The 431034-nt window shown below is 42.5% G+C and overlaps 4 protein-coding genes, 2 long non-coding RNA genes and 1 pseudogene across 23 annotated transcripts; 4 read left to right on the top strand and 3 right to left on the bottom strand.

The window, feature by feature from the left end:
• Positions 1-21142: 21142 nt before the first annotated feature.
• Positions 21143-62861, bottom strand: RRAGD (Ras related GTP binding D). The gene is made up of 7 exons (XM_044757274.2): positions 62453-62861; positions 41445-41740; positions 34786-34985; positions 33587-33701; positions 31968-32110; positions 27214-27362; positions 21143-21635 (listed from the first exon to the last, which is right to left on the bottom strand). The coding sequence occupies exons 1-7, from the start codon at positions 62589-62591 to the stop codon at positions 21484-21486; spliced, it is 1194 nt and encodes a 397-aa protein (XP_044613209.1). The 5' UTR covers positions 62592-62861; the 3' UTR covers positions 21143-21483.
• An 11845-nt stretch (positions 62862-74706) lies between these two features.
• On the top strand, positions 74707-75174 carry LOC106825630 (large ribosomal subunit protein eL21-like; annotated as a pseudogene).
• Positions 75175-81491: 6317 nt separating this feature from the next.
• Positions 81492-255053, top strand: ANKRD6 (ankyrin repeat domain 6). 17 transcript variants are annotated; one of them, XM_070496789.1, is made up of 17 exons: positions 81566-81704; positions 84716-84804; positions 190637-190901; positions 221792-221890; positions 228369-228467; positions 230132-230230; positions 234029-234127; positions 235488-235586; positions 237573-237671; positions 238936-239013; positions 243141-243245; positions 244556-244690; positions 245017-245202; positions 245686-245838; positions 249767-249880; positions 250564-250690; positions 251842-255053. In XM_070496789.1, exons 3-17 carry the CDS (start codon positions 190782-190784, stop codon positions 252408-252410), a joined length of 2181 nt encoding a protein of 726 aa, XP_070352890.1. In that variant the 5' UTR covers positions 81566-81704; positions 84716-84804; positions 190637-190781; the 3' UTR covers positions 252411-255053. The 17 variants fall into 17 exon arrangements, with proteins under 17 accessions (XP_014688004.2, XP_070352893.1, XP_014688002.2 ...); XM_014832518.3 differs by lacking the exon at positions 84716-84804 and having other exon boundaries at positions 81492-81704; XM_014832516.3 differs by lacking the exon at positions 84716-84804 and having other exon boundaries at positions 81533-81704; positions 251839-255053.
• Positions 255054-257520: 2467 nt separating this feature from the next.
• Positions 257521-262267, bottom strand: LYRM2 (LYR motif containing 2). Its single transcript, XM_014866693.3, has 3 exons — positions 262083-262267; positions 261278-261418; positions 257521-260126 (listed from the first exon to the last, which is right to left on the bottom strand). The coding sequence occupies exons 1-3, from the start codon at positions 262125-262127 to the stop codon at positions 260046-260048; spliced, it is 267 nt and encodes an 88-aa protein (XP_014722179.1). The 5' UTR covers positions 262128-262267; the 3' UTR covers positions 257521-260045.
• On the top strand, positions 261909-275419 carry LOC106847417 (uncharacterized). Of its 2 annotated transcripts, XR_011497896.1 has the most exons (4): positions 261909-262108; positions 265083-265143; positions 275003-275066; positions 275287-275419. It is a non-coding gene; the product is annotated as an uncharacterized lncRNA (long non-coding RNA). The 2 variants fall into 2 exon arrangements; XR_011497895.1 differs by lacking the exons at positions 275003-275066; positions 275287-275419 and adding an exon at positions 265233-265371.
• On the bottom strand, positions 265439-427471 carry MDN1 (midasin AAA ATPase 1). The gene is made up of 102 exons (XM_014866691.3): positions 427127-427471; positions 412381-412607; positions 402612-402836; positions 402116-402223; positions 401843-402035; positions 399108-399350; positions 398736-398867; positions 394923-395026; positions 392582-392696; positions 383354-383547; positions 382340-382421; positions 378691-378786; positions 377234-377346; positions 375849-375997; positions 375112-375172; positions 368808-369019; positions 368111-368214; positions 366618-366762; positions 366036-366132; positions 364692-364805; positions 362399-362546; positions 362024-362134; positions 360302-360453; positions 359600-359778; positions 358547-358755; positions 358216-358362; positions 356849-356990; positions 355391-355525; positions 355170-355308; positions 354167-354305; positions 353722-353852; positions 352251-352395; positions 350303-350432; positions 346180-346398; positions 345291-345488; positions 343638-343846; positions 342841-342963; positions 340632-340829; positions 339202-339309; positions 338643-338831; positions 336232-336321; positions 335869-336132; positions 335457-335718; positions 332521-332680; positions 331342-331458; positions 330192-330400; positions 328812-328960; positions 328237-328448; positions 327711-327931; positions 326664-326777; positions 324527-324659; positions 323389-323504; positions 322696-322829; positions 319500-319657; positions 319156-319276; positions 318309-318519; positions 317765-317996; positions 317296-317422; positions 316628-316798; positions 313798-314012; positions 313036-313423; positions 312174-312283; positions 310519-311224; positions 308709-308870; positions 308211-308481; positions 307291-307526; positions 306592-306687; positions 305843-305937; positions 305394-305515; positions 304554-304700; positions 303574-303683; positions 302867-302940; positions 301936-302134; positions 300440-300599; positions 298455-298601; positions 297784-297910; positions 296642-296747; positions 295974-296089; positions 294585-295070; positions 294101-294327; positions 293359-293514; positions 293007-293176; positions 291781-291942; positions 289165-289302; positions 286324-286465; positions 284384-284559; positions 283666-283818; positions 283004-283151; positions 280475-280797; positions 280032-280199; positions 278839-278940; positions 277598-277799; positions 276260-276430; positions 274559-274722; positions 273776-273865; positions 272673-272788; positions 271828-272002; positions 270458-270531; positions 270240-270354; positions 269306-269369; positions 268007-268149; positions 265439-266956 (listed from the first exon to the last, which is right to left on the bottom strand). Exons 1-102 carry the CDS (start codon positions 427226-427228, stop codon positions 266768-266770), a joined length of 16809 nt encoding a protein of 5602 aa, XP_014722177.3. The 5' UTR covers positions 427229-427471; the 3' UTR covers positions 265439-266767.
• Positions 302303-304703, top strand: LOC139041859 (uncharacterized). Its single transcript, XR_011497897.1, has 2 exons — positions 302303-302542; positions 303005-304703. It is a non-coding gene; the product is annotated as an uncharacterized lncRNA (long non-coding RNA).
• Positions 427472-431034: the final 3563 nt, after the last annotated feature.

Here is a 431034-nt window from a genome sequence, read left to right on the forward strand (position 1 = left end):
ATACCATAAAAAAAGTCCACTGGGTCATATAGTTTGGCGTGTAGGCCAGGTCACCTTGGGCTTCTCTAGCTGGGGCAGCCTTAATCCACATCAAAATTAGCTTTATTCAATGATTCACGGGCTGCATCTCATCTAGCAAATAGGAGCTACAGACAGCCATACAAAAAGGGAGAATTTTATAGGCAGAAGGTGGCAAGGACAAGGAAAGAGTGGATGACTTCATCTTTCTTTGGGGGATGGAGGGGATCTAACAGATGGATTACCTCACTAGCACAGACTGGGAAATTCCAGAATGACTGGTTTAAGATTCCGTTTCACAGAGAGGTTAAAACTGCAATAGGGTTATGTATTAGGTCTTGGTTTGCTGATGTGGGCTTAGCACAAGTGACTCTATTTTGGGCCTGTTGTCTCTTTTTTAATGATGGTATCTTTAGACCATTCCATGATGTTGTTTTCTGAAAAGCAAACTGATAATCTGATTGGCTGAGATATGCAAACAAACCCAAACCCCAATGTGCTGCTTCATTCCTTCTTTGTGTTGCATCTCCAAATTGTCTAACAGTTGACACCCTCTCCATGCCACAGCTCTGCAGAAGCCTTGTGGTTTGTACAGAGAGGCTTGTGAAGCAGGTAGTCGTTCCCTTCTGATAGCTGAAGAAACAGAGTTCCAGAAGCACTAGGAACCCTTTGGTTATTCTGCCTCCAAGTCAGTCAAACTCTGGGTTCTGTAGTCCTCTTGGGCTCGGCTCTCCTCTCCTTTTCTTCCTCCGCACAGAGAACAGGACATTTTGCTTTTCTTTCTTTTTAGAAGCCACCACCACGTAGTCTCCTCCCTGGGGCTCTTCTCCCCACAAGACTGGCTCAGTAGGAATTATAACCTCTACTTCCTTGGTTAAAAAAAAAAATCTATTCTGACAATTTAGTTATGGGCACTTAAAGTTTATTACAATCTTGCTGCAAGAGCAAAGACTTCTAGCCAGCCAATTCAAAGATTTCTCTTGGCAGAGACATTTACAGAGAAAAGAGTATTCAGATGCAAAAAGAAGAGTAATTCTATTTAAAGGTTACTAGATTCTTGACTGACAGCTTGGTGGGAAGGGAGCTAGTTTCTCCAAAACATTAAGTTTATCCAAAAATTGCTTATATTTTATCAGGAACACTTACATTAGGCAAAAAAGTTCTATCCCAGATCGAATTCAGGATAATTTTTCTTTAACATTTGGTAGTCCTAAAGAAAACTGCTTTTCATTTTAAGAGTTTTTTTCCCTTAAAGCAGACTCAAGAGATAACAAAGTCACAAAAGATGAAGTTTAAAATGTTTTAGAATCTTCAATAAATGTCTTAGAACCACAAATCCTTGACCTATATAGTCCTCTTTTCCTTAGATAGTAACCAAAAGCCCTTTGAAGTCCAGGTCCCTCTCCTGTCACCATTTGCATCCTGGAGCAAGGCCTGGACTATAGTTTTTGAGGATCTGTTGTGTATCGGGCCCTGTATTGGGCACTTGACATACATCAACTCATTTATTCTTCACAATCACCCTGGCAGCAACACAGGTTATTTATACCCATTTTACTGATGAAGACAATTGAGGTCTCAGTGAAAGCAAGTGATTTACTTAAATTCTCAGTTTTTTCAACTACAAGTTCTTATCCTTCTGGCATATTCTTTTTTTATCATATTGATGAAAGGAAATTTTTCTAGATTTTCATTTCTTTCTTGATTTGACTTGAATACTTTGAAATCCATTTTACAGAGGTTCTCAAAGTTTCCTTGACCTTTTCAAGGCTACTTATCTAGAAAGTGGAGGAACGCTGATTCGAGTCCAGCTCTTCCAACTCTGAAGCCTGGATCATTTTTGCTCCACTAAGAGGGATCAGGCTCCCGTGTCACGCAGGGCCTTTTTCCCACCATTTGAAAACAGGAATATGCTTCTGAGAGCTCCAGTGCTATTCGTAGGCCACACATTTTAAGATATTTATTCTTCAGCACTCAAAACTTTTCTTATTTTTTAAAATGCTTTTTTTTCTTAATCACAAAAGTAATACATGATTGCTCAATATTTGGAATATGAACAAGATGCAAATCTCCCATAAAGCTCCTGCTCAGAAATGGCCATGATTAACATTGTAGTGTATTTACTGATGCGGGGTGGCTGAGCCGAGGAGTCAAAAGAAAGATTTCTTAGACTCTCAAGATCTGGCAGTCGTGCTCTTTTATTTAGAGAATAGTGTGGAATAGCATGGGGACAGGACCCATGGGCAGTCAGAGCTTCTGCTGCCGCCGCTTCTGCTGCCCCCGCTGGCATGGGGACAGGGCCCATGGGCAGGCAGAGCTGGTGCGTGGGGACAGGACCCACGGGCAGTCAGAGCTCCTGCTGCTGCCCTGAGTTGAGGGTTAGGGCTAATTTTATAAGGCATGGGTACATGACTTATTTTTACTGGAAAAAAAGAAAAGATGATGCAAAAAGTCATTAAATGATTTCAGTGCAGATGGGGTCTGGTTATTGTGCGGTCATATAACTTTAGATACGAATCTGGCCATATAGATCGGCATGTAGGTGAGGATGCCCTGGGCTTCTCTCCCTGGAGCAGTCCTAATTCATACCATAAAAAAAAAGTCCACTGGATCACATAGTTTGGCATGTAGGCCAGGTCACCGTGGGCTTCTCTGGCTGGGGCAGCCTTAATCCACATCATAAACGCCCCCTGAACCCATTTGGCCCCGAAATCTTTTGGGGATATGGACGACGGTCAGTCTTCTGTAACTGCTTCCGGCTGTACAAGGTCGTAGAGCTGTCCCTAAATGGGGCCATAGGTATAGGTAGGAGGTTCAGCGGACCGGAAGACTGCACCCGTGGAGTCCAAGGCTGACAAGGCATCCAGAGCCTCTGGGGACGAGAGAATCAGTTGACGAGAGGTGGTCCAGGAGGTGAAACTTTGTTGACATGCGGAAGACAAACAACGAAACAGACAACAAATTATAATAAGAGATATAAGCAGTATGATTAACCCAATGAATAAGGTTTTGATAGCAGTCCAGAAACCTGGTCCTGACCAGGAGTTCAACCAGTCATTTAGAGATAGGGGAGGGTCAGACATGGACTTAATTTGGTGGCTCATATCAGATAGGAAGCTGGAGATATTTTGATGGTAGTCAGGAATATAGACACAACATTCAGTTTTTATAATGGCACATGTGCCCCCCTGTGCTGCTGTCAAGACAACCAGTGCCATTCGGTTTTGGAGGACTGCCTTACGCATTTGGGACACTTCTAAATCAAGCAGCGAAAGGCTATGTTGTGTATCATTTAATGCCTTCATAGTAAATTTGTTTAGGACTTCCATGTGCAAGATGACACTTTCGATTCCTAATTGGGGAAGGAAAATTGAGGAAAGATGGTCATACCAGTGGAAGACAGAGCGGGTCCAGCACTGTTGCAGGTTGGGTAGGTTAGCAGGAGGAGATATAGTAAATGTAGTTCTACCTTGCATCCACATGAAGCCTAGAGTGCATCGTCCAATCCATCCAGGTGGCAGCCAAGGCCATAAGTTGGAGCCACTGAGTGCCATTAGGGGCTAACCAATATACTCTGGGCCGTCTATCCCAGTCAGTCCCAAAACAATGTGTTTTTTAAGCTTATGATATGAGAACACATATGACTGGGAATTTGTCCCATAGGTCGGGTGCTATTAGGCCACATATCACAGGTGTGATTGGTTTGTTCCCAACATATAGTGGCCTTTTGACTGAGTTGACCACTAGTAGGAGTGAGCCAAATATATTCATCCCAAATTTGATATAGTCCATCCTGTGTGTATCGATAAGTTGGGGACTTTACCTTTGGAACTTGTCGTTTATGATCCACCTGTGACAAGGCAAATCTAGTTAGTGTTTGGGCAGTAGTATTGAAGGAAAAGGTTTGATTGTGGCCAGGGAACTCCCAGGTATCAGAGATGGATGGCCACAAGGAGACATTATGATTAGTAATAGATGAATCTTGTGGAAGAAAAGAGCTAGACTCTAATATCCATGAATGCGTACTATAGCTTCTACTGAAACATAATTTTTCTCTCTAAAATCACCCTCATTTTTACAAAAGATAGCCAAATTAAGATTAACTGGTTTGCCAATTATTTACATAAGTGCAGCAAGAATACCAATTGATTATACAGGCTTTTTTAAATCTGCTTTGCTGGAATTATTTTTTATGAGGAATCTCAGATTGAACTGTAAAGGCCTCTCGAGGCCAGAAAAGCCAAGCCAAGGACTTGCCATCAGATTTCGCCTGCAGTACCTACAGGTTTGGGTGGACTCCTCTCTTCTCGAGGTCCTCCAAGATATTCTGAGGTTCCTTGCACCTGCCAGATAAGCAAGCTTCCTTACTTACCGGGTAAGATTGCCAGAATCTCTGTAAACAAGGTACCAGGCCCATATTTCCAAGTGGCTGTATTCCAGAATGTCCAATCTTTGTTCCTGAAAAGCTGTGTTGTCATATCTGAGCCTGTACGTTTCTCTCAAATATGACATTCCAGTCAAAGCCTTGGTAAGATAACCAGTGTGTCCTGTTATAAGGAGAATAGGTTCTTATTGAACTTATGCAAATAACTATATTGCCACGAAATAACCATGCTCACTCACAAAGAGTTTCTAAATTCTGGAGGGATCAGGTAGGGAGAAAAAGATAAATGTTTCAGTTTTGCTCATAAATGTATAATTTCACCAAATTGCTGTAAGTCATAGTTAGCGTAACAGAAAAGAGAGAAAGATTTCCTTAAATATGAGAAAACAAAACAAAACATCAAAACTCAGCAATATTTCAAACAGAAGTCATAAAAAATTATAATCATCCTCATCAGTTCACACAGTCCTGTATAATCAGTTCTTGAGCTTAATCTTCTGTTAGCAGATCTATGAGCTTAATTTCTGTTAGAATTCTGTAATTTCTTACCCAGTTCAGTTTTACAATCTGAAAGTTTATCAGAAACCTGTAGTTTAGAACCCTTGTGTCAGAATCCTTTCCAGGAATTTCTCTGGAGACGAAACATATTTGCAAAAGCAAAAAGCATCACAGTAAAACAGCAACTATCTGCAAATGGACAAAAGACTCAAAAGGGCAATTGACAAAGAAACTTGGCTATTTCTGTGACATATAACACTTTAAGATAATAACTGGAATTATGACTGATAACCAGAACAGATTAGAATTTTAGGAATGCTATATAATGTTAAGACACGTATATTAATAACATTCACCCACGTAATACCACATAAGAAAGTTTATCATCGCTTATTTGACAATGCTTCCCATGTAATTTAGTATTTTCCTCCTTATAGGAAGAGAGCAAATTTCTTTGAGAAGTCTCAGGGGCCCTCTGAAAATCCTCAGAGAAATTCTTCTTCCATCTACCAGGTCAAAAGAAAGCCTTCATTCAGGATTTGAATATTTTTGAGGGAGAAGCTTGTCAAAAATATCAAAAGTTTTTAAAATGCTTGTTCAAATAGGAAACAACACTCACTGTTAAACAATGCTCAGGCATCCATTCAAAGTGACAACAGAGACAGTCAAGAGCAAACAACACCGTCAAAAAATTTTAGAAGAGACCTCTTTCTTTCTGAATATAGGAAATTATTTTAACAAAACATAGATTTTCTGTCTTTTAGGTAGAGTTAGAGCAGGCCAAAAGTTCAAGAAAATTATGCTTTGAGAGAAAACCAAATTTTAATTTCTGTACCAGCTTATTTTTAACATTAAAACTCATTCACTTAATTGGATTTACTCTAATCTTAGTCTACTTGACCAGGTATAAAACTCCTTTCAGAATTTCTCCTTCACAAACCTTCTACAACTTTCTTTTTGCCTTCAGAATTTGTCCCAAAGTCTGTCTTTTTTCCTTTCTAGTACTTTAGGACAAACTTATCTTTCTTAACCCATCAAACAAAAATACTTCCATTCTTTATACCCTCTTTACTGAAAACATACATTTTAACTTTCCTTGAATACAGAGCTATTTTCCTTATTAATTCCCAGTAGCTTTAATTATATATGTTAATTAGAACTTTTAACCATTAACAGACCCTGGTAAACACTAAAAGGTAAGCAATCACAAATTGTCTTTTATATCAGCATTCTAAATACTTCATAATTTCTAGAAACACGCCGCTTTACAATAACAGACCCAAAGACTTTTAGCCTCTCTGCAATAAGAAGCCAAAAGTAGATAACTTAGATAAGTTTAGCTGTAATGCTTATGTGCTATCCAATCCAAAAATGACCCAGATGCTCAGATTTTTATCATTTAACTTAACTTGGCAAAACTCAAGATTGTTATCAAAACAATTTGGAAGCTGGTTTTTTTTTCCCCCAAGTATACAGACCATAAAACAGTTATTGTACCCACAAAAACTTCACGAGACATTAGACAAAACTGGTCATCATTTAAAGCTATTATTTTGCTGACGAATTTAACAGACAACGTGAACTTATTTGACTAGTAAACCCAGGCTGCATGCCTGCATCATATGCAAATACTGACAACTCTGACAACAAAACTATTTTCAATCAAACCAACAAACTTAAACAAGCTTTCATTTACCAAAGGTTAATTCACATCAAGTTAACTTGAAAGACATTGGATTAATTTCTACTACATTTAGAATTTATGTAAGCGCTTACCAATTAAACCGAGCTCTTAATTTGGCCATACCATCGGAGGTAAAAATGTCACACATATAACATACATAAGACATATGTACACAGACACTGCACAGCTATTTTTTTTTTTAACCAATATTTGTGGAGGAGACACTCAAGATGCTAGATTTTTGGCAAGGGCACGCTTATGGCTGTTTTTCCTCTCCCCTCCTCTTTCTTTCTTTCTTTTTTTTTTTTTTTTCTTCAGTCTTAGGAATTAGTGATGGGCTTAGATAGTAGTTCCTGGAGAGGGGAGATGATAATCCTTTTCGTGATAAAGGAACTAGGTGGAATCTGAACTGCCTCTAGAGCTGTATTTCCAGTCTTGCAAGGATTTTCTAAGGACAGTTGCTCTTGATTTCCCAGAAACTGGATTGTAACTCAAATTACATTCCAGGTTGATCTACCTGTCCAACTGCATCACAAAGGCACAGAGAAACCCCTCAAATTTTCTCCCAGATGGAGTTAGAACGCATCCACAGGGTGGGTCTCTGGGGATGCTTAGGAGCCTTCCCCGTGGCGGTAAAGCCAGTGTCTGACTGACAGCAGCTGGAGAAAGGGTGCAGAGGCCGATTGCGGGTGTGCAGAGGCCGATTGCGGGTGTTGACATAGTTATAAGATTTAGTCAAGTCCTGCTCAGCCTGGGCACTTTGTCTCTGAGCCAGCAAAGTTGAGGTAGGGAAGCAGGAGGCAAAGGCCTGGAACTGGCTGGAGGCTGGGGCTCCCAGAGCCAGGTTTGAGAGTTAAATCCCTGGCAAAAGGCTTATTTTTCCAATTTTACAGAAGGTCAAGGTTCTGCTCAGGTCTAGCCTGAACTTAACCTTGACTTGGTGACAACAGAAGAGATGATGAGCAAAACAGACAAAGAAAGGAAAAGAAGAGATCAGACCTCACCCTCATGGCCTCTTCCAGAGGGTTATCAAGATAAGAGTCACACAACAGTTCCCGTGCTGGGGCACACTACGCTAGCACGACAGTTCACAAAATAAATCACAGGTGTCCTACCCTCATAACCGACTCAGTAGGTGACTAAAATACTCAATGAGTCAATTGTCAAGAGAGGGCACCCCCACTTAGGGTTGCTGGGGTAATCAGGCCGAATTGACGAGTAGGATCTTAACAGCGACTCAACCAAAGCTTAACCAAGGACAAAGAGGCGTCCCCAAAAGAGATGCAGAAAATTCACTCCCAACAATAGCCTAAGAAAGTTAAGGCAAGAGACGACAAAGGCCCCTTATGAAAGCAGTTGGGACCTCTTATGACAAACTTCCCCGAGAGCTTACACAGCCGGACAAAGAGTGTCAAGTTTCCCAGAGCCCCAGTCTATGTGACTGGCCGCCAAGATGCATGCCGGTACATGCATCCTCCGATGGCGGAGACCAGAAAGGTCACAAAGCCAAGCTCTCAAGACACAGAACAAGACAAAAGGCCCAGACAACAGGCTTATAGAGATGCCTGTGTCTTATGACAAACAAAAAGACAGAGATAAGGAAAAGTCTATCTCTGGGAGGAAAAGGATCTACGACCAGTGAGTACTCAAATCCTAGAGTTACTGAATCCAAGAAGCTAGCCTCACCAACATTTTCTCCTGCTAATCTAAATTTAGAAGAGCAAAAAACTCACCACTCTTGCTTCCATTGGACTCTGCCGGCAGAGATCCGGGAGACTGACGTGGTAAGAACTCTTACCTCTTGCCGGCTCTCGTCAGGGGTCCGGGATCTCTCGGCCGCAGCAGTCCAGGAGCAAGCAGTGTCCAGCCAGTGAAATTTCATCCTGCTGACTACGCCAAAACTGTAGGGGAGGAGGACATTTCCTCTCCCCATATGGGGGTTCGTCTGGCTGGAGAACGAATTAAATTCACATGAGACAGAATAGCAAGAGAAAATTAAACAAAGCTTTATGAGGAACCATGGCCCGGGGCTTTTCTTCCCGAAGGAAGAAAGGGCACCCCCACTTAGGGTTGCTGGGGTGATCAGGCCCAGAAACCCAAAGTTGGGGCTCCCAGGGGTGGAGCCTTTTACTCTTTAAAGATTTCTTTGTTTCCCGGTTGCAAAACTCAAACAGAGACGAAAATGGCCATTGTAACTCCAAGAGAGACAAAAGAAACGGGTCCATTACCGTGAAAAATCCCCCCTGAACCTAGGGCAGCGTCCTACCCATTGTTCCTACTGTGGGGTTCCTATAGCAAGAGGTGATGGGGGCGTCCCCCGGCATTGCATCCCTTGTATACCTTCCCTGTTATGCCTGGCAGTAACAGGTGCCTGGTGCCTATTCTGCCTGACAGCATAGGCCTGGTGAATGGTCCCCGAGAGAAAAGGAGAAAGAAAAGGAGCCATTACCTTGAAAATTCCCCCACTGGGGTTCCTGTAGCAAGGGATGATGGGGGCATCCCTTGAACATCTTCCCTATTCTGCCTGGCAGGAATAGGTGCCTGGTGAATGGTCCCAGAGAGAAAAGGGAGCCATTACCTTGAAAATCCCCCCAATGGAGTTCCTGTAGCAAGGGATGATGGGGGCATCCCTTGAACATCTTCCCTATTCTGCCTGACAGTAATAGGTGCCTGGCGAATGGTCCCCAGGATAAAAGGGCAAAGACAGTGAGAAAGAGAAAGACAGTGAGGAATTTTCCGCCAGTCTGGGGGACATTCTACCCAATTGCATCCTGGAGCCATTCTCCCAAGAAGGGGTTCCCATACTCCACCAAAGGTTAGAGTTTGGTACTTTCCTTGAACTGGAGTCCCGAGTGGGACTTCCCTCGCAGTTCAGAGAGTGGTCAGGTGCCAGAGGGAGGGATCCCAATCCAGCCTTAGGAAAAGAAACCTTCCACGGGAGTCTTGGAGATTGGCGGCCGTCCTAATGACTTAAGTGGCCGACCCGCGCCCACGTAAAATTTGTCTATTAGAGATAGAGTCAGGAAGGAATGGATTAATTCATTCTCCATCACCCTGAGGCTTAAGGTACTGATTCTCTTCAAGCTGAATGCCACAATTTGCCCCAAAGAGTAGCCATGGTCAGCAAACGTGGATTCATACAGCTGTCCGAGAAAGTTCCCGATGGAGCCGTGAATCTAGATCCATCCTTGAAAAAGAGCAGGAAGGAATGGATTAATTCATTTTCCATCACCCTCAGGCTTAAGGTACTGATTCTCTTCAGGCTGAATGCCACAATTTGCCCCATAGAGTAGCCATGGGCAGCAAACGTGGATTCATACAGCCATCCAAGAAAGTTCCCGATGGAGAAGTGAATTTAGATCCATCCTTGAAAAAGAGAAAGGCACAAGGAAGAAAAGGGCACTTACCAGAACTCGAGCTCACAAGCCGATGAAGCAATTCCCCGTACGGGCCACCAGAAATGATGCGGTGTCGGTGAGCCGAGGAGTCAAAAGAAAGATTTCTTAGACTCTCAAGATCTGGCAGTAGTGCTCTTTTATTTAGAGAATAGTGTGGAACAGCATGGGGACAGGACCCATGGGCAGTCAGAGCTTCTGCTGCCGCTGCTTCTGCTGCCCCCGCTGGCATGGGGACAGGACCCATGGGCAGGCAGAGCTGGTGCGTGGGGACAGGACCCACGGGCGGTCAGAGCTCCTGCTGCTGCCTCTGCATGGGGACAGGACCCATGGGCAGTCAGAGCTCCTGCTGCTGCCCCTGCTGGCATGGGGACAGGTCCCATGGGCAGGCAGAGCTGGTGCGTGGGGACAGGACCCACGGGCAGTCAGAGCTCCTGCTGCTGCCCTGAGTTGAGGGTTAGGGCTAATTTTATAAGGCATGGGTACATGACTTATTTTTACTGGAAAAAAAGAAAAGATGATGCAAAAAGTCATTAAATGATTTCAGTGCAGATGGGGTCTGGTTATTGTGCGGTCATATAACTTTAGATACGAATCTGGCCATATAGATCGGCATGCAGGTGAGGATGCCCCGGGCTTCTCTCCCTGGGGCAGTCCTAATTCATACCATAAAAAAAAAGTCCACTGGGTCACATAGTTTGGCATGTAGGCCAGGTCACCTTGGGCTTCTCTGGCTGGGGAAGCCTTAATCCACATCATTTACCTTGAGCCTTTGTTTATAAAGCATAGCTATTTTAACAGAGTTGAAATTCCATTGTATATACCTTTTTATACTAAAAATATGTCATCAGCTAACTGGATTACTTGTTTTGCAAGTAGCAGTGCTCTTACCACTTAGACTGATAGTATGAATTGACTAATTTTACCTTAATGTGTTCCTAGAGGAGAATTAAAAATGAAAAATACTTCAGAAAGCCATATATGGACTTTATGGTAAACATTTTATTAATTACTTTAAGTATTTTATAATAGAGCTTTTTTATTTAAAAAAATTCACCTGCAATAGTTTTCCCTATTGTTTTTCTCCCACAGTTTCCCCTTTGGAATAGTCAATAAGAAAAACGGGACTAAGTTTCCCCTGGGGATATAGCTCGTATTACTGTAAGGAGGTGATGGCCATTATCAGGGACACAAAATTAAACTCTGGTCACCTGAACAAAAATCTCAGCCAGGAAGGAGTTTGGTTTTCACACGCCCAACCTTACTGCACAGCAGCTCTCATGGCTCTGCTTTGGCCTACAATCTGGTGGCCGGCTGAGAGATCCGGGAGAGAAACTGCCTCTTCATATTTCCTTCTCAGTTTCTGCTATGTTCAAGATATGTCTTACCTGATCATTCTATTTTCGTGCTTTGTAATACTGTACACCAGAAAAAAGGATCATGGAGAGATATCAAGTGCGTATGTTCGAAACCCAGGGGAGTGCTCACAATACTAGTTTAGTAGGTTCCTTCTACCAGATGACTTGTACTGCATCAGCACAAGTACCTCATTTAAAAGGTTTTTCCCCAGGCCAGCCCCGTGGCCGAGTGGTTGTGTTCGTATGCTCTGCTTCAGCGGCCGGTAGTTTTGCCGGTTCGAATCCTGGGTGTGGACATGGCACTGCTCATCAGGCAGTGCTGAGGTGGCGTCCCACATGCCACAACTGGAGGGACCCACAACTGAAAATACACAACTATGTACCGGGGGGCTTTGGGGAGAAAAAGGAAAAATAAAATCTTTTAAAAAAACAGTTTTTTTCCCATTAGTAAGCAGAGAAGCATTTTCTAAATACAGTAGCAAATAGTTGTTATAAAAATCATTTTACTGTGGCTTTCTTAAAAATTATGTCTTTTCTTGGAGACACAGTTTGCTACTATAGCTTTGAATTATCTGGCGTCTCCCCCAAAATTGCAGCTCTTGGTGTTAGGGATGAGGAAAAAGAAACCTTTTTGCTTTGTTTGTATGGATTTCATGTCTTCATTTTTTTCATAATAAAGGTGCTCTTAAAATTAGCAACAGAAATTACAATACTCCTATTCCTTACTCCTTAGTTCTGACGAACTGATGAGTTTGACAAGAGATCTTTCATTTGCTAAGTTTAGCTCTAGAGGAAACACCTGCAACTAAGATAAAACTACTGGCCCCGGGTGAAAGAGCAGGTACGTCATGGTGTGCCAGCAGATCGCTCTGGCACAGGTGTGTCTTCTGCCTCCCTCCTGAGTCCTCTCCTAATAGCTCTTCCAAGCACTGTCCCTCTGCCACTCTCTCTATACCTTTTCTTTTGTGTCCCCATATCCTGTTACCCCAATTTGTCATTCTCTGGACCCCTTTAGCCACTTGCTGATCGATGAAACTTGGTCACCTACAAACTAGCCTGAGGAGCTTAGAATTCTGCTCCCCACCTTCAGAACAGTTTCATGGGAAAATGCAAAATGACAAAAAATTACTATGAGTTCAATACTTTTAAACAAATTTGTATTTTATTCACCACTATAGCATCCACAAACTTCCAGAAAAAATAACAGTTATTGATATGTAAAACATTCTTCAGTCTACAGACAATGCTCAGTGCACACGTGAATTATGGAACTTCTTAGAGTAACTCTGCAGCCACAGGGCATTTCAGCAATATTATTTAAGTCTTTAGAACAAACAGCCCTACACCGCTTCCTGTTAAAATCCACTTTACAATGATAGACGAACTGAATAATAACCAAGTCATCAACTTCTAAAAACAGTCTTGGACTTCCCTACAATGTATTCTTTTAGCACAAAATAACCAAAAGGTGCAGGTATGCCACACTCCATCTGCCTTCTAGCATCTTGTGAGAAAATAGCTGGGCCAGTCTGACTTTCCCAGAAGTTGAAGTTGGGTTTAGGTGCAGATATTCTTAAATATATATATATATATATATATATCATATATGCCAGAATTCAGGAAGACAATATGTCTTGAAAGGACTCAAGCAATGGCAGTTTTCTATCTTATAAGAGTCACCTAACAAAATCAGGGGGAAAAGGTGAAGACATATTTATTAATTATTCCTGAGGATATGACCTTGGAGAACAAGCATTGGAGATCATTAGTAGTAGGCTTTTTTAAAAGTCATTGAAAAGAAGAATACAAGAAGTAACTATTTGTGAAGACTGCGAATTTGCAAGGGGAAAAACCCCTAACCTAATGTTTAACAAATGGTTCTCGAGACTCAGTAAAATCTCCACTGACGGCATCCTACTCAATTTTTTTTCCTGTCCTTTTCATTTGGAATCATTGAGAACTAACCTACTCAGTTTAAAACATGTTCTATCTTAAATAACTACAAGGGAACTGTGAGATGACTAAAGATGTTGTTCCAATGATGATAAAGACCGTGCCGTAGAAGACGCCTGTGAAGAATTTGAATAAAATGATTTGATTGAGCAAAAAGCAATTTTTCTAAATTAATATGATTTTGTATAATTTGTGGCATTAAATGTAAATAAGTATTTAAATATCTAAATTAATAAATGGTTTTGAGTTTTTAATTTACATCCATAAAAATTTAGACTGAAACTGTAATTAAGTAATGTAGATTTTAAAGCTACATAATCAAGTTGGAAAAAGACACTAACACTTGTGGCATGTGTGTTTGTGTGTGTGTTTACGGAGTGGAGGAGTGACAAGAGCTTCCCCAGGCGATTCCAATCCTGGCCTTCCACCATGCCCCTTCCCCATCCCTTTTAATAACTACAGCCCAAACAATGTCTCCCAAATTATAAGAATTGTCTAGAGTGCGTATTTAAATACAGATTCCCAGAACTCTGCCAAGAGATTCTGATTCAAGAAGACTTGGGCAGAGAGGGAATTTGCATTTTTAAGCATGCTAGATGACTCTTAAGATCAGGTAACTTTGGGAAACACTGGCCTAGAGCATTAAATGAAACAGTATGACAGGAATTGGTGGCACCGTTTCTTGCCCATTATAAACCTGAGTTCCTTCATCTCCTACTGAGATGGAAAGACATACAGGACTGGTCTCTCCCACTCCGCCCCCTTTACTGGCTGCTTCCCATAGAGGGGAAGTGAGAGCCTCGTTACCAAGACCACCTTACAGAGGGCTGGAAGTCTGGAGTTCGTTGCCGGTAACTGACTGTCCAGGTGATGAAAGCAGGGCACCACAGGGGTGAGCTCCCCGCAAGGCCAGAGGCAGGGAGAATTGGGTAGCAGCCAGAGGGACTTGGGCAATCATGGAAGCCAGAAGCAAACACAAACAGTTCGTAGTAATGGAATTCTCCAGTGCTGGTGAGGGTTAGTATGGAAGAAACAGAGATGTTAATTGCTCTGCTGTAGTTGGCCATTCAAGGAAAGGGCCTTAGGTTTTTGACTCTCAGTTCTGGGGGACTAGAAAGATCCCCTTGTCCCAGCAGCTTCTTAGTACAGTTTGAGGAAGCAGGCGGTCAAGGCCTCGGGCAGCTGGACGCTAGTGCACGTCCTCCTCCATCTCTCCCTCCACCCTGGGAGGCAGATCAGATCCCTTTCCTGGGGAAGGGCCTTGTCCACCTGGTTCTTGGGAGTGTCAAAATAGCGCAAAAGGGCAAAACTCACACAGATTTTTGATACCAGATAAGACCAACGTCATCTGATTTAACAAAGGACCCCACAGAAGTTAGATATGAACTCATGAGTCACCAAACTCCAAGTCAAGTTAATTCCTTACTATATTCAAAGACAGGGTCTATAGTAAAACAGGATCTCTCAGGACTCCAGCCCCTGGGACCCCCACTGCTAGTACAACCCAGCAGACAAAAACATCCGAGGGAGGGCAAAGGCAAGGAAAATGGCTCTGGTAAACACAGCAGAAAGCCCTGATCCAAAGAAAGAAAAACTCAAGAACTTCCTCAGAATTTCCCCTATGTTTGTTAAGATCTTAAAATTCACAGAGAGAAGGAAAATATTTTAGGCTAGAAAGAAAATCCTCAGATTTCTTTGATCTGGCTAATGGGTTCCCTAGCAATGCTTTACAAATTGTAGGTCAAGACCCATTAGGGGATTGTGAGATCTTTTTAAAAAAGGAAATGAAAGAGAAAAATACTAGAATGCATTGCATGTAGAAAGAATAGTACTTCACAGGATTTTTTAAAAGTAATATTTCTAAGTATGAGTGTGTGATAGGCTGAAACGTGAATTGTATTTATTGTGGCTCGAAACAATAAAAAGTTTCAAATGGATTTCATAAAGGGTTAAGTCCTATAGTTCTGTTTCAGGGCAGTTTTAAGCATACCATTCAAACATTGCTTTGGGCCTGAGTTCACATGATGGTTCTTTTTTTTTTTTCCTCTGAGGAAGATTTGCCCTGAGCGAACATCTGTGCCAATCTTCCTCTGTTTTGTGTATGTGGGCCGCCAGCACAGCACGGCCACTGACAGGGCAGTGTGGGTCCGTGCCTGGGAACTGAAGCCCAGCTACCAAAGCGGAACACACTGCACTTAACCATGAGGCCTCCAGGGCTGCCCGGTTCTGCTTTTTAAGATAGTTTATTTTTTCAAGATTGAATACTGAGGACCGGACTCCATCTCAGCTTTAACTGCTAAATCATTTACTGAAACTAAAAATGCAAAATTCTACAAGGAAAAACTATTGACTGGTGTTTACTGGACTAGTCTTAAAGATCTCATTTTGGATTTTGTTTCTAATTTGTTTGTTTTTATTTATTTACTTATTTTTAATAACATGTTTTATACAGAAAATAAATTTAAATTTATTTGTTTGTTTTGGTGGAACTGAATTGTTCCTTGGAATAACATGATACAATTTGAAGTATCTTTAAAATTATAATAAGGACTATTAAAGCCTGTTTTTTCACTTTACCATGACTATTAGAAAAATCTGCAAAGATACTAATGGTACAACCAAAACAGGATCACTGCCTGAACTTAAGTTGAATTTATGATAAAAGTAGATGCTTGAGGACCTGCTGGGCCAAATTTGGCACATTTTAAAGTATCATCCAACCTTTCAAAATTCTAGATGATCTAAAAAAGCTCTACGTTAGCCTATATTCTACCATCAGATTCTTCTCACATCTTCTACTGTCCTCATGTCCACATAAGAGAACATAAACATCGACCTTAGGCAGCCCTCATAGGTCCCTGGGAGAAACAGATTGAAAAGAGGAGTAACAGTAAAATAAACTTTTTATTAAGCCTAATTCTGGAAATGATATTGATTTCATATATATATTAAGTTAGAAAAGTACGAACATTAAAATAACTAACATTTAAAACTGACTTGTAAGATAATTCACCTCTTTTCTTAATTATAAGGAAAGGCACTACTTCAATAAACATTTCCACTTTCACAGCCTACTTCTTATAGTATATTTAGTCTTATAGTAAATTAACATTAAATGTAGCTTTTGATCTGCTATTGGCTGAACAACTTAACCTCTCAGATGGTAGTTATGGCTATCCATGGTCTTTGCTGGAGTGGTGAAGTCCTATATAACTGTCGTTGTAAAAACTGACACCTATAAGGGCCTATCTAAAATTAAAGTAGTTTATCTTCTTTTATTTTTAGATATTAAAATCCTTCCATCTCCAGTGGCTGTCTTTTAGCGATTTTACACAATATCTGGCATATAATAGGTGTCCTATTAATCATCATTGAATGAACGAATATTATAATGTCCCTCAGAAAATGACTGACAAATGAGTCAAAACTCACATTCCTCTTATTTACCACACACTGTACAGGCACGCTGGTTCAGCTCTGCTGAGGGAGGATGAGCTACAGCTGGAGAGGGAGGTCGGGAGGCAGGTTCTTGCAGACTTTATTAAGGAGTTTGATATCCAGAATGGAGAGTTATGAAGGGTGTTAAGCAAGGGAGTGATGTGGTCAGAACGGTTCTTTACAAAGGTCACACTGGGTCTTGTGCGGAGAATGGAGTGGATGGATGGATGAGGCAGAGATATGGTTAAGAGGCAATTGAGATCCAAACGAGGAGATGGCAGTCCAAACCAGGACGGTGGCAGAAGAGACAGAGAGAATAGATTCAACAGATGTTTGTAAGGCTGAGCTGAAAGAACTGGGTGATTAATGGAGGAGGTGTGCAGGAAAGAAAAGTCAAGATGAGGCCCACATTTCTGGAAAGGATGCCAGCGAGGACAGTCATGCCATCACAGAAGGAAGAAGAGAAGACTTAGCAAGAAGGAAGCCAGTTCAATTTTAGACACGTTAGATTTGAGGGCCCTCTTACAGAAGATTCCAGTAAAGACATGCTACTGGCAATTTTAAATATAGGTCTAAAGCTCAAGAAAAGATTAAGATTGAAATGTATCTTTTTGAATTTCAATCCAGATCAGTATTTTGTTTTCTATAAGTTATGATTATATATATTAAAAATTCAAGGTAAAAGGCTGAATATAGCTAAGATCGAAGGCTTATTCTCTCTCGATTTTCTGTTTGGTATACTATGGCTTCTTAAAAAACCAAATGGCTGTAAAAGGTATTTAAATTTTCTTCTGATATTTAAACACTCTCTGTTAATATTATTTTTGGCACTAGAGTTACTTAATGGATTAGGAAAAAAAAACATAATCTTTGTTGACTTTCTTCGCTGAGTAAAGAACATTTATAAGACTGCTCCTATTGATTGTTGCATCAGAAAAGGCATTTTAAATAGCCCAGCATTTCAGCCTTCATAAGCCCATGCAGGAGTGAATCCCAAACTTCAAGTCACTCTCTTCAGGTTTGTGAAAAGAGGGCATTTAAGGGGATGTTGGGTGAGGCTGCTTAGGGTTGAGAGGGTGGACTTGAGTCAGACTCCAGGCCTTGTGTCTTACTAGTAATACGATCTTGACCAAGTTATTTCATCTCTTTGGCCTCGGTTGCCTCATCTGTAAAAGAGGAGTGATAACAGTACCTACCTCCTGGGTTTATGACGATAAGTCATGTAAAAGCGTTTAAGAGTGGTGTGGCATATTGTGTGCACTCAATCGATATTTATTATTCTTAAACGATTCTGTTAAAAATAACATTTTCTTTCTCCTAAACTCAACATCACCACTGATTAAGAATCTTGGAAATAATTATTTCAGATGAGGTTTTCCGATCAGAAACAGGATTTCATGTATCTAATGCTAGCCTTCTCTGAGCACTCTTAGGGGATCTGTAAAAGTCATTATGGAGTGCAGTCTTACTAAGCGAGTAAGGAACAGTAAGGTGAACTCTTGGAGAAGAATTTCCAGATGGCTAGGGATTAGGGCCAGAGCAGCAAGAATTAATATCTAAAGTTTACTGAACTAACAGATGTCTAGTTCTACAGTTCTATAATCAAAAGAGGCATGTCCCCATCAAAAATATGGAGAGATAAGAGGATTTAAAAAAAAGTAAAAGTGTGAATCCAATTTAAATAGAGCAATTTATCCTCATTTCCATAAGATCAGGATAAACACATTTTACTAAAGGGACCCAACAGGGCCAACGAAGCAGTGACATGCGTGTATGATAAACAACCTCATAAATATGAGGACCTTACTTCCTTTTCACCAAAGAGACCGTTCTGCTCCCAGAAAGATTAGTTATGAATATGCCTGAAATAAAATGAGAGCCTTATCAACTCCTGAGTGCATGACGCACGCTTTTAAATTGGCAGTTAACATTCTCGAAAGCAATGGTTTAACAACGGTCACACATGACATACAGCTTAAAGTAAAACACAATACCATACCTGATTACAAATCACATACAGCCCGTGTACGTTGACTACAAACTGTATATTAATAATCAAAACAGTTCAGCTGTTTTTCTGGAGTATGTTTCAAACAGAGTTAGCATATAACCCGTATATGACAATATTGCTGTGTTTTTAGTCATTTTATATCTAAGGGTCAAAATATATTATGTTCACAAAATAACACTGTGTGTGAATATCAACCAGTTTTTTACTTATATTCCTTCAAATACACCCTTACCCTGGTCATACACACTGATCTACATCACTGAAAATAAGCAAAGAAGATAATTTACAGTCTCCCCTCCACAGAGAAGTTCTAATTGCTCTAGAAACCTGTAAGTGAAGTTCTCAACCTTTGAAAAGGAGCAAAAATGTTCCAGAGCAGTCACAGTAGCCATGTATGTGGACTTTGTATTCATAGCACTAGATTTGAGATCTAAACATGGCCATACACGTCACAGTAAGCTAAGTCCCATATCAAAAATAAAATGCAAAAGGAATTGAAGAGATTTTGTAATTCCAATAGCACAGACTTCAAAACTGAACGCTTACACGTAACTCCTACATCTGTCTTTAACTAAGAGGTCATTGTCATGCTTACAGGTTTGAGGCAGTAATCCATATATTAGTGTGTGATTAATCAGAGTGCACTTACTACCATGAACTTGGGTCCTATGCCATAGCATTAATTTTGCCTTTCCCCCAAAGAATCATTTGCTCTTGAAGTAATAGGCTTTTAAGGCACATTTTAACAAAAACCCATCATACACCCAAGCTTATAAATGGAAGCTCCTCCTGGTTACAATAATATACATACCTAAGTAATGTGTGATTTACCAGACAGGCGAGTGTCGCTATCTGGAGGATAAAGTCGCATTAGAAAAGCGATCCTTTACTTGCTTATTCAAAAAGAAACATCGTGTAAAAAATATTAGAGAATTAGATTTATAAGAATAACCCACATGTACCAGGCCTACTGGCAAAGGTCCAACATGGTGTAGGTCTGGAAATTAGGGAAAAGGCTTCCCTGGAGCCCTGGGGTCCACCCAGGTTTCTGCGTAAGAATCACAAGGAAGGGAGTTAGGGCACCTTCACGATTTTTAAGAAATTTCCCTCCAAAATGCACAGACCCTTGGGAGGGCTCAAACTTCAAACCCCAATCAGCTACCTTCTTAAACTGCAGTTACCAGCCTCAGAGGACTAGGACTCGGGGAGAAGGAGAAAGGATGGAAAGAAGCCACAGAAAGAAGTGGGATAGTTTCAAGGACAAGTTGCTTTAGAAACTTGATACATTTTGCTAGGAACAGCTGTGATATCCCTATGAGGCTCTGCTAAAAAAATAGAAAATAAAAATCTAATACCTACAAGCATGCCTCAGGGCAGTGACCCTGAGGATGGACCTAGAATTATCTACCGGGAATGGTTTGGGATGGGGGTCGATTTAGGAGTGTCCTAACTTGCTGTTAGTCTACGGTAAACATGAGTGGAAGAACTTCACAGAAACAAATACATAACTAACCATGCTGAATGTAGTGGCCACTCTCTGTCCGCTGACCTTCAGGGGTTTTCAGGATGGCTTTTCAGCCGAGCAGAGCAAGCTGCTGGCAAGCTGAGCTCTAGTTCAACCACATGGTGGCAACAGGCAGAGTCCACAAGGCCCACTGTCACAGATGAGGAGACTCAGAGGTGACAAATGTGCCCACCAGGATTAGGCCCTGTGGCAGAGATCTGAGACATTCCTTGTGGTCATGGAGCAATAAAAAACCGGTCCTAAATAAGTACTTCAAATGTTGCACAATAACAGGCCCACTTCACAGGGGCCAAACACATGGAACTGTATATATATATATTTTTAAATCTGCAGTTGTCAATCACCTACATTTGGGAAACCATGTGGCCTCTGATGTGACTTTAGCTTGGGTGGCAGGTACAGACAAGCCATCAGAAACCCTGCAATTCAGCAACATTCTTATTTCTTTCCAGTGATCGGCACCGTTTTGGAAATGTGGTCCCAAAGGTTATATAGAACAGTAACGCAGCAAAAAGAAATAAGCTCTCTGTAGAAAGTGATTATAGAGATGTGTGTTGAGGTAAAGAGCTCGGTAATAACTGCTGAGTAGGGAAGCACGGCCAAGGCTATAGAAATTTCTAGATAAATTTGGTGCTATTATTCTACAAAACTCCTGTTTATGCCAGCTATGAGCAGGGGCCAGTTCTTATTGCTCCTGGAGCTTGCTGCCCCAACCTGTTCCAGCTCCACTGAAAAAGGATTTTGCTCAACAATTGGTAGCAAAGATCCCCAAATTTATAAAAAGTCATTGCCAATGCATCGCTTTTTGATGTTCTGATTGCCATATAGAGACAGTACACATGTCCTTGACACCAAGTACAGAAAAAAGCTTAGAAAAGTTGTTTTATCAAAGTTTAGTCCAATGAGAAAAAAACATGAAAAAGTGCAAAATATATACAGTTCCTGGCAGGTCTCACACAGGATTTTTCCTACTACAGACCATAAAAGTTTACATTTAGGTAATGAAATTACAGTGGATTTCACTTCATTGTTAATATACAAGTTTTTGCTTCAAAGTGCTTACTTTATTTAAAAAAGAGAAGATCAAGAGGGTTGCAGGAATTTTTTTTTATACAACAAATATATGTCATGTGTCCCAATCTCCTTCTTCCTCTAGTGCAACACAGTGCAGCAGCCTCACTGAAAAGTCTGATTTCAAAAGATGCTCCTGAGACCTCACCTACAGCAGCACCCTAGGGGTCCCGTTGGGAGTGGCTCCTTTTTTCTTCTGCAGCCGATTCTGAACCTTTCGCGATTTCACCACTTTCATCCTCACCTCAAAAACTTCATGGATGGCCTTCCGGAAGCAATGAAAATTATAGTCAATAAGCCCTGGAGAAGAAAACAAAAACATTTAGAATTGTCCAATAGAAATAATCTCCCTCTTTCCATGTCCGCCATGGCGAAAACAAGCCAGTAGGGGGCAGTAGAGGAGCGGCCTTAGCATGAGGTCCATAGATTTCCCCGGGAGGTCTGCAGCTGGGAGGCAGTCTCCTGAATGTGTATTTTTCAGTAAAGAAAGGTTCCCGAGTATATACCACATTTTCAAGGTGTCTATGACCCAAAAGATGTGAAGAACCATCTGAACTGCACTTTTTTTTTTAACCTTTCAGAATTAAAGATATCTTACAATTAGGATATATCTTCAATGAAATATTTATTATTATTTTTCCCCAAAAGGCATTATTAAAGTGACTGAGTGGAGGCAGACCCTGACTTGGAGTGTGGCTGAGACCTCAAAGCCATAGTATCAACCAAGTAATCGATCAATCAATATTTACTGAATATCACTTTCTTTAAGCCATTGTTGTAAAGCCCCCGGGAAAGCAGAGCCCTTGATTTCAGAGTGGTAACAGCCACCTCAGGTCAACTCGGAGCTCAGGAATCCAACAACCAATGACACACTCGGTTTTTCCATATTAAGTAAATTTTAAACGGAGAAATACTAGGAGAGAATCTTCTTGTGTTTTCAGGAATTAATTAGCAGTACAAAAATAGAATAAAAGATAATCCAAAGTCTTGAGTGTATTTTTCATCATCACCACTAATTCATAAAAGTGTCATGCATACTTTATTAGGATAAGTCAGTTGGTTCTATTTACTATCTTTAAACTTATTAAAATAACTAGCCCAACAATTGTTTCCATCCACTCAGGTGATGCTTCCAAAGCCCCAACCAAAGAAAGAATCGAGATTCCAGCCAAGGAGTGAAATTCTTCAAAGGAGTCACAACTAACTGCAGGTGAAGTGCGGAAAGGAAACACAGCCTCCGCTTCCAGGAGCAGGAAACCCTCTGAGCGGCGCCCTCTGCTGCTTTTGCATCGCTAGTGACCACAGGTGCCCTAAGACTAGGAAATCATTTCCTCCAGAAAAGACCAATGGACAGTAAGGGGGAACGTAACCAGAAATAAACAAGGAACAAAGAAATGACCTTATTTAGTGGGAATTTGGATATGAGATGTGAGAACAACCTCACAATTCTCTACCTATCCTATTTGCCTTAGGAAGAAAGCTTAGCTTGACTTTGGGTCCATGAAGAGGGTGCAATCAAATACTCAACTAGGGAAATTTCAGACATATCCTACTGATACTTCCTGACAAATCTTAACTTATTCATCTTTGCATATTTTTAAATGTAACAGCAATCTTGCTGCATTTTGAGCTTTAAAAGTGAAAATTCACAACTGAGGTTTTTAAAGGAAGTAAGCATTCATATAAAGACTTCGCTGTTTATTTTCAACCCTTTTATTAAAGGCAGTTGAAAATACAGGAACAGAGACATGAACAGAATAAGCACTGTCTTCACTCCCATACACGTCCCACAACATCCTTCTCTAGTTCAGTGGTTCTCAACCCTAGCTGCACATAAAAAACACCCAAGGAACTTTAAAAAATTAACTAACCCTGGGCGCCTCTCCCAGGAATTCTAATTATTTGGAGGAGGACCCAAATTTCCATTATTTTTTTAACCGCCTCCTTTCCCAAGGTGCCTGTAATGTGCAGCCAAGGCTAAGAACCACATACCTGCTTTCAGCCCTCTGCATTCTGCCAAAGCAGTGACGGAGATCATTAACCAAAACTCAGAAGGAAACCAACAGGAGGAAACGCTAATCAACAAGTGATTATCAGCACCAACAGGACTCAACTACACTTGAGATTAAAGCAACAAAAACAAATTAAGCTACTCCACACATTTCTAAGCATTAAGTTCTTTTTTAAAGATAACTTCCTGATAGCTGGGGTGACCCACTCATCCCATTTGCCTGGGACTTCCCCAGTTTCAGCACTGAGGGTCTCCTGCCCCAGGACCCCCTCTGTCCCAGGCAAATGGAGATGGGTGGTCACCCTAAAAAGCAAACAAGTTTAACACGATGGGGTTAAACATTAAGTCTGCCTATTTATTTACATTTCTTAATTATAACATAACATTAAAACTAATACCTAGGTTTCTAGTTAGTTTAATAAATTCTACAAAATCTGCCTATCCTCAGAGGTGATCCCACCTAGGTAGTTTAGCAATAACTTACCCAAGATCCACATGATAAATTCCTGCTTACATTTACATCCACAACCATAGATGGATGTTAAAATGAGTGGGCAAAAGAGTGAGGAGAAACAAGATTTGCACAGTTTGAAAGTATTAACTACAAAAGGAAAGACAGGAACTTTCCAGTGGAAAAACCTGGCAGATGCTACGTTAACTAAATCAAAGTCAGCATCACCAGTAATAAGACGTCAACCTCATGAACCACTTGAGACAACACTCTGAGAGGGACATGACGCCATTTCTGGGTGGTATTGTTGCCAAAGTACATAATCTCATTCTAACTGTGTGAAAACATCAGACAAACCAATTTGAGGGATATTCTGCAAAATAATTGATCAGCACTCTTCAAAAGGGTCAAGGTCATGAAAGACAAGGAACTATCCCGGATTGGAGGAGACTAGGAGAAATGACAATTAAATCAATTTGGGATCCTGGAACAGAAAAAGGACGTTTTTTGAAAAACTGGTGAAATTTGAATAAGGTCTGTAGTTATGTTGATAGCATTGTAGCAACGTTCATTCCCTAGTTTTGATAACTGTACTGCAGTATATGTTAACATTTGGGGAAGCTAGATGAGGAACATTTGTAAACTATGTACTAGTTTTGCAACTTTTCTGTTAAGTCTAAAATCAGTTCAAATTACAAGCTCTCTAGGTTGATTCTAATGTATCCTAAATTTTAGGACCTGCTGCCACCCTAGATGGTACTGGGACTGTAGTTGTACTATTTGCATTAATTTTATTTTCCTTTTTTTTTTTTTTGAGGAAGATTAGCCCTGAGCTAACTACTGCCAGTCCTCCTCTTTTTTGCTGAGGAAGGCTGACCCTGAGCTAACATCGTGCCTATCTTCCTCTATTTTATATGTGGGACGCCTACCACAGCATGGTGTGCCAAGCAGTGCCATGTCCGCACCCGGGATCCAAACTGGCCAACCCTGGGCCTCCAAGAAGCGGAACGTGCGCACTTAACCGCTGCGCCACCGAGCCGGCCCCATAATTTTATTTTCCCAAGTTTCCAAAATCAACATGAAATATTAAACCAATACCAAATATAAATTCTGGAAATATTTTTCACCAAGGAAATACATGTATAATGGTTTAAAACACATTACACACAACTTATTCTATATGGGGAGAGACCTCAGAATCTTTAGCCCTGACTGCCCTACACTGGTGGTGTGACCTTGGGAGAAAGTCACTTACATTTCCCGTCCCTGGGTAAAATCATCTGTAATTGAGGGTGAAAAAAGGTATCGTCCTGTCTATCTCCAAAATTCCATGAATCTATTACATAATCTGTTCTTACTTTCAACAAGATGAAAATAAGGAATAAAAGATATTAACACTATTTAACTAAAAGTTTTGAGGGCCAAGGACACATAAGGCAATTTGGTTGGTAACAGTAAATACAGGAAAAATACACAACTTCATTAAGAAGCAAGGAAATGTAAATTTACATGATATACCAGTTTTCAATGATCAATTTTTAATGTTAATACCCAATATTCATAAGAATACAGCAAAATGGACACACTCATTCTCTTAGTAGCATAAACCCATAACATCTTTCTGAAGGACATTTTGGTAAAATGCATTAGAAGCCACCAAAATGTGCCTACCCTTTGATGTAAGGAATTCCATTTGTTGAGGTTTTTCCTGAGGAAATAACTAAAAATGTCCACAAATATTTAGAGCAAAGAATGTCATCATAGATTATTCAATAAACATCAAAATCTAGAAACAAAGTAAATTCCTAGAAATAGAAGAATTGAACACAATCATTAAAATGATGTAGTAAAAAACGATTTAGTGAAGTGGAAAGATGTTTGCAATAATTTAAGGGAAGGTTATAAAGTAGTATTTATCATACAATCTCATAGTTTATATGTGTATATATATATATATTTTTTATATATATAAAAGAAAGGCTGGAAAGTTATGCAGAAAATGTTAAGAGTGATTATCTGAGTGGAAAGCTTACCAATAACTATTTCTTTCTTTTTTTTTTTTGAGGAAGATCAGGCCTAAGCTAACACCTGCTGCCAATCCTCCTCTTTTTGCTGAGGAAGACTGGCCCTGAGCTAACATCAGCGCCCATCTTCCTCCACTTTATATGTGGGATGCCTGCCACAGCATGGCTTGCCACGTGGTGCCATGTGTGCACCCGGGATCGGAACCGGTGGACCCCTGGGTCGCCAAAGTGGAACGTGTGAACTTAACCCCTGAGCCACCGGGCCAGCCCCTTAATAACTATTTCTTTTCTGCTTATATATTGCTAAATCTTCTAAATGCATCTATTACTTTTGTGATAAAAACAATAAAATTCTAAAAATCTAAATTATGTTTTCATGGTCAATGAATCAGGAAAATTTTCATGATATAAATAAGTGAAAACATCAAGATTTAAAACTATAGAGACAATATGACCCCACTTTTGTTGGAAGGGAGAAAGAGCAGATGGGAGGGAGGAAGGGAGGAAAGGAGGAAGAAAGAAAAGCCCAGAAATTTAACATGGGGTTTAGCTCTAGATGGTGAAATGGAGTGGTTTTATTTTGTTCTTTATACTTTCCTAAATTTTCAAAGTATTTTTATAACGAACACGTATTGCTTATAAGGAAAAAAAGACTTTTTCAGTAAATGTTACTATTGCCACTTTCTTGGGAATTTTTTTACCCAAAAAATTGGCAAATCATACCCTAGTTACTAGAAAAAATCCCTAGTCTTGTCAGTAAACTGGTATTTCCTAGTTTACATAGTAGGGGAAAAACGAGTGTCTTTATGAGGTTAATTGCTTTTGTTTTAAAATAAAACCAAATTTGGTCCTAAAAGGATATGTGGTGACCTGGTTAAGTATATTCATGTCTTCCCTCTTTGGAATCATGATGCCATCCTGTGTTTTGAGGACTTAATGTATGAAAGCTGAACAGAAGTTAATATTGTCCAGCTTTAATGTTGTATGAGTCCTGTCATCCCCTCCTTTAGTTGGGGGGAAGTAACAGGTCACCCAGTCCCTAAGACCTTCTAGAGGTGTGGACCAAGAGGGAGGTCCTCGGCCCTCACTATCGGCTGGGGGGCCCTCCCCTTGGTAGGAGACTTTACAGCCTGGCAATAAGGCCCCAGCCAGCTCCACGCCCAGAAAAGCTCAAGCCCCTGCTTCTGTGGCCACCTCAAGGCTGCATCACTAGGGGGCAGGCTGCTTCACGGATCCCAAAAGCTTGACTGATGTGGGCAGCAGCCAAGGGGGCCTGTGACCGAAGTCTGGAAACCGCAGGAGGATACTGCTGTCCCCACCACCTTCAACAAGCAGGAAAGGCAGTATTTGTCTGAATTGAAACGCTTCATTTAAATCACACAAAAAAATTACCTTTTCTTTCAAAGCTTTCCTCTCTGACAAAGCAAACAAGAGCCAGGAACTTTGTCACCTCTTTTAAATAAAGAACTGTTGTATTATTCAGCTTTATAATGGCTGTTGATTCCTTGTCATAGGGGGTTCCTGCTCCATCTTCTTTGAGACTAAATGGGGACAGAAACCAAAACATATTTGACCATCGAGAAAGAACGATGTAACCCAGCGACAGAGAGCAGCTTTAACACACAGGATGACAATCATAACGATAAGTAGTTTACACTTACAGTACCTTCAGCAAAAGACGTCAGAAACACACAATCACAAGAATACACACAGTGTATGGCAGTCACTTTCCCACTGACACAACGAGTGGCTGTTGCGGCAGCTAGGCAACCCTCCGGCGCCAGAGGAAAACAGGTGAGGGATGGAGTCTGCTCTCTCCCCTCCGCAGCCCACAAGGGCTTCTTGTGTTCTCACGACAGAATAGCCAGGCTGTCAAAAGCACGCTCTGATGAAAGCCCCAGATGGGCTGAAGAACTGTTCCAAACGAAAGAAGCCTCAAGAAACCTGACAGCCAAAGGCTGGACTAGACTCCAGATCAGGGGATAGAACCGCTATAAAAGACAGAACTGGGACCATCGGTAAAATTTCAGTATGGACTATATTTGAGAAAACAGAGTAGCCAAGTTAAACATGCGTAATCTGATCATTAAACCATGGTCCTGTAAGACAATGTCCTTGTTCTTAATAAATAGATGCTCAAGCAGCTAGGATCAAAGAATCATGATGTCTGCAACTGACTCCCAAATGGTTCAGCAAAAACAAGTACACACATGTATTAGAAAAAGAGGGGCTGGCCCCGTGGCTGAGTGGTTAAGTTCGTGCGCTCCGCTGTAGGCGGCCCAGTGTTTCGTTGGTTCGAATCCTGGGCGCGGACATGGCACTGCTCATCAAACCACGCTGAGGCAGCGTCCCACATGCCACGACGAAGAATATACAACTATGTACCTGGGGGGCTTTGGGGAGAAAAAGAAAAAAAAAAAAAAAGAAAAAGGGAAGAAGGACAAATATGACAAATTGATAAAAATTGATGAATCCCAGTGAAAAGTATATAGGAATTCATTGTACTATGCTTGCACATTTTCTATAGGTTTGAAATGTTTTCAAAATAAAAAGATAAATAGACATATTGGTCTATTTAAGCAAAGGTGTGAGACACCAATGACTCACGTTTGAATCCCAGCTCTCACTTACTGTGGGAGCTTGGGTGAGTTGAGTAAATTCTTTGAGCCTCAATTTCCTCCTCTGTATACACGAACAGTAATTAGTTCAAAGTTTCCTAATGCAATGACATAATCCATATATAGCACTGAGCAGAGTACTGAGAACACATAAAATGCACAATGAATGTTAACCATTATTATTATTATTACAATTATGACCAAAACTGAACCCTCTGAAGACACTGATGTAATCAAAGAGTTATGTATCCTTTCCTCACAGGCAAAGAGCACGTCCCTGTACCTTTTTCCCTTATCTGAAACTGTTTATACATTTGATTTATTTTTCCTTCCCAAATTTATGAATAATTGATCAGAAATTTGACTTAACTGGAATTGTGCTAAATTGTATTAATACAGCATAATAATTCAGCAGGTATTAAATCTTATAACTTTTATATAATAAGAGCCAGCATTTACTAAACATTTACCATGTGACGGGCACCATTCTTAGTTCTTAGCATGCGTTAGCCATTGTCTGGCACAAGATTCCTCCAAGCTAGTATTGAGGAACTATGGCTGGGAGAAAATAACATAACTTGGTTAAAGAAGATAAGGGGGTAGAGCCAGGACCTCACACTAGTGTTAATGCTTTTTTTTTTTTTTTAAGATTTTTTTTTTTTAATTTTCCTTTTTCTCCCCAAAGCCCCCCAGTACATAGTTGTATATTCTTCATTGTGGGTCCTTCTAGTTGTGGCATGTGGGACGCCACCTCAGTGTGGCCCGATGAGCAGTGCCATGTCCGCGCCCAGGATTCGAACCAACGAAACACTGGGCCACCTGCAGCAGAGCACGCGAACTCAACCACTCGGCCACGAGGCCAGCCCCAGTGTTAATGCTTTTAATCTTGTAAATATCACAAGGATAGGGTGACAAACCAGATTAAATGAAAAGTCTGAATTGCAGAGTATATTTAAGGAAATGTAGGTTTTTAGTTTTGAGAATATTTTAAACTGGCACATACATGGCTACTTAAAAGTAAATTGTGGAAGTTAGTTTTTTAAAAAAAGGATTCAACTCACTATAATCAGTGAAAACATTAAAGAAAAACTCTATATGAAGTGTTGGATCTCAGATGTTAAAGATGCTTTAGCAAAATTCTTAGCTTTCTTTGCAGTATTTTTAGCTACTGTTTTTTAGACTGAATTTCTCTTGCTTATAAGTAACGTTCTGAGAACAATAAACTGAAACATTTTAAATTTTTTACCCAATGAAGAAAGTTGCATTTAAAATTTCCAAGTAAATATAATACTATATATAGATACTAAATGTTGTTTATTAACAGCATTTAATAACAAAGGAAAAATCTTAGGTGATAATCTTAAATGAAAAAAGCAGGATATAAAATTATATATACAAAGTGATCACATGATCCTAAAAATTACACACAGAAATAAGAATAAAATACATAAAAATGTTAATAGTGACTGTCTCTAGGTGATGAGATTATGGCCTATTTTAATTTTATTCTTTACACTTTTATGTATTTTCGGCAATGAGCACGTATTACTTTCATAATCAGAAAAAAAGTAAACAATAAACAGAGTAGAAACACAAACAAGAACAAAAAAATGATAGAAAGTGGTTGGGTTTTACAACTGCAACAACTATGTTCTACTCGTCCAGTTTTCACCTACAAAGCAATGAAACACAAGAAGATGAAATGTATTTTAAAGCGTGCATGTGCTTCTATGCGTAGAGCGGACCGGCCGTCGCAGGACTCCAGCTGAGATTGCCGAGCAGACCGACTGAGACCCAGGTCACCGCCTCTAGGGCTGCCGGTCTCCACCGGGCAGCTGAGACTGGCAGCGAGACCTCCAATCACAGGGCCGCCTGCATCCCGGGCGCTGCGCGCTTCCCCGGCCGCCCCCTGCCGGTAACTGGGCTGGCACACTGCCGCTCCAGCAAACAGGCTGATGAAACCCAGGAACCGTGCCCCACTTGTGACCCAGACTGGTTCTTACTGAACCGGGTGGGTTCCCGGGAACACTGCACTCCGCCACAAAAAAACAACCAGACGGCAAGGCCCAGCTCCCTCCTCCTCCTCCCAGCCCCTCCCTCCCCGTGTTTGTTTTAGCTGGGTAAAAGTAACTCTGATTAACATAATTCACATGAACAACTTACCACTTATGTCTAATTACCATATGGCAAAATAATGATTACGCATATCATGAAATATATGCCAGATTAATTGTGCTGTTCATTGATTGCGAGAGCAATCTAAACTGTAATCAGGGTACATTCAGCTGCCATGACTCTTTCAAGGTCATCCACTCACAGTTTAAAAACAAGAGAATACTGCAGGGCAGTAATCTTGGGAAATAAGCTCTAGTTCTAAAGCCAGATAGCAGTGTTTATAATAATAAGAATAAGAATGGCAGCTACATTTATCCAGGGTCTACCAGGGCAAGCCTAGTGATATTTCATCCTCATTACATTCCTGTGAGTAAGTATCACTTTTCCTATTTCATAATGGAAGGGACCGTGTGCATACCTGTGTGTATAACAGTTAACAGAGAGAATCTGACCCAGTGGGCAAAGGATTCTCAGCCAGTGGAAGAGAGAAATGGCAAGACTGAGACTCTCACAGAAGCTGAAGGGAGGCTGTGTAAGGCAGGTCAGGGAGTAAAGAGGAAGATGAACAAAAACTTTACCTCATCAATGATTGGATGAGGAAGTAAGATCCCATACAGACAGACAGCAACAACCTGAGGTCTGAAGAAGACAGACAAACTAGTTCACACCCATTCACTCTGTACAGCACCCATTCAGCAAATTTATAATTATGTGGGGTTGTTTCTAAGTCTGATGACAATCGATTTTCCCCACTCCTTGTTTACTTTATATTATTTTAAGGGTACAGGAAGTTCTGTTTTCTAAGAATGTAAGACCAAAGTAATAAATAGGTAACGTTTGCTTAGTTTTTTAATTCTCTGCTGGCCACAACAGAAGACAATCAGAAGTATATTAAAAAAAAAAAACCCAACAACCTAGCAGTTATTTCCTGTAATGAAGAAGATAATAGAACTGTTGTTAACATGAGATATTTATGTAGAATTCAAGGATCCTGTTAGTCTCTCCCAAGTGTCTATGATGTTATGATGACAGATTTTTCAGTAGAGGAACCAGGAACCAGTTAGACTTGAGTTCAAATTCTAGTTCCATGTTTTATTGACAGTCTGAGCCGGGTTTCAAGCTTAACCAGTCAACCTCAGCTTCCCCATCTGTAAAATGGGATTGGTAATTCCCACCTCAATAAATAGTGCGGAGAATTAAATGATATAATGTATGCAATGAAATTATTAGCATAATGCCAGGCATTTACTCAATATTTTTTGTTATCATTATTGCATGCTAAATGGTATATTTATCTATAGATCTCAGTCATTTAAAACAAAAGTATTAAAATCAATAAGTAAACGCAAAATGTCTTAAAGGTTATGAAAGAGAAGTATGGCTCAATTGTAGCCTTTCAAAAGTTTCACTTACCCATAGATGCAAGAGATGTCGATGACCACATCGATCATATCACAGCAGAGTTCATAGGTCTGCATATCCACTGGGGTACTATCAGTCGCAATGTAAATTTTACTGACCACATCAAATAGAAACGCCTTTTCAATTCCAGAATTCTGAAACAAAAAGATGCTGCCTTAAAGTGACAGCTGATTTCAGACCATGTCATGCTTACATAAAATTATACACTATCATCAATGGAAAATATGAACAAGCAAGAATTAAGTTAATAAAAATTTAGGATGTTCCATTTTATTACGATTTAAGCCTCATTGTCAGAAACTTCTTTATAACGGACTTGCATGAGAAATGAAAAGTAGAATCAATTATCATAAATTATTTACTTTAGGTAAACAAATTGGGCAGTGTTTCCTGACTCTTCGAAATATTAGGAAAAAGGTCAAGTAAAAACACTAATTTCACTGATTTTAAATTAAAACTAAATTTTAAAAATCTAAACAAACTCAAAATTGTTCAGTGAGGATAAATGTGAATAAAACCGTCAAGGTCTGCCCCAATTCTACTTTGTGGAGCCTGCCTAGAGCTGGCGCGTTTTAGGAGTCATTCTGTCAGAACATCATTCATAGGGATAAACACATAAAAAAATATTCAACAGTATATATCTCATAGCTAAAACCAACTTTTATGCTCCCTACCTCTGGTAGGACTCTATTAACATTGAATGATTGTGATGGGGAGGAAGACATTTCCTCTATCCAAAGTGGGTTCGTCTGGCCAGAGAACTAATTAAATTCACATGAGACAGAATAGCAAGAGAAAATTAAACAAAGCTTTATGAGGACCATGGCCCGGGGCCTTTCTTTCCAAAGGAAGAAAGGACACTGAAGAAGTGGGGTGCACAGAGTGGTTATATACCCCCAAACAGGATATTTCACATATGATTGAAATGTCCCTCCCACAATAGTCACAAGATTGCCCTGTGGGCATGGCGCTTGATGGACACAGCAGATAGTGGTCTGCTATCTTGGAGGGCAGAGGGCGTAGCAGGAGGCAAGTCTATTGTCTTGAGCTGGGTGGTCACAGGTGAGTGCAGCAATTAGTTCCTAGCATAAGGAAAGATGCTTAATCCCTACAGAAATGCCAAGGTTGGGAGGGGGAGGGAAATCAGTTACAGGAGGTTACCAGACAAGCACAATAAACAAATGCAGATTTAAGTCCTTGCCTTCCCCATTGATTAAGAGTTTCTAGAGACAAGGTCATCTCCTTTCTTCTTCCTGGTACGGAGAGGGGGATATCTTTACAGATAGAGATTTAGTTCTACTTTTTAGTTGCTTTCCTGTCTGCAAAGAAACCAGCCTCAAATAGTCCTCATGCCAAAGAGACATATCTTGGGGTGGCCAAATCCAGGTCCCCACAATTGCCTACAACTTGAATAAACCCTCCAATTATACCAGTGAAATACAGAAATCCATTAAGGAGTTAAATTTTAAAGGACCTAAAACAATACGTAGGAGCAATCTTCAAAAGTAATACTTCAGTGACCTTGAAATGCTGTAAGAGCAAGCAGAAACAAGATCAACGTCATTCTTAAAGTCTGCAGTGACTCTAACAGGACGGTGTTATTTACTTACTGAGATAAAGATGTTTAGCAAATTCTCCAGAGTGGGGAGTTGCGGAATCAGTTTCTGAACCACTTTACTAAAAGCTTCAAATATTGAATGATCATATATGCTTGTCAGATAAAAGCTGAAAGAGGAAACAATATGTCAGCATGTTTTCCCTTTAACTGAGGAAGAGGTCGCTTAGGCTACATCCTAACACCAGTACCCTGCCTTCTGCAGCTACGCCAGTTCTCACACACACATTCTAGCCTCCTTCAGAATTCAAAACCACCTCGGTACAAAATGAGCATGTCTTAACAAGCCATTCCTGCCCAACTTCCAAAAAGCAAGAACTGTGCCCATTCTTTGCTGACTAGCTGGACTGGAAAATTTAAAAACGCAGCCAAAGGGGGGCCTGTCGGGTGGTGCAGCGGTTAAGTGCGCATGTTCTGCTTCAGCAGCCGGGGGTTCGCCGGTTCGGATCCTGGGTGCGCATATGGCACTGCTTGGCAAGCCATGCTGTGGCAGGCATCCCACATATAAAGTAGAGGAAGATGGGCAGGGATGTTAGCTCAGGGCCAGTTTTCCTCAGCAAAAAGAGGAGGACTAGCAGCAGATGTTAGCTCAGGGCTGATCTTCCTCAAAAAAAAAAAAATGCAGCAAAATGTGCCCATATCAGCTGCCTTACATTCTGCAAAAGAGTCCACACCAGATCATCTTTACACGTGCCTTCAGAGTGACAGACATATTACTGATACGGAAGCGTCTAATTTTTTTATTTTCTAATTTGCAAAATGAATGATGCATATACCCCACAAAAAACTTACAGAGCAGTGGACTTCTCCTGTATTTATTTCTATTTGGATTATTTCCAGAGTACTCCTTTACTTACGATTATAGATACTATCATATTTAACAAGAACTATAAACTGCAGCATTGACTAACTTCCTGGATTAGGTTCATGGGTTTTATGTTACGGTTTTTCATATGGGGGAAGAACCTTAGCTTTGACCATTTGTTAAAAAAAATTCTTTTTAAACCCCACTGCCTTTCCCAAATGTTAGAATTACAACACGCAAAGCTTGCTCTTTCCAAATACTATCCATTGTCTACAGCACAAAACAAAGGTAAATTACAGCCCATGCCAAACCACTCATGGTGACTTTGGACCCCGAACCTCCTTTTTTCCCCTCTAGTACTGTAACCCCTGAAGGGTTTCTGTTCTCACCTGAGGTGAATTTTTTCTAATCCAGCATCTGCAAGGTCATCATTTGCCCTCTGGTGAATATCTCTTTGGGTTTCAATTTTGTGGTCATCTGACAGACCGTCCACTTTATGAATAAACACCTCGAAGTTGATGTCAGTGTTCACCTTGTAGGCCCGGGTCACTGTGAGGTGGAGCCTGGCCAAGGCCTCCATGTAATCGTCCTAGGAACAAAGGCACGCTCCTGTCAGCAGAGGCTGCTTTGTTTCCTGAACCCTTCCATGCTGCCTTCCACACACATGCTTCTTGTTTCCAAGCTTTACTGAGGTATGACTGACAAAAAACACTGCAGATATTTAAGGTGTACAAGGTAATGTTTTCATCCACGTACACGTTGTGAAATGATCCCCCAATCAAGCTAACGAACCGAAACATCACCTCACCTCACAGTTATCATTTTCTTCCTTCCACATACACTCAATATGAAAACCGTGTGGGGGCAACCTCCAAAAATATTTTGCAAAAGCCCAAATAAAAGCCAGTTTCATAGAATTCAAGATTAAAAACTTAAGTTTTGTTAACAAAGAGAGAAAAAGAAAGGTCAGGAAAATGCAGCTGTAGGCAGTTCTGATTTAGCTTGAAGACCGTCTAAAGATCAGAGCTGCAGTTTTACGGATTGAAAATGACCCCCTGCCACTTAGGACCTTCCCTGGGATACTAGTCCTCCCAGATTTCGAGTCTCTTGGTGAACTGTGATGAACAATTAGAGATGAAAACATGACCTGGGTCACTGGGAAGATGGGGAAGGAGCCAGGAGGAAAAATTTTAAGAACCACTGGTCTAGAGCAGAGGTCAACAAACCCTGGCCCTTGGGCCAAATTGAGCCCACTCCCTGTTGTTTGTAAGTAAAGTTTTAAGGAAACGCAGCCACACTCATTGGTTTGCACACTGTCTATGGCTGCTTATGTGGTACCGTGGCAGAGCTGAGCGGTTTTCCTCTGGGGAAACTCCTCAGAGACAGTACAGCCTGCAAAGTCTAAAATATTTACCATCTGGCCCTTACAGAAAAGGTTTCCTGACCCCTGGTCTAGAGTAATTGCCCCAAATAACATAATGCTATTTTTTTCTCCTTCCTACAGATGATATTCATATAACAACATAATGAACACCCGTGTGCACTCTTTCTGTTTAAGGAATCAAACATTAGACACTGTTTCTCCCCATCCTCCCAGCCCACCCCTGTCTCTACCCCCACCCTCCAGAGGCAACCAGTATCCCAAGTTTAGTGTTTATTCTCACTCATTTCCTTACACATTACTCCATACATATGTCTCCCTAAACAACATACAGAATTCATTTACATTGGTTTGGAATTTACAGAAATATCCAGGCACATGTATATTACAGTTTGCCTTTTTCAGTCAACATTATGTTAGTGAGATTCACCTACACTGAGGTACATAACTCCTCTCAATGGCTCTATAAAATTTCATTGTATGGATGGTCTATAATTTACCATGCATTTGCCTGCTGATGGACATTCAGAATGTTTCCAGTCATGTGCTAGTTCAGACACTAACTATCTGATAAGGTGGACAGCCTCGTGTACACATCTTTTGTCTGTTTGCGAGTTTTTAGGGCTTACCCAGAAGGTGGACTTGTCAGGTCACAGGAACAAGCACCTTGAACTTGACTGCATGTGTGAGAGCATCCGATGCTGCAGACCCTCACCAACACTCAGTGTTGTCGGGTCTCTTAATTATTGCCAATTTACAAGATGTGAACGGGTCTTGTTTTTATAGGAAAAACGGGGAAGAGATCTGCAGGACAGAATTTAAAGGACATTTCACCCCCATTCTGACTCCAAACCTGGATAAATACAGAAAGCCAATAAAACAGGGGATGTTTTCGGCATTCGTCTATTCCCCAAACTAAATTAACAAAAATGTATCCCTGGTCTTTAGATAAATCAAAATATTCAAGAAACTAATAGGAGGGGCTGGCCCTGTGGCCCAGTGGTTAAGTTTGCATGCTCTGCTGCGGTGGCCCAGGGTTTCACCGTTTTGGATCCTGGGCACGGACCTAACGCCACTCATCAAGCCATGCTGAGGTGGCGTCCCACGTGCCACAACTAGAAGGACCCACAACTAAAAATATATACAACTATGTACTGGGGGGCTTTGGTGAGAACAAGGAAAAATAAAAATCTTTAAAAAAAAGAAACTATGAAGAGAGAAAAATGGCAAATGGAATCTTTCTCATCCTTCACACTCTAAAGACTTTAACATGAAAGACAAATATTGGACACTGGGCTAGCATTCTGGAAAAATTCCAGATTAATGATTTGCAGCACTTTTCTAATACCTTAAAATGTATCACATAAAAACTAAAGTTATTACTGTACAGTTCCACATATATGAAATTCTAGAAAAGGCCAACTCATCTGCAGCGACAGAAAGCACATCAGCAGTTGTCTGGGGCTGGAGTGTGGGGCCATCTGAGAAAGGACAGAGGAACCCTCTAGGGGGGTGGAAATAGTCTCTACCTTGATTGTGAGGTGGTTACAAGGTGTGCACATTTGTCAAACTCACTGAATTGTGCACTTAGAATGAGTGCATTTTACTGTATGTAAGTTACACCTTAAAAAAAAGTGTTATTGCTTATGTCTTTAACTGAAGAGGAGAGTTAAGGGGACATGTCTGTGAGCAAAACCAGCCAACATCAAGAGCCTCACAATTTCCAAAGACTAGAAATTGCTACTCTGACCACCCTGCCAGGCATATCAAATGGTCTGATACCAACAAACTGATGAAGTGGTATATAGCTACAAGGACCAATAATGACATCAAAAAGAAGAAAATACTTGGTTTATTAGAGCAGAGGGGTTGTGAATGATTTTTTTCTACTGTGTTTGCTATTATCTTCTACAACAAATAAAAATAAAGGAAAAATACGCTGCCTAGTTCCTATTCCAAAATTAGATCCAGGAATTACAGGCAGGTCACAATCACCAATGTGGGTCAAGCCGACAGACACTCTATTTTGGATCCCCAGGCACATGTGAAATGGCTTCGGGGGCTGAGGGCAGCCCTGGGGATATGGTCCATTCTGTGGGCTCTGCGGGGGGTGGGCAGGTGGTAGCCCTCGTTTAGCTCACGGGAAATCACTCTTCATGCTTTCATTCTATTCTATTTTACAACATTCTGTGAGGACACATTTTCTCCTTGGTGATATATTTATCTGGCAATCCTGTGATTGTAAGGAATTCACAAGCAAAAAATAAAAATATTAGGTGTCAGACCAGCAGAGCACTGCTTAGAAATAAAGGCAATGACACCGCTGAAACACTTCTCTAAAGTTTGTTTTTCAGTTTTTTTGGTTTTTTTGGTGAGGAAGACTGGCCCTGAGCTAACATTTGTTGCCAATCTTCCTCTCTCTTTTTTTTTCTTGAGAAAGATGGTCCCTGAGCTACTATCTGTGCCAATCCTCTATTTTGTATGTGGGACACCGCCACAGCATGGCTTGATGAGCAGTGTGCAGGTCTGCACCCTGAATCTGAACCTGCAAAGCCCGGGCTGCTGAACTGGAGCACATCAACTTAACTCCTACGCCACCGGGCTGGCCCCTAAAGTTTGGTTTTCGCTTCAGAGCTTGTAATCACATCATGTAAAGATTCCCACAAAGATGATTTTTACAGTCTGCTTCCAACAGAAAAGCATATCAGACAGACTCTGAAACTGTATTTAATCACTCCTCATTTTTAGTAAATGACAGCTCTCAACAATGTTTTTCCTACCTTTGTAAAAGATTTAACTTGAAATGTGGACAAAGAGAACAGATTAGTGGCTACCAGGGGAAAGGTGCCGTCGGGGGTGGGCACAAAGGGTGAAGTGGCGCACCCACAACACGAATGACAAACATTAATGTACAACTGAAATTTCACAAGATTGTAACCTATCATTAACTCAATTAAAAAAAAAACACACACACACACAAAAAAAAGATTTAACTTGAAAAGACGAATTTCTCTAATATTCTGATACCTTTCTCTGCCCCATAGTTAAAAGCAACTCAATGAACAAAGAAACAAAATAAAACAAAAAGCACATTTATCAATCCAAATTGAAGGTTCACTTTTTATGTTCAGGTAAAATTAAAACCAAATTACAGGGGCCGGCCCTGTGGCAGAGTGGTTAAGTTTGCGAGCTCTGCTTCAGCTGCCCAGGGTTTCGCCGGCCCAAGGTTTCGCTGGTTTGGATCCTGGGCATGGACCTAGCACCACTCATCAAGCCATGCTAAGGGGGCATCCCACATGCCACAACTAGAAGGACCCACAACTAAAAATACACAACTATGTACTGGGGGGCTCTGGCAAAAGAAGGAAAAATAAAATCTTTAAGAAAAAAAAAGACCAAATTACGATCACAATGTAAAAAGAGGCAAGTGTGCTTATTTTAGACACTTTATAACAATCTTACAAACACCTGAGGTGGAGGTGCACTGGGAATTTGAATTCCATAAATGCAAACTGCCATGTAGCACAACATGGTCTTGAAGGAAGGACCTTCTAAGTCAGGGTCTTGAAGTGATGAGTCATCCGGTTGGAAGCCACTTACCCATGGGTCGGGCTACGACTGCTGTACCCACTTCAACTACAGAAACAGTAGCCGTGGGACTTAGGGAGAAAGTGGAGCTCGGAAGACACAGACAAGCATGACATCCCTGGAGGCTCGCCTCCCCTGCAGCAGCGTGCACACAGCCCAACTGCTCCTCCTGGGCTCCAAGCTCCCTAATTTATGGTGCTGGCAGATCTGAGGCAGGAAGGCAGGGGGTACTGCCAAGGCCACAGATGGGCCAGAAAACAGGTCAGTACAAGTGGGACAGCCAGGAGAGCAGCGACTGACAGCAGGCCCTGAACCTGATACAGATGTCAATAAGCACGCATTTCTGGAAGGGCCCATGTGAGGAGAGATGCTGCTGTCTGTGGACCAGGCACTGGAATTTCAAGTCTTCCCCTCCACACTCCACCAAAAAAGAAAGAGGAAAGCCTCCTAACCACATGGCCACACTCCCACAGCTACACCAGAAGTACCCGGTGCAGTCGTTTGGAACTAAAAGGCTTAGTTGAAAATTTCATTATTGTATCAAACAGGCACCTAGCTCTGTGAATGAATTTATGATGTTCTCAGGCATGAGCAGTCTTCTCAGAGAATGATTTTCCAAGCGTGGGCTCAGAACCATTATTTTAACAGTCTTCATAGCCCTTCCTCCCTAACATCACTGGGGCTCCTGGAAGGGCCAGGAGAGCCCAGTCACCGGATTATAGGGCCACAGTTTCAGGGAAACATTGAGACCTGGACAGGGGAGCAGAAAGCATCAGTGGCCCAGTCCTACTGCCTGAACTCTGTCCTAACACTGACCTGTCTGAGATGCACCTGTGGCCCACTGCTTCCCTCCCCCGCTCCTCTAACCACCAGTTCTGCTCCCCCTTCACAGGAGAAAGGCCCTGGGCACACAAAACCAGGTGCCAAAGAGACAGTTCAGATGACTGGTTCTGAATCCTGATAAAGTGAATGACTCTAATGCCTGGGTAGTAATCACCGGTCAAGGGGTCCCCAGTTCTCTGCTTTCAGCAAGAAGAGGACATAATCCGGATGTCTATTGATAAAGGAATAAAAGTAATTTTTTGTGATAGAAAATTGAGTACTTTAGGAACTATAACTTAGGACAAGTTTAAATAATTGAGTGAACGCTATAAAAAAACTAACCCCATATCTACCTACTTTTTATGTGAACAAGGTTTCTCAGTGCTTACACCTCTATAAACAAAAGACAAAAATAGAACTGATGTCAAATCCTGTCTTATTCAAGCACAGATCCATGAATTAAGCAGAAAATATCCATCTTCTTAAGAGATATATTTATCTCAAATTTTATTTTTTATGTTTAATTACCTATAACATATATTATAGTTATGCTGCCAATCAACTACGTACTAGTAATAATTACAATTATTTGGTTCATAAGAAAAATGTTCACACTTAGAACTTTATCTTCATAGGAAATAGTAAACATTTTAAAGTGTAGGGGCCGGCCCTGTGGCCGCGTGGTTGGGATATTACGCTCCGCTTCAGAGTTTCACCAGTTCAGATCCTGGATGCTGACCTGGCACGGCTCATGGAGCCACGCTGAGGCAGCATCCCACACGCCACAACTAGAAGGACCCACAGCTAAAATATACAACTATGTACTGGGGGCCTTTGGGGCAAAGAAGGAAAAATAAACAAATAAATAAATAAATAAAATGTAAATTTATATACATCTTTTTGCTGCAGAGAACCTGTGATCCTTTACAGATGTCTGCCAGGAGTACCAGAAGGCGGACACATATTGCTGTCCTTGGCCTGTCTGGTGGTTCCCGCCAAGTGTGAGGTTTCCTAGGCCTACCGTTTGCTGAGACGCACACAGCTCCCTAATGTCGCTGTTGTCAAGGCTGCCGGGAGCCTTCTCTCCATCGCAAGGCCTGGAGCCCCAACTGAGAAACGCTTGTTTGGTAGAAAGGCCTATTCTCGCTTCTAAAAACCGAACCAAAAGCATCACAAAGGAACTTGCTTGAACACGGGGGAGGAGGGGCTGCCGACACGGGCACCACAGGTCCGTCGCACCCCGAGACTGTGCTTTACCTGGGAGTCAATGACAAATATCAGTGCTCCTGTTCCCCGGAAGATCATCTCATAGTCAAACGTGGGGTCAAAAAAGTCAATCTGTCCTGGGAAGTCCCAAATCTGAAAATTAACAAAGGAGCTGTTGGAGACGTCTTCCCGGCAGATTTTGTTCGTGCTCTCCAGGAACAGGGTTTCGTTGGGGGACATCTTGTGAAAGACGACTTTCTGAATGGACGACTTGCCGCTTCTCCTCAGGCCCATGAGCAGGATCCTGGGCTTCACCTCGGTGCTGAAGGGATCGCTGAAGTCCAGCACTGGAGAAACCACAAAACGAGAATGAGGGTGAGATGCCGTCACGGCGGTTAATCAGAGGAGTTTCACTTCCACCTCAGACGAGATTTATGATTCACAGCCTGTGCTACTTTTCCAAATACGGACAGTGCTAACGACATCACCCCACTCACCGAGGGGCTGGCTTATAGTAAGTGCAAAACACTGAACAATGCTGTCTCACCACCTCTCACACCATCCCCGGGGGCCAGAAAACCTGTCGGAGCCCACCTCGCGAGCAGGGGCATCTGGAGGGTGAAGAGCACAGACTTCCTGGAGCAGAGTCGGGGGAAAGACTCCAGTCTTAGCGTTCCAGAGCAACATCTTTCTTTGCCTAGATCCTCAGTGTCTCCATGCCCTAAAGAGAGGCGTGTTTACTTGAGTTACCTCTCCTGGCTGGTGCCTCACATGCACAAAGGCCTGGAAAATGGGCAGACACTAGATCCCTCAGACCAGAGTGGCCAGAAAGCAGGTGTACACCTTGTGAGAGGCGCACCTCCCCAAGGCCCGCCCTGGCTCCAGGCCTGCACTGTCCAGTAAGGTAGCCACTAGCCTCATGTGACTGTCTAAATTAAACTTTATTAAAATTAAAAATTCATTTCACCTTATATCAGGTTCCTAGAGGAGTCAAATTTACAGACACAGAGGGTGGGACGGTGGTTTTCAGGGGCTGAGGAGGACGGGGAGTTAGTGAGGTTCCTAGAGTAGTCCAATTCATAGACACGGAGAGTAGAATAGTGGTTTCCAGGGGCCGCGGGAATGGGAAGTTAGTGTTTAATGGGTATGGGATTTCAGCTGGGGAAGGTAAAGTTCTAGAAGTGGATGGTGGTGATGGTTGTACAATATGAATGTGAATGCACTTAATGTCACTGAACTGTACACGTAAAAATGGTTATAATGATAAATTGCATGTTATGTATGTTTTACCACAATAAAAAAAAACTCAGTTCCTTAGTTGCATTAGCCACACTGCATGGGTTTAAGAGCCCCATCTGGCAAGTGGCTAATGCACTGGACAGTGCAGACACAGAATACTGTCATCATCATAGAGTTCTAAAGGCCAGCATTACTCTAGTCCCTGGTAACAAAAATTCGATCCTAAAATCCTTTGCCAAGGGTCCTAAAGGGATTGGGCATTACTTGATATAAGTGGGAATTGGTGTAAAAGCTTAAAACTCTGTAGGGCTGGCTCTCTCTTGTCTTTGTTCTTGAAGTATAGAGCGTTAGTTCCAAAATGTTCTTCAGTCCTAGACAACCACTTAATTTCCAAGCAGTGTTCCTCCGTGACCAAGAGCGTGTACATTTCACAGAAGCAAAGGAAGTGTCACCTAGTGCTTAAGTGTCAGGGCTCTGAAGTCAACAAGATCCAAGGTTTGAGCTCTGAGACCTTGGACAGGATACTTAGCTTTTGAGACTGTTTCAAAATCCATAAAATGAAGTTTGATAGTGACAATAAAAATCTCATAGGGCTGTTATGATAGTTAAATGGGATTACGGACCTAAGATGACTATTACATATAGGACTCATTCAGCAAATGATGCTGGGACAAACTGGATATCCACAAGCGAAAGAATGCAGTTGGACCCTTATCGTACAGCAAATACAAAAATTAACTCAAAATGGATGAAACATCTAAATTTAAGAGCTAAAACTCTTAGAAGGAAACATAGGCGTAAATCTTGATGGTCTCAGATTAGACGATGGTTTCTTAGCTATGACGCCAAAAGCACAAGGAACCACAGAAAAAAATAAACTGAACCTCATCAAAATGAAAAATTTTAGTGTTTCAAAGGACACTATCAAGAAAGTGAAAACAAGTCACAGAATGGGAAAAAAACATTTGCAAATCATATATGTGATAAAGGTCTAATAACCAGAATATATAAACAATGTTTACAATTCAACAGTAAAAAGAAAAACCAATTTAAAAAATGGGCAAAGGATCACACATTTCTCCAAAGAAGATACACAAACGGCAAATAAGCACATGGAAAGATGCTCCACATCATTACCTATCAGAGAGGTACTAAACAAAACCACAACGAGATGTCACTTCCACCCACTACTAGGATGGCTATAATTAAAAAGACAATAATAAATGTTGGTGAGGATGTGGAGAAATTGGAACCCTTATACACTGCTAGAATGTAAAAGGGTGTGCTTTGAAAAAAAGTTTGGCAGTTCCTCAAAAGGTTAAACATTGAGTCACCATGTGACCCAGCAATTCCGCTCCTAGGAATATATTCAAAGAAAGGAAAACATATGTCCAAGCAAACTTGTACACGAATGTTCACAGGAGCATTATTCATAATAGCCAAAAAGTAGAAAAAATCAACTGATGAACAGATTAACAAAATGTGATATACCCATACAATGGAATATTACTCAGCTTTAAAAAAAAGAATGAAGTATTGATTCACACCACAGCATGGATGAACACTGGAAGTGAAAGAAGCCAGACTCAAAAGGTCAGATATTGTTTGATTCCATTTATATGAAATGTCCAGAATAGACAAATCCATAGAGACAAAAGGTACTTTGTGGTTGCCAGGGGCTAGAGGGAAGGGAAAATGGGGAGTGACTGTTAATGGGCACATGGCTTCTTTGGAGTGGTGAAAATGTTCGGGAATTAAACAGTGGTGATGATTACACATCCTTGTGAATATACTAAAACCACCGATTTGTATACTTAAAAGGGAAAATATCATGGTATGTGAAATATACCTCAATTTTTAAAAATAAAAAGCTTAATGACTGACCAAATAAATAAATAAAAATAAAAGACCCAGTATGAAACTTAGAGAAAGATCAAGAAAAGAAACCAACATTTTAAGAAAAAAGGCAGGCCGGCCCCGTGGCCGAGTGGTTAAGTTTGCATGCTCCACTTCAGTGGCCCAGGGTTTCACCAGTTTGAATCCCGGGCACAGACATGGCACCACTCATCAGGCCATGCTGAGGTGGCATCCCACATGCCACAACTAGAAGGACCCACAACTAAAAATGCACAACAATGTACCGGGAGACTTTGGGGAAAAAAAGGAAAAATAAAATCTTTAAAAGAAAAAAAAGAAAAAAGGCAGACTATAGGCAAATATAGAGATATATGTACGCTAACTTATTTTTCTATATTTCTTTACTTTTTGCTGAGGAAGATTCACCCTGAACTAAGACCTGTGCCAATCTTCCTCTATTTTCTATGTGGGTTGCTGCCACAGCACGGCTACTGACAAGTGGTATGGGTCCACACCTGGGATCCAAACCTGGGCTGCCAAAGCGGAGCACGTGAACTTAACCATTAGGACACAGGGTCAGCCCCTCTAAATTTCTTTTTTGCTTCCTTCTGAACTACACTTCTATGTTCTTCTCAGTCCCTGATGCCAGTCTAAGTCTAATCTAATACAGGCTGTAAAGTAACTCTTTATTTCCCTATTGTAACTAACAACTTTTTCCAAAACACAGTAATACCTGATAATATTTCAGTACATTTCATTTATTATATATAATATTTTGATGTTTGAATCTGCAATAAGTGTAGATAAACACACAAATTTCAGGTAGAATAATAATTGAATTTAAAAAAAAGTAAGCAGGTCCTTTTGTGCACAGACACTACTATAAGCAACATCTCACCCCATACTATCCACACACACTTTTCCAGTTCAACTTAACCCAATTCAACAAATTGCTGATGACATACTCTAGAAGCAGTGATGTGGAAGTAAACTGTCCAAAAGGTCACCAGCTTTCTTTTTCTTCATCAGTGATTATATGCTATTCACTTGCAGTATTGCCATCAAAAGGCAATCTTAGCAAAAGCAGGGCATGAACTGAAAAAGATAACAGGACTTTCAGCTTCAAAAATATAGGACTGGGCTGCCCCAGTGGCATAGTGGTTAAGTTCACATGCTCCGCTTCGGCGGCCCCAGGTTCACAGGTTCAAATCCTGGGTGCAGACCTACACAGCACTCATCAAGCCATGCTGCAGAGGTGTCCCACATACAAAATAGGGGAAGAGTCACACGGATGTTAGCAACAACTTTCCTCAGCAACAGATGTTAGCTCAGGGCCAATCTTCCTTACCAAAAAAAATTATATATATATATATATATATATATATCAGACTGATAACATGTCAGAGTCTTGAGGTCGGCCCCACAGCCGAGTGGTTAAGTTCATGCTCTCCGCTTTGGCAGCCCAGAGTTTCACCAGTTTGGAGCCTGGGCATTGACCTAGCACTGCTCATCAAGCCAGGCTGAGGCACATCCCACATACTAGAACTAGAAGGACCTTCAACTAGAACATACAACTATGTACTGGGCGGCTTTGGAGAGAAGAAGGAAAAAAAAAAAAAGTTGGCAACAGATGTTAGCTCAGGTGCCAATCTTTAAATAAGCAGATGAACAAATAAACATGAATAGCCAAGCCTGAAACAAAAAAGAGAACTCAAAGTTGACACGTTGCTCAGAAATCCCTAAGAAACATGAAGATCAGATTGAAGAGGGACCCTGTAGCCCTTGCCTATCTGCCTATAAACAGCAGAGTTCGGCTGCAGAGGGTAAAACTGGTGGAAGCCCAAACAGGAAGGGGCATGAAGACAACCAACAGGGTTGTTATTTGGAGAATCAAATGAGAAGAGCCAAGCAGATAAGCCCTGTGTACCACTGCCCACCTACCCAACCCCACCTATACATACCCTAGATCATCTTCCAGGTGGGAGCAGTGACTGTTGGAGCCTGAGAGTGAGAGGGAAGGCAGCACCCCAGGGGTCAGTGATGCCCAGAAGGAACAGGGAGCACCCACACTACCACCCTCCAAGTACTGTGACTTTCCCTAACTCTCACTACAGCGTGTGGAGTTCAAGGGGCGGAAGCAGCACCATCTTCCCTCCAGACATTTCCTCAAATAGAAGAGAATTACAGACTCAACAAATGGAAGAACGTACACATGAAGAAGGAGAGTTCATCAAGGAGTCAGAGTAAACTTCCAAGTTAAGTACAACGAAACTACTCAGAGATAAGAGAAAATATGGCATTCATGAAACAAGAACAGACAGTTTCAGAATCAGCACAGACATGAAAAAGGGCCTTAGAGATATCAGAAATAAAAATATAATGGGAGGGGGCCTATGAATTGAAAAGCAGAATCAATACAGATGAAAAGGGCAATAGTGACCTGGAAAGTCAAATTCCCTCAGAATGCAGTATAAAAGAATAGAGCACTGGAAAATATGAAATAAAGGTTAAAGTGACATCAGGAATAAGATTCAGAAGTCCTATTATCCTTCAAAGAAGTTCCAAAAGGAGAAAATAGAGATTATAAGGGAAAAGAATATTTAACTAATAGTAGATAAGCCTTTCCCAAACCAAGAAATGATAAAACTCAAAATGAACAGGCCCACAAAGTAAAAAGGAGAAATTCAAACAAAAACAAGCCCACACCTAGAATAATCACAGTCAAACTTCAAAATATCAAGGATAATAACAAACTCCTTAAAACTATCAGAAAAGGAAAACAGTTACCTACAAAGAAATCAGAAAGAGAGCCAGCCTTAATTGCCTAGTGGTTAGAGTTCACCTCACTCTGCTTTGGTGGCCCGGGTTCAGGTCCCAGGCGCAGAACCACACCACTTGTCTGTCAGTAGCCATGCTGTGGTGGCAGCTCACATAGAAGAACCAGAACTTACAACTATACACAACTATGTACTGGGGCTTTAGGGAGGAAAAAGAAGAGAAAGATATGAGACTTCTTAACAACTCAGGATGCAAGAAGAAAATAGAACAGTATCTTCAAAGGACTCAAGGAAATATCTTTGAAATCAGATTTATATACCCAGTCATACTACTTTTCAAATGTAGGAGCAAAATAAAGATGTTTTCAGACATTTAAGGACTCAGAAAGTTTACTGTCCACTTAATCTCTTTGAAAGAATTACTCAAGGATGTACTCCTGAAAGAAAAATACACCCAAAATGTAGAGCAATGCAATAAGCAACAGAAAACAAAGACATGTTCCTGAAACCTATTCATTTTAAATAAGTATTGGTTTTAAATTTTTGAATAAAAATCAGAAACTAAAATTCCAGACAACATAGACATGGAAAACTGGTAAGGGAGAGGTAGGCAAAAGGTAAGTAAAAGGATGCTATGGTTCTTGTTAGAAAAGCATAATTACATATCAATTTTTTTAAATTTAAGAATAATCATCTCAAACTAGTAGAAAATATGAATATATGCAAAAATGCATTAGAAAAGTGTCCAGAAGGATGCATAGCAAACGGCAAAGCATGGGGGCAGGAAGGATTTAGGGGAATCATTAAAGGGATTTGGGGTTTAATTTTAAAAAGGAAACACACGCACATACATATATATAAAATTAGTTTTAAAAAAGAATGAAAAAAATGTTTAATGTATGGGAGTCAAGGACACGGAAATGGGAGAATTAAGAGACAACAACTGACATACTGTTTTATGTTTTAATTTACAAAGCTCAGACTTTTAAGTTAAATTTCAAAGATAAACAAGCTCACTGAAAACCTTTGATTTTTTTTTTACTTTATATGCCAACACAAACATTTCAAAATATTAAGTACTCCTTAAATTGTGATTTCAACTCCACATTTTCTCTTTAAATAGTGTCTTAAGAATTTTGCTTTTTCAGAGGCCGGCCTTGTGGCCGAGTGGTTAAGTTCGTGCGCTACGCTGCGGCGGCCCGGGGTTTCACCAGTTCGAATCCTGGGCGCGGACATGGCACCACTCATCAGGCCATGCTGAGGCGGCGTCCCACATGCCACAACTAGAAGGACCCACAACTAAAAATATATACAACTATGTACCAGGGGGATTTGGAGAGAAGAAGGAAAAATAAAATCTTAAAAAAAAAAGAAAAGAATTTTGCTTTTTCAATACAATAAATATATTGGTTAATGTACTCAAAGTAGTTGATCGGTAAACGTGGATTGGACAAAAGATATGTAAAACATGGTTCCTATCTTGAAGAAACTTAAAATCTACTCTAGAGGGGCCAGCCAAGTGGCGCAGCGGTTAAGTGCGCATGTTCTGCTTCAGCAGCCTGGGGTTTGCCCGTTCGGATCCCGAGTGCGGACATGGCAAGGCTTGGCACGCCATGCTGTGGTAGGCGTCCCACATATAAAAAAGTAGAGGAAGATGGGCACGGATGTTGGCTCAGGGCCAGTCTTCCTCAGCAAGAAGAAGAGGATTGGCAGCAGTTAGCTCAGGGCTAATCTTCCTTAAAAAAAAAAAAAAAACTAGTCTAGAGGGTATGGTATTGGCATAAAGATAGACAAATAGGTTATTGGAACAGAACAGGGAGTCCAGAAATAAACCTACAACTGATTTTTGACAAAGATGCAAAAGTAACTCACTAAGGAAAGGATAGTCATTTTCACCAAACAGTGCTAGAACTCCTGGACATTCATATGCCAAAAAGTTAATTTCAATCTACATCTCACACCATATACAAAAATTAACTCAAAACAGATCATAGGCCTAATTGTAAAGCCTAAAACTGTGTAATTTCTAGGAGAAAATATTTGTGATCTTGGGGTAGGCAAAGATTTCTCAGATATGACACCTTCCCCCAAAACTGATAAATTGGTCTTTATTAAAACAAATCTTCTTGGGGCCGGCCCCGTGGCATAGTAGTTAAGTTCGCGCACTCCGCTTCAGCAGCCCAGGGTTTCGCTGGTTTGGATCCTGGGTGCGGACATGGTACCACTCATCAGGCCACTCAGAGGCAGCGTCCCACATAGCAGAGCCAGAAGGACCCACAACTAAAATATACAACTATGTACTGGGGGGATTTGTACAGGAAGAACAAACAAAACAAAAAAACTTCTGCTCTTCAAATGACATTGTTAAAATAATAAAAAAAACAAGCCAAAGATTGGGAGAAAGTATTTGCAAATCATATATCTGATAAAGGATTTGTATCCAGAATATGTAAAGAACTCTAAAAACTCATTAATAAGAAAATAAAACCCAATTTAACAAAGGGAAGGTGGCAGGAGATTTGAACAGATAATTCTTCAGATAAGATTTTTATGGAAGGTAAATAAGCACATGAAAAGATGCTCAACATGTCACTAATCGTTAGGAAAATGTAACTCAAAACCACAATGAGATGCTATTGCATACACACTAAGATGGCTAACACTGAGGAAGACAGACAGTAACACACGTTGAGGAGGATGTGGAGGTACCAAAAGTCTCATACACTGCTGATGGCAATGTAAAATGGTACTACCATTCTGGAAAACAGTTTGATAGTTTCTTAAGAAGTTAAACATACATCTATTATATTATCTATATGTTACATCCCAACCATTCCACTGCTAGGTATTTACCCAAAAGAAATGAAAGCATATGTCCATGCAAAAACTTGTACGCAAAGGCTCATAACAATTTTATTCGTAATAGTCAAAAACTGGGGAAAAACCAAATGTCCATCAACAGATGAATGGACAAATTGTGGTGCATCTCAGCAATACAAAGAAATAAACCATTAATACCCACAACACGGATGAATCTCAAAAGGATGATGCTGAGTGAAAGAAGCCAGTTGAAAAAGGACATAATCTATGATTCACTTACATAAAGTTCTAAAAACTGTAAACAAATCTCTAGTGATAAACAGCAGATCAGTGGTTGCCTGAGAAATGGAAGAGGTAGTAAGGAGGGGTCGGAGGGAGGGACCACTAAGGGGCACAAAGGAACTTTGAGAGGTGATGGGTACGTTCATCTTGATTGTAGTGATGGTTTCACAGATGCACACACATGTCAAAACTTATCAAATTGGTGCACTTTATGTCAATTATACCTCAATACAGCTGTTTGAAAAAAAATGTACTCTCAAAGACAAGAATGGAAACCTAAAGAGCTGTAGTTGATCCATTATCACCTCCCAAACAGCAAGGTTAGATCAATGCAAAGTAGGGGAGAAATGCCCTGGGGCTGTGGGGAGGAACCCAGTGGATTACAAAGGCTATGAAAGCAGATGTAGAGCAGTGCAGGATTTGGATGACGTTGAGGGGAGCCCAAATGTAAGCAAGGGCACAACATCTTGCACGGAACAGGAAAATACGCATGCAATGAAAACACAGCAACCAAGTGGGAAGGTGCCTTCCACACACCAAGTACTGCCCTAGGCACGGTATACACTTTATCCCTTTCACACTCCTTCAGGAATAGATATTATTACCTCCCTTTCACAGGTGGAGAAATTCAGGCTCTGGAAGATCAAGTAACATTCAAACTGAGGACTGGCTCATCCAAAGTCTACGCACTCTCTTTCTGCTGTGCAACACTGCCTCCAGTCAACGAAAGCAAAATTCCACATTAAATTATGTACAAGTACAAAAATACTTAAGTGCTTATAAAAGTCTTTCTTTCTTCCCAATTTATACTGCTGGATGTCGGTGTAGATTTTAAACCTATCTTCAGCAGGGTCTGCAAGTCTCTGTGTGGCACGGTCATCCATGCTGGTGCCCTGGGGTCGGACCTCCTCCCAGGAGAGTGAGGAGGTAATGCAGACCCCTGTGAGGAGCGGAGGGAGTGTATATGCATGTTTACATACATAGAGTGGCTGGGAAGCAAAATACACATACAGCTGGAAGTATTTCCTTGTCCTGCCAAATTCAAGCGTGGGCCGCAAACTGTAAACAGCTGGGAAATGATGAGCCAGAACAGCAAGAGTCCCATCGACTCTGTGGAGAACCCTTAGACCCACGCAGATGCATCATATCAGATTTAGCCTGTCTGTATGGAAATAAACTGTGTGACATTTCTGCCCAATGAGGAGATACGAGTCTGCTTTCCACCTGAGGAATCTGGAGGAAAGAACCTGCCCCAGGTCACAGGGCTGGTATGTGGTGGCGTTCTCATCCAGGGCCTTGGCCACCAATCAGAGGGCATTAAACAAAAACTGCAACAAAGAGAAGAGACTAGAAAACGTCAGAGTACATCATGCAGAATAAGAGTAAATACTGCTGGTGAAACTCTTCTAGGTTTACCTGTCCATATATGAGTGCTGATTCACAATATGAATGTATTTTTTATTGTGGACCATAGTCAAAGAAATGTTGTAGGTCACTGCTGTTGATCAGGAAAGGTTTCTTACATAGAGGTGACTGCTGACAAAACCTCCCCTCCCACCCTTCCCCCAAGCATCTCTGCTTCTGAAACCGGACGGGGTTTCTCAGAGGGTCTCAGTCCACTCTGGGAGTGGTCAGGAAATGCTCACGCAAGTTTGGTAAGAACAACTTGAGAAAGCTTAAAGTGTGAAAGAGAACGAAGGATGTTAGTTGCTTTGAAAGGGGCAATAAAAGGGCTAGTACTTTAAAAAAAAAAAAAAAAGAAAAACGAAGAAGGAAATCAGAAAGGAACTACAGGAGGATTGGGGACTAGAGATGGAACCCAGAAAGGGCTCTTTAAAAGTGTCGGGGGGGGCTGGCCCCATGGCTGAGTGGTTATGTTCACGCGCTCCGCTGCAGGCGGCCCAGTGTTTCATTCGTTCGAATCCTGGGCGCGGACATGGCACTGCTCATCAAACCATGCTGAGGCAGCGTCCCACATGCCACAACTAGAAGGACCCACAATGAAGAATATACAACTATGTACCGGGGGGCTTTGGGGAGAAAAAGGAAAAAAATAAAATCTTTAAAAAAAAAATAAATAAATAAAAAAGTGTCAGCGGGGTTTGGAGGAAGTTGTTGGCGTGAGGTGAAACTTACAAGAGGGCAGTTTGTTCTCCTTTCATAAAAGTTCCCTGACCATCTGCCAAGTCTAGACAGGGCTGAGCCAGGGGCTGCCATCACAAAGACAAGATTGATCCCTTAACGATTAGAGGGGGAAATCGACAAGAGAGACTGACAATTACGATGCACTGCTACCTAGGTGCCACCGGCTCAGAGAGGGCTCCCGGCACAAATAACATCCGAGTCTTAAAGAAGAGGAGGCACGAAAGAGATGAATGAGAGAACGGTCGTGCCAGCAAGAGATTTTGACCTTCCCAGAGTTTAGGGACTGTAGTTTAAAAGGCAAGAAAAGGCTTCACACTGCCCAGTAGGTTCCCACAGCATTTAGAATAAAACCGAAACGCCTTCTTCCCGCAAAAGGCCCTGTGTGGGCTACCCTCTCATCCCGTGCCTAATCCATCCTCCCCACCGGCTCCTATCCTGCGGCCACACTGGCCTCCGCTTCCTCACCTCAGGGTCTGGACCTGTCCCTGCCTCCACCTGCTAAGCTCTCCCCAGGATTCACCTCGCCTTCTTCCCACTCGGCCCAGAGGGAATTTTACGTCCTCTCATCTCAGCTGGGCCCCATCACTTCCTAACAACCCTGTGTCTTCTTAATAGTACTTATCACTATACAAAATTATCTCTTTAGTTTATAAGTTTGTCTTCTTGTCTGTTTACTTGTTTAATATCTGCCCCTCTCACATATACACAGGCAGAATACAATGTAGCATGTGACGTGAATCCAATAAATATCCTGGAATAAATGAGTTGAGAGAGAGGGAACAGGCTAGCTCACAAACAAGATGCTGGGAAGTTTGGATTTCACCCAGAAAAACATGAGGAAATCACAAGGATTTTTTTTCCCCAAAGATTGGCCTAAGCTAACAACTGTTGCCAATCTTTTTTTCTTTTTTTTTTAATTTCTGCTTTTTCTCCCCAAACCCCCCAGTACATAGTTGTATATTGTAGTTGTGGGTCCTTCTAGTTGTGGCGCATGGAACGCCGCCTCAACGTGGCCTGATGAGCGGTGCCATGTCCGCGCCCAGGATCCGAACCAGCGAAACCCTGGGCCGCCGTAGCGGAGCAGGCAAACTTAACTACTCGGCCATGGGGCCGGCCCCCACAAGGATTTTAAGGGGAGACTAACATGATCAGATTTACACTTTAGGAAGTTCACTCTAGAAATAGACTCCCTAAGGGCGGGGGGTCAGTGTGGAGACAATGAAGGGCCTAGAATAAGCCTCTGTGGGGTAGAAATTATTTTCAGCTAAAGGCATTTGAGTTCCTGAAATCCCTATTTTCCTAAAGCAGAGCCTCCCAAAAGGAGCAACTATGATCTTCTATTGTTGGAGACAGACTGAAATGAGAAGAGAAGTTGGCACCACACCCAAACAGACGCTGTCCCGAAACTATCCCATCTCCCACCTTTTCTCCCAGGGGCCCATTTCTCTTTCCAAAAAGTCATTTGTTTTTCCATAAGTGCCCCTTCCCCAACCCCCTTCTAAGAAGTCATTTGTTCTCCAGAAGTGCCCCTCTGCCCCTCCCCATCCTCTAAGATGGTATATAAGCCCCAAATCCTAAACACCTCCTTGAATTGCATTTTTGATGAACTCTCATGCATTAGTATGTAATTAAATCTGTTTTTCTCTTCTTGATCTGTCTTTTGTCAGTTTAATTTGCAGGCTCCCATTCAGAAGCTAAGAGACTAGAGGAAAAGTTCCCCCCCCACCCCCCCCTCGTTGACAGCAGTTAGGAGGTTGTTCTAGAAAAATAAGAAATGGAAGAACTAAGCCACAGGCTGTGGAAATGGTCAAAAGGAACAGATTTGTGAGAAGTTCAAATCGACTGAATGGTACTTGGTGACCCACTGGACACAGAGGATAAGGGAGAAAGAAGCCCCAGGTCCCTGACCTGGAAGACCAAGTGAGCAAGGGCCAGTTCAGCAAGATGGTGAAGCGGAAGACGCTGAACGGATACCTGAAGTTGTTGACTCTGGGGTGCCTGTCGGCCTGCAGCTCAGTGAGGAAAGCATTTGGGGCCTCATAAGGGTGTTGCAGACAGGTTTGAAGCGGAAATGCAGATTGCTGAGGGTGTCCATGCCTTGATGGTCCTTTTTTTCCCTGATCTTGTTGGCTGAAGACGAGGGCACATTTCAGAGGTTTTAGCCTTGGCCACCACGGAACAGCTCAAATCAACCTGCTCCAACCTCTTATCACTCAGCAGTTACCATTTACTGACCACCTGTGTCCCATGTAATCCTCAAGTGACAGCGTTTATCCTTTACAGATGTAAAACCTGAGGCCTCTGTGCTTACCACAATAAACACTCAATAGATGTTTGTTGGTTAGGATGATTGAATGAACGTGACCGAGTTGAATCTGAAGCTAAACTGACTGAAGCTTTAAAATGAAACTTCGTATGACTTTTGCCCAGACCAGGACTCGGTATTAAGAGGATGAACTCGATGCTGGGTAAAGTTTATCTACTGTGGTCAGAGTACTAAACACACCTTACCTATCTTGCAGTGGGTCCTGCAGTACCATTTCCCAAACAGCCCAGCTTTGCAAATAGTCGGCAGGAGATCCCACGGAAACTCAGTGACCCAAGGAATAGCATCATGGGGAGTGGTCATCTAACTGGGCCATTTTCAGGCTTTAACACCTGCAGGCTAATGACTTAATCAGTAACTGGCAGAGCCCTGTCAAAAAGCAATAGGCCTTGTAAATATAGAAGGAAGGGAGAGAAAGACGGCTGGCACCTTGAGCACAAGGCGGCCGGCATGCCTGGCTGATCTGTGGGTTGGGAATGTCCACAACAAAGAAAGAACCCGAAATCAGGAAAATGGGAATTGAAGGGCAATGTGCACCTCCTTCCACAGTTCTAACGGGTTGGCCCTGCCTTCCTGAGCTCAAGGGGTCTCTCTGGGGAGAACGAGACCTCGTATGAAATGCACTTCATAAATTCTGATGTATTTTACAATTGAGAGCTATTATAATTAAGGACAGTTCTCCAAGAGGTGACACCTTTGAACAGGTCCAAAACGGGAAAATAAAACAAAGATTTAATGAAAGAATTAGAATAGCATGGTGCCAAAGTGATGGCAAGGGGAACAGTTTAAAAAGTACTCGTTAGTGGGGCTGGCCCCGTGGCTGAGTGGTTAAGTTCGCGCGCTCCGCTGCAGGCGGCCCAGTGTTTCGTTGGTTCGAATCCTGGGCGTGGACATGGCACTGCTCGTCGGGCCACGCTGAGGCAGCATCGCACGTATCACAACTAGAAGAACCCACAACGAAGAATATACAACTATGTACTGGGGGCTTTGGGGAGAAAAAGGAAAAAATAAAATCTTAAAAAAAAAAAAAGTACTCGTTAGTGCCAGGCTGGGGTTCAAGTCCCAGCTACGCCGTTTACCAGCTGTGTGACCCCATACATGTCCTCTATGTCTCCAGCCCTCCATCAGTATTTATTTCCTCCTCTATCAGTCTCTATCAAGGACACACACATACACATGCAGCTTCTTTTTTTCTCTTTTTTTCCCAGCCCAAGCCTGGGTAACGAGAGGGTCTTTTGTGGAATGTGACTACAGTGAGAGGCTCACTCAGTCCTAAGGGAAAGTTAGAATTTCTTTGCTTATTAGTATTCTGTAGAGTCAACAAAGTCTTAAGGTTCTATAAACTTATGGTTTTAGGAAGAGGCCTCTGGTTTGTTTTTATTTGCAACATTATCTGTGATCCTTTATATTTCTGACCAATGAACTACTTATACACTCAAGACCCCAGGGTTCAATATGAAATTTCAACACAAGTGGGAGTTATTATATGAATAATAACAGTACCCTTAATCAGAGATTTTGTGAGAACATACAACGGAGAAAGGAAAGTCTCTTCAATAATGATGTTGGGAAAACTGGACAGCCACATGCAAAGGAATGAAAATAGACCCCTGTCTTTTACACCATGCACAAAAATTTACTCAAAATGGATTAAAGACTTGAATGTAAGAGCTGAAACCATAAAACTCCTAAAAGAAAACATAGGCAGGGGCCAGCCCCTTGGCCGAGTGGTTAAGTTCGTGTGCTCTGCTTCGGCGGCCCAGGGTGTCGCTGGTTCAAATCCTGGGTGCGGACATGACACCACTCATCAAGTCATGCTGAGGCGGCATCCCACATGCCACAACTAGAAGGACCCACAACTAAGAATACACAACTATGTATCAGCTTTGGGGAGAAAAAGGAAAAAAATAAAATCTTTTAAAAAAAGAAAAGAAAACATAGGCAGTATGCTCTCTGACATTGGTCTGAGCAATATCTTTTTAAATCTATCTCCTCAAGCAAGGGAAACAAAAGAGAAAAGAAACATATGGGACTACATCAAACTAAAAAGCATCTGCACAGCAAAGGAAACCATCATCAAAATGAAAAGATAACTGACCAATTGGGAGAACATATTTGCAAATCATATATCCAATAAAGGTTAATATCTAAAATATATAAAGAACTCATTCAACTCAACAACAACAACGAAAAAAGCCTGATTAAAAAATGGCCAGAGGATCTGAATAGACATTTTTCCAAAAAAGATATACAGACGGCCAACAAACACATGAAAAGAGGTTCAACATCACTATTAGGGAAATGCAAATCGAAACCACAATGAGATTATCACCTCATGCCCATCAGAATGGCTATCAAAAAGATAAGAAATAACAACTGTTGGAGAGGATGTGGGGAAAAGGGAACCCTAGTACACTGCTGATGGGAATGTAAATTGGTACAGCCACTATGGAAAACAAGCCGGAAATTTCTCAAAAAATTTAAAAAAGAACTATCACATGATCCAGCAATTTCACTTATAGGTATTTATCCAAAGAACGTGAAAACACGAATTCAAAAAGATATACGCACTCTTATGTTCACTGCAGCATTATTCACAATAGCCAAGACCTGGAGACAACCTAAGTGCCCATCAACAGATGAATGGATAAATAAGATGTGGTGTATATATATATACAGTGAAATACTACTCAGCCATAAAAAAGATGAAATCTTGCCATATGCAACAATATGGATGGACCTTGAGGGTATTATGCTAAGCAAATAAGTCAGATGGAGAAAGACAACTACTGTATGATTTCACTTATATGTGGGAGATAAACAAACACATAGATAAGGAGAACAGATTAGTGGTTACCAGAAGGGAAAGAAGGTGTAAGGAGGGCAAAAGGGGTAAAGGGGCACATGTGTAGGGGATGGATGGCAACTAGGCTTTTGGTGCTGAACATGATGCAGTCTATACAGACGTCGAAATATAATGATGTACACCTCAAATTTATTTAATAATATAAACCAATGCTACCACAATAAAAAACAAGAAAATAAGAGAACATGCAAAAATCATGAAGATTCACTGTCCATTTGATTAACTACTTAGTATGGAGAATTAAATGCAAACAGAACGTATATTTTCAAAGGCATAAAGATTTTTGAAGGTGATTTTATTTATACGTGAAGACCAAATCTTTCTCTATGAAATCCTCCCACTTCACGCTGGCAGGTAACTAAAAAACGTGATTTTATAGACGAATATTTCCTTAACATATGTATTCAGTAACGTTTCTAATGGGTTTTGATTACCAATCAGAATTTTACTTGCTCCCCCAAGAAGGGAAAAGCGTTCTTCTGAACCCTTGTTTTAACGATCACTTCGAGAGTGATCGAGGTTGGTTTTACGTAGTCCTCCATTTTACACACCAAGAAACTGGGCTGGAGTCTTCCCCAGAGGGCCTCAAGAGGAGAAGGTCGACCAGCTCCCAGGACACAGCGGAACCAGGAAAAGCCACTGTCACAAGAGCGCTTTGAGGCTTTACCAGAAGAGGGAGAATAAAAAAAGTTTTACAAAAAAGGTACGGAAGAATAGAGGAGGTAGAGAAGAAAGACACAAAAATGAGCAGGAAGAAGTGGCTGTGGTAGGAAGTGCAATCCTGTCATCAACAATACCCACGGGGTGGGGGAGCTGAACAAAGGAGAATGAACTCAGACAGAGACTCTCAGGCAGCTGGGGACTGAAAAAGATGATCTCTCAAACTCAGAGCCACACCCTTATAATATAAGGAACTCCAGACCTTGCTATTTCTGCCTCATTTTTCCAAAAGACCACCTTATGTCTGTTCTAATATTAAAATGGGAGAGATTTCTGACAAAAGTAGAGAATCAAGATTCTACGATACCCTCAATCACTGAAACATGTTTACAAAACATCTGATGAGCACTGTGCCTAAGGTGTGACCTTGGTCACATCATTTTTAACTCTTCGGTATTTCCAGCTATTCAACTCTTTTCTATCTCTGTACTTCCAGGGCCAGAAGAAAACTCAAGAGATTAGCTATAGCCAGGACTGTAGTCAACCCAACTCTTTTGGGACAAGGCAGGATGACAAAGAAAGGGACTTACATTTCCACAAACTTGACCGTCTCCTAAACCTTGCTCAGTTTTAGCTCATGTTGTGGCTGCAGAAAAGTCCCCTGGCATCTCCGAGCCACAGTTTCAGTATCAGGAGAACAATCATCTCTACTTACTCTCAAGGAACAGTGAGAAAATGAATTCACTAATAATTCTAAAATTATTTTATGAAAACAAAAAACTGACAATAACGATGAACAAATACAAACTGCTGGATTCACTGAATTTACACCCACCAGGGAAGTATCACCTGCTGACCCTGGATTTTTCATGCCTCCACTCACCACCTAGACTGTCACTTCCTCAGACCCTAAGAGAAGGCACGGCTGCTATGGAAACAAGACCGCACTTAGCTGGACTGTGGGGGAGCAGCTCAGCCAAGTTTCCCCTAAAAACTGGGAGGGACTTTGAAGAAAAACAATTTCACTTTCTGATTAAATATGATCTTTTAACTGCTTTTCTTGTTATTACAGTTTTTCAAGCACAGTAATTTACTAAAGATTTAAAGTCCATGTGTCTAAAAACAATCATTATTTTTGGTGCAATTGTTTCTAATGGCTTAATTATTTATTGCCTCCTCTCTCTGGAGTTTTATCTGGAGCGTGGAGGCTGAGGGTGAGATGCACCTGCTCTCCGATTAACTGCCCTGAAAGGGGTGTTGAGACGTGCCCAAATCTGTCCTTCACAGACCTCAAGAGCCCAAAGACACTCCTGCTATTCATGAATAAAATTGGGAGTGCAAGCCAGAGAAGAGCAACTGAAGTCTCACCTTAGCGGCACTATGCTTTCAAACTTAGCACAGTGTAGTAAAACTTACGAGTCACCCAGTGTACAAATAAGGTCAGAGGTTCCTTATAAGACCAAGGGAAATGAAAGCCATACTATCCACCTTCAGTCCACATTCTTTTGCAGAGCTCCTGATAAATTACTTTGCAGCTGACCTGGTAATGCTAGGTAGTCCTGCATCCCACCCACCAGGGTAGACTTCTGAACCTCATGGAAAAAGCCCCAGGTCTCCACTAAGCACAGGCACCAAACCAAGTTCCTTAGGAAGGTGAAGGGGGAGGAGGGTTTATTAGAAAAATGCTTTGTTCATGGTTCAAAGTGCACCACATCCATCTTTTCTCACAGTAGATAAGTCCTTTTCTCCCCACATTCCACTTCTTAAGTTTGGGAATAGGCAAATGTAAACTGAACCAAAAATAATACAGGATTATAATGCAACCCATGCCCAGGGCCTATCAGAAATTAGGATGGCCCTTTGGTGGCACCTCGAAGTCACAACTCCCAACCTCCACCCTCATCCCAGCTCTTGGGACGGTATCAGGGGTCATGACAGTTGTCAGGGTCAGTCCTTGCTAGAACTGCTGACTGAGGAGCCTATCTGCTACTCTAGAAAGCGAATGTCCTGAGAGGGGTTCTGTGTTCAGGCCTAAACCCCAAAACCAAAGCCCGGGACACATGGAAAGAACAGGAGCAGAGACAACGGAGGAAGTCTTCTGGGGACAGACCACCTATCCACAGCGAGCCCAGGTGGAAAGGCCCGGCTTCAGTAATGTTTGCAGGAGCAAATATTCATTTGATACTCCTCATACCACATAAATATACTCAAGGCTTTTATAGCAAGATTCCAGGTTAATCCCAAGAACTCACGAGGGAGGGTTTTATTACTGAAGTAATCAAAAGCATGGTTACAGACGGGTTTGCCTTGAGGTTAGGAGCGGGAGCAGCATCTACGAGCAGGCTCCGGGGAAGCCCTCCCCACAGGAAATCCCACCCCTCAGGCAAAGCTTCACTTTCGCTTCAATTTCAAGTCCCCAAATCAAATTTTAATAGCGCCCCCTTAAAGAACCGCAGAATAAACAAACAGGTCCTGTGCTTTTCCTGGAACCTCTGGCTCCCAGGACAATATCAAATTACAGGGCTTTTCTTCCCGGATATAGACTCTTTTCTTTCTTTTCCTTTTTTAAAGATTATCACCCGTGCACCCTATTGTGTGTCTTCCATTTCAAACACTTTGCAAATACATCCCCATTCTCCATCTCTGGAGTCTCCTAAGAATCTAGGAGGAGCCAACGAACGCAATTTGAATAATAATGAAATGAGTGAACAATTTAATTACCAAAGGTAGCCCTAGAGGCTCCAACAGAAGGGTTGAAAGCCTTTTTCTACAAAAATGTGGCCGCGTGCTCAACTGTGGGACCAATTATGGGGCGTGCAGAAGAGACAAGAGCACAGGTGCACACACCAGTTTAAGCAAATGGGGAATTAGCACAAATCCTCGCTGGAGACAGGACACTATGAAAAAGGATGACTTGGAAAGCTTCTTTCTCAGCTCTCAGGCTCAAGGTTTAGTTAACTCCCTTCCTTTTCTGAGTATTTGAAAGCAGCACCCACCATATGTAAAATAATGAAAAGTGTCCTCTGGAGAAAGGCTTTGAATAGAGAATTTAAAATAAGTTCAATGAATTTTCCAACACAAGTTCTTCAAATCAATAGTCACAAAGTTTTATCCCTCATACAATTTCCTCAAAGTGAAAATTTTAAAAGTTAGTTCCTTCTCTAGGATGCATACGGCTTCACCTGGACGTTAGGTTTAACTGCCTCATTCTACTGACCTTTTCAAGTGACCTTTCAATAAAGCACTTTTTCCCCTTGCTTTGGAGGGGGAAAAAAATGAACCTTTTTGGAATCCTAAAAAGCTCTCAACTTCCTTAGGCCTTAAGAGTGTAGGAAGCCCCCACAGGCTAAACAATTGCTAAATGCCGCTTCTTGAACAGGAAACAGAGTTTGCTTCGGAGCGGCAACGCATTCCCCCGCCCCGCGCTCACTCCAGGGCAGGCGCTGCCATGCCCAGGTGGTGACACTGAGCACAGATAAGGTGTCCTAACAACCATATTTGCCTGGATCCCGGGAAACCCGCGGCCACTCCGGGACTCCCATCCTGGGCGCATCCCCCGGCCGCTCCACCGGTGCCCCCACGCCGCAGACCTGGGCGGCCCCAGGACCCCTCCCCCGGCGACACAGGGCGAGACTGACACCCGCAGCTGCCGACGACCCTGCCAGTCACGCTGCCGCCGGCTGCCTTTTTTAGCCTCGACATCTGACCCCGGCTTCGACAGCAGCATTCAGGGAGAGGTCCCAGGGCGCGCCGGGCGGTCCCCTCCTCTTCCCAACCCCCAGACCCCGCGGAGAGCTCGGGGTGGGGCGGGGGGGGGAGGTACTGGCCCTGGAAGGGACCAGAGAGTGCCTGTCCCTCCTGCTCAGACGCTTCCTCTCTGCCCTCTCACTGACCCGGGTCCCCCTTCCGCCGCCTGCACCCGGCGCCCCCATTTCGCGGCTCGCGGTTGCGCCTAGAGCCCCTCCCCACCCCCACCCCGCAACTCTGCTCTCCCGGATCCCCTCCAGGTCCGCGGCCCGCGCGCCCGCCCCGGCTGCAAGCTGAGGACGCGCGGGGCTGGGGGCCGGGCAGGGGACTCCGCGCTCACCTCCCTCCTCCGCCCCGCTGTCCGGGTCGGCGTCCGAGGAGTCGGGCCCGTCCCCGTAGTCCGCTAGCCCCACCAGCTCATCCTCCTCCTCGTCGTCGTCCTCGTCCTCCGGCTGCAGCTTCCCCAGCACCTGGCTCATCGCGCCCACGGCCGGCCGTCCCGGGGGCGGCGGGGGTTCCTGGTGGGGGCCAAACCTCCTCGCCTGCCGCTCGCCAACGATTTCTGAATTGGGGTTTTGTCTGGAGGTTCGTGGGAGCCGGCGGAGGCGGGGGCCGCGCGTCCCCCGCGGCAGGCGGCGTCCAGGTCTGGGGCCCGCGATTCCCGGCGCGCCCGGAGCCCCCTGCCCCGCCCCGCCCGCCCGCGGAGGAGTCAGCCGGAGCGCGGCAGTTCCTCCCCGAGGAGGGAGAGAGAGACTGCGTGACCCAAGTCACCTGACACACACTGTCACACACTCACACACACACACACCCCGCACGGGCGCGCGCGCGCTGTCCCGGGCGCAGGCACCGCTCGGCGGGCGCTGGGTCGAGGCCGCGCACACACACTCGAGGGCGCAGCGGGGCGCGGAGCCCCCCACCGTCTCAGAGGGGCACACAGACACGCGCCCCGGACCTGGGGCCCCCGGATGCGGCGCAGTCACCCACCGCGGCTGCGCGCCAGGGGCCCCCACGCGCCCCTATTGCACGTGGTCCCCACACAAGCGGGTGAGCTAGGGGCCTGCACACCCTGAGAACCTCCCCGACACACACACCCTACCTCGGGCGACCTTTTGCAGATTTCAGTCCCGGGCGAGGGTTCCAGTCCTAAGTAGGTTGCAGCCCCCCCAGCCCCCCCCGGCCCCCCCGCAACACTGCTGCGCCCAGGCTTCTCCCCAGATCAGCGTGCCTAGAACCCCCTGTGGGTGCTGAAGCGCCCCATGAAGAAAACTCAGGGAAATGCACGGCGGAGGCGCAGTCTCCATAGCAACTGCCTTTTAGTGTGCCTTTATGGTTCAAAGTGCTTCTCAGCAAGAATATTCAAAAATCAGGCCTACCCAGATGTAAATGTTTCTGTAACATGCCTCGTGGCTGCCTAGACTGAATAAAATGCCTCTGCAGCGTTGTGGGAAAGGTCTCAGGTGTATAACACACTCAGAGGCTATTCATGGCCACCTCCTCCTGTCTCCTTGTTGCGTAGGCTGTAATCCTACATCTCAAAATAAAATGTTTCGAGGCTTTTGGGGGGGGGGCGAGAGGGGGGACAATTCTCACATAGGAATAGCAGCAATGTGGGGGTGAGACTAAAACCTGCATTCCTCCACAAGCTTTTCACCACAGGACATACTGTACTCACCCTTTCTGGATACTGCAAAAGTCACGTGGATGAACTTCCTTCTGTCAAGCGCAACAAGAAATAAACCAGGTGGCCAGCATGGTGAGCCAGTTCCTACAGGTGCCAGCAGCTCAGCAGTTGGTGTGGGGGAGGAAAAGAAGAAGGGAGCTGAAGCTGGAGGCTCTTGGGGCCCAAGGGTGCTGCCTCTGTAGGGAACATTTATTGAGCACCTACTGTATGCCAGGGGCTGGACTAAGTGGGGGAAAGGGAGAATCCACATACGCTTAGAACAGTGTTCCTGTCCTGAGGAGCTCTCAGTATAGCAAATCGCAATTCTTGTCCTGGTTTTTGTAGTAAGTGTGGATGTTGAAGGTGGATGCAGATACCTTTTGGGAGGTGGCTGCTGCTTTTTTTTTTTTTTAAAGATTTTTTTTTTTATTTTTCCTTTTTCTCCCCAAAGCCCCCCGTACATAGTTGTGTATTTTTAGTTGTGAGTCCTTCTAGTTGTGGCATGTGGGATGCAGCCTCAGCATGGCTTGATGAGCGGTGCCATGTCCATACTCAGGATTCGAACTGGTGAAACCCTGGGCCGCTGAAGCAGAACGCACAAACTTAACCACTCTGCCAGCGGCCAGCCGGGGAGGTGGCTGCTTCTAATTGGAAAAGTCTTCAGATTTTCCAGGCGGAGACAGTATAACTTGGTGTGACTATATCAATCAAGGTCCTTCTCAGGTGGAAAACAGATGGCACATGCAAAGATTTTAACTTCAAAGCCTTTAAGTGAAGGGACAATTTACAGGGGTGTGGGCAGAGGTTAGGGAATCAACACAGGGATTAGCAACAGTGGGAAGAGATTATCACCCCAAAACTGGTAGGAGTAAAGGAAGGGAGCTAGAGTCCTGGAGACGGGACACAAAACAGCAGCTATAGCTGGTGAGGACACAGCCTCTGCCAGAAGCACCTCATGTGGAGACAGCAGTGGGAAGAGATACTCAGACCTCTCTCTCCTCCCACCTTCCATTCTCCTGGAAGTGCCTCCCATTGGCCAAACCCAACTGGAAGCCAGAGGGCAAGGGAGCCTGGAACCTAGTCCAGGACACAGAGGGTAGGGAGGGAGGGCAGGGTAGGTCCCAGGGTGAGGTGGGGTGGGGGACAAACAGCATAACCAGCACAAGCAGGCTCTACCTGCTCTTAGAAGAGGAAGTTACACTAGGGGTAGTTTTCCTAGTCCATTTTCATCCACTCGAGAAAGTCCCCAGGAGGAAGGTCTCTCCTAGAGGAGGTATAAAGACTTTCAGCTATCCCAGAGCAAACCCATCAGCCTGGCAAGGCCGTTGAGGTGGCCTGATTCAAACTGCAGAGGGCTACTTACGGGGCCCTAGAAGCCAGTCTAAGGTCAGCCCAGACGGTCAGGGCATCCCTGGGCTGCTGGCTGAGTGTGTGTGTCCCAGGGAGCCAGGGATTCAGGACAGGAGAACTCCTAAGCTAAAAGCCCCACTATGCCTGAGACCCAGAGAGGCTGGAGCTATCTGATGATCCTCTGCCTGTCCCAGAAAGCAAGATGTTAGGGGGAACACCAGCAGTGGATTGGAGCACACCCTAAGATATTTGAGAATTGGACAAATCCACAAAAAATCAGTAAAAACCAAACCCTCAAGTATGCTCCACCCCAAAGTAGATAAAAGAGTCATATATAGGTTTAAGAGATTCCAATTAACTGTTATTTCAGAAATGTACGGTATTGATAAAGTGTGAACAAACAAAACAGGAAAAATTGTATTGCTTTTCACTTTTTGCTGTTATCATTTCGATACTGTCAGCTTTCAAATAAAGGATATGTTGAAAAATATCTTAGAAATAGAACTTCATAAATGTAAAAAGTCATGTGTGTGGATTCTTTCAGAATTTGAATAAAAATTTAAAAAATTGAAAGTTTTTGAGAAATTTGGTGTGGGATCTGCTTAGTGACTTGGTGACCCCCTGGGCCACTCGGGCCTGGAGCTCAGGCTGTCTGTGACGTCTCCCTGGGAAAGCATTCTCAAGATTGTGAGCATTTGTCTCTGGGCTACCCATGATTTTTGCTGCTGTATGTAACCATGGCAGGTTGCCATATACATAGTAGGTGCTTCATAAATGCTTAAGGAGACACTGAAAGAAAAGAAGGGAACTAGATAGTACGTGGCCAGGTCTCTACACAGACCTGGCATATTTTTGAGAGGAACTTCTCGAAGAGAGAGAAGCCAAGTTTTCTGCTTCCTTTAAACCCTGGGACATGCCACAGTGAGATAAGTATGAACCATGAGCTACAAGAGCACAACCAGGAATGAGCTGACATGGGAGAGACAATGACTTTTGAGCCATCATCCATTCAGGACGACCTGAAGATTTGAAGGAATTACAATCTAATGACTCTTAAATGCTTATTTTATTTTTATTAACCTTTCCTTCTAAAAAAACTTAAATTTTAGAGATATTTTGTAGCATCATGAAAGATGAGCATTGTCTATTGCCCATTAAAATTTAACCAACTAATATTTACTGAAATTTTCCGTGAATGAGGCACTGTTCCAAGGTAACATGACTTTCAAAATATTCCCATGAAGTCAGTCATAGTATTGTCCTTACTCTACAGATAAGAAAACTGAGGTTAAACAATCCACCCAAGGTACCACATGGAGGGGATGGTGGGAACTACTTTGGTGCTCAGCCAAACATTAGACTTTGTTCCTATTTAATGGCCTGAGGCTAAAGTCAATTTATAGTCCTAAACTGAAAGGGGGGAGGGGAAGTGAAGAGCTGGCTCCTAAGCTCATAGGTAAAGAAGCAAAACACACAAAGACACTCGGGGCTGGCCAGGTGGCGCAGCAGTTAAGTGTGCACATTCCACTTCAGCTGCCTGGGGTTCGCTGGTTTGGATCCTGGGTGCGGACATGGCACCGCTTGGCACGCCATGCTGTGGCAGGCATCCCACGTATAAAGTAGAGGAAGATGGGAACAGATGTTAGCTCAGGACCAGTCTTTCTCAGCAAAAAGAGGAGGATTGGCAGCAGTTAGCTCAGGGCTAATCTTCCTCAAAAAAAAAAAAAGACACTCAAAAATGGTTGGGGCCAGTCCTGTGGCCAAGCGATTAAGTTCACGTGCTCTGCTTCAGCAGCCCAGGGTTTCTCCAGTTCCCATCCCAGGCGCAGACCTAGCACCACTCATCAGGCCACGCTGAGGCAGTGTCCCACATGCCACAACTAGAAGGACCCACAACTAAAATATACAACCATGTACTGGGGGGCTTTGGGAAGAAGAAGGAAAAATAAAAAATAAAAATAATAATAAAATCTTAAAAAAAAAATATGCACCTGGTGTCTCAGGCCATTTAGCTTAAAGGATTCACTAAAAGGAAGAAAAAAAAACCTGAACAACTTCCTAACCAACAAATGTCAGAAAACTACTTATAATAAGATTGTTGATCATATCACTCCTTTTATTAGGAGCACAAATATCAAGTGATTAGTGCCCTTTCTGGTTTATATGGCTATATTGTACTATATGCTAAGCTAAAGTATAATATCTGTATTTTTGTTTAAATTTTGAATTTTAAAGGCCAGAAGTTTTGTGCCCTTATTATGGTGAATTACTTTGCTGTTACCAATTAGATGTCTTGTAACAAAGAACTCGAGAGCTATTTAAAAGAGACCTGTGCAGTTTAGGCAGAATAACTGCAGTCCTGAATAGGGCAAGCCATTAAATACAGCCAACATCCTGCATCTTAGGGTATTTTGAGGTATCTGATGGCATTGTGCCTGGTTCCTGGGATTCACATGTTGAAAGCCTTTCAGGCTTTCTTTTTAAATATGTATTTAAAGCCATTAATTCTCTCTTGAAGCAAACAAAGGAAAGAGCCTTCTACAGAATCTTGCTGGACTCCTGCTAAACCAGGGAAGCCAATCAAATTTTTCAAGACAGCAGCTCACAGTCTCCAGTTCTCCTAAGACAGTTGATAACCTGATGAAATCATTAAATTGTTTCCACAGAGGCAATCCATCATTAAAGAGATTTTATTAAAATAATGTTTTGACATTTTAAAAACATGCATATGGTAAAATAGTCAAACAGCATAAAAGAACATCCAATGAAATGTTAGTTTCTCCCACTCCTGACCTACAGTCTATTTGCTCCCCTCAACAGAAGGAAACAGTCTGTGCTGCTTTTTTTTTTTTTTTTTTTTTTGGTGAGGAAGATTGGCCCTGAGCTACCATCTGTTGCCAATCTTCCTCTTTTTGCTTGAGGAAGATTGTTGCTGAGCTAACATCTGTGTCAATCTTCCTTGGATGAAATAGAGGAACCACAAAGTGGCTTGACAAGTGGTGCTAGGTTCACACCTGGGATCCGAACTTATGAACCCCATGCCACCAAAGTGGAGCACACGAACTTAACCACTCTGCCACCAGGCCAGCCCTAGAAACAGTCTGCTTTTAAATGTGCAAAAAATATTTGCAGCCATTATAGAGATTTATATTTGATAACTTCATCTCTTAAATAGTCAACAATTTTTTTTTTCAAATGAACATGAAGACAACTAGATTTTTAGGGCTGTGTTTTGCAGGAAATACATAGAGGGAGATGAAAGAGTACTGGGAGCCTGATTCAGATGGGGTAACCAGAGAAGACCTCTCTAAAAAGGTGACATTTGAGTTGACCATGAGAAGGAGATAGCAAAGTGAAAGTCAGATGGAGCGTGTTCCCCTGGAGCTGTCTCAGCAGTTGGAAAAGCGAAGGAGAAGGGAACGGGCTTGGTGTTGGAGGAACGAAATGTCCGAAATGTCGGTGTGATGAGAGAGGGGCAGGGCGGTAGGCATGAGGGACAAGTAGTCTTTTCAGCCAGGATAAGCAGTTTGGGTTTTATTCTAAGCGTCACTGGAAGCATTGAAGAGTTTTAAGCAGAGAGGTGAAATGTGTGCTTTACTTTTCTAAAAGCACATGCTGGTAGATTGTTTCCAAAGCCAGCCACAACCATCCATGCCACCCACATGCCCTTTTGCAAATAAGACTTTGCCACTCCTCCTACCTATTTTTCCCTCCTCTTGCATGTGGGCAGGCTCTGTGACTTGCTTTAACCAACAGAGTGTGGTGGAAGTGACAGTGATACTGTGCAACTTCCTAGATTGGGCCCTACAAGCCCTTGCTGCTTCCTTTTTTCACTTTCTGGGAGGCCTTGAGCCACCATGAGAAGAAGTCTGGGCTAGCTGGCTGGAGAGGCCCCACAGACAGCGAGGCCCTGAGGATGCCAGAGCACAAGAGGAGAGAGCCCCTGGCATTCTTGCTGTCCCAGCTGAGGGGCCAGATGTGAGTGACATCATCTTGGATTCTCCAGCCCAAGTTGCAGCCACATGAGCAAGTCCAGCCCACGCCACATGGAACACAGACTTGCTGTTTTGCTGGTTTCCAGCAAGCCCACAGAATCATGAACAAATTAAAATGGCTGTTTTTTAAAGCCATTAAGATTTGGGGTGTTTTGTTACACAGCAGTAGATAACTGATGCACATATTCTGGCTAATGTGGGGAAAATGGATCATAGATTTAAGAGTGGAAGCAGAAGTAACAGTTAGGAGGTCACTGTAGTAGTCCATAAGAGAAAGGAGTGGAGACAGCAGAAATAGAGAGCAGTGGATAGACTTGACATAAATTTCAGAGGTAGAATAGATAAGACTTATTGATAGCTTATTTAATGTGGGTGGTCAGAACAAGGACTCCTCCCAGGCATTTGGTTTGAGCAACTAGATGTATGGTAATTGCATTTATTTATTTATTTTTTTAATTTAATTAAGGTCATATTGGTTTATTACATTGTGTAATTTCAGGAGTACATTATTATATTTCATTTTCTGTATAAACTGCATAGTGCTGACCTCCAGTAGTCCAGTTTTTACCTGCCACCATACATATGTGCCCCTTTACCCCTTTTGTCCACCTCCCCCTTTCCCTCTAGTAGCCACTAATCTTTTCTCTTTATTCATGTGTTTATTTATCTTCCACATATGAGTGAAATCATATGGTATGTATCTTTCTCGGTCTGGCTTATTTTGCTTAACATAAGACCCTCAAGGTCCACCCATCTTGTTGCAAATGGCAAGATTTCATCTTTTTTATGGCTGAGTAGTATTCCACTATATATATATATATATACCACATCTTCTTTATCCATTCATCAGTTGATGGGCACGAGGGTTGCTTCCAACTCTTGGTTATTGTGAATAATGCTGCAATGAACATAGGGGTGCATAGGTCTCTTTATATATATATATATTTTTAAGATTTTATCTTTTTTCCTTTTTCTCCCCAAAGCCCCCCGGTACATAGTTGTATATTCTTCGTTGTGGGTCCTTCTAGTTGTGGCATGTGGGATGCTGCCTCAGCGTGGTTTGACGAGCAGTACCATGTCCGCACCCAGGATTCTAACCAATGAAACACTGGGCCGTCTTCAGTGGAGCACGGGAACTTAACCACTCGGCCACGGGGCCAGCCCCTGTATTGTTGATTTCAAGTTCTTTGGATACATATCAAGTAGCTAGATTGTATGGTATTTCTATTTTTAATTTTTTGAGAAATCTCAATACTGTTTTCCACAGTGGTTGCACCAGTGTGCATTCCCACCAGCAGTATATGAGGGTTCCCTTTTCTCTACATCCTCTCCAACACCGATTATTTCTCATCTTCTTAATTATAGCCAGTCTGATGGGTATGAGGTGTTGTCTTATTGTAGTTTTGATTTGCATTTCCCTAATGATCAGTGATGTTGAACATCCCTTCATGTGCCTATTGGCCATCTGTATATCTTCTTTGGAAAAACGTCTGTTCACATCCTCTGCCCATTTTTTGATTGGATTGTTTATCTTTTTGTTGTTGAGTTGAATAAGTTCTTCATATATTTTGGAAATTAACTCCTTGTCAGATATCTAATTTCTAAATATTTCCTCCCAGTTGGTGAATTGGGCATTTATTAAAATAAGTAAAACTGAGATAGGAACAGGAATGGGGAGCAGGAGGTGAACCAAGGTCCTCGATTTTTTAGCATTCCAGTTACTGTATATTGCCACAAGGCAATCTCCCTTAATCCTGTAATTTTGGCCATTTCTTAGATGTCTATCATGTTGTCTTTTGAATAAATAATAAATTTTTCCAACTACAAGTCATGGATGAACTAAAGACATTTGTAATTATCCAAGAAAAGTCCCAAACTAGTGAGATGGAATTCCTACAATATGGACTTCTATAAAAAATTAACTTTTTATTCATACAGTTTTTTTTTTTTGGTGAGGAAGATTGGCCCTAAGCTAACATCTGTGCCAGTCTTCATCTACTTTGTACTTGGGACACCGCCACAGCATGGCTTGATGAGTGGTGTGTAGGGTCTGTGCCCAGTATCTGAACCCATGAACCCCAGGCTGCCAAGGCAGAGTGTGCAAACTTAACCACTACAGCACTGTGTTGGCCCCTATTCATATGGAGTTTTAACAAGCTTCTGACATGAATGGTGCCATAACACAAGAGTAGAAAGCTCTTGACAATAGAACCAGCCCAACAGAGTTATTAACAGCTCCACATGTCTGTAGATCAGTTTGGACTTGGTAACCCCTGCTTTGGCTGGGAGAGTTACTCAAATTTGTACATCCAACGATACAAGAAAGCAGATTCATGGGGCCGGCCTGGTGGCGCAGCAAAGTGTGCACGTTCCACTTCCATTGCCCGGGGTTCACCGATTTGGATCCCAGGTGTGGACATGGTACTGCTTGGCACACCATGCTGTGGTAGGAGTCCCACATATAAAGTAGAGGAAGATGGGCACGGATGTTAGCTCAGGGCCAGTCTTCTTCCGCAAAAAGAGGAGGATTGGCAGCAGTTAGCTCAGGGCTAATCTTTGTCAAAAAAAAAAAGAAAGCAGATTCTCCAAGGCAAACAACCTTATTAAAAATCCACTAGCATGAAATCCAGGAACTATCACTTACACACATCACTTAATGTTACCTACGAAAGTGGCAGACACTGTGGGTCAGCTACTTACCAGCCACTCCCAGCCCCTTCTCCCTTGCCTGCTTCCCAGACCAGAGACGGAAGAAGTCAGAGCCTCAAACTCAGAGACTCCTTCATATCTGGTCAGTAAGGTGGAATCCTGCTGGGGAACTTCTAGGAAAGAGTTTGCTTCCTAATAAAAGAGGCAATGAACCAGAAGAGCCCCTGACACCACCCCTTCCTGCTTAGAACACAGCTGTGGAAGAACACTGTACTTGGAGGGAGGGAAGCCATCTGCAACCGCAGGGTAACGTGGTGAAGACCAAAAGCCTGTCGTGGGAATGGCAGAATATAAAGAGAGAAAGAGCCTAGATGATTTTGCTGAACTGCTGTACTCAAATCTGGAAACGCCTGCCCCCAAACTTCATATTTCATGAGAAAATTAGCAATCCATTCCTTAAGCCAGTGCTTCCCCATCTTGCCAATTCGTGGCACACATAGAAATTGGTACTATTTGTATGGCACGTTGACCTAAATGGATAGGCTGCTTGCAGCCAGAGGTGACTGCCCCAGAGACTTTGGCCACCTCAGGCCCTGCCCAGCTGCCCCAAAGGCTGAGGGATCAATAAGTTGGCCATATCTGTAACCCACTTATGGCACACAGGTGGTAGCGGCAAACCAGTTGGGAAGTCCTGCTTAAGCCACTGAAGGTAAGGTGCTCTGAACTTTGCAGTAGAGCTGATCCTAACTGACACAGTACATGCCCTTTATGAGTGGAGGGATGGACGGATGGATGAAAACTGATCATATACCTGGTGGTGAAGTTCAGAAGTTATGTCACATTCAGAGAATGCTGGTAAAGGTGGCTCAGGATATTACAGGAGATAATTGAGGCTTCATTAGAAAGGGAACTTGTTTTTGCTTTTCTCTATACTTCTCACTTCATTCTCCTCTCTCTGCATGAATACCGGCTTTCTGTGCTTTTCCCACCAGATGGCAGGAGACGGCTGCCCCACCCTCCAGTCCCAGTGATAGCGGGCCCAGGTTCTGGAACCAGGCTACCTGGGCTCAAATCCTAGCTCCACCATTACCTAGGTGTGTGACCTGCACCAAGTTACTTAACCTCTCTGTGGCTCAATTTCCTCATCTCTAAACTAGTGATGATGTTATATACCTCAATAGGGTCATGGGAAGAATTAAATCCATTAAACTATGTAAAATCATTTGAAAAGGTGAGCACTGTATGAGTGTTAGCTTTTATTATCTTTGATTCCCAGGCAAGGAAATTTGATTGGTTGAGTTTGGCCCAGTGGTCTGCTCCTGGCCTAGTCCCCCGGTCATACTTTACATAGCACCGTGTACTCCTTCAGAGCATTTCTCTCAGCAATGATTCAATATTTGGTTGCAGTCTCTATTCACCAATAGACTCCAGGACCATCTGCCTTTGTTCCCCATTCTGTCCTCAGGGCCCAGCACAGTGGTCAGAATCTCCAGGAAGTACAATTCTAGGGCACACCATTTACACTGTATTCTATGTACAACATGGTAATTTGATGGTGATCAAGTCCCAATAAATATGCTGAATTAATGGTCCAATCCACTGTGGCTGGGGGTGCAATTGTGGGGGTGCAGAGGTCTACTCTCATGAGTGGGGAGACAGCTCTTAACAAAGGGGGATAAGCTGAAAAGAAACCTCCAAATGTATCCACCATGTGCCTCACATGGCCAGGCACAGGAAACACAGAGTCAAACAAATGTCAGGTAGACTTTGTTGGTGGCATAACCCACACCCCGACTCTGCTAAATGTCTTGGGTATCAACACACTCAGGGAAGGAACCCCAGACGCAGAGGTCGAATCATGAATGGTCTATGCTAGGTATGGTAACCAGCCCCTCACCTTTGTGACACAGTTGTGATCAATGACGTGTAAGGAGAAAGATATTCAAGGGGTAGCTGAGCAGAATTTGTTCCCAAATCAAAATAAATACAGTGAGAAACCCTGCCCCTTTCTCCTGCCTCAAAATCAAGAGAAAGACAAAAGCCAGTACTGCTGGTGGGACAGTAGAACGACGAAAAGAGCCTCGCCCGGCTATTTTTATTATGTAAGCTATTATGTGTTTTTATTATTTAACCTACTCTAGTCAGGCATGCTCTCTCTTGCAGTCAAATCATTCTAACTGACAAACATGGTCTCTTTTTCTTGAAAACTGGAAGTCAGTGAGAGAGACCGATAATCAGTAGCTTAAAATCAGGGAGAGGGGGGCCAGCCAAGTGGTGCAGCGGTTAAGTGTGCATGTTGCACCTCGGTGTCCCAGGGTTCGCCACTTCAGCTCCTGGGTGCGGACATGGTACTGCTTGGCAACCCATGCTGTGGTAGGCGTCCCACATATAAAGTAGAGGAAGATGGGCATGGATGTTGGCTCAGGGCCAGTCTTCCTCAGCAAAAAGAGTAGGATTGGCAGCAGATGTTAGCTCAGGGCTAATCTTCCTCAAAAAAAAAAAAAAAAATCAGGAACAGAGAAGGATGTCCACTAACTCCACTCTGTTCCACAGTGTACTGTAAATGCTTGATTGCATCATAAGATAGGAACAAGAAACAAAAGGCTTGTGACACTGAAGGCATGTACTACTTAGAAAAAAATCAATAAGTTGAACTTCACCAAAATTAAAAACTCTTTCATTGCAAAGACCGTGTTAAGAGAATGAAAAGGCAAGCTACAGACTGGAGTAAAATATTCATTAACTGTATGTCTGACACAGGACTCATATCTAGAATCTATAAAGAGTTTTCAAAACTCAACAGTAAAAAAAAAAATCCAATTAGAAAATAGGCAAAAGACATGAAGAGACATTTTACTGAAGAGGCTATAGGGATGTTAAATAAGCACATGAAAAGATGTTCATCCTTCCAGGCAGAACCAGCATCTTCCAGTATTCGCCAAAATGACCCACCCAAAGGGAAAAAGCTGAAGCACCAGCTGTATGTTCTCTAGGTCTTTCAGAAAACATGGAGTTGTTCCTTTGGCCACATGCATGTGCATCTACAAGAAAGGTAACATTGTAGACATTAGGGGAATGGGCACTGTTTAAAAAGGAATGCCCCACAAACGTTACCCTGCAAAACTGGAGGAGTGGACAGTGTCACCCAGCATGCTGTTGGCATTGTTGCAAACAAACAAGGTAAGGGCCAGATTCTTGCATATTGAGCATATTAATCACTCTAAGAGCTGAGATAGCTTCCTGAAATATGTGAAGGAAAATGATCAGAAAAAGAAGGAAGCCAAAGACAAAGGTATTTGGATTCAACTGAAGTTCCAGCCTGCTCCACACAGAGAAGCACGCCTTGTGAGAACCAGTGGAAAGGAGCCTGCGCTGCTGGAACGCATTCTCTATAAATTCATGGCATAATAGGTTTTTTAAAAAAATAAAAGACCTCTGGACTGTAAAAAAAAGAAAAGAAAAGAAAAATGTTTGTCATCACTAGCCATTAAAAAATGCAAATACTAAGACTTCAGGACTACAACGAGATACCACTACGTGGCTATCAAAATGGCTAAAATAAAAAATAGTGACAATACTGGATGCTGGCAAGGATGGAGAGAAAGTGGATCTCTCATGTATCAGTGATGGGAATGTAAAGTGATATAGCCATTCTGGAAAATGCTTTGGTAGTTTCTTTTTTGTTCCTTTGAGGAAGATTAGCCCTGAACTAACATCTGCTGCCAATCCTCCTCTTTTTGCTGAAGAAGACTGGCCCTGAGCTAACATCCGTGCCCATCTTCCTCTACTTTATATGTGGGACGCCTACCACAGCATGGCTTGACATGTGGTGTGTAGTTCCACATCCAGGACTGGAACTGGTGAACCCTGGGCCGCCAAAGTAGAACATGCAAACTTAACCACTGTGCCACCGGGCCAGCCCCTGGCAGGTTCTTATAAAATTAAACATGCAACTATTGTTCAATCCAGCAATTGCCCTTATGGACACATCTTGGAGAAATTAAAACTTATGTTCATATAAAAACCTGTACAGAATTGTTCCTAGCAGCTTTATTCATAACAACCAAAAACTGTAATTGACCCAGATGCCTTTCAACAGATGAATGGCTAAACAAACTGTGGTACATCCATACCATGGGATACTACTCAGCAATAAAAACAGTGAACTAATGATACGTGTAACAACTTGGATGGATCTCAAGGGCATTTATGCTGAGTGAAAAAAAGCCAGTCTCAAAAGTTCACATTATGTATGATTCCATTTATATAACATTCTTTTTTTTTTTTATAAATTGGCACCTGAGCTAACATCTGTTGCCAATCTTCTTGTTTTTCTTCTCTCCAAAGCCCCCCAATACATAGTTGTATATTCTAGTTGCAGGTCCTTCTGGCTCTGCTATGTGGGATGCCACCTCAGCGTGGCCTGACGAGTGGTGTCATGCCGGCGCCCAGGATCCAAACCAGCAAAACCCTGGGCCGCGAAGTAGAGCGCGCAAACTTAACCCCTCGGCCACAGGGCCGGCCCCCTATATAACATTCTAGAAATGACAAAATTACAGAGATGGAAACAGATGAGTGGTTGTTGGGGGTTAGGGATGCTGTAGGGGAGGGTGTTGGGTGTGGCCGTAATGCAGTAGCATGAGGAAGCTTCTTTGTGGTGATGGCATAGTTCTGTATCTTAATCGTGGTGGTGGTTACGTAAAGCTACACACGTGATAAAATTGCATAGAGCTATATACACACATTGTACTGATGTCAATGTCCTGGTTTTGATATTATCAAATAGTTACATAAGATATAACTATTGGGGGGAAACTGGGTGAAGAGTACAAAGGACCTCCTATACTATTTTTGCAATTTCTTTTTTTTTTTTTTTGCAGGCAAGTATTTCCCTGAGCTGATATCTGTTGCCAATCTTCCTTTTTTTTTTTGGCTTGAGGAAGATTAGCCCTGAGCTAACATCTGTGCCAGTCTTCTTCCACGTTATATGTGGGTCACCACAACAGCATGGCTGATGAGTGGTGAAGGTCGGCACCTGGGCTCTAAACCCGTGAACCCAGGCCACCAAAGTGGAGCATGCTGAACCTAACCACTACGCCACAGGGCCAGCCCCATCTTCTAGTTCTTCCAGATAAGCTGCCACCACAGCATGGCAATTGATAGACGGGTGGTGTGGTTTCACGACCCAGAAGTGAACCTGGGCAGCTGAAGCAGTGAGAGTGCTGAACCTTAACTGCTAGACCATCAGGGCTGGCTCTGCAATTTCTTGTGAATCTGTAATTATCTCAAAATAAATTTTTTAAAAAGATATAAGGATTGGAAAGGAAGAAATAAAATATCATTGCTTGCAGGTACATAGAAAACTAAAGAGGGGCCGGCCCAGTGGTGGAGCAGTTAAGTTCACTTGTTCTGCTTTGGTGGCCCAGAGTATGCCGGTTCAGATCCCAGGTGAAGACCTATGTACTGCTTGTCAAGCCATGCTGTGGCAGGCGTCCCACATATAACAAGTAGAGGAAGATGGGCACGGATGTTAGCTCAGGGCCAGGCTTCCTCAGCAAAAAAGAGGAGGATTGGCAGCAACTGTTAGCTCAGGGCTGATCTTCCTCAAAAAGAAAACTGAAGAATCTAAAAATTAATAAAAGAATTTAGCAATGTTGCCAGATATAAGCTCAATAAACAAAGACATTTGCATTTTTCTTATTGACAACAAAATGGGATAGAAAACACATTTTTAGAGAAGATATCATTTGCAATAGTAACAAAAAAGATAATTAAGAATAAATGTCAGAAAATAAAAAGTTGTAAAACTTTTGAAGTCACTAAAGTTCTAAATAAATGGGCAGATGTGTCAAACATGTTCATAGATAAGAAGACTCAACGGTATAAAGATGTCAGTTCTCTCCAAACTGCAGTAGCAGCAAACCATTTATTTCTTGCCCCCATCACATGTGGGCTGCAGACTGCGTGTAGCCATACTGGGCTCTGCATGATTCCATGTGTCTTCTCATCCTGGGATCCCAGCTGAAGCAGCAGCCACTCTCTGGGGCATGATAGTCTCATGGAGAAGAGTAAAAGCTCAAGCAGTGAGCACTAAAGCACGCAACACATTTAAAGCTTCTGCTCCAACATGCCTTGGTCAAGGCAAGTCACACAAACCCCAAACCAGCGGGGCAGAGGAGTCTACAACCACTATAGGAAAGCATGGCAAAGGTGGGACGGGAACAAATAATTGTGAATGAATAATACAATCTGCCACAATTCCAAATCAAAACCCCAAATTTTTCATGAAGCCTGTCAAGCTGCAACTTGACATCCTTATGAAGAAGAAAAAGAAGTAAGTCAGGGTAGGACTTCGCGTGATCAGAAGCCAAGATTTAATATAAACCCACAAATTTCCAGGCTGTATGGTACTAGCACAGGGATAGGCAAATGGAACAAAATGGAGAACCTATAACAGACCCATACATACATGGAAACCATTATAAGATAGCTCTGGTATTGTAAATGACAGAAGTGAATTTCAGATGGAATGTGGACTTAAATGTGAAAGGCAAAACTTTAAAACTTTTAGAAGAAAATATGGGAGAATATTTTTATATCCTCAGGGTCAGGAAGGATTTCTCAAAACACATGAAACAGGGCAAAAGATATGACCAATTAAGAAAAGAGAAAACGGGGCTGGCCCCATGACCGAGTGGTTAAGTTCGCACGCTCCGCTGCAGGCGGCCCAGTGTTTCGTTGGTTCGAATCCTGGGCGCGGATGTGGCACTGCTCATCAAGCCACGCTGAGGCAGCGTCCCACATGCCACAACTAGAAAGACCCACAATGAAGAATATACAGCTATGTGCCAGGGGGGCTTTGGGGGGAAAAAGGAAAAAAACAAAATCTTTAATAAAAAGGAAAAGAAAAGAGAAAACAAGAATAGTTACTAAACATAAAAGATGCTCAGTTGTACTGGTAATTGGGGAACTACAGATCACGATCATAAGAAAATTCACACCTACAAAAAAAACAAGTAGTGGCAAGATGTGGGCCAAGGGGACTTTCATACACTGCTGATGAGAATAAAAATTGGTATGACTGGTTTAGAAAACAATTTGGCATTACATAGTAAATTCGAACAGACTCATACTTCAGACCCAACAAGTCCACTTCCAAGTCTACTAGGTATTCTAAAAATTCTTGCACACATGCATTAGGAGAAATACTTAAGAATGTTCATAGCAACATTGTTTGCAATAGCAAAAACTGGAGCCAGCTCAATGTCCTAAAGTAAACCAGGTAAATAAATCGTGGTATCTTTTTACAATGAAATACTACGTAACAGAGAAATTGACTAGCTGATTCAGAAACAGAATGCTGAGCGAAAAAAGCAAGTGGCATAGGAATCACGCAGAATGATTCCATTTACAAAAAGTTCAAAAACACGCAAAACTGAACAATGTAGTATTTCGAGAGACGTATATATATTTGTGATAAGAAAATTACTAACAGAAAATTCAGGATGGTGGCTTCCTCTGGAGGAGGAGGATATGATCATGGAGGGACACATGGAAGATTTCTTGAATAGAGGTCTTAGCAAGGGCAGTTTCAGGGAGTGGCAGGGCTAGAAGCCAGAGTGGTGGGCTGAAGGATGAATCGAAGTTAAGGACATGAAAGATAGCTAGTGCAGTCAACTCATTAAAGAAATGTTGCTGCAAATAGAAGAGGATTATATTCTCACAAAGCAATGAAAATTATTGGCAGAGCAGACTTCTTTCTCATGAGACAGAAGGAGCAGGTAGTGGGGTAGATAGATGAAGCTGGCTGCGATGGAGCCGAGCAGAGGGGCAAGAACAGAACTGCAGGCTGGGGGGCCGGCCCAGTGGTGCAGTGGTTAAGTTCGCACATTCTGCTTCATCGGCGGAGGCTTCGCCGGTTCAGATCCTGGGTGTGGACATGGCACTGCTTCGCAAGCCATGCTGTGGTCGGCGTCCCACATATAAAGTAGAGGAAGATGGGCACGGATGTTAGCTCAGGGCCAACCTTCCTCAGCAAAAAGAGGACTGCCAGCAGATGTTAGCTCAGGGCTAATCTTCCTCAAAAGAAAAAAAAAGAACTGCAGGCTGGGAGCCGTCCTCATACAGAGGGAGGTTTAGAAATCTCCTTTCATTAGTTGCCCAAAGACTGTGTGCTCACTTGGAGATGAGCAAGCAAGATCTCCAGGCGGATCACCCACTGCCTGCTTTGGCTCTCATGAGGCCCCCTGCCAGGAATTCCCATTAATCAAGGTCTGGGAACAACTGCAGACCAGGCAGCTCCCAGGAGCAGTCACATGTCTTACTGGCTGGCTTGGGCTTTCTGTTCCTTTCAGCAGACTTAATGGGATGACTCTGACTGCCCACAAATGTAACCTAAAACTCCATCTCATTATGACTTTATGGTGATGTTACAAAAGCTTCCCAAAGGAATGGAGTACTCTGTATTTTTGTAGACAGTTTGTCCAAGGGACTAGCTAGGAAAACTCCCTAATCCGGAAAAGAAAAAGAAAGAAATGACCAGGTTGAAAGGTCACGTGTACATACCTTGACTTCAGGGGTTCCGCTAGAACTCAATGGTGACCTGCCTGGAGAGAAATTCAGAGCTACTGATGGGCAGGGAAAGGAAATGTGCTCTCCTAACAGCTCTAGTTGGGGAGTGACAGGGACAGAGAACACATCTAAAGAAGGTCCAAGGACACTCAGAAGAGAGGTTTCACACGCTGCCAAGTAAAGCTGCTGCTATGACTACGGGGTTGGAGGAAGTTCCGAAGTAGTAGAGGAAAATACTTACCCCTCCCTGGTGGGTAGGAGTTGTGTGGATTTCTCCTGCCTCACGCTCCCTGAAGGACAGAGGGAGACAAATATCTTAAGAAAATGGAGGAAATCATCATGTTTCTTTTCCCCCGGAAAGCAGGCCTATTTCAGAGGGGATAAGAAGAATCAGGTTCAAAATAGGCTTGTCCCATACCTCAGACAAGACTGTAATTCCATTCTAGGGTTCTGCCTCCCTCTCCAGTTCCCCGTGTTTGGAAAGCAAATACCTGTCATGCTTCTTCAAAAGGTTGAAGGGGTCCCATTCATTCATACATTCATTCAACCACAATTTATTCAGGGTTTGCTACGTTTAGGCAGCTCTTCTAGATACTGAAAAAGTAACTGTGAAAAACAGACAAAAACAGACTGAGGTAATGGTAGGTAAAGTGTGATTTGAATATAGGAGTTAAGAAAGCTCAATGCTTTTTTTGCCTGTTTCATATGAGATAGTTCCGACATGCTAACAGACAAGGTGTTCAGAATAAAGGCTTCCTTGCCCTTCTCCAGCTCTTAATGAATCCGGATCATTCATCATTGTTGTTCAGCTTCCACTGAGCCAACAGTTAAGTGAACTACGAATATATTGAAATATCCACTTGGCCACAGGTTGAGGGATGGTTTCTTCTCCTAATTCCCCTCTCCTTTCAATAAACCTCGTGGCAACTCCCGTGCGGAAAACCTCACCCCACTGCACCCGCTTTCCTCCCACTGTTCAGAAGGAGGCCTCTCCGGTGGCCGCAGAACCGGCAGCGGCCCCAGCTGGGCGACTAAGGACCGCCCCCGGGCCTCGGGGGCCGCGTCTCCCCCGACCCCCGCCGTACCCCGGCCGGCCGCTGCGGGGCGCTGCGGCCCCAGGTTCGGAGGCGCGGGCGGGGCGGGGCGGAGGCCCTGCGGGCGGCGGGCGCGGCGGCGCGGCCACAGGTAACCTGCGGGAGCGGGGCGCGCAGCCTGCGAGGGGCGGCTGGAGGCGGCGGCGCTGCGCGGCGCCGAGGCCCTGGGGCCGCCGGAGCCAGCGGGAGCGCGTGCCCATCGTCTCCCCTCGCCCCCCACCCTGTCGCCGGCATCGGTCCCTGCGGCGCGGACGTCCGGCGCGGGAGAGAAAGGTACCGTGCGCCCTCGCCGGGTCCCTTCGCGACCCCTCTTCATCCGAGGGCGGGCGCCCCCCACTCCCAGGGCGGGAGGCACTGATCCGGGGAGCACGATGTCGGGGGTGGGGCGCTGCGCCCTGGCGCCCCCAGATCGCTGTCTGCGGGGGGAGGAGTCCCACACCGAGCGCGTTGCCCCCTTTCCTGCGGCCTCCGGGAGAGCCGGGGCGGGAGGGGCGAATTCCTGGGGCAGCTCCCTTAGCGCTTTGCCTCTGTTGCCTCCTAGGATATAGCACTTTGGGCGGGGGGGCAGAGAACTTTCTCATCTTTGCTTGCCCTCTTCCTCTTTCTCCAGTGAGCTCAAAGAGTTTGAGGAAAGTGGTGTTTGGGGGGCGGGGGTCCGCCGGTATTTCTCCGGGACGCAGTGGCTGTTGGTCTTCGGGCGTAAAGGAGGGTCCCCTCTGGTCGCCCAGCGCTGCCCGCCGTCCCCGGGCCTGCAGGCCGGCCTCAGAGTGACCGGGCTGGGCTCAGGCGCGCCAGCAGTCCGCCCCCCTCCCCTCGACCCCGCGAGCACTGCAGGGGTGCAGGCGCGGGGGGCGGGGGCCGTGCTCATGTTCCTGCCCCGGGGAGATCGCTCAGGCTGGAATTAAGCTCGGGAAAGAGTCAGCCAGTGGCATCTCCCGGGCCCGAGGAAGCGAGCACGTTGTTGGGTTTGAGTTCAGGCATCGTCTTACCGACACTTGTCTTGGGAATTTCAGTGTGGTGCTTCCGGTAGAATTGAGGGGCGGGAGGGGAAGTGGACTATTACTTGTGACCCGAGAGGGGCTTCAGTTTCCTAAAGCTGGTCATTTTGTTTTCCCTGAAGCGTAGTGAGATGGTTCAAGTGGTGGTTAAAGACCCGTTTGGGGTCATGGCATCCGTTTGATGCCACCACTTGTTAGGTGTGTGACTTCGGAAAACCTTCTCTAACTTTAGTTTTTAGAACTGTAAACTTGGTGTATTATACATAACCTGGTGGCATTGTTGTGGAAATGATGCAAGTAAAGTGCTTGGCACAGTGCTCTTGAACGTTAGGCATCCTCTCTGTGAACCTGTTGGATGATTGTATTCATTCATGTTTAGGTAATGTCTGTCAGGCCAGCGTAAGTGGGAAGAACTTGGGCAACAAAGACACACACATCTGGTCCACGATGATCCAACGTTGTACTGATTGTCTCTGAGAGGGTTTCCCGTCCTTAAAATAGCGATAGCAACCTGTTGTTCTTGCACATAATAGGTGTGACTACATGTTTACCTTACTTCTAACAGCTCAAGCAGGTGCTTAGCATATGGTAAACGAATGATTTTTTAAGAATTAGGGATACAAATTAAAATTGGAAGAGTTTTCTGCTCTCTAGGTCATAAGTGGGGAGGAGAGAAGGGAGAAGAGGAATAAAAGAGACCAGAAAACAGATAGTAGTTGCACATTGTTGGGAGGTATAAACCAAGTGTGATAAAGAAATGCTAATTTGTTAACTCCTTGGTTGTCAGTGGTAGTACTAAAAATTAACCTTATCTTCCCACTTAAACCCATCAGCCTCTCCAGAGCCCCTCCAGCTAAGCACATAAAAGCTGCCAGATTGTGATCCAACTCAGCTTAGAGACAAGGCACACTTCCAACTCCCAAGGCCCTCCCTTGTAGAAATTCTGGTGCTGCTGCTGTGAAATACACGTTCAGAAAGTAAAAACCTTAGAGGCACCGTTGAAAGAATAAGAAAGAACCCAAACCCAAGTCCATCCCTCCGCTGAAGAGCTAGAACGTCCCCAGGACCTTGGAGCCTCCAGTACTCCTCCCTTTGGCATTCCACTCACTTCTCCTTCTTCCTCCAAGCAATCAATAGTCTGGATTTTGTGTTAGTTTTCCCCTCGCTTTTCACACTTAATATCTTAGATGAAAAACTCTGTGGAAGGGAAGTTTCCAAACAAGCATTTCCACAATAACCTGGAGCGTTCTTATTCAACTTAAAAGCAGGGTATTGGGAGTAAGATGCAAACCACAAAAAAGCCAAAAAAATCAAAGTGCTGGGATGGGGGAGTCTCTCTCTCAAGGTCCCCCCCCGACCCCCCTGGCCCTGTTTCCTTTGGCACCAGCTCGGTGGGTGTGTTCTGTCTGTGTAGGGGAGGCCCAGTCTCTTCCAATGTAGCTTGGAGGCTATAATTTTAAAAGCTTTGCTTGAGTCCCTAAGAACTGGGAAAACAGTAATTAGCCTGCATGTATTTTAGAAGTTTTTTTTTTTTTTTAATACAAATTACCCTGGGGACATTGTATGGGGTTTGAAGGATTAAGCCAACTGAGAGTGACCCTTAAAAACAGTTTTAACCCAAATTCTTCTTTTCCTGGTTATGGTGTTTGTGTTATGAACGTGATGTTATGATGTTTTAAGTTATTTCTTCAGGGTCACACAGCTCTCCTCAGTAAACGTTGCACAATGTTATCACTCCTTGGTTATGGCAAAGATTCCTGAACATGGTTCATGGCACCCTTAGTGTCTTCAGTAATTTTTTCACAGTGCCCTTAGGTTTAAGGAGTTAGTAGTAGTTAGGTTAAAACAAGGTAATTAGAATTTACGTCCTAACAACATAAAAGGTGTTTGAAAAAATTAGTACACATAAACTGAGAGAAAATGTATTTTTGTATCATTCTTAAATAATCACAGTTACAAACGGGATGTGTGTGCCTTTACCACTTCTCACATCTTGGGATCGGATTGGATATACCACTCTCATTTCCTGTTCTGTGGTAATTTTCTGTAGCACTTGCTTTTTATCACAGCAACCGCTGAAAACCTATGTGTTTTCAAAGATATGATGTCATTGGTAGGAATGTCGTGGGATCTAATGTTGAAGCTGTGGACTACCCCACTTTGTAGGTTCAGCAGTGTCCAGCTGCTGAATGATTTATCATTTTTCAAATAGCAAACTCTAGTGTACTATTGTGGCACTTTTTGGTTTTTTAGACCATTTTTGGAATGCATCTTTTCATTTGACAGCGTGAGTCCTGGTTTGCGGAGGAGGTCATTACTGATGGGAGGGAGAAGCCCTGAGTCTGGACCAGTGGACTTTTGATTTCAGGAGGAAGGTACTTTGTCTTTTGTCTTGGGAAGTTTGGGCATGGGTTACAGGCCTGAAAATGTTTCAAATAGGATGTAATTTATGCATATACTTGCAGCCCAGAGGCAGGTAATCTTCCCAGATGAAACAGTCTTATTAAACTGCAGAGGGTCAGATGATTACTCCTATCAATAAATGGTACTTGTTAACCCTCCAGTGAAAGGCTGACTTGAGTAATGACGTCACATGTGGCGATTGTGGTGCCTCCCTTTCTCCCCTTGTCCTGTTCATTGTCCAGACCCCAAGCCTAAGCTACGACCTGGTGATATTTTAACAGTTTCTCAGAATACACTCAATAGTGATATTTCCCTGATGTAGTGGTTGATTTTTATTGCTCCTTTCTTCAGTCACTTATCGTTGGGAAGTCTATACAGAACCGTAGGTGATGCTTCCAAGTTCACATAAATAACGATGGATACAATTTTTATCTTATTTGGTTCCTTATATTGAGGGGTTTTTTCCCTCCATAAAATTAGAACATTTGTGTGAATGGGAGAAACTATTTGATTCTTCTTAACTAATTGTTCCCTTTTTTCCCTTTGATGCCCGTCTGTAAATTATCAGCATTATTTTTATTTAACTTATTGCTCCTTTTTAAAAAAATAAGAATTTCAAATATTTCCCTGGGTTAGACTGAGTATATTTAATACTCAACATTTCTTGGTTTTAGGGTATGGCCTGATGAGCGGTGCCGTGTCGCACACAGCATCCAAACCAGCAAAACCCTGGGCCACCGAAGCAGAGTGTTCAAACTTAACTGCTTGGCCACGGGGCTGGCCCCAGGATTAAAACATGTAATTTAAATTTGAGAGTTTATTGGTAGCGGAATGAACTTAATTTCTACATCACTCATTTGTCCTTAGTTCAAGAATGGAGATTATGGGAAATATTTCTGTCCATGATAGTAAAAAACATTCTTAAAAGAAAAATAGTAAATTTAATGGAGATATCAGCAAATAGTAACCACGGATGGAGAAGTAGCCCAAAGTAGACTAATCTTAATAGTTAAACAGGAACAGCAAGGCTATTTTTTGTTTGTGTAAGGGACATATGCTTTGAGAATTGTTTCTAAAATGAATAGATACAAAAGAAATAAGGTTGATTTGCTTTACTGATATTAAGTAGATAAAAGGTGAATATAGAACTTAGTTCTCTTGAGGTTGTGACCTTTCGCACATGAGCGTTAGGAACCCTGCTGTCCATCATCTTGTCGGATTGGATGACGAGCGGGAGATGGAGGAGCACCTCCGGGGGCCCTGGGGAGGGTGGGAGGACGCCAGATGGACAACACGAAACTTGGGGTAGTCCTGGCCACCAATTCGCTTTGGAGCTTTAGACAATTTCTCAGAGCTTCAGTTTTCTCTTTACCGAATAAGGGGACCAGACCAAAATATTTCTTTTCAAAATATGTAGTTCTGGGGGCTGGCCCCGTGGCGGAGTGGTTAAGTTCGCGCGCTCCGCTGCAGGCGGCCCAGTGTTTCGTTGGTTCGAATCCTGGGCGCGGACATGGCACTGCTCATCAAACCACGCTGAGGCAGCGTCCCACATGCCACAACTAGAAGGACTCACAATGCAGAATATACAACTATGCTCTGGGGGGCTTTGGGGAGAAAAAGGAAAAAATAAAATTAAAAAAAATGTAGTTCTGTAAAATTATACATATTCACAGTGTAAAAACACTCTTGTTCTTCCACACTTTTGGAGATAGGTGCTCTTGAATCAACCTGATGGTCTGTGGACCAAAGAGAACTAATGAGATTGTTAACCTGATGTAACTGATGATTTCCTTTTATTATGAACAGCAGTAGCCTACTGCGTGGTGTTAAGACTCTGTATGCGTGTATTCACATTCTAGAGTATAAACCAAAAGTACCGTTTTATTCTAGAACTGGATTCCAAGGTCAGAAAATTTGTATTCTTATTTCAGAATTAGCGTTTTCAGTTTTTTTAAAATGTCTGCATTTTACTCTGACTCTAGCAAAGTCCCCTGGGAATCTGATATAGAAGGAAATTGCCTCTCGGTGGTGAGTTTTAGGAGTATTGGGGGTTTTTCCCCTCTGCATCTTTATGGGAATTTTAAAGACTTCTTGCAGTGAACGTAAATTAAGTTTGTAATCAGAAAAATAAATCAGGTAAAAACTTTGTGAATTATACAAGAAAATTCAATATTGGTCAAATATATTTAAAAAAAAAATACTTTGTTCCCATAGTGGAACTATTTAGATGTTCTAGTTACTAAAATATCTGCTTAATGAGAGGTAAAAATGTAATGATATGAAATGGACCTGTTTTATCATACTTATATGATAGTGGTTTGAATTTATTCTCAGGGGTAAAAAATAAACCAAATCATGAACAATCAACTTGGAAAATTACAGTTCAGATTTTTCACAAAACTGAAAGTTGCTTCTCTCTTTTTTGGCAGGGATAACGTGTCTCATGCCAGTTTTTAAGCTTATTTTTTAGCTAGAAAATGCCAAGTGGACTACAAGCCCCAGCATGAAATTCTGCAGTTGATCCAGTTTAGTTAGAATGCTGAGGTGCCCTGTAGACTATGTTATATTGTGCCAAATGTAGTGTACAGTATCCAAGTACCGGAGAGTACACTTCTTGAGTGTGTGTGTATGGATGCGTTTGGGTGTCCCAGGCATGCCCTGTGAGTACTGGGTTTGGTTAAGAGGTGTGGGCTTCTGGGGCTGGCCTGGTGGCGCAGCGGTTAAGTTTGCATGTTCTGCTTTGGTGGCCCGGGGTTCGCCACTTGGGATCCCGGGTGTGGATATGGCACCGCTTGGCAAACCATGCTGTGGCAGGCGTCCCACATGTAAAGTAGAGGAAGGTGGGCACAGATGTTAGCTCAGGGCCAGCCTTCCTCAGCAAAAAAGAGGAGGATTGGCAGCAGATTTAGCTCAGGGCTAATCTTCCTCAAAAAAAAAAAAAAAAAGATGTGGGCTTCAAAGCTGGTCTGACTGGGTTTGACCCCTGGCTCTGCCACCTATTGATTGTAAAAGTTTTGTCTATTTACTTAACCTCTTTATGCCTCAGTTTCCTAATCTGTAAAACGGGGATTTGAAACAGTGCTGTACCCTGATTGTGGTGGTGGTTACACAAATCAATCTATGTGATAAAATTCATAGAACTACAAACATACACACACACACATGCACGCGCACACAGTGAGCACATGGAAAAAGTGAAATCCAAATAAAGTCTATGGCTTAGTTAATAGTATCATACCAGTCCCAATTTCCTTGTTTTGATCATTGTACTGTGGTTATGTAAGATATTATCATTGGGAGATAGGTTACACGGGAGCTCTCTGTACTGCTTTTTTATTGTGATAAAATATACATAACCTAAAATTTACCACTTTAATAATTTTTAAGTATGCAGTTCAGTGGCATTATTACGCTCACATTGTTGTGCAGTTGTCACCACCATTCATCTCCAGAACTCTTCATTACCCTGAACTGAAGCTCTGAACCCGCTAAAGAGTAACTCCCCAATCCCCTCCCCCAGCCCCTGCTAACACTGTTCTGCTTTCTTAGTCTATCAGTTTGACTGCTCTAGATGACTCCCATAAGGAGAATCACACTATATTTGTTATTTTGTGACTGGCTTATTTCACTTAGCATGATATCTTTGAGGCTGGTGTACTATTTTTGCAGCTTCTATGTGAGACTCATATTTCAAAATAAGTTTTAGAAAAGTAAAAAAAACCCAAATCCATTGATAGTGCCCCACTGCTGGACTGCACCGAGGCACAGAGGTTAGGGACAGTGTGGGGTGGCCAGAAAAGCTGAGGAGTGACATTACCTCTCTTTTCCTCTCCCTCATCCCCAGTCATAGGAGAGGAGATGCAAGAAATAACTGTGTTCTCTCTTGCATGGGGAAGTGACTGCATTACTTACTAGAAGGTTCCTATACCAACCTGAGGAGCAGCTATTAAATCTCCCGCTAAAATAGAAAGTCTTCACCTGGGGTTCACTGGTTGGCTACAGATGCTCTAAGAGCTCCCAGAATTTAGGTATAAGTTTTTAAGTGGATGCTCATATGTATATTTGAGAGGGAAGACATTTCATAGCTTTCATCAGATTCTCGAGTGGTTCACTAACCCAAACGTGGTTGGTAAGCACTACAAGAAAATGTTGTTTGCAGAGCTCTACCCACCCCACAACGAGCTCCTTCACTCGGGTGTCTTAGCCCTTTTCAGTTCTCTGCTCTATCTTTCTCCTCACCAGCCTCCAGAGGCTTGCTTTCTGCTCAAACCTGGGATAAGCCTGAGCAGTTCTCTTCCCTCAGAGCCTCCAGCCATCCTCCTGCATCCCACAGACTCTGGAACCCATTCCTCAAGGGCCAGAGGAGCCCCGGAGAGAACCGCCTTGGAGTCCTCAGTGGTGCAGATGTGGAAGCAAAGTCTCTACCTGGACTCAGCCCCACGACGGCCACGTCTCCCCCTGCCCTTTTTAGGCTCCAGGAAAAGGGGAAGGAAATAATACTTGAGGCACACAGCTGTGGAACAGACTCATGAAGTGGTACCGAATGACCAGAGTTCAATAAATTCTGCCTTGGGGAATGCAGATTTAATTTTAAGATCTTCTGGTTTATACTTTATGTTTTAAATGTATTGTAAATATATGGTGCAATATGTTTTACCTCGTGTAGTATCCAGTGATTTAGGTGAGTTATTGCATTGACATTGTTATAAAAGGATGTTAAGGATCAGAATTTATTTAAGAAATAGAGCTCTCCAGTCGTTCAGACTTTTTTTTTCCCCTGAGAAGATTGGCCCTGACAAGCGGTGCCATGTCCACACCCAGGATCCGAACTGGCGAACCTCGGGCCCCGAAGCGGAACGTGCGCACTTAACCACTGCGCCACGGGCCGGCCCCAGCTGTCTCTTTAACATCAAGGTAAAACTTACTAGCAGAAGGAGTTAGCATGAGGGGAAGACCCTAAGTCCTGGTGTTTGATAGGCGCTTTCGGAACGGATGCTTACTTAATTGTTTATAATTTCCTAAATCTCCAGAATGTATTATCCTGGGTTACGTGGTACCTAATGAAAGGCTTGCTCACTGAAGCCTTTGTTTTTCTCCTTTTGCTCTTCAGAAACTTAGTAAGGAACTGCAAAACCAGTAATAAATAACAGCAGAATCCCCTGGCACCTGGGTTTTTATATGGATGGTTTTTATACATGTGGAAAAAAGTAAGACCTGCTCCCAAAAAACCTCAAAACCAAAAAACAGAAAAATCAAAATTTGAAGAAAGCATCAAAGAAGCTCACACCTTCCGTACTTAATGAGAGTGGAGCTGTGTTGCTGCCGTTCAGAGCACTGCTTGAAAACTGAGAATCAGGTGCCTTTAGACATTTCCCACCTTCGCTGCCCTGCTGAGTTGAAGTCTGGATGTGTGATGGGCTGTAAGCCAGGGTATTCTGTACTTTGAAATATAAGGAGACACTTTATCATTCAGTGCAGGACTTACAGCTAATTAATATCTTCCTGTTGGGAGACATTTAGGGAAATTGATTTCAAAAACATGTGCTAATAGGGATTCAGAAAATCCTATATAAGATTACCAAAGGATTTCTTTAAATAGTGAGTTCCCTTAGACCCAGGATATTTAATATATGATAAAATTACTAAAATTCAAAGTATACCGTCTTTTCAGGAGCCCCTCATTGCCAGGAAGTCAGGAATACCATTGTGGAACACATTCTCAAAAGGTTGCAAAATAAACAGCTATATATTCTATTGTTACTGGATGTAGATCATTCCTCCCCCCCCAAAATATGTAACAGGTCTAGTTTATCTCTGGATACTAGAATTTCTTTTCTTTCTCTTCCTAACTGGTCGAGAAAAGGACATTTTGGAGAAAATAAAACTTATATCTAAAACTGATTGTTATTTACTTTTTTTGAGGAAGATCAGCCCTGAGCTAACATCTGCTGCCAATCCTCCTCTTTTTGCTGAGGAAGACTGGCCCTGAGCTAACATCCGTACCCATCTTGCTCTACTTTATATGTGGGATGACTGCCACAGCATGGCTTGCCAAGTGGTATGTAGATCCACATCCAGGATCCAAACCAGGCAACCCAAGGCCGCAGAAGCGGAATATGGGAACTTAACTGCTGCGCCACTGGGCTGGCCCCTGATTGTTAATTTGATACAGAACCAAAAACTAGTTGACTCGATGCTCAGTGCATCTCTGTCCTTTTAAATCCTAACTTCACTAATCTGTAGTCTTCCTTTGTTATTAAAAAACTCAAAAGCTTTAAGACTGGGCTTATAATTGACTGGTTGTGTTAAAATGACTATGTTTCTGTGCGTCTAAAAATAAAACATAAAATGTTGTATGAGACCTTGCCCCAGGACTTCCGTGCAGTTTCTTATAACATCCCTGTCTCCTCAGCCTTTGAAATTCCCTTAATGTCAGGGATGTTAACTTTGAGAGTAAGAATAAATCTTAAGAGACTTTTAGTATTTGCTCTGAATTTACCAGCTAAGTAAATTGGATGGAACTTAATATCCCAGTTATAAGCTGTGTATAAAGTGGAGGGAAAAACATATTCCCCAAATCAGTAAGCAAATAGAAGCTATGTCATACTTGATGGACTTTGTATGGGAAAAGCAACATCAGAGGCTATTAGGGTATTTAAATGAGAGGAAAAATGTTATATTGGTGTACTCAATCTAGAAGGAAAGACTGAATATTGATTATAACCTAACCACATATCATAAATCCACAGCACTGCCTCGGCCCCACAGAATAAGCGGCTTTCAGTAAGTTTGTATTGTATTTTTAAGTTTGTAATAAGCTTTAGGTTTATAATAAGATTGTACTGTTTGTGTTGTATTTTTGCCCCAGGATCAGGTAGGCAGACTGTTTGACTGTTTTTTGCAAAGCCTAATCCTTTCACTTGAAAAATAATTTAAGGAAAAAAATTTAAGATCGCTGAGTCTCTTCTGGCCTTCCTATTTATTTTTTTCTTTCTGATTAGCATTAAGTAACAGATCTTAAACCCCAGGCCTCCCATTCAAACCTGGCTGAGTCACCTCCCTTGGAAGTGGACAATAAAGATGCCCTTGAGGGGAAGTCTGTTTCACGGGAGACTGGCAGGCTTTCGAGAGGAGTGCAGACCCGGCTGCCAGCAAGGCCTGGTTCTGATTTCATGTCTGACAGCCGCCTTTGTGCCCTCTGCCAAGTCCCTTACCTACTTCTGTGGCTTTTCCTTTCTTTTCTCTTAGAAAGGTGACCACTGGCTCAGTGTTTCAGACGGGTCCTCATTGACTAGTCCCCTGCTCCCATGGATTTCAGTCACAGAAGCATTTTTTCAGTTTAAGAAATTGTTGTAAGGCAAATACCCTTATAACCACCATGCTGGTCAGGAAATAGAACTTTGCCAGTCACCCCAGAAGCCCCTCCTTGTGTTGCATCTCATTCATAACTCCTTCCCTCCCTCTGGGGTAACTACAGGCAGAACTCACTTTGCATGGTGCTGTGGTACCAAGAAGATAGCAGTGCATGCTGAGATCCTGATAAGCTGTCTTAATAATCAATCAGGGAGATTGCGAGTGTTCCGGGACCTTTAAACATTTGGCCAAGACATTAAAAACTCTCTTACTGTCTGTTACAATTGTATAGTGAAATGAAAAAAGAGTGAAGTTTAGTGCACTGTAATTTCAAACGTTAGAAAAATTGATAATTAAACTTTTATTTCTTTCTAAAAACTTCCCAAGAGTAGTTTGGCCCGTGTTTGCTACCTTCTCCCCATCCTATACCTTATGACACAGAACAAACACCTCTTCTGTCTGGAGGAATTTTCATTCTCCTTTTGGAGTTTGGATCAGTTTCCAGCATTTCATCCTTCATGCCTTCAATGCTGTGAAGTGTCTCTAGGAATTCCTTCAGTGTGAAGTTCTTGCTGGTGTCACTTCTTCATCCTTCTCATCTCAACCACATTCCTCCTTTATGTTGATAAGTTTCCTCCGTTAGGTTCCTCCAGCGGCACGTCTTGAGTCTTTAAGTGGTAGCAGTGTCAACATTCCCATGGTCAGCTATTTCTCTGTAACTCCATTCCATTCCGTTCCGTTCAGATTTCACTTCCAATGTTATCACTTTTCGTTTCTTTGCTGCACGTTCTTTCTTGGCCAGTTTCTTCTGTCACTTGTTCATTTTGGTAAAATGCTATGTGGGTTTATCACTGGGAGATAAGGAGACAACACCAGTCCGTGGTGTACTGTGTGTGTGTGAACCGAATAACAAGTGCAGAGTGACCGATCACTGACAGACTTTGAAAGAAGTGATGTGATCCGTCACTGATCGTGATGCATGTCTATTAATTACGTAATAATTTGTAGGGGCCGGGCCGGTGGTGCAGTGCTTACGTGCGCATGTTCCGCTTTGGCGGCCTGGGGTTTGCAGGTTTGGATCCCCGGTGCGTACATGGCACGGCTTGGCAAGCCATGCTGTGGTAGGCGTCCCACATATAAAGTAGAGGAAGACGGGCATGGATGTTAGCTCAGGGCCAGTCTTGCTCAGCAAAAAGAGGAGGATTGGCGGCAGATGTTAGCTCAGGGTTAATCTTCCTCAAAAAAAAAAATAATAATTTGTAGACTGAAGAGCTATTATTGAAGTTTGTACTTTACTCAGTTTCTCAAAGTTAATACACCATGGTAAGTGAAATGTGAACTGTATTTTTGGAGGATTGGTGTAATTTAACTAAACTGAGAACTGAAATTGTGCGTATTAGAATCATGTAAAGTGAAGGCTGCCTGTATTATTCTAATGTTTATAGCAATCACTTCCTTGTATTTTTTTTTATAGTTCTATTTCTTAAGTGTGCATCTTTAGACACTGTGGTTTAGTGTTGTTCCTTAAAATGTTTTTGTTGTCTTCTAAGTCTTTTTCTTTTTTTTTTTAATCTATGGGTTTCCCTTCTGTATGTCAGCCAGGGCTGCCATAACAAAGTACCATGGACTGGGTGGCTTAAACAACAAATTTATTTTCTCATATTTCTGGAGGCTGGAAGTCCAAGATCAGGATATTTGCAGGTTTCGTTTCTCCTGAGGCCTCTCTCTTTGGCTTGCAGATGGCCGCCTTCTTGCTGTGTCTTCACGTGCTGTGTCCTCTGTGTGTGTGCTCTCCTGGTGTCTCTTTCTGTTTGTATAAGGATACTTGTCCTGTTGGATTAGGGCCCATCTTAATGGCCTAATTTTAACTTAATTACTTCTTTACAGGCTTTGTCTCTGAATGCTGTCACATTCCTAGGTACTGGGAGTTAGCGTTTCAGCATATAAATTTGGTGGGGGGGCACAATTCAGCCCATAAAACCGTCTGTCCCTTTCTTTTCTTTACCACTTATCTGTCAGAACAGTTGGGCTGTTTGACCACTAGTCACATAAAACAAACAACAGTCACATACGTGTTTCATTCAAGAGTCAGGATCATTCATGAAGGACATCATTAAAAATTAGGCCCAGGGGCCGGCCCCGTGGCCGAGTGGTTAAGTTCTCGCGCTCCACTTTGGCAGCCCAGGGTTTCGCTGGTTTGAATCCTGGGCAAGGACATGGCACCGCTCATCAGGCCATGCTGAAGCGGCATCCCACATGCCACAACTAGAAGGACCCACAACTTAAAAATACGTAACTATGTACTGGGGGGCTTTGGGGAGAAAAACGAAAAATAAAATCTTTAAAAAAAAAGAAAAAATTAGGCCCAGATTATGTCAGGTAAAATTATGTCCCAGTTTCTATGGCTGTGTAACAAATCACACCAATGCTTGACAGCTTAAAACAGCAATAACTGTTTATTATTTCCCACAGTCTGTCAGTCAGGAATTAGAGTGACCCAGCTAAGAGGTTCTGACTCTGGCCTCTCAATAAGATTGCCTTCAGATGCTGGCTGGGGCTACTGTCATCTGAAAGCTTGGCTGGGGTGGGGCAGGAGGATCCACTTCTAAGATGGCTCACTCACATGGCTGGCATGTTGGTGATGGCTGCTGGTGAGAGGCCTCAGTTCCTTTGTCTGTGGCTGCTTGAATGTCTTCTTTGCATGACAGCTGATTTCCCCTGAGTGAGCAATCCAAGCGGCCAAGACAGAAACTGTAATGCATTGTCATTTTCACTGTGTTCTATTGGTTGCACGGATCCAGTCTTGATTCACTGTAGAAGAGAACTCCACAAGGACATGTATACTAGGAGGGATGGATTATTGGGAGCCATCTTGGAGACTAGCTGCCATAAATTGGATGGGTAAAAAGTGTCTTACTTTTGGGAACCTGTTTGCAAGTCTCCACCTTCAAATGCTTGCTTACCTTACAAGCGTGTCGTCAAAATTAAACATTACTAAATGCTAATTTCCTACTTCATTCTTAGTGAATTAATATTTTTAAGAGTTTTCAAGATAACATTTTATGCTCAGTCTCTATGTTTGACTAAAAGCATTATACTGATCCAAATACATAGATTTATCTATTAATAGATTTCTCTTCAGCTTTCTCATTTATCTGAGATATTGGTCTTAAATGGTGCATCCTGGACTCTAAAATGTGCCAGTAGGAATTTTGGCTTATGTTAACTAGGAAACAGTGACTCACAGGCTAAAGTTGTAACTCTAAAGTTTTCTGAGTGAACCCTAATAAATTATTTGAACTTTTCTTTATCAGTTTTTTAGTCTGTTTGAAAAGATGATTTCTAACTAATCTATTTTAATGGTGAAATTAATAAATGAAACTAATAATATGAGGAAAAACTGGTGATGATTTTGAGCTATAACTTTATGGAGGAGTAGAATGTGGTTGAAATTCCAATGAGAGATCGTTTTGCCTGGTTCTTGGCCTGTGGTGTGCCCTGGGGTTCAGCACCACGGGCAGCTACTCCTGCTGCCCACCTTGCATCCACCATTTGACTTGCAAAGATGATGGCAGAGCAACCTAGGGCAATCTGGGAGGATGCGCATTCCTGTGGATGTAGGTGCCTGCTGTCCTGTTGGTTCACAGATTTCATCCTCATTTGTCTTTTCTTTTTCTGATAGTCTCTGTTCTTCCAAATTACCATCACCTCAATTTCCATAAATCCAGCAATAACTCAGATGAGTCTCAAGTTAATTAAAAGCTTCTGTGCCAGGGACTGACCCCATGGCCGAGTGGTTAAGTCCACGTGCTCGGCTTCGGCAGCCCAGGGTTCGGATCCTGGGCGCAGACATGGCATTAGGCTATGTTGAGGCGGCGTCCCACATGCCACAACTAGAAAGACCTACAACTACAATATACAACTATGTACTTGGGGGGTTTGGGGAGAAAAAAGCTTCTGTTCCAGAAATTTGGACTCTGCAATTTCCATTCCTGGTCCAGTCCTCCGTCCTCTGTTTCCACTGCTGTCTAAGGATCGTTTATCTATCTGAACAGCCTTGTAAGAGTTAGGGTTGTTTTTATTTAAACATGATGACAATTATAAGCAGATGTATCAGGCCCCATCTTTACTTCTTTCCATAAATATTTGTCTGCTTAATTATTATGGACAAGCAAAGCAGAGAATATATAAGTATTTCTAATGTTTCCAGAACTAGGCTGCTACTGTATAAAATTGGTTAAATATTATCCTTGGCCCTAGAGAGCATACATTGTAGGAAATAAAGCATTTTACTCGTTTTTCTTTGGAGGAAGATTAGCCCTGAGCTAACATCTGCTGCCAATCCTCCTCTTTTTGCTGAGGAAGACTGGCCCTGAGCTAACATCCATGCCCGTCTTCCTCTACTTTATATGTGGGATGCCTACCACAGTATGGGTTGCCAAGCGGTGCCCTGTTCGCACCCGGGATTGGAACCCGTGAACCCCGGGCCGCCAAAGCAGAACTTGCAAACTTAACCACTGCACCACCAGGCCGGCCCCAGCATTTTACTTTTGATTCAGATAATTCACTTTGTTTTGTGGCGGTCTTTTGAAAATTGTCTTATTGGGGCTCTTCCTCATGTTTTCAAATTGACGCTCCAGATGGCCTTTTCCTAGAGCACACCAATATGGGAATAATGGGACCTGAAAGATCCTGATCACAGAGACAGGAAACTTGCCTAAATAGGTCCATTTGGATAATAATGTGGTTATCATCAATGAATAACAAATTATTTTTTCCTTTTTTTTTTTTAGAGGGAGAGAATATGGGCAATATTTATAAGCCAAACCAATGTAGATAAACAACTACAGTTGTGTAATGATGTTTCCGTCAATGGCGGACTGTGTATACAGTGGTGGTCTCATAAGATTAGTACCTTATAGCCTAGGTGTGTAGTTTGGGTATACCATCCAGATTTGTGTAACTATACTCTGTGATGTTTGCACACTGATGAAATCACCTCACAACACATTTCTCAGAACATATCCTGGTTGTAAGGTGACGTATGATTGTATTAAAATCAGAGAAGCTTCAAAAATGCCTTATAGGGAGCTGGCCCTGGGGGGGTACCAGTTAAGTTCACGCACTCTCTTTCAGGGACCTGGGGTTTGCCGGTTCGGATCCCAGGTGCAGACCTGTGCACTGCTTATCAAGCCATGCTGTGGCAGGCATCCCACATATAAAATAGAGGAAGATGGGCCTGAATGTTAGCTCAGGGTCCAATCTTCCTCAGCAAAAAGAGGAGCGCTGGTGGTGAATGTTACCTCAGAGCTAATCTTCCTCAAAAAAAAAAAGCCTTATAGATTAACAAGATTTAGGAAGTATAGATTTTTAAAAATTATTTTTCTCTTGAGTTTTCTGTTACATTTTTTTTGTAGGATCATTTCAGAAAGAGAGACCGTGGAGGAGCAGAGAAAAAAATGAATTAATTATCTCAGAGTCAAACTACCCACCCTTGCTGGATTGTACTAATGCCATATCAGTGTTCTGGAATTTGTAAAGTGCAGTGTTAGTTCCAGAAGATTTGTATATACCTTGGAAGTTACTGAGTTTCTTGAAATTGGGATCAACAGTGTCAGATATCACATATGCGTTTGTGTGAAGTAGGAGACTTCACTAGAAATGACAGAAGAGCATGTGCTAAAGAGCAGTAGGAACAGATAAAGGAGGGGAAGCAAGTGGAACAGAGGTGAAGGTGAGTAGTAGGGAGAGTATATTAGTTGATGGGAGAGAACAGAATTGGTGTGAGATGAGATTTCTTGTGATGGACTATAAACTTGTGCTGCAGAATTACGTGCTGTTTCTAGGAAGATATATAGTCACCCAAGTGATATAGCTGTGAAGAAGTATGAGGTTCATGGCTTTATGTTAAATCAGCTTATGTCCATTGCAAAGCTAATGCTGATATGTTAGGATTTGAATTTTTTTTAGCCGTCCACATTCACTCATAACAGCTCAGTATCATCCGTTAAATAAAGATGATTTGGGTTCATTCATAAAGGAAAATTAGGAGCATAATTAAAATACAGTGAGAGTATTATATGAGCCCCCCAATGTGTTGTAGTTTGATTGGATTTCACATGGCTGCAGCAATGAATACAATGTTCAGTCCAAACTCTTGTGAATAGAATATTAGAAATGATGTTATTGATGGGGCTGGCCCAGTGGTGCAGTGGTTAAGTTTATACGTTCTGCTTCTCGGCGGCCAGGGGTTCACTGGTTTGGATTCCGGGTGCAGACATGGCACCGCTTGGCATGCCATGCTGTGGTAGGCGTCCCATGTATAAAGTAGAGGAAGATGGGCACAGATGTTAGCTCAGGGCCAGGCTTCCTCAGCAAAAATAGGAGGACTGGCAGTAGTTAGCTCAGGGCTAATCTTCCTCAAAAAAAAAAAAGAAAAAAAGAAATGATGTTATTGAATCTTTACATCCTTGGAAGTTTGTCCAATAAATTGAGTAGTTGTCATGCTGAGTTTCATACAATTTGTATCATAAAAATATAACTAAGAATTAATATATTTATAGTCTTCCTCACTCCATAGGCTCCTTAGAGGTGACTGGTTGCCAGTTTCAAAAACGTAGTGAGGGAAATTTTGCAGGTTGTTTTTCAGTCAAGGTTATTGAAATTTATTTATGTGAGAGATGGGTGAATAATAAACATTTCATTCCAAACACATAATACAAGCTCCCTGTTGGCTTCTATCTTTCTGCGTTAGGAACAAAGATGTGTCTGTGCTGCAGGGTGGAGACCTGGGGTGAAGTGACTGCCTGTGAAGACTAAAGAGCATGCATAGGGCATAGAATCACAGGGACTTAGGGTGATGACTAGATTACTTATGAAATACCAATACTCTCAAGTCCTGATTGGAGTGGACTTCACGAGTCTTTGTTCTGTCTTTCATATTTCATATATAGCATTTTGTTTTAGAGACAGAATCAGGTCTGTTGGGTAAGATGACAAAAGATTGTCTTTGATCATGCCAATAACAGACTTTCCATTTTAACAGATCTCTTGTTATTTGAGTCCTTTTATTTATTTTTAGAGACATTTTTAACTGCAGAAAAGTACAGAGGTATCCTTATATATTGACTACCATGATGAGTTTTTAGTTTTTAACATCTTCATGATGGGAACTTGATTTCCTGCTTCACAAAGTATTATGCTCAGCATAAGGTCTTCCAACTTGTGGGAAGTGGGACAAGAAAAGTAGAGAACATCGATCCCTTCCAAGGCTAGCTTTTATTTATAGCCATAGCCTCTAACTTTATTATAGTGTTTTGTAAAGTCACTAGATCTCACTACTTAACATTAGCAATAAACTGTTGACTTGTTTACTTCTGGGATGATCTGGGGCTGCTGGTGTAATTGTTTGGATGCCCTCCTTTGCACATCTTCAAATGGTAATAAGTTATGTACTGTCAAACTCTTCCAGAGCACTGAGGAAGAAGGGAAAAAAGAAATGGATCCTTGTACTCTTTTTAAGAATGATCTTGTCTTCTCTATCTAGAGAGTTTGGATAATTCTATAATGTCAACCACTTGATGTGGTTGGTTTTTTTCATTCATTGTGCTGGGGGCTTGGCCCATGGAGACTCATGCCCTTCACTTCTGGGAAAGTTTCTTCTATCATTTCTTTGGTAATTCTCCAGTCCTCTTTCTCTATTTTCTCTTTAAAATTTCTGATATGCAGATATTGGACCTATTGGATGGAGCCTGTTTTTTGCGTAACTTTTCTGTCTCTATCTTTTGGTTCTACCACCTGGGAGATTTTTTTAAACTTACTTCCAAAACTTCTGTTGAATTTTTTAAAATGTTGTCAATCACGTTTTTATTTCCAAGAGCTCTTTTTTGTTCTCTCATCATTCCTTTTTCATTATAGCTTGTTCTGTAATGCTTTCTTTAACCTCTCTGGGGATACTATGTCAGAGTTTTTTTAAAGTTCCTGTCAGTTCCCAGTGTTAAGTCACTTTGCTCCAGGATTGTTTCTTTTTGTTCACTCTGGTCTCTCCTTTTCATTTTGGAATCTTTCCTTGAATGTCTGGTGATCCTTGGTTTTGTGTTCCTATCTATGATTAAAAGGCAATTGGAGCTCTATGTGCAAAATTGTAGTGTATGTGAAGGTCTTGTCTTAGGAACTGTTCAAATTCTCTAGAGAGGAAACTTATAATGTTGTGCAAAAGAAAAAAGCAAGCCACAGATAAATTAATACAATATGATATCAATTTTGCAAATTGAAAAAGAAAACTCAATGATATATGGCTTGTGGATATATACATATATGACAAAAACATCATAAAATCAAAAGAAACTAAACACGAAATTCAAATCCTACTTACACTTTGGGGATATGACTGGGGTGGAGCATTAAGAGTTTCACTGTTATCGGTTACATTCTATTTTTTAAATTAGGAAGTGAGTTTTTATTATCATCTTCATTCTTTGCAGATATGTAATATATTACATAGTCTTTTATATGTGTCAGATATTTTGTAATAAAAATGAGAAATTTTGAACAAAACTCCTTGCATCCCGTCTTGTGAGAGTAGATGTTTGACTAAGAGTGTTCTGTGCCTGGAGTTGGGGGAGTGGGTTTGACTGTTCACAATCAAGACCTGCCCTTTCAGCTCAGTATGCAATTTGAGAAATGATGGGGCTCAATGGAGCAGCATAAACAGGCTGGGTTACGCATAATTCCTTTGGAGATGTTCTTGGCATTTTGTTCCTGGAGTCCTGGTGTACTCTGGCCATAGATTTTTCCAGATGCCATTTGGTCTTCCCAGTGGTGTGTGAGAGAGACTTCCAGCCATCTCTGATTACCTATTACCTGCTGATCTTTAAGTTTCATCCTTTGCCTTCTGCAAGGGGCCTCAAGCACTTTATACCACTTTTGCCGCTATCACTGACATATCTCTGTAAGTCATTATGGGTCAAAACTGTTCAGCTGCAAGGGGTGGCTCCAGGGCCAAGTGGTTAAATTCGCATACTCTGCTTTGCGGCCCAGCGTTTCGCCGGTTCGAATCCTGGGCGCGGACATGGCACTGCTTGTCGGGCCACGCTGGGGCTGTCCCCCACAAGCCACAACTAGTAGGACCCACAACTAAAATATGCAACTATGTACTGGGGGAATTTGGGGAGAAAAAGCAGAAAAAAAAACCCCAGAAGTTTAGAAAAAAACTTCAGCAGCATATGAAATAAAGGCAGAAAGAGAAACCTCAGTGGAGTAAAGAGGCAACTTGGCAAGAAAGCATGGTATTGCAGTTAGTGCTCATTGGCTGAGAGCTCTCGGGAGGGGTTTGGCCAGGAGACGTGCATCTTCCCTCCACTCGATCTTCAGTACTGGAATGATTCATATGTGTGCACGTGCGGGTGTGTGTACATCGTTTTTAACATTAAAATGTTTAAGACAGAGCATCATGATGAATCAATGTGCCTGGGACACTGATAACCAAGTACAACCATAGACTTTCAGTTTTTCCTCAGTTTATGTCTGTGTCCACCCCAGCACCAAGTGGTTCTAAGTCGCAAACCTCAGCAGAGTTTTGTAGGGCAAAACTACCCCTTTCTGCAAGTGTCTCCCTCTGTAAACACCAAGCTGGGGCTTCTTCTACTCCTGATACAGCAGTTACCACTCCTCCACTGGCTTTCCATCCTCCATAACTGGTGAAATCTTTCCATCCTCCATAACTGGTGAAATCTTTCCTCCGCTTTTGGCCACTCCCGTGTTCTATTCCTTATGTGGCTTATCTTAGTTCTTTTTCTCTTCCAACAGAGGAATCTTCGGTGGGAGAGGAGAAAGGGGAGGTGTTTAATAAGCTTTCTTTAATCAGAGACCATTGTTAACACTATGAGACATTCTGTCGTTTCTTCTCTCATCTTTTTCCCCCCAGCTTAATTGACAAATAAAATTGTAAGATTTTGTTTTTGGTAAGATATTTAAAGTGTACAACATGATTTGATATATGTATACGTTGTGAAAGAATTCCACCCATCGAGTTAATGAACACACCCATCACTTCACATATTTACCCCCACTTTCTTTTAAAGGACATTTAAGTTCTACTCTCTTAGTAAATTTCCATTTTTTTAATATAGTGTTATCAGCTATAGTCACCATGGTGTACAGTAGATCCTCAGAGCTTATTCATCTTATTATTGAAACTTTGTACCCTTTTACCAACCGCTCCCTGTTTTCCCCACCCCCACAGCAACTGGTAAACAGTTTTCTACTCTGTTTCCATCAGTTTGGGTTTTGTTTCTTTTTTTAAAGATTCCATATATGAGTGAGATCATGTAGCATTTGTCTTTCTCTATCTGGCTTGAAATAAGTGAAATACTTATCTTAATGCCCTCCAGGTTCATTCACGTTGTTGCAAATGACGGGATTTCCTGCTTTTTTAAGGCTGAAATATTTCTACTATATATATATATATATATATATATACACACCACATTTTCTTTATCCATTCATCCATCAGTGGACACTTAGATTGTTTCCACACCTTGGCATTTGTGAATAAATCTGCTATGAACATAGGAGTGCAGATGTCTCTCAAGACACTGATTTCGTTTCCTTTGGATATAAAGTTGTGAGCTGCGTAATGACATTTTGGTCAACGAAAGACCGCATATGTGATGGTAGTCCCATAAGATTATAGTGGAGCTGAAAAATTCATATTGCCTAGTGACATTGTAGCCATCTTAACATCATAACTTCGTAGGTTTTCTTTAATAGAGAGGAATGTTCATGGTGCATTATCTACTTACAAGCAAATCTATGATGAAAAAAATAAACAAACTAAACAAACCACCATGGAACTGTTTCTGGAAAGAGCAACACCTCCTCAAGAAGAGCCTCAGGTAGGTGATTCAGAAGAAGGCGTTGTTATCATAGGAAATGACAGCTCCATGCGTGTTATTGTCCCTGAAGACCTTCCAGTGGGACAAAATGTGGATGTGGAAGACTGTGATGTTGATGATCCTGACTCTGTGCAGGCCTAGGCTAATGTGTGTGTCTCTGTTTTAGTTTTTAACAAAAAAGTTCAAAAAGTAAGCAAAAATTTTAAAATTCTAAAAATAGGAAAAAGCTTATAGAATAAGGATAGAAAGAAAATATTTTTGTACAGCTCTACCAGGTATTTCTGTTCTAAGCTAAGTGTTACTACAAAAGAGTCAAAAAGTTAAAAATTAGAAAGTTTGTAAAGTAAACTATTACAATAAGCTAAGGTTAATTTATTATTGAGGAAAGAAAAATATTCTTTTATAAATTTAGTGTAGCCTAAGCGTGCAGTGTTTCTCAAGTCTACAGTAGTGCACGGTGATGTCCGAGGCCTTCACATTCTCTCACCACTCACTCGCTGACTCACCCAGAGCAACTGCCAGTCCTGCAAGCTCCATTCATGGCAAGTGCCCTATACAGGTGGGTCATTTTTTATCTTTTATACCACATTTTTACTGCATGTTTTCTACGGTTAGATGCACAAATCCCGTTGTGTTACCGTTGCTTACAATTCAGTAACATGCTGCACAGGTTTGTAGCCTAGGAGCAACAGGCTATGTACCATCTAGGTTTATGTAAGTCCGCTCTGATGTCCACCCCACCATGAAATTGCCTAATGACGCATTTCTCAGAGTGTTTTCCCGTCATTAAGTGATGCATGACTGTGTACCCAGAAGTGGGATTGCTGGATCCAATGGTAGTTCTATTTTTAATTTTTTGAGGAACCTCCCTACTGTTTTCGCTAATGGCTGTACCAATTTATATTCCTGCCAAGAGAGCACAAATGTTCTGTTTTCTCCACATCCTCGCCAACACTTGTTATTTCTTGTCTTTTTGATAATAGCCGTTCTAACTGGTGTGAGGTGATAGCTCATTGTGGTTTTGATTTGCATTCCCCTGATGATTAGTGATGCTGAGCACCTTTTTCTGTATCTCTTGTCCCTTTGTATGTCTTCTTTTGAGAAAAGTCTGTTCAGTCCTTTGCCGTTTTTAAATTGGGTTATTTGTTTTCTTGCGATTGAGTTGTTTGAGTACCTTATCTATTTTGGATGATTTGCAAATATTTTCTCCCATTCCATATGTTTTCTCTTCCCTCTGTTGATTGTTTCCTTTACTGTGTAGAAGCTTTTTAGTTTGATGCAGTCCCATTTATCTGTTTTTGTTTCTGTTGTCTGTGCTTTTGGGATCATATCCAAAAAATCATTGCCCAAACCAACGTCAAGAAGCTTTTCCTCCATGTTTTCGTCTAGTAGTTTTACAGTTTCAGTTCTTACATTTAGGTCTTTAATCCATTTTGAGTTAATTTTTGCATATGGGGTGAGATAAGTGTCTGGTTTTATTCTTTTGCATGTGAATAATCAGTTTTCCCAACGCCATTTATTGAAGAGACTGTCCTTCCCCATTGTGTGTTCTTGGCACCTTTGTCAAAGATCAATTGACTGTAAACGTGTGGATTTCTTCTTGGGCTCTCTGTTCTGTTCCATTGCTCCACGTGTCTGTTTTTATGCCAGTACCATGGTGTTTTAATTACTGTGGCTTTGTAGTACATTTTGAAATTGCATAGTATGATGCTTTCAGCTTTGTTATTTTTGCCCACGATTGCTTTGGCTGTTTGAGGTCTTTTGGGGTTTCATTTGAATTTTAAGATTGTTTTTCAATAAATCTTAATCACCAAAGGAGCTCATACTAACTAGTCTCATTCCTTGGTAAGGCAATATTTTATTAGGTTCACTTTTGCAAAACAAAGGTATGATAATGTATATCTGTTTACTGGAGATCTGGGGAAATCTAATGTATCAGTTGTGTGTAAAACCACAGCCATTCAGTAATAGCAGCTTGTCTCTAGTAAGCTCTGGGATAACAGAATAAAATACTCCTTTATGAACTGTAACTGAGGAGAACTGTTGTCATTGGTCCCTGAAGTTAAAAAGCTGTCATTGTTCTTTAATAAGATAATTTCATCACTGTGGTGATATTTTATCTAGTAGTCTAAATTCCTACTTCCACTGGCAGGAACTTCTCTTCTTTTTAACCTGATCAAGGGTCTGATTTTAGAATAACAGATGGCTGGAGCTTACTTTATACTGATTAGAAATATTTTCTCCTCTAAGATACAGAAAACATTTCTTTAGTCCCTTGCAACCTGATCGTCTGTGCCCCCTTACAGAGATCTCAGTACATCTAGGCGGTCAGGGTGTGCCCTACAAGCACTGACATCTGTCGGGCCTTTGTTAGGAGGCTGGAGCGGGAATGTCACATGATACACAGGAAAACATCCCGTGATCTTGCAGATTCATATGTGACACACCATGGTTTGTCAAGAGTCGTTTGTATTTTAGTAATACCTTTCCAAGAACTTACACCGCTTCCATCCAAACTATTTTGTAAATTCCTTATGTGAAAAATAGTATACATTTCTGTTTGTAAGAGAAATGGAAAATATTTTATACTGGATTGTGAGTTAAAATTTTTTTTTTTTTTGGCAGAGAAAGATTCGCCCTGAGCTAAACTCTGTTTCCAATCTTTCTCTTTTTTTGTTTCCTCCCCAAAGCCCCAGTACATGATTGTATGTCCTAATTGTAAGTCCTTCTAGTTCTTCTGTGTGAGCCGCCACCACAACGTGGTGTAGGGGAGGAAGAAAATTCCTCTGCCCACTCTAAGGCCTTCTGGCTGGGCTATAAATTAAATTGAGATGAGACAGAATAACAGGAGAAAATCAAAGAAAGCTTTATAACATGTGTACATGGGAGAAACCCAGAAAAACTGAGTAACTCTCCAGAATGGCTGAAGCCACCACCTTAAATACCATCTTCAGCTAAAGCAAAGGAGGATGTTGAGGGTAGTGGTTTGGGACTTCAAAGGGGAGGAAGGCAATTTACATGGAGATAGAACAGCAAATGTTTGATAAACAAGGGTTTGCTGGGCCATCTATGGACAATGTGACCAGAGAGACAGAACTTTGATAAAAATGGGCTTGCTGGTGCCTTCCTGCCTACCACACCTATTTTACATTATACTGTAATTATTTTGGGGTATTAGCACCTTCCTGGACCAGGTCTTCTATCTTTTAGATTTTTTTATTTTTATTTTTTAGGAAGATTAGCCCTGAGATAACTGCTGCCAGTCCTAATCTTTTTTCTGAGGAAGACTGGCCCTGAGCTAACATCTGTGCCCATCTTCCTCTACTCTATATGTGGGACGCCTACCACCGAATGGCTTGCCAAGCAGTGCCATGTCCTCACCTGGGATCCGAACTGGCACACCCCGGGCTGCTGAAGCGGAACATGCGAACTTAACCGCTGCGCCATCCAGCTGGCCCCAAGGGCTTCTATCTTAAATTCTTTTAGGCAGTTGGGGGAAGGTCAAGGTTTCTTTCAGAGTCTTTTGCCTTTGAAAATAATCAAGCCAAAGAGACACATTTTGGGGTGGCCAATTCTGATCCCCCACATGGGTAAAGTACTTAGCCAGAAAAATTAATACATATTCACTGAAGTGAAGTAGATAATATAGAAATTAGCAGAAAAGAAGATAAACATCTCCAATCCTTCCACCTATAGGTAACCATTCTTATTATACGGGTATATATCCTTATATATTTTTTTGTATATAACACTGAGCTCATACTCTTCATGCTATTTTGTAACTTTTTCTCCTTAATAATATATCACAAGCATTTTCCCATATTACTCAATTTCAACATCATTATTTCTTTTTTTTTTTTTTTGAGGAAGATTAGCCCTGAGCTAACTACTGCCAGTCCTCCTCTTTTTTTGCTGAGGAAGACTGGCCCTGAGCTAACATCCGTGCCCATCTTCCTCTACTTTATACATGGGACGCCTACCACAGCATGGCTTGCCAAGCCATGTGCCATGTCCGCACCTGGGATCCGAACCAGCGAACCCCAGGCCACCAAGAAGTGGAATGTGCGAACTTAACCACTGCGCCACTGGGCCAGCCCCTCAACATCATTATTTCTAAAAGACAGAACTACTACATTGAGTGGATGGATATATTTCAGTTAATTAAACTGTTCCTATATTGTTGAAACTTCAGGTGGCTTCCAGTTTTTCACTTTTACATGTAATGCTTCAGTAAATATTTTTCTATGTTAATCTCACTCTTGAAATTACTTTCCTTGAAGGAAAATGGAACTGCAGAATCAAAAGGTATTTATTTATATTTTTAGGGGTTTTGACACATATTGCCAAATTACCCCCCCAGAAATTTTTGCTAGCATTAGAGTTTGTTTTCTTGCTCTCTTGTCAGTATTGATTATTCTAACTTTTTTACATTCAATTTTTTAGGTAGAAAATTGTATCTTCATTGTTTTTATCATTTGATTATGAAGAAGGCTGAACATTTGTATATATTTTTAGCTCTTGTATTTTTTCTTCTCCCTGTGTGTGAAATACCTGTGAATTTCTTGTCCTTTTCTTTTTTTTTTGAAGTATTCACCTTCTTGTAAACTATCAATTTACACAGAGATCTTTATATAGAAAAGCTGCTGAATGGCTTCATTAATATTATTTTCCTCAGAAAGTAAGGTTTCAATGACTTAGTTAATGAATCTAATACTCTGAGGCTGGTCAATTAAGCTTCATCCATGAGGTCGTGAAGAGAAAAACTACAAATCAGTCGATATTTGTAATATTATAGTATACAAGGTGTATGATTTATAGACATAAGAGGGAAGGCTTTTTTCTCCTTCTGAGTGTACCAGGTACTTGGCGAGTCGATTTCTGGTCTGGAGTTTGCTTTGTGAGTGGAATGTACTTCATTCATGCTGATTTGATATCATGAATCCTATTTCGTGCTGTATACTATGATAGCTTGATGGATTCCTCAACTATTTGCTGGACGCTGTCTTAGTATGTAAACTCTTACGTCAGCCACAGTGTTCATGCCCTGTATTTATCAAGGACTCTCTGTGTAGATAGATCAGAAGTCAAGAGGGAGCCCACAGATTTTTCTGACTCTACAGCTGAGTTCATAATACGTAGTATCCAAATGACTTGAAAGGATAATTAGAGAGACTGGAACCGCATAATACTTAGTATCCAAATGACCTGAAAGGTTGGATAATTAGAGAGACTGGAACTGCGTCACTGGTGGTCTTTGAAGAGCTCACAAGAGCTCACCCTGGGTGGAGCAGATGGTTGCTGCTCAGGCGTCCTACACCTTTCACTCCTGAAAGCATCTGATGTTGGGGGCCTTGCTTGTCTGTGTAGTGTTTGAGGCTTGAGCCTGAAGCATATATTTTTGTGAAACCTGGAGTTGAAGTGGATTCCCTTAGAGTGTTTTGAAGCTTTACTCGTACCTTCAAACGCATTTTGGAATTTAAAGCAGCTATAAAAATTCCTGTTACTCTGATGGCAGGAGTCCTATGGCTGTGTGTCTCTCATTCCACCTTCTTTACTTCCCAAGCCCCTTCCCCCACTTCAAGTGCCCCAAAATGTCTAAGTAGACATTGCTGATGAGCAGAAAAGCCATCCAAAAACACCATTAGGTGACTCACACCAAGCATGTATGGCTTTGGGTCTTACAGAGGATTTTGTCCAAGTTTTCCCTCTCTCTCTCTAAGGAGATTTCTGAAGTTCTGGTCAGGGAGTCTAAAAATTCACATTTTACCTATTAGATGATAATGAGGGTGCTTATCTTACCTGTCTGGGTTTTTTTTACTCAAAGTTTAGTGAAATATTCTGTATGACCAATACTCTTTTTATTTGAAAGTGAGAACAGACAATGGGGAAATACCTAAAATCTATAAATCAGCAGAGCAAAAATTGAGTTCTTACCAATATTATATATAAATATTTAGATTTTATTTACCATGGTATGGTAAAGATGTTCTTTTTTGATGGTTGAATATGGAGATTTGCTTAGACTTAATTTATTTGAATTTTTCTGAGTGGCTGTGAGTTTTTCTAGCTAACCTAAGTGGTTTTGTAATAATTCTCTGGCCACGTAATCTGTATTTAGGACTCTCAGTAGTGTTTTTGGGAATTTTCCAAGGACTATCATTTTGTAAAAGTGTGTGTTACACGCTTGTTTCCTGTTTATCCTTCTCCCTTGGCTTCCCCACCCCCCAGTTCTGGGTCTGTTTATTTTTGCTTCATGAATAGTGACTGTTGTCTGAGACTTGTCTTACAAATTCGGCTCTTTCTAACGAGGCACTAAAGCTGTCTCTCGGGTTTGGGATTTTCTTTAGGAGAACCGTTGACTATTACCTCCTCACTTTCTTATACCCAGTACAAAAGTAAATTGCTGGGGCCGGCCGGTGGCCGAGCGGTTAAGTTTACGTGCTCCGCTTCGGCGGCCCAGAGTTTCGCCGGTTCCGATCCTGGACACGGACAGGCACCAGGGCTCATCTAGGCCATGCTGAGGTGGGTCCCACATGCCACAACTAGAAGGACCCACAACTAAAAATATACAGCTATGTTCCTGGGGGCTTTGGGGAGAAAAAGGAAAAATAAAATCTTTAAAAAACCCCCAAAAAACTGTAAGTTGCAGAAGGAGAAAAGGAAACACCTGTTTATAAAATGTGGTTTTTGAGTAAAAGTCTTTTTTTTTTTAAGATTTTATTTTTTTCCTTTTTCTCCCCAAAGCCCCCCGGTACATAGTTGTATATTCTTCGTTGTGGGTCCTTCTAGTTGTGGCATGTGGGACGCTGCCTCAGCGTGGTTTGATGAGCAGTGCCATGTCTGCGCCCGGGATTCGAACCAACAAAACACTGGGCCGCCTGCAGCGGAGCGCCTAACTTAACCACTCGGCCACGGGGCCAGCCCCTTGAGTAAAATTCTTAATGCAAAATGATTGACAGCATAGCCTCATATAATCAGCTCAGCCTTATCTTGACTAGGTTTCCCAAGGTTGGAGATGTTAAATGTTCATGCTATATATAGACTCATACCACGCTGCTTTTTGTGTCACTCTCTACTTCTGTTGCCACCATTTTAATTCACAGCTTCAGCTCATATCTCTGTCACATTAGCTTTTTCACGGGACTTTCCCTGCCTCCATGGTCAAGTTCCTTCAATCTGCAAGTCCACTGGCAGCCACTGGATTAATATGTCTGGAGCGGTGTTTGGTGTGTGTCACTGTACTTTTCAGCTAAAATCCCTACTGAGTTATGATCAAAGTCCTTATCCTCTTCAAGTCTTTCTCTTTTTTTGTTTTTTTGCTGAGGAAGTTTTGCCCTGAGCTAACATCTGTGCTCATCTTCCTCTGTTTTGTATGTGGGTCGCTGCCACAGCATGGCTGACAAGTGGTGTGGATCCACACCCATGATCTGACCCCATGAACCCAGGCTGCTGAAGCAGAGTGTGCTGAACTTAATCAGTATGCCGTGGGGCCGGCCCCCTCTTCAAGCCTCTGTACCATAGGCTCCACATTAATTTTCTAGTCGTGCCATTTGCTGCCCCTTGACCCTAAAATTATGCCCTGCTGATCTGAGCAGCCTGCCAGTTTCTGAGCAGGCAGCCCTTTTCTTACTGCTCATCTCTGTGCAGAGGAATCCAACCCACCTTGGAAGTGACAGCGTCTCCTCTGGCATTCCTTTCTGGATCCCTCCCGTTGGCAGTGTTCCTCTGCATTCTGTAGCTCCTGTGTCACTCACCTGGAATTATTTCTACATTTGTAGACCCTCATCTCTTTTGCCTGAGGGTGGGAACCGACTCATCCATTTCTGGCTCCCCTTAGCACATGCAAATGGCTGGCCTGCAGTCCTGTTCAGCCTTTGGTTCCCTTCGGCTTCTTCTCCTCATTAACATTCTCACTTCTCCTGTCGTAAAACGACAGCTACTCCAGACTCTCCGTATCCAGAGTCCCTTCCTGCTACAGCCATACTTCTCTTCTTCCCTTGATGAGCTTTTTCTTTTTAAATGAAAGAGAATAGCTTTACTGATTTTCCTGATAAACAAATTTTTTGGAGAAAAATGCAAATAATACAGAATTTGAAGAGGGTAAAAAAACATCCAAAATGCCATCACCCAGAGAAAAATTGCCTTTCACTAAACATCCTGTTCCATTTTACACACATCCACACACACTCTTGTGCATGATACAATTTTATATCAGTGAAATCACACTATACTTACTGTTCTGTAATAGCTTTAAAAAAATTCAACAATATATTGGGGTCCTCTTTCCAAGTCAGTTCATGTTAATCCTCAACATTACTGTAAATGGGTATAAAGTATTCCACTGAATCAAAAACTATTTCTTCTGCACGTTTTGATGAGCATACCCATTCTTTCCTGGTTTTTTGCTTGGATAGCTTACACTGTAGTTGTAGTAGTTAGAGTTCTCCAAAGAAACAGAACCAAAAGGAGACACACACACACACAGAAATTTATTGTAAGGAATTGGCTCCCATGATTCTAGAGGCTGAGAAGTCTCACCATCTGCAGCCGAAGGCCTGAGGACCAGGAGAGCCAATGGCGCAAGTTCCGGTCTGAATCTGCAGGTGGGAGAGGACTGATGCCCCAGCTTGAAGACTGGCAGACAGACAGAGCAGATCCTCTCTTGCTCAGCGTCTTGTTCTCTGCAGGCTGTCAAACGATTGGCTGGAGGAGGCCTGCCTACGTTAGGGAGAGCATCTGCTTTACTCAGTCTCCCGATTCAAATGTTAATCTTACCCAGAAACCCTCACAGACACACCCGGAATAATGTTTAACCACATATCTGGGTACCCCATGGTCCAGTTAAGTTGACACACAAAATTAACCATCGCAGTAGTGAACGTCTTTATATGGCTAGCCTTAAACTCTCCCTTCTCCCCATTATCTCTTCGGGAGAAATTCCTGCATGCGAAATTGCTGGGTCCAATGTCTGTGCATTCTAGGTGATGTTATTACACGGTTCCCCTCAGAAAGGTGAAGTTGTACCCAGGTCAGATTGTGAGTAGCTTTTTCACTATCCTCGCCAACACGGATATTGTCAAATCATGCTAATCTTTGGCAGTTTTATGGTGTAAAAATATCTTTTCTTGTATTTCTTTTAAGACTGAGAGATTGAATATCATTTTTTAAGTTAATGTCCGTGTGCACACACGTGTGCATATGTTTTTCTTCAACCAGACTGACTCCTGTTTACTTCACTCTTCTAAGTTCTGAGTTCAAATAATTCCAGTCCTGGAATGGAGCTTACAATTGAGCGTGTGTGTGGAACTGCCTAATCAGATCCTTTCCTATTTACTTTTGGAGTGTTTTGGCTTTATTCATTTGTAAGAACTTTTTAAAAAAAGTTATGCTTGTTATTGGGGCTGGCCCAGTGGTGCATCGGTTAAGTTCGCACATTCTGCTTCAGTGGGCTGGGGTTCACTGGTTTGGATCCCAGGTGCAGACCTATGCACCGCTTGTCAAGCCATGCTATGGCAGGCATCCCACATATAAAGTAGAGGAAGATGGGCACAGATGTTAGCTCAGGGCCAGTCTTCCTCAGCAAAAAAGAGGAGGATTGGTGGTAGATGTTGGCTCAGGGCCAATCTTCCTCAAAAAAAAAAAAAAGAAAAATTTGTGCTTGTTACAAATATCTATCACAATTTTTCTTTTAAATTTTTGGCTTTTCTGATTAAGTTGAAAAGGCTTTCTGCTCCTAAAATTGTAAAAATATTAATCTGTATTTTCTAATGCTATTTTTATGGTTTTATTTTTATAATTATCTTCTGTTTTTATATTTTTATGTAATATGTACTATAACATCTATATAGTTTATTTTTATCTTTATTTTTATCATTTCTAATAAGTACTAACTCCTTTGTTTTTATTACTTTTAGAGTTTTTCTATTTTCCCATGCTTGCTTTGCAGATAATCTTTACAATCTTTTTTTTTAAGTTAAAATCTTGTTGTTTGGGATTATATTGAATGTATGGATTATTGGATCAAGAACCAATATAATACTGAGTCATTCATTCTTTCAAAGGAATTTATGAAGTGCTTGATGTTTGCCAAGCATGTTCTAGTTACAAGACCCCTGCAAATCCCTGCCATCGAGGAAGCCTACGTTCTAGAGCTGCACCATCCGGTACAGTGGCCACTGGCCACACGTGGTTACTGAGCAATTAAATGTCACTAGTGCTGCATGTTGAAATGATAATATTTTGTATATATTGGGTAAAATAAAATATATAATTAAAATTAGTTTCACTTGTTGCTTTTTATGTGTTCACTGAAAAATTTTGTTATGTATGTGGCTCACATTATATTTCTTTTTTTTTTTTGAGGAAGATTAGCCCTGAGCTAACTACTGCCAACCCTCCTCTTTTGCTGAGGAAGCCTGGCCCTGAGCTAACATCTGTGCCCATCTTCCTCTACTTTATATGTGGGATGCCTGCCACAGCATGGCTTTTGCCAAGAGGTGCCGTGTCCGCACCCGGGATCCAAACTGGCGAACCCCAGGCCACCAAGAAGCCGAACATGTGCACTTAACTGCTGTACCACTGGGCTGGCCCCTCACATTATATTTCTATTGGACAACTCTGATCTAAAGTGGTTTTAGGGAGATGTGTATTAGAGAGGCTGACTATGAATAAAATAAATAAGTAATATAAAATACTAGATAGCCAAAAGTGCTAAAGAGGAAGGCTAAAGAGGAAAAAGGGAATATAAATGTTTGTGTGTGTTTTATGTGAGATGGTCAGGAAGACCTCAAGGAATCTGTTGGGTAAAATCCTAAAGGAAGGGAGGAAGTGAGCCCTGTGAATATGTGGGGAAGGAGCATTCCAGGCAGGGAGAACAGCAAGTGCAAAGGTCCTGAGGTAAGCACATGCTAGTATATCCAAAGAGCAAGTGGAGAAGAGGCCATTGTGTTTGGAGTGGTTCAGAGAAGAGTAGGAGATAAGGTCAGAGAGGTCTGGAGTTTAGAGGAGCCATGCAGGCTGGAAAGTCAAATGCTGGAGTATCAGCACGTGAAAGCAATCGAAGCTGTGAGACTGCATGAGACACCTAGAGAATGAGCATAGATAGACCCGAGGCCTCAGACTGAGTCCTGGGACTGCCTGACGTTACAGGTGGGGAGATGGGGAGGAGCGAGCCAAAGAGTGTGGGAAGGAGTAGCCAGACAGGAAGAAAACTAAGTGAGTGTGTGTGTGTGTGTGTGTGTGTATGTATGTGTTTTCCTGGAAGCCAAGCAAAATCAGGGAGAAAAGATCCACTTCCTCAAATGCTGCTAATGGGTCAAGTGAGTGGAGAACTGAGAACTGACGTTGGGGTTTAGCAAAGTGAAGGTCACCTGTGACCTCACTAGGAGCAACTGCAGTGGAGTGACAGAGTGAAAGCCTGGTTGGAATGGATTCAAGAGGGAAGAGGAGAGAAATTGGAGCCACAGGTGTAGACAAAGCCTTTAAGGAGATTTCCTGTCTTAGAACAAGATTTGTCTTCTGTGAAGTCTTCTTTCACATACGCTCCTCAGCAGATTTCACAGTTTTCTTTATACAGGACCTGCTCGTTTCTTATTTAATTTATTCCTTCATATATGGTACTTTTTAGAAGTTGTTATTGTGAGTAGCATTGTATATCGTTATATTTTCTGACTGACTTTTGATGGTGTATTCATTCACTTTAGTATTAATTTTGTAAATGGCCCCTGTGTTAGCTTGCTAGGGTTGCTGTAACCAAGTACCACAAACTGGGTGGCTTAAAGACAGAAATTTATTGTCTCACAGTTCTGGAGGCCAGAAGTCCAAGATCAAGGCGTCAACAGGATCGGTTCCTTCTGAGGGTTGTGAGGGAAAATCTTGTCCATGCCTCTCTGCTGCCTTCGGGTGGTTTGCTGGCTGATAGATGCATCGGCCAGATCTCTGCCTTCATCTTCAGAGGCATTCTCCCTGTGTGCCTCTGTGTGTGTGTGTGTGTGTCCAAATTTCCCCTTCTTATAAGGACACCAGTCATATTGGGTCAGCCCACCCTAATGTGACCTCCTCTTAATTTGACTATATCTGTGAAGACCCTTTTCCCAAATAAGGTCACATTCTGTGGTCCTGGGGCTTTGGACTTCAACATTTTGGTGGGCGGATGCAATTCAACACTTAACAGCAACCTTTTAAGCTCCCTAATCATTTCAAATAGTTTGTGATTTGACTTTCTTGGGTCTTGGAGGTATATAAGTCATGCGTCGCTTAACAGCAGGGATGTGTTCTGAGAAATGTGTCGACGGTTAGGTGCTTTCGTCATTGTGTGAACATCATAGAGGGCACTTACACAAACCTAGGTGATATAGCCTGCTACACACCCGGGCTGTGTGGGACTGATCTTATGGGAGCACCGTTGTGTATGTGGTCCATCGTTGACCAAAACGTCGTTATGCAGCGCATGACTGCACAATGTATCAATGCTAACAGTGATGTTATTTTCCTCCTTTGTAAAATCCATAATTTGAATTTTTCTCTCTTGTCCAGTTTCATTTTGCTTTAATGTCCTTGAAAGGTGTGACACTTTCACTGTTTCTGTTTCTCGTCTCCTGGGTGTCCTGTCTCCTGGGTCTTTCCCATCTGCTGAAACCACTCTTCCCGGGCTGCTCATCCTGGGCCTGGGGTGTGGTACGCTTACAGAAGCTCTTGGCAGAACTTTTTTTTTTTAAGATTTTATTTTTCCTTTTGCTCCCCAAAGCCCCCTGGTACATAGTTGTGTATTTTTAGTTGTGGGTTCTTCTAGTTGTGGCATGTGGGATGCCTCCTCAGCATGGCTTGACAAGTGGTGCCATGTCCGCGCCCAGGATCCGAACCGGCGGAACCCTGGGCTGCCAAAGCGGAGCGCGCAAACTTAACTGCTCGGCCACGGGGCCGGCCCCAGAACTTCTAACCTAACCTGAATAATCACCTTATCTTACATTTAGGGAATTAGATTAAAAAGGTAAGAGAAGAAATCATGAAATTTAGAATTAATTGATCTTTTAAAGAAATCTCATAAATGTCAGTTGAATGACCAGAGATCATTGTCTTTTTTCAATAAGCCTTCAGTAGCCTCCCAGAACTTTTTAAAAATAACCTTTTTTTCCATATTTTTTTGATTTGCGTTCGTAATAGTTTACATCATTCTGAAATTTCAGTTGTACATTATTTCTTGTCTGTCACCACATAAGTGCTCCCCTTCACCCCCTGTGCCCACCCCCACCCCCCATCCCCTGGTAACCATTGAACTGTTCTCTTTAGCCATGTGTTTGTTTATATTCCACATATGAGGGAAATCATCTGGTGTTTGTCTTTCTCACTCTGGCTTATTTTGCTTAGCATAATTCCCTCCAGATCCATCCATGTTGTTGCAAATGGGATGATTTTGTCTTTTTAATGACTGAGTAGTATTTCACTGTATATATATATATATATATATACCACATCTTCTTTATCCAATCATCAGTTGATGGGTGCTTGGATAGCTTCCATGTCTTGCCTATTGTGAATAGTGCTGCAGTGAACATAGGGGTGCATACGTTACTTTGGATTGTTGATTTCCAGTTGTTTGGGTAGATACCCAGTAGTGGGATAGCTGGGTGATATGGTAGTTCTATTTTTAATTTTTTGAGGAATCTCCATACTGTTTTCCATAGTGTCGTACCAGTTTGCATTCCCACCAGCCGTGTATGAGGGTTCCCCTTTCTCCACACCCTCTCCAACATTTGTTATTTTTAGTCTTAGTGATTATAGCCATTTTAACAGGCATAAGGTGGTATCTTAGTGTAGTTTTGATTTGCGTTTCCCCGATGATCAGTGATGTTGAACATCTTTTCATGTGTTTATTGGCCATCTCTAGATCTTCTTTAGAAAAATGTCTGTTCATCTCCTCTGCCCATTTTTTTGGTCGGGCTGTTTCTTTTTTTGCTGTTCAGTTGTGTGAATTCCTTATATATTATGGAGATTAACCCCTTATCGGATATATGGTTTGCAAATATTTTCTCACAATTGGTGGGTTGTCTTTTTGTTTTGATCCTAGTTTCTTTTGCCTTGCAGAAGCTCTTTAGTCTGATAAAGTTCCTCTTGTTTATTTTTTCTTTTGTTTCTCTTGTCAGTGAAGACATGGTACTGAAAAGATCCTTTCTAGTTCAATGTCAAAGAGTGTACTACCTTCCAGGAGTTTTATGGTTTCAGGACTTATCTTCAAGTCTTTGATCCATTTCGAGTTTATTTTTGTGTATGGTGTGAGATAATGGTCAACTTTCATTCTTTTGCATGTGGCTGTCCAGTTTTCCCAACACCATTTATTGAAGAGACTATCATTTCTCCATTGTGTGTTCTTGGCACCTTTATCGAAAATTAGCTGTCCATAGATGTGCGTTTTTATTTCTGGGCTTTCAGTTCTGCTTCATTGATCTGTGTGCCTGTTTTTGTACTGGTACCATGCTGTTTTGATCACTATGGCTTTGTAGTACATTTTGAAGTCAGGGATTGTGATGCCTCCAGCTTTGTTCTTTTTTGTCAGTATTGTAAAAAAACCTTTTAAACAGAAGCAAAAATAGAGAAAATAGTATAATGAACCCTCATGTACCTGTGTCCCAATTTCAATAATTATCAACTAACGGTCAATTGTATTTCATCCACATCTCCAAACGCTCCCTTCCCTCATATTATTTTGAAGTAAATCCCAGGCATGGAATTATTTTACCTGTGAATAATTCAGTTTGTAGCTCTAAAAGATAAGGACTTAATAAAAATAACCACACTACCTTTATCGCACCTAAAAAATAACAAGTTTTCTTTAATAATGTCAAATACTGTCAGTGTTCAGATTTCCAATTGTCCAAAATATAAAAATTTTAAATGGCTTTTTGAATAAGGATCCAAATAAGGTCCACATATAGGACTGGTGAGTGTGATTCTTACGACTCTCTTTTTTGTTACTGCCTGTTCCTTCTTCCTCTCTCTTTCCCTGTGAGCTATATCTCGGTGAGACCAGGTCTTTATCCTGTGGAGCCCTGTTTGGATTTTGCTGATTGTAGCCTTGTGGTGTCATTTAACGTGTTTTTCTGTCCCCAGTACTTCTGTAAATTGGCGGTTGGGTCCTGAAGCTGGGTCACAGTCCAGTTCAGTTTATTTTGACAAGACTGCTTCCTAGGTGTGGTGTGTTCTTTTATCAGGAGGCACACGCTGTCTGGTGGTTTGTCTTTTTTCCAGCCATTGAAGCTTAATATCCAGATGCATTAATTCACTGGGTATCGCTAAGTGGATATTCTGATTGCATCATTCCTTCTTTATTTACCAGCTGAAATATAAAGAGAAACTTTATCTCATGTACTGTTTGGTTACTAGTGGTACAGTTTGTAATAGGACAGGCAGGATACATCTTAATTCTTTCCTTTATCAATTAGTTTTGTTTTTTTTATTGCTTTTTCTCCCCAAATCCCCCCCAGTACATAGTTGTATATTTTAGTTGTGGGTCCTTCTAGCTGTGGCATGTGGAATGCTACCTCATCATGGCCTGATGAGTGGCGCCATGGCCATGCCCAGGATCTGCACCCTGAAACCCTGTGCCGCCGAAGCGGAGCGCGCAAACTTAACCACTGGGCCACAGGGCCAGCCCCATTAGCTAATTTTTATGGGAACTTTCTTATAGTAAAAGTAGTTTACTCCAAGAGAGTCTGTTGCACAGAGCACAGTGCATGTTGGAATAGCCTCTTGGAATATCTTTCTTTCAAGTAAATGTGTAGAGATTTGCACAAGACCCTGTAGATAATGGATTAGCTAAGAGGTCATGTAGTCCCACCTATTTTTTCTAAATGAGGAATAACCTTCTTCCCCTGCTTCCTTCCTCCCTTCCATCTCCACACACATAAGTATAAATGCTTACATACGTATGTACATATTATTACTTAAAGTTACAGAATAGCCCCATATGGTCAAATTCTAGGTAAGTGTGATTCTGTGCAGAGTTAGTGAATTCATTGTACGTGCCCAAGGGCTGAAGGAGACCCCGGAGGAGCAGGAGCCAGGGTTCCCCAGAGGTTACTGCGCTTCCCAGGTCTTCCTTTGTTTTGGGGAATAGTTCTGCTTCACTGTACCTGTCAAAAACTTGCTGAGTCCTTTACTGTCAACCCTTCTCAGGCTGGCCTGTGCCAGGAGTGTGAATGCACAGCCTATGGATTCTTCCAGAACACCTGGGAGTCATGAGTGCTGGCATCAGCTGGCTGCAGCTCAGGAAGTAGAGGCCATATCACTGCCTCTGGCTCAGGGTTTCAGCAGGTCTCCCCGCCTCTTGGCATCTGCTTTGGTGGCCCAAGGTTCATGGGTTCAGATCCCAGGCACAGGCAACATCCCACATACAGAACAGAGGAAGATTGGCACAGCTGTTGGCTCAGGGACAACCTTCCTCAAGCAAAAAGGGGAAGATTGGCATCAGATGTCAGCTCAGGGCCAAGCTTCCTCACGAAAAAAGACCCCTAAAATCTCATCTTTATTCTTATTCTTCTAGGGTTGCTTAATTTTAAGTCTCACCAGAAAACTCCTATGTACCAAGTATATAGTGTTTATTAATTGTGTCATGATGTTGTTACTTTGTAAAGTAATATCTCATGTTACCAGTGTGAATGGTTTTTAAAAATTTTATTTTCTAAACAACTGTCAGTTCAGTCAATGGTGAGACTCGAGGCTTGAAAGTTGACAGCTTATAATGCTGTGATGAAGCCCTATGTGTCAGACTTCTCCAAGTGGCCCACATTGTGATACACACAACTCACCCAACTTTTTTCATCTTTTTTCTTCACATATCTAAAGCTGTCATTAGCTTGAGGTAGAGAAAAAATGTTCAGAATGTACACAGTGGTTGTGTCCACATGTTCAGTGGTCCACAAATAGATATCATCAGAGTTCATAAGGATATTTTCATTTGAGGGACTCTAATATCAATAAGTTGTAGAATTTTTTATCTTCTTTTTAAATCTGAAAATTTGCCCACTAAAGCATTACACTGAATTTGGTCTAGAAACAAACCTGGTGTTAATTTCATTTTGGCTTGAAATTATTTGTGCTTTTACTCTGGCTCCATTACAGCCTACACGGAGGGGTCTAACTTAACCTATATTCTTGACCTGATCAAAATTTTTGTACTTTGGGTCAACCATACACAGACTCAATGTAAAAATAGAAATTTATCTCATTTATAAATTGTCGGAAAGCAACAATCCCAAGACCCTGTATGTAAACATGAATAGATGCATGAAAACACAACTTATTTAGGAAGCAAATCCTAGGAGCCCGAACCTAAGATCTGGACATTTCCTATTTAAGCAAAAATAGGAAAAGATGAGGACACATATGGCTCTCATTCCATGATTATTTTAAATTAAGAGTTGCTAGACTCTAAATTTTATTTGTGAAGCTGAGAGCTGAAAAAGGAAACTCGGAAGCTTGCTTATTTCAATTGAGTCTGTGTGTTAGCATCTGTACTGGCTTGCATATGAGTGGAACAAGGAGAGTGGAATCAGCACCCTTGTTTCTGGGCAGTTGCCAGAAATAAAGACATCAAAGGAAATAGTACTCTGGGCAACGAATCAAAGATACATGGGTTTTTCATTTAATTGTTATTCTGGGTCTCTCTCTCTCCACAGCTTTTCTAAATGAAACTGTCCGTCCCATGGTCCCTGCTAGAAAGGTCAATCCCAGTAGACTAGTGGTCCATTCCTGTTACCTTTGCATTGGTGCATGTGTAGGCTTGTTTTCATAGGACAGATTCCCAGATGTGGAAATGCTCAGGCAAAGGGAGGGAACATTTATGGATGTAACAGATACTGCCAAATTGTCCGCTAGAAAGGTTGTACCCGGGTGCACCTCCACTAACGGTGAAAGTGAAACCAGCCACCCAGTCCTTATGAAGTAGTGTCGAGCTGTTTTTGGAGACCCAGACACGCCTCAAGTTTTGCCAGCCATTTTCTAGTTGAGAAGTTGGTTCTTGGAATGGTTCTGAGCTGTTTTAGACAGTGTGAAACAGTTTACAGATTTTCTTGGGAAAGAACATTTTCGTAAAGATTTTTAAAATGAAAATAGAATTCTGTTAAAGAATCTTTTAAAATAATACATAATCCTACTCTTAAAAGATTTTCATTTTTGCAGATTACCGTCTACATATGTATGTATTTTACCAGTTTATAGTTAGGGTGTATGTATTTTCGTGTTTTACTTTTTTCGTGGAACTGTCTCAGAAGTGGATTTCTGTTTCTACATATCTTTCATAATGTTCATTTAAAAGCTACACATTGCTACATTTAGTTATTGTACGATAATTTGCTAATTCAGTCCTTAATATTGAAGGTTAATAGCTACCAAATACTTAAACTGTATCATCTTAACTAATAAGATGTATTGCTTTGTTCTAAGAGTGATACAGTGCGTTATAAAAAAAATTGGGGAAGCACCAAAAAAATAGGAAAATGCACATACAACTTTTTCTATAATCTCTGTTAATGAATTCTGTGAGCATTATATATTTCTTCCCGTCTTTTTGTAATATTTTTGTTTTACTGTTTGTAACTAAACTATTTGCATAGACATATTCATTTTTCCATGTTTCTAAACTCTTCTAAAATATCACTTTTCCTTTTTTAAAAAAAGTGAAAGGTTTTTTTTCTGACTGTAAAAATAATTCGAAATTGTTATAGAAAACTGGGAAATAATCCCAAAGGTCCATAGTCCAACCAGCCAGAGACAAATACCATTAACATTCTGATTTATTACCTTTACTTTTTTTTTCTCTTCTTCTCCCCAAAGGCTCCTAGTACATAGTTGTATATTCTAGTTGTAGGTCCTTCTGGTTGTGCCATGGGGAACACCGCCTAAGCATGGCCTGACGAGCTAGGTCTGTGCCCAAGATCCCAAACAGCAAAACCCTGGGCTGGTGAAGTGGAGAGCACAAACCCAACCACTCAGCCATGGGGCCAGCCCCCTCACATTTTTTTCTTTAAAAAATATTTGAGATATTGTACCATCAGTGGTCCTTAATATGGGGGTGGTCATCGACCCTTTTAAAAACCTTTAAAAATCCAAATTGACTCTTACTGTATACATAAATGTACCTAACTCTTTTTTCCTACTAAACATTATAAAATAGGCATTTCCTTATCATTGTAAACTCTCTTAAATCTCTAAATTTGCTGATTGTTATGTGTTGAATTGTATCCTCTCAAAATTCCTATTTGGCAGTCTTAATTCCCGTTACCTCAGATTGTGATCTTATGTGGAGATAAGGTCTCTATAGAGAAAATCAAGTTAAAATGAAGTCATTAGAGTGGACCCTAATCCATATGACAGGTAGCCTTATAAAAAGAGGAAATTTGGAGACAGACACACATAGAGGGAAGATGCTGTGAAGAGATGTAGAGAAGATGGCCGTCTGCAAGTCAAGAAGAGAGGCCTGGAATGGATCCTTTCCCCATAGCTCTCCGAAGGAGCCAACCATGCTGACACCTTTATTTCAACTTCTAGCCTCCAGAGTTGTGAGGGATTGTTTAACGTTCCCCTTAAACAACAAAAAAATACATTTTTGTTATTTAAGTCACTCACTTTGTGGTACTTGGTATGGCAGCCCTAGTGAATGAATACACTGATTATATAATCTTATGTGATATAGACACATGGATGAATATATACTTTGTGTCAGGCACTGTGCTGGGTGTTGGGAATACTGAGTTGACTGAGTCAAGTTCCCTGTCTTTAAGGTGCTTAGATTGGCACACATGTATAGAATGCTGTGGTCGTGCTATGAAGGCCCATGCACAGGGCATCATGGGAGCTCTGAGCGGGGCCAGGGATGAGGGCAGACTTCCCAGCAGTACCACTTGAGCTGAGTTTTGAAAAACCACTAGGATCCTACTTAACTATCCTATTCTTGAACATTGGAGTATTTTCAATTTCCTGTGTTTTTAGATTATTTTTTTAGGATAGATTCCCAGTAATGCATTACTGAGACAAGAATGTGAACCTTGAAACATCATTTTTAGGGCAGTGTAATATTCTGCCAGAGGGAGGTTTCCTGGTCTATCAAATCATCCTCTTTTATTGGGTAGAAGTCTCCTTGCTGGTCTGTTTCTACTGTTTTGCTCTTATAAATAATGCTGTAGTGTACCTCTTTTTGCATAAAGCTTTTGCCATAATTAGAATTATTTCCTTAGTGATAGAGTCCTAGAAATAGAATTACAGTATCAAAAAGGTCAATTTGTTTCTCAGAAATGCTGATTTACATTCCCGTTAATAATCAAGTAAGATTTATTAACAAATCAATTTGGTTTAATAATAGTCTTAAAATATCCTTTGGGGTTTGTTAAAGCAGTTCAGTATTTCCCTCCTTTTAAGACTGAACCTTTCCTAGGAAGTAAAGTGAGATTTGTATCACTTGGGATAGAAAAACACCTCCTCCTTAGGTTCATTCCTCCAACTGAAGAAACCAGCTTGAAGGGCATTGTCCCATCGAACCTGCCCACACGATTTCTGTTTCTAACGGTAGACATGTGCATTGGCCTCTGTTTATACTCTCTCAGGTCACCATCTGCCTGAAAAGTGACTGTCCCAAAAGATCATCCTTCCAGGTGAGCTATTTCTATTCTATCCCGAGCTTCTTTCAGAATGACTCCTGTCCTCTCCACTCTGCTGGACTCTGAATCCCATTTAATGTTCGCAGCGTATCTACTGTAATAGAGTAACAAAAAGAACCACAGTTGTGGTGGCACGCTGAGACTTTGGGTGCCTGAAGAAGCCAGGTCAGGAGTGCGATGTTCTGTCTATTGAGACACAGGTTTGCTAGCAAGCATTGTATTGTTTCCTTCATTTTAAGTGTGAGTACATTAACAAGCATCAAGGAACAAGGACTACATAGACCTTAATCAGTTTTGTATTCTCTGGTAGGTTGCCTTACATAATTGATTAATTGACGTGGAATAGTAATCAACGTCGTTTTTTTTTTTTTTTAAAGATTTTATTTTTTCCTTTTTCTCCCCAAAGCCTCCCAGTACATAGCTGTATATTTCTCGTTGTGGGTCCTTCTAGTTGTGGCATGTGGGACGCTGCCTCAGCGTGGTCTGACGAGCAGTGCCATGTCCGCGCCCAGGATTCGAACCAACGAAACACTGGGCCGCCTGCAGCGGATCGCGCGAACTTAACCACTCGGCCACGGGGCCAGCCCCTCAACGTCGTTTGTAAAAAATGCCCCACTTGCTAATTACTTTAAAACAAACTATCCCCCCACCCGCACGAGGAAGGTTGGCCCTGAGCTAACTAACATCCGTTGCCAACCTTCCTCTTTTTATTTTCTCCGCAAAGCCGGAGTACATAGTTGTATATACTAGTTGTAAGTTACTTTTGAAATCAGGAAAAAAATGCAAAGTTTTACATATTTTAAATGTTATGGAGGCACACAAGCTGGAAAGTGTAAGTTTTCTAAATTTCTACCCCACCAAGATAAGCAACTGTGGTCTGCAGTTTAGGACATATTTCTCCAAATTTTTTTTCTGGCATTTTTAAAATATAATAATGCTTAACCTTACTAACTATAAATAAAATACAAAGTAAACAAAAATTAGGGGTTTTTTTCCTTGTCAAGTTCTCAAAGATAAAGCAAAAAGGAAAAAACTGATTATGCCCATGTTGGTGGACAGGTGGGAAAAAGGGCACTCCCATACAATGTTGGTAGCATATAAATTGGTAAAATCTATTTGCAGGGTAATTTGTCAATAATTACCAAAATTTTAAATACACGTTTCTTGTGCATTTCCTGTGCTGACTTTAGAAAAATAAGAATGTGGATACGTCTCATGTTGTTGTTGGTACTGGTGGTACTGGTGGTACTGTTGTTGTTGGTGGTGTCTTCTACTATATGAGGGGGCTTCATGAAGTCACATCCCAGTTGGCTTTGTACTCAGAGTAGTGCCAGGGGGCAGTGTGGGTCAAAGCATTTCTCATGATTCTTTCACAATTTCGGAAGAAAGATGGGCTTCCCTGGGGAGGAAAGGTTTTTGCCGATGCCCTTCAGAAGGTGGAAACAGTGGGAGGTCCACTCAGGCCCGGGCAGACACCTTTGAAAGGCACTTCCTAGGAACACCCTCCTTTCCTCCACTTCTAAGTCCTAGACCAGCAGTGAGATTCAGCCCAATGAAATATTCATAAAATTCAATTGACCGTAAAGCACTTTGTAAATGGAAGTGCTGTAAGTGACCCAAATTATATCAGCAGCTTTTTGAGAAATGAGCAGAGAAAGGAAAAGGCATTTAAGGGAATGGAATCCAGGGAGCCGACCTTGCCATTTCAAACCGTAATAAATAGGTCATGAATCTGCATTCAGTAATTTCAGAAATGACTAATGCTTGGACTGTTTTTGAGCATTATGAGAGTGGCCTCATCCCAATAAAAATCAGTCTTTCTGTGTTACGTGGATTATGTCACTTTTTAAATCCATGTTTTTATTTCATATCATTTTGATTGCAGCTCTAAAAATCCTGAGAACCCGTACTCAAGGTGGTTGTCTCATATCAGGTGCTGAGGGAGTCATTGGAGCGCAGCTGGCATCCGGGTGAGAGTTGAAAGGAGCCCCCGCCAGCACCTCTCCTGCAGGAAAGCTCCCTTTGCCCGCTGACTCCCAGGGGCCCGAGTTTTTCATTGTTAGAAAATTCTCCTGAGCTTATGCAGATGCTACCTCCATCCAACTGCCAACCTTTGTCCTGCTGTCTGGAGCCCCCGGAATAAATCTACTCTTTGTACCCCCTCTTTGTACTCTTCACGAATTAAGGATGACCATTCCCACCTCTGCCCTGCTCAGATCATTTCTTCCTCATGAGACGGGATTCCTAGAATTTTTGCCCTCCTGGTTACCCTCTCTTCTAGTAGAACAGGACACAGACCATCAATTCCCCCCACCCCCCTTGTTTATAGCTGTCTTTCTGATAATGAATCCTAAAATTGAGTTTGTTTGCTTGTTTTTGGCACCCACATCACACCGTTGTCTCATGTTGACTGGTAAACAAACTAAAACCCCAGAGCAGTTGCTTTTTGAGCCTAAGTGAAAGATGGAACATCCATTTTCTTGAAATCTCGTTTGCTCTCGGCTCATTGTTCCAACGGAGACCTCTTTTGGAATTCTGCTTGTGTGGGTCTTATCTGAAGCATTCATCTCTCCCAGCGTGGTGTCGCCCTCGGATAATGTGGGAAGCCTGCTGCCGGCTGCTGATGTGTTTACCCAGGCCCAGGGCTTGAAGAGGGTGACAAATCCCTCATAATGAGTTTGCCAAATGCCTGCTGGCAGCCTGCGCATTCAAGGCTCGGTGGTGAAGGGAGAAGGACAAAACCCAGGGCCTGGCTGCCCGAAGGGGCCCTGCTGCTGGGGTTGGAGGAACCTCAGTTTGACCATTGACATGTAAATAGTCAGAGGGGCCTGAGGCTGATCCTCAGCCGACCCTCCCGCCAGCCCCTGACCACACAAAGCCCTGGCCCCGGGCTGCAGGCTTCGCCTCTCTGAGGCCCCTGGCGTCCTGCCTGCAGAGGTAAGTCCCAAGATCAGCTCTGTTGTAAAACTTCCGTTTTGGACTGTGATTGTGGACTTGTGGACTGGAAAGTTCTCCCAGCCACATGGAGTGCGAGTGGCCTCCATGGAATGCACTCTTCCCTGGATGTAGACATTGGCCCTTTAAAGGTTTTTGAAATGAAAAAGAATACTGCTAAGTGATTATTAATTTGATTTGATGTAAGGAAAGAAATAGAATCACGTTTGCCCACATGTGTGTGCGTGTATAAGATTTGATGCTAGGTTCAAAGTACTTTTTGAATTTTACATGAAATTTCTTTGGGATAATTTTATTTTTCACATTGTTTTCTGGAATCCTGCATTTGCTTGCTGGCTCTCTTTCTTTCTCTCTCCTCTCCCTCCTCTCTCTGTCTCTAACCTTCCTTACCTTCCCTCCTCCTTCCTTTTACTTGTAGTGATGGTAAGTTGTATAACTCATAAAAGAAGTGTCACTATGTGCTTCACAAGTTAGAGAAGCGAAGGAAAAATTACACACCATTGGAAGAATTAATGTGAACGTGAAAATTAATATGAATGAATGAATTAATATGAATATGAATAAAGAATGGATATGATGAAGTTCTGTTTTCCCCCCCGAAACTTCAGCAGAAGAGTTTATGTCGTACTAGTGTCCAAAATTTAACATGTGAATTGTAACATGTGTGGTGCTCTTACCTGGTGGAAGGTATATACCATCCTTTGAGCTGATTTCTTACAAGTCCTTTAAGAACTAGCAAGAAATTGTTTAAAATGTAAGTTTAGATTTCACATGCAGAATACGTACTAGATTGAGTCAGGGGAGAATCTTTTTAAAAGATTTTTAAAAATCTTGAAGTAAAAGGTTTTATTTGTTAAACGGTATCCCATATAGAACTCACTTCCCTGACTTCTTGCAGAGATGATGCTTTTAGGAAAACCTTTTCTTAAGAAAATACAGTATTTCCAGATTTCTCTCTGTCTCTGGTATAGATACTCTGCACAGAATGAGTTCAGTACACAATGCACCCTGAAGCTGTGATTGTTGATTGGTGGTTGTTAGTTCAAACACTTTTTTGATCTTTTAAGTAATTATACTAATAAAGTTATGCTTTCATACCAGAATACCCATAATGAGATTGAAAAAAAGTTCTTGCAATCAATCTTATATCCAGAAGCCGTAACTCCTGTCATTATGCGTGCAGTCTGTTCTGAATTTTTAAGTGTCTCATGCTCTGATGAACATAGGTGAGGGAGTTTGGTGCAGTGGAAAGAACACAGAGCTAAGTGTTGTGGGACGTGGGATCTGTCTCCAGCTGCCTACGTGGTCTTGGGCAAATGACTGACTTCTTTGGACTAGATCAGTGCTTCTCAACCAAGGGTGGCAGTGTCCTTCCAGGGGCACTTGGAGATGTTGAGGGGGAACATTGTCAATGGTCACAGTGTATGGGGGTACTGATGGTTGAAGACCCCAGAAACTAGAAATCTTGAAATGCCACCCAACCCAGTGAAGGCTTGACCCACCCTAAATGCCACTGGCATCCCCACTGGGAAACCCTGGACCAGATGATCACTAAGGTTCTTCCAGCTGTGTTTCTCTCAAGTTCACAAGCAAAGCATTGAAAGCATCTAAAACAATATTGAACTATTACACTTAGTGTCTGTATCTCACATTTAGCATTAAACGCTGTGTTGGGAGTTAGTTAGACCTGGTAATGCCGGGTCAGGACACTCATGCCATGGCAACTCAGATTCAAAGCTTTATTGCTGGGGGAGTTTCCTGCTCCAAGCCCAGAAAAATGCAGGTACTGTTCAAAAGCAGATGCAGAGCCAGGCCTGGGTGTTTTGGTTGCTTTGGGTTTTCCTTCATGTCCTCCTTTCCTCAAAGGGAAGAAGTGGGTTTACTGTGGCCACAGGCCTGGCCTCCAGGGCCTGGACTTTGCTGCTGCAGACAAAGGGCAGGTGTCTCATCGCACTGCCCTGCCGCCAGGCACTGTCATGTCTGTTGGGAAAAGGGTTATTGTGGAGGCAGATGCCGTCCTGCAGATCTGCCTGCCTGTTGTCACAGGTCAGACCAGAGGCCTTGATGAGGCAAAAAGAGATTTGAGCTGGAATAAAGATTGCTGGGGAGTCAGAATTCTTAGATAGTTTGGAGTTATTAAAGTACTTTTTATTTGACAGTGAGGTGCTTTACATCGAAGTCCCATGGAAAAGCTGCTTTTAGGGTTGTCTTATTGTAGAAAGTAACAGAGAGGTCAGTTACTAATCCTCGCCAGAAATTCGCTGTGATGTGCGTATATGCAACTCTTAATAACTGAAGTGTAGAATATATATATATTTCAATTGATGTGTTGTTTTCAATTAAAAAATGATTTACTTAATTAAAGAAAATTCTAATAAATAAGAAAACAATACCAGTAATGACTACATTTTGATATACATCCTGCCAGTCTTAAAAATTTTACAAAAATGGGGTTATAGTGCGTGATATTTTATACTCTGCTTTTTTTACATCACAATATCTCATGACCATCTTTCTGTAACATAATATTACATAATTCTACATGACTCCTGGTGATCCGGTAAGAGGACAGTGCCAAAGAGCACATACCCTAGAGTCAGGCTCTGGGTTCATACCCTAGCCCTGCGTCTTATTAGCTAAGCAAATTGTTTAACATCTTTGTGCCTTGGTTTACTCTGCTGTAAAATTGGAAGAAGAATAATACCCACTGCGTTGGTGTGTTTTAAGAACTAAATGAGATGATAGATGTTAGTGCTTAGAATAGGGCCTTGCATAAAGTAAGCACTCGGTATCTGTGAGATATCATATTGTCAGCATCAGCATCATCATATGACTATACCATCTCTGCTAATCATTCTCCTGGTATTAGACATTCTTGCAATTAAAGCCTTTCTGACATGCAGAGTTATTACTTTCAGATCAGTTCCTAAAAGTAGAATTTGTGGGTCAAAGGCAAACAACAGTTTGAGGCTTTGGATACGTATTGCTGAATTTCCTTCTAGGAAGCTTGTTTCAATATTCACTCCTATCAACTTTTCTCAGCTGAATTAAAAAAGTCAGCTTGGCTTCCTTCTGACATATGCCACGTGCTCTGGCACCTCCTCTTTCTGATAATTGAGAATATAAACTCATTTAATATTGCTCAGGGGCAAGCATAATTAAGGAAATGAATTAGCTACAAAACAAATTCAGTAAAGCATCCCATAGTCAAATAAAACAAGGTAGATCACCTGCCACTCGGTATTTTCTATGCTCCAACTTCTCTCCTTTGATCAAGAACTGTGTGTGTGTGAGCGGATGTGAATGTGTAATCCATAGGTGTAGTCCTTGTGCTCTCTTCCCCCAGTGCAATTTAACTTCTAGACATACTGGAAGAAAAAGAAATTGTCTTTAGCAGCATGATAGGAAATGTACATGAAATTAGCTATACAATTTGTAAAACATTGTCAGTCCCTTTATTCTGTGATGTGTAAAAATTACTTATTTCATTGCATTTACTTTTACATTTCCCATGAAGTACTTGTTGTAAGCTGGTACATACAAAGGTGGGATCCATAGTGTACTCTTTGCTACTTGACCCGGTACTGAGTGCTGTGGCCCAGGCTCCTTGTTCAGCATGCCTATGCTACCAGTTGCTGGCTGACAACTCAGTTCTCCCACCCATCGTCTCTGTTTGGATGACTGAGATGCCTCTGTACAGCATGCCATTCCCCAGCCTGGTCTTCATGTCCTGCCGTGCGGCGTTGCTGGATGAGGTCTGCTTCTGTTTTGTTCCCAGCGAACCACCCACCTGCATCTGATTATAACCACGAATGCAAACATGAACATTTAAACCGCGTGACCTAGCACAGTTAAAGGGAGACATCCAGATGATTCTGAATACGTCCAGTTTAGATTCTCATTAAGAACACAAAAAGTAAAAATTCTCAGATCTCTGAAAATACATCCTAGGACCCCAGAACTATGGTTGGTTGGGAAACGCTGACTCAGTTTGCAGACACTGTCCAAGGTACTTTTGATAATTAATTGGCATTCCAAAAAGAAATGTAGGCTATGTTTTTATTATTTCTTTGGATTGAGCACTTGATTCATTTTTGCTCAAGAATAGTGGCTGTCAAACTTCTGACTGTGACCCATTATAGGAAATGCATTTTACCTAGTGACCCAGTATGGACCCGTGCACATATAAATTCACACACAAGTGAAAACAGTTGTTTCCCAAAACATATGCAGCACACTTTGGTATTTTCTGTTCTGTTCCATTCCTTAATCTGCTGCTTGTGGCCCACTAATTATTTTCATGACCCGCAGATGGGCCGGGCCCTGCAGTCTGGAAATTCTCTTCCAGAAGTGGTTTGCAGTTGAGCCACGAGCGGACTGGTAACCTGGGTGGGGACTCGCAGCCCTTTTCACGGTGGAAGCCTGTCACCTTCCTCTTGGTGCCAGGTCCAGGGCAGGCCGTCCATGCCCAGAGCATCGCCTCTGGGGGGGGCCTCAGTGCCATGGGGCTGGGCAGGAAGCGGAAGCAGAGCCCCTCGTGCTGGCTGCCTGGGCACTTGAACAGCTTTGCTTTTGAGAACTTCCATGCTTCCCGGGACTGGCTGCGGCAGCTGACAGCTCTGTCTGAGAGGGAAGGTTTAAACAAAGACAGTAATTCAATTTGAGGGCCCGTGAATCATGTCTTTGTCTCTGCTCTTGACGGAACAGAAGGAAGTTGTTCGTTATTAAGGATGCCAGCTGCCCATGGATTGATGTATCTGTAGGCAGGGCTGGCTCCCTTTCAAGTAGGTAGAGAGCTGGCTCCCCAGTTGGTGTGTTGTGAAGTTCCTTAAAATATCTACTCATTCCCTTGTGCCTAAAATTTTATGATTAGAAGTTCCTTCTTTTAACTCTGGCAAGTTTTTTCTTCTCCCAGAATTCCATATCAATATAAAAATACCCTTAGGGAAGAGAATACTTTAAGGTTGTATCAGATAACATTTAATGGGGATTTGGACAGCCACTGAGAGCAAGAGATGGGGGTGCAAGAGGGAGCATGGGGAGCCTAGAGGACTGTGCACGGGAACAGAGGGGGCTGCAGGCCTGCAGAAGTTCTGTGTCTAACAGCAATTTAAAAGCTATTTGAAATTGTAGAGCTCTTTAAATATATTTATGGGTATTTTATGAAGACCTGGCGGCTTGGGGTGGACTTGAGTGGGGCTTAGACAAGGGGGAAGTGACACCCACCAAAGGTGACCAGAACCCTTAGGACCACTTGCTACTCAGGGATTATGTGGCCTGTATTTCCTGTTTGTTTTTGTTTAACAAATGTATTTCCTGCAGACAACACGGCTAAATTATGCTACGCAAGGTTCACATTTTATTTTGTGCAGTGCCTTCTGAGCATCTTGTACTTATTTAGGCATTTTTCCTTAATCTTAGCTTTTCTGATTGGTCAGATCACCGTAATTTGGTTGCATGCCAGTCAGTTTTTCCAGTTGTTGATTATTATAGAATTTAGAGCTGGAAAAGACCTTAGCGATCACCTGGGTCGGTGTTTTTCAAGCTGGTTATCAGCCCATTACTGGGTCATTAAATCAGCTTCATGGATGTTGCTGACAGGGACTGTTGGTTGAATGGGTGAGAGCGCCGTAACTATTTATCATCCCCACCAAGCATCCTGCAGTATACAGATGTGGGACACCTCCTAATGAGGAGGAATATACACAACAATTGTGTGATACAGATGTACTCATTCTTTTATTTCACAAATATCAGTTGTCAATTAAGCGCCTGTTGTTTATAGGTCCTGTGGTGCGAGGCAGGGGGAACAAAGGTGAGTAAGAGATGGACCCTGCCCTCAAACGATCGTGGAGGAGACAGGCACGGAATGTCATTGTGACACAGTGTGGTGGCTGCAGTGATGCGGATATGTAATTATCTTCTTACCCTGGTAGGCTTCTGCCCCGGGAAATCCCACTTTTGAAAAGCAGGTGGACGTGATCCAGCTGATTGCACTGGACCCAGCACAGCCAATGAGAAGCTGTAGGGCATGTCTGTGAGGGGACAGAAAACTATCCTCTGAGTTTCAGAAAACGAGACCAGGGAAGGCTTTGGTTGAACGGTGACACCTCAGCTTGGCCTGTGCGGTGGATTAAGTGCCTGCCCCCAGAGGATGCGTCCAGGTCCCAACCCCTGGAGCCTGGGAATGTTCCCTTATTTGGAAAAAGAATTTTTGCAGGTGTGATTAAATGAAGGCTTTTGCAATGAGGAGATCATCCTGGATTATCTGAGTGATTATCTTAAATCCAATGGCAAGAATCCTTGAAGAGTGAGGCAGGGGGAGGTTTGACACAGAGGAAAAAAAAGGAGGCTGGCTCTGTGACCAGGGAGACGGAGATTGGAGCGATGAGGCCACACATCAAGGAATGCCGCAGCCACCGGAAGCTGGCAGAAGCAAGGAAGTGATTCTCCTCAAGCTTCCAGAGGGAGCGCAGGCCGTCCAACCTCTTGATTTTGGACTTCTCCCCTCCAAAGCTGTGAGGGAATAAATTTCTGTTATTTTAAGCCACCAAGTTTTTGGTGATTTGTTATGGCAGCCGTAGCAAACTCTTACAGCCCGGGTTTCCCCAGGCAGGATCTGCAGAAGGGAGGGCGGGAGGCAAAGCCGTGTTTGGGAGGAGAGACGTGAGTGGTCTGACTGGCTGGCTGCAGCACGGATTTTGTGAAAGGAAGTCACAGGAGACAGGGCTGGAAAGCCTGGATCTTCCTCCTTGCCTTTGTGGAGTTTGAGTAATGCCTCGTTTATGAAGGACCGTTTGATCGTCCACTGTAGTGCCTCTTAGGTAACGGCTCCAAACATCGGTGACCAGGCCAAAAGCACAGGATGAGTTTTGTTGTTACCCAGGTGAATACACTCTTGTGTGTCTGCGTGGAGAGCCTGATTATTGACCCCACACCCTACCGGAGGGTTGATTTAATTACTCCACACATCTGGTTTTTGAACTTGTATTCCTAGCTGCATTTTCCTAAAAAAGGTATATTTTTGTGGCATTTTATTTCTTGAAATTATCAATTAATGTATAATCATTTCTGTGACATATAGTAAACACCTTTAAACCAGATGAAGAAACTCATGTGTTTCTCAACGTGAAACTAGCCCATGCCTTTTGGAGATTCTATAACAGACCCTCCCCACATCATGCTTTTTTCTAGAAGGACTGGACCATGTGATACCTTTTTGTTTTTTTTAATGAGATAGAGTTTAGGAGTGAGTACATTTTGGGGTGAAATTAAATTTTATTTCTTTGGGTTGAGAAATAGCAGCTAGAGATCTTGTGTCTCCTCAGCTGTCTTTCTGACCTGGATGATATCTTCTTCTATCTTCGATTGTCCCCATCCCCCAAATTTCACATGTACTCATGTTTTAATTATTAGTTTTTATTACAAAAATAATGCAAATTTATTGTAAAAGTGTCAAATGGTAGGTTTGAATATATTGCTTCTTAATACTATAGGTGGATGCAAACCCACTTCTCACTTTGCTATGGTCTGAATGTGTGTCCCCCCCAAAATTCATATGGTGAAACCTAATGTCCAATATGATGGTATTAGGAGGTGGGCTTTGGGCAGTTGATTACATGAGAGTGGAGCCCTCATGAGTAGGACTGGTGCCCTTATAAAAGTGGCCCAACAGAGCTCCCTTGTCCCTTCTTCCACCATGTGGGGACACTGTGAAAAGGCACCATCTGTAAGCCAGGAAGCTGCCTGTCAACAGGCAACGACTCTGCCAGCACCTTGATCTTGGACTTCCAGCCTCCAGACCTGTGAGAATAAATTTCCGTTGTTTGAAAGCTACCCGGTCTGTGGTGTTTTGTTATAGCATCTCAGATGGAGTGAGACATCCTTCTATCCCTATATTAGTCTCCTCTGGCTGTTGTAACAAATTGCCATAACCTGGGTGGCATAAAATGATAGAAATTTATTTTCTCACAGTTCTGGTGGCCTTAAGTCCAGATCGAGGGGTCAGCAGGGCCCAGCTCCCTCCGGAGGCTCTGGGGGAGATTCTGGTCCTTGACTCTTCCAGCTTCTGGTGGTTGTGGTGTTTCCTGGCTTGAGGTCACATCACTCCAATCTTCGCCTCTGTCTTCACTTTGCTGTTTCCTCTTCTGTGTGTTTGTGTCCCCAGACTTCCTCTGCTCTCTTATGATTGCATTTAGGGCCCGATAAGGTAGCATCCACTCTTTTGCCACATAAGGTAATACTCACAGGTTCCAGGCATTAGTAGGTGGACATCACTTTTTGGGGGTCACCATTCAACCCACTGCCAGTGTTAAAGAACAAATTATTCTGACACGTGTTAAAATGGTGAAGAAGACTTTATTCAGGACTGTTGCTGTAGGTGTGAGAGGAGAGAGAGATGGGGCTCAACTCTGAATACAACAAAAAGAAGTGGGGACATATGGCCTGGGAGCAGGTTGGAGGGGCTGGTGGGTGGAAAATTACTAAGAAGAGATAGCAAGGGTAGGGGGAATTCTTGTTAAACTAGTAGGATTCTTGCTGAAGCCAGGTCAGGGTGATCAGGTATCACCCAGGGAGTGGTGGGGGGTGAGAAATTTGATCAGATATTGAGGATGATCAGACATCAATGGTGGGAGGATTCTATCTAAATTGACTTGGCAGGATTCTTGCTAACACTGAGCTGTGCAGAGCCGGCAATGATATAGGCCAAGGTAAGTTTGGTCATGGAGAGAGTCTTTGTCATAATTCCCTAAATAGTGTTTTCCAGACTCACAAAGACCATAAAAATGAACCCAGGTTATCAACGACCAAGCTTGTGCCTATGAGGGAACTTCCGGGGCTCCAGGCAGCCCCTGTCTGATTGGAAAAATGGCTCCATGCAGGGTTCTCTTCGCTCCTGCCATCACTCTGTCTTGCTCACCAAACCGTCCTAGCTGTGGACATGCTGCTTCCTTAGGAGGGTCAGTTTACAGAGCACTCGGCCCCCAGCCCCTCAGTTAGAAAGCAGCACCTGCCTCTGCCTGAATGTTTTTGTTTGGATTCAACCTACAGGAAAAGTAAAACGCCCACTTGGGCTAACGTTAGGAAATCCATTGCAACATCAGAGAGGATTTTAGATAAATCACTATGTGGGAAGAGGAAATTGATTGCTGATTTTGGGCCCAGACTGGGAACAGTTGGCAACTGATAAGAAGCCCCACTGCCCTTCTAAGGACCTGATTTGGCTCGAACCCCGTGGCTTGGGGGGTGGGGCAGAGCTGGTCCAACTTCAAGACTGCGTGTCTGAGGGAGGAGGGTGTACAGCGGGGGAGGAGGGATCTGCCTGCAGACCCTGAATTGATCTCATCCCTCCAGGTGGGACCAGGGCTAAACCAGGTCCAAGTTTGTTGCTGGACTCACCTCTGAGCAGGTAGAGCCAGCCTGTATCCCGTCCGGACTCCGGCAGGTGTAAATAAATGGGATCAGCCCGACAACTCTGCCAGTGTCTCTGCTGGTGCTTCAGGGAGCGGGAGGCCCTGCTTTCCTAGTTTTTTCCAGTACTCTTCTGCAGGCTCCTTTTTCTACTACCGGATGAGACAGTAGTGCTTTCTAGAGGCCGACCTGTGGCTGAGTGGTTAAGTTTGCTCGCTCTGCCTTGATGGCCCAGGGTTTCGCTGGTTCGGATGCTGGGCGTGGACATGGCACTGCTCTTGAGGCCTTGCTGAGGTGGCGTCCCACATGCCACAAGTAGAAGGACCCACAACTAAAATATACAACTGTGTACCAGGGAGATTTGGGGAGAAAAAGCAGGGAAAAAAAAAAGATTGGCAACAGTTGTTAGCTCAGGTGCCAATCTTAAGAAAGAAAAATTTAGAAAAAAATAGTGCGTTTTACTTGTCAAGCTGGAGCTCTCTCGTAGAGCTTCGCAGGAATTCGGTGCTCTGCTTATACTGCATTCAGCTCACATGTATTGAACACCACCCTGTGCTGTGTGCCGTCTAGGATGCCTTTTCTTTATCTCGTTTAACCTTTACCATCACCTGTGAGTTAGAGGTATTATTTCCATATTTTTAAGTGAGGAAACTGAGGCTCAGAAAGTTCCTGACTTGCCCGGGTTCTCACATCTAGTGATTGTGGAGTCAGGATTGAAATCTAGGCTGCTGACTCCAGGCCATTGTGTGCTCAGCTACGGCCCCAAGGTTCCCCAGTAAAGAACGGAAAGAATCCTAGAGCTAACTGGTGGCTACTTTAGGTCTTTAGGACATTTTACTAAGCCTGTTGACAATGAAAACTCTGGAATTGTACTTCTCCACGTCTCAGGAACACTGAAGGAAGGGGGTTATTAGTGGTTTTTTTTTTGTAAGTACTTAGGAGTTTCCTTTGGGAAGACAGCATTTGAATGAATAACAGCACAGAATTCTGTGTATGAAGCGCTGTGGGATCATCTGGGGTACAGGGAGGGCGAGGTTCTGTTCGCGTGATTAAGGGCTGTTAGAGGGCAGGGTAAATCACCGGCCAGGATCCTGTTTGTAACAAGCCTGCAGGACACTAATTGAGGTCAGCGTGTCACCTGGGAGATGCGGGCAGAGACAGCCAGCGGGAGCCATCCGCCCAGGCCCAGGAGATCTCTCTTCCTCCCTTCCCCTCTCAGGGATATGCCCTGGGGGAATTTAGAATTTAAATCCTACTGTCTGTCTCAAGTGACAGTGAACAAACTTGTATGAAGTCTCAGAATTTGGGAAGCATATGAAGCGTTTAATAAGAGGTTTGATAAGAGGTTTGTCGCCGCATCTAAGTGTGAACGCTAGCAGTTATTGTTTGAGAGACAATATGGATGAAAAGTTAGAGTTGCTTTGCTTTTTACTTTGGAGCAAAGCTTCTACCCCCAACATAAGGCCCCCTCCTCTCCGTGACTTTGCAGCTTCCTTTATTCTGTTTGGGTGAGAATTCTAACTTGTCAGAGATGCTTCCTTTTACAAAAGAAAATAAAGTTTCACATTAATGTTCCTTACTAGGTAGGTTTAATTTGAGGTGATTTTGAATGGATTAGATTCTCCTAAAAGTATAAAAATTACTTTGTTGCTGGCACAAGTGGATAATTTAGGATATTTGAAATTGAATTAGAAACTAAATGACATTTGTTTGTTTGTTTGTTTCCTTGGCATACTTTGTTCTCCTCCATCTCTTGCTTTGTGACTTTTGTAAACACAGGGCTCTGAAGATCCTGTGTCTGGCGAGCTCTCGCTCTGCAGAAGCCGTGGACTCACGCCTTCAACTCAGCCAAGCACAGACCTTTCTCTGCTTTTTTTTCTTTTTCTATTTCTCATTTTCAAATTTGTAGAAATATTACAAGAAATGGTGTATATGACTGGATTCTGCTTTTCTATGGTGTAAGTCAGAACCATTGAAATCCTTGGAAAGCGTCCTTTTGTCAAAATTATCTTTTTTTTTTTTAACACTCCTATAAGTCTTGTCTTGCTAAGGGTAGTACTGACAAGTCACAGTGGAGGTATTTCTCTCTCTCTCTGTCTTCAGATAGCTTTATTGAGGTTTACTTTACATACCGTAAGGTTTCTCCATTGTAAGTGTGCAGTTCACTGATTTTTTAGTAAATTTATGCAGTTGTACAACCATCACTACAACCCAGCTTTAGAACATTTTCGTCCCTCCTAAAAGTTTGCTTGTGCTGTTAGCAGTCAATCCCTGCTCCCACCCCAGCTCCAGGCAACCACTGGTCGTCCTTCCGCCTCTATAAATCTGCCTTTTCTAAACATTTCTTATAAATAGAATCATAAAGTATATGTTATTTTGTGTTTGGTTACTTTGATTAGCATGTTTTTGAGGTTTATCCAGGTGGTATGTATCAGTATTATTTCCAGAGCTATTACAAAAAAACAACAAACCTTTCTGTTGTGGCAGATTTCAGAATTAGAGAGACTAGTGTGGGTCACCCACGTGTGCCTCCCTACCGGATTCGCTAACTGTGAACTCGTGGTCAGTCTTGCTTCATCTACCACTCCCCTCGGCTTTTCTCTCCCCAACCCCTTGGACTATTTTTTTTTTTTTAAGATCTTTTTCTTTATGAACATTTAAAAACATACAGAAAGTAAAGAGAAGAGTAAAATGAATTCCCATACACCCATCACCCAGATTCAACAATTACCAAGATTATTGTCACATTTGCTTCTTATATCCTTTCGTCCTTTCCCCTTGGACTATTTTAAAGCTAATCTCAGATGTTATATCACTTAATTTGTAAATAATGTAAGGTGTGCATTTGTATTTCCTGCTGCTTTTCTATAGCTAAGGAGCAAAATACTTTTAGAAAATGTGGGTACTTGAGTAAAAGGGTAGATAAGAGAGCTAAATATCAGTTTAACTAGGATAGAATACTCCTGCAATGTTGAAGGTGCTACATGTGGCAGTCTACGATGCGATGATGTATAAATCTTGTATGTCTACTAGGTCTGCAGTACCTAGTTACAACTTAATTAAGACATCCATCTGTGTGGAGAGTAGATTTCCTTTCTAATATTTTTATGTTGTATGTGTTTTGCTTTTATCCTAAAAACCAAGTTTAATTTATTTATTTTTTTAAAGATTTTATTTTTCCTTTTTCTCCCCAAAGCCCCCTGGTACATAGTTGTGGGTCCTTCTAATTGGGGCCTGTGGGATGCCGCCTCAGCATGGCTTGACGAGCGGTGCCACGTCTGCGCCCAGGATCCGAACCGGCGAAGCCCTGGGCTGCCACAGCAGAGCACACAAACTTAACCACTCGGCCACGGGGCCGGCCCCTGTTTGTAGCTTTTTTGCTACCTCACAGCACTTTCGCACCTAATGCCATTGTGGTCTAATCACAGACTTGGGAAATTTTAAGCATGGAAAGTCCTAGAAATTATCTAGTCCAGCGGGGGTGGAGGTCATAGTGTCTGGTGGGGGGTTGGGGGAGTGGTTGCAACTGGTATTTAGCAGCTAGAGGCCGGGAATAGCCACCTGTATTATATGGGGGGGGGGGGGTCCCACAGCACAGGTGTTCCTGTTTAAAATGCCAGTAGTGCACAATAAGAAACACTGATGTGGTCCAGTGAAGTCTCATGTAGTCTGATGTAAGAGACAGTGATTTAATGCTAGACAGGGAGCAAGCCACCCAGGGCTCTTGAGACCCAGCTGCACTGGTTTGAACAACCTAGAGAGAATCCCCAAGGTCCTGTCCCACGCCTCTCCTCAGTGTAGCCTGGCTTCCCTTTCACCTCTGTTACAGCATGGCGCCCTCCTAAAGCCTCCAGCATCAAGGCTGCATTCCAAGCGGAAGACAAATGTACTGCAAACTGCAGAGTAAGGGGGAAGCACGAGGTGCCCGTCGAAATCTCTAAAATCTTGCAGAACCGCACTCTGAAAAGTCCTGAGATGTCTGGGCTTAGAGTTTGTCCGCTGTCTCCCAGATTCCATCAGCTCCCAGTTTTATGAGGTGTGGGCTTGGGGGGATGTTGATGGTTGTGATGGTGAGAGAGGTTGTCAGTCACCTCTTCTGCCCCTCATGACTCTTTAGTCTTACCCCAGTGGATGGCCTTGATGCTTCCAGAGGTAAGAAGCAGAGGCTCCTGTCATCTAGATGGGTTTTGGTCCCTTGAGCAGCCTAGGCGCTGAGCTCTGGAGCTCCCAGCCCTGCCTCCCAGGAGACAGTCAGGTCTACTCTCTTTTTCTTCTTCCTCCTGCCTGGAGGTGGGATTCCAAGGAAGGAGGCCAGAGGCTGTGTGCCCTGCAGTATCCAACATAGAAATGCTACCCTGAGGTTCTTGGCACCAAAAAGTAGAAATGGGATATACCATGGTTAGAAAAATGCATCAATCTGCAAAGTTCTCGCCAGGCATTCTCACCAGTAATAGGGGTAATAACAGAATAAGCATCTCACAGATCCGAAGTGGAGATTAAAGGGGATATGGGATGGGAAAGCACTTTGGAAATGCCAAATGGCTATACCAAAGTTGATCACTATTCTCATTAGAGCAATGATGCTTTTAAGGGCTTTGGGCCTTAGTAATAGACAAGGTCGTGTAGCAGGACTGTGGGTCATAGTTTAAGTTTCTATTGATTCTTGTTTTATTTTGATTTATTAGGTCCAACTGAATTTATTTCAGGACAAGGCAATGGGATTAGTAAGTAATAAAGATAATAGGGATACACTTAGCGAAGTCAGAAGAGGGCTCTACCCAGCTTAGGCATATTTTTTTTTCCAGCACAGAAAAGCACAGATTTTACTGTATCTGAAAGACACTTTGGTGGGAATGTGCGTCAAGATGGGGCTTGCAGTTGAGGCTATTTTTTAGGAATGGCTTTTTTGCATCATAATTGCAGAATGCAGCATCACTGGAATGCTTCCCTTGGAGGTTGATTTCTCTTTACATGGTACATAAATTCTACCTACAAGATCAAGACTTAGACTTGTCTAATCATTTTCTCTTATAGAAGCACCTGGCTTGTTTATAACTATTTCCAGTGTTTTGCCCTTTAAGGAGCACATGCTTATAAAAACAGACAAATTTCTTTCAGCAAAAAGTCTCTTGTCTCCCCTCCACTGCTTAAGCTCCAGTCTGTGGGGCTCCGTCTACATTTGCATTCAGAAGGGAAATGCCTTCTTGGCAAATGCAGCACACCACACTGTCAATATCGGGTCTCTTGGAACTCCTTAAGCTTACTTAAACATTCTTTAGAAACACATTCCTTTGCAGAGCTTGACAAGACTCCCGGACACGGGAATGCTCAGTTTATTCACAGCATGGGCATTTACACCCTTGTCACTAACCCGCAAGGCATCTCTCTAGAAGGAAACAAAACATAACAAAATGCCTGTCAACTGTGGATCCTGCAGAATCTTTGCATTAAAGAAAAGTACTTAGTTCATTGACTTGGGGGGAGCCTTTTGCGTGACATCCCTTTGGAGATAATCCGTTTCTCACACTGGAGTGAATAGGCGTTTGTGCACTGCCTGATATTTAGTGCTGTACCCAAAGTTCTTTTTCATTACCTTCTCATTAAAAAGGCATCTTGGTGCTGGGTCTTTAATATGAGAAAGTTGTCTTTAAAAAACAAGCGAAGCCCAGACTTGAATTGAGTGGTGCAGATAACATTGTTCCCCATCCCACCGATGACCCCAGCATTTCTCTCTGGTTTAATGGATCTGGTTTGTGGGACAGAGTCTCAGTTGCTCGTCTTCATTGGTTTCCAGCTGAAAGTTCTGGTTGGCAGCCACTGTACACAATTAGCCCAGTCTCCTAGCCCGGCATTCTTGTTAACATCAAATTACACTTGCCCTCAAATTTCTTTTGATTCCATTTCTCTCACTGGTTATTAGATGTTTGTAACTTTTCTTCTGAGGTCCGCCACATTTCTTCACTGCAGTAATGGTAATCATTACGATAGTAATCAGATCTGGGATTTACACTGCGTGTTTACTTTTTTCTTTTTTGAAGATTGGCACCTGAGCTGACAACTCTTGCCAATCTTTTTTTTATTTTTTTCTGCTTTTTCTTCCCAAATACCCCCAGTTCATAGTTGTATATTTTAGTTGTGAGTCCTAGTTGTGGCATGTGGGACGCTGCCTCAGCATGGCCTGATGAGTGGTGCCATGTCTATGCCCAGAATCCGAACCAGTGAAACTCTGGGCCGCCAGAGTGGAGCGTGGGAACTTAACCACTCAGCCATGGGGCCAGCCCCTGCGTATTTACTTTTAAAAAGCTTTTTTGGTTTTATATATATAGTTATTTTAAATAATATAAAATTCCCATAATTTTATTAACATAACCATAACAAAAATAACCTAACTGTAATTTTCTCATGCAGAATAAACCATTTCAACGTCTCAGTAGAAATATGAAAAGACATAAGTCCAGATCCTTGTCTACCAAGCTTATAGCCTAGTCTTATTTATTTTTTAGGACAGTCTGGGCCAATAAATAAATATTTTTCAAGTCAGCTTTTAAAGCATATTCGGATTCGATCCTTACATTCCCTTCTTGATAGGACTGTTTTTGAGCTTTTGGCTGTTGTCAAGAAAATAGAGCAGTTAAGTCCCATTATGATAATATTTACAGAAATGTAGAAATTAGTGTGGCAGGTACTATTCTAAGTCTGTTGTTTATATTAATTCGCTTAATTAAAAAACCAGATCTCAACATAGGGTATTACAAGAAAGATTGCCGATCTCTAGCTAATGGTCCGCCTCCTCAAAGGCATATTTCATTCAACATGCGGAGGGGTGGAGGTGTGGTGGTTGTAAAAGGATTTTACTCATCCTTTGCTGCTGCTGCTCCTATTTATGTATAACCCTGGGCTGTAAGCCCTCCATCGCTCCCTGTCCAGCCTGCTCCTAGTGCTGCAGGAACCCTTCCACCCACTCATCCATCCCACAGGCAGCTGAGTACTTGCCTTGGACCCACACAATCCTTGCGACCTGAATCGGAGACAATTTGCAGTAGCCATCCCACTGAGGTTAGCGGATAGAACTAAAACTGCAGAGCCCGCCAGGCTGTGCCCAGCTCTTTGTGTTAGACCAGTGGGTGGAGCTGATGCTTTTTGCTGCTTGGGTTCTCTAGGAAGGATTGGAAGAAGGACAAGGCAAGTCCTTAGAAAGTGGGTCCCACTGCTCTCTGGGCCCATTGCATCTAAGGTTAGCACTTACCTCTCCTGAGTGGAGAAGAGGACAGAGAGCCTCACATCAGTTCAGATGTTTATCTTGTGCCTCCTGCATCTCTAACAGCCCCTGGGATGTCAAAGGAGGGTTTCGGGTGTGCTGGACAGAGTGTGGGGTCCTCCGAGTCCCAGGGAACCTAGCACTGCTCCTTACTCCCTGTGCAGACGTGGGCAAGCCACAGAATCCCTTCGATTCCTCATCTACTCGTTCAGTTCAACACATATTTATTCAGTGCCTGCTACATGGCTGATGTAGCCTTGAACAACACAATTCTTACCCTCATGGAGCTAGAGGAGGGTGAGAAACAGTAAACAAAATAAATAGGTATATAGATAGCAATAAGTGCTAAGACTGCAGTTTTAAATAAGGTAGTCAGAGAAGGCATCACCGATAAGGTACCATTTGTGCAAACACCTGTAGGGGCTAAAGGGGAGGGCATAGATATCTGGGTGAAGAAGAAAATTCAGTGTAGACGAACAACAGTGTAGAGGTCCTGAGACGGGTGTACCTCGTGTGTTGGAAGAGAAGCAAGGAGACCAGTGTGGCTGGAGTAGAGTGAGCCAGGGGACTAACAGGAGATGTGATCAGAGAGGGAAGGGGTGGCACATCCCAGAGGACTTTGTAGACCATCGTACAGACCTGGGCTTTTATTCTGGGTAGCATGAGAAGCCGTGCTCAGTCGTGGGGCAGGGGCCTTGAGTAGAAGTGTGACGTGATCTGACTTAAGGTTTGACAGCATCACCGTGGCAGTTATGATGAGGAATAGTCTGAGGGGGCCAGGGGAGGGTAGGAACAGAAAGACCAGGCAAGAAGCTCTGCAGCCTCCAGTGAGACAGGATGGAGGCTCAGACCAAGACGGTAGCAGTGGAACGAGGGGACGTGGTCGGATTCTGGATCTTCTGATGCACTGGTTGTGCGGTCAGATGAGATGCGTATAGTGTGCTGGCGTGTAGTAGGTCCTGAGTACAAGGTGGCTGCTACTGTTGTTAATGAGGGGCTTGAGGTCCTGTAGGACAGTCATGACAGACGCACAGGAAACAGCTCAGGATCTGCCATCCGGTCGATAGCAGCAGCAGCAGCAGTAGCAGCAGCAGCAGCAGCATTGGGAATGGAACTCAGAATTGCTGGCTTTTGAACCAAATAGAATGCTTCCTTCCGGCCTTTCCCTTTACCTGAAAATCTAAGTTGCTCTGAGACCACAGCCTGGAAGTGCGTGGGTAAATTGCACACTCGTGGAGGAGCTGCCATCATGCCTGTTTCAGCCTCACCTCGTGCAGTGTGGGCTTTGACTCAGAGCAGCAGCAAGCCTGGTCTCCATGAGTCCAGTGTGCCCACAGGCAGGGGCGTGGCAGACAGGGCTGTCTCATCTGCCAACATTTCGCCTTTTGGTTTTGGTTTTCCTGTGTGTCCTCGCCTCTCCTTTCTTCCCTTCCCTGCAGCAGGGATGGCCTACCTGGACCCTGGCGCTGTGCTAGTTCTCTATTCCTTACCAGGTCTCTGTTTCTGTTTACTCCCAGGGCTTGTGCTGTCCTTCACCCACGTGCCTCAGCTGGGCAATTTCAGCACTTGCTCCCCATCCCAAAGTGTTCAGAGATTGAGTGGTTGGAAAATAAGTACAGGAGGATAACTGCATTTGCATTTTTAAGTAGTTTCAAAAGATGCAGAATTTCTTTTGTGAATAAGTAAGGGTTCAGTGCAGGAAACAGAGACCACTTTTAAGCGGGAAGAGACGAGATAGAGTGCTCACAGAACTTCTAGAAGGGCTGGAGGCCCGAGGAGCTCCAGGTGGGCGATTCCCAGGATAGTGAAGAAATGGCCCAGCAGGGGTCTCCCCACTCAGAGGACATTAGCCAGGGCTGTGGGTTCAAGAGCCCGGCCTGCCTGGCTTCCAGGGATCAGGAAGCCTGAATCAAGAGGCGGCTGCCACCATGATGCCTCTTGGCACCCAGGAGAATGGTCCTAGGATGTGGCTACAGAAAGGTGTCCCATTGCCACATCTTGCTTGTCAGCCGAAAGCTATACAGAGAAGGCCTCCGCTTCACGTCCATCTTCCTAATTTTGCACAAGTGCCTCTGGTTGGATCATATCCCAGTCTCCACCTGCAGGATGTGGGGTCTGCAGAATTTAGTTTTTAGCTTTCTGTCCTCCAACTAGGAGGAGGATGAGGCGAGGTGAAACCAAAAGCCAGTCTCCAGTCCCTACCACTCGCGCGTGTCTGCAGTGAATACCGTGAGGATCTGTCCTTCTGGACGTGCTGCCTTGGCCAGTGTTGAGAAGACCCCACGCACAGCTCTTCGTTAAACACCAAATCCACCTGTCAGTGTTTCCCAAGCTTATCTTTAGCACAGTACTGTGTACTTTGTAATAAAGGAGCTGTTGTTATCAATTATACTGTGATGGCCCCTTCTGATGTCTGTAAAATAAACAAAGTGGGCGCCATCACTGACAGGCAGATTTTGGTTTATTTATATTTGGAGAAAATAATGAGTCTGGATTTCTGTTTATTGCAAAATGTTTTTATAGTTCATGTTATTACACAAAAAGACTAGGTGGGTCACATTATTTGTCTAAAAATACATTGTCAACGTTTGGTATGAACAGCAATTTTAGCACACCGTTTTCGCTATAAAAATATTCAGGAGTGGGTATCCGGTCCAGGTAAATACTGAGGAAAACGTGAACTGGCGTCAGCCCTGGTCTGACAGTCTGATTTCTCTGGAGTGCAGAAGTATCCGTTTCTTGCAGCTTTGTGTTGAGCATATTTTGTAAAAGTTAATCCAATTTCTGTAACCATTGCCTGATAAAGCAGCAGAGAATTCAGCTCGTCTGATTAGTTGGGTGACTAAATGAGACAGAACGAACCTCGAGCAGAGCACAGAGGAGGACCAGTGGATGCAGGTGGCCTCATCGGAAGAAACAGGTTACGTTTGCTGTGATAATGATTCTTAACATCATGGGGTTCCTGAAAGGGTCCTGGCTGATAAAACCAAAATTGGCAGATCACTGTTTTTGAAAGTGGAAGGTTGGGATAAAAAAACGAGTAAAATAGTACATACATTTCTACTACTACTTGATTCACACAAATACATGCTTAAAATGTATATGGTAAAAAATGTTCTGAAGACATCTGCTTCCAGAACAGATGTATTCCCTGGTAACCCTTTTAAATCATTCTCTTCTGTCGTTCAGGAAACATCACTGCATTGCTGTTATGGACTGGTCCAGCTGCCGGTTTTATGTTGTACAGCCTCTGCTCCTCCCCTCCAACCTTTGACTATGAAAATTTTCCTACATACAGCAAAGTTGAAAGAATTTTACAGTGAACACCTATATACTCACCACTTAAATTCTACCATCAACATTTTATTAAAATTGTGTTATCACCTGTAGTCAGTTAGTTATTGCTGTGTAATGAATTTTTCCAAACTTAGTGGCTTATGTAAAACAGTAAGCATCTGTTATCTCATACAGTTACTGTGAGTCAGGAATTTGGGAGTGGCTTCTCTGGGTGGCTGTAGTTTGGGGTCCCTTGTGAGACTGCAGTCAAGACACTGGCCAGGACTGCATCTATGACCTGACTGGGCTGGACACTCCAGTTCAAGAGGGCTCACTCACGTGGCTTTTGGCTTGAACTCAAAGATAGCACCAGGCAGTGTCCAACAGTGCTGTTGACAGTAAGTGACCCAGAAATGGTGAGGAGGCTGGGGGATTCAGAAAGGCTTTACTCTGAAGGGGGGACTTGCCTGGAGTCTATGCCTATGGGCACAGCATTTGAGCCAGGGGAGATGATTACACAGAGGGGAGAGAAAGAAATTCACATGGAGTGTAAAGCAGAATGAGAGCATGCTCAGAGACACATGCTGAGGGGTAGAAAGGGCTTAAGGTGATAGATTATATTGGTGAAGGTGGCTTTAATGGCTTCTAAAAAGGAGGGGCCTCAGTTACTGAGACTGAAATTGTTAGACATGGTCATTCACATTGGAAAATCAGCAGCACTGAGAGATTTATTTTCCTAGGCTCACACACTTTTTTTTTTCTTTTTGCTGAGGAAGATTTGCTCTGAGCTAACATCTGTGCCAATCTTCCTCTATTTGGTATGTGGGTTGCCACCACAGCATGGCCACTGCCAAGTGCTGTAGGTCCATGCCCGGAACCAAACCTGGGACACCAAAGCAGAGCATGCCAAACTTAACCACCAGGCCACAGGGACAGCCCCACACATTTTTATTCACACATTCATGTGTTCAGCTGAGGTTAAAATATTGTGGGTGGCTCCCTAGTTTCTTAAGCTCTGTTCTATTGGGAGCTTTTTCTTTTTCTCATAGCACATCTTCCTAATTTTTAAATTTGTATTCCAATTCCTGACCCCAGAAGCTGGACCACAGGAAGGTCTCGGGGACTGTTGGGCTCCTCTTAAACCATGAGAGTGACAGGTCCTGCCCCTCCAACACACAGGCGTGCTCCCCACCCAGGACCTCGGTGGGAAGGTGAAGGCGGGAGGGTGCTTCTGAGTGGGTGTGGAGCGCTCGTGCGGGGTTTGAAGTCCTCACCCAGGGGTGGGAGGAGGCGAGCTCCCTGCCGCTCTGGGTGGAGGCCGGCTGCCCTCTGGCTGACTCTTTATCCCTCTCTCCGCTCTCTCCTTCAGAGGCACCCGGGGACCTGCCTCTCGCCTGGCAGCTTCCTGGGGGTCGGCTGGCAGCAGGTAGGTGCTTTTCCAGATCAGCAGGGTTAGGGTGGGGCTGTGCAGAGGGCAGGATCCAGGGGAGAGCCACCTTTCTGAGCCAGTGGGGATTGTATTTGTGCCCTCTTGACTGGAAGGGAGGATCCCCCTTTGTGGTCAAAAACAAAGAGTAGACAATGAAAAATACCTTATCAGGCCAAGCAGTGACCTGGGAATCAAGAACTCCAAGCTTTTCGTGCTGGAGAACCTTGGAAGTCACCTCATACAGGCTCTTGTTTAAAGATGAAAAAGAAACACAGAAGCTGAGATACTGGCCAGCTGGTTGGAGGCCTGGCCTCGGAGGGCGTGGGCCTCCTGGCTCTCTGTTCACAGAGGCTGCCTTTTATTTGAATCTGCTTTGTATGTGTTGGCTTCTGTGCTGACGCTTCGCACAATGCCCATCCATTAATTATATTACAAAAATAAAAAACATTGCCTTTACAATTTTTTTCCAAAATAATACAAGTTATGTAGTTCTTAGGTCATTAGCACCTGCCAGGTACTCAGTTCCTTACAGATAGAAATACTCACTTAATCTTCTAACAAACCTATGAGGTAAATGCTTTTACTGCCTCTACTTTATGGATGAGGAAACTGATGCATGAAGAGGTCAAGTTGACTTCTCCAAGGTGATGGTGAGTGTCTGCATTGGGATTCAAAGCCAAGTGTGCTGACGTCACCATGCACGCTCTTAACTGCTCTATGCCCTGATTCCCTGTGCAAACATTAGTGCTGTTTACTGAATAGTCACAGCTTTGTGTTTTTCGGGCGTGTGATGGGCTTGCCCTTCCTGGGACCATGTGACTGCTCCGCTAATGAGTCATGAGAAGTGTGTCGTGTCACTTCTGGGCTGGATCGTGTGATCGCTAGTCTGTGACTCTCCAGATCTCTCTTTCCCTGGGCCGTGGACACTGGGAAAGCTCCAGATGGTTTCTCCGTCAGCCTGGGCAAGTCGAAGAGGAAGCAGAGCCCCAGCCAACCCTAGGTGCACAGAGCTTGAGTGTGAAATAAACGTCTCTTGTTTAGCCGTGACATTTTGGGTTGGTTTGTTACCAAAGCATAACCTGGCCCATCCTGACTGATGCAATCTCTGATGTGCTTAATATTTTATGGGGAACATTAGCAAATAAGTTGGACGCTCAACAGTCTTTCCAAGTAATTAATTTTTTAGCCTTCCTCGGTAGCATTCACTTTCTTCCTTATAGATGGAAGGCAGCCTGGTACTGTGGAAACAGCTTGGAGCTTGAGGCTGAAAGTTCTGGGTTTTGGTACTTATTATTTTTTTTAATACAATAGCGGTATTGAAATATAATTAATATACCATATAGTTCACCTATTTAAAGTGTACAATGCAGTGTTTTTTAATATATTCACAGAGTTCTGCAACCATCACTACAATCAACTTGGGGACCATTTTCATCACTCGGAAAAGAAACCCCCTTACCTATTAGCAGTCACTCCTATTTTTCCCCCAAATCCCCCAGCCCTAGGCAACTAGTAATCTACTTTCCGTCTCTGTGGATTTGCCTTTTCTGGACATTTCATGCAAGTGGAATCATACAGAATGTGAGTTCCCTGAGGGAGGGATCTTGGTCTGCTTTGTCCTGTGGTGTAACTGGTGCCTGGGATGGGACCTGGCGCGTGGTGGTGCTCAGGGTGTATCTGTCGGATGAGTGAATGGCTGCCAAGGGCAGGGCCCGAGGGCAGGGTGGTGATGACTGGGTATTGCCCAGCATTGCCCTGGATGGAGAATGAAGGAGGCGGTAGACTGACCTGCTGACCTGTCTGTCTCTTGCCCATCCAGAAACTTCTGTCTCAGGGCTTATTATGAAGATGAAAAGTGACGTGAAGGCCGTGCCATTGATGTGGGGTGGGGCCTAAGTAAAATGCCCCCTTGCAGGGCTGAGGTCATTGAGGGGTAGGTGCAGGCCCACCACACCCCAGATTTCTCTTCCTTTGTAAACTCTTCCCCAGTCCACGCCTTTCTCAGCACCTCGCTGGATTCCCTCCCCTCCCGGGAAACCTCCAGTCCCCGGCTCCCCTTCCCTGGATGCCTGGCCGGAGATGAGACCTGAAGCCATGGATTGTACCCCTTTCTCAGAGTCACACCCTGAGGCTTTGGGAGGTCCCTGCTGCTGTGAAGAGGGCTGCAGCGCTGCTGGCTTGCTGGCCTGTGGAATTCCTGCCCACAGCTGCAGACCAAGCCGGGGAGCTTGTTTGCCTTTTCCTGGGAGCTGAGCTCAGTTTGGAGGGCAGGGCTGCGGGCCAGGGTTGGCACAGGGAGCGGTATGTGCGTTTCTCTGTTAGCCCGCGCTTGGAGTTTGACTGGAGGCAGGTATTTTCCGTGGTTTACCAGTGTTGGTGAAGCCTGTAAACTGATTTTTTGGCAGCGTCAGAAATGTCACTCAGCTTAGCAGATGGCTGCTACAGCACCTCGCACATCAATGTCAATTTTAATCAAAGATACTGATTGGGGGAGATTTCTCAGCTAATCTGCGGAGAGAAATAATTCTTGTTTTCTTTATTTTCTTAGAAAAGTGAGTGGTTTCCCTCAGAAAATCCAGATCCATAGGTGTAAAGCCTTTTAAAATTTTTTCACTTAAATATAATATGCAAACTGAAAGTGCACAAATCATGAGCATACAGATGGATACATTTTAACAAAGTGAATATATTCACGTAACTACCGGCCAGATCAGGAAATTGGATGCTACCAGCAGCCAGGAGCCTCCGTCCCGTCCCTCCCGATCCCTGCCTGCCTTTCTCCCTAAATCGCTCTCTTGACATCTAATACAACAGGTTGGTTTTGCTTGTTTCTGAATTTTCTATCAGGAGAATCATACAGTGCGTCCTTTCTGTGTCTGACTGCTCCTGCTAAGCAGGATGTTTGTGATTCATCCGTGTGGTTGTAGGGAGTCACAGCTTATTGATTTGCATTGCTATATATTTATTTTTCCCTTCTGCTGTTGATGGACATTTTGGTCATTTTACAGATTTTTAAAAATTATATATATTTCAGATTTTATTTTCCACTTTATGTGCTCGTAAAGCACTAAGTAGTTACTAAGCAATAAACTGCTTCAGAACATAACCCAAATATTTTGGTTAATTTCTTTCTGGACTAGAAAGGCATTAACATTAGTCTTGGGTGGCAGTGGGCTTTGCAGATGAGACAGAGAAGTTTGCACTTCATTATAATTAAATGTCTTCGTATTTATGGCAAGGAAGAGGGATTCGGGGTGCCCTTGTTACTTCTACAGATACGTTTAAAAAATTATAAGATGGTCGGAAAATTTGATGTTCCAATTTATGACAAGAAGGATCATCAGACTCTGTCATATTTCAGTTACGTAAGTAATCAGATCATAAATGGCATTACGGTGTACGTGAGACATCCTCAGTAGCCTGTCGTTAGATATTTTGTTGCAGTAGAGATACTCTACATCATACCTATGTTTAGACTGATTGCCCCTGGCAACCACCGTTCTAGTCTCTATTTCTATGGGTTTGGCTTTTTTAGATTCCACATGTAAGTGAGAACATGCAGCATTTATCTTTCTCTTTCTCACTTATCTCACTTAGCATAATGCTATTGAAGGCTTTTAAGCAATGATGAGACTGGCTTTGATTGACAGAATGAATATCACTCTGGTTGTACTGTGGAGAAAAGATCAGAAGGAGCACGAGTAGATTCAAGCTGGTTAATTAGGAAACTATGGCAGAAGCCCAGGCCAGACACAGTGCTAGTTGGGATTCTGGTGTGGTAGTAGAGAGGGATGTGAGAGAGATGTCGAAAGCAAGGGCATCAGGATGCAGTGGTGATGGATTGAAGCATTCAGCAGAGGGAAGGGGAAAAGGGAGACTTCAAGGCTGACTTCAGATTTTTAAGACTTGCAGAGCTGCTGCAAAAGGAACAGTGAAGGAGACTAGGATGGAGAAAGATGAGTTCGGTCTTAGACTTGCAGAGTTGAGGTTCCTTTGCGACATCCGTGTGGAAATGATGAGTAGGAAGTTGGATACATGGCTCAGGAGTTTGGAGGAGAGATTTGGAATAGAGAGATGAATTTGAGCGTCTTGGGCCTACAGGTGGTACTAGTTCCTAGTACACTGCCTGGCCTATTTTAAATTCTTGATGAATATCTTTTGAATGAAAAATAAATAGATTGTGGTGTAAACTGTTTCTGTACCATGAACTGGAGCAGGGTTTAAGGAAAGTGCATAATCATCTCCTTAGAACGGCTATCTGTTAAACGAGAAAATAGAATGCATCTCCATCCAAACAGAAATGATTCTTGGATCGTGTGATATTTTGCATGTGGGTAATTGACTTTCCTAGTAAGAATTTGGGGGAAGGGTTGGAAAATGAACTCAAGCTATTCAAGTGTAAGAGGAAATTGGGTACCTCTTTTCATTTTCTTGAAAGCCCTGCAGCCTACAGCTGTCTAGTCTGTTGCACGGCCCATGGTATCATCAGGCAGGTCCCTCCACAGATGCAGGAAGAGGGACATGCTGCATATGCTCCGCTGCAAATCTGTCAGCATCACAACAAATAGCAAACACTCATAAAATATCTTAGCAATAACCACAGCTCAACCACAAAGGATGAGGAAGATAAGGACCCAAGGTCATATCAAAATGGTCTTCTGTCGACAGTTCGCATCACTATTTCCTGGATTATTAGTGGTTTGCTGAGCCAGGCGGGACCTGGTGTCCAGATGGCCAGATGAGCTCGGAAGTCCTCCCTTGGACTTTGAGTTCTAGGCTGCAGAGTGAAGGGTGAGGGAGCCCAGCCCCTTCTTGTTTTGTGTGAACAAGAATGCTGCATGTTTTTAAAAGGCAGCCAATGATTTTAGCTTTCCTTATGATAGCGCTTGTGTGTTTTGTCTTAGAGGAGAACAGTAGATATGTAGATACAGGAAAAATGGGCACAATAAATGTTTGTCCTCCCACATTCTCTTCTTTTAAAATGTAATTCTTGAAGTATCACAGGAGATATGCTGACAAATACAGAGATTTTATTTAATGTTGCCCTGGTTTTCAGAAGTTTATTTTTGAAGAAGTATTCAAATTCACTGTTTATCGAGCCCCTAGTCTGTGCCAAGCTGGGGCTCCAAAGGTCCTTTTTCTTGTGGAACTCACAGTCCAGCCAGGAGACAGATGTTAAACAAGTAATTATAAGTCTGATCAGAGTCATGAGAAGAAACCCACAAGAAACCTGGCCTAGCTGGTCAGGGTAGGTCTCCCTGGGGAAGCAACATCTAGATTCAGGCTTCAGAGGTGAGTGAGAATTAAACTAAGAGGAGGGAGTGTTCCAGATGGAGGAAATGGCATGTTGACAAGGCAGGACTTGAGGGCACACTGAGTCCGAAGAGGTGAGGCTGGTGGTGAGGCTGGTGCGAAGGGGCCAGCTGGCCTCCAACCTGTTAAGAATTGTGAATTTTATCCTGAGCGCAACCAATGTGCTGTGAAAGGTTTTAAGAATGGAAGTGACATAATCAGATTTATGTTTTAGGAGAGCACCCTGGCCTCAGTGAGAAGAAGCCAGAGAAACTAAAACAAGTCTGGTTGGCAGGCAGTGGTGTTGAGCCAAGTGAGAGCCGAGAGATGAATTTTTGGTTTAAGGCAGAAATGAGCAGGGCCTGGACTAGGGTGGTTGCCTTGGGGCTGGAAGGAATTGGATAAATCAGATCTATTTTTCTTTGTAAAAGTAATGTGTTTTTACTCATTACATAAATATTTTTATTGTAGAAAATCTTGAGAAAATATATAAGCACACATACAAAAAGAAGTCACCCAATCTGATCTCCGAGGGAGTAGCATTATTTATTTGATGTAAACCCTTGTAGTATCTCTTCTGTGCATTTATAATATATATTCATTTTTCAAAACAAAATTTGCATATTATATGTACATTGTCTTATATCTTGTACTTTTAATAATATCCTTTGAGGCTCCAGTGTAAGCTCTTTGGCCTGTGTTGACAATTGAAATGCCTTGGTATCAGTTTGTGCATTTCCCCAGAAAGAATTCCCTATCAGTGTAGACAGAAAAACCTAGGGCCTGTTTGCAGAGCCTGCCGTTCATGGTCCTGAATCTAGTTCACTTCTGGCCTAGAAGAATGTCTGCGTGATGTGTTAGCGTCTAAGCCACGGGAGGGGGCTCCCTGGGAGATGCTTTGGAGAAGCTCCAGTCAGCAGAGCTCTGCTGTAGGGCAGGCAGCCGCCATAGGCCTACTCCAGGCTGTTGCTGGGGCTGGTGTGAAGCTTGAGGAGCTCAATTCCATCTCCGAATGGTCAAAGGAAAAGGGCTTCATAGAATGAGAATCAACCGCCAAGTGGCTTCCTGCAGAGTCTTCAGAGGTCTTCCCTCAAGACCTGCTGAAGGGAAGATTAAGAAGTGAAATGCTGAAAATAATATAATGTCAGTTATATCTCAATAAAAAAAAAAAATGAAATACTGTTGGGGGTGTCATCTTGAAACTGCGATGACCCATCTTTTTTTTTTTTTTTTACAGGAATGTTCATAGCAGCTTTATTCACAATAGCCTAAAACTAGAAGCAGACCGAATGTCATGAACAGGAGAATGGATAAACACATTGTAGTTCATCCATACAGTAGAATATCACGTGGCACTAAAAATGAACAAAAATATGGATGAATCTCAGAAATGTTGTCCTGAGCAAAAGAAACCAGACACAAAAGAGTACGTTCTGTATAATTCCATTAATAACAAATTACACAACAGGCTACTCTATAATGATTAAAGTAGATCACTAGTTGCAGCTGGCCAGGGTAATTGGCCACCAAGGGCACCAGAGAACTTTTTTTTTTAATTTGAGTTCATAATAGTTTACATCAATGTGAGATTTCAGTGGTACATTATTTCTTGTCTGTCACCACATAAGTGCCCCCCTTCACCCCCTGTGCCCACTCCCCACCCCCCTTCCCCTGGTAAATACTGAACTGTTTTCTTTTGTGATGACCCTTCCTGACAGGTCATAAAACAAACCACCACCCTTCTGCGTTGGGAGTTGTTTGTCAGCCCTGTTGGGCGCGTCTCTCTCATTTTAACAGGGCTTACTCTTATGCTTTGCAAAATCCGGGGAAGGGATTCTAGCTTCCTGGGTCAGCAGTACACACCAGTGGCCTGGGAAGTTTTTCTAGGGCAGCCCCAGAAGATTAGGGAGTAACATCTCTTGGTTCGAGAAATTTCTCATAGAATTTTTTTTTTCTTTTCTTCCTGAAGAGATTAGCGGGGAGGGTCTCCTGACCTGAGCTTTACCCATTTAGACTTGCAGTCTTCCTGGTCTTTGGTGTCTGGCCCTGAAAGGCACTGCCTAAGGGGAGGAAGGGATGAATTCTAGTGGCCCAAAGCCCTGCCACAACCCTCCTGAGATCCAGCCTTCGGCATGTCAGGGAGTCCAAGGTGCAGGGACTCAGGATTGCTCCAGGTCACGGGCGATCCTATCAGCGACGCAAGGATGACCTGCATCCGTGGGTCCACCTAGGTGAGATGAAGGCAGCAAATTTCCCCCGAGAGCTGGAGCAGGCAGGCTGTTGTCTTACCTCACTTAGTAAACTCCCAGTGTGTTAACATGTGCCGAAGGACTGGATTGTGGCCTCAGCAGAGGGCGTGTAAGGGGTGTGGCACTCTCAGGCTGTCAGTTTTGTGTTGGACAAGATTCGCATCTTCCCTTTTCTCTCTGAGAGGCTGTTTGCTTCTTTGCATTGGAGAGCAGCTGTCTTCGTGGGAGGGGCCAGGGGAAGGGGGGCTCTTGGTAAAGATAGAGAGGGAATTTGCCTTCAAAGTCTCATGCAGGGGATCTAAAGAGAAGATGTTTCAAGAAGGCATTTCCTGTTATTGGACCAGCTTGTGGTTGGAAGACCTTCAGGTTCTTTTGAGGGGTATGTCTACTTAGATACGTCACAAAAAGTGACAAAACCAAGCCCTGAACTTTTTATAAGAAGAGCTCAGAGTTTCTGATCTGTGGCCACAGGGGGACAATTCTTTTTATGTTTATCATCTTAATAACTCATTCTTATCCTGCCCAGAGAAGAGCTGTAAGTCCTTCTGGATCTGGAGTCCGCCATTTTCACTGTAAGTCCAGCGTCACCTCTGTTCTTCGCTGCAAGTGACGGAAGTGATCCTGTGAAAGGTTTGCTGTAGCAGGGTTTGTGGCGTGGCCAGGCTGCCAGCCCCACACTTCTCTGTGCTGTTTCCATAGCAGCTGGAGAATACAGTTTCATTTATTTGTTCTGCAGTCACTTAGGACACTACTGTGTTAGTGCTGAGCGTGCAGTTGTGAATATGTTGATGTCACTACCCTGAGGAATTTACAGCATGAATGAACCTTTTTTGGCTGAGTTGATAGTCTGATATCAAAGAGGAATGCTAATAACTATGTTCTCTTAGCTCTGGTGTCTGGTCATGGTGCCGTCCGTTTGGCTACAAAACATGTTTCTGTAATGAAATTAGCTCATATGCCGTTGGTTGAAAGGTGAGTGATGCCAGTTCATGTGATTTTCACCCTCTGTAAGAGGAGCCAGAATAGCAGGAGTGGCATTACAACCTTCAGCGGGGGGGGTAAATGCCCTCAGCTCAGCTGATGCACCCACAGCAGCTCTTTCTGCTCTGTTTTAAGAAAATTAAAAATGAGCACCTGTGCCCAGGCTGCCTCCCTAGATACTTGCACCCTTAGCCTGAGGGCGCTCAAAGGGCGGTAGGTTGTACTTCCTCCTGTCATGTCTCACTGGGAAACCAGCATTTCCATCCTGTAGTTTTTATGTACTTTTAATATTTCCTGCAGCAACCTCTTGCTGCCATGAGCTGCTGGTTTGCTTCTGAGGTGATAATTGCGTATGTGTGTTTGCAGGTGCATGCGTACCCTCTGGTTACCACAGGTTTTGGAGGGTGTTGAGTGATTGGAGGGTCTGCCCCATCCTGTTTCCCATAAGCCCTGGTGCTGACATCTGGAGGGCCAAGTCAGTTAAACATCCATGAACTGAGGAAGTGGGAGTTCTGAGCTTTCTGTTCTTCCTTTGAGCTTTGCCCCAACACCGTTTCACTGTGAACCTCAGGAAGAGAGAGTGGTGGCAGCTGCCAGCCCGGGTAGTCTTATCTGCAGACTCTGAAACGTGGCTCCTCAAACTGCAGCCGTGGCCCCAGCTAGAGAGGGCCTGCTGGGAGCCTGTCCATTTCTCAGCAGTTCAGATTCTGCAGGGAAACTGACCCCGTTACCATTTCCCGAATTGAGCATGGGGCGAGGGCTCCTAGGCTATCTTAATATTATACGGGAAGCGCTGTTTGGGAATCCGTTTTTGGTTTTGATTCTGTGGTGACTTTAGGTGAGAAACGCTCTTTCAGTGGCAGCAGGAAGTTAAGTAGCCCAGTTTACTTCCTGAGAGACAGACCATCAGTGGTCTTCACTTTGTGCTGTGCCTGGACAGCATTAGGCCAGCCACTCACAGTGCTCCAGCTCGGGGCCTGGCAAGGCCAGCAGGAAGGGCCCCGGTGGGAGCAAGAAATGAAGAATGTGGCACACTTGGCCAGCAGGGCTTGCTTTGAAAATGTTCCCAACATGAATGTGTAACCTGACTCTGAAAGTCTTACCTTGTGGGTTGTGGAGAAGTTCTGGAAACAGCCCACATCAGTATTTCCTGGCTCCACCATTGTCCCATCCCTCCGTCTTCATTCTGCACAGCCACAGGCCATTTAAAAATCACAGAGGTTTGCTTTGAGGAACAAATCTGTTTCTTAAATTTCTACATCTGAATGTCAATTCTACACTAAACGACAAGCCCAAAAGATGGTTGGGTTTGTTTTCACCACACACCCGTGCAGCATACACAGAATGCAATCATGGGAATCGTGGGAGGCCTCGTTGTCCTCAGTTTGCTCTAGGAGTTGCAAGGGAAGGATACCTGGTCCATCAGGATCGTGGCACGCCCCAGGAGCTGCGTCTGTGGGAATGAGAGGCCGCCTTGTGGGCCTGTGACCTCGCATCCACCTCCCCGGTGGGCGGGAAGGCGCACTCCTGTCTGGGAATTCAGCCAAACTTTCCTGATCTGTTCCTCCTCTTGGCTCCTGTTTTCACAGTAGTGTCACTGTTGGGCTGAGAAAGGGAGATAGAGGAATCAACAGAATGGGGCAAATAAATATGTTCAAGTTGGAAGATGAATGAATCCATGTGCTAGCAGCTACTTTCCTTGAAGGAGAATTGCAGGATGCTTTATCTCCCTTTTGCGTGGAAAAAAACACTTTGCTATCCAACCATGTGGTCAAAACTTCTCGATATTTCGTGGATCCTTCTTTTTCGGCGTCTCCCCATCCTTCCCAATCCAAGCCTTCACTCTTCATGCTGCAGCACGGCAGACCATTTAAAAATCACAGATCTGGTCATGGGACTTCCTCTCCCAGGGCTCACCATTGCCCCATACCCCTTCCTTGCCCTCACATCCTGTGCTTTATCCACTGGGATCACTGGACCTTTGGGTGGTCTCTACCCTCAACACTACCTCGTCTCTCCTTACTCCCTGTATAAGTCAGGTTCTCCAGAGAGACAGACTGATGGGCTGGATATATATGTGGAAGGAGATTTAGTACAAGGAATTGGCTCATGTGATTATGGAGGCTGGCAAGTCCAAAATGTGCAGGTTGGGCCAGCAGGCTGGAGACCCAGGAGAGAGGCTGTTTCAGTTTCAGTCCCAAGGCCATCTGCTGGAGAACCAGAAAGAGCAGATGTTGCACATGATGTCCAAAGGCAGTCTGCTGGAGGATTCTCTCTTGCTTGGGGGAGGCTGGTCTTTTCGTTCTATTCAGGCCTTCAACTGATTGGATGAGACCCACCCACATGGTGGAGGGCAATCCGCTTTACTCAAAGACCACTGATTAAAATGTTGACCTCATCCAAAAAGAACCTCACAGAAACATCCAGAATAATGTTTGATGGAATATCTCTACACCCTATATGGCCCAGTCAAGTTGACACATAAAATTAACCATTGCACTCCCCCTTTGCTTTTTGTCATTTGCCCACACTGGACTTCTTCCTACTTTTCTAATGTGCTTTGCTAATGCTGGACTCTGGGCCTTTGCACATGCTGTTTATGCCTCCTGGAGTGCTTTTCGTCTGGCCTGTTCTTATTCATCCATGATGTGTCAGCTGAAATTACACTTCCTTTAGGGGAACTTCCCTCATCTCCTGGGCTAGGTTCATTTCTTCAGAATATGTTGCCAGAGCACACTGAACTTCCCTTTAGTATCACACTTGGAGTTACTTGTTCAGTGTTGGCCTTCCCCACTAGACTTTAAGCTCCACAAGGACAGGGAGCATATCTGGTTTGTTATAGGCCTGGCATTTACCAGCCGATCATCCAGTGAATGAATGAATGAATGAATGTGTTGAAAGTTTACACTGTATTACAAGCTTACAAGGTACAGGCTCTTAACATACACAGATACAACCCTGTGAAGTAAATACTGTCGTCATCTTCACTTTTACAGACTGAGGCCCACGGAGGTTAGGGACTTGCCCAAAGTCACGTCACTAGTCCTATAGAATCAGGGCTTCAAATAAAATAATAAGAAACGTAACCACAAGCACTTGCGGCACTTAATAAGGGTCAGGCACTATTTTGTTCTTTTGACAGCTTACAGCAACCTGATGAGGTCGGTAGCCCTTAACTGCCCTGCCCCACGGTGTTCCCTGCCTCCCGGTATTTACTCTGGAGGATCTGCTTGCATCTGTCTCTGGGACTTGGGCTGGTCCCCTCTTCACCCTGTGGTCTTCTCTGGACCACCTTCAGTTCTCTGTTCCTCTGCCCCAGTAAATAGGGGCAAGTTAGCAAGTCTGCTGGCCAAGTAGATGTCCAATTGAGGAACAGAATGCTGCTCTCTCCTCCTTGAAGTTACCCTAGTCGGTACAAGAACCCCTTGCCTCCAGCCACCACGAGTGAGCGTGTGTGGAGAGATGCTTCTCTGTGAGCACTGTACTCTCCAAAAAGCAGCCATCTCTCCCTGTCTTCCACTTAGCTCGACCTAGTGGGGGTGTGTGGGGTCAGCCAGATTCTCCGAGCTGGCATCTCAGTGACCTGGGGAGGTGTGGAGGAGGAGTCAGATAGTCCCTGGTGCCAATAAATAATAAGATTTGGTTTTCTGAAATCCAGTATATACGTGTATGTTTTGAGGCTGTGTGTCTTCCCAGGATGACTTGGAAATAACATCTGCTTTCCCAGGGTATGGGGGCGTTGTTAGCTAAATGTCTGTTTCATTGTGTTAAATTACGAACTGATGCCCTGGAGGAATTAATTCCCCAGATGAGGGAGCGGGTCTTTTTTTTCCTATACCAAGTCACAGTATTCATAATGCAGCCAAATGTGGATCTGCTGTAAAAGAGTTTAATTTTTCAAGACAATCAGACGATTTTATGGCTGACTTGAAGCATTTGTCCGTAACCACAGAGCTGATATCATGTTGCCTCCCTAACAGATTCTTGCTGACAGTCGGAGGAGAGGTGAGTTGTGCGAAGTACAAAGCTTTTCAATTAATTTATGATCCTGTTAGGTGTAAAGCCTGTAATTACTTTGTGGTTGTTGCCTTTGCCAAAAAAAAGAGAAAAGTTGAAAACCTGTTTTATGGAAAAGTTTTTTCTGAACTTGAAAGATAGCGTAGGTTAAAAGAGAAAGCTTGTGTGCCTCCCACTCCAGAGTGGGGAGTGGGGAGGAATGAAGATTTCTGGCCTATTCTTTCTCCTAACCAGTGAGCTTGTCAAGTACTTATTGGTGAATAGAGCTATTGTTTAGAACAATCTTTAGATCCTATTTTTACATTCTTGACTACACATCTCACATCCAACTGATTCATTCATTCATTCAACAAATATTTATAAGTGTTGCTGTGCCCGGGGACTGTTACAGGCTTGGGGGTAAAGTGGTGAACATGGAAAAGGCAGCTGCTCTCTTGGAGCTCCCACAGAATGGGGGTGACTGGAGACAACACGCAAGTAATTAATTAATGAAGAAGATCATATCAAATGGTGTTGACTGTTGTGCAGAAAATAGGAGTGAGTAATGAGATGAAGCGTGTGACCTTGGGAGAGGGAGGCAGCTAGTGTGTTTGGATCACTGAAGACACTGTAGACTTAGGGAGCTAATGCCTGAGAACTCCCCGTCCCCACCCCACCTACCTGGCTTTGCGAGTGCACTTGGCAGGTGGAAATGGAAGCCTTTATAAGCACCTGACAAACCGTTAGCAGGACTCTCTTTGGACTCCCAGTTCAGCTAAGTAGAGCACATAGCTTCTTTAGGGAAAAGAGAAGGAGGCATTGAAAATCTTAAACAAGAGTAAGGTTCCCCAATCGCTGCCTTAATCAAGTTCATTAAAACTGAATGTATATTTAAAACTTCCTTATGATTAGCTTGATTTTAATGTAAGTAATAATATTTGAATTCCTCCATGATGTCTCAGGACATCTTGATTTAGGAAATGGGGAGAAGTGTGCCCCCTAATGTAAACCTTTGGCTTTCGTTAGGAGTCCGTAAGTAGTAAACCCCGAATGCCTGCAGTATAAACAGGGTAAAATTTCTCAGAATTAACCACTCTGGGAAAAAATGCTTGGTTTGGAAAACCTCTACTACTTCAGACTGTGTGTTTCCCCAGCCACTGTATTTTGACAACTGAGACAATAAGATTAAAATAAATGAGAGTTTAAAACATACACACACATAGAAAGATCAGTGCAAAGACAGGAATTTGTGCTTTGGGTTTCCCTGATAAATATGGAACGTGATGCATGTGTGGTTGTTTGACTGCCCTCCTGCCCTGGGCCTGGCGGTAAAGTCCGTGGGATACGCCCCCGTTCAGCGGACAGGTCTGCAGAGCTGTGACCTGGCAGCAGTGACCAGTAATTTAGGGCCTTGCCCCACAGACTGTATGCAGGGCACATTTAAGTCAAACATGCATTTCTTCTGAAAGAACGCCGCAGAAGCTGTCCTATACTTGGCCTAACATGGAGAGTAGACGCCTCCCTGGAGCCGGGGAGCAGCTTCCCTCCGTGGTTCAGAGCGTTGCCCTGGAACTTGACAGCCCAGGTTCGCACCCTGACCCCCGCTTAGCCGTGTGCAATCCCGATTAAGTGGCTGACCTCTCTGTAGTCTATTTCCTCATCTATGAAATGTGGGTAATCATAGGGCCAACCCCTTGTGTTGTCAAGAGGATTAAGGGAAGACCTCCCTATGATACGTGACTAGGGTAAAAAGCTCAGTCAGCGTTAGCTCTCTTATCATTCCTGCCGTCGTTGTTACTGGGGTCCACCTGGCATCCAGTGGGGCTGCTTTTGCCCTTTTGTGTTTTCCCAGCTGCCCCTTCTCTGCAAAGCCACATGAAAGTTGTATCCTTAGAGCTGGAGGTACCGCTGGGAGGAGAGCGTGTTCGGCTGTGAACCTGAATCTCGAGGCGGCACTGCTCCCAGCCTCGGAGACGAGGAATGTGCTCTTGGTGAAGTGCTGCTGGGGCTGTCCTCCCTGTGGCCCTGGTGTGCAGAAAAAGACTTGTCTGGGATTTTTCAAGGAATGTAGCTGATCCAGTAGGAGTTGCCTCCAAAGGCTTCTCCGTGAGGCTGACTTGAATGTATGTATGTATGTGTGTGCAAGCGTGTGTGTGTATAAATTGTATTATATTTCTAAGTTTTTTAAATATATTTTTTAAGACATTAGAACTGATTAAGCAAAATGAGTGCTCTGATGTTATGTAGGGAGAACCTTGGAAAGCAATCCAGCCAGCTGATGAGTCTCCTCTGTCCTGCTCTAGGCCACACTGAAAAACTAGGCAAGGCAGTTAGCTTCTTTTACTTTTATTTACCCATCTGAAAATGAGTGTGATGCACACAAAGAGACGTTTGTTCATTGCAACATCATTTGTGGCAAAAAAAAGAATCAGGGCTGGCCTGTGGCCAAGTGGTTAAGTTCATGCTCCACTTCGGCGGCTTGGGGTTTTGCCAGTTTGGATCCTGGGGGCGGACCTAGCGCCGCTCATCAGGCCATGCTGAGGCAGCATTCCACAGAGCAGAACTAGAGGGACCTACAACTATAATGTACAACCATGTACTGGGGGCTTTGGGGAGGAGAAGAAGAGGAAAAAAAGAACATTGGCCCTGAGCTATCATCAGTTACCAATCTTTAAAAAAAAAAAAAGAATTGGAAACAACCTAAATGACTATCAATAAAGGCGTGCCTAAATAAATTATGGTATTCCAGAGAATATAGTAATTTTTTTCAAAAGCAAGTTGCAAATAATACATATATTTGTTTTAAAATGCACACACACACACAAAAGAAAGAGTGTGTGTCTTTGTGCTTCAGTGTGTGTGTTTGTGTGTGTGCCCATAGGAATAATCTGGGAGGGATGGCATCACGCTGGCAATGTGGTTTCCTATGGGAAGAGAATTGAGGTGAAAGGGAGGTCGTGGTCAAGAGGAATTTTGCTTTATCTATCACATTTGAATTTTATTTTACTATGAGAATTTATGCATGTATTACTTGTGCAGTTAAATTTAAATAGTTTCTAAAATAGGGTTGAGGCCAACTGTCTTCATTGGTTTGGGCTACCATAACAAAATATCATAGACAGGGTGGCTTAAACAGCACACATTTATTTCCCACCGTTCTGTTGTCTGGGAAGTCCAAGATCATGGTGTCAGTAGATTCTGTTTTTGGTGAGGACTCTTTCCTGGCTTGTCGACTGCCACCTTCTTGCTGTGTGCCCACATTGTGGTGGTGGGGGCGGGACTCTGGTCTCTTCCTGTTCTTATAAGGGCACTAATCCAATTATGGGGGCTCCACCTTCATGACCTCATCTAAACCTAAGTATCCACAGGCCCCACCTCCTGATACCACCACACTGGGGATTAAGACTTCAACACGAGTTGGGATGGCTGGGGGGACGGGGTGGGGAGAGCACACAAACATTGTCCAAGGTTTTTGAAAAGCCCCAGTGAGGAGTGTAAGGCTATATACTTGTGAAGATATCACTTTACATTCTTGCTCCAAGACAAATCCCCACCCCCCCTTCCCCCAGCCTCTAACACACACACACAAGGTTTTAGAGTTTGGACACTGGTATTTTTCAGACAGTAGCCAGTGATTCTTTAACCAAAATCCATGGTCAATTCAGATGTTAAGTGTTTAGACGACTAAACAAAATGAACAGTATGCCTGTAGTTAGACCTTGGTCTGCAAAGGAATTTAATCCTCTCTTAGGGGCTGACTGGACCACAAAAAGCTAGATATCTTTGTCAAACAACTTAAATCTGGGTTAGTGAAAAGGTATTATCCAGCTATGAGGACACATGATCTGTGAGCTGAATTTATTAGGCCTCAAATCTAAAGTTCTGCTTTTAAGGGAATAAATGTTGGGTTTGGGCATCGAAGGGAGGAAACCAGCTTCTTGGGAAGCAAGAACTGAGCGCAGAGAGGCAGTGAAGAGGGAGGAAGCAGGACAAGCTGGTGCTGTTAACACTGAGGTGGAGCTGTGTGGAGGGGGAGTCTGCTCCTTCAGCTCAAGCTCAGAGAGCCTGTTTCTGAAGATGGCTTGAATTGTGGGCACTTAGAACCTGACGGATCTCCTGAAACGATGATGTTCAATAGAGAAAGGGGATGTGTCTGAATGTGTGTGCGCGCATGTGTGCGTGAGGGGGGCAGACTGTAGAGCTGATGCATATTCTAGGTGCCTATATTTGTAACGCAGAGTAAAAAAGTCTCAACAAACGTCTTCCAGACTACTTATAATATATACTTAGAAAACACCGTAAGGGACTTGGGTTTAAACAAATTGAGAATGACCCTAAAACAAGCTTGAGGCCAAGGACCACGGGTGTCTCAGAGTTGTTGTGGGTCTTCAGTGAATCCACCACTTCACTAACCATTATCCATGACCTGGATATTTGTACACAGTATATGTCCTATTTTTTGAATGTCTTTAGATCAATAATCAAATACCAGTTATTCATGGTAGGTTTTATCACTCAGTATTTTCTCAATCGTTTAAAAACTTTATCATAAAACATTTCTAACACATACAAAAGTAGAAAGAATAGCACACTGGACCTTCTGTACCGGTCCCCTCAGCTTCAGCAATTTTCACAATATGGCTAAGCATCCATACCTCTCTCCCCCGGTCCCAGGCTACTTAGTGGTAAGTCCCAGACAGCATGTCATTCCTTTCATCTGTGAATATTGCAGTTGATATCTCGAAAAGCACTCTTCTAAAAAACATGTCCACAATGTTTTTATCACACTTTCAAAAATTAACAATCACTTCTTAATATCACAAAATATTCAGTAATTATTCACATTTTTCTGATAGTCACATAAAAGTTTTAAGTTCATTTTAATTGGAATCCAAGGAAGAGCATACGTAGCAGTTGCCTGTTGAGTCACGTAAGTCTTTCTTAATTTCTAGGTTTCTCTTCCATCTCTTTTTTTCCTGCAGATTTTTTTTGTTGAAGAAATCACATCATTGTCTTCTAGAGCAGTACTTCTCAAAGGGTAGCGTAGTGTTGGTTTGTGACAAGTACAGAGTAAACATTTAGAAACTCTTATAGCAATTAGACATTGCTGTAACCTCCAGAGCCAGCCCTGGTGGTCTAGTTGGTTAAGATTCAGCACTCTCACCACCATGGCCCAAGTTTGTTTCCCAGTCAGGGAACCACGCCACCTGTCTGGTGGTTGTCATACTGTGGCAGCTGTGTGTTGCTGTGATGCTGAAAGCTGTGCCACCGGTATTTCAAACACCAGCAGGGTCACCCGTGGTGGACAGGTTCCAGCAGAGCTTCCGGACTAAGACAGACTAGGAAGAAGGACCAGGCCACCCACTTCTGAAAAAATTGTCAGTGAAAATCCTGTGACTTGCAGTGGAGCATTGTCTGATACAGAGCTGGAAGGTGAGGGATGGCGCAAAAACTGGGCAGAGTTCCACTCTGCTGTACACAGGGTCACTAGGAGTTGGAATGGACTTGATGACGCCAGCAAGTAACATCCAGGCACATTAACAGCAAATGTGGTTTGGTTATTTAAATTTTCTGTTTGAGCATGTTCTAATGGTGTGGGTACATTGACAGGAAAGCATTCTAGAGTGATTATGAAGATTGTCAACTTAAAAAGCAAATTCGCCTATTATTTTAAACTCAAAATGAGTTTATTCTGGAAGAGCCAAAATTGCAATTCACGTTGTGCGTGCTATGGCAAACCATAGGCAATTTGGGAAAAGAAAGGAGTGAAGCTGCTTTTATAGAGAAAAAGGGGAAGTATGAAGGGGCTGTTCTAAATGAAAGTCCACTGGGGGGAAACAACACTTCAGGTCAGCGATGGCTTCTCATTGGCTGCTCTGCGGCATTTTCTTTTCTTTTCTTTTCTTTTTTAGGAAGATTAGCCCTGAGCTAACTACTGCCAATCCTCTTTTTGCTGAGGAAGCCTGGCCCTGAACTAACATCCGTGCCCATCTTCTTCTACTTTATATGTGGGACGCCTACCACAGCATGGCTTTTGCCAAGCGGTGCCATGTCCGCACCGGGATCCGAACCGGCAAACCCGGAGCCGCCGAGAAGCGGAATGTGTGAACTTAACTGCTGCGCCACCGAGCCAGCCCCTGCCCTGTGGCATTTTCATTGGCTGGCCTTTGCCAAGTGGGGAGAGAAATCTTCCTTCAGTAGTATGGTAGTTTTGCCTCCTGTTGAAGGTGGAAGCGTCTGTCCTTTCCTGTTGGGTGTAATTGATGATGTGTGGCGGGGCATGAGAGCTCCTCCCAGAGGCCTTCCCAATTCCAATTTAGTTAAGGTTTCTCTTATTAATTTACACAAGATGAAGAAGCTTGGATAAGAATGTAAACATTTTGCTTCCTTCATCAAGAATGTCTTGCTTTGAAAAAAAATGTCAGCACGGGGCTGGCCCGGTCGTCTAGTGGTTAAGTTTGTGTGCTCCACTTTGGTGGCCTGGGGTTTGTGGGTTTGGATCCTGGGTGTGCACCTACAGCTTGCTCATCAAGCCATGCTGTGGTGGCATCCCACATACAAAATAGAGAAATATTGGCACAGATGTTAGCTCAGTGACGGTCTTCCTCAAGCAAAAAGAGGAAGATTGGCAATAGATGTTAGCTCAGGGCCAATTTTCCTCACCAAAAAAAAAAAAGTCAGAAGAATTAAACAGTAGGGTTAGTGATATATGAAAAGTTATGAATTTACATGAAGGCTAATCTGTTAAATTTGAGATTTTTCTGTTTATGTGTGATAAGTAGAAGTTGATCGTAAGCAATAGTTATGGCATACTGAAGTATGATGATTATCAGGGAAAAAGTCTTGTCAAATGTGGGAACTCCCAATGTTCCACGAGATAAGAAGCCTGTTTGGCCCCAACTTTTTTTTAAAAATGTGGATTTATCTGATATCTTTGGTATTTTAATGATCTTAATACTTTCATGCCAAGAAAAGCAACATGTTTTTCAATGGTAGATAAGATCAAAAGGGAAAAAATAATGCTTGGAAGAATAGAGTTTCAACTGATTGTTATGACATATTCCATAATCTATAACCAATATCAATGAAGAATGTCCATGTGTGATATTGTGCATCTATAACAAATGATCACCAAACGCCTTTTTTGTTTTTGGGTTTTTTTCCTGAGGAAGATTAGCCCTGAGCTAACATCTCTGCCAGTCTTCCTCTACTTTATATGTGGATTGCCACCACAGTGTGGCTGATGAGTGGCGTAAGTCTGCGCCTGGCATCTGAACCTGTGAACCCGGGCCACAGAAGTGAAACACATTGAACTTAACCAATATGCCATGGGCCCGGCCCCCAAACACTTCTTGAATTTTATCAAACATTTTGAATTTAATTGACCATCTAAGGAAGATCCTTGTATAGGAAATTCCTGAATCTAGAAATCCATTTCTTTCATTGAAAGGTAAATTTAACTTTACAAAATAAATTACTAGAATTCGCTACTATAGATTGAAGATGAATTTTGAAAATGCAGCATCAGTTGTCTTATTTTGTTTGGTTTTTAAAAAAATATATATTTCTACATCATTTTATTTGTTTTTAAATTTTATTTATTTATTTTTTGGTGAGGAAGATTGTCCCTGAGCTAACCTCTGTGCCAGTCTTCCTCTATTTTGTATGTGGGACGCCGCCACAGCATGGCTTGATGAGTGGTGTGTAGGTTCACGCTTGGGATCCGAACCTGTGAACCCTGGGCCACCAAAGTAGAGCTCATGAACTTAACCACTATGCCACTGGGCTGGCCCCACTTGTCTTATTTTGGATAAAAGTTAAACCATACTCTGTGAGACTGTTTTTGCTACTATGATTGTTATTAAAATCAACATTAAAACAATTTATATAAATATCCCCAACAAGTAGTGTTCTTCTTTTCCACCCCCTCCCTCCCCCCCCAGGAAGATTAGCCCTGAGCTAACTACTGCCAATCCTCCTCTTTTTTGTCTTTTTTCTGGGGAAGACTGGCCCTGAGCTAACACCCATGCCCATCTTCCTCTACTTTATATGTGGGATGCCTGCCACAGCATGACTTGATGAGCGGTGCATAGGTCCGCACCCGGGATCGGAACTAGCGAACCCCAGCCCACTGAAGCGGAATGTGCAAACTTAACTGCTGCACCTCTGGCTCAGTCCCAGTAATGTATTTTTATTATATTTACAAATATAATTTTAAAAACTGAGACAGGTTAGAAATAAAAAATCAAGTTAGAGGGAAACATCTGTGGTGTCATTTAACATGTTCCTCTGTTCCTTATATTTCCTATAAATTGATAGTTAGATCTCCTAGAGGCTTAGTCAGAGTCAGGCTCTTTTTTGGGTGGGAAGGATTATTTGTATTATGTCCTTCTAGCAAAAGGGATATGTCTAGTTGCTGCTGTCCCTTTCTGTGCTGTCATTACCTGTTGATCATTGCCAAGATCCACTAAATCATTAAACCATGCGCAGTGGTGATCTTCTGCCATTCTTCCTTCATTTATCTCTGTGCTTTGGGGCTATGAGATACTTCTAGGAAGAGAAGCTTCACCTCATCAACTGTTTGATCACCCTGAGGAATAGAAGGCAGAGATAGTAGAGGATACCAAATCTACATTTTTTTGACATTAGAAGTCCTCGTACCTGGCACCACTTTTCTAGGGCTCTCTTGTCGTAGAGACATGGCTCTCACCAAGTATTTAATGAGTACTCTGTGCAAAGCACTGTGAAGGCAAATAAGGGATAAATAAAAGTAGGATGTGGTTCTTGATCCTCAAGAATCTTTTGTGTCACTGTTTGGATCAGTTCTGACGTCTGAAATTATTTAAGACCATCAGTATAGTAATTTAGTGCTAAATCTCTTCGCAACCTACTCTTGGAAAGGTGAAAGTTAGGTTGAAGGTATTCCTAATTATTGATGTTAGTGCTGTCAAGTTGATTCCAACTCCTAGTGACCCTGTGTGCAGCAGAGCGCTCTTTTTGCGCCATCCTCTCTCCTTCCGGCGCTGTATCAGACGATACTCCACTGCTACTCATAGGGTTTTCACAGCCGGTTTATTGGAAGTGAGTGGCCAGGTCTTTCTTCCCAGTCTGTCTTAGTCTGGAAGCTCCACTGAAGCTTGTCCCCATGCGTGGACCTGGCTGGTATTTGAAATGCTGCTGGCACGGCTTTCAGCATCACAGCAAATTCCTAGTTTTAGCCTTTTAATTTCAATTTTAGAAACTGGTGTCTTTTTTTTCTATTTGTCTACAGATTTCCATTTCTGGTCCTTAAAAAGAAGGTAACTTTGTGGGGAGGGGGGGATTTCATTTGCCCCAATGAATAACTTTTAATCGCTCCATATCAAATTGCCAAACGTCTCTTTGTTCTTGAGGTTTTTATGGTGTTTTATGTTCAGCCTGCCTATACTGGACAGAATTTAGGTCACTAAATATGGAAATGCAAGGAATGTCAGACATGACGAAATGCAGAAGTGGTGCGAATGTTCCTTCACACCAGCTTGTAAAGGAAAATGTACTACTTTTTATTTTACATTTTTAGACTGCCAGCTATTATTCCAAGGATGAGATAGTATGTTTTGCTCTACAGGCGTAAGAAAAATAACATCTATAACGTGTTCCTTTTCTACGGGGAGGGTGCCCTGACTCTTCCTCTGGGAACCACTGTGAGGTTCTGCTAGCGTCTAAGTATGTCTGTCTGAATTATACGCTTGGAGGCTGGAAAATAACATGACATGCCCCTGTGAGCCTACTAGACCCACTGTGAAACAGCCGTGGCCACAACTCCATTTGTCACCTGGACTCCATGTACCTCTATTCCAACTGGAGAACCAGCATTTTAGGTCCCGGGGGGTCAGGGTCAGCTCAGATCCATATCCAACGGTCTTCGAAAGATCTAGGATTTCCGTTTCCCCTGTGCCAGTGTTCCTAGTCAGTGGCTGCAGGTCCTTTTGCTCAGTGAAGTCTTCCGTGTGTGAACTGTGTGGTGGTGTTCCAGGGTTCTTCCCTGGGAGCCCTAGTCTCTTGTCAGCTGGTAGCCTGGGAGCCCGTGCATCACAGCAGCTGATGTGAGCCTTCTGTTCTCCAGCTCGCTCGCTCTCCTTTTTATCCAAGTCAGGTAACACCCTAGTCAGACCTGCACCCATCTTGCCCATGGCCGATCAGCCACTGCCACAGTGGTCAAAGCACCCTGTCTACCACTCTGGCCTTTGCTGTCAGTTAGGGTATTTATAGTCATCTAGCCTCTGATAGTTAACTGTCACCGCCTGGCCTCTGCTGTTTTGGAATCCTACCATCCCCAATTAATTCAAAAGAGCCCACTGCCATGGCAGCATTGCCTACTGTCAACTCCAGCCAACAGAGAAGAAAACCATTGGACTTCTCAATGACGCCATGCCCCTCGCTGGCGCACCTACCCTTTAGTGAAGGCAGTGACCTCTTGGCCCTCCTAGATTATGGTCAGACAGTGGGATCTTCTGCACTCTCCTAGTAAATTTACTGTACCACCCATGAGCCTTTTGACTCCTTCCTCAGTATTCTACCAAGGTGGTTGCGGCATCTCCATTTAATTTACTGTAGGCCATTGTTGTGCCCAGGCTTCAAGGAGCCATCCCAATATATGAAGACCAGCTTCAGGTGTCTGTGCCAGGATTCTAAACCACAAGTTAAAGGGGAGGGCTCCTGTGTGGATCAGTTCTCATCGATCTAGCCTGACATTCACCCATCCACCCTCCCTTACCCACGTGTCTCCCTGGTTGCATCTGTACATAACAGTGGAACCGGAAAGTCCTTCAGTATGAAGCTGTTTCCTGCAAGAGCAGAGACTGTTTCTCTGCAGGCTGTCCTGAAACCTGACCCTAACTGTCAGCTGGGGTGGAAGGATTTTGAGGAAAGGAAGCATCACCTTAGAGGCAGCTGCCTCAGTGAGGTCTTTGTGGGTCTCCGGGCAAGAAGAGGAGTTCCCCTCTAGCGGGAGGGAGCTGCTTCTGCGGGCCCACAAAGTTCAGGGGAATTGGGGAGTTCACGATTCTGGGACTCGCCCACCATCTCTCCCTATGGCAAGTCTCAGGGTGCTCTGTCTGTGTAAACTCCCCACACCTCTGGGTTGTGCAAGACGTTTCCTGAGGGAGCCCCACTCCGTAGTGTCAGGGAAACTCCATCCCAGGCGAGGTGCTGTGGAGTTCTACGGTCAGAAGTTCTGGTGGTAGCAGAAGTGGCTAGCAAGGTGGAGTCAAGAGAATTCTGAAGTGGTACACAAGAGGCGTCCAAAACAAGCTTCTCCGTGAGACTTTGTTTGCAGGAGAAGGTCAGAGAAATACTTCATTTAAACCGAGAACTTCCTGTGTGACAGATATATTCACAGGGTTCCTAAGAGGCCAGGTGTTTCTTCACAGTATCTCAAACCCCAAAAGATGGATTAAATCTCAAGGGAAGCAACAGTTAACTAGAGTCAAACATGGTTTTCTTAGCTAATAACAATAATAGCAATAATCATAGTGGTTACCATTTACTGACCATCACTAAGAGCTGGCGTTATATACGTTCTATATAAGTTATCTTATTTCTCTAAGATAATTTCTTATACATTATCTTGCTTAATTTTCATAACCATTCTATCAAGTAGATAATATGCCCAGTTTACAAAGGAAGCAGCTGAGACTCAGAGAAGTGAAGTAGCTTCTCCTCAGTAAAATAACCAGTGAGGAGTGGATCCTAAATTAATCTTTCTCTAAAATGTTAGCTAACTGATTTTAGCAGCTATGTCGACTCCCCAACAAAGCCATGAAAATTTAAGGGAAGAAATGTTTGCACAGTCAGAATTTTTCACGTGTATGTAGATAATTTCTGAAAAAGGAACCGTACAACATGCCAGTGATCTTCCAAAAGTTGAAAAAAAAAAAAGCTGAAAGTGATGTGATGACTTTTTTTTTAATTGCATCAAAGGATATTTAGGAAAAAAGACAAGAAAACAAGGAAACAATAGCGGGAAGCCCACGTTGCATAGGATCTTCTGGCTGTGATTGGCATTCACCAAGACGAGCAGCCCCGAGGACCCTGAAGGGGAACACCCCATGCAGTCAACCTTCAGTCGTCGGTGATTAGAGGATAAATTTTGAACTGCCATCCCTGAAACATTAATTTTCAGGAAACTTCGATTTATGGGGTACTGCTAGCATTGCTAAGAGTGATAACTAGAAGGATCTTGTTACAACTTGTCATTTGGGGGATTACATGTAATGTGTTCCACAACAGATTGAGGCAGGTGTAGGGGGCAATGGGTGATATGGCAAGATTGGATCTTGGAGATGGGAAACTCCCATTATCACACCTTTCTCCTGCCACCTCCAGCAGGAGGCAGCATTCAGAGGTAGGCCCATGGGACCTGCCTTTTCTTTGCCTGCAGCCCGTGGTGTTAATGACCTTGCTCATACTTGAGAACGAAGGGGTAGAGTGGGAAGCCATCAAGCATGGTGTCTTGTTCCCAGGCCTCTGGGGGTATTGGAGGGGTGGCACCCTGCCCAGCTGGTTCTCAGCCAGCAAGGGCTCCCTGGTAGCAGCTGCTTGACAGCTCATCCCCAAGGACTCTGGAAACAACTCGTGCCGTCTCTGTTTCTCTGCTTGTTGATATTTCTTCCTTTATGGCAGGATTTCCCCCTTTTGACTGAACAGCAAACTTCACCAGTTTAACTCCTTATATAATATTATATAGAAAATTATATCCTTTTTTTCCTTTTTCTCCCCAAATCCCCCCAGTTGTATATTTAGTTGTATATTTATTTTTTTACTTGTGGGTCCCTCTAGTTGTGGAATGTGGGATGCTGCCTCAGCGTGGCCTGATGAACGATGCCATGTCCATGCCCAGGATCCGAATAGGCGAAACCCTGGGCTGTCGAAGTGGAGCGTGCAAGCTTAACCACGTGGCCACGGGGCGGGCCCCAGAAAATTATGTCCTTTAATGAGCCTGATAGAAATCATTGGTGAGTATATCCCAGGAATGTCAAAGGGACACTTGCTAAGAGCCAGTTTCCACTATTTCTGTCACTTTAACATCAGCAGTAGTCCATTGGGCACTTGACGTGTGTTATCACTGTGCCAAACACTTTAGTACCTTGTTTGAGTCTCACAATAGCCATGTGAGATAATTCTTTTTTTTTTTTTTTTTTGAGGAAGATTAGCCCTGAGCTAACTACTGCCAATCCTCCTCTTTTTGCTGAGGAAGACTGGCCCTGAGCTAACATCCATGCCCATCTTCCTCTACTTTATATGTGGGATGCCTACCACAGCATGGCTTTTGCCAAGTGGTGCCATGTCCACACCTGGGATCCGAACCAGTGAACCCCTGGCCACTGAGAAGCAGAATGTGCGAACTTAACTGCTGCGCCACCGGGCAAGACAATTCTTTTATTATCTCCATTTTACAGAGGAGGAGACAGGCTTAGCATGCTTAAATGACTTGCCCACAGCATAATGCCTGCAGCAGATTGGAGTCAAGTCCATGTCTGTCTGATTTCAGTGCCCTGGCACTTAACCTGACTTTTATTTTTAATTGAGCTATATTTCACATACCATAAAATTTGCCCTTTTAAACTATAGTTTAGCGATTTTTACTGTATTCACAAAGGTGTGCAACCATCACCACTATCTAATTCCAGAACGTTTTCATCACCCCAAAAGAAACCCCATACCTATTTAGCAGCCATTCCCCATTCTCCTCTCCCCCTTCCTGCCAATCACTAATCTACTTTCTGTCTCTATGGATTTGCCTATTCTGGACATTTTGTGTAAATGCAAACACACAATATGTGATCTTTTGTGTCTGGCATCGTTTATTTAGCTTAATGTTTTCAAGACCCATCCAAGTTATAGCATGTCAGTAGTTCCTTCGTTTTTTATGGCTGAATAATATTCCACTGTATGAACATACCACATTTTGTTTGTCCATTCACCAGTTTATGGACATTCGAGTTGTTTCCACTTTTTGGCTATTATGAATAATGCTGCTGGGAACATTTGTATACAAGTTTTTGTCTCGTCATGAGTATTCAGTTTGCTTGAGTATGTATATACCTCAGAGGGGAATAGCTGACTCTTATGGTATGACTTAACTGGACTTTTATTTGAAAACTCTTGAGTCTTCTTCTCAAATCATAAAAATAAAGTAGTTTCTGAGGCAGTGTTTTAGAAGATAGGCTCCTGAAGGGTTTTTTCCTCTGTAGCTTTTGTATTATGTTGATAAAATTGTCCAGTGGCCAGCAGTGTTGTTGTCAAGGAGGGTGATACCAAGTCTCAAGGTGTGGCCCAGAGAACACAGGCTTTACATAGCAAAAGTGATGTTTCCATTTCCATCTCCCATCATTGGAATACATTCAAGTGCTTGTTAAGTCTAATTTGATAAAAACAAGTCATGGCCCAAATGAAATGCTGTTCTTGGTGTTTTCTCTTTTCCATCAGTTGGGCAGGTGATGCAGGCCCAGTGGGTGGTGCGATTTGCTTCTGTGGTGGAGGGCAGGGCTGCTGGTGACCTGGAGCGGAAGCCTGTGCCAACTTCAGCAGCCTCCTCTGCTGGTAATTTTTCAGTTAACAATATTCAGGCAATATTCTTTTGCTCTAAAATACTTATAAAAAATAACGAAAGCAAACTAGAATTAAAGGTTTATTCTTCTTCCTTGGCTTTTTGAGGCATAGCTTCTCAGTGATGAGTCATAGACAGAAACCCAGAGCCCACCACTCCTGCCTCTGGGACTCTCACAGGCCCTGTGTGATTCACACAGACGGACGGGATACATCTGGATGTAAGAAATCTGCATTGAGACATCTACTAAAGTTGAACATACATATATATGCATACCTATGACCCAAGAATTCCACTCCTAGGTACACATGCATGTATGTGTATTCACCAAAAGACATGCAGATAAGAATGTTCATAGCAGCACTGTTGTCAATATACAGAATGTCAGGCTACCCAGAAGCCCATCAACAGAAGAATGGACAGGTGAATTGTGGGTTATTCACATGCTACAACACTGTACAGCAGTGAGAATGAAAGGAGTATGACTAAGAGAACAGTATGGATGAATCTCACAAGTAAAATGTGGAGGGGAAGAAGCCAGGCAGCAAAGGACACATCCTATTTGATTCTATTCATATAAAGTTCAAAAATAGGCAAAACTAATCCGAGATGTTAAATCAGGGCAGGACTGCTCCTAGTGGGCAGTGATCAGAAGGTCCTGAGGGGGCTTCTGGGACTCTGGTCCTTTCTTCTCTCGATCAGGCGCTCGTTACACAGGTCTGTTCTGTTTTTGAAAGTTCAACACACGATACACTTATGATTTGCACACTTTTCTGTATATTGTAAATTTTAAAAAGGAAGAATGAATATATACACACTTACATAATATATACATATGCATAATTATTTTCAAGTTTTCCCCACCTCTGGCTTTACTTCTAAAATTAAATGTTGTTAAACTGATACAGACTGTGGAAACGTAATAAGTATGTTCTGTCAAAAGGAATCCCTGCGTTAATTCAAGTATCTGATGAGCAGAGACTGGGCTATGTGGAACACTTCTGGTTTGGGAAGGGGTGGGAATTGGGAGGGGTTGAGCTTGAGCGGCCCCCCACCCCGTCAGTAGCTGCGCTTCACACTGCTGTGCTCCCTGCCTCCTCGTGTTGTCCTTCCTCCTCTGTGCTCTCTCCCACCTCCCCACCTCTCCCCTTCTTTTTTCCTCTGTCACCCTCTTCCTACTATGCTCTTTGTTTGGACACTGGGCCACAGATAAATGATCATCAGAGAGGTGATCTGCCTGAAGTTGGAGAATGCACGATTCTGTCCTCGCCCAGTGTTTTGGGAGAACCTTCCAGAAGGGCCGTCAGGACAGGAATATCCACCTAGGAGAGGGTCTGTGGATTCTCCCCAAGGACTGGGTCCCAGGGAAGAGCTAAGCCCGAGAGCGAAAGCTCCACCACCTACCAGAACGAATCCAGACTCCCCGTTTGCTGAAGAGGAAGGGCAGCCTCCTGCTCTGAGAAATGAGCGGAGAGGGAGGGCACGTCTTCACGGGGGCTCGCACACGCAGGGGTCTTGTGCTTTGTGACTTCTCAGGTTGACCTCTCTCCTGAAGACTGCAGAAGCTCAACTAATTAAGTACATTTTCGTTGTGGAAATAATTTGACTGTGAAAATAATGAGATAATCCTGAGGGAGATAACTATTTTAAGATTATTTAAAACTCTCGGGAATGAATATCTCTGGGGCTAATTCTGGGCATGTAATAAGCAATTCAAGGTCAATGTCATTTCTGTTCCTGCTGCCTTCACCGTCGGAACCTCTTCTCCTTGTCAAGATGTGGCAGAATTTTAATTTCAAATAATGCACAATAACTGATGATGATGACAGTTGGATGTTTGTCACGTGATATAATTATTGGCGAAAGAATTTAGTGGACCAAACTTGCTCATGGTTAATCTATGACAGAAACTTAAAATATGGACAATAGCCAGCTTTAGGGAAAGTCTTGGCTGGGAAATAACCAGGGATAGGGAGACGCTGAATATGAGGGAAGCTGACTTCAGGAAGGGCATTCCTGTGAAGCCTGCCCTCCACCTAGTAGGTCCTCACTTTCCTGGGGGTCGAAGTTTGCTATGTCAGAGTCTATCTTCCTGAGCGCCATATTGTGTGTGCACGTCTGGTGGTTGGTGTGTGATGGGGAGAGAACCACAGAGCCTCCTGGACGGCTGGCTCTACTTGAAGTCCTAATTCCTCTCCTCTGCAGGGGCACTTGATCCCAGCAAAGCTGTGCGCTCAAGCCAAACGCTGTGTCATGCTGTGCGCTGAGTAAGGCCAGGGGACCAGACTCTCCCTGGGGCAGCCCCTAGGAATATAAAGAAGAGGTGAAGGTAGGAGAAATAGGAAGGATTAAATGTTGGGAAGGATTTGGAAATCTAATTAGAGCATTGAGCCTCCTGTTGACTTTATTGGTGCACACATGCTCACCTGGTATTTCCTGAGTGCTTCCTCTGTGCCAAATGCTTGGTCAGTGCTTGTCATCCACTCCCACGAGTAATCGTTTTAGCTACCCTGTGAAATGGTAGCTACCACTGTATCCCCATTTTACAGATGAGGACATTAAGGCCCAAGAAAGTTATATAACCTGCCCAGGGTCATGAAACACACTCTGGGTGGAGTATTTAAAAAGACCCTCTTGTCCCCTTGCTTCTCCCTAGTCCTGCCTCAGATACCCTCGGAAGGGAATTGAGATGAGGGATCCAAGTATGTCGTCTACTGCGAACAGTGGTACTGGTGTTTCCAGACCATTGGTCTCTTCTTGTAGGTGATGGACGGTATTACCAGCAAATCACATCTAACCTAGACATGCTTGCTGAGAGTCGCGGATTTTAAAAAGAGTTCTTGCAGAAAGTCATGTGGGTTCGGGGAAATGGGGGTTGGGAAGGAGGGGTGGCGTGCAGCATAGTATCTGGAATTTCTAGTGTCCGATGGCTGTTATGTTAAGGAATGCTTTGTTGACAGAGCGATTGAATAAAATGGGACCCGTGCAATGAAGACCAGGTCCAGTAGAGGTGCCATTTCTGGAGGGTCTCATAGCAGACATTGATAAGCAGAATCAAAACAAATTCTAGTGGCACGCCACAGTTGATGTTTACTTCTGAGCAGATGACACTCATGTTAATCACAGGCTTCCCTTTGCCGTATTTGGATTGTGTTTGCAGGGTTGCATTCAGACACTTAATTCCTGGCTAGGAGGGCAAGTACATGTTTTGGTTTTTTGTGTGCAGAGTTGGGAACTGACAGCCTGACGTGGCTTTCTTTCAGTTTAGTGGTGTTTCCTGTGGGTAGACTACAGAGTACTCAGCCTGAGTTGGCTGCCAGTTGGAGAGACCCCAGTGACGGTGGCTCTCCACCCTCAAAGGCATAAGCCAGGTTCTCTTGCTGGCGTCATACTGTTACCAAGTGCTTCCCTACTGTACTATCTCATTCCTGAAGGAATGAGCGAAGGACATTTTAGAGGACTATGTAGCCAGTAGAATGCTCGTAGCCCCTGGAACCTGAATGTCCCTCAGACAGTAGTGAGGGACCGCTTGGTTACAACAGCATTTGCAAGTGTTGAAGTGACGGAGTGGAGTCCTGGCTCTCAGCCATGAAGGCGTGGGTGTGTGTGAGTGACTTAAAAGAGGAAGCACAGCCTGTGATTGTAAGTGACCCAGACAGGTAATTGATGAAGAGTTATTGAGCATCCATTATGTATAATGCATTTGCATTAGTTTCCTGTGACTGCTGTAACAAATTACCACAAACTAGGTGTCTTAAAATAACAGAAATTTATTCTCTCATCTTCTGGAGGCCAGAAGTCTGAAATCAAGGTGTCAGCTGGTCTGTACTCCCTCTGGAGGCTCTAGGACATAGTCCTTCCTTGTCTCTTCCGTCCTCTGATTTCTCTGGGTGTTCCCTGGCATGTGGCCACATCCCTCCAGTCTCTGCCTCTGGGGTCACATGGCCCCTCCTCTTCTGCTTTGAAACTCTGTCTCTCTTCTGAGGATACATGTGATGGCATTTAGGACCTACCCAGATAGTCCAGGATAAGCTTCTCCTCTCAGGGTCCTTAACATAATCACGTCTTTTGTCACACAAGTTAATCCTCACAGGTTCTGGGGATTAGGGTATGGACATCTGTTTCTGGGTGCCACCATTCAACTCACTGCAGCATTCATTAATTTATTTGGACACGTGAAAAAATAAGAGCAGGTCCTTGCTCTGTAGGAGTTCCTGATCCAGTTGGATGAGCGTAGGTATACTTTTTGTTCACAAGCACTTATTGTTCACATGCCAGGCTGCGTGCTTGCACTGGATTTGCACAGAGGAATGAGGCACTGCCCCTGTGCTACAGAAGCTGAGTCTTAGCGGAAAGGCTTTGTAAACTAGGCTCCTCCTAAAGAATTTCAGGCTCATGTGGTCTAGTGCTTTTATGGAGGTTTTCAAAGAAGCACAATCCAAAGACCAAAAATAATTTGAAAAAAAAACAGTAATCATTTACTTGTTGTTCTCAAAAATTAAAGGCAACCTGCTTCATAGACCCCTAGAAACAATTTTCGCATCCCATTTTCTTTCCCCAATTCTCTCACATTCATAATGTTCAGAAGCCTGTTTACCGCCACTCTTGGGAAACTCTTGTTCCATCCTCCATCCCTCGTGGCACTCCTCTCTCTCTCTCTCTCTCTCTCTCCCTCTCTCTGTCTGTTTCTCTCTCTCTGTTATATAGATTAGCTCAGCCTCTCTTGACAAGTCAGCCTTCAGCCTTCTCCTTTCCGATCTCTCCAGCCTCTCCTCTAGTTCTGCATCCTAAAGCCCAGGAACCTCTCTGGCTAGGGTAGTCTGCTTAGAAGGGGTGGTAAACGGAGAAGACTTTTTAATCAGAAGGTAGGAAGAGAGGCCAAGAATATGGACATCACTCAATTGCAGTTCAGTTTGTGAGTACCACAGTGGGAGAAAAACATACATTATTTTGTACTGGCCTCATTCAGTCTTTCTAGCAACAATCTAGTGAGTAAAAACTGTTATTCATCCTGTGTTATACATGAGGAAATGACTTTGGACTCGTTAAGTAAGCTGCCCAAAGTAAGTGGCCCGGCTGGGGTTTGGGCTCAAGATACCTGAGATCTTGGTCACTGGGGACCTGGAGGGCAGAGTAGCATTGGAAGAATCTTCTGAGAGGATACCTTGAATCAGGTTTGAAGGATAAGAAGGAGTTTGGGAAAGATCTAAAAAGCATTCTAAGCAAAAATGACAGGATGGTGCTTTTAAGGTGTGCTGTGTACCCTTGTGGCCAAGCCAGGGTGCAGGGTGGGTGAGGCGTCGGAAAAAGAGGTGGTTGGAGACTGAGGCTGAGAGCAGACCATGCATGGTTTGTGTATCGCTGGACTTTGATCTAGGGAATGTGAGCCACTGAGGGTTATAAGCAGAAGAGGAACTCTATGGCATTTCTGTTGTAAAAAGAGCATTCTGACATCAGTGATCACAACATTGAGTCTGGGGAGGGGGTGGGCAGGATATGAAGCAGAGAGACCAACATGGCAGAACGGCTTCCACATGTAAACTTCAGTCCTATAATTAGTCACCCCTAACCCCCTGTTCACATAAAATGCTCTTTGACAAGAGGCCCAGAGGAAGAGAGGTCCATAGACAAAGATAAAATAATTGGCACCAAACACCTAGGCGCTACCACCCAGCAAACCACTGCCTGGCAGATAAACACGGTGTTAATGACTCCTCCTGCATTGCAGCTCAGCTGCTCTTCTCCATCTTCGCCGTCTTGAAACCAGCTGGAGGAGAAGGGTTAGTTTCTCATTGGTCCCTTTCTTCTAACACTGACACATCAGAAGGGGGAGCTCATCTCTCATTGGACCAGTGATCTCTGAGGCCCAGATAGAGGAGAGAGAATTTAACCACTGTTGGCTCAGTGGCTCTGTCTTTCCTGAGGGTCAAGTTTAAGAAACACCAACAAAAATCTGGCCAGATTGTGTTGACTTTTATAAAGTTGTCTTTTATTGAGGATACATTTTGAGCCAAAGTACACTCACTGTCTGAATCCTGGCCTTGGCTTCTACTTTTCCCCTAGGTAAAGACTGAGCTACAGAAGCAGATTCCATTACAGAAGCTGAAACCTACTTCACCTCTCTCATCCCAATTTCTAAGGTTAGACAATCACAAACAGAATTCCAAGAAACATCTTCACTGTCCAGTTGGAGACCACTGATAGTTGAGGTAAGAAAGGATGACAGCCTGAATCAAGGCAGTGGCAGTGCAACTGGAGAAGAGAGAATAGATGGAGGAACCTTTAAGTAGTAGCCAGACAACCATGCTTATGTTTACTGAGCACTTCCCAGGAGCCAGGCATTGTACAGCACCTGTATTATCTCATTTAATCTTTGATACAACCTAGTGAAGTAGTAATTGTTATTCTTTCTGTTTTACACATGAGGAAACAGGCTTAGAATCATTAAGAAATTTGCCCAAAGTAAGTGGCTGAGCTGGGGTTTGAGCCCAGGTGATCTGACTTCAGAGCTTGCATTTTTAATCTCTGTGTCTTGCTGTCTCAAATCAGGAGGATTTGGTAATTTATTGACTGTGGGGGTGGGGAAAGGAGAATAAGAGGAATGGGGGGAGTGTTCCAGATTAGGGAAACAGGCAGATAGATGAAAGGTGGAGCCCCTCACCAAGATGGGGACACAGGAAAAGGGATGGGGTTAGAAAGAAGGATGATGATTTGGTCATACACATGTTGATAGCGGACATCCAAGTAAGACGTTTGTTAAATTGGTTGGGTGTTTAAAATACGGAGCTTCAGAGAAAGCGATTAAGGCTAAAGAAGATTTGAAGCAGTTTGTATCTAGGCAACAGAGGAGCATGTGGGCAGCAAGTGTTGGGCAGGGGGGGTGTGTGTGTATTGAGATCTTCTGGAGAAGAAAATGAGCAGAGAAGACGAAGGATAGAATCTCAGGGACCTGCAACATTTAAGGGACCAGTGAAAGAAGAGCCCTTGAATGAGAGAAAGAAATAGTCCAAGGGATGGTGAGAGAATGAGGAGAGAGTGGGTCACAGAAACCAAAGGAGGAGGAAGTGTGATGAAAGAGTGGGGTGGTAGCAGGGCCTAATGCAACAAAGAAATCATACAGGTAAGAACTGAAAGGTACCATTGCATTTGGCAATAGGTCAATGTAGAACCAGCTGGTGAGGATGCAAAATGTTAGAGCCGCTTTGGAAGACAGGATAGCAGTTTCTTACAAAGCTGATAATTGTCCTACCGTGTGATTCAGCAGTTGTATTCGTTGGTATTTACCCAAATGAGACAAAAACTTATGTTCCTGCAAAAACCTGCACATGGATGTTTATGGCAGCTTTATTCATAGTTGCCAAAACTTGAAAGTAACCAAGATGTCCTTCAATAGGTGAATGGATAGACATACTGTGATACATCCATACAATATTATTCGGCGCTAAAAGGAAGTGAGCTATCTAGCCATGAAAAGACATGGAGGAACCTTAGATGCATATTGCTAAGTGAAGGAAGCCCGTCTGGAAAGGCTATATACTGTATGATTCCAACTATATGACAGTCTGAAAAAGGCAAACCTATGGAGACAGTAAAAAGATCAGTGCTTGTCAGGAGTTGACAGGGAGGGAGAAGTGAATAGATGGAACATCAGGCCAGTGAAACCATTCTGTGTGATACTGTAATGGTGGATACATGTCATATATTTGTGCAGACTCGTGGACCTGAATGACGGGAAGAGTGAACCCTAATGTAAATCACGGACTTTAGTTAATAATAATTTATCAATATTGACTCATCAATAGTAACAAATGTACCTCACTAATGCAAGATGTTAACAAGGGGGGAAACTGGGGGGGCGTCAGGGGAAGGGATATGGGTGAGGGGCTATATGGAAATTGTACTTTCTGCTCGGTTCTTCTGTAAACCTAAAACTCCTCTAAAAAATAAAGTCTATTAATTAAAATAAAAAGAAAGAAGGAAAGAAGAAAGGAAGGAATAAAAGAAGAAATGAAGGAAAGAAGAGAAACCAAGCCACGGACATTCAGTCTTGAAAGTGTAGCATGGACCCATCATTATAATTAATCCAATCCTGTGTGCTTGACCTCCAAGTAGGGAAAAAACCTGACTAGTCTCTCTTCTGCTTACCAGCTTCTAGGGCTCCCCATCACAAGGACAAGGTACAGTCCAGTGTCTTTGGCATGATGTGAAAATTTTTCCACAGCCTGACTTTGCACCCTCATCTCCGGTCATTGCCTATGTGTTATAAGCTCCAGCTGCGAAAGTCTCTTTCCTGCTCATGACACGCACTTGCAGACCACTCTCCCTGTGCTCTTGCTGTTTCCTCTGTTGTGTCCTCCCCCACTTCTCACCTCACAAAACCCTCTTTTCTCCCCAGCACATCAAGCAAGAAAGATCTCTCTCCCAGTTTCCATAGTTCTTTGTGCCCATCTCTTCAATAAATGCTTAATATACCACAAAATCAACGAGAAACGGTTTAGTAGGAAAATTGGGGGCAGAAAGAAGCCAGATCAAAGCAGATTTCAGGAGTGGGTAGGAGTCGAGATATGAATACATGGATCATGACTACCTTCTGAGGATTGGTTTTGTTTGTTTTGTTTTGTCTTTAGCATTTGTGGTTTTACCCAGCAGAGATTGAGTGTAGTGAGAAGAAAATTCCTGGGGTGGCTGTGGTGCTGTCCAACGCTTGGGTGCTGACAGATCTGTGTCACTGTGTAGGGGCTGTCTTGAGATCAGCAATTCTTCTGGCCCCGGGACCTGTGGTCCTCAATTTTGGGAGGAAGTGAGAGAGGAGAATGACTGCATGCCCTGTTTGTTATCTCTTGGAGCTTCTGGAGCCATAGCCTGCTTCGTCTGTGGGGAAAGGAATAAAGTTTGCTCACTTGGTTGGCACCTCCTCTGTTTCTTATGAGATCCACAGGCTCCTGAAGACCAGTTAATGATTAGAAAAAGCTATTGATTATTAGTTTTTCTATCATCCACTTAATGGACATTAAAGCCTAACTATGTGCCAGATAACCAAAACAGGGTTCCCGCCCTCAAGGAGTCCAGTCTAACCAGGAAGACCAACCTTGAGCCCATGCCAGCAGTTACTGTGGGAGAGCTGTCTTGGTCAGCTTGGGTTGCCATGACAAGATGCCTTAGACTGGGGGGCTTAAACAACTGGAATTTATTTTCTCACAGTTCTGGAGACTGGAAGTCCCAGATCAAGGTCCAGCAGGGTTCAGTTTTGGGTGAGGACGCTTCCTGGCTTGCAGATGGCCACTTTCTTTCTGTGTCCACACATGACCTTTCCTCTGAGCAGGTGGGGTTGCGGGGTAAAGAGAGAGAGAGAAGAGACTCCATGGTGGACACTGATCCTTATCAGTTGAGCGCCCCACCCTTATGACCTCATTTTACCTTAATTACACCACACTGGGTACACTCCTGAAGGCCCTGTTTCCAAATACGGTCACACTGAGGGTTAGGGCTTCAACGTATGAAGTTTGGGGGCAGAGTTCAGTCCATAGGAGGAACTTGAAGAAAACTGTAGCGACACAGGTGAGGGTGTGCTCATCTTGTCTGGGGAAAGATGGGGCAGCAGGAGGCTCAGCAATGACTCTTGGTCTGGATTTTGAGCGTGTGGGTCATTTGCTATGTAATCTGTGTCCAGCTCCAACTTGGGGGCTCTGGTGACCCAGCAGTGCCCAGCAGCCAACAAGAGATGATTGTCCTATGTGAAAAGGGGAGGTCTCTACGTCACAGCTTCCTGTCAGCTACAGTTTTATTCAGTGATATGTCCTTATGCCTCTGATATCATTTTTACATTTGTTAGCAGCTTTTCTTGATGGTAGGGTATGCCATAGGTTTCTGATGTCATTCAGGTCTCACTGCCACAGCCTTTATATGCCTCTTGTAAAGGTGATTATTTCGAAGATTCATTACCTGTCAAATTCAGAAGAGAATAGTTGCTGTACTTGACGTGGCTCAGGAAATAAGCATACATGTTCCTCTGCAGCAGTGGGGTGTGTAGAATGAGTCGTGGGCTTGCCCAAAAGGCGCATCTCCACCTCTATGGTTTCTGTCTTGCAGATAGCCCTGGTGGACAGCAGGCTCTGTGAGCAATGAGTGCTGTCCTGTCATGGATAGTATTGTGTTGAGGGTCCCTCCCTGTGGACTGTGTATTCTCAGAAGGAGGAAATGTCCCAGAGGCTTTGGGAAATGAACCACCTCTTGCTTTATACTTCTGTCGCATTTGGTTTGCATTCCTTCTCTGGCATCTGGCCTTTTGGGCCCTGATCAAGGCTTTTCAGGGCCAGATGATGAGATTCTTCAAAGTAGGGAGTGAGTCACATTCATCTCTTTTCTAACCTCACTTGTCCTCCCATGATGACTGCAGTGTCCCAGGAGGGACCATTTTGGCGTGAACTAGTATGAGTGTGGTGTAGTGAAAATAAGAGTGTCCTTCTGCTGACACTCGTCTTCCCAGTGGAGTTCCATCTCTGCAGCACACTGCCTGAGTCCCTGGCTCTTTTCCTGGCCTTGGTGTGAGCCACATAGTGGTCAAAGTGGAGTCCCAGCCCACACCCTCAGGAAAGTGGGGGCGAGGCCTTGAGCAGGGGGTATGCTCAGGGGGTTTGCACTGACAGAGTAGAGTTATTTTCCCATCTCCAGGACCAACAATTCTGGCTTTAGAAATGAGGAAAAAGTGGTGATATTGTCTTGGGTCAAAATGAAAACCCTCTTCCTTTCTATGATCGCTCCACTTGGCAAGTTGGTTTTCTGTTTCCTCAACAAGTGGTCCGAGGAGACACCTATGATGTTTAGTGCTGTGGACAGCACTTGAAGCTGCTTTGCTCCCTGTTTGCTCCCTTCCCCCTTCCCTGCAGAGACTCTGTTCAGAGGAGGATTTGTGAGATAAACTATGGGTTTACAAACGTCGAGAACAGCTGCTCAGCCAGCCCCTTGTCTCCTGCGCTGCTGCAGTCACTGTGCTGGAACTCTCTGCCAAGGAGGGTGGAGTGTCTGCGTCTCCTCTGTGAGCTCCCACAAAGTGAGCATTTCCCTAACTGGTATGATAAAGGCAGTTCATTACAGATTTTGACTGTTGCTGCATCCTACCTCCCTTAGAACCAGCACATTCATCTCTTCTCTGTGCATGACTGCTGAGAGAATGCAAACTTGGTTTCTCTGTCATCTGAGCATCTTTCAAAAGCATTCCGCCCATCTGTGAATTATTCCCTGACTCTTCAATGAGGGCAGTGTTACAGGTCCTCTGCCGGCAGGAGGGAGCAGTCCAACAAAATCTGAAGACCTGAGACTTTCAGAAGCTGTGACGATCAGACTAGGAAGACACAAAACATTGCGAGCTGGAAGGATGTCTTAATAAGCTTTTAGATGTGATTTGGCCAGTGTTGGCAGAGGAAGCTCAAGGGAAAAAGGCAGGAAGCATTGTAACGTAAATCACTGCAGACCCACTGGGCGTGACAGCCCTAGGAAGCTAATGATCTCTCCAGGGAAGAATTGACTGCAACAGAACACGATGTGTAGAACGGGGAGGACAGACCCCCGGATGTGAGTACAGTCTCTCTTCAACACAGGGTTTGGAGCAGTAGGAGCAAAGCTAATTGTTGTAACTGAAGGTGCTCCCTAACCACCAGTCCTGGGTGCCTGTGGACCATCTCTGGGTGGGTTGTGCATAATGCCTGGCTGGGACTTTTGTTTGCATGTCTCTTCCAGAATATTTTACCTATTTTGAGACTGAATGCAGTGGCTTTGGGATATTGGTATCAGGAGACTTTGTTGTAAAGCCTCAAGAAATCAGCAAAAGCAAACCTCTTAGACCTTTTTCTATAAAAAGAAAACCGATCGCATCACAGACCAAGCAGCTGTGTGGCCCTCTGGCATCAGTGATGAGAGACAAAAGCATTGGCAAATTGGAGCGCAATGGAAATGGGGCAGTGGGCTGGGCGGAAGCCGAGAAATCTTTCTCAGGAAGGTAAATCCCTTTCTGGATGCTCACTGCATATTTATGATCATGCATTTATTTCATTTCTGCTTAAAGAACTGGCAGCGTGTTTGCATTTAAGGTTTTTCTCCAGATTGTTGTGAAAGTGAGCATCGTGACAAAGAGTGATGTGATTAATAGACTTAGGGCAGAAGAAATTCCTCTCCGCCAGCCATGGGAAGTGTCTTGAATGGCAGCTGAGCTACTTGGAAGAGAAGGCTCAGATTTAATGAAGGAATGGGGCTGCTAAACTTGGGTAGCCAACAGGTTGGCAGTGCAGTTTAACTCGTGGATTGTAGACTTTCCCCTCCCATTCTATTCCTCTCCCCTCCCCACTCATTGTTGGGGGTCCTCTATGCCTCTTTATCGTAAACCTCTCCTCCTAGCCTACCTCCACCTGGCCTGATTTGTCAGCTCAGAGGTGTTAGATGAGAAGCTGAGTATCCCTCACTCCAGAAGGATGGGGATTGTTGTTGTAGGTGGGAGGTAAGGATACCAAGGATTTAGGGGAGTCATCATGAGGAAGGTGGAGAGGAAGCTGAGCTGGGCCTGCACCCCCACCCAAGGCTGGAGGTGCAGAAAGGAAGCAGAACAGGAGGCTCAGCCACTTTGATTTCTTCCCACCCACCCTGTGTGTAAATGCAACGGGAAGTCCTAGCAACGAGGCTGTTACTGGATTTAAATTGAGAATGAACTTGAGGGACCCCAGAACAAAAGAGATGGTGCTAGCAGCAGACTAGGAACTGGTAACCTGGGATTCTGTTCCTGATTTTGCAGGCAGTTTTCTGTGCCACGCAGGTAGGGGGAGTATCCAGAATCCCAGGGGCAACCTATCCTGGAAGCGGCCCCATGCCTCCGGTGGGCTGTGTGCTAGCCGTGGTCGCGGGGGTGGGGTGGGATGGGGAGTGGAGAGCATTTCATTCTTATGTAGCTGTAAATGAAAAGCAAAAACAAAACAGGACAAAAACAAAAACAACATTTCTGCTTGGCCAACATTTTCTCACAACTGTACAGTTTTTCTGTCTTTAAAAAAACAAGGAATAGTAATGTGCTGGACTTGTAAAGGGCTGTTTACCAAAGGTAATTATGTAAACGAGGCTATCTCAGTAGCTTGAAGCCATGGCAATAAGTGGCTTTCCTCTGGGTGTCTGAGAGGCTGCATTTATTGCGTGGAACAGGAGGGAGGGTGGGGAGGGGCTGTCAGTTACTACAGGCTGGCAGACCGTGCATCTGTTGCCAGGGAGACCAGACAGCACTGCTGGTCTGGAGCTCGTGACCTCAGCTGATGGGCTGCGCTGAGGTTGCAGCAAGGAGATTTCTGTCCCCAGGAGCTAAGCTGTGGAGTGAAATGAGTGAAATTTTAGCCATAATAATATTTGTATGAACTGGGCCATTGTACTTGAAACAGTCAAATGCCCGTTGCAGGAAAGCTTGGGCATGGGAGGGTGGCGGGTTCGGTGCACAGAGTGCACAGAGGTAACAAATGAGTAAATGAAGAGAAGAATGTGGCTGTGGGAGGGAGAGCGTTCAGGAAGCGGTGGCCAATAGTCTGTATTTCCTGCCATCTGAGTCTGGAGTGCTTTTGCAGAACGGGGCAAATAGAGCAGAAGCTCAGTTTGTTGGTTTGGAGGTACTATGATTACCTGAATAAAGAGAGACAAGGTGTCCTCTGTTTACAAAAACAAACCACTTCCAAACTGTGGAACAGTCTGGAAAACAGAGCCCAAATTAGACTTTCACCGTGACCCTGGGAATTTCCAAAGGCGTTTCCGACTCTGTCTCTCTTTTTTGTTTCAACTTCATTTTTTCATTGGCTCATTCATTCAGCAAAGATTTCTGGTGCATCCCGGAGATCTCTGACCGCGGCTAACGGAGGAGTGCTCTGCTTTGCAACAGCATCCCTTCTCCAGGTTTGTTGTGCTTCTGATGAGCCTGGTAATCAGAGCAGGATGAGTTTGTGAGGGTTCCTTCTCTCTTCCCCTGCTATTCTTTACCCACATTTTGGGCAAGAGATGGACAACAGTGTGAGAATTTGATAATTCACAATTTGTGGGGAATAAGAATTATCTTTCTGAAGTTATAATATTCACATTTGGCCAATAGTTTCACAGAATAAAATACCATCTTTAATCCTCACCACAGTCCTATTGTTTTACGTCTGAGCATTTAACCCTAGCCTCCCAGAGCAGGTGGTGAAATGGCCTGCCTGGAAGTCATGGTGAATGAGAGTTAAGAGTGGGGTCCAGTCCAGACCTGTCCCAGTCATATATCATGGCCAATTCCTTAATCTTTGGAGATTGAAAGGAGCATTGGGTTTGCCTGGAAGCAACTGAAAAACACATATCTTTCGGGCCTTCAGAATTAGAATATGTGGTAGGGTCAGAGATGAAGAATAGGGTTCCTTTGGCACAGCGTTTTCTTTCCATTTGCATGTATTGGTATTTTTAGTAAGTGCGTTTAAAAAGCAGAGAAGCCCTCACTTCCTTTTGGCCTGGCAGGAGTGGATTAGATCCTTGAGCATTCCTCCTTCTGCCCAAAGAACCCTTCACCTTTGACATAATTACCAGTGGCTTTAGTTGCTCTAATGGTGGCCCAGGAAGGAGTCAGTCTTTAAAATTCTGTTCATTTGGCCATTTGGTGGAAAGGAGAGCTTAAGTTTACTACTAGTTACTATCTCAGACCACTGCTCTGAGTCGGGGCTTAGTGTCCCTGTAGGTGGTTTTAATAGGCCATTTACTTCCCTCCTGTTAAGCAAGAAAGCCACGGGACTAGCCCCTCCTAGTACAGTTGGCAGTGCACACTGTCAGTGTTTCTCTAGCATCCATCTTGTTCCAAGCTGGGTTGTTCCAGGAGTAATTGAAACCGGGAAGTGGCTCAGGCCTGCACCGAGCTCTCCATCTGTTCCAGACTCAGAAAACTGCACTGTTTACAGTGAGAAAAGGATGAAGGAAGAAAACTGAAGTAAATGCTGGGAGAAAACCCCAAGGGTTTAACCCACTCCTCTGGGTCTCTGTGGGGTGTGCTCCATGGGCTCCTAACCCGCCAGGGGAATTGGCATGTTAGCTGTGGTGGGCCCACAAAACATGATCCAGTAGGCGCTTTGTGATTGTACACAGTAGTTACCTGCCGAAGGCGGGTCTGGAAACCAGGTGATATTTACGGGATTAGCTATATCAGGCCTCTGCTACTCAGATCGGAAATGCAGCGCAGACCTCGCAGTTCTGGCCCCGTCCTCTGGAGAATGACCGTGAGGGGAAGAAAGAAGGGAGGTTGGCACATTCTGCTGCTTTCCACTGGGCTTTCAGGGGCTTTGCTGTGCAGAGTGTGCTTCCCGCTCGTCCTGTCTCCCCCAGCGCCCCTCCCCTGCAATGAGCAATCAGCAGAATGCCCTAAAACCAGAGAGAAGAGGTGGGGACTGTCCTGTGTGCTGAGTGGTGCTGATGGCAGCTTTGTTTTGCACTCCCTAGGTCCCGAAGATGGCTTGGTAACAAAGGCACCTTCCAATGATCGGGAGCATCTTTCCCCGGGGGTGCCTGCCCGGGCCAGTGGCGTCTTGTTGAGCTGAAGGAATTTGTCTACTGCTTTCCCGAAAACCTCTCTCTCTCCTAATTCATGAGCCAGCAGGATGCGGTTGCCGCGCTTTCAGAACGCCTTCTCATAGCCGCGTACAAAGGCCAAGTGGAGAATGTGGTTCAGCTCATCAACAAGGGCGCCAAGGTAGCGGTTACCAAGGTAACAAGAGGCAAAAACACTCTAGCCGTTCCCTGGAAAAAAGCCTACCTCTTAACCGTTGTCCACAGAACTGCTGTGTTTGGTTCGCAGCTTTCAAAGAACTGGCTTTTTTTCTATTGATAGAAGTTTGGGGAGAAGGAAGGAGGATTCAAAATGCTTTCCTTGCTGTCTTTCAAATAGAGTAATTTGTAATTAGCATTGGACAGTCTCTAAACACCACATTGTTCCCTTTTTCATCTACTTCTTTAGCCAGATGGACAAGAGATCTCTCTGGAGATGATGGGGCACAAAAACTTGTTGGGTAGAGTGTTGTGTGATAATCACATTACACAGGCCTTTGGGGGAGGCAGACCAGCTTGTGGATGGGGCAGCCCCTCGCTGTGCAGAACCTCATTGTCTCCATCTGTACAGTGATGAACTTGGACCAGATGACTGCCAGGACCTCTTTGGGCTTTGATTTTCTCTGGGTCAGTGAAGGTGTGTGGTAAGGACTTTGCTTACCCGTCACCAACAGGTAACACCATGGTAGACGAGAGAACTTGCTGGCCAAAGGGCGGTTATGTGGCAAAGCCGAGGAAAGGCAGGCTCTGCACAGTTCGGTGACAAGGTTAAATACATAGACGAAATAATGCTGATGACAAGCACTTTTGAGCACTTAGTATTGCTCTAAGTGCCTCACAGGTCTCTAGAAGAGGTTCTCTTTTCTTCCCCAGTTTAGAGGCAGGGAAACTGAGGCACAGAGAGAGTTAAGTAACTGGCCTCACCTAAGTCCCTTAGTTGCTGAGTGGCAGAACTGCAACTGGTACTCAGGGAGACTAGCTCCAAAGCCCACCTTCCCAGCCACCCCAGAGAGAGGCAGTTTAATTTTCAAATAGGTAACATCTGTTTACCTCTGACCTCCTAAGGCAAAGATTGGCCAGCCCCCGTTTCACTTGCTCGTATGGAGTCTCTATATGTCATGCTTCTGATGTATCGTCCTTTTTCCAGCACCACCCAGCAGTTAACTCGATCCTGACACTGTCTTCACAGGTTAAGGGCTCAGTCCCACAAGACTGCCCTCCGCTCCTCCTTCAGACCCCAAACGCCAATCCAGTTGTCACCTGTGCTTCTGACCAACTGACTATAAATCGGAGATTCTCACGACCCGCTTCTTGGGCTTGATTAATTTGCTAGAGCAGCTCACAGAACTCAGGAAAACATTTTACTTACTAGATTACTGGTTTATTATAAAAGTATGTAACTCAGGAACAGCCAGATGGAAGAGATACATAGGGCAAGGTATGGGAGAAGGGGCACAGAGCTGGGAGGTGCCAGCCTCCCAGCACCTCCGTGTGGTCACCAACCCAGAGTTCTCTAAACCCTGTCCTTCGGGTTTTTATGGAAGCTTACTTACAAGGACTTGATTGACCAAATCATTGACCATTGATGATTGATTCAACCTTCAGCCTCTCTCCCCTCCCTGGAGGTCAGGGGAGTAGACTGAAAATTCCAACCCTCTAATCATGGTTCGTTTCCCTGGCAACAGCCCCCATCCTTAGTGGCTTTCCAAAAGTTACCTCATTAACATAAACTCAGGTGTGGTTGGAAGGGGTTTGTTATGAGTACTCCTTTTGCCTTTATGGCTCTGCTGCTACTTCAGGAAGTGATGACAAAAGCCCAACTATTATAACAAAAGGTGCTCCCATTGCTTTTATCACTTAGTAAATTCCAAGGGTTTTGGGAGCTGTAAGCCAGGAATGGAGACTTAAGAGCAAATATGTGTTTCTTATTATAAAGCACAATATCACAGTGCTGGTCTCTAGAGAGACAGAAAATCTTGGGCTACTCAGAGGTCGTCCATTGACCTAAGAGCACTCTACACATCCGCGGTGGCCAGGTTGCACAGAAGCGGGGGTTAAAGGAGCTTGAATTCAGGCCTCCTGTGATCTACCCACAGCTCTTCAGAGATGGGAGACGCTGTGTGAACTCTAGTTAGGGCGCTTGCTCACTCTTCTTAACTCTGCTGTTTCCTAATTGTGCAAGTTGCTTACCTTCGTTGTGCCTCAGTTTCCTTATCTGTCAAAGGGGGGTAATAACACCAACCTTTCTTGATTGTTATAATAATAACTTATTAAAGCAATTAGCTTATAGTCTGCAAGTTCTCTTTTGTAAACAGACTTCATCATTTGCTTTTTTGAAAACAGCTTTATTAAGGTATAACTTACATGCCAAGAAATTCAGCTATTTTAAGTGTTCAATTCCATGATTTTTAATGTATTTACAGAGTTGTGCAACCATCACCATGTTCTAATTTTAGAACATTTCCATTGCCCCGGTAAGAAACATCATATTTGTTAGCTGTCATTCCCCATTCCCACCCCCAGTTCCTGGCAACCATTAATCTACTTTCTGTCTCTATCTATTTCTCCTCTCTGGACATTTCATATAAATGGAATCATACGTTATGTGGTCTTTTGTGCCTGGCTTTTTTGCGTAGCCTAATCTTGTCAAGGTTCCCCTCTGTTGTAGCATGCATCCATACTTCCTTCTCTTTTATTGCAGAGTAGTATCCCACTGTATGGATAGACCACATTTTGTTTATCCAGTCATCACTTGATGGATATTTTGGGTTGTTTCCATTTGGAACCATCATGAATAATGCTGCTGTAATCATTTGTATACCGTTTTTGTGTGGACATACGTTTTCATTTCTCTCGGGTAGATACCTAGGAGTGGGATTGCTGGGTCACACAGTAAATCCATGTTTGATATTTTAAGGAACTGCCAAGGTTCTTTTTACATCATTTGCTTTTGGTTAGTCATGTTTATCAAAGTGATGCATGCACATAAGAGCTTTAAAAGTGTAGGTTCAAATACTGCTAGAGGGTTTTTTTTTTTAGATTGGCTCTTGAGCTAACAACTGTTGTCAATCTGCTTTATTTTTTCTGCCTTTTCTCCCCAAATCCCCCCAGTACATAGTTGTATATTTTAGTTGTGGATCCTTCTAGTTGTGACATGTGGAACGCCGCCTCAGCGTGACCTGACAAGCAGTGCCATGTCCACCCCCAGGATCCGAACCTGCGAAACCCTGGGCTGCCAAACTTAACCACTCGGCCACAGGGCCATCCCCCGCTAGAGGGATTTTAACAAAAGCAGCTGCCCCCTGGACCACTCCCAATTTGCTCCCCTGAAGAAAATACTCATTTATCTCCATATTTCTAATGAGTATGCATATACTACTAATCTGATTAATCAGTTTAGTTTTTAATTTAAAAACAATGTAGATATTTTAATTTTTGTGTTGCGTATACACGTAAGTTAAAGCATCAGTATTTTTACGGTTTGCTTTCCATTTCTGATTCTCCACAGGCAGCTACTTTCAACTCTGTTGGTATATCCTTTTAGTGTTTACATCCTTAAACGACATCTTGGTATTGCTAAATCTTGATTTTTCCATGGTATGCATTATCTGTTGACTTAACTATGTGAAAACTGATGATTTAAGATTTGCATTCTTTCTGTCTCCTGCTCTCTCACACATGCATGTCTACCTCCTGCAGTCCAGTTATGTCGTAACTTGGATGACATCAGATTCACTCTTTACATCTTTTAACCAATTTTTGCCATTCCTGGCTGAGCCGTGTAGTATGTACTATCATTATGTTTCCTTTTTTGTAATAATTTGTTTACCCTGGTTTAATAATTGTCTTGTGTTTGTTTCTTTGGTTTTGTCTCTACCTATCATCAATCATCCCCAGCTGTGTAGTCTTCCTGGCTGGTCAGACTGTTATGTAGTCTCTCCATTGATTCCCCTTGAAGAGGTACCCTGGAGCCCCGCCCCTGCTTCAGTCTGGACTGGTGGCTCTCAGAGCCTTATGACAGCTCTCTGGGGGTCTCTCATTACTCGTTCTAGAGATTCCTCTTACCACTGTAATATATGTTGATTTTTCATTTTCTAGACCCAGTGTCTTTCTCTTTCTTGGTTCACTCCCTTGTTTTGATGTTGTACACTTTCTAGTACAGCACTGTCCAACAGAACTTTCTGTGATGGTGAAATGTTCTGTATCCATGCTAACAGGGTAGCAGCACATGGCAATTGAGTACTTGAAATGTGGCTAATGAGACTGAGAAACTGAATTTTAAATTTAATTTTAATTAAAATTTAAATGCCTCATGTGGTTGTTGGCTAGCATATTAGATAGCACAGCTCAGATGTCTTCCTGAGAATAAGTGCATGGGAGAGATTGATCAATTTTAGACATAATCTATTGCTCCTCTCTCTCCCCCACATTCTCCCAATCTAGTTATGGCACAACTTTTGAGCAGATCCGTAATTAGTGTGATTATGTAAATGCTGTTCATTGGTGAGCCAAGAATTGTACTTTAATTACATTTCCATTTTTTTGTATAACTTGCTCTTTTTCCTAGAGTTGATAATTGCCTTGATTTTTCATTTCTTTAGTTTGATTCAAACTTACTGTTGAATGTTTCCTCTACCCTCCAACCACCATGTAAAACAGTTCTTAGCACAGTTTTCCACAATTAAACCTATCGTGTATTTATCAGTTTTCTTCTTTTCCTGGAGATATCCCTTCTGGAATCATCCATCCTTTGGTTTCAGTTTTTTTTGGTGGGGAAGATTGGTCCTGAGCTGACATCTGTTGCCAATCTTCCTGTTTTTGCTTGAGGAAGATTGTCGCTGAGCTAACGTCTGTGCCAGTCTTCCTCTATTCTGTATGTGGGATGCCGCCACAGCATGGCTTAATGAGTGATGTAGGTCCACGCCCAGGATCCGAACCTGTGAACCCCAGACCCCAAGCAGAGCATGCGAACTTAACCACTATGCGGCCGGCCCAGCCCCAGTTTCAGTTTTATCTGGGTTGCTGTCTAGTTCTGCTATGTGGAGTCATCCTGAGAATTCCTGTCACCTCTGCCCCATGTTAGATCCTCTCTTTGCCTGACCCATGCCACCCTCACTTTGGTGGTACATGGTCTCTGGTAGCTTCCTAAGAAAGGGGAGATGGGAGAGAAATGTTTTGAGAGTCTGCATGTCTGAAGAGTCTTTATTCTACCTTCTCATTTAATTGACAATTTGGTGTAGAAACCTAATGTGAGAATTATTTTGCCTCAGAACTTTGAAGGCAATATTTTATTGTCTTTGAGCTTACAGGGTCACTGTTGGGAAACTCAGCTTATAGATTCTTCCCGCAACTGCCTCCTGAAAGGCCTTTTGCGTTCATTCTTAAAAGACATTGGGTTGATTTCTATTACATTTAGAATTTATGTAAGCTCTTACTTTAAACCAGTTAAACAGAGCTCTTAATTTTGGCCATACCATCTGGAGGTAAAATCACACATATATAACACATATAGACACACAGACACAGAGTTTCCACAGCTATTGTTTTAAAAATTACTGCCATGAATCAGGTACATTAATACAAAGCTCACCAGTTATGAATCCAAATGTTTTAAGCCTTTTTACCAATATTTGTGGAGAAGATACTCAAGATGCTAGATTTTGGTGAGGGTGCTCTTATGGCCATTTTTCCTTTTCCCCTTTTTTTTTCCTGTCAGTCCTGGGAATTAACTACATCATAACAGCAGAGAAACCCCTCAAGTTTTCTCCCAAATGGACTTTCTGGGGCATAAACCATCCAATTGAAAGCGTTTCCAACTAGTTAAAATGCACCCGAGGGGTGAGTCTCGGGGGATGCTTGGGGCATTCCCCATGGCAGCAACGGGAGTATCCAACTGACTGTGGCCAGAGAAGGGGTTCAGAGCCTGACTGTAGGCATCAACATACTTAGAAGATTTAGTCCAGGGCCGGCCCAGTGGCGCATCACTTAAGTTTGCACGTTCCGCTTTGGCGACCCGAGCTTAGCTGGTTTGGATCCTGTGTGCAGACATAGCACCGCTTGGCAAGCCATGCTGTGGTAGGCGTCCCACATATAAAGTAGAGGAAGATGGGCATGGATGTTAGCTCAGGGCCAGTCTTCCTCAGCAAAAAGAGGAAGATTGGCAGCAGATGTTAGCTCAGGGCTAATCTTCCTCAAAAAAAAAAAATATTTAGTCAAGTCCCACTCAGCCCGTGCACTTAGTCCCTGAGCCAGCACAAGGCGAGCCAGGGAAGCAGGAGGCAAACACCTGGAGCTGGCCGGGGGCGCTGGCTAAGGGCTGGGGCTCCCAGTGCCCGGGATTGAGAGTTAAGTACAGAAGGTCCAGGTTCTGCTCAGGTCCGATAGCAAGGGGTGATGGGTGCGTCTTCCTGCCTTGCATCCTTTGTATATCTTTCCTATTATGCCTGGCAGTAACAGGTGCCTGGTGCATTGTCCTAAAGATAAAAGAATAGAGAAAAACAGTTAAGAATTTTCCGCCGGTTGGGGGACATTCAACCCAATTGCCTCCTGGAGCCGTTCTCCCAAGAAGGGGTTCCCATACTCAACCAAAGGTTGGAGTTTGGTACTTTCCTTGAACCGGAGTGCCACAGTTCAGAGTGTGGTCAAGAGCCATAGGGTGGGATCCCAATCCAGCCTTAGGAAAAGAAACCTGCCATGGGAGTCTTGGAGATTGGCAACCGTCCTAATGACTTAAGTGGTTGACCCGTGCCCATGTAAGATTTATATATTAGAGATAGAGATAGGAAGGAATGGAGTAATTCGTTCTTCATCACCCTCATGCTTAAGGTACTGAATCTCTTCAGGCTGAATGCCGTCATTTGCCCCATAGAGTAGCCATGGGCAGCAAACGTGGATTCATACAGCTGTCCAAGAAGGTTCCCGATGGAAAAGTGAATTTAGATCCATCCTTGAAAAAGAGGAAGGCACAGGGAAGACTAGGACTTCAGCTCACAAGCCGGTGAAGCAAGCGGGCTCAACAAGCCGAGGAGGTGGAAGAAAGACTTTTCTTGGACTCTCAAGGTCTGGTAGTAGTGCTCCTTTCTTCAGAGAATAACGTGGGATCAGGGCCCATGGGCAGTGAAGAGCTGCAAGCATGGAGACAGGACTCGTGGGCAGGACTTTATCAATAGGTCTTGGTCTTATAATATTGGGTAGGGAAGTATGCCTAGCCAGACATTTTAAAACATACTCAGGCAAAGTTGATATAACCTTTTTATATAAAATCAGCTCAAGCATTCTAACCTTTATAATCTTATCAACACTTATAATTTTATATTTGCATCAATTCAGCCGTAACCTGAGTCAGGGCCTTAAGGATAGTCATTTTTTTGCATATGTCTCCCTTTTTAATTTGGCCTTTTCATAGGTACCAATAAAAATTATGATGAGAGCTCTCACAATTTTTTTCCCCCAATTTAGAAATTTTCCCGATTTAAATGGTCCATCGTCTCGCCACATTGACGAGTAGGATCTTAACAGTGACTCAACCAATAAGCTTATCCAGAAAGTTCACTTGCAGAAATAGTTTAAGAAAGTAAAGGCCTTCATTGCACAGCAAGCAACAAAGGTTGAGACGACAAAGGCCCCTTATGAAATCCATTGGATCCCCTTATGGCAAACTCCCCTGAGATTTGACACAGCCGGATAAAGAGAGTGTCCCAGAACCCCAGTCTACTTGACTGGCCGCCAAGATGCGTGCCTGTACATGCATCCTCTGATGGCAGAGACAAGAGAGGTCACAAAACCAAGCTCTCAAGACATAGAACAAGACAAAAGGCCCAGACAACAGGCTTATAGAGATGCCAATGTCTCATGACAAACAACAAAAAAAGACACAGACAAGGAAAAGTACTATCTCTGGGAGGAAGAAGATCTACAACCAATGAGTACTCAACCAAATCCTAGAGTTTCTGAATCCAAGAAGCTAGCCTCACCCAAATTTTCTCCTGCTAATCTAAATTTAGAAAAGCAAAAAAAAACCCCTCACCACTCTTGCTTCCATTGGACCCCACAGGCAGAGATCCGGGAGACTGACGTGGTAAGAACTCTTACCTCTTGCCGGCTTTCGTCACGGGTCCAGGATCTCTTGGCTGCAGCAGTCCAGGAGCGAGCAGTGTCCAGCCAGTGAAATTTTATCCCGTCCAAGTCGCCAAACTGTAGGGGAGGAAGACATTTCCTCTACCTGCTCTGGGTCCTTCTGGCTGGAAAACGAATTAAATTGACATGAGACAGAATAACAGGAGAAAATTAAACAAAGCTTTATAACATGTATACATGGGAGAGGCTCAGGAAAACTGAGCAACTTGCCAAAATGGCAGAAGCTCTCCTCTTAAATACCACCCTCAGCTAAAGACACAGGAGGATGTTGGGGGTGGGGGGAGTCAGGTATGGGAGATTACCAGAAAAGCACAGTAAACAAGGGTAAGGTTATTATGCAGATTTAAGTCCTTGCTTTCTGCATTGGTAAGAGTTTCTAGAGATAAGGTCATTCCCCCTTTCTTCCTCGTACAGAGAGGGAGACACCTTTACAGATGGAGATTGACTTTACAAATGTAGATGTCTCTTACAAAGGGTAAGTAAATTCTACTTTTCAGAGTTTCTTTCCTGTCTGCAGTTTTTAAAAGTAATCAGTCCAAAATAATCCTCATGCCAAAGAGACATATCTTGGGGTGGCCAATTCCAGTCCCCTACAAATGTTTAGCAGCATCTCTGACCTCTACCCATTCGATGCCAGTAATACTCCCTCATCCGTAGTTCTGACAACCAAAAATGTTCCCAGACACTGCCAAACATCCTCCATGGGTGGAGATGGGGGTGGGCAAAATCGCCCCTGGCTGAAAACCACTAGGTAGGCAAATTTCTTCACTTCATGAGCCTCAATTTCCTCACAAAACTTAGAGGGCTTCCATAAGGACTAAGTGTGATAATACATGTATTATGTAAATATTATGTAAAGTCCCATGGGGACTGATGTTGTTGAGTGTAAATTGCTTACATTTAGATGGTGCTTACTAGGTGTCAGGTGCTCTTGTAAGAGCTCTGCAATGAGTAGACCTCGTAAACCTCACCACAACTCTGCTATCCTCATTACACAAATGGGGAAGCCAAGGCCAAGAGAGGTTAGGTAACCCACCCAAAGCTTCAGTTAAATGTCAGAGCTGGGAGTCAACCCCTGGCTCTCTGGTCCCAGAGTCCTTGCCTTTAACCACCATGTTTCAGCTGTTTTTAAAAAGATTTTATTTTTCCTTTTTCTCCCCAAAGCACCCCTGGTACATGGTTGTGTATTTTTAGTTGTGGGTCCTTCTAGTTGTGGCGTGTGGGATGCCTCCTCGGCATGGCCTGACAAGTGGTGCCATGTCTGCTCCCAGGATCCAAACCGGTGAAACCCTGGGCCGCCGAAGCGGAGCGTGAACTTAATCACTCGGCCCGGGGCTGGCCCCATCAGCTTTGTGATTCAGAACTTTGAACGATGAACTTCCCAAGCTGCTTCTTATTAGAGCATCTTCCTTGGCATCTTAGACGTAGTAGACATAATCTGCAAGTGTTTTCCTGCCTGGGACTCCAATGCCCAGGGACTTTAATAAAGCAATATCCCAATGATGGTACTGTACATGTGTGTAACATTTTACACTCTTCAAATTATTGTCACACATGTGTTTCTCATCCCAGAACCCTGTGAGTTATAGGTATATATAAACAGATTTTCCTTTTAGAGTTGCGAAGACATAGAGACCCCCACAGAGAAGTGACTGGTAGTAGCTAGGGAGCCCCAGAGCTGGGATCAGACCAGGATCTCTGGCCCCCATGCAGATGTCCTCTGTCATACCAGGGGCCTCGGGTGAGGCAGCCTCTTCTGTCCTTATGGGGTTTTACTTAGTAGCTACTAGGTTAGGATACCTTAGCCACCAAGCAGGGGGGAAGTTACACAGGACGAGTCATCAGAGGCAGTGGGGTTGGGAGCTGGGCATGGGTGTAGAAACTACACGTAAGAATTTGAAATTAATATTTTCAGAGAGGGGCTCACTGAGAACTCTGATTTTCCATTTGCATAAATTTCATATTTAGACCAATTATTTTTCATGTTGTATTGACCAGCACATTTTCAGTGAGAACATGTAGTCTGACAGGGATACTGGGTATCCTGAGAAGTCCAACATATCTGTGGAGGAAGTTGTCTGAGACAGTCACTCAGGATCTCCCAGTGACTTGGCTCCTGACTCCCTCACTTCTCTGCTATTGCTCTCACCAAAGTCACTCATTATTTCACTTGTCCAGCAAATATTGATTGAGCACCTGCTTTATGCTACTGAACAAGACAGAAAAAACGTCTTGGCCCTCATGGAGCCTGTGTTCTGCTGGGGGGACTGACTAGAGTTTGCCTGTTGCTCGCCCTCCCCTCCCTGAAGCTCCCCTTGGCTCCCCAGTGCTCTTTCTCCTGGTTTTCCTCTCCACGGGTGCCTCCTCCATCTCCTTTTCTCTTTCCGCCTCTAAAGCCAGCTTTCCTCAGGGCACTCAGCCCTCATCTGCTCTCACTCTCGACGCCTACCTTGACTTTACTAGCTCTGGCTGCTCACCACGTCTCCCTCTCTGGCTCACCTCTATTTCCTGATGCACGTGGTGAGCTGCCTTCATGGGCATCTTTATCTGAATGATCCACGGGTTACTTCACAGGTACTTCTAATCTAAACGCCCGAGATGGACCCTGCATGCTCCCCCTTGAAATGTAGTCCTCTTCCCGTGGTCTCTTTAGTAATAAATGCACCCCCGTTTGCACAGTCCCTCAAGCAGAAGCCCAAAGCCATCCTTCATTCTTTTGGTTCCTTCACTTCCCTCCATTTGCACATCCTCTCAGTGACGCAGTGCAGCTCAACCTGCCTCCTAATTTTTTCTCTGCTCCTTGCCTTTTTAGTTACCCCCATGGACATTTGATACTAACACAGAAAAATGGCATTTTGCTTTGCAAGAAAGCCTTGATTTTTATAAGAATCAAGCCTTGGTTCCATATGAACATATTCTTTCTACAGTAACCTCCCATTTTAGTTAAATATCTTCACATATACCTTAATTTTGTTAGCTCAGTACCAGTAGGTGTTTTGTCATCTGGATAAACCTCTGCACTGCTCCTTAATGCCAAGCATTGACCATATAGCTAGTACTGAGAGCATCTAGAAATCTGCAGACAGAGTGTCTTTGCATAGAAGTTTTAGGGAGTTGGTCCTTGGGATGTTCCACCACAGGTCTTGTTTCCCCCAAAGGTAACCAGACAAAAGTTATTTGATGCAACTTTAGTTAAGGAGAAAAATATAGTTTTGGGGCTGGCCCCGTGGCTTAGTGGTTAAGTTTGGCATACTCTGCTTTGGTGGCCCGGGTTCATTTCCCAGGCATTGGACCTACACCACTTGTCTGCGGCCGTGCTGTGGTGGCAACCCACATACAAAATAAAGGAAGATTGGCACAGAAGTTAGCTCAGGGTGAATCTTCCCCAAGCAAAAAGAAAAAAAAAAAAAGAGGAAGATTGGCAATAGATGTTACCTCAGAGTGAATCTTCCTCAGCAAAAAAATAAAAATAAAAAAGTGTAGTTTCATTCGTAAAATTGATGTTTGTCAAATATCTAGCATGAAACCCCTACCCTTGAGCATTGACATAGGGATTTAGATGATCAAGAAGTTAAGAACATGGCCTCAAGGAGCTTGTTCATGGAGAGTGCGCCCCCTAGAGTTCACTGAAGAGTGGGCAGGCAGAAAACTCAGGAGGTGGCAACATGGTGGGTACATTGTGGAGGTAGGAAGGAGGGGAGGGAGGCAAGAAAGAAAAGGAGAACTAAGACCATATACAAACTTACACAGTATCATGGATATCTAATTTATGTAAATTTACATTTTTGCACATATTTATGCACAAAGAAATTGGGTGAGTTAGAACTTATATTGACCAGTTACAGCCATTGATAAATGAAAAAGGCAAGTAGCTAGTGACAGGTGCAATATGATGTATTCTGGTTAAAAAACAAATCTGCTCTCTGCAAACATATGCTGGTGTTTGTGTGAGTAAGGAGAACCCTGGGAACACATGAGACCACTGAATTGGTTACCTGGTGGGGAAGGCAATTAGCTTTGCTTTTATAGATCTTCCCATTACTGTTCCACTTATTAAAATGAGCATATGTTACTTTAGTAATTTGCCAAACATAAAATCAAGTTTAAAAATATGTGTGGAGTGCCTGCACCAGCACTGGGCCAGCGCTCCGCATGTACCACCTCGTGGAAATCCTCTCACAGCTCTGGGACACCTGTGCTCTTCCTCTGTGATACCAGTTAGGACAGCGAGGTGCTCAGCAGGAAGTGACTTGACCAAGGCTAATGAAATGGTAGGTAGTAGACCTGGGTGGGAGCCAGCCCTGCCTGGCTCTGAGGCCCACACTTAGCACAGCGTCTAAGCAGTCCCTGCTCCTTCCAGCACAATCCCGCCACCCCTTCCAGGCTACCCGCCCCCCCCACTCAGTGCACACAGAGAAAGAGGCTGTCCTGTGGGAGGGGCTTAAGCCAAAGGGGCTTTTCTCCCTTCCCTTCCTCCCTTACCACATGCACACCATTCCCAGAGTTTTGTGGCAACTTCAGAAATTCTGACTAAGACAGTGTAGTGTAGGGTGTGAACATGGATGCAGGAGCCAGATTGCCCTGGGTTCAAATGCCACCGAATTTACTAGCTCAGTGATCTTGGGGAAGTTACTTAATCTCTCTGTGCCTCGTATTGTCACCTCTAAAATGAAGATTAAATAATAGTACTACCTCATTAGGTTGTTTAAGGACTAATGAAATCAGTGTATGCAAAGTACTTTAAACAGTGCTCAGCACATCAGAAGTGTCGGATGTGGTAGCCTTATGAGGAGAACCTGACAATGCACCAGTGATCTTCTTATGGTCTCAGAGCTGTAGTCTGAGTACCAGGCAGGGAGTCCTGAGCAGAGGGCACAGGCCATTCAGTGTCCTCATCTGAAAAACAAGGATAGTCTCAACTTGTGGGATTGCCATGAAGATTAAATGAGATGACGAGTATTTAGCACAGTGTCCAGCATTTAATCAATGCCCACTATAGGCTTTCTTGGTAGAAGTTGAGAAGCTAATTCTAAATTTATATGAAAATGCAATGGATCTAGCATAGCTAAAGCAATTTTCAAAAACAAAGTTGGAGGATTCTTGCTACTTTATTTCCAGACTTACTATACAACTACGGTGATCAAGACAGGGTGGTATTGGTGTTAAGTTAGGCAATCAGATCAAGAGAACCGAATAGGGAGTCCAGAAATAGACCTACACACCTGCGGTCAGGTGTGATTTTTTTTCCTTTTTCTCCCTGAAACCCCCCAGTATATAGCTGTATATTTTAGTTGGGGGTCCTTCTAGTTGTGGGATGTGGGATGCCACCTCAGCGTGGCTTGATGAGGGGTACCATGTCCTCACCCAGGATCAGAACTGGCGAAACCCTGGGCCGCTGAAGCGGAGCGCGCGAACTTAACCGGCCATGGGGCCAGCCCCCGGTCAGGTGTGATTTTTGACAAAGGTGCCAAGGCAATTCAGTAGGGAAAGAATAGCCTTTTCAACAAATGGTGCTGGAACAGTTGGATATCTGTATGCAAAAAAAGTGAATGTATCGTACCACATATAGATATTGACTCAAAGTGAATCATAGACCTAAATGTAGGAACTAAAACTATAAAAATTCTGGAAGAAAATAGGATAAAATCTTTGGGATCTTGTGTGACGGTTAGTTTTACATTTTAACTTGGCTACACCACAATACCCAGATATTTGGTCAAACATTATTCTAGATGCTTCTGTGAAGGTGTTTTTTATGTGAGATTAACATTTTTTTTTAAGATTTTATTTTTCCTTTTTCTCCCCAAAGCCCCCTGGTACATAGTTGTGTATTTTTAGTTGTGTGTCCTTCTAGTTGTGGCATATGGGACGCTGCCTCAGCATGGCCTGATGAGCAGTGCCATGTCTGTGCCCAGGATTTGAACCAGGGAAACCCTGGGCCACCAAAGCAGAGTGCTGGAACTTAACCACTCTGCCAGGGGCCAGCCCCAGTGGAATTAACATTTAAATCAGTAGACTTTGAGTTAGGCAGGTTATCCTCCTTAATGTGGACGGGCCTCATCCAGTCCGCTGAAGGCCTTAAGAGAAAAAAAACTAACCTCTTCTGAGGAAGAGAGCATTCTGCCTCCAGGCTGCCTTCTGGCTCCAGCAGAAACATCAGCCCTTCCCTAGGTCTCCAGCCTGCCAGCCCACCTGCAGGGTTTAGATTTACCAAGCCTCCATAATTGGCCTGAGTCAGTTCCTTAAAGTAACCCCTCCAACCGCTGCATTGATAAACAGATTGGGGAATGCCATTCAGCAATTGAAAGGAATGAGCTACCGATAGAGGAAACAACATGGATTAATCTCAAAAGCATTAAGCATTTGAAGCCAGACGCAAACGACCACATACAATACGATTCTATTTATGTGACGTTCTAGAAGAGTCAAAACTATAGGAACAGAACATTGATAAGTGATTGCTTGGGGTCAGGGATGGAAAGGGATTGACCAAAAAGAAGCAAGAGGGAATTTGGGGTGGGGGCACAATGAAAATCTATATCTCGCTTGTGGTGGTGGCTATATGATTGTATACATTTATCCAAACACATCAAACCAACTACTTTAAAGGGGTGAGTTTTATTAAATGTAAATTACACTTTCAGAAACTTGATTTTTAAAAATATCTGTTCTAAATATAATAATTGTTATAGATGAGGAGCAAGCTTAAGGAGGCTCAGTAACTTTGTTCTAATTTTTACCGAACAAGAGAGCCTGATGCCCAGTGCATGTAAAAAGCTAATACTGTGGCACTGGCTTTTTAGAAAAGAAATAGCTTTATTGTGAGGTCAACCGGTGAGGAGACAGGAGGCAAGGCTCTCCAATCTGTCTCTCTGATCCAGGCTTTGGGGCGAAATTTAAGAGGTTAGGGGAACAGGCTGGTACGCGGAAACGCTGGCCGGGCAGGTTGAACAGTTGTGGTAAGGTGTGGAAAGCGGCTTTCCCACCACATCTCCCTAGACAGTGGACCGCTCGCTGCTGGAGACAGTCCGGTCTTTGAGTTCCAGTCGTGTTCCGGTCCTTTGTTTCTGTGGGGGGAGAATCTTTGGTTCCGGGTGTTATTTCAGGTCAAAATTTTCTCCTCTGTGCATGCTCCAGCTACATGACTTGCAGTTGGCTCTCTGACCCTGAAAACCACTTTAACATTCTGTTGTTGCTACGATGGGGTCAGTTTGAACGGGTCCTGTGGTTCCATGGTCATTTATAGGTTGCTTGTGGCTCCTGTGGAACTTTCTCTTCCTGTTGTCTCCCTATACTAGTGAATGACTATGCACCAATAAGTATAACTTTTAAAAAGAAACGCAAAGGGTTTTATTGTAGTAAAGTAACTTTCCCAGGCCTGACTTTTGATAGCATTTGCGGAAATAAAGAGCACGAGGGGCTGGTAGGTGTTTAATGACAGCCGCTCCCCAGAGAAGGCCGGGGATGGGCAGGTGATGTGCATTCACAGTGTCACGAAAGGCAGCAGGAGCAGCTCTGCAGTGGCTCCCTCCTGCTGCTGCTGCCTGGGCCTCTTGCTCTTAAATGTGTGTCCCCTTTGGGCAAAACCTCCCGGAGGGGTCTGCGAGGCTGGCTTCCCAGGGCAGAGGGGAGCAGTGGAAACCAAGGATCTTTTTGGTTGTTGTTCATTGGCTTTGTTTTTGATTCTGTGGGTGTGTGTTTAATATTAGAACTTACTGGAATGGTGGTGGTCTGAACTCGTGTTTGCCAGCCTGTTGGTTTGTATCCTTTAGGTGGGCGATGGGAGAAATAGGTACTTGGGAGATTGCTGGTTAGGTGAAAATGTTCACTTGAGAGAATGTGTTGTATGTAGCATGCTTCTTCCAGAAGGTTCCATGCGCTTGTTTAAAAAGATATAAAAAAGGTCAAATTTTTGAGCAGGTAATCCATTCACACAGTTCTAAGAAAGTACAAAAGGTTGGTCAGTCCTCCTCCCAGTCTCCCAGCTACTCATCGTCTCCCTCCCTGAAGGCAGCCTGTGTTACCTTGCTCCTTGCATTTTTTCCTGAGATATTTCATGCATATCTGTACAAATAGAAGTGTCTCTGTATTTCCCTACACATTGCTTTTGTAAAAATTGTAGGATACTGTGCATATCCTTCTTCACTTTGCTTTATTCAATGAACCATAATTGGCTTAACGAATCCCCTGTTGATGGACATTTAGATTATGTTAATCTTCTGCTCTTACAAATTATTCTGCAGTGACTAACCTTCTTCTGAGATCTTATTGCGCAGGGTGGTTATATCTGTGGGACAGAGTTCTCCAAGTGGCACTGCTGGGCCAGGGCATGAGTGCCCTTGTAATTTTGAAAGCTAGAGCCGAATCGCTCTGCACAGAGGTTGTGCCAATGTACACGCCACCAGCAGAGTGAGAGAGGCTCTGAGGACTGACCCTGAAGCACGCTGTGACCAGTGGTCAACTGGGCTCTCCCTTCCTGACAGGTCCTGCCTCCCTCTTCTGGCCCCTCACCTTCTGAACTCATCCTGTTTTTCTAGCATTCTCTCCAGGAGCTCTGTGCTGTGGTTAATTTGGCCTCTGTTTAGCCTTTGTTCCTCTCTACTTCAGCGTGCCTTCCGTAGAATTTTCTCTTCTTCAACTGCTCTTGATTGTGTCTCGGGCCAGCCGCCTGGGAGTCAGGGAGAAAAGCATGGGAGAGAAGTGGCAGGGTGTCCACACCTCTCCTTTCCTCTCCACACGCTCCGAGGGGCCCCGAGGGTGTGTACAGTCAGATGTCAGGGCAGACAGAAAGTCTGCTTTGTTCTACGATAGCTGGAAGCATCGCCCTGTCGGAAGAAACCTCTACTGGGAAAACTTAGGCATTTGTAGTTTACCATCGGAAATCATCGAGGAAACTTGACGTATGGTGGTGATTCTGACAAAATGAACACGTATTTAACTAATTAATTAATGAGGGAACCAGTAATATGTTACAACTGGTTTGAAGGAGAATTCAGAGAATTACAAATATGTAGGCCATCAGGAAAGCGGAAATAAATTTGCTTATTAGATGTAAAACTGGCCAATATACACGGAATCTCTGCTGGACACAACTTATTTGCATCACCTGCAGTGTTCTACGACTTGGAGCTGGAAAGCAGCTCAAAGAAAGGAAGGTAAACAGAAGATAACCCGGAAGTGCACTGTACACGAGACAGAGCAGCTAGTCATCTCTCTCTCTCTCTCTCACTCATTTTGTTTTATTTTAAAATTTCTTTTGTTTCTGCTTTCTAAAATTATGGTAAAAATATGTAACACAAAATTTACCATTTAACCATGTTTAAGTGTACAGTGTACATTCTCATTTTTGTGTAACCAGCAGCCCCATCCATCTCCAGAACTCTTTCCATCTTCCAAAACTGAAACTCTGTAGCCATCAAACACTCTCTTGCTATTTCCTCCTCCCCCTGGTCCCTGGCAACCACCGTTCAACTTTCCCTCTGTGAGAATCTGTCCCCCATTTAAAAGTCTGTCCCACGTTTTCCTTAGCAGGAGTTGAGGCGGTGGATCACGTTTACCCCGTCTGTGCCCACGGCCAGGTTGTGAGGCACCTTGAGCCTTGGTTTCCTGTCTGTAAAATCGGCGTAACGCCTTCCCCAGGGAGTTGTGAGGATTAGACAGGTGATCCATGCGGAGTGCAGAGTGCAGTGTAATCAGGATGTAGAAAGAGCTCCATGGGTGGTAGTTACTATCATCATAATTACTGTTTTCTCACTTGAGTCCTCAGAGGCACAGAAGTTCCTTTAGGTCAGTGGTTCTCAGAGTTGACTGCACCTGTGATCCCCTGGAGAGCCTTGGAAAACGCTGATGCGCAGCTCCCACACCCAGAGGTTCTGGTTACGTTGGTCTCGGGTGTGGCTTGGGCTTGGGGTCTTTCAGAGCTGCAGGTGACTCTAACGAGCAGCCCGGTGGAGAAGCATTCCCTGCTCCGGGTATTTCTCCCTGAGGTACCAGAGCCGCGCGTGTGGGGTGGAACAACACTCTCTGTGAGCACTGGGCCGGGTCGTGGTTACACACCTGGAAGTCACGGTGCTCTTTGTAGAACACAATGAAATATGGATATTCTCAATGCCATAAGTCAAACTAGAAACACGTTTCCTAGCGGGAAATACGTCTCGAGTACAGGAAGGCAAATGCATGCTGTGAATTGTGTGGCTTGCCTGTGAAACAATGCGTGGAAAGTTATTGGGTCAATACGAGGAGAGCCTCAGTGGTGTTGACGTATAACGATGAGGGTGTTAATTAGGCAGGCAGCACAGTGACTTGTGTTTCCAGCAAAGGCAGGGAGGCACCTCCAGGAGACGCTCTTTGGAGGAAGGAAAGGTGGCTCTCAGATGGAGAGGGACAATGTGAGAACTGGTATGGTGGGTCACACATGAGCCCCTGCTTGGTCCTGTGGGGAGACGTGCTGTAATTGAGGGGAGCGAGCCTTAAAACTTGGCATGGACCCTCAACACTGGCTCAAGCATCTTAGGAGAGGCTGTTGAGGCTGCTGCAGGAACGGGAGTGCCGGAGTTGGCCCTGAGTCTCTTAGCCGCTCTCTCCTCCCGTTGCTGCCTCTGAGGAATTCTTGGGAGTGGTGCCATGCTCTGCAGGGCCCTTCTCTTTCCCCCTTGGCTTGTTTACAGTGGTGTTGAGTGGGGTGAAGGCAGGCCCTGTTTGCCCTCCACCTCTTTCCCCAGCTCTGAGCAGGCCCGGTGGGTGTGTTAGTCCAGAGGCCCATCGAGCACCTGGGTGTTCAGTGTGCAAGTCGTCTACCGTTCCCCGTCCGTTTGGTCTGTTTGTGCAGTCTGCACCCCGTCGCCCCAGCAGGCTGCACCTAAGATTGAAGCCTCTGACTGCACAACTGAGTATTTTATAGCCCAGATTAATGTGCCCGTAAAACCCTGTACAGTCATATATTTAATAGGTCCTCACTGCTCCGCAGGAGACATTGTAATGTCATGGCACAGCTGGGTGTCAGCATTTTAAAATCCTCCCTAAATACCTGTGTCTTTCCTGCATGAAGTGCACTGGAGGATTACTGGTTTCCAGGCCATAATTGACCTGTTGTAAGTCATCACCTAATCCACGTCCTGGGACTGCTAGAAAATGAGGGAGCCAAGGAGGAAAGGGGCTTTAGAGGCTGCTGAGGTGCCCCCGGGCCTCTGCTTGGATGGCAGTGCAGGTGGTCTGTTGGTGAATTCTCTGAGTCCCTTATTCTCTTCTTTCTCTTTTCTGTCTCTTAAGCTCCTAAGACTTAGGTTTCTGAAAATAAAGTAAGCCGGAAACTTATTTGGAGACTGAAAATTCTTTTGCAGCAGGCCTGTGGGTTTGTTTCCTATGAGAACTGGCTGTTGTATGTTTAGGTTGTTGTAAACCAAGGACCTAGGGTAGGTGGGTGAGTAGGTGGCGGCCGTGCCTGGTCTTCGTTTAGCCCATGTTTCCATCAAATCGAACCGTATATAAAGAATTATACACCATGAGCAAGTGAAGTTTATCCCAGAGCTGGTTCCACATCTATCACTGTAATCCCCGTATCAACAGATATCTTCGTGTGCCCAGGCTGCTGTAACGTAGTACCTAGACTGGGCGGCTTAGCAGCAGATGTTTGTTGCCCACAGTTCTGTAGATTGGAAGTCCGGGATCAAGCTGCCTGCAGATTCAGTTCCCGTGAGGACCGGCTTCCTGGCTTACAGTCACCTTCTCACTGTGTGCTCGCTTGATGCAGAGAGAGAGCTCTGGTCTCTCATCCTCTATTTATAAGGACTAACCCCATCTTGGAGACCCCATATTCACGACCTTATTTAACCCTAATTACCTCCCAAAGGCCCTATCTCCAAATACTATCGCATTAGGGGTTAGAGCTTCAACATATGAATTTTTGGGGATACAAACATTCAGTCCATAACAACCTAAACAAGAAAAATTATGTGATCATATCAAACAGATGCAGAAAAAGCATTTGACAAAAGTCAGCATCCATTCATGGTTAAAAAAAACACCTCTCAGCAAACTAGAAATTGAAGAGAACTTTCTCAACATGATAAAGAGCATCTGCAAAAAACCTACAGCTAACACCACACTTAGTGGTGGAACACTGAACACTTCCTCTAAGATAAGGAACGAGGGAAGGATGTCTGTCCTTCCACACTTACTTAATAAAGTGCTGCAAAGTCTAGCCACTGCAACAAGGCAAGAGGGAGAAAGAAAAAGCCTACAGATTGGGAAAGAAGAGATAACACTATCCCTATTTGCAGATGACATGATTGTCTACGTAGAAAATACTAAGGAATCTACAAAAAAATTTCTAAAACTAATAAAAGAGTTCAGCAAACTTGCAGGATCAACACACAAAAATCAGTTGCATTGCTATTTACTAACTATGAACATGTGGAAATGGAAATTAAAACAAAATACCCTTTATAGTCATCCCAAAGGAAATTAAATACTTGGGTATAAATTTGATAAAACATGTACAGGATCTGAAAAATTACAAAATGCTGATGAAAGACATCAAAGGAGACCTAAACAATTGGTGATGCATACCATGTTCATAGTTAGCAGACTCAACATAATAAAAGTGCTTTTTTTTTTTTGGTGAGGAAGGTTGGCCCTGAGCTAACATCTGTTACCAATCTCCTTTTTTTTTTTTCTCCCCAAAGCCCCAGTACATGGTTGTATATCCTAGTTGTAGGTTATTCTAGTTCTTCTCTGGGCTCCGGCCTCAGCATGGCCTGATGAATGGTGCTAGGTCTGCGCCCAGGATCTGAACTGGTGAAACCCCGGGCTGCCAAAGTAGTGTGCATGAACTTAACCACTTGGTCATGGGTCCAGCCCCCAAATTGATCTTTATGTTGCATGCAGTTTCCATTAAAATCCCAGCAAAGTCTTTTGCACATATTCACAAGCTTATTTTAAAATGTTGTGGAGGGCCAGCCCCGTGGCTGAGTGGTTAAGTTTGCGCGCTCTGCTTCGGCGGCCCAGGGTTTCGCCAGTTCGAATCCTGGGTGCGGACACGGCACTGCTCGTCAAGCCATGCTGAGGCGGCATCCCACATGCCATAACAAGAAGGACTCAGAACTAAAAATACACAGCTATGTACGGGGGGCTTTGGGAGAAAAAGGAAAAATAAAATCTTTAAAAAAATAATAATAAATAAATAAAATCTTGTGGAAAGGCACAGACCCTAGAATAGCTAAAATAAAATAAGGCAGGAGGAGTGAGTCTACTTGATATTAAGGCACCTATATAGTTCCAGGAATCAAGAGACTGTGGTGTTGCTGGAGGGATAAACAGACCACTAGAACAGAATAGAGAGCCCAGAAACGGACCCTCACCAATACATCCAACTGACGCTGACAAAGGTGCCGGAGCAGTTCAGTAGAGGAACTCTCAGCAAATGACGCTGAAGCGGTTGGACGTCCACAGGATAGAAAAATGAACCTGGACCTAGACCTACGCTGCGTACAAAAATTAACCCAAACTGGGTCATGGCCTTAAATATAAGATGATAAAACTTGTAGAAAAAAATCATAAGAGAAAATCTTCAGGATCTAAAACTAGGCAGAGTTCTTAGACTTGCCATCTAAAACACGATACGTAAAAGGAAAAATTGATAATTTGAATCTCACCAAAATTAAAAACTTTTGTTCTGTGAACAACTCTGTTAACAAGATGAAAAGACAACCAACAGACTCTGGGAGAAAATATTTACAGACCAATATTTGACAAAGGATTCATATCTAGAATGTATGAAGAGTTATCAAAATTCAACAGTAAAATAATCAACAATAATCTTATTAGAAAATGGGTGAAAGATGTGAAGAGACATTTCACCACAAAGGATATATAGACGGCAAATAAGAAAATGAAAAGATAGTCAGTATCGTTAGCCATTAGGTAAATGCAAATTAAAACCACAAGCAGATATCACTGCATCTATCAGAGTAGCTAAAATAAACAGTGACAACACCAAATGCTGGCAGGGATTTGGAGAAAGTGCATCTCTCGTACATTGCTGGTGGGAATGTAAAGCATTATAGCCACTCTAGAAAACAGCTTGGTGGTTTCTCTTAAAACTAAATATGCAACTACTGTATGACTCAGCAATTGCACTCCAAAAGAAGTGAAAGCAGGGACCTGAACAGGTATTTGTACACTCGTGTTCATACAGCATTCTTCACAATAACCAAAAGGTGGAAGCACAGCATGAGTCCATCAGCAGATGAAGGGATAAACAATATGTGGTATGTCCATAAAATGGAATATTATTCAGCCTTGATAGGAAAGGAAATTCTGACACAAGCTACAACATGGATGAACCTTGAAAACATTATGCTGAGTGAAATAAGCCAGACACAAAAGGATGAATATTCTATGATTCCACTTATCTGAGGTACCTAGAAAAGGCAAATTCATAGAGACAAAAAGTAGAATAGAGGTTAGCAGAGGCTGGGAAGAAGGGAATGGGAGTTACTGTTTAATGGATACAGTTTCTGTTTGGGATGATGAAGTTGTTCTGGAATTGGATAGTGGTGCTGGAATCGTGAATGTACTTAATGGCACTGAATTATGTGCTTAAAAAATGGCTAAAATGGTAATTTTTCTCTTTTGTATACTTTACCACAATAAAAGAAAATCACAAAAAAATTGTGAAGAAGCAGCAGAAAACTTAAATAGTTGAATTACCATAGAAAAGATTGGAAATGTGATTAAAGATGCAACCTTTAAAAAAGCACTAGTGGGGCTGGCCCCGTGGTGTGGTGGTTAGGTCTGTCACACTCTGCTTTTGTGGCTTGGGTTCAAAGTTTTGGATCCTGGGCACGGACCTACACCACTCATTGAGCCATGCTGTGGTGGCAACTCACGTATAAAGTGGCGGGAGATTGGCACAAATGTGAGCTTAGGGCTAATCTTGTTCAGGCAAAAAAAAAAAAAGAGGAGGATTGGCAATAGATGTTAACTCAGAGTGAATCTTCCTCACCAAAAAAAAAAAAAGCATTAGGGCCAAACAGTTTCACAGCTCTGTTCTATATTTTAACCAAAAAAAAAATTCCAATGTTATTAAACTGTTGTAAAGCACAGAACAAAATATAAAGCTGGATTTGTTTTGTACAACTAGCACAACCTTAATACCCAAACCAGGTGATTATAAATGAGAGAGAGAGAAAGATAGAACAAGAACTATAGGACTATAGAACTATAGATCTATGAGTATAGATATGAAAAATCTTAATAACATTACTTAATAGAATACAGCACTTACCAGAAGAACAATGCAATGTGACCAAGTGGAGTTTGTTCCAGGAATGCAAGGATGGTTCCATAATTCTTTACACCAACAAATTAAAGGAAAAAAATACATGATTGTATTAACAGTTGCTGAAAAGGCAGTGATTCCTAATAAAAACCAGAAAATAAGAGAGGACAGTTCTTATCTCCGAACCATAGTTCATCATGCGTTGGACTACCACGCTTTGCTCTGTCCATGTATCAACCCAGTGAAAATGTAGTCTAAGCAGCTTCCTGTGAGGAACGTGGGTACCATTAACTTATGCCATCTCACTTAGGAACAGGTGTACTGTAGGGACCAATGGAATCCTTAACAGCCAACTAAGTTACTTGAAGTATTCTGGTTGTTGCTGGTGATCCTTTCTAGAAGCAAGCCCAACCTAGGCAGTTTCTGAATCACCTCAAAAGGAATTCTCTTATTAATTAAGCCATTATATTTGAATAGTTGATTCCTAACGATGCACATTTCAAATCACGTCTCCAAATTATGTATGATCATTAGGCCCTCCCCAAAGTAAGACTCAGAGACACGTTGTGAAGCTGTCGACAAAAATAATCCATAACCAGTCTATAAGTGAAAATTTGGGGTGAGTTTATTCTGAGCTAAAATGTGAGGACCATGGCCCAGGGCCTTTCTTCCAGAAGGAAGAAAGGGCACCAAAGAAGTGGGGTGTACAGAGTGGTTATATACCCCAAAAGAGGATGTTTCACATATGATTGAAATGTCCTTTTACAATAGTTGAGAGACTGCTCTGTTGGTACAGCGATTGATGGACACAGCAGGTAGGTCTGCTGTCTCGATGGACACAGCAGGTTGGTAGGTCTGTTGTCTCAAGCTGGGTGGTCACAGGTGAGCTGGGTGGTCAAAGGTAAGCACAGCAATCAGTTCCTAGCCTAAGGAAAGATGCTTATCCTTAAAGAAATGCCAATGTCGGGGGAAGTTGCACCTTTATCTTAAGGGCATTTGTTCTTGCCATAGTAAATGTTTAAAGCAGATATACAATGCATGCTCAGTGGCCATGTCAGGCCCTTTTGGAAAAACAAAGTCAGGCCAAATTAGGTTTACACCAAATGGCTTCCTCATATACTCCAATGTATCCTATTGTTTGCCGTTTATATTTGTCAAAGCTTTTTGGCACAGGAAACTCACCCTTTTAAAAGAGGGGATTGTTACTGTGCAGAACGATACCAGTACCCTGCCTGTCTGTGTATGATTGGATTGTTGACCCTCAGTGCAGGAATTTTATATCTACCCTGTTACATTTTGTCTGGTTAAAATTAGCCTATTCTTCCAATCTGAGATTGTCTTGGATTCTGATTTTTGTCATCCAAGGAATTTACTCCCTCACTGCTTATTGTCACCTATAGTCTAATTAAGATGTGATATGTCACTCATCCAAGTGGTCAGAATGATACCAGCTCAACACGAGGTTGACATAAGGGAAGCCATATTGTAGAAAGGAAACCATATTGTAACTTTGAATGACCTCTGAATGACTAGCCCAGACATACTCTGTAGATTTTGTGGCTCCTCACAGCTGCTTAAAGATGAAAGCTTTGTTCTTTTGACTTCCTTTGGAATGTGATGACCCCCAGGCAGGGAGCCTATGCTGATAGCCATCATCAATGACAACTGAAAGATCAAGGTATAGGGTTTTGCTCCATTTTCTGATGCAGATCCAGTGAAAACAAAGGACTGTCGGGAACTGGCACTGGATGTCTGCCCCACCCAGAGACCAGCTGCCTCCCCCACCTGGAGAATAGCTCCATATATAACTGGCCTGTAGTCTTTGTTCTGGGAGATGGTTCTTTCCAACGTGAGTGGGCCATCTTCCCTTTTGCTAGCAAGCTGTAATAAACTCCTTTCTCTCCTACCACCTTGTTTCCTGACTATTGCCATGTCTTGAGGGGAGCAGACGACTCCCCTTGGGTAGTGACAAAAACACATTTCCAACAAGAAAAGAAAACTCTGAAGGCTTTTAAAACTATAAATGTTTTTTTTAAAAAACCCTTTATTCTTTTTTTTTTTAAAGATTTTATTTTTCCTTTTTTCTTCCCAAAGCCCCCTGGTACATAGTTGTGTATCTTTTAGTTGTGGGCCTTTCTAGTTGTGGCATGTGGGATGCCGCCTCTGCATGGTTTGATGAGTGGTGCCATGTCCACACCCAGGGTTCAAACTGGCGAAACCCTGGGCTGCTGAAGCAGAGCACGAGAACTTAACCACTCGGCCATGGGGCTGGCCCTATAAACGGTTTTTAAATGTAAAGTTTTATTTTCTTACTCTACTTTTTCTTTGCCCATTTTCTTCTGAATATCTTCATAACTTTGTCTTCATTGAATCATAAGCTTGAGAAGGACTTTAAAGTTTTTGACCCAAATCTATACCATTCCAGATAGTTGAGGCTCTCAGGGAATACTGTCTATCATGATAAGAGGACCCTGGGGCACCTAAGAACCTTGGCGGGGGTCTTCTACCACTTAAAACCTCAATGAGGGGCTGAGTGGCCAGGATTCCAGTGATACGCAGTCCTGCCACAAATAACATTTGAGAAATCATTGAGCCTTTTAGCCTCACTATTCTCATCCAAATTAAACTCTCAAAGACCCTTTCAAGTGTCACTCCTATTTTACTACTGTTACTTCTTTCTTGCCTGCTGCCTCTTAACTCTACGGCTAGTATAGACAGATAGTAGTTGCCTCAAGAAAGATGGCACAACCCTGATCTGTTGTGTTCCTCATGATCTCCTGAGGAAAGGAGGCGTTGTCATTTTGAAATGATTACACTAATCTAACCTAAGATCTTCCCGACAAACTGCTCCCCTTGTGTGGGTCACAGCATGCATCTGCCCTCCTTGTAACAGCCCCGAGTTAAGATGGCTGCATTGTGTTATTTCTGAGCCAACAGTCTCAGTTCCTATATCCTCCCCACCCCCACTTCAGAGTTTCTCGCCTTTTTGTTCCTTTGTCTTCTGCCCCCAAGTGTCTGTGTGACTCTGGCCGGAAAAGTATTGATGAACAAAGATGTTCCCGGGATGGCTAAGCACCAGCACCCTTCTTCCTCCCTTTTCAGCATTGAGGTGTAACTGCCATATAACACTGTAGTAGTTTAGGGTGTGAGCATAATGGTTCCATATTTTTAGGTATTGCCTTCTCACTTCTCAGGCCCACTGAGGCGTCTCAAGCTCGTCATTCATGAGACAGGTACCCACGGGGCAGACATTGTTGGTCTGAAAGCCCTGCCCTTTACTAAGGAGGATCCAAGATCCCTAAGCAGGAGGGAAGAGCTGTGACCCAGTGTCTGGGCCCTGGCTGGAGTAATGAGTGACCAGGGCTGTGGCCCCATGGAGTCTGTGGGAGGGGAGTCCTTCCAGGCTTGTTTCTGTGGGCCGTGGTTCTCAAATGACCCCCGCTGCCCCTCCCTGGGGCTCTGCCCCTTCCTAGGGACGTCTCTCCAATGTAAACACCTCTGGCTGCCCGCATTGTGTGGTGAGAAGGGTTGCGCACCGCATCTGACCTGCGCCAGGAACAAAACACCTCCACTTCCTCTCCAGGTGTATTTTAAGCTGGTTACCTGTGGCTGGGCTCCCTTGCCATCCTCACTGGGAGGAGATCTTTATCTGAACAGGAATCCTCCCTCTGGAATGTTTCCTGACGGAGCCCCGCCCCTTCCAGCTGGGAGTTGGCCTCTCCAAAAGGAGTCGCAGGGACCGTTTATTCTGTGCATCCTTATGATCACCTGTGAGCGTAATTTATGGGTCGCCTGCGGAAGGAGACTCCCTCTGATGTTCCCATGCAGCACTGCTCCTGGAAGTCGGGACCCACAGGGCTCAACCTGCCGGAACAAAGCACTACCCCAGACCAGAGCCCCAGAGTTGTTGACAGCAAGGCCACTTTTCTGATTGTTGCCAGGCAACAACTCAAGGCCCTTTGCTGTTCAGTACCCTGGAAGTGAACGGGCTCTGAGTCTCTGCCTCTCCCTGGTTGGTTCAAGGGAAATGTGTGTTGCTTTTCACTACAGAATGTTCTGGAAAACCAGGTACATTTCTGCTTCTTTGGTGAGTGGTGTGTGTGTGTGTGTATGTAAGAGGGTCGGTCTTATGTTAGGAAAGCCCAGGGGGCAGGAGTTGACAGCTTCAGGTTCACTGGGAAACTGGCTACTACTGCCTTTGCTACTGCTGTAGTTTTACCAGAGCCAGAAGAGGAGCCAGACGTCTAAGGGGGACACTGACCCCCTCAGAGAAGCCCCGGTGTCACTGTTGCAGCTGCGCAAATGCTCGTGACGCCCTCAGGATGTCTGCACGTCCTCTGAGGAGCGGAGACGTCCCAGAGTCTGCAGTCTGCACCATCCCAGGCTCTTCGTTTCTCTGAGGTCAAGGCTGGAACTGTGGAATTTGCTCCCACGTCCCTGGTAGCCCCAGCCTGCCCTGTGGTTGAGGCACACGGCGACGTCTCTGACGTGGCCCCCACACCACCCCAGAGTCAACTCGTTCATCGTTCACGGAGGCATAGTCCTGCCCTCAGGGAGGTCACCGCCTAGTTGGAAGGAGAAGCCAGCACCCAGGGTGACACTCAAAACAGAATTTAGTGATTTCCTGAGCAGGGGACGAAGTGCTGTGGGAGTGGAGAACACGAGGCTGGCAACGCTGCTGCCTGGAGACGCGGAGAAGGCACGGTTTGGGGAAGGGTGTTTCCGGTAAAGAAGGCCCTTCCAGCAGAGCCATGCAGATAGAGAACCTTGGACTGTATTACAAACATGGAAGTGGGCGAGCGGGCCGGGACTGGCTGGTGGGAACCGCAGCCCTCCAGCTCGGGCCCATCTGGCCACCCGCCTGGTCCAAGATCCAGCTCTTCGCCCAGGTCTGTTTGCCATTGAAGACAACTCACTGGCCTTTGCTCAGACAAAGGTGCGGGGTGTCAAGGAGAGGGAGCAGTTGGGGTGTCTTCATGGGGGAGGGCTGAGGACAGTTGGAGGGAAAGGAGACCCGTGTTAGGTGGCAGATGTTACCTCGTCAATCCTATTTCAAGCCCGTGGGGTAAGTAGAGGCAGCTCTTCCTGTTTTACAGTTGAGACAACACTGAGGCGTGTGGGGCACGAAATCACACGGGTGTTATAGTCAGAGCTGGGATTTGGAGTGGGCTTGTCTGAGTCCAGCGCCTCTGGCCTCTCCTTTCTCCACAGAGGGGCTTCTCTGCTAACGTCGGATGGGCAGGTGCCTCCAGTCCAGGGCCCTCTTGTTGGTAATGTCTAGTTTCTAAAGCGCCCTCGCAGACGTGACCTGGCAGGAACCACAGCAGCACCGCAGCAGGCACACAGGGACGTCTCTGTGGACTTCCTTCTCCTGCCTGCTAATTATTTGTTCCCTTGGGCAAACTCTTTTGTCCCCTTGGGCCTCAGCTTCCAACCAGCAATATCTGGTTGCTGACGAGGATGTTCCCCGGGGCTCCCCTGACCTGGCACGCTCGGTGACTTCTTGGCCTGTGGCCTCTTTCCAGACTCTCTGTCTCCGGGCAACGTCTCCCCATCATGGTCTGTATTTTCCAGTTGCTCAGAAACACGTGTGTCCCACCGTCCTGTCAGCCTTGCTCACAGCACACACATCCTTCTCCTCACAAGCGTGACAAACTTCCCCGTGTTTCAGAATACCTCAGCGACTTTGAGAAGCACTTATCCTTTGTCCTTGACAAGGACGCCTGATGACAGATGGAGCCTGGGACCAGGCCCAGTGAGTGGAACCCGGTTATTTTGCTCCGTCTGATCAACTGCGGATGTTTCATTTAAAGAATCAAGGTTAAGTAGCATGTCCCGATCACAATTGGCAGCCAGGCAAGGTCACTCCTTCATCTCATCTCAGACCTCGCCTTTTTATGAAGGCTTTTTATAGCCCGCTTTCTCGGGAGTAGCTTTTTTCTTAATTAAGAATTCTAATTTTAAAGTGAGCTCTGACCTCTTTCTTTCCAGATTCGTTCTAGTGCTTTGATTGCATTTCATGGATAGAAATTGAGATCCTTTATCGTCTGCTATCTCTGTTTTCCTCCACGATTAGTTGCCCATGGTGCGCTGGCACTTTATTGAGATCCCAAACTGGTTTCTCCTGCTAGAATATCAGTAAAGGTCTTTGGGAAGTTTTATCTAGATGTTAAGAAACACACCCCTATTCCTCGGGGGTGGGTTTCAGCATGGGGGGGCCCTGGTGAAATGATGGTGGAGCAGAGGGTGGAAATGTTTCTCCACAGTGAACCTGAGGTTGAAAAAGCAAAGGAAACATCATGTCTCCTTTAGAATTTGGAAAATTCAGAGTTTTGTAAGGTCAGTTCTCTGGATAGAAGCTGATTTACTCTGAAGAGAATTATTCTGGGTGTCACCCTCAGTGTCATACCTCAGGAGCCCACATGCTTAGGGGCATTTGAGAGGAAGGTTGTCTCTGACCCGACAGCAGGGCTAAGAAGCCTTCTCAGATGCACAAGGAGATGTGCACACAAATGTGTTCTGCAAACCACTGGGAACAGCCTGGATGCCCAGCACTAGGGGAATGGGTGAATAATGAATAAATGAACTGAAACTACATGCAACAATATGAAAAAAAATCTCAAAAATATAATATTGGACCAAAAACATTGCCAAACTATATTGTACAGTTTAATACCATTTATGTAAGCTTTGAAAACAAGCAAAACAATGTTTATATATTGTTTATGGCTACGAACATAGTAAAGTATAATAAAAAGGCAAAGAAATGCTGAATACCAAATTTAAGAGTGGTGACCTCTGGGGTCGGAGAGGAAATGAGATCTGGGAGGGGTTCACCAGGAACGGCTGTGATTTCTCTAGTGTTTTCTTAAAATGATTGGTGGGTATGTACATTTTAAAATATTATGTATATTTTTGAATGGCTGAAATATTTTTTAATTATAAAATTTGGTTTGTTTTGTGTGTGTGAGGAAGATTGTTGCTGAGCTAACATCTGTGCAGTCTTCCTCTGTTTTTTTATGTGGGATGCCACTACAGCATGGCTTGACGAGTGGTGCTAGGTCCGCACCTGGGATCCAAACCTGTGAATCCCGGACTGCCGAAGTGGAGCACGCAAACTTAACCACTGCGTCACCGGGCCAGCCCCATAACATTTGTTTTTAAGAAGAGGGAGAACCTTTTCTGATCAGTTTGGCCAGCACTTTTAATTTTCAGTAATTGCTAACCAGATTCTTCTAGGGTGGATTAGCTTGACCTTTTGCTGTTCTCCCATGTCTTGCCCCATCAGATTCACTGTGCCCACTTCGTCATCCCTGAGTATTAGCACCAGTGGGAAAATGAGATGACATGAAACCCCTCTTTTTTCTACTTGCTAGTTTGATGAGTGGGGAGTAGAAATTATGCATTAAAGGAAATCTTCACATTTTAAGCATATCTTGTTCATTTTTTACAATGTCAATAGCCAAGGTTAATTGAGACAAACTTGAATTTGGGTAAATCCATGAGAATTTCTTGCCAAACCAAAGGGGAGCGGCGAGCACCACTGTGCAAAACTTGGTCTAGGCCCCCTCCCCCGTCCAGGGGAGTGGTTTTGATGTCTTGTTCTAAAATCAGTGTTTGCTTTGTATTAACAGCATGGCCGGACCCCCCTGCATCTTGCTGCCAATAAGGGCCATCTCTCTGTGGTCCAGATCTTGCTGAAGGCTGGTTGTGACCTCGATGTCCAGGATGATGTGAGTAGAATCCATCATTCTATGGGAGGGGAGCTTGTCTGCCTGGAAATCCACAGTATAACATGTAACCCACTATGAGGTGTGAGGGTAGTAGCCGTCGTAGGAAGCGCGTCCTCCTGAACACCTGCTCTGGGACCCATTCTCTGTAGTAAGTTAGAATTTGGGAGTAGGGGGTAGTTTTCCCATCATGGTTCATTTCCTATTCTAATGTTATTCAAGTGCAGAATCTTGAAGGGCATTTTTCCTGTGTCCTGTCTCAGTATCAAGGAGTACATCATGCACACACCACACACACGAGTGAGTGTGGGCAAGTCCTGCTGGAAATGTGTGTCAGGGACCAAGCTTACCATTGGAGAAAAGGTGGGGCTAAAAACTTAATTTTTTCCTTTTCTTGTCTTGATTTTTCTTAGCCAATGTACATTTAGTTAAAAAGGACCTATTCATAGGAGAAAAAGGACACTGATCTCATGGAATCCAAGAAAAAGGAGACATCCAGACAGAGTTCACTCTGGTACCAAGCCATTATTCAGACTCATTATTCAGTCTCTGACTCTCTTCCTTCAAATTATCTAGAGAGAGACTCCGACTGGCTCCTCTGGGGTCGAGAATCCATTCCTGGGTCAATCGGCAGTGGCTGGGTGGGTCCCATCGTGCACAGGGCGGCCCCATTGGGTCTTGGGAAAAGGTGGATTCTCTAAGAAGGGGATGTAGACAGGATTATGTCACTTGTCCTCCAGCGAGCTATTAGGAAACAGTCCCATAATTGGAAACTATTTTCAGAAGCTGTTTCTAATTCTAATTTGTGTGGTAGGACTCTAAGAAATAAGAACTTTTGTGAGGAACACGGAATCTTGGAGCATTTGCATTTATCATAACCTCTTCCAGATTTACCTTTAATAACTAGTTACAGAGCGTTGTCAAATTTCAGACCCTCGGGTGTGTAGGCTTTGGGTTACCGAAGTGCTTTAGTTTCTTTGGGTCTCTGTGTAATGTCCTAAAACTTGGCAAACACAAGTGAGAAGGACGGCATTTGCAAAGAAATAACTAAAAATGTCATTGTTTTATGCGTGGGCAGAAGGCTGTCCAGTGTCACTCATAAACCTCTGGTTATATTTGGAAGCTGTTGGGTCATCAAGGATGTTATTTTGAAAAGATGCTGATTTAGCTTTAAGCTGTTGATTTCTACCTTGGGTCATAATACTTTTTGTTTTCCTGCATTGTAGCCATCATAACATTCATGATTATATCATATCCTTAGATGACAGGAGCAAAAATACAGGGAGAGAGAAGAGATTCTGACCACAGAAAAGGTGGGGCATTGAGTTGCTGGTGCAAACATGTTGGGATGCATCTGGTCTTCTCTTTGCATAATTAAAGCCCTTGCTTGCCACGGTGGCAAGGCTGCGATGGCAGGCCTGCTACCCCATCCCAACCCAGTACTCCTGCCTCAGGCCCTGAGCTCCGAGTATCACAGTGTTCTTATGCAGCAAAGGCCGTGCGAACTTCCTAGACCTGCTGCCGTTTTATCAGACAAGGTTGGGAGTAAAATAGGCAGAAGTTCTCACAGGTCACCAGGGTGAAACATGGCAGCAGAAGGAAAGCCAGCTCCACTTTTAGGCAGGAACACCCTCTTTCATTTATTGGAGTTATTTTCTTGCATCTTCTCTGCCCTAAACAGGCAATGCGCACATTGCTTCTCCCAGATAAGTTAATTCAAAACAACACAAAATAAAAACACAGTGCCAAAACAGTGTAAAAACAGTTGGGAATGGAGAAGGTGGAATTGACCTTCGCTAGTTCTGAAGTAATGCACCTGCCAGAATATGGTTCGTATCTGTCTTCTGTGTATTTACCATGCTTGTTGACGATCAGCCTTGAAACTTATGCAAGAATTTGAGGAGAAAACTCTTTATGGGTGTTCTTTGAAGAAGCTGGGAGATTAATTACTGGAAAAACCCATTTCAGAAGTTACCTGTCTTGGATGATGGATAAAAATAGAGAATGTTAATGTGATGAAGAATTTACTCCTGACTTCATATTCTGCAGATATTGTTTGTTATGTCATGGTAAAGACTGAGGATTAGTTGAAGAATGACCTCCAGTGGCCTGGAGTGGGATTATTATGAATTTGAACCTGTGGAAACCAGTTCTTTAGAATATGCAACTCCAGGAGCAAATTCCTTCTTGCTTCCTGCCAGTCCTGTCAACAACCGTTGGAGCTCCAATGCCATCTCTGATTGGTCAGTGAGCAATCATACAACCCTCACCTCTGAAATAGTCCAGGACCCTGTGGCCACAGAAAAAGGCATGAAGGAGGAGAAAGATCAGAAACACCCGAGAAGAAAGGCTAGGAAGAGCCCCAGAAGATCAGAGAGAGAAAAAGAGGTCAGCAGCTTGCTTTGCACACCCACCCTGTCTTGAGCTTCCTTGCAGCGTGTCTGCCTGTGCCACCTGGGAGGGAGTCCTCCTGAAGAGGAGCACATTGCACCTTTGCATGCCTGGGGTTTCTTCCGTGAGCTTAGCTTTGGAATCTGCCCACATGTGCTCACTCTTTTTCATCATGTAGGAGAGAAAACTACAAGTATTTCAGAACAAAGAATTACACCTCAGAAATTTCAGACTTCTTAAAATCCCAAAGTAAGAAACACTGATCTCTTAGAAAAATTGAGAGCTGGCAGTTTATGCACTTTGCAGACGGTCAGCATGTTCCACATCAAAGTGCCCAACGGCGAGGTTGCTGGCTCTTCAAGTTTCCAGCGGCAGCATTTTTCCTTCTGCTTCTTTGTAGTAAATCATTCAACAAATACTTCTTGGGTACCTATAGTGGCCAAGGCACCGTGCTAAAGCTCTTAGCTTGATGATGCCATAAAGAGGCTGCCCCGACCCCACAGAGGCACCTGATCTTTTATGAGGCCTGTCCTAAGGTGAATTGATGTCACAGGTTGGAAACAGCTTGGATTGAGTGCAAAGAGCCTTGACAATTTGAATTCTGGCCCAACCACGCTCCCCTGAACTAGCTGGTTATCCTAGAGTGGGCACTGAACTGTGCTGGGCCTTGGGGTTTTTAATCAATAAAATGAGAGAATTAGATGCCATGGCACTTGGAGCATAGTAGAGGGTCAGCAAATATTCACTGAGTAAATGCTGTTGAGAGTACTTTACTTTTCCCAGCGCTTTTTTCCCCCCCAAAGTTGAGAATTTCATGGTTAATTTAGATCATATAGAAATAAGGATTATGTCAAAGTTGCTTCTTGGGTCTGTTAATAAGTATGTATTGAGGACACATTTTGTTTTTCTGTGTCATATTTTAACAGTAAATTTTAGTTTTATAGGAGGCAAAGTTGATTCACAGGTAATTGACCACGTGTCATTTGAGGGTCTCAGGTGTCCCATTATTTGTGCCATCTTCTGGGGAAGAGTGGCTCTGAGGCAGACAGCCCGAGGCGCCCTTTGCTTAAGTATTTCATGTCTCTCAGAGCCTTCACTTCTCATCTTGGTAACTTAAGGGTGGCTGGTTCTTATACACCAGGTAAAGTGTCCCATTCAGTCTCCAGAACCACCCATCTAGTGTCAGTGAAGCTCGTGGCCCAGCCAAAGGGCAGCATATGGCGGGGGAAGGCTGGCTTGGGCCTTCCCAGCAGTGTTTATCCTACTGATGAGGCAAGGACCCAGGCCCTGAGCGAGGGGAGGAAAGATGGACGGGGAGCTGTGGCCTGGAAACACACAGTGCAGCTACAAGGTCTCTGCAGGGAAAGGGGAACCGCAGGAGACACCTGTGCCCGTTGGCGGGGGACAGTTTGTATTCTCACCAGCATCAGGCAGGTCCTTAGAGCTCAGTGAGTCTTGATGATCCATCTGGAAATGGACTCCTCAGGGCTGAAGTAGATGTTAGATTTAGCTTCTTCATCCAGCTCGAGTTTCACAAGGGAGAGTTGTCTCGAGGGGCATAAGTACAGTAGATTCATGCCGAAAGCACGTACTAAATAATCGTGATATTCTGTCTCCCAAGCTGCCTCAAAGCATGATTTAGTGGCAGCCTGTGAAACACGATAAAGCGTTTGACCTAAAGCGAGTCTGGGTTGGACTGGGCCCTAACCAGCAGAGGCCGTCTGTGCGATGGCTTGGACATGGGAGCGGCTGACGTGACCCGTGTGTTCGGGCTTGTTGCTCACTCTCTGCACAGCATGGATGGGACGGTTAAGTTTCGTTATGTAGAAAGCTTGTTCTGATTGGTCCATGGAGTGCTAGTTGGAGTGCAGGCAGTGTGTGGGAACATTAAAAGGCTTTGAACTGTTAGCAATCTGACCAAGTCAGGGTTTACCCTGAAGGAGTGAGCTGCTGTCTCGCCCTTCGTGCTGAGAACAGAGCGCCATCTTTCTCATCAGGTCAGTAGTAATGAATTGCATTTGAGGTCCATTTTGGGAAAACCCATCATCATTCTGATAGGGAAATGGACAGTCGTAGAAATTCTTACAGAAGTTTTGAGAAGTTAAGACTTGGACAGTCTCTCATATGATTGCTTGTTTGGGCGTTAAGTGTACTAATCTGGAAATACTTCCTAAGATGTTTGAAATGGACGTGTGGCGCTCAGCACACCTCCTGCAGCCACTGATCCAGTGGCCACGTTCTTCTTTTGACTGCATGGCACCTGAGGGTCTTCTTTGAATAAAGGGTCTGGGAAGGTGGATGAGAAGGAAACCAAGTCTAAATGTAATTTTTTACTGAGAATAATAGCCCAGGATGCCGAGGGGAGGGCTGGTGCTAGAAATGCTGCAGACAGTGGATGAAATCATGGTCACGGGCCAGGACGTCCTGAGCCATCACTGCAGAAATCCCTTAAATTCTACTAATGAACAGTGAGAAAAGATTCTGAGACATGGACGGTTCCATTACTGGTAGAGTGCTACAGCTTAGACTTTTAAGAAATAGCAGTTTTTCCTGATGCTAAAAATTATGTATTAAACATAAAAAATCGGAAAGTATTAAAAAATATAAGGAGGCAAATAAAAATCACTTCCCTGCGTGGATTTTTAAGGGAAGATTTTTAATTTTAAGAAAGTGAATTAGAGTTTTCAATAATGTTAAGTGCTTTTTTTATTGCGATAAAATGCATAAAACATGAAATTTGCCATTTTAACCGTACAGTTCAGTGGCATTAAGTACATTTACATTGTTCTGCAGCCATCACCACCATCCATCCCCAGAACTGTGTTTTCGACTAACTGCCTTTAATGTGCATTGTTGTTTGTTATGGATTCCAGGGAGTTTAGTAAGTAGACTCAGCATTTCATTAAGGGTATTTATAGATAGCAGCGCCTCCCTCTTTGAAAAGGCTCCAGGTTTTCTCTCTCATAATAATCTCTCTTTCCTCTCTTGGACTGAGGTCCAGGGGTACCCCAGAGTGTCCTTGGCCCCTCTGGTGTTCCGCCAGGAAACTTTGTTTATGCAAAACTCTTACCAACCAAATCATAGAGCCCAAGAAGGGAAGGGAGAGCTTGCGGATCATGCACCCCTCCTTTCACAGGCGAAGACCCTGAGGCCCAGCGAGGTGACAGGTGTCCCCAAAGGCTGTGCACGACTCGAATCTCCTGACCCCCATGTCCCACACTGTTCACCCATCTCCCCATCGAGCGTGGACCACAGGCTGGACTTGATTTGTCTCAACTTGACTTCCAGAGCACGTGTCAGAGATAAAGTGTGCTCTTAGAGACTTCAGAACCCTCGTCACAGTCTTGACCATCTGACCTCTAGGAGCCTTTAGTCCTCCTCACAGCTGCAATTAGGGGAAAGAGTCAAGTTCCCTTTGGCGCCCTGATGGGAAAAGAGGTCAGCAATCCCAGGAGTCTGATCACAGAGAAAGGATCAAATGCAGCATAAATCAGTGAGGATGTTGTCATGAAATATCAGAAGGGGCTTCTTAGAGATATGCAGTGATAGCTGGCAGTCCCTGGAGACACAGTGTGAACCCTACACTGCTCTTGGCCAGTACACGTCAATCAGCAAATTATACACCCGTCGTCGAATCATGAGCGCTGCTGACTGACACAGCTGGAGAGCGATCCTCTGAAAGCAGGGGCTGGACGACGCAATGGGGAGTAAAGATTCCGGGCATTGCTGGTTTAATTGCACAGCACACACAGTCCAGCTTTCAGACGTGCTCTTCACAGATGTGACAGTCCCAGTCCCGCTGAACACTGCCATCCCCTGGGGTGGCGGGTGAGGGCCTGACCCTGATTCTGAGGTCAGCTTTGCAGCCAAGGGTGCTTCTGAGGTTGGCTTAAGGTTCCCAGTCAGTTGGTGAACACAGTTGCTCTGCTCAGCATGCACTGTCTACTAACTAGACCAAAAAGCCCGCCTCGCCCCTGGTGACCAGTCTGCTCCCTGTGGGTCAGGAGGTGTCCTTGTTTCAGAGTGGAGTGAGTGAATGGGGCAGGTAGGGAGATCTGACTGCTGTTCCTGCCTCTACCTCACTCTGCAGGGGGATCAGACCGCCTTGCACCGGGCCACGGTGGTGGGGAACACGGAGGTCATCGCGGCGCTCATCCAGGAGGGCTGTGCCCTGGACCGACAGGACAAGGTGAAGTGGGCGTGTCAGCCTGAGGACCCGCTCTGGGAACTGTTGAGTGTTTAAGATGCTGTCATTCCTGAGTCTTATCACTCATGATTTAACACGATGAAATCAGCCCGTATTTCCTTTGAAAGTATCTGAGATCCCAGCAAACTGTATTTTTTAAAATCCTTTCCCTGTTCTGTGGCAGCAGTGGCCAACTGCCTAAATATCAATGGTAAAGAAAAAAACCTGTAGAAGTAATGACCTGTGGAGGCCTGGATGGGGAAGGCATGTGCCCCAGACTCTCTCTCTCCCTTTTTTTTTAGATAAGTGAGTGTATTAACTTATTTAAACTATATTGGAAAAAAAATAAGCACAATAGTTCTTTAAGAAATCCCAATGATATACATTAATCCATTGTTTTTAAATTGTCAATCTCAAAACATGGAAGTTTGCAATTAAGTACATTCAGTCTCTTTACTTTTTTAAACAACTTTTCATTAAAGTGTCATATACCTGCAGAAAAGGGCACGAACAGCAAGCATGCGGCTCAGTGAGTTTTCACTACCTGAGCGTATCTGTGTGAGCACCCAGATCAGGAATCAGATCATTACCAGCACCCCGATGCCCCCTCACCCTGCGCCTCCTTCCCGTCACTTTTCCTTTTGCTTCCTGCTTCGTGCAGTCAGTCCCACTGGCCGGGCCACATGTCACCACCACCCTTCCCAGTGCACCCCACTCCCTGGCCTTTGGTCCCATGACCTTTGAGACCTAGACTTCCCCTTGTGGGTCAGCAGCATGAGGCCTGTCTCTTGGTGTGGCTGAATAAAAGTCTGAGCCCGAGCCTGGACATGACTGGAGAATGCCCCTGCACGGCCCCAGCTGACGGCCCTGTGCCCTGGCCTGGAGCAGCATGGGGGTATCTCCACCTCTCCTTTCCGTGCTTCTCCCTCACATAACCCCGGCCCTCCCGGCCCCACCACACTCAATTCATTGCACTTAATATCTCTTTTTTTATCGTAAGTTAAGCAAATACAAGCTATGTTTGTTAATGGTTGATTTTTATTTAAAAGCCACCAATATATTGAGGACACCTGTTTACTTTATTTACAAATCACTGTTTTTTCGGCGTCTGCTCATTTGTTTGGGGCCCAAGGCTTTTGGATGAAGCTGAGTGAGATTAAATTTGGGGAAGAAAAAGGAGGAGGGGATCTACTCTCTGGCCCTTGGCCCCTGGAACTTGTGAGATGGGCTCTTCTTTTGCCCAACCTTTGCAGGGTTCTCTCTCGGTCTGGGAGCAGAGAAGAGCAGGCCCCAGGGCACGGTGGAGGTGGGAAGGAATGGACATCATGATGTCTCACGGTGCTTTCTGTTAAATGTGAGCTGTGCATGGCCCTGGAGCTTTTCTCAACCGGGATTCCCAGAAAGCCTTAGCTCTAACACTGTAAGGCACCCGTTGTACATCTTGAATCTAGAACAGTACTGGTTGTACCGTATCTGGGAGAATGGAGAAACTGGCTACTCAAGTCATATTCTGGGTTCTGTGGTTCAGACGAGAAACCCCAGTTGAGAAAGGAAACCCCAGTTGAGAAAGGCGCTGCGGTGTGGCCTAAGAATACACACTGATGCTTGGGTTACAGTGGGATGTTAGGTCTTGGTAATAGCTTTCTCTCCCTGTGTGCACTCCTCAGGATGGGAATACGGCCCTGCACGAAGCGTCCTGGCACGGTTTCAGCCAGTCAGCCAAGCTGCTTGTTAAGGCAGGGGCCAACGTGCTTGCCAAGAACAAGGTGAGGCCCAGAAGGTGCTAGAGCTCCTCCTTCACAGGTGAGGGTGGCTGTGCTTCCTTCCCTGCGGGAGCCTCTTCTCACTGAGCAGAGCAGAGCTCAAGGGAAAAGAAAGCTTGAAACTCCTTAGGGAACATCAGCTCTGTGGCGAGCGAGAGCACCTCCTGGAGTGGCTGGGACTCCCTTTGGACTCCCCGGCTCTCACTGCTTTCCACTGGTTAATTAGAGCGTAGTTAGCAAGCCAGCCCTGTCCTCATAGGCCAGTAGCATTTCTTCTCCCCTCCGGGTCACTCATCACGTCTTCTCTCTCGCATGTGTCCCTCTCCTGCCATGCTCATTATTAATGCGTCCCTGGAGAATTTCAGAAGCCTCACAGGCGATGGACGGGCGTGCCTAGTCCCTTCTCCATCCTGCTCCTCCTCTGCTCAGAAACCTGCCGCTGAAGCTGTCTGGGGCCTCAGCCTGCGTCTGGAGCCTCTGCCCTGTGCCTTTCCCGGCATGTGCCTCCTGCGCCATCCGGGTGGGCTCACTGTTGCCTCCGCTTGCCCACTGCCTTAGAGGTAGCCTGCTCCTTGGTTCTGCCTGTGGACCTCCAACCCAGCCCCAGGGCAGGGCCTCTCCCTCCCCAAAGGCTGTTGGGCTGGTTCCTGCTGCGCTCTGTTGGCACCCGCTGTCATTTAATGGCTAAATGTTTCTCACGGTTCCCTCACGGGTCAAAAGCTTGAGGGAAAGAAGCATCCGTGCATCGTAACATCTCCAGTAATGCCTGGCAGGCTGGTGGCTGCTCCATTTCCTCAGTGGCACATGTCTGGAACATGAGTGGTGAGTTTATACCAGCTGAGGAGTAGGTGGCTCCCACTTAATGAGAGGGAGGCCTAAGCTGGGAACCAGGAGAGTCTTGACCAAGACACATGATGCGTTTGTGACACACTTAGGGCCGTAAACTAGCCTGGGTCTGTCTGCTCTGCCACACTGCCGCCTGTCCCGTGCAGGCCCCAGGGGTGCTGTGGAAAGCCACAGGTCCTCCCTGCAGATGCAGCAGCAGAGGCTGGGGAAGCACAGTGAGGTGCCATCCCAGAAGAGGGCTTCTGTGCTCTGCTCCAGCTGCAGCCTCTGGGAAGCCTCTAGAGAGGTCTGTCTTTTTTTTTTTCAGCTTTATTGAGGTATAATTGACAAATAAAATTGTAAGATATATAAACTATACAGTGGGATAATCTGATGTATGCATATATTGTGAAAGGATCTCCCCCATTGGTTAATTAATACCATCATCTCACGTATTTCCTTTTTTTGTGAGAACGTTTAAGTTCTACTCTCAGCAAATTTCAATGATACTATGCAGTGTTATCAACTATAGTCCCCATGTTGTACATTAGATCCTTAGACCTTATTCATATAACTGAAAGTGTCTGTCCTTTTACCAACCTCTCCCTATTTCCCCACATCCTAGCCCCTGGCAGCCACTTTCTACTCTGTCCTATGAGTTTGACTGTTTTTTTTTTTCAAGTTTCCACATGTAAGTGATACCATACAATGTTTGTCTTTCTTGTCTGGCTTATTTCACTTGGCTTAATGCCCTCTAGGTTCATCCATGTTGTTGCAAATGACAGGATTTCTCTCTTTTTTTAAAGCTGAATAATATTCCACTGTATAAGCAAGGTCCTGGAGCCCCTGTCTGGGACATCAGTACTCATTACTTAGGAGGGGAGAAGTGCCTGCTACATATATCTACCCAGGTCACATCTTTGTAACGTCAGGTTTTGAGGCATAATTCATATATAGTAAAGTTCGTCCTTCTTAGCTCTACTGTTCTAGGAGTTTTGATAAATGTATACAGTTGTGTAACCACCACCACCACAATCAAGATATAAAATGTTTCCATCACCCCAAAAAGTTCCTCTGTGCCCTTTGGTGGCAATCCTACGCCCACCCACTCCTGGCCCCTGACCACCACGGAATGGTAGCCTTTCCCAGAATGTCATCTAAATGGCATCATATAGTATGTAGCCTTTTGTGTCTGACTTCTTTCATTTAGCATAATGTTTTTGAGATTCCTCCATGTTGTTATGTGTATGATGAGTTCATTCCTTTTTATTGCATCCTTTTATTCCTTTTTATTGTATGGATGCACCATAATTTGTCTATTCACACCCATGGTTTCTCATTTTCTTGATCTAAATGCTTTTCAGCATAATTGGTATTTTCTTACTGCCAAAGTAAATGTTGATACCATGTATTTCTAGAACCATCATATCTCTTTTATTTCACTCATTTATTGAACACCTTTTTAATGATTCCGACGAGGCCAGTAACTTTGAGACAGCCAACTCTGTGTGCAGTGAGCATTCCACCACCAAGCCCTGCGCCTTTCACGAGAAACGAAGAATTTAGAGTGTGGGCAGATCTTTCATTTCTGAGAACTAAGCCAGCCATGGTTCTCTACTGGCTGCACTTTAAAATCTCCTGGGAAACTTTAAACAGAAAAAGAGGAGAAGCAAACCCACCCTGACAACTAGGCCTTGAGTGACCAGCTGTCCTGCTTTGCCCTGGGCTGAGGGGTTTCCTGGAATGCTAACTCTCAGGGCTAAAACTAGAACAGCCCGGACCCCACCCCCTGTGCCAGGGAGGAAAAACTACTCTACCAGGCTGCTTAGAGCTAAGTTATGACTTAGCTAAGTGAACCGGCAACATATAGTTTTCCTCTTTTAAAAAAAACCTCATTCCTCCTTTCAAACGATGAGGAATAGAACATCGTCGAGCATGGGCAGACAGTGCTGCGTGATCCAGCAGGAGTAAACGAGGCGAGCAAAGAGCCATAAACAGGCAGTGTCATAGCTCTGAGCCCACGCCAGTGCAGTCCTGACCCAGCTCTCCAACTCAGCAGAACAAACACTGAGCTTGGGCATTAACCTTCTGAGAGCTCGCGGCCTCTCAGACTTGATGCCAGGTCTCCTCCCCTGCTGCCTGCTGCTCCCCTTCCTTGTCTAGGGGTTATCAGGAGCCTTGCAGGTCCTGTGCCCACAGTTTCAAAAAGTTCTGTCTGTGTCGTGTCAAGATTGCTGTGGACTCTGTTCCGACCCTTGGTTATCATTTTCACGTGGTGTGTTCAAGGTAGAACCCGAGAAGCAGGAGGGTCTCTATCTGCATAGTAAGTGACAGGTGCAAGTGTCTTGCCTCTTCTGTGGGGATCTTGTCTGTAGTTCAGCTTTTGATGTTTCAAGAAAAATACAAGATTTGAGAAAGGCTTCCAAGTTAAATCCTAGGTCCCTTTAGCCTGCACATGCAGGAAGTGGCCTGTTTCTGCCATCTCTGCTCCACGGTAGAGTTTTGTAGCCACAGGTATTGTGCGTGTTGGGCAGGAGGGATGCGGTTCTCGCTAGGGCACAGAGCGCTGTGCATGTGCACAGCATTTTACCACTAGGAAGTGCCCTCCTCGGCACTCTGAACCACTCCTGACAGCCTCAGGATGTAGGAGTCTCGCTCCCTTTTACAGGTAAGGAATTCAAGGCTGAGAATCTAATTAAGAGCCTTGCCCAGTGGCTTTCAACTAGTAAGTGGTATAGCCAGGACTTGGAACCCAGGTTTTCTGACAGATGTGGCTCTTCTGCCTGTTTGGATTCCAAATTAAATGTTCTTGCCGTGGAAGAACATGTCCTTTGCTGGGACCTCTGGTCAGGAAGCAGAGAATGTGAGCATTGACTGTTTTTCTCTAAGTATCGCCCCTCTGCATGGCCTGCCCGGTGCAGGTCTGCACAGAAGTGTGTTGCTAACGTGTCCTCCCTTCTCTTGCCTCTCTCCAAGGCGGGGAACACCGCTCTGCACCTGGCCTGCCAGAACAGCCACTCCCAGAGCACGCGCATCCTCCTGCTGGGCGGGTCCCGCGCTGACCTCAAAAATAACGTGGGTGAACAAAACCGGCTTCTCTCGCGCTCTCTTGTGTCACCTCAGAAAATAACCCTCAGCATGCTTGAGTATTAACATCTAGAAAATAAAAATGTAAAGTGTTTGGGGACTATTTATATTCCTTTTTTGCTAATTTCCTAAGGGGTCGTTCCTAAGGTGCACGAGAAAAGGAATCAAGACTCGGAAACACTGCTCTTCTCCCGTCCTTTTCCCCTCACTCCTCCACCTCAGTTTCTTTGTCATTTCTTAGGGCATGTGTCTGGCAAATGAGTCTAAGAAACGTCTAAATGTTTTAAGAAAGTCTCCACCCACATGGAGTGTTGTACTATGGCAAAATTGGCTGATGCCGTGCCGGGGGGTCTTCTGATACTCCATGCCCAGCACCCACAAACTGCTTACTGAGGCGTCCTTGGGATGAGCTGATGCGTCAGTGGTTCTTAGTGGATGCCCGACCTGAGCGGTCATGTGGGTCTCCCCCCTCCCTCCACCACAAGCTGCGTTTCCTTTATAAGCCACCTGACAAGAGAGTCTGACTGAGGCTTCTTGCAACAAAATGGCCTCAGCTGGGATCTTCTCGATTTGGAGGCGGACTCATCTGAGGGGGTTCTCAGAATGCCCTGAGCCTCAGCTTTGAGCTTGGCCCCCCTCATTCTGGGGGAGAGGTTATGCTGAGTGGTCACCATCTCTAGACAGAGCTAGTATGAAGACGTCAGGAGAACGCTGCAGAATGTCACGACTTTCTGTCTCCGGTTTCGTTGTTTTTCTGGGAGCAGTTTGGCCTGTGTCCACTAAGGAAGGCCCTGCTCCTGAGGGTTTCTGAATGCCCTTTTTCACTCTCAGTGATTGCTTCTTCATCAGCTCCCCAGGCTACTTTGTTCCATATGGGATATTGGGGTCCTGCTAAAATAGGACGCAACGTGAGTTTTTTTAGAACACACAAGATCTTAAAATCCGACAGGTCATGACGGCTCTGTGATGGAAAGGCTCGTTTCCACAGCAGTGCTGTTGGTCGTAGTTCAGTGTACTCCAGAGCCTGTGGGTTGCAGGAGAGGCTGGGGGCAGCGGATTCTGATCAAGTGCTGGGTGAGCAGAGCCTGCCTGGCTCTTGTGGAAGGTCTCGCGGAGCAGGCATCCAGCATGTGAACCTGAAAGCAGAGACTGCGCGGCTGACAGTGAGCAGGGCTACAGACAGCGGCAGAGGGCTGTGAGTCTTGGAGTGGAGCATCTGCGGTAGAGGAGATGCTTAGAATTCAGGCTGATATCCTCTGAATGCCAGCTTTTAAGTGATGTTTCTTTTTTACTCTGTTTTGTTTTGTAACCGCTCAGACTGTGCTTAGAGTTTGATTTCTGTCCGCAGGCAGGCGACACCTGTTTGCACGTTGCTGCACGCTATAATCACTTGTCCATCATTAAGCTCCTCCTCAGTGCTTTCTGTTCTGTCCATGAAAAGAACCAGGTCAGTGCATGTGTCCTCCCCATGGCCACCAGGCCCCCTCCCCACAAGGCTAACTGACAGGTGTGTGGGCACAAACGGGAGCAGAGGCTGCTGGGAGCCTCTCCGGGTCTGGGACTTGGCCAGTGCGGGCCTTTCCATGGGTGTTCCACCGAGTTCCTGTGGCCCTGGTCTATCTGGCCTCCTAAAGAAAGCCTGACCTTATCATTCCAGTGCATCTCACCACATTTGCGTACTGAACATTCTCTGGAGGTCCTGCGGCAGGTTTGGTTTTTAATATGATTTTACAAAGGGAAGCCCACAAGCAAGAGTGTGGCTTAGTAAAGAAGCAAGGAAATTATGTATCTCATGACTCTGTTCTGTTCCTTGCATTGCCACTTTATTTGAGCTGATGGAGTCTCTGTTTCTGTAAAATTGGGTACATGATCTATATCTGTGCCATATAGCGGGGGTTTTGAATAAAGTTATGATTATGTGTTCCATGGAAAAGTACGTGATTTTCAGTAGTCACTTCGATTTTAAAAAGTCTTCATATTTATTGATACCTAAGTGATGCGTTGTTTGACTTTTCTGAGTTTGGCTGCATATATCCGAAACTTAAAAAAGATTGTTGTTCAGATTAAATATACCCTATAACGATGGTTTCTGATCCTGGCTGCATATGAGAATCAACAGGGGAATTAAAAATACCAATTCTGAATCCCACCCCCGTTTAAGTGACCAGAACATCCAGGCAATGGGAGTTTCAAAAAGCTCCTGGGCTGGTGTGCAGACCGGATTGAGACCTGCTGACCTAGCTAAATAGCTAAATTTGGTCATTCTGCAGCCTCCCAGTGGATTCTAGTTCGTCAGAGTACCCCACAGCCCCCACTAACCAGTGCTTCTCAACCTTGGGGCATGTTTCAGTCACCTGGGAGCTTTGAAAACCCACCTTGCCCAACCCACACTCAGACAAATCAGCATATCTGGGGGTGGGGCCTGGGCATCGGTAGTTTTTAAAGGTCTCCAGCTGACTCAGTGTGCAGCCAGGGTTGGAAACCACTGCTGCAGCTTCTCCAACGTACACAGCTAAGTGACTCAGCAATGAAATACACTTTTCCCCGGCTATTCTCTGGGGGAAGAGGGCCACGGGGATGGCTGGATTTTCATGCTTGCCAGGAAACAAGGGAGCAGGGTGCCTTACCTGATCACCTGATGGGAGACAATGGATTATTTTACTTCTCCTATTTTTGCCTGATTTATATATATCATTCTGTTTGGGGGAAAAGCCCAGTATTTGCATTTGGAATTGGCCCATCAGGCTGCTCTTGTCCATATCCTCCTTTCATAGCTGATTGTCTGAAAACATTTTTGTGTAAAGAAGATATGAAAACTTAGGCTGTTTGGTAAGAGATTGAAAACAGCTGGTCTTAAGTGAACACGGATTCTCAGTGACTCCACCCAAACAGAGAACACCTAGACCTGCGGAATGAGTCCCATCAGCCCCTTCGAGTCCCCAAAGGTGCTGCGAGGCCGGGATGTTATCCTCCCGTGCATCTAGGAGTAGCCATCTTCTGCAGCTTCTGCTCATTCTAGCGCTCAGAAACCAAGGGGTCTCTGCCCTCTCCCCTGCCACAGAGGGGCATGGTCCAGAGCTCCGGGATGGATAGCCTGCCGCCCCTGGCTCCCTGCCCGTCTTCCTGCCTCGGTGTCAGGCTTCAGGTCTCACCATTTTCAACAACCCAGCCCAGCATTACTTTGCTCCCTGCTCTTAATCCTGTGATTTCTAGTATCCCCAGTTGGAAAGGAATGTGATGTTTGTGCCTGGGTCATTTAGTTTCAAGATCTCTTTAAAAAGAACCACGTAACACTTGAGCAAAGGGCCCCCTATCCGTCTAAGGCAAATCTGAGATTGTTTGAAAAGCCACCACCAGGCCATGGGTTGAGAGCTGGAGGGCTGGGGGCCATGATCAGATGGGGTTTAGCAGGCTTTCTTCTGACTGATTTCAGGCTGGAGACACAGCACTGCATGTTGCCGCTGCCCTGAATCACAAGAAGGTGGTCAAAATCTTACTGGAAGCTGGAGCAGATGGGACCATTGTTAATAATGTAAGTTGAGTTGCAACAATGGATTCTGAAGCCCTTCCCACCACTTTCCAGAAGGGGGGTGTTGTTCCTACCTCACCTCCTGCGGGCTCTGAGGGCACATAGCCTCACCAGCCTCGCTCTGTAGGGGTGTAGTTGCTAAAGCTCCAGTCCTCGGGCCCTCGGGCGGACTTGAGGGAACCCTTGCTCTTAGCAGCCCCTTGCGTTGACAAGCCCTGAGGGCTCATCTTTAGACTTCTAGCTGAAGTGAGCACATCCTGGCGTGAAAAGGAAGATCAGGGGTGTCTAAGTAAACTGACAAGTGGATGTTACTGCAAGTGAGTTCCAGGCCTGTAAACAGATGTGGCCCTCAGAAAAATGGCCCCAGGGCCATCAGATTAATCATGCTCAAAACTCTAACTCCTTCCTCTCCAGAGTCACCTTATTTTACTCCTTCCTTCTCTCTCAGTATCCCCTCCCCTCCCTCTCTCCCAGATCCCATAGCAGGTACCTACTCAGGTACCCTTTCTTCCTCGAGGCTGACCTGTGGTCTCTGCCCTCCTGAAATAGCGCAGACTCAGGACTGGGGGCGGAACAGTTGTGTGGGGGTGTTGAAGCTGGGAAAGGCTCCCGTATCTGGTTCCTCCTCACACCTCTAGTACCTGGATTGTGTGGTACATCATGGTACCTCTCCCATGATGCCTGGAACCCACCTTCCCCTTCCTTTCCCAATGTTACCAACTCCTGGTTTTTGGCTACATCTCCCTAGAGCCTCTGTTGTGGCCACAGCTTCCTAATTGTTTTTCACAGTCCGGTTCCTGAGACTCTGTGGCTGGGCCCTGGTCTGCCCTTCCAGGTATCTTCACTGTTCTCCAGGGAAAATTCTTGGCTTGGCTGGATTTTATGACCCTTTTTTGGCTTGTCTCCTCAAGTGAAATCTTCTTCCGTGACCCTGTCTGATTTGCACCATCCCCCATCTCTTTTTCCAGGAAGCCTTCCTTGTTGGGCGGTGCCCCAGACCTTTGTCTGCTAGAGCGCTTATTGCTCACTCAGTCAGCACCTGCCCTCCGTGGCTGTATGTTGTTAATCACCGTGTCCTCAGGGGTGACTTGGCTCCCTCATTGGATGGGATGAGACTGAGCGGGCCCTGCTCATCCACATGGTTGTGTATTGTTGAGCATGTGTAGGTGTTGGTGTCACTGAGTGCAGAGTTGGTGTCCCAGTTGGGCAGCGTTTGTGCAGAGTTGGTGTCCCTTACTCACTTGTCCTCCCCTGTGCCTTTCCTCAGGCAGGCCAGACTCCGCTGGAGACTGCCCGCTACCACAATAATCCAGAAGTTGCTCTTCTCCTCACTAAAGCTCCCCAGGTAGGATTTATTGCACTTTCCATTGTATTGATTATGTGGGGCTGCAAAGTCATTGAGACTCTGGTTGCAACCTTCTGAAGCCAATGCAAACTGACTTAAATAGGGAACTGATGGGCTTACTGACCAGGCAGTGGACAATGTAGGAATTCACGTGGGCCTCCATTCAGGGTAACCAGAACCAGAGACTTCAGGTCCAGCAGGCTGCTCTTCATACATGGGCATCATTTCCTCCCTGTGGCTAGATCATTGTCAGTACCAGCTTCCTGTGTCATACTACCCCGGTACTCAGCTAGGGAAGAAGTTCCACTTGAATACATCACAGGTGAGGACCATGATTGGTGAGCTTGGGGCAAATGCCCTGAACAATTAGGACAGGGGCTTTAAGAAGATAGCTGCATCCATTTGACCATGTGGTTAGAAGGGGCATTTCCTAGAGAAAGTGGGAGGGAGGGGTCCATTCTGGGCCGACAAAGCAGTAAATTTCCACTAGAGGCAGTTAAGTATAGTATAGTTTTGTTTCCTTTTTCATTGAATAATGGCATTTTGGCCGTTGTTTAATTTTTAAAAGATGACTGATATCATTTGAGTTGAGGTTGAAATTATCCAAGTAAGAATAAAGAGATTTAATAATGATAATTTACAGGTTATTCATAATTTCAGTGCCCTGAAATAACAGTTTCTGTTCATATTACCTTCCACAGACACATAATTTTTATATAGTTGTGCCTACAATGTATATACCCTTTTGTATTCTGCCCTTTATCCTAATTATAATAGGAAAATGTTCTACACTCTTCACAGTTATTCTTCATAATGGGAGGATAGTATTCTTTTTTGTTGCCGTCCAATATTTTGTTAAACCATTTCCTTAATGTTGGACATTTAGGTTATTTCCCAGTTGGAGCTATTCTGTGTTACATTACAGCAAACACTGATTGGTTTTCCACCTTATTCTGGCTAATGTGGTGAGAAGACAGTCTCATGGAGCCAGAGGAATGTTCTGGACACCAGCCTGCCACATCATAGCCTGGTCCCCGCCAGCCCGGGGTTCTACATGGCCTTTATTTCATTTAAATTTTAAGAAAACATGCCTGATATAACTAGCAGTTTCTGGAAATGGTTAAGATTTTTGTCTTTTGCAAAAATGATGACTCTCTTGCCTGTGGAGTTGGTCCTTCTTGGTGGCCTCTGGAAGTCCACAGAGCCCCTGACAGGCACGAGTCAGGCGCTCCTTCAGAAAAAGGCTCCACCTCCCTCCACGTATTTGCAAACCAATCAGTGGACTCATATCCTGATAGAAAAATGCTGGTCTCTCATAGATCAGAAAGTATAGTGTGCCGTATAAATGTCAGAATCCGTCAAGTTGTCTGGCATTTCAGGGTTTGGCAGTTTGGTGGACAGCCAGCCCTGTCCTCAGCCATATGAAGATCATCAAGTCTTGTGGGTGGAGTGTCTGCCTGGCACGCAAAGACTGATGTGCCTTTAACCGACCTGTCGTTTGTCTTCCAGAGCCTACGGATCTGAATTCATAGGGAAAAAGCTTTATTGTGCACCATTTTACTATGTGCTTCTCCTTTAGTGTTTCCATTAAAAAATGACTTAAGCAGGGCCAGCCTGGTGGCATAATGGTTAAGTTTGTGTGCTCTGCTTTGGTGGCCCAGGGTTCATGGGTTTGGATCCCCAGCATGGACCTACGCACTGCTCATCAAGCCATGCTATGGCAGTGTCCCACATACAAAGTAGAGGAAGATTGGCACAGATGTTAGCTCAGGGCCAATCTTCCTCACCAAAAATAATAATAATTAAACAAATGATTTAAGCAAGTTTTTCCACACCCATATTCAATAGCAAATAAATAGGATGACATTTTCTGAAAGTTTATTTTACATAATTGTACATGCTAAACCCTATTTGCTCAACACAAAGAAGGAACTTTTGAATATGCATTAAATTATACACATGCTGTTCTGTTGTTCTGTAGTTAGAGAAATAGCCTTACTGTTCGTTTGTCTGAAATGAGAAATTCCCTCTCCTTGGCACCTTAACTGACCACAGCTCACACAGTACTAAGAGGATACTTCCTTCTGAGCCCTTAAGATCAATATTCCCTGATGTCTGTGAACTGGAAAAGATTGATGACATTCCATTTGGTAGATGGTGTGGTTCTCCGAGAAAGGCTGTAAGCCATGCAAAGCTATTTTCACTAGCTAATAACGTGCTCCATGGAGGAAATTTTTCTGATGATTATTTTGGGTTTGGGTGACCTCTGAGTGTCAGTTCTCATTTTTAATTGACATGGTTCACAAATGCTTCTGAAAGTGAATTTCGAGTTGATCCTGGCAGTTGATCCTGTTCTAAGAGTCCGTAAACCGAATGGGCCACAGGCTTTAGTCAGTTCCTTTCATCAGACTCGACTTCCTGGTGAGTCTGAATTTAGTTTTAGAAATGGCTTAGGACAGTGGTTCTCAGACTTTTTGGTCTAAGGACCTTTTTACCTTCTTAAATATGGCACAGGCCTAGAAAGAGCTTTGTTTCTCTGAGTTATATCTATCAACAGTTACCATATTTGAAGTTAAAGTTGAGAAATGTTAAAGATGTTTATCCATTTAAAAATAAGTTCATTTGTGTTAAGTAGCATAATTTTATGAAAAAGAATAATTTTTCAAAAAAAAATTGAGTGAGAAGAGTAGCATCATTTTGCAGTTTTGCAAATCTGAACTGTCTTACTTAGAAGAAGGTGATAGGATTCTCGTTGATTTCCGTGTGTGGTCTATTGCAATATCACTCACGCAGCTTCTGGTAAACACATCTGTACACTCAGGAGAGGAGAGTGAAAAGGCCAACGCTGTCTTAATAATACAAAAATGATTTTAACCTCCTGGGCCCAAGGGTACCTGGACACTTTGAGAACTACTGGCTCACAGGATGAGAAAGCGGTTTAAAAATCAGGTTCACTGACAGGCAGATATTGTCAGGGATTTTCCATTTAGGTGGTACCCACTGCCTGTGGAGGTTCTTTTTGTCATATAATGGTGCCTCTTGAATCTAATGAACCCAAGAAGACAGTCTGACACGAGATGAAAAACACTATGCCGAACTTCAGAGAGCACCTGCCTATCTATATAGGAAGACGCTAAGATGTTGTTTTATTGCAGAAAGATAGTGTGACCTTGAAAAAGTGTTTTCACCCTCTGAACCTCTGGTTAAAGGGGGCGAACCCTGAAACTCGGGGTAGGGGGCTAGGGGAAGGGTGTGGAGCTGGGCCAGAGAATGAAGGTTTCCACCAGCTCAAAGATCTATACTCTGTGCTTAAACATCCGCTGCCGGTTAAGCAACTGTAAGGCACCTGACAGTGACTGATGCTCCAAGGTGTGCCAGCGACCTGCTTTGTCTCGGGTAATCCCAACAACACCCCATTTTTACATTTGAGAATGTGGAGAACAGAGAGGTCACAGAAGTTGCCCCAAGATCCTACAGCTAGCTGCTGCTGGGTTCCAGTCTGGGTCCGTTGGCCCCCACGTGTACTTGCCTCTGTCCCGTCCACCTCTCTGCACTCTACGGGGCAGACCAAATGCTTCCTTTTGGGGAGGAGATTCCTGCCTCATGGTTGGTACCATGGCTCACAGATGCACCTCAATAATGTTTGAATCAAATTGAATATGACTTGGATCCAGTTTGGCCAAAAGAAAATCTGATGGGCTAGTTTGTGTCCAGTGTACCAAGATAGTGAGTGAGACTGTGCCTAGTGTAGGGCCGCCGCACTGCACAGCTCCAGGGGACGCCATTCATATCCTAGTCTATGTGAGTGGTGCTCCCTGAAGTTAAGCAGCACACAGCTTACACACACCTAGGTGGCAGCCCCGGCCCAGCACATAAATGCCTGTTATTATTATTGTCTAATCTCCTTGAGGTCAGAGACAACGTCCTACCCACCTCTGGGTCCCTGTAGTGCCCAGCACGAGACCTATGAGGCATAGGAGGTGGTCCAGAGGTGCTTCTTTGATGTAAATGCTTGGTCTCTCCCACTAGGCTGGAACTCCCGTTAGGGCAGAGCGCCAGGTCCGAGAAGTCTCTCACGCTGATGCTGCACCCCAGTGGTTTGTAACGATGCCTCTTGCCTCCTTCAGGTCTTGCGCTTCAGTCGTGGGCGAAGCCTGAGGAAAAAGAGAGAAAGGCTCAAGGAAGAGAGGAGAGCTCAGTCTGTGCCAAGAGATGAGGTGGCACAAAGCAAGGTGGGGGGTAGCCCTCCCGCCCCTCCCCAACTCCGCTCACTTACAGAGGGTGGGAAACTATCTCCCTCCTTCCTCTGGGTTCATCTGGTGGCCACCATGCCCTCCTGTCTCTCCTTTCCTCTGGGGTCTTCAGACTCTTGTCAGTCTTTTCCCTTTGGCCTCCTATCCTCCTTGCCTCCAGGATTTCAGATCATGTGCTCGTGTGTCACCATCTTTCCAGCACCCTGGTGTGGGTATATTCACTAGCCCCATGTATCTGTGGCCTTGTCACTACCACGTGGACAGCCCTGCCTCTCTGACATCGTGCCCTTAATTGTGTAGAGCAGTGGTTTTCGAAGTGTGATATCCACTGTGTCATCTGGGATCTTGTTAGAAATGCAAATTTGGGGGCCTCACCTCAGACCCACTGGATCAGAAACTCTGAGGTGGGGCTCAGCAGTCTGAACGAGCTCTCTAGGTGATGCTGATGGGGACTCAAGTTTGAGAACCACTGGCATGGGTTGCTTCCTCTCTTTCCACTTAGGGAGTGGACTGAGGCTGTCCTAGCCCATCTGACTCCTTTGTGCAGATTAGAAAAAGATGCCCCCAGGCAGAGCAGCCCCGGCACAGGGCACATATGGTGAATAGAGCCCGGACTGGATTTCAGCTCCCTCTGCTGCACTCAGCCCCCTCGGCCAGGTGCCCTTGTGCAGTGAACAGCTTGCACAGCTATATGCAGCAGCCCTGGAATGAACCATGCCTTTCAGCTTGCACAGGAGGAAGACGACTAGGATATAGAGACAACTTCTGACACATAAAGTTTTATACCAAGTACTTGTTCTTCTGTCTGCTTATCAACTTCCAGGGTTAAGGCATTGTAACTCTAAGTTCCTGTGTGTGAATTGTACATAGTAACTTGTAGATGTTCTCACAAGGACCAGAAATGTGGTGGTTTGTCGTTTCAGAGGGTTCTCACTCTGCTATGAATTGTGAGGGTCCAAGTTCAAAGAATGAGTGGGGTTGTTTTGTGTTGAATGCAAAAGACCAAAATCTCCAATGCTGAGGTGTTTTGTGGGTGTAGGTTCCTGATGTTCTAGAACATAGAATGAGACCCAAGACTGGATTTGGTTTGGCACCTAATAGATAAAGTAAAAGCGAGGCATTCAGCTGAGTGAGAGAAACATCCATGTTAGTCAGGACGACCAAGCCTGTCGTTGGCAGGTTCCCGTGGGTCCGTTAGTGGCTGGCATCTGGCAAACAGAATTTTACGCCACTATTGAGAAAGCCCAAGGGGGCAGTAGAACGAGTCTCTGGGCTTGCTTTCCCTGCAGGGAAGTGTCTCGGCAGGAGACACCCCCAGCAGTGAACAGGCTGCGCCCAGGAAAGAAGAGCCCAGAGAAGATTTCCTGTCAGCCTCGCCGGAGCCCAGAGCAAAGGACAACAGGCAGAGAAAGTCAAGGCCCAAGGTCAGGAGGCACGTGAAGGCAGCGGGCGAGGGCTGGGAGCAGGGTGGTGCGGGGCCCAGGGATAGCGTCACGCTCAGCAACTCAAAGGCCACTTCCCTTGGCTTGCTGGTCTGGACCAGAGCCCAGGAATTAGGTCTGGCCAACTTCGGGCACAAGGTTAGCGTGCGGATGGATTTCTTTGGACGTGGTGCTTGGAGTGGAATGCCAGGAGGCAGAGGGAGGTGGGGTTCTTTGCCCAAAAAGGAGGTGAGATGGGAGCCATTGTCTGAGTGTCCATTTTACAGATGTCACAGTGCTCAGGGGTGTTGTCTCTTCCTCTCCCACAGGCGTCAGCATTTTCTGACCCCACCCCACCAGCGGACCAACAGCCTGGACACCAGAAGAACTTGCACACTCATAATCACCCTAAAAAGAAGGCCAGGCATCGATGCTCTCCCCCACCCCCTCCGCATGAGTTTAGAGCATACCAGCTCTACACGCTGTACCGCGGCAAGGACGGGAAAGTGATGCAGGTACCCGCCCAGCCTGTCAGGACACGGGGCCACAGGCCTTAAGCAAGGTTGTCTGTTGAACACTTTTCCTGGGGGCTAAGATCCACTTTAGGCATTGACTTAAGGAGGTATGAGCCTTGAAGATCAACCAGATGGCCCTCCTCACCTAAACAGTACAGATACCCTCCTGTCACTTACGCCCAGGCATGGGGGTAGGTACCAAGCTTTCTGCACTATCCTTAGGGGACTAGATCATGTGGAGGCCCCAGCGTCGACAAAAGCAGCTTGAGGATTGGGGCCATATCTTGCCCTCTCTGAGTCTTCTTAGTGAGGACTGGACCCAAAGCTTGGCCTACCAGGCGTTCCAAAGTTACAACAAGGACGAGTCTGTCTCCTCCATCGTCTCTGTCCCCCTGGTGTACTGACGGGTTTATGATGGGTACTCACAAGTGCTTTGCTGAAGGAGCGAATGAGATGGACTGATTCCTTTTGTTTCCCTGTCAGGCACCAATAGATGGTTGTCGATGTGAACCCCTGATCAACAAGCTGGAGAACCAGTTGGAGGCAACTGTGGAGGAGATCAGAGCAGAGCTGGGGTCGGTTCAGGATAAAATGAATACAAAGCTGGGACATATGGAGAGTAAGACGCAGCACCAAGTAAGCCAGTCGCCCAGCCTCCTAATTTCCAGGTGCTCTACAGAAAATGAGCTCAGAGGGAGACCTCGGCACCCGCTTCCGCTTGTACACTGCCCTGAGCACATCGGGGAGGCCTGCTCATGCAATTTCTTTAAAGCCCATCTGTTTGAATTTTTTAAGAACATGGTTAAATTGCTTCAGATTATAAAAGTAATATATACTCATTAAACAGCATTTTTAAAAATCTGAAAATTAGAAAGGGAAATAAGTCACCTGTAAGCCCACTGTGATGAAAAAGCACTATTAATATTTGGGCTTATTTTCTCCCTGTCTGATTAAATGTCTCTGTGCTCTATACCCCTTCCCCATTGCACACAAAATTAGAGGAATCATGTCTGTAGTTTTTCTTTTCCCCTTTTAATTTTGGAAATTTTCACATACAGAGAAAAGTTGAAAGAATAGTATAATGAATGCTTGGACACCCTCCAGTTGTTAATAGCTGCCACAGTCGCTCTGTGAGGCTCTCGCAGACACTTTTTTCCTCTTGCTGACCTGCGTGAGATTTAGTTGCAGACTGTCCTGACTCCTCACGCCTAAACACGTCAGAGCGCATTGACTAAGAATGAGGATTCTCTCCTTCATGACACAGTGCCATTATCACATATGAGGAAATTAACTATAATTGCATAGTATTCAGTCCATATTCAGATTTTCTCAGTTCTCCCAAAATGTTGTTTGTAGCAGTTTCTGTTTTTAATCCCAACTCGATGTCCAGTGTGTCTTTTGTGCATTTGTATTATGTCTCTGTGGTCTCTTTTAATCTAGAACAGTCCTTGATTCCTTCCAACTTTTTTTCTCCTATGATATTACCTTTTTAAAGAGTCCAGGCTAGTTGTGTTATAGGACGTTCCGTATCCTGGGTGTTCTGATAGTTTCCTCATGGTGTTATTTAACTTGTTCTTCTATCCCTGTATTTCTGTAAACTGAAAGTTAGCTCTCGAGCAGTGGTTCTCAAAGCGTCATCTCTGGACCAGTAGCGTCAGCATCATCTGGGGACTTGTGGGGAAAAAAGTGCAAATTCTTGGGCCTCATTCCAGCTGGACTGAATTTAACTTACCTGTGAATGAAACTCTGGGTGGGGTGTTGTAGCCTGCACTTTAACAAGACCTCCAGGGGCTGCTGGTGCAACTAAAGTGTGAGAACCGTTGGCGTAGATGCTTATTTAGCTTCAGGTTAAATATTTTTGGTAAGAACACTTCATAGTTAATGGTGTCAACTTCAAATTACATCACATCAGGAGGCACATATGTCAGGATGTCTCATTAATGATGCTGAGGTTGATCATTTGGCTAAGCTGGTAACCACCATCTCTCTCCATTGTAAAGGGACATTTTCCCTTTTTAACTAATAAAAAATATATGATGAATATAGACTTTTAAATACAAAAAAAATACTTTAAAAAAGCTTACAAAATAACACATGTTCATTGGAAAGACATTCCACGTTACAGAAATCTGTATCATAGTGATACCCCCCAGAGAATGGCCTTCCATTCGTGGTTTGGTGTATTTTCACATAGGTTTTTCCTTTTATAGATAGTAACCTACATAATTATCACCTTTAAACAAAAATGGAACCATGCTGTGCTCTTTTTTAGCTTACTTTTACATTTAGTAATATGTCTTAGACATATGAAGCTATGGTGTGTTTTTTAATAGTGGTGTACTATTCCTGTATATGGGGGTATACAATTTTGCTTTTTTTTAATTTAATTTTATATCGAGCATTTTCCCATGTCCTTGGCTTCACAATATTCCAGCATATTAATACAGCATAGTTTATTTAACCATTCCTTTCTGTTAAACTTTAAAGTTGCTTACAGTTTTTTGTTTTTTTTTTTTGAGGAAGATTAGCCCTGAGCTAACTGCTGCCAATCCTCCTCTTTTTGCTGAGGAAGACTGGCCCTGAGCTAACATCCATGCCCATCTTCCTCTACTGTATATGTGGGACACCTACCACAGCATGGCTTTTGCCAAAAGGTGCCATGTCCACACCCAGGATCTGAACCGGCGAACCCGGGGCCACCGAAGCAGAACATGCGCCCTTAACCGCTGCGCCACAGGGCCGGCCCCTGCTTATAGTTTTTCACTCTTATAAGTAATGCTATGATGAACGTTTGTGTGCATAAACTTATGATTGCTTCACAGATTATTTGCTCAGAATTAGGATAATTGGGTCCAAAGTTAAGACTATGTTTAAGTCTCTTGATAAATAGAAAGGTTGTACCAATTTATATCTTACCAGCAGTGTCTGAGTTTGTCTCAAGCCTTTGACATCATTAATGTTGTCATTTTTTAAGTTTTTGCCAAATTGATTAAGGACATTTAATTAATTTTCCTTGTTTGTTGGTGAGGCTGAACTTTTTTTTTTAATTTTTTTTTTTTTGAGGAAGATTGGCCCTGAGCTAACATCTGCTGCCAATCCTCCTCTTTTTGCTGAGGAAGACTGGCGCTGAGCTAACATCCATGCCCATCTTCCTTTACTTTATATGTGGGACGCCTGCCACAGCATGGCTTGCCAAGCAGTGCCATGTCCGCACCTGGGATTTGAACTGGTGAACCCTGGGCCACCACAGCGGAACGTGCGCACTTAACTGCTGTGCCACCGGGCCGGCCCCTAGGTTGAACATTTTTAAGGTTTATTTGCTATTTGTATTTTGTGGAAAGCCCATTTAAGAAATCCCTTCTTAGAGCCATAATATATTAGTTAAGACTGTTTTGTGAATAAAAACCTGCTTCAGCTAGCCTAAGCCCAAAGAGGGATGGTAGATGAATGCTGGGATGACTCACGGACCTCACTTGGGTTCAAGGAAGGTGACAGACTGGGGTGTAGAGTCTTAGTCCTAATTCCAGATCACAGGGAAAGGACTCTGGCCCAGCATAAGTCAGGTGCTCATGCCCGGACCAGTCAGCGTGCCCCGGGAACAAAGCTGTGCATCAACGCGGTGGCTCTTGGCAGAGCATCTCTATCACGGATAAGGAGGTGGGAGAGCAGGCCAGTCCCAGCAAACAGGGGGAGAGCAGCTCTCAGGAGAACATGGCGGCTGAAGAGACAAAGCAGAGGTGCTCACCACGTCTCAGGATGGATGCTGCTTTAAAAAACTTTTGAACATCTGAGTGTGGGACATCATGAATGTCCCTGACAGGAGAGGAGCTCACCAGTGAGCCCTCGTGGGCTGATTCCCACGAACAACAGTCCCTTTTCTTCTGTGGGCCTTGTCAAAGCAGTGGAAGTTCAGCCCTGCTGGGTGTTGGGCCCTACAGGAAATGTCCAGATGAAGGGGGTCCCAGGAGGGCTGTGACTGAGGGGACAGTCATTTGTGCTCTGGATGCAGCGCTCCCCCTGACCTCCTCCCACTGCCGTCCTCACTCTCGCTCTGCCCGCTTTCCGTGCAGCACTGAGGGCTGGTCGCTGGGAGAGCTGCGTGAAATACCCGAGTATCAGCTCCTTTTGCCGCCTCTTCCACAGCCTCTAACATCTGGGGGAGGAGGGATGAAACATTCATTGGAAAGGGGAAGAAGAGCTCCATACTTTTAGAAATAGTTTTTCCTTTCAATAATAGTCTTGGAAATAATGTTCTGAGATCTATAAAAATTCTTTTACCTACAAGGTCTGCATTGGCTCAGGCATATTCATAGTCTCTTAAACCCCTTAGGACTTTAACAAGTGAGAAAAAGAAAGAAACATGGGCCTACGTAGCAACATGCTCTGGAATTCTGAAAACCTAGAGTTCCATGAATACTGTATGGGAACAGAAAGAGGAGTGGAGGTTTGCCTGTGTTCTCTCTGGTCCCTGCGTGGCCCCCCTGAACCTCTCCTCAGGTGTTGAGAGACCAGGGCCCATCTTTAGATCGTCTCAGCCATGCGCTCTGTGCCCGTTGCATCCTAGATGCGTGTTCTGGACAAGCTGATGGTTGAGCGACTCTCGGCAGAGAGGACGGAGTGCCTGAACCGCCTGCAGCTGCACTCAGACACGGAGAAGCAGGAGGGAGAGAAACGACAGGTGACGATCAGTATCTGTCCATCCTTACTGTGACTTACCACCCGTCTCCACTGGGGAAAAGACTCAGCCCCATCACTGAAAACTCAGGCCGAGATCCCCTAACAGTGTTTGCAGTACATAGCATGTCATTTTTATGACTCTGAAGTGCAGTTAATAGAAAAGAACCCGTAGTTCAGTTCATGTTTGTTGCTGAATATGCTGGCAGTCGGTGGAGACTGAACAGTTTATAGAACATGCTGGGGCGGGCGTGCTCTCCACCCTTAGTGAGGTCTACGTATTGTGCATTTGCTGGGCCACTGATCTGTTGTTGAACAAGATTGGTTCCTGCCCTCAGGGAGTTTATGGTCTAAACAACGGATGTAAAATGGGTCCTAGTGAGTGTGTCAGTGTTCATGCTCCTAAGGCAGCAGAAATGCTTGGTTTGGAAGACTTGGGAAGCTTTGGTGTTTGAGTTTTACGTGGCTCTAGGTCACTTAATGAAGGTTATAGATAGCTGTCACCTTGGGTGCTGGGTCCATCTGGTGTGTGGAGGGCAAGCAGAGAAGGTCGTGTAGGATGTGGGAGGGGGTAATCACAACTGTTGGTGTGATCTCCTCAACGATCATGATTGAAAAGTCCATTCTGGATGCTTTCATTCATAAACCGTACATGAAATTCACCTGATTACTTTGTGTGTTTTTTAGATGTCCTTGGTGGATGAATTAAAAACCTGGTGCATGTTAAAGATTCAGAATCTGGAGCTGAAGCTTTCTGGAGATTCCAGGGCCTCTAGGACTAAATCCACACCATCCACTTGTGAATCCTCCACAGGTAACCCCTGTGCAGAGAGGGCCATTCCACCCCAAGGTGATGAGACCCCCAGATCTTGCTCTCTCCTGTACCGGAGGGAGCCAGTATGATAGGGCTGTGGAAGGCACTGGGTTGTAGGGGCAAGGACCATGCCATGCTCACTACTGAACACTCAGTTCCTGTACAGCAATGAAGCATTCCTATTTAAGTGTTCAAAGTATTTGAATGCAGGAATAAAAGACTTGTTGATGGTGACAGTAGTGCTTTTCAGGTACAATGTTGATGGTGTCAGAGTGGACCCCAAAGATGAGGGTGATGGATGGACATCTGTCTCCTGAGCAGGGCTCTCACCCTTGACCTTGCACCTCCTTCCTTCCCTTCTCTTCCTTGATCAGCCTTTTACCTTGGTCCAACTCTGTAAAACCTCATTAAAGAGCATTTGTATATTTAAGCTGCCCCGGGTGCTAGGTAAGAGATGCTTCCAGAAAAGCATCTTTACATTAGCCACAGTGATTACACTTGATGATGATAATGTTGAGGACATGTAGAACCTTAGTAATTAGGCCTCCTTGGGGATTTGTTATGTCAAGTGTTTCATGTTACTACAGACCATCTCCGGCACTGTGGTTTTATTTTCTTTGTGCCCATAACATTGGGGAAAATCCTAGGCAAATTTTTCATGCTAGGACTAGGTATGGAGCTTGGCTGGAGCTCTGGGTATGGGGAATAGGACCACCTCTCCAAAGTGGAGGCTGGGTCAAAGAACTAGGAACTGCAGCTATGGTGTGGAAGGGCCCAGAAATTAAGAGATTGGGGATATTCATTCTCATTGACAAAATGCCCAATTCTGTTTTGAGAGACTTAGTGAGCTGTGTCATCCTTAGCAACCAGAAAATGGTACCCAGAGCCTTCTAGGGTAGATTGAGATGGGCTAAAGGAAAGGCCAGCACGTTTTTGGCTTAGATGCTACCAGTATGGTTAATAGAGTATCCATGAAAGCCCTGACAAGCCAAAATGATAATCAGGGGAGAACTGGAAGGGAAGGGCAGAGGAGGAGTTGCACGTGGTGGTTGGTGGTTTACAGGATTCCCAGGACTCTCAAATGCTGACCCACAGGCACATGCTGTGTGAATGTGGATTTGCTCTGACTTGAGTTTTTCTTCTGAAAGCAGGTGTGGACCAATCAGTGGTGACTGCAGGTCCAGTAGCAGCTTCTGACACTTCCCCCCAGGTGGTTAGGCCCAAGGAGAAGGCCCTCAACGCCACTGCTACCCACAGACTCCAGCAAGAGCTGTCTTCCTCGGACTGTACAGGCTCCCGACTGAGGAATGTCAAGGTGCAGACAGCCTTGCTACCCTTGAAAGAGGCAGCCAAATGTGATCAGCAGGCTGGGCCCTGCATCGACAGAGGCACCCAAACCAAGAAATCTGGGAAGAGTGGGCAGACAAGGCATCGAGCCCAGCAGCCAGCACCCGGCGCCAGCTGTGGGCCGCCACCAGCAGCAGGCAGTGAGCAGACTGCCCCGCACCTTCGAGACACCTCCCAAGCTCTCGAGATTACCCAGTATTTTTTTGAGGCTGTTTCCACCCAGATGGAAAAGTGGTATGAGAGGAAGATTGAAGAAGCACGAAGCCAAGCCAGTCAGAAAGCCCAGCAAGACAAGGCCACGCTGAAGGAACATATTAAAAGTTTAGAAGAGGAACTTGCTAAACTGAGGACGAAGGTGCAGAAGGAAAATTAGGGCCAGGAAAGGGCACCTGAAGGCATCCTTGGGGATTTCCAGTTTTGCAATTGTGGAGTAGCTATGCCGAGGGTGTCAATTATTGTGCACATAGCAGACTTGCCTTTAAAAAAAATCACTAATTTCCAAAATGTGCCAGACACACACTTCCTATGCTCTGAAGTTATGAAGACTTCAACAATTAAACTGAAACCAGGGTTGGCTTGCTTAGTTTCAGGTTGCATGACAAACTCAAAACCTCAGTCCAGGTTCATCTGAAGTGCAACAGCTCAGATGAAGCGAGCCACGCTAAGAAACTGAGTGATATGTAAGCCGGGACCCTAAAATTCAGGATGTGGGAAATAATATAAATCAAAAGCAAGAGAAAGGTTAACCCCTCGTGAACTCCAATCAAGTATTCGTTCGTATAAACACACCTGCTGTGCCTAGACAAGTGGCCTCTGCCGGAGAGCCGTCACTGAGATGCACGCTTAGCCCTCTCTCAAATTCATGACTCTCAAAAGCCAACATTTCAACCAGGTGGAAACTTATCAAACAGGTTTTGAGGAGAAAGAGATTTTCATGATATCCCAGGATCCTTTATATCTTAAAATGTTTTGCAACGTCAGAGTGTATTTAAGTAATGAGTAACTGGCCAACAGCACCGGGAATGTTTGTTAGTAATGAACTCAAATGAGAAAGGGTCACATCATTTGACCATGGTTTCTGTATTTTTAGCCAAAGTATAGAAATATTACAGTTGATTAATCCTAGTGATTTTAAAACAGATCAATGGAAAAACATTCACATAGCAATTACCGGAAACTTCTATAACCTGTTTGTATTCAAACCCAATTATCTTAGAGTACCTTTCTGAATTTGAGCTTATTGGTCTACATTTTATAAAGAAATGAAAGTATTTTATTTTTAATTGAGTTCTGTCATTGAAGAGCCTCAAAAGCTTTCCAGTGCTTTGCAGTGCCTATGTCAAGGTAAATAACTCAGTAATTTGATTTAGACCCCACAATTCCCCAGCCGCGTGGAGCCCTCAGGATTTTACTCTGCCCTGTGGAGCATACACAGTTTTACAGGTAGCTTGGGTGTGTTGAAACTTTGGATTTAATTATTTTCTAAGCTTCTTGGCCCTTGGAATGTGAGATTATAGTCATCTCAAAATTCCATGTCTGCATAGAAACCTCAGTTCTATTTCTATAAACACGGGAACTGAGTAACTATTGTCTATAATTTGGAATAAAATGTTGCTCATTGAGCCAAAGAGAGAATCTTGACTTCTTGACATAGAAACACCCAGCAAAACAGAGTATGCTGTAGGCCCTTTGTTTTTTGCCTGTCAAGTTCATAGTTGTTTTTGTTTTGTTTTTTAAATAGTGACAGTCCATGGAGATAGGCATTCCTAGTAAATGTGGATGTATGTCACCATTACAGAACCTGGGCAGGGAATTAATCTGATGTTCTCTCAAGTTTTCAGTTTTGTAAGCCTGTCCTGTTCTCAACTGCTGAGTAGGTAGACGGTTCTTCCCCAGAGACCCCCATTGGATTGCTAAATGTAGAGGCACCTTCCTCTCTCATTTCGCTCCTTGTTCCTGATGCAGAATCACAGAATTGCAGAGTTATCAGTTTTCTAAATCTATTTCACACACGGTACCACTGACCGCTTTAGAATTGTTCCTCAATATACACTGAGTTCTTGAGAGCTGCGTCGTACTCAAAGAAGAGATGAATTCCTAAGATGTCCAGGAAGTTGTGTTCCAAGCAGGATTTATTTTCACTTATCAGAATACTTCCTGTTACCTCAAGGGATATCCTTGTTGAGAAATCCCGAAAACAAAGTAAATTTTAATTTATCTAGACCATAGAGTGCTTTGGTAGGAAGTATTTTGATGGTGTAACTCCTACCCATCAGAAGCAGGCAGGTTATCATTGTGACCTGGATATTCTGGTCAAAGTGACAGGTAGGGGAGAGACTTGGGGAGGAAGGAGAAAGGTCAGTGCACCTAGTCTGACAGATTCCATGGATCTTCTCTCTCTCATAGAAGGGAAAACCATAGAGGCAAGGAAATAGAGCAGGGTCAGCCAGCCTCCCAACCCAAAGAGATGGCCGCATCAGCAAGACCAATGCAATAGCTTTGTATTTTCAACAACTGTATTTGGTCTGTTTTTGTTCCTTAGCATTGCCAAAAACTCAGCTATGGATTCCACGTGTATTTTTCCCTTTGCTGTCTACTAAAATGAGCAAATGCCACAATAGTACTTTTCCAAAGAAGCAGAACTATTAACAATTTGTAGGCTGTCATGTAGGTCATATTTGAAATGAGATTGGAACTTGAGCTGTGGGAAAAATGATGTGAAACAGAAAAGTTGTACAATATTGCAGTGTCTTTTTAAAACAATTGTTAGTGGATTGAATATAGTCAATATCTGTGATAGACTGAGTATCACTTCTAATCTTACCTTTGACCTTGGGAGCCCAAATAAAGGAAGTGATGTTTTTGTGTTTATACCTTTTCATTTCAGTCAAGCACTGATTCTTGAGAGGTATGTTCTCTTTTATTTAGTATTTTATCACTTTGAATTTGTGTCTCTTCCAAGCATTAAACATGGTTCTCAACACTATGGATATTAAATTTCTTATTTAAAAAATGAGTGTGAATACTTTGTTTAGCCTACATTTTCATGTGTGTAGTTGACCAAATTTTATGGTTCCTGAAAGAGTGCCTTCACCCAGCCACACTCCACCTTGTTCCTCTAGAAGTATAACCTAGAGTAAATACATCTGCTTTGAAGTAGAGATCAGGTGCCAGCATAAAAAAAATGTTTTAACTGTAATGAAATATTTCTCATTGCAAGCTTAAACAAGTGTTTTGGAAAACACTGTGCAAAGGCAACAGACAAAACATCACTTATAATTGTATGCAAGCCAAGGTAACATTTTTTGACTAACAAATGGCTCCTAAAAGCTACATACATTTCTTCTTGTGATATAAAAGTCAATCAATTAAATAAGACTTAAGACAAACCAATTTTAAAAAGTGACCTTTTTGGAATACCTCTTATGAATAAGAGAAAAGTATTAAAAATATTTTTTCAGTTGTAATTTTAAGGGGAAATATTCTTTTCCTGTAATATTAAATCAAATATAACTATAAATGTAATTAATTTAAATCTATAAGATTTAAGTATTAATTTAAATCTATAAGATTTAGTCCATAAGATAAATCCACGACATAGTAAAGCACTTTTTTAATACAAAAGAGTGGGCAAAAAGTGATTTACTCTTCTTAGTAACAAAAATAGTAAATTTAATTTAATCCTAATATAATTTCTCAGATGTCTGACTTAAGGCAGGAAATAGCCTGTGGTGATTTCTGGTTTGGTAAAGAGTGACAATTTGCTTTTGATCCTGTTTGGACCTTATTCTACATAATCCCAATTTTTTTCAAGGTAGATGTGACTGTTTCCATTTGTTTTTTCTAGCATTTTCCTTACTATTCCACAAAAGACAGAGTGAATTTCCGTAAGCATGGGTCTGCCTCTCAGCCTCTCCTGAGTGTCTGCTGATGTGAATACAATAACACAAATAGGAAAGAGGTACTGCTTTCCTCAAATAATAGAAAGTCATCTGTTCCATCTCTGCAGGGGCAGCCACAGCAATGCCTGTGCCATGAATTTAAAACTTCCAACCCGATGGAACAGTTAAGAGGAAATGACATAGGGGCAGTCAACATGTTAAATAATAGTCACTTCTCATATAATAGTAAGCTTTTTTTTTTTTTGAGGAAGATTAGGCCCTGAGCTAATCCTCCTCTTTTTGCTGAGGAAGACCGGCCCTGAGCTAACATCCGCGCCCATCTTCCTCTACTTTGCATGTGGGACGCCTACCACAGCATGGCTTGCCAAGCGGTGCCATGTCCACACCCTGGATCCGAAGCAGTGAAACCCGGGCCACCAAAGTGGAAGGCGTGCACTTAACCACTGCACCACCTGGCTGGCCCCTAGTAAGCTTTTTTTTACTTTTTTTTTTTTTTTAACATTGGCACTTGAGCTAACATCTGTTGCCGATCTTCTTTTTTTCCCTTCTTCTTCTTTTCCCCAAAGCCCCCCAGTACATAGTTGTATATTCTAGTTGTAAGCGCCTCTGGCTGTGGCATGTGGGACGCCACCTCAGCATGGCCTGACGAGCAGTGCCATGTCTGCGCCCAGGATTCGAACCAGTGAAACCCTGGGCCGAGAAGCAGAGTGCATGAACTTAACCACTCGGTGACAGGGCCGGCCCCTGCTAGTAAGCTTTTGTATTAAAAATACTTTTTAATATAACAAGACTGATTTATTGTAGTTCAAATACATAAACTGAACATTCCAACATCTTAAACTTTAGGAACAAAACTTGAACATTCAAACAAGAGTATAGGATCGTTTACAGGGAACACGCGGAAGGGTAATTTGTTGTCTAGTCCAGAATACTCATAAAGACGATGAGTAAAATGTTTCACCAGGAGTTCTATCCTGGCCTCCATCTTAATGACCGTGGTTCCATGTGTGAGAAGAACTGCTAAGTAAATCTCAAGCTAAACAGCCTTGGCCTGTATTCTGAAGGGCTCCTCAAAGCAGTGACTTGTGATAAGTGAACAAGTAAACCGTTCTCTAGAGATGAAAAGCTTGTCTGTTAGAATAATGTTAACCTCTGGAAGATGAAAGTTCAATTTTCAGGGTTTTACCCACTTTAAAAAACAGAATAACGAAAACAAACCCCAAGTTAGGTTTTCCTGGAGTCTGGTTTTTGCATCTCAAACCAAACTGACCTTGCAAATTAAAACCGCAAATGGTCTTATGCTTTCCACATACATCACTGCTAGGAAGAACGTCACCAAGTCACTGACTTCCACACCTCATAAAAGGATGACTTTTAGCTTCAAGATTTTAGATTTAATGGAGACGGCCTATACTTGAATATGTATGTCAATCATGCTACACAAAAGTATTCTCTGTTTAGAAACTTCACAAATGCTGCTTCTGTTTATCAGATGGCTTTGCATCAGGTTGACTAATGTACATCTATATAAAAATCGGGAAATTGGCTCATGCAAGCATTTTGAATTAGTATATTACCCTGTGGAAGAGTATTCGGAATTATTTTGTCCCGTGGGCTCCGAGGCTGTGGGGTGGGGGTGGACCCTGGCAATGCGGATCATTGAAACACGCCACCATCAGCTTACGCCTCTCCTCTGGCACCCAGTCCAGTACTACCTCCCATTTATCATTATGCAAATTTTTCCCTACATCTTTCAGGTGCTGCTCAGATTCTTGGTAGTTTTTTAGATCCGTTCCGTAAATAGAGACGAGGCCTTCTGTCTGCAGGACGGCCAGCCCCAGCCTCTTCCACAGGCTGTCACTTTCACTAAATTAACAGCGTCATACATCTGGTCTCTTGCAAATGTGTCCTGAAGTCAACTTCTGTCTCCGATGTATTCTTCAAACTCTATTTTTTCCTGTCCCTGGAGGAGAACCTAATGCACTGAGGATCATCCCTATTGATGTACTTTACTTCTTTCTATGTGGATGTTAAGGTAATTGCATTAGTTTTATCCAGAAGTTGCCTCTTCTTTTTGGTAAGTGCTTCAATGTGGTCATTACGCTTCTCTTTCACCTTTCTTTCCAACAGATCTACATTCCCCATGGTGATGTTTTCGGAGAGTCCTGAGTATCAGATCCTGATACACCTGAAGAACATACTTCAACAACCATGAGGGGTAATGCAGAAGGATTTTTCAAGAAAGTTCCAGGGTATCTCCTGAGGACAGTATACCTCCAATCCTACATCTCATACAGTTTTTTTTTAAATATTTTTATTAAGATTATGATAGTTTACAACCTTGTGAAATTACAGTTGTACATTATTATTAGCCATGTTGTAGGTACACCGCTTCACCCTTAGTGCTCTCCCCCCACCCCACCCACCCTTTCCCCTGGTAACCACTGATCAGTTCTCTTTGTCTATATGTTAACTACCACCTATGAGTGCAGTCATACAGAGTTCGTCTTTCTCTGTCTGGCTTATTTCACTCAACATAATACCCTCAAGGTCTATCCATGTTGTCGTGAATGGGATGACTTTGTCCCTTTTTATGGCTGAGTAGTATTCCATTGTATATATATACACCATATCTTCTTTATCCAATCATCAGTTGCTGGGCACTTAGGTTGGTTCCATGACTTGGCTATTGTGAATAATGCTGTGATGAACATAGGGGTGCATGGAACTTTTGGAATTGCTGATTTCAGGTTCTTAGGATAGATACCCAGTAGTGGGATGGCTGGGTCATAAGGTATTTCTATTTTTAACTTTTTGAGGAATCTCCATACTGTTTTCCATAGTGGCTGCACCAGTTTGCATTCCCAACAGTGTATGAGGGTTCCTTTTTCTCCACAGCCTCTCCAACATTTGTCACTCTTGGTTTTGGATATTTTTGCCATTCTAACAGGTGTAAGGTGATATCTTAGTGTAGTTTTGATTTGCATTTCCCTGATGATTAGTGATGATGAGCATCTTTTCATGTGTCTATTGGCCATCCGTACACATCTCATACAGTTTTTAAAAATAGCTTTATTGGCTTACACAATGTTATATGTCAAAAACAACTCAGAAGAAGAAACCCAGCTTTATTGAGATATAATTCACATGCTGTACATGTAAAATGTACGATTCCGTGGATGTTAGTATAGTCACGGAGTTGTGCAACCAACACCACAATCTAACTTTAGAATATTTTCATCACTCAGAAAAGAAACCCCATATCCAGTAGCAATTAGTCTCCACGCCATCCACAATCCTACACAACCACTGATCTTTCTGCCTATTTTAGACATTTCAAGTAAATGGAATCATACAATATATGATCTTTTGTGACTGGTTTCAAGGTTCAGCCATGTGTAGCATGTATTAGTATTTCGTTCCTTTTCATTAATACTTTATTATACCACATTTAATTTAACCATTATCAGACAATGGGCAGTTTCTACTTTTTGGCTATTATGAATAATGCTGCTGTGAACATTCGTGTACACGTTTTTTATAGACATGCTTGCAGCTCTCTTGGTTATAAACCTAGGGCCAGAATTGCTGAATCATATGGTAACTATGTTTAACCTTTTGAACAACTGACAGTCTGTTTTCTAAGATGGCTGCACCATTTTATATTCCCACCGGCAGTGTATGAGGGTTCCAGTTTCTCTGTCTCTTCCCCAACATTTGTTATTATCTCCCTTTTTAAAGGCAGCCATTCTCGTGACGAGAAGCAGAATCTCATGGTGGTTTTCATTTCCATGTCCCTGATGGTAATGGTGTTGAGCATCTGTTTACGTGTTAATTGACCATTTGTTGTACTGGTTTTCGCTTCTTAAAAGAACTTCTGAAACACCCAGAAACATCTTCAAAAATACGGGGTGTGGTTTTCAGTGCTAAGCAGTTGTTCTGGTGCTCATTTCTTCGCTCTCTCTGACACGCCATGCTCCACGTCCTGATACTGTGCCAAGTACTGTACATACAAACAGTGTGACTTGGCTTTGGGCTGCCCTTGGTTGAGCTCTAGTTCGACAAAACACATGGAGGCTTTGAAAATCTTTCAAATAATGCTCTAGTTAAGATTTGGCTAAGGCAAGTGTTTTTTCTAACTCCTTGAGCTGCATATTGCCTTGAGTAATCATCATGCGGATTGCGTCCTGTAGGAGAAAGTGAACTCTGGTCACTGTTTTACCTGGTTAAACGAGGTACAGCTCTATCATTTTATTTGTTAGTCAAGAACCAATACAGGTTCCCCCCGCTTTGCCCCCCGAAATTTCTCTTTGTGCCACCTCACTTTTACGAAAGACCTACATTAGTACCTGTTTTCACTAACTGAAAGAAATCTAAACAGGATTTCAGCTTTTACGAAAAAGGCGAAAAGCAAAAACAGCGGTCAGCACTTGTTTTGCAGTGAGCCATTCCAGAGGCTCAGCACTCAAGCCCACTGTGTATTGCAAGCCTGTCACATCAGCCACAGCAGACCTTTGACACCGAGGCAGGCAGAAGGAGGTGTAGACGTTAGTGACCTTCCTGCCCTGATGGATTCAGATGATGATGAGATGTTAATAGATGACCCTGTTCCTCTCTCTCCTACACCCAGTCTCTGACCACTCCACCTGACACCCCATCATCATCACCACCACCTCTCAGCCTCCCAGTGTCCTGGCTGTCTTCCAAATTCTGGTAAGTGAAACCACGCTGTGCCTACATTATTTCTATTTTATATAGGCTGTGTATTTATCATATCATTCCTGCTTTTACTATATGTTAGTGTTATTTTAGGTTTTCTGTGTTATTTGGTATGATTTGATGGATTTTTTTTGGGTCTAGGAATGCTCAAAAGTTTTTCCTATGTAAATTAATGGTGATTGCTTCTTCGCTTTATGCCATTTCGGCTTATGAAGAGTTTCATAGGAACCCTCTGCTTTCACATAGCCGGGGAAACCAGTACTGAGAATTGGAACTGCCGCATATTAGGAAAGCCACAAGCTGACAGATAGGGGTACGCAATGTCTGGCATGCTTTCGTACACCCCCGGCATGGAACTTCCCGAACCATCATGATGTAATATTTATAATCTTCTCCTGTGTGTGTGTCTATGTGTGGTTTAACAGAAGACTCACCTGATGCTACCTAGAGAGCAGAAACAGCAAAGACTGTAAAATGTAAAACATCACGAGTGGAAAATCGGTAACTTAAGAGCAATGATGGAGATATACCATCTCAGTGACATTTATATTCCAAGAGGTCTACCAAACTTTCTAAAAAATTCATCAATCAGTACAAAAGGGCCAGGACCTGTCCTCACCTCTTCGGTGGCACTTTTGTTTCTTTTGAATTCTTCCCTTGCCCAGTCCTTCAAGTACTGGCGATCAGAATCATTCGGCACCTGCCGAATTGCTTGCAGAATCCTTCTGTAGAGCAGGAGAACTTGCTGCCTTCTCATGAACTGCGCAGGGGGAGAAATGGCAGTTGTAACTGCACAGCTCACTGCCCGAGGGCTCTGCTTCAGCAAACCACACTGTCAACAGATGACTTCCCTTGGGTCCTCAGTTTTGAAAAGGGCAAAAAACTCCACTTTTTTTTTTTAAGCAAAGAGCAAGAAGTTTATCTGGGCTGTTTGCTTACACCCTTGTCAAACCTAAGAAGCCTGAAAATCAGCTGACTAGCGGGCAGAAAAGGGCCACCGGCTCCTAGAAGCCGTAACCACGGGAAGGCGCTTTCTCTAAAGGACCGCGGTTAAAATCCTTCGGTAGTCGCATTCGTTCCTTGCCGTCGCTCAGTACCCAGCCAGAGCGGTCTCCACCGTGGCGCTGGGGCCGCTGCGGCATCAGGGCTTTGAGAGATCCAGAGCCCGCCCGCCGCACAAACCCACGCCCACACGGCAGCCCCCGCCCCCTACGCCGCGCCGCCCGTCAGCCCCTGCGGCGGGAAGCCCCGCCCCCCGCCCGAGCCAATCACAAAGGGAGTGCGCGCAGGGGAGGGCTCTGTCTCCCCTGTGCCTGGCCCGGTCACGGCGAGACCGACTCCGTAGACTGGGTGGAGGGACAGGTGGACAATTCAGTTTAAACCCCGAGAAGGTGCCCTAGAAGGCCGGCGGGAACAGCTGGTACCTGCTTTAGCGTCAGCGTCGCTGGGGGTAAGCGGGAAGTCGCCATGTCCTGCACACGGCGCGGCCTCTATAGGGCCCCAGTGCGCAGGAGCGGAAGTGGGCGGTGACCAGGGGCCGGGGCGAGCTCGGTTTTCTGGGAGACGGCCTGAGGAGTTCTGGCCCGGGGAGCTAGGCAGCCAGTGGGAACTGAAGCCCAAGGGCTGGGATGCAGGTGTGACCTCCCCGGCTTAGCGGTTTCCCGTGTCTCAGCCTGTTTTCCTATCTGTGAAACGGGATACCAGTTCTTGCGGCATGGGCGGTTGTGATGATCAAATAGCAGTGGTAAGGCAGCACAATTCTGGCTCCTGGTCTCATTAATTGGAAGTTTCATTAAATAAAGTTTTTTGGGGGTGAGAGCAAAGTTAGTATATTCCTTATAAGCTTTTTTAATGTGTACAGTTAAAAATACTAAAAACTTAAATGTTAGTTTCTTTTAAAGTTTACGTCCTGCTCTGTCTTTTTTTCCTCATGTTCATCCTCTTTTCTGTCGCAAGCATTTTCCCAGCATGGTGGTCTTCATGATTGTCATTAGTTACAAGGTTTTAAATAGCTGCCTCATTGCGGTTTTAGGAATTTTGTATCTAATACAAAATACTAATAGAACAAGGAACTGAACATCCCCACGCCTTAAGCGTTTATTGCCTCGTAATTGTTTTACCCTCCCCAACCACACACCACATGCCCTTGGGTTCTGTGACTGTAAGTGGGGTTAGTGTATCTTTGCTGTATTACTTTTCCAAATAGGATTGTCCCGAATTAAAATACAGCCAAAAATGGTCATTCAATTTCCTGTTTACTGAACATTTACTTGATTGCCCCCCTTGTTGGAGCCCTTGCTGTTCCGTTTTCCTGGATGTGTCCTGGCTCCCTACCCTCTCGCGGCCTGTTTCCTCATCTGTGAAGTGAGATGACAGCATCTGCCTCAGTTGCTGCTGCTGGGTGTAATGCACTGAGAACAGGACCTGGCACATCTAAGCGTTCTAACGATGAGCTGTTTTGGAACATTACCAGGCCTTGTACAAGTGATACTAACCCCATGACTTCCTTCGAGTTTTGTCTACTAATTAGCAATAGCAATTCATTTCTGATCTTTTTGTTAAATAGTAAAGTTAAATATCCCTTACCACTTATTTATTTTGTGAATTGTCATGACTTTGGTCCACTTATGATGATCAAAGCTTTTATTCTCATTTTATATGGGCTGTTTGCTTGCTTACTTTTTCCCATAAGAATAGCTTTAAGTCCTGCACATCAGGCATATTTTTCTTTTTCTTTTGAGGCTTTTCATTTTTTTCCCTTCAGAGCTTTGGAATTTTTTTAAAAACTTTTTTATTGTTAATTTTTAAAATATTTACTCCATCTAGAATTTACTTTGGTATATGGCATGTTGTGGATGTAAGTTCTTTTCCAGCTGCTAATTTCAACGTCATTTATTAAATAATTCATTACTCTTCCTGGGCTTTCTGATGCCCATATGGTAAATTCTTTTAGGGTCTGAATAATCTGTTCAGAATTATTTCATCTGGGACTAGTATCATGTTTTTAATTTTGCTGTCTGTCATGTTTTATTATCTGGCAGAACTGTTCCCCTGTGGTTTCTTGTAAGAATCTTCTATTAATGCTCTGTATCATTTCCCTCCAAATCATCTTAGGGTCTTTATTAAAATTTTGATGGTGTTTAATTTATAAATTAATATGTGTGAACAGATTTTTACACTATTTCTTCTTCCCATCCAGAAACAGTCACTCACTCTAGACACTGGTAATACCGTCATGAGTCATATATACTCCGTGTCCCCAGATTCACACTTTGGGCAGGAAGACATCTAAGTCTAACATGTATTACAGATGATGTCCAGGGTTATATCGTGGGAGCGCCCTCTTCCTGGAGGGCGTATCTGAAGTAGCTGCTTGTCAGAAAAGCAAAGTAGATGAGAGAATTCCAGACAAAGTACGAATGGAACGCTGGCACATTCCAGGACCTCTGTGCTTTGCTGTGACCTGATCAAATAGTGTGGCAGGGATGCTGGGAGAGAAGGGACCGGAGTCAGGTCAAGAAGCATGAATAATACCGTCTTGACTACAGGGACATCTGAAGGAGTTTTAGAAAGATGTCCTTGGATATTCTGAGTAGGATGAAGTGAAGCCAGCAAAATGATGTATCTGGGATCCCGCAGAAGTCGTCCGGGCTACAGAGTAAAGAGCTGCAGTGCAGCCAGAGGACAGCAGAGGGGAAGACAGGATGAGGTGAAAGTTCAGAAGTGAGGCCGGACAAGACTGCGGTTTAGCTGGAGACAGAGAGGAAAGTAAGGCAGAGACAAAGGTTGAGCTCCGAGTGAGAGAGCAAGCATATCCTCAGTAACTTCCTCTCAGTGACTCAGGTGTGTCGTGCTGCTTTTCTTGTTTTTAAAGATTGGTATCTGAGCTAACATGTGTTGCCAATCTTTTTTTTCCTCTTTCTTGTCCCCAAATCCCCCAGTACATAGTTGTATATTTTTAGTTGTGGGTCCTTCTAGTTGTGGCCTGTGGGATGCCACCTCAGCATGGCTTGATGAGCGGTGTCATGTCCGTGTCCAGGGTCCGAACCAGCAAAACCCTGGGCCGCCAAAGGGGAGCGTGCGAATTTAACCACTCGGCCACAGGGCCGGCCCCCTGTGTTATGCTTCTTGCCTCAGGTCATGGTCCACCTGACCCCCCACCCCATCAGTTCCTGGTAGGTCTCCTGTAACTGGTCCCATGCTTCCCAACCCTTTTCCCATCCTAGCACAAGCTGAGACTGGCACTCTTGGGTACCTGCTTACTGGTATTGCTAGTGTCCCAGACCCTATGAACTGTCCTAGGGCCAAGGGAATCACCATCTTGGCACTCTGGTTAGGAAGCTCCAGTTTAGATGGTCCTGTCAATTAAATGTCGATATGATAGACTGCATCACTGTTCTCATGTTGGTGTCTTTCCCTACCAGACCCAACGCTGCTGGAAGATTTAACTGCCTGCTCCCCATACAGCGTTTTGGCCAATGAAATGTGAGTGGAACAGACATGTCATTTTGGAGCAAAATCTTTATGAGCCATTGTTTGTTTCTACCGACTTGCTTGTTTTTCTCTGCCAATAGGCCAGCATGTTGCAGCTCACCCTCCATGGACATGAACACAGTGAGAAATAAACCCTCACTGTAGTAAGCCACTTGAATCTTGGGGCCGTTGGCATAGTATGCACTAGTGACGGCTGGCTGATCCAGCACGTAAGATCACGCACCTAGCACACCTTTTACATTCCTCTGTTGCATTCCATCAAGAATGGTCAAAAATTACATCAATGGTGGGAAATTTTTTTTAATAGTTCTTAGAATATAAGCTGCATAGCTTTTTAGAATAAAAAAGGATGACGTGACAGAACCTCAGGTACATGCTTTAGGACACTTGGTTAAGTAACAAGCAGTCTGTGTCTTTGATGACCACCTCAAAAGGGTGGCAAACTTCACAGTGTAACTTGATAACAGATGTGGAGACAGACAATTACATCATGGCCTGTGGTCTACAAAAGAACATTCTGACAGAACTTAAAGAGAACACAGCACACGGTTTCAAGTATTCAAGCACTGCTTTCTGGGAAAGTAAAAACTGCCTAAAAACCGTTGATGTATTTTGACTGGACGAAAAATAAAATAGATGTAGCTACTTAGTTCTTTTGGACACAGCATTTCTTTCCCAGAGTAAGACTGGCTCAGTCCAGCTTGAAAGCAGTGTGAAGAATGATTCTTCCTCTTAACTGTTAAGAAAAAAAATGAACTAAAGAAATAAATTACTACAACAACAAGGACTGTGGCACTGAGAGAATGAAATAAACAGGGGAAATCATCTTTCCATCATTGCATAGTCTCCCGAAGCAGCAAATGTGAAGAAGGACACTGAAAGCCACTTCATTTTTATACAGCACAAGGATCACTGTTCTCATTACCTGGGCTCCCCCAATGTCTGGTGTCAGGTTGCTTTGTGAGAACACACACACCACAAGCTTCCTGCCCTTGAAGAGAATGTGGTTCCTTTCACATGAAGCACATTAAGAAAACACACACTCAGACATTTTAGAAAACGGCAGCTGTCTCAGGCACTTGACAGCTTTTGCATACACACTGGGGGCTTGGCAAGGCAGAGCCTTAGAGCAGGGTCAAAGGGCAGCTCCCTTTACTCCTTTGTCCACAGAACTGGCGTGCGCCTGGCAGCCTCTCCTCGAGGCAGGCGTCCAGCGTCCCTGTGAGGGGAAGCAGGCGGCGTGGCCCCTCGGGGGAGGTGTGGCCTCTTCCCAGGGCTGGACTTTCAAGACAGGGTGGACGGGCAGCTCTCACCCAGGGACGAGACCATTCACCCGCTGCTCCTTCGCTGCCCCAGGTTTGCTACAAGAACTGCAGCCCAGGCAAAGCAGGAGCCTGAGAGCTTTCTCCAGGCTCTGAAATCATATTGTAAAATAAAATATACATTGCAATAAAATTTCTTGTAGCTGATTTTTATAAATCAGATCTAAGATAAAAGGATATATTTCAGAGCTGCAAGTTCAGAAACAGTTGTCCAAAAGAGAGCACCTGGGCAGGAAGCATGACAGCCTGACCGTGGTTTAAAGTCTCTCGCTTTGGACTGTGTTCTTTCTGTTCTATGGGTGGTCAGAGGCCGTCACCAACTCAAACCACTGCCTGAGGGCATCGCTGAGCGTCTCAGGAAGCGCATTCACATCACGAAGAATTATATAGAATGGGAATGGGAACTCTTCCATGTAGGATCGGATTTCCGGCATCTCTCCAGGTCCTTTAAATATTGGTACTTTAATGTCCAAGATAGAATCCTGTTAACAGAAGACATTTTGTAACAGAAAGTAAAACTAAATCAGTGTCCTTGGCTCACTCTTCCATGATCTCTCTCTCCTTTTTTTGGTGAGGAAGATTGGCACTGAGCTAAGATCTGTGCCAGTCTTCCTCTATCTTTGTATGTGGGACACTGCCACAGCATGGCTTGATAAGCAGTGTGTACGTCCGTGCCTGGGATCCAAACTTGTGAACCCTGAGCCACTGAAGTAGAGCGGGCGAACTTAACCATATACCACTGGGCTAGTCCCTCATGCTGATTTCTTTTGCTGACAATTTTTAGGTCTCCTGTGTCTTAATTCCTGCATATAAAACTACCTTTTATTAGTAAGTAAAAGAGAATTTTCAGAAGTCTCCTTAAGGAAGAGGCAGTTCTCTGAGCACCCCTTCCAGGAGAATGGACACAGAAAGGGCTAGACAGGAAAACCTGATTTCCCCACAATGCTGTCTCCCATTCTCTACTTGCAGTAATTCACATTAAATCTTCAACTGGCTATCCAGGCCTTAGTGTCACCTGTGGAGACAGTGCTTCCCCTGCCAAGAACTGCCCGGTGAGCATCTTTCCCTTAGCGACAGACGCTTCCTGCTGTGAGGAGGGCACTGTGGAGATACAACTGGAAAGGGCTGGTCTATGTTTCCAGGTGGACAAGGCCCGTGTCACGGCCACAGGACCTTCACTGACACTGTGCAGAGGGAAGCGATGACCCCCCAGTGTGAGAGCTGGCAGAAGAGTGGTTAAGAGATGATCTCTGCAGTCAGTCTGAGTCCTGGCCTTCGCGCTCACTACCAACAACCTCTCTGGGTTTCTGTCCTTCACCATGAAGTGAGAATAGCGATCCCTACCTCACTCGATTACCGCAAGGTTAAATGTGGAAATACTTAGGGAGTGCCTAGAACACTGTCTGGACTGAAAACCGTGAATGTTCAGAGGTCTGGGTATGATGGTGTGAGCCAGGCCATATTTCAGATAGAAAAGGCTGAAGGTAATCCCTACTTTATCCCCAGAAAAGTGGCTTTTAGTAGTCGCTCACCCGTGAACTGGGATTGTCCAACACAACAAAAATGACAAAGATGTTAGCATTCCGGGCAGCCTGGACTGCTGCTAGCACTCTGTCTTTGCCCTCGAGGAAAAGGCCACGTCCATCAGAGACCACCAAGAGGAGCTGTGCAGTTTCTGCAGTAGAACATAACAACAAGAGAGGAAGGAAGGAACAACAAAAATCCATTTTTAACAACAACTCGAAACTATATAAGACAGATTAGTTCAGGCTTTCTAAACCAAACATCTCTGAAAGTGATGAATTCAAGGCACAAGCAAAAGTGGTCTCTAGTCAGATCTGATTTCCGATGCCCGAGTCAGAGACAAGGCTGCACGAAGACATATGTAGCTTCCTTCTGTCAGTAAAATAATTTCCCTCCAGTGCTCCAGGGAATGTCACATCTAGATCAACTGCGTTGTAGAGCAACATATGAGAATTAAAACATGCTGATGGCTACAAAGTATAAAAACGGCAGCACCGAGTAGGCCTTTAGAAGGAAGAGCCCAAGTCAGAAACCTGGGACTGACTGTCTTCCAAATGTCAGTCATCGTCTAGCTCCTTCAGATTTCTGCCAATTGCTTATACCTAATTTCTGGGTTTCTTTCTTGAAATTGACTCATTTAAGCAAAAACTAAAATAGAAGAGACCATTAAAATAAACAGTGAATAAAAAATCTTTAAATTTTAGCTATCAAACGTTTCTAGTGAAGACTGCAGTGCTTGAGGGCGGGCCGTCTCTGTCAAGCAAGGTTAGCAGCGTTGAGAGGTGCGAATGACTTGCTTCAAACAGGAAGTTTCTCCATGACACAATCAGGATTGAGAGATTTTGGAAAGAGCTAGACAAGAAGTACTGTGTTTCAAGCCCCAAATCAGTCCTGGTTGTATTAGCTGGTTTCTGAATTATGTTGTCCTCTGCTTTCCTCTGTCATTGAAATATTACAGAATGTTCTTTATACTTAATTCCACACACTTTGCTCCTTTCTTTCACAACTCTGAACTCAATCTATCAAGTATCTACTAGTTAATTACAAACTAGTTCATTAGTGTCTAATTCCTCCATTGATTTATAAAGCCTCAGGAGTATGGGTTCAATAAAAATTTTTGAATGAATTTATAAATGGTTGATTAAAAAATTCCATAAATGCTCAATAGCTCTCCATCTCCTGTCTGTCTTTTCCTGTATAGCACACACTATAAAATGTGGTCATGGGAACAGTGAGATGAAACAAGCAGCTTGCGAGAGTAGAGAAGAGAAAAGCGTTTTGTTGATAAAGATGAGAATGCAGCTCACCTGGAGTGATGTTGTGTGAGAGTTGCTGAGCGGCTGCAAACATGTTGGCTGCAGACTCTAGAAACTAAACCAGAACCAGAGCGAGACAATTAGAAAACTATTTATTAACCTCCATTCTCATTGCCATCGAGGCTGAAATTACTTCTGACATTTGAGTGATAAGATAACCATCTCAGATCTGTAGGCAATCAAAGCCTCCCTTCCAGACACCTGTAGGTGAAGGACCAAGGATCCTCGCACTGCGTGGCGTTTACCCTAGAGTGCTGGCATTCTCAAGACAGACAAGACATGTGTCTCTGGCATACACACCACTAGCATTCTGCAAGACACCCCAAAGGAAAAGAAGTACTTCCCCTAGGGGATAAGAAGTCAGTAACTCCCTCAAATGAACCAAACAGCCATCTTTCAAGATAAGAAAATAATTGAGCAAAAAAAGAAAGCAAAAAAACACAAAATGTCCAGTGCAACATAAAGAGGCTAAATTAGCGCAGGAATCAAGCGGACAGGAATTATTATCCCATGCTGTGTTTTGAACTTATGTCATCCTGAGCAAGTCATTGGCTTTATTTTACATCATTTCTTCTCTAGGCAAAATGGGGGAGAGAAGTTGCCCTTGACCCACCTGACAAGGGTACTGGAGATGGCTTGTTTTTGCAAAATGTTCCAAACCTCTCAGAAAAATAGGGAGCCAGAAAATCAATGATGTAAAGTTAAATGATCTTTGAGGAACTAAGAAAAAGAGGTCATACCCTATTTACTAAGGGATGCCAAGGAAGTTTCTACTCCAGTGGCACACAGGCTGAGGTTTAGGACTATTCTATATTGTAAATTTTACCTGTCCTAATACAATATTGGAGAGGAGGGAGTTTTAAAAATTCTCTCTCCTACACCACCTTAATAACTGTGCAGAAGACACCTGATGTCATCAGCATACCTGAGCAATCTTGGTTTTCTTTTGTTGAAATTTGCAGAGCCGCAGAATCTGGGACCCCGAGTAATCGCCAAACTGTTCATGGAAGGGGTGTAAGAGCTTTACAGACTCTCCAAAACTTGGGGGAGAAAAACCAAATACAGTGGGAGTTATTTTTTGTTGTGTGATCAAAATAACAAAGGGAGGGTGGTTTTCACAGTGGGATTAAAAGGCACCCGTACCTGCACACCGCGATCTGACCCACTTCCAGGAGGGTTAGAGCATTTCCAATCACAGCCAAAGATTCAAACGCGAGCTGTGAAATAGAAAGTTAAGGGTTGAAGGAATCAGAATACCCTCTAGACCAGTGCCTGTCAACCTTTTTTATACCAAGATTCCCGCAGAACAGGCTATTTTTGTACGGCACACAAAGAACATCATCAGTATGACTGTTCACAACCACTCAGAGGCTGTGGGCCTTAGGTCTTGGCTCAAACCGCTAATCCTGAAACCTAGAATCCATTACACTGGCGGGAAAGGGCTGCTCTAGACAGCACCTAACCAAGGTCATCTTGAGAAATTCGGTCCATACATTTTTAAACATTTTCTTTCTCTTTTTTTTTTGACTAGATAAAAAGTAATCTCTTATGGGTACAAGATTTTTAAAAACCAATTCGAATCTATGCATAAATGACAACATAGATAGTTTTAGAAGTTAAATTCAACTAAAAAGATGATGAAACTTGTAGCAACTAACATCTGTTAAACACATACCCAGTGCTGGGCATGAAAGTGAGTGCTCAACATACATTATTTCATTCAAGTTTCGCAACAACTCTGCATATGAGGTAAGTACTGTTACAATCCTCAATTTCAGAAGATGAAACTGACACTTAAGAAGTAAATAAATTGGGGGGATTTAGGGAGAAAAAAGCAGGGAAAAAAAAAAAGAAGATGGGCAACAGTTGTTAGCTCAGGTGCCAATCTTTAAAAAAAAAGTAGTAGTAGTAGTAAATAAATTGCCAAAGTCATGTGGTAGTAAGTGGGGAGCTGGGATCGGAACCCAGCACATGTGTAGACTTTAGGTTGCTCACTGGCTTGCGCTGGGTAACAGCGTCACTGCAAAACCAACACACAGCCTCAGGGTCCACAATGGGGGCAGTTCTATTCAGGCTCATAAGCCTTATTAATACTGAGAGAACACTAATTCTAGATAATTTCAGACAAAGAAAAATCAAAGATATTCAGATATTATGTTGTGCATGGTCTTAAAGAATGGTTTAATAAATAGTACATTGCATTTCTGTGGCAAATAAACATTGTTGGAGTTACTTAACCTGCAGCTAGACAACAGCATAGCAAGTCTAAGAAGCAAAATAATTTAAAAGACTGGCAACAGTAAGAGACCAAAATAGCTGAGAAATCCTGAAATTGCCCTTTTGAACTCTTTAAATTTTAGGTCTTCTCAAATATGGTATCACATTCTGAGAACAGAGAGATTGGTATTTCACAGTACTTTTTGCCAGATCATATTTAAAACATTTACGTGGCCTGTGGGACATGGTTTGGTGTTAATTTCTCATCAGACGACCACTACACTTCTCTTCCTTACCTGTTTGGTGTGGTTGTCGACCATGCTGGAAGAGTCATCAATAGCCAAACAAATCTGATAATGGCGTTTACTGGGCTTGGTCCTTCGAAGCCAAATCTTGTCTTTCCGAAACTGACTAGCAATGTATGGGATGACCTTTCGCATGTTCAGCCGCTTTCCAGTTCGATAGTCTCCTCTATTAAATTTACCCAAATGGGCAAAGATTAGTTGAAAACTGCTCATCCCTTTTTTATAAAGGAGACTATTTTTAAAGGATAAAATCACATTAATAATAGCTTATAACCAACAATACCAAATAAGCAGTAATCTGCCACAATAAGGTGTTACTGTTAATTAAGGGCCAGGATCATCTTGACCTGCAACCGGAAAAAGTGGGTATGTATGTGGCAATAATACTTAGGTCCTTCCAGAAAAGCTAAGACACATTTTAAAAATTAGAAAAAAATGTTTGCACAGAATATTAACTTTTGGAGTCTCTTCTGTTCTAAAACTATGATTTTGGACAGATCTTTGAAAAGATCTAGCTAACGCAGCAAGTGAGTAACCCAACACAATAAGGTGAGCAACACAGACACCCAAAGGCTCAGCCAATTTTCCCATCAGATATTAATGAATCAAAGAATCTGCACTCACACCAAACTTAACAGAAACTGCATACTTATTGATAACTTAGTTATCAGAGACAACAACATGAAAAAGGATAAGGAACACCATAGTGGTGCCTGTGGAGCAGAAATGGCCATCTAGGAGCCAGAACCATAATTGGTTAGGTGCTGAGCTCAACAGAAAAGGCGACACTGCCATCTTTTTAGGGCACTGTGTGCGTGTCCATGGAGAAGACTTACTTCAGCTTGGCTGCCTGGGTAGGCTCTAAGATAAGGCGAAGCTGTTCACACAACTGTTGTGAAAGAGGCGCAGTTAAGACCAGGTAACTCTGCCACATCTCAGCTGCAGCCTTCTCCTGTGACAACAACAACATGTAAGTTACCCTTAGGATGTCAGAGACAACCAAAGTCATTACAGCTGGATGAAGGCATGAAACCAAGTAGTAGAAATGACTCGCGTGAACTTTCTCAACAGATGCTCTTTAAAGCTTCTCTCAGCAAGCTGCCATCTAATTCACTTGATCAAAAATGTCCCCTTTCCATCAAAACCACAACTCAGTTCCAAGTGAGAAAGAGTGAAACAAGACAGTAAAATCTTGGAATTCATGACCAAATCAATGCCGTATTCACATCGGCTAAAAGACTATAGCCTGTACCCTTCACGTGGGGAGGGAGCTGTCAGTGAGTAATCTTGGTGCCACTTGGATCCAGCCACCTAATAATGGGCCCTCAGGGTCATGTTTCAAAAGCAAAAGTGACAAGTGAGTGCACATCTCTCAAGTAACACCCTCAAGAGTGTTCTTATTTCCTGGACACAAACTCCCTGATTTTTCCGCCAACTACAGCAGAGCACTCAATACACATATGTGGTGGGAATGATGACGATAGATGTAAAATTAAAAAAAAAAAAAAAAAAAAATATATATATATATATATATATATATATATAGAAAATTCAGGATGCAAAGTCATTAAAAATGAAACTTCTGGTTAATTTCTGCTGCCACGTTAAGTCAGCCAGCAAAATTCTAGGTGGCCTATTCTGAGGATGACACGGTATAGACTTTTGCCCCATTCCTCAACCACTGTCATCCATTACAGAGCGAGCAACAGAAGTTAAAGAAACTAAACACATCAGTTTCTCTCTGCTTTAATTAAGCTACAGATCTAGTGGCAAAGTAGGCAGACAGCAATGGATACATTTAGTCCTCAGGACTGTAATTGTATTCTCCATATACTCAGTTCCTTTTACAAAGGCATTTAGAGCTAAGAATGTATTAAGTTTGCTGTTATCTTAAAAAAAACAAGAGTCAAGATATTTTACGGAAAGACTCAAGACTTACGTCTTCGGGGTGTCTGGATTCATGTGGCTGCCATGTTTCCAGCTGTCTTTCCAGCTCCTGTCTTAGCTCGCTGACATCTTTTAAAAGGGGCTAAGAAGAAAAAGCCACAGATGAGAGGCAGCCCAGGTTGGAAATGCCAAATCATTATCACTGGCTGCCTTCTTCCCTGAAGTATGAACTGCAAGTACATACCCCTGAGATGCAAAACTTAAGCAAATTTAATGGCACAATAAAGACAATCATTCTTCAGCTTCCCGTTTTGTAGAGACAAGATGGGTAAAGGAAATTTTAACATTTATAAATCCATCCCAGCAAAACAAAAATAAAACACCCATGAGGATATCAATAATGAAATTTTTTTTGATTAATCTAGGCTGCCATTAAATGATTAGGGAAACAACTCAGTTAATCAGCTCTTCCTCAATGCAGACATTAAACCAAATATGGGGGCATTAACCACCATAAACTATTACATGTCCTACAGGCTCCTCACACAAACATTGTGGATGTTGAGAGGAGCAGCTGTGATAGTCAGAGGCCTGAGGACCAGACCCATCATCACGCCAGGTCAGGACACTGTGACCCTGGGATCAACAGCTGGAACAGTGTTACCTGCTTAGAGAACACCTGTCATACCAGCAGTATTCCTTAAAACTTTGTTTAAGGATACTATACCCCAAAACAACCAATTGCTCCATCAAGTTCTAAAGACAAAAATTTAAAAGCAATTTATAATTACATTTTATCAACGTATTAAAGCAGTAATTTCTGAACATTTAGTACCTGGAAAATCGTGTCCACGAGGAACTGAGGGGCTGTATGAATGGTGGAATCGCGGCTTCTCTCTGGTTTCTCATTCTCCGTCTCCTTGTGGGATCTGTCTGTCCTGGGGTCTTGGCCTTCCTCTGTTTTAACAGTTTGGGTCTCCATCTCCATCTCATCAAAGCCTATTTCATACAAGGACATAGTTTTACTTACCATAATACTAACATAAAGACAGCCTTCTCGGTTGCCTGTTGATCCTAAGAAGTACTCAGACTTCACTCATTCATTCCCCAGCACATTTCCACAAACGGGTTCCACTTGTTCTTTCTCTCTGAGACAGGGAGGGGGCAGTAGGGGAGACTCTAGTTTACCCTGACAAGCCTTGGAGAACCGTGTGATTCTTTAAACTATATGCCTGTAGGACTTTGATAAAAATAAAAACTAAAGTAAATAAAATCACAGTTCCATTTTATAGATGAGGAAACTGACGCAAGGAAAAGATGACTACTTTGCCTCAACCTGTGAAGTGAGTACTCTGGATTTGAATCTGGATCTGAATCTGGGAAAATCTAATCACAGGGCTGTGCCTTCCTCACAGTCATGTAACGGGTGCACAGTCAAGAGTTCGAACACCCCTGAGAGTACAGGAAGGAAGCAGAAGAAAAACCTTTTGAATTTGCCAAGTTCTTTCGAATTTGCAAGTATTCCACTGCTGATGAAGTTTTTGTTTTTGTTTTTTGAGGAAGACTGGCCCTGAGCTAACATCTGTGCCCATCTTCCTGTACATTATATGTGGGACGCCTGCCACAGCATGGCTTGATAAGCAGTGCCATGTCCGCACCCGGGATCCGAACCAATGAACCTTTGGCTGCAGAAGTGGAACATGCAAACTTAACCACTGTGCCACCAGGCCAGCCCCATGAAGTTATTTTTTAATGTGTTAAATACATGTCTTTTATATATATATATAAACTGCCTAATAGTAGCACTTGGTCAACTATGAAATGGAACTATATAGAAGTTTTATTACTTTCTCACATGCATTTACCCATTCTGTTATTTACGTGTTTTACGCTATTTTTGTTTATTTTCATACAATGAAATCATTTCTCTAATAATCAAGAATGTCTTCTTGTCACAACTGGAATAAATGTACTATTCTGTTTTCTTCCACATATTTAAAAAAGACTGATGGGATTTTGTCTGAAACTCAAGTTTCAGAAGTCTCCTTGAGGGACCGGCCTCATGGTAGAGTGGTTAAGCTCGCACTCCACTTTGGTGGCCTCAGGTTTGCCAGTTTGGATCCTGACCACAGACCTAGCACCACTCATTAAGCCATGCTGTGGCAGCATCCCACACAGAAAAACTAGAAGGACCTACAACTAGAATATACAACTATGTACTGGGGGGCTTTAGGGAGAAGAAAAAGAAAAAGAAGAAGAAAGAAAAAAAGATGATTGGCAACAGACGTTAGCTTAAGGGCCAATCTTTAAAAAAAAAAAAGTGCTATGTCTTTAAAAGAAACAAAAATGAAGTCTTGAGGGATAGTGTCCTGCAACACCACTCCTCAATCCTTCATTGTGAAATTATTACAGGCAAATGGATATTTCAGCCATGGGTTAGGACGTGGAAGAACAGATCACACCAGACTACAGTATAAGAGAAGAGACTTCTCTAAGTCAGAGAGCTTAGCCGGGACTGGTTCTCGGTAGGACTCACTGGGGCTTGCCATGGTCCCCGACTTGAACTCCTCTGGCTTCAGCTGCTCCGGGTCTACTGCTGTGAGCTCCTCTTGCTCTTCCATGTCCATGAAGGCATCCTCTATCTCCTCCTCTTCCTGGTCCTTGCTGGAGTCTTTTGCAGACTGTTGCTGCTCTTTGCTGGCCACATCTGCCAACAAGCACACACACATAGAAAGCCTAGATCTTTAGATAACAAGGTAATCACGTGTGGGTGTAGTTTCTGTCAGTTCTAGCTTCCAAGATTCTGCTACTGCTGGTTCTGCCACTGACCAGCTGTGTGGCTTGAACATAGTGCTTGGCTTGTCTGTGCCCGAGATGTCCTACTGACCTGCTGGTGTAACTGCCTATTCTCTACCCCCAACAGAAACTACAAACACACAGTGTAACTATTCATGTGACCACAGAAGTAGGATATTTAGCTGGGTTTTTACTGCTATGACAGACACTGAACTGGAATAAACAGACTGGACACCTGACTCAGAGCAGCTAATGGAATTATCTCCCATTACTACGTTATGGGTGGAGAAACTATAGTGATTAGGAGTATAACATGGGGCATGGGAAGCCCAGCATCATGATCTTGGACAAATTCTTAAACTTCTTTGGCCTCAGTGTGCTCAACTTTAAAATGGAGAAATCCCAGCTGCTAAGATTACTGGAGGAATTCCATGATCATGCAGCAGAGGCTCAGAACAGTGTCTGGCATAAATACAGGGTAGCTATTATTATTACTGCTTTATTTTTCTAAAAAGTAGGGGCAGGGAGAGAAAAAGGTAATCCATGGCAGGGCAATCATTTTTATACTGTCTTCACAGATATTATCAACACTAGTTTACCTATTAGGAATGAAATACTAAAAACTCACCAAGAGAACTAGAAGGGGAGACTGACTACTCCCTTCTTATGCTGAGATTTTTTTTTCCTCTTTTCACTTATGGGGAAAACATCTATTTCAAGTTCACAACTCCTGCAGCTGCGAGGAGCAACCTCAAAGTGATGGTGAAGAAACGTCCAGTATTAAGAAACCCTGAGATCAGGGTTAGGTTTGGATGTGGATAACTGTTATCAAGGATATTTAAACAGCTTACACTAGACCCAGAAACCCCAAGCATTTGCACTTGGCTATGGACACCTTTATACCAAAACAAAATTGTATTTCTGCACAGTTCTTATTAGAGAGAGAATACTTTTTAAAAAGCCATTTCCCCTCCCTCCTAAGATGAATTTGCAATAACAACTGGCGGGCAGACAGTCATACAGCATAAGCTCTCACAGAGCGCCTGTGAGCAAAGGAGAAGGCTTCCGTGCTCCGTACCATAGGTCTGGGCATCATAAGGGTCGTTGCCTTGTTTAATGTGCTCAAATGCATCTGCGTCCTCCACCTGGGCCTGGGGCTGGTATGGCCCCTGCTCGGTGTGGCTGTCTGTATCCACAGTCCTCAGGCGCTTATGCACATGCTCATTGTGATCACCCATGGAGCGTTCATTGTCAGCCTGTCCAGGTTTCCTCTTAAAACTCTGGGGGAAATATGAGGAAATTCATTAGAGCCTTGTCTGTACTGGCAAAAAGATGAAAAATAACCATAATGTCCATCCATAGGGGCGAGTTAAGTAAATGAGAGAAAGCCATACAAGAATGGAATTCAATGTAGCTGTTAAAAAGAATGGGCAGATCTCTATACACACATACAGAACCACCTCTATGATATACTCTTATATCTGAAATAAAGGCAAGGAAGCAAAGAAACACTCTCACGCACATCCATCCATCCATCCATCCATCCATAAGTATGTTACATATGCAGAAAATATATCTGAAAGATGACAAAACTGGGAGCACCAATTTGCTCTGGGCATGGTCCCTTGCGGGGCTTGAAGACAGGAATAGGACGGAAACTTTTTAGGGGATTGGTTTTTGTTTTTTTTTCCAAACGCCCCCGTACACAGTTGTATATCTTAGTTGCATGTCCTTCTAGTTGTGGGATGTGGGACGCCGCCTCAACATGGCCTGACGAGCGGTGCCATGTCCGCGCCCAGGATCCGAACCCTGGGCCGCCACAGTGGAGCGCACGAACTTAACCACTCGGCCCCTAGGGGATTGGTTTTTATATACTAATTTTGTATTATGTACATGAATTACTCTCCAATAAAAGAAACTACTTTTAAAATGCAGGAGTATGGACAGTGAAAATAATAACACCAGTTGGTGCTGGGCAGCAGCACCCAACACCTGGCTCTTAGGTTCCAAAACAGGAACAGGATATGTGTGTGTGCATGTGTGTGCACATGTATGCACACCAGGAACAGGGTGTGTGTGTGAGTGTGTGGTGTGCATGCGCGCACCCTCCACCTACCCACTCACGCATCCACCCACACGGAAGAAGCCCCAGGTTCCACTGGGACAGCCCCACAGTCCTGGTTGCTCAGCCCAAGGCTGCCATCACATTTGGTGGGGCAGCAAAGGCTGAGAATGTGGCTTTTTTATTTAGCCACTATGTTCAGAGCATCTTTTTTACATGCAGCCTTCGCCTAAGTTTAGTTGAAGAGCAACAGAGACCTGTGTGTTTTTCCGGGTCTGTTTCTGGGAAGCCAGCCGGGCAATGAAGTTGGACTCATGGCCTTCTGCCTGGTTTGCGTCTGCAGCTCCACTCCCGTGTTCCTATGAAATCCAAGCCATAAAAGAATGAGGGAGGGTGGAGCAAGCTATCCAAGCACCTAGTTATTGTGCTGCGTTGCACACAACTTCTCTCACCATTACTCTTATCTCAGTCAGACCTGCCTGCCTGCCTGCTCTGGAACTCATCCATGACTAAGGCCTGGCCTGTGAGCAGAAACAGGAGCCTTGAGACCCAGATCTGTTACCCTCCTGGGTGACTTCGCTGTGCAAGGCTGATCAGCTGCTTGTTTACAAGAGTGTAAGGCTTACTCTGAAGACAGGACAGAACTTGATTACAAACCAGGCTTCATCATCAACCAGCTGTGTACCTTTGAGATTGTCATTTAGCTTTACATAGGCTTATTTAACTCAAATGTAAAATGGAGAAAATAAGAACAATAATATCAGCCATCTTATAGGGCCACTCTGAGGACTTGCTGAAGTATGAAAATGCTAAGCACATAGCAGGTACTCAATGAATGGGGTGGAGGGACTATGAGAAATATAAACAGTTGTTATCATTGGTGAGAAAACTGGGGCTCAAACAGACTATAGGAGTTGTCCAGTCACCACTATGGGCAGCAGGTCCTCTGACTTTGCGTGCTCTTTACACAGCATGCCAGCAGCCCAAACTGTGGCCATACACAGAACACATCACCCCAGGTCAAGAAATAAAGATGTGCGCTTTGCTTTTTAAATTAAAACATTTAGAAGCCTGGTGAACAGCAAAGCAAAGGGAAGCACTATGAGAGGCATATTACTGCCTGAAGTCTAAATTCAACCTTTCCTTCCTTGGGAGCTTTCTAAAAAATAACATGAACCTGATTCTCCCATGGAGAACTATAGTCTAATAACTTTTTCTCACTAAGCACATCACTAAAATAGTGTGTGTAGCAAATATTCTGAGGTTTGTTCTGGGAGGCATATGAAAATAGGTATACGATCATTTCTCAAAGAATGGGAGATGATCTTCCAGATGTCAACAACGAAAAACAGCACACATAAACCAGCTACTACTAAATACAATGTGGTTTCAGACAGGGAGAAGAGGCCCTCCTAGACGCAGCTGGCAGAGGCCGGCGAGGGCTCATTACCTCGTTGCCCTGCTCCTTCTCGGGCGCGGCCCCAGCCAGCTCCACAGCCTGCGCACTCTGCACACTCTCCAGCCCAGTCTGCCCACAGGAGGCATGCTCCTTCCTCTCCATAGCCTCTGGTACCTGCTCCTCTGCATCAGAGTTCTCCCCTTCTTCTTTTTCCTGCTCCTGCAGGGAAATCAAACACCATAGTAAGTGCTTGGGGGGAAGGACTTGAGCCGGGGTGGTGGGCTCTAGAGCAAGCAGGCGCTCACTCCTCACCAAGGGGAGTCTGCAGGAAGGGGATCAGCCAAAGAGGGTCTTACACAGAAACTTAAATCTGTTTGGCAGTACCATCCGGCAATGGAGAAGTATCCTCAAAGAGATTCTAATGGGAATAAGGTAATTTCTCCTCCTCATTATTATTACTTCTAAAATAAGCCAAGCCAGACACCCCACAATACCTGGGGCTGGAGACCTCGGTCCACAGAGACGCCATTCTCTGCACTTTCCTCACTGGCTTCCTTGTCCTTGTCCTCCAAGGACTGCTGCTCTTCCTCTGAGTTTTCTTCGGGATGTTCAGCAGTATCTTTGTCTTGGTCATTAGCTCCTGTGTCCATCTCTTCCTCCCCCTCGTCACTGTCATCTTCACTGGGGCCTTCCTCAGGCTCATGTTGACCCTGACCTTCATTCTGGTCAGCCTCAGTCTCCTCATTTATTTCCTTGGCTTCATGACCTCCTTCTTCAGTATCCACTGGTTTTTCTTTAATTTCCAAAGGATTCTCTTCTGGAAGAAGGAACACAGAATTTTAAAAAATTAACAATATGATTTCTTAACATAGGATGAAGTTATGCAAGTGTTTTGTTTTATTATGACTCTCAAACCAGGAGTTGGCAAACTATGGCCCATGGGCCAAATCTGGCCGACACGTTTCTGTGTAGAAAATTTTACAGGAACACAGCCACATCAATTTGCTTACCTATGTGTTTACCCCATCCACTCTGCGTAGCCCGTGGCTGCTTTCACACTACAACAGCAGAACTCAGTATTTGCAACCTCTATTGCAGCTTATGGCCTGCAAAGCCTGATATATTTATTATCTGACCCTTTACAAAAAAAGTCTGCCTACCCCTGCTTTAAGCCATACCTATACATTGCATGCAACTGTTTAGATGGTGCATTTCATTAAAAAGTTCTAATCCACTAAAAAGTCCTAAAAGCCACTGCGACAGTAGGAATGTTTTACACCAAAGACAGCAAATGACAGTCTAATTTTCAATTATCATTGGGAATAATTGGTGGACATCATTCTTTATCATCACAGAAAATACAACATACATTTGAAAAGAAACAATCCTATTTGAAAAAGTTTATTAGAAGAGCTTTTCTATACAGTTATACGTCTCTTAATGACAAAGATATGTTCTGAAAAATGTGTCGTCAGGTGACTCTGTCATTGTGTGAACACCACAGAGTGTACTTACACAAACCTAGATGGTATAGCCTACCACACACCTAGGCTGTATGGCACTAATCTCACGGGACCACCATTACATATGCAGTCTGTCGCTAACTGAAACATCGTTATGCAACACATGACTGTACTTTGGACACTTCAGAAATCAGTTACTTTGTTAGCAAATAATTCTTTAATAGTTTATATGCACAATATCTTAAAGTCAGTCTGGATGTTTTTCTAGAGCAAATAGAAACTGTCAGTTTCTACACTGTCAGTGAATTTTAATTTTCTTACCTTTATGTTTGCTTGGTTACTGAATTTAACAGTGAAGTCAGATTGCAAAATTATAAGGTAATGACATGGCCTCAGAAGCAACAACTTACACTACGTTTAAAAGCAAACTAGAGATTCAGAGTGAAGAATGTTCCAAGCATGAGGAAAGCCCATATCAAACTCTTAATCAAATGGTTCTGGTTAATAAGTTCACAGATTTATTTAAACATGGAAAATGCACTTTAAAACTATGAGAGCCATATACTCATCTCCTAGATTTAAGAGATGTTAACATCCTGACATACTGTATCAAACTTCTGTCACTTGTTTTTTAAAAAAAATAAATGGTTCTGGATACAACTATCTAGATTCTGGATGCCTTTGCCATTCCTGCTTCCTCAGAGGTCACCATAACCTGAAGTTATATTATTCCTATCTCTGTTTTCATACATTTGATGTATCCATAAATAGTATATAGTATGTTTCTTATATTAAATTTGTATATAAGTAATACCTCTTATTCTTTTCTAACTTGCTATTTTTGTTCCAGTATGATGTGTTTAAAAAACACTTTTTTTAAAAATAGCTTTTCCAAATACGTAACTGATTCATTATGAAGCAGAGCGTGGCTAGCTTACATTTGTCTGTCTGGTTACCCACCATGATGGGGGGGCCCTCTATTATAGGAGCACCTCCTACCCAACACTTCCAATACCAGACGGCACTTCCTAGACAAGTCAGTTGGGTTGAACAATGGGTGACAGAAGCCCTAGATTACTGTCATGTGCCATGTGATTTCTCTCGGGATTATTCAATTCCATTCTGCATTTTAATGTCTTCCTATTTTAGACTAAACGCACAACATAAGCACAACAATCAATAACTGAAACAATCATTTCCCTAAGAAAGCTGTGACTGGGCTCCAGGGGCCAGGCCTGGGTACACCCAGACCGCACATCAACCCAAGAGATGGGCACATGGTGACGGCTGTGGGGAGATGGGGCTGTGTGTGATGAAGCACCACCCAGGCCCAGCAGCCCTGAACACAGGATAGGAGATGACAGTGCTAACTGAGACCTGCTGGCTTACAAGCTTTAGGTCTAATGAGACAACAAACACTACAAAGGAAAAGCAAACCATTTTCTCAAACTGGAATTGAGCTGACCAGACATGACTTATGACCTGACCGTGACACTAAACTCGGTTACTGCTCATTTTCAAGGAGTTCCAACTGGTCTCGTTAGGTTTCAAAAGACATACCTTCCCCTTCTTCACGGTCTGTGTCCTCATCACTGTTCTTGTTTTCGCTGTCTAGGTTTAAGTCATCCGGAAGGTCCAAGGCCTCAGGTTCTGGCAGCGTTTCCTGATTGCCATGATAAGGGTCCACCTCATTCTCATCATATTCTCTCTTGGGACAATGGAGAGAAAAAAAATAGAAATAAAAATTTTTTCTTTAAAGTAGCATTCACATATAATTAGTTCTAAGTAGTGATGCTGAGAGAATACAATGTCTCGTCCCTGAAGTTACCAGCACACGTTAAGAGTTTTACTAGCATTTTTAGAATTTTCATGATGGAACTTCAAACTTCACTTTCTGTGCAGGTTCTCCTCTGATAAGAGGTACTTTATTACTTAATCTCAAGAAGAAACTGAAGTTTATGAGGAGAAATATAGAAAGAGACCACAGGTTTTAGCTTCCAAACTACAGCATGAGCCCAAATAGCACGAAGACTACCTCACTGGTAACCAATAGTTAGACATTTTATGTCCTGATAAGAGGCTCCATTGCACATTCTTTTACGAGGAAATGGGAAAAACATTGATGAATAGGGAAAAAATGTCTTGAAACACCCCAAGAGCTGTGCAGTGCAGCAGCCCTGGCCTTGATTCAGGAGAGTGGATCAGTTTCAAATCCATATTACCTCATCTATTTGTTCATTAATTTTGTCTTGGCCTTGTCCATCATCAGCAGCTTCTGCTTCTTCCTTTTCTTCCTTCTTATCTTGCTGTTTTTTATCTCTGTTTGACTTCCCAGCATCCAAGTTGTCATCTTTAGCAACAAGTTCACAATCTTCCTAAATGTCAGAGGAAGAGAAAAAGACAAAATCATTACTCTCAATCTAACAAGCTGCTTTCATAGGTTGACTCTACCTAAAGTAGCTCTCAGACATATTTAATTTCTGCCCATTGGGCCTATCTCACGGAAATATCCAGCTGACAGGGTGTCATCCATGACCTGGAGAAAACAGTGTGGCTCTGCCCAGAAAAGCAGCAGTAATAGCAGGTGTGTGAACAGCGGAGTGGGGCAGGCTGTGCTGCTGCAGTGTCACAGCCAGCCCTGGAGTTCTCCGAAGCAGGGAGCTAGAGAAGGGCAGTGGCCACTAGCAGAACCAGAGCATCTGCCCTGAGTCTTCTTAACTTCCCTCCCCATAACACATGGGATGGTTCGGGTCAGGCTACTCCTCTAGCTCTGCATATAATCAGTAAGACAAGAGAGAGAGGGGGAAAAAAGAGAGATGGAAGAAGGAGAAGAAGAAAAATAAAGAAAAGGAAGAACAGTAATGACAGGGAGTGGTAGCTGGTGGGAAGACTGCCTCCCTCAACCTGGGGACTGTAGAATGGGGGGAATCTTCTAGTTACCTCATCCATTCCTGGTCCTGTTTCTTCAGTTTTACCGTCTTCTTCCTCCTCATCTTCCTCATCATCGTCATCACCCCAAAGCCTCTCATCTAGTTTGTCAGCTTCCTCACCATTCAGATCACCCATCTGTTTATCCAGGTCTCCACCCTCACTGTCTGATTTCTCATCATCCTCTTCTGAAAGGGAAGGCACTGAGCTTAGTTAAGCAGATCCCCGAACTGACCTGGTCCTGTGCATGCTGGAGAGGCATGGCCCCACTCCCTGGCAAGGGCTCCGCCTGGGATTTATTGCCTGCCTCTCTAGAACACTCAAGGGCTGATGCCTTTAGATCTGCTGAAGCAGTCCGACTGTGTTTCGCAAACTGTTACAAGGAACAATGAAGTCTGTGATACATTATGTTAACAGACAGGTAGAAGGGTAGTGGAATAGCTGTCAGGACGTCCAGTTCTAGTACGGGGGCGATATTCATCACGGGACTCAGCAAACTCACTGGGTTCTGGTTTCTTATTTGTGAAATGACAGAGTTGGAGTATGTATTTTCTAAGGTTCCCCCCCAGCTCCAACATACTATACTCCTATGATTTTATCTAACATCGAAAATCATGTGTGTGGCTCAATTAATCAGAATTTTCTTGCCACTGTCTTTGCTCAAGGACTCCTGTGCCAAAAGTTATATCCTTACGCTGCTTAGGGACGTGTACACTCTTCTACTCTGAGGTCAGCTTTCACGTTTGCAAGATCTTCACTTAGAATAAGATGTTCTATCTCAAATTAGCTTTGGACAGAAATTCAGGGCCATAGCTGAATTATGGTACAAACATATGACAGATGATGTGCTGTAAGAAATCACATTCTCAATTTTTAATGACAAGGGGAATGTTCATAATGTGTTAAATGAAAAAAAGCAGACTCTAGAACTGTTTACGGTCTGTGTGTAAATATATGCAATAAATGGAAAGTAATAAACCAAAATTTATCAAGTTGTTTGGGTGGTAGGACTAAGGGGTATCTATTTCATTCCTATATTTTTGCTCTGAATCACCTACCACAAACATCTACTATTTTTGCAACTAGGAAAAAATATATATTTTTTTCTTTTTTGAGGAAGATTAGCCCTGCGCTAACATCCACTGTCAATCCTCCTCTCTTTGCTGAGGAAGACTGGCCCTAAGCTAACATCCATGCCCATCTTCCTCTACTTTACATGTGGGATGTCTGCCACAGCATGGCTTGCCAAGCGGTGCCATGTCCACACCTGGGATCCAAACTGGCGAATCCTGGGCCACCAAAGCAGAGCACACAGACTTAACTGCTGTGCCACTGGGCTGGCCCCATATTTTTTAAAATTTACCCTGAACAATTTACTTTTGAGCTGAGAGCCAAGCTCCTTGTTCTTTCTTCCCTGAAGAGCACTGCATCTAGCACACCTAGAGGCAGCCAGCACATCAGTAAAGGTGTCAGTTACTCAGAGAAAATCTCCAAAACTGACTACAGACTTCTGTCTCGGTGGAGATGGCGATGGCGCAAGCACATGCTCATGTTTTCTTTATTTTATTTTATTTTTTAAAGATTGGCATCTGAGCTAACAACTGTTGCCAACCTTCTTTTTCTCCCCAAATCCCCCCAGTACATAGTTGTATATTTTAGTTGTGAGTCCTTCTAGTTGTGGCATGTGGGATGCCGCCTCAACGTGGCCTAATGAGCTGTGCCATGTCCACACCGAGGATCTGAACCTGCGAAACCCTGGGCTCCCACAGTGGAGCTCGCGAACTTAACCACTTGGCCACGGGGCCGGCCCCCTGATGCTTTCATTTGCAGTTATGCAAAGTAATGAACTTCTTCCAAAAGATTATAATAGGCTCCCTACTGGAAACATGTAACTTCTTGAATAAAATATTTACTTTTCAAAAACAAGAACGAAGTGACAGATAATCTCAAACCTTGTTCTTCAAGCTCGCCATCATGCATTTTCCCATCAAAGTCTTCTGACATCTCAATGGCATTATCCTCGCCTTTAATGTCCGATTTTGAGTCAGGATCCTCTTTATCCTTTTCTTGACCCTTCTGAAATGTATCTTCTGCCTGTATCAATAAACATTATATAAAACAAACAAACATTCTAACTTCACTAATGTTTACTCAGCTCTAAATAGAATATAAATACATACAAATGTTAATGGTGTAACGTTGTCTCCAGATAGAGGAAAAAGGAGAACCTACAGAGAGAACCACACACAATAATTTCTGGTTTGCTTTAATATATTTTTTTTTAAAGATTTTTTATTTTTCCTTTTTCTCCCCAAAAAGGCTTAGGCCCCCTGGTACATAGTTGTGTATTTTTAGTTGTGGGTCCTTCTAGTTGTGCTATGTGGGACACGGCCTCAACATGGCCTCACAAGCGGTGCCATGTCCGTGCCCAGGATCTGAACCAGTGAAACCCTGGGCCACCAAAGGGGAGCAAACCAACTTGGCCACGGGGCCAGCCCCTACTTTAATATTTCTATAGTTAACTTCCAGTTTTATTGCATTTGTGATTAGAGAATATAGAATTTTGTTGAGGTTTTCTTCATGAGAATTTTTTAAAAATCCAGACATATTTAAAAAGAATATGCATTCTCTCTCTGTAGGATAAAAAATTCAACCTTATTATATTGTCTATATCTTTAATGTCACTTTGATCTCTTAGGACAGTATCCCACTGTGAATGTGATTTTGTTCACTTTTCTTTAAACTATATATTCCTAATTAATCCATGTGATATTTGGGGCAAAAGATTCACAACTGTTCTCTCTTTCATTATGGTTAAATTTCAAAAGTCCTTTTTAAAAATACAAAAGTAATAAAATCTCATTAAAAGAATTCTAAACAAAACAGAAAGAGTAAGGTTCCCATGGCACCACCATCCTGTGAAATTCCCAGAGAAACTCCCAGCAGTGACACCTGGTGCATCTTTTCATCCATGAATACAGCAACACACACACAGTAATATAGGTGGTATGTATCGATACTTGCCTCCCAACGTCTTTTAAAAAGGGACCATGCTTTACAAACTGTTTCGCAATGTGCTTTTCAACTTTAAAAAAAGTCTCCTAGATATATTTCCATGCTGATACACATAAATCTATCTCATTCTGTTTAACTAATTTATAGTATTGCTCTGCATAGATGTTGTCATAATTTAAATAATTCCCTCCTGATGAGTATTTGGATTCTTTCACAATTTTCACCATTATAAACAATGCTGTAGTGAACATCCTTGTATAAACACACCCCCTCACACACATTTATCTTTGACCCTTATTAGCATTTCTATAAGAAAACATGGAATTTGTAGGTCAAAGAATACACATGATTTAAAATCTATTAGATAGCCAAATTGTTCTGATAGCTTTTTATCTCCACTTAAGCTTTTTTTGCATTGGACTGTACTTTCCTATTAGCTTTACATAAAATTTTTTTCCATTAGAAAAGTACTGTGTGTTGATTAAGCTAAATTTGAGAAATACAGAGAGACAAAATGTATATATTAGACAGAGCTCCAACAAAGAAACACTAGGATTACTCTTTTGGTTCTTTATTTTCTTTCCAGTGTTTCCTTCAAAGGAAGACAGGAAGTTTGAAGTGGATTGCTCCTTTATTTTTAATAGCTATAATCATACCTTAAATAAAAAGAAATGTCACTACCTCTTATTTCTTCAAGTTGGAGTTGATTAATCTAAATGACTGACAGTAGCATGTACACCAAAAAAAAAAAAAAAAAAAATCACTCCCAAATGAGATAGGCATTTAAAAAAGCAACACAACAATCTTAGTCCAAAGTATTTGAATATTTCAAACGCATTCTTGATTCCAACAAAAAAAAGGCATAGATTAAAAGTTTTCAGGGGCTGTCTCCAGGGCCAAGTGGTTAAGTTCGCGTGCTCCGCTGCGGCGGCCCAGGGTTCGGATCCTGGGCATGGACATGGCACCGCTCATCAGGCCACATTGAGGCGGCGTCCCACATCCCACAACTAGAAGGACCTGCAACTAAGATATACAACTGTGTACAGGGGGGTTTTGGGGAGATAAAGCAGAAAAAAAAAAAAAAGACTGGCAATAGTTGTTAGCCCAGGTGCCAATCTTTAAAAAAAAAAAGTTTTCAACATATCTTAAAGACATACAGCAACCAAACCTATTAATAGCAAACATGCGGCATTATTCTTTTGGGTTTTTTTTTCCCTCCCCAAAGCCCCAGTACATAGTTGTATATCCTAGTTGTAAGTCCTTCTAGTTCTTCTATGTGGGATGCCGCCACAGCATGGCTTGATGAGTAGTGTGTAGGTCCATGCCCAGGATCCGAACTGGCAAACCCCAGGCTGCCAAAGTGGAGTGTGAGAACTTAACTACTACGCCACCGGGCCAGCCCCAAGGGGCATTATTGTTTAATGCAATTATCACTTAAAATAGCCAAGTTTTCTACCCTTAAATGAACCACTAATAAAAATATTCTCTAGAAAATGATCAGTAAAAATCTCCCTGTTCAAAATTAAAATTTTTTAAAATCATTTCCTTCTCAAATTTATAGCCATAACCAATGACTGAGTTGCAAAGTTCCTTTCTGTGGTCTTTGAGCTTTTTAATAACACTCACTCTCAAAGCTCTAGTATTCTTAGGGCTCCACAGATCAGTTTGAAACCATTAAGCTAGAAAAAAACATTTATGTGTGAATTTAAATATTGAAAACAAGGGGAAAAGGGAGAGAGCTTCTGTAAACTGTATTCGTATTTCACATGAAAACGTACCTGTTCTTCATTTTCTATCCGGTCACTCACATCTTTCATGCCCTCGCCTTCTCCAATTCCACCCCCCTCATAGTCATGAAACTCAGTTGCTCCCTCTCCTGCTGAGTCTTCCATAAATTCTTTGGGCAGGCAAAATCCCTTGAAAATAAAAGAGTGAACAGTTGGGCAAAAAGCAAAAAAAGGGGGATTTCCAGTCCTGTCACAGAAAAAAAAAATTTAAACAAACAATTCTTTCTCTAGCTCAATATTTTAAATCTGATGGAAGTACAGTAGGCCTCCGATATTCTTTTCTTCCTTGGTGATAAGTTATTACACAGTTTCAAAGCTTGACAACAGATTTAATATATGAGGCTTTTGACTTTGTAGAGGTGTCTGGTGTGTGGTAACATGCCATTTTGCCAAGACAAAAATTTGAATGAAGTATACTAGATGGTATTTATGAGCAAGTCATTGAGGGAAGGTGGCACCTCTCAGTGTCTAAATCCCAAAGGGGTTTTGTCCTTTACTTCTCAAATTAGTAAGCCTGAGAGGATTGAGAAAGACATTTAACCCAGGAGGTCCAGCAACTTGAAGCAGATGCTACAAGTGGGAGATTTCATTTTTACTTTAAAAATCGAAGAAAATTTTGTGTGATACTCCCCAAATAACATGTTAATTTTAATGTAAAAAAAATACACCTTCCTCCCAATTCTTCAAGTGCATCTGTCACTCCTGGGTAACATGCCACATCAAGCCTCAGCTGTTTGCTGCCATGGCACCTGGCTCAGTGTGGGGTCTGGAGTGAAGAACAAGGTCAGATACAATAACACTCCTGAAGTGTTAACAACACCATATTTCATGTTGGAAAACAGCCTGAAAAAAAAATCAGCTACTTCTGTGGAGGACAAAAATGAATAGAAGAATAAGCAGAACAAAACAGTGGTTGTCAATCAGAAATTTTAATTTTCTCAGAGAAAATACAAGCTACCAAGATATTTGTCAATCTGAGGGTGAAAATGCACTAAAAACAAGCTGTCGACTAATAAGGAATTAAGATCCAAGACTAGCAAACACTGCCTGTGACTTAGTTACACAGAAACAGCTTTGTATGGATTAAATGCTTTACAACCTACATCTATGGTCTTAGCACTGTGTCCAATCTACTTTCAGTTTCCCTCAAAGCTCAGAAAGGATACGAATACAGTTTGGACGCAAATTTAAGGAAAGGCAAACTGACCTTCAGGACATGTATTCCTGTAAAGTAGATTGAAAAATACATTTTGATTAACTTACCTAATTTTTCCATCGAGCTACCTTATTCTAAAAGAAATATGCTTAAATGCAGGCAGAATAAGACCAAACAGGAAGGCGATTCAGATGTCCTACCGCAGTAGCTACAGCTGGGACAGCCACTGGGCTCCCAACACTCTGTTTCTATCAGAATGACTTCCACCCCACCCCCAACCCAAGTCACAGCTGATTAAGCTAAATGATTGAGAACACACACAAACACCTCCAAAACACAGGGAAGTTGAACAAGCCAGTCATTCTAGAACTTGTCAGACGAGCAATAGTGCACATGGACAAACACAGCTGACCCAAGTCTCAGGGCACCCTCACCATACACTGTCCTGCCACTGTCCTGTGCAGTGTTTCCTCCAAGAAGCAGTGGAATGTAAGGTCAGCTCCGTGCCCATCAGATAGAGGGGGTAAATGTGAGACTCATTCATTTATTTACTACTCAACAAATACACATATTTATCACCTAGATACAAGGCATGGGCTTGCCTCTCACTTTTTAACCCATTCCAGTAACCCAAAGACTCAGAACTAAGAGCTCTTGACTGTTTACAAGAAGCCTAGACCCCAACTTCAGTTTGTAAATTCCTGCCTTCCTCAGGTAAATCTCATCTGTAATGTGCTTAGATTTGGAGAAAATCATGGAATACTAAGGAAACAAAACAAACAACTATATATTCAATTGAAGGTGGGTCTCACAAAAATGGTAACGAACATAAGCAGATCTCATTTTATAAACAAGGAAACTGAGGCTCAGAGAGGTTAAGTGACTAACTTAGAGTCCGAGAACTGGATATCCCCAAACGGCACTTACCACACCATGTTGGGTCTGTTAGATTTGACTGTCTCTTGCTCTTGAATTTCAAGGGTAGGGTCTACAGTCTCTACAACATCAGTGCTTTCAACAGTTCTGGCTACATGGCTGAATGAATGGATGACTTCCCTATTAAAGAAAGATGCTCCTCCTAAAAGCCCCACTATCATTTCATCACAATTAAATATAAATGATTAAAAGAAAACATAATAGGCTTAAGGATTCATCTATCCCACAAGTCTAGCTCAGAGTTGTCAGACAGAAGGGTGTGAACACAAAGCAACAGCCTTAGCCTCTGGAGTCTAGGGAGTTCATCAATGGGGGCCCTGCAGGTTCTAAGACTTTACTAGAAACACGCTTAGTAACAGGGTGCCAGATAAAGCCCTAAAAAATCCACAGGGAGAGCAAATCACCTCCTGCTATTTGTGAAGGTCCAAAATAAAAGCCCGTCAAACCACACACTAATGGCTTCAGAATATGTGGGTACCAGCTGCCCCGTGGTGCGCCATATGAACAGTCCTTACCTTCTGGGCGAGCTCTGTAAAGACCTGGGCAAGCACAGAGAGCAGCTTCGCAGTGCTACGGTGAGTTGCCAAAGCATTGGTCAGGAAGAAGAGGACGAGGTCTGAGTACCTGGAGAGCATGGGCAGCAGGCGCACCAACAAGCAGCAGGACTGGCTGAAGAACTAGGAGCAAAACAGATCAGAAGGCCTGCTCACACTGCTTAATGGGTACCAGGTTTCCTTTTGGGGTGATAAAAAGCATTCTGGAACTAGATAGCAACAATGGTTGTACAACATTGTGAATGTACCAGATGTCACTAGTGCTAAGTTTTGTGTATTTTTTTTTTCTGGAGGAAGATTAGCCCTGAGCTAACATCTGCCACCAATCCTCCTCTTTTTGCTGAGGAAGACTGGCCCTGAGCTAACATCCTTGCCCATCTTCCTCTACTTTATATGTGGGACACCTGCCACAGCATGGTTTGACAAGCAGTGCACAGGTGTGCACCCAGGATCTGAACCGGCGAACCCCAGGCCCCTAAAACAGAATGTGCGAACTTAACCACTACACCACCAGGCTGACCCCAAGTTTTACATGTATTTTAACACACATACATACACACACACTTGCTCTTTGAGATGTCTTCCTTGTTCACACAAACCCTCACTAAAGTACACTTTAAATTATTAGTCACTTAAGCCTCATTTAGTTAACAAGGTTTTTTTGTTTTGTTTTGAGTTTAAATAAAATGTATATAAACAAATTCTATGGGGAATCAAAGTTGGCACTAGAGGCAATGCTACAGAATAACATATAATGTCCTACAAAATTAGTTGCTTCTCTGGACTTACTATAGCGACAACAACTTCTTCCTCTGCTGACTTACTGTGAAGGGAATGGTGTCTGCAGAATATGGCCATTAACCCTTAGTTGATGGCAGCAACATCCAGCATTAACGTCAAACAGCCAGGATGATGCGAGTAGGATATGAAAGAATCCCAAGATAACGGATATTCTGGACTGCTAGCAGTTTTGCACCTATACATCTTCCACTTGTAACCCTCAGCTAGCAAGCTCTAAGCTTTTCAAGTTTGTCAATGACATTTACACATATAAAGAGATCAAGTCCTCAGTGATTTTGCCAGGGAGGCCTGCTCTGGGACCACCCACGTGGAGTGAGGTGAAACCCATTCTCCCTTTGCCCGGCCCACTCTGGACAGCAAGAAGCTTGTAAAGAACCATTGATTACCATGTGCTTTGATGCTGTGCCATCCTCACCATATGATTTCAGCCTCTCCAACAGCTCAGAGACAGCGGAAATTATTTTCTGCACATGCAAAGTGCTCACATCAGCCCAGAAGTCATCCTCTAAGAGTTTTGTTAGATGTCCTGATTGTAGTCTCTCAAAGTCTGCTGCCTCTTTCAAAATTCACAGAAAAGAACACCATGATGAATAACAGAAAAGAAACCCTTTTCATCTCCATTCACCCACAATCATCATTTCTAACATCTGTCCTTAAATATTTAGCCAGAAAACTAAATCATCAAATAAAAAATTAAATCAAGTATAAAACTAGTTTTTTGCCTGATTTCAGACATACCATCCTCTTCTTGTGGTTTTGTTTGGTCAGTGTCCTCATCTATCTTTTTACTGCTTCTTTCTGCTAAGTTCTGGATGGCATAAAGGATGGCCCGGATGGCAGTTTCCATTTGCTCTGAAAAATCTTCCACAAACCCTTCATCCAATATTTGGTTTCCTAGTAAGTGATATGGTGCAAAAGAAACAAACAAAAAATCATTTGCTTCAGTGCCTCTGGAAATCATTTGCAATCTTCATTTGTTATTTTAACAAACAGCCACCCGTTAAGCACCTACTATGGGTGAGCCCCTGTGTCAAGCTGTGCTGGATACAAAGATAAATGAGACACATTCCTTGTTTAGATAAATCTACAAGTTTATTGCCTTGTATTGAAACAATTTTGCTCTAAGAATGCCAAAAATAATAGTTAGGTTGGTGTGTATGAACACCAGCTTAGTCCAAATATTAGCCTTCAGCTTTCCAGTCTAAGGGAGAACTGTCTGTAACAGCCTGGTGAGCCTGTGCTGCCTCCCTACACCTGTGCTACAACGTAAGTGACATGACGACCATCCAGAAGTAAGGCTCTCAAACAATGGGGCACAGAAAGTTGAGCTGTGGGTGACAACCACACCTGTGTGCCTTAGAACCCTGCCCAGATATGTCCAGAACAAAACATAATGTGTCCTTAGGATAATCTAGACTTCAATCTACAAGACATCATTCTTATGCTGGGCTTTTATTTCCTTAGTGAACAACAGTCCTACCTCCTTGGCTGCCTGAAGCAAGTAAATGTGTCTTCCAGGTGGTAAAGTCATCTGTAGCTTTATTGATCTCTCCTCTTACATATTCCAGGCTCTCAACTAATGCCATTTGTTGATCCGTTTGCTCAACCTCCATCCCTGGAAGAATGAACAAGGACTCTAGGCCTTGCAAATGAGCTGACACCTGGGACAGGCAACTCAGCCCAGAAGAGCAAACTTCAAAATCTTTCCTGCAACAACAGAAATGCCACAATGTTGAAAGGAAGGAGCTACCACACACACACCCCTCCCTCCAACCACTAGAATGTAGGCAGGGCAAAAGTCACTGAATCTGAAGATTTATAGCTAGACATACGCCACAAAGTACTATGCAGGTCCACTGAAAAACGGAGGACTGCAGCATAATCCCTTTCATAATTTTATCCCATTACTAAACTCTGAAGCACCCAAACACACAGAGAAAGAGTAAAGACATAGGCTCACTCACCAAGAATGAAAAAGGGTCTCACAAGACTGCTGCCTAATTTTGTCAATGTCAGCTTTCACTGTTTTAATGGTTTTCAGCATCTCTGTTAATCTCGCAGTTGACTGTTGCCAAAGCTGGTCCTGTTTCCGCATTCGGCAACCAGAGGGCAGCTGATTTCCGGGTACTGGGGATGGGTACCTCAGATCTGATGGGATAAGGTCTGGCACTGCTCCAGAAAGCTGTCCCGTGCTGACCTCTGGTCCTTCCGGGTAGGGAGCAAAAGGCTGACCCTGTGCGTGGGCATCACCTTGGTCTGGAGCCAGCCCTGCACTGGGGCAGCACTGGAGGAGCCAGGAGAGCTGCTCAAGCAGGATCTGGCTCTGCATGGCCAGGTGCTGCAGCCTCTCCGTCCACTGCTGCACACCGTCCTGAGGGGGGAAGGCCACGGGGTATACCAGTGGCCCCGTCAGCCTGCCATGAATTTCCTGCACACAGCTGAGGAGGTTCCTATGCAGAGAAACACACGAAGAAAACAGACGGCACCTTAAACTGTGTCACCATGTTGTTTTTAACAGTAAATTCCATTTTTTCTGAACTAATATGGGCTTTTTCACATTATCAAGAGAGGATCCACCAGATAGCTAAGAAGTCTGTTGAAATACCTTTAAAGTACGTAAACATAACCTTCAGTCTTTCAGGAGAAGTATCAAAACTCACTGTTTATCACCTGCCCCCTTACAGCCCACTTACATCCAACACAGTCATATCACTGCAGTAATTTCAACTATTATTTAAAGAACAAAAAATCCAGTAACTGCAGTATACTTTGCTAGATAAACCCTTATGAGTGGAGCAGAAAACAGCTGAAGTCGAAGTGATTACATTCTGGAAATACTCTCTCTCAGCCAAGAATCTGCTCAACAGATGACAAGAGGCTTCCTAACTGTCCTCACCTTTTTAAAAACCTATTTCTGTTGAGGAGCGTCCATGTATGGTTCAGCTTTGCAACTCAGTGATCCAAACAGCCTAACAAACTGAAGCTGACTCAAATCTGATCTATGCCCAGAGCCTGGGATGCCCACGCACCATGAACACAACCCTGTCTCTCAGCCCATATGGACTATCAACCACGAATGCCCTCATTCCAGACCCAGGAGTAGTTCAGCCATGGGAATTTTTACTGACTCAGCCCCGAACTCATCCCCCAGGCCCCATTCTCCCAAGAGGTGTTGCCAGAACCAGGGGGCAGAGGCATATCACAAAAAGCACGGGGCAGAGCCAAGAGAAACTCAGCCAGCTTCTTTGGGACTCAAATTTCTTTTCACAACTGAGAGCAACATGTGCAGCAACTCTGAGCTGACTCACACGATTCTTCCTAATTCACGCCACAACCAACTAGTCAGCGGATACCTGAGGAGGATCCATTGCTCAGTCAGTGTTGTCAGGGAGCGCCGCTGTCGGATAAGCATCTTCATCAAATGTGCCGAGAACCCTTTACACCGCTCCACATTGCCAATGCCCATTTCCTGGCAGGAGGAGGAAGAAAGCATGCTGAAAGTGTTGCTGGCAAACACCACCACCCATGTGGGCGCCACGGGAAAGCTGCTGCACCGAATACCCTCTGGGGAAGAGTCCCACTTAAATAAGCTTTGGATGTGCTGCACTCTACAGGAGACACATTCATCTCTTTGAGCAGTGCTTCTCAAATCACACTTCCACAGATCATTGATACTCCATGAACAGGAACTAGGTTTAACACCAAAATTGGATATTAGTGGTCTTTTCCCAATTCACAAGGGGAAAAAGATCTGAAGATGGCATTCTCAATTTGATGTTTTACTTCCATAATCTTTCTTATGCATTTGGTCCTACTGGCAAATGAGACTAACAGCATTTATTATAAATGCTGTCTAAGCAGAGCAAAATTACATTGATTTATACCGTAAGTTTAATGATGGTCTGCAAATGCTCAGTCACTTCCTGAATGGGCGTTATCACTTGACAAGGTCTGAGAACGCTGCCCAGGGATGAACAGGGCAGCTCCCCTGGCCCCGTAGCTCTGAGTTCTGCCACTTTACCTTGGCAGGAGCTGCCAGAGTTGCACTAAGCCTCGCGTGCCGTGCAAGAGAGCGATAAAAATACTTCTGGCACCCATCCCACGAAGACAAGATTTCTCTAAGCAGCCTGGAAAAGAAATCAACATGATTTACTTCATTAAAACCACTATCTCCCACCTCAGATCCTGAAGACTCCAAGACCAGTATATTTAGCCACAACCAAAAGCCAAGAGTCTAAACAGATTTATTCCTTTGAGGACTCATTCAGTCAGCGCTCACCAGTCGTTTAAGCAAAGGACATATTATATACCTTCACCTGGAAGCATAAGGGTGAAATAAATTATGATGACAGTATGGTTTCCTCAATGAAAACTTTATAACTATCTTGGCAATGGAGGATAGCGGTCATAAATTCTGATGCCTACAGGGGCCAAGCAGATAACATAAATGATTAAGGGCGGCCAGGCACCAAATGATACATGGCAATGACAGCTGACCCCAATGTGGGAGAAGCAACAGGGTTGTTGGGAACCACAGTGAAGTGGAGAGCATGTGCCCTGTTAAAAGGAAGGAGCTACAGTCAACTTCTGACCACATGGGCAAAAATGAAAATGAAAAAATGAAAATCCAGAATGGCTGTGTACAATTTCTATTTTTTACAATGTTGTACTGAATTCAAGGTTAAAGCACTGAGAGGGCCACTGAGCAACCAAAACACAAATGTATGCCGGCCCCAAGCAGATCATCACGTACAACCACCTGTGCGACAGCTACGGACAGAGGGAGCTCTATCTCAAACGCTTACAGGCTCTCAAGAAGATGTTAGAACTTCTAAGAGGTTTATGTATATGAAACAGCTAAAAATGTGGCCACCCTCTCACAGATTTTCACTGTACACTCGACTCAAGTGAGGAGATCTCAGAAAAATCAAAAGGACTAAAAATAATGGGAGTGGCGAATATGAGGAGGAAAGAGAAAGGAAAAGGAAAGAAGGAAACCAATACTTCCTGACTGCTCACCATGTGCCAGACCCTGAGCCAGGCACTTTCCTATCTTGATGTTCTCTTTAGAGCAACGGTGGGAGAGGTATTGCTATCCCCATTTTGGCAAAGGAGGACTTGAGGCTTCAACGACTTGCTCCATTTACAACTAAAAGAACAAACCTGGAGTCAGCCTCCTGAGTGCTGCTGACTACAGACAGGGCGCTCCGGAGATCTAACGGGCGAAGGCGAAGCACCTCTTGAGGGTTTTTTGAACGGGCCCAGGCAAGACCTTTGCGATATGACAAACCTAGGAAATAGAGAGTATGCACTTAGGTGAAGCAACTCGAGAGCGAATGGGTGTGACATGCCCCCTGGCCCCTGCTCAATGCCACTGCTACTCAAAGTCCAGCCCCCAGAACAGCATCACCCAGAAGCCTGTCAGAGAGCAGACTCTCAGCCCCTGCCCCACACCCACTGAACCAGAATCCACTTCTGCACTTTAACAAGATTCCCCAAGTGATTTGTACACACATTCTAGTTTGAGAAGCCTTGCTCTCTAAGCTATGTTGGAAGGGTGGGTGCTGTGCAACATACAGTGATGAAAATAAAAAATATGGTTTCTGAAAAACTTCATTACAAGACTGTGAAAATATCTGGAGATCACAAATGGTTCACCGTAGGACTGTCGTATGTGTGACTGGAACTCTCAGGATGGCATTTCAAAACCCTGCCTGCCACCTTCTGTTTCCCACCATCTCAACAGTCTCTAGAAATTTCCCCCATTTTCAACGTTGTTTCTCTCCCTAAAAGCTGGTGATTACACTTCATAGGGTTTCGAGCGAGAACCTTACCAGTTTTTGCAAGGTGTTTAAAGAGGTCTGCTAAAGCTCGCTGCTTCCGCATGAGAATGTGCTTGGCTTCGGACCGCTGCTTCTCCTTCTCTGCAGAGGGCTCCACCTTTAGGCTCTGCAGCTCACTCACAGAGGAAATGACTTCACCTGAGGAAAACAAGGAGGAAATTCAGAAATCCCAAGGGCTTGTAATGTGTTAAAATTAGCTAAGACCAAGGACATTCTGGGAAAAGAGGACCACATGTCATTCATCTTCATATCCAGGATAACTAGCATAGTCCCTAGTATTTGGTAAATTCTCAAATACCATGAGGTCAAGATGCATGGAAATACAAAAATAAAAACATAGAATTTCATATTTCTTGACAACAAAAAACCCAAATAAAAGTAGATCATCTTTGTTTTTAGGAGTTTTATAATCAATCAAGCAAAAAGCACTCAATGAGCACCAACTATGTGCAGTGATTTACTTGAACTTAAATCCTCTGAGGCAAATTTCCAATAACAATACATATTGAGTTTCTACCCTGTACCTGATACTTGGTAGATGTTCTTTTAATCTGCACAACTCCAGAAGCGAGTGGCTACTCCAAGAGGTCTAGTCACTTTCTAAAGGCCATTCAGCTAAAGAGTGAACTTGAAAACAGGACTTGAACGCTGGCCTAACCGACCCCAAAGCCCAAGTTCTTTCTTCAGCACCATGCTGCCTTCCTGCCACAGGCTGCACTACGGGCTGACTGCGTCCCTCCACATTCACGTTCAAGTTCTACTCCCCAGAACCTCAGAACGTGACTGTATTTGGAGAGAGGGCCTTTAAAGAAATGATTACGGTAAAATGAGGCCATACGGGTGGGCCCTAATCCAACCTGACTGGTATCCTTACAAAAAGAGGAGATTAGGACACAGATACTCAGAGTGGGGGAAGACCATGTGAAGACACAGAGAGAAGACAGCCATCTACAAGCCAAGAAGAGAGGCCTCAGAAGAAACCAACCCTGCTGACACGTTGATCCTGGACTTTTAGCCTCCAGAACTGTGAGAAAATTAATTTCTGTTGTTTAAGCCACCCAAATACGTGGTACTCTGTTGTTAAGGCAGCCCTAGCAAACTAACCTAAGCAGTCTAGTCTTCCAGATGAGAGCAAGCGCACTGCAGACATTACTGACAACGCAGGAGAGTTTAGAGAGGGGAGAAGGTTCTGCATTGGACAGAGCGTGTGCCCTTTCGGGAAGATGCACACGGGACCTGTATTCCATTCACCCTCATCATCAGGCTTAGGCCAGCAGGTCATCTTGACCAATGGATAATAGACTATTAATCTAACAAGTTTTAAAAATAAAGAGCTCTTTGAGATCGGACTGCAGTCTCATTAAAGAAGGACGAGCTTCACTCTGATACCATGCTCACTGGAGGTAAGGGTGGGGGAAGTGGTAAAAGGCTGCCAAGGGCCCAAACAATCTATGAAGTTCTGGATTGCCTTCCCCAGACACTGCTGTTATACCAAGAGCAAATCTTGGCTCTCAACTCCCCTGAGCAAGGACAGCCAGGAAGATGAGACTGCTACACCTCTTCGAAGCGAAGAAAGCAAGAAAAGGACTGGATCAATCATTTTCCTTTAACTCAAGAGAGACAACATTTTGAGAGGTGTGGACAGCTTAGAGACTCTGGGAAATCCATCTCCATGCCCCTTTACTCATGCCCCGAGCCAATAAAGGCCAATACAGACAAGGCTGTTGTAGAAAATGGCCTAACTTAGCACTAGTTAACATGACAGGAGGACAAGATGAAAATTGTGACAGTCTGTGTGGTCTCAATTGGCTCCTGTCTCCGGGCTCTGCTGGTTTTTAGCCCAGTTGTTTATTCAAGTAACTGTTCAACACTATTCAAGATGTCAAAAAAGGATGTACTAATTCCCAGCCCTCCCAGGCTACTGGGGACAACAGAGAGAGCAAACCCCACCCTTGCCCCTGGCTGCCAGCACCCACCGGTGAACTGATCGAGGCCCTCCACCAGGTGAGGCAGGCAGCTTTCCTTCATGAGCGTCAGGCACAACTTCCTCATTCGTCTCATGAGCTTCGGCAAGCGACGCAGAAGCTCCCCCTCCAAGGAGAAAGGAGCACCCTGACACTGTTCTGGAACCGTGGGCTATGAGATAGAGCACTGGTTAGTCTCCCTGCCAAGAAAATAGTAATAGTACTAACCTGCATGGCACTAGATTTAAATGCTGTACCCCTCCACACCCCTAGCTCAGCAAATATTAAATGCTCTTCTCACCGCCTCTGAAGTCTCACAAGAACAAATGTAGCATCACCAAAATGAAAATAGGCATGTGCACCATGGGTATTTAGAAAACTGTCTTGCTGCTCCAGGTGAGATAACTACAGCAGAAGGTCCCCTGGACCTACCTCGGGCACTGCTTTCTGTGCCAGCCAAGAGGAGACTCCAGTTCTGATCTATGAACGCAGCAGAATGAATAATACAACTGCTACTCTGAGGGGCTGTGCTGCACTGCGTTTCTCAGACACACACATAAGCCTAAACCGATCCACCAAACCCTGCTTCTACTAGCATCTCTCCCCACCCTCCACTTCCTGATTAACAGCTCAAAAATCAGGAACCCAGATATTAGATGAAGGGAAAAGCGTTCATCCATCAGGGGCATATTTTCATTATTTTTTTTCCCTAAAGAATCCCCAAATTCCTATGCTGCCATCAACAGCAAATCAAAATTTTTGATCAGCATGACAGAAGCAGTGAGCTGACGAGTACCATCAAAAGAAAATAAACTTGGCAGCCATTATCATATCTGTAGACCCCTGTTATGGCTATATGCTCAATTTGTGTTATGCTTTCTGTACTATTAAAATATTAAAAATAGCTTAAGGAACTCCATTGCTAGCTCTATGGACCCAATAAGAAGGCAAAGTGATTACTCTCTTGAGGTGCGCTCCCCAATCCCAGAGTGCCCTACACCCAAGGATATGAAGCAGGAACACCCATCCTGTTATAGATCCATTCATCCAAGGTCTTTATGACTGTTAAATTTTCAAGAATTTTGTAAACCAGCTCTTAACTGTTGGTTCTTGGAATTGGCCATGAGGAGAGTATTTATACCAGTCACCAGCAACCACTACAAACCAGTACCTCACGGCACACATTCATTCCCTGTGCATCATGCGGTAGCCCAAAGGCAGCTTTGATGGCATAAGTCCTAAACTGATGCTTCAAATCTTCTGTCATGGGTAGGTGTTCACAGGTAAGCATAAAACTTATTTCCCATAGGATAACATTAAACTTTCAGCACCACGATCAATGCTTTTTGCCTTATTTTGCAGTGGGATTAGGCAAGACACACAAATGTTACATATGTCCAAAGAGTAAGATTTCAAAGGCATTTCCTTGCCTAGTTCTAAGGACATTCCTTACACAGAAAGCACAGATTCACCCGATGACCCAGGAACACTATCCCCCGAGCCAGTACCTGCACAGCTGCTGGCCGGGCTAACAGGGTCTCCCTCAGTGCCCTGTTCAGACTCTGAATGGGGGATGCCTCACTCAAGGCTGCATCTGTTGGCTGCGACAAAAAGTCAGGCTGTTCCTCCTTGTCATTCTCCACCAGGGATGACCGGCAGGGTTCACTCAGGACAGCCTCAAATTTCTTCATGAATTTAAAGAGGGTTCTGGTTCCAGGTAATGACAGAGATGAGGAAAAAACATGGGATTTAAAGTGAGGAAATGTAAAAATGACATCATAATGCATACACACATAACCTAATGACCGGGTACTATCGTATACGATGAGCTCCTTAAATACTTATATTTTACTACTTTTTTTTTTTTTGAGGAAGATTAGCCCTGAGCTAAATGCTGCCAATTCTCCTCTTTTTGCTGACGAAGACTGGCCCTGAGCTAACATCCGTGCCCATCTTCCTCTACTTTATATATGGGACGCCTACCTGTCAAGCAGTGCCGCGTCCGCTCCCGAGATCTGAACTGGCAAACCCCTGGCCGCCAAAGCAGAACGTGCACACTTAACCGCTGTGCCACCCAGCCGGCCCCTTACTACTTTTAAAGAAAAACTATGGCAGGTATGTCATCTCCCTTTTCCAGAAGAAAAAACCGAAGCCAGGAATGGTGGGATCACTTTATTCAAGATAAAACAGCTAGCAGGTGGCAGAAAACTCAAGCTTCAGCACATGGTCTGCCGTGTCTTGAGGCCCAGCACTTCCTCCTGCTCGTGGACGTTGCTTTGAGTGGTAGGCGGTTGTACCGAAACGCCGCACCAAAACAATCTAGTGTTTATGATCGGTTCAAGGCAGCACTAAGTCAGGCCACCATGCTAATGTAGTCTTGCTGCCTATCAGAGGAAAATTCTGAGCTTTGGTCACCCCCAGTTTCAAAAGATGAATTACCTGTGTGTCTTTTCCACAGATTGTTTAATGGACCAGAAGCTGACATCATTCCACTTGGATATCTTAACAAATTCCTGTAAGATAAATGAAGCTCAAGGAATGGTTTTATAAAGCTGCTGTTATTTTGTTTCTTTCTAGATCATCCATTTGCCAAAGACCAGAGCCCATTCCATCCCAAGCATAGGACCGTGTATCAACGAACAAGTAAAACAAGTCTAAAAAAGGAACCACGTGTTTGTCTCAAAATAGTGAAAAAAAGAGTGCTGACCTCCAACAATCAACAGGTCACTTGATATGTCCTCTGGTTTATACAACAGGGTTGGTTCCACAACCAGTGAAAGTATCAAAGAGAGGGTCCTCCTTAACCCATGGCGCCTCAACGCACTAGACCAACACTAGACGGCACTCCTCTGAGGAGGACGATGAGCCTGGGCAAGACCAGGGGAATGAGCACTAGGAGCTGTCTGTGGCAATCCTCTGGAGGAACCTTTGACAGGGGCCACTCCACTAATGCCTCATACAACTGGCCATGTCGGCAATGGAGCCAATGCCACAAAATGTAAATCTTGCCATCCTACTTGGCAGTTGCAATGCTCTTCTCCATTCCCCAGAGCCCCTAGCCTCATTGTTAAATGGACAAAAGAATAGAACTAAATACAAAGAACTTGCTGACTTTGTTCTCCCAAGATGACAGCTGTTCATCTTACTTTAAGTTCTTTTTCTAGCGGGGAACGAAGTTCCACAATTTTGGCCTGGACTCGGTCAAAGAATTGCTTGTAATAATGGTACAAATTCCACAGAACACTGCAAAGTGAATCTGGAAGAAATGAAAAGGAGACAAAAACACCACACTTGCTGCATGTGCTACTGGCTCCACCTGTGGGCTTCACACTTCAGCGAGGATGCCTCCTCGTTACTCTTTAGGCCATGAGATACAGCACCACATTTCACAGGCAGGTTATTTAACAGCTCGAGAAGCCTGTCTGAGTTTACCAGATCCCAGAGATGCATGCTGTCAACACTACCCTAATTTTATCATTTCAGCTTATAGAGAATTTTTTTGCTGCGCTTTTGTTCTTAAAGATGGTTTACTCAGATGTTCTGCTAAACTCACAATTTCAAAGACCTCCTCCGAATTTTATTGTAAAGTCGGCATAAACTGAGCCTGTTTTAAAAGATGGCATATTAAGAGGCTCATCTTGACTGCTCATTCACGTATGATCCATCCTCATTTTATAGCAACAATTTCATCCAAATTGCTATGGTCAGCAGAGTGACAGAAGGAGTTTTAGGTGCAGTTACTTGGTCATGTGGCAGTGCTCTCACTAGATCAAAGAACCTGATAATGGCCTGGATCAAACAGAAGCTTAGCAGGACATATACACTGTCTAGACAGAAAGCTGTGCTGCCTTGACATGCCAGCTCCCGGGATCTGCAGCAACCTGCCTCAGCCAGAGTTCACCAGTCAGGGCTTCATCCAAAACCAGCCTGTACTTCACTTTAATGTTCTCCTCTACATCTAACATGAATCACTTAAAGTAAAATACGACTAAAGTATCTTGTTTAAAACCTAATATGCAACAAGATACTTGTCTCATGGAGAATTCAAAACTTAACCCATTTTAACAATGCAGTGTAAAAGTAAAGGAAAAAAATTATATAAATATATGTATCTCTCTCTCCTTACCCTTTCCTTCAACTTGTGGCATCAGCAAGACATGGCAATGGAAAACCAGTAACATCTGAAGTCGTACATGGAATTCTCCCAGTGAGGATCCTTCAATAAATGCTTGTAACGTGCTGACCAGCAACATCAGGGTCATCTGTTTGTCATCTTTAGAGATTCAAAGAGGAAACATGTATGTGCCTGCAACCATCACCCCCTCTTCATAACGTGCATGCCATCTACTATGGGATATATTGAGGAATCACAGTCCAGTAGAGACTACAATTAAAGTGAAACTTTGAAGCAGGGACCACTGCTAAATTCCAAGCTGATATAAAAACAACACCTGTACTGAGGGTATATGTTAAAAGCACCCACAGCAAATTATGAAACTGAACCATGAGGTGCTTGTTGTAAGCATGAAATGAAACACTTTGAACTTAAGCATGTTAACTACTATCTACCAAGACAGAGACTTTCATTTTGACTTGTCTTGTGGATATACAGAGTAAGGAAATCTTATCTTAGGACTAACTCTCTAGACTTTGCACAAGTCACTTAAGCCCCTCACTTCTGTTGTTATCCTCTCAGTAAAAAAAGAACTACACACTACAGAGAAATCGAAATACAAGGATGGACATCTGAAATTTATATAATGTTATAAACCAATGTTACCTTAATAAAAAAGAAAAGAACTACACAGCTTTCTTGGCTGACCTCTCAGGATGCCATGATGTCAAATGACGCGTCCCATGTGGAAGCAGTGTGGGGAAGAGACATGGGAGCAGTAAATCCCACTTTGCAGCACTCCACGTTTAGCTGCACCTCTAAGTAAGCAGGGAATTTACTGATAGGTGTTACCTTCCTGCTCTTCTGTTTGTTCTTGCATGTGCTTCTCAAGCATTTGATAGATAGAGAACCAGTGCTTGGTGGATTTCTCAGTGTGGCGCTTCATGGTATTATCCAAACTCATAGACCAGCAGCTGAAACATGGGAGAAGGAAGAGGCCAAGGAGGCATTTAAGGAAACCCATTTGAAATATCTGAAACCACAGAAGCAGAAGCTAAATGTTCACTATTCTCTCCTTCCAAACAGAGAGAGAGAAGCTGCACAGTTTGCTGCCTCAAGAATGTATACTGTTGTCTGCTCTCTATTAAGGTCATTTTAATGCCCTGCTTTCAACTCTGTGATTAATGACTGAAGAGCACATTCTCTGACTGCCATACCACATAAACCCTGAAGAAACAAACTAGCATTAGAGCCCTACAGAAGTTCAGGAGGGTGAGGGGAGTGACAAATCTATCACTTACTTCAGTTCCAGTTTGCGCCAACGAATGATCATCTGACTGACCAAATCGAGATGTTTCCGCAGAGACAGAGCTCGACTTGCATTCTCCTCCCAATCCTAAAGAAACAAAGATAGAATTTTCTATAGCCATTATGCAACCCCTTATTCACGAGCTTCCTCAGGAACATCCTGGACTTTTCTTGTGTGAAGCCCACTGGACCCTTAAACAACTTTGATGCTGATTTAGCAACAGCAGCAATGAGTTTACATCCAGTGTATCCAGCTTCAAGTTCTTCCTGGTCACGCGAGGGAACTCCAGCAGAGCCAAATTTAGAAGCAGGCAAAAAGCACGTGATTTAGAGCCCTGAGCCTAAATTCTTATTAGTCACGTGACCCCTCCAAGGTGCAGAACCCTAATCTGATAACCAGGGAAGCACCAGCTACTTCAGAGGCTGTGAGAGGACTGAGGGGGTGACGTGTGAGGCACTTAGCCAGCCTGCAGGCCACCTGGAAGTCCTGGCAGGGTGAGCTCTCAGTACCAGTAGAAACTGCGACCCACCCTTAAGAAGAGGTGAGGCAGGCCCCTCACAGGCATCATGGAGGCAACAGCTTCACTTGCAGTGATCTGACCCCATGCAAGAAAAACCAAGGAGATTTATCCCTCTCAACCAAAACTATAACTTTCTGTCCCTCTCACAATAAAGGTGCCACAAGATAATCTTTTTTCAATTGACCACAAACTAAAATGAGAAGGAGAGAGAATCATCTTACCTGTGCCTTTGCCAGAAGGATCTCTAAGCCATTCAGGAATTTTGAGATAGGGCTGGAAAGCGGGAAACTACGAATTCTGTCCATTACAACCAGCAGCTGCAGGAGAAAGAAAAAAAAAAGATTTGGGTGTCTCCACAGAATATCAATCACCCAAAGTTAGCAAGTACTGAAGAGAGGCTTGACCGGAAGTTCATGCAAAGGCCCTGCTTCAAGAGCACCTGGGAAAGCTGTGGACAAAACTGCCAGGACTGCAGACCCTGACTGGGACAAACACTTTATCTGCTGTGTTACTCTGGAAAGAAGATGAGTTCAACAATTATTCTTATTACTCTCTGTTATAAGAGTTATTATACAATTGGGTGCAGATCGCAGAGCAAGGTCTGAGTTAAAACTTCGACATTTTCAATTTTGAAAATGTCAGGCCTTGCTAGTATGAATATGTGTCTGAATAAACAGAGCAAGATAGCAACATTTTAACATGTGGACAGGAAACCCTGATCAACAAAATCAGTGGAATCCCAAACATCATTTATATAACAGCATATGGTATGTTTATCCTGCAGAGAGTAGCATCTCACTGAACTGGGGTCCTGTAAACCCCAGTTTACATATTTTTATATATTCAAATGTGTAAGTGAATGCCCCTGGGGATGGCGAGAGGCCACATCCTCAGTGGCCCCTGCTTAGCGGCTGCCCTACCTGCTCAAGTGCCGGGTGTTCCGGCCAATCCTGCAGCAGCTGACTGACAGCCTCAGAGAAACCTTGAAGCACAGGTTGACAATGCCGTGCTTCTGGGATGTTGGGATGCTGGTAGAAGTCATAGGGCCCATCAGGCTTCACCATCAGGTCTGAGGCTGCCTCCCCAAAGAGAGTGTTATGAGAGACAGTGCAGGCCAAAAGTTGGCTGCCCAAAAGTTGGTCATTCAGCTCAACTCCTGTGAAGTTAACATCATAGTAAAGTCAGTGAACTCAGTAAGTTGATCTATCAAGCTATGAAGATATCAGAAACACACTCAGAAATAATGAACTATCAAAACTAATGACATTAGCCCCAAAGCAACACAGGCCTAGAGGACTATGACCCTAATACACCAGTAGTCAGTCACCAAAATCTGCCAAGTTTCTGGTATATACAGAGGAACTCACGGCCCTGCCTGGCTGTAATCGAGAGGGTGGAATTTTGGTTTGATGAATTTAAATTCCTAGTTTCTGTAGCTGTTTTTGGTAGGTAGAGATAAAATTTAAAGCCTCCTTCCTACTTGCACGGAATAACTCATAAGGTCATGTAGGATACTATATCAAACCATATTCTGAGAGATTAATTTCTGAGTTCCCAGGTTGCTCCCAGGAATACATAATTTCATTTGAAAAACACTAAAGCTACGAGAGATAAATTGGAAATAATGCCCAGGAACAAGACCATTTAAACTAAGTCCATGTCCTTATTTTCTTAATCTCTTCTTTCCATAGTATTCAAATGATGAAAATCCATCTTTATTACAGAATTTTAAATCAATTCTTTTGAATTAGCTTAAGCCTTTCATTTAATTGTTCCAAAGTAGCAAGCACATCTACTCATTTTGATTTCCCAAGAGTATAACAAAATTTAACTGCCATACCCATCAGGGGGTAAAAGTGTGTCACGAGGGATGCCCCAGTCTGGTAGCAGGACAGAAACAGGCTGAGGTAATGCTTTGCCTCATGTGGCGGTACAGTCTGTTGGTACCACAGGGACCGAGCAAAGCTGAGGCACAGCTGCTGGTGGATCAGCATCACAGCCTGCATTGAGCTCTGGGACAGGAGGGTGGGGTCTGAGGCTGCTGCTTCTCCTTGCCCATCTGAAGTTCCCTTCTCTTCTAGCGTTGGTTCTACCAAAACATCTGCGAAGTCCTGTAAATAACATTAGCAATTGAACTTTTAAAAATAAAAATCCAGCTCAAAATCCAGTTCAAAACAGAGTAAAAGGAAAGGGAACGACAGAGTGTGAACAGTCAAGAAAATGAAGTAGCAACTTACGTGCATTACCATAGCGTAAAAAGATACAAAACCACTCGAAGGGAATGTGTGTGGTACAAAGGGAATTCATTCCAAAACAAACCCTGCCACCACCACCCAACCTTTTCATGCAGCGGGAACTGTTTTCTGAACTCCCGTTCTTCCTCCTCCTCCTCACTCAGGGCTGTCCTGGACTTCCTGCTCCTGTATCTGTACAGGCTGCTTTCCTGCTCGGCCTTCTCTTGAGCTATGCGTTCCTGTTCATCCCACTCATTGATGATTTCCTGAAAAGTCACACATTTGGAAGGAAGCTTATTTGCCTTTACTGAGGCACTTACAACGAACAAAGGCAAGACTTGCTACTTCTTAATGTCCCATAAAAACAGAAGCACCATAGTTCAAAAACAATAAATGTCCACACCCAAGAAACTAAATACCGTGTAACAGAGAGCAAGCGGGCTTTTCTTCAAACTGTGTATCTGCAGCAACCTCAGTTTCCTAAAATCCCTCTTGCTGTACTATTATAATTTCGCAGGTGAAAAACTTGCTACAATAGAACTGTTGGGAACTTCCTGTTAGGAGTTAAGGGTGCTTTATCCTAAGGACAGGGTCAGGGTCGACATCGCAGGAGCTCTGAATCAGACTGCACTTGGCTGGCACCTCAAGGAGCTGGCCCAGAGGTTGAGGAAAGGAAACCCTGGGCTGGAGACAGACAGGGTGGTCTAGGGACACCAATCAGGCAAAAATGAACAACGCCTCACCAGATACTTCTTAAATCCTCTACTATCTCTAAGATTTTAGGTCCTTCAACTGGCAAAAACTATAATTTAAAGAAACCATCCCATACTGATGAGGACACTGAGGAAATGAGCATCCACCATTCAGGAAGATAATCTGTAATAAAAGCCTAAAAACAGTTAACCTTTGTCCTTGCAATTCTGCTTTCTAGAATTTGAACCCAAAGATCCAGCTATATAAGACTATTTATGGTGGCAGTGTTTTTTTTCCCAAATAGCAAAAAAGATTACATACATTTGTAAATGTTGAAGGACAGGAAATTAGTTAAATGACTTATGGCATATCCATAGAATAGAAAACTGGACAGTCACCAAATATGATACAGGTGAAGAATACCTAACTATGGAGAAAAATAATCACTAAATGCTGTCAGGTTTTTAAAAGCAATCTATAAAACAGAATCAACTTTTTAGTAGTTTGTAGAGCTCTGGCAATTTAAGGACCTGTCTCAGGGACCACGCAGGAGATAGAATTGTCCTCTACCAGAGTATCTTTTTTATCTGCTAAACATTGGACCGCTATGCTAAGATTTTTATTTTTAAAAGGGTTCTACTACCAAAAAAGATTTGTAACCCAGTGGGACAAATGACTTAAAAACATTTAGAGTGTCATAGACATACACTAACCATTATATATATACACAAATAAGCAAGCCTAGAATGGGATACACCAATATGCTAACAGAGTTAGCTAACATGTTATATAGCAATAAGAGAATTATTAGAAATTTTTGCTTATATTTATTCTTTTAATTGTCTACAATGAGAACAAATTGGTTTTAGTAAGGAAAAAACAAATTATTTTCTTAATATTAAAAGTTGATACATTTACATGGGAAAATCAGCATAAACAAAATCAAAACACAACCAAGAAACTAGAAAAAAGTATTTGCAGTGTGTATCACAGATGAAGAGCTAACATCACTGTTTTTTTAAAATCTCTTAAAAATCGAGGGACTAAAGACCCCAAAACCAGATAGTTAAATGGGAAAAAGGTACAGACACTAGCTCCTCCCCAGTCCATAACCCCACACAATCTACACTGGGCACTGCTAATGTCCTACAGGCGCCCTGCTTGTACAAGAGCCAGCTCCCTACAAGAGGGGTCAGGGCAGGCCCCCCAAGACGGGCTTACCTGACACACGTGTCTGAAGAGCTGCAGGGCCCTCTGGTCCAGCTCTCCCTTGCACAGCACATGGGAGCGCAGGTACAGGAGGGCGTTCATCAGCAGCTGCTCTCGGGTGGGGCAGGAGCTCTGGCCCTTGCCTTCCAGGTCCTTTCCTCCTGAGCGCCTGAGGATCAACTTCCCAAGGCCTCGCAGAACCTCCTCTGACTTCACTGAGCACAAAGCATCCGCATGAGCATAGTAGGTAGGGAAGGTGGGGCCCACCGACGGGAAAGCCAACAGGGATGTGGCCAAGGCACCCAGCCTGTCCGCAGAGACCACACTATTGTGGAATGAGGCATGGACCTCGGAGGCCACCAGCCTCATGCCATGCTGCAACTGCAAGATGGATGCCTGCAGAGGGGCCACAGAGTCTGGATACAGGGCAAACTCTTCCGCCAGCCGCTTTCTGAACTGGTGGTGCGACTGCTGCCAAGACGCCTCCTCCTTCAGAAGGTTCTGGGCCACCTGGGAGGATCGAGGCCCGTCCATGTGGAGGGCCTCCAGGAGCCGCGTGAGCAGATCCTGAATGGCAGAGGCCTTGGCAATGCTGGTGACGTAGTGGTGAATCTCCTGCACTAGGGACTCATACGCAGGCAGCTGGGGTCTGAAGGCCTGCTTCTTCGAGAGGCTGCAGATTAAATTCTCCAGCTGGTCAATTCTTTGGCGAAGCAACCTAAAGGCAAATTAACACAATATGCCTATTCTGTCAGAGGAAGAGCAGAAAATCTAGACTGAGCCCTCAGGAAATAGAATGAAGACATTTCAACTACTGAGGAATAATACAATGATGATATTGACAACTATAATGAAAACGGATAATATATATACAGCATTTACCAGGTGCAACATATGCTGTTAAGTACTTTAGATACATAAATCATAAAAGCCTAATCAGAACACACTGAAGCAGGTACTATTATTCTCGTTTTACAAATGTGGACACTGAGATTTCAAGGCATTAAGTGGTCCACCCAAGGTCTAAAGTCAAAGGACAGGGACAGGACTGAGACTCAGCACCCAATATACTACGTGGTACTTCCTAACGCCAACAGACACACAGCGCACATTGCTGCACCCAACTTCTTCCATGCTGAGAGTAAGTTCCGGTTTCAGCCCCCTTCCTTGACCCCACGTGAATCCTTCCCCTACTTCCACAAAGTATGTATCTTTCCTAACTATAAGCATGGCTTTGGGATCTAACTGCCAATGTAGTTCTGAGATGGAGATCATCACCTCTGCTAACACTGTAATTACATTGCAAAGGTCAACCTCAAAATGTCTTTTTTTTTTAAAGATTGGCACCTAAGCTTACAACTGTTGCCAATCTTCTTTTTTCTCTTTTTTTTTCTTTCTGCTTTTTCTCCCCAAATCCCCCAAGCACATAGTTGTATATTTTAGTTGTGGGTTCTTCTAGTTGTGGCACGTGGGACGCCGCCTCAACACGGCCTGATGAGTGGTGCCATGTCCGCACCCAGGATCCGAACCAGGAAAACCCTGGCCCGCCATAGCAGAGTGTGCGAACTTAACCACTCGGCCATGGGGCCGGCCCGTAAAAATTTCTTTTTTTTTAAGGAGATTTGAGTCAATAACTCCCAACCCAAATAATCACTCTACTGTGTTACCTGACGTGAGGATGAGAGTAATTGATACCAACTTCATCTTCCAGGTCTCTTCCAGTTTGTAGCTGTGATGAGAGGTTTCGGGTCTTCCACTCGCACTGCAGCCGGTGTAACTAACGGAAAGAGGAGAAACCGGTCTGCTGTGCCCAGCTAAGAGCATGCCTGAGAAGACAATGCCCCAGGCAGGGTAGAGCAGTGGAAGGAAGAAAGCTGGGTTCCTGAATGACCGAAGGGCAGAGGGTTCTGCTCCACTAACCTGCACCACTCACCTCAGAGTTGCTGGGTGAAACTATCTTATTTATGCCACTAAACTGCTAAGGCTCTCCTATAAAAGCTTAGCCTTCACCCCAACTAATATAATTTTCCTTCTTTAAAACATAGAAATAGTATATCACTAACTTAATACATTCAGTTCCTGAGTTTGGTTGGAAATTCAAATAGCAAGGGATACCACATTATCTGAATCTACTTGATTGCTGAGTTTTAGATAACAAACACCAAAAGTTCAAAATCTGAGGAATACTATACCCTGTCCAGAGAAGTTTTCCAAATCCAGATATCCAAAGCTTAGCTCAGTAGAGGGAGGCTGAAGAGTGAGGGACACCACCAGTGTTCTACTGCCATGCCCTCTGCGACTGCAGCCTATTGTCAGATACATCAGAACCTTAGGAAGGGCCCCTCCTAGTGCCTGAGCCTACTCAGGGAACTCTCAAAAAGGAACCCACTCCTGGGAAGTCAGAGGCAGCTTATGCAAAATCAACCCTTTGATGCTCTGAAAACCCGAAAGGGAGTAAAAGGAGTAATATACTCAACAAACCCAGCCAGTCAGGGATGGAGCCCAGGCTCCAAACTCTCGCCTCCATACCTCTTCCTTAGCGTACTTGAGCTTGTATTCCCTCTTCACTGCGGGGTCGAAGCGTGCCTGGGGAAGCCATGTCTGAATCTGGAGCAAGCCAAGGCTCACCCAGAGGCTCCCACGCCGGGCTGGCTCGGGCAGGTTCCGCTTACCATCCCCTTCCCCAAACAAGTGGCGCAGGGAGGTGAGCAAGAGGCACAGCAGCTCTTTGGGCAGTGCCTCCTGTCCGGCCATGTCCCCAAGAGTCTGGCCCACATGCTGGAAGGCCTGGCTGTCCCCAAGGAGCAGCTGCTCGCAGTTCTGCATATATTCCTGCCGCCGGGGCTCGGGGAGTAGCTGTGCCAGGCCTGCCAGGTGCCGGCACAGCACCAGCCCCTGAAGCTGAGAATCCATGCATCTGTGGGAACAAGGAAGCACTTAAGGGCTTGTACCACAGCAAACAGCATTCCTTTCTCACACTATCGTCCCTTCAGAAAATGATACAGCAGACTGTGCTGCCAAAACTTGGAGGTGAATGTCTATTCTCACATGATCATATGGTTTTTTTAAACACCACCCTCTTGATCACACTATGCTTGCAATTGACAGAAGAACTAGCCAACTCTTGGTAGCCTCTGTCCTGGGCTGAAAACCTGCTGATCCAGGCAGAAAGCACCCTTGCCTTCACCCACCAGAACTAGCGACCACAGAAGCAAATTCTCACGGAGGTGCCTGCTGCATATTCTGGAGAAAAGATAGGCACGTTACAGTCTTCCCAGGGGGAGGGAATACCTGAACTCTGCTACTGAAGGGACGGCCATGTTAGTCCAGAGCACCGAGCTGACGTCCCGAAGCTGCTGGGCTCTCTCAACCCACTCCCCCAGGGTGACGTGTGAGGAGGACAGGATGGGGAGGCCATTCACATCCCAGGGACTTGCTCTACAGCTACTGGTCAAGACTTCAAAGCAGCACTTGGAGAACACAGCTTTACTGAGACTGCCAGGGCCCTGATGGATGGAGAGGAGTCAAGCAACTTTTAGAAATTAACTAAAAGGGTTTCAACAAGCAGCACTGGGCACCCTAGGGGAAGAAAGAGAGTAATATAAGGATGTTCAGGTTGCTAGGAGCAGCTAAACATCAGCCTGAGACAGGATCAGAAAGAAAGAATGGGGTCAGGTGTAGCAGGCCTTAAAGGAACATGGATTCCATTCTCTATTAACGAGGAGTGGTGGATGTTTAGTAATGCAGAAGAAAAACCTCTCAAACCTCGGCATCAGGAAGACCATTCTCACAGTAGAGCTGGGGGCACAATGCAGGAAGGTGAGCCTTGGAGGCAGGGAGAAAGTTAGAAGACAAACCTAAGAGCCAGAGACAACGTTTGCTAAATCTGTGCTCTGTGGACTCTGTACCTAGGACACAGCAATAGCTGTCCACAGCAAAGGGTTAGGTGGTCAAATACACATGACAGGAAACACTGAGTCTGTGCAACTTTTGGGGGTTCACAGGTTTAACACTAAAGGCTTTGAGAGATCTTTTACAATAAAGAAATCAATTTTGAAAGAGCAATGGGACAGAAAAGAGTCCAAAAATAAACTCATGAAAATTTGTGGGAATAAGGTATATAACACAGGTCACATTTCAAATGAGAGTGGAAAGCATGAATTAGTCAAAACTGGTGGTGGTAATGCTTTAGAATGCTTGTATAAAATAAAAAAATTTGCATCCTTACCTCACAAAATATGATATCCAGATGAAAGTAATATAAATATAAAACAGAAACATAGAAGAAAATATGGGCAAATGGTTTTTAACTCTATGGGTAGTGAACAAAGACTTTTAAAAAGCACGACACCCGGGGCCGGCCCCCTGGCCAAGTGGTTAAGTTCGCACGCCCTGCTTTGGCGGTCCCCAGGGTTTTAGTGGTTCAGATCCTGGGCGCAGACATGGCACTGCTCGTCAGGTCATACTGAGACAGTGTCCCACATAGCACAATGAGAAGCACTCACAACTACAATATACAACTGTGTACTGGGGGGCTTTTGGGAGAAGAAAAAGAAATAAGATTAGCAACACATGTCAGCTCAGGTGCCAATCTTTAAAAAAAAAAGCCTGACACCTAAGCCAAAAAGTAGGAAGGGGCTGGCATATTTGAAAAGAAAATACTATAAAACTTGTGTGACCTAAGAAAACATCATCAAACTTGAGACAACAGAACACCAGAAATATATTTCCAACCGTATGTTGGGTAAAGGTTTAATATCCACAATATATGAAGAGATCTTCAACAATAAAATGAACAACGCTTTTTCTTTTTTTTTTTTTTACCAACAGACAATAAACATGACTAGAAAATTCAAAGAAATAAAAAGACATATATAAAGATGTTCAATCGCAATAATCAAAAGAATACGAATTAAAATGAGATTTTAAAAATTGTATGGTTGGAAATATTTAAAAACGCTAGTAACACTTAGTATGGCAAAGATATGGAAAAAGAGGTCCTTGTATATACGATAAGTGAAACTGTGCTCTAGCCTTAGGTCCTCCTGCAGTCATCCAGACTTTGTGACCTCCCTCTTCACCATCTCCTAGCATATTTAAAAAATTAAAAATCAAAAACACTTTCCTAGACATTCTGATAGTATCTATCAATTTCCTTAAATGTGCAGACACTTTGAGCAAGAGTTAAATTCCAATTCTTGTAACATATACATAGAATGAACAAAGACTTATACAAGGGTAATTGATGCAGCTATGGTTGTTATAGGAAGGGGGGAAAGAAAGGCAAGAAACCTTAAGAGTTATCAATAAGCAAGGGATCAAATAAATTCTAGCATATTAGTGTAATGAAATACCTTAAAAAGAATAAGCTGAAATGACAGGTACAGATTTCCATGACATATTATGTGAACAAAGAAAGTGGTCTTATTTTTATTTACATATATATTTAATATAAAAATATATGTTGACTGGGCCAGCCCTGATGGCCTAGTGGTTAAAGTTCAGCACATCCCACTTCAGCGGCCTTGGTTTGGTTCCCGGGAGCGGAACCACACCACTTGTCTGTCAGTAGCCACGCTGTGGCAGTGGCTCACATAGAAGAACTTCAAGAAGGACTTACAACTAGAATATACAACTATGTACCGGGGCTTTGGGGAGGGGGAAAAAAAAAAGAGGAAGACTGGCAACAGATGTTAGCTCAAGGTGAATCTTTCCCAGCAAAAAAAAAAAAAAAAGAATTATAAAAAAAAGATAGATAGATAAGATGTAAGATGGATACAGAGAAAAGAGTGGCTAATCCTAGTGAATTCTACATTTACACACACACGCATACACATTTCTGTACTGTTTAAATATTTTATAATTAGAAAAAATATTTTAATTAGACAAGAAATTAAAGACTTATTAAAGAAAACCTTTTTTACATTAACTCAGAATTTCCCAAAACATTTAAATGGAATACCTTTTTTGAAGGTACATTTATTAACATCCTGCAGAAAATAAAGTATTGCAATCACACATTTAGTCACTGCTCTATCCTAGAAATAAATGTTTATTCCTAGACCCACTGAGAAATTTTTCCACTGTCATCAAACATTTTTATGATTTTATGCCAACAAACCTTCAGTGTGGAGTCCAAAAGGGACTTGGGCATCTCCCTCTGCTGCACATCAGGCAGAGGGCTCCACGTTAGCCAGTACTCTGGATTTGTGGTCACAGTACTGCTCCAGAAAGACATCAACGTGGAATTAAACAACTCAGACCACAAAGAAAGAATTTCCTCAGTAGACACCTAGAGATAAAGGAATAATTAGACAGAATATTTGAGAAATATTCCATAAATCAAGTTATAAGTTCTCTCTGTCTTCTAAGACTCATCTAAAACTAACATAGATTTAAAGATATTACTCCTAATGTTCCTGATTTTCTGCTGCCTGGTCATCTCAGTCAAGTCACTCAACCTGTTCACAATTTTATAAGACTAAAATGAGATCTGCTTTTTAAGGTTGCATGAGAAAATATAAGTAAAATACATCACACAATTATAATGTCAGCAAAACAGATAAATGAAACTGAATAGAATGATTCTGTGATAAGAGTTGAGAAATACCCAGGTAATTAGTACAAAAGAACATTCAAAGTTCTCCCCTTTGAAAGTTAATTCAGATATGACTGGAGTTTACAACATATAATTTTAAGATTAAATAAATAAAACATCCTGCAACCAGTCTGTCATAGAAAATTTAACCAGCTCATAGTATAAAGCAGGTTTTTGATTTTGGTTTTTACCTTCTGATGGTGCAATATGGCCCAAAGGTCTCGCAGCTCTTGAGGAGCAACTGATGTGTGCTTAAGACAAAATGTGATGAGATGACTTATCTCCTCATCTATCTGGGGTTGCTGAGTTTTGCTGGACCTGTTCCAAAAATAGAGAAGGAGAAAGGGTGGGCTGTGGGCTATCAGTGAACTGCTAGAAAACTGCTACATATGGAAAGATGGAACACAGAACTCAGGAGTACATTTATTTAAAAATGAGCAAGCAATTCTACTGGAAAAACACCTAATAATATTTAGGGATGCAGTCAAAACAGGCAAACAATCAAGAAGTTTTGGTTTTCCAAAGTGGCAACCGACCTCCCTGTTTCAGCAACTATTCCCCCTCAAGACAAGGCTGTGCTTTGTCTGACATGTAGGATACATGGAATAACCTAATAAGAAAATAAGTTCCTCTGAAGAAAAAACTAAACAGATGGCTTACCCTCTCAGACAAGCCTGTGTCATAAAGTCAGCTGTCACTTTGTACTGCCAAAGCATAGCCAGGTACTCCATTGCAGGCCACAACTGCACGCTCCTGGTAAGCCGGATTAAGGAGGTAAAGTCTGGCTGAGACAGGGAGGAAGCTTCATTGTGCTTTTTCTCCAGAAAGCCAAGTGAAATTCCTTTGGCCTTTAGTTCTAAACAAAGACCATTCACAAGATTCTTCAATTCATCTGGACAGAAAGACATATGTGTTATTATACCATAGTGGGCAGTATGCAGGCTCAGATTCCCCAGAGCCAGTCAGGCCACTGTGAGCTTAACCTGCATTTAACTTAACCTGAGCTTGAGTTTCTCATCTGTTAAATGATGCAATTAATACCTGCACAATTCTAATGACAGAATTAAACAATATATGTAAGGTTTAGCCCTATGCCTGACACTTATTTAATGGTAGTTACAGCATACAAAAAAAAAAAAAAAAGAAAATCTAAGGGAAAAATTTTAGAACATCTGTCAGCTGGCCAAACACCACAGTATATTACCTGGGTTGACATCTTCCAGAATATTAGCTCTGAGGACCAATCCCCAGGCCTGTAGGAGACTTCTCTTTAATGTCCACTTAGAAGCCACCATTTCAAGCCGACTAACGTCTTCCCGCCATCCACTCTCCCCAAGAGCAGGCATCCGCTCCCTGATGGCAAGGGCTCTGTTAACCACTTTTAATTGTGAAAAACACTCCACCACCAGCTTGTGCTGAAACAACAAAATCCAAGAGAGCCTACTATAGAGGAGAAATGTGGGTCTGTTTAGCAGCCTATTCATGTCTGAGAAAAAACTTAAAGGGTTTCCTTAATGCTTCTAGAAAATATGGCATTTGTTTACTCCTGTTGCTCTCAGGAGATGTTACAGCAACAAAGTTAATCTCAAGAATAAGTAAAATAACATTTAACAAGTCAGTTAATAGTATTCATTGAACATTTAAGAGTTAAGCTTTGCAGACAAGGATGAAATCTCGTTAAACAGGAGTTCCCCCATTCCAGGAAAACTTCAGAAGACTGGATCAATCTTTTTATTTTATTTTAAAGATTGGCACCTGTGCTAACATCTGGTGCCAATCTTTTCTTCTTCTTCTTCTTCTTCTTCTTCTTCTTCTCCTCCCCAAAGCCCCCCAGCACATAGTTGTATATTCTAGCTGTGAGTGCCTCTGGTTGTGCCATATGGGACGCCGCTTCAACATGAACTGACAAGCGGTGCCATGTCTGCACTCAGGACCCAAACCAGGGAAACCCCGGGCCACCGAAGCATGGTGTGCGAACCCAACCATTCGGCCACAGGTCCGATCCCAGAAAGGGTCAATCTTTATGTTTACTACATGCTTCCAAGACATACCTTAAAAGGAAACGGTCGTCCCAGGAACTTCTGCAACTTCTTTATCCCAATGAAGCCACCAGTCGGGCTCCCGAGGCAATTCTGAATATGGTCTGAGACTGTCTGAATCTCTTTGTAATATCTTTAAAGAAAGAGATAAATGGCAGAAGGAAAGTAAGGAAAGGGGGAAATGCTGGATAGTAAGAAACATCATTTACATTTTATATTTGATTTACATTCACCAATAGGCCAAGGGAATAAACCAAATTAAAGAAATTAGAAGAGTTTCAATTCCAAACCCTCTTCTCTTTAACGTCATCAGTACTGTAGATATTGACATTATTACTCTAAATGTTGAGTCTTACTTGTCTTCATGGCTCTTCAGGAGTTGGGGGATCTGACGGACCAAATGTTTTAAAACCCAGTGCCAGTGAAGGGCAAGCAGGGCCAGGCCTGGAGCATCCACTTTTACCGTGTCGGCCACAGTCCAAAATCGGTCCCGCCACCAGAGAGAATCCAAGATCTAAAAACAAAGTAAACCAAAACGGCTCACAAACATCTCCCATTAAAGACACAAAATAGATACTTCAATTATTAATCAACACTCAGCATACATGCATGAAAGCTCTAACATTTGACTGGAGTATTTTCAAGGTCATTAAAGCAGTCAGAGAAGACAAAGATCTTTCCTACTATTACTTGAAGTTCAGAGCTACTACATTAGAAAAAATGGAAGTACAGTCATCTCTGGGTATCTGGAGGGGATTGGTTGCAGGACTCCTGTAGATACCAAAATCTGAGCATGCTCAAGTCCCTCAGTCAGCTCTCCGTATCCTCAGGTTCTGTGGGTTCCGCATCTATGAATTCAGGCCACTATGTATCATGTACAGTATGTTTACAGTCTGCAGTGGGTTGAAATCAGGGGTGTGGAACCCATGCAAACAGAGGATAAATTGTATTGGGTCATATGGTAAGCGTACGTGTAATTTCATAAAAGACCGTCAACTCGTTTTACAAAGCAGCCGCACTATTTTGTATTCTAACCAGCAGTGTCGGCGAGTTCCCATTTCCTTGCCAATACCTGCTACTGTTAATGAGATTTTAGTTTTAGCCATTCTGGTGGGTGGCACCTCACTGTGGTTTCAACTTACATTTCCTTGATAACTAATGACGTTGCAATTTTTTAAGTTCTTAATGGACTTTTACATATCTTCTGAGAAGCATCTATTCAAATTCTCTTGCTCAATTTTAAAATTAGGCTGCCTTATTAGTTTGTTTATATAATTTATATATGATTTGTAAACAGTTTCTCCCAGTGCTTTCATTTTCTTAAAGCTGTCTACTAAAAACAGAAGTTTTTAATTTTGACAAAATTTATCAATTTTTTTCTTGTATGAAAAATCCTCTGAAATCTTGCCTATCCTCAGGCTGTGAAGATTTTCTCCTCTGTTTTCTTTCAGACGGTTCATAGTTTAAGCTTTTATATTTAGGTCTACGATCCATTTTCAGGTAACTTTTCTATAAAATGTAAGGCAGGGGTAAAGACTCATTTTTACTTTATTATATGGACATCTAGTTGCCTCATCATTATTTGTTGAATGGACTGTTTTCCCCCATTAAACTACTTTTGCACGTTTGGCAAAAACAAACAAACAAAAAAACCCCACAAAACAATTGACTATATATGTGAGGGTCTATTTCTGAATTCTCTTTTTGTTTCATTGGTCTATGTCTGTCCTTATGATAATAACTACTGTTTTAACTAACGGAGCTTTGTAATGCAAATCAGGTAATGTGAGTCTCCAACACTGTTCTTCTAATAATATATTTTTAGAGCAAAGTGGTCTTAAGATTCCTTTCAGAGGTTCCATGGGGTCTAAGCTATTTTCATAATAATATCACGTTATTTGTCTTTTTCATTATGATGACATTTGCAGTGATGGTACCCCCCCAAAAAAAAAGGATGGACAGACAAACTGTGATTGAGTATCTGGCAAACAGTGTATTGAAAATGAATGAAGTGAATCTGTCACTTAAAAAAAATTGCAAGTATTTGTTTCCAGTGATAAAATACAAACTTTCATGCAAAACCTTGAACTTTGAAAAACCAAGAGCTTGACAACTTCTTAATACTTCAAGATATTTTGATAAGATTTATGATAATTTTCCATGAGTGTCACTTTTTAAATTTATTTATATTGAAGAATGAAATGTGTCAACATTTGAAAGACCTGATAGCTCAGTGGACAATATTTTCCAAATTGCCAATGCATGAGCTACAAACGCATGCAAGGGTAAAAGTCCATCCAAAGTGCAAGCCAGACCAATGGATCTTCATGCACAACAAGCTCAGTGATACTTGTTTAGACTCCCCATACAAGTCCAAAACTACCACTTGTCAAGTTGTGGTATAGTATCAAAGAATATTCACAATTTTGTGAAATGGCTTTTAAAATACTCTTCCCTTTTCCAACCTCATAACTGTATGAACAGAGGCCAGTTTTTCTTCAAACTTCAACCCAAACAACGTAGAGTAAGAGACTGACTGCAGAAGCACGTGCGAGAATCCAGCCTTCTTCTGCTAAGCAAGACATTAAAGAGGCTTGCAAAAATGTACAACAGTTCCACTCTTGCCATTAATTTTTGTTTTGGAAAAGAGTTGCTTTTCATTAAAAATGTCATTCATGTTAACATGAAATGGACTTGCTACTATATTTTTAAACAGATTAATAAATATTTTTTATATTTCTCACATTTATTTCCTAATATAGTAAATACTGATAGATGCAACCACATAAACACAAGTTCTTTGGCATTTTGGTAACTTTCAAGACCATAAAGAGGTCTTGAGATCAAAAAGTTTAAGATGTGCTACTCTAGTTTACTAGAATTACTAGAATAATCTGGATTCAAAACTCAATTTAATCTATATGTGACAATGGTGTCTAAGACGGCTTAAGGGGAAGTAAAATATAATTGTTAAAATTTCAATGTCCATCAACAGGTAGATGGATAAATAAGTCGTAGTAGATACATTCAATGGAATATTACTTGACAATAAAAAGGAATGAACTCTTGATACACAAAATAATGGATGTATTCAAAATAACTATTTTGAGTGAAAGAAGCCAGACAAAAATATATACATATACTTATAACTCCATTTATAGAAAATGCAACTCATCTATAGTAACAGAAATCAGATCAATGTATCCCTCATTGGGAGTAGGGCAGGGGAGAGGAAGAGAATGCAAAAGAACATGCAGAAAGGTTTGAGGATGATCGGTATGTTTCACTATCTCGAATTGTGCTAAAGGTCTGACAGGTATATACATGTCGAAACATATAAAACTGTACACTTTAAATATATGCCATTTATTATATATCAATTATACCCCATAAAGCTTTAAAATATGTGTATATATTTAAAACTATTAAGAACAATTACATTTCTCAAATAATACTGGACATATAATAAAAACACTGAAGTGAGTCTTGCCCCTAAGAATCTTTGTGCCAAGACAAATGTTGTTTAAAATAAAAACAGGTAAATTTGCTCACCTCATGGACAGAGGCATCAGACACCATCCCCTGGGAGGACTGTACCCAGAGCAGGATTAGCGCATCACAAAGTTCGAAAAAAGCAGCAAGATTGACCACAATTTCATGGGGCAAGCTGTGATAGCTCTCTGGATCTTAGAGTTGATATAAATAAGAACATTCATCAGATTTAAATTAACCTCTGGACATCTTCAAAGTCAACAGCAATCTGGAACTTAATGTCATCCCCAGGAAAAAAGTCGATTCCGAAAGGTCGAAACCAAAAGCAAATTCTCAGCCTACTATTAATAAGCTTAGCAAATCAGGCATGTATGCCTATAGATGTTCATAATGTCTTAATGAAAAAAAGCATTTGTTTAAATACATAATGAAAACTAAGTGCATATATGTTTGGATGGCTAGATAACCCAGATAATTATGAGAAGATACAAAGGAATCTACTATTAACAGTAGATGCTGCAAGAGTAGACTTCTTCAATTTTTATACTTCTATATAGTTTGAATTTTTTCAAAGAAATATGGTTAAATTTTCAATTTAAAAAAATGAAGACTATAACCAAATGCTTATGAGCTTGTACTTTTTGAGCCAAAAGACCTAGGTTTCAAGCTCTGGCTCTGCTATCTGTCTCTCATCTTCAGCAACATTATGCAATCAGATGCACAACTGAAGAATATTAAAGGAAATGTTCTTACCTTTATGGAATTCAAAGGACATTCTCAAAACACTATTTCTTAACTTTTTGCCACCAACAGAAACCAAATTTGTTTCAGTATAAATCCGTTTTTCCCGGTCAAGATATATGATTGTCCTGAAGTGAGATTCAATAACACAACAAATAGTTATTGATTAATAATACTCATCAATCATATCTTCTACCTGCTGAACCCTGACATGTGGAACATCAATCTCCTTCACTCTGCCATTCCTCTCCTGCCTCTGCAAATTCCAGACTAGAGAGATGAAAGTGAAAGTGATGAGCACTAAGTTGTCGGGAGAGAAGACAAACGGCTGGAAACAGCTGCGTCTGGTAGACTGCCAGTCCTCACTCTCTTCCTCTGCCATGATCTGACAAACTACTCTGCGAACTTTTAAAATTGGCCATCATAAAATTTATCTGTGGTGTTGGAAGTTACCTGAGGAGGAGGAAGGGCGAGTTACTGGGAAGGGGGACAAGAGAGCCCCTGGCAGCTAGTACATATCACATGTGTGAGTTCACTTTGTGAAAATTTATCCAAACAATATACACTCATTATTAGTGTACTTTTCTGTAACACACATTACACCTCAACTACAAAATTATTTTAAAAATTTATTACATTGATGGCCAATTAAAAAAATACTACTGGTCATTAAATTAAAAAGTGAGGAAAGACCAGATTATATAACAAATATGTAAATTTCTATGCCTACGTAACTATGCTCAGGAAAGGACATGTGAGAGAACGAGTAGGTGAAAATGGGAGGGGCTTCCAGGAATCAAAAGCAAACAGTAGAAACATGAGTAGCCTATGACAACAACTAAACTATGATAAAGGATTAATCGTAAAATAAATCCCACCAGTAATTGTAACCTAGTGTATCTATTAAATTCTTAAGAACCTGCAACATTCACAAACATTTTGACATTACAGTCAGAATTACTTTACTGAGCATAGAGCAGGAAGGAGAGAAGGTAATGGAGGCAATCGTGTCTAACACAACACCCCCTCCCTTCTTGGATTCAGAAAACTAAACACATGTTAACTGTATTTCAGTCATGGGAAAGGTATAATCTGTGATCCATAGTGCATAGGGAGGCAAACAGTGCCCACAACAGCAGGCTTCACCTACTTGTTTGCAATAGACTCTAAAAGGGGAAAGAGCTGCTCAGGCTGGTCCGTTTGTGGATCAAAGTCCATTGAATTTCTGATGATGTCCAAAGCCTGCACATTCCATCGGGGGTCCAGAGGGATCACAAATTCATCTGGTTTAAAAAATAAAACAAAAAATAAAAATTTTTGAGTTAAATTCCTTGCTGGCAAATTTCACTTGAGGATTTTCATTGTTTTACTTTGATCAAGATGAGTCCTGATGGGAAAGAGGTCAAACAGAGAAACGCTGGTCTCAGCCCGTAATATTAGAAAAGCAGGGTTCAATAGTTTTTATGCTATTTTCTTTCTCAATGCAAAATTTCTACTATGAAAATTCATTCCACTACAGGACATACAGGTGATCCCTGCTAGAACATCAACATTGCAACCAATGCATTCATTTCCCCAGGTCCCATGACTGGTCAGAAAAGAATCCATGGACTTAATTACCCAATTGTTCACCATTAGCCACAAAAAAACTAACCTACATGGCAGAAAATGAATGACTACATCTCATCATTTACTTTCAATAAGAAAAACAACTCAAGATTATTTCACCTAAAAGCCATTTCTTTAAAATCAGCGGATGTGGCTGCTGCGGCCACTTCTCACTCCTTTGGCTCAAACTTGTTACCTCTTCCATAAAGCAGCAGTGATCAGACTCTGACACTCTCCAGAAGCTGTGAGAACCCAAGGGAGGGAGGTAAGAGAGAAGAACGGTAATACTAATTTGAAGGTGGCTGGGTAGGATGGGTCAGTGGGGGACTTCAAGTTTTAAGGACATCCACCATACAGTAGACTAACAAACGCCTCCTGTGAACAGCAGGTACACAGGAGGGAACCCATATTCCAAAGTCCAGGAAAACTACACAATCCAGAGCCACACCATTAAAAAGGACAACAGGGGCCGGCCCCGTGGCCGAGTGGTTAAGTTCACGCGCTCCGCTGTGGCGGCCCAGGGTTTCGCCGGTTCAGATCCCGGGCGCAGACATGGCAGCACTCATCAGGCCACGTTGAGGCGGCGTCCCGCGTACCACTAGAGGGACCCACAACTAAAATATACAACTATATACTGTGGGGGATTTTGGGAGAAAAAGCAGAAAAAAAAAAAGAAAAAAAAAAAGAAAAAAAAAAAGGACAATGAAGGTGGACCTAATATATTCCAACAGTGAGCAAACGGTGTCTGCCAAAGGGCACCTGCTAATCTACTTTAGAACTGTGTTCCCCAAAACCAAAATTTTTTCATGGTTGGAAAGCCATAACTTAGTTCAGCCAAAATCTGACTACTTCAGTAGTTTTCTCTATAGTGTGACTTCTTCCCAACCACTCACCCCATTACCTTTAGTGCACATGAGGTAACCGGTTTAGCAGAAAAGCATCATGCATAGTTTTTCTAAACTAAACAGCTAACGGTATGTTTTGATCCATATCAGATGAAGATGGGGATAGGAAATTAAAAATCTGGTCCTGTGAATGCCCTCACTAATGCTTATGTTCCATCAACTTCATATTGTTCTGTCCTGGTAAATAAGTTTGCTCTCTCACTCCTTAATTAAAAAGAAATTTCAAATACTTCATCTGATGAGATAGCTTGAATAACTCTCTTTTATCATTATGAGTTTATAACTTTGTCTTTAAGGCTTTATAACTTCATCATTAAGATTTTATATATTCTGAAGAAACTGATCCTGTATTGTTTTCCCTTCAAGTCAAATAGGTTATAGTTTAAAACCCTTTCAGTTAACAGTACTAATAAATCACAGAATGTAAGTGGAAGGGACCCCAGAGAAATTAATTTAATTCCCATATTTTTCAAACACAGGCAGCGAGTATGAAGGATGGGCCCAAAATTAACAAGCCGGTTTGTGGAGTTGGGACCAGAGCCCAGTCTTGCAACTCCTGTGTCCTCACTATACTGTGTATCATCCTCCTCTATCAGAAACTTGAAAGATAAACGGATAATTTGGAACAAAGAAGTAGAATTTGCACCTGGATAATCTGAGTCTTCTAAAAAGTACTGTTTGTTACAGTAGGAGCTCTGACAGGTCTTTTTCATGAACTCAATGGACAAGTGTCCTGAACAGTACTGAGAGCTAGAAATCAATCAGGTGCAGTACCTGTTATACTTGGTTGTAAAACTTTGATGACATTACTGATCCCAGCTGAGAGAGAATTTGAGTAAAAATTCCTAAGAGATGCAGCACTAGCTTCCAAATGAATCTGTATTGACTCTGTGAAGGAAGGAGAAACATGTTAGTATCTAAAGCAGTGCCGTCAAATTGAACTTTCCGCAGTGATAAACACATTCTATAGCTGTGCTGTCAGAGTAGCCACTAGTCTCACAGTAATACACACTTGAAATGTGGCCAGTGCAACAAAAGGACTAGATTTTAGCTTTTATTTAATTTTAATTAACGAATTTATATTTTAGTAGCGACCAGTGGCTAGTAGCTATCATATAGAACAATGCAGATTAGAATATTTATACAAATTCCCTCTATATATTTAGAGAGTATATATTGTGTACACACAATAATGTACATAATCATTGGCTTATCTACAAGTTCTCCTGGAGTAGAAAGGCTCACATAAACTCAATTACTTTAGTCAAAAAGTTCTACCAATAAATTCCATGTCCTGTACTTTCCAACCCATATGAGTTTGCTACTGCTGCTTTTCCCTCTCTTAGAATGAAATAAGTACAGAAAAATTGAGCATGACCACTTACGGCACTGGAACTAAAATAAGATTACAATCTTATGCACTTTTATGGGAAATGAATTTACCAAAAGCAACACCTTTCCCAGATGGAATAGTTGTGCAGAAGCATCAGCATAGCAAAAAAGCAGGATGTTAAAAAAAATTAAAAATAACATAATATAGTACATTCTCCTTTTGGATTTGATAGAAAGACGGACGGATCCTGAAATGCTAAGAATTACATGGGAAAAAAGTTTCTCTTGGGGCACATCTATGGGCAGGCATGTTCCTTAATTTTTAACAGCTACACAAACCGTAACACTAAGTCATAAATTTCTTGCTTAGGAGCTCTCCCAGATGTAATTTTAACAATGCAGCCACAGAATAATACAGCTGCTGAGGCACTAAAACAGGGTAAGTGTACATAAATTCCCTCATTAAACAAATTAAGCTTTTCTACTCACCAAGCCCCTGTGGTATATTCTTGGCTAAATGATACAGCCATTTAACTCTGAGCATCCAATCTTGATTAGTTGCTCTTTCTATGAGCAATTTAACGGCCATGGCCAGAACATCTGGTTCATCGATCCAGTAAGTATCTACTTCGACTGAACTGAATTTCAAGCTCTCAGGGTTGGAGGACTGCATAATTTTCTCTAAGTCTGGCAAGGTAAGAGGCTGAACCCTGAAATTCATAGGGATAAGCAAAGGTAGTACTAGAACAAACTTTCATTTCATATTTCAAAGAACCAAGAAAATAACTTTACAAATGAAAAAATCAAAGAGATAATGGGAAAAAATGAGTCCCCTCCAAAAGGGGACAATTAAAACATATACCTAACGAATAAGAATTAGGGAGCAATATCACAATGCAACTATGTGGATAATAGTTAACATTCTAGTCAAATATGTTGGGTCATGACTATTATCATGGAAAAAAAAAAAAAAAGTCAAGATGCCAGAGACCTGTAAGCTCAGGGCTCCACTAACCTTGCCCAGCTGCTCGTTTTCATGCTCATCCTGTTGAGGCAATAGGCTAAGATCTGTCCATCACTTCGGACCATAGAGAGGTGAGAATCTTCCGCAGCAAAGAGAGCTGAGGGCAGAGAATCTGGCCACAGCCCCATGGCAAGAATGGAGTTACCCCAGGTTTCATGTGCTCGCAGAGAAGAAACACATTTCTCCAGTAAAGCCTGCACAAGCTGGTAGGAGACAAAAACACATGGTGTACAAGCACCAACATATAAGTGCTATTACCAAAAGACTAGCAGAGAAGTAACAGTTTTCTAGTCCCCATGTGATCATCTTACAACTCTCATACACATTCTTCAATGTACATTATAAGCTAAATTTCACTTTTCCTGATGATAGATAAGTTTCAAGGAAGTAATATTTACATTTAAGCTATTTTCAAAAAAAGTACTTGGATACTCAATCTCTGTTAGGGCATAATTGGAATGGTCGACTCTCGTGGGTCATTAAAGTTGCCATCAACAGAATTTCCTCCTACTCAACAACATAGACTGTTAACAACTCAGAAAGCTGTATGAAACACTTTACAGTACCTTCCGGTTTGCTGGTGAATGCTGGGAGTGGACATATGTTTCCAAGCATGCTTCATAAAAGGCTCTGTCCAAACTCAGCCCTCGCTGTAGGTACTGGACAATGAGTATAGCTGTCTGAATTAGAGTTGAAACAGAAGATGCTATAGAACCTATGAAGAGAAAAATATTGCCATCTATGAGCAATAGATTCTGCAAAATCTCCAATGAAAATGGATAAATTCCACCCTCACATCAAACTTCCTTCCACTCAAATCAACCTAGATTCTTATTTTACAAACCTTTTTAAGTGGACTCTATGGTCTCACTAGCACACAATGAACTTATGGGAACATTCATATTCCTTCCCTGCTATCCTATCTCCCTCTCTTCTCTCTGGTGGTCAGCAGTATATTGCAGGGAAGTGACCAGATGACTCATTTACAAATGTGATAAAGCCTGGCCCCATACATCCTTATTCTCAAATTGACACACACTGAAGGTGGCAAAATGAACATGGCCTCATAAAGAAGCAGGTACTTTGAAATCCAACAGGCCTACTTCCAAATCCCACCTCTCATTATTAACTGTTTGGCTTTGATGAGTACTCAACCTCTCTGAGCCTTATCTTTAAAACGGAAGTATATGCCTTGCAGAACTAACGTGAGGACTAAATAAGCACCCAACATTGCACCTAGCACATAGTAGTTACTTAATAAATAGCATTTCATTTATTATTGTTGCTGTTATTATTATTAATACTACTACTGTTATTATTATTGCTCTTTCTTGTATATTTGGACATTTAGAAGAAGTAAGACCTGTCTGTTTTAAACAATTTATTTAAAGATCCCTCTTTATTTCACTTTTAAGAAACCCAGTGATGACCTTGAAGATATGAGAGACAAACTTCATGAATCTCAGTGCTGAAAGCAGTATTCCTCAAAGTTGTGGGCAGCCTCTGACTCTGCATCAAAATCACCTGGGAAGCTTCTTTAAAATACTGATTCCTGTGCCTCAACCAGATCTGCTGAACCCAATCTCTTGGGGGGAAGAAGGTACCAGTACATCTATATTTATTTTTGGTGAGGAAGATTTGCCTGAACTAACGTCCATGCCAATCTTGCTCTATTTTGTACGTGGCATACCTCTACAGCATGGCTGATGAGTGGAGTAGGTCTGCACCCAGGATCTGAACCCACAAACCCGGGTTGCCAAAGTGGAGCACACGGAACTTCAACCACTTGGCCATGGGGCCGGCCTCCATATACATTTTTAAAAGGTTTTCTTAGTAATTTCTATTTCTATGTATACTAAATACAAGAACTCCTGGACTAGCAGTCTAGTGACATGAATTTCTATAAGAGTAAAACTCTACAGATGCCTAGAAGTCAAGCACCTTACCTACAATAGCGCTTTGGGTCTGTGTGTGTAGAGCCAAGAGGGTGTCACACACACTATCCCCCACCAACCCAAGGCTGTGCAGTAAAACTTTCAGATCCAGGTCATCTGGGATGCTGCCATCCCCTTCTCCGGAAATGCAGATTTCAAGTCCACGATTCCTCATAGCTCGGGATATTTCTCCATGAATAGGATCCATTGAGAGAAAAAGTCTAGTAGTACAGCAAGTCAAAGGAAAAAAAATTAAAACCTCAGTGCAACCAATGGTGCAGCTCAGCAACAACTAGTGAGGGCCAATCATATGCGGCTCATCTTCGGGGAGCTTTTCAAAGGAGACATCACTAACTCAAAGTCTGCTACTTTCATCTGTATCCTATCCTCTAGTCCCAAAATGCATCAACACAACAAAGCACTTTCTCTAAAACTAGCTTCATAAGGAACTAAGTATTGCATATCCAGTGCACCTTCAGTGCTATGTGAGAACTGTAAAACTCTTACTTTCAGATATTCCTCAATCACGTTGGGCTAATTCATCATTCTAACTCACCTACAGAGAACAGAAAAGGGAGGAGTGTATTCCGCCGAAACACTTAGCTTCATACAGTTGGTGTCCATCAATCTCTCCAACTAGCTGTCCGACATGTCACAGTTAACTCCAAAACTAAACAGCAGATTCCCTGCTGACTCTCCCCACACCAAACCTGCTTCTTTGCCAGTCTTCCTTTTCTCAACGAACGGCAGTCCCACTTACCCAATGACTCAAGCCAAAAACTTGGTGTCATCATTGCTTCCTTCTTTTTCTCAGCCCACATGTCCACTGGCAAATCCCACTGATTACCACTCTAGTCTAAGCTATCATTAGCTCTTGCCTGAACTACTACAAAGGACTTATACCTGGTTTCCTGCTTCCGCTCTTCATCACCAACCCGAGGCAGGGCACTTTCCTCTCCTGTTTACTGCTGTGCCCCCAGAGTCTACCAGTGCCCAGCAAATAGCAGAGCCTCAATAAATATTTGTTACAGGAATCAATAAAGGATGAACACGATCAGGGCTGGGAATCCGAATATAATATGTAAAAATGCCCTACTGCAACTTCCACCTCTGATATCGAGGCTGTCAGAGTCTTAGGCAGAAACTTAAGAGGCACAAATACCTGAAATTGGGATTTGGAGTTACGGTGGGTGTGCATCCATCTATCATTCCTCTCTCGCTAACAGTGAGGACGCCTCCAGGTTCGAGCAAAGCATTCAAACGATCCAGCACTGATGGGCTGCACAGAGGGAATTCAAATGGTGGACAGGCTGACACACTGTGTTGACTCTCCTTTCACAGGCCTCCCACTGCCCCTGACCCATGTCTTCCTTTCAGCGCAGATCACTTCCCCATATAGAACTGGGATCTCTTTCCCCACCAATTCCCCTTTTAACTCCCAAAGACACATAACCCAGAGATTCATACACAGTAAATATGCAAAATACCTGTTCAATAAACAGATTAAGGAAAATGATAGAAAGTTCCCTGAATTATAACTCTTTTCTTTTTCCCCTTCCCTCTCCCAGCTTCCCAACATTATTTTAAATCGAAACATTTTGAAAAATGCTCCCAGCAGAGAAACCCACCATGTGACCCGCAGTAGCTTCTATTACGCTAACTGTATGAGTACAGTAGTTTTATGCCTGCTCCTTTCTTTACTTTGGAATCAAAAGTGATACAAACTGATGCATATTCACTAAATGTCTGCCCTGTGTCAGATCCTCCATTTAAAAAATCTGCAGTCACGAATGACCTTAACAAAAGGAAGATTTCTTTTTTGTTTGTTTGTTAAAAATTTTATTTTTTTCCTTTTTCTCCCCAAAGCCCCCGGTACATTCTTCGCTGTGGGTCCTTCTAGTTGTGGCATGTGGGACGCTGCCTCAGTGTGGTTTGATAAGCAGTGCCAGGTCCGCGCCCAGGATTCGAACCAATGAAACACTGGGCTGCCTGCAGCGGAGCGCGCAAACTTAACCACTCGGCCACGGGGCCAGCCCCAACAAAAGGAAGATTTCTGATGTCAAATAAAAAGGTTTAACTCAAAGGATGTTGGCTGGAAAAGTAATCCAATTTTGCTGGCCTTCGATCCAGCTCAAAACCATCATACACAACTAAAATCTTGCAGCTGTCTAATGACCAGCTACCACTGTTTACCACAGGGAGAAGTCTACAGAATATGGTTAAGGATGTGTTTCCAGTTAAGAAAATAGTAGATAAAAATACCAGAGCTTCCATCTGGGTTTCTACTTTGACAAGCATATCTCAAACTTCAATAGGGCCTACTCTTAATAAGGTAACTTACTTGCAGAAGTTAACGTTGTCCATCAAAAGCCAATCTCCAGACTTCAGGGCCCGAACCAACATGCTATCAATCCATTCAAACGTGCCATGACTGCGGCCACTGGTTGTCTGCATAAGCTTTACCCCAAAGCTTCGGAACTCTTCCACGAGTTTGGCAAACTCTGAAATGTCACAGCCACAGCACTTAATTTCAAACCAAGGGCAATCAAATAAACAACTAAGAGTTTACTAAAAGAAAGCTGGAAACTTCTGGCCCAATTTTTAAAAGTTTCATAACAGGGTAAACGGGATTTTTTTGTGTTTGTTTAAACACAATAGGTAAGAAAATTGGGTTTGGTGGCAGAAAATATTTCTTGATGGCTTTCTGAATGAATGGCTGGACAGAGCTGACTCAAGGGTGATGGAGAAGATAAATAATCTTTATGTAACATAATTTCTCAAACGGCAGAAGGAGTATAATGTCTCCCACCTATTATTGCATTTATTCTATATGAGAGTGCTGTTAAGTTTGGCACAATGCAATCAATGTTATAATTGCCCTATAAAAGCCAGGGCAATTATAGGGCTTCCCTCAGGTATCACAGTCCTGTGCTGTCTGTTGTCCAGTGTCTGAAAGCAGTTGCTTCATATACTTTGCCAGTTTTCTGTTAACACTGGAAGGTTAAGTCTAAATCTTGTTATTCCTTCATGGCTAGGGGCAGGAATCCAATGTATATTACCTTGTGATATGAAAGAGTGTCATGAAGTAATTTCTAACTAGAAAGATCAATTGAAAAATTCCTACAGGGGCCGGACCCAAGGCCAAGTGGTTAAGTTCGCACGCTCCACTTCAGCGGTCCAGGGTTTCACCGGTCAGATCCTGGGTGTGGACATGACACTGCTCACTAGGCCATGCTGAGGCGGCATCCCGCATGACACAACTAGAAGGACCCACAACTAAAATATACAACTACATACTGGGGGGATTTGGGAAGAAAAAGCATGAAAACAAAAAGAAGATTGACAACAGTTGTTAGGTCAGGTGCCAATCTTAAAAAAAGAAAAAAAGAAAAATTCCTAGGGAAGGGCTATATAAACTATAAACTAGACAAATAAATATCAGTTGTTACTATAATTATATGATATTTATATACAGAGTGCTGAGTATCACTCCAGTTCTCAGCAGCCAAAATAAAGAGACTGCACTGAATACACAGGACAGTCAGTAGAGATGCCTTAAGGGCCATGCCTCAACAGTAGGGCTAATTTAGCCCTAGAATAAAGGTTACTCTGGACCTGACCTTAAACAGTTTAATAGCGAGCTTGAAAAAATCAAAACGATCCACAAGCAGCTTAACTGCCTACCAAAAAAACTGCATCTTTTAAAAAAAATAACAAAACGCAGCACTCAGCAACTTAAATTTAAAATGTCCAGCATCCCATCAAAATTACTAGACATTTACAAAGAAGCAAGAAAACATGAGACATAACTAGGAGGAAAAAAAGTCAATAGAACAGACCAAGAAATGACAGAGATGATGAAATTAACAAACAAATCTAAATGTTAATAGAGCTATTATAAATATGTGCAATATGCAGATGAAATATAACACGATGAGACAACTAGAAAATATTTTAAAAGTCATACATGTTCAAGATAGAAACAATAAAAGGTACAAATAGTAAATAAAAAGAAAAAATATTCTTTAACCAAAAATAACATAGTAGGAGACAAATTATCTTAGACTCAGCTTTTTTCATTCTATTAATGTCCCTAGGAAATTAATTACTCAATATCAAAGCAATTCTTAAATAAAAAGCAGTAGTGAGAATGGGCTGTGAAAACTTATCCTAGATATTTAAATTTTAACTGACTTATGAAAGAAATATACAAACACTGAATTCAAGACTTTACAGTTCATAGAGGATTGGATCCCAAACTTAGTCTAACCACCTGGTAACTGTAAGACATTGGGCTGGTGACAATCTCTGTGAGCATCCATTTTCCTCACGTATAAAATGAGAATAATCTTTCCTTGTAATGCAATGTTGTTGTGAGGATTAAAAGTAAATATATTTAATATGGTGTCTATTACTCAATAGGAATTCATATCTCAATGGTGAGTTTTACAATACCCATTTTAAAAAAACATATATAAAGTGATGCACGACTCCATTAAATATCTCTAATAATTAATTTGAGTGAATGAGTAATGGATTTCGAATTCACATGGTGAGCGTGAATTGGGAAATAACAGAGCAAATCAACAATGAAATTATTCTCTTGCCTATCTGACCCACAGCCATGGATACAATGTTTACACAGCTAAAAGAGGAGAGTCTCATTTCTTCATCCCTAAGAAATCAACTCTTTATAACCAGTTATGAGCAGGCTTTGGAAAGAATGACAATCATAATGACAAGACACAACCCCTGGGCCTTCACCTTTAGTCCTCCCTAAAGGCAGGCTCACCACCACCCAGAAAGTTGTACCACAAAATGAGAAATCTACGTTTCCAGGTTAACTGAGGAATTCCTTCCAGTTTCTATATAAAATGAATAAACACATCCCAACTACCAATACTGACTTCTATTCTTCAAAGTTTAAAATGCTCAATTTCTTGAGAAATTTATTACTAAGTTTACAAAATAGTCCAAGAAAAAAATAAAACCAGTTTTACGTGCAACTGATTTATCATTACAGCTGATTACACACAAAATAAACCATCACACTCAGTAACCAATTTCTTTCCTGTTTGCTTGTTAAAGATCACCAATTCTGAATACTTCAATCAGTTTCATTTTACTTTCTAAGACAAAGAGTTTCAAGTTTTGATTGTTAATAATCATCAAATTAATAAAAAATTATGGGCATTGTATTTACAAATATATTACCTGTAAATGGACACTATACAGGCAAAGTTAAGTGTCTTGATACATATATCCAAATACACATACCTGCCTTGGAGTATGAGTTGATTTTATTGTTGAGTCGTTGCATAAGCAATAATACTGCTTCCAGTTTGTTGACAATCTCCATCGTGACACCTTTACCCCCTTCTCCAAGACACCTGGGCTTATACGTCAGAAGGAAATGACTCCAGGCTCGCAGTACTACTTCTGCATCGTCAGCACTGATCAGGAGGCTGTCTCTTAACAGTGCCCTTACAGTGCCCTCCACCTTCTCAAGGAGCTGCCTCCAAGGCCGTATAAGATCAACCTGCAATTTCCAGAGCACATGAACTCATCATAGCCATTGGCCAGAGTCAAAAAATACCGCTACCTATAGCTACCCCCAACACACAAGATTATCAATCAGATTACAAGGCTTATTGTGTTCTGCCTGAAAACATGACGGCAGATCAGTTACCTGCTCAAATCCACCCAGAAGCTCCGTAGTGTCCATTGCACTGTTCATAGCCATGATCTTTAACGTGTGACCAGTAAGGTGTGCCAGGAGCTGGACCAGGCTAGTCTTGCCCACAGAGGCTGGCCCCACAAGGATGACCATCCAGCTCATCTGTACACACTTCATAATTGACTCCAGAGACTGTAAAGACTGGTGCAGGAGCAACAGAGGACGGCGGGATGGGGGAGGAACGTAGCTGCCACGGGAAAGGACTGAGTAGCCTAGCTGAAAAAGACATGCCAATGAGATTTCACAAGTGTGCCTGGTAGTGGAAGCAGAAGCAGCCACAGAGGTCGTAAAAGAAGATTATCCTACTCTTCTCACCTGAACATTATAGGGAGTGATGTGAAATAGTCTGGTTCCCATGTATGGATTGGAATTTGAACCAAACACATCCTTGAATATAGCAATGACCTAAAAGAAGAGGATGATACAATCAAAACACAAATCACTCCACCAAAATCTGAGCCAAACCTTCTAGAATGAATACTTCTAGAAAACATGTACAGCAATATGAGTCACAATATTCAGAGAACACTAATCACAAATTTCTTATCCTTGTGAATTTTCTCTTATAAAAAAGATAGAGTACAGTTACTTAATTTTTCAGAATGAAAGCAAACTGAAGCTCAAGAAAAGAGTAGTCACATAATCTCAAACTGTCTGAGATTCCAGTGAGAACAAAGCCATGAATACTATGGCAAATCTAGAGATGAAAAATGAATTTGCTTTCATCATTCAAGAAATCACCTAAAAGAAGAGAGAAGAGAATAGTAACATGAAGATTATGGAAAACAATGACCATTTCTCGAGTACCTACTACGTACCAAACATTGTATTATGTGTTTTAACAGATTATTTCTGATACTTATAGCCTTGGAAAATAGGTATTTCCATTTTACAGACATGGCTGATAGGATTCACGATAGTTACATGATTTGCTCGTAGTTCGTAACTGATTTTAAATCTAAGCCAGTCTGACTCAAAAACACTATGTTATCCTTCTAAATATTTATGTAGAGATGACAACCAAAGTTATTTCTCTGATTATTTACATTTAGTTATCTCTTCCTTAGCAAAAATACTGTTACTTCTGTTACCCCTATTTCCTTCTTGGATTTCTTTTAAGACTCTAAGAGGAGTTGGGGTGGGGGAAAGATACACATGAACAAAAAACACTCATTTAACCCATACCAGCAGGAAAAATTCCAGCCACCCAAAATAGTTACACCATGTTTCGCGTTTTACCAAAGCAACAATGCTCATATTAATCACTGGACGCTGGACTGAAGTCAGAAAATAAAAATAACAAAGATAAAGTCATAATGAGTGCCAAACTGAGCATGAGTCTAAAAGCAGCACAGGAGAAAGTGCTCCCATCACCTACTCCTGGGTCCAAACGATCTCTGACCTCGCATTCCACTCTAAAGCATACCATCTCCTCTCCCTGATATTCCATCCGGGTTAAAAGTACAAATACTTTCACAATCTAGCTGGCTTATTTAGCTTATAAAGTCAGATTCAATTTACCCAAGTCCTTCCAGCTTTCACAGCCTTTCTCCTTCTATTATTATTTTTCTTAATTTTTTTTCCTCACAAAACATCTACTTGGTCAATTACGGTAACTCTGAATTGCAGGAGTAATGGAACCTTCCACACCCTACAGTGAACCACCATCTGACTAATGACAATTACTCAGCAAATGGCCAGTGTCTGGTCATAATTAATACACTACATAACTAGTACGTGGATGAAGAAATTAAAATACTAGTTGATGGTATGTGAATTACATATGAATAAAGTTGTAAAAAAATTACTAGCTGAACATTTTGTCCAAATATAAAGACTAAAAGCCACTTGCACATAATAAACGAGTTGTTAACATCTGGCTAAATTCTGAATGCCACATAAAAAGGGATCTGTGCACTCGGCAGAAGAATGGAAGTATGTAAACCACATGTGCTATGGACCAGGCACATCACATTTCAGTAAGGAGGTTACTGCTTCCAACGCATGCATCTCTATATTGATTAATTTGTTTTTAAATGACTGTGATATAGTAGAAGGAACAGCAGATAAAGTGCAAGGTCTGGACTGGAGAGCTGGCTCTGCCACTTGCTACCTGTGAGACTCCATGACTCTGAGCCCTGGCTCCTCATCTGTAAGAAGTCATGACAGCACCTCCCACCTGAAGCCATGTGAGCTTTCAGTGAGTAGACTTTAAATACCACAAAGCAAAATGCACCCATCACTACAGTTTATTAAGCTGGGAATTCTGGTGTTATTTTCGATTTACGAAAGGATATTTTTACTTCCATTTAGACACAGAACATCCTCTTTTTAAATCTATTTATACTTTCTAGATAAAATACTCTGTAATTTGGCATTTATTTGAAAACCCTCCTCTTCTACTAGGTATCACCTGTCTCCTCCTGCTTCTCACCTTTGTGCCTGGAAAGACCATGACGACCTAGTTCTTTATTATTGGAGGGCAATACTCTTTTAGGAAGGTCTGCGATCACGAGGTTTAGGTGGATAAGCAAACTGTCCTCCAAAGCAAACTACTCTACACCATGAGACCCGAGATAGGTGAATGTTTAGTCTCTTCCATTAACTTCCAAATTTCCAACAGCTTTACTGAGTTTGGTATTATTAGTGAATATGCCCCTTCTCTCCCTCAGGAACAAATCAACTTTCAGATGGAAAGAAACACAAAGAGCAAGCGTGAAACTCACCTTTTCCTTGTCTTCTCTGGTTCTCATTCTTTCACCATAGACCAAAAACACATGCTGACCAGGATCATAACACCCAGGGGACTGGTCAACCAGCATCAACTGACACCAGCGGAAAAGGTCTCGAAGGTTGAATTCCCAGGGTCCTCCTTTTTGACCCCATTTCTTCTCAACAGTCACCTCATGATCAATCTAAAAAGAAAATACTTTTACTGGGGAGCAAGCCCCACAGCTAGGCACTGTACTGAGTACTATCAACATGCTACAACTACATAAATAATCTGAAACAGAAATTAATGGGCTTGATTCAGATTCTCCTCCTCCTAACGCAGACTTCTAAATGCCAGGAGTACCCAATAAGGATTAACATTGATACACACACTGGAACTGAATTACTATAAGCCTCAAACGAGTAGCTTGCCTTCCAGCAGAAACTTGTGGAATTCTATGTACTTTATCTTAGTTACAGAGACTGGCAATTTAGTAGTGTCCAGTGTTGAGAAAATGCTGGTTCAAATACAGCCAGGAAAACGAAGAATAATTCATACAAGTAGGTACTCACTTGGTTGTTGAAAGCAACCATTTTTTTAACAACATTTTTGTCAATGGCTGGAAACAGAGTACTGGCAATGAACTCCATGTCAATTACTGTAAGGGGATCCACAAAGACCTATAAAATCCAAAAATATTACGAAGATATGCCATCGTTTCTCTTTACCAAACACCAGAACTGACTACCACAACTTAAACAAAATTTTTATTTCACACAGAAGTAACAATACCTCAGTGATATAAAATTTTCAGTTATAGAAATTTCTTTTCTTGCATTTTTAGGATACAAAATCATATAAAATCTTTGAAATAGAGAGTAACAGGGGTTTTTTGGTTAGCTCCAGTCCAGTGAATTAGAGAAAAAAAGATAAATGCAATTAATTTTTTAAAGTACATTTGTTTTCTTTAATTTCCTATGTATTAGATAAAATGCTCTCAAAATTCTGGATGCTAGGTATATGAGTTCACCATAAAATCTGATCAACTTTTCAATATGTTTGAAATTTTTCATAATAAATTGTTCTTAAAAGACACTCAGTAAATTCTTAATTATCAAGTGACAGAGACATTAAAGAAAACTAACATCCAGAGGCATTTCCAAACCACTAGATTAGGCAAACTTTGAAAAACAGACGTCAAAACAAGTGCATGCATGTATATACATACACACACACACACTCTTTCTCTCTCTCTCTCTCTCACCCAGCCCCCTGCAAATGAGAATAAAGGCAGTAAGCGAAGATACCAGATGTTAATAATGATCAACGAACACTGGACTTTTTTATTCACCATGGTCATTTTCTTTTCTTTCTCACTTTTAATTAAAATGCATTGCTTTCATTATAAAAATTTTTTAGGGGTCGGCCTGGTGGCACAGCAGTTAAGTGTGCACATTCAGCTTCGGCGGCCCAGGGTTCGCTGGTTCAGATCCCAGGTGCAGACATGGCACTGCTTGGCAAGCCATGCTGTGGTAGGTGTCCCACATATAAAGTAGAGGAAGATGGGCACGGATGTTAGGTCAGGGCCAATCTTCCTCAGCAAAAAGAGGAGGATTGGCAGATGTTAGCTCAGGGCTAATCTTCTCCCCCCGCCAAAAAAAAAAAACAAAAAAAATTTTTTAATGTTTTAATAAATCATGTAGACACCTGAAAAGACTGGGCTTTATCCCTGAGCACAGTAATAGAATCCTGAAGAGGACCTTACTCTCCTCCAACTGGCAACACACCAGATCCTCTGCGACATAAGACAAAGGATTCCCACCAGAAGAGAAGTGATGATGGGCATCAGTCATATTAACATTCATCATCAAAGACACAAAAGTGAAAAGCAGATCACTGAACTGATCCTCTCACTCTCACAGTGAGAATCCCAATAGCTACACGCCAGCAGTCTTATCACCCTGACACCTCACCTTGGTCTCTGGGTAACAGCAAATCTTACCTGCGTGAATCTATTAAGGAAAGACCTGGGCAAGCCTTTCCTCCCACCGCCTTGTCTAAAAGGATTTTGACATCCAAAAATCTTTGTCTTTTCATGCTGCACTTGGAAACTCATTCCTAACTCAGGAACATAGATTTCTCCTCGGTGGTCAAAACAAGCATTGAGTCCTTCCAATACAGACTGAGAAGCCAGGTTAAGCTATTGGGAGAAGAAAGTGCATATATTAATTATATATCCCATATAACTATTTAAAAAAGCAAGGGACTAATACGCATAAAAGATAGTGTTATCTTCAGGAGGAGGAAGCTTAAACAATACTGGTAATATTCTGTTTCTTAAGCTGAGTGATGGGCTGCTATGTGTTTATCATTATTTCATATGTATGTTAGAGAGATTTGGGGTATATAAAACAGCAATAATTTTTAAGTAGGATGAATACTCAGATTAAATGTTTTAAAAGCAGTTAAAATATTCTCTAAAATTAAACTGTATCCACTATATGCACTTATATTGACTTACTTTATAAATCACAACTTACCAAAAAAACTTGCCAATACACAGATATCTCGTTTTCACACTCTGGGACTTTCAAGATGAGGTAAGATAGCTCTTTACATACTTAAAAAAGTAAGTATCTTTCTCAGTTTAAATACTGAATGTAATCTCCAAATGGGCTTCAAAGTCATGATATAAACTACATAAAGTAGATCTACATAGCTAATTCACCAACAGTTTTGTGAACAAGCAGTACAAATACAAGAAGTTTTTGTGCCAGATATGAAAAAAGCCACACAGACATCCTCAGATGACGAGTTCAGAGTCTAGGGATGTGAAGTATGGATGGTTTTCAAGTAACTTGGAAAAGTTTGATTGGGAAACTGTGAATCAGTAAAATGCAAATGGGCAAAAAAAGACCATATTGTATCAGAATTTCAAGTGTCAAATTTACAAAAGCACAAACTCTGCTGTATATTCCCAAACAGGTCAAGTTCTAAAGGCTGCTCTTAAGTGCGAGTGCAAATCCAGAATGCCTTGCAGTCCCTGGGTGCAGTCCACCATTATGAGTATGGTCAGTAGCTTTAAGCTTTAAAACTAGGCACTCTTTCTTCCTGGCTAATGATCATTCTATCAGACATCTTTTTCCAAAAAATCTGAAAAAAACAAAAATCAAAAAACAAACAGGGGCTGGCCCGTGGCTGAGTGGCTAAGTTCGCACACTCTGCTTCAGCAGCCCAGGGCTTCTCCTGTTCCGGTCCTGGGTGTGGACCCAGTACTGCTCATCAAGCCATGCTGTGGTGCCCCACATAGCAGAACCAGAAGGACCTACGACTATGTACTGGGGGGCTTTGGGGAGAAAAAGAAAAAAAGATTAAAAAAAGATTGGCAACAGATGTTAGCTAGGGTGCCAATCTTTAAAACAAACAAACAAACCTCTCTCTCCTTAGCATCTCCCCAAGATAAGTAGGAAGCAACTCAGAAGAAAAGGAATCCCCCAGCACTCCCCGACTTCAGACCCAAAAGGCTCTGAATCTAGGGAACCTATTAGGGACTGTGTCAGAAGTTTCATCTGTGGTATTTTTATCACTCTAATAATTTAAGCTACACAGCTACTTCTAGCCTTTTCCTGAATTAACATTACACATCCCAAACAAACTCCTTTGGCCACAACTTTAAATTTTTTAATTTTGTGCATCACTTTTCCATCTCTCTAGCTGCCTGTCAGTCACAGAGATTCAGCACTTATCACGTCTCATGATGTGTTCTGTTCTTCTAGTCATGAATGTATCCAATACGCACATATAACATTAATAATTTTCTCACCATTTTTTATGTCACTTATTATAACTTTCCCCAGCCTCTCTGTTGACATGAGGTAGTTAACTATTTATATCTCTGAAATAAATACAAACACAGAAAGCCTGCCAGAGACTAGAGAATAAACTAGTGAAGAGGCAGTTTTTCTCTGGAGGCTAGCTTACAAAGTAGGAGTGTTTGTAGGTTATATATAGAGGGACTTTCTTGTGCCATCTGGCAAGTGACTTTTCTTATTCTTAAAAAAGAAAACCACCGAGGATTCTTTTCATTAGAGAATTTGCCTTTACCAGCCAATAGTATGATCAACCATTGAAAAAAGCCCTAGAGCTATGAAAATTATGACTGCTCGTCACACTTGTGATCCCATCATTGGTACGATGGACAGTCCTCTCACCTCATCCAACACAACCCAATGGCCTGCCTTCAGAGCTGCCAGCAAGGGGCCATCACGCCAGGCAAATTCTCCTCCCTTGCCACCTTCTACAGGTAAATCTGCTCCAAACAGGTCTGTGATGTCCTTCAAGAGGGGGTAGAAATGGGGAAAAGTCAACATTACATAAAAAATTAACTAGATCCCAAGACGCTAAATCTAAAATGATAAGTACTTGGGCCCTGGGCCACTTTTTATTCTTACATCCAAGAAAGGACTAATCTTTACCAGGAGCCCAGACATGCCAAGAATCTTCTCATCATAAACTCCAGTATCAATTGTTTGGAGTTGGAGCTCTAGATCAATAGTTCTCAACTTTGGCTGTACTTGGAAATTAATACGTGAGCTTTAAAACAGAAAAAAGTAACAATGCCCAGGCACTGCTCCCAGACTCCATTCCAAGAAATTCTCATTTAATTTGTCATCTCTGTCCCATAATTCCACAATATTGTTTAAAGGTTATTTTACCTCTACTAGTTCTTTTAGAAAGGATAAAAATAAAGAGGGCCTATATTACAATAACTACTGAAGTGGGTAAGTCTCTCTCAAAAGAGTATCAGAATAAATATCCAGAGTGAATAATACTACAAATTTCAGCTATTAATGAATCCAGAAGGAGAATTAGTTGCTGTGGTCTTTATCACCATTAAATATTTGGGGTACTGACAATGTTATAACTATTTCTGATTAGGAAACTATAAATAGATACAAACATTACTGCCTATACCTAGCCCCAGCAGCTATAGCATGAATAAGCTTACCGTCTGCTCCGACAAATTGATTCGAACAAGAGTATTGCCTGAAGCCTTTGCTAACGCTCCCACCAAACTCGTCTTGCCCACACCAGGGGAGCCCTCCAGGAGAATAGGCTTGTTCAGCTTTGTAGCTCTTAAGAGCCTCTGGGCATTCATAGCTGTGGTACCTGCGCTGAGCGCATAGTCGGCAATATTATTCCTGTGTAAGACAGGTCCTTAATTGGAGAAAAGAAAAGCCACATATAAGCTGGACATCACCAAATCATATATATATGTCAACTCAAGATTATAAAATTCCAAGCAGATTGTCAGTCAGTGAAGTACCATCTGTGGTGAAAATCCTTAGCTCTAGTTCAACATTCCCCTACTTTTGGGTCCATAAAATGCTTTACAGGAACAGCCAGCAGCATACTTTCTTCAACTGTGCCTACTACACAGATCTCTCCATCTCCCATACTCAAATCTATATATACAGAGATCTACATATAGGATGAACTGCAAGCATACATCTTTCCTTACACAACCTACACCTGGAAATACCACATGTACCATTTACCTTGTACTTATATTTTCCTAAAAGTCAGGTGGAAGCTAGGTGTACAGGCCAGATAGCTCCATATAAACAATTTCATCCAAGGTTTTTAGGCCACCAACACAATTCAAGATGCATCTTTAAACCATAGGTCCTACTGAAGTGCAGGACTAATAACAGTCCTATAGGGCTTAACATTTGTGCCACCATGTCTCCTGGAAGAAGTTTTGGGTACACCAGTTTGGAAGGAGTGGGGCTGGGAAAACATCTATTTCCTCAGCTATGGAAGGAAAAGCAAGGACACCCCAGTCCCAGGCCACTTGCATACAGCTCAGGGAAGGGATCTAACGGTGAGATCGTGAGGACGCCATCAGGGATGAATACTGCTGAAGAGGGAGAAGGAAGGGGGGGAATGTTCCATTCGGCCAGGAACCTGGGCTGGTTCTGTTCACCACTGAATCCCCATTAACTGCCAGTGCACCTCTACACATTTCAGGTACTCAGCAACGATTAATGTACGGAGGAAGGAAGGGATAGGAAATGACCCAGAGAGGGAAGCAGCAATCTGAAAAATTCAGTGCCTTGGAAAGATATGTATTTACTTTAACTGACTCATTTAAAATATTTAGTAGAGGCAACCTAGTATGAATGACAGCAAGGATTAGAACTCAAACTCCCCTGTCTTTCCCATCTAATCATTCATTCATTCATCCATTCACTCAATCAACAAAATGTTTTCTGAATGCCCATGACTGCCAGGCTACATGGCAGATGCAAGGGACAGGAAATATCCTTGCCCTCAAGGATTCACAAAACTGTTTTTGTAGGTGCAAATGAGGTTCTATAGTTGACACACTGTATGCTGAATTATCACTACATGAAAGCTCATTTTGAGCACCAAATAACAAACAAATGCATTTTTACAAGACAACTTATTCATAGATTAAAGACTATATCTTCCCCTGTTTTTACATGTTAGTTATATATTTTCAACCATTCACACAATTATAGTTATGCCAAGTCAGATTCCAACTCAGATAACTAGTTCAAAAACAACCATGAGTATAAAAGTCAAGTATCTACAATCCACAGAAAGAGAATCTTCATTTATTTAAAATCATTCTTACCCCTTGGTATAAAAAATGGATAAATTCCCCAAAGGTTATCTATCCCAGTGAAATCTTTGGCTTTGAGTCTGTCATAAATCTTCAATTCACTTTTCTGACACTCTGTAAGCCGGACTATCTTGGAAAGCTTCTTGATTAGGAACTTCAGACATTCTTTGCGAGCCAAGAGGGCAGTACCAAACCCAGAGGAAGTCACCCCTAAAAGATAGAGGATGAGATCATCAAATGACAGCATGACACCAAGCTTCCCAACCATTCAGCAGGAACTCTAGGGCAGGCTCCTGGGGAAACGAGGCCCTAGCTCTATTACAGCCAAAGTCTGATTGCTAGGGTAAGCAGTCCTAAGGAAAAGCCTGACTCCCCTCGCCCCACAATTTTCATATCATCAATTCAGCAGCAGCTTATTCAGTAAAGGACTCTAGTCACTCCATGATAAACCAGCCTGGAGAAAGATAACCAATGTTATCTATTGGTTATTTGGGTTTATATTTCTAATACTCATGGCTGAAAAACAGAACTTAAATATTGAATTTTATGAAATTATAGTAAACTTAAAACAAACTAAAGGATTCAGGCCCATTAACTATAAATGACCACTCATGTTAAGAATTATCTAGTCCTTCAGGAGCAAGGACATTTCCAGTGGTCTTCTTCCTATTCATAATCACCACTTCACATTTATTAAGTCCTTTGTCTATAAGTGATGAAGTTTTGGCGCATCTTTTATACCAACCACCTATCAAAGACTACAAAGAAAAGGAAAACTCTTCTGAGTCTTGGAAATGTCTAAGTGATTCTATAAGGACTCCGGGTCAGAGGTCTGGGCTTACTCCATTTCATACTCCCATCTATCCCAACCCCTGTTCCCATCAGCTAACAGACAACATACCTGAACCTATTCCATCTATATACACCAGGCATGCGGCATGGACAAAAGATGTCACAGTGGAGACAGTCTCTGGCCTTTTCAAAGCAGCTTCCTCCTCCATTGTGTTCATGAAGTTAACCCAGGACAGAATATCTCTGATACTGACCACACACCTTCGGCCAAACTCCTGGTGGGTGAGCCAGTCAATGAAATCCAGCATCACCTCAGCTATGTCAGCCCCTAAAACACAAGGAAGCAAAAGCATTTGCTGTTCACAAAAGAGTCACAATGGAGGTTTGTAACCTAGTGCCTACAGATGGCCTAAAAGGGGTCTATGCTCCATGAGATTATATGCAAATTTTTGTGAGTGTAATTAATGCTTCTTCTAAGGAGAGCTCCACAGCTTTTATCATATTCCAAATGGGTTCACAAGTAGCATTCTGCCCCTACCAAAAAGACAGAGAGAGAACTTGAGAATTACAGCCTAAGAAACTGCCCAGAAAACTGCTCAAAGAAATAAAGTGTTCACTTGGCTCATGTTCAAATACAATTTTGAAGGTAAGACACAAGATTTTAAAAAATACACAAATTTTATTATACTTTAAACTGATTCACTGGACTGATGAATGCCACATTTTCGGTAGCATTTAGTCCAGTTTTTTTTGCTTGTTTCTTTCATCTACTCATCAGTTAGAAGGCAGCGAATTAGAGAATTCACAAACTTTGTTTCATGACAAGTTAAATGACTATCCTAATTATCACAATTTCATAGTGTAAAATATTTGTCTGGAAACAAAGAAAATACTTCTTAAGCAGTATATATAGATTAAAGCAATGCCAATTAAATTTGGTATAGCACTCTATATAACTTCTGAAGTCAACAGTAAACATTCAGCTGAAAAGTACAAATACCAAAGAATGTTTTCAAACAGGAAAATGTGACAAGGAGTCAGCATTGCTGTAACTAAAGCAGACCACACAGCAACACCTTCCAGCTATACGAGAAGTGGTTAGAAGAAAAAGACAAATTATAGAAAAACCCAAAAACCTTTAGGAAGAACTTAAAATGACAACTCAAGGGAAAAAGTCTACTACAATAATGAAAGAAATGACATGCTGTTCCAACAACTAGATATTAAATACCAGTAATTGGATCCACCTTTCAAAGCGGAATAAATTTGAGGTAAATCAAGGACTTAATGAAAATGAGTAATTCAGCCATTATAGAGGGGAATTAAATCATAAGTATTGAAGAAACTGAAGATCATGAGAGATAAAGTGGATGGATTCGTTTAAGTTTTTTTTTTTTTTAAAGATTTTATTTTATTTCCTTTTTCTCCCTAAAGCCCCCTGGTACATAGTTGTATATTCTTCATCGTGGGTCCTTCTAGTTTTGGCATGGGGGATGCTGCCTCAGTGTGGTCTGATGAGCAGTGCCATGTCCGCACCCAGGATTCGAACCAACAAAACACTGGGCCGCCTGGAGCAGGGTGTGCGAACTTAACCACTCGAACATGGGGCCAGCCCCCGTTTAAGTATTTTCTTATAACAAATATTAAAAGTAACAGGGGACAACCCTGTGGCGTGGTGGTTAGGTTCGCATGCTCCACTTCAGTGGCCCAGGTTCATGGGTTCAGATCCCAAGCGTGGACCTACAACACTTGTTAGCCATGCTGTGGTGGCAACCCATATACAAAGTAGAGGAAGACTGGCACAGATGTTAGCTCAGGGCTAATCTTCCTCAAGCATAAAAAAGAGTAAGATTGGCAACATATTTATTCAAAGCAAATCTTCCTCAGCAAAAAAGGAAAAAAAGTAACAATACAGAAACCTAGGTGATAAATGTAATAGAGAATATTATCCAAAAATATATAATACTAATACATAAATATGAAAATAAAAATATAAATTTTAAAATAGACCACATAGAATGCTTCATGTCACCCATAATTAAAGAAAATGAAATTTTAAAATACCCATTAAATTAATAAGGATAAAATAATGGTTTTCATGGTATTACAAACAATGAAAACTCCCATATTGGAAGGACTGGCAAGCAGGCACATTTACTAAGTTGCTGGGAGCACTGTGAATGAGACTATGTTTCTGGAGAGCAATCTGAACATAACCAATGGGAGCTATGAAATTCCTTTTTTCCACTTTTAGAAATACAACTGAAGGAAATAAGTCTGAACAATATGTCACTTTAATGAAAAGAGAATGCTTTGAGAAGTATTGATCATGAGAGTGAAAGATTGGAAAAAGCAGCCCACATACCCTTCAGAAGTCAATTTTTTTTTAAATACATGAATTTCATGATATCTTTTCTGTTTCATTCATACTATAAACATGGATAATACGACTACAGAGATTTGCAACCAAAAATAATAAAATAAGTTGTACCCATAGTGGCACTCATATTTTGATTAAGATAATGCAATAAAGATATTTTAAGTACCACAAATAAGATGAGAATTCAATTTAGAATTCATAATATTTGAAAAATTAAATTCATGAAATCTTATAAAACTTTAAAGAAAATCTGGAAAAAAAGCTGTGTCTAGTTTCCTGCTTACATTGCACAATTTAAAAAATGTTTTTATGCTGTGCCAATGTGATCCATTTCCAGATGACAAAACTGATAAAAATTATTAAGCGACTTCTCCCTTACTCCATGCTCCCTTGGAGTCTCTAATGCCTCCCCAGGGAAGTCTGCTGACACACAGCCTGGAAAGCCTGGAGTAAACAAGCTCCCTAAGGACAAGCAGGAGGCTCAGGGGTGAGTGCTAGGTGCCCCAATGCTCACTGCCCAAGGGAGAAACTGTTCCCTCAAGTAAGCATGAAGCCCACTGATGATGGAGCAAACATGGCAGTGTAATGGCAGCCACATCCTCCGCCATTCTTATCACAACCCAAATAACTTAACAGACGGGTAAGCAGCCCATAGGAGATTGGAGGTTACTTCCTTGGGGGATCCCAAGACAGAGCCGAAAGACAAACCATGCCTACTTAGCAATTTCTGTCTTCTTCCCCGTCTTTCACTTGAATTTTCACCATAAACGCACGTTGCAAATGGCACACAACCAAGGTAAGTCAGGGGTTCTGAGTGTGAGCCACGGACCAACATTGTTGGATCACCTGAGAACTTGTTAGAAAGCTAAGTTCTCCTGCCCCACCTCAGACAGACTGAATCAAAAACACTGAGTGTGGAGCCCAGTATGCTGTATTTCAACACTGGTGAGGCCTGGGGGACCCCAGCTGTTCAGGCAACACTGTGTTTACCTGTGAATGTCCAAGTTCAGCATGGGCCTTCTTTGCTCAGACAACTAAAGAGCCAATCTTTCCTAACACACCATAGGGGCTTGGATCCATGCAGCTGCGCTCCACAGCTGTCCTAGCTATTTTGAAGCTGTGCTTCAGGGTACCTTTAAAAAGCTGAGCATATCCATGAAGCCCAATCTCAAAGAAGCAGACATCCTTTTATATTCTTTAAGAAAGACAGGCGAAATGATCCAAAACTCCAGGTATCTGGCTTTGAGCCAGATCTAGATTCTAAATTTAGCCCATTCAATGTCTAGGATAAATATGTACACATGAAAGCAATCTAGGCTCAATTAAAAAAAACTATACAGTAAATGTTTTGACGCTTACTGGATATCTTAAGAATTATTAAATCTAGGTTGTAAGTATATGGGAGTTTTTAAAATCTATTCTTCTACTTTCCTTATTTGAAAATTTTCACAATAAAAATAAAATTTTTAAATAATACTAAGTGAAATGATAAATTAGTTGATTACTACTAAAGAAATACAGTTTAAAATTCTATAAACATTTTCTAAAGGTGGTAGTGATTAAAATGTAAACCACATTTTCCTCATCTTAGCCAAAAAATGCACCTTATATAAAGATGGCCAACAAGTAAAACAGTAAGAAAGCTAGAATTTGTGAAGAATGGACACTTTAACAGAAGGTAACAGGCTAGTATCCCATTTTCCTTACATCTATTTTGTTCCCATTTCCTTATCTTCTCCCTTCTCCTTACAACACACCATATATACATACTGCCAATGTCCTATACCACACCCCTCCCTCACTCCAACACCCAACTCTTCTGCCCCATTACTACCACCACCTGAAAACTCACCCTTATGATCTGTTCTGCCCAGAGACAAGCCTGGACGAAGATTACGGCTGATAATCTGAATTAGATCTTCACGGCTTGTGCTTTGAGGGCACCATATTTCTGTAAACCGGTTTCTTAAGGCAGGAGATAGCTACAAGGAACACAAATTCCAGTGTGAATTTAATGCCTCTGAGGAAAGCTGGAAGACAAACTCTTTGAAAGAATGTTAGCAGTGAGTCTGGCAAGTACCAGACGCTTCTTTTAGTACCTCTACTACTAGATACAATTTATTAAAGACCTATTTGTCCTGGTTCCTTCCATACGTTAGCTCCCTAATCTCCACCACACTCCCTGCGTCAGCATCACCATCACTTTATCTTTATAATCATGGTACAGAACCTCAAGGTCTTATAGAGTAAGTCAGGCAAGAAGGAGTCCAGCCCCAGTGGCAACTCCCAAACCTGAACACTCTCACTGAGCAAAGGCCCTTCCCTTTACTTTACCTTCAGTTACATAACCAGTGGCTGAGAGAAAATAAATGCTATCTTCCCATAGAGGAGAGCTGTCTGAAGAAAACTTTTATGTAGCTCAAAGGGAGTGAAATTTTAAGGAGGGATATATTTTACCTCTTGTATAACAAAGAATTATTTAGTCCCTGCAGTCTTAGGGCCGGTCCCTCAGTCTGGATTCCTCTAACCCTTCCCCAGGTCAGTTACCTCCATTCACAAATGTCTGCCATGCCACATACACGTAATTATTAGTTCATCACCACTTTCCTTTCACTTGATGATAATCTCCATCCATCGTCCACCTGGCCGGCCAGAGCAGGACCAGGAAGAATGCCTGTACTCAGGAGCAGCTCGATAGAGACCCAATGAACATATGATGTTCCTCATCACCCTCCAACAAACAGAGCCTCTGATCTTTGGGATCCCACCTTGCTCTGCTTGCTAGGCATGCAAAACCAAAACATAGCTTTCCCTTGGGTAAAAGTTGGCAATCTTTATCTAAGAAACACTTAAGCTAACCTGACAGGCAAGTTAACGCACACAACCTTGAAATCAAATCTTTCAGTGCTATTTCCACTTGCCTAGGAACTAGTTTTCCTGGATTTTTCTGACGTATTTTATTTCTTCTCTTTAGAATATTTCTGGAAGCACAGTGATAATCTTTCTTCTTAAGCTACTGAGGAAAATTAAGCCCAAAACATCATATTCAAATTTCAGGCACCCACTAAGTTAATAAGGATCTAATTGCTTTCAATTCCAATCGAAGCCCGTTTCTTACCACACTACCCTTTTCTTAACTTTAACAGACCAGGATTCCACACACAATGCAGACTTGTCCACAGAGAGGCTTCTCGAACCCGAAAGCCCATGGGGTCTGGGGTGTTGGCTTCTGGCTGGATCCTAACACCACTCTCTGAACAGAACGAAGTGCCTCTGCCGTTTCCTTTACCAACAGTCTGAAAGTGACCCACATAACCCCTGAGAGAACAGACATGCACCATCTGCAAAACCAAAGAGGTTCCTGGCTGCAACTTCTTTTTTGTCACTTTAAAATCACTCATACAGCCACAGCCGTATTTAAGAGAGTAGACCTTAGAAGCAGAGCTTGAGATTACATTTCACTTTCAACTTTTCTCATCCACGAAACTAGGAAGATAGCTCTCACTCAGAGCTCTTGTGAGAATTTCTTACGGTAACATACATAAAAATCTGGGCAAAGTGACTGAAAAAGATTTCAGGCACATATACAAAGTGAGGCATCCAATAAGGAAATGTTTCATCTGTCAGGATTACTTTTTAACCTTATAATGATTCTAGAATATCTTGCTGGAGTTTTATCCTTTACCAAGCTTATAGCCAACATAAAATTCCAAATTCATTTTTACATACTGTATTCATGAGTGCCAGTGAGCTGAGGTCAAGAAGCAGAAAAAAATTATGCTTCAAGAATGTAGTTTTACCTCTTTTTTTCCAAAGTCACCCCCAGGGTTCATGGTTGCTAGGATACGGAACTTCTTCCCAGCAGTCAACAGTTCTACCTCATTCTCCTTGTCCTCTAGGCTTCCTTTCTCAGCTAATACCAGAGACTTTTCCACTTCAAGGACACTGAAAGACAGAAAAAGTGGAGAATATAAGACTAGAAAAGGCTTACGTGTTCCATTTTGTGGTCTTCAATGTTCTTTAAAAAGAAAAAACAGTTATCTCCTCTGCTGACCTTTCTCTTCAGCTGCTTGCTACCACAAACTTTAAAATGACTCATTATCTCAATTCCTGTGTTATGGAACAATATTTCTGATTAAAAAAAATGCTTTTTTCCACTTATGCCCTATTAAGGCATTTGTTTTAAAAATGGGTGTCCTGCATGCAAATGTTTAGGGCAGCATTATTCATAAAAGTAGAAACAACCTAAATACCATCAAGTGGTGAATGGATAAGAAAATATGGTATATCTACACAATGGAATACTATTAGGAATAAAAAGGAACCAAAAACTGATATAGACTCCAACAGGGAGGAACCTCAAAACACTAATGCAAAGTGAAGAAGAACTATTTATATGAAACACCCTGAAAAGACAAATCTAGAGAGACAAAGTAGATTAGAAGCTGCGTGGAGCAGGAGGTGGCATCAGAGATCAACTGTAAATTGGTAGGAGTACTCCTACTGGGATAAAGGAAATGTTCTAAAACTAGATTGTGGTGGTCACAAAACTCAGTAAATTTACTAAAATTGGTTGAATTACATATTTAAAATGGGTACATTTTATGATATGAAAATTGTAACTGAATAAACAGAGAAAAACCACTATATACATCAAGATCCATATTGGTCTGAGGCTTTTTTTGTTTTTAATGATTTTATTTTTCCTTTTTCTCCCAAAGCCCCCCGGTAGATAGTTGTGCATTTCTAGTTGTGGATCCTTCTAGTTGTGGCATGCGGGATGCCACCTCAGCATGGCTTAGATGAATGGTGCCATGTCAGCACCCAGGATTCAAACCGGCGAAACCCCAGACCTCCGAAGCAGAGTGCACGAACTTAACCACTTGGCCATGGGGACGGCCTCTAGTCTGAGGTTTTGAGAGGCTTTACAGCAATAACACCTAGAATTCTGATTCTAGTCTTTCCAAAAAAAAAAAAAAATTAAGATAGTGTCCACACAATTTACCTTACAAAAGAATTTTAACTTCAGCTCATTAGTTTTAGCCCTGCCATCCCCTAGTCCCATCTTGCCGATTAGTGACAGCAAAACAGAAAAACTAGGTCTCTTAAAGGAGAGCCTGAATGGTAAAGCCAAAAAAAGCAGTAACTCATTATCATTTTCAGATATTTACTATGCACCTATGAAGATCCTTACTGTGCATAAGAATTAATATCTATAAAAACCAGACCAGCAAAACCATTAAACAGAGGGCAAACCTCTCAGGCATGTACCTGTTAAGTCTTTCCAAGACAGAGTCATCAGCCAGTGAAATCTCATCCAAGAGGAAAAAGCCATCCTCCTTCATGGCCAGAACTAGAGGCCCATCATGCCACTCAAAGAGTCTTGAGGTGTCAATTTCTTCCTACAATTTGGACAAGGGGGTGAAATTAAAGGGCAGGTGGCTCCACAAGACCATACACATGTAGCTAGTTGGTATGTGCTGGAATAAAGTGGTCATTCTGCAGAAAGTAAGGATCTGAGAACAAGGGACAGAACCTGTACAACAGGGTGCTTGCGAAGGCCCCTCGCAGACCAGTAAAAGCCTGAAGATAAGATACATATCAAACCTGGAATCAAACACCCCACCATGAACAAAATCCCGGAGGTGACTCATGCAGAGAGTCAACTACAGTTCTTTAAATGAATAAACACATCATCATTTGCAAATGAACAAACCTTGTCCTTTGGCTTCTGTCTCACCGGTCGCAGCCCCCCCAGGAAGTCCGATGTCTCCATGTGTAAGTGGCAGTTGACTGAGTATAATTTCTGATTTGCCAAGGCTGCAAACACCTGGCAGATAGTAGTTTTCCCACACCTGTCAGAGATACACACCAGATCAACAATGAGGATGAACTCCAAATACACACCCACAAACACCTCAGTCAGCAAAAATGGGGAGCCCTGGTGAGAGCCTCACTGTGGCGGCAGACACTGCCGGCCAACACAGGACTCTGCAGCCCTGGCTCAGGGTGCCCTCCCTCCCATGTTCCCTATCCAGCATGGCACATACTGCAGGAATTCCATCCTTTCCTACTTCTACCAACAACGATCAAGGGATTGGAAAGAAATTCAATCCTGACAGACTTTCAAGCTAATCTAGCTCATCTGCTGTTATCCTCTACACATCTATAGAATGCATGTCACTGTTTGAAAGAAGTAAATAGAAAAATACAGTCCCCGGGCCAGCCGGGTGGTGCAGCAGTTAAGTTCACACGTTCTGCTTTGGTGGCCTGGGGTTTGCCAGTTTGGATCCCGGGTGTGGAAATGGCACTGCTTGGCAAGCCATGCTGTGGCAGGCGTCCCACATATAAAGCAGAGGAAGATGGGTACAGATGTTAGCTCAGGGCCAGTCTTCCTCAGCAAAAAGAGGAGGATTGGCAGCAGTTAGCTCAAGGCTCATCTTCCTCAAAACAAACAAACAAACAATAAAAAACAGTCCCAATGATAATGGTGCAAGAAATCATTCTTTTCCACCACAAAGGTCTGAAGGTAGAGGAAAGTAAACAGATCTCGTGCTTGCTGCTTTAAAAAAAAAAAAAAAAGGAAGAAAGGAAAAATGAGAAAAGGAAATGCAAAGAAAAACAAAGATTGCTTTTCTGATGAGTCCTTCCAAGATAACTCAAGTAATCCTAAGGAATTGAACTGAACCCTCGTAACAAGCTATTGTCACAAACTTTACCCGGTATCTCCAACGAGCAGCACTGGTTCACCAAATTCCAATGCCCTTCCCACCAGCATCGCCAGTCTCCGCATGCCCTCAGTCCACACGATGTGGTTAAACTTAGACTCCAATGTGGATGTCTGAGTAGACAATTTACCTATCAAAGGCAGAATAAATATTTACGTTCTAACATGAGTACAACTCAATTCATTCCACTCTAAATATTTTGGCCTACTCACTCAGCGATTTTAGGACATTTTCTTTGGAGAAGAGGGATTGAGGACACAACTTTTTCTTGAAATGTTTCTGAAGGACTTCTCGAATCACATCAACCTCCTCCTGCTTCCTGACTCGGCCCGCCAGAAGCATAAAACCTTAAAGGAAAAAGAAAAATGAGGAACTGTCAAGCGGCAATACCAAGGATGCTGAAAATACGAGGCAACAGCAAGTCTCAGTAGTTGCTGCTGGAGAGGAAATCTGAAGAATTACTTTGGAAAACTGGGAGAAGTTATTACAACTAACCATATGCCTGCCCTATGCCCCAGCAACGTGACTACTAGGTAGACCCAAACACAAACACATGTGTGCACTAAAAGACACATACAGCAATGTTTAGACCAGCTTTATTCATAGTACCTAGAAAGTGGAGATGACCCAAACGTCCATCAACAAGAGAATGGATAAACATATTATGGTATCGCCATAGAATGGATTATAACATAATAATAATAAAAACAGAATGAAGTTCTGATATACATAACAGCATAACTGAATCTCACATTAGGTTGCGTGAAAAGAAGCCAGAGCCAAAGAGTGCATGCCACATGACACTCTTTAGATGAAGCTCAAGCACAGGCAAAATCAATCAGTGGTGACAGAGCACTGGTTGCCTCTAGGGGAGGTAAGACTGTCAAAAGCCATGAAGGAATCTACTTCGGTACTGGAAATATCCTAAATCTTGGCCCAGGTGGTGATTTACATGGGTACATACATATGTAAAAATACATCGAGCTGTACCTGAAATGACAGAGCACTTCACCCACTTTATGTTATACCTTAATAAAAGAGTTTTTTAAAGATGTGTTCCTCCCTCTCTCTACTCTTTACCAGTAAAGAAGAGAAAATAGAACTCTCATGGGTTAGTTTTATTTACTCTCCTTGCTTATTAACCACTCCATCAATGACTCATCACCACCTTTCACATCAGAAGATTCTGAAATGCTTTCTATCCCATCATGAAGAGGACTAAATAAATTCTCCCCAAGGATTAAACCAAAACAAACAATCCTGAGTCTCTGCCTTCTCTCAGAACTCGGACATTATCCGAACCATCAGTTTTCTGTATGTCTTTAAGGCACAGGTACAACTATCCATGGTCACCACTTCACAGAAGGTCCACAAAGACACCACCAACCACCTGCCTAAACTCCTAAAAGCACGGTGCCCACATCCCAACTCTCACATGTGGCCACCTGAAGCAAAGAATGAGAAAACCTTAGCAACCAAAACATTAGCACGTAGGCCTGCAGGAACAGAAGCACTTAAAAAGCAGTTTAGATTTGAGAGAGAAAGGCTCTGTTTCTGAACACCTAGTAAAATGCATGTAATGACCACAATCTGGGCAAGCTGTGTTTTAACAAAAAAGTTAGATATCTAACATAACTTCACAGTTTGACAACATTTGATTGGGAGCATACCATCATTGGCTAAATGCTGTAGCCAGTCATATTCCTTCTCAGTCTGTTCAGCCAATCTGTACCTTTCAGCCCATCGAAACAGATCCCGAAGGGTGATAAAGCCCTGCTTTCCAGCAAACACGGAAGAACTTCTGCGATAGGACTGTTAAAGTACCAAAACAAATGAAAAAAGGCAATGGCAAGCATATAGCACAACTTATACAAAATTGCTAACAAATTTAAGCTCCCAAAAAATTGATTCATTCCACTGAATTAAGATTAATTTTTTTAAATGTAAATGGACTATAATCATTTGAAGAAAAATTTCAAACTCATGGATAAAGAATATAAATAAACAATGGCAGGCCAGCCCAGTGGCACACCGGTTAAGTTCACACGTTCTGCTTCAGCAGCCTGAGGTTCACCAGTTCAGATCCTGGGCATGGACGTATGCACCGCTGGTCAAGCCATGCTGTGGCAAGCATCCCACATATAAAACAGTAGAGAAGGATGCACACGGATGTTAGCTCAGGGCCAGCCTTCCTCAGCAAAAAGAGGAGGATTGGCAACAGATGTTAGCTCAGGCCTAATCTTCCTCAAAAGAAAAAAAAATGGAATTCCATCTCATATGCCATACAGAACAAGATTATGAAAATAATACAAATGGTAGCAAACAGGGAAGAAAATCAATCCCATAGTGTGGGACCATAGAACTAAGAATGTTAATTATTCTTAGTTTTCTAGAAAATAATGTGACAGTGAACAATTCTGATAAAGAACACATTTAATCCCATAAAATAAAATAAATAGGATATTCAAATAAAGAAAACACACTGTAGCTTTGCAGCTGATAAGGGAGAGCACAAAAAAAGTCTCTCTTTAGTTATGTCCATTCCAGGACTACAGCCATTTAAAAAACAAAGCCTGCAGTCTGTCAATGCCAAATTCCAACCTAAACAAAATGTTTCAATATTATCCACAAATAGGGAACTGTCATCATATTCAGTCATGCACTGCATAACGACCTTTCAGCCAACGATGGACCACATATACGACAGTGGTCCCATAAGATTAGTACCATATAGCCTAGGTGTGTAGTAAGCCTAACAATGCATTTCTCAGAACGTATCCCGTCACTAAGCAACATATAACTGTATACCTAGCAAAAAAACTGATACTAAATTGTGGATTTACAAAACAAAACCAAAAAATGGATATTAATGGAATGCATGCTAAAGATTCATACTCTGAAAAAAATAATTAAGGATGAACTGCTGTTTCTATCAAAAAAATAAAGGATGAACTGCTGTTTCTATCTGACGAAACTGTCAAATTTTGATACAATCAACATATTCCATTTGAACTTAAGTGATAGAGAGATGAAATACCTGAAGATCCAGCATGACTTTAACCAACTTGCTGCAATAGGAAGGTGGCAAACTACACCGCTTGTGCAAGATTGTTTCTAATTCAGAACTAGGCAGTTCATCAAAGTGCAATTCCACAAACCGATTCCTGAAGGCTCTAGAAAGCATCTAGGAAACACACAGAAAAAACATGATAAAAAGAGCCTTTTCATCTAATTTCCTAAATGGAGGCTCTGTTATTCACCACAAAAAAAAATCCTTCAAAAAAGGTAGAAACATCTCAGTCTTACTAAGAAAGATTTACTACTTGATGCAGTAACAAATGGGAGTAATGGGGGTAAATGCAACACACCTTTCTGCCTCCATAAAGTCCTGGTGGATTCTGGGTAGCAAAAAGCATGAACCGAGGGTGTGCTTTAACAACTTCTTGTGTTTCTGTTATGAGCAATTCACGGTTGTCATCCAACAGTCTGTTCAGTGCCTCTAACACGTCAGTAGGGGCCAAATTTAATTCATCTAAGATAATCCAGTAGCCCCTTCTCATAGCATCAATAAGAACACCTTGTTGGAAATAAACATTAAGAATTAGTGCATAAATCAGTCCAAAGTTTTAAAAAACGTTATGGTACAAATCAACAAATCCTAGATTATCATTAAATTTCAAAGCAAATTACTCTCTGCAGCTAGTCATGCCCCAAAATAATTTACGATGCTGAATATGAAGGAAGCATAACTTTCAATTGAAATTTTCCTTATTTCACACAGAGGCAGAGCCAATGGGGACAAATATCACATCTCCAACTTATTTTTTCTCCCTATGGTCTAATTTCATTTAAATCACCACATTCTCATATCTATTCTCAGGTTCCCTCTATTCAAGACGGCTGAATATTCTTGAGTCTCTAGGAAATAAAGCAAAAGTTCAACTGCACTCTTCAAAACTTGGCCCTACGGGGCTAGCCCCGTGGCCGAGTGGTTAAGCTTGTGCGCTCCGCTGCAGGCAGCCCAGTGTTTCATTGGTTTGAATCCTGGGCGTGGACACGGCACTGCTCATCAAACCACGCTGAGGCAGCGTCCCACATGCCACAACTAGAAGGACCCACAACGAAGACTATACAACTATGTACGGGGGGAGCTTTGGGGAGAAAGAGGAAAAAATAAAATCTTTAAAAAAAAAAAAAAAACTTGGCCCTAGTCCTATGTACAGCTGACAACATTAGCGGGGCCCCAAAGGAAGCTGGACCTTCAGCCAACACCCCTTAACTATCATATAGCTCAGGAAGAAAGAAAAACTAGCTGTTCGGGCAGAGGTCCATGTGCCTCAACTGGAAAGAATGAAGAGTGCTCGGGAAAATGGGTCTGAAAAAATGAACATGTACACCCACAGAACAGAATAATAACCTACCTTCTTTAAACACAAGCTTCCCTGAGGAGTCGGACGTGTAACAACCAATATACTCCTGAATATCCGTGTGTTCGTGATTGTTAATACGCACACAGTCATTACCAGTAGCTGCAGCCAGCCACCGGATCAGGCTTGTTTTACCAACTGATGTCTCTCCCTGAATCAGCACTGGATAGGTTCTTTAAAATGTCAGCCAACAACGCAATTTAAGAAAAAAGATAGAAACCAGAATTAATTCAAGTGGTATCAAAAAAAAAAAAGACTATATCATTTTTCTTATATACCTATGCACTAATGGGATGTTTCTTAAGCCCTGAAAAGTTTCTATGTAAAATGCTTCCTTAGAAAATATTGAGGAAAAAATTCTAACCTCTCTTGCACTACTTGTGAGAAACAGTAAGTGGAACTAGCTGTTACTCACTTAACAAATAATGAGTGATGAGTATTCATCAGCAAAATACTGAAATCCAGCCTTAAAGATGGCCAAAATAATCTGCAGCCATATGGCTCCCACCAAAGATGCAACTAGCAACCATGATTTGTGTCAAGAGAAAAGTGACAGCACTGACTTTAGGAAGTAATTATTCACTGAGTCAAGGAATAACAATAAAGCACTTTAAAAGTTAAGGAACTTAAGACTAGAATGTCATCAACGCCTATGCTGGTAAAACTTCAGAGCAGCAAGAGAAAAGGTCCACACACCCTGCAGAGACCACTCGGACTATATCTCTCAGGTTCAGCTTGACAGAAGACGTAAGAACGTATGTCTCATCTATTGTAGGTTCCTTGTCTCCCACCGAGATCCAGTAGCCTTCAACCTGGATAAGCCGACCTCCTTTTGGTTCTGGAATAGGCTGAAAGACACAGAAGTTAAGAGAAATAACCCACAGTCCCATGACAACTATGGCATTCTTTCAGATAGGGGCATAAAACAGGAAAAGAAGCTGTCACCAAGAATGCTGCCTTGTTCTGGATGCTTCCAACATTAAAATCCACGGATGAAATATGAAAATAAAATTACTTTGAGGAATGAGAACAAAATGATACATATATTGGTTTTAAAATTCAGGTGGGGGTAGGTGGCTTTGCGGAAAAATTTGAATCAAAATAATTTTTCAGACAGTTTATGATTTAGTTCTCTTATTTCACCTACCAAAACTGTCACCCTGATTTAACTATTTTAGTCAAAAAAACATGTATTTCATATAAACCATGTTCCCCAAAAAGAGGGCCAGTGTGTACTGACAGAAGGGAGCTTTGCATTATTATATTCTGGATCCCCTAGAAGACATTAACAATAACAGCAATCCTCCAGAGAAACTAATCTATTAAGGATAATATTGTGGATGACGGCATAATCTTTTTGAAGATATACTGGAAGTTATTAAGTTGATTTATATAAAATTGTCATTTTTATAGATCAAAAATAAAAATGGTCAAATAGTAGTCAGATCTATAGCTAGAGAAAAGTGCTCTTCTAGAATATTTAGTCCCCTGACTTGAAGCTACAATTATAGGCACCACTTTTAAGGGCTCTCCAGTTGACCTAGGGAGCAGTGGGAAAAAAGGATCACTAAGCCTTCATCATGTGTAACCATAAGCAATACACACAAAAAACGAGCAAGTGGAGGAGAATGGTATTGGAACAATAATCAAAGCAAGCTGGAGTCTTTTCTCAACATTTATGCAGGTCATCAAAAGTAATGAATACAATGTGTTACTTGCATAATGTTTTAAAAGGAAAAAATATTCACTCCAAAGTAACCATAAGTCCCAATGGCTCATTCTTCCTAAAGAGCAAGCAATCAACATATAAACAAGCCAGCTGATGAGCCAGTTTCTCTCAGCCTCTTTCAGTCCCATGCTATTCTGCAATTTCCTGTCAAATCGAAATGATTGTTGTATGTAATAGAAAAGAAAAAAAAATGCCCAACCATCAATCAGAAGGGAAATGAGTACATAAACTATGATGCAAGCAGACAACGAAACGCTGTGACCATTGGAAAGCACGTCACAGTGATCTCTGGTGTAGATATAAAAATATATCCGTGACACAGTTAAGCTAAGAAAGGAAGCTACAGAACATTCATGAGGTAGTCTTATTGATATCATTTATATTAGATATATATTAGAATTTACCTTGATAAATCTACATACACACACACACACACACACACGTCAGGATTGAATATATAAGAAAATAAAATACACACACATAATTTAGACGGAAAAGACTATAGGGTTCAAATCTCTAAAGAGTAGGATTCTGGGAATTTTCACCATCTAATGTTTAAATTTTCTGGAATAAACACATTATACTTTGATAATTAGAAAAAGTTTCGGAGAAAAAACCAAACAGCTGAAAATCTGACAATTCAGCCTTTCACTTACGTGAAACAAGTCAAAAATCAAAAAAGAACATACCTGCTTCAGCAGACTTTTAACATTGCCAGGTACAATGTGTTGACAAATGAGCTTCTGAACTATTGGGTGTGATGCCCTGGCAAGCTGTGTTAAGAAACCCAAACAAAAGCCCTGGAAAAAACACAAATTTGCATAATAATAATTACTCTTCTGGAATAAGAAGCCAACTTATTTCAGGAACAAAATTCAACCTCTTTGGTGGTGCTGGTTCCCAGAACAACTTTTAAATTTGCTACGATGGTAGAAAAAGGGCAGGGCAGCTCTGGTATGAGATGTTCTGGGCTAATCTGACTAAATGGAAAGGACAGGAAAATCCGGCCGGTGCATTCCCCACTCCCTCTTCCCATGGTAAGCCAAGATAGACTTTACAAAGACCTCATAGAGCGAGCGCTGGATGTTGCTACACGGATTGGAGGCCGCAAATCGCAGGGCCCTGCACAGAGTTCGGAGGCTGTAGTGAGGTTTATGGCCCGTCCCGTCCACCAGTTTGGTCCCAGAGTCTTTCCGCACAGCTGTGTAGAAGCTACAAAGAGGATGCAGTTCACGTGATTTTATCAACTAGTAGGTATTCACTATTTGCTATTGTTCCCATTTCCCTACAAAAGGTCCCAATAGCCATTTTTATAGATTAGATGGCCAAGCTTACATACAACTTCCAAAAGCATGCATTAAAACCTCCCAGACACTTTTTTAAATCTACTTTTACACACTTGAAGGCTATCCTTCAAAATAATAAAATGAAGATCAATTTCCTTTAAGATGGAAAGAGGAGACAGTGATTCTTAGTGAAGAGATAGTGAGATATGAGAGGCCCTTAGCAAGAATATTTGAGGGCAGGAGCCGGCCCGGTACTGCAACAGTTAAGTTTGCACGTTCCGCTTTGGCGGCGTGGGGTTTGCTGGTTCGGATCCCCAGTGCAGACATGGCACCACTTGGCACACCATGCTGTGGTAGACTTCCCATATATAAAGTAGAGGAAGATGGACATAAATGTTAGCTCAGAGCCAGTCTTCCTCAGGAAAAAGAGGAGTATTGGCAGCAGTTAGCTCAGGGCTAATCTTCCTCAAAAAAAAAAAAAAGAAAAAGAAGAAGAATATTTGAGTGCAAACTCAGAGTTCCAGAGTCAGCTCTGTGATGAGGGGCAAATGGAGGACACGTGTAATCTACAATGGTGACGGATGAGCACACAGAAAGCAAAAGTCATGGTGTTTTGAAAGGCTATGGATATGGCTACAATCAACAGTGAGAAAATGTTAAAAAGCACGAAGACATCAGGACCAATACTATTGTCATCACCACACACTTCAGAAGTCCAGAAGATGACTAGATGGAAGAAGTTTCAGACTGAAACATGAAGTGCAAGAAAGTCAAAAATTCATGAAATTCATGATCAGGTACCACAAGATCATGAGCAACCAAAAATGTGTCATAGATGGAGTTTCAGTTCTTGCCCCAGTGGAATTTGGCTTGCCTCTTTGTAATCTGGCTATGTGTTCTTTCTTTTGTAGAACGAATCTACACTCCAGAAGTCAGCTGCTATATACGGAACATCACTACTAGTATTATCAGCACTTTGCAAGAGCCTCTGCTTTATAGCCACACTGTTTCATCCCCAGCTTTTTGAATTTTAACTACACATATTTATACTTTTATCCAAATATTCTTTGCTAACAAACAGTGTTCCAATTTTAGGTTGTGGTGTGATAAACCATTCCAAATCGTTCTGACAAATGCTTCCTTAACTAATCTATTTAAAACAGGGCTCTGTCTTTATTTTCTAATGCCCAGTTTGCTTTACGTGTTATTTTTCTTCACTTATCACAACCTAAAATTATAGTATGAATCCCCCTGTTTACTGATTATCTTCACCTCTAGAATTAAAGCTCCATGAGGAGAACCCGGATTTTGTCTGTCTTATTTACATCTATATCCCTGGCACCTCGGCAATTCATAATTATTTGTATAAAAAATAAGGAACAAACCACAAAATGCAAAGTAGAACACTAAGATGATCCTATTTCAAAACCTTTATGTATTGTATATTTCTTTCTGGAGGACACAGAAAATTAAGTGACATGCCCAAGACGACAGAATTCATTTCCGACAGAACCAGTACTAGAATTCAGGTTATCTGATACAAAAGACCGCAGCCTTTCCATATGGCATACAAAAAACTGAGGGAATGTACTCAAACTAATGCACCAAGCCACATACCCACTCTGTTCTTTATTTGGCTAAGCCACTATTAATTCCACACCTGACTTGGTCAATTATGTCAAGCTTTCCTTCCCCCACATCCCACAAAGCTAGTATACAAACTGCAAAAAGTAAGATTTCATCAAGAAAGATCAAAACACAAGCCATTTACATCTCCTCCAGGGATTCAAACTCTTAGCTATGAATACAGAAGCAAGTAGGAGAGCACTGTCTAATTGTTTACATATTCTCATGGATAGGGATTCATAAGCTTTCTATGCAGTTTCCTTAGGAAAACACAAGTGAGTTCATAAGGTTTCAACTTTAAAACAGAAATCTAAATAATAATCCTTCCATCAGTCTTCTCCACTTAGAAGCAAAAAAGAAAAGAAAGAAAAATACATACGCAAGAGCACACATTTTTATGTTCAGAGGAAAAGTTTATAAAAATGAGACCCCCAAGAGAACCTACTTTATGATTCCTTGCACTGTGCTCTTGTTCACACTCAACCCTTTCAGATAATCCACAATAAGAATCTGTAAGTCTTCTTTACTTTCCAATTCTTCTACATAAAGTTCTGTGAACCTGTAAGACAATTTCTACATAATTAACACATTTTAGGAAATTAATACAGCTATTCTGACAATAGAAAAATACAAAATAGATGAGGGTATGTAAACTCACTTTAACTGCTTATAGTATAAAATATAAAAGCCTTTCAACTTGAGATACAGATTGACCACAGTGACATAAAAGAAAATGTAACTATTACCAAAAATTTATTATTACTTCTATGCAATGAACTCTTCTAGGTATAGTCCTTGCAAGAAACAGTTACAAAAATAAGACTTATTTGTCTTTATTTTCAGAAGTTGTTTTTGATCATAATTACATGTAACAAAAAATACATGCAACAAAAAATCCCCCCCCATCAAAAATACAATAGCTGGAACAAAGGAAAATACGCAATGTAGTTTATAAAATTTTCCTAAGAAGATTCTATTACATTTATAATGAGGGAAGGGATTTAAGAAAATCTTAACACTATTTTAAAACTCAAAATTCAACAGGGGCCGGCCCCGTGGCTGAGTGGTTAAGTTTACGCACTCCGCTGCAGCGGCCCAGGGTTTCACTGGTTCAGATCCTGGGTGCAGACATGGCACAGCTCATCAGGCCATGCTGAGGCAGTGTCCCACATGCCACAACTAGAAGGACCCACAAGTAAGAATATACAGCTATGTACTGGGGGGCTTTGGGGAGAAAAAGGAAATAAATAAAATCTTAAAAAAAAAAAAAACATTCAACAGAAGGTTACCAACAATATATAAGGTCATTTATCTTTTCCCCAATGCTACATACATAAAACACCAGCAACTAAGTACTTTACTCATGTCACTCAGTGCTTAAAGATGAAAACTGAAACTTAAAAGCCCTTTTACAAATCATTAGCCTCATTCATGAGGACTCTGTTCCTAAAATGCACTTACACTGTTGTATGCTATAGTGTTATATCATTATGTGAAGTTTCCCTAATAGTTACAAGGCTATTTGAAGGAGGAAAGTTATTTGCTTTCAACAATGTCCATGACTCATTAAATGTCATACTAACAACACAAAAGAAAAAATTCTCCAGTATTCTGGAGTTTTCTGTATTCCTATCACCTATACAAAGTAGAGGAAAAAAACAAATAAGAAAACGACGATCCCTCTATCAGAGGTCCAGAAATTTCAAACATTATGATGAAATTTTGTTAATGTTACCAATAAATAAAGAGAACTTAAAAAAAAAAAAGCCTCCAGGCTATGCCCCCTTACCTGTTTCTTATTCCTGCTGGGAGATTCCTTTTGCCCACATCAGTTGCTGGATTCATACAGGCAAATAAACGGAAGTCAGGATGACGAACCAGTGGTTCTGTGAAAAGAAAATATAAATTCTCAACAACTTGTAATAATCACGTGATCAGCCACAGGTCCCCAGGGGAAGACTATCTAACTCCACAGAACCCCAAGCCAAGTAACCTTGCCTCTCAATCCATGCTTGCCTTTTCTAAAACGTCACTGAAATCAGTTTCCAGACCTATGTATACAACATAATCTTATGCTGCTGTTCCACTGTCTTTTATGGTGTGGTTGTTCACTGTTATCATTTATCACCAGCGTATACTTTGTCAGTGGGTGTGCATATCTATTACCTAGTACCCAAATGCCTTGACAAATTACTTTAGTCTTCTTTGCATTCCCCATAACACCTAACAATAGGAGTTTTCAGAAAATTAGTATGTAAAGAATGAATAAATCTCAGCAGGAGGCACCTGTAATCCACCCAAAAAAGAATCTTACTATAAACAGGCCTAAAGGCCTGGCACTGAGTCAAACTCCAAGGAGATCAAGTGCTACCTGTGTCTCCTCGATCCAGCAACACCAGGGAGCCAGAAGATCCTTCAAGTAAACCACTCAGACATTCTAATGTTTCTGGAGCAGCCAGATTAATCTCATCCAACAAGATCCACTCTCCTTTCTTTACGGCCTGAGCTAATGTACCCTAGAAGATAAAGTAAAACGTTAAGAATCCATTTCAAGGAGGGACACACTCACGAAGAGCAGTTATGTAGCAGGATTTGAAAGAGAGGCAAGGGCAAACCTCTCCTACTTGATGAGCTTACGCTTTAAAAGCCAAATGGCTGCCAGTTGGTTGCCAGAGTTAAGGCCAAGTTAACTTTTTTAAAATGTCCAAAAGGGTCAAGGGAATATCTTTGAACCTAACAGCAAGATGTAATAAACTAGATCATCTCATTATACGGACAGTGAGGTAAATAATAACTTACAATGTATTCAGATGTTTAAAGGTACCCAAATGGTTATTAAAAGCACCCAAAATAAATATAGGGTCAGGCCATGAGTTTACCAAGATCAGATAAATGACTAAATCAAGAGCGTGCAGTGGCTGTAATACAGAGCCTTTCACAGTTGCTAAAGAATATCAAAACAAATCTTTTCTCATCTCTACTCTACTAATTTTATCTCCCCAAGTTCTATTTCCAAGAGCAATGAAAAATAAATCTTCCAATCCACTCAGTTGACATAACATGAAAAACTGAACTGTTTTATTCTTAAATTGCTCTATAATTTTGTTTTCATGGTGATCCTAACAAAGAATCTTCTACAAATTTAACTGAAAAAAATAAAACGAACAAATGTATTAACTCCACTGTAATGCCAAGTCATGAAATAGGTACAAACCCTATTTTGAGAGCACCTGACATTTTAGTTGGTTATTTTAGAAATAATCATATTAAGATTAAGCAGTGATGAGCAAATTTCCTACACCAGTGGCGATATGACTGAGGGATCCTTTCTCTTACCAAACACCATCTAAAGTAAGATTCCTATCTCCTTTAGGGTGTGGTCTGAAGAATGTCACAAAAACAATTTTTAAAAATAAGAACTAAAAAAGCTTAAGTCATGAGCATGTAATTAAGCTGATCCTTCCTACAGGGTTGCAGGACAGAACACAGTAAAGCTACTCACGCACTGGAATCAAAAATGGGGACTAAAGTGACTGGACCCAAATCCCTCCCTCCATCCCTCTCTCACACACACACACACACAGAGCTAGGAAACAATAAAGAGTTCACTAATTGTCTTCAACCACATCTTATTTAAAAACAATAATAACGTAGTAATGGTGTTCATTGAAACCTTATAACTTCCATAAAGGACATTCTTTAAAATCTTCTCCCCAAAGTATTATTTCATTAAGTGTTCATTAAGTCTTAAACAGCAAGCACTAAAAATATCAAATAAAGAGAATACAAAATAGTAGCCTGCCTAATATTTGCATTTTGCATCAAATCAAAATTCCCTTAACGTAAATAATTAAAGCAAAATACCTCTACAAATGCAAACAATAGAGCATTTTCAGTCATTTTCATCTGTTGTTGGGCATGGTCAAGTCTAAGACCAAATGCTTCCCATTTCTCTTTTAGGAGTAACCCTAGAAAAGAATAAACTCAAGAATTTAATACACATTTTGAGTTGTAATATATATGTTAAAAACATAAAAAAACATAATTAACAAAACTCATACAAAAATAAAACATCTTAGACAGAAGTGTAAAAAACTAAGTCCAAACACTTAAGTAATGCTAACTATGTGCCAGGCACTACACTAATCAGTCCATTCATATGCATACGTATATGTATTAGTTAACTCATTTGTCCCTTATAAAAATCTCTGAAGTAGGTACTTGTGTTCCCATTTAGATGAGGAAACACAGAGAAGGCAACTAAGTTACCAAAAGCCCCTAGGCTGTGGAACCCAGCTTTTTGGAAATAACCTCTTTTTCTAAGAAATGTGATTTACTGACCACTAAGTGGTACTTGTACAACAACATTAACATCATGTGTTTTTACGGAAATCATGCCTAGAATCATGGGAGCAGCAATGCTTCAAAATTAGTCATTTTTGCCCTAAGTCCTGGAAAGCTCCAACTTGTATTGCTTGATTCTTCCCCCAAACTCTTCTCCTAATTCTGCTGAGCCTCAGCCTTATGCACCCCCCACTAGCAGTCTAGGTCGCATTCTTACCAGCTTCACTCTCTTTTCCATCCTTGTTGACGGCTGACTTGTGCACATGCTGCATTAATCTGAGGAGATCATGCCACCGTTTCTGCCGGTAACAGGTCTGAATGTGCCCCAGGAATGTAAAGTTTTGCTTCTTAGAAAACGTCTGGGCAAAGAGTTCCTCAAATGCCTCCCGGAGGGGTAGCCAAATAAGCTTAGGGTCCACTGGCTTGTAACTGAAACAAAAGGCAAATGCGATTCACAAACTTCTGAAGCTAAAAGAAATGAGAAAGCATGCCTCGGAAAACAGGAACAGGTCTAAGATGTCATTTAATCAAAATCAGAAACACCAAAAGACTTAAAATCTACGGTAAAGTTTTAAATTATAATCTATTTTCTCCACTCCAAGTGTTTGAAGGTATACTAAAGGTAAAAACCAGTATTAGGATAAACAATATTAGGGAAAAAATCTGAAATTCCCAGTTGGGTAGTTAAAGGCTGTCATTTATTCCACCAACGTGTTTAAATAAACATCATGGGGGCCGGCCCCATGGCCTAGTGGTTAAGTTCAGTGAGCTCTGCTGCAGTGGCCGGGGTTCCGTTCTGAGGCACAGACCTACACCACTCATCAGTAGCCACACTGTGGTGGTGACCTACACACAAAAGAGAGGAAGACTGGCACAGGTGTTAACTCTGTGCAAATCTTCCTAAGCAAAATAAGTAAGTAAATAGATAAACAAACAAACAAGAAATATCATGTATACAATTTAATGATAAACCTTATTTTGTTAAGATTAACCAAAAATTTTTCAGAATATTTTAGAAGAAAAGTACAACATATGAGATAGATTTACTTAAGCTAAGTGAACTCAGCTCATGTCTTAATTGGGGTCAGGGGTCGGAGTGCTATTGCTCCGAAAGAGAAAAAAAATTGGTGGAGAGGAGACAGCAAGAAAATCTTAGATATTTCAATGGTTTGTGGCCCTCCAAAGCTCTACTTTTTATTCCTTAGTATTTAGACTCTCTTATTCCTTAGCATTTAATTTCTCTGGTTGGGGAGTTAGGAAGTTAATTCATTTAAATTAAATTTTAATTTAACTTAATATGAGAGGTTGGTAACAAAAAGAGTCGAGAAACATTGCTCTACCTAAAAGATAAGTTGCCAGGAACTAACTGTTCCTGGAAAATCTTAAGTATACAATTTTCCGTAGCCTAAGACATGAAAACACCAAAATTCAAGGACGATGACTTCAATTTTATTTCCAAGAAAAAGCAGTTGAGAAATGAAACGACACCAAAGAACAGTCAAGCACAATTAGAGTACTCATGGATACTATTTACTCATTGGGCTGTGAGGAAGGAACATGAGATGAGTAAAACTGAATGCCCTGATACTGAGCATCTATATCGAAGAGTCTTCATTCCAGAGAGAAAATGCATGAGAACTTTAAATCCATTTTCACTTGCCAGTAAACACTAACACGTTAGTAGATATATTTCTTATTCCACTTATTCAACAAAAATTTACTGAGCGCCTGCTGGGTGTTAGGTTAGGCCTTGAGTAAACAAAACCCACACGGTCCTGCCCCTCTGTAGCTTACAGTCTAAAGAAAGAGACAATAAAGAAATACATCTACTATAAAATACCAAGTAGTAAATGCTATGATTAATAAAGTAAAAGGAGACTGAGTGAAGGAGGTATTGGTCATATCGCTATGACAGTCAGAAAAGGCTTTGTTAAAGACAGGAATTTGAAGGAGGCTTACATCAAACAGTGAAGAAAGCTAAGTAAATACTTGCGGGTGGTAGGGGATGCCACACAGAGAGGGACGAGCAAGCATCTAGGTGCAACATGGGGGAGAATGAGGCTGGAGCTCAGCAGCAGAGGTCAACAAAGGGGATTATTTAGAAAAGTGCCAGTGCCAGATTATGTGGAGCTTTATAGACCAAAATAAAGCCTTTGGATTATATTCTAAGTGGACTGAGAAGTCAGTCGGGGAATTTGAGGAAAAGAGTGATGTGGTCTAATTACACTTTAAAAGGATCCTTGTAACTACGAAGCAGAAGAGAGACTGTAGGGAGGTTACAAGAAGCAAAGATGAGAGACCGAAGCACTGGACCAGGCAAAAGATGATGAACTAAATGACAACAGTAGAAGTGGTGAGAAATTAACAAAATACATGTTATTTAAATAAAATTCTAGTCTTAAAAATGATAGTATAAATGGAATCCAAAACTGACTGAGGCAGCAAAGTAATGATAAGAATACAGGCACTCAAGACAGACTGCGTGGGTTCAAATCATGGACTTGTCACTATCTTGAACAAGGTACTTAATGCCTGTGTGCCTCAATTCTCTCATGTGTACAATGGGGATAACTAACTGACTGTGCTTGTCGGTGCCTCCTGGCTGTTAAGAAAGCCAAATGAGTTAAAACACAGATTAAGGACTCAAAATAGTACCTGGCACATGAATGCCATGTAAGTTAGCTGTTATAATTATTACCATTATTAACTGGCTCAGTCTCACGAATTCATGAAAGAAGTGGCTTAATATTTCAAATCAGACTGAGTTCCCTAAGAGAAAAGTTCATTCATTTAAAACTGAGCATAGTGGCTACAACAGTTAAGTCAATATATGGTTCAAGGGATGAAAAAGTGAACAAACGTACATACATTTCGGAAAAGAACACAGTGACACAAGTAGTCAATGCGAACTAATCTGACACCTAGGAGAAACAGTGAATCAAACCGTGAACCATTTTAGAGCAGGCTTTTCCAGTGTCTTCAACAGGGAAAAGATGCCTTGGGAGCCACCTATAGGCCAAGAGGTAGGGGTCTAGAACATCTCGCCCCCATGGAGAGGAACTCAAGTTCTACCTATTGCATACACTGAGACTACATGTAAAAAGAGTTCATTTGAAAATGGCTAAAACAAAAGAAAATGACTCCCAAACTATAAAAACATCAAAAAACACTGAGTGTAAAAGAGACATACAATAGAACATGCTGAGTAAGTGAAATAATAAACACTTCTCTCTGTTTTGGGGTCAAGATTCCAAGCTTGTGAGCATGCACTTATGCCCTGCTGTCTTCTGTGCAGTTTCCTTTATGTATGTTTCTATGGGTGGCGAGGAGGAAGACATGGATTGCCATTTTACTTCTATGACATCTTTAATTCTCCAAGTTTTTCCTTTCCTTCACTGTCAACTTCTCCAAGGGTACCTCTCCTTCTCTATACATCTGGTTCTCCCTCAGAGGCTGCCCCTACCAATCCCCTTCCTTATAGTCAGTGCTAGGAACCTGTGCTCTATACTTTGCCATTTAATGCAAGACTTTCTCTTCCTACAGTGATTTTACCCGCTTCATCTAAGTCTTCTGTGTCCTCTACTCTTTCTAATAGAGTCTCATAAGCTTTCTCCATCCCCAACTCTGTTGTAATTTGGATCAGCTCTCTACTCACAGGTAACTTAAAGGTCTCTTTGTTGCCTATCAGAAACCTACTTTAAATAGAATAACAAAAATAAACTAAAAATTAAACAAAGGAAAAAGATATACCACAATAACACTAATCAAAAAACAAGAGGGTCCATATACTAACAAAGATCAGAAGGCAAACTGTAGTAGTGTGGTCTAAGAGTTTGACAGTCTTTAAGGCCATACTTCAACAAACTCTTTATCCTTAATAATAACAACACTAACTTAAAAACTAGTCTAAAGGAACCAGATTTCCAAACCAGACTAATTAGTTCTATAAATTTCATTATTTTTTATCATAGTATTTGACACAGGCAAAATATGTTTAACAAGTTATAAAACTTATATTATAAAATAGATGAAATTAACTACACATTCCAAGAATAGAAATATTACTCCTTCTCTATCTCATCTCCCTGCCTACTCCTGAATTTTGGTTTTCACTCCCTTGGCTAGTTAAAATCATTCTTGGTCTTCCAATCTTATAAACAAGAATTCTTAAGCAAGGAAATCACCCATGCATCTACCATATGTTATACATTAAAAGATGTGATTTACATCACCTTCTTGTAAAAGAAAAGTATAGAAAACAAGGCCTACTTTCAATCATACAAAAAGTGAAGCATACATAAGTTTTCTTTTGATAACCGATCCTAAACCACTAACAAGAAAAAATGATATGAATTCTTTTTACCAAGTTGGCACCAAAACAAAATTCCAGTTATCACATTCTGATTCCAACCTTTTTGTATTATCGATTGCATCAGGCCAAAAATGAGCTCCTGTGTACTCGCTGCATTTAAAACTTGCGATGGCTGATATTATAGCACACAAATTCGTAGAAGAGATAGACTCAGTCCATGTTGAATTAGTACAAGATTAATACCATTTGTGTTAGGAATACTTAACAGTAGGATATTACTGAAGACATAGATAGATACAGAACAGAGAGAAATACACAGCAGTACAGACATGCCTAGTTAAATAACAAATTCCATATATTAGTAAGAACACATTGCCAAATACCTCAATGAGGGAATGGGGAGATTAAGCATCAATTAACTGAACAGAAGTAAAAACAAGGTAGAAAGATCACTGGGGAAAAATAAAGTGAACACAGAATTAGAGTAAGAGAGCTAAGCATTACCTAATTGATTTTAAGACAGAATACAGGGGTCGGCCCTATGATGTAGAAGTTAAGTTCAGCAGGCTCCCCTTCAGTGGCCCAGGTTCACAGGTTCAGACCCCGGGAGTGGACCTACAACACTTGTCAGCCACACTGTGGCAGCAACCCACATACAAAGTAGAGGAAGACTGGCACAGATGTTAGCCAGGGCTGATCTTCCTCAACCAAAGAAAAAAAACAAGAGAGGAAGATTGGGAATAGTTGTTAGCTCAGGGAGAATCTTCCCCAGCAAAAAAACAAAACAAAACAAAACAACCCACAAACTATAAATTTAAAGGCTTTAATCAGGTACATAATTAATGATATGCACAGAGCAGAATATACGTAATGGATTGGGAAGGTAAGAAAAGGAAAAGCACCAAAGGAAGCAGACTCCAAAGTAGCACGCTAGCAAGAGCAGGGAGAGACAAGAGACAAGGAAAGAGTGAAAATAACAATACTGCTACAGAATAATGTGGCCCTAAGAAAAGAGATAAAAGAAGATCTTTCCAGCAGACAGAAAACAGAGCAAAATGAACAATAAATTCTATTATTTTACTCCTTTAAGGTTTTTTTAAAGCAATTGTTTAGAATTAATGAGACAGATTCCAATATTGCTAAACATGAGGCATGCCAAAAGCATCCATCAGTTTTACAGCCTTCAGCACAACTGATCATGAAACTAACATTCAAAAACACCAACAGGGAAAAAGGGCATTTTAATGACCACCGTGGAGTCCTATGAGCAACATTTAACCAAGAATAGAGCTACTTTATGTTTCAAAGATAATCGAATTGCAGTAGAGTATAGCTCAAAGGCATTGTGACCACAGAATGTACACTTTAAACACCTGTACAAACAAATACTTGTTGATTACATACTTCTTTTTTTTCCTCTCCCTTTCAGCACGATCTTTGAGAGCAAGAACTTCAAGTGTTCTTTAAAATGAAGAGAAACATCTACATACCCAAGAGCTGCTCAATAAATTCCAATAAATACCCTGCTGGTGTAGGGATAGGGATGCAGGTATTTGGATATTTTTCCAAGGCTAGTTTTGGGAATTTTCCTTTTTTATTTTTTGAGGAAGATTAGCCCTGAGCTAACATCTGCCACCAATCCTCTTTTTTTGCTGAGGAAGACTGGCCCTGAGCTAACATCCGTGCCCATCTTCCTCTACTTTATATGTGGGGGGACGCCCACCACAGCATGGCTTGACAGGCGGTGCGTAGGTCTGCACCCAGGATCCGAACTGGCAAAGCCAGGGCCACCAAAGCGGAAGGTGTGAACTTAACCGCTGCACCACTGGACCAGCCCCTTGTTTTTTTTTTTTCTTCTTCACAGTGGCGCCTGAGCTAACAACTGCTGCCAAACTTCTTTTTTTCCTTCTTCTTCTTCTTCTTCTTCTCCCCAAAGCCCCCCAGTACATAGTTGTATATTCTAGTTATGAGTGCCTCTGGTTGTGCTATGTGGGATGCCACCCATGGCTTGATAATCGGTGCTATGTCCACACCCAGGATTCGAACCAGCAAGACCCTGGTCTGCCAAAGCAAAGTGCACAAACTTAACCACTCAGCCACAGGGCTGGCCCCCTAAGGCTAGTTTTGAGATCTGTAAGAAAATAGTACTGCTTATCTCAAACAGTAAATACAAAATAATAAACAAAAAAGTTTTTTTAACCACACTTACCCTCCAAGCAAGTCTGCAGTGTCACTTTGTTGATTCATATTGACAACTCTCAAACGGTGGCCTTTAAAAAAGAAAGAGCAAAAGGATCATTCTGAAAATTTAAAGACCAATTAATATCTAGTGTGATCCTTAAGGACATGCGGATGCGGGCAAAGGGCAAAATCTTTAGATGTGCATTTCCTCTGATCCTCTCATTTTACTTTCAGGAATCTTAAGCATTCAAAATTTTCACCTAACCCAGAGAGACATGTATAAGAAGATTGACTGTGTATTATTGCTTTAGCATTAGATAACTGTAAACAACAAAAAAATCCTTCAGTCAATGTCTATAAATTAGAACTAAATAAATATCCAGTATGGAACACTATTTAGCCATTAGAATGGGCATGAGTCAGTTCTGTTTTTAAAAGATGTCCAATTTGCTTAATTAAACGCAATACATAATGGATGATCCTATTTGTTCCAAAACAAAACCAAGTCTATATGTACATATATTTGCAGACCAAAGAATACAACTGAAAAAAGTTAATACCAATCTGTTAGCAGTGGTCATTTCTAGGGGAAAAGATTACATTATTTCCAAGGAAAAAATTTTCATTGGTTATTTCCAGGAAAAGCGTAGTGACTGCACTTTTTAAACTCTAGTATTCTTTGGACTTTTTTATTTTCAAAAAAAGCAGCAGTCAGTGTGAAACATTTACTGCCTGGGGGCAGAGTGCTCCCCCTCTAGGAGTTACCTGTAATGTGAGCCAAGTACTGGACAGTAGATGTTTTGCCAGTCCCAGTCTCTCCCACCAGCAACACGGGCTCCCCTTTGCTAACGCACACCGCAAGCTGTTCAATAAGAACAGAAGATGGCCTCGTAGCAGCAAAAGTAAGTGTCTCCCTGGGAGAAAGGGGAAAGTAAGCAAGCAGTTAGAGAAGCAGGCTGCAAAGAGAAGCCCTCTCTTTGTCTTCTCTTAGGGTGGCTTTGAGGAGCCAGATTTTCCAGACTCAACAAACAAGAATGAGAAGAAAACTCAAAGTGACTGTCTTAATGCTATAAAAGATGTCCCTACAACAAATATTCTACAAATACTGAGTATTTACACACCTCATACTTTACTAGGCTCTGAAGATTCAAAACATCATGAAGAGAAGACAGTACCTGTACTAGCTGTGTCATCTTGGGCAAATTACTTAACCTCTCTTAGTCTCACTTCCTCAACTGCAAAATTTGGATAATAACAGTTCCCGTTGTAGTGGGTTAAATAGTCTTCCCTAAAAATTCATGTCCATGCAGAATCTGTGAATGTGACCCTATTTGAAAACAGGGTCTTTGCAGATGTAATAAAATTAAAATCATATGCTAGTGGATTTAAGGATATATCCTAAATCCAATGACTGGCATCCTTTTAAAGAGAGAGACTTACAGACACAAAGAAACATACACAGGGAAGAAGACCATATGACAACGGAGACAGGGGTCAGGGTCATGCAGCTTAGGTATATAGCGAGGAACACCAAAGACTGCTGGGAGCCACAGCCAGGAAGAGGCAGAAGACTTCAGAGGAAGGATGGCCCTGCCAACACCTTGATTTCAGACTTCTAGCCTCCAGAACTGGAGGGAATAAATGTCCGTTGAGATGTCTGTGAGAGAATAAATATCTGTTGTTCTGGGCCAAGTTTCTGGTAATTTGTAAGGGCAACCTTATTCACAGGATTATTATAACCACTACACAAGAAAACAAATCAAAGCACTTAGCACAATGTTAGGCATATGGTAAGTATTTAATAAATGGTACCTAGATCTCAGAGTCTTATATAATTCCAGCCTACAAGGCATTAACAGACTAATGTTAGGACCTGACCTGACTTCCAAGTGAGGCTTACTTCACTAAATACACTACAGCGAATAAAATCAAAGACACAGTTTTGCTAGTCTCAAATCTCTAACAATTCTCATCATCTCCTTCACCTATTAACATCTAGTTTCTCAGAACATACTTTGGGAACCCTCCAGCACACTGGAGAGATGATGGTTCAGACACATCTCTTGCTCAAAGATAAGGGGCTGGACTAGACCTTCTATTAAGGTTCCAACAACCCCACTGTTCTCAGATTAGTTCAGAACCACATTTACCGCCGTATGTGGATGGCATCACTTTGTTTCCGCAGAAGCCGCACTCGACCCACTTGCACGTCTAGCTCATTGATCACAATTTCTGGTTTATAAAGTTGACAGAAGAACTCAGCCTATGGGAGGGCACAGATTTTACCTGAGTGAAATTCTGTATACTTTTCAAACATTTCTCAATCATAAGGCTTACTGTGCCCTTCTAAATAGCCCTTTACTAAGAAGCACTTTCTACTTCCAACACAGGAAAGTCAGCTTTTAATTACTTTTTTAATTTTCCAAATCTCTAATATGTTTTTTAAAACATTGACCCTGAACAGTTCCCTGTAATAGTTCTTTTTATTCATTCAAATAAGCCTATATCTAAAGTGAACACACTGACACACCCCCATAGAGAATGAATAGAAAGCTCTATTCCTAGAAGATATGAAAAAAATTAAAGCAATTTTTCTTCACCTAAGTTTTGCTCTGCTTTAAATTTCTAACATAATGCAGGAAACAGGGACTTGAATAAGCCTTGGTACATCCGACTGCAGTCAAAGGAGGAAGAGAAGCTGTCACACGCTCCAGGACACCTAACCAACATTCCTCTCTTATCCTTGTCACTAACCCAAAGAACCCAGATTTTGCTCAGGTTTGTGGCAGGCATGAAAGAGGCAAAATGCTCAGGGAAGGGGAACTCCTCTTCAACCAAGAATATTATCAATCTAAGCCAATCATGGTACTTTCATTGTGAGAGCCTACTATAATTAATATATTTACTGTTTAAGGCCCTTTTAGTTGGTGTTCTGCCACCTGCAGCCAAAACCATCCCAACAGCTTCAGAAGCCTAAAGAATATCTCTATGTCAGTTCCTGACATAAGGCTTTTCTGAGTCATCGCTCATTTGGGAATGCCAGATATCTGCCTCAAATGGGCCCCAGACATTTCTCTAGCTACCAACACCACTGCTAAAAGGCTCTCTCCACCAAAAATACATATTTTGATATAAAACAAGAATGGCAAAATATTAACAATGTCAGCAATGAACCTAAGAAGTGGGTATACAGATGTTCATCAGTACTATTCTTTTCAACTTTTCTGATGTTTGAAGATATTAATAATAAAAAGTTGGGGAAAACTTAATTGTGCATAAAACTACAGACAACAGTGTTACTAAAATATAATTTCAGTCCTAAGTCCACAACCTACAGAATAACATGCTCATTAAAACACTGGAGAGTAAGGCAGGCATATAGTAAAGGACACGAGGAAACTCATTTTAAAAATGTAGAACACATGGACAATTACTTATCTAGAAGAGAGTGACAGCTGTATGTCTATGAGAGACAGCAATGAAACTACCAACTTTGATAAAGCAGGCACTTATTGCAAAAGCTGTTCCAGGTAAGGGCCAGAGACCAGAAAGTAAGGTAAACATCTCAGCTTCCTTTCAATAGAGAAGTAAAAATAGCACTACATACCTTTTTCTTGGAAATGTTCAGTCTGCTTCCAATTACTTCTGCCATTTTCAGTTTGCTTGTATGCTTAGAAAGCATTGCTGTGAAACAGTCCAGAGCCTATTAAAATAACCAAGGTAAATGCCAGCTGATTTTTAAAATAATATGTTAATGACAGAGCATCACTATCTTGGCCACAAAAGGTAGGAACACAAAATCCAGCAGGAACATTTCTCTAAGACTCAAGAGAGTACAAATAAAGTACCAACCCTAGACTCAAGGACCTTACCATAAGAGAGACAGGAAACAAAAACCTGTGAAGGCTTTCCTATCAAAATACTGGTTAATTAGGAAAATAAACCAAAAAAACCTCATTTTGCAAATCCTAAATTCAGGCAAAAATAGCAATTAGTGTCAATGATTAGGTATATGTTTCTAGTGGGAAGTGACTCTCACACAGGGGCAGTAACACCAGAAGATTACTTCCTAGCTGTAAAGGGAAACTCCTGGTGTGCTATAAAGGGATCACACTGTCATCACCTAATCCACTACTCAGTCTTAGCATCGAGAGAGAGGCCAACCAGATACATATCTCCTGATGTAAGGAAATATAAAGTACCTATCACCACCAAAAATGGATTCTACAACAAAAAAGTGGAATCTGAATACATCAAACATTTTGTTAAACTTCTATTTATAGGAACTACAAAAGATAAAATGACAAGGAAAAGAACACTATGCGCGTGGCAGAACAAAGAACATAGCTGGTTCTGCCATCATCAAGTGTAATATTTGAATAAACTTCCTGCAAGCATTTAAAAAAGAGAGAGAGAGAGGATTTATCTGGTCTTTGTCTCTAATTCCTGGCACGGAGCTTCAAAAATCCTTGAATTACCAGGAGTAAGGAGTGTCTTCTGTTATGCAGTAGAGCCCCTCTAGACCATAGCTGAGTTTATTAGGCTAAGCAAGGGGACTCTTAGATGGGCCCTTAGACAGTTTAAGGAAGGAGCGAGCCAGGTCAGAAAGACCAAGCACTGATTGGAAAGTTGAAACTTTCAGCTCCATCCCCAACCTCTGGGGAGAAGAGAGGGACCAGAGACCGAGCTCAATCATATGGACAATTACATAATAAGACTCCAATAAAATGCTGGACATCCATAGCTTGGAGAGCTTCCAGTTGGTGGACATATTGATGTACCAGGAAAGTGGCACATCCTGACTCCACAGGAAGACAAAAGCTCCTGTGCTCAGGACCTGGCCTTATCTGATAAGTCTCTTCCATTTTACTGTTCCTGAGTTATATCTTTTGTACTAAAACTGTAACCTGAACTGTAAGTATAGTGCTTTCAATGAATTCTGTGAGTCAATTATTGAACCTGAGGAGCTTGTGGGAACCCCTGAATTTATAGCTAATAGGTCACAAGTGTGGGTGGCCCCTCAGACTTGCGGCTGGAATCTAGAGTGGGGTCAGTTTTGTGGAGGACTGAGCCCTTGAACCTGTGGGGTCTACACTAACTCCAGGTAGTCAGTATCAGAATTGGATTGAATTGCAGGACACCAGTTGTCACAGCAATGAAGAAGCAACCAGGGGCCGGCCTGGTGGTGCAGCAGTTAAGTTTGCATGTTCCGCTTCTCGGCGGCCAAGGGTTCTCCGGTTCGGATCCTGGGTGCAGACATGGCACCGATTGGCATGCCATGCTGTGGTAGGCATCCCACATATAAAGTAGAGGAAGATGGGCATGGATGTTAGCTCAGGGCCAGTCTTCCTCAGCAAAAAGAGGAGGATTGGCAGATGTTAGCACAGGGCTGATCTTCCTCAAAAAAAAAAGCAACCAGTTAAACCCATAAGGTGGAACATTCTGTAAAACAACCAGCCCGATCTCTTCAACAAGGTAGTGTCTTGAAAGGAGACTCTCATATAGTAGAAGAGTTCTTAAGCCTGTAGGCATAGAAAAAGATCTGAAAGGAGGTACACCAATGTGTCAACAGTGCTGGGGAATCTCTGATTCGGGGAATAGTTTTATTTTATCATTTTGCTTTCCTGTATTTTCCCATTAACAACAATACATATATATTACTTCTATATTAATAAAATACTTGTACACAAATGTTCACAGCAGTATTATTCACAATAGCCAAAAGTGAAAACAACCTCAATATCCATCAACGAATGAATAGAAAAACAAAATGTGGTATATCAATACAATGAAAAGTTAGTCATAAAAAGAAGTACCAACTCATTCTACAACACACATAAACTGAGAAAATATGCTGAGTTAAAGAAGCCAACTACAGGGGCCGGCCCAGTGGCGCAGCGGTTAAGTTCGTACATTCCGCTTCGGTGGCCCAGTGTTCACCAGTTTGGATATCGGGTGCAGACATGGCACAGCTTGGCAAGTCATGCTGTGGGAGGTGTCCCACATATAAAGTAGAGGAAGATGGCCATGGATGTTAGCTCAGGGCCAGTCTTCCTCACCAAAAAGAGGAGGATTGGCAGATGTTAGCACAGGGCTAATCTTTCTCAAAAAAAAAAAAGAAGAAGAAGAAGAAGTCAGCTACAAAAGGTCACATATTGTATGATTTCATTTATATGAAATGTCCTAGAATTAGACAGTGGTCATGGTTGCATAATTCTCTGAATACACTAAAAAACTCCAAATGGGACACATTAAAAGAGTGAATTTTACAGTATGTGAATTATATCTCAATAAAGTAGTTTCTCACACAAACATACAATGACATGCTAAAATAGAGACTAAAGAAGATAAGAGGAATCCCACGAATGCCACAGTTTTATTTTAAAAGTACAAAACAAGGTTATCTGTAAGGAAGAAGAGAAATGTAGAAGAATGGGAAGGAGAGTTCGTTGGAGAGGAAAGAGATTAAAAGACTGGCACACGCGTTTCAGGGTTCAGCTGAGTTTAAGTGTGTGCTCCAAATGACATTTCTTTCTACTCAAAGTAAGTTTACCAAACACAAAAAGATCCTGCAAACCAAACTGGGTGACTATCCTCTCCTCAATCCAAGCTGACAGAAACCAGAACACACTGTACTCAAATTGGTCAATGTTTTAAGAGCCCATAGGTCTTCAGGCAGTATACTTACATTCTTAAGCAGACAGGAATAAAACTCTTGGTTCTTATTGAATACGGCAGAGCTGAAATTCAATAGGGCTTCCCTCCCACATAACACATTTTTTCCCAAGCCCAGCATACCAGGTTATACTTTGTAACCCTCACATAAATTTCTCTAGACTGAAGTTAAAAAGCCCTACTGAGACAAGCGGAGGGATCAGACAAATACAAATCTATCAAATAGACTAAGAAATTATATAAATGAATAAACATTAAACATGTTAGAAACACTTTATATTTTACAACAGTATTTATCACCTGGGAGATCTTCATTTTACCTTTAATTTCAGTACATGTTTTACTCTATCTCAAACTGTACTTATGTGAAATTAGTAGTAACCTGTTTCAAAAACCAAAAAGCATTTACTACATCGAATTAGTTTTAAGGCAACATTAGTTCAGTTGTAACTAGCTAAGGATAATAAACATATCTAACACAAAAGAAAAACTCTGCTAGCAGTTCAAGAGATAGAAGATAATTATGGACACCAACAGCATTAGACAGCACAGAGAAAACAAGCGGGAAGACTGTATCTCACCTCCTGAAAAATACTTAACGATGCTGATGAAGACAGACTGTCAAAGCTATGGGCAATCCGATTACACCAGTTCAGTAAATCCCTTAAAAAGACAAAACAAAAAAAAGTCAAGAAATAAAAGGCCACATGCCAAAGACACGAAAGGCATCAGAGTTTACTTGGTCCACTTAACAAAGTCTCTGACAACAAAGTCTCTGTTTTTTTCTGGCAATGTGAAGATAAATAGTGTCAGGGGAAAGAATAGGTTAGTGGTCCCAGTCTCTACTCCTATCAGTAAGTGACCTATCACTCATTTCTCCCTGATCCATGCATGACAAGGCAGCGGAGGAAGGGGAGCAACTAACTCCCAGAGCAAACTGAGGGGAGCTGCCCATTCCTAATTTTCACGTCTACAAGGGCAAGTCAACCATCGAGAATGGAGAGCAAAGGCACAGAACTCCCTACACACAGCAAAATCCGAGAGTCTTATTTAAGACCCCAAGGGTTACAGAAGGATATCCAGTGAAAGAATTATGTCAGCAACTGTTCCCAACTTTGGCTTTAAAAGTTATTTTTTAAAGCTAAAATAGCATTACCTTTAAAAGCCACCCCAATCAGTAACCACAGATCTGAAGAAGGGATCTGACTCCATGAAGCACTCCAGACGTCTAATTTTATTTTATTTTTTATTTATTTATTTTTTAAAAGATTTTTACTTTTTTCCTTTTTCTTTCCAAAGCCCCCAGTACATAGTTGTATATTCTTCGTTCTGGGTTCTTCTAGTTGTGGCATGTGGGACGCTGCCTCAGCGTGGTTTGATGAGCAGTGCCATGTCCACACCCAGGATTAGAACCAAGGAAACACTGGGCCGCCTGCAGCCGAGCGCGCGAACTTAACCACTCGGCCACGGGGCCAGCCCCTCAGACGTCTAATTTCAACACCTGACCTCTCATAACTATTCAGTTCTAGCTGGTAAGAACTTTTGAAGGAAGCAGTTTTTAAAATATCAACTCAAAAAAGTGTTTAGGCCAATACCTGAGAGACAATTCTCTTCCCTCAAGGCTTAGTCTTTTGTTTTCTCTCCTGGCTTCTGAAACCTCTTCAGGTGCCTTTTCAGATGCAGCAGAACTATCACTCTGCGAGCGATGTTTCTCGCCAGTAAGTTGGAGGTAAATGTCAAGCAGGTGATCAGTTGCCGTCAATAGGCTAGGATATCTGTTCTGAAGAACCTGACAGAGGGAGAAAAAGCAAAGAAAAGTCAGTCGCACACACAGTGATTTTTAAAAGTCACATGTAAACTGCTGCTGACACTAATCAACCCAAAAATGGATTTCTCTATGAAATTTGTCATCTTTACCAAGTATAAGAACTTCTGCCCTTAACCCCACCCCCTTCCTCTTCAAAGGCCATGACTTTTCTTCCTGCCTAGAACTCAGCTATCTGGTAGTCTCACCATCTACAACACAGCTTAGGGTGTACAGGCCAGACGGGAAAAGATCTCCAAGCAACATATGCATCCAAGTCCCAGAAATTAACTCGCTGAAGAATCCCATGAGTGCTATGGACTCTCATTTTAAACACAATTCTACTAAGGTTGATTACAGCATTTCTCAGCCAAAAGCAAATTAGAAGCAGTTAATGAGAAAAGGAAAAGTTTTCAAAAGCAGACCACAGTAAAAGGGCCTAGTGGTAAGTACTGATAAAAAGCAGAGAACAGAATTTAAAAAGCAAAAGGTCTGGTCCTCTTCACTTTGATAACTAGTGAGAATTTTTTGGAGCATAGTACTTGGCGCTCATGATACCGGTTCTAAGGTTTTATGATATGGATTTTTTCAATCAAATCTATTTGAGAAGGAAGGGAAATATCATGAATATATTAGAAATATTACCACCCAATAACTTAAAGTAGCTTTAAAAGTATAATGTGATTCCAATTTGTATACGAAACGTCCACATATTTTGCACATGTTAAGTATGTAATGTCCACATATTTACAAAGATACAGAAACAAAACTTTTAGCAGTCACATCAAAGTCGTAAATCTCATAGATCTTATTTCTTCCTACGTTTTTACAAAATTCAGATGGATAAAAAATTAAGTGGAGGACAGGAGTGACGTCAGCATCATAGTGGAGTGAGCGCTTCCCTTAGATTCTCACCTCTGATATACAACAAGGACATTCATACACCAACAGAGGACATCCACACAACACAAAAGATGTCTCAGAGACCCACACAGCCATGCACCTGAGGTGGAGGTACTGGACGCCCAGAGGAAGTGGAAGGAGGCAAGGGGATGCCCTCTCCTTTCCAAATGGCAACAACCCCGGGACCAAGCACAGCTCTGAGAGGAGGGAGGAGGGGTGGCCCTCTGCGGGAACAGATTCTCTCTCCAAGTTCCCTCATAGCCCGAGGGAAAGCCCCACAGAGAGAAGGCTAAGCTATTACAGGGGGGGTCTTCATCAAGCCAGTATCCTAGGAGAACAGATAGTAAGGGCAGAGTGAGAAGTCTCTATGATCCTGCAGGTGAAAAAAAGTGCCCCTCCTTGCACCCAGCACTCCAGCTTGGCCAGTTGACCAGAGCACCCTCACACATGATAGAAAAGCAGTAGCTGTGAGTGAGCAAGCCACAGACCACAGAGGGTTCATAATACACAAATCCTGACCCCTATCCAATAGTGGCAGGTGGAAGCTGCAACCAAATACTATCACAATGCAGAGGCACAAATCCACACCAGTAAACAATAGGAAAAAATATTTTAATACTCCAGAGCAGAAGGAAAATGACAAGCACCCAGAAACCAATCCTCAAGGCACAGAACTTTATAATCTAAATGACAGAGAATTCAAAATAGCTATCATAAAAAAAAAGTAATATCATCATCTTAACCACAAACTCACAACACAAATTGGAATAAGTTATGACAATAATAACTTAGAAGGAAAGGGATGGGATTGGCTTAGGTTAAGGAAATAAGAGGCTATGAGAAAATGGACTATCACGTCTATGAAATTTTTTATACAAACCTCATAGTAACCACTAAAAACATAAACAGAACACAGATACAAATGATAAATAAAGAGAAAACTAAGAAAACCATCATAGAGAACTACCAAACTAAATTGGCAGTCCAAAACACTGGGATGAGAAACAAGGGAAAGGCAAAAGAACCAGAAAATAAGCGATAAAATGGCAGCATTAAGCCCCCATATATCAATAACCACTCTAAATGTAAACAGATTGAATTCTCCAATCAAAAGACACAGAGCGGCTGGATGGATTAAAAAACAAGACCCAAAAATATGCTGCCACCAGGAAACACATCTCAGCTCTACAGACAAACACAGGCTGAGAGTGAAGGGATGGAAGATGATACTCCAAGCCAATGGCAAACAAAAGAAAGCAGGTGTTGCCATACTTATATCAGACAAAGTAGACTTCAAGACAAAACAGGTAATGAGAGACAAAGAGGGGCAGTATATAATGATAAAAGGGACACTCCACCAAGAACACATAACACTTATAAATACATATGCACCCAACACAGGAGCACCAAAGTACATAAAGCAACTACTAACAAACATAAAAGGAGATATTAACAGTAACACAATAAGAGTAGGGGACCTCAACACCCCACTTACATCAATGGACAGATCATCCAGACAAAACGTCAACATGGAAATAGTTGACTTAAATGAAAAACTCGACCAGATGGACTTAATAGATATATATAGAACACTCCATCCAACAACAGCAGAATACACATTCTTCTGAAGTGCACATGGAACATTCTCAAGAATAGACCATATATTGGGAAACAAGACAAGCCTCAATAAATTTAAGACTGAAATGCTATCAAGCCCTTTTCCAACAATGTTTTGAAACTGGAAATCAACTACAAGAAAACAGCTGGCAAAGAGACAAATATGTGGAGACTAAACAAATGCTACAGAGGAACCAATGGATCATTGAATAAATCAAAGAAGAAGTCAAAAAATATCTGGAGACAAAACGAGAATGAAAATACACCATACCAACTCATATGGGATGCAGCAAAAGCAGTCCTAAGAGGGAAATTCATAGCAATCCAAGTCCACTTTAACAAACAAGAAAAATCTCAAACAATCTTAAACTACACCTAACATAATTAGAAAAAGAACATCAAAGGCCAAAGTCAGCAGAAGGAGGGAAACAATACAAATTAGATAAGAAATAAATGAAACTGAAACAACAATAAAAAACAGTAGAAAGGACCAATGAAACAAAGACCTGGTTCTTTGAGAAGATAAACAAAATTGGCAAACCGTTAGCCACACTAAGAAAAAAAAAGAGAAGGCACAAATAAATGAAATTAGAAAGAGGAGAAATTACAAGTGATACCACAGAAATACAAAACACTATAAGAGAATACTATGAAAAATTATAAGCCAATAAATTGGACAATCTAGAAGAAATGGATAAATTCTTAGACTCATACAACCTCCAAAAACTGAATCAATAAGAACTAGAGAATGTGAACAGACCAATCACAAGTAAAGAGATTCAAACAGAAATCAAAAATCTCCCCAAAAAATAAAAGTCCAGGACCATATGGCTTCTCTGGAGAATTCTACCAAACATTCAAAGAAGATTTAACAACTATCCTTGTCAAACTATTCCAAAAAATTGAGGAAGATGGAACACTTCCCAATAACATTCAACGAGGCCAACATCACACTGATCCCAAAGCCAGACAACTACAACACAAAGAAGGAAAAGAACAGGCCAATATCGCTGATGAACATAGATGCAAAAATCCTCAACAAAATGTCAGCAAACCAAATACAGCAATACATTAAAAGGATTACACACCACGACCGAGAGGGATTTATACCAGGGACGCAGGGGATGGTTCAACATCCACAAACCAATGTGATACACCACATTAACAAACTCAGGAATAAAAACCACATGGTCATCTCAATAGAGGCAGAGAAAGTATTTGACAGGACCTAATATCCATTTAGGATAAAAACTCTCCATAAAAAGGTATAAAAGGAAAGTGCCTCAACATAATAAAGGCCATATACGACAAACCCACAGCTGAGATTATACTCAACAGTGAAAAACTGAAAGCCATCCCTCTCAGAACAGGAACAAGACAAGGGTGCCCACTCTAACCACTCTTACTCAACCTTATACTGGAGGTTTTGGCCAGAGCAATTAGGCAAGAAAAAGAAATAAAAGGAGTTCAAACAGGCAACGAAGAAGTGAAACTTGCTGTTTGTAGACAACATCATTTTGTATATAGAAAACCCTAAAGAATCCATCAGAAAACTATTAGAAATAATCAACAACTACAGCAAAGTTGCAGGGTACAAAGTCAACTTAAAAAATCAGTTGCACTTCTATACTCTAATAACAAACTAACAGAAGAACTCAAGAATACAATTCCAATTACAATCGCAACAAAAAGAATAAAATATCTAGGAATAAATTTAACCAAGGAGGTGAAAGACCTATATAATGAAAACTATATGACAATATTGAAAGAAACTGATGATGACAGAAAGAAATGGAAAGAAATTCCATGCACATGGATTGGAAGAATAAACATAGTTAAAACGTCCATACTACCTAAAACAACCTACAGATTTAATGCAATCCCAATCAGAATCCCAATGACATTCTTTATAGAAATTGAACAAAGAATCTTAAAATTCATATGGGGCAACAAAAGACCCCAAATTGCTAAAGCAATCCTGAGAAAAAAGAACAAAGCTGGAGGCATCGCAACCCTGACTTCAAAATATATTACAAAGCTATGGTAATCAAAACAGCATGGTACTAGTACAAAAACAGACACACAGATCAATGGAACAAAACTGAAAGCCCAGAAATAAAACCACACATCTACAGACAGCTAATCTTCGACAAAGGAGCTAAGAACATACAAAGGAGTAAGGGAAGTCTCTTCAATAAATGGTCTTGGGAAAACTGGACAGCCACATGCAAAGGAATGAAAGTAGATCGTTACCTTTTGCCATACACAAAAATTTACTCAAAATGGATCAAAGACTTGAAGGTAAGACCCAAAACCATAAACTCCTAGAAGAAAACTATATAGGCAGTACACTCTTTGACATCGGTTTAGAGGGATCTTTTCGAATACCATGTCAAGGGAAACAAAAGAAAAAACTAACATGTGGGACTTCATCAGACTCAAGAGCTTCTGCAAGGCAAAGGAAATCAGAACAAAACAAAAAGACAACCCACTAACTAGGAGAAAATATTTACAAATTATATATCTAACCATGGGTTAATCTCCAAAATATATAAAGAACTCATACAAGTGAACAACAAAAAAACAAACAACCCGATCAAAAAATGGGCATAGGATATAAACATTTTTTCAAAGAAGATATAAAGATGGCCAATAGGCACATGAAAAGATGTTCAACATCACTATTCATCAGGGAAATGCAAATCAAAACTACACTAAGATATCTCTTACACCCGTTAGAATGGCTATAATCACCACAACAAAAAAGAACAAATGTTGGAGAAGATATAGAGAAAAGCGAACACTCATACGCTGCTGGTCAGAATGCAAACTGGTGCAGCCATTAATGAAAACAGTATGGCAACGTCTCAAAACATTAAAAATAGAAATACCGTATGACCCAGCTATCCCACTACTGGGTATCTATCCAAAGAACTTGAAATCAGCAATTCAAAGAGACTTACGCACCCCTAAGTTCATTATGGCATTATTCACTATAGCCAAGAAGTGGAAGCAACCCAACTGCCCATCAACTGATGATTGGATGAAGAAGATGTAGTGTGTGTGTGTGTGTGTGTATACACACACACACACACACACACAACAGAATACTACTCAGCCGTAAATAAAGGGCAACATTGTCCCATTCGCAACATGAATGGACCTTGAAGGTATTATGCTAATTAAAATAAGCCAGACAGAGAAAGACAAACACCATATGATTTCACTCAAACGTCGAAGATAAACTAACACACAGACAAAGAAAACAGTTTAGTGGTTACCAGAGGGAAAGGGGGTTAGGGGGTGGGTACACAGGGTGAAGGGGCACATTTATATGGTGATTGACAAATAATAACGTACAACTGAAATTTCACAATGTTATAAACTGTTATGACCTCAATTAAAAAAAAACATAAAATTTACCATCTTAAAAATTAAGGACAAAAGAAGAGAATAATAAAATCAACAATTTCAATTTAACAGATATACGTGGATCTCTCAAATACAGAATATACATTTTTGTGTATAGAAGGAATCTCTACAAAATTGGTCATATATTTATGACCTTGGTAACCACAAACAAAATACAGACTATTTCTATCACCACTAAAACAAAAAGTTCCTTCATGCCCCTTTTGTAATCAATCTCTTCCCCTGTACCCTTGCCCCTGAGAATCACGAATCTGATTCTGATCCCTATAGTTTTGCTTTCAAGTCTGTCTCACACATGGTATCATATAGGATGTAGTATGCAGTTTGATTTCTCTTATTCAGCAAAATGATTCAGAGATTCATCCAGATATTACTGCAAACATTAGCAGTTCATTCCTTTTCACTTCTGAGTAGTGATTCCATTATATGAGCATGTATATTTATGATCAGAGAGAAAAAGAGCTATTTTTACTGGGGAAAAAAACTCTGTCAAGTTTAATACTCTAGTAAACTCTCAGCTATTTGGAAAACAGAGTTCTGAATAGAAAAGATTTATATACACCCATCAACTAGTCATTTTCTACCTACCCAAAAATTGTCTTTTGTTATTACCATAAATGTAAAAATTTAAACACAGTATTACTTAATAAACTAATGTGACATGATATGGCTCTATTATCAACTTGATACGTATTTTGGAGATTCATTCCTTTAATAAGCATTTATTAAGTACCTACTTTATATCAGGCACTGTTCCAGGGATAGGGGAACAAAAGAAGTAAGGAATGGAGCTCACCCTCAAGAAGTTCTGTCTGGTACAAGCAGCAGATTATGCAAGCAAATCAAGCTTGCAGTACAAACAATAAGTGGTTAGTCCTGCTTGAGAGACCCAGGAAGGTGTCACTGAGCAGGACGAGGTCATTAGTGGCAGTGAGTGGGCACTGCCAGCAGAGAAAGTAGGCCATTGAAGGCACCAGCCTTAAGACATCAGAAACACATTCAAGCTGTATGGGGGAGACAAGGTTTGAGAAACTGCCACAGGTAAGTTCCTGGCACTGACCAGGTATGAGACTAGCACTATGGAAATAGCTCATTTTTTAAACTATAATTTGATATTTCAGCAAGAATTCAAGACAATCTTTCTAAGCATTAGACGACTAGGGTTGGCAGTAACAGAAATGCGATTCCTTGAGTTCCCCATGAGGTCAGCATAGGAGATTATTTTATTTCTTAAGTAATACACACAAGAGTTTTAGCCACTTATCATTTATTCAGGAGAGTGTTATTAGGACTCATACGCCCAGAAGCTTACAAATAACAAGTGAGCTTCTCAGAGTCAACTATCTAAATATGACATGCGTCACTGGAATGAGGGGGTGAGTGCTCCTGCTGCTCTTCCTGTGAGCAGAATGACTCACTGCTGTTCAGGGCAGCAATGTAAAGATGAGCTTTGGCTTTTACTTCAAGTAGAGAACACAAGAAGTGGGAGAAGAGCAGCTGTCAAATCATCTTCTCATCCTCTCAATCCCCAATAAATCACACCTAAATGTGAGCTTCAGTCATCTCCTTTAACAAGAACCCCCGCAGAGTTCAGCACAGTGTTCTTTCAGTGAATGAAAGTGATAGCCATTCTGTAACGCCTGTAGTGTAATGTTCGTAAAGACTAATACGAAGATGTTTGTAAACATCTACTTGCAAGCTGGGTTCAGCACACTGGCAATTTAAGTCTGAAAACTAAACATTCACACGTCCACAACTGCAAAAGAAAGTGCTAAATGAGGACAGAGCAATACCACAAATGTTTAGAAAGCGCAGGCAGTGAGTGGATGCTGGGGACAGAAAGGGGAATGAGTTACTGGAGAGCTTACAGGTGAGGGCGACAAGATGGGAGAAGAAAAAAACATCAGACACAGAAATACACAACTGGAAACTAGAGTGAGATAAGAAACTTGCAAGTGCAAAATGGGCTGTAGGGCTGTAAAATCACACTGGCAAGGCGGGCTTCCAAGGGATTACATGAGCAAGCCTTTTCCAGGAATACGATGAGCCAGATACCCTGAAAACCCCTCTGCTAATCAACACCTAGACTGCGGAATAAACTATTTGAAAAGGCTGTCCAATGTCACTTATTTATCTAAAAGCTTACACCAAGAAAGAGCACAGCGTCCCTCCCAGGCCTGAATAGTCAACTGACAATGCCTCGTTAGCTACTCTCCAAAATGAAGCATTAGGGAATGGGAAGCTTTCCAAGTGAGGAAGCAGACCCGGGGGAGGTAGAGGTTAGCAGCGTAAAGTGAGATATACCTCTTGATGATCGAGGATGACCAGCGATACTACAAAGTGAATCAAAGTATAAAATCTATACAATAATGCATCTCAATTTTCATTAACACCCATGTCAAAATATGCATGAAGCTGGTAAGTGTGAAAGATACTAGTTACAAATCAACTTAGTAAAAAGATCCTTTGAAGACAAGTGGGGAAACTTAAATAGGGTCTGAAAACTAAACAGTACTGAAGAATTCAGGGTTCATTTTATTGGCTATAACAACATTATTATGGTTACATATGAAAATGCCCTAAAATTTTTAGAGATGCATGAAAGTATTTAGGGATGAAACGTTATAAGGTTTACCTTCAAGTATAATGAGCAAAATGTTAATATACTAACTATTAAATTTAGGTTAATGAGTATTTTGGTGATTCATTATACTATTTCCTCTATTTACATGTAAGTCTAGAACTTTTAATAATAAAAGTGAAAAATAAAAGCATCCAGGGGCCAGCCTGGTGGCACAGCAGTTAAGTGTGCACGTTCTGCTTTGGAAGCCTGGGGTTTGCCGGTTCGGATCCCAGGTGTGGACACAGTACCGCTTGGCAAGCCATGCTGTGGTAGGCATCCCACATATAAAGTAGAGGAAGATGGGCATGGATGTTAGCTCAGGGCCAGTCTTCCTCAGCAAAAAGGAGGGGGTGTGGCAGCAGATGTTAGCTCAGGGCTAATCTTCCTCAAAAATAAAAAAAATAAGTAAAAAAAATTGATACTTTCTTTCTGATAATCACATACCTCATTCAGTTCTGTCTTATCCATGTTATCTAGATGAATTTTGGTCCAATATTTGTCTAGCAGAGTAGCATGACTATTTAGTGGTCGATACCAATTTCCTCCACAGCTCAAGAGTCTATATTTCAAAATAAAAATCAGAGTCACACAAAATTCCCAATTTTAATCTTCAATTATGCCCCTGGTTATCCCTTGCTCAATATTATCTCATATATGAATAGCACTCACAACTCCTTCTGGTGCCAGATACCACTCTGTTGGGCTTAGAGGGCAGATGACAAATGAAAGGCTACCAGCTGACCCAAGTTTAACTCCTTTCATAAGGGAGAGTAACAGAGTTTTAACCGAGTTATTTTCAGATCACTGCAAATGATTCTATTAGGCATTTTGATCTCAACAACATCTTTCTGTTTCTTAAGGTATAAATTTCAGGACACAGAAAACATAATTCAAGGCCCACAGCATTAAAAATAAGTTCAGTGCTTATTATCAAAAACTACGGTATTACTAAAAAATTTCCTTGGGGCTGGCCCAGTGGCACAGCAGTTAAATTCACACATTCCGCTTTGGCGGCCCGGGGTTCGCCTGTTTGGTCCCGGGTGTGGACATGACACCACTTGGCAAGCCATGCTGTGGTAGGCATCCCACATATAAACCAGAGGAAGATGGGCACGGATGTTAGCTCAGGGCCAGTCTTCCTCAGTAAAAAGAGGAGGATTGACAGCAGTTAGCTCAGGGCTAACCTTCCTCAAAAACAAAAACAAAACCAAAAAATTTCCAGGGGCTGGCCCAGGGGCCGAGTGGTTAAGTTCGCACACTCCACTTCGGCAGCCCAGGGTTTCACTGGTTCTGGGCGTGGACATGGCACTGCTCATCAGGCCATGCTGAGGCCGCATCCCACATACCACAACTAGAAGGACCCACAACTAATACACAGCTATGTACCATGGGGCTTTGGGGAGAAAAAGGAAAAATAAAGTCTAAAAAATAAAAAAATTAAAAAAAATAAAAATTTCCAGAAGGAATATTCATTAAACATACTCAGGGTAAGCCACACACAAATAAGCCATTTAATTTAATCTTCAAAACAACTGTCCTGAGGGGATGGTGTCCTTCTCTTCTAACACATAAGGAAGAGGAGGAGAGAACGGCCCCTGCTCACTCAACAACGACTGCAGATGGCAGAGCCAAGAACTACATTCAAGTTTATCTGACATCTTTTCTATGATGTCCCAGCACTTGCTGGGAAATGTACCTAGCAGAAAAGAACTTCACTATCTCTGTGAATAAAATCAAGGTCTATTAAAATCAACAGGCCTAGCAAGGTATTTCTTAAGAACTGTTCAGTTAGCTCCACACCCTATCTGGGGGTGAATGTTCAGTGAGGTACAGTAAACATTAATATGATCATTAAAGATCATGTGACATTAGTTCTTGGGCACTTTAAGACCTTAGAGAAGCTGTACAGGCATTGACTAGCAGTAGGAAATAAACTACTACCTTCATGTTGCTATAAAACGTAGACAGGGTCATAAACTAAGCTTGCTTAGCTTTTATTCCTTTGTTGATACTTACATTCAAGTAATTTTTTTGACTGCTTGATATCTACCTATCATCACCATAATCATGGATAGCCATTAGTTGGGCACTTACTATGTGACAAGTCTTTAATGCAAGTCATTTCATTTAATCATTACAACTTACACAAAGTTGTAAAGTAGGTATTGTTAGCCCCACCATACTCAGAAAAGGTACAGGTACAAAGTGTCAGTGTCAGAACTCAAATCCAGGGCAGGGGCTGGCCTGGTGGTGCAGTGGTTAAGTTCGCATGTTCCACATCAGCAGCCTGGGGTTCGCCAGTTTGGATCCCGGGTGCAGACATGGCACCGCTTGGCAAGCCATGCTGTGGCAGGCATCCCACATACAAAGTAGAGGAAGATGGGCATGGATGTTAGCTCAGGGCCAGTCCTCAGCAAAAAATGAGGAGGATTGGCACCAGATGTTAGCTCAGGGCTAATCTTCATCAAAAAAAAAAAAATCCAGGGCAATCTGACAAGTTTCACCTCTGATTATTTCTGAAAACATGAAAAATGAAAACAAGATAAAGGTTTTTAAAAGCGGTTACTTATTTTTAAGTGAAAACAACTCCAACTTTTATTTTCTAAATTAATTATCTTCATTAAAAGTAGGAATGAGAAGGTTGTGTCTGTCATCTGTTCCAACTAACTTTGCTTAAAGAGGGCCCACAGAACTCTATGCCAGTAATTCTGAACTCAGCACTATAGTGTAGAAACTTATGAGGAAAAGGCTCCACAGTGGGAATAAAAAAGTTAATAGGACATACCTTCTGGTGGCAAAGAACTGAAATCCAGAAGCCACTTTCAGACAGTCACCTTGGCCCGGAATCAAGAGCTCTCCATTCTCCAAAAGAGGGATCAGCACGGAAACCTAAATCACAAAACGTCACTGATAAAGCTACTAACACAGACATAACAAAGAAACAAAAGAACTCTCTCTCCAAATGATAAGCACGTATCCTTGAAGGAAACCCCAGTTCTCATAGCGTGAACTGGGGTCAAAAGGCAGGTGGGAATGTCTGAGCCACCTACAATCTTATTCATTCAGCGGTCACTGAGTGTCTACTACAGACCAGAAACAAGCAGGACACTAACAATCCAGACATGACTGAGGCGTTAGAGCCTGGCGTCTGATGGGAGAGAGCCATGCAAACCACCATCCAGCATGATCAGTGTGATCACGATCAGTATACGCCCAGAGGTGTACAGAATGATATGTGAAGATAGTGGGTGACTGTAAATCAGAATGGAGTGGTTTAGAAGCAGGGCAGTGAAGCCATCCCAGAGGTAATGCCATTCACTGAGTCTTAAAGCACAAGCAGGAATTAGCCAGGTGTGGTGGGAGAAAAATAGCACATATACTCCAGGCAAAAATATTCAAGTGGATACAAACTTATATGCCTAAGAGTATGGCATAAGAGGATTCTGCTATGGTTAGGGCAGAATGGGCATATGAAGCCGTAGAAAAATACAAGGCTTAGAGATAGATGATAAAGGTCTCCTATGCTAAGCCAAGGAGTTTGAATTTTCTCATCAAAGTTTTTAAAAGAATTTTGGGCTAGAGGGAAAAATTATATTTTTTATTTTAGAAAACCAACTGTGCTGGGGCCGGCCCTGTGGCCAAGTGGTTAAGTTCGCGTGCTCTGCTTTGGCGGCCCAGGGTTTCACTGGTTCGGATCCTGGGCACGGACATGGCACTGCTCATCAAGCCATGCTAAGGCGTCATCCCACATGCCACAATTAGAAGAACCCACAACTAAAAATAGACAACTATGTACCAGGAGGCTTTGGGGAGAAAAAGGAAAAATAAAATCTTTAAAAAAAAGAGAGAGAGAGAGAGAGAAAACCAATAGTGCAACAATTAAGAAGATAAACTGAAAGGGAGATAGCCCAAAGGGAAAGAAGTGGAAAAAGACACTAATCAGGTAACAAAGGCAAGATGGCAACATAAATAGGTATATAGATAGACAGACAGACAGACAGAGATAGGAAAAAATAAGCAGCCCTTGGGCCAGCCTGGTGGAATAGTGGTTAATTAAGTTCACATGCTCCACTTCAGCAGCCTGGGGTTTGCAGGTTTGGATCCCAGGCACGGACCTACACCACTCATCAAGCCATGCTGTGGCAGTGACTCACATAAAAAATAGATGTTAGTTCAGGGACACTCTTCCTCAAGTACAAAGAGGAAGACTGGTGGGGCCAGCCCAGTGGCACGGTGATTAAGTTCACATGCTCCACTTTGACAGCCCAGGGTTTGTGGGTCTGGAAGCTGGGCGCAGACCTACACATCACTCATCAAGCCATGTTGTGCAGGCATCCCATGTACAAAACAGAGGAAGACTGGCACAGATGTCAGCTCAGTGACAATCTTCCTCAAGCAAAAAGAGGACGATTGGCAACAGATGTTAGCTCAGAGCCAACATTCCCCCTCCAAAAATAAATAAACAAGAAGCCCTGTGCTAAGGCAGTGGGATAGGAGAGAATAGAATAGAGACATAAGAAAAGATTACTAAGCAATATAAGACTAACTGAGAGGCTAGAAGCAGGAGACATGAAAGTTCTGACTTGGTACTGGGTGGCAGACAAAGGTGGTTCTGAGAAAGAGCAGACATGTTCCATTTTGGACATCCTGAACTTGCACTTCCCATGGGACATCCAAGTAAAGATTTCTCGACAAAAGTGTGGACTAGACATATGGATCTATGTCACGTGAGTTTATACAGGAAGTTTGAAAAGAAAAAACAAAGTAAGAAGAACAAAGAGCCAAGGAAGAGAGTTCTAAAATACCAGACATAATTTTATTAAGCACCACCTTTTTGTACATGTCTAAGAGATGAAAGGAAAGCTCCAAATAACATAGGGGCAACTCCAAGATAACTCCACACTTGAAACTGAAGAAAATCATCCTTGATGAGATCTGTAAAAGCTATCTTTAAATGGTAGTGGATTAACTATTAGTTGAGAAGTTCTGGAAACAACAAAATCACAATCAAGGGATTCATTTTTTAAGTAATCACAACTTCACTACAATGATAATTAAGTTTAAATATAATCAATTGAATCACATACCCTCTGGAAATAAACATATTAACAGAAAGGGAATGGTACACACAAAATGGAACTCAAAGTACAGGAATTTTCTGATGTTTATCAGACACTGAAAAAGCGAGACCAAGATAGAAACTGTCAGTTTGGTCTTGAATCTGGACTTGGTCATCAAAGAATGTACTTAGCCATGGGAAGGGATATCCCTAGGTTCCATCATGGCCTAGAGGGAATATCCCTTATGTTCATCTACCTTCTTTGGCTCTAATTCCATGATCCATGATCCTAATGACTTTACAGGTACCCTGATATCTAAAACAAACTGTCCAGGAAAGAGAACACTAAAAGGAGAAAAGACTCAAATACTTTTAAATTGGCCTTGTGGTTTATATTTGCTTTATTTTTAAGTCTCATTGGTAGGAGTCAGTCTTGGCTCTGGGCTTATTAAGAAAACTATTTCCAGGGGCCGGCCCTGTGGCTGAGTAGTTAAGTTCATGCACTCCACTGCAGCAGCCCAGGGTTTTGCTGGTTTGGATCCTGGGCGCGGACATGGCACCGCTCATTAAGCCATGCTGAGGTGGCATCCCACATGCCACAACTAGAAGGACCTACAACTAAAAATATATACAACTGTGTTCTGGGGGGTTTTGGGGAGAAAAAGGGAAAATAAAATCTTTTAAAAAAAACTATTTCCAGCCCTTCAAAACAGAGCATTAAGATTCTAGAACATGGTCATCTAACTGTGAGGCCCTGTCTCGTCCATAACCCCATTACATTTTTACCTCATCACACTCTAAAATCATCACAATACACAGTATATATAACCACTCCTTCCCTCTCATATCTCCCTAAACCTAGACACACACACACACACAATTATTCTCATATCCAAGAAGGGAAAAGTGCATATGCAGTTAACTTTAGCGTTCACATTAAAAGAAAATTAAAACCAATCTCAGGAAAACCTGCCCAAAGGAAGAATTTCTCATTCTTCAATATAGTTTGTTGTCATAGTTTACAGAATACAGAGGAAACAAGGACTGCCTCCATAACTAAATTTTATACACACTAGAAATGATCTTTTTTAAAACCAAAATATACATCCAGATATCTTCTTTAAGGAACAAAGACAAGCACGCTCGTATTACATCATCTCCCCCTTCATCGGTCCTCAGGTCACTGCTCTACAGACGCTGGAGCTGGGAAGCAAAGTCTCAAAGTTCTCAACGTTATCTGTAATATGGGTAAGCTGTTTCCCACAGCGTTTATTCTTAGAAAGGCTGTGAAACTGGTCACATATTCGACTACTACAGGAACAGTTCAAGCCGAATTTTATTAATTATTTTATCAAACAAGACATCAACCAAGTAACCCAAGACCTCAAATCAGATTAGACAGGTAAACATGAACGAGCTTCCCACAACATATCGTCTCTAATCAAACACCTATGTTGTTTAAATCATCCCCCAGAATCACTATTTACAAAATGCTCCTCAAAGACAGGAAATTAGCCAGTGATTAGTGAGATGACATACCACGTCTAAGGGGGCATAGTCAATATCCTCCAGAAGGATCCAGTGTCCCTTTGTGGCTGCCTGTGTCAGGGTGCCAGGCTGCCACACAAACTCTCCTGGGACATCTGTGCAGCGATACATTCCCAGTAGCATCTGTAGAAAGAAGATAAAGTACTAAAACCACACACCTGAGTTGTCAATACCACATCCTTTGATTAATCCCATTAAACCTCTATAGGGATATAGGCAGGCACTTGAGGTTTTCACAGCTATAGTCCCATTAGTTACGAGGAAGACCAATAACTATTGTCATATTCCCTTAGCAAAAACAATATTTTAATGCAAATATTTACAAGCATACTAACCCATCAAAATCTGCAATTTCTTAATTACCTTACTGTCAGTCTGATCTCCAAGCTGGACTTTGAGAAGTTGAGGGGGCTTCCTTCTACCCGTCATTGCAGCTAGATGTTCAACTAAAGAAGTTTTGCCACATCCTATTGGTCCTTCCAACAACACAGCATTCTGAGAAGCTACTGCCATAGCCAGAGTCTGAAGATTTTTGCAGACGGACTCAACCAGCACATAAGACCTAAAGGCCAGCTCCTGTTCACGAGAAGAATTCCTATTACCAGCCTAAGGAGGCAAGTGAAAAACAAAGGCATGTCAAAAGGAGTCTTTCCAAAAAAAAGTCTTTCCTCTAAATGGCACAAGTTAATTTTCACGACAATGTTTTCATTGCTCTTTACATAACCCTCTGCCAATAAATTAGTATATAATAATAGGTATATTATCCAAGTAAGGATCTGGCTTTTTCCCTTTCCTTTCCCACCACTCCCCCAGAAGGAGCAGGGCAGCAGAATTTGCTAACAAATTTAATAAAAGGTCTCCCAACATTTAAGAAGGCGAAAAGCGGATGCATGAGGGATGGGGGCAAACCTCATCTGTCATAACTGGGTTTTTGTTTTTCTCTATCTCACCATATTCTTGGATAGCTAAGATCAAGAATGCACATAATACATTTACTAGACAATAAGGGAAATACGGACACTATAAGGATATTTTACACTATAAAATTGTTAAATATTTTGTGGGGGGAGGGTACGGAGGGGGAAGTGGTGTACCCACAACATGACTAACAAAAATGTACAACTGAAATCTCACATGGTTGTAATCTATCATAACATTAATAAAAAAAAAAAAAAAATTGTTAAATATTTTTTCAGGTATGATAAAAAAAAATAGCCCTGATTCTAAGTCCTTTTTTTTTAGATATATACATACTGCAATGTTTAGGGATGAAATGATGTGATTGCTGGAAGTTGCTTCAAAATAACATGATATGGGGAAAGTGTGCAGGAACATAAATGAAACGTAACTGATCACAAATCTAAAATTACTGAAGCTGGGTGATAGGTACATGAGGGTTCATCAAACCATTCTTTCTACTTTGGAATATGTTTGACATTTTCCATAACGAAAGGTTAAAAAAAAAATTTTAACGGGTATAGAGTTTCACTTCTGTAAGATGGAAAAGTTCTGGAGTTTATTTGCATAACAATGTAAATATACTTAACATCACTGAAGTGTACACTTAAAAATGTTTAAATGGTAAATGTTATGTGTGTTTTACCACAACTAAAAATTGTTTAAATAATAATACATCTAATATAACAGGAGAAAAGGATCTCTTGAAAAACTAGAATGATTATTAACTTTTAAGAAACAGTAACTTCTCAAATATGGCTAGTCTCCTAAAGATTTGTGTTAAACAAAATGAGATTCAGGGCTGGAAGTTCCTGAACGTTCTGCAGGGCTGTTACTCTCAGCAATTTAGCAGGCAGGCTGGGCCACAGCACCATTCTGCGCTTCTGCCCCAGTGCCCTGCCCCTGCTACCCAACACCAAGCCCAGGCCAACCAGAATCCTTCCCCATGTTAAAATTGGAACGCCCCAAACCTATTCTATGTTATAAGAGTGGTTAAGGGTAGGAGGAAGGGGTCTTAGTGCCTAGAGGAAAACACAGGGGCTTTGCAAATGCTGGTTTCTTAGTGCTGGTTACACAGATATATTCAGTTTATAAGTAATCATGGAGCTATACACTGAAGATGTGCACTTTGTTAAATGTATACAATACTTTAATTTTTTTTTAATTGTACTGCCCAGTAACTAACTAATGTTTCAAGGAACAACCACGCATTTGTTTTGAGAAGAAAACTGGGTTGATCTGATCATCAAAGAAAATGACAACTGACTAAAGACTAGTAGGGAAAAACAGACTGACTCCCAATGTTCCAGATTATGGCACCAGATAATGATCTATAAGCCTTTCAAAAGTGTTGTCTGGAGCCACACTCTTGGAAAGAAGGTCATTCCATATGGCAGGGGTTAAGTTTACTACAGATACTAGCCTCCCACACAATAGGGAAAGAGAGCATTCTGATAGAAAGAGGCTGCTGGGAGTTATACATGGGCCTAGCCCTGCTCCGCCAAAGGGCAGCCCAAGGGTCTCCAGGCAAGTCATTCTGCCTTTGTTTTACATGAATATGGTAAAACATGTGCCACCCAACTTCACATGGTTGTCACAGCAAGTATATGAGAGGATATATGGAAGAGCTTCACTAAAGTTAAGAGCATCACACAGGCATCATTACAGTTTCTAATTTAACACTGAATAGGGACAAAGGGAATATCAGAGAGGAGAGCCCTGGGTAAACTTCTCTTAATCTCTCCCTGAACTTTTTTCTTTTTTTTTGAGGAAAGTTAGCCCTGAGCTAACTACTGCCAATCCTCCTCTTTTTGCTGTAGAAGCCTGGCCCTGAGCTAACATCCGTGCCCAGCTTCCTCTACTTTATATGTGGGACTCCTACCACAGCATGGTGTGCCTGTGGTGCCATGTACGCACCCATGATCCGAACTGGCAAACCCCAGGCTGCTGAGAAGCGGAACGTGCAAATTTAACCACTGCGCCACCGGGCCAGCCCATCCCTGAACGTTTTTGTAAATAGAACAGCAACTTGGCAAACTCGATTTGGCTCACACCTATGACACAGAGCCCAACCAAGGGAAAAAGCACACTCAGTGTTTAGAAGAGGGAAGGGGGCACACACCCTACTGATGCCAACACACCTGATCTCCAAAGGTTGGTGGCTGCCCAGGCAGCACCACACCACAGACAGCAGTCACCCTGGAGGAGAGGTCAGCTGAAACAAGGTGCCCCTGTAAGTACTGCAGGTCCTTTTCCTTACGCCAAAGGGAGGTTTCTGGATTGGCCAAAACCAAGGCCTTCTCCAAATCCTGCAGTTGGGCCTCTTCCAGCAACCTGAGGGAAATCAGGATCTCATCAATTACATTAATGCACAGAAAAGCCACATCAAGATCTCCAGGAATGCTCCTGCTTACCTCAACCTGAAATGGATCAGTTCCTCACTATTAAAAATCTTCTTAAGGAATGACAACTTGTGCTCTTCATTCATACAGGTGACCAAAGCAAGACAATTGGCTGTGTACCTGGAGAAAACCACAGATTATAAACTCAGGACCTGCAGGTGACACTACAGAATAAAGAAAATTTGCTAGGCAAGAAAATACTAGAAAAGGAAATCTTATAGAAGTAATATAACACATTTAAGCATAGAAAATGCAAATCAGGCACGATGAATTCACTTGACAGAACACGAAAAAGGCAGAACTCCACTCATATCATCTCATTTTCCTCTGAAGTGACACACGATTAAGGAAAGGAAATAAGAATCCAAATTTGGGGGATTTTTTTGTTCTGTCACCAGAATAAAAGTAACAAATTTTAAATGCTTTCCTTTCCTTCCTCATGCACACAACTCTATACTCCCTCTACCATCCCCACATTGTATCACAGGAAAAGTCCAAAGGTACTCACCAGCGGACCAAGGTGTCATGGCTTCTGAGGAGAGGGACACATACACTCCAATCCCAGAGCTCCCGGAACACACACTGTTCTTGCTGTAGAAACTTGTAGGCTGCTTCCATTAGGTCACGGAGCTTCATCCGCCTGCGCCCATAGCGGACTGGATTAGCATCTGAACTCTCTAGGAAGAGTCTCTGAAAGACTGGAGAAGAGTCCTTGAAATACCTCAGGGCAAACCTTCAAAAGAGAGAGTATTTTCATTTGCTAGTGAGGATATCAAAGTATACATCTCCACTTATGACACAGGACAGCACAACATAACAGGAAATCCCAAAGGTCTGAGAATAAAGAAAGACGAATGTTAAAGCCAGCTAGTCCTAAGATTCTATCCTGTTCAAGGTCAGGAACCAAGATCACAGCATAAGATAGCTGACTAAGAGGATACAAAACCCACAGTACTATCACAAGTGTTTACTACTGAAAATGCACTAATTTTCAACAAACACTTATTGACTTCTCACTGTGAGCCAGACACTGTGTTACATACTTGGCATACAAAACTAAGGAGAAATTTTCCTTTCTAGTTTCTTGAAAACTTTCATGCAGGGGCTGGCCTGGTGGCACAGCGGTTGTTTGCACGTTCTGCTTCTCGGCGGCCTGAGGTTCACCGGTTCGGATCCCGGGTGCGGACACGGCACCACATGGCACACCATGCTGTGGTAGACATCCCATGTATAAAGTAGAGGAAGACGGGCACGGACGTTAGCTCAGGGCCAGCTTTCCTCCGCAAAAAGAGGAGGATTGGCAGTAGTTAGCTCAGGGCTAATCTTCCTCAAAAAAAATACAAAAAACAAAAAACTTTCATGTAAATTTAATGTTCTTAAAGTAGAAAATGTAGCAGAGGAGTTTGCTATCTAGGAAGGAAGACAGTCACTTACAAAAACAATGAGAGGCACAAAGAAAAAAGATTCAATTGAACCTGGGGGAGTCAAGAAGAGATGCTTTAGCTGCATCTTAAAAGATGAAGAGGAGATCCTCATGAAATACAAAGAAAGGCAATAAGAGAGAAAAGGAGGGACAAAAAGCTACAAGACATACAGAAAACAATTAGCAAAAATGGCAGAAGTCCTTCCATATCAGTAATTACTTTAAATGTAAATAAATGGTTTAAACTGCCAATCAAAAGACGCAGATTGGGGGCCAGTCCCATGGCCGGGTGGTTAAGTTTGTATGCTCCGCTTCGGCTGCCCAGGGTTTCGCTGGTTTAGATCCTGATCATGGACATGGCATCGCTCATCAAGCCATGCTGAGTCGGCATCCCACATAACACAACCAGAGGCACTCACAACTAGAATATACAACTATGTATTGAGGGACTTTGGGGAGAAGAAGAAGAAAAAGGAAAAAAAAAAGATCGGCAACAGATGTCAGCTCAGGTGCCAATCTAAAGAAAAGGACAGACTGGTTGAATGGATAAAAAAACAAGATTAAACTACATGCTATCTACTTTGGATCTAAGGACACACACAGGCTAAAAGTTAAGAGATTAAAAAAAAAAAATCCATGCAAATGGTAACTAAAGAGGAGTAGGATTGGCTATATTAGTATCAGACAAAACAGACTTTAAGTCAAAAACTGTTAAAAAGAGACAAAGACATTATATAAAGATAAAAGGATCAATTCACCAAGAAGACACTACAATTCTAAACATTTATGGACTAAACAGCAGAGCTCCTAAAGATATGAAGCAAACTTTGACAGAATTGACAGGAAAAATAGCAAGACAAGAATAGTAGACCTCAATACCCAACTTTCAACAATGGATAGAACAAGACAGAAGATGAATAAGGAAATAGAGGACTTGAACAACACTATAGATGAAGTGAACCTAACACACACAGACAGAAGATTCCATCCAACAAAAGCAAAATATACATTCTTCTTACATGCACATGGATCATTCTACAGGATAGATAGACCACATGTTAGGACACAAAACAAGTCTCACCAAATTTTAAAATACTAAAATTACACAAAATAGCTTTTCCTGTCACAAGGGAATGAAACTGGAAATCCACAGCAGAAAGAAAACTGGAAAACCCTCAAATATACAGAAATTAAACAACACAGTCTTAAACAACCAATGGATCAAATAAGAAATCACAAGAGAAATTAGAAAGTACCTTGACACAAATAAAACCAAAGCACAACATGCCAAAACCTATGGGGTACAGCAAAAGCTTTGCTAAGAAGGAAGTTTATAGCTATAAACATGTATATTAAAAAAGATCTGAAGTTAACAACCTAACACCTCAAGGAACTAGAAGAAGAACAAACTGAATCCAAAGCTAACAGAAGGAAGGAAATACCAAAAATTAGAGTAGAGACAGAAAACAGAAAAACAATAGGAAAAAAAATCAACAAAACTAAGTGCTGGTTTTTGAAAAGATCAAGAAAAGTGAGAAACTCTTAGGTTAACTACGAAAAAAAGAAGACTCAAATAACTAAAGTCAGAAGGGAAAGAAAGGACATCACCATCCATGCCACATAAATAAAACAGATTATAAGAAAATATTGTGAACAATTACACATCAACCAATTGGATAACCTAGCAGAAATAAATAAATTCCTAGAAACACACCATCTTCCAAGATTGAATCATGAAGAAATAGAAAATATGAAGGGACTGATAACTACTAAGGAATTCAATCAATAATCAAAAACTTCCCAACAAGGGACAGCCCAGGATCAGATGGCTTCACAGGAGAATTCTACCAAACATTTAAAGAATTCACACCAATCCTCAAACTCTTCCAAAAGCTTGAAGAGGGAGGAATACTTCCAAGTCCATTTTATGAAGTCAGCATTAACCTGATACGAAAGCCAGACAAAGAGACTACAACTACAGACCAATATTCCTGATGAATATTGATGCAAAAGTCTTCAACGAAAGAGTAGCAAACCAAATTCAACAGCATATCAAAAAGATTATACACCATACCCAAGTGGGATTCATTCCTGGAACACAATGATAAATCAATATACAAAAATCACGTAACACATATTAACAGAATAAAAGAAAAAACACATGATGATCTCAACTGATGTAGAAAAAGCATTTCACAAGATTCAATACTCTTTCATGATAAAAACACTCACCAAACCAGTAACACAAGGAAACTATCTCAATGTAACAAAGGTCATATATGAAAAGCCCACAGCTAACGTCATAATCTATGCTGACAGACTGAATGCTTTTCCTCTAAGATCAGGAACAAGACAAGCAGGCCCACTCTCATCACCTCTATTCAACATAGTACTGGAAATCCTAGTCAAAGCAATTAGACAAGGAAAAGAAATAAGAGGCATCCAAAATGTAAAGGAAGAAGCAAAATTATCTCTGGTCACAGATGACATAATCTTAGATGTAGAAATCCACAAATATTCCACAAAAAAACAAACCTGTTAGAACTAACAAAATCAGCAAAGGTGCAGGATACAACATCAACACACAAAAATATGCCAGGTTTCTATATTCTAATGATGAACAATTAGAAAAGTAAATTAAGAAAACAGTTCCATTTACAATAGTGTCAAAAATAATAAAATACTTAGGAATAAACCTAACCAAGGAGGTGACAGACTTGTACACTGACAACTACAAAACACTGCTGAAAGAAATTAAAGACATAAATAAATGGAAACACATCCCAAGTTCAGGGATTAGAAGACCATAACTGGGCCCACCCATTTTTGCTCTTTCCAATTAAAGACAGACAGCACTGATGTGGATCCACATGCCCAGGACAAACTGGCAGCAAACGCAAAACTGAATCCGAGAAATTAAACCCAATACAATCCAAATGAACTTGCATGATTATTCTTTCCCTCCTGGGATTATAATCATTAGCTATAACATGCTGTTAAGATCAAGTTCTGTATAAGTCAGTCAACAAATACTTGAATGGCAGGGCCAGCCCCATGGTGTAGTGGTTAAGTTTGGTGCACTCTGCTTCAGCGGCCCAGGGTTCCTAGGCTCAGATCCCATGCGTAGACCTACACCACTCGTCAGCCATGCTGTGGCAGTGACCCACATACAAAATAGAGGAAGACTGGCACAGATGTTAGCTCAGGGTGAATCTTCCACACCAAAAAGAAAAACCAAAAAAACTTGAATGATTCACAGAGGATGAGTAGACAGCACCACAAAGTAGGAAAAAAGCATGGGCTTTGAAATCGCCAATGTAGGACTGAATTCCAGCCCTGCCACTTTCTAGCAAGGGGACTTTGGGCAAGTTATTTAACATCTCTGAGCCTCAGTCTCTTCATCTGTAAAATGAGAATAACACCTAACCTCTGAGGGTTGGAGCCATTATCTATAAAAGACAAGAGTACTTGTAGTAGTGCTGTTTTACTAACGAAAGGCAGCTTCCACAAAATTTGCATGCCATGATTGAGAGAAGAGTGTGCTGAAGGGACTTGCAAGGACCAGGGAGAGGGGAGACATAAGAGAAAGGAGAAACAAACTAAAAGAAAAAGCAAAGAACTAAAAGATGCAAAATCTAAAAGTAAAGTACAATCAGAAATTAAAATTCTCTGGAAAGAACATCAGAGGAAAAAAGATCAACACATAATGTAGTTTATTAACCATCTGAAACTGTCTACAAAGCTACTGCTGAAGAAACTTGGGAACATAAGTTTAACCAAGGCGAAGAATGGAAAGTTAGAAATGAACGAGATGATTTTTTTTAGAAGACAACTTTGAAACCTAATATATCAGAATAAAGAAAGCATCAACAGACCAGGACTGTTCTCAGAGTCCTGACAAAAAAAATCTGTCAGAGTGAAAAATGTGTTCAAGGACTCTAGATGCAAAAACAGTAAGGAACAAACAACAACAACAAAATGGTATGCTTGTGCGGTGAAGGATGTGTTAACTAACCTTACCGTGGTAAACATTTCACAATATACTTGTGTGACAAACCATCTGTATACCTTAACCTTACACGTTATATGTCAATATCTCAATAAAGCCAAGGGGGAAAAACCAGTAATGAACAACTAGCATGAGCAAGGGAAAAAAAAAGAAAAAAAGAACTGTCTTGTTAAGACTACTGAGGTATCTCATGGAAGTCTGGAACAGGTAGACAGCTTGGCCTCCGAAAGAGGTGTGAACCCAGAAATGAATGGCACTAGGACCCGAGGGAGACTGACTGGGCTCCTCCCTTCCAGCCTCTCGTTTTTTTCTAGATTTTCATCCCCATCCCATTTCTCTTCTCTTCATTCTTCCTCTCCTGGCTCCCCCTCCACAATCTGTCACAGTACAAAACCTTCTCTAATTTCCAAGAGGATAATGCACTCATTTTTCTAACTTTAATGATTTCCTTGCTCCTCTTAAGTATTTGGCTCACACCTCTACTAACATATTGTATTCAATTGTTTGCAAGTACAGGAACCCATTACATTTAACTTTCTTACCACCATGATGTGGCCCAGAGCTTAAAAGAAAGGATTTCTATATTTATCTATTGAATGAATGACTGCACTCTATCTAAATACATTAGGCATATTTCCTCTAGAGAAGAAATTTGGGGCATGTGCCTAATCAATCAGCTATATTTCTTTTTTTATTCTTTTTTTTTTTTTTTTGAGGAAGATTAGCCCTGAGCTAACTGCTGTCAATCTTCCTCTTTTTGCTGAGGAAGACTGGCCCTGAGCTGACATCCATGCCCGTCTTCCTCTACTTTATATATGGGACGCCTACCACAACAAGGCTTTTGCCAAGCGATGCCATGTCCACATTCGGGATCCAAACCGGCGAACCCTCGGCTGCTGAGAAGCGGAACATGCGAACTTAACTGCTGCGCTACCGGGCTGGCCCCAAGCAGGTGTATTTCTTAAAACTAAAAATCAAAATCCCATTCCAAATCACTACTAAAAGTTCATTTTACATTGTGCACTGATTCATCATTTACATATGCTTTTGGGGGGTTTTTTTTGGCTTGTTTTTAAGTTACTCTATCGCAGGCACTTTTGTAAGCTGCATTATACCATTTCTGGAACATAAATAAAATACAAAATAAAATATACCGCCTTGGCAAAATGAAAAGAAGAAAAAGTGTGTGCCTCACATTCCTTTAATAAGGACATAAAATCTGAAGCTGATGGGAAACCAGACGTAGCTAATCCATCATTTTAATGATTCTCAAACACAATCCAGGAGCACTCTACCATAAAGACTTAAGAGAAGTGGGTGTTTAAGTTACCCACATGTCAATCCCACAGGGTAAGTATAGATAGTCAGCACATCCTGTGAAACAGTACCACAATCAAATATATCTAAATGATTAAAGCACCGCATGAAGCCACATCCCAATTTTCCATCAACCCACAGCATATGTTCCTGATTACCATGTATGATGGTGATCTTCACTTTGCTATCTATTTTATAGTTCCATTAAACTGGGCCCATTTTTTTCCTCCCCTTTTAGAAAAGCTCATACAAAGTATGGTTTTTCCCTACACCTCCATTTCTAATGCCCTCATTCAAGGACTAGACTAGAGACTATGCTTTCAAGAAAGCCATGGGGCTGGCCTCATAGCTGAGTGGTTAAGTTCACGTGTTCCGCTTTGGCGGCCCAGGGTTTCGCCAGTTCGGACCCTGGGCGCGGACATGGCACCGCTCATCAGGCCATGCTGAGGTGGCATCCCACGTGCCACAACTAGAAGGACCCACAACTAAAAATATACAACTATGTACTGGGGGGCTTTGGAGAGAAAAAGGAAAAACAAAATCTTGAAAAAAGAAAACACAGCCAGAGGGTACTTACTGTGTTGATGAAAACTAGATAAAGAAGAGATGGATATAAGAGATGCTCCTACTAGTACACAGAACATTATTCATGTTTAGAGGGAAAGTTCTTTATCTTCTCAAGCTCAAAACCCCTGACACTCATTTTGCTGCCTCTTCTGACTATTCCACATAAACCATATTTTACTTTCAATTTAAAAGAGAAAGCCGGGTGTGGTGGCACGTGCCTGTAGTTCCAGCTACCCGGGAGGCTGAGGCAGGACTGCTTTGAGCCCAGGTTCTGAGCTGTAGTGTGCTATGCTGATCGGGTGTACACACTAAGTTCAGCATCTATGCAGTTGCCTCCTGGGAGCAGGGGACCACCAGGTTACCTAAGGAGGTGTGAACCGGCCCAAACTGGAAATGGAGCAGGTCAACAGAGAAATTATTAGAATCCAGTTTTGTTTTTTTTTCAAAGATTGGCACCTGAGCCAACAACTGTTGCCAATCTTTTTTTTTTCCTTTGTCTTCTCCCCAAAGCCTCCTAGTACATAGTTGTATATTTTAGTTGTGAGTGCCTCTGGTTGTGCTATGTGGGACGCCGCTTCAACATGGCCCGATGAGTGGTGCCATGTCCGCATCCAGGATCTGAACCAGCGAAACCCTGGGCCACTGAAGCGGGGCGCACGAACCCAAGCACTCGGCCACGGGGCCAGCCCCTAGAATCCAGTTCTAACATACCTTCTTACCACAATGGTTTGGACAGATTTATAGAAAGTTGGAAAGGACACTAGAGCTCTTCTAACCCATCCCCTTCAGCTTCTTCAGCAAGCAAGAAATCTCATCCATCTAAAGTAGATGCTATAAGAGCCTCAGCTAAAACTCATTTAGATCTGCCTTACATGTATGTCTTACCAGATGGAACAATCCTTGAGGGCAAGGAACCAATCTTGGCCATTTTTCCAGATCTGTCTTGATGGCCAAGCCTTAAAAGAAAACTAGTAAATGGTCACTGAACTGAGCTGGATAAACGGATTCTACGGTAATTTTTTTTATAAAATAGTACCACTTATCTCTCTCCTTTCTGTATTTCCCCCCTTCCTTACTTCTCAGCTGAGACTCCTCTTTACTTCCCAGGGGAGAGCAGGTTCTACCAACTCAAGGAGAAACATGAAGAAGAATAAAACTATTACTCACAATAGCATTTCTATACTCCAGTAATGAACCAACAGAAAAAGAACTCAAGAATACAATACCATTCACAATCGCAACAAAAAGAATAAAATACCTTGGGGTAAATTTAACTAAGGAAGTGAAGGATCTATATAATGAAAATTACAAGGCTTTTCTGAAAGAATTGGATGACGACATAAGGAGATGGAAAGACATTCCATGGACATGGATTGGTAAAATAAACATAGTTAAAATGTCCATTCTACTTTAAAGCAATCTACAGATTCAAAGCCATCACCATCAGAATCCCAATGACATTCTTTACAGAATTAGAACAAAGAATCCTAAAATTCATATGGGGCAACAAAAGACCCCGAATTTCTAAAGCAATCCTGAGAAAAAAGAACAAAACGGGAGGCATCACACTCCCTAACTTCAAAACTTACTACAAAGCTACAGTAATCAAATCAGCATGGTACTGGTACAAAAACAGGTGCACAGATCAATGGAACAGAATTGAAAGCCCAGAAATAAAACCACACATCTATGGACAGCTTATTTTTGACAAAGGAGCTGAGGGCATACAATGGAGAAAAGAAAGTCTTTTCAACAAATGGTGCTGGGAAAACTGGAAAGCCACAGGTAAAAGAATGAAAATTGACCATTCTTTTTCACCATTCACCAAAATAAACTCAAAATGGATCAAAGACTTAAAGGGGAGACCTGAAACCATAAGGCTTCTGGAAGAAAACGTAGGCAGTACACTCTTGACATCAGTATTAAAAGGATCTTTTCGAACACCATGCCTTCTCAGAGAAGGGAAACAATAGAAAGAATAAACAAATGGGACTTCATCAGATTAAAGAGCTTCTTTTAGGCAAATGAAAACAGGATTGAAACAAAAAAACAACCCACTAACTGGGAAAAAATATTTGCAAGTCATATATCTGAGAAAGGCTTAATATCCATAATATAGAAAGAACTCTCACAACTCAACAACAAAACATCAAACAACCCAATCAAAAAATGGGCTGGAGACATGAACAGACATTTCTCCAAAGAAGATATACTGATGGCCAATAGGCACATGAAAAGATGCTCATCATCGCTGATCATCAGGGAAATGCAAATCAAAACTACACTAAGATATCACCTTACACCCATTAGAATGACAAAAATATCTAAAACTAATAGCAACAAATGTTGGAGAGGTTGCGGAGAAAAAGGAACCTTCATACACTGCTGGTGGGAATGCAAACCGGTGCAGCCACTATGGAAAACAGTATGGAGATTCCTCAAAAAATTAAAAATAGAACTACCATACGAACCAGCCATCCCACTACTGGGTATTTATCCAAAGAGCTTGAAGTCAGAAATCCCAAAAGTCCTGTGCACCCCAATGTTCATTGCAGCACTGTTTACAATAGCCAAGACGTGGAAGCAACCTAAGTGCCCATCAACAGACGAATGGATAAAGAAGATGTGGTACATATATACAATGGAATACTACTCAGCTGCAAAACAGAACAAAATCATTCCATTTGCAATAACATGGATGGACCTTGAGGGAATTATGTTAAGTGAAATAAGCCAGCGAGAGAAGGATAATCTGTGTATGACTCTACTCATATGAGGAATTTAAAATTATGGACTAAGAACAGTTTAGTGGATACCAGGGGAAAGGTGGGGTGGTGGGTGGGCACAGAGGGTGAAGTGGTGCACCTACAACATGACTGACAGACATTAATGTACAACTGAAATTTCACAAGATTGTAACCTATCAATAACTCAATAAAAAAAAAAGAAACTATTACTCACGGGAGGACGTCAGGATGGTTACCGATGAGTTTGCTCATTGACACACAGAGCCGTTCATGTAGATCATGGTTGACTTGGCCTCCGGCTTTAATGGCTTCAGCATTCCTTTCCAGCAAATCCAAAAGGAGAGGGCGCAGCTGGCGACCAATCAGCAGAGTACAGTCCTTATCCAGAAGTAACTGTGCTAAGGTACTCAGGATACACTGGCGATCTTGAGGTGTCCATACCTGAGAGAAGGGCAAAACAAAAGATCTAGGTCAACAATGTTTGCACTGCTACAGAAGCACAAAGAGCCCTGGCTTAGAGTCAAAATATCCAATTTCCAGACTTCGTAAGTGACCTTATCTTAAAAAATACAGTGGGATTTATTTTTCAATAGAGGACTAGAGTTAATTTAACGTAAAGTCTATTAAAAGTTCAGTCCACTGGGGTTTGAGATAAAAGAACTGACACCAGGATTCCATGTAAAATGCTAGGCAGCTGCCCTAAAAAATAATGTTTCAGAATCTCAACATTCTTGAGGGAATCCAGCGTTTCTACCACCTTCTTTGCTCTTGAAGGAAAAACGTAGAAATTAAATGAAAAAAAAATGCAGTTAGTATGCAAAAGTGCCAACTCTCTTGAGGAAAGGATCAAGATAAGAAATCAATTCCCACAAACGAGCGAGGACACATCCCTATGAAAGTTTCAGCCTCTTATAAATAAACATGATAGATCCAAAGTAGACAGCCACACTTTGATAAGAAAGATGAAACAGACCAAAAAATTCTAGTGCCTGGGCTCAGAATGTCTATAAGCACAAACGGGAAAACTGAAGTGTGTGAAAAGTCTCAAATTGCTGGTATGTATGCAGGTCTGCATAACCCGTGCTGCCCACCAATGTGACAGCAGGTTTAAACTACCTAAGAGACACAGCCTCTGACCTCGCAAGTCCAATGCTATGAATTTATCCAAAGGAGTTTCACTCTAAATAGTTATCCTACAGGAGTGCAGCTTGAACACAACCTAAATACCATATGCAAAAGAGTAACAATTTTCTCCAAAATTATCTCTCGGAAGAGAAAAGGTCACCCTTCAATTGAGCTCTTACAAAGTCTTCCAAATTACAGGGCATTCTCTCATAAAAACACCTAGTTCTGAATAAAGCACTGATTGGAGAAAAATATTATCTTGCAACAATTTCTATCAATATTAGTTCTGCTTTTTTTTTAGGAGGCCACCTGAAGGATTTCATAAGAATGGAAGCAAGGAAATTTAACAGATTTGGTCATGATTCACAGGGGCATGACCTCAAATTTTCAACTCCTGAATGTCGTTATAAACAAGCCCTCTAAAGATATGATTTAAAAAGTAATATACACAACTGGAAGGACTCACAATTAAAATGTACAACTATATGCTGGAGGGATCTGGGGAGTAAAAAAAAAATATTGGCAACAGTTGTTAGCTCAGGTGCCAATAAAAAAAAAAAGTAATGTATTAAGGGTTTACATTGTAAAGAAAAAGAAACACATCATCTACCAAATGAAATTATTTTTTTTATTAAAGTTATGATAGATTACAACCTTGTGAGATTTCAGTTGTACATTACTGTTAGTCATGTTGTGGGTACACCTCTTCCCCCTTTGTGCCCTCCCCCCCACCCCCCCTTTTCCCTGGTAACCACTGATCAGATGTCCTTGTCAATATGTTAACTTCCACCTATGAATGGTGTCATATAGAGTTCGTCTTTCTCTGACTGGCTTATTTCGCTTAACATAATACCCTCGAGGTCCATCCATGTTGCTGCAAATGGGCCAATTTTGTCTTTTTTTATGGCTGAGTAGTATTCCATTGTGTATATATACCATATCTTCTTTATCCAATCATCAGTTTCTGGGCATGTAGGTTGGTTCCATGTCTTGGCTATTGTAAATAATGCTGTGATGAACATAGGGGTGCAAGGGACTCTTGGGATTTCTGATTTCAGGTTCTTAGGATAGATACCCAGTAATGGGATGGCTGGGTCATAGGGTATTTCTATTTTTAACTTTTTGAGAAATCTCCATACTGTTTTCCATAGTGGCTGTACCAGTTTGCATTCCCACCAACAGTGTATGAGGGTTCCTTTTTCTCCACAACCTCTCCAACATTTATCGCTTTTGGTTTTGGATGTTTTTGCCAATCTAACGGGTGTAAGGTGATATCTTAGTGTAGTTTTGATTTGCATTTCCCTGATGATTAGCGATGATGAACATCTTTTCATGTGTCTATTGGCCATATTTATATCTTCTTTTGAGAAATGTCTGTTCATGTCCTCTGCCCATTTTTTGATCGGGTTGTTTGTTTTTTTGTTGTTAAGCCGTGTGAGTTCTTTGTATATTATGGAGATTAACCCTTTGTCGGATAAGTGGCTTGTAAATATTTTTTCCCAATTAGTGAGCTGTTTTTTTGTTTCAATCCTGTTTTCCCTTGCCTTGAAGAAGCTCTTTAGTCTGATGAAGTCCCATTTGTTTATTCTTTCTATTGTTTCCTTCAGCTGAGGAGTTATAGTGTCCGAAAAGATTCTTTTCAAACTGATGTCAAAGAGTGTACTGCCTATATTCTCTTCTAGAAGACTTATTGTTTCCGGCCTAATCTTTAGGTCTTTGATCCATTTTGAGTTTATTTTGGTGTGTGGTGAAAAAGAATGGTCAATTTTCAATCTTTTGCATGTGGCTGTCCAGTTTTCCCAGCACCATTTGTTGAAGGGACTTTCCTTTCTCCATTGTAGGCCCTCTGCTCCTTTGTCAAAGATTAGCTGTCCATAGATGTGTGGTTTTATCTCTGGGCTTTCAATTCTGTTCCATTGATCTGTGCACCTGTTTTTGTACCAGTACCATGCTGTTTTGATCACTGTAGCTTTGTAGTATGTTTTGAAATTGGGGATTGTGATTCCGCCGGCTTTGTTTTTCTTGCTCAGGATCGCTTTAGCAATTCGCGGTCTTTTGTTGCCCCATATGAATTTTAGGATTCTTTCTTCAATTTCTGTGAAGAATGTTCTTGGGATTCTGATTGGGATAGCATTGAATCTGTAGATTGCTTTAGGTAGTATGGACATTTCTACCAAATGAATTTTAAAAAGCACTATTGCCCTAGACATGTTATACAAATGGATACTCTTGGGGTGGGAAAAAACTCTCCAGCGAGAATATCATTTAATGAACTTTTACTTCAAAAGGTAATCTGGAAAACTGTATTAGAGAAAATAGATATTTAACTTTTCATTTTATTTTATTTTTTAAAGATTGGCACCTGACCTAACAATTGTTGCCAATCTTTTTTTTTCCTTCTTCTCCCCAAAGCCCCCCAGTACATAGTTGTACATTCTAGTTGTGAGTGCCTTTGGTTGTGCTATGTGGGATGCTGCCTCTGCTTGTGCCATGTCCACGCCCAGGATCTGAACCAGCGAAACTCTGGGCCACCGAAGCAGAGCGCATGAACTTAACTACCTGGCCACAGGGCTGGTCTCAATATTTAACTTTTTAAAAATCAACTTTATTGAGATATAATTTACATACAATAAAATGCACCCATTTAAAGTATAGTCTGATGAGTTTTGACATATGTATACATCCATGTATACCACCAGCCCAATTCAAGCATCCAACCCAAAGTTCCCTCATGTTCCTCTGCAGTCAACCGCCTCACCCTAGGCAACCAATGATCTCATTTTATGACCACAGATTAGACTTACCTATTCTAGAATTTTATGTAAACAGAATTATACAATATGTACTCTTTTCTGTCTAGCTTCTTTTGCTCAGTATTATGCTTACAGCAATCATCCATATAGTTGTATGTTTTAATATTTATTGCATTTTATTACTGACCAGTTTTTCACTGTATGAATATACCACAACTTGTTTATCCATTCACATGTTGATAGATATTTTCACTGTTTCCAGCTATCATCAACAAAGCTCCTATGGACATACATGTACACAAGACTTATGGACGTATTTTCATTACTTTTAATCTTTTTCATTACCTAAGAATAAGACTGCTGGGTCATATGATAACTGTACGGTTAACTGGATAATAAATTTTAATGTTAAATTTAAAATTTTTTAAAGAAATTTTCAATGTTTAACTTCAAAAGAAACTTTTTTCCAAAGTAGTTGTACCATTTTATCTCCCTACCAGCAATGTTGCAGAGCTCCAGGTGCTACATAACTTCACCAACACATGCTATTGTCAGTCTTTTTTTTAGGAAGATTAGCCCTGAGCTAACTGCTGCCAATCCTCCTCTTTTTGCTGAGGAAGACTGGCCCTGAGCTAACATCCGTGCCCATCTTCCTCTAGTTTATGTGGGACACCTACCAGAGCATGGCCTACCAAGGGGTACCAAGTCCTCACCTGGGATCGGAACCGGAGGTGGGATTTGCCAGAACGTGAGCACTTAACTGCTGTGCCACCAGGGTGACCCTATTGTCAGTCTTAATTTTAGCCATTCTAGTGGAGATGGGTAGTATCAGGTGCTTTTATTTGGATTTCCCTGATGACCAAAGATATGGAGAATTTTTTCAAGTGTTTAATGGCCATTGATTTATCTTTTGTGATGTGTTTATTCAAGTCTTTTACCCATTTTTAAATTGGGTTGTTCCTGTATTAGCTTTGATGCTAGCTATAGGTTTTTGTAGATGCCCTGTATCAGCTTGAGGAATTCTGTTCTATTTCTAGCTTGTTTTAGTCCTATTCTTGGCTTGTTTTTGTCTATTTCTTGAGTGGGCTTTGGTAGTCTGTATTCTTCAAACGTTCTCTTCCTCTGTCTAATTTATTGGCATAAAATTGTTCAGACGAGTCATTTAACTTTTTACTCTTTTTAGAATCTGTAATGGTGGCCCTCTTTTATTCCTAGTAGTTTGGATTTTTCCCTTTTCTTCTTAATCCAGTCCTTCCAAAGAATTAGCTTCTGGTTTCAATGGATTGCTCTATTGTTTGCCTATTTTCTATTTAGTTAATTTCTACTCTTACCTTTATTATTTTCTTCTTCTGCTTATTTTGGGTTTAATTTCCTCTTCCTTTCCTAATTTCCCAAAGTTAAAGCTTAAGAAATATCATTAATTTCAAACCTTTCTTTCCTAATACAAGAATTTAATGTTACAAATTTCCCTGTAAATACTGCTTTAGCTGCGTTCCACAAATTGTTTAAATTATCAGTCAGCTCAAAATATTTTCTGATTCTCCCAATGATTTATTCTTTAATCATCAGTTTCTTTTAATTTTGTTCTTTAATTTCTAACATTAGAGATTTCTCCTGCTATCTTTTGGGAGTTTTTTCCCCCTAATTTAATTCCACTGGGGTCACTGAATATACCTTGTATGATTTTAATTCTCCTAAATTTATTGAGACTTATTTAATGGCCTAGCATATGATCTATCCTGGTGAATGTTCCAGATGTGCAGAACATGTATTCTTCAGTTACTGGGCACAGCACTCTATAAATGTCAATTAGGTCAGGTTTGTTGATAGTGGTATTCAAGTCTTCTGCATCCTTACTGATTTTCTGCATTTGTTCTATCAATTACTAAGGATAAGGTATTAAAATCTCCAATTAGAATTATGAATTAGTCTATTTTTCCTTTTCCATCACTTCTTGATTCATGCATTTTGATATTCTGTTATTAGGTGCACAAATATTTATAGTTTCTTTCTTAATTTCCACTACTGACATTTGGGGCTGGATAATTCCTTTTTGTGGGGGCTCTCCTGTGCATTCTAAGTGTTTAGCAGCATCCCTGGCCTCTGCACATTAGCTGCCAGTAGCTCCCCCACTACCAAGTGTGACAACCAAAAACGTTTCCAGATTTGCCCCCAACTGAGAACCTCCGAGCTGGATAAAAGAATACTTCAAACAAAAAAAGAAAACAAGGTTGACATAAAATAAAGTTTCTTAGGAATTAAAAAATAGACCCAGCCCTGATGGCCAGGTGGTTAAAGTCCGGCAGACCCTGCTTCGGCTGCCTGGGTTTGGTTTCCAGGTATGAAACCACACCACTCATCTGCTGGTAGCCATGCTGTGGCAGCGGCTCACATAGAAGAACCGTAAGGACTTACAACTAGAAGATACAACTATGTACTGGGGCTTTGAGGAAGAAAAAAAATTAATTAAAAAATAAAACAACAACACTTCATATACCATTTTAGAAAGCTTGAATTTTGATGTATAAAAGCAGAAGATAGACTCAGATCTGTCTTATTAATCTTAATTATATTAAATGACCAGAATGGAGAATCTATAAAGAAGAAAAGTAAGGTAGTGGTTGCATAGGGGAGGGGAGGGAGCACAGTGCCTGGGAGTAATAGCTAAAGGTATGAGGGCTTCTTCTGAAGTAATGAAAACGTTCCAAAACAGACTGTGGTGACATTTGCACAGATGTGTGACCACAGCAAAAACCACTGAACTGTACACTTAAATAGATGAATTATACGGTATGTAAATTATATCTCAATAAAGCTGCTTTTAAAAATTATTATGATAACATGGAAGCAACCCAAGTGCCCACTGACTGATGAATGGATAAAGAAGATGTGGGGTGTGTACACACACACACACACACACACACACACACACACACCCCACAATGGAATACTACTCAGCCAGAAAAAAGACAAAATTGTCCCACTTGCAACAACATGGATGGAACTTGAGGGTATTTTGTTAAGCGAAATAAGCCAGACAGAGAAAGACAAACACCACAGGATTTCACTCTATGTGGAAGATAAACAAATACATGGACAAAGAGAACTGATTAATGGTTATCAGAGGGGAAAACGGTTGGGGGGTAGGCATAAGGGGTAAAGGGTTACACATATATGGTGACTGACAAATAATAACGTATAACTGAAATTTCACAATGTTATAAACTATTATGACCTCAATAAAATAAAAAAATAGCATCAAAAAAATTATTACTATAGCTGTGAAAGATGACATGAGTGAAGCAACATTAAAATATAGCTGGAGCAGCCATTTCAGAGGAATTGCCTTGCATGTCTTATTTTCTTTATCTTCCAAACAGGACTAAACCTCTAACATTCCAAGAAGTCAGTAAGGACAAGAATATGCTATTTGTAAGGACTGATGAAACTGGACTCAGCTATGACTGAATCGCTAACCAATCAATGAAGTACAAGTCTAGCCTTTTGCCTGGTGACTGAATCTCAAGCCCATCTGTGAAGTACAAACCTTGCCTTACCTCATCTGGCACAAATAAACTCTTCTTTAATTTAACTTAGCTCATCTTCCTCCCTTTTTCTCAAAAAAACCTTGAGCCCTTCTCCTGCAGTAAGGACACTATTTGGCTTTCTACCTGAATCTGTGCACCCCAAACTGTAATTCTTTGATCTCAAATAAATAGTTTGTCTCTTAAACTGGTTTGTTTTTGTAGGCTGATATACGGCGTCAGAAAGTAGGACCTGAAACAATCTCACCTTCTCACTTTCTCGGATCAGCATCTCCTGAAAACATACTCAGTACCAACACAAGGCCCATTGTGTGCTCACTGCTTCCACGGACCACCAGCTCCTCCAATCATGAGCCTGCCAAGGTTCTGACTTCCCTCCCTTTTGGCGAGGTCATTGCTTCTCTTCGGGATTCTGGGGGCAAAAGCTCAATCTGAAACCAGGAAACATTTTCTCCAGGTCTTCTCAAAGCTTTTGCTGTTTGGAAGAGTTTCCTTGTTTGAGCCACCTCACTGTGTGGCTCACAGTTATGGCCTTCTGGAAGGGTTTCTCTGTCTGAGCCAGCAACGGCTACTGCTGTCTGAGGGTTTATTCACTGTCTGGTCAGTGCTCAATTTCTGTCTTTTGTGTTGTTTGTCCAAACAGCTGTAGCCAGTGGCTCAGAAGCACAGGTAACAACCTAAGGCTTGCAACTGGTGTCTCTTTGTCTGCCCATGCTTTAACATGGGAATTTCGTCTTCTAAAAGTTCCTGAGAAGTTCCTCCCCGGAGAATTCCAGCTAGTTTCATGTTTAAGAACTACAATCCTTCCTCTTATAAATTTTTGTCCAGATGGACCAAAAATACCAAAAATGATTTAAAATTACAGTGGCCATTTTGGGGCTCCTTTGAGTTTCCCAAACGTTTTTGTGCACTAGTTTTGAGAACCTTGTACCAGACAATTTGAATGCAATAGTTAATTTCTAAAAAATCAAGCAAGCCACCTACCAGCAAACCTGCTTAAAAACTACGGTCTCAGAAGCTATAAATGTTTACAAATAACAGCAATCTTATTACGCTTGTTTCAAGTCCTGAGAGCTTGGCTTGGTGACCATCAGGGTGGGGGGGGGGGGGCCAAGATATGGCTGGAGAGAAACGTGGGTTGAAACTCTTTTGCAGCTAGGGTCTGACCAAACTGCTGCCAGCCTCAGGGAAATTATATTGGCCATTAGAAGGAACGTTCGAATTAGATAAGATCATTTAATGGGACTGGCCTGGTGGCGCAGCGGTTACGTTCGCACGTTCCGCTTCTTGGTAGCCTGGGGTTTGCCAGTTCAGATCCTGGGTGCGGACATGGCACTGCTTAGCAAAAGCCATGCTGTGGTAGGCATCCCATATATAAAAAAAAGTAGAGGAAGATGGGCACAGATGTTAGCTCAGGGCCAGTCTTCCTCAGCAAAAAGAGGAGGATTGGCAGCAGTTACCTCAGGGCTAATCTTCCTCAAAAAATAAATAAATAAATAAATAAGTAAGTAAGTAAAACATTTTGCTATTTTTGACAAACTTCCCAAAATCAAATTCTAAATGAAGTCTTGCTGACCCGGAAATAACTCTGAGGTTTTCCAGGGGGTCCCTGCAACACCTTATCTCAAAAGAATTTGTTTTCTTTTCCTATAGAAAGGGAGATATTAAACTAAGTAGGCTTATTTGGAATATTAAATCACACGGGAAGCATTGTCAAATAAAGGATGATAAACCTTCTTACGTTATATTGCGTGGGTGAATGTTATTAACATAAGTGTTCTGGGACCGGCCTGGTGGTGCAGCAGTTAAGTGTGCACGTTCTGCTTCGGTGGCCTGGGGTTCGCCAGTTCTGATCCCGGGTGTGGACATGGCATTGTTTGGCACGCCATGCTGTGATAGGCATCCCACATATAAAGTAGAGGAAGATAGGCACGATGTTAGCTCAGGGCCAGTCTTCCTCAGCAAAAAGAGGATGACTGGCAGCAGTTAGCTCAGGGCTAATCTTCCTCAAAAAAAACACACATAAGTGTTCTAAAAATTATATAACATTCCTAGAATTCTGATATGTCTTGGTATAACTATCAGTCAGTCATAATTATAATCACTATCTTAAAATGCATGTCATAAAGATAAGCAAGTTTCTTTGCCAATTGCATTATAACGTTAAGTCTTTTGTTGTCCACAGACAGTAATTCTTTTACTCTGATGCTTTTGCAAAAATGTCTCATCTTCAGAGAGATTCATGGAAAGGATTCTGACACTTACTTTAGAATACAGGTTTCTGATAAACTTTCACATTATAAAACTGAACTTGGGGGGCCTGGCCCTGTGGTCAAGTGGTTAAGTTCCCGCGCTCCACTCCAGAAGCCCAGGGTTTCATCAATTTGGATCCTGGGCGCAGACCTAGCACTGCTCATCAAGCCAGGCTGAGGCATTGCCTCACAGAGCACAATCAGAGGCACCTACGGCCAGAATATACAACTATGTACTGCGGAGCTTCGGCAAGAAGAAGAAAAAAAAGATTGGCGACAGATGTTAGCTCAGGGTCAATCTTTAAAAAAAAAAAAACTGAACTGGGTAAGAAATGACAAAATTCTACCTTATTTTCTTCCTCTTTCTTGGAAAAAGAATATCTGATCTGCATCTCCCAATCTATTACAAAAGGGAGAAAACTTTCTTGACTATTGGGTTTGTCATCACAAGCCTCATCTTGTACAGAAATCTAGAGAATCCTTTGGTACATTTAATTATCAATCTCTCTGCTATTCCTCCCCTAATTCCTTGTGCTGTCTAGAACTTCTCACCTAACCAAGTGAACTTCCAGAGATTTAAGAGGTAACATTTATAACTGCTGTAAATATCTCTTGTTTTACTTGGGTAAACACCTCTGGCAACACAGAACGAGAAATCAGGCACAAGCTGAATGGTTAAATGCAGTAACATCCTGTGGTTCTTTGATCTCTTTAGCTGGGTGCCCTCAGGCACTGCCTCCTAGTTCAGCTCTAAGCTCCATTTTCAATTTTTTTTTTTTTTGAGGAAGATTGGCCCTGAGGTAACATCTGCCGCCAATCCTCCCCTTTTCGCTGAAGAAGACTGGCCCTGCGCTAACATCCGTGCCCATCTTCCTCTATTTTATGTAGGATGCCTACCACAGCATGGCTTGCCAAGCAGTGCCATGTCCACACCCAGGATCCAAACCAGCAAACCCCAGGCCGCAGAAGCGGAATGTGTGAACTTAACCCCTGCGCCACCAGGCCGGCCCCTATTCTCCATTTTGAACTTAGCATTTTGCTTGTTATTACAGGAATTCTTGTTGCTGTAAAACTTTGTCTCCTCTGCATAGCTCAATGTTACAAAAACACCACTCAGATAATGGTCACTCAGCGCACTGAAATGATTACTACGGTTTATGAAACTTCACGTGAGAAACTTCAAGGAACTGCAGAAGATGTTTACCCTTAAAAGAACTTGACAACAGAGCCTTCCTCTGCTCTGGCACTCTTGTTCCTCAAATGCAGCCTAAAAGCTCCAAAGGAAACTGCTTTCCCTCCTACATGGGACATGACATACCAAGAATGAGACTTCCTGGTGACGAGGGACTGACAATGCTTTGACAGCTGATCGGCAAGGCTTTCCAGTGTTTGATCAGTGATGCTTTCAGAGAAAGATCTTGATCAAAAGGAGAAAATGAAAGATGACATGAGTGGAGCCACATTAAAACAGAGCTGGAACAGCTATTTCAGAAGAACTGCCTTGCATGTCTTGTTTTCTTTATCTTCCAAACTGGACCAAACCAACACTCCAAGAAGTCAGTAAGCACAAGAATATGCTGTTTGCAAGGACTGAAGAAACTGGGCTTTACTTATGACTGAATCGCTAACCAATCAATGAAGTACAAGTCTAGCCTCTTGCCTAATGACTGAATCTCAATTCAATCTATGAAGTACAAACCTAGCCTTACCTCCTCTAGTACCAAGGAACTCTTTTTTAACACAACTTACCTCATCCTCCACCCTTTTCCCCATAAAAGCCTTTGACCTCTCTGCCACAATAAGGACACTATTGGGTTTCTACCCGAATCTGTGCTCCCCAAACTGCAATTCTTTGATCCCAAATACATGTTTTGCCTATTAAACTGGTTTCTACTTCTGTAGATTGACACAGCTCACATTGATTATTTACTATGTGCCAGGCACTGTGGTAAGCTCCTCATATGCATTTTCTAGATCTCACAACAATCTTATTTATAGCAATAACAATAGCAACGACTCTTGTATACGGCACTTACTATATTCTAGGCATCTAATCCTCACAGCAACCCATAAAGTAGCTAACATTATCCCCATTTTACAGATAAGGAAACTGAAAAGGAAAAAAAGAGTTAAAGTCACAAGGCCAGCAGCAGAACCGGGAATCCATGTCACAGAGTCTGGCTCCAGAGTCCCTGCTTTTAACTACTCCCTGTAACTATTTAGCAGCTACCATAGGCAATATATCAAGAAAGTGAGACTTAGGGGGAGTTAAGTAACTTGTCCAAGGCCCCAAAAGCAATTAAGTAAAAGAGAATGGATCTGATCTTCAGCCATATTTCAGTTCCAGTACCCAAGCATGCTCTTAAGCACTCTGCTCTTCCTGAAAATAGAGTCATCAAGGAGGTAAAGATGTGTGATATTATGGCTTATAATAATACATATTTGGTCTTCAACCCCATTTGTAGCAGACTTCCTAAAACCCTTGGAATTTCCTGTGATGCAAGTGAGAAAGGTGCCTTCTGTTATGTTAATGAAGTGAATTTTGGAAAGCACCAAAGGATGGGGGCTGGTTGCCAGGAGAACCAACCATCTGATTAGAGTTGGAACTTTCAGTCCTAACTCCCTGACCTCTGGGGAGGGGAGAGAGGCTGGAGATTGAGTTCAATGGCCCAAGATTTAATCAATCATGCCTATGTAATGAAGCCTCCATAAAAACCCAAAGGACATGGCTCTGAGAGCTTTCAGGGTGGTGACAGTAGGGTCCCTGGAGAGGGCATGGAAGCACTGCACCTCTTCCCAGATACCTTGCCCTATGTTTCTCTTCCATCTGGCAGTTCCTGAATAATAAACCAGTGATCTAATAAGTAAAATGTTTCTCTGGGTTCTGTGAGTGACTCTAGCAAATTATCGAACCCATGGAGGGGGTTGTTTGAACCTCCATCTACAGCCATTTGGTCAGAAACACAAGTAACAACATGCATTTGTGATTGGTGTCTGAAGTTGTGGGGTAGGGCAATATTGTAGAACTGAGCCCTTAACCAGTGGGATCTGATGCTATGTGCAGGGAGATAGGGGCCGAACTGAGTTAAACTGTAGAACACCCACCTGGTGTCCGAGAATTGCTTGGTGGTGCTGGAAAATCCACGCACTGGAATTGGGAGACAGAAATGTAGGATGGCAGTGGTAGTAGACATGAAGAGGAAGGAAGAGATTCAATACTAAGGAAGTAAAATCAGGAGGACTTGGCTATATGTGAAGGAAAAGGAGTGAAGAGTTGAGGACACTCAGTTCTCTCTAAGTGACTGACTAGAGAGAGGGTGGTGCCACCAGAGATGAAGAACACAGAAGGAAAGACAATTCTAAAAAATTCTTATTTCAGATCCCAAGCTCCAATGAGAATCAACGTTTTATAAGTCTTTGGTGTCGAATAAAAATAATGTTGTTTCCAAATAAAGGAGAAAAATAGACAACACAATCAACTCTTCTCTGAGCAAAAAGTTTGAAATTATTACTGAAAATGGAAAGAAACAAACCTGAAAGACATCTCTGACACTGGATAGAATTGGACAGACAATGGGAGGCAAAGGCAAGAGAGAAGCAAAGGCATCCTAATCTCCTTAATTCAACTGAACTTTTTAATAGCTTTTGAGTCCAGCAGCATTCCTAGACAGTCTGAGAATCCATGAGGGGTTCTCACACTTTAGTGTCACATTCCTAAAATCTTATCTAATAAGGACTACGAACCATTTCCCCACCCTACTCCCAAAACATAAACACCAATTTTGCATCCAATTACAGTGGTGGGGAATCATAAATCTCTTGTTGCTGGTTCATGATCCCTAGATTCAGAACCCTGTTCTAAATTCTAAAGCTCACTTATAGAAAAATATCTCTAGTAACAATACATAATTCAGGAGGCGGTCACTACAAGCTCAGCTCATATAAACTGATTATCTCTTTCCTTAGTCCAGCCCACCAAAAATCAGTTTTCTTTCTAGACCTCCCCGTTTGTGTTAGTGACTCCCTTTACCGGAGGCTCACAGGCCAGAAGCCCCAGGGGATGTCTTCGACTTCTCCCTGAGCTTTGCTTCACACGTTCAATTTGTTATTACCAAAAAGAACTGCCTCTTATGTTAGTGCCCTGCTGCTCCAGACCCAAAATACTGCCGCTGCTTCCTAAGCAATGGGATATATATGTAGACAATCCATTCGTGACTGAATAAGTTCTAGATATTGGAGTTAGGGGGAAAAATAATTTCTACTCTCAAGAAGCTCATAGAGGGGCTGGCCCCGTGGCCGAGTGGTTAAGTTCCAGCACTCTGCTGTAGGCGGCCCAGTGTTTCGTTGGTTCGAATCCTGGGCGTGGACATGGCACTGCTCATCAAACCACGCTGAGGCAGCGTCCCACATGCCACAACTAGAAGGACCCACAACGAATATACAACTATGTACTGGGGGGCTTTGGGGAGAAAAAGGAAAAAATAAAAAAAAATCTTTAAAAAAAAAAGAAAGAAGCTCATAGATATTGGGAGTGGGGAAGCATAAAGTAGGAAATTAAAATGCAAAGTGAAAAGTGCCTGATAAGGGTCCTCAACTCAGATGGGGAATAGGAAGTCAACGAGAGAAGACTCTTAAAAGGCCAAAGACCCATCTCCCAGAAAACTAATTCACCTCATAATTCCTATGGTTAATATCATACAGTTAGCACTAGCTGTCTTGCCCTCCTCTTCAGGTTTTTCCTGTGTTTATGAACTGTCTCCAAAAATAGACGCTAAATTCTCTGGAGGCAGAGACCGTAGCGGATCTGTCTCCTCACAGTGCCACCCTGTGCCTTACTCACAGCAAGAACGCAATCAGTACTCGTCAATGGGCCGAAAAAGAAGGGACGGGACAGAAAAGAAAACATTCACCCAAACTATCAGGGGTGGCCGGACTCGGCACACTTGGGTAATACACATGTCAAAAGGGCAGACATGCAACCTCAATTACAGTAAAACAAACTACATTTCTTTCCGAAGGCCGCGTCTGCCACACGCAGTCCAGAGCGCTGCGTGGAGGTAAGTCGGTGGAGAGGAAGAGGGAAGCGACCCCCAGGTAAAAACAAAAGGCTCCTTCCAATCTCCTCAAACACGCGCGGACGCCTCCGCCAGTGGCCAGCCCTGAGGAGGGGGCCAGAGTGACAAGTCGCCGCTTGTCTCCCGCCTTAAAGCAGCGCGTCTCCGCACAGAGCCGCAGCGTGCGTGCGGAGGCGGGCCGGGCGCTCTCTCTCTCCCTCCTTGTCTTACCTGCTTGGACAAGAACCTGCCTAGCTCGCTGCGGCTCTTCTCGTTCTTCGCAGCGATTAACCGCAGCGGCGCAGCCGCCACCTCCAGCAGGAGATGCTCCATGACCGCGGGTCCTCCGCCCGGGGCGCCCACCAGCGCTCCCTGCCTCGACCAGAGCCGCCGAGCCGCTGAGGTCCCCACGCCGGACCTGCCACCAACTACGCCCCCAGGAAAACTGGCCGCCGCTGCTCCACAGACACCGGGAAAGCTGCGACACACGTGGGGGAGCACGCGGCGCAATGCGTCATCAGCCCGCGATGGCGACGGCAGGACGGCCGCAGCCCCACCCCCTCGGCAGCGGAAACGCCGAGTGTCACTACCGCTCCAATTCCGGGAGGGGAAGCGAGACAGAGATATTGCGTTCCGGGTCCAAGGCGTGCCGTGATGGAAGGTCCTGGAGACGACGCATGGCGGGACAGAGAGACAGAGGATTCCACTAGGCTGGAGAAGCGAGGGAGCCCCAAGGGGCGTGTGATCTTCAGCCCATCATGCCTCCCTCCGCCGCAACACGCAAAAAGATCGTATATCTAAAAAAAGTAGATTCGCCTCCTCAGACCCAGCAATTCTCCTAGCCTATGGAAATTCGCATACGAGTGTGACTAGCACACCCCTTGCAACCTTCTTAACATAAGTATTGGAAATAAGTGTTCCAAAATAAGTTTCTGTACTGACGTGGGCAGATCTCTAACAGGCAATGTTACTATAATTCAATCTTTTTAAACTGTATTTGAATTTGAATTTTTTCCTAGAGTTTGAATGTTTGTTTCTAGAGAAACTCTAACTCAAGTGCAGAACTTCCAGAACGAGTAAACTGTGAAAATGGAGCAGAAAACATTTCCAAATAATATTTTTTTAATTTCCAAGAAGATTGAGAGGGTTCCCTGAGGGCATAGCACAATGGATGAAAAGTGACCCACTCTTGGGAAGTTACTCATTTTTTCCCTGGTTATCTCCCATGTATATATGAAGGATACATGTTAATAAACTTGTGTGTTTTTCTCTTGTTAATCAGTCTTTTATTACAGAGATCTCAGCCAAGAACTTAGAAAGGTAGAGAGAATATTATTTTTCCTTCCCAAACACCCTTTCTAAGGAATCTGTTGAAAGAGGTGCCCATCTTTATGAGGGTATAAACCCAGGAAAAGGAAGACATGGGATCTGAGAAATGAGATATTCAACACAAAGAAAAATGTAAAAAGAATACTCAGAATAACTGTTAAGAGAAATCCCAAGACTTTCAGCTGGGTAGCAGCAGAAAATTAACAGCTCTTGAGTAACTAAATAGATAGGTAGATCAATGGATGCCCGGGTTTGGGAGTAGAAGAGACGATTGACTGCAAACAACCATGAGGCAACATTTTTGGGTGACGGAAACATTCTAACACTAGTTTGTGGTGATGGTGGCACAACTCTTTAAATTTATGAAAATAATTGAATTGCACACTTTCAACAGATAAATTTTATGGTATGTGAATTATACCTCAAGAAAGCTCTATAACTAACAATAATAGTAATCAGCAAGGCATAGGGTGTGTGATCAAACAAGATTGGCAATATACTGATAATTATTGAAACTGAATGCTGGGAAAGGGGAGTTAGTTGTACTCTTCTTTCGACTTTTGTGTATGTTTGAAAATTTTCCATAATAAAAGGTAAAATAGGGGCCGGACTGGTGGCACAGCAGTCAAGTTTGCACATTCTGCTTCGGCGGCCTGGGGTTCGCTGGTTCATATCCTGAGTGTGGAGCTACACACAGCTTGTCAAGCCATGCTGTGGCAGGTGTCCCACATATAAAGTAGAGGAAGATGGACATGGATGTTAGCTCAGGGCCAGTCTTCCTCAGCAAAGAAGAGGAGGATTGGCAGCAGATGTTAGCTCAGGGCTAATCTTCCTCAAAAAACTAAAACAAAATAAAAGGTAAAATATTATTTTTTAAAATACTACTAGGGTCATGCCAAAAGGACTCAAGTACTAAAGGGTCTGCTACCCCAAAATATGCCACTTAGACATGAAGGAGTTCAGGACATGCCACCTCAAAATATGCCACTTTGGCATATTGATTATTTTGAGCTAAAGGCACTTTAAAAACAGCAGATGCAAAAAGGGCTCTCTGACCCCCCCTCTTCCTACCTAAAGACAGGCCATAAAATTTCCCATAAGAAATGTACAAGGAATAAAAGAACATTGTTATCTCCAGGGATTGGTAATTGACACAAAAGTGGATCTGTACAAACTTACTAAAGAACCCTTATCTTGCACTGGTTTCCCCTTCATATATCTCCTAGTCTCTTCCCTGCAATTTACTGCCCCTAGCCCAAACCCCTTTTGTCTTATCATTTCTTCACAAAAGTATTGCTTCTTTGTCTGGAAGATATATTTCTTGAGCTGAAGGCAATTGAGAAGCAGCAGATACAAAGGCTCTCTGCCTTTCTCCTATTTGCCTAAAAGCACCATATAAAGTTGTAAAAATTGGGGCCAGCCCCGTGGCCGAGTGGTTAAGTTCGAGCGCTCCGCTGTGGCAGCCCAGGGTTCGGATCCCGGGCGCGGACATGGCACCACTCATCAGGCCACGCTGAGGTAGTGTCCCACATCCCACAACTAGAAGGATGTGCAACTAAGATATACAACTGTGTACGGGGGGGTTTGGGGAGATAAAGCAGAAAAAAAAAAGTTGGCAACAGTTGTTAGCCCAGGTGCCAATCTTTAAAAAAAAAAATTTGTAAAAGTATCCCCCCTCGCCTCTCTACCAGGCAGGACAGCCATTAATCACTGGAGACAACTCTAGACCTTTATCAGCCCTGCGATGGCATCAGAGGAAAGTACGTAACAAACCTCCTCACTAAAACTAGCCCTTATCTATCATTAGTTTCCCCCATATGGTTGCCTTCACACAATGTGCCACCCCTAGAAGCTCAAAGTTCTTTTCCTTTGTCTTGTCACTTGTCAACAAATAAGAGGCATAAACTGCAAGAGAAGCAAAAAGTTTATTTGGGGTCTCAAGAATTGCAATTTGGAAAACACAGATTTGAATAGAAACTCGAATGTGCTCTATTTACAGGAGAGGGGCTCAGGCTTTTAAGGGAAAAGGGAGGAAAATGAGGTAAATTGTATTAAAAAGAGTTCATCAGTGCCAGATGAGGTAAGACTAGGTTTGTAATTCATAGATTGGCTTGAGATTCGGTCATCAGGCAAAAGACTAGATTCGTACTCCATCGATTGGTTAGCAGTTCGGCCATCGGCAAAGTTCAGTTTCATCAGTCCTTACAAACAGGATATTCTTGTTCTTACTGACTTCTTGGATTGTTGGAGGTTTGGTACAGTTTAGAAGATAAGGAAAACAAGACATGCAAGGCAATTCCTCTGAAATGGCTGCTCTGGCTCTATTCTAATATGGCTCCAGTCATGTGATCTTTCACATACTTCTCTAAAATTCTTTGTGTGTGTGAGGAAGATTGGCCCTGAACTAACTAACATCTGTTGCCAATCTTCCGATCTTTTTTTGCTTGAGGAAGATTGTCACTGAGCTAACATCAGTGCCAATCTTCCTCTATTCTGTATGAGGGATGCCGCCACAGCATGAGGAGCCATGTGTAGGTCAACACCCAGGATCCAAACCCACAAACCCCCTGCTGCCCCTAGCCTCCCCCAACTGTGACTGCCGAAGCGGAGTGCTGGAGCTTAACCACTAAGCCACTGGGCTGGCCCTATTGTTTTTTTTTTTTTTTAAGATGCTATATAAGCCCAAATTCTAGCAACCTGTCTGAGTTACTTATTGCTAAGTGCTACCATGTGTATGCATGGTGCATATGTTAATAAACTTCTATTTTCCTCTTGTTAATCTGTCTTTTGTTAGTCTGATTTACAGGGCC

The sequence above is a fragment of the Equus asinus genome, chromosome 24, assembly GCF_041296235.1.
Source record: "Equus asinus isolate D_3611 breed Donkey chromosome 24, EquAss-T2T_v2, whole genome shotgun sequence".
Lineage (NCBI taxonomy): Eukaryota > Metazoa > Chordata > Mammalia > Perissodactyla > Equidae > Equus > Equus asinus.

Excerpts from the sequence above, each read along its gene's own strand:
- LYRM2 (XM_014866693.3), bottom strand. The coding sequence starts at position 262,127 with ATGGCGACTTCCCGCTTACCCCCAGCGACGCTGACGCTAAAGCAG. Across the intron at positions 261,419-262,082 it reads CGACGCTGACGCTAAAGCAG|TTCATGAGAAGGCAGCAAGT; the intron begins GTACCAGCTGTT and ends CCCCCTGCGCAG. Across the intron at positions 260,127-261,277 it reads ACAAAAGTGCCACCGAAGAG|GACGCAATCCGCATGATGAT; the intron begins GTGAGGACAGGT and ends TTTCTCCTACAG.
- ANKRD6 (XM_014832513.3), top strand. The coding sequence starts at position 223,982 with ATGACCTCCAGTGGCCTGGAGTGGGATTATTATGAATTTGAACCTGTG. Across the intron at positions 234,128-235,487 it reads GCGCTGACCTCAAAAATAAC|GCAGGCGACACCTGTTTGCA; the intron begins GTGGGTGAACAA and ends TTCTGTCCGCAG. Across the intron at positions 239,014-243,140 it reads TCCTCACTAAAGCTCCCCAG|GTCTTGCGCTTCAGTCGTGG; the intron begins GTAGGATTTATT and ends TGCCTCCTTCAG.
- RRAGD (XM_044757274.2), bottom strand. The coding sequence starts at position 62,591 with ATGAGCCAGGTGCTGGGGAAGCTGCAGCCGGAGGACGAGGACGACGAC. Across the intron at positions 32,111-33,586 it reads TGCTAAACATCTTTATCTCA|AATTCTGGAATTGAAAAGGC; the intron begins GTAAGTAAATAA and ends TTTTTGTTTCAG. Across the intron at positions 27,363-31,967 it reads GACATCTCTTGCATCTATGG|TCTCAAAGAAGATGGAGCAG; the intron begins GTAAGTGAAACT and ends GTCCCCATTTAG.
- MDN1 (XM_014866691.3), bottom strand. The coding sequence starts at position 427,228 with ATGGAGCATCTCCTGCTGGAGGTGGCGGCTGCGCCGCTGCGGTTAATC. Across the intron at positions 375,173-375,848 it reads GTACTTGGCTCACATTACAG|GCCACCGTTTGAGAGTTGTC; the intron begins GTAACTCCTAGA and ends TCTTTTTTAAAG. Across the intron at positions 362,547-364,691 it reads ACAGTGCAAGGAATCATAAA|CTTCTACACAGCTGTGCGGA; the intron begins GTAGGTTCTCTT and ends TCCTCTTTGTAG.